At 40.1% G+C, this 576,716-nt stretch overlaps 2 protein-coding genes, 3 long non-coding RNA genes and 4 pseudogenes across 15 annotated transcripts in view; 3 read left to right on the top strand and 6 right to left on the bottom strand.

Annotated features, from left to right (window-relative positions):
* The window catches only part of LOC309654336 (uncharacterized protein), a gene marked incomplete at both ends in the record, with an annotated part of 436,530 nt that extends 377,126 nt beyond the window's left edge, over positions 1 to 59,404 (bottom strand). Inside the window, 2 exons of the mRNA XM_082448246.1 lie at positions 54,541 to 54,872; positions 59,181 to 59,404. Of these exons, the coding sequence (XP_082304372.1) occupies positions 54,541 to 54,872; positions 59,181 to 59,404 (556 nt within the window). The remainder of the gene's footprint in view (positions 1 to 54,540; positions 54,873 to 59,180) is intronic.
* A 2,202-nt stretch (positions 59,405 to 61,606) lies between these two features.
* LOC309653543 (serine/arginine-rich splicing factor 3 pseudogene) lies at positions 61,607 to 62,434 on the bottom strand (annotated as a pseudogene). Its single transcript has one exon. The product of its transcript is annotated as a serine/arginine-rich splicing factor 3 pseudogene (transcript).
* Positions 62,435 to 65,419: 2,985 nt separating this feature from the next.
* Positions 65,420 to 66,815, top strand: LOC309638497 (annotated as a pseudogene). The gene is made up of 3 exons: positions 65,420 to 65,745; positions 65,916 to 66,187; positions 66,388 to 66,815. The product of its transcript is annotated as an uncharacterized misc_RNA (transcript).
* LOC309637483 (unconventional myosin-XVIIIb-like) lies at positions 66,670 to 95,718 on the bottom strand. 7 transcript variants are annotated; one of them, XR_014250566.1, is made up of 6 exons: positions 95,359 to 95,718; positions 72,762 to 72,904; positions 71,829 to 71,929; positions 70,711 to 70,774; positions 67,748 to 68,552; positions 66,670 to 67,280 (listed from the first exon to the last, which is right to left on the bottom strand). XR_014250566.1 is itself a non-coding variant. In XM_082412323.1 (6 exons), the coding sequence occupies exons 1-6, from the start codon at positions 75,264 to 75,266 to the stop codon at positions 67,259 to 67,261; spliced, it is 837 nt and encodes a 278-aa protein (XP_082268449.1). In that variant the 5' UTR covers positions 75,267 to 75,918; the 3' UTR covers positions 66,670 to 67,258. The 7 variants fall into 7 exon arrangements, 3 of the variants coding, with proteins under 3 accessions (XP_082268449.1, XP_082268448.1, XP_082268447.1); XR_014250567.1 differs by lacking the exon at positions 95,359 to 95,718 and adding an exon at positions 74,960 to 75,918; XR_014250568.1 differs by lacking the exon at positions 95,359 to 95,718 and adding an exon at positions 74,960 to 75,918 and having other exon boundaries at positions 66,670 to 67,244.
* A 5,288-nt stretch (positions 95,719 to 101,006) lies between these two features.
* LOC309637496 lies at positions 101,007 to 103,665 on the bottom strand. Its single transcript, XR_014250571.1, has 2 exons — positions 103,262 to 103,665; positions 101,007 to 102,765 (listed from the first exon to the last, which is right to left on the bottom strand). It is a non-coding gene; the product is annotated as an uncharacterized lncRNA (long non-coding RNA).
* A 6,742-nt stretch (positions 103,666 to 110,407) lies between these two features.
* LOC309638487 (serine/arginine-rich splicing factor 3 pseudogene) lies at positions 110,408 to 111,459 on the bottom strand (annotated as a pseudogene). Its single transcript has 2 exons — positions 111,420 to 111,459; positions 110,408 to 111,228 (listed from the first exon to the last, which is right to left on the bottom strand). The product of its transcript is annotated as a serine/arginine-rich splicing factor 3 pseudogene (transcript).
* Positions 111,460 to 226,959: 115,500 nt separating this feature from the next.
* Positions 226,960 to 247,173, bottom strand: LOC309662337. The gene is made up of 2 exons (XR_014264635.1): positions 247,094 to 247,173; positions 226,960 to 227,944 (listed from the first exon to the last, which is right to left on the bottom strand). It is a non-coding gene; the product is annotated as an uncharacterized lncRNA (long non-coding RNA).
* A 9,403-nt stretch (positions 247,174 to 256,576) lies between these two features.
* LOC309637498 lies at positions 256,577 to 502,183 on the top strand. Its single transcript, XR_014250572.1, has 2 exons — positions 256,577 to 256,670; positions 501,576 to 502,183. It is a non-coding gene; the product is annotated as an uncharacterized lncRNA (long non-coding RNA).
* On the top strand, positions 402,111 to 459,006 carry LOC309638483 (serine/arginine-rich splicing factor 3 pseudogene; annotated as a pseudogene). Its single transcript has 2 exons — positions 402,111 to 402,141; positions 458,462 to 459,006. The product of its transcript is annotated as a serine/arginine-rich splicing factor 3 pseudogene (transcript).
* Positions 502,184 to 576,716: the final 74,533 nt, after the last annotated feature.

The following is a 576,716-nucleotide window of genomic DNA, read 5'->3' as shown; positions in this document are numbered from 1 at the left end:
ATGGAGCTGCTTGAAAAGGTAAAAATTGAGTTAACATATGATGCGGCAGGGCACCTTTTGGGACTATAATATAAAACCACCAAAATCGGAAAGACAGATGCAGGCAAATATGCACTGCAACAATATTGAAATAGCCAAGACATGGAAGCAAAAAAAAGGTCCATAAACAAATGAATGGACAAAGATGAAGTGGTATACGTACCAAATGGAATAGTAGCCTCGGGAAAAAAAGGAACAATGCCGTTTTCACGACTACAGTTGAGCCTACAAATAATCATATAAGGTTAAGTAAGTCAAAAGGGTATGACAAATATCCTATGATATCATTTATACATGTTATCCTAAGATTGCTACCAAAGAACATATTTCCACAGAAAAAGACACTCACAGACTTATCAAGTAAACTAATGGTTAGCCAAAAGGAAAGGTGGGAGGATGGGTAAATTAGGACTATGGGGTTAACATACATATACTAATGTATGTTAAATGTATATAAACATATAACAGATAAATTATATGAATTATATAATCACCAATACCTTTAAAATATACATTCTGTAATCACATACATGGTAACAGGGTCCAAAGGTGAACAGACGTATGTATGAATCATTGAGCAGATTCTGTACAGCCAGACAATCAAAACACTCTAATCAAATGTACTCCGATAAGAAATAGAAATTAAATTTAAAAAACAAACATAAGTAAGGAGACATAAACTTCTGGGGGCTTGTCCCAGGACATTCCTCTCTAATTTACAACCTGGGAACACTACCTCCAGGAAGACTCTGTTGCCCTAATAACAAGACTTGAGAATGTAATAATGCTGCCGTCTTGTGGCTCTTTCCCACAACAGCAGCTTTAAACCCAGGGCCAATGGTTGGTTATATAGTCACAAGGACTGCACGGCTGTAAATGACACAGGCCCTCAAGAAATGCCCTGGGGTAGGGAATAGGCAAGAAAATTCAACACATGAGAAATTTTTCAAGAAGTCAATAAGAGGAGGGAAGTTGTACTCACTCTTTAAAAAAAAGGAAAACAAAAAAAGGACATGCCTAAAGCTCAGTATAAGGAATTATTAGCCACATGCAAATTCAAATTCAAAAAGGTTTCAGCTCACACCAGTCATAACCATCAGCAAAAAGTCTACAAACGATAAATGCTGAAGGGGTTTTAGAGAACTGTGTACCTTCAAGCTGCTGCTGGGATGTAACGTGGTAACAACACTAATGCAAACTGAATGGAGATGCTTGAAAAGGTAAAAATTGAGCTACCATATGATGCGGCATGGCACCTTTTGGGCCTATAACCTAAGACCACCAGAATCTGAAAAACACAGGCAGGCCAATGTGCACTGCAGCAATACTGAAATAGACAAGAAATGGAAGCAGAAAATAGGTCCATAAACAGATGAATGGACAAAGACGAAGTGGTATACGTAGCAAATGTAATAGTAGCCTCGCGAAAAAAATGAACAATGCCGTTTTCAGGACTACAGTTGAGCCTAGAAATAATCATATAAGGTTAAGTAAGTGAAAAGGGTATGACAAACATCCTATGATATCATTTATACATGTTATCCTAAGATTGCTACCAATGAACATATTTCCACAGAAAAACACACTCACAGACTTACCAAAGAAACTAATGGTTAGCCAAAATGAAAGGTGGGAGGATGGGTAAATTAGGACTATGGGGTTAACATACATATACTAATGTATGTTAAATGTATATAAACATATAACAGATAAACTATATGAATTATATAATCACCAATACCTTGAAAATATATATTTTGTGATCACATACATGGTAACAGGATCCGAAGATGAACAGACATATGTATGAATCATTGAGCAGATTCTGTACAGCCAGACAATCAAAACACTCTAATCAAATTTACTCCGACAAGAAGTATAAATTAAGTTTAAAAAACAAACATAAGTAAGGAGACATAAACTTCTGGGGCTTGTCCCAGCACATTCCACTCTAATTTACAACCTTGGAAAACTGCCTCCAGGAAGACTCAGTTGCCCTAGTAACAAGAGTTGAGAACGTAATAATGCTGCCGCCTTGTGGCTGTTTCCCACAACAGCAGCTTTAAACCCAGTGCCAATGGTTGCTTATATAGTCACAAGGACTGCAGGGCTCTAAATGACACAGGCCCTCAAAACATGCCCTGGCGTAGGCAATAGGCAAGAAAATTCAACATATGAGAAATTTTTCAAGAAGTCAATAAGAGGAGGGAAGTTGTACTCACTCTTTAAAAAAAAAGGAAAAGAAAAAAAAGGACATGCCTAAAGCTCAGTATAAGGAATTATAAGCCACAAGCAAATTCAAATTCAAAAAGGTTTCAGTTCACACCAGTCATAACCATCAGCAAAAAGTCTACAAACGATAAATGCTGAGGGGGTTTTAGAGAACTGTGTACCTTCTGGCTGCTGGTGGGATGTAAAGTGGCAACAGCACTAACGCAAACTGAATGGAGCTGTGCTTGAAAAGGTAAAAATTGAGCTACCATATGATGCGGCAGGGCACCTTTTGGGCCTATAACCTAAGACCACCAGAATCGGAAAGACAGAGGCAGGCAAATGTGCACTGCAGCAATATTGAAAGAGCCAAGACATGGAAGCAAAAAAAAGGTCCATAAACAGATGACGGGAAAAAGAAGAAGTGGTATATGGACAGAATGGAATAGTAGCCTCGGGAAAAAAATGAACAATGCCGTTTTCAGGACTACAGTTGAGCCTAGAAATAATCATATAACGATAAGTAAGTCAAAAGGGTATGACAAATGTCCTATGATATCATTTATACATGTTATCCTAAGATTGCTACCAATGAACATATTTCCACAGAAAAAGACACTCACAGACTTATCAAATAAACTAATGGTTAGCCAAAATGAAAGGTGGGGGGATGGGTAAATTAGGACTATGGGGTTAACATGAATATACTAATGTAAGTTAAATGTACATAAACATATAACATATAAATGATATGAATTATATAATCACCAATCCCTTCAAAATATACATTCTGTAATCACATACATGGTAACAGGTTCCGAAGATGAACAGACATATGTATGAATCATTGAGCAGATTCTGTACAGCCAGACAATCAAAACACTCTAATCAAATTTACTCCGATAAGAAGTAGAAAATAAATTTAAAAAACAAACATAAGTAAGGAGATATAAACTTCTGGGGGCTTGTCCCAGCACATTCCACTCTAGTTTACAACCTCGGAACACTACCTCCAGGAAGACTCTGCTGCCCTAGTAACAAGTGTTGAGAACGTAATAATGCTGCTGCCTTGTGGCTATTTCCCACAACAGCAGCTTTAAACCCAGTGCCAATGGTTGCTTATAGACTCACAAGGACTGCAGGGCTGTAAATGACACAGGCCCTCAAAAAATGCCCTGGGGTAGGGAATAGGCAAGAAAATTCAACACATGAGAAATTTTTCAAGAAGTCAATAAGAGGAGGGAGGTTGTACTCACTCTTTAAAAAAAAAGGAAAAGAAAAAAAGGGCATGCCTAAAGCTCAGTAAAGGAAATTATTAGCCATATGCAAATTCAAATTCAATAAGGTTTCAGCTCACACCAGTCATGACCAGCAGCAAAAAGTCTACAAACTATAAATGCTGAAGGGGTTTTAGAGAACTGTGTACCTTCTTGGTGCCGGTGGGATGTAAAGTGGTAAGAGCACTAACGAAAACTGAATGGAGCTGCTTGAAAAGGTAAAAATTGAGTTAACATATGATGCGGCAGGGCACCTTTTGGGACTATAATATAAAACCACCAAAATCGGAAAGACAGATGCAGGCAAATATGCACTGCAACAATATTGAAATAGCGAAGACATGGAAGCAAAAAAAAGGTCCATAAACAAATGAATGGACAAAGATGAAGTGGTATACGTACCAAATGGAATAGTAGCCTCGGGAAAAAAAGGAACAATGCCGTTTTCACGACTACAGTTGAGCCTACAAATAATCATATAAGGTTAAGTAAGTCAAAAGGGTATGACAAATATCCTATGATATCATTTATACATGTTATCCTAAGATTGCTACCAATGAACATATTTCCACAGAAAAAGACACTCACAAACTTATCAAGTAAACTAATGGTTAGCCAAAAGGAAAGGTGGGAGGATGGGTAAATTAGGACTATGGGGTTAATATACATATACTAATGTATGTTAAATGTATATAAACATATAACAGATAAATTATATGAATTATATAATCACCAATACCTTTAAAATATACATTCTGTAATCACATACATGGTAACAGGGTCCAAAGGTGAACAGACGTAAGTATGAATCATTGAGCAGATTCTGTACAGCCAGACAATCAACACACTCTAATCAAATTTACTCCGATAAGAAATAGAAACTAAATTTAAAAAACAAACATATGTAAGGAGACATAAACTTCTGGGGGCTTGTCCCTGCACATTCCACTCTAATTTACAACCTCGGAACCCTACCTCCAGGAAGACTCTTTTGCCCAAGTAACAAGAGTTGAGAACGTAATAATGCTGCCGCCTTGTGGCTGTTTCGCACAAGAGCAGCTTTAAACTCACTGCTAATGGTTGCTTAATAGTCCCAAGGAATGCAGGGCTCTAAATGACACCTGCCCTCAAAAAATGCCCTGGGGTAGGGAATAGGCAGGAAAATTCAACACATGAGAAATTTTTCAAGAAGTCAAGAGAGGAGGGAAGTTGTACCTACTCTTTAAAAAAAAAGGAAACGAAGAAAAAGGATATGGTTAAAGCTCAGTATAAGGAATTATTAGCCACATGCGTTTCCAACCTCCAAAAAGGTTTCAGCTCACACCAGTCAAATGGCCATTAGCAAAAAGTCTACAAACTATAAATGCTGAATGGGTTTTAGACAACTCATACCTACTAGCTGCTGGTGGGATGTAAAGTGGTAAAAGCACTAACAAGAACTGAATGGAGCTGCTTTACAAGGTAAAAATTGAGCTACCATAGGATGCGGCAGGGCACCTTTGAGCCTATAAACGAAGACCACCAGGATCGGAAAGACAGAGGCAGGCAAATGTGCACTGCAGTAATATTGAAATAGCCAAGACATGAAAGCAAAAAAGAAGGTCCATAAACATATGAATGGAAAAAGAAGAAGTGGTATATGGACAGAATGGAATAGTAAGCTCGGGAAAAAAATGAACAATGCCGTTTTCTGGACTACAGCTGAGCCTTGAAATAATCATATAAGGTTAAGTAAGTGAAAAGGGTATGACAAACAGCCTATGATATCATTTATACATGTTATCCTAAGATTGCTACCAATGAACATATTTCCACAGAAAAAGACACTCACAGACTTATCAAATAAACTAATGGTTAGCCAAAATGAAAGGTGGGAGGATGGGTAAATTAGGACTATGGGGTTAACATACATATACTAATGTATGTTAAATGTATATAAACATATAACATATAAATTACATGAATTATATCATCACCAATACCTTCAAAATATACATTTTGTGATCACATACATGGTAACAGTATCCGAAGATGAACAGACGTATGTATGAATCATTGAGCAGATTCTGTACAGCCAGACAATCAAAACACTCTAATCAAATTTACTCCGATAAGAAATAGAAATTAAATTTAAAAAACAAACATAAGTAAGGAGACATAAACTTCTGGGGGCTTGTCCCAGGACATTCCTCTCTAATTTACAACCTGGGAACACTACCTCCAGGAAGACTCTGTTGCCCTAATAACAAGAGTTGAGAATGTAATAATGCTGCCGTCTTGTGGCTCTTTCCCACAACAGCAGCTTTAAACCCAGTGCCAATGGTTGGTTATATAGTCACAAGGACTGCAGGGCTGTAAATGACACAGGCCCACAAAACATGCCCTGGGGTAGGGAATAGGCAAGAAAATTCAACACATGAGAAATTTTTCAAGAAGTCAATAAGAGGAGGGAAGTTGTACTCACTCTTTAAAAAAAAGGAAAACAAAAAAAGGACATGCCTAAAGCTCAATATAAGGAATTATTAGCCACATGCAAATTCAAATTCAAAAAGGTGTCAGCTCACACCACTCATGACCATCAGCAAAAAGTCTACAAACTATAAATGCTGAAGGGGTTTTAGAGAACTGTGTACCTTCAAGCTGCTGGTGGGATGTAAAGTCGTAACAGCACTAACGCAAACTGAACGGAGCTGCTTGAAAAGGTAAAAATTGAGCTACCATATGATGCGGCATGGCACCTTTGGGCCTATAACCTAAGACCACCAGAATCAGAAACACAGAGGCAGGCAAATGTGCACTGCAGCAATATTGAAATAGCCAAGACATGGAAGCAAAGAAAAGGTCCATAAACAGGTGAATGGAAAAAGAAGAAGTGGTATACGGAAAGAATGGAATAGTAGCCTCGAGAAAAAAATGAACAATGCAGTTTTCAGGACTACAGTTGAGCCTAGAAATAATCATATAAGGTTAAGTAAGTCAAAAGGGTATGACAAATGTCCTATGATATCATTTATACATGTTATCCTAAGATTGCTACCAATGAACATATTTCCACAGAAAAAGACACTCACAGACTTATGAAATAAACTAATGGATAGCCAAAATGAAAGGTGGGAGGATTGGTAAATTAGGACTATGGGGTTAACATACATATACTAATATATATTAAATGTATATAAACATATAACATATAAACTGTATAAATTATATAATCACCAATACCTTTAAAATATACATTCTGTTATCACATACATGGTAACAGGATCTGAAGATGAACAGCCATTAGTAGGAATCATTGAGCAGATTCTGTACAGCCAGACCATCAAAACACTCTAATCAAATTTACTCCGATAAGAAATAGAAATTAAATTTAAAAACAAACATAGGTAAGGAGACATAAACTTCTGGGGGCTTGTCCCAGCACATCCCACTCTAATTCACAACCTCGGAACACTACCTCGAGGAAGACTCTTTTGCCCTAGTAATAAGAGTTGAGTACGTAATAATGCTGCCGCCTTGTGGCTGTTTCCCACAGCAGCAGCTTTAAGCCCAGTGCTAATGGTTGCTTAATAGTCACAAGGACTGCAGGGCTCTAAATGACACCTGCCCTCAAAAATGCATTGGGGTAGGGAATAGGAAAGAAAATTCAACACATGAGAAATTTTTCAAGTAGTCAATATGAAGAGGGAAGTTGTACTCACACTTTAACAAAAAAAGGAAAAGAAGAAAAAGGATATGCCTAAAGCTCAGTATAAGGAATTATTAGCCAAATGCGTATGCAACCTCCAAAAAGGTTTCAGCTGACACCAGTCAAATGGATAACAGCAAAAAGTCTACAAACTATAAAGGCTGAATGGGTTTTAGCCAACTCATACCTCCTCGCTGCTGGAGGGATGTAAAGTGGTAACAGCACTAACGAAAACTGAATGGAGCTGCTTGAAAAGGTAAAAATTGAGCTACCATATGATGCGGCAGGGCACCTTTTGGGCCTATAACCTAAGACCACCAGAATCGGAAAGACAGAGGCAGGCAAATGTGCACTGCAGCAACATTGAAATAGCCAAGACATGAAAGCAAAAAAAAAGGTCCATAAACATATGTATGGACAAAGACGAAGTGGTATATGGACACAATGGAATAGTAGGCTCGTGAAAAAAATGAACAATGCCGTTTTCAGGACTACAGTTGAGCCTAGAAATAATCATATAACGTTAAGTAAGTGAAAAGGGTATGACAAATATCCTATGATGTCATTTATATATGTTATCGTAAAATTGCTACCAATGAACATATTTCCACAGAAAAAGACACTCACAGACTTATCAAATAAACTAATGGTTAGCCAAAATGAAAGGTGGGAGGATGGGTAAATTAGGACTATGGGGTTAACATACATATACTAATGTATGTTAAATGTATATAAACATATAACATATAAAGTATATGAATTATATAATCACGAATACCTTTAAAATATATATTCTGTAATCACATACATGGTAACAGGATCCGAAGATGAAGAAACATAAATATGAATCAATGAGCAGATTCTGTACAGCCAGAAAATCAAAACACTCTAATCAAATTTACTCCGATAAGAAATAGAAATTAAATTTAAAAAACAAACATAAGTAAGGAGAGATAAACTTCTGGGGGCTTCTCCCAGCACATTCCACTCTAATATCCAACCTTGGAACACTACCTCCTGGAAGAGTCTTTTGCCCCATTAACAAGAGTTGAGGACGTAATAATGCTGCCGCCATGTGGCTGTTTCCCACAGCAGCAGCTTTAAACCCAGTGCCAATGGTTGCCTACATAGTCACAAGGACTGCAGGGCTGTAAATGACACAGGCCCTCAAGAAATGCCCTGGGGTAGGGAATAGGCAAGAAAATTCAACACATGAGAAATTTTTCAAGAAGTCAATAAGAGGAGGGAAGTTGTACTCACTCTTTAAAAAAAAGGAAAACAAAAAAAGGACATGCCTAAAGCTCAGTATAAGGAATTATTAGCCACATGCAAATTCAAATTCAAAAAGGTGTCAGCTCACACCAGTCATAACCATCAGCAAAAAGTCTACAAACGATAAATGCTGAAGGGGTTTTAGAGAACTGTGTACCTTCAAGCTGCTGCTGGGATGTAACGTGGTAACAACACTAATGCAAACTGAATGGAGATGCTTGAAAAGGTAAAAATTGAGCTACCATATGATGCGGCATGGCACCTTTTGGGCCTATAACCTAAGACCACCAGAATCTGAAAAACACAGGCAGGCAAATGTGCACTGCAGCAATATTGAAATAGCCAAGACATGGAAGCAGAAAATAGGTCCATAAACAGATGAATGGACAAAGACGAAATGGTATACGTACCAAATGTAATAGTAGCCTCGCGAAAAAAATGAACAATGCCGTTTTCAGGACTACAGTTGAGCCTAGAAATAATCATATAAGGTTAAGTAAGTGAAAAGGGTATGACAAACATCCTATGATATCATTTATACATGTTATCCTAAGATTGCTACCAATGAACATATTTCCACAGAAAAACACACTCACAGACTTACCAAAGAAACTAATGGTTAGCCAAAATGAAAGGTGGGAGGATGGGTAAATTAGGACTATGGGGTTAACATACATATACTAATATATGTTAAATGTATATAAACATATAACATATAAACTGTATAAATTATATAATCACCAATACCTTTAAAATATACATTCTGTTATCACATACATGGTAACAGGATCTGAAGATGAACAGACATTAGTAGGAATCATTGAGCAGATTCTGTACAGCCAGACCATCAAAACACTCTAATCAAATTTACTCCGATAAGAAATAGAAATTAAATTTAAAAACAAACATAGGTAAGGAGACATAAACTTCTGGGGGCTTGTCCCAGCACATCCCACTCTAATTCACAACCTCGGAACACTACCTCGAGGAAGACTGTTTTGCCCTAGTAACAAGAGTTGAGAACGTAATTATGCTGCCGCCTTGTGGCTGTTTCCCACAGCAGCAGCTTTAAGCCCAGTGCTAATGGCTGCTTAATAGTCACAAGGACTGCAGGGCTCTAAATGACACCTGCCTTCAAAAATGCACTGGGGTAGGCAATAGGAAAGAAAATTCAACACATGAGAAATTTTTCAAGTAGGCAATATGAAGAGGGAAGTTGTACTCACACTTTAACAAAAAAAGGAAACGAAGAAAAAGGATATGGTTAAAGCTCAGTATAAGGAATTATTAGCCACATGTGTTTCCAACCTCCAAAAAGGTTTCAGCTCACACCAGTCAAATGGCCATTAGCAAAAACTCTACAAACTATAAATGCTGAATGGGTTTTAGACAACTCATACCTACTAGCTGCTGGTGGGATGTAAAGTGGTAAAAGCACTAACAAGAACTGAATGGAGCTGCTTTACAAGGTAAAAATTGAGCTACCATATGATGTGGCAGGGCACCTTTGAGCCTATAAACGAAGACCACCAGGATCGGAAAGACAGAGGCAGGCAAATGTGCAGTGCAGTAATATTGAAATAGCCAAGACATGAAAGCAAAAAAAAAGGTCCATAAACATATGAATGGAAAAAGAAGAAGTGGTATATGGACAGAATGGAATAGTAAGCTCGGGAAAAAAATGAACAATACCGTTTTCTGGACTACAGTTGAGCCTTGAAATAATCATATAAGGTTAAGTAAGTGAAAAGGGTATGACAAACAGCCTATGATATCATTTATACATGTTATCCTAAGATTGCTACCAATGAACATATTTCCACAGAAAAATACACTCACAGACTTATCAAATAAACTAATGGTTAGCCAAAATGAAAGGTGGGAGGATGGGTAAATTAGGACTATGGGGTTAACATACATATACTAATGTATGTTAAATGTATATAAACATATAACATATAAATTACATGAATTATATCATCACCAATACCTTCAAAATATACATTTTGTGATCACATACATGGTAACAGTATCCGAAGATGAACAGACGTATGTATGAATCATTGAGCAGATTCTGTACAGCCAGACAATCAAAACACTGTAATCAAATTTACTCCGACAAGAAATATAAATTAAGTTTAAAAAACAAACATAAGTAAGGAGACATAAACTTCTGGGGCTTGTCCCAGCACATTCTACTCTAATTTACAACCTTGGAAAACTGCCTCAAGGAAGACTCAGTTGCCCTAGTAACAAGAGTTGAGAACGTAATAATGCTGCCGCCTTGTGGCTGTTTCCCACAACAGCAGCTTTAAACCCAGTGCCAATGGTTGCTTATATAGTCACAAGGACTGCACGGCTCTAAATGACACAGGCCCTCAAAACATGCCCTGGCGTAGGCAATAGGCAAGAAAATTCAACATATGAGAAATTTTTCAAGAAGTCAATAAGAGGAGGGAAGTTGTACTCACTCTTTAAAAAAAAGGAAAAGAAAAAAAAGGACATGCCTAAAGCTCAGTATAAGGAATTATAAGCCACAAGCAAATTCAAATTCAAAAAGGTTTCAGTTCACACCAGTCATAACCATCAGCAAAAAGTCTACAAACGATAAATGCTGAGGGGGTTTTAGAGAATTGTGTACCTTCTGGCTGCTGGTGGGATGTAAAGTGGCAACAGCACTAACGCAAACTGAATGGAGCTGCTTGAAAAGGTAAAAATTGAGCTACCATATGATGCGGCAGGGCACCTTTTGGGCCTATAACCTAAGACCACCAGAATAGGAAAGACAGAGGCAGGCAAATGTGCACTGCAGCAATATTGAAAGAGCCAAGACATGGAAGCAAAAAAAAGGTCCATAAACAGATGACGGGAAAAAGAAGAAGTGGTATATGGAGAGAATGGAATAGTAGCCTCGGGAAAAACATGAACAATACCGTTTTCAGGACTACAGTTGAGCCTAGAACTAATCATATAACGATAAGTAAGTCAAAAGGGTATGACAAATGTCCTATGATATCATTTATACATGTTATCCTAAGATTGCTACCAATGAACATATTTCCACAGAAAAAGACACTCACAGACTTATCAAAAAACTAATGGTTAGCCAAAATGAAGGGTGGGGGGATGGGTAAATTAGAACTATGGGGTTAACATAAATATACTAATGTAAGTTAAATGTACATAAACATATAACATATAAATGATATGAATTATATAATCACTAATCCCTTCAAAATATACATTCTGTAATCACATACATGGTAACAGGATCCGAAGATGAACAGACATATGTATGAATCATTGAGCAGATTCTGTACAGCCAGACAATCAAAACACTCTAATCAAATTTACTCCGATAAGAAGTAGAAAATAAATTTAAAAAACAAACATAAGTAAGGAGATATAAACTTCTGGGGGCTTGTCCCAGCACATTCCACTCTAGTTTACAACCTCGGAACACTACCTCCAGGAAGACTCTGCTGCCCTAGTAACAAGTGTTGAGAACGTAATAATGCTGCTGCCTTGTGGCTATTTCCCACAACAGCAGCTTTAAACCCAGTGCCAATGGTTGCTTATAGACTCACAAGGACTGCAGGGCTGTAAATGACACAGGCCCTCAAAAAATGCCCTGGGGTAGGGAATAGGCAAGAAAATTCAACACATGAGAAATTTTTCAAGAAGTCAATAAGAGGAGGGAGGTTGTACTCACTCTTTAAAAAAAAAGGAAAAGAAAAAAAGAGCATGCCTAAAGCTCAGTAAAGGAAATTATTAGCCATATGCAAATTCAAATTCAATAAGGTTTCAGCTCACACCAGTCATGACCAGCAGCAAAAAGTCTACAAACTATAAATGGTGAATGGGTTTTAGCCAACTCATACCTCCTAGCTGCTGGTGGGATGTAAAGTGGTAACAGCACTAACGAAAACTGAATGGAGCTGCTTGAAAAGGTAAAAATTCAGCTACCACATGATGCGGCAGGGCACCTTTTGGGCCTATAACCTAAGACCACCAGAATCGGAAAGACAGAGGCAAGCAAATGTGCACTGCAAAAATACTGAAATAGCCAAGACATGGAAGCAAAAAAAAGTCCATAAACAGATGAATGGACAAAGACGAAGTGGTATACGTACCAAATGTAATAATAGCCTCGCGAAAAAAATGAACAATGCCGTTTTCAGGACTACAGTTGAGCCTAGAAATAATCATATAACGTTAAGTAAGTCAAAAGGGTATGACAAATATCCTATGATATCATTTATACATGTTATCCTAAGATTGCTACCAATGAACATATTTCCACAAAAAAAAACACTCACAGACTTATCAAATAAACTAATGGTTAGCCAAAATGAAAGGTAGGAGGATGGGTAAATTAGGACTATGGGGTTAACATACATATACTAATGTATGTTAAATGTATATAAACATATAACAGAGAAACTATATGAATTATATAATCACCAATACCTTTAATGTATACATTCAGTAATCATATACATGGTAACAGGATCCGAAGATGAACAGACATATGTTTGAATCATTGAGCAGATTCTGTACAGCCAGACAACCAAAACACTCTAATCAAATTTACTCTGATAAGAAATAGAAATTAAATTTAAAAACCAAACATAAGTAAGGAGACATAATCTTCTAGGGGCTTGTCCCAGCCATTCCACTCTAATTTACAACCACGGAACACTACCTCCAGGAAGACTCTGTTGCCCAAGTAACAAGAGTTGAGAACGTAATAATGCTGCCGCCTTGTGGCTGTTTCGCACAACAGCAGCTTTAAACCCAGTGCTAATGGTTGCTTAATAGTCACAAGGAGTGCAGGGCTCTAAATGACACCTGCCCTCAAAAAATGCCCTGGGTTAGGGGATACGCAAGAAAATTCAACACATGAGAAATTTTTCAAGAAGTCAATATGAAGAGGGAAGTTGTACTCACACTTTAACAAAAAAAGGAAAAGAAGAAAAAGGATATGCCTAAAGCTCAGTATAAGGAATTATTAGCCACGTGCGTATCCAACCTCCAAAAATGTTTCAGCTCACACCAGTCAAATGGCCATCAGCAAAAAGTCTACAAACTATAAATGCTGAATGGGTTTTAGACAACTCATACCTCCTAGCTGCTGGTGGGATGTAAAGTGGTAATAGCACTAACAAAAACTGAATGGAGCTGCTTTACAAGGTAAAAATTGAGCTACCATATGATGCGGCAGGGCACCTTTTGAGCCTATAAACTAAGACCACCAGAATCGGAAAGACAGAGGCAGGCAAATGTGCACTGCAGCAATATTGAAATAGCCAAGACATGGAAGCAAAAAAATGATCCATACACAGATGAATGGACAAAGAAGAAGTGGTATACGTACAAAATAGAATAGTAGCCTCGGAAGAAAAATGAACAATGCCGTTTTCAGGACCACAGTTGAGCCTAGAAATAATCATATAAGGGTAAGTAAGTCAAAAAGTTATGACAAATATCCTATGATATCATTTATACATGTTATCCTAAGATTGCTACCAATGAACATATTTCCACAGAAAAAGACACTCACAGACTTATCAAATAAACTAATGGTTAGCCAAAATGAAAGGTGGGAGGATGGGTAAATTAGGACTATGGGGTTAACATACATATACTAATGTATGTTAAATGTATATAAACATATAACAGATAAACTATATGAATTATATAATCAACAATACGTTTAAAATATACATTTTGTGATCTCATACATGGTAACAGGATCCGAAGATGAACAAACGTATGTTTGAATCATTGAGCAGATTCTGTACAGCCAGACAATCAAAACACTCTAATCAAATTTACTCCGATAAGAAATAGAAATTAAATTAAAAAAAAAAACATAAGTAAGGAGACATAAACTTCTGGAGGCTTGTCTCAGCACATTACACTCTAATTTACAACCTCAGAACCCTACCTCCAGAAAGACTCTGTTGCCCAAGTAACAAGAGTTGAGAACGTAATAATGCTGCCGCCTTGTGGCTGTTTCGCACAACAGCAGCTTTAAACCCAGTGCTAATGGTTGCTTAATAGTCACAAGGAGTGCAGGGCTCTAAATGACACCTGCCCTCAAAAAATGCCCTGGGTTAGGGGATACGCAAGAAAATTCAACACATGAGAAATTTTTCAAGAAGTCAATATGAAGAGGGAAGTTGTACTCACACTTTAACAAAAAAAGGAAAAGAAGAAAAAGGATATGCCTAAAGCTCAGTATAAGGAATTATTAGCCACGTGCGTATCCAACCTCCAAAAATGTTTCAGCTCACACCAGTCAAATGGCCATCAGCAAAAAGTCTACAAACTATAAATGCTGAATGGGTTTTAGACAACTCATACCTCCTAGCTGCTGGTGGGATGTAAAGTGGTAATAGCACTAACAAAAACTGAATGGAGCTGCTTTACAAGGTAAAAACTGAGCTACCATATGATGCGGCAGGGCACCTTTTGAGCCTATAAACTAAGACCACCAGAATCGGAAAGACAGAGGCAGGCAAATGTGCACTGCAGCAATATTGAAATAGCCAAGACATGGAAGCAAAAAAAAGATCCATATACAGATGAATGGACAAAGAAGAAGTGGTATACGTACAAAATAAAATAGTAGCCTCGGAAGAAAAATGAACAATGCCGTTTTCAGGACCACAGTTGAGCCTAGAAATAATCATATAAGGGTAAGTAAGTCAAAAAGGTATGACAAATATCCTATGATATCATTTATACATGTTATCCTAAGATTGCTACCAATGAACATATCTCCACAGAAAAAGACACTCACAGACTTATCAAATGAACTAATGGTTAGCCAAAATGAAAGGTGGGAGGATGGGTAAATTAGGACTATGGGGTTAACATACATATAGTAATGTATGTTAAATGTATATAAACATATAACATATAAACTATATGCATTTTATAATCACCAATACCTTTAAAGTATCCATTCAGTAATCATATACATGGTAACAGGATCCGAAGATGAACAGACATATGTTTGAATCATTGAGCAGATTCTGTACAGGCAGACAACCAAAACACTCTAATGAAATTTACTCCGATAAGAAATAGAAATTAAATTTAAAAAACGAAGATAAGTAAGGAGACATAACCTTCTGGGGGCTTGTCCCAGCACATTCCACTCTAATTTACAACCACGGAACACTACCTCCAGGAAGACTCTGTTGCCCTAATAACAAGAGTTGAGAACGTAATACTGCTGCCGCCTTGTGGCTGTTTCCCACAACAGCAGCTTTAAACCCAGTGCTAATGGTTGCTTAATAGTCACAAGGAGTGCAGGGCTCTAAATGACACCTGCCCTCAAAAAATGCCCTGGGTTAGGGAATACGCAAGAAAATTAAACACATGAGAAATTTTTCAAGAAGTCAATATGAAGAGGGATGTTGTACTCACACTTTAACAAAAAAAGGAAAAGAAGAAAAAGGATATGCCTAAAGCTCAGTATAAGGAATTATTAGCCACGTTCGTATCCAACCTCCAAAAATGTTTCAGCTCACACCAGTCAAATGGCCATCAGCAAAACGTCTACAAACTATAAATGCTGAATGGGATTTAGACAACTCATACCTCCTAGCTGCTGGTGGGATGTAAAGTGGTAATAGCACTAACTAAAACTGAATGGAGCTGCTTTACAAGGTAAAAACTGAGCTACCATATGATGCGGCAGGGCACCTTTTGAGCCTATAACCTAAGACCACAAGAATCGGAAAGACAGAGGCAGGCAAATGTGCACTGCAGCAATATTGAAATACCCAAGACATGAAAGCCAAAAAAAGGTCCATAAACAGATGAATGGACAAAGAACAAGTGGTATATGGATAGAATGGAATAGTAGCCGCTGGAAAAAAATGAACAATGCCGTTTTCAGGACTACAGTTGAGCCTAGAAATAATCATATAAGGTTAAGTAAGTCAAAAGGGTAGGACAAATATCCTATGATATCATTTAAACATGTTATCCGAAGATTGCTACCAATGAACATATTTCCACAGAAAAAGACACTCACACACTTATCAAATAAACTAATGGTTAGCCAAAATGAAAGGTGGGACGATGGGTAAGTTAGGACTATGGGGTTAACATACATATACTAATGTATGTTAAATGTATATACACATATAACAGATAAACTATATGAATTATATATTCACCAATACCTTGAAAATATATATTTTGTGATCACATACATGGTAACAGGATGCGAAGATGAACAGACATATGTATGAATCATTGAGCAGATTCTGTACAGCCACACAATCAAAACACTCTAATCAAATTTACTCCTATAAGAAATAAAAATTAAATTTAAGAAACAAACATAAGCACGGAAACATAACCTTCTGGAGGCTTTTCCCAGCACATTCCACTCTAATTTACAACCTCGGAACACTACCTCCAGGAAGAGTGTGTTGAACTAGTAACAAGAGTTGAGAACGTAATAATGCTGCTGCCATGTGGCTGTTTCCCACAACAGCAGCTTTAAACCCAGTGCCAATGGTTGCTTATATAGTCACAAGGACTGCAGGGCTCTAAATGACACTGGCCCACAAAACATGCCGTGGGGTAGGGAATAGGCAAGAAAATTCAACACATGAGAAATTTTCCAAGAAGTCAATAAGAGGAGGGAAGTTGTACTCACTCTTTAAAAAAAAGGAAAAGAAAAAAAAGGACATGCCTAAACCTCAGTATAAGGAATTATTAGCCACATGCAAATTCAAATTCAAAAAGGTTTCAGCTCACACCAGTCATGACCATCAGCAAAAAGTCTACAAACTATAAATGCTGAAGGGGTTGTAGAGAACTGTGTACTTTCTAGCTGCTGGTGAGATGTAAACTGGTAACAGCACTAATGCAAACTGAATGGAGCTGCATGAAAAGGTAAAAACTGAGCTACCATATGATGCGGCAGGGCACCTTTTGAGCCTATAAACTAAGACCACCAGAATCGGAAAGAGAGAGGCAGGCAAATGTGCACTGCAGCAATATTGAAATAGCCAAGACATGGAAGCAAAAAAAAGGTCCATAAACAGATGAATGGACAAAGAAGAAATGGTATATGGACAGAATGGAATAGTAGCCTCGGGAAAAAAATGAACAAACCCGTTTTCAGGACTATAGTTGAGCCTAGAAATAATCATATAAGGTTAAGTAAGTGAAAAGGGTATGACAAATATCCTATGATATCATTTATACATGTTATCCTAAGATTGCTACCAATGAACATATTTCCACAGAAAAAGACACTCACAGACTTATCAAATAAACTAATGGTTAGCCAAAATGAAAGGTGGGAGGATGGGTAAATTAGGACTATGGGGTTAACATATATATACTAATGTATGGTAAATGTATATAAACATATAACCGATAAAATTTATGAATTATATAATCAACAATACGTTTAAAATATACATTTTGTGATCACATACGTGGTAACAGGATCCGAAGATGAACAAACGTATGTATGAATCATTGAGCAGAGTCTGTACAGCCAGACAATCAAAACACTCAAATCAAATTTACTCCGATAAGAAATAGAAATTAAATTAAAAAAAAAAACATAAGTAAGGAGACATAAAGTTCTGGGGGCTTGTCTCAGCACATTACACTCTAATTTACAACCTCAGAACCCTACCTCCAGAAAGACTCTTTTGCCCAAGTAACAAGAGTTGAGAACGTAATAATGCTGCCGCCTTGTGGCTGTTTCCAACAACAGCAGCTTTAAACCCAGTGCCAATGGTTGCTTATATAGTCACAAGGACTGCAGGGCTCTAAATGACACCTGTCCTCAAAAAATGCCCTGGGGTAGGGAATAGGCAAGAAAATTCAACACATGAGAAATTTTTCAAGAAGTCAATAAGAGGAGGGGAGTTGTAGTCACTCTTTAACAAAAAAAGGAAACGAAGAAAAGGATATGTCTAAAGCTCAGTATAAGGAATTATTAGCCACATGCGTATCCAACCTACAAAAAGGTTTCAGCTCACACCAGTCAAATGGCCATCAGCAAAAAGTCTACAAACTATAAATGCTGAATGGGTTTTAGCCAACTCATACCTCCTAGCTGCTGGTGGGATGTAAAGTGGTAACAGCACTAACGAAAACTGAATGGAGCTGCTTGAAAAGGTAAAAATTCAGCTACCATATGATGCGGCAGGGCACCTTTTGGGCCTATAACCTAAGACCACCAGAATCGGAAAGACAGAGGCAAGCAAATGTGCACTGCAAAAATACTGAAATAGCCAAGACATGGAAGCAAAAAAAAGTCCATAAACAGATGAATGGACAAAGACGAAGTGGTATACGTACCAAATGTAATAATAGCGTCGCGAAAAAAATGAACAATGCCGTTTTCAGGACTACAGTTGCGCCTAGAAATAATCATATAACGTTAAGTAAGTCAAAAGGGTATGACAAATATCCTATGATATCATTTATACATGTTATCCTAAGATTGCTACCAATGAACATATTTCCACAAAAAAAAACACTCACAGACTTATCAAACAAACTAATGGTTAGCCAAAATGAAAGGTAGGAGGATGGGTAAATTAGGACTATGGGGTTAAAATACATATACTAATGTATGTTAAATGTATATAAACATATAACAGATAAACTATATGAATTATATAATCACCAATACCTTTAAAGTATACATTCAGTAATCATATACATGGTAACAGGATCCGAAGATGAACAGACATATGTTTGAATCATTGAGCAGATTCCGTACAGCCAGACAACCAAAACACTCTAATCAAATTTACTCTGATAAGAAATAGAAATTAAATTTAAAAACCAAACATAAGTAAGGAGACATAATCTTCTAGGGGCTTGTCCCAGCACATTCCACTCTAATTTACAACCACGGAACACTACCTCCAGGAAGACTCTGTTGCCCAAGTAACAAGAGTTGAGAACGTAATACTGCTGCCGCCTTGTGGCTGTTTCCCACAACAGCAGCTTTAAACCCAGTGCTAATGGTTGCTTAATAGTCACAAGGAGTGCAGGGCTCTAAATGACACCTGCCCTCAAAAAATGCCCTGGGTTAGGGGATACGCAAGAAAATTCAACACATGAGAAATTTTTCAAGAAGTCAATATGAAGAGGGAAGTTGTACTCACACTTTAACAACAAAAGGAAAAGAAGAAAAAGGATATGCCTAAAGCTCAGTATAAGGAATTATTAGCCACGTGCGTATCCAACCTCCAAAAATGTTTCAGCTCACACCAGTCAAATGGCCATCAGCAAAAAGTCTACAAACTATAAATGCTGAATGGGTTTTACACAACTCATACCTCCTAGCTGCTGGTGGGATGTAAAGTGGTAATAGCACTAACAAAAACTGAATGGAGCTGCTTTACAAGGTAAAAATTGAGCTACCATATGATGCGGCAGGGCACCTTTTGAGCCTATAAACTAAGACCACCAGAATCGGAAAGACAGAGGCAGGCAAATGTGCACTGCAGCAATATTGAAATAGCCAAGACATGGAAGCAAAAAAAAGATCCATACACAGATGAATGGACAAAGAAGAAGTGGTATACGTACAAAATAAAATAGTAGCCTCGGAAGAAAAATGAACAATGCCGTTTTCAGGACCACAGTTGAGCCTAGAAATAATCATATAAGGGTAAGTAAGTCAAAAAGGTATGACAAATATCCTATGATATCATTTATACATGTTATCCTAAGATTGCTACCAATGAACATATCTCCACAGAAAAAGACACTCACAGACTTATCAAATGAACTAATGGTTAGCCAAAATGAAAGGTGGGAGGATGGGTAAATTAGGACTATGGGGTTAACATACATATAGTAATGTATGTTAAATGTATATAAACATATAACATATAAACTATATGCATTTTATAATCACCAATACCTTTAAAGTATCCATTCAGTAATCATATACATGGTAACAGGATCCGAAGATGAACAGACATATGTTTGAATCATTGAGCAGATTCTGTACAGGCAGACAACCAAAACACTCTAATGAAATTTACTCCGATAAGAAATAGAAATTAAATTTAAAAAACGAAGATAAGTAAGGAGACATAACCTTCTGGGGGCTTGTCCCAGCACATTCCACTCTAATTTACAACCACGGAACACTACCTCCAGGAAGACTCTGTTGCCCTAATAACAAGAGTTGAGAACGTAATACTGCTGCCGCCTTGTGGCTGTTTCCCACAACAGCAGCTTTAAACCCAGTGCTAATGGTTGCTTAATAGTCACAAGGAGTGCAGGGCTCTAAATGACACCTGCCCTCAAAAAATGCCCTGGGTTAGGGAATACGCAAGAAAATTAAACACATGAGAAATTTTTCAAGAAGTCAATATGAAGAGGGATGTTGTACTCACACTTTAACAAAAAAAGGAAAAGAAGAAAAAGGATATGCCTAAAGCTCAGTATAAGGAATTATTAGCCACGTTCGTATCCAACCTCCAAAAATGTTTCAGCTCACACCAGTCAAATGGCCATCAGCAAAACGTCTACAAACTATAAATGCTGAATGGGATTTAGACAACTCATACCTCCTAGCTGCTGGTGGGATGTAAAGTGGTAATAGCACTAACTAAAACTGAATGGAGCTGCTTTACAAGGTAAAAACTGAGCTACCATATGATGCGGCAGGGCACCTTTTGAGCCTATAACCTAAGACCACAAGAATCGGAAAGACAGAGGCAGGCAAATGTGCACTGCAGCAATATTGAAATACCCAAGACATGAAAGCCAAAAAAAGGTCCATAAACAGATGAATGGACAAAGAACAAGTGGTATATGGATAGAATGGAATAGTAGCCGCTGGAAAAAAATGAACAATGCCGTTTTCAGGACTACAGTTGAGCCTAGAAATAATCATATAACGATAAGTAAGTCAAAAGGGTAGGACAAATATCCTATGATATCATTTAAACATGTTATCCGAAGATTGCTACCAATGAACATATTTCCACAGAAAAAGACACTCACACACTTATCAAATAAACTAATGGTTAGCCAAAATGAAAGGTGGGACGATGGGTAAGTTAGGACTATGGGGTTAACATACATATACTAATGTATGTTAAATGTATATACACATATAACAGATAAACTATATGAATTATATATTCACCAATACCTTGAAAATATATATTTTGTGATCACATACATGGTAACAGGATGCGAAGATGAACAGACATATGTATGAATCATTGAGCAGATTCTGTACAGCCACACAATCAAAACACTCTAATCAAATTTACTCCTATAAGAAATAAAAATTAAATTTAAGAAACAAACATAAGCACGGAAACATAACCTTCTGGAGGCTTTTCCCAGCACATTCCACTCTAATTTACAACCTCGGAACACTACCTCCAGGAAGAGTGTGTTGAACTAGTAACAAGAGTTGAGAACGTAATAATGCTGCTGCCATGTGGCTGTTTCCCACAACAGCAGCTTTAAACCCAGTGCCAATGGTTGCTTATATAGTCACAAGGACTGCAGGGCTCTAAATGACACTGGCCCACAAAACATGCCGTGGGGTAGGGAATAGGCAAGAAAATTCAACACATGAGAAATTTTCCAAGAAGTCAATAAGAGGAGGGAAGTTGTACTCACTCTTTAAAAAAAAGGAAAAGAAAAAAAAGGACATGCCTAAACCTCAGTATAAGGAATTATTAGCCACATGCAAATTCAAATTCAAAAAGGTTTCAGCTCACACCAGTCATGACCATCAGCAAAAAGTCTACAAACAATAAATGCTGAAGGGGTTGTAGAGAACTGTGTACTTTCTAGCTGCTGGTGAGATGTAAACTGGTAACAGCACTAATGCAAACTGAATGGAGCTGCATGAAAAGGTAAAAACTGAGCTACCATATGATGCGGCAGGGCACCTTTTGAGCCTATAAACTAAGACCACCAGAATCGGAAAGAGAGAGGCAGGCAAATGTGCACTGCAGCAATATTGAAATAGCCAAGACATGGAAGCAAAAAAAAGGTCCATAAACAGATGAATGGACAAAGAAGAAATGGTATATGGACAGAATGGAATAGTAGCCTCGGGAAAAAAATGAACAAACCCGTTTTCAGGACTATAGTTGAGCCTAGAAATAATCATATAAGGTTAAGTAAGTGAAAAGGGTATGACAAATATCCTATGATATCATTTATACATGTTATCCTAAGATTGCTACCAATGAACATATTTCCACAGAAAAAGACACTCACAGACTTATCAAATAAACTAATGGTTAGCCAAAATGAAAGGTGGGAGGATGGGTAAATTAGGACTATGGGGTTAACATATATATACTAATGTATGGTAAATGTATATAAACATATAACCGATAAAATTTATGAATTATATAATCAACAATACGTTTAAAATATACATTTTGTGATCACATACGTGGTAACAGGATCCGAAGATGAACAAACGTATGTATGAATCATTGAGCAGAGTCTGTACAGCCAGACAATCAAAACACTCAAATCAAATTTACTCCGATAAGAAATAGAAATTAAATTAAAAAAAAAAACATAAGTAAGGAGACATAAAGTTCTGGGGGCTTGTCTCAGCACATTACACTCTAATTTACAACCTCAGAACCCTACCTCCAGAAAGACTCTTTTGCCCAAGTAACAAGAGTTGAGAACGTAATAATGCTGCCGCCTTGTGGCTGTTTCCAACAACAGCAGCTTTAAACCCAGTGCCAATGGTTGCTTATATAGTCACAAGGACTGCAGGGCTCTAAATGACACCTGTCCTCAAAAAATGCCCTGGGGTAGGGAATAGGCAAGAAAATTCAACACATGAGAAATTTTTCAAGAAGTCAATAAGAGGAGGGGAGTTGTAGTCACTCTTTAACAAAAAAAGGAAACGAAGGAAAAGGATATGTCTAAAGCTCAGTATAAGGAATTATTAGCCACATGCGTATCCAACCTACAAAAAGGTTTCAGCTCACACCAGTCAAATGGCCATCAGCAAAAAGTCTACAAACTATAAATGCTGAATGGGTTTTAGCCAACTCATACCTCCTAGCTGCTGGTGGGATGTAAAGTGGTAACAGCACTAACGAAAACTGAATGGAGCTGCTTGAAAAGGTAAAAATTCAGCTACCATATGATGCGGCAGGGCACCTTTTGGGCCTATAACCTAAGACCACCAGAATCGGAAAGACAGAGGCAAGCAAATGTGCACTGCAAAAATACTGAAATAGCCAAGACATGGAAGCAAAAAAAAGTCCATAAACAGATGAATGGACAAAGACGAAGTGGTATACGTACCAAATGTAATAATAGCGTCGCGAAAAAAATGAACAATGCCGTTTTCAGGACTACAGTTGCGCCTAGAAATAATCATATAACGTTAAGTAAGTCAAAAGGGTATGACAAATATCCTATGATATCATTTATACATGTTATCCTAAGATTGCTACCAATGAACATATTTCCACAAAAAAAAACACTCACAGACTTATCAAACAAACTAATGGTTAGCCAAAATGAAAGGTAGGAGGATGGGTAAATTAGGACTATGGGGTTAAAATACATATACTAATGTATGTTAAATGTATATAAACATATAACAGATAAACTATATGAATTATATAATCACCAATACCTTTAAAGTATACATTCAGTAATCATATACATGGTAACAGGATCCGAAGATGAACAGACATATGTTTGAATCATTGAGCAGATTCCGTACAGCCAGACAACCAAAACACTCTAATCAAATTTACTCTGATAAGAAATAGAAATTAAATTTAAAAACCAAACATAATTAAGGAGACATAATCTTCTAGGGGCTTGTCCCAGCACATTCCACTCTAATTTACAACCACGGAACACTACCTCCAGGAAGACTCTGTTGCCCAAGTAACAAGAGTTGAGAACGTAATACTGCTGCCGCCTTGTGGCTGTTTCCCACAACAGCAGCTTTAAACCCAGTGCTAATGGTTGCTTAATAGTCACAAGGAGTGCAGGGCTCTAAATGACACCTGCCCTCAAAAAATGCCCTGGGTCAGGGGATACGCAAGAAAATTCAACACATGAGAAATTTTTCAAGAAGTCAATATGAAGAGGGAAGTTGTACTCACACTTTAACAACAAAAGGAAAAGAAGAAAAAGGATATGCCTAAAGCTCAGTATAAGGAATTATTAGCCACGTGCGTATCCAACCTCCAAAAATGTTTCAGCTCACACCAGTCAAATGGCCATCAGCAAAAAGTCTACAAACTATAAATGCTGAATGGGTTTTACACAACTCATACCTCCTAGCTGCTGGTGGGATGTAAAGTGGTAATAGCACTAACAAAAACTGAATGGAGCTGCTTTACAAGGTAAAAATTGAGCTACCATATGATGCGGCAGGGCACCTTTTGAGCCTATAAACTAAGACCACCAGAATCGGAAAGACAGAGGCAGGCAAATGTGCACTGCAGCAATATTGAAATAGCCAAGACATGGAAACAAAAAAAAGATCCATACACAGATGAATGGACAAAGAAGAAGTGGTATACGTACAAAATAGAATAGTAGCCTCGGAAGAAAAATGAACAATGCCGTTTTCAGGACCAGAGTTGAGCCTAGAAATAATCATATAAGGGTAAGTAAGTCAAAAAGGTATGACAAATATCCTATGATATCATTTATACATGTTATCCTAAGATTGCTACCAATAAACATATCTCCACAGAAAAAGACACTCACAGACTTATCAAATGAACTAATGGTTAGCCAAAATGAAAGGTGGGAGGATGGGTAAATTAGGACTATGGGGTTAACATACATATACTAATGTATGTTAAATGTATATAAACATATAACATATAAACTATATGCATTTTATAATCACCAATACCTTTAAAATATACATTCTGTAGTCACATACATGGTACCAGGATCCGAAGATGAACAGACATATGTATGAATCATTGAGCAGATTCTGTACAGCCAGACAATCAACACACTCTAATCAAATTTACTCCGATAAGAAATAGAAATTAAATTTAAAAAACAAACATAAGTAAGGAGACATAAACTTCTGGGGGCTTGTCCCAGGACATTCCTCTCTAATTTACAACCTGGGAACACTACCTCCAGGAAGACTCTGTTGCCCTAATAACAAGAGTTGAGAATGTAATAATGCTGCCGTCTTGTGGCTCTTTCCCACAACAGCAGCTTTAAACCCAGTGCCAATGGTTGGTTATATAGTCACAAGGACTGCAGGGCTGTAAATGACACAGGCCCTCAAGAAATGCCCTGGGGTAGGGAATAGGCAAGAAAATTCAACATATGAGAAATTTTTCAAGAAGTCAAGAGAGGAGGGAAGTTGTACCTACTCTTTAACAAAAAAAGGAAACGAAGAAAAAGGATATGGTTAAAGCTCAGTATAAGGAATTATTAGCCACATGCGTTTCCAACCTCCAAAAAGGTTTCAGCTCACACCAGTCAAATGGCCATCAGCAAAAAGTCTACAAACTATAAATGCTGAATGGGTTTTAGACAACTCATACCTACTAGCTGCTGGTGGGATGTAAAGTGGTAAAAGCACTAACAAGAACTGAATGGAGCTGCTTTACAAGGTAAAAACTGAGCTACCATAAGATGCGTCAGGGCACCTTTTGAGCCATAAACTAAGACCGCCAGGATCGGGAAGACAGAGGCAGGAAAATGTGCATTGCAGCAATATTGAAATAGCCAAGACATGGAAGCCAAAAAAAGGTCCATAAACAGATGAATGGAAAAAGAAGAAGTGGTATATGGACAGAATGGAATAGTAGCCTCGGGAAAAAAATGAACAATGCCGTTTTCAGGACTAGAGTTGAGCCTAGAAATAATCATATAACGTTAAGTAAGTCAAAAGGGTATGACAAATATCCTGTGATATCATTTATACATGTTATCCTAAGATTGCTACCAATGAACATATTTCCACAAAAAAAAACACTCACAGACTTATCACAGCCTCCATACAAGGCAGAGCCTGGCAAACAAGCAGTCTGGGGGCAGCCAAGCCTACCAGACCACCCACAGTAGTCAGCCCACCACAACAGAAGAGCCCAAGCAGCCCACATAGGGGGTACACCTAGAACATATAGTTCTAGTGACCAGGGGACACTGGGTTGCTGGGACACATAGGACCTCTCCTACAAAAGGCTACTTCTCCAAGGTCAGGAAATGTAACGAACCTACTACATACATAGCAATAAAAACAGCAAGTTAAGAAAAATGAAGTGACACAGACACACGATACAAATGAAGGAACAAGATAAGAACTCAGAAGAAGATCTAAGTGAAGTGGAGATAGCCAATCTACTCAAGAAAGAGTTCAAGGTAATGACGGTAAAGATGATCAAAGAACTCAGGAGAAGAATGGATGACCAGAGCAAGAAGTTAGAAGTTTTTTAAAAAGAGATAGACCATTAAAGAACAACAAAACAGAGATGAGGAATGCAATAACTGAAATGAAAAATACACTAAAAGGAAACTACTGTAGACTAAATGATACAGAGGAATGAATCAGAAAAATGAAGGACAGAGTACTGGCAATCACTGAAGATGAACGGTAAAACAACAGATTAAAATGAAATGAGGAAAGTTGAACAGACTTGTGAAACAACATCAAGTGTACTAATATTTGCATTATACAGGTCCCAGAAGCAAAAGGGAAGAGAAAGCAGTGTAGAACCTACCTGAAGATATACGAGCTGAAACCTTTCATAACCTGGGAAAGAAAACAGACATCCAAGGCCAGTAAACACAGTAAGGCCAAAACAGGATCAACCCAAAGAGGACCACACCAAGACTCACTGTAATTAAAATGGCAAAAAAAATAAAGATAAAAAGACACTATTAAAAGGAGCAAAGGAAAAGCAACAAGTTACAAACATGGGAACTTGCATAAAGTTATCAGCTGACTTTTCAGGATAACCTCTGCATGCCAGAAGGGAGTGGCACGGTATATTTAACGTCATGAAAGGGAAAAGCCCATAACCAAAAATACTCTACCCAGCAAGGCTCTCCTTCAGATTTGATGGAGAGATCTAAAGTTTTACAGAGAAGCAAAACTAAAAGAGCTCAGCATCGCCAAACCAGCTTTATGAGAAATCTTAAGGGGGCTTTTCTAAGTGAAAAAGAAAAGGCCACGACTGAAACATAAAAATTAGGAAAGGAAACTTACTAAAGGAAAAACCTCATTGGTTAAGGCAAATATTCACCAGAGGTAGTAAATCAACCATGTACACAGCTAATAGGAAGGATGAAAGAAAACAGAAATAAAACCATCTATATTCACAATAAGAAGTTAAGGGACACACAAAACAAGTAGATGTAAAATATAAGGTCAAATTCAGTAACTGTGGGGGAGGAGGGTAACAATGCATGGTTGGTAGTGTCCATGTGAAATTAAGAGCTCAGCAACTTAAATAATCACACACATACACACTCACACAAAACTGAAAGAAATCCAAACATAATATTAAAGATAGTCCTCACGTCACAGATGAAGGGAATAAACGGGGAAGAAAGGAACACTGAAGAAATTAAAGAGGGATTCTAAAAATACCCAAGACAAATGAAAATGAACACACAATGATCCAAAATCTATGGGACACAGCCAACGCAGTTCACGGGGGAAGTTACAGTGATACAAGCTTATTCTTAGGAAACAAGAAAAATATCAAATAAACAACCTAACACTACACCTGAAGGAATTAGAAAAAGAAGAAAAAACAAAACCCAAAGTTGTCAGAAAGAAAAATTAAGAAAACTATACCATATGCAATCACATCAAAAAGAATAAGAGGGCTTCCCAGGTGGCGCAGTGGTTGAGAATCTGCCTGCCAATGCAGGGGACACGGGTTCGAGCCCTGGTCTGGGAAGATCCCACATGCCACGGAGCAACTGGGCCCGTGAGCCACAATTACTGAGCCTGCGCGTCTGGAGCCTGTGCTCCGCAACAAGGGAGGCAGCGATGGTGAGAGGCCCGCGCACCGCAATGAAGAGTGGTCCCCACTTGCCGCAACTAGAGAAAGCCCTCGCACAGAAACGAAGACTCAACACAGTCATAAATAAATAAATAAATAAATAAATAAATAAATAAAAGAACGTGAATTTCTTTAAAAAAAGAATAAGATACCTAGGAATAAACACACCTAAGCAGGTAAAAGACATGTGCTCAGGGCTTCCCTGGTGGCGCAGTGGTTGAGAGTCTGCCTGCCAATGCAGGGGACACGGGTTCGAGCCCTGGTCTGGGAAGATCCCACATTCCGCGGAACAGCTGGGCCCGTGAGCCACAACTACTGAGCCTGCGCGTCTGGAGCCTGTGCTCCGCAACAGGAGAGGCCGCGATAGTGAGAGGCCCACGCATCGCGATGAAGAGTGGCCCCCGCTTGCCGCGGCTGGAGAAAGCCCTCGCACAGAAACGAAGACCCAACACAGCCAAAATATAAATAATAAATAAGTAATAAATAAATTAAAGAAATCACTATAAAAAAAAAGACATGTGCTCAGAAATCTATCAGCCATTGGTGAAAGAAGTTGAAGGCAACACAAAAAGATGGAAAAACATAGCATGTGCATGGACTGGAAGAATTAATACTCTTAAAATAACCATACTACCAAAGACAGTCTACAGATTTAATGCAATCCCTATCAGAATACCAAAGCATTTGCACAGAACTTGAAAAAGTAATTTTAAAATTTGTATAGAAACACAAAGGCCCCAAATAGCCAAACAATCTTGAGAAAGAACAGAGCTGGAGGCATCACGCACCTTGACTTCAGACTATACTGCAAAGTGACAGTAATCAGAGAGAATCGTACCAGAGCAAAAACAGACACAAAGATCACTGGAAGAGAACAGCGATCCCATAAATAAGCCCACACACTTATATTTAATTGATTTATGACAAAGCAGGCAATATGGAGAAAAAACTGTCTCTTCAATAAGTGGTACTAGGAAAACTGGTCAGCTACATTGAAAAGAATAAAATTAGATTATTTTAGAACACCATATATAAAATAAATGCAAAACTGAATAGATACCTAAATGTAGGACCAGAAACCATAAAACCCCTAAAGGAAAATATAGAACATTCTTCAACATAAATGATAGCAACAGTTTTAGGTTCAATCTACTAAGGCAAATGAAACAAAAGCAAAAATAAACAAATGGGACTTCACTAAACTTAAAAGATTTTGCACAGCAAAGGAAACCAAAGACAAAATGAAGAGACAACCTGCTGAAGGAGAGAAAATATTTGCACATAAGAGGTTAACACCAAAAAGATGACTAAGCAAGGGTTCATAGCTAAACTACAGAAAGAGCACATACAACTCAATATCAAAAAAACACCCAAAATCTTTTTTTTTAAAAAATGAGAAGACCTAAATAGACACTTTTCCAAGGAAAATATACAGATAGACAGCCAGAACTCACAAAGATGCTAAACATAGCTAATCGGCAGTAAAATGCAAATCAAAACTATGAGATATATCACCTCAGTCTTGTCAGAATGGCTGTCATCAAAAAGATCACAAATAACAAAGGTTAGTGAGGATGTGGAGAAAGGGAAACTCTTGTACACTCTTGATGTGCATGTGAATTAGTGCAGCTACTGTGGAAAGCAGAATGGAGGTTCCACAAAAAACTAAAAATAGAACTACCATAATATCCAGCAGTTTCACTCTTGGGTATATCAGAAGAAAACAAAAACACTATTTCAAAAAAATAACTGCACCTCAATGTTCAAAACAGTGTTATTTGCCATAGCCAAGATATAGAGTCAAACTAAGTGTTCATCAATAGCTTAGTGGATAAAAAAGATTTTTTATGATGACTTCAGCAAAAAATAAAATTTTGCCATTTGCAATAACATGGATGGACTTGGAGGGTATTATGCTTAGTAAAATAAGCTGCAGAGAAAACAAGCATGGTATGTTATGAGAAAACAAGCATGGTATGTTATCACTTACACATGGCATCTGAAAAATTGAATACAACAACAACAACCAAAAAACAGACTCACAGATTAAAAAACAGACTAGTGGTTACCAGCAGGGAGAGATAGGGTGGAGGAGCAAAATAGTGGTAGGAGATTTTGAGGTACAATCCACTATGTATAAAATCAATAATCTACAGTGGTGTACTGTATAGCATGGGGAATATAGCCACTCTTTTATAATAACTATAAATGGAGAAGAAGCTAAACATTTATGAATCACTGTTGTACCTCTGAAACTAATATAATAATGTAAATTAACTATAGATCAATAAAATATAAAGTAAGAAACAATAAAGGGGAGACAGATTATTAGATAGAAATCAATTAAATAAACACAAGTTTTGGAAATCAGGAATTAAAACACAACATGTAAGACACAACATTGGCATTTAAACTGTACAATCTATTCATTTAAAAGAAATCATTTAAGTGGTAAAAAATGGTACCCATTCTCACAATTTTGTATATCTAGGATAAATTATTATCTACAAAAATATGTTACAAATATTCACTCAAAAAGAAAGAGAAAATTTGGATAAACCCATTTTAGTATACAAATTTAATATCAAAGTCTCTAGGTAAAATTGATTTGAATAAGTTCTGTTAGCCACTTCTAGTTTCTTTGTGATGTAAAATCTTTTAAAGCATAAAAATCAGCCTTTCTACATTATACCACTAGACATACATGGAAGTTAAAAGAAATGAGAAGACAGAACAATCAACCAGGAAGGTGAATTTACTGAGAAACAGTCATTCGTTCTCCCTCCTCTTCTTTTCCTCCTTTTCCAGGTCTCTTTCGGTTCCAATCAAGAGAAGTCTTGAGAGTTCTGAGAATATTTCTTTGACGGCTTCAAATCACCATACCTACATCCTCTGACACAACTACACACACGGGAACAAAAATAAACCTCTGCTATCTACTCATGTAGGAGGGATTCATGCAAAATTAACTCCTACATGGAGACCAACAGGTGAGTTTTCTACCTGTTCTTTATAATGTCCTTCCATTATAGTAAATCCCACACATTATGAGGCAGAAGTGGTTACGTGAGCTTTTCCTTCCAGTCAAAAATCTTGCATTCATTTCAAGCACCTGGTGATCATAGGGTACAGCCAGGGAAGGTGCCATCCCCCCTGGGGGTGGGGGGTGGCGGTGAATGGGCTCCCACACCCATGCACCTCCTGATGTACAGATTCTGGAGAAAAGAAGGGCGATCATACCGCAGTCAGCCTGTCAGGCTGTCGGGCCACTGGGCGACCGGACCAGCCTGGAAGGGTCCCATCAGCTGCTGAAAGCAAAACTCTGTCCCCCCCCTGTGACGTCAGGCAATTTGGGCCAGAGAGTCAGAGGATAATCAAATCAGAGAGTCAGAGGACAATCAGAGGTAATCAACTCCTCCTCTCTGCTCACCTCCTTGGGGTTACAGCAACCCCATCTCCAAACCCAAATCTGACCCTGGAGTGCCAAACTGGGAGTGGCAGGTGGGCTCTGCCCGTGCTTCAGCGCCCTCTGGAGGTTGTCTGCTCTAAAGGCAACTCTCAGCCCTTCCTTCTCCTTCCCTAGTCATGGGGGCTGCCTTGGTCTCCTGCAGCTGCTGGCCTGATTTCATTCTTCTTTTTTCTCCAATTACAATGAAGTGTCTTACAGAAGTTTGGAATCTCTTGAAGAAGGAAGATCTTTTAGTCAATACACCTTAACTGTGAGAAGTTGGTATCAAGAATGAACCTGAAATACTGTATTTTTCTCCTGATGATTCCAAGGAGAGACAGCACAAGTTTTCTAAATCATAAGAAGAACCAAGGTAAATATGATATTCTGAGCCAGAGATGAAAAAGCAGTTTCTAGCACCCCTTCCTCATGTCATTTAACTGGGATTTAAATCAAACAACTGCCACTGGATTTTAAATCACATGACCCAACTTTAAATCAATCAGCTGCTTCCCTGTAACTCACGTGACTTGGCTTTGAATAGTAAGAAATGCAGAGGTATAAAAAGGATGTTCTGAACAATAAATGGAAAAACAACATTTTAGAAAGTTTTTTTCTTTTCGAATGGACCATTCATTGCCTACAGAATAAAGGATTCTCTTGTGGATTTCTTGAACTGTAAACACATACAATGTCTCCGTTGGCTTGATTGACTTAGATTTGGGTTTTTTTGTTGTTGCTATTGTTAACATATTTCTTGGAGTATAATTACTTTACCTTGTTGTGTTAGCTTCTGCTGTATAACAAAGTGAATCAACTATTCGTATACATATATTCCCATATACTCTCCCTCTTGTGTCTCCCTCCCACCTTCCCTAACCCACCCCTCTAGGTGGTCACAAAGCACTGAGCTGATCTCCCTGTGCTATATGCAGCTGCTTCCCAATAGCTATCTATTTCACCTTTGGTAGTGTATATATGTCCATGCCACTCGCTCACTTCATCCCAGCTTACCCTTACCCCTCCCTGTGTCCTTAAGTCCATTCTCTACATCTACGTCTTTATTCCTCTGCAGCGACTCCTGCTAGGGATGGATACTTCCTTTTATGCTCAAGGAAATCCCCTAGTTTGAATATGATTTGAGTTTGATCCTGTGAAACCATCAGAACTTCCCACCAGAGATAAATGAGGAGATTCTGGCCTTTATTAGTATGCACGATGAACACGGGTGTCCTGGCTGTACTTGCCAACCCTCCTATTTACCCACCTATTTTTATCCACCTTCCTCCCTGTGAGTACCTTTGACCAACCCTGAGCTCAGACTCCTGACCTATTCCAGTGACTTTGTCAGTCTTTCTTTAGAAATGGACAGGTAATGAAATGAAATTGACCTAGAAGCAGCAGCTCAGTAAGGGAAATAAAATCATCAGAAGTTATCTAATCACAGCCACAGCCATCCAGGGCTCTGTCTTATCTCCTGGGTCATAAGAATGGTACCTTCCTAAACTTGAAGGACATCCCATCAAATAAGCAAAAGTGTTGCTCACCTCTGGCTCTTGGAGGGATTGCTAGGCAATCTACACAGTGTATACTAACTGCAAAACACTGTCATGGTTTTGAAACACCTATGATCCAGGAAATCTTTTTGGGGTGCATGGGGAAGGTTTCTTTTAGACATCAAGCAAAAAATAAATCACCAAGCTCTTTGAGCACAGGGGTTCTTAAGAGGGCAGTAGAAGGAAGGAATGGGCAGAAAAGATGATCTCCAATGAAGTTAAGGACATTTTTCCAAAAGAGTAGGATTTAGTCTCAGTTTAAGGAGAACACTTTTAAATAGCTGGGACAGCTCCAAACTGCAGTTTAGGGAACGAGTGCTTCAAAAGAACAGTGCTTTAAAAGTCCTGGCAAGGCAGCAAGAGGATGAAGAGTTGGTTTTGCATAGTTTTGAACACAGGAGTAAAGAAGCAGAGGCATCTCTGACTAAAAGGCCCTGAGATCCTATGGCATCAATGCGTCAGTTGCAGGGGCAGGGGTGTGGGGGGCGATATTTCTCTCAATGTCTCCCAGGGCAGCCACCCCTCCCTACCCTAACCCCCAGTCCCTTCACCCTTCCTCCCTCCACTGTTGGGTCCCCAGGGACAGCACTTCTTACGCTGGAGTGCTCAGGCACCATTTCTGCAGTCTGGATTCTTCCTGGAGCCTGGCAAGTTCTGGGACAGGAAGACAGGTCTGCAAGCCCGCTGTGGTGCAGTCGGACCTGGAGGCCTGGAGAGGAACTGGAGCCCTGAAGCCCACCCACGTCCTTGAAGCCGAGGGAGGAACACATCCTCCTAACAGTACTTCTCAGGGGTCAGCATGCTCCCCACCCGATGGTGATCCATACTCACTTGAGGCAGCAAGCACTGCCTCTAACTGGCCCCCTCGATTCCGCCTTAAGGGTCCTCGCACATGTGTGATAGCGCAGGCCCCGGATCTCTTTAGTCAGCTGAGGCCAGTGCTGCCGGGATCCCTCCAGTCCCATCCCCCAGCCCCTCCCTCTCGGACTGTATGTAACAGAAGAAAGAGCACAGAGGAATAGGCTGAATCAAGGGATCTGGGAGCCTGGGTATGAGTTTGAAGACCGAGAACCTAAGGCGCAATTACATATTACTGAAAACTCTTGTGGGGTGTGTGAGGGGAGGTTAGGGGGCTGAGAGGCTGAGTCGACCTGGTGAGTCCAGCCCCAGGACACCACACAGCCCTGCCCCCCTTTCCTTGCCATCAGACAAGGGTGACGCAACTCCAGCTGGGACTCTGCACTTCCCCCTCCCTGATTCTCCAGAAGAGCAGGTGGCCCCCCTCTGAGGGCAGGGGCAAGACCACGGACCAAGTCCCCCTGCACGAAGGCACTACTGGAAGCTCTTCCTGAAAAGCAGTCCTGCCTTGGAGCGAACCCGTGTACCGCCAAAGCTGGTCTCGTCCTGCAGCTGAGGGACGCAGGCTTTAAGTCAGCTGCCTTGGCTTTAAATCAATCAGTCCCCCCTTTAAGTCAGGTGACCTGATTTTAAATCCCTGTGTGCCCCTCAAGCCTGCAACTTCAAAAGTTGGGAACTTCACTTTGATCCCAGCACCTCACACACAGCTGAATGCACACTGTAGTCACCCCCAACCCTGGCTTAGAGGCAGGATATAAGGTAAGGGGATGGGCGTGCACACATGGTGATGAGGGTGTACTTCATGTACCAGAAGGGTCCAGGTACTCTGGGCACAGCAAGCAGTGCACGATACAGCAGCTCCCTGGCAAAGCTGGTGATGCACAGGGGGAGCAGGCATACCCAGGCATGCAGAGGTTCCAGGGCGGGAGCTGGGGCACAGCCAGCCGGGAGGGTGTGAAAGCGGAGGATCTGAGCCTTCTGGTGAAAGGCAGACACAGAATATGGATGAGAAACAAAGACCAGATGAAACATGGATTTGAAAAACACACCATGCTCTTGAAATTGGGGTGGGGGGCACCCCAGATTTGAGTCTTCTTACTCCCCAGTAGCTAGTGCTTTGGCATTTGCCCAATTACTTATAAAATGTGACTGATAATATCTAACCCATAGAATACAGCATTTGGAGTGGTTTGCGTGTTTATGTTTCTATAGGGGAATAAACTTTTCTACAAGAAAAATGTATATTTTCTGAAATAAATTAAAACCCCTTTTTAAAAAGTACCGTATCGGACTTCCCTGGTGGCGCAGTGGTTAAGAATCTGCCTGCCAAGGCAGGGGACCTGGGCTCGAGTCCTGGTCAGGGAAGATCCCAAATGCTGCGGAGCAGCTAAGCCCATGCGCCACAACTACTGAGCCTGGAGGCCACAACTACTGAAGCCTGCGCGCCTAAAGCTGGTGCTCCACAACAAGCGCAACAAGAGAATCCACCGCAATGAGAAGCCCACGCACCGCAACAAACAATAACCCCCGCTCCCTGCAACTAGAGAAAGCCCACACGCAGCAACGAAGACCAAACGCAGCCAAAAATAATTAAATTAATTTTTTTTAAAACTACTATATCCTTCTATACATCTTCTTGGGGAAGAACAGAGGGAAGGAGTGGGAGAGTGAGAAAGACCAATACTTAGTGCACATCCCTGATGCAGGTGCTCTGCTGGCTCAGATAGTTTTATCCCCACTTTACAAAGGAGGAAGTAAGCTCAGAGAGGTTTAGTAATTTTCCCAAAGCCAAACAGCTATTGAGTGGCAGAACCAGGATCTGAACCAAATCTGTAACCTTCAAAGCCTAAGCCCTCATCACACCAAAACTCAATTAATATTTACATTTATCGAATTACATTGCAACCTGGGGAGTTCTTGGCACAGTCCTGAATAAGAGTGAGAAAGAAAGAAATAGCGTTGTTCATCCAGTCAACCAAATTTTTTTTTTAATGCTATTCTTGTCTGCTTACATTCTTTTTATTTATGTATGTATGTATGTATGTATGGCTGTGTTGGGTCTTCGTTTCTGTGCGAGGGCTTTCTCTAGTTGTGGCAAGCGGGGGCCACTCTTCATCGCGGTGCACGGGCCTCTCACTATCGTGGCCTCTCGTTGCCAAGCACAGGCTCCAGACACGCAGGCTCAGTAATTGTGGCTCACAGGCCGAGTTGCTCTGCGGCATGTGGGATCTTCCCAGACCAGGGCTCGAACCCGCGTCCCCTGCATTGGCAGGCAGATTCTCAACCACCGCACCACCAGGGAAGCCCAACCAAAATTTTTGAAGCAGCTGCTAGATGCCTGGCCCTGTTTGGAGTTCAGCAGTGATCAAGACAGGAAGAGTCCTACTTTCATGAACCATGTAGTGGGGAGGAGAGAGAGGTGCAACTTGGGTGAGGGATTTCACCTTGCTGGGCCTCTGTTTTCTCATCTGGAAAATGGGATGGGTGTTTCTCATTTTCTGGGATTGTCCACCCCTCACATTCTCTGATTCCATAAGAAGCATTTGTTTTCCTGTTTTTTAAAATTCAATCAGGCCATGAGCTGTGATGAATGTCGTTAGCTGCTCCCCAAATCACTCTATTTCCACCCATTTCCTGTGATCAGGTCTATCCCCCAACATGACTCAAAATCAATCAAGTCACAGAAGCTAAGGGGCAACCAGCAGAAGAATTCCAACCCTGGCTTCTCAGGAGCTCTGCGGTCTACCTGGCCAGGTAAACTTCACGCACCTGGCACAAGGTGGCCATCCCTGGTTTCACATCAACATGATCTCAGGCACAAACCTCCTTGTTTTTCCATCTTTTCTTTAAGTTACTTGCTGAAACAACTGCACAAATATGAAAAAGATATAAAAATCAGGCATCCTCTGCCCTCACTGCCTACTAATAAATGATTTTCTGCCACTTTAATGATAAAGATACAATATTTCAGCATTCCGCTGCCCTTATTATTTTTCATTTTGTTGATATTTCTACTGAATACATCTTTCAATATTTTAACAATGGAACATATATTTAGGTTGTTCCACACACAGCCTTTGGTGGTAAGGGTTTTGTTGTTATATTTCTATTATGTTTCCTTTAAAAATAATTATCCTGTTTAAATGGATTATGTCAACTTTATAGGCATTTTTTATATGATACTGATGAAATTAATACATAGAGGGCAGTAGTACAAATTGATTGGAATTGAGAGTCTCTATTAGCACAGTTAAATATAAATATTTATATATATATATATATATATATATATATATATATATACCAAATTACATGCTGAGTGAGATTCTCCTACTCTTTTTCACTCTCTGCCCCTCAAGCCTGTAAGAAATGGAATATTTCTTGCCATATCAGTAAAAAAAGGATGTCACAGACATCAGCACTTGCAGCCCTCCAGTGTGAGCCAGCAGGCCCTGAGGAACTCAGGATATGCAAATACAGAATGCTGGCCCCAGCGAGCTGAGGTGCATATCAAAGGAATGATTTCAGTGAGCCCAGACGCTTGCATCTTCCCATACAAAGAAAAGCGCTACATTCCTCACCTTGGGAGAGCTGGTTTTCCTTAGTTAACAATCACCTTTTGATGTTCCCCATTACCTGCGCCATTCCCCTCCCCTGTCCCCTCCCCCCAGTACTTTAGCTCAGGGAGGAAGGAGCGCAGAGAGACTCGGCTGAACAAGGGACCTCCGAGCCTGGGGATGCGTTTTCAGCTGCTTTCCCCGCAGTCAGGAGGAGGGGCGCTGACGCTCCAACCGGACCCTGCGCCTCCCTTTCCCCGTTTCCCCTCAGGACGCTCAGGCCGACCCACTCCCCACGCCCACCAGGCCCCGCGAGCCAGGCCGAGGGCAGGGGCGAGAGGAGGGACCGAAGTTCCCCGGGACCAGAACGCTGGGGGCCGCTCTTTCTGCACAGCAGCGGCGGGTGGCAGCGAACGCCTGCCCCTCAGAAGCTGGTCTTGCACTGACGCCCGGGCACCAGACCAGGAGGAGGGTTGGCGCCCACTTACCCGGCCCGCGATCCCCAGGACTGTCGCGGCTTTGGCCGCCGGGGCCCCTCCAGAGCCGGCAGCCTCAGTGAGGCCGCCCTCCCTTCGGGCTCCGGGGCACTTCAGTGACGGCGGAGGGAAGAGACCCCGAGCCGGGAGTTCCAGCTCTGCGGAAACGCGGGATCCGTTCTGGGCGAGGAGGTGGGACCGCTCTGCCCCCAGGCCTTCCGGGAGGGAGGGCGGCGCCGGGGGAGAAGCCGCCTGGAGCCTCCAGGAGCCCTTCTGGGGGTCCTGGAGGGGCGGCCCGGCCTGGGGGCCCCGCCCACTGTGGCCGCAGCCCAGGCCTTTTTCCTGGAATCCTACACAAGAAAGAAAGATACACAGTCTATAGTAAATATTCACAAATGATTGTTGCTGCTGTGCTTACTATTCTATTAAAGGTGTAAAATCCATAAAACACTTTAAGTTCAAAGTTAAATATGAATTTTTACCTTTCTAATTATGTCTCTGCTATTCCCAACTGTGGTTAATGAATCAGAGACTGTGGCATCACTAGTTAAAAATGAGCTTGAGGAAAAAACAGAACTCAGGCCCACCAGACCTACTGAATCACGATCTGCACTTTTAAAATCTCCCCAGTGTACTTGTGTACCCATGAATAGTTGAAAGGTACATTTCTACCTCGACATGTCTTTTCTGTCTGAGAAATACACACATTTTATCCAGTTTGATATAAATAAAACACTCAAAAATGCATATGCCTGTGTTGAAACCATCATTCTATCATTTCTTTTCCAGATAAGTATAGTCTCTACACTGGTTTTGTGGATCACATGCCATACTCTTTTCTTGTAGTTAGAAATAAGGTAGAGAAAGTTACTTTGTAAATATATATATATTAGTGGATAATTGAAGACAGTCTTCTATAATTAAAACCAGTTCTCTTAACTTGCTGTTTTCTTCTTGGGTCACATTATGAACTCTTCCCATGGCCACATGGCATGTGTACTTTTAATTTCAGGGACTGCTGCCATTCCAGAATGTGGCCATAGATTTCTCTCAAGAGGAGTGACAATGCCTGGACCAAGATCAATGGGAATTGTACAGGGGTGTGATGTTAGAGAAGTATAGGAACCTGCTCTCCTTGGGTGAGGATACCTTCCTTCCAGAATTCCTTTTCCAACCACAGGGTTTAGAGTCCTTCATTTGTAGAATGTCTCCTGGAATCTTCTGCTTCCTACAATAGGGTTTCAGATTGCAATGTTTCAGGAAAGACTGGGAGTTTGTGGGTATAATTTATCTTATTCTTTTAAAATCGCAGCCTCCCTTTTAATATACTTTGTAACTGCTTGGGATGTGTCTATATGAACTGTGTATTATATGCTTCTGTTATAGTCCTTACAATATTTTTTTGTCTTATTTTCTGTAACAATTTTCCATGGATTCTTTGGGCTTAAGGTATATTAAAAGGGAGACTGCGATTCTGGGACTTCCCTGGTGATGCAGTGGTTAGGATTTCGCCTGCCAATGCAGGGGACCCTGTTCGATCCCCGGTCTGGGAATTTCCCACGTGCCACGGAGCAACTAAGCCAGTGGGCCACAACTACTGAGCCTGCGTGCCACAAGTACTGAAGCCGGTGTGCCTTGAGCCCGTGCGCCATTTATTTTTTGGAGAATAAAACTGCCTCTGAGTGATTAAAATCTAGACCAGCTAGTCAAAATGCTTTATCACCTGTTCTTCTAAACCACTGATCAACGGAACAAGTTTTACTAGGGATAACAGAGTAATTGTATTCTGGAGTTCATATCAGCAATATGTTTTATGACCTTGATGCTGGATCACGACATTTCAATGGTATAACTGCTATTAATTGTCTGTTTGTTCAACGATTAAAGTCTCACGTGATCTGAGTTCAGACTGGAGTCATCCTGGTTGGTTTCTGTCTATTGCAGATTTCTTCCAGTATGAAAGGACAAGAGCAATACGGCTTACTTTACAAAATGTCTTCAAACTAAATGATGATATAATCTACATTCAGTTAATTTATACATACCCTACTGTAGAACAGGGTTTGTTACGGTGGCAGAGCCCGGTAATTAGGTAAAACTGAAACCTTTATCTGCAGTGGTTCAAGTTCTCTTCCTAAGAATATATTTATAATCAACATTCTTTCACAAAGTACCCAATTTAATTCACCATAGCATTCCTCATATTAACTAAATGGAGAATCCTAGGCTATATACAAATCCAGAAAGGGCCAAAAGTCATCAGCCCCTATGGATTATTACAACCCATTACTGAGACATTCAAATTATTTATTAAAGAACCACCATGACCATCAACATCATCAATTTATATATTATTGCCCCAATGCTAGCCTTAACCCTGGCTCTCACAACATGAATTCCTCTTCCCATATCTTATCCACTAATTGATATAAATGTAGGCATACTATTTATATTAGCCATATCAAGCCTAGCCATTTATTCCATCCTCTGATCTGGTTGAGCTTCAGATTCAAAATACTCACTCACTGGAGCTCTACGGACAGTAGCACAGACAATCTCATATGAAGTCTTGCTGGCAGTTATTCTATTCTCAGTCCTAATGCTAAATGGATCATTTACACTTTCAACAGTAATTATTACACAAGAACACCTATGACTAATTTTCTCCTGACCCCTACCCAGAATTTGATTATCTCCGCAGTAGCAGAAATCCAATGAAGCCCCACTTGATTTAACAGAAGTAGAATCAAAACCTGTATATGTCTTCAATGTAGAAAATGTAGCAGGCCCATTCACCCCGTCCTTCCTAGAGAATATGTCAATTTCCTTATAATAAACATTTCCACAACATTCTATTTTTAGGAGCATTCAACAATCCCTACGTGCCAGAATTATATACAGCCCAAGTCATCATTAAAACACATCTAACAATCTCCTTTCGATGAATTCGAGCATCCTACCCACAATTTTGATATGATCAACGTATACATCTCTTATAAAAAATCTTTTTACTACTAACATTAGCCCTATGTATATGAGAGTTTTCACTACCTGTCGTCATACCAGGCAACCCACAGCAAACTTAAGAAATATGTTTGACTAAAGAGTTACTTTGATAAAGTAAATGATAGAGGTTTAAATGCGCTTATTCCTGGAATTGAACTTATTTCTAAGAATTTTACATTCTCCATGCTACCACATTACACCACAATGCTATATAGTAAGGTTCTCTAAGAAAGCTTCAAGGCCCATACCCCCAAAATATTGTTGTATATCCTTCCTGTACTAATAAACTCTCATTGTTTTTTACTATCATTCTACTGACCATTATTTCAGGAAATATAATTGTATAACAAGCTCACACTGGTTAATGGTATCCCCATTCTAATAAAAAACATGAACCCATAAGCTACAGAAGCATCCAACAAATATTTTCTAAAACAATCCACCACATCAATACTACTTATAATGGCTATTATCATTAATCTAATATACTCTGGTCAAAGAACACAATGGATTACAAAAATCTTTAATCCAGCAGCATCCACTATCATGACAATCGTCCTTGTCACAAAAGTAGGACATTCCCCATTTCACTTCTGAGTGCCCGAAGTAACTCAAGGCATTCCATGAACAGCAGGCCTGATGCTATCAACATGACAAAATTGCACCCCTATCAGTTTTATACCACATGTCACCATCCATCAACCTAAACATACTGTTAATCATAGTGATATTATAAATCATAGTTGGACGCTGAGGCAGACTTAGCCATACTCACCTGGAAAAAATTACAGCCTCCTCATCAGTTGCCCATATAGGATGAATAACAGCTATTATAATGTATATTCCAAGTATAACAATCCTAAACATACTAATTTATATCATAACAACACTATCTTCTTCCTATTTATACCCAGATGTACTACAAGGGTATCATTATCACACACATGAGATAAAACACCTCCCATCAGGATCCTTATCCTCAGCATTATAGTGTCATTAGGAGGTCGCCCACCATTATCAGGGTTTTGACCCAAATGAATAATTATCCAAGAGATAACAAAAATGATAACATCATTCTACCAACACTAATAGCCATCACAGCAGTCCTCAGCATATATTTCTACTTGCAGCTAACATAACCCACATCACTAACTATATTCCCTTCATTAAACAACACAAAAGTACAACAATTTGAACATACAAATCAAATAACTTTCCTATCATTACTCATCATAATAGCCACACGATTACTACCCATAACACCCATCCTATCAGTGCTGGACTAGGAATTTAGGTTAGCTTAGACCAAGAGCTTTCAAAACCCTAAACAAGTACAATTTACTTAATTTCTAAAAATAAGGACTGCAGGACTTTCTCCTATATCAATTGAATGCAAAGCAAACACTGTAATTAAGCCAAATCCTTACGAGATTGATGAGTTTTAACCCCAGGAAATTTTAGTTAACAGGCAAATCCTCTAGTCAACTGGCTTCAATCTACTTCTCCTCCCTTTGGGAAAGAAAAAAGAAGAAAAAAAAAGGCAGGAAAATCACCGGCAGAATTGAAGCTGCTTCTCTCAAGTTACAATTCAATCTGTTGATTCACCACAGGGTTTGCCAGAAAGAGGGCTCAATCTCTGTCTTTAGATTTACAGTCGAATGCTAGCTCAGTCATTTTACCTCTGTTCATACACTGCTGATTATTTTCAACAAATCACAAAGATATCGGCATTTTATCTTTACTATTTGGTGCTTGAGCTGGAGTAGCAGGCAGCGCCTTAAGTATATTAATCCTGGCTGACCTATGCTAACCTGGAGCGCTACTTGGAGATGCCCAAATCTGTAAGGTAGTCATAACAGTCCCTGCACTTGTAATAATTTTCTTTATAGTTGTACCCATTATGATTTCAGGATTTGAAAACTGACTTGGGCCACTAATAACTGGGGCACCTGAGGTAGCATTTCCCCCAGTACATCATATAAACTTTTGACTACTTCCCCCATCATTCTTACTCTTACTCATATCACCAATAGTAGAAGCTGGTTCTGGTACAAGTGGAACCCTATATTCAGCTCTAGCCTGCAATCTGGCCCATGAAGGAGCCTCTGTCGATCTAACCATTTTCTCCTTACATTTAGCAGGTGTCTCTTCAATTCTTGGTGCTATTACTTTTATTACTATAGTCTTTAATACAAAACTATCAGTCATATCCCAATACCAAACACCAGTATTTGTTTAATCTTTCCCAACTATAGCCATATTACTATAATTACCACTCTCAGTCTGAGCAGCCAGAATTGCCATATTGTTAAGAGACAGAAATCTAAACACTACTTTCTTTGACCCTGCAGGAGGAGACTGAATCCTATACCAACACCTATTCTGACTCTTTGGTCACCCTGAAGTCTGTATTCATGGCCTACCAGGCTTTGTTATAATCTCACATATCATTACATACTATTTAGGACAAAAAGTGCCTTTCAGCTATTTGGGACTAGTATGAGTCATGTCCACTGGCTTTTTAGGATTTCTCTTGTGGGCCCATCATATGTTTACCATAGGGATAGCTGTCGACTCAGGAGCATACTTTGCATCAGCTACCGTAATTACTTCTATCCCTACAGGAGTAAAAGTATCTAGCTGATTAGCAACTCTTTATTTAAGTTTTCTTTCTCGTTTCTTTTTTTTTTGGCTGCGTTGGGTCTTGGTTGCTGCACGTGGGCTTTCTCTGGTTGCGGTGCACGGCCTTTTCATTGCAGTGGCTTCTCTTGTTGCAGAGCACGGCCTCTAGGCGCGTGGGCTTCAGTAGTTGTGGCTTGCGGGCTCTAGAGGGCAGCTCAGTAGTTGTGGTGCATGGGCTTTTTGCTCCGCGCCATGCGGAATCTTCCCAGACGAGGGCTCGAACCCATGTCCCCTGCATTGGCAGGCGAATTCTTAACCACTGCGTCACCAGGGAAGTCCCTGGTTAGCAACTGTTCACGGAGGTAATATTATATGACCTCCCACTATACTATGAGTTTTAGGCTTTAGTTTTTCTTTTTACAGTAGGTGGTTTGACAGGAATCATCTTAGCCAACTCATCCCCAGACATTGTCCTCCAGGATACATACTATGTAGTAGCACACTTCCGTGACCTAATGTCCATGGGAGCAGTCTTCACTATTATAGGAGGCTTCCTACACTGATTCCCACTATTCTCAGGTTATACAGTTAACTCAGCATGAGCAAAAATTCACTTCACAAGTATATTTGTAGTAGTAAATATGACTTCCTGCAGCACTTTCTTGGCCTCTCAGGGATGTCACTACGTTAGTCTGAGTACCCTGAGGCACACACAACATGAAATATTTTATCTTTAGGCTCATTCATCTCCGTAGCAGCAGTAATGCTAATAATCTTCATACTTTGAAAAGCATTTGCGTCTAAACAAGAAGTCTTAGCAGTGGAAATTGCTACTCCTAACCTAGAATGGTTACACGAATGCCCTCCACCATATCCTATGTTTCAAGATCCTACCTATGTAAATGTGAAATAAGGAAGGATTCAAGTCCTTTTCAACCAGTTTCAAGCCAACACCATAACAATTATGTCTTTCTCAATAAATGAGATAAAAGTAAAAAGTGATGTAGCTTTGTCAAAGTTAAATCATAGGCTAAAATCCTGTATATTACTAAGGCATATCACTTTCATCTAGGCTCTCAAGATACAACATCACCGATTATGGAAGAACTTTTACATTTTCATCATCACACATTAATAGTGATTTTTAAAATAAGTTCTCTAGTCCTCTATATCATTTCACTAATATTGACATCTAAACTAACTCACTTGCATACAATAGATGCACAGGTAGAGAAAATGTGAACAATTTACTAGCCATTATTGTAATCTTAATTGCCCTATCATCATTGTGAATCCTTTACATGACACATGAAATCAATAACTCTTCCCAAACCATAAAAAACTATGGGTCAGTAATGATACTGAAGCTACAAATACACAGATTATGAAGATTTAAATGTTGACTCCTCTGTAATCCCCACATCAGAGCTAAAACCAGGAGAATAATGACTAATAGAAGTCAACAACCGAGTAGTTAGAGATAGTCATTGAATATTAGTTTCATCTGAAATTGTTGTACACTCCTGAGTTTTTCCTTCTCAGGCCTAAAAAGAGCTATCCCAGGATGCCTAACTTAAAGAATCCTAATACCAACAGGACCAGGCCTATGTTGTGGACAAGAGAACTCGTTTTCCTGAGTTCAAAGACAGGACAGAGGGATATGGCTGAGATATGGGGTGAATCTGGAGCCCATGGGGATGCACTCTCCAAGCTCCAGGATAGGAATGGGGCCTCTAGGGTCCCAGGCCACCCACCACACCCTCCCGAGCACGATCTGGACAACATTCCTTGTCAGTGATGAGGCAGCCCTAATACTGGTCATGCCCCGATGTTGTGTCCTATGTGGGCCCCATGCTCTTGGGACCACATCCCACACTCTGCAGGTCCATGCTACAGGGTCCTTCGTGCCTCAGGAGTACAGACCACACAACAAGCAGTTCCCTCCCCAACCAGCAGGAGGAGGGGAGGAGAGCAGGGGCACCAGGGGAATCTCACTCAGACAACAACACCCCAGGGGTGCCAGCGGGGACAGTGATGATGCAGATGAGGCACAGACCAAGAGATGGGACCAGAGGACCCAAAAGGCAGCTGGTCAGGTCCTGGCTCATCTGCACCCAGGACACCTTTGTCCCTCATACACCCCCTTCCTCATACACCCTCTCCTTAAATGCAGATTCTTCAGATGCAAACAGGCAGAGCTTCAGACTGAAAGTCAGCTCTTCCAAAATGACCCATCAGCAAACACTGCAGGATTCCACTCCCTGTGCTTTGTGGCTGCTTCCCACTAGCTATTTATTTTACATCTGGTAGTGTATATATGTCCATGCCACTCTCTCACTTCATCCCAGATTACCCTTCCCCCTCCCTGTGTCCTCAAGTCCATTCTCTATGGCTGAGTCTTTATTCCTCTCCTGCCCCTAGGTTCTTCATAACCATTTTTTTCTTTTTTTTTTAGATTCCATATATATGTGTTAGCATACGGTATTTGTTTTTCTCTTTCTGACTTACTTCACTCTGTATGACAGTCTCTAGGTCAGTCCCCCTCACAACAAATAACTCAATTTCATTTCTTTTTATGGCTGAGTAATATTCCATTGTATATACGTGCCACAGCTTTATCCATTCATCTGTCGATCCTGCCAACACTTTTACTTTACTCAATTGAGACCAATGTCACACTTGTAAGGTAATAAATTTACGATGTTTTGAGTCACTCAATTTGTGGTAATTCGTATGAAAGCAATAAAAAACAAATACAGAGGTCCTACAAGAGCCAGGCTATATATTTATATTTAAGTATTTCTAAAATGAATTTAACCCTGTGATTGACAGCAGCAGCAGCTTCCAAGGGATCCCACCACACACCTGAGGCGAAAGCAGCCTAATAAAGAAGCAGTGACAGCAGCAGGTCACTGCCCCACACTTGGGGTAGAGGGGGATTTGATCTACTGTAGCAGCAGCATAGCCTGAATGGGAATGCATCCTCCTGTGGCACTAGTCCCATCAGCATTAGTCTAATCTGCTAGCATCTGCTGTGCCAACAGGCCCAACGTATACAAACCCTCCAACTCAGTAGCATTAAGTGAGCCAGGCTCAGTGTTTCCTGAAACTCATATCCAATGGCACTGGAAAGCCCAGATATCACCTACTGTTATGCAAACATAAAAAAAAATAACAGAAGACTGGCAACTTCAGAAAGAAAAGGGGAACAATGGAATGGGTGAAAACAAGTAGGATAAATATAAGAGACTATCATTAGCCTCATGAGTTTCTTAAATTCCCTCTGATGGTCAAAGCAAAAATTATGACACCATCTGATGTGGTTCTCAATGTATATAAAGGAAATACTACAGAAAATCATACTTTAAAACTGGGGACTATTAAGAGACCTAAATGGAAGTAAAATTTTGAAACTTCACTTGAAGTAATAAACCACTGATTCCAGTAGGCTATGATAAGTTACATATGTATAGTGTAATGCCAAAAGCAACCACTAAGAAAACTATACAAACAGTATCCACAAACGATTATAAATAAATTAGATTAAAATGGACTTATTAAAAAATGTTTAGGGCTTCCCTGGTGGCGCGGTGGTTGAGAATCTGCCTGCCAATGCAGGGGACACGGGTTCGAGCCCTGGTCTGGGAAGATCCCACATGCCGCGGAGCGGCTGGGCCCGTGAGCCACAATTGCTGAGCCTGCGCGTCTGGAGCCTGTGCTCCGCAACAAGAGAGGCTGCGATAGTGAGAGGCCCGCGCACCGCGATGAAGAGTGGTCCCCACTTGCCACAACTAGAGAAAGCCCTCGCACAGAAACGAAGACCCAACACAGCCAAAAATAAATAAATAAATAAATAAATATAAAAAAAAAAAGATGGTGTAAAAAAATGTTTAAGTAACCCACAAGAAGGCAAAATAAGAGAAACACAGGATTGAGAAACTGAGGTAAAAGACAAAACAAAAAATAAAATGGTAAACTGCGGTGGGGTGGGGATGGTGGTGTGCTGAATTGGGCGATTGGGATTGACATGTATACACTGATGTGTATAAAATTGATGCCTAATAAGAACCTGCAGTATAAAAAAACAAACAAACAAAACAACTAATACTAAACTTTCATTGGGTTATTTGTATGGAAATAGGTTAATATAAATGTTTCAGACATTACATGAAATTTCTAAAAATCTTATATTTGTATTTGTATGGAAATATGTATGGAAATATGTTAATATAAATGTTTCAGACATTACATGAAATTTCTAAAAATCTTATATGTTCTGGTATAATGTTATAAGTAATAATCCTAGTTATTACTTTAAAATGTATATCTCAGAAATAACTAATTTTCTTGTCAACTGCATTATTATGAACTTTCATCAAATCTTTAACTGTGGTCATTTTTAAGTCTTTTCTCATTTACAGACAGTTCTGGGTGTACTCTGATGCTTTTGCAAATATGTTCCTATAAAAGGGTTTCATCTTCAAGAAATTCATGGAAAAGACTCTGACAAGTACAGGTTTCTGGTAACTGACTGTACTACTGAACTGAATGAATAAGCATTTTCAGAACTCTAATGAAAAACTGATGAACTCATAAAAGTGCTAACAAAAGATCAAGATGAAAAAAAATGTAATTACATGGGACTGAGTGAACTGATGAGGATGAGTATAATTTTTGTGAATTTCTGTCTGAATTAAAAAAAAATCTCACAAGGACTCAGAGGCAAAGAATATACAAATCAATTTTCACTGCAAAGTAAAGGAGCTGTTACAGTGGAGGATTACTGGACTGAATGTCAATATTATGACATAGCATGAGTGTGTTTCATGTTTGGTAATTGCAATCATTGTTGCTTTTGTTGTGGGCATCCATGTAGAATGCTTGTTGTCAGTCTATTTATCTCTTGTAAAAATAAAATACAGTGTGTGTGTGTGAAAAAAATAAAATAAAAAATAAACATAAAAAAAATAAAATGCTAGACCTAATCTTTAACATAGCAATCGTTACATTAACTGTAAATGATCTAAATAACCAAGTCAAAGACAGACATTGGAAGAGTAGATGAAAAAATCACAAGCATGATCCAACTATATACTGTCTATAAGAAGCTTACTTTAAACATCATGATATTGGTAGTTCAAAGTAAAAGGATGAAAAAGGTATATCATGTGAACATTCATCAGAAAAAGCAGGAATGGCTATATTAATATCAGATAAAGTAGATTTCAGAGCAAAGGAAATTATTAGGGGCAAAGAGGGTCATTACATAAAGATAACAGGAATAATCCACCTAGATGACCTAGTGATACTAAATGCGTGTGCACCAAACAACAGAACTTCAAAACACATGAAGCAAACACTGAAAAAGGTAAAAGGAGAAAATTTCAAATCCACAATTATTATTTGAGACTTCAACACAGCAATTTATAGAACTCCCAGAGAGAAAAATCAGCAAGGGTATGGAAGAACTGAAAACATCATCAATCAACAGGATATAACTGACATTTAAAGAACACACTCAATAAAAGCAGAATACATATTCAAGTGTCCATGGAACATTCACTCATATACCATACACTGGGTGATAAAAAAACATTAGCAGATTTAAAAGAATTAAAATCAGAGAGAGTATGTTCTCTAGCCATAATGGAACCAGACTAGAAATCAATAACAGAAAGACAACAGGAAAATCTTCAATCACATGAAAACTAAACATCACAATTCCAAATAACTCATGGGTAAAAAGTCAAGGAAAAATTTTTAAATGCATAGAATAAAAGAAAATGGAGATATAACAGATCAACGTTTGTGGAATGAAGTGAAAGCAATGCTGAAAGGCAAGTTTATAGCACTAAATTGGGAAAGAAAATATTTCAAAGAAATAGTCTAATTTTCTATATTAAAATAGTAAAAACGGAAGAGGAAAAAACACTAAACAAGCAGAAAGAAGGAAATAATAAAGATGAAACAAAAATCCATGAAACTAAAAACAGGAAAATGGGGGGGGGGAGGAAATCAATGAAACAAAAGGCTGGTTCTTCAAAATAAACAATCTAATCAAGAAAGATGTAGCAAGACTGATAAAGATAAAAAGAGAGATGGCACAAATCACAGATACCAGAAATGCAACCAGGGATACCATGACATATCCTGCAGGTTAATAAGGGACAAGTTATTATGAACAAGTCTACACTATAAATTCAAAACTGTGGATGAAATGGACCAATGCGTCTACACCCAAAATTACCAAAACTCAGCCAAGATGAAAGAGACAATCTCAATTTTCCTGTAACTATGAGAAACACTGATTTTTCATTTAAAAACTCCCAAAAGAAATATTCAGGCTTAGATGTTTCACTTTTACCCAAGACTTAAAGCATTAACACCAATTTTACATGACTTGATAAGAAACGGAAGTAGAGGGAACAGTTCCTAATTAATTTTATGAAGCCAGTATTACCTTGATACCAAAACCAGACTGGGACAGTATAGAAAGAAGAAAACTACAGCCCAGTATTTTTTATGAAATTGGCTGTAAAAATCCTCAGCCAAATATTAGCAAATTAAATCCAGAAATATATAAAAAGAATAATATACCATGACCAAGTGGTATTTATTCCAGTTATGCAAAGTTGGTTAAATATTTGAAAATCAAACAATGTAATCTACCATATCCAATAGATTAAGGGGGAAAAGTCATGTGATCCTAATCATTAATGCAGAGAAAGCATTTGATAAAATCCAATCCCATTCATGATTTTAAAAAAAGAAGAAAAAAAACTCCAAGCAAACTAGGAATAGAAAAGGAACATACTGAAACTCATAAAGGTGATCTACAAACAACCTATACCGACATTATATTTAACTGTGAAAGACTGAACGCTTTCTCTGTAAGATCAGAAACAAGGCACCGATATCTGCTCTCACCACTTTTATTAAATATATTACTGGAGGTTCTAGTAAGAAAATAAAGCAAAAATAAATAAATAGATAAATTTAACAGTTAAATTTTTAAAAAGTTTATTTAAAAGATGAAAGAACTATTCCTACTATGTTGAATAGGAAGGAATATATCCTACTGAATGTTGAATAGTAATATATCCTATTATATTGAATAAGGAAAACTAAAACTGTCTATATCTGAAGATGAGATGATAATCTAAATGGAGAAAATACCAAGGAATCCACAAAAAGCTTGAGAAATAATATTCGTTTGTAAATGTTTTAGAGTACAAGATCCACACAATTTTATCAAATTACATATTAATAACAAATGTGTAGAAGCTTAAATAAAAATATGTGATGCCATTTACAACTGACCTAAATAAATACTTAAATAGAAGCCCAATAAGACATTTATAGGACCTCTATACTGAAAATTACAAAATGCTGATGAAGAAAATTTTAAAAGTCCCAAACAAATAGGGAGACATACCTTGTTCATGGATTAGAAAACGCAACATAATAAAGATGTCAATTCTCCCCAAGTTAACAGGCTTAACACAATTACTCTTAAAATGCCCTCAAGGTTTTTGTGGATATAGACAAGCTTATTCTAAGATTTATATGGTAGGAAGAGGCTGAAGAATAGCTAAAACAATTTGTAAAGGAAGATTAAAATGGGAGGAATTAATCTACCCAATTTCAAGATTTCGCCATAATGATGGAGGGTAGATACACAGATCAATGGAATGGAACAGAGAACCCAGAAATAGACCGACACAAATACATTTAACTTGGTTTTGACAGCAGTGCAAAAGCTATCAGGGAAGAATAGACTTTTCAAAAAATGGTACTGAAACAGTTGGACATCCCTCGACAAAAACAAACAAACAAACAATGAACCTTAACCTAAACCTTACACATCTTACACAAAAATTAAATCAAAGTGGATCATAATCTTAAATGTAAAAGCAGGACAGTTTTAGAAAAAAAAAATAGGAGAAAATCTTTGGCATCTAGAACTAGGTGAATAATTCTTAGACTTGACACCGAAAGTATGATCAATAAAAGCAAAAACTGATAAATTGGATCTCATCAAAATAAGTTAAAAATGCTTCATAGAAGATCCTTTTAAGTGGATGAAAACTCAAATTACACAGTGGGAAAACATATTTGAAAACCCCATAGGAGACAAATGACTTGTATCTATAATATACAAAGAACTCTCCAAACAACTTAAAAAAATCCAACTAGAAAATAGTCAGAAGACAGGAACAGACATTTCATGGAAGAGAATATACACATGGCAAAGAAGCACATGAAAAGATGTTCAACATCGTTAGCCGTCAGGGAAATGCAAATTAAGACCATAATGAGATATCAGAGAATAACTAAAATTAAAGTATAGTGACAACATCAAATGCTAGCGAGTACGTAGAAAAATTATATCACATCACTGGTGGGAAAATAAAATGGTTTAGCCACTCTGAGAAACAGCTTGACAGTCTCTTTTAATCCTAAAAGTAGATTCACCCTACAATGCAGTAATTGTACTCTTGAGCATTTATCCAAAAGAAACAAAAACTTAATGAAGTTCCCACAGAAACTTACACATAAATGTTCATAGCAGTTTTATTTCTAATAGCTGAAAACTGGCAACTACCCAAATGTCTTTCAATGGGTGAATGTTGAAACAAATTGTGATAAAATCTTATGATAGAATACTACCGAGCAACAACAAGGAACAAATTATTAATATATGCAAAAATTGAAATGAACTTCAAGGGAATGATGCCGAGGGAAAATTTTTTAAAAGCCAATCTCCGAAGATTAAGTAATTCATGATTATGTTTACATATTATTCTTAAAATAACAAAACTGTGGAGATGGAGAACAGATTAGAAGTTGCCAAGGGTTAGAGATGGGGGTAGAAGGTACAGCAGGGGAACTTCGTGAGGTTTTTGTGGTCCCAGTACAAATAATACAGCAATCTTGGTTTTAATCCCTAAAGATTTTTAAAAGCAATTCCTAATAAGAGGTGTCCAGATATTTAGCAATGGCAGCAGATTAGAGGTATAGCTCCCCAACATGACAACTTCGAAAGAGATCTATACTATCAATACTAATTTAATGCATATGTTAATTTTTAAAAGGCCAGTCACAATACTTAAATGGTACATATCTTAACGATATTACTCCGGGTATCCAGCTATACCAGATGGACTAGCAGGAGTTTCTGTACATTCAATCTTATTTAAGACAGTAAATCTTATAATAAGACAGTTAAAAAAAGAAAAAGAAAAAAAAACAAACCTCAACTACAGTTGGATATTCTCACAGCAAGATGAGGTGAAAATACGTAGCAGCGGTTCAAAAGCTTAAGCAGTGGCACCTAAATTTGGCTGCACATTAGAATCCTCTGAAGCACTTTTTAAAAACCCTCACACCGACGGTTGGTCATGCTAGACCAATACAATCATTTTAACTCTCCTCAGACGATGCCAATGTCTAGCCAGAACCGAGAACCAGCGGACTAAGCAGAAGGGGATGTTTCTACAAAGATCTCTTAACAATAAGTCCTCTCACCCAATCAAGATTTACCTCCCCGCAAAGGGGTAAAGGAGGCTAGATGTTGTCCATACTTGCTTAGCTTTAATTAGCACTTGTGACTTGCCCAAAACCTAGATCATGTTTCCCCTAAATTTCATGTTATTCCCTAAGTTTTTCAAACCCAAGGCTAAGGGGTTTGCCAGGATGAGATTTTAAGTGCTCACACAGGGGAAGTCCCTGGCAAACCAGGACAGCGGTCACTCTACATTGCAATGTAAAGCATCCGAAATAACCCTGCCACTGCTCCCAGATACTACTAGTCTGTGCCAACCAGTGGAGAAAAGGCATTCTCCATTACTACCATGGCAAATGCTACTGTACTTACCTTGGCTAGTCCCTATCTTTTCCAGGCGCCACTCCCCTTCACCTGCTGGTGGATGCTTTGGCCAGCTGACAATGCAGATATTTTCAAACTTTAAGGTGAATAAAAATCATCTGGAGGGTCTGTTGTAACAGAGATCACTGAGCCCCACCAGAGTTGCTGATTCCATAGGGCTGGGACCGGGCCCTAAAACTTGAATATCTAACACATTATCAGGGGATGCTGGGAAAGCTGGGCAGGTAATGGTAAAGCTGGCCAGGAAAAAGAAACCCGACGTGTCAGATCATAAAGTACGGAAGGGCAAGCCCGCCAGCAGTTCAGGCCGGTGGGGGGGGACCGGGGTCCCCAGCCCTACAGGGCCAACGGCAGACCGGCTCGGGCGACCCTCGGAAGCGCGGGGTCCCCGCGGCCGAGTCTGTGCCCCCGGCCGGCCCCGGCTCCCCTCTGCCCACCCTGCGCACGGGGGCTGGAAACGGCCGCGGAGAAGCAGGCAGGGCGGGAAGGGGGGCTCCAAAGAGGGTCTGGCGACTCGAGTCGCTCCGTTTCTCGGTGGGCTCAGCGCGCGCCCTGGGGGAAGAGAGGTGGAGGTCCAGGAAGAGGGGACGGGCAGCACTCACGTAGACCAGCAGCAGCCATGGGTAGACGGCGGGCTCGGCCACCACGGGCGACTCCAGCCTCAGCTTCTCCCCCACGTTTTCGCGCGCGGCCCCCGCACCAGGCTAGTCTGGCGGTTGGGGGAGGGGCGGGGCGCCGCCGGCGGGGGCGGGACAGGCGGGCGGGCGGGAGGCTGAGGGGAGGGAGCCTGGCCTGGGCCTCAGCCGGCGCCGCCGCCGCGCCGCCGCCGCCGCCGCCGCCGCCGCCGCCGCCGCCGCCGCCGCCGCCGGCGGCCTGCTCCCGTCCGGCCCCCGGCTCCCTCTTTGTGGTCACAGGCCCGGGGCCTCCAGCGCTGCTGCCAACTGGGGCCGGCGTGAGGCAAGCACAATGAGCCGGGGGCCAGCTGAACCACTCACTTGCGGCGAGCGCCTCCCGCCCCGTGGACCCGCCCCCTCGCACGCACGCACGCCCGTACGAACGCACGCACGCACGTACGCACGCAAGCACGCACGCACGTCTTCAGCTGCCCCCGGCCACACCCACCGGCCCGAAGTGGAGACCCGGGGAGACCCCTCGGGGCCTGGGGTGGCGGGTTCGACTCCCGCCCTTGACGTACCGTGACACCTCCCCCCCAATAATAAGACTATAATTCCTCATTAAATATGGCAGCCGGAATCCTGGCTTCTGTTCACAAAAATGCTGTGTATTTAGCCTATGCTAGGCACCAGACCTGGACGCTCAGTACTGGCAAAAAAGGAAATGCCCTGCCCTCATGGCGCTGCCATTTTAATTGGAATAGTAGTGACAATGGTCAAGGGAGAAAATAAAGTGTCATCATCGCCACGGGGATGGTTAATCTCATGTGCGCACTGCGTGGGGCCCCGGCAACCACAAACATTATTCCAGATGTGGCCAGGAAGGTATTTTTCAGAAGAGATGAACACTGAAATTGGACCACTTTGCATAAAGGAGATTGTCAATGCCGTGGCGTGGGTGGGCCTCGTCCATCAGTTGAAGGACTGGAGAGAAAAATGAGGTTCCGTAGAAAGAGGGAACTGTTCCTCCAATGGCCTTGGCACATCAGCTCTTCCCTGTGTCTCCAGCCCAGAGTCCTGCCCTGACTTGCCTGCCTCACGGTCACATGAGTCAACTCCTTAAAACAAAACTATATATGTAAAAATACTGAATATATACAAGTCTATTAATTTGTATATGTGTGTATACATATTATATATATGTATACACATATGTTTATATGTGCGTGCGTTTGTAGTATATGTGTAAGTACTATATACAGTATACATACAAGCCTATATATTTGTGTGTATATATTGTATACATGTATGTATGTGTATATATATATATAGTATACATATTATAAATGTGAACGTGCTGTATATATACACACACCCATATATTGATTTATGGGTGTGTGTATATAGACAGTGTATGTACACTGTATGTATGTATGTATACAGTGTATATTTATATATAGGTGTGTATATCTGTTGTATACCTGCATGTGTATATGTTTCTAGGTATTATATGTATATATGAATATACTATTATATACACACTTGCGTATGAATTTATATGTGTATGTCCATGCGCATATTTACATATAGGTGTGTGTGTGTGTGTATACATTGTATATATGTATGTGTATATATCTTATATATATGATATATGTATGTATATATACGATGAATTTCTATATACAGTACATATATATTTTTATGCTATATGCTTTTATATGTAGGTGTATATGTGTGTCTGTATGTATGTACGTGTATGTATTGCATATATTATATGTGTATGTATGTATACTGTCTATATGCACACTTAAATATCTTTGTATGTGTGAATATATGTATGATATATATGTACCTAGGTGTGTATATTGCATATGTTATATGTATGTGTACATACTGTATATATACAAACTATGCATTTTATATGTGTGTATGTATAGTGTATATGTATGTGTGTATTGTATATATTGTGTGTATATGTGTGTATACATACTGTATATATACAAACTGCATTTCATATGTGTGTATATATGTATGTGTGTATTGTATATACTATATGTGTATATGTATGTACGCATACTGCATATGTACACAGCTGTATATTTTTGTATGCTTGTACATATGTACGTGTGTGTGTATATACACACACACCCCGTATGGATTCTGTTTGTCTGGAGAACCCTCACTGATACAGACACTTATGACAATTGAGTACCTGCTCTTTGCCAGCCAGGGAGCCAAAGGCTTGTCTTTCGGTGTCTCCCTTAAGTGTCACAAGTCCCAGGAGGGAAGGTGATGCTGCTCCTACCAGTTGAGGTGCCTCAGGGTCAGTTAGGTGGACAGGGCGGGGGGCTGGAGCCTGGTGGAGCCCAGGTGGAGTTCTAGCAGCAGTACAGCCTAGCAGTCCCACTTCCCCAGGTGCTTCTCACAAAGACGCCGAGGGAGAGTCAGGATCTGAAGGAGGGGATGAGGAAGCTTCCGTGGGTCCGCAAGCCCAGACCAAGGCTGACTCGTCAAGAGTGTTAGAGGTCAGGACTGTGGTTACCCTGGGGGTGGGCTTACACAGAGCCATTCATATTCTGAAAAAGTATCCATTCTGCTCTTGTTTGTATGGTTACCCCCCTCCCCCAAATCTTTTAAAAACAGATTCTCTTGGTTGCTGGGAACACACACGGGGAAGTTGTGTGTGAGGGGGTATGATCCAGGGGACAGGGAGGATAAGCCCCCCACTCGTAGGGCAAGGAGTGGCTCAGCTTTGTGAGCTGAGGATGGCCCACGAGGTTCCAGAGAGAAGGGTCCCTGCTCCGTCCCTGCTCTGTGCACCCCATTCCCAGCCTGAGAAGCCCAGAGCCACCCACAGCCCCGCAACACACACACACCAGGGAGGAGAGCCAGTCACCCTGGCTCCCAGGCTCCAGCTCCAAGGCTCCCGGCACTAGGAGCTATTTTCAGCTTTCATGCCCTAGGACACGGCCAGAGCTATTGTCTCAGGAAACTCTCTGTCTGTCTCTCGCCCGGCCTCCCTCCCTTCCTCCCTCCCTCCTCCGCTTCTTCCCCTCCAGCTCCATCTGTCCTCCCCTCCACCCTGCATTTCTACACAGGATGGCTCACAGACAGCTCCTCCCCGTGCCCACCTGCCACCATTCCATGGATGTCAAAGCAAGCCCTGGGGACTTCCCTGGAGGTCCAGTGATTAAGACTCCGAGCTTCCACTGCAGGGGACGCGGGTTCGATCCCTGGTCAGGGAAATAAGATCCCACATGCCACACAGCACGGCCAAAAAAAAATGAATAAATAAAGTTATAGTGATGAAACAGCCCTAGTGGTGCAAGGATGGGACGTATAGCTCTATGGTATAGAAAAAAGGTCCAGAAACAGATATATGAGAACTTGATATGATAGAAAGTGGGGAAATTAAGGAGTTTTCAATAAATGGCATTAGGACAATTGCATATCCATGTGGGAAAAAGTAAATTAGAAAAAAAAAAAGCAAGCCCTGGTCAGGTGTGACCTTGGGCCCAGGGCCATTGGCACACGTTGTCATGTGGGACGTTCTTCCTTAGACTCCTCCCTCCCTCCTGTGTCACTGTCACTTCCTCCAGAACCTTCCTGGACTCCCCTCCACAAGCCCGGGGTGTGCCCTCACCCGCCCTGGATCACCAGAATTCCAATCCCGGCCCACCCTTCCCTGCCAGGTAGAGAACTGTTCATGGTCAGTAAGACCGTAGAGGTCATTGGCCATTGCTATTGCAGCTGGAATTGTTACTGTGTTTAGATAGGGTGACCAACACCCGCCCCCAGTTTGCCCAGGACCGCTCAGGTTTGAGCGCTGGAACTCTGGGGAAACCCTCAGTCCCGGGGGACCCCAGAAGGCTGGTCAGCCTATTTAGGACAGATCTTTCACTTGATCTCCCAACCCCCGAGAGCCAGAAAGGGAATCTCCCCCCTCCTTCCATTGTAACATTCATTCATTCATCCACTCATCCCTTTATTCAACTCCTTTATTCAGCAAGTATTTATGAAGCATCTACTACACAGCAGACACTCTTCTAGGTGCTGGGGACGTAACAGCATCCCTGTCCTCAAAGAGCTCACGTTCTAGCGAGGGCAGCAAACAGTAAACTGAGAAGGTGTGATTTATTACATGGGGATGATGTCTCGGAGACCACTGCAGGGCAGGGGAGGTGGGAGAGGAAAGGGGCAGTTCTAAATGCAGGTGCTGATGGGATTGGGGCAGACCTTGCCCTGGGCCAGGCTGGTTGCTTCAACACAGCTGTCCTCGCCCAGAGCCATCCTGCCCCCGCCTCACCCATTTCTTCCGTGATGTGTTCGGAAAATCTGTGGTTGTCACAACTGGGAGGGAGGGCCCCTGGAATCAAATGGGTGAGGCCAGGGATGCTGCTAAACCCCACACACTGCCCAGGAGGGGCCCTCAGCAGAGGATGACCCGCCCCGAATAACCCCAGTGCCACGGGGGAGACCCTGCACTAATATTATTCAGACCCGCTGGTGCCCCCAGATTCCTGCACAGGCAGGGACTCTAACCGGGTCACCTCTGTATCCCGAGGTGACCTAGAGTGGGGCAGCCAGGAGGGCTGAGATGAGTATCGGGGGTGGGTGAAACGACAAACCTCTGTGCCCACTCTCCCCGCCGCACCCCAGGGGCGATGGTCTCTATCTCCTCCCTGTGCAGGTAGCTTTCCCCTGAGCCATTTCTTCTTGTCAAGGTCCCTGTCGCAGGTTGGGTTCCCCGAAGATGATGTTGAGAGCAAGGATTGGAGTGCAGGTGGTTGATGTGAGGCGTGCAGGAACAGATACAGCTGCCATAGGGTCCCACAATTCCACTCCTGGGCATAGATCCGGAGAAAACTCTAATTCAAAACTATACATACACTCCTGGCATTTCCCTGGTGGTCCAGTGGTTAAGAATCCATGCTTCCAGTGCAGGGGGCGTGGGTTCCATCTCTGGTCAGGGAACTAAGATCTCACATGCCGTGTGACAATAAAAGAAGAAAGAAAGAAAAAAGAAAGAAAGAAAGAGAGAGAGAGAGAAAGAGAGAGAGAGAGAGAGAAAAAGAAAGAGAGAGCGAGAAAGAAAGAAAGAAAGGAAGAAAGAAAGAAGAAAGAAAAGATACATGCACCCCAATGTTCATTGCAGCACTATTTACAGTAGCCAAGACATGGAAGCTACCTAAATGTCCACTGATGGATGAATGGATAAAGAAGATGTGGTACATATATACAATGGAATATTATTCAGCCATAAAAAGAATGAAATAATGCTATTTGCAGCAACGTGGATGGACCTAGAGATGATCATACTAAGTGAAGTAAGTCAGAAGAGAAAGACAAATATCATATGATCTCACTTATATGTGAAATCTAAAATACGACACAAATGAACTCGTCCACGAAACAAAAACAGACTCACAGACATAGAGAACAGACTTGTGGTTGCTAAGGGGGAGAAACAGTGAGGGAGGGTTGGATTGGGAATTTGGGGTTAGCAGATGCAAACTATTAAATATAGGATGGATAAACTACAACGTCCTACTGTCTAGCACAGGGAACTATATTCAGTATCCTGTGATAAGCCATAACGGAAAAGAAAAAAGTTTTATTTATAGGTTCCATCCCTAACTGAGCTGGCCCATCCCCTCCCATGGTTCTAAGTGCAGCCCGAGACTGCAGACTTCCCACCGTGGTCTTCAGCTCCAGAGCAAGCCACCTGCAAACCACCCACATCTTCCCAGGGGCTGGCAACTCTCCTTTGCTACTGATGCCAAGACACATCCAGATAGCAAAAATGTGACCATGAAAAGAAACTCAGGCATGTTCAAATCAAGGAAATAACATTCTTAGCTCTGTTCAGTACTCGCTTAATTTTAGAGCTTAGAGTTACAAAAAAGTTGCAAAGATCTGTACAGAGTGTACAGAGTGCCGTGGACCCTGACCCAGTACCCCTATTTCCAACTCGTTAGTACCTTAGTACGACATGTTTATCCAACTAAGGAACCAAGATGGATACATTGTTATTAACTAAAGTCCAAACTTTATTAGCATTTCCCTAGTGTTCCCCTAACATCCTTTTTCTGTCCCAGTCTCCTCTGGGCTGTGACATTTCTCAGACGTCGCTGGGTTTTGATACCTTGAAAGTTTTGAGGAGGACTGGTCAGGTATTTTGTCCCTCAATTTGTTTGTCTGTTTGTTTTCGGATGTTTTCTTATGGTTGGTCTGGAGTTATGGGGTTTGGGGCGGAAGACCCAGACAGAGATAAAAATGCCATTCTCCTCAGGTCACATCAAGGATACACACTATCAACGGGACTTATGACAAACGATTTTACCCTTGATCACCTGGCCAGTATCGTCCTTTTATTCTTGCTGCGTTGGGTCTTCGTTGCGTGTGGGCTTCTGTAGTTGTGGCACGGGGGCTCAGTAGTTCTGGCTCCCAGGATCTAGAGTGCAGGCTCAGTAGTTGTGGCCCACGGGCTTAGTTGATCTGCGGCACCTGGGATCTTCCCAGACCAGGGCTTGAACCTGTGTCCCCTGCATTGGCAGGCGGATTCTTTTCTTTTCTTTTTTTCTTTTGCAACCAAAACTTTAATCCCAAGGATTCTCACAAAACATATTACAAATGACAGCATGAAAAAAAAATTGCACAGTAACTCAAAGTTCAGCTCTACAATATACTCTTAATCTGGCAGGACATTGGTATCTTGATAATCTCAAATTTCCAAAGAATATTACAAAGAGCTATGTATTCATGTACAGCAATCACAGAGGGGACGTATGACCTAACTCAAAGGTAAACTAACTTCCTTTAAACTTCTTAGATTTTAAACTCCCTGGACAACCTCTTGTCCAGTGTGAAGACTAGTGGAATTTTTAAACCTCTAATCTAGGGTAAGGGTGCGGCTTTCATTTTTACCTGCTGGCTTGGGTTCACAGCACCTTTTAAAGACTGCTTGCTTAACTACAGCTGCATACCATATCCCAGCTACAGAAAGTCTTTTCAATGTTTGCCAGTGTTGTTTCCATAATAGTAAACATCACACTTTAGGTGGGCAGGAGTTAGAGTTTCATTATCAGTCTAGGCAAGACCAAAAATTCAAAGCAAATTCAATTTTGCTTAAGGGAACATTGTAAGGTAACAATTCTTCATATTACATGCCTCATAGGACCCATTTCAAACCATAGAGAATGACACCTTTATGTGTCACTGTCCCAAGAGACAAACAAGTGTGAACAACTAAAACATTTAAAAAGTGCACCAAGCTTCGGAAGTCTCAAACAAAACTTGAATATTCTGTACATACTCCTGCCAAATGAAGTTATTGCCTGTACACCACTCCTCTTGCAAAGTGGTCTTCTATTTCCTTTCATCTGACCTAGATCGGCTAGGAGACCTAGAGAAAGATCGGGACGGCTTGTGATTTCTCTCTTGGGACAGGGATCTCTCTCCTCTCCTATATCTAGAAAGGGACCTGCTCTGGCTGACGGAGAAGGCTCTCCATCTTGGAGATGTGTGGGAGGTGGAGGACTCCTCCTCCGATAATCATCTCGAGGGCGACGACCCCAAGAAGGAGGCGGTCACGATTTCGACTTCTCTTTTCCCCATTCGACAGGTCCACTCTTACTCGGCAGCCACATAGTGTTCTCCCATCTAGTTCTCGGACAGCATCAGCTGCATCTCGGGGATCTTCACATTCAACGAGAGCGAAGCCGGGAGGGTTTTTAGCAACCCACACACTTCAGAGTGGTCCATAATAGCCTAAAGCTCGTTCCAATTCAGCCTTGTTACCACTGTTTCCAAGATTCCCTACATAAACTTTACAGTCCAACGGACAGGAATCACGTTGCAAGACCCTCGTGGCTCCTGGGTTTCACGGGCCACAGGGTGGTCCTGGGCCTCTAGAATCTGGTAGCTGAATCTGCTCGCACAAGCTGTCCTGTGGGCATGCGTTTCCCCCTATGTGTCCAGCCCGGGGCCCTGCTGTCTTGGCCCGGCCTCCCGGGTGAGAGGGTGAACCCCAGCTCCCTGGAGCAGACACTCAGAGCCCTGGTGACCGGACTCACGGCTGACGGGGCTGCAGCGGCGGCTGGACACGTGTGGCCAGCCTGGTGGTGTTTGGCCCCGTCTGCAGTTCCAGTTCCAGCTGAGAAAGAGCCTCCCTGTGTTACTTTCTCCTGGTTGTGTAAGGATCCCCGGTGTCATTTGACAGAAATGTAGACGGTGTGTTCTTTCTCTCTTTTCTCCCTGCTTCCTCTCCTCCCTCTCTGCCTCCCTCTCTCCCTGTACCTCTTTCCCTGTTCCGCTCTCCCTCTACCTCTTTCCCACTCCCTCTCTCTCTCTCCCTCTCTCTGTCTCTTCCTCTCTCCCTCTCCCTCCCTCTCCCTCTCTCTTTCCTCTCCCTCTCTCCCTCTTCCCTCTCTCCCTCTTCCCTCTCTCCCTCTTCCCTCTCTCCCTCTTCCTCTTTCCTCTGCCTCTTTCCCTCTCCTTCTCTCCCTCCCCCTCTCTCCCTCTCCCTCTCTCCCTCTCCCCTGTCTCTGCCTCTCCCTCCGTCTCTCCCTCTGGGAGGGAGTGAGGGAGATGGAGAGATGAATGGAGTGGGAGAGTTGGAGGGAGAGGGAGAGGGAGAAAAGGGAGGAGAGGGAGGGAGGAGACATCTCTCCCTCCCTCCCTCCCTCTCTCTCCCTCCCTCTCCTCCCTTTCCCTCTCCCTCCGTCTCTCCGTCTCCCTCACTCCCTCTCAGAGAGGGAGAGACGGAGGGAGAGGCAAAGACAAGGGAGAGGGGGAGAGGGAGAGAGGGAGGGGGAGAGAGAGGGGGCAGAGAGGGAGAGCTCTCTTCCTCCCTCCCTCTCCCTCTCTCCTCCTTCTCTCCCTCACCCTCTCTCCCTCTCCCTCCCTCCATCACTTTCCCTCCTTCTCCCTCTCCCTCTCTCCCTCCCAGAGAGGGAGAGACAGAGGGAGAGGGAGAGGGGGGAGACAGGGACACGGAGAGGGAGGGAGGGAGGGAGGGGGACAGAGAGGGAAGCAGGCACCCTCTCGCCTTCTCCCTCTCCCTACCTCCTTCTCCGACTCCCCCTCTCCTCTCCCTCTGTCTCTCCCTCTCCCTCCCTCCCTCTAGGAGAGGGAGAGGGAGAGGAAGGGAGGGAGAGGGAGAGAGGGAGGGGGAGGGAGAGGGAGAGGGAGGGGGAGAGACGTCTCACCCTCCTTCCCTCTCCCTCCCTCGCCCTTTCCCTTCCTCTCTCCCTCTCCCTCCCTCTGTCTCACCCTCTCCCTCCCTCTGTCTCTCCCTCTCCCTCACTCCCTCCCAGAGAGGGAGAGATGGAGGGAGAGGGAGAGACGAGAGAGAGGGGGAGAGGGAGAGAGGGAGGGGGGAGAGAGGGAGAGGGAAGAGGGAGAGTGGGAGAGAGGGAGAGAAGGAGGAGAGAGGGAAAGGGAGGAAGAGACCTCTCTCTCTCTCCCTCTCTCCGTCTCTCCCTCTCTCCCCCCTCTCTCTCCCTCTCCCTTGTCTCTGCCTCTTCCTCCGTCTCTCTGTCTCTGGGAGGGAGTGAGGGAGATGGAGAGATGGAAGGAGAGGGAGAGTTGGAGGGAGAGGGAGGAGAGGGAGCGAGGGAGAGGGAGAGAGGGAGAGAGGGAGGGAGAGAGGGATAGAGGGAGGGAGGAAGAGACGTCTTTGTTTTTCCCTCCCTCCCTCTATTCCTCTCTCCCTCTCCCCCCTCCCTCTCCTGCTCTCTGTCCCTCTCCCTCCACCTCCTTCCCTCTCTGGAGAGGGAAGGAGGTGGAGGGAGAGGGAGGGGGAGCACGAGAGGGAGAGAGGGAGAGGGAAAGAGGTATAGGAAGAGTGGAACAGGGAAACAGGGACAGGGAAAGGGGGACAGGGAGGGAGGGAGAGGGAAAGAGGGAGAGGGAGAGCAGAGCAGGGAAACAGGGACAGGGAAAGAGGGAGGCAGAGAGGGAGAGGGAAACGGGGAGAGGGAGGGGGGACGGATAGAGGGAGAGGGAGAGAGGGACAGGGAAAGAGAGACAGGGATGGAGGGAGGGAGAGAGGGACAGGACAGGGCAAGAGGGACAGGGAGAGAGGGAGGGAGAGAGGCAGAGGGAAAGATGGAGGGAGAGTGAGAGGCAGGGAGGTAGAGGGAGGGAGGGAGGGAAGGAGACAGAGAGGGAGACAGGGAGAAGGGCTGATGGGGGCTCCCTCCCCCTCCCATCCTCTGCCCACTGCTTTCTCTTTTTTCTGCTTCAACAAACACCAGGCGCCTTTTAGATCAGCCCTGAAGTCAACGTTGATGCTTGGGACGGCCTGACCTCCCCACTGCCTTCCAGCCCGGGACCACAGCTGGGATATGAAGTCTGCGGGGCCCTGGGGGGGGGGCGGCGGCGGCGGCGGAGGCAGGCACCTCCTCTGACGCCCAATCTCTCCTCGTTTACGAGGCAGCCGCCAGCTCCCCTCCCTGACTCCCCAAGATTCCCATATTCCTTTTAAATATGTGTCGATAATGCCATGAGCTACTATTTAACTTTTCCACGAGGACCCACCTCCCGAAATGCAGTGGTTTTCAGCCTTGGCTGCACTAGAGAACCCCCAGGGAAGGGAGAGACGTCTGTACCTCCCTCTCTCTCCCTCTCCCTCCGTATCTCCTTCTGGCTCTCTCCCTCTCCTTCTGGGGTGATGCCCGATGAGCTCAGATTCGCAGATGTTCCCCCCATCCCCTCTCTGTGCCTTGCGTGGGGCCTGGGCCTTCTCACTGTGGCCCGGGAACAGCCTTGACATTCAGACATCGGTTCCTGCAAGGACACTTGTGTTTGGTCCATACCGCATGTGGCTGCAGTCTGTGCTTCTCTCGTTTAGCATCTTCAGTAGATGGGGGCTGTGCATGAGCCCTTCATCTTCCCCGCAGACACCACTGGTGCTTGCTCGGCCTCGCGGGTGATGTCCACGGGGGACAGACCTGTGTCCCCACCTTCTTGGGCTGCAGACAGGCCACGTTGGTCCTGTGGTGACTGGGGGCTCCCCGGAAAACCCCACCGCAGACCCGGAGAGGTGGCCCCAGAGAAGGTGGCGTACGCCTGGGGCCGGGCCTCACCAGCCAACCACGGGCCACCTGCAGCAACAGGTCTCTCGCCGTCCAGGGGCTGGGTGTTCGGGCGCCGTGGGGATGAGCTGCTGTCTGCACGGCAGCCAAATTTGTATTGTTGAGCCCGGGGAGGCCCCTGGGTGGCTCCTGGAGAGCCTGGTCACATTTCTTCCTGCCCTTGGCCTTAGAGCTCGTCATGGTTCACGCCGTTTCTGGTTCCAAAAGGACCTGTGTTCATAAAGACCACATGTTAGGACAGCACCAAAGTGTCTAGAAATCCAGGCCAGGAGGAGGAGGGGGGGGATTGGCTGTGCCCGCCAGTGGCCTGAGAGCCCTGCCCACCCACAGAGACCTGGCCTGGGGCCTGTGGGGAGGGCGTGGCCCACGGTCCCCAGCGCTGGCTGTCTCTGGGTTCCAGGAGAACTGCGCGATCCTCGGGGAGCTGGTAAGGCTGCAGGCTCATAAGTCCCGCCTGCTGGGATTCAGCACGCGTGCCGACTCCGTGCTGGAGATGAACATGGCCAAGACCAGCCAGGTGGTGGCCACTTTCCTAGGTAACCCCGCCTCCCCGAGTCCCAGTGGGGACGGGGATCAGGTGGACCTTGACTGGACGTGGTGCTGCCTGAGACCCCACTGTGTCAGCCCTTGGGGGTCGCCTTCCCCAACCCTTCATTCTGCCTCGAGGGGCGTGGGGTGGGGGGCGGCTGGGGGGCTGCCACAGGGACATAGCCGAGCCTCTCCCCTCCGCCCGCAGATGAGCTGGCCCAGAAGCTGAAGCCCCTCGGGGAGCAGGAGCGGCCGTGATCCTGGAGCTAAAGAAGGCTGAGTGCCAGAGGCGGGGCCTGCACTTTGACGGGCCCATCAACGTCTAGGACCTGCGCTACTACATGAACCAGGGGGAGGAGACGCGCTACCACGTGGGCCAGTACCTGCTCAATGAGTCCTTCCCCATGCAGGTGGTCACGCGTGGGCGGCTGGGCATCTCCCAGGAGCTGCTGGGACCGACCTTCGACCTGGAGGAAGGCACCAACATGTGTCACGAAGATGAAGATGTGAGGCTCTACAGGGTCCGGGACGTGGCCTCGGGCAAGGTCATCCATCAGCAAGTTCTACCTGGACCTCTACCCTCGGTGCATGCGTGGGGGAACCTGTCGGCCGTGGGCCGGGGCTCCTCTGTGGTAGCGGGGCCTCACCCGCGTCCCTCCCCAGGGAAGGGAAGTCCGGGCACATGGCCTGCTTTGGCCTGCAGCCGGGCTGCCTGCAGCAGGACGGGAGGCGCCAGATTGCCATTGCGGCCATGGTGGCCAACTTCACCAAGCCTACGCCCAACCCGCCCTCCCTGTTGCAGTATGATGAGCTGGAGACCTACTTCCATGAGTTCTGGCAAGCGATGCACCAGCTCCGCTCCCAGGAGGGTGCGGGCAAGGGGCTGAAGGCAGGGGGCGGGGAGGGCCCGGGCTCTCCCGTGGTCCTCAGGCAGGCCCTCGCCACGGGATTCCTCCGCTGATGTCACCCCGCACGAGGCGACGCCCTCGGTGTCAGTTTCCATCATCAAACCCCACGCACTGGGCGCGTAAACAACGGAAGTGGATGTCCTCGAGACTCTGGAGGCTGGAAGTCCCAGATCAAGGAGTCAGGACTGGTTCCCTCCATGTTAAATACATGTATTCAAGAGTTGCCTTTAAAAAAGACAAAATAGAAGAAAGGAACGTTGCATGCAAGGCTGGTGACAGGCGGTGATGAGAACCAGAGGGTAGGCTCTGAGGCTGGGAGCGCCACGCCCTGTGAGGCCCTGGGGCTGCTGCCAGTCTCGGTGGAGGCTCAGCAAGTCCCAGTGACTTCCCAATGGGGGGGGGTCCCCAGCTGAGCGTCTGGGCCCAGGACCCAGTGCTAGTTCAGTCTTCCTGCGGTCAGCCATTCGTCCTGAGAGCGATGCTCTCACAGACTGCAACCGGAGCGCGTGGGGACACTTTACTGAGCTGTGCAGCCGTCACTACTGCCCTGTTCTGGAACATTTCCCTCACCCCAAAAAGGTCCCTCACGCCCTTAGTTATCATTCCCTCCCCTCCCCTGCCCCTGACAACCAGGAACCCACTCTGACTCTGTGGATCTACCTGTTCTGGACGTTTCCCCTCAGTGGGGTCACACCCTGTGTGTCCTTCTGTGTCTGACTTCTCTCGCTGAGCATCGTGTTCTCACGGTGCATCCACGTGGCAGCAAGTGGCAGGGCTTCACACCTTTGCATGGTCGAGGGCCGGAAAAAAGACAAACGAAAAGAAAGGCACGTTGCCTGCGGCTCTGGTAACAGCCGGTGATGAGAACCAGAGGGTAGGCTCTGGGGCCGGGAACGCCGCGCCCTGTGAAGCCCTGGCGCTGCTGCCAGTCTCGGCGGGGCACGGGCAGCGCCGTCCCCCAGGAGCTGCTGGACAAGCTCATCAAGTCCCGGCTGGCCAACCCCCGTGCGGCTGGGCCGAGGGAAAGGAAAGGGGCTCCCGGACCGCCCGGCTGGAAAGCGCGGCCTGGACACAGTGCCAGCACCCCCGTCTCCTTCCTCCCGCCCTCCAGGCCTCTTCAACCTGCGCCAGATCGTCCTGGCCAAGGTGGACCAGGCCCTGCACACGCAGACGCCCTCGGACCCGGCCTAGGACAATGCCCGCCTCTGCCAGGAGATCCTCGGGGTCCCAGCCACGCCAGGTAGCCAAGCGCACACCGGGCCCACCTTAGCGGTCGGTTGGCGGCTACTGCCCAGGTCAAGAGGATCCTCTGGTGGTGTGTGAAGGGGGACCGACTGACGGGCTCTGGTTGAGGCCCGCTGACCTCTGGCCTCTTCCTGCCTGGGTTCCTGGGCTGGTCCCTCCAGCTGTGGCCCGCGGAGTCCGAGGGTGGGCTGGGCGTATCTGCACGTGCTTTCTCGAGAGCCTGGAAGAGGCAGGAGAGGGCTTCATACCCCGGACGGAACGCGTCGACGAGGTTTGCCCGTGCGTGTCGGTGCGGAGACGCAGTTCACTCCCTCGTGAGCGCTTTAACCCGCGCTCTCCCCGTGCTGGAGGGCGAGCCCTGACTCATCCCTTGGAGCCTCGGGCAGCTGTCCTTGTAAGAGGCTTAGGGGTGAACCCTCATGAGCTTCAGCAGAAAGTCGGCAAAGATTGATTTGTGTCCCTCCACTGAGTTGCCCGCAAGGTCCCCGTTTTCTAGAAGTGTTGGGCCAATACTCCCTCTAGTGGCAGGGGACTCAGACAGGGCTGCTTTGAGGCCCCAAGCTCTGGGCTCTGGGGAAGGGGCACAGAGCGGCCAGGGGGCCGGGCAGGAGCCTCTCCGCGTGTGTCCCAGGGACCCACCTGCCTGCGACCTTCGGCCACCTGGCAGGAAGCTACGACGCCCAGTCCTATGGCTACCTGTGCAGCGAGGTGTACTCCGCGGACACGGTCCACACACTCGTTTCAAGCAGGAGGGCGTCCTGAGTGGCAAGGTGAGAGGCCAGCCTGCCGTGCAGACCAACACGGAGGTCCTTGGCCTGGGCCTAGATGCTTGTGCCGCCCGCCTGGGCCTGCCAGGCTCTGAGGGCCCTGCCCAGAACCCCCTGCTCCCCTGCCCTTTGTTGAGTCACAGCAGAGGTGGCCACACCCACGCCCTCCGTGAAGGGGGTGCTCCACCCTCCTGCAGCCCCGCCCCCTCTCCTCAGGTTGCCATGGACTACAGAAGCTGCATTCTGAGGCCAGGGGGCTCCGAGGATGCCAAGGGCATGGTGAAGCTCTTCCTGGGTTGTGACCCCACGCAGGACGCCTTCCTCCTGAGCAAAGGGCTGCAGGTTGAGGGTTGCAAGCCGCCGGCCTGCTGACGGCACGGGGTTTTGCCCCCCGAGGCGGGCCGGGTGCCTTAGCGCCCCGTCGGGGCAGGGGAGGGGCCGCGTGTCCTCCCAGCCCCCGAGTCCCCGGTGGCCGGCCTAGGCCAAAAGTCTCCATCTGGAAGTGTCTGGAAAGCCTGGCATCAAGGCTCCCCCTTGTTGCACTAATGCAATCCCTTCCTGGGGAGCTTTCCTGGTAACAAAACGGTTCTTTGAAAACGCAGCCATTAATAAAAAAGACTCTACTCCTGGTCTCTGCCTGCCGTCCCTTCCACCACAGGAGTGGCATGGGGGCCGTCACACTGGGGGGAGTTCTGACCTTGGTCGGGGATCAGCCCTGGGGCCGTGGTGACGCGTCTGGGTCACTGGGAGACGGCTGAGCTGTGGGGTGAGTTCAGACGGGGATGGTGCCCCGCACCCCGACCGGGCAGGCTCTCCAGTGAGGGGGTGTCAGTTTCCTGCCAGCCTCTCGCCCGTCACTGTTTGGCATCTCGGGGGCTGTGACTGGCTGGAGCTGGTTCTGGCGGTGGGCACAGCTGCGGGAAGCCCGGCTGTGGCTGTCCCTGTCCCCGTGTCCTGTCCTCCTGCTCACGGCCGGCCGGCTGGCTCCCTCTGGTCATCGGCAGCTGCTGAAGTCTGGACCACAGCAAGGGGCCACCTTCCTGGGTCCTAGCGATTCTTCCCAAAGGCCTTAGGGATGTGTTTTGGTGGCAGTAGGAATTCAGAGAGGGTGCTGCACTACTGGAGCGGTAGGGTGGCTCTGGACCGTCCCGTGTGTCCTTCCCTGGCCTTTGAGCTCCTCGGGAGCCCTGCCTCCGGCCCTTCGCCCCCACAAAGGACGCCAGGCAGCGGAGCGCTCTGTCCTCCCCTCAGCCTGCCCGCTCGTTCTGTTGTTATTTTACCGAAGAGGACACAGACATTCAGAGAGGCTAGGGTCCATGCCTGAGGTCTCACATCCAGTAAGTGTCAGAGCCGGGGTTTGAACCTAGACAGCCTGTCCCGGAGACCGCGCCCTTACCTCTACACAAACCACCTCCTGGTTCCCTTTATTAGCACAAGACTCATTTCCCTGACAAGCCCAGGCCCCATAAAGGCAACCCTGCCTCCCCCACGTGACCAGCCCTTGCCAACTACTCACCCCAGTGGCAGAGGGACGAGCCACACAGGGGACCCGCCCATCTTGGCCATGGGGACACAGACACCCACTCACACCCAGAAGGACCTCCTCTTTACCTTAGGCCACACGCCCATGCCGAAGGAGCTGCTGTCTGCCAGCTGGTGCAGGTACAGTTCTGTCCTGGAAACAGAGAAGGGACCAGAAGTAAGGGAGGACCCACCCACACCAGTGGCCTGGCAGGGCAGGTGGGCATCATGGCACGGGGCTCCACAGAGTGCCCCAGGTGGCCCCGGGGTCTGCCTCAGGCCCTGGCCCTGCCTCCCGAATATTCCTCACTTGCTGCCCTCAATGGGCCCTTCTTAAGTGAAGGCCTTCCAGAAGCTTCCTTACTCCTCAGTTACCCTGCTCTGAAAACTGGGAGTTTCCTCTCTAATCTGCCCTCTCTCCAAAGGGTAAGGTGCCCCTCTGGCCTTAGCCAGGAGGCTCAGGACAGGTTGGGCCTGCCCTTCAGATGGGGGTGGAAGGCAGGAGACAAATGATGGGGGACGCAGAGGCAAATTGAAAATTATCACCCCTCGCCTGGGGTGAGCACTCCCTGGAGCTTCACTAGATAGAACCTTACTCATTCGTTCAACAGATGAGGAAACCAAGGCTCAGAGACAGGGAGCCACATGTCCAAGAATTCCCAGGAGTCAGCGAGGGGCAGAGATGACTCCCTGGGCCACCTCCCCCAGAAGGCCCTCCCAGATGAGTCTTGTGGCTTCTCTGCTGTTCCACCTGGTGCCTCCTCGCCCTGAGCTACCCTCAGGTGCACCCAAGGCTCTCACAGAGTTTAGGAGCTTCTGGAAGATTTGGGGTCTGCTGTTCCTTGCCCACCTCCCACGCTGCTGTCAGAACCTGTACCAAAATGTCACCGTCACAGCAGACATCCACCACCACCCCCCAGCGTGTATAAAGAGCCATATGTGACTTATCTCACTTAATCCTGTAAGGTCAGCAGTCAAGGTACTATTTCCACTTTACAGAGGAAGAAACGGAGGTTCAGAGCAGGTGACACCTGGCCAGGTTCACCCAGCCCAGGAGCAGTACCAGGCAGCAAGAATCAGAGGCCAGATTCCTAACCACTGGGCTCCACTGACTCTCAGCTCTGGGCAGAGGCAGGGCTGGGGCCCTGGAGAGCGGAGGCCCTTTGTCTCACTGCCCTCGGCCGTCCCTGCTCAGCCCAGTCACTCACCTGAGAGCCAGGTCCAATCCGGATAGCATCTGGGAGAAAACCTCGAAATTGCCTTCCCCTTCCAGCTGCCGGGCCACGTGGCTCTTCTCCAACAGCATCGTCTGCCAGGGGAGAGGACAGGCGCCGGTCAGCACGAGGCCCCGCTAGGCTGCCCGCACACCCCCACCAACCCCCAGGCCCACTCTTCGAGGCAGCACCTCAGGCCCCAACTTGGCTGGACGCCTCCAAATCAAAACGTGCCAGGCCTTTGTCTCACTGATTCAGAGTCCACGCAGGCAATCAACGAATGCAACGGGCTCATTCCGATGAAGGAATCCAAGGGTACTAACAATTAACCCAGAGCCGCCCTCCAACACACTCTTATGCAACCGAAGCCCTTAATAACTTGACCCACATGGTGATGCACGGTAGACTTTCAGGGCCGGGACAGAAAGGGATTTATCGTGCACCAGCGAGTCTGGGTATTCTCCTAGCTCCACATACAAACAACCCTTCTAATAACCTAATCCTGTTTTCTGTTCAAACAGAATGTTTGCGGGGGCGGGGGGGGGGGGAAGGGGAGGAGCCAGGTGATTTCAGAGAGAGGAACAAACAGGCCATGTGCCTGTCACACACGGGCTGCCGCAGAAGGCCAGCGAGCGCCTGTTTAATTTCAGCTTACGCTTTTAAGACCCAGCTAATGAGCGGCTGAATTATGTATCTACTCATGAATATTTCATCCCTGTGATACTCCGAGGCACAGACGAGCCGGCCTGCTCCGGGAGGAGATGTCTGGGCACTGAGTGAGGTGGGGAGGAGCTGGCCTTGGCCTGGGGAGCGATGACCATTTAGACACATTCCAGGGTCCCAGCTGGAGGCGTGGGCCCTGCTGAGTGGGGCTGAGGCTACTGCAGCCCCAAAGAGCCCCCTCTCCCTCCCACCCAGAGGCCTCACCTGGAGCTGGGTGGCCGTGACTCGGCCTGTGGCGTTCAAGTCCAGTGACATCACCATGGAGCACTGGGTGGCACGGCGGCTGTGGCCGGTGAACACGGAGCCAAAGGCCCGGAGGACAGTGAAGGTGGCTCGAATCTTCTCCACTGGTGGGGCACAGACAGGGCATCACCCGTGGCCCGGGTGCTGCCACCCCCACCTCTCACAGGACCCCATTCTGGCCCCAGGCCCCAGCAGGGGCCCCTCCACTCCCCCAACTCAGCTCTAAGCCACACCTCTTCCGCTGCTGGGCTGGCCCTGTGCTGCAAGCAGGGGCGTGGGGTGAGCAAGAGTGAGCCCAGAAGGGGACATACACACACCTAGGATTGGTACGATCTGAGTGACAAGGGCTGCCCTATGGCCTCCTGGGCCTGGTGGAGTCTAGGAGGAGGGCAGAGCATTAACATTCTTGGACCTGCTCTCGGGGAACGCCCATCACAGCCAGCTCAAAAAGCCCAGCAGTCCCAAGCTTTTTAACATAACTATTTAACAAGCACCCACTATGTGCTAGGCACCTGGATACAGCCTAGCCTGACTCCCACTCCCCCAACACACACTTTCAGCAGAACTACATTCTGGGAGGGCCTCTCCTTGCTGTATCCCCAGCTCCTCCTAACAGGGCTCTAACCTGGGCCAGGTGCAGAACAGGTGATCAATAAAGCATTGGAATAACCCCAGTGGAGAAGCAGGATAGTACAATGGTTAAACAAGCTTGAATATGGCCTCTCCCCGTTGTTAGTCACCTGATTTGGAGCGAATAAATTAACCTCCCTGTGCCTCAGATACCCCATCTATAAGATGGGGGTAATAATAGTACTTACTTACCTCATGTGGTTGCCACAAAGACTAAAAGATTTAATAATGTAAAGTGCTCAGAACATGCTCCAAATGTGGTGGTGTTAGTATTGTTTGTTATTATTAGAAAAGCAATACTGCCTGGGCCATATATTCTCAGCAGGGGGAATACTGCCCCCAAGAGGGCAGAAACTGATTCTTGAGGATGGGGGCAGTTTTCCTTTCTTATGTATAGAATAGAGCACAGATACACACACACACACACACACACACACACACACACACACACACACACACGTCTGTGTGTGTCTGTATATATATACACACATACACACACACTGCATAAGCAAATATATGGTGAATCTATGGCATTAACTTTTCATGGTGGGAGACGATTAGGAGAAAGAACAACTAAAAAGGCTCCTCAGAGGGGCAACAATACATTGAGAACACTGGCCCAGGGGTAACAGCTCTGGAGCCAAACTGTCTGTGTTTGAATCTCGGTGCTAGGATGTATGAGCTGTGTGGCCTTGGGCAAGCTGGTTAACCTCCCTGCGTTTTAATGGCCTCATCTATAAAATTCAAATAATAATAACGTCTACCTTATAGGGATGTTTTAAATAATAAATAAGTTAACCTGCTTGGAATAGAGCCTGGCGCGTAAGTCCTCAGCAAGCATTTACCACGATCACCATCAATATTGTAATTATTATCACCAACTGACACTATTTTTTATTGAAGTATAGTTGATTTACAATGTTGAAACTCTTTCTTTAATGCCCAGCTCAAACATCATTTCCTCAAGGAAGCCCCCCGGCCCCTTCTCTGTGCTCCCTCCGCCTCTCCCCTCCCCAGCTCGGCCAGCAAGCGGTGCAGAGCATCGGAGTCTGGCACAGATGTGCAGCTGAGTCTCCCTTCCGGCTGTCAGTGCCTCCTTGTCTCTGTTTTTACTTATCGGGTCCTCTGCACAGTCCAGTGGGCTGTGCGCTGCACAAGGACACCACACCTAAGGGCACAGCATTTATATCAGATAGCCATAGGCCTGTATACTTATTAGGATGATGGCCCAGAACGTGGTGGTCAAGTGTTTGGTTCTAACAATGTCAATGCGTGACGACTGTTCCACATGTGGCAGTGAGTGTCTTAGGCAAGGAGTACCTGTTTCTAATTCACACAAAAGTACCCAACAGACTAGGGGTGGCCCTGCCCAGAAGCCAGCACAGGGTCTGCACACAGGTGCTCAGTGAACGCTAGCTGAGCAGATATAAGAAAGAGCCGCCCAGCACCCCCTCTGACTCTCCCTTCCCTTCCCCCATGCCACCGCCCCCACCACGTCCCAGCTGCACGTCACCTGGAGACCACTGTACCCGAGACCCTGCCATCCACACTGCCTGCCATCCCCACCAGGTGCTCCAGGACCTGCTCGCAGCAGGTGGTCTTGCCAGCACCGCTCTGGCCCAGGGCCACGATGCTCTGGTCCCTCTGCTGGCTCAGCAGAGCCCAGTACACCCGCTGGGCCAGGGAGCCAACGTGGGTGGGTAGGCCATCCCGGCAGCTCCTGGGCACCTGCAGGAAGAGCACCGGCATCAGCCTTCCCACCCAGCCGGGGCCCAGGGAGCACTCCACAATGCTCCAACCCGGCCTCAAGCCCAGATCCACGTCCATGCCTCCCATCCTACTCCAGCCTTGTCAGAGACGTCGTGCATTTTTCTGGGGAGAACCCAGCCTGGAGATCTAGTCCTGCCACTGGCTCGCTGTGAGTCCTTGGGCAGCCTTGGACCCTGCTCTGAGCCTGGCCTCTTCTTCAGCCAATGAGAGGCTTGAACTAAAGCGGCATTAGCTCATGGGGCTCATCTCACTTGCTACACAAAGGACTGGATCGTACCTGTCTGAAATGAAGCAGGTGGATAAAATGGCTCAATTGATGAGTGACGTCTGCCATGGAAACAGAATGGGGCATGGGGGAATTGGCGGTACGTGTGCTATGTATTTGCTATAACAGATTTAGATACCGGAAGTCCCTTTGACTTCATTCATTCATCCATCCATACATTCATTCACTCAGTAAAAAAAAAAATTCATTGAGTGTCTACTACATAGCAGGCACTAACCCAGGCACTGGGGGCACAACACTACTCAAGGCGAATAAAGGAAATCTCTGCCAACCGTGAGGAGATATCATTATACACCTATTAAGATGGCTAAAAAACCTGTTTTTAATTTTTTTTGACGCACTACCAAGTTCTGGTTAAGATGCAGAGCAAGTGGAATTCTCCCACAATGCTACACAATACAGCCACTCTGCAGAACAGCTTGGCAGCCTCTTTAACAGTGATACGTACACCCGTCATACAACTGAGCAACCCCACTCCTAGGTATTTACCCAAGAGAAATGGACATTTGTGTTCACCAAAAAACCCTCTGTCACTGGTTATATGGAGTAGGTATTCAAACTCATCAACAAACTAGAAACAACCCAAATGTCCCTCAACTAAAGAACTAAGATAACCAACCACCCTGGTTTTAGCACTGAAAGTCCCATGTCCCAGAAAAACCATTCCCTCCCACGGAAACCAGGACAACTGGTCCCCCTCCGAACAGATAAACAAAGCTGTGCAATAAAATACAATAGAATAAAAGAACTAACGGCTCACAGCTGCAACAATATGGGTGAATCTCAAATGCGCTGTGCATTGTGATAAGTGGAAGAAGCCGATTCCAAAGGTTACATGCAGTACAATTCCATTTATATGACTTTTCAGAAAAGGCACAACTAGGGAAAAGGGACAAAAGAACAGATTAGTGGCTGCCCAGGGCGGGACATGGGGGAGGGGATGACCACAAGGGTATGGAGAACTTTTGGGGGTGATGGGAACTGTCCTGTAATTGATGGCAGAGACAGTTTCACAACTATACGTGTTTGTCAAAAACTTACAGAAGTGAACACTAAAAAGGGTGACATTAACTGTATGTAAATTATACCTTAATAAACCTGACTTAAGACAAAAAAAGCCCTGCCTGTAGAGCTTGCTTTCCTTTGGGAGAAGACAGATGATAAAAAACCAACTAATTAAATTATACTGAACGGGAGTCATTTGAAAGCCATGAGCTTGGATGAGATCACCAAGGAAGCGGGCGTTTAAAGAGGGAGACAGAAGAGGTGTAGGGATGGGGCACCCAGACTTGGAGAGATCAGGGACCAGCAAAGGAGGCTGAGAGGGAGGGCCAGCGGGACAGAAGGAAAACCAGGAGAGCGGAATTCCTGAGCTGCGGAAGGGAGTGATGGCAGGAGGAGGGAAGGACCAGCCCCTGAAGTGCTGCTGAGGGTCAAGTCAGAGGAGGCCGGAGAATTGTCCACTGGGCTTGGCAGCATGGAGGTCACTGTGACCTTGACAAATGTCTGCTTAGCGTGGTTTTCAGGGAGAACGGAAGAGGGCGGTGGAGGTAGTGAGGGCAGTAGAAAGGCACCAAAGGGAGCAGGGAAACGGGCCTGGCTGGAGGAGGACCTTGGAAGCCCAGGATGCTAAGCGGGTGACAAGTGGGTTAGCATCCACCCTCCCAGTGGCTTGGCAGGACCAGGGGCACAAACTCCAGTGTGGCGGCCCTCCCCCCTCCCCGAACCCCCAGCCTGGAGCTAAGGAGCACCCCCAGTGCACTGTTGGCCTTTCCTACCCCAAGGCCCCCAGGAACAGCAATGAGTCCCCATCCTGACACAAATCAAAAGGCTCACAGACCTACTAGAGAATGGACCTGAGGATATGGGGAGGGGGAAGGGTAAGATGTGACAAAGTGAGAGAGTGGCATGGACATATATACACTATCAAACGTGAAATAGATAGCTAGTGGGAAGCAGCCGCAGAGCACAGGGAGATCAGCTTGGTGCTTTGTGACCACCTAGAGGGGTGGGATAGGGAGGGTGGGAGGGAGGGAGATGCAAGAGGGAAGAGAATATGGGAACATACGTATATGTATAACTGATTCACTTTGTTACACAGCAGAAACTAACACACCATTGTAAAGCAATTATACTCCAATAAAGATGTTAAAATCAATCAATAAATAAAAAAGGCTCAGCAGGACCCCAAACCTGGCAAAGTAGGACAGGCCGCCACACTGGCTGGACACAGCCTAAGGGAACGCAGCGGGCAGGGGGTCCTGAGGTCCGAGCCTCGGAGCCACCTCCCGCTTTGGAAACATAAAGTTCAAGGGCCAGGCTATCCCAATCGTCAGCCTTCTTAGGCTGCAGGGGAACAGGGAGGATTCTGCAGACCCAGGCCCCGCAGTCACACACAGGTACCCCTGCATGCTTGCACACGGGCACGCTCAAGGGCACACGCACCCAACAGCTGCAGAGGCCTCTGCACACAGGTGTGCCCATCTACACCCCACGCAGTCACAGCACACTCACCCCAAAAGAGGCCTGCACCCCCAGGCACGCACCCAGCTCCCAGCCACCCGGCAAGCCCAGACCCCCAGTGAGAGAGGCCCCCAGCCCTGCCTGGACCCCTTCTAGCCCATCTTCAAGGAGGCCTCAGTCCCAGCCTCACCGCAGGTCTCTGCTCCCACCTGGTGGCCATTTGAGGAACCAGAGGGGACTCAGCCAAAGACAGAAGGCAGCTGTGGGTGTGGGAGGCAGCGTGACTTGAGGGGAACCCACGCCCACCGCAGGGTTACAGGGGCTTAGGGGGATCACGGGACTCAAGTTCCTCCTACCAGGTTGGGTCCCAATCCCCGCACTTTTAGGCTCTTTGACCCAGGCCGTGTAGCAGACGCCGCAAACGAGGACAGTCACGGTCGAGAGAACGGGGCTTGCGGAGAGACCGGTGACAAACACCCCTCCCAGGGGCCCCTAAGGAACCAGAGCAGGCTCTCGGGGCCTTGGGCTGCAGTAACAGAAGCACAGCCTGCCTGGCAAGGGAGGGGAGAGTGCAGCGTCGCCCTTCCAGGCTAATGAGAACCTACTGTTATAGCAAAGGGAACTCTACTCAGTGCTCTGTGGTGACCTAAATGGGAAGGAAATCCAAAAAAGAGGGGATATATGTATATGTATAGCTGATTCACTTTGCTGTACAGCAGAACTACGCTCGCATAAAAATTAATTTTTTTAAAAAGGTGCCTTTTGTTATGTTAATGAGGTGACTTTTGGAAAGCCAAATATATATGAGATGACCAAATATATATATATATATATATATATATATGTATATATATATATATTTTTTCCTTTCTAGATTACCAGTTTATTATAAAAGGATCTAACTCAGGAACAGCCATATGGAAGAGACGCACAGGGCAAGGTATGGGGAAAGGGGTGCAAAGCTTCCATGCTGTCCCACCTGGCACCTCCCTGTGTACACCAATCCAGAAGCTCTCCAAACTCCATTCTTTTAATTTCACTGAAGCTTCGTTATGTAGACAGGATTAACTGATTCAACCTCAAGCCCCTCTACCCTTCAAGGGGGTGGGGGGGAGGGTGAAAGAGACTGAAAGTTCCAATCCTCTAATTCTGGTTGGTTCCCCTGGCAACCAGCCCCTTCCTTAGGGGCTTTCCAAAAGTCACCTCATTAACACAAACTCAGGTGTGGTTGAAAGGGTTTTGTTATGAATATCAAAAGACACTCCTATCTGGAAATTCCACGGGGTTTAGAAGTTTTGTGCCAGGAATGAGGGACAAAGACCAAATATATATTTTATTATACCTACTCCCTAATACTAAATCTTACTGCTAATAAGGTAAGTACAATTAAAACTATAGTGAAATACCATTTTCACCTATCAAATTGGCCACATGGAAAAGTTTGATATTACTCTGTGTTGGTGAGGATACTGGGGAACAGGCAATCTCATACACTGCTAGTGCAAGTATGAAGGGCAGCATCTGCTGAAATTTTCAATGCATATTTCCTTTAATCCAGCAAGTCCACTTTTGTGGGCAATTCAGAACGCTCTCTAGAATATGGGTCAGCAAATTTTTTTTTTCCAAAAAGGGCGAAAATGTAAATATTTTAAGCTTTGGGCCACGTGGGAGATGGCCAAATATATATTTTTGGTCTGAATGACCAAATATGTATTTTTCTTCATAAATCACAATATTGCACCCAGCTCAATAAAAATCTTCAAATGCTTTGCACATCAGCTGGCTTTGACAAGTCTTCACCTCTCCCCCCACCCCCTTCCTCTCTCCCTAAATCATGCTCTGAGTGTTTCTTGAAGAAATAGAAAAATCTTGGCTCCTCCAGCACATTGCCTCTCCACTCTCCATATTTGTGGTTGCCTCACTGACCCAGGTTGGCCACACGTCCCTTGCCAGCCACCTTACAGCCTGGTGAGATCCTGGACCTCCCAGATGGGCTTCCTGGCCTAGGGATGACCAGTAATATTTCTCTCAAATGCTAGCATCTACTGATCTGTAGTTGGGGACTGCCTGGAGTGTTGTATTGAGAAGGATCCTGAGCTATGGCTGAACTAGCAAGAAAGTGTGTGGTGATTGACTAGCAATGTCTGCCATGGGCGCAGGAATGGTTAGGAGTGGTGCCTGTGCCAAGTGTTTGCCATTTCCAGCCTGGGGCTTCCCCTGCCACAGTGAGGCAAGAGGCTGGTCAGTCTTTTGCTGGGAGGCTCCCTTGACTGCTCCATCACAGGGCTGTCTTTCTACCCCTGCTCCCTTGCTACCTGGAGTTTTGCTGTCTCATACGGCAGCCACTAGCCACATGGGGCTATTTCAATTTAAATTAATTGAAATTAAATTAAAACCTCAGGGGCTTCCCTGGTGGCACAGTGGTTAAGAATCCGCCTGTCAATGCAGGGGACACGGGTTTAAGCCCTGGTCCGGGAAGATCCCACATGCCTCGGAGCAACTAAGCCCGTGCACTACAACTACTGAGCCTGCGCTCTAGAGCCGGTGAGCCACAACTACTGAAGCCCACGCACCACAACTACTGAAGCCCACGTGCCTACAGCCCGTGCTCTGCAACAAGAGAAGCTACCACAGTGAGAAGCCCTCACACCACAACGAAGAGCAGCCCCGGCTCCCCACAACTAGAGAAAACCCGTGCACAGCAACGAAGACTCAACGCAGCCAAAAATAAATAAATAAATAAATAATTTAAAAAACACACACGTAAGATGATTTTTTTAAAAAAAGATCTGTATGTAGAACACTGAGCACCTAAGGGCTCGATTATGGGCTGTTATCATTCAAACGGGACTGATACAGAACTTTTCAAAGCTTCTGCTTCTGAGGTTTACACGTGCTGCTATGTGTAAGCCGGAAACTGATCATCACCATCTTTACATCACTTTGTGAAGTCATAACAATGGTGTTATGCATCTAGGGTTTTACAGGTAGTCCCAATTTCACATATTTAACACATTCTCCTGCCAAGAACCAAATACTTTATTTCAAAAATAAAATTACACTTCAGAACATAATATGGTAACCAGAGCCGGACCTAAGCTCCCACAATAACAACCAGAAAACTGGACAAAATATATAAAGTAACTGTTTTCAGACACAGAAGGGGCTAGAGTCCCTGAAAGAAGGGAAGCAAACTAGGAGGACCCCAGGCTGCGTCAGCTCTTGGCCTGGAGGCACTTTCTGAAATGTGGTGCTGGGAGGGGGACCCAAGCAGACCATGGTGGTCCTGCCGAGGCAAAGGCACCAGGAGTTCACGGAAGACGAGGTGCCTGGAAACACCAGAAAAATAAATGAAATGAAGAGCTATATAGCTATTATAAGCCAGTGGTGATGACAACTTACTAGGATATACTCAATCCAAAAGAAGACTGGAGAAGAAAAAAGCAACAAGGAAACAAATAATACATGCGAGATTTAAATCCAACTAAATTGGTAATTATTCAAGTGTAAATGGTCTAAATAGTCTAATTACAAGGCAGAGATCAGAGAATAGACATACCATGCAAACACTAATATCAAGAAAGCTCGAGTGATTATAACAATATTAGACAAAATAGACGTCAGAACAAATATATTATTACCAGGACAGACTTCTCACCATGATAAAAGTGGTAGATTCATCAAGATGACATAACAATCATAATGTGTGTGTACTGGGAATTCCCTGGCGGTAAGTGGTTAGGGGTCCATGCTTCCACTGCAGGGGGCACAGGTTCAATCTCTGGTCGGGGGACTAAGATCCCGCAAGCTGCATGGTACGACCAAAAAACAAAAAAATACTGTGTGTACCTATCACAGGAGATGCAACAATGCCTCTCCTAGGCACTTACCAAAGAGAAGTGACAGCATTTGTTCACAAGACTTGATGAAAAATATCCATAGCAGCTTTACTCATAATTTCCCTGAACTGGAAACAACCCGATGTCCATGAAAAGTGAAGTGTGTTAGTAAGTCCATACATTGGAATACTATTCAGCAATAAAAGAAACAAAAATCCCAACACAGCAACATGATAATGAACCTCAAGGAAGAACATGGTGCTGAGGCAAAGGGGCCAGACCCAAAAGAGTGCATAGGATTTGATTCTATTGATAGGATGTTCTAGAAAAGGCAAATATAATCTATTGTGACTGGAAGCAGAAGCAGATCAGTGTTTGCCTGGGGCTGGGTGGGATGAGCTATTTAGAAACGGGCCAAGAGTGTACTTTTTAAGGTGATGGAAATGGTCCATATATGGATCGTGGTAACAGGTACGCGGGTGCACACTTTTGTCAAAACTCAAACTCTATACTTAAATTGGATGTATTTTATTGTGAGTGTTTTATACCTCAATAAAATTGCTTTTTAAAAGAACAAAAGCATACAGCATATTTATCAGTAAACAAAGAAAAATTAAGTAACAACTGGATCCTTAGATATGTGGTATCTCACGAGAAGGAAATCAGGCATATTCTGAAAGAGATAAGCTAAAAAGTAACAATAGAAGAAAAGGGCCCAAATCAATGTTCCCAATAAGCTATCCTATTTCAAGTTCTCTTCCATCACCAATTCTGAACCCACTTCTTGGTTTAAAAGTAGAAGCCACAAAATAAACCTAATTTCAATCTTCTGAAATAGTCATAGATTATATGGTAAGCAAATGAATTCTGAAAGAGCAAACTTTGAAGACAATGAATTAAAAAATAAAATCAAAGCAGTGAAATATTTCCAGTAAGGAAAAAAAAAAAGATTTCTTTGGAGAGTAAGTGCATCTTACAAGGGAAGAAAGAATATGTGCTTCTTGAAGAAGCTGTCCTAGTTGCTCTCACTGTGTTCTACTGTTATAAACAGTCTCTTTGAGGGACTAAAGCAATTCTCTCTGCCCCCACCTCCATCCACACTTTGCTGGGATTTCTCTTGGAAACCACCAAATCACAAGAATCTTCTCTGTTCATCAGCGAGCAGAGTTGGGACAAAGCTCTGAACTCTAAGGCTGACCTAAAAGCATCATGCAGAACACAGAGCGGGTGTGACAATACTCTTCAGCAGACGGCCCACTGTGCAAAGCAAGCAAGTCACCTTAATTCCGAGATGCATGAACACAGTCATCGCCCTACACCCTCAGGCTCTTGCCTGAGCCTTTCTTTCACCTTCTGACCCCAACTGAACCCAAGCACATGGTACCCTGCAAGCCCCTGTGCCTCCCACCCGCTTTTGTACCACAGCACAATTCACTGCAAATCTATCCTCCCATCTTCAGATGACTTCTCACCACCTCCACTGCTGGCCGCTGGTCCCAAAGCCGGGATCATCTCTTGCTGAGCGCTGCAGCATCTCCTGCTTCTTGCTTCCACAGCACCGAGACGATGCTGCATGAGCACTTGAGTCAGGGTGCGCCGCCCCAGTGCTCAAACTTTCCTGTGCCCCACCCCAGGACCAGTGAAAGTGGAGATCCTCGTGATTGCCTAAAAAGCCTCGCCAACCACCCCCCACCTGTCTCGCGGTCCCTCGCACTCAGCCCCTTGGCTGCAGCCTCCTTGCTCTTCCTCCACCACGTGGTTCCAGTCTTAGGGTCTCTGCCCTGCTGAGCCCTCTGCCTGGACCCACTTCCCCCCAGTACACAGGGGCTCAGCCCTCACACCTCCCCAGGACGCTGTTCAACCATCCCTTTATAAGTGGTGCCTTCTCCAAACACCCTATTTGAAACTGCCGCACATACCGGCAAGCCCTGCCCCCCTCTGGCCTCTACAATTCTCCACAACATTTACTACTGTGCGGACAGTGTGTATTCGTTGGTCTGTCTCCCGCCCCCGCCAATCCCCCGGTAGAATGTTAGCTCCAGGAACTTCCCTGGTGGTCCAGTGGCTAAGTGCAGGGGGGCCCGGGTTCGATCCCTGGTCAGGGCACTAGATCCCACATGCCACAACTAAGAGTTCGCATGCTGCAACTAAAAGATCCCGCGTGCCACAACTAAGACCCAGCGCAGCCAAATAAATAATTAAATAAATATATTAAACAAAGAATGTTAGCTCCATAGGGGCACCCATAGCAGTACTATTCACGGATGCATGGTACACAGTGAAATTTACTGAATGAATGACGGAACTTTTCGTAGATTTCAAACAAAGCCCGAGAACCACCTCATAGCATATCTCTACATTTCCTGGTCTTGACTTTGACTAGAAGTAGGAATACTAAAATAAATCAAAAATAATGTATAAAACCCTCAGAAAAGGTACCTCCCAAAGAGCTAAAACCAGGGGATATTAATGACAGTGCACTGCCACCTGGAATTTCAGGCGTTTGGGGCTCCTAAAGTCCTAAAACCGCCCAATCATCCCTCTACTGTCAGTTCAAAAAGCTGACGGTCAACTTTTCCAGTAGAGGTGATGTTTCCTGGGTCCTTAGAACTCTCCAGGAATATATATTAAGACCCCAGCTTTGCTAATATTGCTAGAGCATGTAGTATTTTCCCTTAATTATGTGGACCCAGGCAACGAGACAGCTACAAAGTTGAGTCAGTTGCAGATGTTGGCTGATTGGCTAGACTTTCCTTTTGGCTAAGAGTGGTTTCCCCACACTTGCCGTGGGATCTAAACTCATGGCTCTGAAACATCACCTGTAGCCCCTTCCAAGAATTTCAGAGACTTCTGGGCAGTAGTAAACACTCCTTACAGCTGTCTGATCCTGGCATGCCAGAGGTCTGTGGGTTTCACATCCATCCTTTTGCAGAGTGAGCTGGTGGCAGGTGGAAAGTCCTCTGTGGCCTGACGCTGTTCTAGTCTCCCCTATGTGCCATTTTGTTTAATAAGACATTTCCAGTGGAGCACTTAAAATATATTAGATTCTCAATGTCTCATTCAACAAAGCACATAAAGCAGAGACCTGTGCACTGCCCCCAAATTCTGGATTTTAGTATCATGATATATTAACTAGGAATTGTATAGTTTATATGCTTTTTTTAAAAACAAACTCCAGCACTAGTTACAATAGCCAAGACATGGAAGCAGCCTAAATGTCCGTCCACAGATGAATGGATAAAGATGATGTGGTATATATCAATATATACACAATGGTATATTATGCAGCCATAAAAAAGAATGAAATAATGCCATTTGCAGCAACATGGACGGACCTAGAGATGATCATACTAAGTGAAGTGAGTCAGACAGAGAAAGACAAATATTACATGATATCACTTATACATGGAATCTAAAAAAATGATACAAATGAACTGATTTACAGAACAGAAATAGACTCACAGACATAGAAAACAAACTTATGGCTACCGAAGGAGAAACGTGGGGAGGGATAAATTAGGAGTTTGGGATTAACAGATACACACCATTATATATAAAATAGATAAAACACAAGGACCTACTGTATGGCACAGGGAACTACATGTAATAACCTATAATGGAAAAGAATCTGAAAAAGAATATATATATATGTATAACTGAATCACTTTGCTGTACACCTGAAACTAACACAACATTCTATCAACTATACTTCAATTAAATAAAACCCAGGGCTTCCCTGGTGGCGCAGTGGTTGAGAATCTGCCTGCCAATGTAGGGGACACGGGTTCGAGCCCTGGTCTGGGAAGATCCCACATGCCGCGAAGCAACTAGGCCCGTGAGCCACAACTACTGAGCCTGCGTGTCTGGAGCCTGTGCTCCGCAACAAGAGAGGCCGCGAGAGTGAGAGGCCCGCGCACCGCGATGAAGAGTGGCCCCCGCTTGCTGCAACTAGAGAAAAGCCCTCGCGTAGAAACAAAGACCCAACACAGCCAAAAATAAATATAAATAAATAAATTTAAAGAAAAAAATTTAAAAAAAAACCCCGAGGCGTGCTCATTTCCCCACTAACTTTTCCTGGTGACAGACAGAAAATAGCAGTTGTGAAGTGCCTACCTCCTATTCAGGCTCTGCTTTTTGGGGGATGGGCAAGCTTGGTCACATTATTTTAACTAGCATAGAAAACACTAGTGCTGTGTTTAGTACACAGGTGGCCATCACTGTCTTAAACCAATAGTAATTCCCATCAACCACGGGCTCAGAAGAGCTCAGGGAAAATTAAATAGCAACCACCTACAAGATCAAAGAGAGAGTTGCCAGCCTGCAGATCAGGGGTCTGGTGGTCACATGCCAGGGTTCCTATAGTTCTAGTGATTAGCAGATGTTAAAGGATTGTGCCATTCCAGCAGAAGTGTAGCTCTTCTGAATTTTTCTGGGAAGAGATAATCATGGCTGATCTTAGAACCTGAATGATGTCTTGTAAGAGGAAAACCGGCCCAAATAAACTGGTTTAAAATAAACGCACAAAAAAGACAACGAAATTTCTCATAGGACTGGTTTAAGCCTTTTTACTCTCTTTGAAAGCTGCCACAATTTTCTCAGATGTCCCCAGTTTTCAGAGACGCAGAGGCTGCGTGGCAGGGCAGGTGGCGTCTCCAACCCGGGGCGCCAATACCCAGGCTTGTGGGAGCCAACACAGATAAGGAGTCAGCCCAAAGGACTGCCTACCAGTGGGGTTTGGACTAACAGCCTTTCCCTCTTCTTCAGTGTCTTTCCTCTCTAGGCGGCATTTCTGTCTAGAGATGCAAGTTGAAAGTGCAGAATCTGTGTCCATCATTTCTGTGGGTTCCTCACCACCCGTTGCCTGTGGCTGCCTGGCCTCTTCAATTGAAAATCCAATCAGCTGTGCTTAGTCAAGTGTTTACCTCTGCTGTTTGAAAGTTTAAATGGATCTTTAACTCTTTCCCTCACTAGAAGTCTCCACAAAGCCGTGGATAATTGATGCAGGGTTGAATGGGCCCTCAGGTTTTCTTCTCTTTTGGGGCTGGTGGCTCTCAGCTGGAGGAAGTTTTACACGTCAGACAGGGTGGGACGGGGGCCATCTGTGACTGTCAATCAGGGAGGCTGTTTGTCTGGGGAAGGCCCTGCACAGGGACACAAACAAACTCTTCCAAACAAAGGTGGAAACAAAAGAGAAAACAAAGCCTGAAGGGGGGTTCCCAGGTTAAGATTTCCCTCTCTACGACCACAAGCAAAAGGGCTCGATGTTCTATCATTTAACTCTGCTCTTCAAGTCAGAAGTTGCACAGAGGTTAAGTATTTGCAGATTTTAGCCACCTACCATGTTTTGAAGCACAGAGCACTTCGAGCAATAATTTTATAATCATAAAATAGGCTGGTAACTTTGTTCCTTGAAACTGACAAAAAAGTAATCCTAAAATGTTTTCCTCTGTGTCGCTTATTTTTTTTTCAGTAATTCTGTGGTCCTGTATTTTGCATATAATTACCAAATTAAAAAAAGAGGTCTCTATGTCATGTCTGTGTCCATCTTTCTTTCTACAGGCCTGCTTAGAAAATCCTTTTAAAAAGAACTTTGGGGCTTCCTTGGTGGCGCAGTGGTTGAGACTCTGCCTGCTAATGCAGGGGACACGGGTTCGAGCCCTGGTCTGGGAAGATCCCGCATGCCACAGAGCAACTAGGCCCGTGAGCCACAACTACTGAGCCTGCGCGTCTGGAGCCTGTGCTCCGCAACGAAAGGCCACGATAGTGAGGCCCGCGCACCGCGATGAAGAGTGGCCCCCACTTGCCGCAGCTAGAGAAGCCCTTGCACAGAAACGAAGACCCAACACAGCCAAAAATAAATAAATAAATAATAATTTAAAAAAAAAAGAACTTTGTAAGGTAGCAATTTCTGTCTTTCCAATGTATCCTTTTTATAATGAAACATACTTTTTTTTTCAAAGTCCATGGCAAGTATATTTCTTATGCCTTAGCCCCAAACGCCAAATATAATTTATGCATTCTTTCAACCCGAATGTTCTTTGAAAGCATGCTAAATATGTTTGAGACCAACGTTAATAAATATTTAAGAAATTAAAGTGAAAAGTAAAAATCGAAAAGAAAAGGCACCAGACTGGAAAGAAAGGAGTACATTTGTTTTTATTCAGAGACAGGATCTTACATGTAGAAAATCCTAAAGAACTCACACACATACACACATACACAAATCTACTAGAACTAATAAATTAGTTCAGCAAGATTGTAGGATACAAGATCACCATACAAAAACCAATTCTATTTCCATGTACTAGCAATGAACAACCAAAAATGAAATTAAAGAAACAATTTCACCCATAATAGCATCAAAAACATTAAAATATTTGTGAATAAATTTAAGAAGACACATAAGACTGAAAACTACAAAGCACTGCTGAGAGAAATTAGGGACGACGTAAACAACTGTAGAGACATTTCATTCATGGATTGGAAGACTTAATGTTGTTAAAATGACAGTTGTCTCCAAATCTATACGTTCAACAAAATCCCTACCAAAATCTGAGTAGGCTTTTTTTTTGAGGGGGGGCAGAAATTGAAAAACTGATGCTAAAATTCATATGGAAATGCAAAGGATCCAGAAGAGCCAAAAACAAGTTTGAAAAAAAAAAGAAAGAAAAGAATAAAGTGAGAAGATTTGTATTTCCTGATTTCAAAACTTACTATAAAGCTACAGTAATCAAGACACTGTGGGACCAGCATAAGGACAGACATATACATCAACAGAACAAAACTAAGAGTCCAGAAATAAGTCCTTAAGTTTATGGTCAATTAATTTTCAACAAAGGTGCCAAGACAATCCAATGGGGGAAGAAAACGTTTTTATCTTCAAACAAAAAAACAAACTTTTTTCAGACAACTAGATAGCCACATGCAAAAAAAGATGAATTTAGACCCTTACCTCACATTATACATGACAACTCAAAAATCAAACAAAGATCTAAGAGCTAAAATGCTAAAACACTTCTAGAAGAAAAAGAGAAAAAAATCTTTGGGGAATTCAGTTAGGCAAAAAGTTCTTAGATAAGACACTAAAATTCATTCTAAAAATTTGTAAACTGGACTTCAAAATTAAAACCTTCTGTACTTCAAAAGTCACTATGAAGAAAATGAAAAAGAAGCCACTGACTGGGAGGAAGTATTTGTGAATTATACACATGATAAATAACATAAATAAAGACAATCAATTTTTTAAATGGGCATAAGATTTAAATAGATATTTCACCAAAGAAGATATAAGAATGGCTAATCACCACAAACATGTCCAATATCACTAACTGTTAGGGAAATGCAAATCAAGACCCCAATGAAGCACCACTTCACACCCACTAGGAAGGCTAGAATCAAAGACAACAGCAAGTGTTGATGAGGCTATGGCAAACCTGGAACTCTCATAAAATGATGGTGAGAATGTAAATGTAGTATAATTTAGAAAGCAATTAGTGATTCCTTAGAAAGTTAAACATGAATTCACCATACAGCCCAGCAATTCCACTCCTAGTTACATACCCAGGAGAAATGAAAACATACATCCACACTTGTACGTGAATGTGAACACAGCAGCATCATCTGTAATAGACCAAAAGTGGGAATAATTCAAATGTCCATCAACTGGCGAAGGGATAAACAAAATGTGGTCTATCCACGTAATGGAATATTATTCAGCAACAAAAGGGAATGAGAGACCGGAACACACAACGTGGATCAACCTCCAAAACCTGGTGTTAAATGAAAGAAGCCATGTGCAAAAGACTAACAGTCTACAGCCTGTAAGATTCCACTCATATGAAATGTTCAGAAAAGGAAAATTACTATAGAGACAGAAAGCAGATTACTGGTCGCCTGGGGATGGGAGCAGGAAGTGACTACAAGTGGGCACAGGGTGCCTCTTTGAGACATGGAAATGTTTTAAAATTAGACTGTGGTGCTGGCTGCACAACTCAGAGTTTACTAAAACTCATCAAATTTACACTCATAGTGAGTGAATTTTATAACATGTAATATCATGCCTCGATAAAGCTGTTTTTAAAAGAGTAAAAGTTGCAAAATTTTGTTTTGACCAAAACCATGTTTCAAAGACACCAATTCTCACACGAATTCAAAAAGATTAATATTCAGACTCTGGATTAAGCTCTGAAGTCAGTGTGAGAAAATGAAATGTCTTCCGTGGCAATAATGATGTGACGTCATAGTACTTTAACCATGATGTTCTTTATATATGAGAGTAACATTTGCATACTTTATGAATTAAGCATCTATTTTGGAGTCTCCTTATAATCGGAAACATCCTTCTCTAACAGGAGAGGGTATGCAGTCAGAGAAGTGAGTAGATTGTCAACAGACAGATGGAATTTATCAAATGTTATGTGCCCCACTTGCATATGATGAAATTATTTCAGTATATCACAGAAGAAAATGGTAGCAAAACATCTTAACCATACAAATTGATTTTAACCGACAAATTGATTTTACTGTCTATTTGTTAACCAGTATCCCTTTAAAACCATTCTTTCAATGAGCCAAACCCAGGACATTTGTCAATCTCTAAATGAGTAAGTTTTACTGACAGCAAATTAGGAATCCACTTCATTGATGTCCATTAAGACGTATGATTTCTATGTAAGGATGAGGAAGATAAAGGCAGCTGTCATTTACTTAACCTTTTTTATTCTGGAAACCGGCAATTAAAAACAAAGAAGTTAAGCATTGATCCTGCTCTATTAGTCTTCTATTGCTGTGTAACAAATATCCACAAACTCAGTGACTTAAAAACACCACTAATAAATACCTCCCAGTTCTGGAGGTCAGAAGTCCTGGCTGGCTCTGCTGGGTTTTCTGCCTAGGGGCTCACAAAGCCAGAATCAAGGTGGTGGCAACCTGGGTTCTTATCTAGAGGCTCCAGGGAGGAATCTGCTCCCAAACTCATTCATGCTGTTGGCAGAATGCAGTTCCGAGGGCTGTAGGACTGAGGTCCCTGTTCCCTTGCTGCCTGCCAAGGAGGAGGGGTCACCCTCAGCTCCTCGACACACTCACAATCCTTCTCATGGGGCCCCCTCCACCTGCAAAGTCGGCAAGGGTGCGTCCCACCTTTCTCCTGCTTCAATCTCTCTGACTTCTGCTGCCGGCCTGAGGACATTCTCTGCTTTTAAAGGGCTGGTGTGAGCAAATTCAACCCACCCAGAACACAACCTTAATTATATCTGCAAAATCTCTTTCAGCGGGTTACCCCTGGGAGTAACCCCTGGAGGCTTTTAAAAGTCACGGGAGACGTCGTAGAAATCTGCCAACTGCACCTGACTGTCTTTACAGGCAAATATATAGCTCAAGTGGATGAGTAAAAAGCAGTCAACGTGGAAGGAATGGCATGATTAGCAAACTCACCGCTTCCTAACTTCCTAATAAAATAATCGATTTATGCAGAGATCGTCAGTGAAAATGAAACGAATGGCAGATGACAGCTGAATGAGGAGCCGGAGAGCTGAGCGCACCTGAGCCCACTTTAGAGAAGTGACGGACGGCAGAGCGGCCCCTACGTGTCACGTGCCTCTTGCTACAAAGTCCGAACCTAACACGCTAATCCAGCTGTTGGAGCTGGCTTTCAGCTCACAGGAAATTTAGGAAGCAGAAGTGCAATTTAAATGACACCACGAAAAAGCAAACAGAGAAATCCAGAATGTGGAACACTCTACAGCCGGCCCAGTTTCTTCAATACGTCAATTACCTGGGGGTGGGGGTGGGGTGGGGGGCTGTTCTGGATTAATGGGATGTTATTACCAATTACAATACAAGAACAATATTTGGATCCTGATTCAAAAAACACAAGAGTAAAAGGACATTTTAAAGTTAATCAGAAAATCCTGAATATGGACTCAGTATTAAAGTAAGAATCATCATTTTCATTGGTCGGCATAAAGGTCTTAAGGTTGTATGAGAAAACATTCAGATTTTTTAGAGACGCACATAGGGCTGAAATGCTACGAGGGGTTTGCTAATTGCTTTAAAATATTCCGGCAACCACAAAAAGAGGGGATGGACAAAGCAGGTACACAAAATGTTGAAACATATCGAATCTGGGTGATGTATATGCATGGGGGCTCATTGTTCTGGTCCATTTTTACCCCGGACTAAAAATTTTTATAATAAACAATTTCATTTAAGAGATTTCATTCATTGAGCATCTGCTGAGAATCAATCACTGTGTTCAGGGCTTCGCATCCACTTCCTGCTGGATCCTCACTACGGCCTTATGAAGCAGGTACCATTTGTATCCCCACTTTTATAGCTAAGAATATGAAACAACGACCAGTGTGGGGTGTAGCTGGCAGGCCTGCCAATTGCCCGCCACCCCAGCGAAGCCTCAGAGGCCAAGTAAATGAAAGATTTCTACATTTTTTTGTTTCACAAAGCAGTTTGACAAGTCGGCTGCAGCCCGCGTTGGAGGGTGATCCCCCAAACCATGCGCCAACCGCAGCACAGGGGATGCTGGAAGGTTCGGAAGGAGACAAAAGGCGGAGACAGGTAGAGGGTGAAAGAGAAACAGAGGGACCACAGAAAAGCAACAAGGTGGAAACACAGGGAGACAGTCACGGAAAGGGGCGGAGGGAAGAGATGGGGAGACAGTGGGGAAGAGGGATGTGCTTGAAGGGGGATGTCACAGACCTAGAGAGTCAGACAAAGCTACTGCAACCTTGGTCCACCTTCCACTCTGCCCCACCCCTCACACCAACCAGAAAACGGGAATGCCTCGGAGCAAAGGAGGGACCAGACACCGTTCAGTATAGAGCTCTGTCCACGTGTAGTTACAGATCCGTGTCAGGCACGGTTACCTTGTCCTCTCTCCACATCCCCCAGCCCCCATCCCGTGACCTTCTCCCCAGACAGCTCACCAGCTCCAAGCTCAGAGTCAGGAGGAAGGGAAGGAGGAGTTATTTATTTATCTAAACCATGTTTCAGTTTTTTAATGGCCTAACTGAGATAAAAGTCACAGACTCTCAGTGCCCAGCAAAGCTGTTCTCAGCGGGGAAAGTCTGTGAGGCTGAAGTTAATAGCACGAGGGCCACGTTAATGCCACTAGGGGGTTCAGATCAGAGGCTCCTGGAGGCGGCTTCAGGTGACGGTTTAATCACAACGGAAAAAACAGTTCTGGGGCTTGCAACGTGTGACTGGGGGGGTGGGGGGAGTGGGGATGGCAGAAAGGGGTTACAGGAGGGAGAGTGGGGAGCAGAAAACACAAAGGAAGACAGAATCCTCAAACAGAATCCTCAATGCCTTTCAGAGACTGGAGCTAGACCTGCAGGGGAGGGCAGGCCTGTCACACCGCCCCCCCCCCGCCCCGGGCATGTTAATAACACGGAACCACTTGCTCAAATTACACGTTAAAAAACACCTTCTTGGCCTTCCCTGGTGGCGCAGTGGTTACGAATCCGCGTGCCAACGCAGGGGACACGGGTTCGAGCCCTGGTCCAGGAAGATCCCACATGCCGCGGAGCAACTAAGCTCGTGCGCCACAACTACTGAGACTGTGCTCTAGAGCCCGCGAGCCACAACTACTGAGCCCGCGTGCCACAACTACTGAAGCCTGCGCACCCTAGAGCCCGTGCTCCACAATAAGAGAAGCCACCACAATGAGAGGCCTGCGCACTGTAACAAAGAGTAGCCCCCGCTCACCGCAACTAGAGAAAGCCAGTGCGCAGCAATGAAGACCCAACACAGCCAAAAATAAAATAAAATAAAAAATAAAATAAAATAAATTAAAAAAAAACTGTAAATGACGCCTGCCCTCAAAAAATGCCCTGGGGTAGGGAATAGGGAAGAAAATTCAACACATGACAAATTTTTCAAGAACTCAATAGGAACAGGGAAGTTGTAGTCACTCTTTAAAAAAAAAAGGAAAAGAAAAATAAGGACATGCCTAAAGTTCACTATAAGGAATTATTAGCCACGTGCAAATCCAACATCCAAAAAGGTTCCAGCTCACACCAGTCAAATGACCATCAGCAAAAAGTCTATAAAGTATAAATGCTGAAGGGGTCTTACAGAACTGTGTACCTTCTAGCTGCTGGTGGGATGTAAAGTGGTAACAGCACTAACACAAACTGAATGGAGCTGCTTTAAAAGGTAAAAATTGAGCTACCATATGATGCGGCAGGGCACCTTTTGGGCCTATAAGCTAAGACCACCAGAATCGGAAAGACAGAAGCAGGCAAATGTGCACTGCAGCAATATTGAAATAGCCAAGACATGGAAGCAAAAAAAAGGTCCATAAACACATGAATGGACAAAGAAGAAGTGGTTAATGGACAGAATGGAATATCAGTCACGAAAAAAAATAAAAGAGTGGCATATGCAGCACCACAGAGGAGCCTAGTGATAATCACACAACGTGAAGTAAGTCAGAATGCGAAAGACAAATGCCCTATGATGTCCCTTATGTTATCTGAAAATTCATAAAAATGAACATATTTCCACAGAGAAAGGGAATCTCAGATTGAAAAGACAAACTTATGGTTAAGCCAAAGAAAAGGTGTGAGGAATGGATAAATTAGGATATTGGGGTTAACACACATATACTAATACATATAAAATATACAATCCCCAAAGACCTATGGAATACCAAGAGTGGTCTACTCAACACTCTGTAACAACCTACATGGAAAAGGACCGAAAGATCAATAGATATATGTATATGTGTAAATGAACAAGATTCTGTACACCTAGAAAAAAAGACATTTTTCAATCAAATTTGCTCTGATAAAAACTACAACTTAAAGACACAAACAAGAATTAAGGAGGCTAAAACTTATGGGAGTTTGCCCTGGCACATTCCACTCTAATCTGCAACCTAAAAGCGCAACTTGCAGCAAGGTGCTGTTTCCCTAGCAAGCAAAGTTGGCAGCGTAGAAGTGTTGCCACCCTAAGGCCGTTTCCTCAAACAGCAGCTTCAAATCTACTGTTAATGGTCACAAATATTCACAAGGACTGCAGGGATGTAAATGACTCATGCCCTCAAAAAATGTCCTGGTGTAGGGAATGGCCATAAAAATCCAAACGCGGCAAATTTTTCAAGAAGGCAATTAGAAGTTGTAAGTTTAGCTCAATCTTAAAGAAAAATGAAAAGGACATTGATAAACGCAAAACATCAGGAATTATTAGACACATGCAAACCCAATCTACACAAAGGTATCACCTCACACCAGTCAGAATGACCATCAGCAAAAAGTCAACAAACAATAGATGTTGAAGAAGTTGTGGAGAACAGCATAACCTCTCGGTCTAAGTGGGATGTAAACTGGTAACGGCCAATAATAGGAACAGAATGGCAGTGCGTTTAAAGGTAAAAAGTGAGTCACCATATGATCTGGAAGGCCCACTATTGGGCCTGTCACCGGTGAAAGCCAGAATCCAAAAGACACGGGATGGAAAATCGTGTACTGCAGCAGTATTTACAATAGGCAAGACATGGAAGCAAACAAAATGCCCATCAACAGATAAACGGACAAAGAAGAAGTGGTATACGTACCGAATGGAATAGTAGCCTCGGGAAAAAAATGAACAATGCCGTTTACAGGACTACAGATGAGCCTAGAAATAATCATATTAGGTTAAGTCAGTCAAAAGGGAATGACAAATATCCTATGATATCATTTATACATGTTATCCTAAGATTGCTACCAATGAACATATTTCCACAGAAAAAGACACTCACAGACTTATAAAACAAACTAATGGTTAACCAAAATGAAAGGTGGGAGGATGGATAATTTAGGACTAAGGGGCTAACATACATAGATTAATGTATGTTAAATGTATATAAACATATAACATATAAACTATATGAATTATATAATAACTAATACATAGAAAATATATAATGACAAAACACCTACCAAATACCAAGGGAGGTCTACTCAACATTCTGTAGTAACATACATGGTAACAGGATCTGAAGATGAACAGACGTATGTATGAATCATTGAGCAGATTCTGTACAGCCAGACAATCACAACACTCTAATCAAATTTACTCCAATAAGAAATAGAAATTAAATTTAAAAAACAAACATAAGTAAGGAGACATAAACTTCTGGGGGCTTGTCCCAGCACATTCCACTCTAATTTACAACCTTGGAACACTACCTCCAGGAAGACTCTGTTGCCCTAGTAACAAGAGTTGAGAACGAAATAATGCTGCCACCTTGTGGCTGTTTCCCATAACAGCAGCTTTAAACCCAGTGCTAATGGTTGCTTAATAGTCACAAGGACTGCTGGGTTGTAAATGACGCCTGACCTCAAAAAATGCCCTGGAGTAGGGAATAGGCAAGAAAATTCAACACATGACAAATTTTTCAAGAAGTCAATATGAAGAGGGAAGTTGTAGTCACTCTTTAAAAAAAAGGAAAAGAAAAAAAAGGACATGCCTAAAGCTCAGTATAAGGAATTATTAGCCACATGCAAATCCAACGTCAAAAAGGTTTCAGCTCACACCAGTCAAATGACCATCAGCAAACACTGCAGGATTCCACTCCTCCTGTGCTTTGTGGCTGCTTCCCACTAGCTATCTAGTTTACATTTGGTAGTGTATATATGTCCATGCCACTCTCTCACTTCATCCCAGATTACCCTTCCCCCTCCCTGTGTCCTCAAGTCCATTCTCTATGGCTGAGTCTTTATTCCTCTCCTGCCCCTAGGTTCTTCATAACCATTTTTTTCTTTTTTTTTTAGATTCCATATATATGTGTTAGCATACGGTATTTGTTTTTCTCTTTCTGACTTACTTCACTCTGTATGACAGTCTCTAGGTCAATACCCCTCACTACAAATAACTCAATTTCATTTCTTTTTATGGCTGAGTAATATTCCATTGTATATATGTGCCACAGCTTTATCCATTCATCTGTCGATCCTGCCAACACTTTTACTTTACTCAATTGAGACCAATGTCAGACTTCTAAGGTAATAAATTTACGATGTTTTGAGTCACTCAATTTGTGGTAATTCGTATGAAAGCAATAAAAAACAAATACAGAGGTCCTACAAGAGCCAGGCTATATATTTACATTTAAGTATTTCTAAAATGAATTTAACCCTGTGATTGACAGCAGCAGCAGCTTCCAAGGGATCCCACCACACACCTGAGGCGAAAGCAGCCTAATAAAGAAGCAGTGACAGCAGCAGGTCACTGCCCCACACTTGGGGTAGAGGGGGATTTGATCTACTGTAGCAGCAGCATAGCCTGAATGGGAATGCATCCTCCTGTGGCACTAGTCCCATCAGCATTAGTCTAATCTGCTAGCATCTGCTGTGCCAACAGACCCAACGTATACAAACCCTCCAACTCAGTAGCATTAAGTGAGCCAGGCTCAGTGTTTCCTGAAACTCATATCCAATGGCACTGGAAAGCCCAGATATCACCTACTGTTATGCAAACATAAAAAAAAATAACAGAAGACTGGCAACTTCAGAAAGAAAAGGGGAACAATGGAATGGGTGAAAACAAGTGGGATAAATATAAGAGACTATCATTAGCCTCATGAGTTTCTTAAATTCCGTATGATGGTCAAAGCAAAAATTATGACACCATCTGATGTGATTCTCAATGTATATAAAGGAAATACTACAGAAAATCATACTTTAAAACTGGGGACTATTAAGAGACCTAAATGGAAGTAAAATTTTGAAACTTCACTTGAAGTAATCAAAGACAGATTCCAGTAGGCTATGATAAGTTACATATGTATAGTGTAATGCCAAAAGCAACCACTAAGAAAACTATACAAACAGTATACACAAATGATTATAAATAAATTAGATTAAAATGGACTTATCAAAAAATGTTTAAGTAACCCACAAGAAGGCAAAATAAGAGAAACACAGGATTGAGAAACTAAGGTAAAAGACAAAACAAAAAATAAAATGCTAGACCTAATGTTTAACATAGCAATAATTACATAAACTGTAAATGATCTAAATAACCAAGTCAAAGACAGACATTGGAAGAGTAGATGAAAAGATCACAAGCATGATCCAACTATATACTGTCTATAAGAAACTTACTTTAAACATCATGATATAGGTAGTTCAAAGTAAAAGGATGAAAAAGGTATATCATATGAACATTCATCAGAAAAAGCAGGAATGGCTATATTAATGTCAGATAAAGTAGATTTCAGAGCAAAGGAAATTATTAGGGGCAAAGAGGGTCATTACATAAAGATAACAGGAATAATCCACCTAGATGACCTAGTGATACTAAATGTGTGTGCACCAAACAACAGAACTTCAAAACACATGAAGCAAACACTGAAAAAGGTAAAAGGAGAAAATTTCAAATCCACAATTATTATTTGAGACTTCAACACAGCAATTTATAGAACTCCCGGAGAGAAAAATCAGCAAGGGTATGGAAGAACTGAAAACATCATCAATCAACAGGATATAACTGACATTTAAAGAACACACTCAATAAAAGCAGAATACATATTCAAGTGTCCATGGAACATTCACTCATATACCATACACTGGGTGATAAAAAAACATTAGCAGATTTAAAAGAATTAAAATCAGAGAGAGTATGTTCTCTAGCCATAATGGAACCAGACTAGAAATCAATAACAGAAAGACAACAGGAAAATCTTCAATCACATGAAAACTAAACATCACAATTCCAAATAACTCATGGGTAAAAAGTCAAGGAAAAATTTTTAAATGCATAGAATAAAAGAAAATGGAGATATAACAGATCAACGTTTGTGGAATGAAGTGAAAGCAATGCTGAAAGGGAAGTTTATAGCACTAAATTGGGAAAGAAAATATTTCAAAGAAATAGTCTAATTTTCTATATTAAAATAGTAAAAACGGAAGAGGAAAAAACACTAAACAAGCAGAAAGAAGGAAATAATAAAGATGAAACAAAAATCCATGAAACTGAAAACAGGAAAATGGGGGGGGGGAGGAAATCAATGAAAAGGCTGGTTCTTCGAAATAAACAATCTAATCAAGAAAGATGTAGCAAGACTGATAAAGATAAAAAGAGAGATGGCACAAATCACAGATATCAGAAATGCAACCAGGGATACCATGACATATCCTGCAGGTTAATAAGGGACACGTTATTATGAACAAGTCTACACTATAAATTCAAAAATGTGGATGAAATGGACCAATGCTTCTACACCCAAAACTACCAAAACTCAGCCAAGATGAAAGAGACAATCTCAATTTTCCTGTAACTATGAGAAACACTGATTTTTCATTTAAAAACTCCCAAAAGAAATATTCAGGCTTACATGTTTCACTTTTACCCAAGACTTAAAGCATTAACACCAATTTTACATGACTTGATAAGAAACAGAAGTAGAGGGAACAGTTCCTAATTAATTTTATGAAGCCAGTATTACCTTGATACCAAAACCAGACTGGGATAGTATAGAAAGAAGAAAACTACAGACCAGTATTTTTTATGAAATTGGCTGTAAAAATCCTCAGCCAAATATTAGCAAATTAAATCCAGAAATATATAAAAAGAATAATATACCGTGACCAAGTGGTATTTATTCCAGTTATGCAAAGTTGGTTAAATATTTGAAAATCAAACAATGTAATCTACCATATCCAATAGATTAAGGGGGAAAAGTCATGTGATCCTATCCATTAATGCAGAGAAAGCATTTGACAAAATCCAATCCCATTCATGATTTTAAAAAAAGAAGAAAAAAAACTCCAAGCAAACTAGGAATAGAAAAGGAACATACTGAAACTCATAAAGATGATCTACAAACAACCTATACTGACATTATATTTAACTGTGAAAGACTGAACGCTTTCTCTGTAAGATCAGAAACAAGGCACCGATATCTGCTCTCACCAATTTTATTAAATATATTACTGGAGGTTCTAGTAAGAAAATAAAGCAAAAATAAATAAATAGATAAATTTAACAGTTAAATTTTTAAAAAGTTTATTTAAAAGATGAAAGAACTATTCCTACTATGTTGAATAGGAAGGAATAAATCCTACTGAATGTTGAATAGTAATATATCTTATTATATTGAATAAGGAAAACTAAAACTGTCTATATCTGAAGATGAGATGATAATCTAAATGGAGAAAATACCAAGGAATCCACAAAAAGCTTGAGAAATAATATTAGTTTGTAAATGTTTTAGAGTACAAGATCCACACAATTTTATCAAATTACATATTAATAACAAATGTGTAGAAGCTTAAATAAAAATATGTGATGCCATTTACAACTGACCTAAATAAATACTTAAATAGAAGCCCAATAAGACATTTATAGGACCTCTATACTGAAAATTACAAAATGCTGATGAAGAAAATTTTAAAAGTCCCAAACAAATAGGGAGACATACCTTGTTCATGGATTAGAAAACACAACATAATAAAGATGTCAATTCTCCCCAAGTTAACAGGCTTAACACAATTACTCTTAAAATGCCCTCAAGGTTTTTGTGGATATAGACAAGCTTATTCTAAGATTTATATGGTAGGAAGAGGCTGAAGAATAGCTAAAACAATTTGTAAAGGAAGATTAAAATGGGAGGAATTAATCTACCCAATTTCAAGATTTCGCCGTAATGATGGAGGGTAGATACATAGATCAATGGAATGGAACAGAGAACCCAGAAATAGACCAACACAAATACATTTAACTTGGTTTTGACAGCAGTGCAAAAGCTATCAAGGAAGAATAGACTTTTCAAAAAATGGTACTGAAACAGTTGGACATCCCTCGACAAAAACAAACAAACAAACAATGAACCTTAACCTAAACCTTACACATCTTACACAAAAATTAAATCAAAGTGGATCATAATCTTAAATGTAAAAGCAGGACAGTTTTAGAAAAAAAAATAGGAGAAAATCTTTGGCATCTAGAACTAGGTGAATAATTCTTAGACTTGACACCGAAAGTATGATCAATAAAAGCAAAAACTGATAAATTGGATCTCATCAAAATGAGTTTAAAATGCTTCATAGAAGATCCTTTTAAGTGGATGAAAACTCAAATTACACAGTGGGAAAACATATTTGAAAATCCCATAGGAGACAAATGACTTGTATCTATAATATACAAAGAACTCTCCAAACAACTTAAAAAAATCCAACTAGAAAATAGGCAGAAGACAGGAACAGACATTTCATGGAAAAGAATATACACATGGCAAAGAAGCACATGAAAAGATGTTCAACATCGTTAGCCATCAGGGAAATGCAAATTAAGACCATAATGAGATATCAGAGAATAACTAAAATTAAAGTATAGTGACAACATCAAATGCTAGCGAGTACGTAGAAAAATTATATCACATCACTGGTGGGAAAATAAAATGGTTTAGCCACTCTGAGAAACAGCTTGACAGTCTCTTTTAATCCTAAAAGTAGATTCACCCTACAATGCAGTAATTGTACTCTTGAGCATTTATCCAAAAGAAACAAAAACTTAATGAAGTTCCCACAGAAACTTACACATAAATGTTCATAGCAGTTTTATTTCTAATAGCCAAAAACTGGCAACTACCCAAATGTCTTTCAATGGGTGAATGTTGAAACAAATTGTGATAAAATCTTATGATAGAATACTACTGAGCAACAACAAGGAACAAATTATTAATATATGCAAAAATTGAAATGAACTTCAAGGGAATGATGCCGAGGGAAAATTTTTTAAAAGCCAATCTCCGAAGATTAAGTAATTCATGATTATGTTTACATATTATTCTTAAAATAACAAAACTGTGGAGATGGAGAACAGATTAGAAGTTGCCAAGGGTTAGAGATGGGGGTAGAAGGTACAGCGGGGGAACTCTGTGAGGTTTTTGTGGTCCCAGTACAAATAATACAGCAATCTTGGTTTTAATCCCTAAAGATTTTTAAAAGCAATTCCTAATAAGAGGTGTCCAGATATTTAGCAATGGCAGCAGATTAGAGGTATAGCTCCCCAACATGACAACTTCGAAAGAGATCTATACTATCAATACTAATTTAATGCATATGTTAATTTTTAAAAGGCCAGTCACAATACTTAAATGGTACATATCTTAACGATATTACTCTGGGTATCCAGCTATACCAGATGGACTAGCAGGAGTTTCTGTACATTCAATCTTATTTAAGACAGTAAATCTTATAATAAGACAGTTAAAAAAAGAAAAAGAAAAAAAACAAACCTCAACTACAGTTGGATATTCTCACAGCAAGATGAGGTGAAAATACGTAGCAGCGGTTCAAAAGCTTAAGCAGTGGCACCTAAATTTGGCTGCACATTAGAATCCTCTGAAGCACTTTTTAAAAACCCTCACACCGACGGTTGGTCATGCTAGACCAATACAATCATTTTAACTCTCCTCAGACGATGCCAATGTCTAGCCAGAACTGAGAACCAGCGGACTAAGCAGAAGGGGATGTTTCTACAAAGATCTCTTAACAATAAGTCCTCTCACCCAATCAAGATTTACCTCCCCGCAAAGGGGTAAAGAAGGCTAGATGTTGTCCATACTTGCTTAGCTTTAATTAGCACTTGTGACTTGCCCAAAACCTAGATCATGTTTCCCCTAAGTTTCATGTTATTCCCTAAGTTTTTCAAACCCAAGGCTAAGGGGTTTGCCAGGATGAGATTTTAAGTGCTCACACAGGGGAAGTCCCTGGCAAACCAGGACAGCGGTCACTCTACATTGCAATGTAAAGCATCCGAAATAACCCTGCCACTGCTCCCAGATACTAGTCTGTGCCAACCAGTGGAGAAAAGGCATTCTCCATTACTACCATGGCAAATGCTACTGTACTTACCTTGGCTAGTCCCTATCTTTTCCAGGCGCCACTCCCCTTCACCTGCTGGTGGACGCTTTGGCCAGCTGACAATGCAGATATTTTCAAACTTTAAGGTGAATAAAAATCATCTGGAGGGCCTGTTGTAACAGAGATCACTGAGCCCCACCAGAGTTGCTGATTCCATAGGGCTGGGACCGGGCCCTAAAACTTGAATATCTAACACATTATCAGGGGATGCTGGGAAAGCTGGTCAGGTAATGGTAAAGCTGGCCAGGAAAAAGAAACCTGACGTGTCAGATCATAAAGTACGGAAGGGCAAGCCCGCCAGCAGTTCAGGCCGGGGGGGGGGGGACCGGGGTCCCCAGCCCTACAGGGCCAACGGCAGACCGGCTCGGGCGACCCTCGGAAGCGCGGGGTCCCCGCGGCCGAGTCTGTGCCCCTGACCGGCCCCGGCTCCCCTCTGCCCACCCTGCGCACGGGGGCTGGAAACGGCCGCGGAGAAGCGGGCAGGGCGGGAAGGGGGGCTCCAAAGAGGGTCTGGCGACTCGAGTCGCTCCGTTTCTCGGTGGGCTCAGCGCGCGCCCTGGGGGAAGAGAGGTGGAGGTCCGGGAAGAGGGGACGGGCGGCACTCACGTAGACCAGCAGCAGCCATGGGTAGACGGCGGGCTCGGCCACCACGGGCGACTCCAGCCTCAGCTTCTCCCCCACGTTTTCGCGCGCGGCCCCCGCACCAGGCTAGTCTGGCGGTTGGGGGAGGGGCGGGGCGCCGCCGGCGGGGGCGGGACAGGCGGGCGGGTGGGAGGCTGAGGGGAGGGAGCCTGGCCTGGGCCTCAGCCGGCGCCGCCGCCGCCGCCGGCCCGCTCCAGTCCGGCCCCCGGCTCCCTCTTTGTGGTCACAGGCCCGGGGCCTCCAGCGCTGCTGCCAACTGGGGCCGGCGTGAGGCAAGCACAATGAGCCGGGGCCCGGCTGAACCACTCACTCGCGGCGAGCGCCTCCCGCCCCGTGGACCCGCCCCCTCGCACGCACGTACGAACGCACGCACGTACGCACGCAAGCACGCACGCACGTCTTCAGCTGCCCCCGGCCACACCCACCGGCCCAAAGTGGAGACCCGGGGAGACCCCTTGGGGCCTGGGGTGGCGGGTTCGACTCCCGCCCTTGACGTACCGTGACACCTCCCCCCCAATAATAAGACTATAATTCCTCATTAAATATGGCAGCCGGAATCCTGGCTTCTGTTCACAAAAATGCTGTGTATTTAGCCTATGCTAGGCACCAGACCTGGACGCTCAGTACTGGCAAAAAAGGAAATGCCCTGCCCTCATGGCGCTGCCATTTTAATTGGAATAGTAGTGACAATGGTCAAGGGAGAAAATAAAGTGTCATCATCGCCACGGGGATGGTTAATCTCATGTGCGCACTGCGTGGGGCCCCGGCAACCACAAACATTATTCCAGATGTGGCCAGGAAGGTATTTTTCAGAAGAGATGAACACTGAAATTGGACCACTTTGCATAAAGGAGATTGTCAATGCCGTGGCGTGGGTGGGCCTCGTCCATCAGTTGAAGGACTGGAGAGAAAAATGAGGTTCCGTAGAAAGGGGGAACTGTTCCTCCAATGGCCTTGGCACATCAGCTCTTCCCTGTGTCTCCAGCCCAGAGTCCTGCCCTGACTTGCCTGCCTCACGGTCACATGAGTCAACTCCTTAAAACAAAACTATATATGTAAAAATACTGAATATATACAAGCCTATTAATTTGTATACGTGTGTATACATATTATATATATGTATACACATATGTTTATATGTGCGTGCGTTTGTAGTATATGTGTAAGTACTATATACAGTATACATACAAGCCTATATATTTGTGTGTATATATTGTATACATGTATGTATGTGTATATATATATAGTATACATATTATAAATGTGAACATGCTGTATATATACACACACCCATATATTGATTTATGGGTGTGTGTATATATACAGTGTATGTACACTGTATGTATGTATGTATACAGTGTATATTTATATATAGGTGTGTATATCTGTTGTATACCTGCATGTGTATATGTTTCTAGGTATTATATGTATATATGAATATACTATTATATACACACTTGCGTATGAATTTATATGTGTATGTCCATGCGCATATTTACATATAGGGGTGTGTGTGTGTATACATTGTATATATGTATGTGTATATATCTTATATATATGATATATGTATGTATATATACGATGAATTTCTATATACAGTACATATATATTTTTATGCTATATGCTTTTATATGTAGGTGTATATGTGTGTCTATATGTATGTACGTGTATGTATTGCATATATTATATGTGTATGTATGTATACGGTCTATATGCACACCTAAATATCTTTGTATGTGCGTATATATGTATGATATATATGTACCTAGGTGTGTATATTGCATATGTTATACGTATGTGTACATACTGTATATATACAAACTATGCATTTTATATGTGTGTATGTATAGTGTATATGTATGTGTGTATTGTCTATATTGTGTGTATATGTGTGTATACATACTGTATATATACAAACTGCATTTTATGTGTGTATATATGTATGTGTTTATTGTATATACTATATGTGTATATGTGTGTACGCATACTGCATATGTACACAGCTGTATATTTTTGTATGCTTGTACATATGTACGTGTGTGTGTATATAAACACACACCCTGTATGGATTCTGTTTGTCTGGAGAACCCTCACTGATACGGACACTTATGACAATTGAGTACCTGCTCTTTGCAGCCAGGGACCCAAAGGCTTGTCTTTCGGGGTCTCCCTTAAGTGTCACAAGTCCCAGGAGGGAAGGTGATGCTGCTCCTACCAGTTGAGGTGCCTCAGGGTCAGTTAGGTGGACAGGGCAGGGGGCTGGAGCCTGGTGGAGCCCAGGTGGAGTTCTAGCAGCAGTACAGCCTAGCAGTCCGACTTCCCCGGGTGCTTCTCACAAAGCCGCCGAGGGAGAGTCGGGATCTGAAGGAGGGGATGAGGAAGCTTCCGTGGGTCCGCAAGCCCAGACCAAGGCTGACTCGTCAAGAGTGTTAGAGGTCAGGACTGTGGTTACCCTGGGGGTGGGCTTACACAGAGCCATTCATATTCTGAAAAAGTATCCATTCTGCTCTTGTTTGTATGGTTACCCCCCTCCCCCAAATCTTTTAAAAACAGATTCTCTTGGTTGCTGGGAACACACACGGGGAAGTTGTGTGTGAGGGGGTATGATCCAGGGGACAGGGAGGATAAGCCCCCCACTCGTAGGGCCAGGAGTGGCTCAGCTTTGTGAGCTGAGGATGGCCCACGAGGTCCCAGAGCGAAGGGTCCCTGCTCCGTCCCTGCTCTGTGCACCCCATTCCCAGCCTGAGAAGCCCAGAGCCACCCGCCCCCGCCGCAACACACACACACCAGGGAGGAGAGCCAGTCACCCTGGCTCCCAGGCTCCAGCTCCAAGGCTCCCGGCACTAGGAGCTATTTTCAGCTTTCATGCCCTAGGACACGGCCAGAGCTATTGTCTCAGGAAACTCTCTGTCTGTCTCTCACCCGGCCTCCCTCCCTTCCTCCCTCCCTCCTCCGCTTCTCCCCCTCCAGCTCCATCTGTCCTCCCCTCCACCCTGCATTTCTACACAGGATGGCTCACAGACAGCTGCTCCCTGTGCCCACCTGCCACCATTCCATGGATGTCAAAGCAAGCCCTGGGGACTTCCCTGGAGGTCCAGTGATTAAGACTCCGAGCTTCCACTGCAGGGGACGCGGGTTCGATCCCTGGTCAGGGAAATAAGATCCCACATGCCACACGGCACGGCCAAAAAAAAATGAATAAATAAAGTTATAGTGATGAAACAGCCCTAGTGGTGCAAGGATGGGACGTATAGCTCTATGGTATAGAATAAAGGTCCAGAAACAGATATATGAGAACTTGATATGATAGAAAGTGGGGAAATTAAGGAGTTTTCAATAAATGGCATTAGGACAATTGCATATCCATGTGGGAAAAAGTAAATTAGAAAATAAAAAAAAGCAAGCCCTGGTCAGGTGTGACCTTGGGCCCAGGGCCATTGGCACATGTTGTCATGTGGGACGTTCTTCCTTAGACTCCTCCCTCCCTCCTGTGTCACTGTCACTTCCTCCAGAACCTTCCTGGACTCCACTCCACAAGCCTGGGGTGTGCCCTCACCCGCCCTGGATCACCAGAATTCCAATCCCGGCCCACCCTTCCCCGCCAGGTAGAGAACTGTGCATGGTCAATAAGACCGTAGAGGTCATTGGCCATTGCTATTGCAGCTGGAATTGTTACTGTGTTTAGATAGGGTGACCAACACCCGCCCCCAGTTTGCCCAGGACCGCTCAGGTTTGAGCGCTGGAATTCTGGGGAAACCCTCAGTCCCAGGGGACCCCAGAAGGCTGGTCAGCCTATTTAGGACAGATCTTTCACTTGATCTCCCAACCCCCGAGAGCCAGAAAGGGAATCTCTCCCCTCCCCCAGGACCGCTCAGGTTTGAGCGCTGGAACTCTGGGGAAACCCTCAGTCCCGGGGGACCCCAGAAGGCTGGTCAGCCTATTTAGGACAGATCTTTCACTTGATCTCCCAACCCCCGAGAGCCAGAAAGGGAATCTCCCCCCTCCTTCCATTGTAACATTCATTCATTCATCCACTCATCCCTGTATTCAACTCCTTTATTCAGCAAGTATTTATGAAGCATCTACTACAGAGCAGACACTATTCTAGGTGCTGGGGACATAACAGCATCCCTGTCCTCAAAGAGCTCACGTTCTAGCGAGGGCAGCAAACAGTAAACTGAGAAGGTGTGATTTATTACATGGGGATGATGTCTCGGAGACCACTGCAGGGCAGGGGAGGTGGGAGAGGAAAGGGGCAGTTCTAAATGCAGGTGCTGATGGGATTGGGGCAGACCTTGCCCTGGGCCAGGCTGGTTGCTTCAACACAGCTGTCCTCGCCCAGAGCCATCCTGCCCCCGCCTCACCCAGTTCTTCCGTGATGTGTGTGGAAAATCTGTGGTTGTCACAACTGGGGGGGAGGGGACCCTGGAATCAAATGGGTGAGGCCAGGGATGCTGCTAAACCCCACACAGTGACCAGGAGAGGCCCTCAGCAGAGGATGACCCGCCCCGAATAACCCCAGTGCCACGGGGGAGACCCTGCCCTAATATTATTCAGACCCGCTGGTGCCCCCAGATTCCTGCACAGGCAGGGACTCTAACCGGGTCACCTCTGTATCCTGAGGTGACCTAGAGTGGGGCAGCCAGGAGGGCTGAGATGAGTATCGGGGGTGGGTGAAACGACAAATCTCTGTGCCCACTCTCCCCGCCGCACCCCAGGGGCGATGGTCTCTATCTCCTCTCTGTGCAGGTAGCTTTTCCCTGAGCCATTTCTTCTTGTCAAGGTCCCTGTCGCAGGTTGGGTTCCCCGAAGATGACGTTGAGAGCAAGGATTGGAGTGCAGGTGGTTGATGTGAGGCGTGCAGGAACAGATACAGCTGCCATAGGGTCCCACAATTCCACTCCTGGGCATAGATCCGGAGAAAACTCTAATTCAAAACTATACATACACCCCTGGCATTTCCCTGGTTGTCCAGTGTTTAAGACTCCGCGCTTCCAGTGCAGGGGGCATGGGTTCCATTTCTGGTCAGGGAACTAAGATCTCACATGCCGTGTGACAATAAAAGAAGAAAGAAAAAAGAAAGAAAGAGAGAAAGAGAGAGAGAAAAAAAGGAAGAAAGAGAGAAAGAGAGAGAGAGAAAGAAAGGAAGAAAGGCAGAAAGAAGGAAGAAAGAAAGAAAAGATACACGCACCCCAATGTTCATTGCAGCACTATTTACAGTAGCCAAGACATGGAAGCTACCTAAATGTCCACTGATGGATGAATGGATAAAGAAGATGTGGTACATATATACAATGGAATATTATTCAGCCATAAAAAGAATGAAATAATGCTATTTGCAGCAACGTGGATGGACCTAGAGATGATCATACTAAGTGAAGTAAGTCAGAAGAGAAAGACAAATATCATATGATCTCACTTATATGTGAAATCTAAAATACGACACAAATGAACTCGTCTACGAAACAAAAACAGACTCACAGACATAGAGAACAGACTTGTGGTTGCCAAGGGGGAGAAACAGTGAAGGAGGGTTGGATTGGGAGTTTGGGGTTAGCAGATGCAAACTATTAAATATAGGATGGATAAACTACAACGTCCTACTGTCTAGCACAGGGAACTATATTCAGTATCCTGTGATAAGCCATAACGGAAAAGAAAAAAGTTTTATTTATAGGTTCCATCCCTAACTGAGCTGGCCCATCCCCTCCCATGGTTCTAAGTGCAGCCCGAAGCTGCAGACTTCCCACCGTGGTCTTCAGCTCCAGAGCAAGCCACCTGCAAACCACCCACATCTTCCCAGGGGCTGGCAACTCTCCTTTGCTACTGATTCGAAGGCACATCCAAATAACAAAAATGTGAGCCTGAAAAGAAACTCAGGCATGTTCAAATCAGGGAAATAACATTCTTAGCTCTGTTCAGTACTCGCTTCATTTTAGAAGAGCTTAGAGTTACAAAAAAGTTGCAAAGATCTGTACAGAGTGTACAGAGTGCCGTGGACCCTGACCCAGTACCCCTATTTCCAACTGGTTAGTACCTTAGTACGACATGTTTATCCAACTAAGGAACCAAGATGGATACATTGTTATTAACTAAAGTCCAAACTTTATTAGCATTTCCCTAGTGTTCCCCTAACATCCTTTTTCTGTCCCAGTCTCCTCTGGGCTGTGACATTTCTCAGACGTCGCTGGGTTTTGATACCTTGAAAGTTTTGAGGAGGACTGGTCAGGTATTTTGTCCCTCAATTTGTTTGTCTGTTTGTTTTCGGATGTTTTCTTATGGTTGGTCTGGAGTTATGGGGTTTGGGGCGGAAGACCCAGACAGAGATAAAAATGCCATTCTCCTCAGGTCACATCAAGGATACACACTATCAACGGGACTTATGACAAACGATTTTACCCTTGATCACCTGGCCAGTATCGTCCTTTTATTCTTGCTGCGTTGGGTCTTCGTTGCGTGTGGGCTTCTGTAGTTGTGGCACGGGGGCTCAGTAGTTCTGGCTCCCAGGATCTAGAGTGCAGGCTCAGTAGTTGTGGCCCACGGGCTTAGTTGATCTGCGGCACCTGGGATCTTCCCAGACCAGGGCTTGAACCTGTGTCCCCTGCATTGGCAGGCGGATTCTTTTCTTTTCTTTTTTTCTTTTGCAACCAAAACTTTAATCCCAAGGATTCTCACAAAACATATTACAAATGACAGCATGAAAAAAAAATTGCACAGTAACTCAAAGTTTAGCTCTACAATATACTCTTAATCTGGCAGGACATTGGTATCTTGATAATCTCAAATTTCCAAAGAATATTACAAAGAGCTATGTATTCATGTACAGCAATCACAGAGGGGACGTATGACCTAACTCAAAGGTAAACTAACTTCCTTTAAACTTCTTAGATTTTAAACTCCCTGGACAACCTCTTGTCCAGTGTGAAGACTAGTGGAATTTTTAAACCTCTAATCTAGGGTAAGGGTGCGGCTTTCATTTTTACCTGCTGGCTTGGGTTCACAGCACCTTTTAAAGACTGCTTGCTTAACTACAGCTGCATACCATATCCCAGCTACAGAAAGTCTTTTCAATGTTTGCCAGTGTTGTTTCCATAATAGTAAACATCACACTTTAGGTGGGCAGGAGTTAGAGTTTCATTATCAGTCTAGGCAAGACCAAAAATTCAAAGCAAATTCAATTTTGCTTAAGGGAACATTGTAAGGTAACAATTCTTCATATTACATGCCTCATAGGACCCATTTCAAACCATAGAGAATGACACCTTTATGTGTCACTGTCCCAAGAGACAAACAAGTGTGAACAACTAAAACATTTAAAAAGTGCACCAAGCTTCGGAAGTCTCAAACAAAACTTGAATATTCTGTACATACTCCTGCCAAATGAAGTTATTGCCTGTACACCACTCCTCTTGCAAAGTGGTCTTCTATTTCCTTTCATCTGACCTAGATCGGCTAGGAGACCTAGAGAAAGATCGGGACGGCTTGTGATTTCTCTCTTGGGACAGGGATCTCTCTCTTCTCCTATATCTAGAAAGGGACCTGCTCTGGCTGACGGAGAAGGCTCTCCATCTTGGAGATGTGTGGGAGGTGGAGGACTCCTCCTCCGATAATCATCTCGAGGGCGACAACCCCAAGAAGGAGGCGGTCACGATTTCGACTTCTCTTTTCCCCATTCGACAGGTCCACTCTTACTCGGCAGCCACATAGTGTTCTCGCATCTAGTTCTCGGACAGCATCAGCTGCATCTCGGGGATCTTCACATTCAACAAGAGCGAAGCCAGGAGGGTTTTTAGCACCCCACACACTTCAGAGTGGTCCATAATAGCCTAAAGCTCGTTCCAATTCAGACTTGTTACCACTGTTTCCAAGATTCCCTACATAAACTTTACAGTCCAATGGACAGGAATCACGTTGCAAGACCCTCGTGGCTCCTGGGTTTCATGGGCCACAGGGTGGTCCCGGGCCTCTAGAATCTGGCAGCTGAATCTGCTTACACAAGCTGTCCTGTGGGGATGCTTTTCCACCTATGTGTCCAGCCCGGGGCCCTGCTGTCTTGGCCCAGCCTCCCGGGTGAGAGGGTGAACCCCAGCTCCCTGGAGCAGACACTCAGAGCCCTGGTGACCGGACTCACAGCTGACGGGGCTGGAGCGGCGGCTGGACATTTGTGGCCAGCCTGTTGGTGTTTGGCCCCGTCTGCAGTTCCAGTTCCAGCTGAGAAAGAGCCTCCCTGTGTTATTTTCTCCTGGTTGTGTAAGGATCCCCGGTGTCATTTGACAGAAGTGTAGATGGTGTGTTCTTTCTCTCTTTTCTCCCTGCTTCCTCTCCTCCCTCTATCCCTCCCTCTCTCCCTGTCCCTCTTTCCCTGTTCCACTCTCCCTCTCCCTCTTTCCCTCTCCCTCTCTCTCTCTCCCTCTCTTTCTCTCCATCTGTCTCTCCCTCTCTCCCTCCCTCTCTCCCTCTCCCTCTCTCTCTTTCCTCTCCCTCGCTCCCTCTCCCTCTCCCTCTTCCCTCTCCCTCTTCCCTCTCCTCTCTCCCTCTCTCCCTCCCTCTCCCTGTGCCTGTTTCCCTGTCCTTGTTTCCCTGTTCCGCTCTGCCTCTACCTCTTTCCCTCTCCCTCCCTCCCTCCTTCTCCCTCTCCCTCCACCTGCTTCCCTCTCTGGAGAGGGAAAGAGGTGGAGGGAGAGGGACAGAGAGCAGGAGAGGGAGGGGGAGAGGGAGAGAAAGGGGGGTAGAGAGAGAGAGTGATAGAGGGATGGAGGGAAAGACATCTCTCCCTCCCTCCCTCTATCCCTCTCTCCCTCCCTCTATCCCTCTCTCCCTCCCTCTCTCCCTCTCCCTCCCTCCATCACTTTCCCTCCTTCTCACTCTCCCTCCCTCTTCCTCTCCCTCTCTCCCTCCCAGAGAAGGAGAGACAGAGGGAGGGGGGGGGAGAGAGGGACACGGAGAGGGAGGGAGGGAGGGAGACAGAGAGGGAAGCAGGCACTCTCTCTCCTTCTCCCTCTCCCTACCTCCTTCTCCGACTCCCTCTCTCCTTTGCTCCCTCCCTCTCCTCTTCCTCTGTCTCTCCCTCTCCCTCCCTCCCTCTAGGAAAGGAAGAGGAAGGGAGGGAGAGGGAGAGAGGCAGGTGGAAGGAGAGGGAGAGGGAGAGATGTCTTGCCCTCCTTCCCTCTCCCTCCCTCGCATTTTCCCTTCCTCTCTCCCTCCCTCTCCCTCTCCCTCCCTCTGTCTTTCCCTCTCCCTCACTCGCTCCCAGAGAGGGAGAGATGGAGGGATAGGCAGAGACCAGAGAGACGGGGAGAGGGAGGGGGGAGAGAGGGAGAGGGAGAGGGAAGAGGGAGAGAGGGAGAGAAGGAGGAGAGAGGGAAAGAGAGGAAGGAAGAGACCTCTCTCTCTCTCCCTCTCTAACTCTCTCCCCTCTCTCTCTCCCTCTCTCCCTCTCCCTTGTCTCTGACTGTCCCTACATCTCTCCATCTCTGGGAGGGAGTAAGGGAGATGGAGAGACGGAGGGAGAGGGAGAGCTGGAGGGACAGGGAGAGGGAGGAGAGGGAGCGAGGGAGAGGGATAGAGGGAGGGAGAGACGGATAGAGGGAGTGAGGGAGAGATATCTTTGTCTTTCCCTCCTTCCCTCTATCCCACTCCCCCCCTCTCTCCCTCACCCCCTCCTTCTCCTGCTCTCTGTCCTTCTCCTTGAAACTCCTTCCCTTCTCCCTCCTGGCCCTTTTAGGCCACTCAAGCAAGCAGGAAATGCAAATCAGCACTACAAAGAAGTCTCACTTCCCAGCGGTCAGAAGGGCCATCCTAAAAAAGTGTAAAACCCAGAAATGCAGGACAGGCCAAGGCGAAATGGGAGCCTTGTTACGCTGATGGGCGGGATGTAAACTGCCAACGGCCACTCTGGAGAAGTGTATGGTGTTTCCCAAAACATCTGAAAAACACAGCTAGAGAGCATAGGGCACTTCCACTCATGGGCGTATAAATAGGGAAAACTAAAAATCAACAAGACACAGTCACCACAATGTTTACGGCTGCTCTGTTTACAAGAACCTCCACTTCGGTACACTTTAAATATCCCAGGAAAGAGAAAAATGGATAAAGAAGTTGTGGTACTTATGTACAATGGAATGTCACTCAGCCATGAAATCAATGTCATAAGGCTAACAGCAGCATGATCAGTGGATTTAGGTACGATGAGTCTAAGTGAAATAAGTCACACAGAAAAAGACAATTATCATAAGATATCACTTATAGAGGGAATGTAAAAATCGCTACTCATGGACTGAATCACAAAACAGAACAGAATCACACATTTGGAAAACATACTATGGCTGCTTAACGGGAAAGGTAGGTGGGGTGATGCATAAAACAAGGGTTTGAAATTAGCTCAGATACCGTTCCATAAACCCAATACGTAATAGACAAGACCTACTCCTTGCTCAGTGAACTGGACTCAACACCCCCTATTCAGCACACAAGTATATATCTGACTAGTAAGCATCTGAAACCTTATGTATTGATATCTCTCTGTAAGTGAATCAAGTGGCTGTAAAGTGCCATAAACACAGCAGTGAAAATCAGCTAATCCCCATTATAAAAATAAATTACAAAAAAAAATACAAAGACAGTGAAAGTCAGAGAAATTCTTACAAAATTCTTTCAGGGACTGTGATGCAACCTGGATTGACCATATCTAGACCCTCAGCTGAATGAGACATAAGGCTGGACACTCTTGGGGCTGCGAGGTTTGGTGAGGTTGGGTGATCAAATGCAGACCCTTTAAAGTAATACTGCGTGGGACCAGTTCCATGGAGCCCAAATCTCCAGGTTCAAGGGAATCTTCCTACAGCGAAAACATGCATGGGAAACACAGAGGATGGGACACCGTGTGATCGGGAAAGGTTTCTAAAACGCACCTCATTTCTCATCTCCTGGTGCTCGGGTTCGCCATTCCAGCCGCTTTCCTAACAATCTTCCCACTTGGAGAATCAGCGCCTTTAACCTCCTGTTTCGTACAGGTTGCAATTTGTCCTGAGGATGAACGGGAAGAGGGGGAACCAATGAGAGACTAGCTCTAGCTGTAGGGACAGGCATAGGTCACTTTAATTTCCCATTAGGAAGAAGGATTAACCACAGGCTGAACCTGCCCCCCGGAACCAGAATAGGGCCTGAAGCAATCCTGCGGTTTTGCGGCCAGCTCCCAAAAAAGCGAGTTGAAAAATGGAGCTCAGTGACACTACAATGCACAAACCTGCAGAGTTACAAATGATAACTATCGTCCAAAAATATATTGACGGAAGGCAACGAAGAGGATTTGAAAGTAAGGCAGAATTGCAGGAAACAGATTTCAGGAGGTAGATTCGAATCGCCTTTAAAGCACGTGAAAAGCGGCAAAACGTTGAAAATGATGCCCCTGGCCAAAAAGGGCGTATGCGTGTTTTCCCGAATATATTCAGGAAAACACGCATACGCCCTTTTTGGCCAACCAAGCAAGCAGGAAATGCAAATCAGCACTACAAAGAAGTCTCACTTCCCAGCGGTCAAAAGGGCCATCCTAAAAAAGTGTAAAACCCAGAAGTGCAGGACAGGCCAGGGAGAAATGGGAGCCTTGTTACGCTGATGGGCGGGATGTTAATTGCCAACGGCCACTCTGGAGAAGTGTATGGCGTTTCCCAAAACATCTAAAAAACACAGCTAGAGAGCATAGGGCACTTCCACTCATGGGCGTATAAATAGGGAAAGCTAAATATCAACAAGACACAGGCACCCCAAAGTTTATGGCTGCTCTGTTGACAAGAACCTCCACTTCGGTACACCTTAAATATCCCAGGAAAGAGAAAAATGTAATAAAGAAGTTGTGCTAGTTATGTACAATGGAATATCACTCAGCCATGAAATCAATGTCATAAGGCTAGTAGCAGCATGATGAGTGGATTTAAGTACGATGATTCTAAGTGAAATAAGTCACACAGAAAAAGACACATCATAAGATATCTCTTATAGAGGGCATGTAAAAATCGCTACACATTAACTGTATTACAAAACAGAAGAGAGTCACACATTTAGCAAACACACTATGGCTGCTTAACGGGAAAGGTGAGGTGGGGTGATGCATAAAACAAGGGTTTGAAATTAGCACAGATACCGTTCCATAAACCAAATGTGTAATAGACAAGACCTACTCCTTGCTCAGTGAACTGGACTCAACTCCCCCTATTCATCGCACAAGAATATATCTGACTAGTAAGAATCTTAAAACCTATGTATTGACTTCTCTCTGTAAATGAATCAAGTGGGTGTAAAGCGGCATAAACACAGCAGTGAAAATCAGCTAAACTCCATTATAAAAATAAATATATTCAGAAAAAAACGCATACGCCCTTTTTGGCCAATCAAACAAGCGGGCAAAGCAAATCCATACTACAAAGAAGTATCACTTCGCATTCATCAAAAGGCCATCCTGGAAAAGTGTAGACAGCAAAAATGCTGGACAGGCCATGGAGAAGAGGGAGCTTTGTTTCGCTGATGACGGGGATGTAAATAGCCAACGGCCACTCTGGAGAAGTCTATGGTGTTCCCTAAAACGTCTAAAATACAGAGCTACAGAGCATACATCTCTTCCACTCTTCGCCGCATATCTTGGGAAAACCAAAAATCGACAGGACACAGGCACCCCATACGTTTAGTGCTGCTCTGTTTAGAAATGCCTCGATTTGGGTACAACTTACACGTCCTTGGAAGCAATAAATGGATAACGAAGATGTGGTACTTCTGTACAATGGAACATTACTCTGCAATTAAATCAATGAAATAAGGCCAATTGCAGCAACTCGTGGAGACTGAGGTGCGATCATTCTAAGTGACCTAAGTCAGACATAAAAAGAGACTTACCATAAGGTATCACTTATAGATAGTATCTAAAAATGGCTACACATGAACTCAATTACAAAACAGAAACAGTCACACATTTAGAAAACACACTTATGGCTGCTAAAGAAGAAAGGTGGGGTGGGGTGATGCATAAACCAGGAGGTTGAAATTAGCATAGATACAGTTCCATAAACAAAATAGGTATTCGACAGGACCTACTGTATAGCTCAACGAGCTGGACTCAGCACACTGTTGTCACCGGAAAAGGATATATAAGACTGGTAAGAATCTGTAAAACAATTTATTGATGTCTCTCTTTAAGTGAATCAAGTGGATAGATGCAGAGCAGGAAGAAACACAGTATTGAAAATCAGCTATACCCCATTATAAAATTAAATAACAAGAACAAAAAAAAAGACAGTGAGAGAGAGAGAAATTCTTACAAAATTTGTTCAAGGGCTGTGATGCAACCTGGACTGACCACATCTAGACACAGAGCTGGATGGGACCTAAGGCTCTACACTCGTTGGTCTGAGAGGCTTCGTGAGGATGGGACAGCAAATGCAACACTTTTAGAGTAATACTGCCTGGCCCCCATTCCATGTGTCCCATATCTCCAGGTGCAGGGGACCCTTCCTACAGCTAAAACATTCATGGGACATCCAGAGGATGGTACACCGTCTGATCGGGAAGAGTTTGCAAACGTCACCCCATCTCCACTTCTCCTGGTATTCGGGTTCCCCAGCTCCTTTCCTTAGAGTCTCCCCACTTTGGGAAGGCAGCACACTCAACAGCCAGTTTTTCACGGCTTGGAATTTTCCGGTGAAGAAGGGGAATGGGGGGATGGAATGAGACACGAGCCTTAGATGTTTGGACAGGCATATGCCACTCTAGTTTCCTAATCTGGAAGAAGAATTTCCCTAGCCTTCAGGTGCCCCAGTAACCGGAATGGGTCTGTAGAAATCCTGCCCCTTTGTGTCTGCTTCCCTAAACAACAAGTTGAAAACCGGTGCTCAGGGGCACTGCAATTCACAAACAAGCAGGGTTGTAACTGACACCTCTAATGGAGCCATTTCTTCAGCCAAGTATTCCTAAAGGCCTTGTAAGCAAGGCAGAATTGCAGGAAAGGAATTTCAAGAGGTAGTTTGCACTCGCCATTAAAGCACATGCAAAGCTGCTGAACATCGCCAATGATGCAGTTTGCCAAAAAGGCCGTATGCGTTATTCCTTAATATATTCAGGAAAAATCCTTACTCCATTTTTGACCAACAGAACAGGTGGGCAATGTAAATTAATACTACAAAGAGATATCACTTCGCACCAGTCAGAATGGCCAACCTCACAAAGTGTAAAACCTGAAATGCAGGACAGGATGTGCAGAAAAGGGAACCCTGACAAGCTGATGGTGGGAATGTAAATTGCTAACAGCCACTCTGGAGAAGTGGGTGGTGATTCCTTAAAAATCTAAAAACCAGAGCTTCAGAGCATATGGCGATACCACTCCTGGGCCTGTATCTTGGAAAAAACGTAAATTGACAGGACCCAGGCATTCCAAAATTTATGCAGCCCTGTTTACAAGAGCCTCTACTTGGAAGCTACCTAAAAGTCCTTGGAAGGAAGAATGGATAAAGAAATTATGGTAGATATGTACAATGGAATATTACTCAGCCATGAAATGAATGAAATAAGGCCATTTGCAGCCACTCGGAAGGACCTAGATACATTCATACTAAGTGTCATAAATCAGACAATGAAAAATATCATATGATATTACTTATCAGGGGAATCTAAAAATTGATAGAAAGGTACTATCTTACAACACAGAAACAGAGTCCCAGACTTGGAACACAAACTTATGGTTACCAAACTGGAAAGGTGTGTTGGAGGCATAAATCATGAGGTTGGAGTTAGTATATACATATTTACAGAGAGAAAACTTGTAATCAACATGGACCCGCTGTAGAGCACTTGGAACTCTTCTCAACACCCTTTAGTAACCTCAATGGGAAAATAATTCTAAAAAGAATATATAGTCATCTCTGTATAAATGCATCATGTTGGTGTATGTCAAAAATGAACACAATATGGTAAATCAACTATACTCCATTATAAATTTAAAATTAAATTACAGAAAAGAAAAATGATCACTAAATTCGTTTAGTCGCGGTGAACGTGCTAGTGTCACATCCCTGGACACAGACCCAATTTGGTCCCAAGACTGGACTGTTGTGGGCCTGAGGACCTCGGGAGGATATGCCAGCTAATTCACCCCCCTTGAACATGTAGTACCTGGTCCCCTCTGCATGGGATCACAATCTCCAGATCTAAGTGTGCCCTCATACTACTAAATCAACCCTCTGACACCCAAAGGATGGTGGACTCTCTGGGCTGGATGACACTTGGAAAATCACCTGGTCTCAACATATCCTGGTGTTTGGGTTCCGACCTCCAGACTTCTTCATTAGGGTCATCCCACTCTGCAAGACAGCACCCTCAACAGGTGATTTTGCAGGGGTTTGTATTTGTTCGGGGGATGAAGGGTAAGGGGGAAGAAGGAATGGGACAGAAGCCCTTACATGTTTGCTCAGGCACATTCCACTCTAATTTAAAACCCAGGAACAGGACTTTCCCTACATCTAAGGTTGTGTCAGCAACCAGACAGGGGCAGTAGAAATCCTGCCGCCTTCTGTTTCCCATAACAACAACTCTAAAAACTGGACCTTATAGGCACTTCATATTCACAATGCCTGGGGAGCTGTAAATGACAACAGCCCTCAAAAAATGTCTTAGGGTAGGTAATCGAAATAGACTTCAAAACAAGGCAACCTTTCAATAACCCTTTTTCAAGGGGTAAATTTTACTCACACTGTTCAAAAAAAATAAAGCACATATGAAGATGCTCACCATTGCTTTATGTTAGACAAATGCAAATCAGATGAACAAAGAAGTATCACCTGGAACCACTCAGAACAGCCATCATCACAATGTCTACAAACACGAAATGCTTCAGATGGTGTGGGAAAAAGAGAAACCTACTACTTATTATTATTTTTTTTAATCTGCGTTGGGTCTTCATTGCTGCATGTGGCTTTTCTCTAGCTGCAGCAAGCGGGGGCTACTCATCGTTGTGGTACAAAGCCTTCTCTTTTCGGTGGCTTCTCTTGTTGTGGAGCACAGGCTATAGGCACACAGGCTTCAGTAGTTGTGGCTCGTGGGCTCTAGAGTGCAGACTCAGTAGTTGTGGTGCACGGGCTTACTTGTTCTGTGACATGTGGGGTCTTCCCGTGCCAGGGCTCGAACCTGTGACCCCTGAAATGGTAGGCAGATTCTTAACCACTGCGCCACCAATACTACGCTATCGGTGGCAATGCCAATTGGTAATAGCCACTATGGAGCACAGAATGGAGGTTACCAGAGTAAGGGGAGGCGGCAGGGATAAATTGGAAATTGGGATTGACATATACACACCACTATATATAAAAGAGAAAACAAATAAGGGCTTACTGTATAGCACAGGGAACTCTACTCAATACTCTGTAATGATCTGTATGGGAAAGGAATCCAAAAAGGATTGGATATATGTATAACTGCTTCACTGTGCTGTACAGCAGAAAGTAACACAACATTGTAAATCAACTCTTCTCCAAAAAAATTGAAATTGAAATGAAATGAAATAAAATAAAATAAAATAGAGCTACCAGATGATCCAGCAAGTTCACTCCTGTGTGCATATCTGGAGGAAAGCATAAATCGAAAAGACACATCTTCCCCAATGTTCACTGCAACACTCTTTACAATAGCGAAGACATGGAAGCAACCAAAATGTCCATCAACATATGAATATAGGTAAAGAATATGTGATACATATATATAATGGAATATGACTCAGCCATAAAATAGAAGAAAATAATGCCAATTGCAGTCACTTGGATGGACCTAGAGATGATTGTACTAAGTGAAGTAAGTCAGACAGAGTAAGACAAATATTGTATGATATCACTTCTAGGTGGAACCTAGAAATTGATACAAATGAACTAACTTGCAAAACATAGGCAGACTCACAGACTTGGAAAACAAACTTATGGTTACCAAAGGGGAAAGGTGGGGGGTAGGGATAAATCAGGAACTTGGGGTAAACATATGAATACTACTATATATAACATAGATAAGCAACAAGGACCTACTGTATAGCACAGGGAACTCTACTCAATATTCTGAGAATACCTTTATCAGAAAAGAATTTGAAAAAGAATGAATATATGCATATGTGTAACTGAATCACTTGCTGTGCAGCTGAAATGAACACAACATTGTAAATCAACTATACTCCAATAAAATTTAAATTACAAGATAAAGAAAATCACCTATATTTCAAAAGAAAATAAGAATCCCCATCTATTTTTATGGCTTGATAGTTTACTTTTTTAGTGCTCAATATTATCCCATTCCCAGAATATATTAATACTATATCATTTCATTCACCTATTGGAGGACACCTTAGTTTCATTCACATTTTGGCAATATTGAATTAGGTGCTATAAATATCCATATGCAGGTTTTCGTCTGGAAGTATGTTTTAAACTACTTTCAGTAAATATCCATGAGAACACTTGCCGGATTGTACAGTAAGGGAATGTTCAATATTATAGCAAGTGTCAATCAGACTACCAAAGTAGCTGTATTATTTTTCATTTCCACCAATAACAAATGACATTTCCTATTGTTCCACATCTCCTACAGAATTTGTTCTTGTCATTGTTCACATTTTAGCCATTCTAAGTGTTACATGGTGGTATGTAATTGTATTTTTAATTTGCTTTTTCATGGCAGCATGTAATCTGGATTATTCTTCTGTATACTTATATGCATAGTGTCTATTTTCTTTGGTGAGGTGTCCATAAAGTATATTGGTCCACATTTTATTTAGGTTGCTTTCATTTTCTTCTACCCAATCTGTATTTGTTTTATTTATTTTTGTGCCTTATTGCATTAGCAAGGACTTGAAGTAAAATATGGAAAAGGAGCCATGAAAGAGGACATCCTTGCTTTTACCTGAACTTAGTGGAAAAGCTTCATGTTTTGGACCATTAATCATGATGTAAGATAAAAGTTTCCTGTAAATCTTTGTTATCAACTTGAGAAAGCTTCAGTCTATTTCTTTAACTGAGAGTTTTTATGAAGAATGGGTGTTAGATTTTTTCAAAGGGCTTCTGAATCTATTGATATGCTAATGATTGTCTTTAGGGTGTTGATATGATGGATATAATTATTTGATTTTAGAATGTTGAACCAGCCTTGCATACCTGGGATTATTCCCTCTCATTCATGATATAAAATTCTCTCAAAATATTGTTGGATTCGATTTGGTAATATTTTGTTGAGGATTTTTGCACTGATGTTCCTGAGAGATATTGGTCAGTTTTCTTTACTATTCGGATGTTCCTCTAAGTTTGGATGTTGTGGATTTAGTGTCAGACATTCGTTTGGGGAGATTCTCAGTCATTTTTAGAAAATATTTTCTGTTCTTTGTTATCTTTATTCTCCTCCTGCTATACCCATTATGTATAGGTCGCAGCATTTTTCATTGTTCCACAATTATTGATTACTCTGTTCTGTTGATTTCTTTCCTGCCCATTTTCTCTTTTCTTTTGAGATTTAAAGGTTTCTCTTGATATTTCTTCAAGCTCACAGATATTTCTCCTCAGCCAGCTCTTTGACTGCTAAAACAAAATATGAGAGACTTGGTATTTTATAAACAACAGAATATTTCTGTTTTCTCATAACTGCTGAGGCTGAAAAGTTCAAGAACAAATTACCAGGGGCTTCCCTGGTGGTGCAGTGGTTAAGAATCTGCCTACCAATAAAGGGGACAAGAGTTCGAGCCATGGTCCGGGGACATCCCACATGCCATGGAACAACTAAGCCCATGCACCACAAATACTGAGCCTGTGCTCTAGAGCCCACAGGCCACAACTACTGAGCCCGTGAGCCACAACTACTGAAACCCGTACGCCTAGAGCCCGTGCTCCGCAACAAGAGAAGCCACCCAATGAGAAGCCCGCACACTGCAACAAAGACCCAACACAACCAAAAAATTAATTAATTAATTATCTAATTAATTTTTTAAAAAAAGAACAAGTTGCCAGCTGACTTAGTGTGTGGCGAGCGACCAATTTCTGGTTCATAATATGGGTCTTCTCGCTCGGCAATGAAATCATGGAATGGGCATAAGATCTTCTGTGTGCTACACTTATTAGGTCACTAAGCCCATGTTTGAGGTCTATGGCCTCATAACCTAATCACCTCCCCAAAACTCCTCCTCCTAATACCATCAACATGGGAGCTAGGTTTCAAAATTTTAAAATTAGAGGTACAAATTGTTTACACCATAACAGGGACCACAGAGTTAACTGACTTTTCCTTTCATGTTAAAGGTTTGCACATTTATATTTATTATATAATCCCCAAACCCTTGTTTTTTTTTTTTAAGATTCTTTTTCTGTATATGCCAGTACAGACCATTGAGACGAGTTCCCTGTGCTATAAAGCAGGTCTTTATCAATACTTATCTATTTTATATATAGTAGTGTGTATATGTCAGTCCCAATCTCCCAATTTATCCCTTCCCCACTTATCCCCTGGTAACCATAAGTTTGTTTTCTATATCCATGACTCTATTTCTGTTGTGTAAATAAGTTCATTTGTACCTTTTTTTTTTAGATTCCTCATATAAGCAATATCATATGATATCTGTCTTTGTGTGTCTGAGTTGCTTCACTCAGTATAACAATCTCTAGGTCCATCCATGTTGTTACAAAACCCTTAATTGTTAAGGATAACTCTCAATTTTTTCCAGTATCATCAGCAATTCTTTCTGGCAGACACGTGATAACACTTTAAACAGGGATATTGAGACCAAGGCTCCTGACCTGCAAACAAACAAAACATCATTCATATAGTGAAAACTTTGCACATAAAAGGATGAAAGCACTTGGTCTAAATCCCTTTGCACCCACTGCTGACAGAGGGCAGAGGAGTTTGATTCACTAATCTTCCTTACGTGCACTTCTTCCTAATGGGGTATTCCATGTAAAACTTATAAGAAGCGGGAATGCATCATGGAACACACCAATCTCTACTACAGATTCTGAAGCAGCAAAAAAACAAAACAAAACATGATGAATCCATCCAAAGGGTTCTGGCCACATTGTTACAATAGCTTCCCTCGCACTGTGAACCCTTTTCAAACCCTATCACTTGAACCTATTTTTATTTTTTTCAACAAAAATAATGTTAATCTGCAGTCAGACACTCCAGTAATATTACACTATCCCTTGTGCAAGTATGTAGGGATTTGAGGAGCTATGGGAGTCCATCATGAGAAGTTGCCTAGAGTAATTAGGACATTTCATTTAATGTTGGCTCTTCTCCCTAAGATGTCTGCTGTCCTCTTCTTTTTGTAGCTACTAGCATTGAGAAAGTGACCAAGATAAGGCCCTTCTCTTTTACTGCCCATGAACGCAGCTGTGATTAACCCCACAGAACTTGGTGCTTCCAGAATCCCCTGAACCTACTGACCCTCCATGAATGGCATGACATAGATAAGAATGGTGACGTGTATCCTTGTATAGAGTATGCTATAAAATTTTCGACTCTTCCCTTCCTCATAATTCCAAAGAATAGATTTCTTTGGATTTCTGCTTAATGCTGCTGGAGTTGGTACATAAGTTGAGGGAGGTATCAGGGCACACCAAAAGAGAGGGTAACTGCACAGAAAACACAAGCAGGTACATTTCTGTGTAGTTTCAAGCAGCTTATTTGCTATATCAACCATGGTGACATGTTGACCCTTCCTCTTTCTACTAGTAGTACAACAAACATAAAGGATATTTAGGCTGCTTGTTTTATCCCCACCTCTCACAATTGATCTGCATTAACATATAGGACAATGAAGGGCCCTTTCTACCATCTTAACCAATATTTGAGAACTAGAAAATGTCCAGATTTTTCTGGGGATTATTTTCATATTCCCCAATCAGGCCTATGAAGGAATCTTACCTATTGTGTTTAATGAAGTCATATCTCTGACAACATTCCATCATCAACAAAACTGGAAAGAAATTTGAAGGGTCTTTGATTTTACCATATTTGAAATAACAATATTTTAGCCTGACACGTTTTTGGATTTTAGAAAAAAATATTTTAAATGAGACAAAAAATCATTTTTATGGCACAAAAAGACAGCAATAGTTTTATATTTTTATCTGTTCCACTTGCACACAAGTGTCTCATGGGGTTATGTAAAGCACTCCTGTTGGGTGCTGTGCATGGTGCAAGTATGGATTAAAGCTTAGGAATCTTAAGCTTCAGTCACCTGAAACATTTAAATTAGGATGCAAGCAATCCTGTCCAACATTTGAACAGAGCAAGACACTCTCTTTATTTTATTTGTCAGGTAATTAATCTGTCTTTTCCCCAAGGAGAGAAACAACTGGCATCTTCCATCAATGTGTTGTACAAAAATCTTTGAACAGAGAGTGCAAGCAGAGGGTGATACAAGATGTGAAAAAAAAATGAGAGACCCTTGTGGCATTTTCTCCTAACTTATTGCAATCTCCCATTTAAAATGTGGGAATAATCAATCTTCTGAGGAAAAAGGCCCAAGGAAGGTTTTTGCTTCTGTGGAATAATGGGATTGCTAAAGATTTCAGGAGGCAAGACGAATTAGTGAGAATGACCATGAGAAATCAGAGAAAAGTCAGATCCATGGATGAAGTGATGTTTACCACTGTGAATCAATGAGAAGTAGGAGCAAATGAAAAGAAAACTGAATACAACATTTTCTGAATAAATGTAACATTTCAGCTGTCATAGAAAAATTAATACTCACTATGATACAACATATTTAGTTTAGAAAGTTAACTTAATTTTAAAGCTTAATAATTAGATTTATTAAAGAAACGAAAACATATTTGTGGTTTAGAATAAATAATGTGTTCTGCTACAGATAAGAAGACTACATAAATAAATAGAAATAAGACTAAATAAATAAATAAAGAAGAAAATAACAAATTAGATGTTATTAACATTAAAAACTGACACTCATCTAAAGAAAGAGAAGGAGAGACACAAAGAGAGAAGAACTCATATCAAGCATATATTAAAAACTCTTAAATAAAAAGTCTTCAGATGTTATAAAAAAGAAGTCTTCAATAAGAAGATAATGGAATAGCAAAATGGGGAAAATATACCAAAAGATATTTCAAAAAAGAGAGTACAGAATGTTAAGTAAACATATCAAAAGATGCTTGGCTTCTTAGTAGTCAATTAAATGCAAAAACGTGATACCTGGAATTATCACTCACCAACCAGAAAGTTCAAATGAAAATGACAAGTATTATCAAGTTTGACAAGAATGTGTATAATCCTTGAATCTCATTCATTGCTGCTGAAGATGAAAAATCATACAAATGTTTTGAAAATATTTAGAAATATCTAAAAAGATAAACACAAGAAAGCTATGACTCGAAAATTTTACTACTACATGTATACTGAACAATAATTTATACACACACCGCCAAAGCTCAAGTTCTAGAATTTATATACCAGTGCTGTTCTCAATAGACACAAACTGAAAATCACTCATATTGTAATACACATTGGAATAAATTAATTAATAGTTAAATATTTACACTATGGAATCCTATGCATCAGTGGCAATGCATGATCACAACAACAGGCAACCATATAGGCATATTCACAAACAACATAAAATAAAAAAGCCCAATCCAAAAGTGATTTTACTGTGCCATAACATTTATATAAAATACAAAATACAGGTAAAGTTATCTTTTTGTTAGATACCAGAACAATATTAAACCTTAAGGGGAGTCACTAGAATGGGACCAGGGGACCTCTGAGTATCTGGCAATTTTCTGTGTATTTATCTAGAAGCTATGTAGAGAGTGTATTCAGATGCTGAATTTTCTGAAATTTGTCATTTCCTTACAAACCATGCATGTTTTTAGTTGTTTTTTATACATAACAAAAAGTAAAAAAGATAGACTAGGGAAGGTAATTATATTAGCACTTTAATATCCATGCTTTTCAAGGTGGAAGTGAAAGGTATTAAATACTTGACATTGTGATTACTCCTTAAATGTAAGGTGAAACTTTGAGGTTAATAAATAAGACATACTTCTTCATATATAATCCTCAAAGAGGAGGGGTAGAAAGGAGTATTATTTTTTTTCTTTAATAAAGAATCGTTAAGATAGAAAATAATGAAAACAGACTAGGTTTAAAAAAGAGCACACTGGACTTCCCTGGTGGCACAGTGGGTAAGAATTTGCCTGCCAATGCAGGGAACAGTGGTTCAATCCCTGGTCTGGGAAGATCCCACATGCCACAGAGCAACTAAGCCTGTGTGCCGCAACTACTGAGCCTGTGCTCTAGAGCCTGCAAGCAACAACTATTGAGCCTGCATGACACAACTACTGGAGCCCATGCACCTAGAGCCCATACTCCACAACAAGAGAAACCACCACAAGGAGAAACCCACGCACCACAACGATGAGTAACCCCTGCTTGACACAACTAGAGAAACCCTGTGCAGCAACGAAGACCCAACGCAACCAAAAATAAATAAAATTAAATCTTTTGACTTCTGAGATGACTCACTCACGTGGCTGTAGGTAAGAGGCCTCAGTTCCTTTCCACATGGATCTCTCCTTAGGGCTGCTTGAGTGTCCTCATGACATGGCAGCTGGCTTACCCCAGGATGAGTGATCTAGCAGAAACCAAAGCAGAAGCTGCAATGTCTTTTATAACTTTGGAAGCTGCACTTTGTCATTTCTGCAATTTCTTATTAGTTAAACAGTCAACCCTTTTCAAGTGCGAGGAGCCACACAGGTACATGAAGACTGGGAGATAATTAGGGGATAATTAGGGCCATCTTGGAGGTTGGCTACCAAAGTGGCTGACAAGCCGAAGTCTGAATTTTGTTTTCTTCACTTCTGGAGAGAAAATGGTCAGTGATTCTCATTGGTGGTCTTTGAGATGTACCAAAGTTACCTCTTGCTCTCACCCCCAGCCATGTGGCTGACAGGGTCTTGGTACTCCAGCCGGGTGTCAAGCCTGTGCCTCTGAGGCGGGAGAGCCGAATTCAGGATATTGGTCTACCAGAGACCTCCGGCACCTTGTAATATCAAACGGCAAAAGCTCTCCCAGAGGTACCCTTCTCAATGCTAAGACCCAGCTCCACTCAGAGACCAACAAGATCCAGTGCTGGACGTCCCATGCCAAACAACTAGCAAGACAGGAATGCAGGCCCACCCATTAGCAGAGAGGCTGCCGAAAATCATAATAAGGTCACAGACACCCCAAAACACACCACCGGATGCTGACCTGTCCACCAGAAAGACAAGATCCAGACACACCCACCAGAACACAGGCACCAGTCCCCTCCATCAGAAAGCCTAAACAACCCACTGAACCAATCTTAGCCACTGGGGGCAGACACCAAAAACAACGGGAACTATGAATCTGCAGCCTCTGAAAAGGAGACCCCAAACACAGTCCCCAAAGCCAAATGAGAAAACACAGAAACACACAGCAGATGATGGAGCAAGGTAAAAACCCATCAGATCAAACAAATGTGGAGGAAATAGGCAGTCTACCTGAAAAAGAATTCAGAGTAATGATAATAAAGATGATCCCAAATCTTGGAACTGGAATGGAGAATAGACAAGAAACGTTTAACAAGGACCTAGAAGAACTAAAGAGCAAACAAACAATGATGAACAACACAATAAATGGAATTAAAAATTCTCTAGAAGGAAACAATAGTAGAATAACTGAGGCAGAAGAATGGATAAATGACCTGGAAGATAAAATAGTGGAAATAACTACTGCTGAGCAGAAAAAAGAAAAAAGAATGAAAAGAATTGAGGACAATCTGAGACACCTCTGGGACAACATTAAACGCACCAACATTCGAATATAGGGGTCCAAGAAGTAGAAGAGAAAAAGAAAGACACTGAGAAAATATTTAAAGAGATTATAGTTGAAAACTTCCCTAATATGGGAAAGGAAATCATTAATCAAGTCCAGGAAGTGCAGAGAGTCCCATACAAGATAAACCCAAGGAGAAACATTCCAAAACATATATTAATCAAACTATCAAAAATTAAATACAAAGAAAAATTATTAAAAGCAGCAAGGGAAAAACAACAAATAACATACAAGGGAATCCCCATAAGGTTAACAGCTGATCTTTCAGCAGAAACTCTGCAAGCCAGAAGGGACTGGCAGGACACATTTAAAGTGATAAAAGGGGAAGAGCTACAACCAAGATTACTTGACCCACCAAGGATCTCGTTCAGATTCGACAGAGAAATTAAAACCTTTACAGACAAGCAAAAGCTAAGAGAATTCAGCACCACCAAACCTGCTTTACAACAAATGCTAAAGGAACTTCTCTAGGCAGGAAACACAAGAGAAGGAAAAGACCTACAATAAGAAACCCAAAACAATTAAGAAAATGGTAATAAAAACATACATATCAATAATTACCTTAAATGTAAATGAATTAAATGCTCCAACCAAAAGACATAGACTGGCTGAATGGCTCCGAGAACACGACCGGTATATATGTGGTCTACAAGAGACCCACTTCAGACCTAGGGACACATACAGACGGAAAGTGAAGGGATGGAATAAGATATTCCATGCAAATGGAAATCAAAAGAAAGCTAGAGTAGCAATTCTCATATCAGACAAAAAAGACTTTAAAATAAAGACTATTACAGGAGATAAAGAAGGACACTACATAATGATCAAGGGATCAATCCAAGAAGAAGATATAACAATTGTACATATTTATGCACCCAACATAGGAGCACCTCAATACATAAGGCAAATGCTAACAGCCATAAAAGGGGACATTGACAGTAACACAATCATAGTAGGGGACTTTAGCACCCCTCTTTCACCAATGAACAGATCATCCAAAATGAAAATAAATAAGGAAACACAAGCTTTAAATGATGCATTAAACAAGATGGACTTAATTGATATTTATAGGACATTCCACCCAAAGACAACAGAATACACATTTTTCTCAAGTGCTCATGGAACATTCTCCAGGATAGATCATATTTTGGGTCACAAAGCAAGCCTTGGTAAATTTAAGAAAATTGAAATAGTATCAAGTATCTTTTCCGACCACAACGCTATCAGACTAGATATCAATTACAGGAAAAAATCTGTAAAAAAATACAAACACATGGACGTTAAACAATACGCTACTTAATAACCAAGACATCACTGAAGAAATCAAAGAGGAAATAAAAAAATACCTAGAAACAAATGACAATGAAAACATGAAGACCCAAAACCTATGGGATGCAGCAAAAGCAGTCCTAAGAGGGAAGTTAATAGCAATACAATCCTACCTCAAGAAACTAGAAACATCTTAAATAAACAAGTTAACCTTACACCTAAATCAATTAGAGAAAGAAAGAAAAAAAAACCCCAAAGTCAGCAGAGGAAAGAAATCATAAAGATCAGATCAGAAATAAATGAAAAAGAAATGAAGGAAACAACAGCAAAGATCAAAAAAACTAAAAGCTGGTTCTTTGAGAAGATAAACAAAATTGATAAACTATTAGCCAGACTCATCAAGAAAAAAAGGGAGAAGAATCAAATCAATAGAATTACAAATGAAAAAGGAGAAGTAACAACTGACATGGCAGAAATACAAAGGATCATGAGAGATTACTGCAAGCAACTATATGCCAATAAAATGGACAACCTGGAAGAAATGGACAAATTCTTAGAAAAGCACAACCTTCCAAGACTGAACCAGGAAGAAATAGAAACTATAAACAAACCAATCCCAAGCACTGAAATTGAGACTGTGATTAAAAATCTTCCAACAAACAAAAGCCCAGGACCAGATGGCTTCACAGGCAAATTCTATCAAACATTTAGAGAAGAGTTAACACCTATCCTTCTCAAACTCTTCCAAAATATAGCAGAGGGAGGAACTCTCCCAAACTTATTCTATGAGACCACCATCTCCCTGTCACCAAAACCAGACAAAGATGTCACAAAGAAAGAAAACTACAGGCCAATATCACTGATGAACATAGCTGCAAAAATCCACGGCACAATACTAGCAAACAGAATCCAACAGCACCTTAAAAGGATCATACACCATGATCAAGTGGGGTTTATCCCAGGAATGCAAGGAGTCTTCAATACATGCAAATCAATGTGATACACCATATTAAAAAGCTGAAGGATAAAACCATATGGTCATCTCAATAGATGCAGAAAATGCTTTCGACAATATTAAACACCCATTTATGATAAAAACCCTCCAGAAAGTAGGCATAGAGGGAACTTTCCTCAACATAATAAAGGCCATATATGACAAACCCACAGCCAGCATCGTTCTCAATGGTGAAAAAGTGAAACCATTTCCACCAAGATCAGGAACAAGACAAGATTGCCCACTCTCACCACTATTATTCCACACACTTTTGGAATTTTTAGCTACAGCAATCAGAGAAGAAAAAGAAATAAAAGGAATCCAAATCGGAAAAGAAGAAGTTAAGCTCTCACTGTTTGCAGATGACATGATACTATATATAGAGAATCCTAAAGATGCTACCAGAAACCTACTAGAGTTAATCAATGAATCTGGTAAGGTTGCAGGATACAAAATTAATGTACAGATATCTCTTTCATTCCTATACATTAAAGATGAAAAATCTGAAAGAGAAATTCAGGAAACACTCCCATTTACCACTGCAACAAAAAGAATAAAATACCTAGGAATAAACCTACCTAAGGAGACAAAAGACGTTTACTCAACAAACTATAAGACACTGATGAAAGAAATCAAAGATGACACAAACAGATACAGAGATATACCATGTTCTTGGATTGGAAGAATCAACATTGTGAAAAGGACTCTACTGCCCAAAGCAATCTACAGATTCATTGCAATCCCTATCAAACTACCAATGGAATTTTTCAGAGAACTAGCACAAAAAAATTTCACAATTTGTATGGAAACACAAAAGACCCTGAACAGCCAAAGCAATCTTGAGAAGAAAAACAGAGCTGGAGGAATCAGGCTCCCTGACTTCAGACAATACTACAAAGCTACATTAGCCAAGACAGTATGGTACTGGCACAAAAACAGAAATATAGATCAATGGAACAGGAGTGAAAGCCCAGACATAAACCCATACACATATGGTCACCTTATTTTTGATAAAGGAGGCAAGAATATACAATGGAGAAATCACAGCCTCTTCAATAAGTGGTGCTGGGAAAACTGGACAGCTACAGGTAAAAGAATGAAATTAGAAGACTCCCTAACACCACACACAAAAATAAACTCAAAATGGATTAAAGACCTAAATGTAAGGCCAGACACTATAAAACTCTTAGAGGAAAACATAGGCAGAACACTCTATGACATCAATCACAGCAAGATCCTTTTTGACCCACCTCCTAGAGAAATGGAAATTTAAAAAAAAACATAAACAAATGAGACCTAAGGAGACTTAAAAGGTTTTGCACAGCAAAGGAAAATGTAAACAAGATGAAAAGGCAACCCTCAGAATGGGAGAAAATATTTGCCAATGAAGCAACTGACAGAGGATTAATCTCCAAACTTTACAAGCAGCCCATGCAACTCAATATCAAAAAAACAAACAACCCAATCCATAAATGGGCAGAAGACTTAAATAGACATTTCTCCAAAGAAGATATACAGATTGCCAACAAACACATGAAAGAATGCTCAACATCATTGATCATTAGAGAAATGCAAATCGAAATTACAATGAGATATCACCACACACAGGTAAGAATGGCCATCATCAAAAAAATCTACAAACAATAAATGCTGCAGAAGTGTGGAAAAAAGGGAACCCTCTTGCACCGTTGGTGGGAGTGTAAATTGATACAGCCACTATCGAGAACAGTATGGACGTTCTTTAAAAAACTAAAAATAGAACTACCATATGACACAGCAATCCCACTACTGGGCATATACCTGGAGAAAACCATAATTCAAAAAGAGTCATGTTCCACAATGTTCATTGCAGCTCTATTTGCAATAGCCAGGACATGGAAGCAACCTAAGTGTCCATCAACTGATGAATGGGTAAAAAAGATGTTGCACATCTTCAATATAAAATGGAATATTACTCAGCCATAAAAAGAAATGAAATTGAGTTATTTGTAGTGAGATGGATGGACCTAGGGTCTGTCATACAGAGTGAAGTAAGTCAGAAAGAGAAAAACAAATACTGTATGCTAACACATATATGTGGAATCAAAAAAAAAAGAAGAAAAAATGGTTGGGAAGAACCTAGGGACAGGACAGGAATAAAGACGCAGACATAGAGAATGGACTTGAGGACATGGGGAGGGGGAAGGGTAAGCTGGGACGAAGTGAGAGAGTGGCATGGACTTATACATACTACCAAATGTAAAATAGCTAGCTAGTAGGAAACAGCTGCATAGCACAGGGAGATCAGCTCAGTGCTTTGTGACCACTTAGAGGGGTGGGATAGGGAGGGTGGGAGGGAGATGCAACAGGGAGGAGATATGGGGATATTTGGATATGTATAGCTGATTCACTTTGCTATAAAGCAGAGACTAACACACCATTGTAAAGCAATTATAGTCCAATAAAGATGCTAAAAATAAATAAATAAATAAATAAATAATTTATGCCCCCCAAATTAAATCTTTTTAAAAAATAAATAAATAAAAAAGAGCACTCAGTGACATGGAACTCTAAACCGAAGTATTTTCAGTACTATAGTAAATGTAAATGGATTAATATCTCCTATTAAAGTGTAATTTTTTATATTATGTGCAACTAAATTTTCTTCACAATATACAGGTAAAATAAAAGAACTACATTAGAAAGGAGAAAACATTCCATGTTTTTAAAAATAATAAAACAATAAGCATATAATATGCATCTTAGATATAAGTAGTCTTTAAGTTCAGAACAATTTGTCATTATTGTAATTAGTATTATTATACCAATTTCTTAAAAACATTTCAATACTTTTTGTATTTGAAAAAATATTAATATTTTTTTCTTCACTCTTTTGTGGTCTAATACATGGTAAGTATTTAGGTGCTAACATAACTTAAAAATATATTTTGTTTTTTTACAGCTGAACAAAACTGAATCAAGAGGAAATAGATAACTTGAACATACTGATCACTAAAAGCAAAACAGAGGGCTTCCCTGGTGGCGCAGTGGTTAAGAATCTGCCTGCCAATGCAGGGGACATGGGTTCGAGCTCTGGTCTGGGAAGATCCCACATGTCGCGGAGCAACTGGGTCCGTGAGCCACAACTACTGAGCCTGCGCGTCTGGAGCCCGTGCTCCGCAACAAGAGAGGTCACGATAGTGAGAGGCCCACGCACCGCGATGAAGAGTGGCCCCCGCTCGCTGCAACTAGAGAAGGCCCTCGCACAGAAACGAAGATCCAACACAGCCAAAAATAAATAAATAAATAAATAAATAAAATTAAAAAAAATAGAATCTGTAATTTTAAAAAACTCCCTACCAACAGAAGTCCAGGATCAGATGGTTTCACAGGCAAATTCTACCAAATATACAAAGCAGAACTTACACTGATTCTTCTCAAACTCTTTGAAAAGACTAAAGAGTAAAGAATACTTCCAAAGACATTCTATGAAGCCACTATCACGCTGATATCAAAAACAGATGGGGGGGGGGCGACTTCCCTGGTGGTACAGTGGTTAAGAATCAGTCTGCCAATGCAGGGGACATAGGTTCGAGACCTGGTCTGGAAAGATCCCACATGCCACGGAGCAACTAAGCCTGTGTGCCACAACTACTGAGCCTGCGCTCTACAGCCCATGAGCCACAACTACTGAGCCTGATAGCCACAACTGCTGAAACCTGTGCACCTAGAGCACATGATCTGCAACAAAAGAAGCCACTGCAATGAACAGCCTGCACACCACAGTGAAGAGTAGCCCCCGCTCGCCGCAACTAGAGAGAGCCCGAGCACAGCAACGAACGCCCAATGCATCCAAAAATAAATAGATAAAGAAATTTACTTAAAAAAAACAAAATAAAACAGATGGGGACCTCTCTGGTGGTCCAGCAGTTAAGACTTTGCCTTCCAGTGCAGGGGGTGCAGGTTCGATCCCTGGTTTTGGAGCTAAGATCCCACATGCCTCACAAACAAGGAACCAAAACATAAAACAGAAGCAATATTGGAACAAATTCAATAAAGACTTTAACAAAAAACACAGAGGAAGACACTACCAAAAAAGAAAACTGCAGGCCAATATCTTTGATAAATATAGATGCAAAAATTCTCAACTGAATATTAGAAAACCGAAACTGACATCACAGAAGAGGATCATACACCATGACCAAATTTGATTCATCCCAGTGTCACAAAGTTGTTTCAACATATGCAAGTCAATCGACATGATACACCCCGTCAACAAAGGAAAAACACAAAACAAACGATCATCTCAACAGATGGCGAAAAAACATTTGAAAAACTTCAACATCCATTCATGATAAAAACACTTACCAAAGTGGGTATAGAGGAAACATATCTCAACATAATAAAAGCTATTTATGACAAACCCACAGCCAATATAATACTCAATGTTCATAAGCTGAAAGCCTTCCCACTAAAATCTGGAACAAGACAAAGATGCCCACTCTCACTTCTTCTCTTCAACATAGTACTGGAAGTCCTAGCCACAGCAATCAGACAAGAAAAAGAAATAAAATCCAACCAAATTGGAAGGGAAGAGGTAAAGTTGTCATTATATGTGATGACATGATAATATATATAAAGGAAACCCTAAAAATTCCACACAAACACTACTAGAACTGATAAACAAATTCAGCAAAGTAACAGGATACAAGATTAACATACATAAATTGGTTGCATTTCTTGGTTTTTCTTTCTTTTTTTTAAAATTTATTTCGGCTGCATTGGGTCTTCATTGCTGTGCACGGGCTTTCTCTAGTTGTGGCCAGTGGGGACTAGTCTTTCGTGTGGTGCACAGGCTTCTTATTGCAGTGGCTTCTCTTGTTGTGGAGCATGGGCTCTAGGCACGCAGGCTTAAGTAGTTGTGGCACACGGGCTCAGTAGTTGTGGCTCTCTGGCTCTAGAGTGCAGGCTAAGTAGTTGTGGCACACAGGTTTAGTTGCTCCACGGCATGTGAGATCTTCCTGCATCAGGGCTCAAACCCATGTCCCCTGTATTGGCAGGCAGATTCTCAACCACAGAGCCACCAGGGAAGTCCCTGGTTGCATTTCTTTATACTAACAATGAAATATCAGAAAGGAACTGTAAACAAGCAATCCTTTTTTAAATGGCATCAAAAAAATAAATTCTTAGGAATAAACCTCACCAAGGAGGTGAAAGACTTATATGCTGAGAACTACAAAACGTTAGTAAAGGAAACTGAAGATGATTCAAAGAAATGGAAAGACATCCCACGCTCTTGGATGGGAAGAATTAATACTGTTAAAATGGCTATACTACCCAAAGCAATCTACAGATTTAATGTGATCCCTATCAAATTACCCATGACATTTTCCCCAGAACTAGAACAAATAATCTTAAAATGTATCTGGAACCATAAAAAGTCAGAACTGTCAACACAATCCCCAGGAAAAAGAACAAAGCAGGAGGCATAACCCTCCTAAACTTCAGACAATACTACAGAGTTACAGTAATCAAAGCCGCATGGTATTGGCACAGAAAGAGACACATGGATCAATGGAATGGAATAGAGAGCTAAGAAATAAACCCACACACCTATGGTCAATTAACATTTGACAAAGGAGGCAAGAATATACAATGGGGAAAAGAGAGTCTCTTCAGCAAGTGGTGTTTTGAAAGTTGGAGAGCCGTATGCAAATCAGTGAAGTCAGAACATACCCTCACACCATACACAAAAATAAACTCAAAACGGCTTATATGCTTAAATATAAGATAGGACACCTTATAACTCCTAGAAGAGAACATAAGCAAAACATTCTCTGACATAAGTCATACCAAAGTTTTCCTAGGTAGTTCTCCTTAGGCAGTACGAATACGGTAAGTCACCTACATACGAACCTTCAAGTTGCAAACTTTCAAAGATGCAAACGTCCATTTGCATGTCAAATCATGTAAGTTAGTTCACGTGTCTGGCATACATTGTCACGTGCGTGCTTCCTCTATATGTGGTTGTGCTTTTGCGTACTTTACAGTACTGTATAGAGTACAGTAGTACAGTATCTTTATTTCAAGCCCAAGATGTCTGGAAGCAAGCGTAAAAGCAGAGGTGATGTAGCTGGTACTGTTAAGAAGCGCCAAGCGATAATGATGGAAACAAAAGTGAAAGTAATTGAGAGAGTGGAGCGAGGCAAAAAGATGTTAGACATCGCTCATTCTTATAACATGAATCATTCAATCATTGTCAGGAATCTAAAGAACAGGGACAAGATCATGGAACATGTGAAGTCTGCTGTGCCGATGATGTTGACAAAATATCGAAGAAGCATGGAAAAGTGATGGAGGAGATGGAGAAACTTCTCAGTGTGCGGATGCAGGATCAACATCAGCGCTGAGTCCTGCTCAACTTAACACTGATTCAAGAGAAAGCTAAAAGCCTGTATGAAGACTTGAAGAAGAAACACGGCAAAGAATCAGAGGGCACATCTTTTAATGCCAACCATGGCTGGTTTCATCGGTTCAAGGCTAGAGCCAACCTTCACAATGTAAAAGTAAGTGGAGAGACAGCAAGTGCAGATAGGGTAGCTGTCCAGGAACATCCAGAAACACTTTGAGAAATTATTGATGATGGTGTGTATTTACCCAACCAGGTTTTTAACGTGGATGAGACACAACTGTACTGGAAGAGGATGCCAGACCGACGTTACATCAGTAAGGAGGAAAAGTTGATGCCGGGCTGTAAAGCAGCAAAGGACAGGCTAACTGTTGTTTGGTGGCAATGCTTCCGGTGAATTGAAGCTGAAACCTCTCTCAGTTTATCATTCAGAGAACCCAAGAACCCTTCCTGTTGTGTGGAAGCGTAACCCCAAATCCTGGATTACACAGGCCACGTTCCAGGACTGGTTTTGCCACCACTTTATCCCAGATGTAGAGAAATATTACTTGGAGAAGGACGTTCCAGCAAAACATTCTGTTGCTGCTTGACTATGCTCTGGGCCACCCCCCATTCATGGATGACTTTCATCCCAACGTCAAAGTACTGCATCTGTCACCGAATACTACGTTGCTCATCCAACCTATGGACCAGGGAGTTATAACGACTTTCAAGAAATATTATTTATGTCACACTTTTTGTCAGGCAGTAAAGGTAAGTAACAAATCAGGAACAACCTAGGGACAACTTTGGAAAGACTATAACATCTACAAGACCATAAAAAACATTGACTTTGCATGGTGTGAGGCTATGGCGGTCACCATGAATAGGGTTTGGAAGAACTTTTGCCCACAGTTTGTTCATGATTTTTGTGGATTTGAGAAGGTAGATCAGAAGTCCAAAGAGGTCTTCAGCAACGCAGTGAACCTCAGTGAGAAGCTGGAGCTAGATCTGCAAGAGGATGATTCCATTGAACTCCTTGCTGTGCAACATGAGGAGCTTACTGATGGAATTGGAGGCCCAGAGAAAGGATGAAGAGGGACAGGAGAAAGAAGAAGTAACTGAAGAACTGAAGAGATTCACGACACAGAAAATGGCAAGGGAATCTTCGTTATTTGAGGAAACACTGTTAGTTTTTGAGGCACAGGACCCGAACCTAGAATGGGACCCAAAGGTGGCAGCAGCCATTCAGAATGCAATCCAGTGCTACCTTGTCATCTATGATGAGAAAAAAAGAGCTACTACTCAGACATCAATGGATCATTCTTTCAAGAGGGTAGATAGAATTAAATCCAACAAGGAACCAGAACATTTGCCATCAACGTCAGGTATGAGTGAAATTGAAGCTTGCCCTCTGTCTCCTACTACTGATAATCCTTCACCTCTACCATCTCCCACCTCCTCTCCCTCTTGAATCAGTAACTCTTCTCGCCTATTCCCTCAATGCCAGCCCGAGTATGCCAGCTGTTGTACTGTATTACTGTAATTTTCAAGTTACTGTACTGTAAGATTAAAAATGTTTTCTTTGTTTTTGTGCTTGTTTTTAATGTATTGTTTGCATGAAAAGTATTATAAACCTATTACGGTACCATACCATATAGCCGACTGTGTAAGTTGTGTACCTAGGCGAACTTTGTTGGACTTACAAACAAATTGGACTTACAAACGCACTCTTGGAACGGAACTTGTTCATATGTAGGGGACTTACTGTAAAAGCAAAAAAGAAACAGGAACTAATCAAACTTATAAGCTTTTGCACAGCAAAGGAAACCATAATCAAAATGAAAATACAACCTATGGACTGGGAGAAAATATTAGCAAATGATGAGACTGACAAGGGCTTAATTTCCAAACTATACAAACAGCTGATACAACTCAATAACAAAATAACAAATAACTCAATGGAAAAATGGGTAGAAGATCTAAATAAACATTTCTCCAAAGAAGACATACAGATAGCCAATAGGCACATGAAAAGATGCTCATCATCACTAATTATTAGAGAAACGCAAATCCAAATTACAATGAGGTATCACTTCACACTGATCAGAATGGCCATCATTAAAAAAAATCTACAATTAACAAATGCTGGAGGGGATATGGAGAAGAGGGGACCCTTCTACACTGTCGGTGGCCATGTAAGTTGGTGCAGCCACTGTGGAAAACAGTATGGATGTTCCTCAAAAAAACTATAAAGAGAGTTGCCATATGATCTAGCAATCCCACTTGTGGACAAATATCTAGACAAAACTATAATTCAAAAAGATACATGAAACCCTATGTTCATAGCAGCACTATTTATAATAGCCAAGACATGGAAACAACCTAAATGTTCATTGAAAAATGAATGTATAAAGAAGGTGTGATATACGTATACAATAGATATTACTCAGACATAAAAAAGAATGAAATAATGCCATTTGAAGCAACATGGATGGACCTAGAGATAATGATACTAAGTGAAGTAAGTCAGAGAGAGAAAGACAAATACCATATAATATCACTTATATGTGGAATCGAAAACAGGACACAAATGAACATGTCAGCGAAACAGAAACAAACACACAGATATAGAAAACACAGTTGTGGTTGCCAAGGAGAGAGTGAAGGAAAGATTGGGAGCTTTGGAATAGCAGAAGCAAACTATTCTACATAGGATGGACAACCCACAAAGACCTACTGTATAGCACAGGAAACTATATTCAATATCCTGTGATAAAACATAATGGAAAAGAATATATATAGATATATAGATATACATATATATAGATATAGATATATATAGAGAGATAGATATATATCTATATATATATAAAACTGAATCACTTTGCTGCACAGCAGAAATTAATACAACAATGTATAAATGCTGCAGAGGGTGTGGAGAAAAGGGAACCCTCCTGAACTGTTGGTGGGAATGTAAACTGATACAGCCACTATGGAGAACAGTATGGAGATTCCTTAAAAGCTAAAAATACAACTACCATATGACACAGCAATCCCACTACTGGACATATACCTGGAGAAAACCATAATTCAAAAAGATACATGTACCACAATGTTCACTGTAGCACTATTTACAATAGCCAGGACATAGAAGCAACCTAAATGTCCATCGACAGATGAATATATAAAGAAGATGTGGCACATCTATACAATGGAGTATTACTCAGCCATAAAAAGGAACAAAATTGAGTTATTTGTAGTGAGGTGGTTGGACCTAGAGTCTGTCATACAGAGTGAAGTAAGTCAGAAAGAGAAAAACAAATACCGTATGCTAACACATATATATGGAATCTAGAAAAATGGTACTGACGAACCTAGTGACAGGGCAGGAATAAAGACACAGACGTAGAGAACGGACTTAAGGACACAGGGGGGAATGGGAGACAGGGACGTAGTGAGAGAGTAGCACTGACATATATACACTACCAAATGTAAAATAGCTAGTGGTAAGCTGCCTCATAGCACAGGGAGATCAGCTCGGTGCTTTATGTCCCCCAGAGGGGTGGGGTAGGGAGTGTGAGAGGGAGGCTCAAGAGGGAGGGATGTGGGGAATATATGTATACATATAGATGATTCACTTTGTTGTAAAGCAGAAGTTAATACAGTATTATAAAGCAATTATACTCCAATAAACATGTATTTTAAAAACCCACAACACTGTAAATCAACTACACTTGAAAATATTTCTTAACTGCAAAAAATTTTCTGAATGTAAGTTTTATTGTGTGTGTGTGTACCACAGGTTCAATATATGTGAATTATGTCAAATTGGTTACATTGCTTTGCAAAATAAAGAATTTTTGATACGTTACATCAGCTTCATATTATAAATGCAGAAAAACTATATTATTTGTTTCTAACGTTCAGAAATAGCCATTTTGCTCATTTGGTATACTATAAACCAATAACTATTAAAAAGGGATTCGTGACCTCTTCCTTCCAAAGAAATATTTCTCCACTCACACAAGTTTAATAGAATGTTCCGCCATGAACTGACTTCCCACCTTAGAGACACGAGATTTGCATCCTGAAATCTCTTTCTTGCAAAAATGTCCAATTAGCATCCTAGCATTACAGAAAAGAGATGCTTTTTTTTCCAGATCTCAAATTCCATACAACTTTAGTCAAGAAATCATGTATTTTTTTTTCACACACACACACTGTATTTTATTTTTACAAGAGATAAATCAACTGACACTAAGCATTGTAAATGGATGACCACAACAAAAGCAACAATGATTGCCATTACCAAAGACGAAACACACTCATACTGTGTCGTAATATTGACATTCAGTCCAGTAATCCTCCACTGTAACAGCTCCTTTACTTTGCAGTGAAAGACATCATGTGTTTTTAAATTATCAGCACTCACCTGAGGTCTTTAAAAATCAACAAAAACATAATTTTGTGTTCTCTTTCATTTATTCTGGTTCTAAGTGGTCATTTCTAAACGAAAGTATTTAAGTATGTTAACGTCATCTTATAACATCATATTTCCAATGACTACCATGTCTCCAAAGATGAAATATGAGGAACTCACAATTAGGCTCTACAAAGTTTTACTCTCTGAATCTGTATGACCCTTCTGCTGAACTCCACACTGTTCATTATTCTGTGAGAATATTCTTTTTCTTGTATGGCCATCTCACATGCTCTTTCATTTCATGAAGTTTTTTCCTACAGTTTTATGCCTAGTTTACTTCTGAGAAAATGCATTATTTCAGAGTGATATTTATAGACACAAAGACTTCTCTATAATTCCCTCAGAGTTTCAAGAACTCCTTCTTTTTTTTTTAATACCTAGATTCTGAAGCTCTCCACAAAGCATTACTAAACTTGCATTTACATAAGTATCTACATATTAATCACACATTAATGCATTTACAATTGTATTATGATTTATTGCTAATTTTGGAGCATAAATGTAGCTGTCTTATTTACCACCCTCTTGGAAATCACTTTAATATTTGCACTTAGGACTTGAAAGAGAATAGATAAATAAAAACCTGAAGAATATGCAAATACATTTTATATATTTGTCATAAAATTAGGTGATTATCTAACCTTTATCCAGAAAAAAAGAAGAGCCCAGATACTCGGCAGGCATGATACTCGAGAATGTGTGGTCTTCCAGCAGGAAAACATGCAGTAATCCATGTGGCAGAGTTTACCTGTGACCAGCTGGGATTAGTGACCTATGCATTCCTTACATGCAACATATCAGGAGTGGAAAAAGGGAATTTGTCAGTTGTGGCAATGAGTATAATGAAGATTTGTAGCAGGTCATGCTCATATATTCAACACAGGTATAATCAAAAATTTGCTCAATTCTGGTAGATCTAAGTCGATATCTGTTACCTTGTCTTTAACGAGGAAGTGTCAGAACTGACTTACAAAAAAAGTATTTTGTTTGTTTGTTTTAATTAGAGTCACGGTGAGTAAGACGTAGTTCAGAACAGCTAATGTGACTTAGTGATTCTCTCATCAGGAAATACAGTTTCTACTTCCCTGTTTATTCTCCACACCCTGTAGTCAGTAAAGTTTCAATGAAAGATAAATCTACGGGGTGAAAAGATAAGAAAACTTACATGTGTGGATAAGATCATTTTGACAGGTTGTACCACGTATGTCAGTGTTTCTGGGGATGGACACAAGCCAGAGCTCCCTACTCTGACATTTTCACTGATGACATTCCCCATGATCCTCAATTTGAAAGTGGATAAAAATGTTTTCTATGTTTTCTTCTTTAAGAAATTAAATAAGGAATGCTTTCTAGACATGATCCTCTAATGATTTTCAGTCAGTGGTCATCAACGGAGGAAAAGCACAGAATCTCATCCCCACAGAAGGGTGACATTCAGTCAGGTAAGAAAATTCTCCCCGAAATCAGAGCTTCATCTTTAACATGCAATCAAAGGCTTTCACAGGTTCTTCATTACTCTGCACTCAGCCCTACCATAAGGGATTGGCTCTCAGAATCTCACATCAGATGACTGACAAACATGTCATAGTACACTGATCTGGTACCAGATCCTGCCTCTCTTAATGATCTCCCGCAGGGACATTGGAATATTCTAGGATATTTCCTGGAGCCCTCTATTCTACACAGGTACACTTCCAAGTAGAAACAGAAGCTTGGATTCTCACTGGGACCCCTGCTCTGTCCAACCAACCTCTCTAGAAATATGATGTTCTAATCTCTCCTGATTAGAACATTTCAAGGTCTCTCCCTGTGCTAATTTAGTAAAGAGAAAAGAGAAACAAGAAAGAGCAAACTATGCAGGGAGCAATATATAAGATTCCTTTACTTAATGTATTTATCTGATATACCCAAATATTAAGAAATATAGATTCATTTCATAATGGTCAAGAAAAGAGGAGGAGGAACCTCCATGCCAACAGTATATATAAAATGGAATCAATATTGCATAAGCTCCAGCTTAAGCTTAGCTACGAGGTACTAACTCTTCTCATAAAGAAGCAATAGTTCTCCATCATTTGAAGCACACTGAGGACTCAGACAGCTGGACACTGAGGGTGTAGTCTCCTCACTCGAATTCTGTACCTGCATCACAGAGCCATGAAATATTCCCAAAGAATTATTAAGGATGAGGGGGGGAGCCGAAATGAAAACGATGAACCCATAGTCTGTTCTACCATCTGTTCTGCTGGATATTACCACCATCTTGGCCCAATATGACCTTCCCACTTCTCTCTGGGCCTCCCTACTTTCCACCTCCATCCTCTCATTATATCTTACCTACACTTGGGAACGATTCCAGTTGTTCCACTTATCTTTATCAACAAGTAATCCAAATAGCAACTGTGTATATAACTCCTTAGAAACCTCAGGTCTGACTCAGTAATAATACATGACCTTCGAAGTCCACAGTTTTCCTAATTCCTTTTATTTTTTTTTTCTAATTTCCATGTACTTACACTCTTAAGACCTCCACTGTTCTCAGGTTCGTCTTCCCTGCAAAATCTGTCAACCTAGACATAGACTTAAGTACCACCCTCTAATTATCTCCTAGGGAATCCAGTTTTTAAAAAAGCCTCAGCAAGCCTTATGGACTTTATTAAAGACTCTTTAAGATAACCCATGGGAGATAGCAGTGCACCCATAGATATCTATTTAATACACCCTCAGAGTAATTTTTTTTTAATAAAGATTCTTCTGGCCAATGAAGACTCTCAGTTCTTCTTCTTCAACATATGCAGGGTCTCACCCTTCTGATTACTCTCTGCTCTATCCCAGGTCCACTCCCTTTCCTGATATTACATTCTTTCCCAATTGTGTAAGTTGGTAAAATCAAATAACATAAAATATAACATGTTAATTATTATAAAGTGCACCGTTCAGTGATATTAAATACATTCATATTATTGGGCAATCAACATCACCATTTATCTTTCTAATAATTTTCTACGTTTTAAAACTGTAACTCTGTATCCTTTAAACATAACTTTCCTTCTTGTTCCATAACCACCTGAAAAGCATCATTACCCTCCCAATTTCTATGGTTTTGACTACACTAAGTACGCCATATAATTGAAATAAGTAGTTGTATTGTTATGACTCACTAAAAGTCACAAAAATGGCATTTTTGGTAGCTCAATTTCCTCAAGATTCATCCATGTTGTAGCATATTCCTAGATCTTTTCCTTCTTAAGGCTGAATAATATTGTATTATATGGGTATACCACACTTTGCTTATCCAGGAACTAGTGGATGAACACTTAGGTTGCTTTCATATTTTAGCTACTGTGATTATTACTGCTCTAAACACTGGAGTACAAATATTTCTTTAAGACCCTGATTTCAATTCCTTTGGGTATACCTCATAGTAAAATTCTTGGATCATGTAGTAATTCTATTTTTCAATATCTGAAAAATTGCCATACTCTTTTGCAAAGCAGCTGTATCATACTACATTCCCACTGACATAGCACAATGGTTCCAACTCCCTCGCATCCTCACCAATACTTGTTTTCTGCTTGTGTATGTGTGTGTGTGCTTGTGTGTGTATGCATGCACACAAATATATAAACATGCATTTAGTGATATGGAGCATCTATTCAAGTGCTTAGTCATTTGTACATCTTTTTGAAGAACCATCTATTCAAGTCTTTTATCCATTTTTGAATCAGGGTGTTTGCTTTTTGTTGAGGTGTAGGAGTTCTCTGTATATTCTGAATAGACATCTCTTGTCAGATACATGGCTTTCAAATATTTTCTCCCATCTTGTGGGTTGCCATTTTATTCTGTTTACATTTCTTTGATACACATTTTTTTAAAATTATGTACTGCAAATTGTTAATTTTTTTGTCAGCTGTACCTTTGTTGTTCCTTCGTTTCATATTGAGGAAAACACTGCCAATCCAATGTCATGAAGCCCTTGTCCTGTGTCTTCTTCTAAGACTTTTTATTTTATTAGGTCTTATATTTAGTTTCTTGATACGTTTTCATTAATTTTTGCATATGATGTTAGGTAAGGGTCCATCTTCCTACTTTGCATGTCGATAACATGACTTCTCAGCACCATTTGTTGAAAATACTATCCTTTCTACTTTGAAAAGCCTTGGTAACTTGTCAAAAATCATTTGGCCATATATCAGGGTTTATTTCTAGGTGTTCTATTCTATTCTATTGGTCTTGAATAAGGGAGAAAATAGTATAACCTATCCAGGTTGATGAAGAACATAAAGAAAGACCAGGACTGAGAATTAGGAGGGCAATATAAAACAGCAGGGAGTAAAAGACAGTGTGAGAGAAGATCTTGTATTTGCGAGTTCATGGAAATAGGATCATGCTAAAACCACTAAACGCCTGACTTTGAACAATACGGTAAATGTGCTAGCAAGAAACGTAACACTTACCCATCTCTGGGAAATATAGTATGGGCATAAAGATAAACTACACACAAATATAGTAAACAGGGAAGGGTTTTCATGGTGTGAAAATATTGTGGGATTTGAAATACAATTTACTTCTGTTCTACCATTGTCTCTAAAATTTATCAAAGTGTGTATACAAGCAATTCCAATTCTGGTAATGTGCTTGACAGGTTTATATATGAACTTCAGCAGACCAGTAAATGTACATTCATAGTAGGACTGTTCCCTAAACCAAAAAACAAAACTCAAAAACTGGAAAGACTAGAGTTCACTTTGTCAACACACATAAAGATGCAATGATGGTTAACGGTCCGAAAACAGAAGGTGTGAGCATGGGTGTAAGAGGTTAATTGCCAGGCTGGGGTGGGGTGCAGAGTTTGAGGGTAACACAGGTCGAAAAGGCTTTTGTCCTATCCTTGATTTTTGAGGTATGGAAATTCACAGGTCACTACCTTCATTTCAAAATGAATGAATGCACTATTCAATTTCTTTAAACAGGCGAAGTAAACATGAGTGATAATAAATTTCAAACTGTCACTAATCAAATAAGATACTAAGAAAACTTAAATAATATGATTTAAGAGTGAAGTAGAGAGATTGTCCAACATGGTAGCATTCAAAGACCCGGAGCTTGATGCCTCTCATGGGCACACCAAAGTCACAACTGTTTACAGATCAGCAATTGATGAAACAGGCCGGGACCTACCGTAAAAGATGTTTTACAGCTAAAGATATAAGGAAGGCACCTCGACAAGACAGGAAAGAAGGGCAAAATCTCAATAGAGTCAAGACCCATACCACCAGGTGGGTGGCCCACAAATGTGAGAATAATTACAATTTCAGAGGTGCTCCCAGGTAGCAAGGGGTATGAAGCCAACATCAGGCTCCCAAGCCCAGGGATCCTGTTCTGGAAAGAAGAGTTCCTAGAAAGTTGGGCTTTGAAGACCAGTAGTGCTTATTTTCCAGAGAGCCAGAGGGTTGTGGGAAATAGAGATTCCACTCTTAAAAGATGCTCACAAAATCCCACATGATCCGAGAATCAGAACAGAAGCAGTCATTTGAAAGGATCCCGGGTCACACCTACCTCCTGATCTTGGAGAGTCTCCCAGAGAGGCAAGAGGCAACTACAGCACAGCCTCAGGGACAGAGACACTGGCAGCAGCCATTCGGGGGAGCTCCTTCTACCTCGTGGACACTGGTACCAGCAAGCATAACTTGAGAATCCTCCCTCTATCTTTTTAGCCTCAGGACCTAGCCCTACCCAGTTCCACCAGACTAGAGACACAAGTACTAGGATGCTGCAGGGCAAGCAACTAACTGAGCAGGGGCATAGCCCCACCCACCGGCAAACAGGCTGCCTTCAGGCCCTCTCAATGCACAGCTGCCCCTGGACATGGGCCCAGCCACCAAAAGCCCCAGGACCAGCCTCCACACCTCAGTGGACAGGCACCAGCCCCAGAGTCCCTGGCCCCTCTGACAAGTGAGCCTACTCTGGCCTTGGAGTCAGCCTCACCATCGGCAGGTGATAACTGCACAGCGACTGGATGGAGCTTGGACCTACCCAACAGCAAACCTGCTCTAGCATTGGGATCAGCCTCATACACCAACAGGCACACACCAGCTCCAGGAATACCACAGCCCAGCAGCCTGTGTGACCAGAACACTCACTTGCAGGCCAGAAGCAGCCATGGACTCAGCTGGGTCCTGACCCTGCCCATCAGAATGCCAACACAAGATTAGGGATACCCCAGACCCTGCAGATAGCTGTGTCAGGAACAGTGATCCAACACCAACTCTGTGACTCCTGGGCCCTGCAGCCAGAACTCAGGACCTGTCTCTTCCTCCCAGTAGCCAGCATAGCCCCAGGACCAGTGACTGGGCACTAGCCCTGATTATCACCTGGACTGCAGTTCTACCCATAAGTGAACCAGCACTAGATTTGGTGTCCCCCAGAGTTGTGCAGCCAGCTGCCTTATGATTTAGTCTCACCAAGCAGCACAGACAGCCTCCATGCAAGGCAGAGCCTGGCAAACAAGCAGTCTGGGGGCAGCCAAGCCTACCAGACCACCCACAGTAGTCAGCCCACCACAACAGAAGAGCCCAAGCAGCCCACATAGGGGGTACACCTAGAACATATAGTTCTAGTGACCAGGGGACACTGGGTTGCTGGGACACATAGGACCTCTCCTACAAAAGGCCACTTCTCCAAGGTCAGGAAATGTAACGAACCTACTACATACATAGCAATAAAAACAGCAAGTTAAGAAAAATGAGGTGACACAGAAACACGATCCAAATGAAGGAACAAGATAAGAACTCAGAAGAAGATCTAAGTGAAGTGGAGATAGCCAATCTACTCAAGAAAGAGTTCAAGGTAATGACGGTAAAGATGATCAGAGAACTCAGGAGAAGAATGGACGACCAGAGCAAGAAGTTAGAAGTTTTTTAAAAAGAGATAGACCATTAAAGAACAACAAAACAGAGATGAGGAATGCAATAACTGAAATGAAAAATACACTAAAAGGAAACTACGGTAGACTAAATGATACAGAGGAATGAATCAGAAAACTGAAGGACAGAGTACTGGCAATCACTGAAGATGAACGGTAAAACAATAGATTAAAAGGACATGAGGAAAGTTGAACAGACTTGTGAAATAACATCAAGTGTACTAATATTTGCATTATACTGGTCCCAGAAGCAAAAAGGAAAGAGAAAGCGGTTTAGAACAAACCTGAAGACATATGAGCTGAAAAGTTCCTTAATCTGGGAAAGAAAACAGACATCCAAGTCCAGTAAACACAGTAAGGCCAAAACAGGATCAACCCAAAGAGGACTACACCAAGACTCATTGTAATTAAAATGGAAAAAATGATTAAGATAAAAAGACACTATTAAAAGGAGAAAAGGAAAAGCAACAAGTTACAAACATGGGAAATTGCATAAAGTTATCTGCTGACTTTTCACAATAACCTCTGCATGCCAGAAGGGAGTGGCATGGTATATTTAAAGTCATGAAAGGGAAAAGCCGATAACCAAAAATACTCTACCTAGCGAGGCTCTCCTTCAGATTTGATGGTGATATCTAAAGTTTTACAGAGAAGCAAAACTAAAAGAGCTCAGCATTGCCAAACCAGCTTTATGAGAAATCTTAAAGGGGCTTTTCTAAGTGAAACAGAAATGGTCACGACTGAAACATAAAAATTAGGAAAGGAAACTTACTAAAGGAAAAAGCTCATTTGTTAAGGCAAATATTCAACAAAGGTAGTAAATCAACCATGTACACAGCTAATAGGAAGGATGAAAGAAAACGGTAATAAAATCATCTATATTCACAATAAGAAGTTAAGGCACACACAAACAAGTAGATGTAAAATATAAGGTCAAATTCAGTAACTGTGGGGGAGGAGAGTAACAATGCAGGGTTGGTAGTTTCCATGTGAGATTAAGAGCTCAGCAACTTAAATAATCACACACACACACACACACACGCAAATACACAAAACTGAAAGAAATCCAAACATAATATTAAAGATAGTCCTCACATCACAGATGAAGGGAATAAAAGGGGAAGAAAGGAACACTGAAGAAATTAAAGAGGGATTCCAAAAATACCAAAGACAAATGAAAACGAACACACAATGATCCAAAATCTATGGGACACAGCCAACACAGTTCACGGGGGGAAGTTATAATGATACAAGCTTATTCTTAGGAATCAAGAAAAATATCAAATAAACAACATAACATTACACCTGAAGGAATTAGAAAAAGAAGAAAAAAAAAACTCAAAGCTGTCAGAAAGAAAAATTAAGAAAACAACACCATATGCAATCACATCAAAAAGAATAAGATACTTACGAATAAACACACCTAAGCAGGTAAAAGACATGTGCTCAGAAATCTATCAGCCATTGGTGAAAGAAGTTGAAGACAACATAAAATGATGGGAAAATATAGCATGTGCATAGACTGGAAGAATTAATACTCTTAAAATAACCATACTACCAAAGACAATCTACAGATTTAATGCAATCCCTATCAGAATACCAAAGCATTTGCACAGAACTTGAAAAAGTAATTTTAAAATTTGTATAGAAACACAAAGATCCCAAATAGCCAAACAATCTTGAGAAAGAACAGAGCTGGAGGCATCACGCACCTTGACTTCAGACTATACTGCAAAGTGACAGTAATCAGAGAGAATCGTACCGGAGCAAAAACAGACACAAAGATCACTGGAAGAGAACAGAGATCCCAGAAATAAGCCCACACACTTATATTTAATTGATTTATGACAAAGCTGGCAATATGGAGAAAAAACTGTCTCTTCAATAAGTGGTACTGGGAAAACTGGACAGCTAGATGGAGAAGAATAAAATTAGATTATTTTAGCACAGCATATATAAAATAAATGCAAAACTGAATAAACACCTAAATGTAGGACCAGAAACCATAAAACCCCTAGAGGAAAGTATACAACATTCTTCAACATAAATGATAGCAACAGTTTTAGGTTCAGTCTACTAAGGCAAATGAAACAAAAGCAAAAATAAACAAATGGGACTTCACTAAACTTAAAAGATTTTGCACAGCAAAGGAAACCAAAGACAAAATGAAAAGACAACCTGCTGAAGGAGACACAATATTTGCACATGATAAGAGGTTAACACCAAAAAGATGACCAAGCAAGGGTTCATATCTAAACTACAGAAACAGCACATACAACTCAATATCAAAAAAACACCCAAAATCTTTTTTAAAAAAATGAGAAGACCTAAATAGACATTTTTCCAAGGAAAAAATACAGATAGACAGCCAGAACTCACAAAGATGCTAAACATAGCTAATCGGCAGTAAAATGCAAATCAAAACTACGAGATATATCACCTCAGTCTTGTCAGAAAGGCTGTCATCAAAAAGATCACAAATAACAAAGGTTAGTGAGGATGTGGAGAAAGGGAAACTCTTGTACACTCTTGATGTGAATGTGAAGTAGTGCAGCTACTGTGGAAGGCAGAATGGAGGTTCCACAAAAAACTAAAAATAGAACTACCATAATATCCAGCAATTTCACTGTTGGGTATATCAGAAGAAAACAAAAACACTATTTCAAAAAAATAACTGCACCCCAATGTTCATAACAGTGTTATTTGCCATAGCCAAGATATAGAGTCAAAATAAGTGTTCATCAATAGCTTAGTGGATAAAAAAGATTTTTTATGATGACCAGCAAAAAATGAAATTTTGCCATTTGCAAGAACATGGATGGACTTGGAGGGTATTATGCTTAGTAAAATAAGCTGCAGAGAAAACAAGCATGGTATGTTATGAGAAAAAAAGCATGGTATGTTATGAGAAAACAAGCATGGTATGTTATCACTTACACGTGGCATCTAAAAATTTGAATACAACACAAACAACAACAACAAAAAAACAGACTCACAGATTAAAGAACAGACTAGTGGTTACCAGCAGGGAGAGATAGGGTGGAGGAGCAAAATAGTGGTAGGAGATTTTGAGGTACAATCCACTATGTATAAAGTCAATAATCTACAGTGGTGTACTGTATAGCATGGGGAATATAGCCACTCTTTTATAATATCTATAAATGAAGAAGAACCTAAACATTTATGAATCACTGTTGTACCTCTGAAACTAATATAATAATGTAAATTAACTATAGATCAATAAAATATAAAGTAAGAAACAATAAAGGGGAGACAGATTATTAGATAGAAATCAATTAAATAAACACAAGTTTTGGAAATCAGGAATTAAAACACAACATGTAAGACACAACATTGGCATTTAAAGTGTACAAATCTATTCATTTAAAAGAAACTATTTAAGTGGTAAAAAAATGGTACCCATTCTCACAATTTTGTATATCTAGGATAAATTATTATCTACAAAAATATGTTACAAATATTCACTCAAAAAGAAAGAGAAAATTTGGATAAACCCATTTTAGTATACAAATTTAATATCAAAGTCTCTAGGTAAAATTGATTTGAATAAGTTCTGTTAGCCACTTCTAGTTTCTTTGTGATGTAAAATCTTTTAAAGCATAAAAATCAGCCTTTCTACATTATTCCGTTAGACATACATAGAAGTTAAAAGAAATGAGAAGACAGAACAATCAACCAGGAAGGTGAATTTACTGAGAAACAGTCATTCGTTCTCCCTCCTCCTTTTCTTTTCCTCCTTTTCCAGGTCTCTTTCGGTTCCAATTAAGAGAAGTCTTGAGAGTTCTGAGAATATTTCTTTGACGGCTTCAAATCACCATACCTACATCCTCTGACACAACTACACACACGGGAACAAAAATAAACCTCTGTTATCTACTCATGTAGGAGGGATTCATGCAAAATAAACTCCTACATGGAGACCAACAGGTGAGTTTTCTACTTGTTCTTTATAATGTCCTTCCATTATAGTAAATCTCACACATTATGAGGAAGAAGCGGTTATGTGAGCGTTTCCTTGAAGTCAAAAAACTTGCATTCATTTCAAGTACCTGGTGATCATAGGGTACAGCCAGGGAAGGTGTCATCCCCCTTGGAGGGGAGGGGCGGTGAATGGGCTCCCGCACCCATGAACCTCCTGATGTACAGATTCTGGAGAAACAAAGGGCGGTCACACTGCAGTCAGCCTGTCAGGCTGTCGGGTCACTGGGCAACCCGACCAGCCTGGAAGTGCCCATCAGTTGCTGAAAGCAAAACTCTGTCCCCCCTGTGAAGCCAGGCAATTTGGGTCAGAGAGTCAGAGGAGACCGGTAATCAACTCCTCCTCTCTGCTCACCTCCTTGGGGTTACAGCAACCCCATCTCCAAACCCAAATCTGACCCTGGAGTGCCAAACTGGGAGTGGCAGGTGGGCTCTGCCTGTGCTTCAGCGCCCTCTGGGGGTTGTCTGCTCTAAAGCCAACTCTCAGCCCTTCCTCCCCCTCCTTCCCTAATCCTGGGGGCTGCCTTGGCCTCCTGCAGTTGCTGGCCTGAATTCATTCTTCTTTTTTCTCCAATTACAATGACGTGTCTTACAGAGGTTTGGAATCTCTTGAAGAAGGAAGATCTTTTAGCCAATACACCTTAACCGTGAGAAGTTGGTTTCAAGAATGAACCTGAAATACTGTATTTTTCTCCTGATGATTCCAAGGAGAGACAGCTCAAGTTTTCTAAATCATAAGAAAAACCAAGGTAGGTAAATATGATATTCTGAGCCAGAGATGAAAAAGCAGTTTTTAGCACCCCCTTCTCATGTCATATGACCGGGACTTAAATCAATCAACTGCCACTGGTTTTTAAATCACATGACCCAACTTTAAATCAATCAGCTGTTTCCCTGTAACTCACGTGACTTGGCTTTGAATAGTAAGAAATGCAGAGGTATAAAAAGGATGTTCTGAACAATAAATGGAAAAACAACATTTTAGAAAGTTTTTTTCTTTTCGAATGGACCATTCATTGCCTACAGAATAAAGGATTCTCTTGTGGATTTCTTGAACTGTAAACACATACATTGTCTGCGTTGGCTTGATTGACTTAGATTTTGGGGTTCTTTTGTTGTTGTTGTTAACATCTTTATTGGAGTATAATTGCTTTACCTTTTTGTGTTAGCTTCTGCTGTATAACACAGTGAATCAACTATTCGTATACATATATTCCCATATCCTCTCCCTCTTGTGTGTCCCTCCCACCCTCCCTATCCCACCCCTCTAGGTGGTCACAAAGCACTGAGCTGATCTCCCTGTGCTATATGCAGCTGCTTCCCAATAGCTATCTATTTCACCTTTGGTAGTGTATATATGTCCATGCCACTCTCTCACTTCATCCCAGCTTACCCTTGCCCCTCCTCAAGTCCATTCTCTACATCTACGTCATTATTCCTCTGCAGCGACTCCTGCTAGGGATGGACACTTCCTTTTATGCTCAGGGAAATCCCCTAGTTTGAATATGATTTGAGTTTGATCCTGTGAAACCATCAGAACTTCCCACCAGAGATAAATGAGGAGATTCTGGCCTTTATTAGTATGCACGATGAACACGGGTGTCCTGGCTGTACTTGCCAACCCTCCTATTTACCTACCTATTTTTATCCACCTTCCTCCCTGTGAGTACCTTTGACCAACCCTGAGCTCAGACTCCTGACCTATTCCAGTGACTTTGTCAGTCTTTCTTTAAAAATGGACAGGTAATAAAATGAATTTAACCTAGAAGCAGCAGCTCAGTAAGGGAAATAAAATCATCAGAAGTTATCTAATCACAGCCACAGCCATCCAGGGCTCTGTCTTATCTCCTGGGTCATAAGAATGGTACCTTCCTAAACTTGAAGGACATCCAATCAAATAAGCAAAGGTGTTGCTCACCTCTGGCTCTTGGAGGGATTGCTAGGCAGTCTACCCAGTGTATACTAACTGCAAAACACTGTCATGGTTTTGAAACACCTATGATCCAGGAAAGCTTTTTGGGGTGCATGGGGAAGGTTTCTTTTTGACATCAAGCAAAAAATAAATCACCAAGCTCTTTGAGCACAGGGGTTCTTAAGAGGGCAGTAGAAGGAAGGAATGGGCAGAAAAGACGATCTCCAATGAAGTTAAGGACATTTTTCCAAAAGAGTAGGATTTAGTCTCAGTTTAAGGAGAACACTTTTAAATAGCTGGGACAGCTCCAAACTGCAGTTTAGGGAACGAGTGCTTCAAAAGAACAGTGCTTTAAAAGTCCTGGCAAGGCAGCAAGAGGATGAAGAGTTGGTTTTGCATAGTTTTGAACACAGGAGTAAAGAAGCAGAAGCATCTCTGACTAAAAGGCCCTGAGATCCTATGGCATCAATGGGTCAGTTGCAGGGGCAGGGGTGTGGGGGGCGATATTTCTCTCTCAATGTCTCCCAGGGCAGCCACCCCTCCCTACCCTAACCCCCAGTCCCTTCACCCTTCCTCCCTCCACTGTTGGGTCCCCAGGGACAGCACTTCTTACGCTGGAGTGCTCAGGCACCATTTCTGCAGTCTGGATTCTTCCTGGAGCCTGGCAAGTTCTGGGACAGGAAGACAGGTCTGCAAGCCCGCTGCGGTGCAGTCGGACCTGGAGGCCTGGAGAGGAACTGGAGCCCTGAAGCCCACCCACGTCCTTGAAGCCGAGGGAGGAACACATCCTCCTAACAGTACTTCTCAGGGGTCAGCGTGCTCCCCACCCGACGGTGATCCATACTCACTTGAGGCAGCAAGCACTGCCTCTAACTGGCCCCCTCGATTCCGCCTTAAGGGTCCTCGCACATGTGTGATAGCGCAGGCCCTGGATCTCTTTAGTCAGCTGAGGCCAGTGCTGCCGGCATCCCTCCAGTCCCATCCCCCAGCCCCTCCCTCTCGGACTGTATGTAGTAGAAGAAAGAGCACAGAGGAATAGGCTGAATCAAGGGACCTGGGAGCCTGGGTATGAGTTTGAAGACCGAGAACCTAAGGCGCAATTACATATTATTGGAAACTCTTGTGGGGTGTGTGGGGGGTAGGTTAGGAGGCTGAGAGGCTGAGTCGACCTGGTGAGTCCAGCCCCAGGATACCAAACAGCCCCGCCCCCCTTTCCCTGCCATCAGACAAGGGTGCCGCAACTCCAGCTGGGACTCTGCACTTCCCCCCCCACCCCTGATGCTCCAGAAGAGCAGGTGGCCCCCCTCTGAGGGCAGGGGCAAGACCACGGACCAAGTCCCCCTGCACTAAGGCACTGCTGGAAGCTCTTCCTGAACAGCATTGTTGGCTTGGAGAGAACCCATGCACCGCCAAAGCTGGTGTCGTCCTGCAGCTGAGGGACACAGGCTTTAAGTCAGCTGCCTTGGCTTTAAATCAATCAGTCCCCCCTTGAAGTCAGGTGACCTGATTTTAAATCACTGTGTGCCCCTCAAGCCTGCAACTTCAAAAGTTGGGAACTTCACTTTGATCCCAGCACCTCACACAGCTGAATGCACACTGTAGTCACCCCCAACCCTGGCTTAGAGGCAGGATATAAGGATGGGCATGCACACATGGTGATGAGGGTGTACTTCATGTACCAGAAGGGTCCAGGTACTCTGGGCACAGCAAGCAGTGCACGATACAGCAGCTCCCTGGCAAAGCTGGTGATGCACAGGGGGAGCAGGCACACCCAGGCATGCAGAGGCTCCAGGGCGGGAGCTGGGGCACAACCAGCTGGGAGGGTGTGAAAGCGGAGGATCTGAGCCTTCTTGAGAAAGGCAGACACAGAGGATGGATGAGAAGCAAAGATGGATGAGAAGCAAAGACCAGATGAAACATGGATTTGAAAAACACACTCTGCTCTTGAAATTGGGGTGAGGGGCACTCCAGATTTGAGTCTTCTTACTCCCCAGTAGCTAGTGCTTTGGCATTTGCCCAATTACTTATAAAATGTGACTGATAATATCTAACCCATAGAATATAGCATTTGGAGTGGTTTTGCGTGTTTATGTTTCTATAGTGGAATAACCTTTTCTACAAGAAAAATGTACACAATCTGAAATAAATTAAAACCCCTTTTTAAAAAGTAGTATATTGGACTTCCCTGGTGGCACATTGGTTAAGAATCTGCCTGCCAAGGCAGGGGACATGGGTTCGAGCCCTGGTCAGGGAAGATCCCACATGCCGCAGAGCAGCTAAGCCCATGCACCACAACTACTGAGCCTGCAGGCCACAACTACTGAAGCCTGCGCGCCTACAGCTGGTGCTCCACAACAAGTGCAGCAAGAGAAGCCACCGCAATGAGAAGCCCACGCACCACAACAAAGAGTAGCCCCCGCTTGCCGCAACTAGAGAAAGCCTGTGCATAACAACGAATACACGACGCAGCCAAAAACAAATTAATTAGTTAGCTATTTTAAAGGAGTACTATATTCTTCTGTACAACTTCTCTGGGAAGAACAGAGAGATGGTGTAGGAGAGTGAGAAAGACCAATATTTAGTGCACATCTCTCATGCAGGTGCTCTGCTGGCTCAGATAGATTTATCCTCACTTTACAAAGGAGGAAATAATCTCAGAGAGGTTTAGTAATTTTCCCAAAGCCAAACAGCTATTGAGTGGCAGAACCAGGATCTGAACCAAGTCTGTTACCTTCAAAGCCTAAGTCCTCATGACAACAAAACTCAATTAATATTTACATTTATCGAATTACATCGCAACCTGGGGAGTTCTTGGCACAATCCTGAATAAGAGTGAGAAAGAAAGAAATAGCATTGTTCCTACAGTCAACCAAAATTTTTGGAGCAGCTGCTAGATGCCTGGCCCTTTTTGGGGTTCAGCAGTGATCAAGGCAGGAAGAGTCCTGCTTTCATGAACCATGTAGTGGGGAGGAGAGACGGGTGCAACTTGGGTGAGGGATTTCACCTTGCTGGGCCTCTGTTTTCTCATCTGGAAAATGGGATGGGTGTTTCTCATTTTCTGGGATTGTCCCGCCCTCATATTCTCTGATTCCATAAGAAGCATTTGTTTTCCTGTTTATATAAAATTCAGTCAGGCCATGAGCTGTGATGAATGTCGTTAGCTGCTCCCCAAATCACTCTATTTCCACCCATTTCCTGTGATCAGGTCTTTCCCCCAACATGACTCACAATCAGTCAAGTCACAGAAGCTAAGGGGCACCCAGCAGAAGAATTCCAACCCTGGCTTCTCAGGAGCTCTGCGGTCTACCTGGCCAGGTAAACTTCACGCACCTGGCACAAGGTGGCCATCCCTGGTTTCACATCAACATGATCTCAGGCACAAACCTCCTTGTTTTTCCATTTTGTCTTTAAGTTACTTGCTGAAACAACTGCACAAATATGAAAAAGATATAAAATCAGGCATCCTCTGCCCTCAGTGCCTACTAAATGATTTTCTGCCACTTTAATGATAAAGATACAACATTTCAGCATTCCGCTGCCCTTATTATTTTTCATTTTGTTGATATTTCTACTGAATACATCTTTCAATATTTTAACAATGGAACATATATTTAGGTTGTTCCACACACAGCCTTTGGTGGTAAGGGTTTTGTTGTTATATTTCTATTATGTTTCCTTTAAAAATAATTATCCTGTTTAAATGGATTACATCAATTTTATAGGCATTTATCATATGATATTGATGAAATTAATACATAGAGGGCAGTAGTACAAATTGATTGGAATTGAGAGCCTCCATTAGCACACTTAAATATGAATATTATATATATATATATTTATAAGCCAAATTACATGCTGAGTGAGATTCTCCTACTCTTTTTCACTCTCTGCCCCTCAAGGCTGTGAGAAATGGAATATTTCTTGCCATATCAGTAAAAAAAGGATGTCACAGACATCAGCACTTGCAGCCCTCCAGTGTGAGCCGGCAGGCCCTGAGGAACTCAGGATATGCAAATACAGAATGCAGGACCCAGAGAGCTGAGGTGCATATCAAAGGAAGGATTTCAGTGAGCCCAGACGCTTGCATCTTCCCATACAAAGAAAAGCATTCCATTCCTCACCTTGGGAGAGCTGGTTTTCCTTAGTTAACAGTCACCTTTTGATGTTCCCCATTACCTGCGCGATTCCACTCCCCTGTCCCCTCCCCCCAGTACTTTAGCTCAGGGAGGAAGGAGCGCAGAGAGACTCGGCTGAACAAGGGGCCTGCGAGCCTGGGGATGCGTTTTCAGCCGCTTTCCCCGCAGTCAGGAGGAGGGGCGCTGACGCTCCAACCGGACCCTGGGCCTCCCTTGCCCCGTTTCCCCTCAGGACGCTCAGGCCGACCCACTCCCCACGCCCACCAGGCCCCGCGAGCCAGGCCGAGGGCAGGGGCGAGAGGAGGGACTGAAGTTCCCCGGGACCAGACGCAGGGGGCCGCTCTTTCTGCACAGCAGCGGCGGGTGGCAGCGAACGCCTGCCCCTCAGAAGCTGGTCTTGCGCTGACGCCCGGGCACCGGACCAGGAGGAGGGTCGGCGCCCACTTACCTGGCCCGCGATCCCCAGGACTGTCGTGGCTTCAGCCGCCAGGGCCCCTCCAGAGCCGGCAGCCTCAGTGAGGCCGCCCTCCCCTCGGGCTCCGGGGCACTTCAGTGACGGCGGAGGGAAGAGACACCGAACCGGGAGTTCCAGCTCTGCGGAAACGTGGGCTCCATTCTGGGCGAGGAGGTGGGACCGCTCTGCCCCCAGGCCTTCCGGGAGTGAGGGCGGCGCCAGGGGAGGAGACGCCTGCAGCCGCCAGGAGCCCTTCCGGGGGTCCTGGAGGGGCGGCCCGGCCTGCGGGCCCCGCCCACTGTGGCTGCAGCCCAGGCCTTTTTCCTCGAATCCTACACATAAAAGAAAGATACACAGTCTATAGTAAATATTCACAAATGATTGTTGCTGCTGTGCTTACTATTCTATTAAAGGTGTAAAATACATAAAACACTTTAAGTTCAAAGTTAAATATGAATTTTTACCTTTCTAATTATGTCTCTGCTATTCCCAACTGTGATTAATGAATCAGAGACTCTGGCATCACCAGTTAAAAATGAGCTTGAGAAAAAAATAGAACTCAGGCCCACCAGACCTACTGAATCACGATCTGCACTTTTACAATCTCCCCAGTGTACTTGTGTACCCATGAATAGTTGAAAGGTACATTTCTACCTCGACATGTCTTTTCTGTCTGAGAAATACACACATTTTATCCAGTTTGATATAAATAACACACTCAAAAATGCATATGCCTTTGTTGAAACCATCATTTTATCATTTCTTTTCCAGATAAGTATAGTCTCTACACTGGTTTTGTGGATCACATGCCATACTCTTTTCTTGTAGTTAGAAATAAGGTAGAGAAAGTTACTTTGTAAAAAAATAAAAAATATATGTGTATATATATATATGTATATATATTAGTGGATAATTGAAGACAGTCTTCTAAATTAAAACCAGTTCTCTTAACTTGCTGTTTTCTTCTTGGGTCACATTATGAACTCTTCCTGTGGCCACATGGCATGTGTACTTTTAATTTCAGGGGCTGCTGGCATTCCAGGATGTGGCCATAGATTTCTCTCAAGAGGAGTGAGAATGACTGGACCAAAATCAATGGGAATTGTACAGGGGTGTGATGTTAGAGAAGTATAGGAACCTGCTCTCCTTGGGTGAGGATACCTTCCTTCCAGAATTCCTTATCCAACCACAGGGTTTAGAGTCCTTCATTTGTAGAATGTCTCCTGGAATCTTCTGCTTCATATAATAGGGTTTCAGTTTGCAACGTTTCAGGAAAGATTGGGAGTTTGTGGATATAATTTATCTTATTCTTTTAAAATTGCAGCCTCCCTTTAAATATACTTTGTAACTGCTTGGGATGTGTCTATATGAACTGTGTACTATATGCTTCTGTTATAGTCCTTACAATATTTTTTTGTCTTATTTTCTGTAACAAATTTCCATGGATTCTTTGGGCTTAAGGTATACTAAAAGGGAGACTGCAATTCTGGGACTTCCCTGGTGATGCAGTGGTTAAGAATTCTCCTGCCAATGCAGGGGACCCGGTTCGATCCCCGGTCCCGGAAGATCCCACGTGCCACGGAGCAACTAAGCCATTGGGCCACAACTACTGAACCTGCGCACCACAACTACTGAAGCCAGCGTGCCTTGAGCCTGTGCGCCATTTAGTTTTTGGAGAATAAAACCGCTTCTGAGTGATTAAAATTTAGACCAACTAGTCAAAATCCTTTATCACCTGTGCTTTTAAACCACTGATCAACGGAACAAGTTTTACTAGTGATTGTATTCTGGATTTCATATGGGCAATGTGGTTTATGACCTTGATGCTGGATCACGACATTTCAATGGCATAACTGCTATTAATTGTCTGTTTGTTCAACGATTAAAGTCTCACGTGATCTGAGTTCAGACTGGAGTCATCCTGGTTGGTTTCTGTCTATTGCAGATTTCTTCCAGTATGAAAGGACAAGAGCAATTCGGCTTACTTTACAAAATGTCTTCAAACTAAATGATGATATAATCTATATTCAATTAATTTATACATACCCTACTGTAGAACAGAGTTTGTTACGGTGGCAGAGCCCGGTAATTATGTAAAACTGAAACCTTTATCTGCAGTGGTTCAAGTCCTCTTCCTAAGAATATGTTTATAATCAACATTCTTTCACAAATTACCCAATTTAATTCACCATAGCATTCCTCATATTAACTAAATGGAGAATCCTAGGCTATATACAAATCCAGAAAGGGCCAAAAATCATCAGCCCCCATGGATTATTACAACCCATTGCTGAGGCATTCAAATTACTTATTAAAGAACCACTATGTCCATCAACATCATCAATTTATATATTATTGCCCCAATGCTAGCCTTAACCCTGGCTCTCACAACATGAATTCCTCTTCCCATATCTTATCCACTAATTAATATAAATGTAGGCATACTATTTATATTAGCCATATCACACCTAGCCATCTATTCCATCCTCAGATCTGGATGAGCTTCACGTTCAAAATACTCACTCACTGGAGCTCTAGGGACAGTAGCACAGACAATCTCATATGAAGTAATGTAACAGTTATTCTATTCTCAGTCTTACTGATAAATGGATCATTTACACTTTCAACAGTAATTATTACACAAGAACACCTATGACTAATTTTCTCCTGACCCCTACCCAGAATTTGATTATCTCCGCAGTAGCAGAAATCTAATGAAGCCCCACTTGATTTAACAGAAGTAGAATCAAAACCTGTATATGTCTTCAATGTAGAAAATGTAGCAGGCCCATTCACCCCGTCCTTCCTAGAGAATATGTCAATTTCCCTATAATAAACATTTCCACAACAATCTATTTTTAGGAGCATTTGACAATCCCTAGGTGCCAGAATTATAGATTCTTTCATCTTGTGAATATAGTTTTTTTTTAATAATTTTTATAGTTTTACTACCTTTAAACAAAATGTACTCCATTGCTGTGGAATATTCCTTCATAGGAGCGTTCATGATTCATTTCTGCATCCGCTTGTGATGGCCTTCAAGTTCTTTCAGGTTTGGCTCCTGTGGCTGCAGAGTCCATGTCCGTGTGTCCTGGTGCAGGGCTGGTGGGTTTGTGTTCAACTGGGAGAAGCACTGTGGGTCTGTGTGCACGGACTTCGCTATCTGAGGCCCGATTGTTTCAGAAGTGGTTGCATCCCCCCCGCTGCGTACCAGGCTTTCCATTGCTCCACATCCTGCTGATATTTGATACTATGTGTTTCATGTCTGCCACTCTGGTAGGTGTATGCACAGTATTTTTCTTATGGCTTTAATCCCTCGGTTGTTAGTGAAGTTGTGCATCTTGTGGTATTCATGGACTATTTCCTGTTGTTTTTTAAAAAGTTTTTAAAATTGTGGTCAAATACACATAACATAAAATTTACTATCTTAACCATTTTTAAGTGCACATTTCAGGGTCAAGAAGTAATTCGCACTGTTGTGCAAACCTGACCGCCATCGTCCTCCAGAACTTTTTCATCTTGCAGAATTGAAACAGTCCCCATTAAACACTCACTCCCCATTGTCCCTCCCTCAGCCTCTGGCACTCAACATCCTACTTTATGTCTCTATGTTTCCGACTGCTCTAGGGGTCTTGTATGAGTGGATCAAGCACTGTTTGTTTTTTGTGTCTAGCTTACATCACTGAGCATAATGCCCTCAAGGTTCATCCCTGCTGCAGCCCGTGTCAGAATTGCCTTCCTTTTTAGGCTGAATAACATTCCCTTGTATTGATGGACTGTGTTTTTCTTCTCCATTCATCCATTAGTGGACACATGTAATATCTACATTCATTTCTCCTGTCATAATATTTGTGGAATAATGTCAGAAAGTCCTATGAATCAAAAGTCATTTGCCATTAACTTTTTTCTTAAACTTTTTATTGTGAAAAACATCAAAGCTAAGAAAAGGGAAAAATACATGTCAGCTTCACTTGTGTTCAGGAATTAATACTTTACGGATTCACTTTATTCCCTGTGTGTGTGCTATGCTTGTGCATGTGCCTGTTTGCATACATATGCTGTGAATGTGCACAGGTATGTGCACTTGCACACGTTAGTGTGTCCATGGGCATATGCGTGCATGTGTGTTCATATGCTAGTGTGTGAATATATTTGTGCTGTGCACGTGCATATGTTTGTGTGTGTCCTGTGCCTGCCTGTGCGCACACCTGTGTGTTTGCTGGAACCACTTGCACTTGCAAGTTGGTTGCAGACTGAATTGTGCCCCAGATATATCCGCACGCAGCTGCTCCAACAATCCTGCGTAGCCACGTAAAGGTCACAGATCTCAGGGATTTAAATGGATGGAGCAGGATGTCCTGACACAGAGTCTGTCCTCCAATGACTGTCACCGTCTCAGTAACTTCTTTCACACCTTCTTTAAACCCCATTCAGGGTCCAGTTTAGACTCCCATTACATTCAGTCACCTGCTCCAGGTCCCCTAAAGCAACAATGTCACAGTTGGGGAGCCCGGCCAAGTATGGGGGTGCCCCTCCTGTTGGCCTGGCCTCCAGGCCCTGCACTTGGCTCCTGTGTTTCCATCTCTCAGCCAGGCCCCGACTTGGATGAGGCCGCCACCTCTTTCCTCACAGGGTCCCATCGCCCAGTCAAGGGGGTTCATTCTCCCCAAACACAGTATCAGGAGTGGGGAGGGTGGTGACAGTCCCCACTGGGTCTCCTTCATGTGAGACCCTGTGCTGTTGAAAGATCAGGCACCCTGTCCTCGGGGGTGGGGGGCTGGGGGGTGACATGCGGCCCACGATGGGCAGGCGGGTCCCCGGGTGGGGCTAGCCAGCGTGCAAGGAGTTCCGCGGTAGGTTCTCCTCTCCAACGGCTTCTGTGTCCCTACATCTCCCCGTGCCTCCCCTGGAACACAGCGCGGTGCCTGGGACGGGAGCCATGGGAGCCGTCAGCCACCGCCCCCTCTACACACACACACACACACACGCACATGCACACGCACATGCTGCAGGGAAGCAGGACCTGAGTGTAGGGCTCTCAGCAGCCCTGAGCGCCACGCCCGGAATCGGCCAGCCGAATGGACAGACCGGATCTCCCGGCCCGGACCATACAGGACTCTCCTGCCTGGGCTTCCAGTGTGGTCGCCTCCTTCTGGAAGCCTGGGAGGCTGGAATCAGGCCACTTCTTGTCTGTCTTGGCAGCAGACTGGGCTGCACTGTAAGAAGTTCGTGGCTCACCCATGGATCCTGACCATCAGGTGGCCAGAGAAATTGGGAACATTTCTGTTTTGCCTGTTGAAATGTTTAATGACAAAGATTTTGTTCAGTTTCCTGATGTGGGTGTCCAAAGATGAGAGACCCATGTGTGTGATCTGTACGTCCTATGAGATCAGCCCTAAGCTAGTTTAAACATGATCAAGTTCTGTCTACATGGTAGATTTAGACCTCTGCATGTCTTGTCTACCGATTATGTTTAGAGCTGACCATGTGTTGTCTATAATAAGAAGATTTAGACCTGACCATGTTCTGTGTACGCTAGGACTATGGGGACCTGGGTAGAGACCCGGCCTGGCCTCAGTACTGGGAAGCTCCATGACTGCATCTGAATGTCAGTGCTTAGGTGTCTGGGGTCTGGAGCTGAGGTGGGTTTGTCTACGTAACAGCCTCTCCTCTGAGTGTGGTGACCTGGTCCTCCCAAGGGTCAGTGCTATGGTCGGGGCCTTAGTCTTAATCCCTGCAAGGTTCACCTTCCCTGGGGTTCGTGGAGAATCCTCAGGGAGGCTACCTGGCAATAATTCCAATTTACCAGCACGTGCATGGTGCATAGGGAGGCAGGTTTACCTGGTGAATTGATTGCAGGGCACGCAGATTGGGCAAAAGCCCGATAGGCAGGTTTAGCTGGTGAATTGATTGCAGGGCACGCAGATTGGGCAAAAGGCCGATGGGTAACAGCTGAGGCTGCTGCTGAGCACTCCTTCCAGTCTACCGTCCCTACTCAGCAGAGTCCAGAGCTGCCCCTCGGCTTTCAGCCCTGCTGTCCTGTGAGTTTTCTCAACACGTAAGTGAGACGAGAAAGGACTGAGCCTGCCAGCGCCAAGGTCGTGTGTTCAACTCTAGCCTGAAAGCTTTAAAAACAGTTAAAATCACACAGAACCAAAGTGAGAAGAGGAGGACTCCTGTGGGACAAGTGTGGGGAAAGGAGACCCACCTGACACTTTTTCCCATCCCAGGAGGTCCCAGGGACCCAGCTTGTTTCCACATTGGGGGAGCCCCCTGCAGAGCCATGGTGTCCTGACCAAGGGGACGTGTGACCCCAGGTGCAGGGTCTGGGGAGGTGAGGTCACCCTGGGACTGTGGACATGTGACCCAGGTGGAGGGGTATGGGGAGGTGGGTCACCCTGGTGAGTGTGGATGTGTGACCCCAGGTATAGGGTGCGGGGACTGTGTGGGTCTCACCATACCTGCATGGGTCAGGATCACATGTACGGGGAGACCGCATATGCGCTCTTTGCCTGCAGTGTGTCCTGTCCCCTTTGAGATTTCCAACCTCTGCATTAAGGGTGTTGCCCTGATTAACCTGTGGTTCCTTTTCTTCTCTTCATCTTGTCACAATCATATGAGGTCAGACATGTTTGAGTGGGTTGCTGCTCTGTGTTCTGGTGAGTGACAGCACTTGGTGGTATCATATTAATATCATAGCATATCATATGTCTAATCTATGGGAGTCACCACTGCCTGGGTCCCCCTGGACAGAGGTCAGGTGAGCACAGACTAGCCCCCCCCTAAGAATGGTCTCCCACGTGCTCTGTGAGGGTACCGTGATGGCCCCTAAGGTAGGGGACTGTGTCTGGGCCTCTGACATTTGTGATGAAGGGGAGTCGAAATGGAATCTCAATTAACAAGACATTATTTTAAGAATTTATTTTAAGTGAAATGAAACACACATCACAAAAAAACAAAAAAACACACACATCACATACCCTTTACCATCATCACCATTTTAAGTGCACGTTTCTGAGGCATCAGATAGATTCACTTTCTCGTGGAGCCATCACCACCATCACTAGAACTTTTCATCTGGCAAAACGAAAATTCCACAACCATGAAAGTCTCACTTCCCATTCCCTCCCACCGCCCCTGGCACCGATATCCACTTCAGTCACTGAGTTGTCGACTCCAGGGCACCCACTGGAGTGGAATCCTGAAGTGTTTGCTGATGGGTCATTTTGGAAGAGCTGACTTTCAGTCTGAAGCTCTGCCTGTTTGCATCTGAAGATTCTGCATTTAAGGAGAGGGTGTATGAGGAAGGGGGTGTATGAGGGACAAAGGTGTCCGGGATGCAGATGAGCCAGGACCTGACCAGCTGCCTTTTGGGTCCTCTGGTCCCATCTCTTGGTCTGTGCCTCATCTGCATCATCACTGTCCCCGCTGGCACCCCTGGGGTGTTGTTGTCTGAGTGAGACTCCCCTGGTGCCCCTGCTCTCCTCCCCTCCTCCTGCTGGTTGTGGAGGGAACTGCTTGTTGTGTGGTCTGTACTCCTGAGGCACGAAGGACCCTGTAGCATGGACCTGCAGAGTGTGGGATGTGATCCCAAGAGCATGGGGCCCACATAGGACACAACATCGGGGCATGACCAGTATTAGGGCTGCCTCATCACTGACAGGGAATGTTGTCCAGATCCTGCTCGGGAGGGTGTGGTGGGTGGCCTGGGACCCTAGAGGCCCCATTCCTATCCTGGAGCTTGGAGAGTGCATCCCCATGGGCTCCAGATTCACCCCATATCTCAGCCATATCCCTCTGTCCTGTCTTTGAACTCAGGAAAACGAGCTCTCTTGTCCACAACATAGGCCTGGTCCTGTTGGTATTAGGATTCTTTAAGTTAGGCATCCTGGGATAGCTCTTTTTAGGCCTGAGAAGGAACAACTCAGGAGTGTACAACAATTTCAGATGAAACTAATATTCAATGACTATCTCTAACTATTCGGTTGTTGACTTCTATTAGTCATTATTCTCCTGGTTTTAGCTCTGATGTGGGGATTACAGAGGAGTCAACATTTAAATCGTCATAATCTGTGTATTTGTAGCTTCAGTATCATTACTGACCCATAGTTTTTTATGGTTTGGGAAGAGTTATTGATTTCATGTGTCATGTAAAGGATTCACAATGATGATAGGGCAATTAAGATTACAATAGTGGCTAGTAAATTGTTCACATTTTCTCTACCTGTGCATCTATTGTATGCAAGTGAGTTAGTTTAGATGTCAATATTAGTGAAATGATATAGAGGACTAGAGAACTTATTTTAAAAATCACTATTAATGTGTGATGATGAAAATGTAAAAGTTCTTCCATAATCGGTGATGTTGTATCTTGAGAGCCGAGATGAAAGTGATATGCCTTAGTGATATACAGGATTTTAGCCTATGATTTAACTTTGACAAAGCTACATCACTTTTTACTTTTATCTCATTTATTGAGAAAGACATAATTGTTATGGTGTTGGCTTGAAACTGGTTGAAAAGGACTTGAGTCCTTCCTTATTTTACATTTACATAGGTAGGATCTTGAAACATAGGATATGGTGAAGGACATTCGTGTAACCATTCTAGGTTAGGAGTAGCAGTTTCCGCTGCTAAGACTTCTTGTTTAGACGCAAATGCTTTTCAAAGTATGAAGATTATTAGCATTACTGCTGCTACTGAGATGAATGAGCCTAAAGACAAAATATTTCATGTTGTGTGTGCCTCAGGGTACTCAGACTAACGTAGTGACATCCCTGAGAGGCCAAGAAAGTGCTGCAGGAAGTCATATTTACTACTACAAATATACTTGTGAAGTGAATTTTTGCTCATGCTGAGTTAACTGTATAACCTGAGAATAGTGGGAATCAGTGTAGGAAGCCTCCTATAATAGTGAAGACTGCTCCCATGGACATTAGGTCATGGAAGTGTGCTACTACATAGTATGTATCCTGGAGGACAATGTCTGCAATGAGTTGGCTAAGATGATTCCTGTCAAACCACCTACTGTAAAAAGAAAAACTAAAGCCTAAAACTCATAATATAGTGGGAGGTCATATAATATTACTTCCGTGAACAGTTGCTAACCAGGGACTTCCCTGGTGATGCAGTGGTTAAGAATTCGCCTGCCAATGCAGGGGACACGGGTTCGAGCCCTCGTCTGGGAAGATTCCGCATGGCGCGGAGCAAAAAGCCCATGCACCACAACTACTGAGCTGCCCTCTAGAGCCCACAAGCCACAACTACTGTAGCCCACACGCCTAGAGGCCGTGCTCTGCAACAAGAGAAGCCACTGCAATGAAAAGGCCGCACACCGCACGAAGAGTAGCTGCCGCTCACCGCAACCAGAGAAAGCCCACGTGCAGCAAACAAGACCCAACGCAGCCAAAAAAAAAACAGAAATTAAATAAAGAGTTGCTAATCAGCTAGATGCTTTTACTCCTGTAGGGATAGAAGTAATTACGGTAGCTGATGCAAAGTATGCTCCTGAGTCGACAGCTATCCCTATGGTAAACATATGATGGGCCCACAAGAGAAATCCTAAAAAACCAGTGAACATGACTCATACTATTCCAAATTAGCTGAAAGGCACTTTTTGTCCTAAATAGTATGTAATGATATGTGAGTTTACAACAAACCCTGGTAGGCCATGAATACAGACTTCAGGGTGAGCAAAGAATCAAAATAGGTGTTGGTATAGGATTCAGTCCCCTCCTGCAGGGTCAAAGAAAGTAGTGTTTAGATTTCTATCTCTTAACAATATGGCAATTCTGGCTGCTCGGACTGAGATTGGTAATTATAGTAATATGGCTATAGTTGGGGAAGATTAAACAAATAATGGTGTTTGGTATTGGGATATGACTGCTGGTTTTGTATTAAAGACTATAGTAATAAAAGTAATAATACCAAGAATTGAAGAGACACCTGCTAAATGTAAGGAGAAAACAGTTAGGTCGACAGAGGCTCCTGCATGGGCCAGATTGCAGGCTAGAGCTGAATACACGGTTCCACTGGTACCAGAACCAGCTTCTACTACTGGTGATATGAGTAGGAGTAAGAATGATGGGGGAAGTAGTCAAAAGTTTATATGATTTATTTGGGGAAATGCTACTTCAGGTGTCCGAGTTATTAGTGGTCCAAGTCAGTTTTCAAAGCCTGCAATCATAATGGGTACAACTATAAAGAAAATTATTACAAGTGCAGGGACTGTTATGACTACCTTACAGGTTTGGGCATCTCCAAGTAGCGCTCCAGGTCAGCATAGCTCAGCCTGGATTAATATACTTAAGGTGCTGCCTGCTACTCCAGCTCAAGCACCAAATAGTAAATATAAAATGCCGATATCTTTGTGATTTGTTGAAAATAATCAGCAGTGTATGAACAGAGGTAAAATGACTGAGTTAGCATTAGACTCTAAATCTAAAGACAGAGATTGAGCCCTCTTTCTGGCAAACCTTGTGGTGAATCAACAAATTGAATTGTAACTTCAGAGAAGCAGCTTCAATTCTGCCGGTGATTTTCCTGCCTTTTTTTCTCTTTTTCTTTCTCAAATGAAGGAGAAGTAGACTGAAGCCAGTTGACTAGAGGATTTGCCTGTTAACTAAAGTTTCCTGGGGTTAAAACTCATCAATCTCATAAAGATTTGGCTTAAATACAATGTTTGCTTTACATTCAATTGATGTAGAATAAAGTCTTGCAATCCTTATTTTTAGGAATTAAGTAAATTTTACTTGTTTAGGATTTTGAAAGCTCTTGGTCTGAACTAACCTAAATTCCTAGTCCAGCACCAATAGAATGGGTGTTGTGTGTAGTAATCGTGTGGGTATTAGGATTGGTAATGATAGGAAGGTTATTTCTTTGTATGTTCAAATTGTTTTGTTTTTGTGTTGTTTAATGAAGGGAATATAGTTATTGATGTGGAGTATGTTAGCTGCAAGTAGAAATATATGCTGAGGACTGCTATGATGGCTATTAGTGTTGGGAGAATGATGTCATTTTTGTTATCTCTTGGATAATTATTCATTTGGTTAAAAACCTTGATAGTGATGGGTGATGTCCTAATGATACTATAATGGTGAGGAAAAGGATTGTGATGGGAGGTGTTTTATCACATGTGTGTGACAGTGATACTCTTGTACATGATCTGGGCATAAATAAGAAGAAGATAGTGTTGTTATGATATAAATTAGTATGTTTAGGATTGTTATAATCTGAATATACATTATAATAGCTGTTATTCATCCTATATGGGCAATTGATGAGGAGGCTGTAATTTTTTCCAGGTGAGTATGGCGAAGTCTGCCTCAGCCTCCAGCTATGATTTATAATATCACTATGATTAATAGTTTATTTAGGTTGATGGATGGTGACATGTGGTATAAAACTGATAGGGGTGCAATTTTGTGATGTTGATAGCATCAGGTCTGCTGTTCATGGGATGCCTTGTGTGACTTCAGGCACTCAGAAGTGAAATGGGGAAAGTCCTACTTTTGTGACAAGGGCGATTGTCATGAGGGTGGATGCTGGTGGATTAAAGATTCTTGTTATTCATTGTGCTCTTTGACCAGAGTATATTAGATTAATGATAATAGCCGTTATAAGTAACATTGATGTGGTGGACTGTTTTAGGAAATATTTGTTGGATGCTTCTGTAGCTTATGGGTTCATGTTTTTTATTAGAATGGGGATACCATTAACCAGTGTGAGCTTGTTATACAATTATATTTCCTGAGAAAATGGTCAGTAGAATGATGGTAAAAACAATGAGAGTTTATTAGCACAGGAAGGATATACAAAAATATTTTGGGGGTATGGGCCGGAAGCTTACTTAGAGAATTTTACTATATAGCATGTGGTGTAATGTGGTAGGTAGCATGGAGAATGTAAAATTATTAGGAAGAATTCAATTCCAGGAATAAGAGCATTGAAACCTCTATGATTTACTCTATCAAAATAACTGTTTTGTCAGACATATTTCTTAAGTTTGCTGTGGGTTGCCTGGTATGATGACAGGTAGAGAAAACTCTCATATACATAGGGCTAATGTTAGTAGTAAAAAAACTTTTTATAAGAGATGTATATGTTGATCATATCAAAATTGTGGGTAGGATGCTCAAATTCATAGAAAGGAGATTTTTAGATGTGTTTTAATGATGACTTGGGCTGTATATAATTCTGGCACCTAGGGACTGTTGAATGCTCCTAAAAATAGAATGTTGTGGAAATGTTTATTATAAGGAAATTGACATATTCTCTAGGAAGGACGGGGTGAATGGGCCTGCTACATTTTCTACATTGAAGACATATACAGGTTTTGATTCTACTTCTGTTAAATCAAGTGGGGCTTCATTGGATTTCTGCTACTGCGGAGATAATCAAATTCTGGGTAGGGGTCAGGAGAAAATTAGTCATAGGTGTTCTTGTGTAATAATTACTGTTGAAAGTGTAAATGATCCATTTATCAGTAAGACTGAGAATAGAATAACTGTTACATTACTTCATATGAGATTGTCTGTGCTACTGTCCCTAGAGCTCCAGTGAGTGAGTATTTTGAACGTGAAGCTCATCCAGATCTGAGGATGGAATAGATGGCTAGGTGTGATATGGCTAATATAAATAGTATGCCTACATTTATATCAATTAGTGGATAAGATATGGGAAGAGGAATTCATGTTGTGAGAGCCAGGGTTAAGGCTAGCATTGGGGCAATAATATATAAATTGATGATGTTGATGGACATAGTGGTTCTTTAATAAGTAATTTGAATGCCTCAGCAATGGGTTGTAATAATCCATGGGAGCTGATGATTTTTGGCCCTTTCTGGATTTGTATATAGCCTAGGATTCTCCATTTAGTTAATATGAGGAATGCTATGGTGAATTAAATTGGGTAATTTGTGAAAGAATGTTGATTATAAACATATTCTTAGGAAGAGGACTTGAACCACTGCAGATAAAGGTTTCAGTTTTACATAATTACCGGGCTCTGCCACCGTAACAAACTCTGTTCTACAGTAGGGTATGTATAAATTAATTGAATGTAGATTATATCATCATTTAGTTTGAAGACATTTTGTAAAGTAAGCCGAATTGCTCTTGTCCTTTCATACTGGAAGAAATCTGCAATAGACAGAAGCCAACCAGGATGACTCCAGTCTGAACTCAGATCACGTGAGACTTTAATCATTGAACAAACAGACAATTAATAGCAGTTATACCATTGAAATGTCGTGATCCAGCATCAAGGTCATAAACCATATTGCCCATATGAACTCCAGAATACAATTACACTGTTATCCCTAGTAAAACTTGTTCCGTTGATCAGTGTTTTGGAAGAACAGGTGATAAAGCATTTTGACTAGCTGGTCAAACTTTTAATCACTCGGAGGCGGTTTTATTCTCCAAAAAATAAATGGCGGACAGGCTCAAGGCACGCTGGCTTCAGTAGTTGTGGCGCACAGGCTCAGTAGTTGTGGCCCACTGGCTTAGTTGCTCCGTGGCACGTGGGATCTTCCCGGACCGGGGATCGAACCGGGTCCCCTGCATTGGCAGGAGAATTCTTAACCACTGCATCACCAGGGAAGTCCCAGAATCGCAGTCTCCTTTTTAATATACCTTAAGCCCAAAGAATCCATGGAAATGTGTTACAGAAAATAAGGCAAAAAAATATTGTAAGGACTATAACAGAAGCATATAGTACACAGTTCATATAGACACATCCCAAGCAGTTACAAAGTATATTAAAAGGGAGGCTGCAATTTTAAAAGAATAAGATAAATTATATCCACAAACTCCCAATCTTTCCTGAAACGTTGCAAACTGAAACCCTATTGTACGAAGCAGAAGATTCCAGGAGACATTCTACAAATGAAGGACTCTAAACCCTGTGGTTGGATAAGGAATTCTGGAAGGAAGGTATCCTCATCCAAGGAGAGCAGGTTCCTATACTTCTCTAAAATCACATCCCTGTACAATTCCCATTGATTTTGGTCCAGTCATTCTCACTCCTCTTGAGAGAAATCTATGGCCACATCCTGGAATGCCAGCAGCCCCTGAAATTAAAAGTACACATGCCATGTGGCCACAGGAAGAGTTCATAATGTGACCCAAGAAGAAAACAGCAAGTTAAGAGAACTGGTTTTAATTTAGAAGTCTGTCTTCAATTATCCACTAATATATATACATATATATATATACATATATTTTTTATTTTTTTACAAAGTAACTTTCTCTACCTTATTTCTAACTACAAGAAAGAGTATGGCATGTGATCCACAAATCCAGTATAGAGACTATACTTGTCTGGAAAAATGATAAAATGATGGTTTCAACACAGGCATATGCATTTTTGAGTGTTTTATTTATATCAAACTGGATAAAATGTGTGTATTTCTCAGATAGAAAAGACATGTCGAGGTAGAAATGTACCTTTCAACTATTCATGGGTACACAAGTACACTGGGGAGATTGTAAAAGTGCAGATTGTGATTCAGTAGGTCCGGTGGGCCTGAGTTCTATTTTTTTCTCAAGCTCATTTTTAACTGGTGATGCCACAGTCTCTGATTCATTAACCACAATTGTGAATATCAGAGACATAATTAGAAAGGTAAAAATTCATATTTAATTTTGAACTTAAAGTGTTTTATGGATTTTACACCTTTAATAGAATAGTAAACACAGCAGCAACAATCATTTGTGAATATTTACTATAGACCGTGTATCTTTCTAACTTTTGTGTGTAGGATTCCAGGAAAAAGGCCTGGGCTGCGGTCACAGTGGGCGTGGACCCCGGGCCGGGCTGCCCCTCCAGGACCCCCGTTGAGGCCTTACGCTCCTGGCGGCTCCCTTCCCCAGCGTCCTCCTCCCTCCCGGAAGGCCTCTGGGCAGAGCCGTCCCACCCCCTGTGCCCAGAACGGAGCCCGCGTTTCCGCAGAGCTGGAACTCCCGGATCGGGGTCTCTTCCCTCCGCCGTCACGGAACTGACCTGGAGCCCGAGGGGAGGGCGGCCTCACTGAGGCTGCCGGCTCTGGAGGGGCCCCGGCGGGCGAAGCCGCGACAGTCGTGGGGACGGCGGGCCGGGTAAGTGGGCACCGACCCTCCTCCTGGTGCGGTGCCCGGGCGTCAGCGCAAGACCAACTTCTGAGGGGCAGGGGTTCGCTGCCACCCGCCGCTGCTGGGCAGAAAGAGCGGCCCCCTGCGTCTGGTCCCGGGGAACTTCAGTCCCTCCTCTCGCCCCTGCCCTTGGCCTGGCTTGCGGGGCCTGGTGGGTGTGGGGAGGGGGGTCGGCCTGAGCGTCCTGAGGGGAAACGGGGCAAGGGAGGCGCAGGGTCCAGTTGGAGCGTCAGCGCCCCTCCTCCTGACTGCGGGGAAAGCGGCTGAAAACGCATCCCCAGGCTCGCAGGCCCCTTGTTCAGCCGAGTCTCTCTGCGCTCCTTCCTCCCTGAGCTAAAGTACTGGGGGGAGGGGACAGGGGAGTGGAATGGCGCAGGTAATGGGGAACATCAAAAGGTGACTGTTAACTAAGGAAAACCAGCTCTCCCAAGGTGAGGAATGGAATGCTTTTCTTTGTATGGGAAGATGCAAGCGTCTGGGCTCACTGAAATCCTTCCTTTGATATGCACCTCAGCTCTCTGGGTCCTGCATTCTGTATTTGCATATCCTGAGTTCCTCAGGGCCTGCCGGCTCACACTGGAGGGCTGCAAGTGCTGATGTCTGTGACATCCTTTTTTTACTGATATGGCAAGAAATATTCCATTTCTCACAGCCTTGAGGGGCAGAGAGTGAAAAAGAGTAGGAGAATCTCACTCAGCATGTAATTTGGCTTATAAATATATATATATATAATATTCATATTTAAGTGTGCTAATGGAGGCTCTCAATTCCAATCAATTTGTACTACTGCCCTCTATGTATTAATTTCATCAATATCATATGATAAATGCCTATAAAATTGATGTAATCCATTTAAACAGGATAATTATTTTTAAAGGAAACATAATAGAAATATAACAACAAAACCCTTACCACCAAAGGCTGTGTGTGGAACAACCTAAATATATGTTCCATTGTTAAAATATTGAAAGATGTATTCAGTAGAAATATCAACAAAATGAAAAATAATAAGGGCAGCGGAATGCTGAAATGTTGTATCTTTATCATTAAAGTGGCAGAAAATCATTTAGTAGGCACTGAGGGCAGAGGATGCCTGATTTTATATCTTTTTCATATTTGTGCAGTTGTTTCAGCAAGTAACTTAAAGACAAAATGGAAAAACAAGGAGGTTTGTGCCTGAGATCATGTTGATGTGAAACCAGGGATGGCCACCTTGTGCCAGGTGCGTGAAGTTTACCTGGCCAGGTAGACCGCAGAGCTCCTGAGAAGCCAGGGTTGGAATTCTTCTGCTGGGTGCCCCTTAGCTTCTGTGACTTGACTGATTGTGAGTCATGTTGGGGGAAAGACCTGATCACAGGAAATGGGTGGAAATAGAGTGATTTGGGGAGCAGCTAACGACATTCATCACAGCTCATGGCCTGATTGAATTTTAAAGAAACAGGAAAACAGATGCTTCTTATGGAATCAGAGAATATGAGGGCGGGACAATCCCAGAAAATGAGAAACACCCATCCCATTTTCCAGATGAGAAAACAGAGGCCCAGCAAGGTGAAATCCCTCACCCAAGTTGCACCTGTCTCTCCTCCCCACTACATGGTTCATGAAAGCAGGACTCTTCCTGCCTTGATCACTGCTGAACTCCAAACAGGGCCAGGCATCTAGCAGCTGCTTCAAAAATTTTGGTTGGGCTTCCCTGGTGGTGCGGTGGTTGAGAATCTGCCTGCCAATGCAGGGGACGCGGGTTCGAGCCCTGGTCTGGGAAGATCCCACATGCCGCGGAGCAACTCGGCCTGTGAGCCACAATTACTGAGCCTGCGTGTCTGGAGCCTGTGCTTGGCAACGAGAGGCCACGATAGTGAGAGGCCCGCGCACCGCGATGAAGAGTGGCCCCCGCTTGCCACAACTAGAGAAAGCCCTCGCACAGAAACGAAGACCCAACACAGCCATACATACATACATACATACATACATACATACATAAAAAGAATGTAAGCAGACAAGAATAGCATTAAAAAAAAATTTGGTTGACTGGATGAACAGCGCTATTTCTTTCTTTCTCACTCTTATTCAGGACTGTGCCAAGAACTCCCCAGGTTGCAATGTAATTCGATAAATGTAAATATTAATTGAGTTTTGGTGTGATGAGGGCTTAGGCTTTGAAGGTTACAGACTTGGTTCAGATCCTGGTTCTGCCACTCAATAGCTGTTTGGCTTTGGGAAAATTACTAAACCTCTCTGAGCTTACTTCCTCCTTTGTAAAGTGGGGATAAAACTATCTGAGCCAGCAGAACACCTGCATCAGGTATGTGCACTAAGTATTGGTCTTTCTCACTCTCCCACTCCTTCCCTCTGTTCTTCCCCAAGAAGTTGTATAGAAGGATATAGTAGTTTTAAAAAAAAATTAATTTAATTAGTTTTGGCTGCGTTTGGTCTTCGTTGCTGCGTGTGGGCTTTCTCTAGTTGCAGGGAGCGGGGGTTATTGTTTGTTGCGGTGCGTGGGCTTCTCATTGCGGTGGATTCTCTTGTTGCGCTTGTTGTGGAGCACCGGATTTAGGCGCACAGGCTTCAGTAGTTGTGGCCTCCAGGCTCAGTAGTTGTGGCACATGGGCTTAGCTGCTCCGCAGCATTTGGGATCTTCCCTGACCAGGACTCGAGCCCAGGTCCCCTGCCTTGGCAGGCAGATTCTTAATCATTGCGCCACCAGGGAAGTCTGATATAGTACTTTTTAAAAAGGGGTTTTAATTTATTTCAGAAAATATACATTTTTCTTGTAGAAAAGACTATTCCCCTATAGAAACATAAACACGCAAACCACTCCAAATGCTGTATTCTATGGGTTAGATATTATCAGTCACATTTTATAAGTAATTGGGCAAATGCCAAAGCACTAGCTACTGGGGAGTAAGAAGACTCAAATCTGGGGTGCCCCCCACCCCAATTTCAAGAGCATGGTGTGTTTTTCAAATCCATGTTTCATCTGGTCTTTGTTTCTCATCCATATTCTGTGTCTGCCTTTCACCAGAAGGCTCAGATCCTCCGCTTTCACACCCTCCCGGCTGGCTGTGCCCCAGCTCCCGCCCTGGAACCTCTGCATGCCTGGGTGTGCCTGCTCCCCCTGTGCATCACCAGCTTTGCCAGGGAGCTGCTGTATCGTGCACTGCTTGCTGTGCCCAGAGTACCTGGACCCTTCTGGTACATGAAGTACACCCTCATCACCATGTGTGCACGCCCATCCCCTTACCTTATATCCTGCCTCTAAGCCAGGGTTGGGGGTGACTACAGTGTGCATTCAGCTGTGTGAGGTGCTGGGATCAAAGTGAAGTTCCCAACTTTTGAAGTTGCAGGCTTGAGGGGCACACAGTGATTTAAAATCAGGTCACCTGACTTCAAGGGGGGACTGATTGATTTAAAGCCAAGGCAGCTGACTTAAAGCCTGTGTCCCTCAGCTGCAGGACGAGACCAGCTTTGGCGGTACACGGGTTCGCTCCAAGCCACGACTGCTATTCAGGAAGAGCTTCCAGCAGCGCCTTAGTGCAGGGGGACTTGGTCCGTGGTCTTGCCCCTGCTCTCAGAGGGGGGCCACCTGCTCTTCTGGAGAATCAGGGAGGGGGAAGTGCAGAGTCCCAGCTGGAGTTGCGTCACCCTTGTCTGATGGCAAGGAAAGGGGGGCGGGGCTGTGTGGTGTCCTGGGGCTGGACTCACCAGGTCGACTCAGCCTCTCAGCCCCCTAACCTCCCCTCACACACCCCACAAGAGTTTTCAGTAATATGTAATTGCGCCTTAGGTTCTCGGTCTTCAAACTCATACCCAGGCTCCCAGATCCCTTGATTCAGCCTATTCCTCTGTGCTCTTTCTTCTGTTACATACAGTCCGAGAGGGAGGGGCTGGGGGATGGGACTGGAGGGATCCCGGCAGCACTGGCCTCAGCTGACTAAAGAGATCCGGGGCCTGCGCTATCACACATGTGCGAGGACCCTTAAGGCGGAATCGAGGGGGCCAGTTAGAGGCAGTGCTTGCTGCCTCAAGTGAGTATGGATCACCGTCGGGTGGGGAGCACGCTGACCCCTGAGAAGTACTGTTAGGAGGATGTGTTCCTCCCTCGGCTTCAAGGACGTGGGTGGGCTTCAGGGCTCCAGTTCCTCTCCAGGCCTCCAGGTCCGACTGCACCGCAGCGGGCTTGCAGACCTGTCTTCCTGTCCCAGAACTTGCCAGGCTCCAGGAAGAATCCAGATTGCAGAAATGGTGCCTGAGCACTCCAGCGTAAGAAGTGCTGTCCCTGGGGACCCAACAGTGGAGGGAGGAAGGGTGAAGGGACTGGGGGTTAGGGTAGGGAGGGGTGGCTGCCCTGGGAGACATTGAGAAAAATATCGCCCCCCACACCCCTGCCCCTGCAACTGACCCATTGATGCCATAGGATCTCAGCGCCTTTTAGTCAGAGATGCCTCTGCTTCTTTACTCCTGTTTTCAAAACTATGCAAAACCAACTCTTCATCCTCTTGCTGCCTTGCCAGGACTTTTAAAGCACTGTTCTTTTGAAGCACTCGTTCCCTAAACTGCAGTTTGGAGCTGTCCCAGCTATTTAAAAGTGTTCTCCTTAAACTGAGACTAAATCCTACTCTTTTGGAAAAATGTCCTTAACTTCATTGGAGATCATCTTTTCTGCCCATTCCTTCCTTCTACTGCCCTCTTAAGAACCCCTGTGCTCAAAGAGCTTGGTGATTTATTTTTTGCTTGATGTCAAAAAGAAACCTTCCCCATGCACCCCAAAAAGCTTTCCTGGATCATAGGTGTTTCAAAACCATGACAGTGTTTTGCAGTTAGTATACACTGGGTAGACTGCCTATCAATCCCTCCAAGAGCCAGAGGTGAGCAACACCTTTGCTTATTTGATTGGATGTCCTTCAAGTTTAGGAAGGTACCATTCTTATGACCCAGGAGATAAGACAGAGCCCTGGATGGCTGTGGCTGTGATTAGATAACTTCTGATGATTTTATTTCCCTTACTGAGCTGCTGCTTCTAGGTTAATTTCATTTCATTACCTGTCCATTTTTAAAGAAAGACTGACAAAGTCACTGGAATAGGTCAGGAGTCTGAGCTCAGGGTTGGTCAAAGGTACTCACAGGGAGGAAGGTGGATAAAAATAGGTAGGTAAATAGGAGGGTTGGCAAGTACAGCCAGGACACCCGTGTTCATCGTGCATACTAATAAAGGCCAGAATCTCATTTATCTCTGGTGGGAAGTTCTGATGGTTTCACAGGATCAAACTCAAATCATATTCAAACTAGGGGATTTCCCTGAGCATAAAAGGAAGTGTCCATCCCTAGCAGGAGTCGCTGCAGAGGAATAAAGACGTAGATGTAGAGAATGGACTTAAGGACACAGGGAGGGGCAAGGGTAAGCTGGGATGAAGTGAGAGAGTGGCATGGACATATATACACTACCAAAGGTGAAATAGATAGCTATTGGGAAGCAGCTGCATATAGCACAGGGAGATCAGCTCAGTGCTTTGTGACCACCTAGAGGGGTGGGTTAGGGAAGGTGGGAGGGAGACACAAGAGGGAGAGGATATGGGAATATATGTATACGAATAGTTGATTCACTTTGTTATACAGCAGAAGCTAAGACAACAAGGTAAAGTAATTATACTCCAAGAAATATGTTAACAATAGCAACAGCAAAAAAACCCGAATCTAAGTCAATCAAGCCAACGGAGACATTGTATGTGTTTACAGTTCAAGAAATCCACAAGATAATCCTTTATTCTGTAGGCAATGAATGGTCCATTCGAAAAGAAAAAAACTTTCTAAAATGTTGTTTTTCCATTTATTGTTCAGAACATCCTTTTTATACCTCTGAATTTCTTACTATTCAAAGCCAAGTCACGTGAGTTACCGGGAAGCAGCTGATTGATTTAAAGTTGGGTCATGTGATTTAAAAACCAGTGGCAGTTGATTGATTTAAATCCCAGTTAAATGACATGAGGAAGGGGTGCTAGAAACTGCTTTTTCATCTCTGGCTCAGAATATCATATATACCTACCTTGGTTTTTCTTATGATTTAGAAAACTTGAGCTGTCTCTCCTTGGAATCATCAGGAGAAAAATACAGCATTTCAGGTTCATTCTTGAAACCAACTTCTCACGGTTAAGGTGTATTGGCTAAAAGATCTTCCTTCTTCAAGAGATTCCAAACCTCTGTAAGACACTTCATTGTAATTGGAGAAAAAAGAAGAATGAATTCAGGCCAGCAGCTGCAGGAGGCCAAGGCAGCCCCCAGGATTAGGGAAGGAGGGGGAGGAAGGGCTGAGAGTTTGGCTTTAGAGCAGACAACCCCCAGAGGGCACTGAAGCACAGGCAGAGCCCACCTGCCACTCCCAGTTTGGCACTCCAGGGTCAGATTTAGGTTTGGAGATGGGGTTGCTGTAACCCCAAGGAGGTGAGCAGAGAGGAGGAGTTGATTACCTCTGATTATCCTCTGACTCTCTGATTTGATTATCCTCTGACTCTCTGGCCCAAATTGCCTGACGTCACAGGGGGGGACAGAGTTTTGCTTTCAGCAACTGATGGGACACTTCCAGGCTGGTCGGGTCGTCCAGTGGCCCGACAGCCTGACAGGCTGACTGCGGTATGATCGCCCTTCTTTTCTCCAGAATCTGTACATCAGGAGGTGCATGGGTGTGGGAGCCCATTCACCGCCACCCCCCACCCCCAGGGGGGATGGCACCTTCCCTGGCTGTACCCTATGATCACCAGGTGCTTGAAATGAATGCAAGATTTTTGACTTCAAGGAAAAGCTCACGTAACCACTTCTGCCTCATAATGTGTGGGATTTACTATAATGGAAGGACATTATAAAGAACAGGTAGAAAACTCACCTGTTGGTCTCCATGTAGGAGTTAATTTTGCATGAATCCCTCCTACATGAGTAGATAGCAGAGGTTTATTTTTGTTCCCGTGTGTGTAGTTGTGTCAGAGGATGTAGGTATGGTGATTTGAAGCCGTCAAAGAAATATTCTCAGAACTCTCAAGACTTCTCTTGATTGGAACCGAAAGAGACCTGGAAAAGGAGGAAAAGAAAAGGAGGAGGGAGAACGAATGACTGTTTCTCAGTAAATTCACCTTCCTGGTTGATTGTTCTGTCTTCTCATTTCTTTTAACTTCCATGTATGTCTAGTGGTATAATGTAGAAAGGCTGATTTTTATGCTTTAAAAGATTTTACATCACAAAGAAACTAGAAGTGGCTAACAGAACTTATTCAAATCAATTTTACCTAGAGACTTTGATATTAAATTTGTATACTAAAATGGGTTTATCCAAATTTTCTCTTTCTTTTTGAGTGAATATTTGTAACATATTTTTGTAGATAATAATTTATCCTAGATATACAAAATTGTGAGAATGGGTACCATTTTTTACCACTTAAATGATTTCTTTTAAATGAATAGATTGTACACTTTAAATGCCAATGTTGTGTCTTACATGTTGTGTTTTAATTCCTGATTTCCAAAACTTGTGTTTATTTAATTGATTTCTATCTAATAATCTGTCTCCCCTTTATTGTTTCTTACTTTATATTTTATTGATCTATAGTTAATTTACATTATTATATTAGTTTCAGAGGTACAACAGTGATTCATAAATGTTTAGGTTCTTCTCCATTTATAGGTATTATAAAAGAGTGGCTATATTCCCCATGCTATACAGTACACCACTGTAGATTATTGATTTTATACATAGTGGATTGTACCTCAAAATCTCCTACCACTAATTTGCTCCTCCACCCTATCTCTCCCTGCTGGTAACCACTAGTCTGTTCTTTAATCTGTGAGTCTGTTTTTTTGTTGTTGTTGTTTGTGTTGTATTCAAATTTTTAGATGCCACGTGTAAGTGATAACATACCATGCTTGTTTTCTCATAACATACCATGCTTTTTTTCTCATAACATACCATGCTTGTTTTCTCTGCGGCTTATTTTACTAAGCATAATACCCTCCAAGTCCATCCATGTTCTTGCAAATGGCAAAATTTCATTTTTTGCTGGTCATCATAAAAAATCTTTTTTATCCACTAAGCTATTGATGAACACTTATTTTGACTCTATATCTTGGCTATGGCAAATAACACTGTTATGAACATTGGGGTGCAGTTATTTTTTTGAAATAGTGTTTTTGTTTTCTTCTGATATACCCAACAGTGAAATTGCTGGATATTATGGTAGTTCTATTTTTAGTTTTTTGTGGAACCTCCATTCTGCCTTCTACAGTAGCTGCACTACTTCACATTCACATCAAGAGTGTACAAGAGTTTCCCTTTCTCCACATCCTCACTAACCTTTGTTATTTGTGATCTTTTTGATGACAGCCTTTCTGACAAGACTGAGGTGATATATCTCGTAGTTTTGATTTGCATTTTACTGCCGATTAGCTATGTTTAGCATCTTTGTGAGTTCTGGCTGTCTATCTGTATTTTTTCCTTGGAAAAATGTCTATTTAGGTCTTCTCATTTTTTTAAAAAAGATTTTGGGTGTTTTTTTGATATTGAGTTGTATGTGCTGTTTCTGTAGTTTAGATATGAACCCTTGCTTGGTCATCTTTTTGGTGTTAACCTCTTATCATGTGCAAATATTGTGTCTCCTTCAGCAGGTTGTCTTTTCATTTTGTCTTTGGTTTCCTTTGCTGTGCAAAATCTTTTAAGTTTAGTGAAGTCCCATTTGTTTATTTTTGCTTTTGTTTCATTTGCCTTAGTAGACTGAACCTAAAACTGTTGCTATCATTTATGTTGAAGAATGTTGTATACTTTCCTCTAGGGGTTTTATGGTTTCTGGTCCTACATTTAGGTGTTTATTCAGTTTTGCATTTATTTTATATATGCTGTGCTAAAATAATCTAATTTTATTCTTCTCCATCTAGCTGTCCAGTTTTCCCAGTACCACTTATTGAAGAGACAGTTTTTTCTCCATATTGCCAGCTTTGTCATAAATCAATTAAATATAAGTGTGTGGGCTTATTTCTGGGATCTCTGTTCTCTTCCAGTGATCTTTGTGTCTGTTTTTGCTCCGGTACGATTCTCTCTGATTACTGTCACTTTGCAGTATAGTCTGAAGTCAAGGTGCGTGATGCCTCCAGCTCTGTTCTTTCTCAAGATTGTTTGGCTATTTGGGATCTTTGTGTTTCTATACAAATTTTAAAATTACTTTTTCAAGTTCTGTGCAAATGCTTTGGTATTCTGATAGGGATTGCATTAAATCTGTAGATTGTCTTTGGTAGTATGGTTATTTTAAGAGTATTAATTCTTCCAGTCTATGCACATGCTATATTTTCCCATCATTTTGTGTTGTCTTCAACTTCTTTCACCAATGGCTGATAGATTTCTGAGCACATGTCTTTTACCTGCTTAGGTGTGTTTATTCGTAAGTATCTTATTCTTTTTGATGTGATTGCATATGGTGTTGTTTTCTTAATTTTTCTTTCTGACAGCTTTGAGTTTTTTTTTTCTTCTTTTTCTAATTCCTTCAGGTGTAATGTTATGTTGTTTATTTGATATTTTTCTTGATTCCTAAGAATAAGCTTGTATCATTATAACTTCCCCCCGTGAACTGTGTTGGCTGTGTCCCATAGATTTTGGATCATTGTGTGTTCGTTTTCATTTGTCTTTGGTATTTTTGGAATCCCTCTTTAATTTCTTCAGTGTTCCTTTCTTCCCCTTTTATTCCCTTCATCTGTGATGTGAGGACTATCTTTAATATTATGTTTGGATTTCTTTCAGTTTTGTGTATTTGCGTGTGTGTGTGTGTGTGTGTGATTATTTAAGTTGCTGAGCTCTTAATCTCACATGGAAACTACCAACCCTGCATTGTTACTCTCCTCCCCCACAGTTACTGAATTTGACCTTATATTTTACATCTACTTGTTTGTGTGTGCCTTAACTTCTTATTGTGAATATAGATGATTTTATTACCGTTTTCTTTCATCCTTCCTATTAGCTGTGTACATGGTTGATTTACTACCTTTGTTGAATATTTGCCTTAACAAATGAGCTTTTTCCTTTAGTAAGTTTCCTTTCCTAATTTTTATGTTTCAGTCGTGACCATTTCTGTTTCACTTAGAAAAGCCCCTTTAAGATTTCTCATAAAGCTGGTTTGGCAATGCTGAGCTCTTTTAGTTTTGCTTCTCTGTAAAACTTTAGATATCACCATCAAATCTGAAGGAGAGCCTCGCTAGGTAGAGTATTTTTGGTTATCGGCTTTTCCCTTTCATGACTTTAAATATACCATGCCACTCCCTTCTGGCATGCAGAGGTTATTGTGAAAAGTCAGCAGATAACTTTATGCAATTTCCCATGTTTGTAACTTGTTGCTTTTCCTTTTCTCCTTTTAATAGTGTCTTTTTATCTTAATCATTTTTTCCATTTTAATTACAATGAGTCTTGGTGTAGTCCTCTTTGGGTTGATCCTGTTTTGGCCTTACTGTGTTTACTGGACTTGGATGTCTGTTTTCTTTCCCAGATTAAGGAACTTTTCAGCTCATATGTCTTCAGGTTTGTTCTAAACCGCTTTCTCTTTCCTTTTTGCTTCTGGGACCAGTATAATGCAAATATTAGTACACTTGATGTTATTTCACAAGTCTGTTCAACTTTCCTCATGTCCTTTTAATCTATTGTTTTACCGTTCATCTTCAGTGATTGCCAGTACTCTGTCCTTCAGTTTTCTGATTCATTCCTCTGTATCATTTAGTCTACCGTAGTTTCCTTTTAGTGTATTTTTCATTTCAGTTATTGCATTCCTCATCTCTGTTTTGTTGTTCTTTAATGGTCTATCTCTTTTTAAAAAACTTCTAACTTCTTGCTCTGGTCGTCCATTCTTCTCCTGAGTTCTCTGATCATCTTTACCGTCATTACCTTGAACTCTTTCTTGAGTAGATTGGCTATCTCCACTTCACTTAGATCTTCTTCTGAGTTCTTATCTTGTTCCTTCATTTGGATCGTGTTTCTGTGTCACCTCATTTTTCTTAACTTGCTGTTTTTATTGCTATGTATGTAGTAGGTTCGTTACATTTCCTGACCTTGGAGAAGTGGCCTTTTGTAGGAGAGGTCCTATGTGTCCCAGCAACCCAGTGTCCCCTGGTCACTAGAACTATATGTTCTAGGTGTACCCCCTATGTGGGCTGCTTGGGCTCTTCTGTTGTGGTGGGCTGACTACTGTGGGTGGTCTGGTAGGCTTGGCTGCCCCCAGACTGCTTGTTTGCCAGGCTCTGCCTTGCATGGAGGCTGTCTGTGCTGCTTGGTGAGACTAAATCATAAGGCAGCTGGCTGCACAACTCTGGGGGACACCAAATCTAGTGCTGGTTCACTTATGGGTAGAACTGCAGTCCAGGTGATAATCAGGGCTAGTGCCCAGTCACTGGTCCTGGGGCTATGCTGGCTACTGGGAGGAAGAGACAGGTCCTGAGTTCTGGCTGCAGGGCCCAGGAGTCACAGAGTTGGTGTTGGATCACTGTTCCTGACACAGCTATCTGCAGGGTCTGGGGTATCCCTAATCTTGTGTTGGCATTCTGATGGGCAGGGTCAGGACCCAGCTGAGTCCATGGCTGCTTCTGGCCTGCAAGTGAGTGTTCTGGTCACACAGGCTGCTGGGCTGTGGTATTCCTGGAGCTGGTGTGTGCCTGTTGGTGTATGAGGCTGATCCCAATGCTAGAGCAGGTTTGCTGTTGGGTAGGTCCAAGCTCCATCCAGTCGCTGTGCAGTTATCACCTGCCGATGGTGAGGCTGACTCCAAGGCCAGAGTAGGCTCACTTGTCAGAGGGGCCAGGGACTCTGGGGCTGGTGCCTGTCCACTGAGGTGTGGAGGCTGGTCCTGGGGCTTTTGGTGGCTGGGCCCATGTCCAGGGGCAGCTGTGCATTGAGAGGGCCTGAAGGCAGCCTGTTTGCCGGTGGGTGGGGCTATGCCCCTGCTCAGTTAGTTGCTTGCCCTGCAGCATCCTAGTACTTGTGTCTCTAGTCTGGTGGAACTGGGTAGGGCTAGGTCCTGAGGCTAAAAAGATAGAGGGAGGATTCTCAAGTTATGCTTGCTGGTACCAGTGTCCACGAGGTAGAAGGAGCTCCCCCGAATGGCTGCTGCCAGTGTCTCTGTCCCTGAGGCTGTGCTGTAGTTGCCTCTTGCCTCTCTGGGAGACTCTCCAAGATCAGGAGGTAGGTGTGACCCGGGATCCTTTCAAATGACTGCTTCTGTTCTGATTCTCGGATCATGTGGGATTTTGTGAGCATCTTTTAAGAGTGGAATCTCTATTTCCCACAACCCTCTGGCTCTCTGGAAAATAAGCACTACTGGTCTTCAAAGCCCAACTTTCTAGGAACTCTTCTTTCCAGAACAGGATCCCTGGGCTTGGGAGCCTGATGTTGGCTTCATACCCCTTGCTACCTGGGAGCACCTCTGAAATTGTAATTATTCTCACATTTGTGGGCCACCCACCTGGTGGTATGGGTCTTGACTCTATTGAGATTTTGCCCTTCTTTCCTGTCTTGTCGAGGTGCCTTCCTTATATCTTTAGCTGTAAAACATCTTTTACGGTAGGTCCCGGCCTGTTTCATCAATTGCTGATCTGTAAACAGTTGTGACTTTGGTGTGCCCATGAGAGGCATCAAGCTCCGGGTCTTTGAATGCTACCATGTTGGACAATCTCTCTACTTCACTCTTAAATCATATTATTTAAGTTTTCTTAGTATCTTATTTGATTAGTGACAGTTTGAAATTTATTATCACTCATGTTTACTTCGCCTGTTTAAAGAAATTGAATAGTGCATTCATTCATTTTGAAATGAAGGTAGTGACCTGTGAATTTCCATACCTCAAAAATCAAGGATAGGACAAAAGCCTTTTCGACCTGTGTTACCCTCAAACTCTGCACCCCACCCCAGCCTGGCAATTAACCTCTTACACCCATGCTCACACCTTCTGTTTTCGGACCGTTAACCATCATTGCATCTTTATGTGTGTTGACAAAGTGAACTCTAGTCTTTCCAGTTTTTGAGTTTTGTTTTTTGGTTTAGGGAACAGTCCTACTATGAATGTACATTTACTGGTCTGCTGAAGTTCATATATAAACCTGTCAAGCACATTACCAGAATTGGAATTGCTTGTATACACACTTTGATAAATTTTAGAGACAATGGTAGAACAGAAGTAAATTGTATTTCAAATCCCACAATATTTTCACACCATGAAAACCCTTCCCTGTTTACTATATTTGTGTGTAGTTTATCTTTATGCCCATACTATATTTCCCAGAGATGGGTAAGTGTTACGTTTCTTGCTAGCACATTTACCGTATTGTTCAAAGTCAGGCGTTTAGTGGTTTTAGCATGATCCTATTTCCATGAACTCGCAAATACAAGATCTTCTCTCACACTGTCTTTTACTCCCTGCTGTTTTATATTGCCCTCCTAATTCTCAGTCCTGGTCTTTCTTTATGTTCTTCATCAACCTGGATAGGTTATACTATTTTCTCCCTTATTCAAGACCAATAGAATAGAATAGAACACCTAGAAATAAACCCTGATATATGGCCAAATGATTTTTGACAAGTTACCAAGGCTTTTCAAAGTAGAAAGGATAGTATTTTCAACAAATGGTGCTGAGAAGTCATGTTATCGACATGCAAAGTAGGAAGATGGACCCTTACCTAACATCATATGCAAAAATTAATGAAAACGTATCAAGAAACTAAATATAAGACCTAATAAAATAAAAAGTCTTAGAAGAAGACACAGGACAAGGGCTTCATGACATTGGATTGGCAGTGTTTTCCTCAATATGAAACGAAGGAACAACAAAGGTACAGCTGACAAAAAAATTAACAATTTGCAGTACATAATTTTAAAAAAATGTGTATCAAAGAAATGTAAACAGAATAAAATGGCAACCCACAAGATGGGAGAAAATATTTGAAAGCCATGTATCTGACAAGAGATGTCTATTCAGAATATACAGAGAACTCCTACACCTCAACAAAAAGCAAACACCCTGATTCAAAAATGGATAAAAGACTTGAATAGATGGTTCTTCAAAAAGATGTACAAATGACTAAGCACTTGAATAGATGCTCCATATCACTAAATGCATGTTTATATATTTGTGTGCATGCATACACACACAAGCACACACACACATACACAAGCAGAAAACAAGTATTGGTGAGGATGCGAGGGAGTTGGAACCATTGTGCTATGTCAGTGGGAATGTAGTATGATACAGCTGCTTTGCAAAAGAGTATGGCAATTTTTCAGATATTGAAAAATAGAATTACTACATGATCCAAGAATTTTACTATGAGGTATACCCAAAGGAATTGAAATCAGGGTCTTAAAGAAATATTTGTACTCCAGTGTTTAGAGCAGTAATAATCACAGTAGCTAAAATATGAAAGCAACCTAAGTGTTCATCCACTAGTTCCTGGATAAGCAAAGTGTGGTATACCCATATAATACAATATTATTCAGCCTTAAGAAGGAAAAGATCTAGGAATATGCTACAACATGGATGAATCTTGAGGAAATTGAGCTACCAAAAATGCCATTTTTGTGACTTTTAGTGAGTCATAACAATACAACTACTTATTTCAATTATATGGCGTACTTAGTGTAGTCAAAACCATAGAAATTGGGAGGGTAATGATGCTTTTCAGGTGGTTATGGAACAAGAAGGAAAGTTATGTTTAAAGGATACAGAGTTACAGTTTTAAAACGTAGAAAATTATTAGAAAGATAAATGGTGATGTTGATTGCCCAATAATATGAATGTATTTAATATCACTGAACGGTGCACTTTATAATAATTAACATGTTATATTTTATGTTATTTGATTTTACCAACTTACACAATTGGGAAAGAATGTAATATCAGGAAAGGGAGTGGACCTGGGATAGAGCAGAGAGTAATCAGAAGGGTGAGACCCTGCATATGTTGAAGAAGAAGAACTGAGAGTCTTCATTGGCCAGAAGAATCTTTATTAAAAAAAAATTACTCTGAGGGTGTATTAAATAGATATCTATGGGTGCACTGCTATCTCCCATGGGTTATCTTAAAGAGTCTTTAATAAAGTCCATAAGGCTTGCTGAGGCTTTTTTAAAAACTGGATTCCCTAGGAGATAATTAGAGGGTGGTACTTAAGTCTATGTCTAGGTTGACAGATTTTGCAGGGAAGACGAACCTGAGAACAGTGGAGGTCTTAAGAGTGTAAGTACATGGAAATTAGAAAAAAAAAATAAAAGGAATTAGGAAAACTGTGGACTTCGAAGGTCATGTATTATTACTGAGTCAGACCTGAGGTTTCTAAGGAGTTATATACACAGTTGCTATTTGGATTACTTGTTGATAAAGATAAGTGGAACAACTGGAATCGTTCCCAAGTGTAGGTAAGATATAATGAGAGGATGGAGGTGGAAAGTAGGGAGGCCCAGAGAGAAGTGGGAAGGTCATATTGGGCCAAGATGGTGGTAATATCCAGCAGAACAGATGGTAGAACAGACTATGGGTTCATCGTTTTCATTTCGGCTCCCCCCCTCATCCTTAATAATTCTTTGGGAATATTTCATGGCTCTGTGATGCAGGTACAGAATTCGAGTGAGGAGACTACACCCTCAGTGTCCAGCTGTCTGAGTCCTCAGTGTGCTTCAAATGATGGAGAACTATTGCTTCTTTATGAGAAGAGTTAGTACCTCGTAGCTAAGCTTAAGCTGGAGCTTATGCAATATTGATTCCATTTTATATATACTGTTGGCATGGAGGTTCCTCCTCCTCTTTTCTTGACCATTATGAAATGAATCTATATTTCTTAATATTTGGGTATATCAGATAAATACATTAAGTAAAGGAATCTTATATATTGCTCCCTGCATAGTTTGCTCTTTCTTGTTTCTCTTTTCTCTTTACTAAATTAGCACAGGGAGAGACCTTGAAATGTTCTAATCAGGAGAGATTAGAACATCATATTTCTAGAGAGGTTGGTTGGACAGAGCAGGGGTCCCAGTGAGAATCCAAGCTTCTGTTTCTACTTGGAAGTGTACCTGTGTAGAATAGAGGGCTCCAGGAAATATCCTAGAATATTCCAATGTCCCTGCGGGAGATCATTAAGAGAGGCAGGATCTGGTACCAGATCAGTGTACTATGACATGTTTGTCAGTCATCTGATGTGAGATTCTGAGAGCCAATCCCTTATGGTAGGGCTGAGTGCAGAGTAATGAAGAACCTGTGAAAGCCTTTGATTGCATGTTAAAGATGAAGCTCTGATTTCGGGGAGAATTTTCTTACCTGACTGAATGTCACCCTTCTGTGGGGATGAGATTCTGTGCTTTTCCTCCGTTGATGACCACTGACTGAAAATCATTAGAGGATCATGTCTAGAAAGCATTCCTTATTTAATTTCTTAAAGAAGAAAACATAGAAAACATTTTTATCCACTTTCAAATTGAGGATCATGGGGAATGACATCAGTGAAAATGTCAGAGTAGGGAGCTCTGGCTTGTGTCCATCCCCAGAAACACTGACATACGTGGTACAACCTGTCAAAATGATCTTATCCACACATGTAAGTTTTCTTTTCTTTTCGCCCTGTAGATTTATCTTTCATTCAAACTTTACTGACTACAGGGTGTGGAGAATAAACAGGGAAGTAGAAACTGTATTTCCTGATGAGAGAATCACTAAGTCACATTAGCTGTTCTGAGCTATGTCTTACTCACCGTGACTGTAATTAAAACAAACAAACAAACAACACACTTTTTTTCTTTTTGGTGAGTCAGTTCTGACATTTCCTCGTTAAAGACATGGTAACAGATATAGAATTAGATTTATCAGAATTGAGCAAAATTTTGATTGTACCTGTGTTGAATATATGAGCATGACCTGCTACAAAACTTCATTATACTTATTGCCACAACTGACAAATTTCCTTTTTCCACTCCTGATATGTTGCATGTAAGGAATGCATAGGTCACTAACCCCAGCTGGTCACAGGTAAACTCTGCCACATGGATTACTGCATGTTTTTCTGCTAGAAGACCATACATTCTCGAGTATCATGCCTGCAGAGTATCTGGGCTCTTCTTTTTTCTGGATAAAGTTTAGATAATCACCTAATTTTATGAGAAATATATAAATTGTATCTGCATATTCTTCAGGTTTTTATTTATCCATTCTCTTTCAAGTCCTAAGTGCAAATATTAAAGTGATTTCCAAGAGGGTGGTAAATAGGACAGCTACGTTTATGCTCCAAAATTAGCAATAAATCATAATACAATTGTAAATGCATTAATGTGTGATTAATATGTAGATACTTATGTAAATGCAATTTTAGTAATGCTTTGTGGAGAGCTTCAGAATCTAGGTATTAAGAAAAAAAGAAGAAGAAGGAGTTCTTGAAACTCTGAGGAAATTATAGAGAAGTCTTTGTGTCTATAAATATCACTCTGAAATAATGCATTTTCTCAGAAATAAAGTAGGCATAAAACTGTAGGAAAAAACTTCATGAAATGAAAGAGCATGTGAGATGGCCATACAAGAAAAAGAATATTCTCAGAGAATAATGAACAGTGTGGAGTTCAGCAGAAAGGTAATACAGATTCAGAGAGTAAAACTTCGGAGAGCCTAATTATGAGTTCCTCATATTTCATCTTTGGAGAGATGGTAGTCATTTGAAATATGATGTTATAAGATGACGTTAACATACTTAAATACTTTCATTTAGAAATGACCACTTATACCAGAATAAATGAAAAAGAACACAAAATTATGTTTTTGTTGATTTTTTAAAGACCTCAGGTGAGTGCTGATAATTTAAAAATACATGATGTCTTTCACTGCAAAGTAAAGGAGCTGTTACAGTGGAGGATTACTGGACTGAATGTCAATATTATGACATAGTATGAGTGTGTTTCGTGTTTGGTAATTGCAATCATTGTTGCTTTTGTTGTGGTCATCCATTTACAATGCTTGGTGTCAGTTGATTTATCTCTTGTAAAAATAAAATACAGTGTGTGTGGGGAAAAATACATGATGTCTTGACTAAAGTTGTATGGAATTTGAGATCTGGAAAAAAGGCAATTTCTTTTCTGTAATGCTAGGATGCTAATTGGACATTTTTGCAAGAAAGAGATTTCAGGATGCAAATCTCGTGTCTCTAAGGTTGGAAGTCAGCTCATGGTGGAACATTTTATTAAAATTGTATAAGTGGAGAAGTATTTCTTTGGAAGGAAGAGGTCGGTCACGAATTCCTTTTTAATAAAGTTAGTGGTTTATAGTATACCAAATGAGCAAAATGGCTATTTCTGAACTTTAGAGAAAATTAATATAGTTTTTCTGCATTTATATTATGAAGCTGATATAAAGTATCATAAATTCTTTATTTTGAAAAACAATGTAATCAATTTGACATAATTCATATATATTGAACCTGTGGTACACACACACAATAAATCTTACATTCTAAAATGTTTTTGCACTAAAGAAATATCTTCAAGTGTAGTTGATTTACAATGGTGTGGGTTTTTTAAATACATGTTTATTGGAGTATAATTGCTTTATAACATTGTATTAGTTTCTGCTTTACAACAAAGTGAATCAGCTATATGTATACATATATTCCCCATATCCCCCCCTCTTGAGCCTCCCTCCCACACTCCCTGTCCCACCCCTCTGGGGGACATAAAGCACCGAGCTGATCTCCCTGTGCTATGAGGCAGCTTACCACTAGCTATTTTACATTTGGTAGTGTATATATGTCAGTGCTACTCTCTCACTACGTCCCTGTCTCCCCTTCCCCCTGTGTCCTTAAGTCCGTTCTCTACATCTGTGTCTTTATTCCTGCCCTGTCACTAGATTCGTCAGTACCACTTTTCTAGATTCCATATATATGTGTTAGCGTACGGTATTTGTTTTTCTCTTTCTGACTTACTTCACTCTGTATGACAGACTCTAGGTCCAACCACCTCACTACAAATAACTCAATTTTGTTCCTTTTTATGGCTGAGTAATACTCCATTGTGTATATGTGCCACGTCTTCTTTATATATTCATCTGTCGATGGACATTTAGGTTGCATCTATGTCCTGGCTATTGTAAATAGTGCTACAGTGAACATTGTGGTACATGTGTCTTTTTGAATTATGGTTTTCTCCGGGTATATGCCCAGTAGTGGAATGCTGGGTCATATGGTAGTTCTGTTTTTAGCTTTTAAGGAACCTCCATACTGTTCTCCATAATGGCTGTATCAGTGTACATTCCCACCAACAGTGCAGGAGGGTTTCCTTTTCTCCACACCCTATCCAGCCTTTATGCATTGTTTTATTAATTTCTTTTTTTTTAAACTTCTAAAAAAAATTTTTATATTTATTTTTGGCTGTGTTGGGTCTTCATTTCTGTGCGAGGGCTTTCTCTAGATGCGGCAAGCGGGGGCCACTCTTCATTGCGGTGCACGGGCCTCTTCACTATCGTGGCGTCTCTTGTTGCAGAGCACAGGCTCCAGACGTGCAGGCTCAGTAGTTGTGGCTCACGGGCCTAGTTGCTCCACGGCGTGTGGGATCTTCCCAGGCCAGGGCTCGAACCCGTGTCCCCTGCATTGGCAGGCAGATTCTCAACCACTGTGCCACCAGGGAAGCCCTCCATCATTTCTTTTTCATTTATTTCTGATTTCATCTTTATGATTTCTTTCCTTCTGCTAACTTTGGGGTTTTTTTTATTATTCGTTCTTTAATTGCTTTAGGTGTAAGTTTAGGTCGTTTATTTGAGATTTTTCTTTTTTCTTGAGGTAGGATTGTATTGCTATAAACTTCCCTCTTAGAACTGCTTTTGCTGCATCCCTTAGATTTTGGGTCATTGTGTTTTCATTGTCAGTTGTTTCTAGGTATTTTTTTATTTCCTCTTTGATTTCTTCAGTGATGTCTTGGTTATTAAGTGGTGTATTGTTTAGCGTGCATGTGTTTGTATTTTTTTTACAGATTTTTTCCTGTAATTGATATCTAGTCTGATAGCGTTGTGGTCGGAAAAGATACATGATACGATTTCAATTTTCTTAAATTTACCAAGGCTTGATTTGTGACCCAAGAGAAGATCTATCCTGGAGGATGTTCCATGCGCACTTGAGAAGAAAGTGTATTCTGTTTTTTTTGGATGGAATGTCGTACAAATATCAATTAAGTCCATCTTGTTTAATGTATCATTTAAAGCTTGTGTTTCCTTATTTATTTTCCTTTTGGATGAATTGTCCATTGGTGAAAGGAGGTGTTAAAGTCCCCCACTATGATTGTGTTACTGTCAATTTCCCCTTTTGGGGCTGTTAACATTTGCCTTATGTATTGAGGTGCTCCTTTGTTGGGTGCATAAATATTTACAATTGTTATATCTTCTTTGTGGATTGATCCCTTCATCATTATGTAGTGTCCTTCTTTGTTTCTTGTAATAGTCTTTATTTTAAAGTCTATTTTGTCTGATATGAGAATTGCTACTCCAACTTTCTTTTGATTTCCATTTGCATGGAATATGTTTTTCCATCAACACACTTTCAGTATGTATGTGTCCCTAGGTCTGAAGTGGGTCTCTTATAGACAGCATATGTACGGGTCTTGTTTTTGTGTCCATTCAGCCAGTCTATGTCTTTTGGTTGGAGCATTTAATCCATTTCATTTAAGGTAATTATCGATATGTATTTTCCTATTACCATTTTCTTCATTGTTTTGGGTTTGTTATTGTAAGTCTTTTCCTTCTCTTGTGGTTCCTGCCTAGAGAAGTTCCTTTAGCGTTTTTTGTAAAGCTGGTTTGGTGGTGCTGCATTCTCTTAGCTTTTGCTTGTCTGTAAAGGTTTTAATTTCTCCGTCAAATCTGAATGAGATCCTTGCTGGGTAGAGTAATCTTGGTTGTAGGTTTTTTTCCCTTTCATCACTTTAAATATGCACAAAGATGCCCAAAGTGTATGCTCAGCTGTCCCTCAGAGTCGACAGCCTTTCTATTGTGATCTATTTATGATTTATTTCTTAAATGACTAATGAGGCTTAGTCAGATTTTTCTGACAGCTTTGGGTCTTCAGCTTTCTGCTTTCATCATTTGTCCTTAACAGCAAAATCTAGATTTAAAGTGTTTTAGTTTTCTATTCACTTATACATAGTTATATAGATAAAAGATGTCAACATCCCATACAAATGCACCCTTCCCTACTTCTACCCTCAATATTTTGTGGAGATTTCTGTCTTTATGCAGAGAGTGTATTTGGAGGGGGTGGGGGGAGGGGGTTCCCCTGTTTAAATAAAATTGCATTTAGTATAAACCCAAATCAATACTTTATACCATTAGTACCACCAATATGCCACTCAGGCTGTCCTAAAAGCATCCCCAAAGCAGTTCCTGTGGGAAACAGAAAACAGGCTGTTTGCAGTTCATGAAGAACACCCCAATACTATTCCATTGTATTTTATGTCAAAAAAAAGCATGATCTCTATCAATTTGAGACATCATGTTTTAGAAAATTGGGATATAAGATACATTTTTTTCCCTTTCCTAGCTAACCTAAATTAATAGCAAAAGTAATCATTTACTGAGCACCTACTGTGTTACACAAATTATTTATAATCTTTATAACACACCTACAATGTAGGCATTATAATTGCCATTTTTAAAATGAGGAAATTGAAACTCAGAAATACAATATAATCTGAGCAGAGTTACACAGCTATTGAATGGCAGAGCTAGTATTTAAACCTGTCTCGTCATGTTCCAAAGTCTATGTCTGTATTAAGATAGGAAGACTATAACTTTCTGATACTCAATACACCTAAAAAAGTGAAATTTAGAGAATGTGAAAATTCCCCCCATATCAGAAAACTAGTCTAAGTTTTAAAAGAAGTATCATGAGCAGAATCAGGCAATTAAGTAAGAGTACTATTCAAGTACACAAATCACTGTGATCATTGGAGAACATGTTACTGTCACATGAAAGGCAATGAGAGAAGAATAGTATTTACAGCGGTGGGAGAAAATTTCTATGTCTTTATGCTTCTTTGCCTTTTAAAATGTTAATCTCATAATGATAAAACTAAAGGAACAATAGGTTTTGTTTCCAAAAGCTGCTAATAATGATATGTTCACTATACCATAGGCTGTTTAGGCCAGTGTGTTTGTGCATTACTTGTTTATTTATGTATATACTTAATTTTTAAAATGTCTTTTATTATAAATATGATATACCTTCGTTGTTACATATTCAAGCCATAGAGAAAGGCATAGAATCGTTTTTCGTTATATTCTTCCAGATTTTATTATTTTTTCACTTCCTTTTCCTTTCCTCCCTTTATTTGAGGTTGTTATTTATGGAAAGGCTGGCCCAAAGCTTGAAGTTTCTAATGACCCTATTAAGCTTCTACCATCCCACTTCCTGCTTCCAAGTGGCAACCACTTTGAATTTTTCAACTTGATCTTTTGGTGTTTACCTCTGTGTCTCCATGTAACATGTTTATACATGTTTCTACTTCCTGTATTTTCTAATTGAAATTACCTTTTGACTTCTCATTTTTGGAAGATGAGGATTTATATCTTTTCACAATCCCTTCTCAACCCCCACTACACACACACACACACACACACACACACACACACATACACACACACACACATCCTTTCAACTTGGTAAGAGTGAAATTTTGGTTTTGTTTTTTAGGACTGAATCCAGTATACTATGATCACTTTTTCTTGTACATTTTGTTTAACTTTGAGCTAATATTTTCTCTCTTTCATATTCTATCAACTTTATATGTACTCTTCACTAATTCAACTCCAAAGCCTCCTTCTGTTGTATAATAAACTTCTTATTATATCCAAACACATTAGGTCTTCTCCGAATTTTCTCTTCTTACTAAAAAATAACTTTCCTGGAAACTTCTAAGCTGCTACAACCTGGACTCGTTCCTCTCTGTGCCCACCTTTGGTCCTGGACACACTTCACTATCATTTTAATTCCCTTCACCTGTCTCTTTTGTAGGATCTCCTATTTCCTGGGTTCCATCTCTTGTTGGGGAAGAAGGGAGTGTTTGTTTGTTTACTTCCTGTTTGGGTGGCATATATCCTCCAGCATATTCCTAATAAAGAGATGCATGTGAAACATTTTTTGAGAATTTACATATGTGAATATTCCCTTATTCTATCATCTTTCTACTTAATAGTTTGGCAAAGTATAGAACACTAGATTGGAAACTGGCGTCTCACAAAATTTTGAAGGTATTTCTCAGCTGTCTTCTAGGCCCAAATGTGACTGAAATCATTCAAATTCTTATCTTTTCTTTGAAACCTGGCTGTCTCTCTCTCTCTTTCTCTCTCACCTTGTCAATGTTCCTCTATTTAACAGGTATATACTTTGATGGGCTCTGTTTCCTTCCATTATATTAGGCACTCTGTGTGTAAATCCCTTTTGAGTGCAAACTTATATTCTCCAGATCTGCTAATCTTTTGACAATTATTTTATTCATGACTTTATCCTTTCTATGGACTTTTTTCTCTTTTTGGAAATTTCTATCAGATCTCTTGGACTGTTTCCTTTCTTTTTCCCCCTCACTGTTTCCTATTTATTTGCTTCTTTACCCTAGTTTATGCGAGAATTGTTGACTTCATATTCTAAATCTTGTGAATTTTTCTTTTCTGCTCTAATAGTTTCAATTTTCAAAATATCTCTATTATTTCTTTGAATGTTACTTTTTCAAAGCATCCATTTTAGTTTCTGAATGCAATATCTTATGGCTCTGAGGATACTTATGCTATTTTAATAATGTTTTTCTTCTCTCCACTTAATTCATATTTTCTTTTTCTTTTTTTTCTACCTGTTTTGTTGCTTGCCTGTTTGCTCATAGTTAAGAGTGGTACATTGGAAACCCAAATGGAAACTCTGAGAGCAGATGAATTTCTTAAACTGTGATCTTCATGTAGAGTGATCTGGCGGGAACATTTCCTTGTGGAAATCCTGATGTTGGCGTATTTAGAGATTTCCTCTGGGGCTGCCCAAATTCCCAAGCAAAGTCTTCCTCTGTCCTGCTTGGAGGGAATCCTCCTGGTTGCTACTTCGGGAATTTGTTTTTTCCCCAGCTTGCTAACACACATCCAATTTTGTGATTTATTATTAAAATTACATTCTCTTGGGACTTCCCTGGTGGTCCAGTGGCTAAGACTCTGTGCTCTCAGTGCAGGGGGCCCAGGTTCGATCCCTAGTCAGGGAATTAGATACCACATGCCAAAACTCAGAGTTCACATGCCGCAACTAACAGATCCCTCATGTCACAACTAAGACCTGTCACAGCCCAATAAATAAATAAATATTTAAAAAAATAATAAATAAAATTACATTCTCTCACTTGAACACAATTTATGTGAAGGAACTAGGATGACTAGGAGGCAGAGGTGTCATGTACTTAAAAATTATCTCAGCGGAATTTTTCTTTTCAGTGATGTCCTTAATACTTTACTGTTTGTGAGGGCCTGTTACAAAAGCAAACTCTTGGAGTTAACAAAAGTGTGTATAAGGTATGGGATTATGAAGTTGAGGTCAGCTGATAGAGAAAATTGAACCAGGTGGCATTAGCACCACAATTCAGGGTTATATTTTTTCTGTAAACTACAGCACCAAAAACTTAATTGGCTAAGTCAAGTTGTCCTTCCTCATAGAGTTCACAGTCTATAATGTTGAAAGCTATTTTGGTGAGTGTTATGTTGCAATTTACAATAAAAAGTATATATTCAGTCTTCAAACCCTGCTCCTGCCACAAATCTCCTAAAAGTCTTGGAATTTCCTAAGTGATAAGGACAACAAAGGTGTGCTTTTATGTTAATGAGGTGACTTTTGGAAAGAACCTAAGGATGGGGGCTGGTTGCTAGCTGAGTCAAAGATTTGATTAGAATGTTGGAACTTTCACTTTCCTCCCCACCCCTGAACTTCCAGCCTCAGGGGAGGGGACAGGGCTGGAGACTGAGTTCAGCCAGCAGTGTTGTAATCAGACATGCCTTTCAGGAAGCCTCCATAAAAACTCAAAAGGAGGGGTTCCAAGAGCTTGCGAGTTGGTGAACACGTGGAGATTTGGGGAGTCACACCCAAAGAGGGCAAGGAAGCTCCATACCCTTTCTCATACCTTACCCTAGGCATCTCTTTTATCTGGCTACTTCTGAGTCATATTCTTTTATAATAAACCAGCAATCAGTTAAGTAAATGTTTCTCTGAGCTCTGTGAGCCACTCAAGCAAATTAACCCCAAACCAAGGAGGGTCGCTGGAATTGCTGATCTATAGTCAATCAGTCAGAAGCACAGGTGATAACCTGGACTTGCGATTCACATCTGAAGTGTGTGTGTGTGTGTGTGTGTGTGTGTTTGTAAGGAGGTGGGTGGCAGTGGAGGGCCATGTGGTCTGGTAGGACTGAGCCCATAACCTATGGAATCTGATGCTGTTTCCAAGTATATAGTGTTAGAATTGAGTTGAACTGTAGGACACCCTGTTGGCGTCCAGAAAACTTCTTGGTGGTGGGAAACACCCTCCCTCCACACATTAGAAATGGGGTGTTCAGAGGACCAAAGAGTGAGTTTCCAAAATAATTGAGATCGGTTCAAAAGTGACACTGAGATGCGTGTGCACAGACACACAAATCCTTCACTGTGTTCATGAAATTCACTTTTATTTAATAGAGTAGGAAGTTTGTCAGTGTGTGGGGGGAAGAAAAAAAATACAAACCTCATTAAGTAGAAGTAAATAAACTCATATTGAACATTTTTGCCATTTTAGAATCAGACAACAATCTGTGACTTCAGATATTGAATAAAAATGTAGTACGTGTGCTGGTAAATTTAAGAGGCCCCCTACAGATGACTTTAAAATTATAAAATTACCTAATTTTATTTCCAAGTCAAAATCTAGAATAACTTTATGAATATCACCAACTAATTCATGGCTTCTTGGGATAGATCCTCAACCACATGACAACTTCTAATAACTGGAATATTACTTTTATGTGTCAGTTCAAATTCCTGGGAAAGTGGATCGGTTTGGTCTAGCTAATCTTAATGAGCCTGTCCACCGAGTTCACTGGTTACCTGCCACCTTTGGATCTGCTGCCCATTAGTCACATGCCCACACCTGAGCAATGAACTCTGGAGGAAGGACAACTGGAGATGGGCTGCACGTCATGGTCACTAGGCAAGAAGGAATTGTCTGAAGGAAAACTTTTACCTGGAAGGGAAATATCATCATTTCCTCCCTAGCTTTAAGATTCAATGTTTTTCCATTGCTTTTTAAAAAAAAATTTATTAGAGTATACTTGATTTACAATGTTGTGTCAGTCTCTGCTGTACAACAAAGTGAATCATATATATATATATATATATATATATATATATATATATATATATATATATATATATATATATGCTCTTTTTTAGATCCTTTTCCCATATAGGTCATTACAGAGTACTGAGTAGAGTTTCCTGTGCTATACAGTAGGTCCTTATTAGCTATCTATTTTATATATAGTAGTCTGTATATGTCAATCCCAATCTCCCAATTTATCCCTCCCTCCCATCCTCCCTGGTAACCGTAAGATTGTTTTCTACATCTGTGACTCTCTTTCTGTTTTGTACCATGATTTTAGATTCCACATATAAGCAATATCATATAATATTTGTCTTTCTCTGACTTAGTTCACTCAGTATGACAATCTCTAGGTCCATCATGTTACTATTTTTTGTCATTCTTTTTTATGCCTGAGTAATATTCCATTATATATATATGTATACACACACACACACACACACACACACACACACACACACACACATATCATGTCTTTTTTATCCATTCATCTGTTGACGGACATTTAGGTTGCTTCCATTTCCTGGCTATGGTAAATAGTGCTGCAATGAACATTCGGGTGCGTGTATCTTTTTCAAATTATGGTCTTCTCTGGATATATGCCTGGGAGTAGGATTGCTAGAACTTATGGTAGCTCTAAAAACAATTAATGCTGGAGACGGTGTGGAGAAAAGGGAACCCTTGTACACTGTTGGTGGGCATGTAAGTTGGTACAGCCACTATGGAGAACAATATGGAGGTTCCTTAAAAACAAACAAAACCTGCGGGGTGGTGGTGGTGGTGGTGTGATGAATTGGACGATTGGGATTGACATGTATACACTGATGTGTATAAAATGGATGACTAATTAAAACAACAACAACAACAAAAACTACTAAAAATAGAGCTTCCATTGCTTTTAAGATCGATCCTACAAAGGCTGATGTGACTGGGCCCCTGCCTCGCCTCTTCTCTCATTACTCTCCGCTCTTTCTCTCTGCTGCAGCCATGCTGACTTTGCAGTTTCTCAAATCACCCTTGTTTCCATGTTGCCCCACAACATTTGCCTAGGCTTTTCCCTTTGCCCACCTAATAATCACCCTTTAGATCTCATTTCAAATTACATTCTCAGTGTCTTTGAAGAAGTCCACAGAACAACTTACTTCTGAAAATTAGAGCTGCCAATTAAATTCCATTTTGTTATGGAACTAATTGTGTGAATCTGTTGATCGGGGTTCAGGACACACTAACCCAAAATATGACACCGTGGCATACTGAATATTTTAAGCTGAAGGAATTTGAGAAAGAGCATATGTAGAAAGGACTCTCTGACCTTCCCCTGCAGGAGATCATAAGACCCTTATGTGAGGGGTGCCTTTTCTATACCCAGAGAAAATGTTCATCCTCATCTCCAAGACGTCAAGAGGAATTAGACTGAAAAGGCTTTGCTATTTCCCCTAATTTACCGCACTAAACTCATACCCCTTTTTGTCCTATCATATTTTCCATGACTTTCTACTCTTCTTCCAACCAAACAGAAACACTCTCAGGTTTAACCACTTCTTCAGGTCTTCATTTTCTAATGAAGCTTCCGGTGTCACGTGAAACTTACAATAAACGAATTTGTATGCTTTTCTCTTGTCAATCTGTCTTTTGTTAGAGGGGTCTCTGTCAAGAACTTAGAAGAGTAGAGGAAACAGCTCTTTTTCTTCCCTACTTCAGTAACCAGGTAAGAGGCTATCAAGGTAGTCAAAAAAGAGGAAGTCTCTAGATGGTGAGAAGGGTCACACTGTGTTGAGTAGTGATTAGCAAGCAGAGAAGAGTTAGTAGCAGGGGAGTAGTACTACTCTCAGAAGTCACCTCTCTCATCTCTGAAGTCTCCTCACATTTGCTACTTAGGCAGTGAATTGTTCCCATAGTATTTTTTTCTTCTCCTTATCTGAGATGCTCATTGAAGACCACATTTATAAGATACAACTTAATCAATATATGTGGATGGCTTGGTGCATTATACTTGGAAAGTTTTTAATTATTATTGAGTAATAAGTAAGCTTTGTTGAAGCCTTGTCTTTCCTTTTTTTTAGTGTTTGTAATATACTTTGATTTGATTGGATTTTTTACTGAAGTATAGTTAATTCACAATGTTGTGCTAGTTTCAGGTATACAGGAGAGTGATCCATTTTTATATATACATATGTTAAGATTAAGTTTTATATATATTATATAATATATATATATTCTTTTTCAGATTCTTTTCCATTATAGGTTATTACAAGATATTGAGTATAGTTCCCTGTGCTATACAGTAGTTGCCTTTTCATGTTCTTATTAGGTTTCATCTTCCTGCATTTTACTTTTTTTTTTTTTTTTATATATTTTTTTTTTAAGTTTAAATTATTTATTTATTTATTTATTTATGGCTGTGTTGGGTCTTTGTTTCTGTGCGAGGGCTTTCTCTAGTTGTGGCAAGTGGGGACCACTCTTCATCGCGGTGCACGGGCCTCTCACTATCGCGGCCTCTCCCGTTGCGGAGCACAGGCTCCAGACGCGCAGGCTCAGTAATTGTGGCTCACGGGCCCAGTTGCTCTGCGGCATGTGGGATCTTCCCAGACCAGGGCTCGAACCCGTGTCCCCCGCATTAGCAGGCAGACTCCCAACCACTGCGCCACCAGGGAAGCCCTTACTTTTTTTTTTTTTTTTTTTTTTTTTTTTTTTTTTTTTTCTTTTTTTTTTTTTTTTTTTGATTTTTATTTTTATTATTTATTTATTATGTTTATTTTTGGCTGTGTTGGGTCTTCGTTTCTGTGCGAGGGCTTTCTCCAGTTGCGGCGAGTGGGGGCCACTCTTCATCGCGGTGCGCGGGCCTGTCACTATCGCGGCCTCTCTTGTTGCGGAGCACAGGCTCCAGACGCTCAGGCTCAGTAATTGTGGCTCACGGGCCCAGTTGCTCCGCGGCATGTGGGATCTTCCCAGACCAGGGCTCGAACCCGTGTCCCCTGCATTGGCAGGCAGATTCTCAACCACTGCGCCACCAGGGAAGCCCCCAACCCTTACTTTTTAAGATGCATTTTTTTTAAACGGGAAACTTTTTTCTGATTATGTTAGTCTATGGACTATCATGGTTCTCTAAATTCAGAAATATATATTAGTAAATGTTCCCTTCCTCATCCCTACATTCATGGGTAATCTCCTGCTAATTATTAGCACGGTGAAGTAAATTAAGGAAGCTATTATTGGGTGTATATGTTAATAGGGTGATAATTGGATACCAGTGGGTAAGAATTAAGTAGGAAATGTCAAGGTGAGTTCAGAGACGTTTCATTAAAGAAAAAAATAGGAAAATGCTGAGGAGCTTACAATCAATTGCTTATTTTACACCAAATGGCTTTTTAAAATTATGGTCACAAAAAGTGGATAAGCAGTAAAATGTACATTTGAGCTGATACAAATTGTCAGAAGAGAAATAAATATCGACACGTCTCACATTTGAGGTAGATTAGATAAATGTTTGATTTTTGAACATTCATTTCAAACAACAAAATTGAAATAACCTAAAATTTTCATGAAAGCTGTGCGGACATTCTAAATCAGTTATGCCATCATTTTGAAAATGGTCAAGATGGGAAGGGGAGGTAGGAAGATGGGATTCCACGTAAAATTCATCCGAAATATTTTTCTAAGAAGGTTTGAACAACACACTTAGGATTTCAGGGATGCCCATTCTGCGTATAACGTATCTATCTGCAAACATGTTACGGCAAGCATCACTTGGCTGACACACCTGCCCACTGTCCTACCTACAGCGAGCTGTCTGAGATGTCATGGGAGTTGCCTCTAACCAGGACCTGATACCCAATGCCCTGACAACGCTGCTTTTTCAAAGCTTGAACTGCGACTCTTCACTTGGCTCCACAGGCCCAGGGCAACTTGAACACCTGGCAAGACAGTAAGTTGGCAGATTCCTGCCTCTGAAAGATATGCAATTTTCAAGTGAGAGTTGCATTTCTCAATTTTACTTTTCTGTTTAGGGATTAGTTTGCTTATTTGTTCACTTATTCATTCACACATTTACATTTATCGACCAATATTTGTACAATTACGTTTTGTTTCCTCACTTAAATAAATAATTTTTTTCTCTGTGATGACTAAGGAACAAGCTGGTAAATGGTTGTTTGCTCTACAGTCATTTTGCCACAAGGTCGTGGTATAACTCTTTGAAGTTAAAAAAAAACTTGCAAAAAGTGTAATTTCAAGATTTATAAAAACATAACTCATGAGAACGGCTTATTTTTGTTTCATAGTTTAATTTCTCTACAGCTTTAATAATTGTAGAAATTAGATTTCTATTGCAAATGAATTTTTCTTAAATGATATATAAATTATAAGAATTGAAATCACTCTCATAATGATGATGATATGCAGTTATCACAGCTAACATTATCTAAGGCCTTATTTTGTGCCAGGCACTGTGCGAGGTGTTTTACGTACAGTGAGTCAGTGCTCGCTGTCCTATCATTACTTAAATACAGTCACTGCTACCCTCTTTGCAGATAAGAGGACCAACACTTATATTAACAGGGATTCTTATTTATCTGGTCTTTTAATACTGTGTCTTATGTTAGGTTTTATAGTTGAATTAGAGCTATGTTTCCTGAGTTAGCAGGACAGTAATCTCCAGGGGGTACATTTTTCCATAAGTAATTTTTGCAGAGTCCTAACCTGAAGATTCTAATTCCAAGGGTCTGGAATTGGGACCTAGTAAACTGTACTTTGAACAAATGTCCCTTATGATTCTTACTGTTAAACAAGTTTAAAAACTATTGATTGATAGTTGTCTTTGAGTTTCACTGCTCTGCTTAAAAGATGCTTAAAATCACCTATTTCCAGCACTGCATCCTTTACCTCAAGATTTTAAAATCAAGATTATAAAATTACAATAATGTTTCATTCAGGCTCTTCAATACTATTTTCACCCTGATTTTGAGGATTTGGGCAAGTCATGTATTATAAAGAGGTGAATTCTTTTGTATTTTATTGTAAAAAAAAAAAGTGATATGTAAAGAAAGTATTTTGTGCTCTGTTACAAATATCCCAGTGAAATTCATACTACACAATGTAGTAAAAACAGATATAAAATGCTTTATCAGTTTAAAAGTACTGAAAATTCTGATTTGTATTTTAGGGATGAATATAAACTATTAATTCAAATATGATATGGCAATATTGAGTTAGTAAAATCTCTTATAACATAACTGATCCCAACTTTTTTAAAAGCATGTAATATTTTGCCTCACCAGCTTTACACTGCTGAAGTTTATAAATGAACAAAGTACTGAAATCCAGTGACAACAGCTAGCAAAACATTTTCCTTTAAATCTAAAGTATTTATAGTGCTCTGTGTATTTAGATCTCTCTTCTCCTAGATATTAGGTATCCGTATTAGGTATCAGTATTTTCTTTTTTGCATTTTTTCAAAACAATTTAATTGTCTGCTCTTCAGTCATTTTACCACAAGGTGGTGGTATAACCTTCTGTCTTAGATTCCTTGACACTCCCAAAACCTTCTAACTGGATTAAAATTGCTTAGAGAAAAATATCCCATTACCTTTGTAACTATTTTAACAAACTTTAAGAGGTTTAATTAATTATTATGTGTTGCCAATGCACCTATAATTTATACCAATTTGACAAGTGATATTTTCTTAAAATGATAAAGAAAACCTAATGTTTTAAAACTCTTGTGTGCTATACCAAGAGATGACACTAATCACCAGAAAAACTTAAGCTAATTCTGGAACTAGCCAACATTAATGGAGATACTAAAATGGGAGTAGTAGGATGAGGTCTCTGAATGTTTTTCATTGCCTTGAACTTTACTTTTAGAACTTGGTAGCTTATCTATTTCATGTTTATTCTAAAACTGGATTTTTCAAAATTAATTTTTTCAATTCTTTTTTGTATTACTAGTAGCAGCCTTAATCCTAAGTGCCCCGTACTGAAACATTTATATAAGTTACTGTGGTAGATATTTGAGTGTACCTTTCAGATGTGGTCTGCAGACAGCCTCTAGCTATCAGCTCCTTCTGTCTCAGCTGCAGAGAACCACCTATGTGGAGGTTAGGCCCTTCCCAGGGCAGCCCACTTCTACTGACTGAGCAAAGTGGCAGTATAAAGACCTGGCCATTTGGGCTCTATGCAGAATTTTTTTATTGAGATATAAATGACATATAACATTGTATTAGTTTTAGTCATACGGTATAATTATCTGATACATGTTTATATTGCGAAATGATTACCGTGAGTTTAGTTAACATCCATTACAGCACATAATAACAATTTTTTTCCTTGTGACGAGAACTTTTAAGATCTACTCTCTTAGCAACTTTTAAATATACAAAACTGTATTGTTAACTGTAGTCACCATGCTGTATATTACATTCCCAGGACTTATTTATCTTACAACTGGAAGTTTGTACCTTTGCACCACCTTGACTCATTTCTCCCATTTTCCCACACACCCCCCTACCCCACACACACACCTGCTTCTGGTAATCACAAATCTGTTCTCTGTATCCATGAGTTTGTTTTTTTAAATTTTAACTTATTTTTTAAGATTCCACATATAAGTGACATTATAAGTATTTGTCTTTCTCTGACTGTGTTATTTCACTTACCCTCCATATCCATCCATGTTGCCACAGATGGCAGGATTTCCTTCATTTTTATGGCTGAATAATATCTCGTTGTGTATATACACTATATTTTCTTTATCCATTCATTCATCCATGGACACTTAGTTTGTTTCCATGTCTTGGCTATTGGAAATAATGCTGCAATCTATATGGGAATGCAGGTATCTTTTGGAGACAGTGATTCTGTTTCTGTTAGATAAGTACCCAGAAATGGAATTGCTAGACCATATGGCAGTTCTAATTTTTATTTTTTGAGGAGCCTCCATACTGTTTTCCACAGTGGCTGCACCAATTTACATTCCCACCAACAGTGTACAAGGTTTCCCTTTTCTCTACCTCCTTGCTTACACTTGTTATTTCTTGTCTTTTTGATAATAGCCATTCTAACATGCATGAAGCGATACCTAATTATGGTTTTGATTTGCATTTCCCTGATGATTAGTGATGTTGAGCATCTTTTCATGTGCCTGTTGGCTTTCTGTATGTCTTCTTTGGAAAAACCTCTATTCAGATATTCTGCCCATTTTTAAACTAGATTGTTTCTTGCTTCCTTTTTCTGCTGATTTATATGAGTTTAAATACTTTTTAGATATTTACCCCTTATCAGATACATAATTTGCAAATATTTTCTCCCATTCCATAGGTTGCCTTTTCATTTTGTTGATGGTTTCGTTTGCTGTGCAGAAGTCTTTTAGTTTGATATAGTCCTACTTGTTTATTTTTGCTTTTTTGCCTTTCTGTTTAGTGTCAAATCCAAAAAGTCATTGTCACAACTGATGTCAAGGAGCTTACCTCCTATGTTTTCTTCTAGGAGTTTTAAGGTTTCAGGTCTTCTGTTCAAGTCTTTAATCTATTTTGGGTTAATTTTTGTGTATGGTGTATGATAGGGCTTCATTCTCTTGCATGTGGCTGTCTAGTTTTACCAACACAATTTATTGAAGAGATTATCCATTCTCCATTGTATATTCTTGTCTCCTTTGTTGTAAATTAATTGACCATACATAGGAGAGTTTACTTTTGGACTTTTGATTCTGTTCCATTGACCTATGTTTCCATTTTTGTGCCAGTACCATACTGTTTCAATTACTGTAGCTTTGTGATACGGTTTGAAAACAAGAAGCATGTTACCTCCAGCTTTGTTCTTCTTTCTTAAGATTGCTTTGGCTATTCCAGGTCTTTTGTGGTTTTATATAAATTTTAGGATTATTTATTCTAGTTCTGTGAAAAATGCCATTGGTATTTTGATAGGAATTGCCTTGAATCTGTAAATTGATTTGGATAGTATGGACATTTTAATATCAGTTCTTCCAATCCATGAACCTGGAATATTTTCCCATTTGTTTGTGTCTTCTATTTCTTTCATCAGTGTTTTATAGGCTTCAGTGTACAGATCTTTCACCTCATTGGTTAAGTTTATTCCTAACTATTTTATTCATTTTGATGTAATTGTCAATGGATTGTTTTCTTAATTTCTCTTCATAATAACTTGTTATTAGCGTATAAAAATGCAACTGATTTTTATATATTGATTTGGTATCCTGCAACTTACTGAATTCATTGATTAGTTCTAACTTTTTTTGGTGGAATCTTTAAGGTTTTCTATATGTAATGTCATGTCATCTGCAAATAGAACCAGTTTTACTTCTTCTTTCCTTCCTTCCAAGCCTATACTGAATAAATGTGACAAGAGTGGGCATCCTTGTCTTATTCCTGATCTTAGAGAAAACACTTTATGTTTTTCGCTGTTGAATATGATATTAGCTGCAGGCTTGTCACATATGGCCTTTATTACGTTAACGCATGTTCCCTCTATACCCACCTTTTTGAGTTTTTTCATAAATAAATGTTGAATTTTGTCAAATACTTTTTCTGCGTCTATTAAAATGATCATATGATTCTTATCCTTCATTTTGTTAATGTGGTTTATAACATTGATTTGCAGATAGTGAACCATCCTTGAATCCCTGGAATAAATCCCACTTGATCATGGTGTATGGTCTTTTTAATGTATTGTTGACTTAGTTTGCTAATATTTTGTTCAGAATTTTTGCATCCATCTTCATCAGGGATATTGGCCTGTAAATTTCTTTCCTTGTAGTGTCCTTGTCTGGTTTTGGTATCAGGGTAATGATGGTATCATAGAATGAGTCTGGAAGTGTTGCCTCCTGTTCTCTTTATTAGAAGAGTTTGAGAAAGATTGGTATTAATTTTTCTTTAAATGTTTGGTAGAATTCACCACTGAAGCCACCTGGGTGAGGACTTCTGTTTGTTGGTAGGTTTGATTTTTTTTTTTTAATGTTGTGGCTGACTTGGTTTTTCCCTACATGTTTTTTGGGTTTTGGGTTTTTTTGTTTTAATTTATTTTTTAATTTTGGCTGTGTTGGGTCTTCGTTTCTGTGCGAGGGCTTTCTCCAGTTGTGGCAAGCAGGGGCCACTCTTCATCGTGGTGCGCGGGCCTTTCACTGTCGCGGCTTCTCTTGTTGCGGGGCACAGGCTCCAGACACGCAGGCTCAGTAGTTGTGGCTCACGGGCTTAGTTGCTCCACGGCATGTGGGATCTTCCCAGACCAGGGCTCAAGCCTGTGTCCCCTGCATTGGCAGGCAGATTCTCGACCACTGCGCCACCAGGGAAGCCCAGGTTTGATTATTGATTCAATCTCCTTACTAATAATTGGTCTGTTCAGATTTTCTGTTAATTCGTGATTCAGTCTTGGTACGTTCTATGTTTCTAGAAATTTATCCATTTCTTGTAGATAGTCCAATTTGTTAGCATATAATTTTCATAGTAGTCTCTTATGATCCTTTGTATTTCTGAGGTATCAATTGTAACATCTCCTCTTTCATTTCTGATTTTATTTATTTGAGTCTTCTCTCTTCTGTTCTTAATGAGTCTGGCTAATGATCTATTTTGTTTATCTTATCAAAGAACCAGCTCTCAGTTTCACTGATCTTTTCTGTTGTCTCTTTAGTCTTGATTTCATTTATTTCTACTCTGACCTTCGTTACTTTCTTCCTTCTACCAACTTTTGTCTTAGTTTCTCCTTTTTCTAGTTCCTTGAGGTACAAAGTTAGGTTGTTTAGTATTTTCTTTTTTCTTCATGTAGGGGTTTATCCTTATGAATTTCCCTCTTAAAACTGCTACTACTGTATCCAATAAGTTTTGGTATATTGTATTTCCATTTTCATTTGTCTCAAGATGTTTTTTAATTTCTTTTCAACCCACTGGTTGTTCAGTGGCATGCTATTTAATCTCCACATATTTGTGAATTTTCCAGTTTTCTTCTTGTAATTGATTTCTAGTTTCACACCACTGTTGTTGGAAAAGATACTTGATATGATTTCAATCGTCTTAGATTTAAGATGTGTTTTATGGTCTAATACATGATCTATACTGGAGAATGTTCCATGTGTAAATGAGAAGTATGTGTATTCTATTGCTTTTGAATGGAATGTTGTGTAAACGTATGTTAAGTCCATCTGGTCTAACATATTATTTAAGTCTAATGTTTCCTTGTTGATTTTCTGTTTGATATTCTATATCTATCCATTGACGAAAGTGGGGTGTTGAAGTCCCTTACTATTACTGTTATTGCTGTCTTTTTTTCCCTTTTGTGTCATTAATATTATACATTTAGGTGCTCCTTTTTGGGGTGCATAAATATTTACAAATGTTACATTCTCTTGTTGGATTGACTGCTTTATAATTATATAATGACCTTCTTTGTCTCTTATTACAATCTTTGTCTTAAAGTCTATCTTGTATTTTATATTACCTCAGCTTTCTTTTGGTTTCCGTTTGCATGGAATGCCTTTTTGCATCCCTTCACTTTCAGTCTGTATGTGTCCTTAAAACTGAAGTGACTCTCTCACTTAAGGCAGAATATATAAATTGGGTCCTGTCCATTGACCTTTTATAAGTCCCAATGAGGTCCATTTATCATAGAATAATATATTTAATAATATAAATGCAATTCACCATTAGCATTGTTATGAAGAATAAGAAATATCAAAACAATTCCTATATTTATTTGGCTATTGTTATTCAAGGAAGTGATTTTTTAAAAAGAAAAGTCTGATCAAATAACTTATTGTTAAACTCTAGAAGGAAACAAGTGAAGAAGTCACTTCTCCATTCACTGTTCTCTCCTTTGCTCACTGTGCTCCAGCCACACTGCCTTTCTTGCAAGCTTTCTAACACGCTGGAGACACTATCCTTGAACCTTTGTTCTGGAGGTTTCTTCTGTGGGTCTAGATGTGGTCAATCCAGGTTGCATCACAGCCCCTGAATGAATTTTGTAAGAATTTCTCTCCCTCTCACTGTCTTTGTATCTCTTTTTTCTTTTCTAATTTATTTTTATAATGGGGTATAGCTGATTTTCAATGCTGTGTTTCTTCCTTCTGTACATCCACTTGATTCACTTACAGAGAGACATCAATCAATTCCTTTTCAGATTCTTACCAGTCTTCTATATTCTATTCTGGTGACGAAAGTGTGCTCACTAAAGTGCTTTGAGCTATAGAGTAGGTCTTGTCGATTACCTATTTGGGCTATGGAACGGTATCTATGCTAATTTCAACCTCCTGGTTTATGCCTCACACCACCCCAGCTTTCCCCTTTAGCAGCCATAAGTGTGTTTTCTAAATGTGTGACGCTGTTTCTGTTTTGAAATTTAGTTCATGTGTAGCCATTTTTAGATTTCACCTATAAGTGATATCTTATGATAAGTCTCTTTTACTGTCTGACCTATATCACTTAGAATGATCGTACCTAAGCCCACCCGAGTTGCTGCAACTGGCCTTCTTTCATTCATGTCATGGCTGAGAAATATTCCATTTTACCTAAGTACCGCACCTCCTTAATCCATTTTTTCCTTCCAAGGTCATTTACATTGTATGCCAGTCGAGGCTCTTGTAAACAGAGCAGCCCTAAATTTTGGGGTGCCTCTGTTTTGTTCATTTTTAATTTTCCCAATTTATACGCCCATGAGTGGAAGTGCCCTATGCTCTCTAGCTGTGTTTTTCAGATGTTTTGGGAAACACCATACACTTCCCCAGAGTGGCGGTTGGCAATTTACATCCCGCCCATCAGCGTAACAAGGCTCCCTTTTCTCTCTGGCCTGTCCTGCATTTCTGGTTTTTACACTTTTTCAGGATGGCCCTTTTGACCGATGGGAAGTGAGACATTTTTGTAGTGCTGATTTGCATTTCCCGCTTGCTTGGTTGGCCAAAAAGGGCGTATGCGTTTTTTCCTGAATTCAGGAAAAAACGCATACGCCCTTTTTGGCCAAGTGCATCATTGTTGACGTTTTGCCGCATTTCATGTGCTTTAAAGGTGAGTCGAATCTACCTCCTGAAATCTGTTTCCTGCAGTTCTGCCTTACTTTCAAATCCTCTTCGTTGCCTTCCCTCAATATATTTTTGGACGATAGTTATCATTTATAACTCTGCAGGTTTGTGAATTGCAGTGCCCCTGAGCTCCATTTTTCAACTCGCTTTTTTGGAAGCTGGCCGCAAAACCGCAGGATTGCTTCAGGCCCTATTCTGGTTCCGAGGAGCAGGCTGAGCCTGTGGTTAATTCTTCTTCCTGATGGCAAATTAGATTGACCTGTGCCGGTCTGAACACCTAGAGCTAGTCTCTCATTGGTTGCCCCTCTTCCCGTTCATCCTCAGGACAAATTGCAAACTGTACGAAAGAGGAGGTTAAAGGTGCTGATTCTCCAAGTGGGGAGATTGTTAGGAAAGTGGCTGGAATGGCGAACCCGAGCACCAGGAGATGAGAAATGAGGTGCGTTTTAGAAACCTTTCCCGATCACACGGTGTCCCATCCTCTGGGTTTCCCATGCATGTTTTCTCTGTAGGAAGATTCCCTTGAACCTGGAGATTTGGGACCCATGCAATGGGTCCCACGCAGTATTACTTTAAAGGGTCTGCATTTGCTCCCCCAACCTCACCAATCCTCTCAGCCCCTAGAGTGTCCACCCTTATGTCACATCCAGCTGTGGGTCTAGATATGGTCAGTCCAGGTTGCATCACAGCCCCTGAACGAATTTTGTAAGAATTTCTCTCTCTTTCACTATCTTTGTTTTTTTTTTTTGTAACTTATTTTTATAGAAGGGTTTAGCTGATTTTCACTGCTGTGTTTATGCTGCTTTACGCCCACTTGATTCACTTACAGGGAGATATCAATATATAGGTTTTAAGATTCTTACTAGTCAGATATATTCTTGGGCGGTAAATAGGGGGTGTTGAGTCCAGTTCACTGAGCAAGGAGTAGGTCTTGTCTGTTACATATTTAGTTTATGGAATGGTATCTGTGCTAATTTCAAACCCTTGTTTTATGCATCACCCCACCTCACCTTTCCCGTTAAGCAGCCATAGTGTGTTTTCTAAATGTGTGACTCTGTTCTGTTTTGTAATTCAGTTCTTGTGAAGCGATTTTTACATTCCCTCTATAAGTGATATCTTATGATAATTGTCTTTTTCTGTGTGACTTATTTCACTTAAAATCATCGTACCTAAATCCACTCATCATGCTGCTACTAGCCTTATGACATTGATTTCATGGCTGAGTGATATTCCATTGTACATAAGTACCACAGCTTCTTTATCCATTTTTCTCTTTCCTGGGATATTTAAGTTGTAGTGAAGTGGAGATTCTTGTAAAAAGAGCAGCCCTAAACTTTGGGGTGCCTGTGTCTTGTTGATTTGAAGTTTTCCCAATTTATATGCCCATGAGTGGAAGTGTCCTATGCTCTCTAGCTGTGTTTTGTAGATGTTTTGGGAAACACCATACAATTCTCCAGAGTGGCCGTTGGGAATTTACATCCCGCCCATCAGCATAACAAGGTTCCCATTTCTCCCTGGCCTGTCCTGCATTTCTGGTTTTTACACTTTTTTAGGATGGCCCTTTTGACTGCTGAGAAGTGAGACTTCTTAGTAGTGCTGATTTGCATTTCCTGCTTCTGCAGAATGTGGGATGTTCCCGAACCAGGGATCGAACCTGTGTCCCCTGTATTGGCAGGCGGATTCTTAACCACGGTGCCACCAGGCAAGCCCCCATGTAAATTATTACAGAGCGTTCAGTAGACCTCCCTTGTTATATGGTGGTTCTTTTTGACACATGTGTTTAATGTGTATTTGTATACGTATGGTAAACCTAATCTTAATGTACCCATTCCTCCCACCTTTCCTTTGAGATAACCGTGGTTTGTTTTCTAAGTCTGTGAGAGTCTTTCTCTGTGGAAGTATGTTCATATGTGTCAGTTGTTAGGTAACACCTAGAAGTGATATCACAGGATATTTGTCGTCTGCTGTCCGACTTACCTCATATTCTGTGATTATCTCTAGGCTCATCTAAGGTCCTGCAAAGAGCAGTGTTTCATTCTTTTCCATGGCGAATATTCCACCGTGTCCATGGACCACTTCTTCTTTTTACATTCACCTGTTGATGGGCATTTTGGTTACTTCCAAGTCTTGGCTATGCTAAATATTGATGCAGTGCAGGATTGCCAGCCCGTGTCTTTGGGATTCTGGTCTTCTCAGGGGTTAGGCCCAGCAGTGGGCCTACTAGATCATATGGTAGTTCAATTTTTACCTTTCAACGCACCTCCATTCTGTTCTCACTACTGGCTGTTACCAGTTTACATCCACCAGCAACCAGAGGGTACACGGATCTCTAAAGCCCCTTCAGGATTTATTGTTTGTAGACTTTTTACTGATGGCATTTTGAGTGTTGCATGGTGATACCTTTTTGTAGTTTCAATTTGCATGCATCTAATAATTCCCGATATTGAGCTTTTATCTACGTCCGTTTTCCTTTTTTTTTCTCTTAAGTGAAACACAGAAACTTACCTCTTTAAATTGTTTCCTTGAAAATTGTGCCATGTTCTGAATTCCTGTGGCCATTACCTGTACCAGGATATTTTTTGAGGGCAGGTGTCATTTACAGCCCTGTAGTAATTGTGAATATTACATGACCATTAGCTCTGGATTTAAAGCTGCTGTTGCAGGAAACGGCCACAAGGAGGCAGCATTTCTATATTCCCAACTCTGGTTACTAGAGCAACATAGCCTTCCTGGAAGTCCTGTTTGTAGGTTGTAAAGTAGAGTGGAATGTGCCAGGACAAACCCCCAAAAACGATGTCTACTTATTTGTTGTTGGTATTCTTAGTTAAATTTTCATTTTTCTCAGAGCAAATTTGATTGCAATATTGTGTTTGCTCTAGGTGTACAGAGTCTCTTTCATTGATACATATATCTTTTCATGTTTGGATGCCGTTCCATATAGGTTATTACAGAATGTTGTGTAGACCTCTCTTGGTATTCGGTATGTCTTTGATGATTATATATTTTATAAGTATTAGCATATGTCTGTTGAACCCAATATCCTCCGTTATACATTCCTCACACCTTTCCATTTGGTTAACCACAAGCTTGTTTTCTGAACACGTGAGTGTCCTTCTCTGTGGAAATAGGTTCATTCCTATCAATTTTTAGATAACACCTATATGTGATATCATAGGATATGTGTCTCTCACTTTCTGACTTACTTCAAGTTGTGTGATTATCTGTAGCCTCATCTATGGTGCTGCAAACGGCACTGTTTCATTATTTTCTGTGTCTAATATTGCATTGTGTACATGGACCACTTTTTCATCCATTCATCTGATGATGGACATTTTTGTGGCTTCCATGTCTTGGTTATTGTAAATACTGCTGCAATACACGATTTTCCATCCCGTGTTTTTTGGTTCTGGCTTTCACAGGTTACAGGCCCAATAGTGGGCCTTCTGGATCATATGGTGACTCAATTTTTACCTTCCAACGCACTGCCATTCTGTTCCTATTATTGGCTGTTACCAGTTTACATCCCACTTAGACCAAGAGGTTACGCTATTCTCCACAACTTCTTCAACACCTATTGTTTGTTGACTTTTTGCTGATGGTCATTCTAACTGGTGTGAGGTGATACCTTTGTGTAGATTGGATTTCAATGAGTCTAATAATTCCTGATGTTTTGTGTTTATGAATGTCGTTTTCATTTTTTTTAAGATTGAGCTAAACTTACAACTTCATATTGCCTTCTTGAAAAATTTGCCGCGTTTGGATTTTTTTGGCCATTCCCTACCCCAGGACATTTTTTGAGGGCATGAGTCATTTATAGCCCTGCAGTCCTTGTGAATATTAGTGACTATTAGCAGTAGATTTAAAGCTGCTGTTTGAGGAAATGGCCTTAGGGTGCCAACATTTATACGTTGCCAACTCTGCTTGCTAGGGAAACAGAACCTTTCTGCAAGTTGTGCTTTTAGGTTGCAGATTAGAGTGGAATGTGCCAGGATAAAACCCCATAAATTTTAGCTTCCTTAATCCTTGTTTAAGTTGTAGTTTTGATCAGAGCAAATTTGATTGAAAAATGCCTTTTGTTCAAGGTGTACAGAATCTTGTTCATTTACACATATGCATACATCTATTGATCTTTGGGTCTTTTTCCATGTAGGTTATTACAGAGTGTTGAGTAGACCACTCTTGGTATTCCATAGGTCTTTGGGATTATATATTTTATATGTATTAGTATATGTGTGTTAACCCCAATATCCTAATTTATCCATTCCTCACATCTTTTCTTTGGATTAACCATAAGTTTGTCTTCTCAATCTGAGATTGTCTTTCTCTATGGAAATATGTTCATTTTTATGAATTTTCAGATAACATAAGTGATATCATAGGACATTTGTCTTTCGCATTCTGACTTACTTAAGGTTGTGTGAGTATCTCTAGGCTCATCTGTAGTGCTGCATATACCATTCTTTTATTTTTTTTCGTGACTGATATTCCACTCTGACCATATACCACTTATTCTTTGTCCATTCATCTGTTTGTGGACCTTATTTTTGCTTCCATGTCTTGACTATTTCAATATTGCTGCAGTGCACATTTGCCTGCCTCTGTCTTTCTGATTCTGGTGGTCTTAGGTTTTAGGCCGAAAAGGTGCCCTGCCGCATCATATGGTAGCTCAATGTTTACCTTTTAAAGCAGCTCCATTCAGTTTTCGTTAGTGCTGTTACCACTTCACATCCCACCAGCAGCCAGAAGGTACACAGTTCTCTAAAACAGCTTCAGCATTTATAGTTTGTAGACTTTTTGCTGATGGTCATTTGACTGGTGTGAGCTGAAACCCTTTTGGAGGTTGGATTTGCATGTGGCCAGTAATTCCTTGTACTGAGCTTTAGGCATGTCCTTTTTTTTGTTATCCTTTTTTTTAAAGAGTGAGTCCAACGTTCCTCTTCATATTGACTGTTCGAAAAATTTGTCATGTGCTGAATTTTATTGCCTATTCCCTACCCCAGGGCATGTTTTGAGGGTGTGTGTCATTTACAGCCCTGCAGTCCTTTTGACTATTAAGCAACCATTAGCACTGGGTTTAAAGCTGCTGTTATGGGAAACAGCCACAAGGCGGCAGCATTATTACGTTCTCAACTCTTGTTACTAGGGCAACAGAGTCTTCCTGGAGGTAGTGTTCCGAGGTTGTAAATTAGAGTTGAATGTGCTGGGACAAGCCCCCAGTAGTTCATGTCTCCTTACTTAAGTTTGTTTTTTAAATTTAATTTCTATTTCTTATCGGAGTATATGTGATTAGAGTGTTGTGATTGTCTGACTGTACAGAATCTGCTCAATGATTCATACATGTATCTGTTCAACTTTGGATCCTTTTACTATGTATGTTATTACAGGATATTGAGTAGACCTGCCTTGGTATTTGGTAAGTGTTTTGTCATTATATATTTTCTATGTATTGGTGATTATATAATTCATATAGTTTATATGTTATATGTTTATATACATTTAACATACATTAGTATATGTATGTTAGCCAAATTATCCTAATTTATCCATCCTCCTACCTTTCATTTTGGTTAAGCATTAGTTTGTTTTATAAGTCTGTGAGTGTCTTTTTCTGTGGAAATATATTCAATGGTAACAATCTTAGGATAACATGTATAAATGATATCATAGGATATTTGTCATTCCCTTTTGACTTACTTAACCTAATATGATTATTTCTAGGATCATCTGTAGTCCTGAAAAAGGCATTGTTCATTTCTTTCCCGAGGCTACTATTCCATTCTGTCCGTATACCACTTCTTCTTTGTCCATTCATCTGTTAATAGACCATTTTTTTGCTTCCATGTCTTGGCTATAACAATATTGTTGCAGTGCACATTTGCCTCCCTCTGTCTTTCCGATTCTGGTGGTCTTAGGATATAGGCCCAAAAGGTGCCCTGCCACGTCATATGGTAACTAAATGTTTACCTTTTAAAGCAGCTCCATTCAGTTTTCGTTAGTGCTGTTACCACTTTACATCCCACCAGCAGCTAGAAGGATGAGAGGTCTCTAAAACCCCTTCAGCATTTATAATTTGTAGACTTTTTGCTGATGGTCATTTGAGCGGTGTGAGCTGATACCTTGTTGGAGGATGGACTTGCATGTGGCTAATAATTCCTTATACTGAGCTGTAGGCATGTCGTTTTTTATTTCCTTTTTTTTTAAAGAGTGAGTACAACATCCCTCTTCATATTGACTTCTTGAAAAATTAGTCATGTGTTGAATTTTCTTGCCTATTCCCTAGCCCAGGGTATTTTTTGAGGGCAGGTGTCATTTAGAGCCCTGCAGTCCTTGTGACTATTAAGCAACCATTAGCACTGGGTTTAAAGCTGTTGTTGTGGGAAACAGCCACAAGGCGGCAGCAATATTACGTTCTGAACTCTTGTTACTAGGGCAACAGAGTCTTCCTGGAGGTAGTGTTCCAAGGTTGTAAATTAGTGTTGAATGTGCTGGGACAAGCCCCCTAAGTTTATGTCTCCTTACTTCTGTTTGTTTTTTAAATTTAATTTCTATTTCTTATCAGAGTAAATTTGATTAGAGTGTTGTGATTGTCTGGCTGCACGGAATCTGCTCAATGACTCATACATATGTCTGTTCATCTTTGGATCCTGTCACCATGTATGTTATTACAGAATATTGAGTAGACCTCCCTTGGTATTATGTAGGTGTTTTGTCATTATATGTTTTATATGTTTTGGTGATTATATAATTCATATAGTTTATATGTTATATGTTTATATACATTAGTATATGTATATTAGCCGCAGAGTCCTAATATATCCATCCTCCCACCTTTCATTTTGGCTAACCATTAGTTTCTTTTATAAGTCTGTGTGTGTCTGTTTCTGTGGAAATATGTTCATTGGTAGCAATCTTAGGATAACATGTATACATGATATCATAGGATATTTGTCATTCCTCTTGACTTACTTAACCTAATATGATTATTTCTAGGCTCATCTGTAGTCCTGAAAATGGCATTGTTCATTTTTTTCCCGAGGCTACTGTTCCATTCGTTATGTATACCACTTCTTCTTTGTCCATTTATCTGTTGATAGATATTTTTTTGCTTCCATGTCTTGTCTACTGTAAATACTGCTGTAATACACGATTTTCCGTCCCGTGTCTTTTTCATTCTGGCTTTCACAGGTTACAGGCCCAATAGTGGGCCTTCCGGATCATATGGTGACTCAATTTTTACCTTTCAACGCACTGCCATTCTGTTCCTATTATTGGCTGTTACCCCTTTACATTCCACTTAGACTGAGAGGTTACACTATTCTCCACAACTTCTTCAACATCTATTTTTTTTTGACTTTTTCCTGATGGTCATTCTGACAGGTGTGAGGTGATATCTTTGTGTAGAATGGATTTGCATGTGTATCATATTTCCTGATGTTTTGCGTTTATCAATGTCCTTTTCAATTTTTTTAAGATTGAGCAAAACATACAACTTCTAAATGCCTTCTTGAAAAATTTGCCACGTTTGGATTTTTTTGGCCATTCCTTACCCCAGGACATTTTTTGAGGGCATGAGTCATTTACAGCCCTGCAGTCCTTGTGAATATTAGTGACCATTAGCAGGAGATTTAAAGATGCTGTTTGAGGAAACGACCTTAGGATGGCAACATTTCTACGTTGCTAACGCTGCTTGCTAGGGAAACAGGACCTTGCTGCAAGTTGTGCTTTTAGGTTGCAAATTAGAGTGGAATGTGCCAGGACAAACCCCCATAAGTTTTAGCCACCTTAATTCTTGTTTGTGTCTTTAAGTTGTAGTTTTTATCAGAGCAAATTTGATTGAAAAATGTCTTTTTTTCTAGGTGTACAGAATCTTGTTCATTTACACACACATATATATATCTATTGATCCTTGGGTCCTTTTCCATGTAGGTTATTACAGAGTGTTGAATAGCTCACTCTTGGTATTCCATAGGTCTTTGGGGATTAAATATTTTATATGTATTAGTATATGAGTATAAACCCCAATATCCTAATTTATCCATCCCTGACACCTTTTCTTTGGCTTAACCATAAGTTTGTCTTCTCAATCTGAGATTGCCTTTCTCAATGGAAATATGTTCATTTTTTATGAATTTTCAAATAACATAAGTGATATCATAGGGCATTTGTCTTTCGCATTCTGACTTACTTCACGTTGTGTGATTATATCTAGGCTTCTCTGTGGTGCTGCATATGCCATTCTTTTATTTTTTTTCGTGACTGATATTCCATTCTGTCCATATACCACTTCTTCTTTGTCCATTCATCTGTTTATGAACCTTTTTTTTGCTTCCATGTCTTGGCTATTTCAATATTGCTGCAGTGCACTTTTGCCTGCCTCTGTCTTTCCAATTCTGGTGGTCTTAGGTTATAGGCCCAAAAGGTGCCCTGCCGCATCATATGATAGCTCAATGTTTACCTTTTCAAGCAGCTCCATTCAGTTTTCGTTAGTGCTGATAACACTTTGCATCCCAACGGCAGCTAGAAGGTACACATTTCTCTAAAACCCCTTCAGCATTTATAGTTTGTAGACTTTTTGCTGATGGTCATGACTGGTGTGAGCTGAAACCTTTCTGAATTTGAATTTGCATGTGGCTAAAAATTCCTTATTCTGAGCTTTAGGTATGTCCTTTTTTTTCTTTTCCTTTTTTTTAAAGAGTGAGTACAACTTCCCTCCTCTTATTGACTTCTTGAAAAATTTCTCAGGTGTTGAATTTTCTTGCCTATTCTCTAAACCAGGGCATTTTTGAGGGCGTGTGTCATTTACAGCCCTGCAGTCCTTGTGACTATATAAGCAACCATTGGCACTGGGTTTAAAGCTGCTGTTGTGGGAAACAGCCACAAGGCGGCAGCATTATTACGTTCTCAACTCTTGTTATTTGGGCAACAGAGTCTTCCTGGAGGTAGGGTTCCGAGGTTGTAAATTAGAGTGGAATGTGCTGGGACAAGCCCCCAGAAGTTTATGTCCCCTTACGTATGTTTCTTTTTTAAATTTAATTTCTATTTCTTATCAGAGTAAATTTGATTAGAGTGTTTTTATTGTCTGGCTGTACAGAATCTGCTCAATGATTCATACATATGTCTCTTCATCTTCGGATCCTGTTACCAAGTATGTGTTTACAAAATGTATATTTTAAAGGTATTGGTAATTATATAATTCATATAGTTTATCTGTTATATGTTTATATACATTTAACATACTTTAGTATATGTATGTTAACCCCATAGTCCTAATTTACCCATCGTCCCACCTTTCATTTTGGCTAACCATTAGTTTATTTGATAAGTCTGTGAGTGTCTTTTTCTGTGGAAATATGTTCATTGGTAGCAATCTTAGGATAACGTGTATAAATGATATCATAGGATATTTGTCATACCGTTTTGACTTACTTAACCTTATATGATTATTTCTAGGCTCAACTCTATTCCTGAAAACGGCATTGTTCATTTTTTTCCCGAGGCTACTATGCCATTCTGTCCGTATACCACTTCTTCTTTGTCCATTCATCTGTTTATGGACCTTATTTTTGCTTCCATGTCTTGGCTATTTCAATATTGCTGCAGTGCTCATTTGCCTGCCTGTGTCTTTCCGATTCTGGTGGTCTTAGGTTATAGGCCCAAAAGGTGCCCTGCCGCATCATATGGTAGCTCAATTTTTACCTTTTCAAGCAGCTCCATTCAGTTTGCGTTAGTGCTGTTGCCACTTTACATCCCACCAGCAGCTTGAAGGTACACAGTTCTCTAAGACCCCTTCAGCATTTATCGTTTGTAGACATTTTGCTGATGGTCATGACTGGTGTGAGCTGAAACCTTTTTGAATTTGAATTTGCATGTGGCTAATAATTCCTTATTCTGAGCTTTAGGCATGTCCTTTTTTTTCTTTTCCTTTTTTTTAAAGAGTGAGTACAACTTCCCTCGTCTTATTGACTTCTTGAAAAATTTCTCAGGTGTTGAATTTTCTTGCCTATTCTCTAAACCAGGGCATTTTTGAGGGCGTGTGTCATTTACAGCCCTGCAGTCCTTGTGACTATATAAGCAACCATTGGCACTGGGTTTAAAGCTGCTGTTGTGGGAAACAGCCACAAGGCGGCAGCATTATTACGTTCTCAACTCTTGTTACTAGGGCAACAGACTCTTCCTGGAGGTAGTGTTCCAAAGTTGTAAATTAGAGTGGAATGTGCTGGGAAAAGCCCCAAGAAGTTTATGTCTCCTTACTTATGTTTGTTTTTTAAACTTAATTTCTGTTTCTTATCAGAGTAAATTTGATTAGATTGTTTTGATTGTCTGGCTGTACAGAATCTGCTCAATGATTCATACATATGTCTCTTCATCTTTGGATCCTGTTACCAAGTATGTGTTTACAAAATGTATATTTTAAAGGTATTGGTGATTATATAATTCATATAGTTTATATGTTATATGTTTATATACATTTAACATACATTAGTATATGTATGTTAACCCCATAGTCCTAATTTACCCATCGTCCCACCTTTCATTTTGGCTAACCATTAGTTTATTTGATAAGTCTGTGAGTGTCTTTTTCTGTGGAAATATGTTCATTGGTAGCAATCTTAGGATAACATATATAAATGATATCATGGGATATTTGTCATACCCTTTTCACTTTCTTAATGTTATTTGATTATTTCTAGCTCAACTGTAGTCTTGAAAACGGCATTGTTCATTTTTTTCACGACGCTACTATTCCATTCTGTCCATATACCACTTCGTCTTTGTCCATTCATCTGTTTATGGACTTTTTTTTTCCTTCCATATCTTGGCTATTTCAATATTGCTGCAATGCATATTTGCCTGCATCTGTCTTTCTGATTCTGGTGGTCTTAGGTTATAGGCCCAAAAGGTGCCCTGCCACATCATATGGTAGCTCAATTTTTACCTTTTCAATCAGCTTCATTCACTTTGCGTTAGTGCTGTTGCCACTTTACATCCCACCAGCAGCTAGAAGGTACACAGTTCTCCAAAACCCCTTCAGCATTTATCGTTTGTAGACGTTTTGCTGATGGTCATGACTGGTGTGAGCTAAAACCTTTTTGAATTTGAATTTGCATGTGGCTAATAATTCCTTATACTGAGCTTTAGGCATGTCCTTTTTTTTCTTTTCCTTTCTTTTAAAGAGTGAGTACAACTTCCCTCCTCTTATTGACTTTTTGAAAAATTTCTCATATGTTGAATTTTCTTACCTATTCCCTACGCCAGGGCATGTTTTGAGGGCGTGTGTCATTTACAGCCCTGCAGTCTTTGTGACTATATAAGCAACCATTGGCACTGGGTTTAAAGCTGCTGTTGTGGGAAACAGCCACTAGGCGGCAGCATTATTACGTTCTCAACTCTTGTTACTGGGGCAACAGAGTCTTCCTGGAGGTAGTGTTCGAAGGTTGTAAATTACACTGGAATGTGCTGGGACAAGCCCCCAGAAGTTTATGTCTCCTTACTTCTGTTTGTTTTTTAAATTTAATTTCTATTTCTTATCGGAGTAAATTTGATTAGAGTGTTGTGGTTTTCTGGCTGTACAGAATCTGCTCAATGATTCATACATATGTCTGTTCATTTTCGGATTCTGTTACTATGTATGTTATTACAGAATGTTGAATAGACCTCCCTTGGTATTTGGTAGGTGTTTTGTCTTTATATATTTTATATGTATTGGTGGGTATATAATTCATATAGTTTATATGTTATTTGTTTATATACATTTAACATACATTAGTATATCTATGTTAGCCCCATAGTCCTAATTTATCGATCTTCCCACCTTTCATTTTGGCTAACCATTTGTTTGTTTTTTAAGTCTGTGAGTGTCTTTTTCTGTGGAAATATGTTCATTGGTAGCAACCTTAGGCTAATATGTATACATGATATCATAGGATATTTGTCATTCCCTCGTGACTTACTTAAGCTAATATGATTATTTCTAGGCTCATGTGTAGTCCTGAAATCGGCATTGTTCATTTTTTTCCCGAGGCTACTCCTCCATTCGGTATGTGTACCACTTCTTCTGTGTCCATTTATCTGTTGATAGACATTTTCTTTGCTTCCATATCTTGGCTATTGTAAATACTGCTACAGTACATGATTTTCCATCCCGTGTCTTTTTGATTCTCACTTTCACAGGTGAAAGGCCCAATAGTGGGCCTTCCTGATCATATGGTGACTCAATTTTTACCTTTAAACGCGCTGTCATTCTGTTCCTATTATTGGCCATTATCAGTTTACATCCCACTTAGACCGAGAGGGTACGCTATTCTCCACAACATCTTCAGCATCTATTGTTTGTTGACTTTTTGCTGATGGTCATTCTGACTGGTTTGAGGTGATAACTTTGTGTAGATTGGATTTGCATGCGTCTAATAATTCCTGATGTTTTGCGTTTATCAATGTGCTTTTCATTTTTTTTTAAGATAGAGCTAATGTTACAACTTCAAATTGCCTTCTTGAAAAATTTGATGCGTTTGGAATTTTTGGCCTTTCCCTACCCCAGGACATTTTTAGAGGGCATGAGTCATTTACAGCCCTGCAGTCCTTGTGAATATTACTGACCATTAGCAGTAGATTTAAAGCTGCTGTTTGAGGAAACGGCCTTAGTGTGGCAGCATTTCTACATTGCCAACTCTGCTTGCTAGGGAAACAGAACCTTTGTGCAAGTTGTGCTTTTAGGTTGCAGATTAGAGTGGAATGTGCCAGGACAAACCCCCATAAGTTTTAGCCTCCGTAATTCTTGTTTGTGTCTTTAAGTTGTAGTTTTTATCAGAGCAAATTTCATTGAAAAATGTCTCTTTTTCTAGGGTACAGAATCTTGTTTATTTACATATATACATATATCTATTGATCTTTGGGTCCTTTTCCATGTAGGTTGTTATAGAGTGTTAAGTAGACCACTTTTGGTATTCCATAGGTCTTTGGGGATTATATATTTTATATGTATTAATATATGTGTGTTAACCCCAATATCCTAATTTATCCATTCCTCACACCTTTTCTTTGGCTTAACCATAAGTTTGTCTTCTCAATCTGAGATTGCCTTTCTCTAGGAAATATGTTCATGTTTATGAATTTTCAGATAACATAAGGGACATCATAGGGCATTTGTCTTTCGCATTCTGACTTACTTCACGTTGTGGGATTATCTCTAGGCTCATCTGTGGTGCTGCATATGCCATTCTTTAATTTTTTTTGTGACTGATATTCCAATCTGTCCATATAACACTTCTTCTTTGTCCATTCATCTGATTATGGACCTTTTTTTTGCTTCCATGTCTTGGCAATTTCAATATTGCTGCAGTGCCATTTGCCTGCCTCTGTCTTTCCGATTCTTGTGGTCTTAGGTTATAAGCCCAAAAGGTGCCCTTCCGCATCATATGGTAGTCAATTTGTACCTATAAAAGCAGCTCCATTCAGTTTTCATTAGTGCTGTTACCACTTTACATTCCACCAGCAGCTAGAAGGTACAGAGCTCTCTAAAAGCCCTTCAGCATTTATAGTTTGTAGACTTTTTGCTGATGGTTATTTGACTGGTGTGAACTGAAACCTTTTTGGAAGTTGGATTTGCATGTGGTTAATAATTCCTTATACTGAGCTTTAGGCATGTCCTTTTTTTTCTTTTCCTTTTTTATTTAAATAGTGACTATAACTTCCCTCTTCATATTGACTTCTTGAAACGTTTGTCATTTGTTGAATTTTCTTGCCTATTCCCTTCCCCAGGGCATTTTTTGAGGGAAGGTGTCATTTACAGCCCTGCAGTCCTTGTGACTATTAAGCAACCATTAGCACTTGGTTTAAAGCTGCTGTTGTGGGAAACAGCTACAAGGCGGCAACATTATTACATGCTCAACTCTTGTTACTGGGGCAACAGAGTCTTCTTGGAGGTAGTGTTCCAAGGTTGTAAATTACACTGGAATGTGCTGGGATGAGCCCCCAGAAGTTTATGTCTCCTTACTTCTGTTTGTTTTTTAAATTTAATTTATATTTCTTATTGGAGTAAATTTGATTAGAGTGTTTTGATTGTCTGGCTGTACAGAATCTGCTCAATGATTCATAGGCATGTCTGTTCATCTTCAGATCCTGTTACCATGTATGTTATTACAGAATGTTTAGTAGACCTCCCTTGGTATTTGGTAGGTGTTTTGTCATTATAAATTTTATATGTATTGGTGACTATATAATTCATATAGTTTATATACATTCAACATACATTAGTATATGTATGTTAGCCCCATAGTCCTAATTTATCCATCCTCCCACCTTTCATTTTGGCTAACCATTAGTTTGTTTTATAAGTCTGTGAGTGTCTTTCTCTGTGGAAATATATTCATTGGTAGCAATCGTAGAATAACATGTATACCTGATATCATAGGATATTTGTCATTCCCTCTTGACTTACTTAACCTAATATGATTATTTTTAGGCTCATCTGTAGTCCTGAAAATGGCATTGTTCTTTTTTTTCCCTAGGCTACTATTCCATTCTGTCCATATACTACTTTTTCTTTGTACTTTCAACTGTTTATGGACCTTTTTTTTGCTTCCATGTCTTGGCTATTTCAATATTGCTGCAGTGCACATTTGCCTGTCTCTGTCTTTCCGATTCTGGTGGTCTTAGGTTATAGGCCCAAAATGTTCCCTGCCGCATCATATTGTAGATCAATTTTTACCTTTTAAAGCAGCTCCATTCTGTTTTCTTTAGTGCTGTTACCACTTTACATTCCACCAGCAGCTAGAAGGTACAGAGTTCTCTAAAAGCCCTTCAGCATTTATAGTGTGTAGACTTTTTGCTGATGGTCATTTGACTGGTTTGAGCTGAAACCTTTTTCACGTTAGATTTGCATGTGGCTAATAATTCCTTATACTGAGCTTCAGGCATGTCCTTTTTTTTCTAAAAACTGACTACAACTTCCCTCTTCATATTGACTTCTTGAAAAATTTGTCATGTGTAGAATTTTCTTGCTTATTCCCTACCCCAGGGCATTTTTTGAGGACAGGTGTCATTTATAGCCCTGCAGTCCTTGTGACTAGTAAGCAACCATTAGCACTTGTTTTAAAGCTGCTGTTATGGGAAACAGCCACAAGGCGGCAGCATTATTACATTCTTAACTCTTGTTACTAGGGCAACAGAGTCTTCCTGGAGGTAGTGTTACAAAGTTGTAAATTAGAGTGGAATGTGCTGAGACAAGCCCCCAGAAGTTTATGTCTTCTTACTTATGTTTGTTTTTTTAATTTAATTTCTATTTCTTATCGGCGTAAATTTGATTAGAGTGTTGTGGTTTTCTGGCTGTACAGAATATGCTCAATGATTCATACATATGTCTGTTCATCTTCGGATTCTGTTACCTTGTATGTTATTACAGAATGTTGAGTAGACCTCCCTTGGTATTTGGTAGGTGTTTTGTCATTATATATTTTATATGTATTGGTGACTATATAATTCATATAGTTTATATGTTATATGTTTATATACATTTAACATACTTTAGTATATGTATGTTAGCCCCATAGTCCTAATTTATCCATCCTCCCACCTTTCATTTTGGCTAACCATTAGTTTGTTTTGTAAATCTGTGATTGTCTTTTTCTGTGGAAATATGTTCATTGGTAGCAATCTTAGGATAACATGTATACATGATATCATAGGATATTTGTCATTCCCTCTTGACTTACTTAAGCTAATATGATTATTTCTAGGCTCATGTGTAGTCCTGAAATCGGCATTGTTCATTTTTTTCCCGAGGCTACTCTTCCATTCGGTATTTGTACCACTTCTTCTTTGTCCATTTATCTGTTGATGGACATTTTGTTTGCTTCCATGTTTTGGCTATTGTAAGTACTGCTGCAATATACGGTTTTCCATCCCGTGCCTTTTTGATTCTGGCTTTCACAGGTGACAGGCCCAATAGTGGGCCTTCCAGATCATATGGTGACTCAATTTTTACCTTTAAACGCACTGCCGTCCTGTTCCTATTATTTGGCCATTACCAGTTTACATCCCACTTAGACCGAGAGGTTACGCTTTTCTCCACAACTGCTTCAGCACCTATTGTTTGTTGACATTTTTTTTCACACACACACAGTGTAATTTATTTTTACAAGAGATAAATAGACTGACACTAAGCATTGTACATGGATGACCACAACAAAAGCAACAATGATTGCAGTTACCAAACCTGAAAGACACTCATACTATGTCATAATATTAACATTCAGTCCAGTAATCCTCCACTGTAACAGCTCCTTTACTTTGCAGTGAAAATTGATTTGTATATTCTTTGCCTCTGAGTCCTTGTGGGATTTTTTTTTTAATTCAGACAGAAAGTCACAAAAATTATACTCATCCTCATCAGTTCACTCAGTCCCATGTAATTAAATTTTTTTTTCATCTTGATCTTTTGTTAGCACTTTTTTGAGTTCATCAGTTTTTCATTAGAGTTCTGAAAATGCTTATTCATTCAGTTCAGCAGTGCAGTCAGTTACCAGAAACTTGTACTTGTCAGAGTCTTTTCCATGAATTTCTTGAAGATGAAACCCTTTAATAGGAACATATTTGCAAAAGCATCAGAGTACACCCAGAACTGTCTGTAAATGAGAAAAGACTTAAAAATGACCACAGTTAAAGATTTGATGAAAGTTCATAATAATGCAGTTGACAAGAAAATTAGTTATTTCTGAGATATACATTTTAAAGTAATAACTAGGATTATTACTTATAACATTATACCAGAACATATAAGATTTTTAGAAATTTCATGTAATGTCTGAAACATTTATATTAACATATTTCCATACATATTTCCATACAAATACAAATATAAGATTTTTAGAAATTTCATGTAATGTCTGAAACATTTATATTAACATATTTCCATACAAATAACCCAATGAAAGTTTAGTATTAGTTGTTTTGTTTGTTTGTTTTTTTATGCTGCAGGTTCTTATTAGGCATCACTTTTATACACATCAGTGTATACATGTCAATCCCAATCGCCGAATTCAGCACACCACCATCCCCACCCCACCGCAGTTTTCCCCCTTGGTGTCCATATGTCCATTCTCTACATCTGTGTCTCAACTTCTGCCCTGCAAACCGGCTCATCTGTACCATTTTTCTAGGTTCCACAAACATGCATTAATATACGATATTTGTTTTTCTCTTTCTGACTTACTTCACTCTGTGTGACAGTCTCTAGATCCATCCACTTCTCAACAAATGACTCAATTTCGTTCCTTTTTATGGCTGAGTAATATTCCATTGTATATATGTACCACAACTTCTTTATCCATTCGTCTGTTGATGGGCATTTAGGTTGCTTCCATGACCTGGCTATTGTAAATAGTGCTGCAATGAACATTCGGGTGCATGTGTCTTTTTGAATTATGGTTTTCTCTGGGTATATGCAGTCCCAGTAGTGGGATTGCTGGGTCATATGATCATTCTATTTTTAGTTTTTTTAAGGAACCTCCATATTGTTCTCCATAGTGGCTGTATCAATTTACATTCCCACCAACAGTGCAAGAGGGTTCCCTTTTCTCCACACCCTCTCCAGCATTTGTTGTTTGTAGATTTTCTGATGATGCCCATTCTAACAGGAGTGAGGTGATACCTCATCGTAGTTTTGATTTGCATTTCTCTAATAATTAGCGATGTTGAGCATCTTTTCATGTGCTTCGTGGCCATCTGTATGTCTTCTTTGGAGAAATGTCTATTTAGGTCTTCTGCCCATTTTTGGATTGGGGTGTTTGTTTCTTTAATATTGAGCTGAATGAGCTGTTTATATATTTTGGAGATTAATCCTTTGTCGGTTGATTCGTTTGCAAATATTTTCTCCCATTCCGAGGGTTGTCTTTTCGTCTTGTTTATGGTTTCCTTTGCTGTGCAAAAGCTTTGAGGTTTCATTAGGTCCCATTTGTTTATTTTTGTTTTTATTTCCATTACTCTAGGAGGTGGATCAAAAAAGATCTTGCTGTGATTTATGTTAAAGAGTGTTCTTCCTATGTTTTCCTCTAAGAGTTTTATAGTGTCCAGTCTTATATTTAGGTCTCTAATCCATTTTGAGTTTATTTTTGTGTATGGTGTTAGGGAGTATTCTAATTTCATTCTTTTGCATGTAGCTGTCCAGTTTTCCCAGCACCACTTATTGAAGAGACTGTCTTTTCTCCATTGTATATCTTTGCCTCCTTTGTCATAGATTAGTTGACCATAGGTGCGTGGGTTAATCTGTGGGCTTTCTATCTTGTTCCATTGATCTATGTTTCTGTTTTTGTGCCAGTACCATATTGTCTTGATTACTGTAGCTTTGTAGTATAGTCTGAAGTCAGGGAGTCTGACTCCTCCAGCTCCATTTTTTTCCCTCAAGACTGCTTTGGCTATTCGGGGTCTTTTGTGACTCCATACAAATTTTAAGATGATTTGTGCTAGCTCCGTAAAAAATGCCATTGGTAATTTGATAGGGATTGCATTGAATCTGTATATTGCTTTGGGTAGTATACTCATTATCACAATGTTGATTCTTCCAATCCAAGAACATGGTATATCTCTCCATCTGTTGGTATCATCTTTAATTTCTTTCATCAGTGTCTTATAGTTTTCTGCATACAGGTCTTTTGTCTCCCTAGGTAGGTTTATTCCTAGGTATTTTATTCTTTTTGTTGCAATGGTAAATGGGAGTGTTTCCATAATTTCTCTTTCAGATTTTTCATCATTAGTGTATAGGAATGCAAGAGATTTCTGTGCATTCATTTTGTATCCTGCAACTTTACCATATTCATTCATTAGCTCTAGCAGTTCTCTGGTGGCAGTTTTAGGATTCTCTATGTATAGTATCATGTCATCCGCAAACAGTGACAGTTTTACCTCCTCTTTTCCAATTTGTATTCCTTTTATTTCTTTTTCTTCTCTGATTGCCGTGGATAGGACTTCCAGAACTATGTTGAATAATAGTGGTGAGAGTGGACATCCTTGTCTCGTTCCTGATCTTAGAGGAAATGCTTTCAGTTTTTCACCATTGAGAATGATGTTTGCTGTGGGTTTGTCATATATGGCCTTTATTATGTTGAGGTAGGTTCCCTCTATGCCCACTTTCTGGAGAGTTTTTATCATAAATGGGTGTTGAATTTTGTCAAAAGCTTTTTCTGCATCTATTGAGATGATCATATGGTTTTATTCTTCAATTTGTTAATATGGTGTATCGCATTGATTGATTTGCGTATATTGACGAATCCTTGCATCCCTGGGATAAATCCCACTTGATCGTGGTGTATGATCCTTTTAATGTGTTGTTGGATTCTGTTTGCTAGTGTTTTGTTGAGGATTTTTGCATCTATATTCATCAGTGATATTGGTCTGTAATTTTCTTTTTTTGTAGTGTCTTTGTCTGGTTTTGGTATCAGGGTGATGGTGGCCTCATAGAATGAGTTTGGGAGTGTTCCTTCCTCTGCAATTTTTGGAAGAGTTTGAGAAGGATAGGTGTTAGCTCTTCTCTAAATGTTTGAGAGAATTCACCTGTGAAGCCATCTGGTCCTGGACTTTGGTTTGTTGGAAGATTTTTAATCACAGTTTCAATTTCATTACTTGTGATTGGTCTGTTCATATTTTCTGTTTCTTCCTGGTTCAGTCTTGGAAGGTTATACCTTTCTAAAAATGTGTCCATTTCTTCCAGGTTGTCCATTTTATTGGCATAAAGTTGCTCGTAGTAGTCTCTTAGGATGCTTTGTATTTCTGCGGTGTCTGTTGTAACTTCTCCTTTTTCATTTCTGATTTTATTGATGTGAGTCCTCTCCCTCTTTTTCTTGATGCGTCTGGGCTAATGCCTTATCAATTTTGTTTATCTTCTCAAAGAACCAACTTTTAGTTTTATTGATCTTTGCTATTGTTTTCTTTGTTTCTAGTTCATTTATTTCTGCTCTGATCTTTATGATTTCTTTCCTTCTGCTAACTTTGGGTTTTGTTTGTTCTTTAGGTGTAAGGTTAGATTGTTTACTTGAGATTTTTCTTGTTTCTTGAGATAGGCTTGTATAGCTATCAACTTCCCTCTTAGAACTGCTTTTGCTGCATCCCATAGGTTTTGGGTCGTCGTGTTTTCATTGTCATTTGTCTCTAGGTATTTTTTTGATTTCCTCTCTGATTTCTTCAGTGATCTCTTGGTTATTTAGTAACGTATTGTTTAGCCTCCATGTGTTTGTCTGTGTTACGTTTTTTTCCCTGTAATTCATTTCTAATCTCATAGCGTTGTGGTCCGAAAAGATGCTTGATATGATTTCAATTTTCTTAAATTTACTGAGGCTTGATTTGTGACCCAAGATGTGATCTATCCTGGAGAATGTTCCGTGCGCACTTGAGAAGAACGTGTAATCTGCTGGTTTTGGATGGAATGTCCTATATATACCAGTTAAATCTAACTGGTCTATTGTGTCATTTAAAGCTTCTGTTTCCTTATTCATTTTCATTTTGGATGATCTGTCCATTGGTGTAAGTGAGGTGTTAAAGTCCCCCACTATGATTGTGTTACTGTCGATCTCCTCTTTTATAGCTGTTAGCAGTTGCCTTATGTATTGAGGTGCTCCTATGTTGGGTGCATATATATTTATAATTGTTATATCTTCTTCTTGGATTGATCCCTTGATCATTATGTAGTGTCCTTCCTTGTCTCTTGTAACATTCTTTATTTTAAAGTCTATTTTATCTGATATGAGTATAGCTACTCCAGCTTTCTTTTGATTTCCATTTGCATGGAATATCCTTTTCCATCCCCTCACTTTCAGTCTGTATGTCTCCCTAGGTCTAAAGTGGGTCTCTTGTAGATAGCATATATATGGGTCTTGTTTTTGCATCCATTCAGCCAGTCTATGTCTTTTGGTTGGGGCATTTAATCCATTCACGTTTAAGGTAATTATCGATATGTATGTTCCTATGACCATTTTCTTAATTGTTTTGGGTTTGTTTTTGTAGGTCCTTTTCTTCTCTTGTGTTTCCCACTTAGAGAAGTTCCTTTAGCATTTGTTGTAGAGCTGGTTTGGTGGTGCTGAATTCTCGTAGCTTTTGCTTGTCTGTAAAGCTTTTGATTTCTCCATCAAATCTAGATGAGATCCTTGCCGGGTAGAGTAATCTTGGTTGTAGGTTCTTCCCTTTCATCACTTTAAGTATATCATGCCACTCCCTTCTGGCTTGTAGAGTTTCTGCTGAGAAATCAGCTGTTAACCTTATGGGAGTTCCCTTGTATGTTATTTGTCGTTTTTCCCTTGCTGCTTTCAATAATTTTTCTTTGTCTTTAATTTTTGCCACTTTGATTACTATGTGTCTCGGCGTGTTTCTCCTTGGGTTTATCCTGTATGGGACTCTCTGCGCTTCCTGGACTTGGGTGGCTATTTCCTTTCCCATGTTAGGGAAGTTTTCGACTATAATCTCTTCAAATATTTTCTCTGGTCCTTTCTCTCTCTCTTCTCCTTCTGGGACCCCTATAATGCGAATGTTGTTGCATTTAATGTTGTCCCAGAGGTCTCTCAGGCTGTCTTCATTTCTTTTCATTCTTTTTTCTTTATTCTGTTCTGCAGCAGTGAATTCCACCATTCTGTCTTCCAGGTCACTTATCCGTTCTTCTGCCTCAGTTATTCTGCTATTGATTCCTTCTAGCGTAGTTTTCATTTCAGTTATTGTATTGGTCATCTCTGTTTGTTTGTTCTTTAATTCTTCTAGGTCTTTGTTAATCATTTCTTGCATCTTCTCAATCTTTGCCTCCATTCTTATTCCGAAGTCCTGGATCATCTTCACTATCATTATTCTGAATTCTTTTTCTGGAAGGTTGCCTATCTCCACTTCATTTAGTTGTTTTTCTGGGGTTTTTTCTTGTTCCTTCATCTGGTACATAGCCCTCTGCCTTTTCATCTTGTCTATCTTTCTGTAACTGTGGTTTTTGGTCCACAGGCTGCAGGATTGTCGTTTTTCTTGTTTCTGCTGTCTGCCCTCTGGTGGTTGAGGCTATCTAAGAGGCTTGATGGGAGGCTCTGGTGGTGGGTAGAGCTGACTGTTGCTGTGGCGGTCAGAGCTCAGTAAAACTTTAATCCACTTGACTGTTGATGGGTGGGGCTGGGTTCCCTCCCTGTTGGTTGTTTTGCCTGAGGCAACCCAACACTGGAGCCTACCTGGGCTCTTTGGTGGGGTTAATGGCAGACTCTGGGAGGGCTCACGCCAAGGAGCACTTCCCAGAACCTCCGCTGCCAGTGTCCTTGTCCCCACGGTGAAACAGAGCCACGCCCCGCCTCTGCAGGAGACCCCCAAACACCAGCAGGTAGGTCTGGTTCAGTCTCCCCCAGGGTCACTGCTCCTTCCCCTGGGTCCCGATGCGCACACTACTTTGTGTGTGCCCTCCAAGAGTGGGGTCTCTGTTTCCCCCAGTCCTGTAGAAGTCCTGCAATCAATTCCCACTAGGCTTCAAAGTCTGATTCTCTAGGAATTCCTCCTCCCGTTGCAGGACCCCCAGGTTGGGAAGCCTGACGTGGGGCTCAGAACCTTCACTCCAGTGGGTGGACTTCTGTGGTATAAGTGTTCGCCAGTCTGTGAGTCACCCACCCAGCAGTTATGGGATTTGATTTTACTCTGATTGCGCCCTCCTACCGTCTCACTGTGGCTTCTCCTCTGTCCTTGGACGTGCGGTATCCTCCTTGGTGTAGTCCAGGGTCTTCCTGTCAGTGATTGTCCAGCAGCCAGTTGTGATTCTGGTGCTCTCGCTAGAGGGAGTGAGAGCACGTCCTTCTACTCCGCCATCTTGGTTAATGCTCTGTTTGTTGACATTTTGCTGATGGTCATTCTGACTGGTGTGAGGTGATACCTTCGTGTAGATTGGATTTGCATGCGTCTCATAATTCCTGGTGTTTTGCGTTTATCAATGTTCTTTTCATTTTTTTTAAGATGGAGCTAAAGTTACAACTTCAAATTGCCTTCTTGAAAAATTTGCCACGTTTCGATTTTTTTGGCCATTCCCTACCCCAGGACATTTTTTGAGGGCATGAGTCATTTACAGCCCTGCAGTCCTTGTGAATATTAGTGACCATTAGCAGTAGATTTAAAGCTGCTGTTTGAGGAAACAGCCTTAGGGTGGCAGCATTTCCATGTTGCCAACTCTGCTTGCTAGGCAAACAGAACCTTGCTGCAAGTTGTGCTTTTAGGCTGCAGATTAGAGTGGAATGTGCCAGGACAAACCCTCATAAGTTTTAGCCTCCGTAATTCTTGTTTGTGTCTTTAAGTTGTAGTTTTTATCAGAGCAAATTTGATTGAAAAATGTCTTTTTTTCTAGGTGTACAGAATCTTGTGCATTTACACATATACATATATATCTGTTGATCTTTGGGTCCTTTCCCATGTAGGTTGTTACAGAGTGTTGAGTAGACCACTTTTGGTATTCCATAGGTCTTTGGGGATTATATATTTTATATGTATTAATATATGTGTGTTAACCCCAATATCCTAATTTATCCATTCCTCACACCTTTTCTTTGGCTTAACCATAAGTTTGTCTTCTCAATCTGAGATTGCCTTTCTCTAGGAAATATGTTCATGTTTATGAATTTTCAGATAACGTAAGGGACATCATAGGGCATTTGTCTTTCGCATTCTGACTTACTTCACGTTGTGTGATTATCTCTAGGCTCATCTGTGGTGCTGCATATGCCATTGTTTTATTTTTTTTGTGACTGATACTCCGATCTGTCCATATACCACTTCTTCTTTGTCCATTCATCTGATTATGGACCTTTTTTTTGCTTCCATGTCTTGGCAATTTCAATATTGCTGCAGTGCCATTTGCCTGCCTCTGTCTTTCCGATTCTTGTGGTCTTAGGTTATAGGCCCAAAAGGTGCCCTGCAGCATCATATGGTAGCTTAATTTTTATGTTTTAAAGCAGCTCCGTTCAGTTTTCGTTAGTGCTTTTACCATTTTACATTCCACCAGCAGCTAGAAGGTACAGAGTTCTCTAAAAGCCCTTCAGCATTTATAGTTTGTAGACTTTTTGCTGATGGTCATTTGACTGGTGTAAGCTGAAACCTTTTTGGAAGTTGAATTTGCATGTGGCTAATAATTCCTTATACTGAGCTTTAGGCATGTCCTTTTTTTTCTTTTCCTTTTTTTTAAAGAGTGAGTACAACTTCCCTCCTCTTATTGACTTTTTGAAAAATTTCTCATATGTTGAATTTTCTTACCTATTCCCTACGCCAGGGCATGTTTTGAGGGCGTGTGTCATTTACAGCCCTGCAGTCTTTGTGACTATATAAGCAACCATTGGCACTGGGTTTAAAGCTGCTGTTGTGGGAAACAGCCACTAGGCGGCAGCATTATTACGTTCTCAACTCTTGTTACTAGTTCAAAAGTTTCTTCCTGGAAGTAGTGTTCCAAGGTTGTAAATTAGAGTGGAATGTGCTGGGACAAGCCCTCAGAAGTTTATGTCACCTTACTTATGTTTGTTTTTAAAATTTAATTTCTATTTCTTATCGGAGTAAATTTGATTAGAGTGTTGTGGTTTTCTGGCTGTACAGAATCTGCTCAATGATTCATACATATGTCTGTTCATTTTCGGATTCTGTTACTATGTATGTTATTACAGAATGTTGAATAGACCTCCCTTGGTATTTGGTAGGTGTTTTGTCTTTATATATTTTATATGTATTGGTGGGTATATAATTCATATAGTTTATATGTTATTTGTTTATATACATTTAACATACATTAGTATATCTATGTTAGCCCCATAGTCCTAATTTATCGATCTTCCCACCTTTCATTTTGGCTAACCATTTGTTTGTTTTTTAAGTCTGTGAGTGTCTTTTTCTGTGGAAATATGTTCATTGGTAGCAACCTTAGGCTAATATGTATACATGATATCATAGGATATTTGTCATTCCCTCGTGACTTACTTAAGCTAATATGATTATTTCTAGGCTCATGTGTAGTCCTGAAATCGGCATTGTTCATTTTTTTCCCGAGGCTACTCCTCCATTCGGTATGTGTACCACTTCTTCTGTGTCCATTTATCTGTTGATAGACATTTTCTTTGCTTCCATATCTTGGCTATTGTAAATACTGCTACAGTACATGATTTTCCATCCCGTGTCTTTTTGATTCTCACTTTCACAGGTGAAAGGCCCAATAGTGGGCCTTCCTGATCATATGGTGACTCAATTTTTACCTTTAAACGCGCTGTCATTCTGTTCCTATTATTGGCCATTATCAGTTTACATACCACTTAGACCGAGAGGGTACGCTATTCTCCACAACATCTTCAGCATCTATTGTTTGTTGACTTTTTGCTGATGGTCATTCTGACTGGTTTGAGGTGATAACTTTGTGTAGATTGGATTTGCATGCGTCTAATAATTCCTGATGTTTTGCGTTTATCAATGTGCTTTTCATTTTTTTTTAAGATAGAGCTAATGTTACAACTTCAAATTGCCTTCTTGAAAAATTTGATGCGTTTGGAATTTTTGGCCTTTCCCTACCCCAGGACATTTTTAGAGGGCATGAGTCATTTACAGCCCTGCAGTCCTTGTGAATATTACTGACCATTAGCAGTAGATTTAAAGCTGCTGTTTGAGGAAACGGCCTTAGTGTGGCAGCATTTCTACATTGCCAACTCTGCTTGCTAGGGAAACAGAACCTTTGTGCAAGTTGTGCTTTTAGGTTGCAGATTAGAGTGGAATGTGCCAGGACAAACCCCCATAAGTTTTAGCCTCCGTAATTCTTGTTTGTGTCTTTAAGTTGTAGTTTTTATCAGAGCAAATTTCATTGAAAAATGTCTCTTTTTCTAGGGTACAGAATCTTGTTTATTTACATATATACATATATCTATTGATCTTTGGGTCCTTTTCCATGTAGGTTGTTATAGAGTGTTAAGTAGACCACTTTTGGTATTCCATAGGTCTTTGGGGATTATATATTTTATATGTATTAATATATGTGTGTTAACCCCAATATCCTAATTTATCCATTCCTCACACCTTTTCTTTGGCTTAACCATAAGTTTGTCTTCTCAATCTGAGATTGCCTTTCTCTAGGAAATATGTTCATGTTTATGAATTTTCAGATAACATAAGGGACATCATAGGGCATTTGTCTTTTGCATTCTGACTTACTTCACGTTGTGGGATTATCTCTAGGCTCATCTGTGGTGCTGCATATGCCATTCTTTTATTTTTTTTGTGACTGATATTCCAATCTGTCCATATAACACTTCTTCTTTGTCCATTCATCTGATTATGGACCTTTTTTTTGCTTCCATGTCTTGGCAATTTCAATATTGCTGCAGTGCCATTTGCCTGCCTCTGTCTTTCCGATTCTTGTGGTCTTAGGTTATAAGCCCAAAAGGTGCCCTTCCGCATCATATGGTAGTCAATTTGTACCTATAAAAGCAGCTCCATTCAGTTTTCATTAGTGCTGTTACCACTTTACATTCCACCAGCAGCTAGAAGGTACAGAGCTCACTAAAAGCCCTTCAGCATTTATAGTTTGTAGACTTTTTGCTGATGGTTATTTGACTGGTGTGAACTGAAACCTGTTTGGAAGTTGGATTTGCATGTGGTTAATAATTCCTTATACTGAGCTTTAGGCATGTCCTTTTTTTTCTTTTCCTTTTTTATTTAAATAGTGACTATAACTTCCCTCTTCATATTGACTTCTTGAAACGTTTGTCATTTGTTGAATTTTCTTGCCTATTCCCTTCCCCAGGGCATTTTTTGAGGGAAGGTGTCATTTACAGCCCTGCAGTCCTTGTGACTATTAAGCAACCATTAGCACTTGGTTTAAAGCTGCTGTTGTGGGAAACAGCTACAAGGCGGCAACATTATTACATGCTCAACTCTTGTTACTGGGGCAACAGAGTCTTCTTGGAGGTAGTGTTCCAAGGTTGTAAATTAGAGTGGAATGTGCTGGGATAAGCCCCCAGAAGTTTATGTCTCCTTACTTATGTTTGTTTTTTAAACTTAATTTATATTTCTTGTCGGAGTAAATTTGATTAGAGTGTTTTGATTGTCTGGCTGTACAGAATCTGCTCAATGATTCATACATATGTCTGTTCAACTTCGGATCCTGTTACCATGTAGGTGATCACAAAATATATATTTTCAAGGTATTGGTGATTATATAATTCATATAGTTTATCTGTTATATGTTTATATACATTTAACATACATTAGTATATGTATGTTAACCCCAAAGTCCTAATTTTCCCATCCTCCCACTTTCATTTTGGCTAACCATTATTTTCTTTGGTAAGTCTGTGAGTGTCTTCTTCTGTGGAAATATGTTCATTGGTAGCAATCTTAGGATAACATGTATAAATGATTTCATAGGACATTTGTCATACCCTTTTGACTTACTTATCGTTATATGATTATTTCTAGGCTCAACTGTAGTCCTGAAAACGGCATTGATCATTTTTTTCCCGAGGCTACTATTCCATTCTGTCCATATACCACTTCTTCTTTTTCCATTCATCTGTTTATGGACCTTTTTTTTTGCTTCCATGTCTTGGCTATTTCAGTATTGCTGCAGTGCACATTTGCCTGCCTCCGTCTTTCCGATTCTGGTGGTCTTAGGTTGTTATAGGCCCAAAAGGTGCCCTGCCGCATCATATAATAGCTTAATTTATACTTTTTAAAGCAGCTCCATTCAGTTTTCGTTAGTGCTGTTACCACTTTACATCCCACCAGCAGCTAGGAGGTATGAGTTTTCTAAAACCCATTCAGCATTTATAGTTTGTATACTTTTTGCTGATGGCCATTTGACTGGTGTGAGCTGAAACCTTTTTGGAGGTTAGATACGCATGTGGCCAATAATTCCTTATACTGAGCTTTAGACATATCCTTTTTCTTCGTTTCCTTTTTTTGTTAAAGAGTGACTAAAACTTCCCTCCTCTTATTGACTTCTTGAAAAATTTCTCATGTGTTGAATTCTCTTGCCTATTCCCTATCCCAGGGCATTTTTTGAGGGCAGGTGTCATTTAGAGCCCTGCAGTCCTTGTGACTATATAAGCAACCATTGGCACTGGGTTTAAAGCTGCTGTTGTGGGAAACAGCCACAAGGTGGCAGCATTATTACGTTCTCAACTCTTGTTACTAGGGCAACAGCGTCTTCCTGGAGGCAGTTTTCAAGGTTGTCAATTAGAGTGGAATGTGCTGGGATAAGCCCCAGAAGTTTATGTCTCCTTACTTATGTTTGTTTTTTAAACTTAATTTATATTTCTTGTTGGAGTAAATTTGATTAGAGTGTTTTGATTGTCTGGCTGTACAGAATCTGCTCAATGATTCATACATACGTCTATTCATCTTCGAATCCTGTTACCATGTATGTGATCACAAAATGTATATTTTGAAGGTATTGGTGATTATATAATTCATGTAATTTATATGTTATATGTTTATATACATTAAACATACATTAGTATATGTATTTTAACCCCATAGTCCTAATTTACCCATCCTCCCACCTTTCATTTTGGCTAACCATTAGTTTATTTGATAAGTCTGTGAGTGTCTTTTTCTGTGGAAATATGTTCATTGGTAGCAATCTTAGAATAACATGTATAAATGATATCATAGGCTGTTTGTCATACCCTTTTCACTTACTTAACCTTATATAATTATTTCAAGGCTCAACTCTAGTCCAGAAAACGGCATTGTTCATTTTTTTCCCGAGCTTACTATTCCATTCTGTCCATATGCCACTTCTTCTTTTTCCATTCATCTGTTTATGGACCTTTTTTTTTGCTTTCATGTCTTGGCTATTTCAATATTACTGCAGTGCATATTTGCCTGCCTCTGTCTTTCCGATTTTGGTGGTCTTAGGTTACAGGCCCAAAAGGTGCCCTGCCGCATCATATGGTAGCTCAATTTTTACCTTGTAAAGCAGCTCCATTCAGTTTGCATTAGTGCTGTTGCCACTTTACAACCCACCAGCAGCTAGAAGGTACACATTTCTCTAAAACCCCTTCAGCATTTATAGTTTGTAGACTCTTTGGTGATGGTCATGACTCGTGTGAGCTGAAACCTTTTTGAATTTGAATTTGTATGTGGCTAATAATTCCTTATACTGAGCTTTAGGCATGTAATTTTTTTTCTTTTCCTTTTTTTTTAAAAGAGTGAGTACAACTTCCCTCCTCTTATTGACTTCTTGAAAAATTTCTCATGTGTTGAATTTTCTTGCCTATTCCCTCCCCCAGGGCCTTTTTTTAGGGCAGGTGTCATTTAGAGCCCTGCATTCCTTGTGACTATTAAGCAACCATTGGCACTGCGTTTAAAGCTGCTGTTGTGGGAAACAGCCTCAAGGCAGCAGCATTATTACGTTCTCAACCCTTGTTACTAGGGCAACAGAGTCTTCCTGGAGGTAGTGTTCCAAGGTTGTAAATTAGAGTGGAATGTGCTGGGAGAAGCCCCCAGAAATTTATATCTCCTTACTTATGTTTGTTTTTTAAATTTAATTTCTATTTCTTATCGGAGTAAATTTGATTAGAGTGTTTTGATTGTCTGGCTGTACAGAATCTGCTCAAATATTCATACATATGTCTGTTCATCTTCGGTTCCTGTTACCATGTATGTGATTACAGAATGTATATTTTAAAGGTATTGGTGATTATATAATACTTATAGTTTATCTTTTATATGTTTATATACATTTAACATACATTAGTATATGTATGTTAACCCCATAGTCCTAATTTACCCATCCTCCCACCTTTCATTTTGGCTAACCATTAGTTTATTTGATAAGTCTGTGAGTGTCTTTTTCTGTGGAAATATGTTCATTGGTAGCAATCTTAGGATAACATGTATAAATGATATCATAGGATATTTGTCATACCCTTTTCACTTACTTAACCTTATATGATTATTTCTAGGCTCAACTGTAGTCCTGAAAACAGCATTGTTCATTTTTTTCCCGAGGCTACTATTCCATTCTGTCCATATACCACTTCTTCTTTTTCCATTCATCCGTTTATGGACCTTTTTTTGGCTTCCATGTCTTGGCTATTTCCATATTGCTGCAGTGCACATTTGCCTGCCTCTGTCTTTCCTATCCTGGTGGTCTTAGTTTTTAGGCTCAAAGGTGCCCTGCCGCATCATATGGTAGCTCAATTTTTACCTTGTAAAGCAGCTCCATTCAGTTTTTGTTAGTGCTCTTACCACTTTACATCCCACCAGCAGCTAGGAGGTATGAGTTGTCTAAAACCCATTCAGCATTTACAGTTTGTAGACTTTTTGCTAATGGCCATTTGACTGGTGTGAGCTGAAACCTTTTTGGAGGTTGGAAACGCATGTGGCTAATAATTCCTTATACTGAGCTTTAACCATATCCTTTTTCTTTGTTTCCTTTTTTTGTTAAAGAGTGAGTACAACTTCCCTCCTCTATTGACTTCTTGAAAAATTTCTCATGTGTTGAATTTTCTTGCCTATTCCCTACCCCAGGGCATTTTTTGAGGGCAGGTGTCATTTAGTGCCCTGCATTCCTTGGGACTATTAAGCAACCATTAGCAGTGGGTTTAAAGCTGCTGTTGTGCGAAACAGCCACAAGGCGGCAGCATTATTACGTTCTCAACTCTTGTTACTTGGGCAACAGAGTCTTCCTGGAGGTAGGGTTCCGAGGTTGTAAATTAGAGTGGAATGTGCTTTGACAAGCCCCCAGAAGTTAATGTCTCCTAACTTATGTTTGTTTTTTAAATTTAATTTCTATTTCTTATCAGAGTAAATTTGATTAGAGTGTGTTGATTGTCTGGCTGTACAGAATCTGCTCAATGATTCATACTTATGTCTGTTCACCTTTGGACCCTGTTACCATGTATGTGATTACAGAACGTATATTTTAAAGGTATTGGGGATTATATAATTCATATAGTTTATCTGTTATATGTTATATACATTTAACATACATTAGTATATGTATGTTAACTCCATAGTCCTAATTTACCCATCCTCCCACCTTTCCTTTTGGCTAACCATTAGTTTATTCGATAAGTCTGTGAGTGTCTTTTTCTGTGGAAATATGTTCATTGGTAGCAATCTTAGGATAACATGTATAAATGATATCATAGGACATTTGTCATACCCTTTTGACTTACTTATCGTTATATGATTATTTCTAGGCTCAACTGTAGTCCTGAAAACGGCATTGTTCATTTTTTTCCCGAGGCTACTATTCCATTCTGTCCATATACCACTTCTTCTTTTTCCCGTCATCTGTTTATGGACCTTTTTTTGCTTCCATGTCTTGGCTCTTTCAATATTGCTGCAGTGCACATTTGCCTGCCTCTGTCTTTCCGATTCTGGTGGTCTTAGGTTATAGGCCCAAAAGGTGCCCTGCCGCATCATATGGTAGCTCAATTTTTACCTTTTCAAGCACAGCTCCATTCAGTTTGCGTTAGTGCTGTTGCCACTTTACATCCCACCAGCAGCCAGAAGGTACACAGTTCTCTAAAACCCCCTCAGCATTTATCGTTTGTAGACTTTTTGCTGATGGTTATGACTGGTGTGAACTGAAACCTTTTTGAATTTGAATTTGCTTGTGGCTTATAATTCCTTATACTGAGCTTTAGGCATGTCCTTTTTTTTCTTTTCCTTTTTTTTTAAAGAGTGAGTACAACTTCCCTCCTCTTATTGACTTCTTGAAAAATTTCTCATATGTTGAATTTTCTTGCCTATTGCCTACGCCAGGGCATGTTTTGAGGGCCTGTGTCATTTAGAGCCCTGCAGTCCTTGTGACTATATAAGCAACCATTGGCACTGGGTTTAAAGCTGCTGTTGTGGGAAACAGCCACAAGGCGGCAGCATTATTACGTTCTCAACTCTTGTTACTAGGGCAACTGAGTCTTCCTGGAGGCAGTTTTCCAAGGTTGTAAATTAGAGTGGAATGTGCTGGGACAAGCCCCAGAGGTTTATGTCTCCTTACTTATGTTTGTTTTTTAAACTTAATTTATACTTCTTATCGGAGTAAATTTGATTAGAGTGTTTTGATTGTCTGGCTGTACAGAATCTGCTCAATGATTCATACATATGTCTGTTCATCTTCGGATCCTGTTACCATGTATGTGATCACAAAATATATATTTTCAAGGTATTGGTGATTATATAATTCATATAGTTTATCTGTTATATGTTTATATACATTTAACATACATTAGTATATGTATGTTAACCCCATAGTCCTAATTTACCCATCCTCCCACCTTTCATTTTGGCTAACCATTAGTTTCTTTGGTAAGTCTGTGAGTGTGTTTTTCTGTGGAAATATGTTCATTGGTAGCAATCTTAGGATAACATGTATAAATGATATCATAGGATGTTTGTCATACCCTTTTGACTTACTTAACCTTATATGATTATTTCTAGGCTCAACTGTAGTCCTGAAAACGGCATTGTTCATTTTTTTCGCGAGGCTACTATTACATTTGGTACGTATACCACTTCGTCTTTGTCCATTCATCTGTTTATGGACCTTTTTTCTGCTTCCATGTCTTGGCTATTTCAATATTGCTGCAGTGCACATTTGCCTGCCTGTGTTTTTCACATTCTGGTGGTCTTAGGTTATAGGCCCAAAAGGTGCCATACCGCATCATATGGCAGCTCAATTTTTACCTTTTCAAGCATCTCCATTCAGTTTGCATTAGTGTTGTTACCACGTTACATCCCAGCAGCAGCTTGAAGGTACACAGTTTTCTAAAACCACTTCAGCATTTATAGTTTGTAGACATTTTGCTGATGGTTATGACTGGTGTGAGCTGAAACCTTTTTGAATTTGAATTTGCATGTGGCTAATAATTCCTTATACTGAGCTTTAGGCATGTCCTTTTTTTGTTTTCCTTTTTTTTAAAGAGTGAGTACAACTTCCCTCCTCTTATTGACTTCTTGAAAAATTTCTCATGTGTTGAAATTTTCTTGCCTATTCCCTACCCCAGGGCATTTCTTGAGGGCCTGTGTCATTTACAGCCCTGCAGTCCTTGTGACTATGTAAGCAACCATTGGCACTGAGTTTAAAGCTGCTTTTGTTGGAAACAGCCACATGGCGGCAGCATTATTACGTCCTCATCTCTTGTTAATGGGGCAAAAGACTCTTCCTGGAGGTAGTGTTCCAAGGTTGTAAATTAGAGTGGAATGTGCTGGGACAAGCCCCCAGAAGTTTATCTCTCCTTACTTATGTTTGTTTTTTAAATTTAATTTCTATTTCTTATCGGAGTAAATCTGACTAGAGTGTTTTGATTTTCTGGCTGTACAGAATCTGCCCATTGATTCATATTTATGTTTGTTCATCTTCGGATCCTATTACCATGTATGTGATTACAGAATATATATTTTAAAGGTATTCGTGATTATATAATTCATATACTTTATATGTTATATGTTTATATACATTTAACATACATTAGTATGTGTATGTTAACCCCATAGTCCTAATTTACCCATCCTCCCACCTTTCATTTTGGCTAACCATTAGTTTATTTGATAAGTCTGTGAGTGTCTTTTTCTGTGGAAATATGTTCATTGGTAGCAATTTTACGATAACATATATAAATGATATTATAGGATATTTGTCATACCCTTTTCACTTACTTAACCTTATATGATTATTTCTAGGTTCAACTGTAGTCCTGAAAACGGCATTGTTCATTTTTTTCACGAGGCTACCATTCCATTCTGTCTATATACCACTTCGTCTTTGTCCATACATCTGTTTATTGACCTTTTTTTTCCTTCCATGTCTTGGCTATTTCAATGTTGCTGCAGTGCACATTTGCTTGCCTCTGTCTTTCCGATTCTGGTGGTCTTAGGTTATAGGCCCAAAAGGTGCCCTGCCGCATCATATGGTAGATTAAGTTTTACCTTTTCAAGCAGCTCCATTCAGTTTGCGTTAGTGCTGTTGCCACTTTACATCCCACCAGCAGCTAGAAGGTACACAGTTCTGTAAAACCCCTTCAGCATTTATAGATTGTAGACTTTTTGCTGATGGTCATGACTCTTGTGAGCTGAAACCTTTTTGAATTTGAATATGTACGTGGCTAATAATTCCTTATACTGAGCTTTAGGCATGTCCTTTTTTTTGTTTTCCTTTTTTTTAAAGAGTGAGTACAACTTCCCTCCTCTTATTGACTTCTTGAAAAATTTCTCATGTGTTGAATTTTCTTGCCTATTCCCTACCCCAGGGCATGTTTTGTGGGCCTGTGTCATTTACAGCCCTGCAGTCCTTGTGACTGTAGAAGCAACCATTGGCACTGGGTTTAAAGCTGCTGTTGTGGGAAACAGCCTCAAGGCGGCAGCATTATTACGTTCTCAACCCTTGTTACTAGGGCAACAGAGTCTTCCTAGAGGTAGTGTTCCAAGGTTGTAAATTAGAGTGGAATGTGCTGGGACAAGCCCCCAAAAGTTTATGTCTCCTAACTTATGTTTGTTTTTTAAATTTAATTTCTATTTCTTATCGGAGTAAATTTGATTAGAGTGTTTTGATTGTCTGGCTGTACATAATCTGCTGAAATATTCATACATATGTCTGTTCATCTTCGGTTCCTGTTACCATGTATGTGATTACAGAATGTATATTTTCAAGGTATTGGGGTTATATAATTCTTATAGTTTCTCTGTTATATGTTTATATACATTTAACATACATTAGTATATGTATGTTAACCCCATAGTCCTAATTTACCCATCCTCCCACCTTTCCTTTTGGCTAACCATTAGTTTATTTGATAAGTCTGTGAGTGTCTTTTTCTGTGGAAATGTGTTCATTGGTAGCAATCTTAGGATAACATGTATAAATGATATCATAGGATATTTGTCATACCTTTTTGACTTACTTACCCTTATATGATTATTTCTAGGCTCAACTGTGGTCCTGAAAACGGCATTGTTCATCTTTGTTCTGAGGCTACTATTGTATTTTGTACGTATACCACTTCTTCTTTGTCCATTCATCTGTGTATGGACCTTTTTTTTGCTTCCATGTCTTGGCTATTTCAATATTGTTGCAGTGCACATTTGCCTGCCTCTGTCTTTCCGATTCTGTTGGTCTTAGTTTATAGGCTCTAAAGGTGTCCTGCTGCATCATATGGTATCTCAATTTTTACCTTATAAAGCAGCTCCATTCAGTTTTTCTTAGTGCTATTACCACTTTACATCCCACCAGCAGCTAGGAGGTATGAGTTGTCTAAAACCCATTCAGCATTTAGAGTTTGTAGACTTTTTGCTGATGGCCATTTGACTGGTGTGAGCTGCAACCTTTTTGGAGGTTGGATACGCATTTGGTTAATAATTCCTTATACTGAGCTTTAGGCATATCCTTTTTCTTCTTTTCCTTTTTTTGTTAAAGTGTGAGTACAACTTCCCTCTTCATATTGACTTCTTGAAAAATTTCTCATGTGTTGAATTTTCTTGCGTATTCCCTACCCCAGGGCATTTTTTGAGGGCAGGTGTCATTTAGAGCCCTGCAGTCCTTGTGACTATTAAGCAACCATTAGCACTGGGTTTAAAGCTGCTGTTGTGGGAAACAGCCACAAGGCGGCAGCATTATTACGTTCTCAACTCTTGTTACTAGGGCAACAGAGTCTTCCTGGAGGTAGTGTTCGGAGGTTGTAAATTAGAGTGGAATGTGCTGGGACAAGCCCCCAGAAGTTTATGTCTCCTTACTTATGTTTGTTTTTTAAATTTAATTTCTATTTCTTATTGGAGTAAGTTTGATTAGAGTGTTTTGATTGTCTGGCTGTACAGAATCTGCTCAATGATTCAAACATATGTCTGTTCATGTTCGGATCCTGTTACCATGTATGTGATTACAGAATATATATTTTAAAGGTATTGGTGATTATATAATTCATATAGTTTATCTGTTATATGTTTATATACATTTAACATACATTAGTATATGTATATTAACCCCATAGTCCTAATTTACCCATCCTCCCACCTTTCATTTTGGCTAACCATTAGTTTATTTGATAAGTCTGTGGGTGTCTTCTTTTGTGGAAATATGTTCATTGATAGCAATCTTAGGATAACATGTATAAATGATATCATAGGATATTTGTCATACACTTTTGACTTACTTAACGTTATATGATTATTTCTAGGCTCAATTGTAGTCCTGAAAATGGCATTGTTCATTTTTTTCGCGAGGCTACTATTACATTTGGTACGTATACCACTTCGTCTTTGTCCATTCATCTGTTTATGGACCTTTTTTTTGCTTCCATGTCTTGGCTATTTCAGTATATTTGCAGTGCACATTTGCCTGCCTCTTTCTTTCCGATTTTGGTGGTCTTAGGTTATAGGCCCAAAAGGTGCCCTGCCGCATCATATGGTAGCTCAATTTATACCTTTTTAAGCAGCTCCATTCAGTTTTCGTTAGTGCTGTTACCACTTTACATCCCACCAGCAGCTAGGAGGTATGAGTTGGCTAAAATCCATTCAGCATTTATAGTTTGTAGACTTTTTGCTGATGGCCATTTGACTGGTGTTAGCTGAAACCTTTTTGGAGGTTGGATATGCATGTGGCTAATAATTCCTTATACTGAGCTTTAGACATATCCTTTTTCTTCGTTTCCTTTTTTTCTTAAAGAGTGACTACATGTCACCTCTTCTTATTGACTTCTTGAAAAATCTCTCATATGTTGAATTTTCTTGCCTATTCCCTATGCCAGGGCATTGTTTGAGGGCAGGTGTCATTTAGAGCCCTGCAGTCCTTGTGACTCTATAAGCAACCATTGGCACTGGGTTTAAAGCTGCTGTTGTGGGAAACAGCCATAATGCGGCAGCATTATTACGTTCTCAGCTCTTGTTACTTGGGCAACAGAGTCTTTCTGGAGGTAGGGTTCCGGGGTTGTAAATTAGAGTGGAATGTTCTGCGACAAGCCCCCAGAAGTTTATGTCTCCTTACCTATGTTTGTTTTTTAAATTTAATTCTATTTCTTATCGGAGTAAATTTGATTAGAGTGTGTTGATTGTCTGGCTGTACAGACTCTGCTCAATGATTCATACATACGTTTGTTCATCTTCGGATCATGTTACCATATATGTGATCACAAAATGTATATTTTAAACGTATTGGTGATTATATAATTCATAAACTTTATCTGTTATATGTTTATATACATTTAACATACATTAGTATATGTATGTTAACCCCATAGTCCTAATTTACCCTTCCTCCCACGTTTCATTTCGGTAACCCTTAGTTTATTTGATAAGTCTGTGAGTGTCTTTTTCTGTGGAAATATGTTCATTGGCAGCAAGCATTGGATAACGTATATAACTGATATCATAGGATATTTGTCATACCCTTTTGACTTACTTAACCTTATATGATTATTTCTAGGCTCAACTGTAGTCCTGAAAACGGCATTGCTCATTTTTTTTCCTAGGCTACTACTCCTTTCTGTCCATATACCACTTCGACTTTGTCAATTCATCTGTTTATGGAACTTTTTTTTGCTTCCATGTCTTGGCTCTTTCAATATTGCTGCAGTGCACATTTGCCTGCCTCTGTCTTTCCGATTCTGGTGGTCTTAGGTTATAGGCCCAAAAGGTGCCCTGCCGCATCATATGGTAGCTCAATTATTACGTTTTCAAGCAGCTCGATTCAGTTTGCGTTAGTGCTGTTACGACTTTATATCGCACCAGCAGCTAGAAGTTACACAGTTCTCTAAAACCCCTTCAGCATTTATAGTTTGTAGACTTTTTCCTGATGGTCATGACTGGTGTGAGCTGAAACCTTTTTGAATTTGAATTTGCATGTGGCTTATAATTCCTTATACTGAGCTTTAGGCATGTCCTATTTTTTGTTTTCCTTTTTTTTTAAAGAGTGAGTACAACTTCCCTCCTCTTATTGACTTCTTGAAAATTTCTCATGTGTTGAATTTTCTTGCCAATTCCCTACCCCAGGGCATTTTTTGAGGGCCTGTGTCATTTACAGCCCTGCAGTCCTTGTGACTATATAAGCAACCATTGGCACTTGGTTTAAAGCTGCTGTTGTGGGAAGCAGCCACAAGGCGGCAGCATTATTACGTTCTCAAGTCTTGTTACTAGGGCAACAGCGTCTTCATGGAGGCAGTTTTCCAAGGTTGTAAATTAGAGTAGAATGTGCTGGGAGAAGCCCCAGAAGTTTATGTCTCCTTACTTATGTTTGTTTTTTAAACTTAATTTATATTTCTTGTCGGAGTAAATTTGATTAGAGTGTTTTGATTGTCTGGCTGTACAGAATCTGCTCAATGATTCATACATATGTCTGTTCAACTTCGGATCCTGTTACCATGTAGGTGATCACAAAATATATATTTTCAAGGTATTGGTGATTATATAATTCATATAGTTTATCTGTTATATGTTTATATACATTTAACATACATTAGTATATGTATGTTAACCCCAAAGTCCTAATTTACCCATCCTCCCACTTTCATTTTGGCTAACCATTAGTTTCTTTGGTAAGTCTGTGAGTGTCTTCTTCTGTGGAAGTATGTTCATTGGTAGCAATCTTAGGATAACATGTATAAATGATTTCATAGGACATTTGTCATACCCTTTTGACTTACTTATCGTTATATGATTATTTCTAGGCTCAACTGTAGTCCTGAAAACGGCATTGATCATTTTTTTCCCGAGGCTACTATTCCATTCTGTCCATATACCACTTCTTCTTTTTCCATTCATCTGTTTATGGACCTTTTTTTTTGCTTCCATGTCTTGGCTATTTCAGTATTGCTGCAGTGCACATTTGCCTGCCTCCGTCTTTCCGATTCTGGTGGTCTTAGGTTGTTATAGGCCCAAAAGGTGCCCTGCCGCATCATATAATAGCTTAATTTATACTTTTTAAAGCAGCTCCATTCAGTTTTCGTTAGTGCTGTTACCACTTTACATCCCACCAGCAGCTAGGAGGTATGAGTTTTCTAAAACCCATTCAGCATTTATAGTTTGTATACTTTTTGCTGATGGCCATTTGACTGGTGTGAGCTGAAACCTTTTTGGAGGTTAGATACGCATGTGGCCAATAATTCCTTATACTGAGCTTTAGACATATCCTTTTTCTTCGTTTCCTTTTTTTGTTAAAGAGTGACTAAAACTTCCCTCCTCTTATTGACTTCTTGAAAAATTTCTCATGTGTTGAATTCTCTTGCCTATTCCCTATCCCAGGGCATTTTTTGAGGGCAGGTGTCATTTAGAGCCCTGCAGTCCTTGTGACTATATAAGCAACCATTGGCACTGGGTTTAAAGCTGCTGTTGTGGGAAACAGCCACAAGGTGGCAGCATTATTACGTTCTCAACTCTTGTTACTAGGGCAACAGCGTCTTCCTGGAGGCAGTTTTCAAGGTTGTCAATTAGAGTGGAATGTGCTGGGATAAGCCCCAGAAGTTTATGTCTCCTTACTTATGTTTGTTTTTTAAACTTAATTTATATTTCTTGTTGGAGTAAATTTGATTAGAGTGTTTTGATTGTCTGGCTGTACAGAATCTGCTCAATGATTCATACATACGTCTATTCATCTTCGAATCCTGTTACCATGTATGTGATCACAAAATGTATATTTTGAAGGTATTGGTGATTATATAATTCATGTAATTTATATGTTATATGTTTATATACATTAAACATACATTAGTATATGTATTTTAACCCCATAGTCCTAATTTACCCATCCTCCCACCTTTCATTTTGGCTAACCATTAGTTTATTTGATAAGTCTGTGAGTGTCTTTTTCTGTGGAAATATGTTCATTGGTAGCAATCTTAGAATAACATGTATAAATGATATCATAGGCTGTTTGTCATACCCTTTTCACTTACTTAACCTTATATAATTATTTCAAGGCTCAACTCTAGTCCAGAAAACGGCATTGTTCATTTTTTTCCCGAGCTTACTATTCCATTCTGTCCATATGCCACTTCTTCTTTTTCCATTCATCTGTTTATGGACCTTTTTTTTTGCTTTCATGTCTTGGCTATTTCAATATTACTGCAGTGCATATTTGCCTGCCTCTGTCTTTCCGATTTTGGTGGTCTTAGGTTACAGGCCCAAAAGGTGCCCTGCCGCATCATATGGTAGCTCAATTTTTACCTTGTAAAGCAGCTCCATTCAGTTTGCATTAGTGCTGTTGCCACTTTACAACCCACCAGCAGCTAGAAGGTACACATTTCTCTAAAACCCCTTCAGCATTTATAGTTTGTAGACTCTTTGGTGATGGTCATGACTCGTGTGAGCTGAAACCTTTTTGAATTTGAATTTGTATGTGGCTAATAATTCCTTATACTGAGCTTTAGGCATGTAATTTTTTTTCTTTTCCTTTTTTTTTAAAAGAGTGAGTACAACTTCCCTCCTCTTATTGACTTCTTGAAAAATTTCTCATGTGTTGAATTTTCTTGCCTATTCCCTCCCCCAGGGCCTTTTTTTAGGGCAGGTGTCATTTAGAGCCCTGCATTCCTTGTGACTATTAAGCAACCATTGGCACTGCGTTTAAAGCTGCTGTTGTGGGAAACAGCCTCAAGGCAGCAGCATTATTACGTTCTCAACCCTTGTTACTAGGGCAACAGAGTCTTCCTGGAGGTAGTGTTCCAAGGTTGTAAATTAGAGTGGAATGTGCTGGGAGAAGCCCCCAGAAATTTATATCTCCTTACTTATGTTTGTTTTTTAAATTTAATTTCTATTTCTTATCGGAGTAAATTTGATTAGAGTGTTTTGATTGTCTGGCTGTACAGAATCTGCTCAAATATTCATACATATGTCTGTTCATCTTCGGTTCCTGTTACCATGTATGTGATTACAGAATGTATATTTTAAAGGTATTGGTGATTATATAATACTTATAGTTTATCTTTTATATGTTTATATACATTTAACATACATTAGTATATGTATGTTAACCCCATAGTCCTAATTTACCCATCCTCCCACCTTTCATTTTGGCTAACCATTAGTTTATTTGATAAGTCTGTGAGTGTCTTTTTCTGTGGAAATATGTTCATTGGTAGCAATCTTAGGATAACATGTATAAATGATATCATAGGATATTTGTCATACCCTTTTCACTTACTTAACCTTATATGATTATTTCTAGGCTCAACTGTAGTCCTGAAAACAGCATTGTTCATTTTTTTCCCGAGGCTACTATTCCATTCTGTCCATATACCACTTCTTCTTTTTCCATTCATCCGTTTATGGACCTTTTTTTGGCTTCCATGTCTTGGCTATTTCCATATTGCTGCAGTGCACATTTGCCTGCCTCTGTCTTTCCTATCCTGGTGGTCTTAGTTTTTAGGCTCAAAGGTGCCCTGCCGCATCATATGGTAGCTCAATTTTTACCTTGTAAAGCAGCTCCATTCAGTTTTTGTTAGTGCTCTTACCACTTTACATCCCACCAGCAGCTAGGAGGTATGAGTTGTCTAAAACCCATTCAGCATTTACAGTTTGTAGACTTTTTGCTAATGGCCATTTGACTGGTGTGAGCTGAAACCTTTTTGGAGGTTGGAAACGCATGTGGCTAATAATTCCTTATACTGAGCTTTAACCATATCCTTTTTCTTTGTTTCCTTTTTTTGTTAAAGAGTGAGTACAACTTCCCTCCTCTATTGACTTCTTGAAAAATTTCTCATGTGTTGAATTTTCTTGCCTATTCCCTACCCCAGGGCATTTTTTGAGGGCAGGTGTCATTTAGTGCCCTGCATTCCTTGGGACTATTAAGCAACCATTAGCAGTGGGTTTAAAGCTGCTGTTGTGCGAAACAGCCACAAGGCGGCAGCATTATTACGTTCTCAACTCTTGTTACTTGGGCAACAGAGTCTTCCTGGAGGTAGGGTTCCGAGGTTGTAAATTAGAGTGGAATGTGCTTTGACAAGCCCCCAGAAGTTAATGTCTCCTAACTTATGTTTGTTTTTTAAATTTAATTTCTATTTCTTATCAGAGTAAATTTGATTAGAGTGTGTTGATTGTCTGGCTGTACAGAATCTGCTCAATGATTCATACTTATGTCTGTTCACCTTTGGACCCTGTTACCATGTATGTGATTACAGAACGTATATTTTAAAGGTATTGGGGATTATATAATTCATATAGTTTATCTGTTATATGTTATATACATTTAACATACATTAGTATATGTATGTTAACTCCATAGTCCTAATTTACCCATCCTCCCACCTTTCCTTTTGGCTAACCATTAGTTTATTCGATAAGTCTGTGAGTGTCTTTTTCTGTGGAAATATGTTCATTGGTAGCAATCTTAGGATAACATGTATAAATGATATCATAGGACATTTGTCATACCCTTTTGACTTACTTATCGTTATATGATTATTTCTAGGCTCAACTGTAGTCCTGAAAACGGCATTGTTCATTTTTTTCCCGAGGCTACTATTCCATTCTGTCCATATACCACTTCTTCTTTTTCCCGTCATCTGTTTATGGACCTTTTTTTGCTTCCATGTCTTGGCTCTTTCAATATTGCTGCAGTGCACATTTGCCTGCCTCTGTCTTTCCGATTCTGGTGGTCTTAGGTTATAGGCCCAAAAGGTGCCCTGCCGCATCATATGGTAGCTCAATTTTTACCTTTTCAAGCACAGCTCCATTCAGTTTGCGTTAGTGCTGTTGCCACTTTACATCCCACCAGCAGCCAGAAGGTACACAGTTCTCTAAAACCCCCTCAGCATTTATCGTTTGTAGACTTTTTGCTGATGGTTATGACTGGTGTGAACTGAAACCTTTTTGAATTTGAATTTGCTTGTGGCTTATAATTCCTTATACTGAGCTTTAGGCATGTCCTTTTTTTTCTTTTCCTTTTTTTTTAAAGAGTGAGTACAACTTCCCTCCTCTTATTGACTTCTTGAAAAATTTCTCATATGTTGAATTTTCTTGCCTATTGCCTACGCCAGGGCATGTTTTGAGGGCCTGTGTCATTTAGAGCCCTGCAGTCCTTGTGACTATATAAGCAACCATTGGCACTGGGTTTAAAGCTGCTGTTGTGGGAAACAGCCACAAGGCGGCAGCATTATTACGTTCTCAACTCTTGTTACTAGGGCAACTGAGTCTTCCTGGAGGCAGTTTTCCAAGGTTGTAAATTAGAGTGGAATGTGCTGGGACAAGCCCCAGAGGTTTATGTCTCCTTACTTATGTTTGTTTTTTAAACTTAATTTATACTTCTTATCGGAGTAAATTTGATTAGAGTGTTTTGATTGTCTGGCTGTACAGAATCTGCTCAATGATTCATACATATGTCTGTTCATCTTCGGATCCTGTTACCATGTATGTGATCACAAAATATATATTTTCAAGGTATTGGTGATTATATAATTCATATAGTTTATCTGTTATATGTTTATATACATTTAACATACATTAGTATATGTATGTTAACCCCATAGTCCTAATTTACCCATCCTCCCACCTTTCATTTTGGCTAACCATTAGTTTCTTTGGTAAGTCTGTGAGTGTGTTTTTCTGTGGAAATATGTTCATTGGTAGCAATCTTAGGATAACATGTATAAATGATATCATAGGATGTTTGTCATACCCTTTTGACTTACTTAACCTTATATGATTATTTCTAGGCTCAACTGTAGTCCTGAAAACGGCATTGTTCATTTTTTTCGCGAGGCTACTATTACATTTGGTACGTATACCACTTCGTCTTTGTCCATTCATCTGTTTATGGACCTTTTTTCTGCTTCCATGTCTTGGCTATTTCAATATTGCTGCAGTGCACATTTGCCTGCCTGTGTTTTTCACATTCTGGTGGTCTTAGGTTATAGGCCCAAAAGGTGCCATACCGCATCATATGGCAGCTCAATTTTTACCTTTTCAAGCATCTCCATTCAGTTTGCATTAGTGTTGTTACCACGTTACATCCCAGCAGCAGCTTGAAGGTACACAGTTTTCTAAAACCACTTCAGCATTTATAGTTTGTAGACATTTTGCTGATGGTTATGACTGGTGTGAGCTGAAACCTTTTTGAATTTGAATTTGCATGTGGCTAATAATTCCTTATACTGAGCTTTAGGCATGTCCTTTTTTTGTTTTCCTTTTTTTTAAAGAGTGAGTACAACTTCCCTCCTCTTATTGACTTCTTGAAAAATTTCTCATGTGTTGAAATTTTCTTGCCTATTCCCTACCCCAGGGCATTTCTTGAGGGCCTGTGTCATTTACAGCCCTGCAGTCCTTGTGACTATGTAAGCAACCATTGGCACTGAGTTTAAAGCTGCTTTTGTTGGAAACAGCCACATGGCGGCAGCATTATTACGTCCTCATCTCTTGTTAATGGGGCAAAAGACTCTTCCTGGAGGTAGTGTTCCAAGGTTGTAAATTAGAGTGGAATGTGCTGGGACAAGCCCCCAGAAGTTTATCTCTCCTTACTTATGTTTGTTTTTTAAATTTAATTTCTATTTCTTATCGGAGTAAATCTGACTAGAGTGTTTTGATTTTCTGGCTGTACAGAATCTGCCCATTGATTCATATTTATGTTTGTTCATCTTCGGATCCTATTACCATGTATGTGATTACAGAATATATATTTTAAAGGTATTCGTGATTATATAATTCATATACTTTATATGTTATATGTTTATATACATTTAACATACATTAGTATGTGTATGTTAACCCCATAGTCCTAATTTACCCATCCTCCCACCTTTCATTTTGGCTAACCATTAGTTTATTTGATAAGTCTGTGAGTGTCTTTTTCTGTGGAAATATGTTCATTGGTAGCAATTTTACGATAACATATATAAATGATATTATAGGATATTTGTCATACCCTTTTCACTTACTTAACCTTATATGATTATTTCTAGGTTCAACTGTAGTCCTGAAAACGGCATTGTTCATTTTTTTCACGAGGCTACCATTCCATTCTGTCTATATACCACTTCGTCTTTGTCCATACATCTGTTTATTGACCTTTTTTTTCCTTCCATGTCTTGGCTATTTCAATGTTGCTGCAGTGCACATTTGCTTGCCTCTGTCTTTCCGATTCTGGTGGTCTTAGGTTATAGGCCCAAAAGGTGCCCTGCCGCATCATATGGTAGATTAAGTTTTACCTTTTCAAGCAGCTCCATTCAGTTTGCGTTAGTGCTGTTGCCACTTTACATCCCACCAGCAGCTAGAAGGTACACAGTTCTGTAAAACCCCTTCAGCATTTATAGATTGTAGACTTTTTGCTGATGGTCATGACTCTTGTGAGCTGAAACCTTTTTGAATTTGAATATGTACGTGGCTAATAATTCCTTATACTGAGCTTTAGGCATGTCCTTTTTTTTGTTTTCCTTTTTTTTAAAGAGTGAGTACAACTTCCCTCCTCTTATTGACTTCTTGAAAAATTTCTCATGTGTTGAATTTTCTTGCCTATTCCCTACCCCAGGGCATGTTTTGTGGGCCTGTGTCATTTACAGCCCTGCAGTCCTTGTGACTGTAGAAGCAACCATTGGCACTGGGTTTAAAGCTGCTGTTGTGGGAAACAGCCTCAAGGCGGCAGCATTATTACGTTCTCAACCCTTGTTACTAGGGCAACAGAGTCTTCCTAGAGGTAGTGTTCCAAGGTTGTAAATTAGAGTGGAATGTGCTGGGACAAGCCCCCAAAAGTTTATGTCTCCTAACTTATGTTTGTTTTTTAAATTTAATTTCTATTTCTTATCGGAGTAAATTTGATTAGAGTGTTTTGATTGTCTGGCTGTACATAATCTGCTGAAATATTCATACATATGTCTGTTCATCTTCGGTTCCTGTTACCATGTATGTGATTACAGAATGTATATTTTCAAGGTATTGGGGTTATATAATTCTTATAGTTTCTCTGTTATATGTTTATATACATTTAACATACATTAGTATATGTATGTTAACCCCATAGTCCTAATTTACCCATCCTCCCACCTTTCCTTTTGGCTAACCATTAGTTTATTTGATAAGTCTGTGAGTGTCTTTTTCTGTGGAAATGTGTTCATTGGTAGCAATCTTAGGATAACATGTATAAATGATATCATAGGATATTTGTCATACCTTTTTGACTTACTTACCCTTATATGATTATTTCTAGGCTCAACTGTGGTCCTGAAAACGGCATTGTTCATCTTTGTTCTGAGGCTACTATTGTATTTTGTACGTATACCACTTCTTCTTTGTCCATTCATCTGTGTATGGACCTTTTTTTTGCTTCCATGTCTTGGCTATTTCAATATTGTTGCAGTGCACATTTGCCTGCCTCTGTCTTTCCGATTCTGTTGGTCTTAGTTTATAGGCTCTAAAGGTGTCCTGCTGCATCATATGGTATCTCAATTTTTACCTTATAAAGCAGCTCCATTCAGTTTTTCTTAGTGCTATTACCACTTTACATCCCACCAGCAGCTAGGAGGTATGAGTTGTCTAAAACCCATTCAGCATTTAGAGTTTGTAGACTTTTTGCTGATGGCCATTTGACTGGTGTGAGCTGCAACCTTTTTGGAGGTTGGATACGCATTTGGTTAATAATTCCTTATACTGAGCTTTAGGCATATCCTTTTTCTTCTTTTCCTTTTTTTGTTAAAGTGTGAGTACAACTTCCCTCTTCATATTGACTTCTTGAAAAATTTCTCATGTGTTGAATTTTCTTGCGTATTCCCTACCCCAGGGCATTTTTTGAGGGCAGGTGTCATTTAGAGCCCTGCAGTCCTTGTGACTATTAAGCAACCATTAGCACTGGGTTTAAAGCTGCTGTTGTGGGAAACAGCCACAAGGCGGCAGCATTATTACGTTCTCAACTCTTGTTACTAGGGCAACAGAGTCTTCCTGGAGGTAGTGTTCGGAGGTTGTAAATTAGAGTGGAATGTGCTGGGACAAGCCCCCAGAAGTTTATGTCTCCTTACTTATGTTTGTTTTTTAAATTTAATTTCTATTTCTTATTGGAGTAAGTTTGATTAGAGTGTTTTGATTGTCTGGCTGTACAGAATCTGCTCAATGATTCAAACATATGTCTGTTCATGTTCGGATCCTGTTACCATGTATGTGATTACAGAATATATATTTTAAAGGTATTGGTGATTATATAATTCATATAGTTTATCTGTTATATGTTTATATACATTTAACATACATTAGTATATGTATATTAACCCCATAGTCCTAATTTACCCATCCTCCCACCTTTCATTTTGGCTAACCATTAGTTTATTTGATAAGTCTGTGGGTGTCTTCTTTTGTGGAAATATGTTCATTGATAGCAATCTTAGGATAACATGTATAAATGATATCATAGGATATTTGTCATACACTTTTGACTTACTTAACGTTATATGATTATTTCTAGGCTCAATTGTAGTCCTGAAAATGGCATTGTTCATTTTTTTCGCGAGGCTACTATTACATTTGGTACGTATACCACTTCGTCTTTGTCCATTCATCTGTTTATGGACCTTTTTTTTGCTTCCATGTCTTGGCTATTTCAGTATATTTGCAGTGCACATTTGCCTGCCTCTTTCTTTCCGATTTTGGTGGTCTTAGGTTATAGGCCCAAAAGGTGCCCTGCCGCATCATATGGTAGCTCAATTTATACCTTTTTAAGCAGCTCCATTCAGTTTTCGTTAGTGCTGTTACCACTTTACATCCCACCAGCAGCTAGGAGGTATGAGTTGGCTAAAATCCATTCAGCATTTATAGTTTGTAGACTTTTTGCTGATGGCCATTTGACTGGTGTTAGCTGAAACCTTTTTGGAGGTTGGATATGCATGTGGCTAATAATTCCTTATACTGAGCTTTAGACATATCCTTTTTCTTCGTTTCCTTTTTTTCTTAAAGAGTGACTACATGTCACCTCTTCTTATTGACTTCTTGAAAAATCTCTCATATGTTGAATTTTCTTGCCTATTCCCTATGCCAGGGCATTGTTTGAGGGCAGGTGTCATTTAGAGCCCTGCAGTCCTTGTGACTCTATAAGCAACCATTGGCACTGGGTTTAAAGCTGCTGTTGTGGGAAACAGCCATAATGCGGCAGCATTATTACGTTCTCAGCTCTTGTTACTTGGGCAACAGAGTCTTTCTGGAGGTAGGGTTCCGGGGTTGTAAATTAGAGTGGAATGTTCTGCGACAAGCCCCCAGAAGTTTATGTCTCCTTACCTATGTTTGTTTTTTAAATTTAATTCTATTTCTTATCGGAGTAAATTTGATTAGAGTGTGTTGATTGTCTGGCTGTACAGACTCTGCTCAATGATTCATACATACGTTTGTTCATCTTCGGATCATGTTACCATATATGTGATCACAAAATGTATATTTTAAACGTATTGGTGATTATATAATTCATAAACTTTATCTGTTATATGTTTATATACATTTAACATACATTAGTATATGTATGTTAACCCCATAGTCCTAATTTACCCTTCCTCCCACGTTTCATTTCGGTAACCCTTAGTTTATTTGATAAGTCTGTGAGTGTCTTTTTCTGTGGAAATATGTTCATTGGCAGCAAGCATTGGATAACGTATATAACTGATATCATAGGATATTTGTCATACCCTTTTGACTTACTTAACCTTATATGATTATTTCTAGGCTCAACTGTAGTCCTGAAAACGGCATTGCTCATTTTTTTTCCTAGGCTACTACTCCTTTCTGTCCATATACCACTTCGACTTTGTCAATTCATCTGTTTATGGAACTTTTTTTTGCTTCCATGTCTTGGCTCTTTCAATATTGCTGCAGTGCACATTTGCCTGCCTCTGTCTTTCCGATTCTGGTGGTCTTAGGTTATAGGCCCAAAAGGTGCCCTGCCGCATCATATGGTAGCTCAATTATTACGTTTTCAAGCAGCTCGATTCAGTTTGCGTTAGTGCTGTTACGACTTTATATCGCACCAGCAGCTAGAAGTTACACAGTTCTCTAAAACCCCTTCAGCATTTATAGTTTGTAGACTTTTTCCTGATGGTCATGACTGGTGTGAGCTGAAACCTTTTTGAATTTGAATTTGCATGTGGCTTATAATTCCTTATACTGAGCTTTAGGCATGTCCTATTTTTTGTTTTCCTTTTTTTTTAAAGAGTGAGTACAACTTCCCTCCTCTTATTGACTTCTTGAAAATTTCTCATGTGTTGAATTTTCTTGCCAATTCCCTACCCCAGGGCATTTTTTGAGGGCCTGTGTCATTTACAGCCCTGCAGTCCTTGTGACTATATAAGCAACCATTGGCACTTGGTTTAAAGCTGCTGTTGTGGGAAGCAGCCACAAGGCGGCAGCATTATTACGTTCTCAAGTCTTGTTACTAGGGCAACAGCGTCTTCATGGAGGCAGTTTTCCAAGGTTGTAAATTAGAGTAGAATGTGCTGGGAGAAGCCCCAGAAGTTTATGTCTCCTTACTTATGTTTGTTTTTTAAACTTAATTTATATTTCTTGTCGGAGTAAATTTGATTAGAGTGTTTTGATTGTCTGGCTGTACAGAATCTGCTCAATGATTCATACATATGTCTGTTCAACTTCGGATCCTGTTACCATGTAGGTGATCACAAAATATATATTTTCAAGGTATTGGTGATTATATAATTCATATAGTTTATCTGTTATATGTTTATATACATTTAACATACATTAGTATATGTATGTTAACCCCAAAGTCCTAATTTACCCATCCTCCCACTTTCATTTTGGCTAACCATTAGTTTCTTTGGTAAGTCTGTGAGTGTCTTCTTCTGTGGAAGTATGTTCATTGGTAGCAATCTTAGGATAACATGTATAAATGATTTCATAGGACATTTGTCATACCCTTTTGACTTACTTATCGTTATATGATTATTTCTAGGCTCAACTGTAGTCCTGAAAACGGCATTGATCATTTTTTTCCCGAGGCTACTATTCCATTCTGTCCATATACCACTTCTTCTTTTTCCATTCATCTGTTTATGGACCTTTTTTTTTGCTTCCATGTCTTGGCTATTTCAGTATTGCTGCAGTGCACATTTGCCTGCCTCCGTCTTTCCGATTCTGGTGGTCTTAGGTTGTTATAGGCCCAAAAGGTGCCCTGCCGCATCATATAATAGCTTAATTTATACTTTTTAAAGCAGCTCCATTCAGTTTTCGTTAGTGCTGTTACCACTTTACATCCCACCAGCAGCTAGGAGGTATGAGTTTTCTAAAACCCATTCAGCATTTATAGTTTGTATACTTTTTGCTGATGGCCATTTGACTGGTGTGAGCTGAAACCTTTTTGGAGGTTAGATACGCATGTGGCCAATAATTCCTTATACTGAGCTTTAGACATATCCTTTTTCTTCGTTTCCTTTTTTTGTTAAAGAGTGACTAAAACTTCCCTCCTCTTATTGACTTCTTGAAAAATTTCTCATGTGTTGAATTCTCTTGCCTATTCCCTATCCCAGGGCATTTTTTGAGGGCAGGTGTCATTTAGAGCCCTGCAGTCCTTGTGACTATATAAGCAACCATTGGCACTGGGTTTAAAGCTGCTGTTGTGGGAAACAGCCACAAGGTGGCAGCATTATTACGTTCTCAACTCTTGTTACTAGGGCAACAGCGTCTTCCTGGAGGCAGTTTTCAAGGTTGTCAATTAGAGTGGAATGTGCTGGGATAAGCCCCAGAAGTTTATCTCTCCTTACTTATGTTTGTTTTTTAAACTTAATTTATATTTCTTGTTGGAGTAAATTTGATTAGAGTGTTTTGATTGTTTGGCTGTACAGAATCTGCTCAATGATTCATACATACGTCTATTCATCTTCGAATCCTGTTACAATGTATGTGATCACAAAATGTATATTTTGAAGGTATTGGTGATTATATAATTCATGTAATTTATATGTTATATGTTTATATACATTAAACATACATTAGTATATGTATTTTAACCACATAGTCCTAATTTACCCATCCTCCCACCTTTCATTTTGGCTGACCATTAGTTTATTTGATAAGTCTGTGAGTGTCTTTTTCTGTGGAAATATGTTCATTGGTAGCAATCTTAGAATAACATGTATAAATGATATCATAGGCTGTTTGTCATACCCTTTTCACTTACTTAACCTTATATAATTATTTCAAGGCTCAACTCTAGTCCAGAAAACGGCATTGTTCATTTTTTTCCCGAGCTTACTATTCCATTCTGTCCATATGCCACTTCTTCTTTTTCCATTCATCTGTTTATGGACCTTTTTTTTTGCTTTCATGTCTTGGCTATTTCAATATTACTGCAGTGCATATTTGCCTGCCTCTGTCTTTCCGATTTTGGTGGTCTTAGGTTACAGGCCCAAAAGGTGCCCTGCCGCATCATATGGTAGCTCAATTTTTACCTTTTCGAGCAGCTCCATTCAGTTTGCGTTAGTGCTGTTGCCACTTTACAACCCACCAGCAGCTAGAAGGTACACATTTCTCTAAAACCCCTTCAGCATTTATAGTTTGTAGACTCTTTGGTGATGGTCATGACTCGTGTGAGCTGAAACCTTTTTGAATTTGAATTTGTATGTGGCTAATAATTCCTTATACTGAGCTTTAGGCATGTAATTTTTTTTCTTTTCCTTTTTTTTTAAAAGAGTGAGTACAATTTCCCTCCTCTTATTGACTTCTTGAAAAATTTCTCATGTGTTGAATTTTCTTGCCTATTCCCTCCCCCAGGGCATTTTTTTAGGGCAGGTGTCATTTAGAGCCCTGCATTCCTTGTGACTATTAAGCAACCATTGGCACTGCGTTTAAAGCTGCTGTTTTGGGAAACAGCCTCAAGGCAGCAGCATTATTACGTTCTTAACCCTTGTTACTAGGGCAACAGAGTCTTCCTGGAGGTAGTGTTCCAAGGTTGTAAATTAGAGTGTAATGTGCTGGGAGAAGCCCCCAGAAATTTATATCTCCTTACTTATGTTTGTTTTTTAAATTTAATTTCTATTTCTTATCGGAGTAAATTTGATTAGAGTGTTTTGATTGTCTGGCTGTACAGAATCTGCTCAAATATTCATACATATGTCTGTTCATCTTCGGTTCCTGTTACCATGTATGTGATTACAGAATGTATATTTTAAAGGTATTGGTGATTATATAATACTTATAGTTTATCTTTTATATGTTTATATACATTTAACATACATTAGTATATGTATGTTAACCCCATAGTCCTAATTTACCCATCCTCCCACCTTTCATTTTGGCTAACCATTAGTTTATTTGATAAGTCTGTGAGTGTCTTTTTCTGTGGAAATATGTTCATTGGTAGCAATCTTAGGATAACATGTATAAATGATATCATAGGATATTTGTCATACCCTTTTCACTTACTTAACCTTATATGATTATTTGTAGGCTCAACTGTACTCGTGAAAACGGCATTGTTCCTTTTTTTCCCGAGGCTCCTATTCCATTTGGTAAGTATACCACTTCATCTTTGTCCATTCATTTGTTTATAGACCTTTTTTTTGCTTCCATGTGTTGGCTATTTCAATATTGTTGCAGTGCATATTTGCCTGCATCTGTCTTTCCGATTTTGGTGGTTTTATATTATAGGCCCAAAAGGTGCCCTGCCGCATCATATGTTTACTCAATTTTTACCTTTTCAAGCAGCTCCATTCAGTTTTCGTTAGTGCTCTTACCACTTTACATCCCAAGGGCACCTATATGGTACACAGTTCTCTAAAACCCCTTCAGCATTTATAGTTTGTAGACTTTTTGCTGCTGGTCATGACTGGTGTGAGCTGAAACCTTATTGAATTTGAATTTGCATATGGCTAATAATTTCCTTTACTGAGCTTTAGGCATGCCCTTTTTTTCTTTTCCTTTTTTTTTAAAGAGCGAGTACAACCTCCCTCCTCTTATTGACTTCTTGAAAAATTTCTTATGTGTTGAATTTTCTTGCCTATTCCCTACCCCAGGGCATTTTTTGAGGGCCTGTGTCATTTACAGCCCTGCAGTCCTACTGAGTATATAAGCAACCATTGGCACTGGGTTTAAAGCTGCTGTTGTGGGAAATAGCCACAAGGCAGCAGCATTATTACGTTCTCAACACTTGTTACTAGGGCAGCAGAATCTTCCTGGAGGTAGTGTTCCGAGGTTGTAAACTAGAGTGGAATGTGCTGGGACAAGCCCCCAGAAGTTTATATCTCCTTACTTATGTTTGTTTTTTAAATTTATTTTCTACTTCTTATCGGAGTAAATTTGATTAGAGTGTTTTGATCGTCTGGCTGTACAGAATCTGCTCAATGTTTCATACATATGTCTGTTCATCTTCCGATCCTGTTACCATGTATGTGATTACAGAATGTATATTTTGAAAGGATTGGTGATTATATAATTCATATCATTTATATGTTATATGTTTATGTACATTTAACTTACATTAGTATATTTATGTTAACCCCATAGTCCTAATTTACCCATCCCCCCACCTTTCATTTTGGCTAACCATTAGTTTATTTGATAAGTCTGTAAGTGTCTTTTTCTGTGGAAATATGTTCATTGGTAGCAATCTTAGGATAACATGTATAAATGATATCATAGGACATTTGTCATACCTTTTGACTTACTTATCGTTATATGATTATTTCTAGGCTCAACTGTAGTCCTGAAAACGGCATTGTTCATTTTTTTCCCGAGGCTACTATTCCATTCTGTCCATATACAACTTCTTCTTTTTCCCGTCATCTGTTTATGGATCTTTTTTTCCCTTCCATGTCTTGGCTCTTTCAATATTGCTGCAGTGCACATTTGCCTGCCTCTGTCTTTCCTATTCTGGTGGTCTTAGGTTATAGGCCCAAAAGGTGCCCTGCCACATCATATGGTAGCTCAATTTTCACCTTTTCAAGCAGCTCCATTCAGTTTGCATTAGTGCTGTTGCCACTTTACATCCCACCAGCAGCCAGAAGGTACACAGTTCTCTAAAACCCCCTCAGCATTTATCGTTTGTAGACTTTTTGCTGACGGTTATGACTGGTGTGAACTGAAACCTTTTTGAATTTGAATTTGCTTGTGGCTTATAATTCCTTATACTGAGCTTTAGGCATGTCCTTTTTTTTCTTTTCCTTTTTTTTTAAAGAGTGAGTACAACTTCCCTCCTCTTATTGACTTCTTGAAAAATTTCTCATATACTGAATTTTATTGCCTACTGCCTACGACAGGGCATGTTTTGAGGGCCTGTGTCATTTAGAGCCCTGCAGTCCTTGTGACTATATAAGCAACCATTGGCACTGGGTTTAAAGCTGCTGTTGTGGGAAACAGCCACAAGGCGGCAGCATTATTACGTTCTCAACTCTTGTTACTAGGGCAACTGAGTCTTCCTGGAGGCAGTTTTCCAAGGTTGTAAATTAGAGTGGAATGTGCTGGGAGAAGCCCCGGAAGTTTATGTCTCCTTACTTATGTTTGTTTTTTAAACTTAATTTATATTTCTTGTCGGAGTAAATTTGATTAGAGTGTTTTGATTGTCAGGCTGTACAGAATCTGCTCAATGATTCATACATATATCTGTTCATGTTCGGATCCTGTTACCATGTATGTGATCACAAAATATATATTTTCAAGGTATTGGTGATTATATAATTCATATAGTTTATCTGTTATATGTTTATATACATTTAACATACATTAGTATATGTATGTTAACCCCATAGTCCTAATTTACCCATCCTCCCACCTTTCATTTTGGCTAACCATTAGTTTCTTTGGTAAGTCTGTGAGTGTGTTTTTCTGTGGAAATATGTTCATTGGTAGCAATCTTAGGATAACATGTATAAATGATATCATAGGATGTTAGTCATACCCTTTTCACTTACTTAACCTTATATGATTATTTCTAGGCTCAACTGTAGTCCTGAAAACGGCATTGTTCATTTTTTTCGCGAGGCTACTATTACATTTGGTACGTATACCACTTCGTCTTTGTCCATTCATCTGTTTATGGACCTTTTTTCTGCTTCCATGTCTTGGCTATTTCAATATTGCTGCAGTGCACATTTGCCTGCCTGTGTTTTTCACATTCTGGTGGTCTTAGGTTATAGGCCCAAAAGGTGCCATACCGCATCATATGGCAGCTCAATTTTTACCTTTTCAAGCATCTCCATTCAGTTTGCATTAGTGTTGTTACCACGTTACATCCCAGCAGCAGCTTGAAGGTACACAGTTTTCTAAAACCACTTCAGCATTTATAGTTTGTAGACATTTTGCTGATGGTTATGACTGGTGTGAGCTGAAACCTTTTTGAATTTGAATTTGCATGTGGCTAATAATTCCTTATACTGAGCTTTAGGCATGTCCTTTTTTTGTTTTCCTTTTTTTTAAAGAGTGAGTACAACTTCCCTCCTCTTATTGACTTCTTGAAAAATTTCTCATGTATTGAAATTTTCTTGCCTATTCCCTACCCCAGGGCATTTCTTGAGGGACTGTGTCATTTACAGCCCTGCAGTCCTTGTGACTATGTAAGCAACCATTGGCACTGAGTTTAAAGCTGCTTTTGTGGGAAACAGCCACATGGCGGCAGCATTATTACGTCCTCATCTCTTGTTAATGGGGCAAAAGACTGTTCCTGGAGGTAGTGTTCCAAGGTTGTAAATTAGAGTGGAATGTGCTGGGACAAGCCCCCAGAAGTTTATCTCTCCTTACTTATATTTGTTTTTTAAATTTAATTTCTATTTCTTTTCGGAGTAAATCTGACTAGAGTGTTTTGATTTTCTGGCTGTACAGAATCTGCTCATTGATTCATATTTATGTTTGTTCATCTTCGGATCCTGTTACCATGTATGTGATTACAGAATATATATTTTAAAGGTATTCGTGATTATATAATTCATATACTTTATATGTTATATGTTTATATACAATTAACATACATTAGTATGTGTATGTTAACCCCATAGTCCTAATTTACCCATCCTCCCACCTTTCATTTTGGCTAACCATTAGTTTATTTGATAAGTCTGTGAGGGTCTTTTTCTGTGGAAATAAGTTCATTGGTAGCAATTTTACGATAACATATATAAATGATATCATAGGATATTTGTCATACCCTTTTCACTTACTTAACCTTATTTGATTATTTCTAGGTTCAACTGTAGTCCTGAAAACGGCATTGTTCATTTTTTTCACGAGGCTACCATTCCATTCTGTCCATATACCACTTCGTCTTTGTCCATACATCTGTTTATTGACCTTTTTTTTCCTTCCATCTCTTGGCTATTTCAATGTTGCTGCAGTGCACATTTGCTTGCCTCTGTCTTTCCGATTCTGGTGGTCTTAGGTTATAGGCCCAAAAGGTGCCCTGCCGCATCATATGGTAGATTAAGTTTTACCTTTTCAAGCAGCTCCATTCAGTTTGCGTTAGTGCTGTTGCCACTTTACATCCCACCAGCAGCTAGAAGGTACACAGTTCTGTAAAACCCCTTCAGCATTTATAGATTGTAGACTATTTGCTGATGGTCATGACTCTTGTGAGCTGAAACCTTTTTGAATTTGAATATGTATGTGGCTAATAATTCCTTATACTGAGCTTTAGGCATGTCCTTTTTTTTGTTTTCCTTTTTTTTAAAGAGTGAGTACAACTTCCCTCCTCTTATTGACTTCTTGAAAAATTTCTCATGTGTTGAATTTTCTTGCCTATTCCCTACCCCAGGGCATGTTTTGTGGGCCTGTGTCATTTACAGCCCTGCAGTCCTTGTGACTATTAAGCAACCATTGTCACTGGGTTTAAAGCTGCTGTTGTGGGAAACAGCCACAAGGCGGCAGCATTATTACGTTGTCAACTCTTGTTACTAGGGCAACAGAGTCTTCCTGGAGGTAGTTTTCCAAGGTTGTAAATTAGAGTGGAATGTGCTGGGACAAGCCCCCAGACGTTTATGTCTCCTAACTTATGTTTGCTTTTTAAATTTAATTTCTATTTCTTATCGGAGTAAATTTGATAAGAGTGTTTTGATTGTCTTGCTGTACAGAATCTGCTCAATGATTCATACGTATGTCTGTTCATCTTCGGAACCTGTTAGCATGTATGTGATTACAGAATGTATATTTTAAAGGTATTGGTGATTATATAATTTATATAGTTCGTATGTTATATGTTTATATACATTTAACATACTTTAGTATATGTATGTTAACCCCATAGTCCTAATTTTCCCATCTTCCCACCTTTTATTTTGGCTAACCATTAGTTTATTGGTAAGTCTGTGAGTGTCTTTTTCTGTGGAAATATGTTCATTGGTAGCAATCTTAGGATAACATGTATAAATGATATCATAGGATATTTGTCATACCCTTTTGACTTACTTAACCTTATATGATTATTTGTAGGCTCAACTGTAGTTGTGAAAACGGCATTGTTCCTTTTTTTCCCGAGGCTCCTATTCCATTTGGTACATATACCACTTCATCTTTGTCCATTCATTTGTTTATAGACCTTTTTTTTGCTTCCATGTCTTGGCTATTTCAATATTGTTGCAGTGCATATTTGCCTGCATCTGTCTTTCCGATTTTGGTGGTTTTATATTATAGGCCCAAAAGGTGCCCTGCCGCATCATATGTTAACTCAATTTTTACCTTTTCAAGCAGCTCCATTCAGTTTTCGTTAGTGCTCTTACCACTTTACATCCCACCGGCACCTAGAAGGTACACAGTTCTCTAAAACCCCTTCAGCATTTATAGTTTGTAGACTTTTTGCTGCTGGTCATGACTGCTGTGAGCTGAAACCTTTTGAATTTGAATTTGCATATGGCTAATAATTTCCTTTACTGAGCTTTAGGAATGCCCTTTTTTTCTTTTCCTTTTTTTTTAAAGAGTGAGTACAACCTCCCTCCTCTTATTGACTTCTTGAAAAATTTCTTATGTGTTGAATTTTCTTGCCTATTCCCTACCCCAGGGCATTTTTTGAGGGCCTGTGTCATTTACAGTCCTGCAGTCCTTGTGAGTCTATAAGCAACCATTGGCACTGGGTTTAAAGCTGCTGTTGTGGGAAATAGCGACAAGGCAGCAGCATTATTACGTTCTCAACACTTGTTACTAGGGCAGCAGAGTCTTCCTGGAGGTAGTGTTCCGAGGTTGTAAACTAGAGTGGAATGTGCTGGGACAAGCCCCCAGAAGTTTATATCTCCTTACTTATGTTTGTTTTTTAAATTTATATTCTACTTCTTATCGGAGTAAATTTGATTAGAGTGTTTTGATTGTCTGGCTGTACAGAATCTGCTCAATGATTCATACATATGTCTGTTCATCTTCGGATCCTGTTACCATGTATGTGATTACAGAATGTATATTTTGAAGGGATTGGTGATTATATAATTCATATCATTTATATGTTATATGTTTATGTACATTTAACTTACATTAGTATATTTATGTTAACCCCATAGTCCTAATTTAACCATCCCCCCACCTTTCCTTTTGGCTAACCATTAGTTTATTTGATAAGTCTGTAAGTGTCTTTTTCTGTGGAAATATGTTCATTGGTAGCAATCCTACGATAACATGTATAAATGATATCATAGGATATTTGTCATACCCTTTTCACTTACTTAATGTTATATGATTATTTCTAGGCTCAACTGTAGTCCTGAAAACGGCATTGTTCAGTTTTTTCCTGAGGCTACTAGTCCATTCTGTCCATATACCACTTCGTCTTTGTCCATTCATCTGTTTATGGACCTTTTTTTTGGTTCCATGTCTTGACTCTTTCAATATTGCTGCAGTGCACATTTGCCTGCCTTTTTCTTTCCGATTCTGGTGTTCTTAGTTTATAGGCTCAAAAGGTGCCCTGCCACATCATATGGTAACTCAATTTTTACCTTGTAGAGCAGCTCCATTCAGTTTTTGTTAGTGCTGTTGCCACTTTACATCCCACCAGTAGCTAGGAGTTATGAGTTGGCTAAAACCCATTCAGCATTTATAGTTTGTAGACATTTTGCTGATGGCCATTTGACTGGTGTGAGCTGAAACCTTTTTGGAGGTTGCATACGCATTTGTCTAATAATTCCTTATACTGAGCTTTAGGCATATCCTTATTCTTCTTTTCCTTTTTTTGTTAAAGTGTGAGTACAACTTCCCTCTTCATATTGACTTCTTGAAAAATTTCTCATGTGTTGAATTTTCTTTCCTATTCCCTGCTCCAGTGCATTTTTGAGGGCAGGTGTCATTTAGTGCCCTGCAGTCCTTGTGACTATTAAGCAACCATAAGCACTGGGTTTAAAACTGCTGTTGTGGGAAACAGCCACAAGGCGGCAGCATTATTACTTTCTCAACTCTTGTTACTAGGGCAACAGAGTCTTCCTCGAGGTAGTGTTCCGAGGTTGTGAATTAGAGTGGAATGTGCTGGGACAAGCCCCCAGAAGTTTATGTCTCCTTACTTATGTTTGTTTTTTAATTTAATTTCTATTTCTTATCGTAGTAAATTTGATTAGAGTGTTTTGATTGTCTGGCTGTACAGAATCTGCTCAATGATTGAAACATATGTCTGTTCATCATCGGATCCTGTTACCATGTATATGATTACAGAATGTATATTTTAAAGGTATTGGTGATTATATAATTCATAGAGTTTATCTGTTATATGTTTATATACATTTAACATACATTAGTATATGTATGTTAACCCCATAGTCCTAATTTACCCATCCTCCCACCTTTCATTTTGGCTAACCATTAGTTTATTTGATAAGTCTGTGAGTGTTTTTTTTTGTGGAAATATGTTCATTGGTAGCAATCTTAGGATCACATGTATAAATGATATCATAGGATATTTGTCATACCCTTTTGACTTACTTAACGTTATATGATTATTTCTAGGCTCAACTGTAGTCCTGAAAACGTGATTGTTCATTTTTTTCGCGAGGCTACTGTTACATTTGGTACGTATACCACTTCGTCTTTGTCCATTCATATGTTTATGGACCTTTTTTTTGCTTCCATGTCTTGGCTATTTCAGTATATTTGCAATGCACATTTGCTTGCCTCTGTCTTTCCGATTCTGGTGGTCTTAGGTTATAGGCCCAAAAGGTGCCCTGCCGTATCATATGATAGCTGAATTTTCACCTTTTCAAGCAGCTCCATTCACTTTTCGTTAGTGCTGTTACCACTTTACATCCCACCAGCAGCTAGGAGGCATGAATTGTCTAAAACCCATTCAGCATTTTTAGTTTGTAGACTTTTTGCTGATGGCCATTTGACTGGTGTGAGCTGAAACCTTTTTGGAGGTTGCATACACATGTGGCTAATAATTCCTTATACTGAGCTTTAGACATATCCTTTTCCTTCGTTTCCTTTTTTTGTTATAGAGTGACTACAACTTCCCTCCTCTTATTGACTTCTAGAAAAATTTCTCATGTGTTGAATTTTCTTACCTATTCCCTACCTCAGGCCATTTTTTGAGGGCAGGTGTCATTTAGAGCCCTGCAGTCCTTGTGACTATATAAGCAACCAATGGCACTGGGTTATAGCTGCTGTTGTGGGAAACAGCCACAAGGCGGCAGCATTATTACGTTCTCAACTCTTGTTACTTGGGCAACAGAGTCTTTCTGGAGGTAGGGTTCTGAGGTTGTAAATTAGAGGGGAATGTGCTGGGACAAGCCCCCAGAAGTTTATGTCTCCTTACTTTTGTTTGTTTTTTAAATTTAATTTGTATTTCTTATCGGAGTAAATGTGATTAGAGTGTTTTGATTGTCTGGCTGTACCGATTCTGCTCAATGAATCATACATACGTTTGTTCATCTTTGGATCCTGTTACCATGTATGTGATCACAAAATGTATATTTTAAACGTATTGTTGATTATATAATTCATAAACTTTATCTGTTATATGCTTATATACATTTAACATACATTAGTATAGGTATGTTAACCCCATAGTCCTAATTTACCCATCCTCCCACCTTTCCTTTTTGCTAACCATTAGTTTATTTGATAAGTCTGTGAGTGTCTTTTTCTGTGGAAATATGTTCATTGGTAGCAATCTTAGGATAACATGTATAAATGATATCATAGGATATTTGTCATACCCTTTTCACTTACTTACCCTTATATGATTATTTCTAGGCTCAACTGTGGTCCTGAAAACGGCATTGTTCATTTTTCTTCCGAGGCTAATTTTCTATTTTGTACGTATACCACTTCTTCTTTGTCCATTCATCTGTGTATGGATCTTTTTTTTGCTTCCATATCTTGGCTATTTCAGTATTGCTGCAGGGCACATTTGCCTGCCTCTGTCTTTCCGATTCTGGTGGTCTTAGTTTATAGGCTCAAAAGGTGCCCTGCCGCATCATATGGTAGCTCACTTTTGACCTTGGAAAGAAGCTCCATTCAATTTTTGTTAGTGCTATTACCACTTTACATCCCACCAGCAGCTAGGAGTTATGAGTTGTCTAAAACCCATTCAGCATTTATAGTTTGTAGACTTTTTGCTGATGGCCATTTGACTGGTGTGAGCTGAAACATTTTTGGTGGTTGGATATGCACGTGGCTAATAATTCCTTATACTGAGCTTTAGGCATATCCTTTTTCTTCTTTTCCTTTTTTTGTTAAAGTGTGAATACAAATTCCCTCTTCATATTGACTTCTTGAAAAATTTCTCATGTGTTGAATTTTGCTGCGTTTACCCTAACCCAGGGCATTTTTTGAGGGCAGGTGTGATTTAGAGCCCTGCACACCTTGTGACTATTAAGCAACCATTAGCACTGGGTTTAAAGCTGCTGTTGTGGGAAACAGACACAAGGCGGCAACAGTATTACGTTCTCAACTCTTGTTATTAGGGCAACAGAGTCTTCCTGGAGGTAGTGTTCCGTGGTTGTAAATTAGAGTGGAATGTGCTGGGACAAGCCCCCAGAAGGTTATGTCTCCTTCCTTATGTTTGTTTTTTAAATTTAATTTCTATTTGTTAATGGAGTTAATTTGATTAGAGTGTTTTGATTGTCTGGCTGTACAGAATCTGCTCAATGATTCATACATATGTCTGTTCATCTTCGGATCCTGTTACCATGTATATGATTACTGAATGTATACTTTAAAGGTATTCGTGATTATATAATTCATAAACTTTATCTGTTATATGTTTATATACATTTAACATACATTGGTATATGTATGTTAACCCCATAGTCCTAATTTACCCATCCTCCCAACTTTCTTTTTGGCTAACCATTAGTTTATTTGATAAGTCTATGAGTGTCTTTTTCTGTGGAAATATGTTCATTGGTAGCAATCTAAGGATAACATGTATAAATGATATCATTGGATATTTGTCATACCCTTTTGACTTACTTACCCTTATACGATTATTTCTAGGCTCAACTGTAGTCCTGAAAACGGCATTGTTCAGTTTTTTCCTGAGGCTACTATTCCATTCTGTCCATATACCTCTTCTTCTTTGTCCATTCTTCTGTTTATGGAACTTTTTTTTGCTTCCATGTCTTGGCTATTTCAGTATAGTTGCAGTGCACATTTGCCTGCCTCTGTCTTTCTGATTCTGGTGTTCTTAGGTTATAGGCTGAAAAGGTGCCCTGCCACATCATATGGTAGCTCAATTTTTACCTTGTAAAGCAGCTCCATTCAGTTTTTGTTAGTGCTGTTGCCACTTTACATCCCACTAGGAGCTAGGAGTTATGAGTTGGCTAAAACCCATTCAGCATTTATAGTTTGTAGACATTTTGCTGATGGCTATTTGACTGGTGTGAGCTGAAACCTTTTTGGAGTTTGGATACGCATTTGCCTAATAATTCTTTATACTGAGCTTTAGGCATATCCTTTTTCTTCTTTTCCTTTTTTTGTTAAAGTGTGAGTACAACTTCCGTCTTCATATTGATTTCTTGAAAAATTTCTCATGTGTTGAATTTTCTTTCCTTTTCCCTACCCAAGTGCATTTTTGAGGGCAGGTGTCATTTAGAACTCTGCAGTCCTTGTGACTATTAAGCAACCATTAGCACTGGGTTTAAAACTGCTGTTGTGGGAAACAGCCACAAGGCGGCAGCATTATTACATTCTCAACTCTTGTTACTAGGGCAACAGAGTCTTCCTCGAGGTAGTGTTCCGTTGTTGTAAATTAGAGTGGAATGTGCTGGGACAAGCCCCCAGAAGTTTATGTCTCCTTACTTATGTTTGTTTTTTAATTTAATTTCTATTTCTTATCAGAGTAAATTTGATTAGAGTGTTTTGATTGTCTGGCTGTACAGAATCTGCTCAATGATTCCTACTAATGTCTGTTCATCTTCGGATCCAGTTACCATGTATGTGATTACAGAATGTATATTTTAAAGGTATTGGTGATTATATAATTTATATAGTTTATATGTTATATGTTTATATACATTTAACATATATCGTATATGTATGTTAACCCCATAGTCTTAATTTACCAATCCTCCCACGTTTCATTTTGGCTAACCATTAGTTTATTTGATAAGTCTGTGAGTGTCTTTTTCTGTGGAAATATTTTCATTGGTAGCAATCTTAGGATAACATGTATAAATGATACCATAGGATAATTGTCATACCCTTTTGACTTACTTACTCTTATATGATTATAGGCATTTTTCAAGAAGTCAATAGGAAGAGGGAAGTTGTAATCACTCTTTAAAAAAAAAGGAAAAAAAAAGGACATGCCTAAAGCTCAGTATAAGGAATTATTAGCCACATGCAAATTCAAATTCAAAAAGGTTTCAGGTCACACCAGTCATGACCATCAGGAAAAAGTGTACAAACTATATATGCTGAAGGGCTTTTAGAGAACTCTGTACCTTCTAGCTGCTGGTGGAATGTAAAGTGGTAACAGCACTAACGAAAACAGAATGGAGCTGCTTTAAAAGGTAAAAATTGAGCTACAATATGATGCGGCAGGGCACCTTTTGGACCTATAACCTAAGACCACCAGAATCGGAAAGACAGAGACAGGCAAATGTGCACTGCAGCAATACTGAAATAGCCAAGACATGGAAGCAAAAAAAAAGGTCCATAAACAGATGAAAGGACAAAGAAAAAGTGGTATATGGACAGAATGGAATAGTAGCCTCGGGAAAAAAATGAACAATGCCATTTTCAGGACTACAGATGAGCCTAGAAATAATCATATTAGGTTAAGTAAGTCAAGAGGGAATGACAAATATCCTATGATATCAGGTATATATATATGTTATTCTACGATTGCTACCAATGAACATATTTCCACAGAGAAAGACACTCACAGACTTATAAAACAAACTAATGGTTAGCCAAAATGAAAGGTGGGAGGATGGATAAATTAGGACTATGGAGCTAACATACATATACTAATGTATGTTAAATGTATATAAACTATATGAATTATATTGTCACCAATACATATAAAATATATAATGGCAAAACACCTACCAAATACCAAGGGAGGTCTACTCAACATTCTGTAATAACATACATGGTAACAGGATCCGAAGATGAACAGACATGCGTATGAATCATTGAGCAGATTCTGTACAGCCAGCCAATCACAACGCTCTAATCAAATTTACTCCGATAAGAAATAGAAATTAAATTTAAAAAACAAACAGAAGTAAGGAGACATAAACTTCTGGGGCCTTGTCCCAGCACATTCCAGTGTAATTTACAACCTTGGAACACTACCTCCAGGAAGACTCTGTTGCCCCAGTAACAAGAGTTGAGAACGTAATAATGCTGCCGCCTTGCAGCTGTTTCCCACAACAGCAGCTTTAAACCAAGTACTAATGGTTGCTTAATAGTCACAAGGACTGCAGGGCTGTAAATGACACCTGTCCTCAAAAAATGCCCTGGGGTAGGGAATAGGCAAGAAAATTCAACACATGACAAATGTTTCAAGAAGTCAATATGAAGAGGGAAGTTTTAGTCACTCTTTAAATAAAAAAGGAAAAGGAACAAAAAGGACATGCCTAAAGCTCAGTATAAGGAATTATTAGCCACATGCAAATCCAACTTCCAAAAAGGTTTCAGCTTACACCAGTCAAATGACCATCAGCAAAAAGTCTACAAACTATAAATGCTGAAGGGCTTTTAGAGAACTCTGTACCTTCTAGCTGCTGGTGGAAAGTAAAATGGTAACAGCACTAACGAAAACTGAACGGAGCTGCTTTAAAAGGTAAAAATTAAGCTACCATATGATGCTGCAGGGCACCTTTTGGGCCTATAACCTAAGACCACAAGAATCGGAAAGACAGAGGCAGGCAAATGGCACTGCAGCAATATTGAAATTGCCAAGACATGGAAGCACAAAAAAGGTCCATAATCAGATGAATGGACAAAGAAGAAGTGGTATATGGACAGATCGGAGTATCAGTCACAAAATAAATAAAACAATGGCATATGCAGCACCACAGATGAGCCTAGAGATAATCACACAACGTGAAGTAAGTCAGAATGCGAAAGACAAATGCCCTATGATGTCCCTTATGTTATCTGAAAATTCATAAACATGAACATATTTCCTAGAGAAAGGCAATCTCAGATTGAGAAGACAAACTTATGGTTAAGCCAAAGAAAAGGTGTGAGGAATGGATAAATTAGGATATTGGGGTTAACACACATATATTAATACATATAAAATATATAATCCCCAAAGACCTATGGAATACCAAAAGTGGTCTACTCAACACTCTGTAACAACCTATATGGGAAAGGACCCAAAGATCAACAGATATATATGTATATGTGTAAATGCACAAGATTCTGTACACCTAGAAAAAAAGACATTTTTCAATCAAATTTGCTCTGATAAAAACTACAACTTAAAGACACAAACAAGAATTACGGAGGCTAAAACTTATGGGGGTTTGTCCTGGCACATTCCACTCTAATCTGCAACCTAAAAGCACAACTTGCAGCAAGGTTCTGTTTGCCTAGCAAGCAGAGTTGGCAACATGGAAATGCTGCCACCCTAAGGCTGTTTCCTCAAACAGCAGCTTTAAATCTACTGCTAATGGTCACTAATATTCACAAGGACTGCAGGGCTGTAAATGACTCGTGCCCTCAAAAAATGTCCTGGGGTAGGGAATGGCCAAAAAAATCGAAACGTGGCAAATTTTTCAAGAAGGCAATTTGAAGTTGTAACGTTAGATCCATCTTAACAAAAAATGAAAAGAACATTGATAAACGCAAAACACCAGGAATTATGAGACGCATGCAAATCCAATCTACACGAAGGTATCACCTCACACCAGTCAGAATGACCATCAGCAAAATGTCAACAAACAGAGCATTAACCAAGATGGCGGAGTAGAAGGACGTGCTCTCACTCCCACTTGCGAGAGCACCAGAATCACAACTGGCTGCTGGACAATCACTGACAGGAAGACCCTGGACTACACCAAGGAGGATACCGCACGTCCAAGGACAGAGGAGAAGCCACAGTGAGACGGTAGGAGGGCGCAATCAGAGTAAAATCAAATCCCATAACTGCTGGGTGGGTGACTCACAGACTGGCGAACACTTATACCACAGAAGTCCACCCACTGGAGTGAAGGTTCTGAGCCCCACGTCAGGCTTCCCAACCTGGGGGTCCTGCAACGGGAGGAGGAATTCCTAGAGAATCAGACTTTGAAGCCTAGTGGGAATTGATTGCAGGACTTCTACAGGACTGGGGGAAACAGAGACCCCACTCTTGGAGGGCACACACAAAGTAGTGTGCGCATCGGGACCCAGGGGAAGGAGCAGTGACCCTGGGGGAGACTGAACCAGACCTACCTGCTGGTGTTTGGGGGTCTCCTGCAGAGGCGGGGCGTGGCTCTGTTTCACCGTGGGGACAAGGACACTGGCAGCGGAGGTTCTGGGAAGTGCTCCTTGGCATGAGCCCTCCCAGAGTCTGCCATTAACCCCACCAAAGAGCCCAGGTAGGCTCCAGTGTTGGGTTGCCTCAGGCAAAACAACCAACAGGGAGGGAACCCAGCCCCACCCATCAACAGTCAAGTGGATTAAAGTTTTACTGAGCTCTGACCGCCACAGCAACAGTCAGCTCTACCCACCACCAGAGCCTCCCATCAAGCCTCTTAGATAGCCTCAACCACCAGAGGGCAGACAGCAGAAACAAGAAAAACGACAATCCTGCAGCCTGTGGACCAAAAACCACAGTTACAGAAAGATAGACAAGATGAAAAGGCAGAGGGCTATGTACCAGATGAAGGAACAAGAAAAAACCCCAGAAAAACAACTAAATGAAGTGGAGATAGGCAACCTTCCAGAAAAAGAATTCAGAATAATGATAGTGAAGATGATCCAGGACCTCGGAATAAGAATGGAGGCAAAGATTGAGAAGATGCAAGAAATGATTAACAAAGACCTAGAAGAATTAAAGAACAAACAAACAGAGATGACCAATACAATAAGTGAAATGAAAACTACGCTAGAAGGAATCAATAGCAGAATAACTGAGGCAGAAGAACGGATAAGTGACCTGGAAGACAGAATGGTGGAATTCACTGCTGCAGAACAGAATAAAGAAAAAAGAATGAAAAGAAATGAAGACAGCCTGAGAGACCTCTGGGACAACATTAAATGCAACAACATTCGCATTATAGGGGTCCCAGAAGGAGAAGAGAGAGAGAAAGGACCAGAGAAAATATTTGAAGAGATTATAGTCGAAAACTTCCCTAACATGGGAAAGGAAATAGCCACCCAAGTCCAGGAAGCGCAGAGAGTCCCATACAGGATAAACCCAAGGAGAAACACGCCGAGACACATAGTAATCAAAGTGGCAAAAATTAAAGACAAAGAAAAATTATTGAAAGCAGCAAGGGAAAAACGACAAATAACATACAAGGGAACTCCCATAAGGTTAACAGCTGATTTCTCAGCAGAAACTCTACAAGCCAGAAGGGAGTGGCATGATATACTTAAAGTGATGAAAGGGAAGAACCTACAACCAAGATTACTCTACCCGGCAAGGATCTCATCTAGATTTGATGGAGAAATCAAAAGCTTTACAGACAAGCAAAAGCTACGAGAATTCAGCACCACCAAACCAGCTCTACAACAAATGCTAAAGGAACTTCTCTAAGTGGGAAACACAAGAGAAGAAAAGGACCTACAAAAACAAACCCAAAACAATTAAGAAAATGGTCATAGGAACATACATATCGATAATTACCTTAAACGTGAATGGATTAAATGCCCCAACCAAAAGACATAGACTGGCTGAATGGATACAAAAACAAGACCCATATATATGCTATCTACAAGAGACCCACTTTAGACCTAGGGAGACATACATTCTGAAAGTGAGGGGATGGAAAAGGATATTCCATGCAAATGGAAATCGAAAGATAGCTGGAGTAGCTATACTCATATCAGATAAAATAGACTTTAAAATAAAGAATGTTACAAGAGACAAGGAAGGACACTACATAATGATCAAGGGATCAATCCAAGAAGAAGATATAACAATTATAAATATATATGCACCCAACATAGGAGCACCTCAATACATAAGGCAACTGCTAACAGCTATAAAAGAGGAGATCGACAGTAACACAATCATAGTGGGGGACTTTAACACCTCACTTACACCAATGGACAGATCATCCAAAATGAAAATGAATAAGGAAACAGAAGCTTTAAATGACACAATAGACCAGTTAGATTTAATTGATATATATAGGACATTCCATCCAAAACCAGCAGATTACACGTTCTTCTCAAGTGCGCACGGAACATTCTCCAGGAGAGATCACATCTTGGGTCACAAATCAAGCCTCAGTAAATTTAAGAAAATTGAAATCATATCAAGCATCTTTTCGGACCACAACGCTATGAGATTAGAAATGAATTACAGGGAAAAAAACGTAACACAGACAAACACATGGAGGCTAAACAATACGTTACTAAATAACCAAGAGATCACTGAAGAAATCAGAGAGGAAATCAAAAAAATACCTAGAGACAAATGACAATGAAAACACGACGACCCAAAACCTATGGGATGCAGCAAAAGCAGTTCTAAGAGGGAAGTTGATAGCTATACAAGCCTATCTCAAGAAACAAGAAAAATCTCAAGTAAACAATCTAACCTTACACCTAAAGAACAAACAAAACCCAAAGTTAGCAGAAGGAAAGAAATCATAAAGATCAGAGCAGAAATAAATGAACTAGAAACAAAGAAAACAATAGCAAAGATCAATAAAACTAAAAGTTGGTTCTTTGAGAAGATAAACAAAATTGATAAGGCATTAGCCCAGACGCATCAAGAAAAAGAGGGAGAGGACTCACATCAATAAAATCAGAAATGAAAAAGGAGAAGTTACAACAGACACCGCAGAAATACAAAGCATCCTAAGAGACTACTACGAGCAACTTTATGCCAATAAAATGGACAACCTGGAAGAAATGGACACATTTTTAGAAAGGTATAACCTTCCAAGACTGAACCAGGAAGAAACAGAAAATCTGAACAGACCAATCACAAGTAATGAAATTGAAACTGTGATTAAAAATCTTCCAACAAACCAAAGTCCAGGACCAGATGGCTTCACAGGTGAATTCTCTCAAACATTTAGAGAAGAGCTAACACCTATCCTTCTCAAACTCTTCCAAAAATTGCAGAGGAAGGAACACTCCCAAACTCATTCTATGAGGCCACCATCACCCTGATACCAAAACCAGACAAAGACACTACAAAAAAAGAAAATTACAGACCAATATCACTGATGAATATAGATGCAAAAATCCTCAACAAAACACTAGCAAACAGAATCCAACAACACATTAAAAGGATCATACACCACGATCAAGTGGGATTTATCCCAGGGATGCAAGGATTCGTCAATATACGCAAATCAATCAATGCGATACACCATATTAACAAATTGAAGAATAAAACCATATGATCATCTCAATAGATGCAGAAAAAGCTTTTGACAAAATTCAACACCCATTTATGATAAAAACTCTCCAGAAAGTGGGCATAGAGGGAACCTACCTCAACATAATAAAGGCCATATATGACAAACCCACAGCAAACATCATTCTCAATGGTGAAAAACTGAAAGCATTTCCTCTAAGATCAGGAACGAGACAAGGATGTCCACTCTCACCACTATTATTCAACATAGTTCTGGAAGTCCTATCCACGGCAATCAGAGAAGAAAAAGAAATAAAAGGAATACAAATTGGAAAAGAGGAGGTAAAACTGTCACTGTTTGCGGATGACATGATACTATACATAGAGAATCCTAAAACTGCCACCAGAAAACTGCTAGAGCTAATGAATGAATATGGTAAAGTTGCAGGATACAAAATGAATGCACAGAAATCTCTTGCATTCCTATACACTAATGATGAAAAATCTGAAAGAGAAATTATGGAAACACTCCCATTTACCATTGCAACAAAAAGAATAAAATACCTAGGAATAAACCTACCTAGGGAGACAAAAGACCTGTATGCAGAAAACTATAAGACACTGATGAAAGAAATTAAAGATGATACCAACAGATGGAGAGATATACCATGTTCTTGGATTGGAAGAATCAACATTGTGATAATGAGTATACTACCCAAAGCAATATACAGATTCAATGCAATCCCTATCAAATTACCAATGGCATTTTTTACGGAGCTAGCACAAATCATCTTAAAATTTGTATGGAGTCACAAAAGACCCCGAATAGCCAAAGCAGTCTTGAGGGAAAAAAATGGAGCTGGAGGAGTCAGACTCCCTGACTTCAGACTATACTACAAAGCTACAGTAATCAAGACAATATGGTACTGGCACAAAAACAGAAACACAGATCAATGGAACAAGATAGAAAGCCCACAGATTAACCCACGCACCTATGGTCAACTAATCTATGACAAAGGAGGCAAAGATATACAATGGAGAAAAGACAGTCTCTTCAATAAGTGGTGCTGGGAAAACTGGACAGCTACATGCAAAAGAATGAAATTAGAATACTCCCTAACACCATACACAAAAATAAACTCAAAATGGATTAGAGACCTAAATATAAGACTGGACACTATAAAACTCTTAGAGGAAAACATAGGAAGAACACTCTTTGACATAAATCACAGCAAGATCTTTTTTGATCCACCTCCTAGAGTAATGGAAATAAAAACAAAAATAAACAAATGGGACCTAATGAAACCTCAAAGCTTTTGCACAGCAAAGGAAACCATAAACAAGACGAAAAGACAACCCTCGGAATGGGAGAAAATATTTGCAAACGAATCAACGGACAAAGGATTAATCTCCAAAATATATAAACAGCTCATTCAGCTCAATATTAAAGAAACAAACACCCCAATCCAAAAATGGGCAGAAGACCTAAATAGACATTTCTCCAAAGAAGACATACAGACGGCCACGAAGCACATGAAAAGATGCTCAACATCGCTAAGTATTAGAGAAATGCAAATCAAAACTACGATGAGGTATCACCTCACTCCTGTTAGAATGGGCATCATCAGAAAATCTACAAACAACAAATGCTGGAGAGGGTGTGGAGAAAAGGGAACCCTCTTGCACTGTTGGTGGGAATGTAAATTGATACAGCCACTATGGAGAACAATATGGAGGTTCCTTAAAAAACTAAAAATAGAATTACCATATGACCCAGCAATCCCACTACTGGGACTGCATATACCCAGAGAAAACCGTAATTCAAAAAGACACATGCACCCGAATGTTCATTGCAGCACTATTTACAATAGCCAGGTCATGGAAGCAACCTAAATGCCCATCAACAGACGAATGGATAAAGAAGTTGTGGTACATATATACAATGGAATATTACTCAGCCATAAAAAGGAACGAAATTGAGTCATTTGTTGAGAAGTGGATGGATCTAGAGACTGTCACACAGAGTGAAGTAAGTCAGAAAGAGAAAAACAAATATCGTATATTAATGCATGTATGTGGAACCTAGAAAAATGGTACAGATGAGCCGGTTTGCAGGGCAGAAGTTGAGACACAGATGTAGAGAATGGACATATGGACACCAAGGGGGGAAAACTGCGGTGGGGTGGGGATGGTGGTGTGCTGAATTGGGCGATTGGGATTGACATGTATACACTGATGTGTATAAAATTGATGCCTAATAAGAACCTGCAGCATAAAAAAACAAACAAACAAAACAACTAATACTAAACTTTCATTGGGTTATTTGTATGGAAATAGGTTAATATAAATGTTTCAGACATTACATGAAATTTCTAAAAATCTTATATTTGTATTTGTATGGAAATATGTATGGAAATATGTTAATATAAATGTTTCAGACATTACATGAAATTTCTAAAAATCTTATATGTTCTGATATAATGTTATAAGTAATAATCCTAGTTATTACTTTAGAATGTATATCTCAGAAATAACTAATTTTCTTGTCAACTGCATTATTATGAACTTTCATCAAATCTTTAACTGTGGTCATTTTTACGTCTTTTCTCATTTACAGACAGTTCTGGGTGTACTCTGATGCTTTTGCAAATATGTTCCTATTAAAGGGTTTCATCTTCAAGAAATTCATGGAAAAGACTCTGACAAGTACAAGTTTCTGGTAACTGACTGCACTGCTGAACTGAATGAATAAGCATTTTCAGAACTCTAATGAAAAACTGATGAACTCAAAAAAGTGCTAACAAAAGATCAAGATGAAAAAAAAATTTAATTACATGGGACTGAGTGAACTGATGAGGATGAGTATAATTTTTGTGACTTTCTGTCTGAATTTAAAAAAAAAATCCCACAAGGACTCAGAGGCAAAGAGTATACAAATCAATTTTCACTGCAAAGTAAAGGAGCTGTTACAGTGGAGGATTACTGGACTGAATGTTAATATTATGACATAGTATGAGTGTCTTTCAGGTTTGGTAACTGCAATCATTGTTGCTTTTGTTGTGGTCATCCATGTACAATGCTTAGTGTCAGTCTATTTATCTCTTGTAAAAATAAATTACACTGTGTGTGTGTGTGAAAAAAAATGTCAACAAACAATAGGTGCTGAAGCAGTTGTGGAGAAAAGCGTAACCTCTCGGTCTAAGTGGGATGTAAACTGGTAATGGCCAAATAATAGGAACAGGACGGCAGTGCGTTTAAAGGTAAAAATTGAGTCACCATATGATCTGGAAGGCCCACTATTGGGCCTGTCACCTGTGAAAGCCAGAATCAAAAAGGCACGGGATGGAAAACCGTGTATTGCAGCAGTACTTACAATAGCCAAAACATGGAAGCAAACAAAATGTCCATCAACAGATAAATGGACAAAGAAGAAGTGGTACACATACCGAATGAAAGAGTAGCCTCGGGAAAAAAATGAACAATGCCGTTTTCAGGACTACACATGAGCCTAGAAATAATCATATTAGCTTAAGTAAGTCAAGAGGGAATGACAAATATCCTATGATATCATGTATACATGTTATCCTAAGATTGCTACCAATGAACATATTTCCACAGAAAAAGACAATCACAGATTTACAAAACAAACTAATGGTTAGCCAAAATGAAAGGTGGGAGGATGGATAAATTAGGACCATGGGGCTAACATACATATACTAATGTATGTTAAATGTATATAAACATATAACATATAAACTATATGAATTATATAGTCACCAATACATATAAAATATATAATGACAAAACACCTACCAAATACCAAGGGAGGTCTACTCAACATTCTGTAATAACATACAAGGTAACAGAATCCGAAGATGAACAGACATATGTATGAATCATTGAGCATATTCTGTACAGCCAGAAAACCACAACACTCTAATCAAATTTACGCCGATAAGAAATAGAAATTAAATTAAAAAAACAAACATAAGTAAGGAGACATAAACTTCTGGGGGCTTGTCTCAGCACATTCCACTCTAATTTACAACTTTGTAACACTACCTCCAGGAAGACTCTGTTGCCCTAGTAACAAGAGTTAAGAATGTAATAATGCTGCCGCCTTGTGGCTGTTTCCCATAACAGCAGCTTTAAAACAAGTGCTAATGGTTGCTTACTAGTCACAAGGACTGCAGGGCTATAAATGACACCTGTCCTCAAAAAATGCCCTGGGGTAGGGAATAAGCAAGAAAATTCTACACATGACAAATTTTTCAAGAAGTCAATATGAAGAGGGAAGTTGTAGTCAGTTTTTAGAAAAAAAAGGACATGCCTAAAGCTCAGTATAAGGAATTATTAGCCACATGCAAATCTAACGTGAAAAAGGTTTCAGCTCAAACCAGTCAAATGACCATCAGCAAAAAGTCTACACACTATAAATGCTGAAGGGCTTTTAGAGAACTCTGTACCTTCTAGCTGCTGGTGGAATGTAAAGTGGTAACAGCACTAACGAAAACAGAATGGAGCTGCTTTAAAAGGTAAAAATTGATCTACAATATGATGCGGCAGGGAACCTTTTGGGCCTATAACCTAAGACCACCAGAATCGGAAAGACAGAGACAGGCAAATGTGCACTGCAGCAATATTGAAATAGCCAAGACATGGAAGCAAAAAAAAGGTCCATAAACAGTTGAAAGTACAAAGAAAAAGTAGTATATGGACAGAATGGAATAGTAGCCTAGGGAAAAAAAAGAACAATGCCATTTTCAGGACTACAGATGAGCCTAAAAATAATCATATTAGGTTAAGTAAGTCAAGAGGGAATGACAAATATCCTATGATATCAGGTATACATGTTATTCTACGATTGCTACCAATGAATATATTTCCACAGAGAAAGACACTCACAGACTTATAAAAGAAACTAATGGTTAGCCAAAATGAAAGGTGGGAGGATGGATAAATTAGGACTATGGGGCTAACATACATATACTAATGTATGTTGAATGTATATAAACTATATGAATTATAGAGTCACCAATACATATAAAATTTATAATGACAAAACACCTACCAAATACCAAGGGAGGTCTACTCAACATTCTGTAATAACATACATGGTAACAGGATCCGAAGATGAACAGACATGCCTATGAATCATTGAGCAGATTCTGTACAGCCAGACAATCAAAACACTCTAATCAAATTTACTCCAATAAGAAATATAAATTAAATTTAAAAAACAAACAGAAGTAAGGAGACATAAACTTCTGGGGGCTCGTCCCAGCACATTCCAGTGTAATTTACAACCTTGGAACACTACCTCCAAGAAGACTCTGTTGCCCCAGTGACAAGAGTTGAGCATGTAATAATGTTGCCGCCTTGTAGCTGTTTCCCACAACAGCAGCTTTAAACCAAGTGCTAATGGTTGCTTAATAGTCACAAGGACTGCAGGGCTGTAAATGACACCTTCCCTCAAAAAATGCCCTGGGGTAGGGAATAGGCAAGAAAATTCAACAAATGACAAACGTTTCAAGAAGTCAATATGAAGAGGGAAGTTATAGTCACTATTTAAATAAAAAAGGAAAAGAAAAAAAAGGACATGCCTAAAGCTCAGTATAAGGAATTATTAACCACATGCAAATCCAACTTCCAAAAAGGTTTCAGTTCACACCAGTCAAATAACCATCAGCAAAAAGTCTACAAACTATAAATGCTGAAGGGCTTTTAGAGAGCTCTGTACCTTCTAGCTGCTGGTGGAATGTAAAGTGGTAACAGCACTAATGAAAACTGAATGGAGCTGTTTTATAGGTACAAATTGACTACCATATGATGCGGAAGGGCACCTTTTGGGCTTATAACCTAAGACCACAAGAATCGGAAAGAGAGAGGCAGGCAAATGGCACTGCAGCAATATTGAAATTGCCAAGACATGGAAGCAAAAAAAAGGTCCATAATCAGATGAATGGACAAAGAAGAAGTGTTATATGGACAGATTGGAATATCAGTCACAAAAAAAATAAAAGAATGGCATATGCAGCACCACAGATGAGCCTAGAGATAATCCCACAACGTGAAGTAAGTCAGAATGCGAAAGACAAATGCCCTATGATGTCCCTTATGTTATCTGAAAATTCATAAAAATGAACATATTTCCTAGAGAAATGCAATCTCAGATTGAGAAGACAAACTTATGGTTAAGCCAAAGAAAAGGTGTGAGGAATGGATAAATTAGGATATTGGGGTTAACACACATATATTAATACATATAAAATATATAATCCCCAAAGACCTATGGAATACCAAAAGTGGTCTACTTAACACTCTATAACAACCTACATGGAAAAGGACCCAAAGATCAATAGATATATGTATATATGTAAATAAACAAGATTCTGTACCCTAGAAAAAGAGACATTTTTCAATGAAATTTGCTCTGATAAAAACTACAACTTAAAGACACAAACAAGAATTACGGAGGCTAAAACTTATGGGGGTTTGTCCTGGCACATTCCACTCTAATCTGCAACCTAAAAGCACAACTTGCACAAAGGTTCTGTTTCCCTAGCAAGCAGAGTTGGCAATGTAGAAATGCTGCCACACTAAGGCCGTTTCCTCAAACAGCAGCTTTAAATCTACTGCTAATGGTCAGTAATATTCACAAGGACTGCAGGGCTGTAAATGACTCATGCCCTCTAAAAATGTCCTGGGGTAGGGAAAGGCCAAAAATTCCAAACGCATCAAATTTTTCAAGAAGGCAATTTGAAGTTGTAACATTAGCTCTATCTTAAAAAAAAATGAAAAGCACATTGATAAACGCAAAACATCAGGAATTATTAGATGCATGCAAATCCAATCTACACTAAGTTATCACCTCAAACCAGTCAGAATGACCATCAGCAAAAAGTCAACAAACAATAGATGCTGAAGATGTTGTGGAGAATAGCGAACCCTCTCGGTCTAAGTGGGATGTAAACTGATAATGGCCAATAATAGGAACAGAATGACAGCGCGTTTAAAGGTAAAAATTGAGTCACCATATGATCAGGAAGGCCCACTATTGGGCCTTTCACCTGTGAAAGGGAGAATCAAAAAGACACGGGATGGAAAATCATGTACTGCAGCAGTATTTACAATAGCCAAGATATGGAAGCAAAGAAAATGTCTATCAACAGATAAATGGACACAGAAGAAGTGGTACACATACCGAATGGAGGAGTAGCCTCGGGAAAAAAATGAACAATGCCGATTTCAGGACTACACATGAGCCTAGAAATAATCATATTAGCTTAAGTAAGTCACGAGGGAATGACAAATATCCTATGATATCATGTATACATGTTAGCCTAAGGTTGCTACCAATGAACATATTTCCACAGAAAAAGACACTCACAGACTTATAAAACAAACAAATGGTTAGCCAAAATGAAAGGTGGGAAGATCGATAAATTAGGACTATGGGGCTAACATAGATATACTAATGTATGTTAAATGTATATAAACAAATAACATATAAACTATATGAATTATATACCCACCAATACATATAAAATATATAAAGACAAAACACCTACCAAATACCAAGGGAGGTCTATTCAACATTCTGTAATAACATACATGGTAACAGAATCCGAAAATGAACAGACATATGTATGAATCACTGAGCAGATTCTGTACAGCCAGAAAACCACAACACTCTAATCAAATTTACTCCGATAAGAAATAGAAATTAAATTTAAAAAACAAACAGAAGTAAGGAGACATAAACTTCTGGGGGCTTGTCCCAGCACATTCCAGTGTAATTTACAACCTTCGAACACTACCTCCAGGAAGACTCTGTTGCCCCAGTAACAAGAGTTGAGAACGTAATAATGCTGCCGCCTTGCAGCTGTTTCCCACAACAGCAGCTTTAAACCAAGTACTAATGGTTGCTTAATAGTCACAAGGACTGCAGGGCTGTAAATGACACCTGTCCTCAAAAAATGCCCTGGGGTAGGGAATAGGCAAGAAAATTCAACACATGACAAATATTTCAAGAAGTCAATATGAAGAGGGAAGTTTTAGTCACTCTTTAAATAAAAAAGGAAAAGGACAAAAAAGGACATGCCTAAAGCTCAGTATAAGGAATTATTAGCCACATGCAAATCCAACTTCCAAAAAGGTTTCAGCTTACACCAGTCAAATGACCATCAGCAAAAAGTCTACAAACTATAAATGCTGAAGGGCTTTTAGAGAACTCTGTACCTTCTAGCTGCTGGTGGAATGTAAAATGGTAACAGCACTAACGAAAACTGAACGGAGCTGCTTTAAAAGGTAAAAATTAAGCTACCATATGATGCTGCAGGGCACCTTTTGGGCCTATAACCTAAGACCACAAGAATCGGAAAGACAGAGGCAGGCAAATGGCACTGCAGCAATATTGAAATTGCCAAGACATGGAAGCAAAAAAAAGGTCCATAATCAGATGAGTGGACAAAGAAGAAGTGGTATATGGACAGATCGGAGTATCAGTCACAAAAAAAATAAAACAATGGCATATGCAGCACCACAGATGAGCCTAGAGATAATCCCACAACGTGAAGTAAGTCAGAATGCGAAAGACAAATGCCCTATGATGTCCCTTATGTTATCTGAAAATTCATAAACATGAACATATTTCCTAGAGAAAGGCAATCTCAGATTGAGAAGACAAACTTATGGTTAAGGCAAAGAAAAGGTGTGAGGAATGGATAAATTAGGATATTGGGGTTAACACACATATATTAATACATATAAAATATATAATCCCCAAAGACCTATGGAATACCAAAAGTGGTCTACTCAACACTCTGTAACAACCTACATGGGAAAGGACCCAAAGATCAACAGATATATATGTATATGTGTAAATGCACAAGATTCTGTACACCTAGAAAAAAAGACATTTTTCAATCAAATTTGCTCTGATAAAAACTACAACTTAAAGACACAAACAAGAATTACGGAGGCTAAAACTTATGGGGGTTTGTCCTGGCACATTCCACTCTAATCTGCAACCTAAAAGCACAACTTGCAGCAAGGTTCTGTTTGCCTAGCAAGCAGAGTTGGCAACATGGAAATGCTGCCACCCTAAGGCTGTTTCCTCAAACAGCAGCTTTAAATCTACTGCTAATGGTCACTAACATTCACAAGGACTGCAGGGCTGTAAATGACTCATGCCCTCAAAAAATGTCCTGGGGTAGGGAATGGCCAAAAAAATCGAAACGTGGCAAATTTTTCAAGAAGGCAATTTGAAGTTGTAACTTTAGCTCCATCTTAAAAAAAATGAAAAGAACATTGATAAACGCAAAATACCAGGAATTATGAGACGCATGCAAATCCAATCTACACGAAGGTATCACCTCACACCAGGCAGAATGACCATCAGCAAAATGTCAACAAACAGAGCATTAACCAAGATGGCGGAGTAGAAGGACGTGCTCTCACTCCCTCTTGCGAGAGCACCAGAATCACAACTGGCTGCTGGACAATCACTGACAGGAAGACCCTGGACTACACCAAGGAGGATACTGCACGTCCAAGGACAGAGGAGAAGCCACAGTGAGACGGTAGGAGGGCACAATCAGAGTAAAATCAAATCCCATAACTGCTGGGTGGGTGACTCACAGACTGGCGAACACTTATACCACAGAAGTCCACCCACTGGAGTGAAGGTTCTGAGCCCCACGTCAGGCTTCCCAACCTGGGGGTCCTGCAACGGGAGGAGGAATTCCTAGAGAATCAGACTTTGAAGCCTAGTGGGAATTGATTGCAGGACTCCTACAGGACTGGGGGAAACAGAGACCCCACTCTTGGAGGGCACACACAAAGTAGTGTGCGCATCGGGACCCAGGGGAAGGAGCAGTGACCCTGGGGGAGACTGAACCAGACCTACCTGCTGGTGTTTGTGGGTCTCCTGCAGAGGCGGGTCGTGGCTCTGTTTCACCGTGGGGACAAGGACACTGGCAGCGGAGGTTCTGGGAAGTGCTCCTTGGCGTGAGCCCTCCCAGAGTCTGCCATTAACCCCACCAAAGAGCCCAGGTAGGCTCCAGTGTTGGGTTGCCTCAGGCAAAACAACCAACAGGGAGGGAACCCAGCCCCACCCATCAACAGTCAAGTGGATTAAAGTTTTACTGAGCTCTGACCGCCACAGCAACAGTCAGCTCTACCCACCACCAGAGCCTCCCATCAAGCCTCTTAGATAGCCTCAACCACCAGAGGGCAGACAGCAGAAACAAGAAAAACGACAATCCTGCAGCCTGTGGACCAAAAACCACAGTTACAGAAAGATAGACAAGATGAAAAGGCAGAGGGCTATGTACCAGATGAAGGAACAAGAAAAAACCCCAGAAAAACAACTAAATGAAGTGGAGATAGGCAACCTTCCAGAAAAAGAATTCAGAATAATGATAGTGAAGATGATCCAGGACCTCGGAATAAGAATGGAGGCAAAGATTGAGAAGATGCAAGAAATGATTAACAAAGACCTAGAAGAATTAAAGAACAAACAAACAGAGATGACCAATACAATAACTGAAATGAAAACTACGCTAGAAGGAATCAATAGCAGAATAACTGAGGCAGAAGAACGGATAAGTGACCTGGAAGACAGAATGGTGGAATTCACTGCTGCAGAACAGAATAAAGAAAAAAGAATGAAAAGAAATGAAGACAGCCTGAGAGACCTCTGGGACAACATTAAATGCAACAACATTCGCATTATAGGGGTCCCAGAAGGAGAAGAGAGAGAGAAAGGACCAGAGAAAATATTTGAAGAGATTATAGTCGAAAACTTCCCTAACATGGGAAAGGAAATAGCCACCCAAGTCCAGGAAGCGCAGAGAGTCCCATACAGGATAAACCCAAGGAGAAACACGCCGAGACACATAGTAATCAAAGTGGCAAAAATTAAAGACAAAGAAAAATTATTGAAAGCAGCAAGGGAAAAACGACAAATAACATACAAGGGAACTCCCATAAGGTTAACAGCTGATTTCTCAGCAGAAACTCTACAAGCCAGAAGGGAGTGGCATGATATACTTAAAGTGATGAAAGGGAAGAACCTACAACCAAGATTACTCTACCCGGCAAGGATCTCATCTAGATTTGATGGAGAAATCAAAAGCTTTACAGACAAGCAAAAGCTACGAGAATTCAGCACCACCAAACCAGCTCTACAACAAATGCTAAAGGAACTTCTCTAAGTGGGAAACACAAGAGAAGAAAAGGACCTACAAAAACAAACCCAAAACAATTAAGAAAATGGTCATAGGAACATACATATCGATAATTACCTTAAACGTGAATGGATTAAATGCCCCAACCAAAAGACATAGACTGGCTGAATGGATGCAAAAACAAGACCCATATATATGCTATCTACAAGAGACCCACTTTAGACCTAGGGACACATACAGACTGAAAGTGAGGGGATGGAAAAGGATATTCCATGCAAATGGAAATCAAAAGAAAGCTGGAGTAGCTATACTCATATCAGATAAAATAGACTTTAAAATAAAGAATGTTACAAGAGACAAGGAAGGACACTACATAATGATCAAGGGATCAATCCAAGAAGAAGATATAACAATTATAAATATATATGCACCCAACATAGGAGCACCTCAATACATAAGGCAACTGCTAACAGCTATAAAAGAGGAGATCGACAGTAACACAATCATAGTGGGGGACTTTAACACCTCACTTACACCAATGGACAGATCATCCAAAATGAAAATGAATAAGGAAACAGAAGCTTTAAATGACACAATAGACCAGTTAGATTTAATTGATATATATAGGACATTCCATCCAAAACCAGCAGATTACACGTTCTTCTCAAGTGCGCACGGAACATTCTCCAGGAGAGATCACATCTTGGGTCACAAATCAAGCCTCAGTAAATTTAAGAAAATTGAAATCATATCAAGCATCTTTTCGGACCACAACGCTATGAGATTAGAAATGAATTACAGGGAAAAAAACGTAACACAGACAAACACATGGAGGCTAAACAATACGTTACTAAATAACCAAGAGATCACTGAAGAAATCAGAGAGGAAATCAAAAAAATACCTAGAGACAAATGACAATGAAAACACGACGACCCAAAACCTATGGGATGCAGCAAAAGCAGTTCTAAGAGGGAAGTTGATAGCTATACAAGCCTATCTCAAGAAACAAGAAAAATCTCAAGTAAACAATCTAACCTTACACCTAAAGAACAAACAAAACCCAAAGTTAGCAGAAGGAAAGAAATCATAAAGATCAGAGCAGAAATAAATGAACTAGAAACAAAGAAAACAATAGCAAAGATCAATAAAACTAAAAGTTGGTTCTTTGAGAAGATAAACAAAATTGATAAGGCATTAGCCCAGACGCATCAAGAAAAAGAGGGAGAGGACTCACATCAATAAAATCAGAAATGAAAAAGGAGAAGTTACAACAGACACCGCAGAAATACAAAGCATCCTAAGAGACTACTACGAGCAACTTTATGCCAATAAAATGGACAACCTGGAAGAAATGGACACATTTTTAGAAAGGTATAACCTTCCAAGACTGAACCAGGAAGAAACAGAAAATCTGAACAGACCAATCACAAGTAATGAAATTGAAACTGTGATTAAAAATCTTCCAACAAACCAAAGTCCAGGACCAGATGGCTTCACAGGTGAATTCTCTCAAACATTTAGAGAAGAGCTAACACCTATCCTTCTCAAACTCTTCCAAAAATTGCAGAGGAAGGAACACTCCCAAACTCATTCTATGAGGCCACCATCACCCTGATACCAAAACCAGACAAAGACACTACAAAAAAAGAAAATTACAGACCAATATCACTGATGAATATAGATGCAAAAATCCTCAACAAAACACTAGCAAACAGAATCCAACAACACATTAAAAGGATCATACACCACGATCAAGTGGGATTTATCCCAGGGATGCAAGGATTCGTCAATATACGCAAATCAATCAATGCGATACACCATATTAACAAATTGAAGAATAAAACCATATGATCATCTCAATAGATGCAGAAAAAGCTTTTGACAAAATTCAACACCCATTTATGATAAAAACTCTCCAGAAAGTGGGCATAGAGGGAACCTACCTCAACATAATAAAGGCCATATATGACAAACCCACAGCAAACATCATTCTCAATGGTGAAAAACTGAAAGCATTTCCTCTAAGATCAGGAACGAGACAAGGATGTCCACTCTCACCACTATTATTCAACATAGTTCTGGAAGTCCTATCCACGGCAATCAGAGAAGAAAAAGAAATAAAAGGAATACAAATTGGAAAAGAGGAGGTAAAACTGTCACTGTTTGCGGATGACATGATACTATACATAGAGAATCCTAAAACTGCCACCAGAAAACTGCTAGAGCTAATGAATGAATATGGTAAAGTTGCAGGATACAAAATGAATGCACAGAAATCTCTTGCATTCCTATACACTAATGATGAAAAATCTGAAAGAGAAATTATGGAAACACTCCCATTTACCATTGCAACAAAAAGAATAAAATACCTAGGAATAAACCTACCTAGGGAGACAAAAGACCTGTATGCAGAAAACTATAAGACACTGATGAAAGAAATTAAAGATGATACCAACAGATGGAGAGATATACCATGTTCTTGGATTGGAAGAATCAACATTGTGATAATGAGTATACTACCCAAAGCAATATACAGATTCAATGCAATCCCTATCAAATTACCAATGGCATTTTTTACGGAGCTAGCACAAATCATCTTAAAATTTGTATGGAGTCACAAAAGACCCCGAATAGCCAAAGCAGTCTTGAGGGAAAAAAATGGAGCTGGAGGAGTCAGACTCCCTGACTTCAGACTATACTACAAAGCTACAGTAATCAAGACAATATGGTACTGGCACAAAAACAGAAACACAGATCAATGGAACAAGATAGAAAGCCCACAGATTAACCCACGCACCTATGGTCAACTAATCTATGACAAAGGAGGCAAAGATATACAATGGAGAAAAGACAGTCTCTTCAATAAGTGGTGCTGGGAAAACTGGACAGCTACATGCAAAAGAATGAAATTAGAATACTCCCTAACACCATACACAAAAATAAACTCAAAATGGATTAGAGACCTAAATATAAGACTGGACACTATAAAACTCTTAGAGGAAAACATAGGAAGAACACTCTTTGACATAAATCACAGCAAGATCTTTTTTGATCCACCTCCTAGAGTAATGGAAATAAAAACAAAAATAAACAAATGGGACCTAATGAAACCTCAAAGCTTTTGCACAGCAAAGGAAACCATAAACAAGACGAAAAGACAACCCTCGGAATGGGAGAAAATATTTGCAAACGAATCAACGGACAAAGGATTAATCTCCAAAATATATAAACAGCTCATTCAGCTCAATATTAAAGAAACAAACACCCCAATCCAAAAATGGGCAGAAGACCTAAATAGACATTTCTCCAAAGAAGACATACAGACGGCCACGAAGCACATGAAAAGATGCTCAACATCGCTAAGTATTAGAGAAATGCAAATCAAAACTACGATGAGGTATCACCTCACTCCTGTTAGAATGGGCATCATCAGAAAATCTACAAACAACAAATGCTGGAGAGGGTGTGGAGAAAAGGGAACCCTCTTGCACTGTTGGTGGGAATGTAAATTGATACAGCCACTATGGAGAACAATATGGAGGTTCCTTAAAAAACTAAAAATAGAATTACCATATGACCCAGCAATCCCACTACTGGGACTGCATATACCCAGAGAAAACCGTAATTCAAAAAGACACATGCACCCGAATGTTCATTGCAGCACTATTTACAATAGCCAGGTCATGGAAGCAACCTAAATGCCCATCAACAGACGAATGGATAAAGAAGTTGTGGTACATATATACAATGGAATATTACTCAGCCATAAAAAGGAACGAAATTGAGTCATTTGTTGAGAAGTGGATGGATCTAGAGACTGTCACACAGAGTGAAGTAAGTCAGAAAGAGAAAAACAAATATCGTATATTAATGCATGTATGTGGAACCTAGAAAAATGGTACAGATGAGCCGGTTTGCAGGGCAGAAGTTGAGACACAGATGTAGAGAATGGACATATGGACACCAAGGGGGGAAAACTGCGGTGGGGTGGGGATGGTGGTGTGCTGAATTGGGCGATTGGGATTGACATGTATACACTGATGTGTATAAAATTGATGCCTAATAAGAACCTGCAGCATAAAAAAACAAACAAACAAAACAACTAATACTAAACTTTCATTGGGTTATTTGTATGGAAATAGGTTAATATAAATGTTTCAGACATTACATGAAATTTCTAAAAATCTTATATTTGTATTTGTATGGAAATATGTATGGAAATATGTTAATATAAATGTTTCAGACATTACATGAAATTTCTAAAAATCTTATATGTTCTGATATAATGTTATAAGTAATAATCCTAGTTATTACTTTAGAATGTATATCTCAGAAATAACTAATTTTCTTGTCAACTGCATTATTATGAACTTTCATCAAATCTTTAACTGTGGTCATTTTTACGTCTTTTCTCATTTACAGACAGTTCTGGGTGTACTCTGATGCTTTTGCAAATATGTTCCTATTAAAGGGTTTCATCTTCAAGAAATTCATGGAAAAGACTCTGACAAGTACAAGTTTCTGGTAACTGACTGCACTGCTGAACTGAATGAATAAGCATTTTCAGAACTCTAATGAAAAACTGATGAACTCAAAAAAGTGCTAACAAAAGATCAAGATGAAAAAAAAATTTAATTACATGGGACTGAGTGAACTGATGAGGATGAGTATAATTTTTGTGACTTTCTGTCTGAATTTAAAAAAAAAATCCCACAAGGACTCAGAGGCAAAGAGTATACAAATCAATTTTCACTGCAAAGTAAAGGAGCTGTTACAGTGGAGGATTACTGGACTGAATGTTAATATTATGACATAGTATGAGTGTCTTTCAGGTTTGGTAACTGCAATCATTGTTGCTTTTGTTGTGGTCATCCATGTACAATGCTTAGTGTCAGTCTATTTATCTCTTGTAAAAATAAATTACACTGTGTGTGTGTGTGAAAAAAAATGTCAACAAACAATAGGTGCTGAAGCAGTTGTGGAGAAAAGCGTAACCTCTCGGTCTAAGTGGGATGTAAACTGGTAATGGCCAAATAATAGGAACAGGACGGCAGTGCGTTTAAAGGTAAAAATTGAGTCACCATATGATCTGGAAGGCCCACTATTGGGCCTGTCACCTGTGAAAGCCAGAATCAAAAAGGCACGGGATGGAAAACCGTGTATTGCAGCAGTACTTACAATAGCCAAAACATGGAAGCAAACAAAATGTCCATCAACAGATAAATGGACAAAGAAGAAGTGGTACACATACCGAATGAAAGAGTAGCCTCGGGAAAAAAATGAACAATGCCGTTTTCAGGACTACACATGAGCCTAGAAATAATCATATTAGCTTAAGTAAGTCAAGAGGGAATGACAAATATCCTATGATATCATGTATACATGTTATCCTAAGATTGCTACCAATGAACATATTTCCACAGAAAAAGACAATCACAGATTTACAAAACAAACTAATGGTTAGCCAAAATGAAAGGTGGGAGGATGGATAAATTAGGACCATGGGGCTAACATACATATACTAATGTATGTTAAATGTATATAAACATATAACATATAAACTATATGAATTATATAGTCACCAATACATATAAAATATATAATGACAAAACACCTACCAAATACCAAGGGAGGTCTACTCAACATTCTGTAATAACATACAAGGTAACAGAATCCGAAGATGAACAGACATATGTATGAATCATTGAGCATATTCTGTACAGCCAGAAAACCACAACACTCTAATCAAATTTACGCCGATAAGAAATAGAAATTAAATTAAAAAAACAAACATAAGTAAGGAGACATAAACTTCTGGGGGCTTGTCTCAGCACATTCCACTCTAATTTACAACTTTGTAACACTACCTCCAGGAAGACTCTGTTGCCCTAGTAACAAGAGTTAAGAATGTAATAATGCTGCCGCCTTGTGGCTGTTTCCCATAACAGCAGCTTTAAAACAAGTGCTAATGGTTGCTTACTAGTCACAAGGACTGCAGGGCTATAAATGACACCTGTCCTCAAAAAATGCCCTGGGGTAGGGAATAAGCAAGAAAATTCTACACATGACAAATTTTTCAAGAAGTCAATATGAAGAGGGAAGTTTTAGTCACTCTTTAAATAAAAAAGGAAAAGGACAAAAAAGGACATGCCTAAAGCTCAGTATAAGGAATTATTAGCCACATGCAAATCCAACTTCCAAAAAGGTTTCAGCTTACACCAGTCAAATGACCATCAGCAAAAAGTCTACAAACTATAAATGCTGAAGGGCTTTTAGAGAACTCTGTACCTTCTAGCTGCTGGTGGAATGTAAAATGGTAACAGCACTAACGAAAACTGAACGGAGCTGCTTTAAAAGGTAAAAATTAAGCTACCATATGATGCTGCAGGGCACCTTTTGGGCCTATAACCTAAGACCACAAGAATCGGAAAGACAGAGGCAGGCAAATGGCACTGCAGCAATATTGAAATTGCCAAGACATGGAAGCACAAAAAAGGTCCATAATCAGATGAATGGACAAAGAAGAAGTGGTATATGGACAGATCGGAGTATCAGTCACAAAATAAATAAAACAATGGCATATGCAGCACCACAGATGAGCCTAGAGATAATCACACAACGTGAAGTAAGTCAGAATGCGAAAGACAAATGCCCTATGATGTCCCTTATGTTATCTGAAAATTCATAAACATGAACATATTTCCTAGAGAAAGGCAATCTCAGATTGAGAAGACAAACTTATGGTTAAGCCAAAGAAAAGGTGTGAGGAATGGATAAATTAGGATATTGGGGTTAACACACATATATTAATACATATAAAATATATAATCCCCAAAGACCTATGGAATACCAAAAGTGGTCTACTCAACACTCTGTAACAACCTACATGGGAAAGGACCCAAAGATCAACAGATATATATGTATATGTGTAAATGCACAAGATTCTGTACACCTAGAAAAAAAGACATTTTTCAATCAAATTTGCTCTGATAAAACTACAACTTAAAGACACAAACAAGAATTACGGAGGCTAAAACTTATGGGGGTTTGTCCTGGCACATTCCACTCTAATCTGCAACCTAAAAGCACAACTTGCAGCAAGGTTCTGTTTGCCTAGCAAGCAGAGTTGGCAACATGGAAATGCTGCCACCCTAAGGCTGTTTCCTCAAACAGCAGCTTTAAATCTACTGCTAATGGTCACTAATATTCACAAGGACTGCAGGGCTGTAAATGACTCGTGCCCTCAAAAAATGTCCTGGGGTAGGGAATGGCCAAAAAAATCGAAACGTGGCAAATTTTTCAAGAAGGCAATTTGAAGTTGTAACGTTAGATCCATCTTAACAAAAAATGAAAAGAACATTGATAAACGCAAAACACCAGGAATTATGAGACGCATGCAAATCCAATCTACACGAAGGTATCACCTCACACCAGTCAGAATGACCATCAGCAAAATGTCAACAAACAGAGCATTAACCAAGATGGCGGAGTAGAAGGACGTGCTCTCACTCCCTCTTGCGAGAGCACCAGAATCACAACTGGCTGCTGGACAATCACTGACAGGAAGACCCTGGACTACACCAAGGAGGATACCGCACGTCCAAGGACAGAGGAGAAGCCACAGTGAGACGGTAGGAGGGCGCAATCAGAGTAAAATCGAATCCCATAACTGCTGGGTGGGTGACTCACAGACTGGCGAACACTTATACCACAGAAGTCCACCCACTGGAGTGAAGGTTCTGAGCCCCACGTCAGGCTTCCCAACCTGGGGGTCCTGCAACGGGAGGAGGAATTCCTAGAGAATCAGACTTTGAAGCCTAGTGGGAATTGATTGCAGGACTTCTACAGGACTGGGGGAAACAGAGACCCCACTCTTGGAGGGCACACACAAAGTAGTGTGCGCATCGGGACCCAGGGGAAGGAGCAGTGACCCTGGGGGAGACTGAACCAGACCTACCTGCTGGTGTTTGGGGGTCTCCTGCAGAGGCGGGGCGTGGCTCTGTTTCACCGTGGGGACAAGGACACTGGCAGCGGAGGTTCTGGGAAGTGCTCCTTGGCATGAGCCCTCCCAGAGTCTGCCATTAACCCCACCAAAGAGCCCAGGTAGGCTCCAGTGTTGGGTTGCCTCAGGCAAAACAACCAACAGGGAGGGAACCCAGCCCCACCCATCAACAGTCAAGTGGATTAAAGTTTTACTGAGCTCTGACCGCCACAGCAACAGTCAGCTCTACCCACCACCAGAGCCTCCCATCAAGCCTCTTAGATAGCCTCAACCAACAGAGGGCAGACAGCAGAAACAAGAAAAACGACAATCCTGCAGCCTGTGGACCAAAAACCACAGTTACAGAAAGATAGACAAGATGAAAAGGCAGAGGGCTATGTACCAGATGAAGGAACAAGAAAAAACCCCAGAAAAACAACTAAATGAAGTGGAGATAGGCAACCTTCCAGAAAAAGAATTCAGAATAATGATAGTGAAGATGATCCAGGACCTCGGAATAAGAATGGAGGCAAAGATTGAGAAGATGCAAGAAATGATTAACAAAGACCTAGAAGAATTAAAGAACAAACAAACAGAGATGACCAATACAATAAGTGAAATGAAAACTACGCTAGAAGGAATCAATAGCAGAATAACTGAGGCAGAAGAACGGATAAGTGACCTGGAAGACAGAATGGTGGAATTCACTGCTGCAGAACAGAATAAAGAAAAAAGAATGAAAAGAAATGAAGACAGCCTGAGAGACCTCTGGGACAACATTAAATGCAACAACATTCGCATTATAGGGGTCCCAGAAGGAGAAGAGAGAGAGAAAGGACCAGAGAAAATATTTGAAGAGATTATAGTCGAAAACTTCCCTAACATGGGAAAGGAAATAGCCACCCAAGTCCAGGAAGCGCAGAGAGTCCCATACAGGATAAACCCAAGGAGAAACACGCCGAGACACATAGTAATCAAAGTGGCAAAAATTAAAGACAAAGAAAAATTATTGAAAGCAGCAAGGGAAAAACGACAAATAACATACAAGGGAACTCCCATAAGGTTAACAGCTGATTTCTCAGCAGAAACTCTACAAGCCAGAAGGGAGTGGCATGATATACTTAAAGTGATGAAAGGGAAGAACCTACAACCAAGATTACTCTACCCGGCAAGGATCTCATCTAGATTTGATGGAGAAATCAAAAGCTTTACAGACAAGCAAAAGCTACGAGAATTCAGCACCACCAAACCAGCTCTACAACAAATGCTAAAGGAACTTCTCTAAGTGGGAAACACAAGAGAAGAAAAGGACCTACAAAAACAAACCCAAAACAATTAAGAAAATGGTCATAGGAACATACATATCGATAATTACCTTAAACGTGAATGGATTAAATGCCCCAACCAAAAGACATAGACTGGCTGAATGGATGCAAAAACAAGACCCATATATATGCTATCTACAAGAGACCCACTTTAGACCTAGGGAGACATACAGACTGAAAGTGAGGGGATGGAAAAGGATATTCCATGCAAATGGAAATCGAAAGATAGCTGGAGTAGCTATACTCATATCAGATAAAATAGACTTTAAAATAAAGAATGTTACAAGAGACAAGGAAGGACACTACATAATGATCAAGGGATCAATCCAAGAAGAAGATATAACAATTATAAATATATATGCACCCAACATAGGAGCACCTCAATACATAAGGCAACTGCTAACAGCTATAAAAGAGGAGATCGACAGTAACACAATCATAGTGGGGGACTTTAACACCTCACTTACACCAATGGACAGATCATCCAAAATGAAAATGAATAAGGAAACAGAAGCTTTAAATGACACAATAGACCAGTTAGATTTAATTGATATATATAGGACATTCCATCCAAAACCAGCAGATTACACGTTCTTCTCAAGTGCGCACGGAACATTCTCCAGGAGAGATCACATCTTGGGTCACAAATCAAGCCTCAGTAAATTTAAGAAAATTGAAATCATATCAAGCATCTTTTCGGACCACAACGCTATGAGATTAGAAATGAATTACAGGGAAAAAAACGTAACACAGACAAACACATGGAGGCTAAACAATACGTTACTAAATAACCAAGAGATCACTGAAGAAATCAGAGAGGAAATCAAAAAAATACCTAGAGACAAATGACAATGAAAACACGACGACCCAAAACCTATGGGATGCAGCAAAAGCAGTTCTAAGAGGGAAGTTGATAGCTATACAAGCCTATCTCAAGAAACAAGAAAAATCTCAAGTAAACAATCTAACCTTACACCTAAAGAACAAACAAAACCCAAAGTTAGCAGAAGGAAAGAAATCATAAAGATCAGAGCAGAAATAAATGAACTAGAAACAAAGAAAACAATAGCAAAGATCAATAAAACTAAAAGTTGGTTCTTTGAGAAGATAAACAAAATTGATAAGGCATTAGCCCAGACGCATCAAGAAAAAGAGGGAGAGGACTCACATCAATAAAATCAGAAATGAAAAAGGAGAAGTTACAACAGACACCGCAGAAATACAAAGCATCCTAAGAGACTACTACGAGCAACTTTATGCCAATAAAATGGACAACCTGGAAGAAATGGACACATTTTTAGAAAGGTATAACCTTCCAAGACTGAACCAGGAAGAAACAGAAAATATGAACAGACCAATCACAAGTAATGAAATTGAAACTGTGATTAAAAATCTTCCAACAAACCAAAGTCCAGGACCAGATGGCTTCACAGGTGAATTCTCTCAAACATTTAGAGAAGAGCTAACACCTATCCTTCTCAAACTCTTCCAAAAATTGCAGAGGAAGGAACACTCCCAAACTCATTCTATGAGGCCACCATCACCCTGATACCAAAACCAGACAAAGACACTACAAAAAAAGAAAATTACAGACCAATATCACTGATGAATATAGATGCAAAAATCCTCAACAAAACACTAGCAAACAGAATCCAACAACACATTAAAAGGATCATACACCACGATCAAGTGGGATTTATCCCAGGGATGCAAGGATTCGTCAATATACGCAAATCAATCAATGCGATACACCATATTAACAAATTGAAGAATAAAACCATATGATCATCTCAATAGATGCAGAAAAAGCTTTTGACAAAATTCAACACCCATTTATGATAAAAACTCTCCAGAAAGTGGGCATAGAGGGAACCTACCTCAACATAATAAAGGCCATATATGACAAACCCACAGCAAACATCATTCTCAATGGTGAAAAACTGAAAGCATTTCCTCTAAGATCAGGAACGAGACAAGGATGTCCACTCTCACCACTATTATTCAACATAGTTCTGGAAGTCCTATCCACGGCAATCAGAGAAGAAAAAGAAATAAAAGGAATACAAATTGGAAAAGAGGAGGTAAAACTGTCACTGTTTGCGGATGACATGATACTATACATAGAGAATCCTAAAACTGCCACCAGAAAACTGCTAGAGCTAATGAATGAATATGGTAAAGTTGCAGGATACAAAATGAATGCACAGAAATCTCTTGCATTCCTATACACTAATGATGAAAAATCTGAAAGAGAAATTATGGAAACACTCCCATTTACCATTGCAACAAAAAGAATAAAATACCTAGGAATAAACCTACCTAGGGAGACAAAAGACCTGTATGCAGAAAACTATAAGACACTGATGAAAGAAATTAAAGATGATACCAACAGATGGAGAGATATACCATGTTCTTGGATTGGAAGAATCAACATTGTGATAATGAGTATACTACCCAAAGCAATATACAGATTCAATGCAATCCCTATCAAATTACCAATGGCATTTTTTACGGAGCTAGCACAAATCATCTTAAAATTTGTATGGAGTCACAAAAGACCCCGAATAGCCAAAGCAGTCTTGAGGGAAAAAAATGGAGCTGGAGGAGTCAGACTCCCTGACTTCAGACTATACTACAAAGCTACAGTAATCAAGACAATATGGTACTGGCACAAAAACAGAAACACAGATCAATGGAACAAGATAGAAAGCCCACAGATTAACCCACGCACCTATGGTCAACTAATCTATGACAAAGGAGGCAAAGATATACAATGGAGAAAAGACAGTCTCTTCAATAAGTGGTGCTGGGAAAACTGGACAGCTACATGCAAAAGAATGAAATTAGAATACTCCCTAACACCATACACAAAAATAAACTCAAAATGGATTAGAGACCTAAATATAAGACTGGACACTATAAAACTCTTAGAGGAAAACATAGGAAGAACACTCTTTGACATAAATCACAGCAAGATCTTTTTTGATCCACCTCCTAGAGTAATGGAAATAAAAACAAAAATAAACAAATGGGACCTAATGAAACCTCAAAGCTTTTGCACAGCAAAGGAAACCATAAACAAGACGAAAAGACAACCCTCGGAATGGGAGAAAATATTTGCAAACGAATCAACGGACAAAGGATTAATCTCCAAAATATATAAACAGCTCATTCAGCTCAATATTAAAGAAACAAACACCCCAATCCAAAAATGGGCAGAAGACCTAAATAGACATTTCTCCAAAGAAGACATACAGACGGCCACGAAGCACATGAAAAGATGCTCAACATCGCTAAGTATTAGAGAAATGCAAATCAAAACTACGATGAGGTATCACCTCACTCCTGTTAGAATGGGCATCATCAGAAAATCTACAAACAACAAATGCTGGAGAGGGTGTGGAGAAAAGGGAACCCTCTTGCACTGTTGGTGGGAATGTAAATTGATACAGCCACTATGGAGAACAATATGGAGGTTCCTTAAAAAACTAAAAATAGAATTACCATATGACCCAGCAATCCCACTACTGGGACTGCATATACCCAGAGAAAACCGTAATTCAAAAAGACACATGCACCCGAATGTTCATTGCAGCACTATTTACAATAGCCAGGTCATGGAAGCAACCTAAATGCCCATCAACAGACGAATGGATAAAGAAGTTGTGGTACATATATACAATGGAATATTACTCAGCCATAAAAAGGAACGAAATTGAGTCATTTGTTGAGAAGTGGATGGATCTAGAGACTGTCACACAGAGTGAAGTAAGTCAGAAAGAGAAAAACAAATATCGTATATTAATGCATGTATGTGGAACCTAGAAAAATGGTACAGATGAGCCGGTTTGCAGGGCAGAAGTTGAGACACAGATGTAGAGAATGGACATATGGACACCAAGGGGGGAAAACTGCGGTGGGGTGGGGATGGTGGTGTGCTGAATTGGGCGATTGGGATTGACATGTATACACTGATGTGTATAAAATTGATGCCTAATAAGAACCTGCAGCATAAAAAAACAAACAAACAAAACAACTAATACTAAACTTTCATTGGGTTATTTGTATGGAAATAGGTTAATATAAATGTTTCAGACATTACATGAAATTTCTAAAAATCTTATATTTGTATTTGTATGGAAATATGTATGGAAATATGTTAATATAAATGTTTCAGACATTACATGAAATTTCTAAAAATCTTATATGTTCTGATATAATGTTATAAGTAATAATCCTAGTTATTACTTTAGAATGTATATCTCAGAAATAACTAATTTTCTTGTCAACTGCATTATTATGAACTTTCATCAAATCTTTAACTGTGGTCATTTTTACGTCTTTTCTCATTTACAGACAGTTCTGGGTGTACTCTGATGCTTTTGCAAATATGTTCCTATTAAAGGGTTTCATCTTCAAGAAATTCATGGAAAAGACTCTGACAAGTACAAGTTTCTGGTAACTGACTGCACTGCTGAACTGAATGAATAAGCATTTTCAGAACTCTAATGAAAAACTGATGAACTCAAAAAAGTGCTAACAAAAGATCAAGATGAAAAAAAAATTTAATTACATGGGACTGAGTGAACTGATGAGGATGAGTATAATTTTTGTGACTTTCTGTCTGAATTAAAAAAAAAAATCCCACAAGGACTCAGAGGCAAAGAGTATACAAATCAATTTTCACTGCAAAGTAAAGGAGCTGTTACAGTGGAGGATTACTGGACTGAATGTTAATATTATGACATAGTATGAGTGTCTTTCAGGTTTGGTAACTGCAATCATTGTTGCTTTTGTTGTGGTCATCCATGTACAATGCTTAGTGTCAGTCTATTTATCTCTTGTAAAAATAAATTACACTGTGTGTGTGTGTGAAAAAAAATGTCAACAAACAATAGGTGCTGAAGCAGTTGTGGAGAAAAGCGTAACCTCTCGGTCTAAGTGGGATGTAAACTGGTAATGGCCAAATAATAGGAACAGGACGGCAGTGCGTTTAAAGGTAAAAATTGAGTCACCATATGATCTGGAAGGCCCACTATTGGGCCTGTCACCTGTGAAAGCCAGAATCAAAAAGGCACGGGATGGAAAACCGTGTATTGCAGCAGTACTTACAATAGCCAAAACATGGAAGCAAACAAAATGTCCATCAACAGATAAATGGACAAAGAAGAAGTGGTACACATACCGAATGGAAGAGTAGCCTCGGGAAAAAAATGAACAATGCCGTTTTCAGGACTACACATGAGCCTAGAAATAATCATATTAGCTTAAGTAAGTCAAGAGGGAATGACAAATATCCTATGATATCATGTATACATGTTATCCTAAGATTGCTACCAATGAACATATTTCCACAGAAAAAGACAATCACAGATTTACAAAACAAACTAATGGTTAGCCAAAATGAAAGGTGGGAGGATGGATAAATTAGGACTATGGGGCTAACATACATATACTAATGTATGTTAAATGTATATAAACATATAACATATAAACTATATGAATTATATAGTCACCAATACATATAAAATATATAATGACAAAACACCTACCAAATACCAAGGGAGGTCTACTCAACATTCTTTAATAACATACAAGGTAACAGAATCCGAAGATGAACAGACATATGTATGAATCATTGAGCATATTCTGTACAGCCAGAAAACCACAACACTCTAATCAAATTTACGCCTATAAGAAATAGAAATTAAATTAAAAAAACAAACATAAGTAAGGAGACATAAACTTCTGGGGGCTTGTCTCAGCACATTCCACTCTAATTTACAACTTTGTAACACTACCTCCAGGAAGACTCTGTTGCCCTAGTAACAAGAGTTAAGAATGCAATAATGCTGCCGCCTTGTGGCTGTTTCCCATAACAGCAGCTTTAAAACAAGTGCTAATGGTTGCTTACTAGTCACAAGGACTGCAGGGCTATAAATGACACCTGTCCTCAAAAAATGCCCTGGGGTAGGGAATAAGCAAGAAAATTCTACACATGACAAATTTTTCAAGAAGTCAATATGAAGAGGGAAGTTGTAGTCAGTTTTTAGAAAAAAAAGGACATGCCTAAAGCTCAGTATAAGGAATTATTAGCCACATGCAAATCTAACGTGAAAAAGGTTTCAGCTCAAACCAGTCAAATGACCATCAGCAAAAAGTCTACACACTATAAATGCTGAAGGGCTTTTAGAGAACTCTGTACCTTCTAGCTGCTGGTGGAATGTAAAGTGGTAACAGCACTAACGAAAACAGAATGGAGCTGCTTTAAAAGGTAAAAATTGATCTACAATATGATGCGGCAGGGAACCTTTTGGGCCTATAACCTAAGACCACCAGAATCGGAAAGACAGAGACAGGCAAATGTGCACTGCAGCAATATTGAAATAGCCAAGACATGGAAGCAAAAAAAAGGTCCATAAACAGTTGAAAGTACAAAGAAAAAGTAGTATATGGACAGAATGGAATAGTAGCCTAGGGATAAAAAAGAACAATGCCATTTTCAGGACTACAGATGAGCCTAAGAATAATCATATTAGGTTAAGTAAGTCAAGAGGGAATGACAAATATCCTATGATATCAGGTATACATGTTATTCTACGATTGCTACCAATGAATATATTTCCACAGAGAAAGACACTCACAGACTTATAAAACAAACTAATGGTTAGCCAAAATGAAAGGTGGGAGGATGGATAAATTAGGACTATGGGGCTAACATACATATACTAATGTATGTTGAATGTATATAAACTATATGAATTATATAGTCACCAATACATATAAAATTTATAATGACAAAACACCTACCAAATACCAAGGGAGGTCTACTCAACATTCTGTAATAACATACATGGTAACAGGATCCGAAGATGAACAGACATGCCTATGAATCATTGAGCAGATTCTGTACAGCCAGACAATCAAAACACTCTAATCAAATTTACTCCAATAAGAAATATAAATTAAATTTAAAAAACAAACAGAAGTAAGGAGACATAAACTTCTGGGGGCTCGTCCCAGCACATTCCAGTGTAATTTACAACCTTGGAACACTACCTCCAAGAAGACTCTGTTGCCCCAGTAACAAGAGTTGAGCATGTAATAATGTTGCCGCCTTGTAGCTGTTTCCCACAACAGCAGCTTTAAACCAAGTGCTAATGGTTGCTTAATAGTCACAAGGACTGCAGGGCTGTAAATGACACCTTCCCTCAAAAAATGCCCTGGGGTAGGGAATAGGCAAGAAAATTCAACAAATGACAAACGTTTCAAGAAGTCAATATGAAGAGGGAAGTTATAGTCACTATTTAAATAAAAAAGGAAAAGAAAAAAAAGGACATGCCTAAAGCTCAGTATAAGGAATTATTAACCACATGCAAATCCAACTTCCAAAAAGGTTTCAGTTCACACCAGTCAAATAACCATCAGCAAAAAGTCTACAAACTATAAATGCTGAAGGGCTTTTAGAGAGCTCTGTACCTTCTAGCTGCTGGTGGAATGTAAAGTGGTAACAGCACTAATGAAAACTGAATGGAGCTGCTTTTATAGGTACAAATTGACTACCATATGATGCGGAAGGGCACCTTTTGGGCTTATAACCTAAGACCACAAGAATCGGAAAGACAGAGGCAGGCAAATGGCACTGCAGCAATATTGAAATTGCCAAGACATGGAAGCAAAAAAAAGGTCCATAATCAGATGAATGGACAAAGAAGAAGTGTTATATGGACAGATTGGAATATCAGTCACAAAAAAAATTAAAGAATGGCATATGCAGCACCACAGATGAGCCTAGAGATAATCCCACAACGTGAAGTAAGTCAGAATGCGAAAGACAAATGCCCTATGATGTCCCTTATGTTATCTGAAAATTCATAAACATGAACATATTTCCTAGAGAAAGGCAATCTCAGATTGAGAAGACAAACTTATGGTTAAGCCAAAGAAAAGGTGTGAGGAATGGATAAATTAGGATATTGGGGTTAACACACATATATTAATACATATAAAATATATAATCCCCAAAGACCTATGGAATACCAAAAGTGGTCTACTTAACACTCTATAACAACCTACATGGAAAAGGACCCAAAGATCAATAGATATATGTATATATGTAAATAAACAAGATTCTGTACCCTAGAAAAAGAGACATTTTTCAATGAAATTTGCTCTGATAAAAACTACAACTTAAAGACACAAACAAGAATTACGGAGGCTAAAACTTATGGGGGTTTGTCCTGGCACATTCCACTCTAATCTGCAACCTAAAAGCACAACTTGCACAAAGGTTCTGTTTCCCTAGCAAGCAGAGTTGGCAATGTAGAAATGCTGCCACACTAAGGCCGTTTCCTCAAACAGCAGCTTTAAATCTACTGCTAATGGTCAGTAATATTCACAAGGACTGCAGGGCTGTAAATGACTCATGCCCTCTAAAAATGTCCTGGGGTAGGGAAAGGCCAAAAATTCCAAACGCATCAAATTTTTCAAGAAGGCAATTTGAAGTTGTAACATTAGCTCTATCTTAAAAAAAAATGAAAAGCACATTGATAAACGCAAAACATCAGGAATTATTAGACGCATGCAAATCCAATCTACACTAAGTTATCACCTCAAACCAGTCAGAATGACCATCAGCAAAAAGTCAACAAACAATAGATGCTGAAGATGTTGTGGAGAATAGCGTACCCTCTCGGTCTAAGTGGGATGTAAACTGATAATGGCCAATAATAGGAACAGAATGACAGCGCGTTTAAAGGTAAAAATTGAGTCACCATATGATCAGGAAGGCCCACTATTGGGCCTTTCACCTGTGAAAGGGAGAATCAAAAAGACACGGGATGGAAAATCATGTACTGCAGCAGTATTTACAATAGCCAAGATATGGAAGCAAAGAAAATGTCTATCAACAGATAAATGGACACAGAAGAAGTGGTACACATACCGAATGGAGGAGTAGCCTCGGGAAAAAAATGAACAATGCCGATTTCAGGACTACACATGAGCCTAGAAATAATCATATTAGCTTAAGTAAGTCACGAGGGAATGACAAATATCCTATGATATCATGTATACATGTTAGCCTAAGGTTGCTACCAATGAACATATTTCCACAGAAAAAGACACTCACAGACTTATAAAACAAACAAATGGTTAGCCAAAATGAAAGGTGGGAAGATCGATAAATTAGGACTATGGGGCTAACATAGATATACTAATGTATGTTAAATGTATATAAACAAATAACATATAAACTATATGAATTATATACCCACCAATACATATAAAATATATAAAGACAAAACACCTACCAAATACCAAGGGAGGTCTATTCAACATTCTGTAATAACATACATGGTAACAGAATCCGAAAATGAACAGACATATGTATGAATCACTGAGCAGATTCTGTACAGCCAGAAAACCACAACACTCTAATCAAATTTACTCCGATAAGAAATAGAAATTAAATTTAAAAAACAAACAGAAGTAAGGAGACATAAACTTCTGGGGGCTTGTCCCAGCACATTCCAGTGTAATTTACAACCTTCGAACACTACCTCCAGGAAGACTCTGTTGCCCCAGTAACAAGAGTTGAGAACGTAATAATGCTGCCGCCTTGCAGCTGTTTCCCACAACAGCAGCTTTAAACCAAGTACTAATGGTTGCTTAATAGTCACAAGGACTGCAGGGCTGTAAATGACACCTGTCCTCAAAAAATGCCCTGGGGTAGGGAATAGGCAAGAAAATTCAACACATGACAAATATTTCAAGAAGTCAATATGAAGAGGGAAGTTTTAGTCACTCTTTAAATAAAAAAGGAAAAGGACAAAAAAGGACATGCCTAAAGCTCAGTATAAGGAATTATTAGCCACATGCAAATCCAACTTCCAAAAAGGTTTCAGCTTACACCAGTCAAATGACCATCAGCAAAAAGTCTACAAACTATAAATGCTGAAGGGCTTTTAGAGAACTCTGTACCTTCTAGCTGCTGGTGGAATGTAAAATGGTAACAGCACTAACGAAAACTGAACGGAGCTGCTTTAAAAGGTAAAAATTAAGCTACCATATGATGCTGCAGGGCACCTTTTGGGCCTATAACCTAAGACCACAAGAATCGGAAAGACAGAGGCAGGCAAATGGCACTGCAGCAATATTGAAATTGCCAAGACATGGAAGCAAAAAAAAGGTCCATAATCAGATGAGTGGACAAAGAAGAAGTGGTATATGGACAGATCGGAGTATCAGTCACAAAAAAAATAAAACAATGGCATATGCAGCACCACAGATGAGCCTAGAGATAATCCCACAACGTGAAGTAAGTCAGAATGCGAAAGACAAATGCCCTATGATGTCCCTTATGTTATCTGAAAATTCATAAACATGAACATATTTCCTAGAGAAAGGCAATCTCAGATTGAGAAGACAAACTTATGGTTAAGCCAAAGAAAAGGTGTGAGGAATGGATAAATTAGGATATTGGGGTTAACACACATATATTAATACATATAAAATATATAATCCCCAAAGACCTATGGAATACCAAAAGTGGTCTACTCAACACTCTGTAACAACCTACATGGGAAAGGACCCAAAGATCAACAGATATATATGTATATGTGTAAATGCACAAGATTCTGTACACCTAGAAAAAAAGACATTTTTCAATCAAATTTGCTCTGATAAAAACTACAACTTAAAGACACAAACAAGAATTACGGAGGCTAAAACTTATGGGGGTTTGTCCTGGCACATTCCACTCTAATCTGCAACCTAAAAGCACAACTTGCAGCAAGGTTCTGTTTGCCTAGCAAGCAGAGTTGGCAACATGGAAATGCTGCCACCCTAAGGCTGTTTCCTCAAACAGCAGCTTTAAATCTACTGCTAATGGTCACTAACATTCACAAGGACTGCAGGGCTGTAAATGACTCATGCCCTCAAAAAATGTCCTGGGGTAGGGAATGGCCAAAAAAATCGAAACATGGCAAATTTTTCAAGAAGGCAATTTGAAGTTGTAACTTTAGCTCCATCTTAAAAAAAATGAAAAGAACATTGATAAACGCAAAATACCAGGAATTATGAGACGCATGCAAATCCAATCTACACGAAGGTATCACCTCACACCAGGCAGAATGACCATCAGCAAAATGTCAACAAACAGAGCATTAACCAAGATGGCGGAGTAGAAGGACGTGCTCTCACTCCCTCTTGCGAGAGCACCAGAATCACAACTGGCTGCTGGACAATCACTGACAGGAAGACCCTGGACTACACCAAGGAGGATACTGCACGTCCAAGGACAGAGGAGAAGCCACAGTGAGACGGTAGGAGGGCACAATCAGAGTAAAATCAAATCCCATAACTGCTGGGTGGGTGACTCACAGACTGGCGAACACTTATACCACAGAAGTCCACCCACTGGAGTGAAGGTTCTGAGCCCCACGTCAGGCTTCCCAACCTGGGGGTCCTGCAACGGGAGGAGGAATTCCTAGAGAATCAGACTTTGAAGCCTAGTGGGAATTGATTGCAGGACTCCTACAGGACTGGGGGAAACAGAGACCCCACTCTTGGAGGGCACACACAAAGTAGTGTGCGCATCGGGACCCAGGGGAAGGAGCAGTGACCCTGGGGGAGACTGAACCAGACCTACCTGCTGGTGTTTGGGGGTCTCCTGCAGAGGCGGGGCGTGGCTCTGTTTCACCGTGGGGACAAGGACACTGGCAGCGGAGGTTCTGGGAAGTGCTCCTTGGCGTGAGCCCTCCCAGAGTCTGCCATTAACCCCACCAAAGAGCCCAGGTAGGCTCCAGTGTTGGGTTGCCTCAGGCAAAACAACCAACAGGGAGGGAACCCAGCCCCACCCATCAACAGTCAAGTGGATTAAAGTTTTACTGAGCTCTGACCGCCACAGCAACAGTCAGCTCTACCCACCACCAGAGCCTCCCATCAAGCCTCTTAGATAGCCTCAACCACCAGAGGGCAGACAGCAGAAACAAGAAAAACGACAATCCTGCAGCCTGTGGACCAAAAACCACAGTTACAGAAAGATAGACAAGATGAAAAGGCAGAGGGCTATGTACCAGATGAAGGAACAAGAAAAAACCCCAGAAAAACAACTAAATGAAGTGGAGATAGGCAACCTTCCAGAAAAAGAATTCAGAATAATGATAGTGAAGATGATCCAGGACCTCGGAATAAGAATGGAGGCAAAGATTGAGAAGATGCAAGAAATGATTAACAAAGACCTAGAAGAATTAAAGAACAAACAAACAGAGATGACCAATACAATAACTGAAATGAAAACTACGCTAGAAGGAATCAATAGCAGAATAACTGAGGCAGAAGAACGGATAAGTGACCTGGAAGACAGAATGGTGGAATTCACTGCTGCAGAACAGAATAAAGAAAAAAGAATGAAAAGAAATGAAGACAGCCTGAGAGACCTCTGGGACAACATTAAATGCAACAACATTCGCATTATAGGGGTCCCAGAAGGAGAAGAGAGAGAGAAAGGACCAGAGAAAATATTTGAAGAGATTATAGTCGAAAACTTCCCTAACATGGGAAAGGAAATAGCCACCCAAGTCCAGGAAGCGCAGAGAGTCCCATACAGGATAAACCCAAGGAGAAACACGCCGAGACACATAGTAATCAAAGTGGCAAAAATTAAAGACAAAGAAAAATTATTGAAAGCAGCAAGGGAAAAACGACAAATAACATACAAGGGAACTCCCATAAGGTTAACAGCTGATTTCTCAGCAGAAACTCTACAAGCCAGAAGGGAGTGGCATGATATACTTAAAGTGATGAAAGGGAAGAACCTACAACCAAGATTACTCTACCCGGCAAGGATCTCATCTAGATTTGATGGAGAAATCAAAAGCTTTACAGACAAGCAAAAGCTACGAGAATTCAGCACCACCAAACCAGCTCTACAACAAATGCTAAAGGAACTTCTCTAAGTGGGAAACACAAGAGAAGAAAAGGACCTACAAAAACAAACCCAAAACAATTAAGAAAATGGTCATAGGAACATACATATCGATAATTACCTTAAACGTGAATGGATTAAATGCCCCAACCAAAAGACATAGACTGGCTGAATGGATGCAAAAACAAGACCCATATATATGCTATCTACAAGAGACCCACTTTAGACCTAGGGACACATACAGACTGAAAGTGAGGGGATGGAAAAGGATATTCCATGCAAATGGAAATCAAAAGAAAGCTGGAGTAGCTATACTCATATCAGATAAAATAGACTTTAAAATAAAGAATGTTACAAGAGACAAGGAAGGACACTACATAATGATCAAGGGATCAATCCAAGAAGAAGATATAACAATTATAAATATATATGCACCCAACATAGGAGCACCTCAATACATAAGGCAACTGCTAACAGCTATAAAAGAGGAGATCGACAGTAACACAATCATAGTGGGGGACTTTAACACCTCACTTACACCAATGGACAGATCATCCAAAATGAAAATGAATAAGGAAACAGAAGCTTTAAATGACACAATAGACCAGTTAGATTTAATTGATATATATAGGACATTCCATCCAAAACCAGCAGATTACACGTTCTTCTCAAGTGCGCACGGAACATTCTCCAGGAGAGATCACATCTTGGGTCACAAATCAAGCCTCAGTAAATTTAAGAAAATTGAAATCATATCAAGCATCTTTTCGGACCACAACGCTATGAGATTAGAAATGAATTACAGGGAAAAAAACGTAACACAGACAAACACATGGAGGCTAAACAATACGTTACTAAATAACCAAGAGATCACTGAAGAAATCAGAGAGGAAATCAAAAAAATACCTAGAGACAAATGACAATGAAAACACGACGACCCAAAACCTATGGGATGCAGCAAAAGCAGTTCTAAGAGGGAAGTTGATAGCTATACAAGCCTATCTCAAGAAACAAGAAAAATCTCAAGTAAACAATCTAACCTTACACCTAAAGAACAAACAAAACCCAAAGTTAGCAGAAGGAAAGAAATCATAAAGATCAGAGCAGAAATAAATGAACTAGAAACAAAGAAAACAATAGCAAAGATCAATAAAACTAAAAGTTGGTTCTTTGAGAAGATAAACAAAATTGATAAGGCATTAGCCCAGACGCATCAAGAAAAAGAGGGAGAGGACTCACATCAATAAAATCAGAAATGAAAAAGGAGAAGTTACAACAGACACCGCAGAAATACAAAGCATCCTAAGAGACTACTACGAGCAACTTTATGCCAATAAAATGGACAACCTGGAAGAAATGGACACATTTTTAGAAAGGTATAACCTTCCAAGACTGAACCAGGAAGAAACAGAAAATCTGAACAGACCAATCACAAGTAATGAAATTGAAACTGTGATTAAAAATCTTCCAACAAACCAAAGTCCAGGACCAGATGGCTTCACAGGTGAATTCTCTCAAACATTTAGAGAAGAGCTAACACCTATCCTTCTCAAACTCTTCCAAAAATTGCAGAGGAAGGAACACTCCCAAACTCATTCTATGAGGCCACCATCACCCTGATACCAAAACCAGACAAAGACACTACAAAAAAAGAAAATTACAGACCAATATCACTGATGAATATAGATGCAAAAATCCTCAACAAAACACTAGCAAACAGAATCCAACAACACATTAAAAGGATCATACACCACGATCAAGTGGGATTTATCCCAGGGATGCAAGGATTCGTCAATATACGCAAATCAATCAATGCGATACACCATATTAACAAATTGAAGAATAAAACCATATGATCATCTCAATAGATGCAGAAAAAGCTTTTGACAAAATTCAACACCCATTTATGATAAAAACTCTCCAGAAAGTGGGCATAGAGGGAACCTACCTCAACATAATAAAGGCCATATATGACAAACCCACAGCAAACATCATTCTCAATGGTGAAAAACTGAAAGCATTTCCTCTAAGATCAGGAACGAGACAAGGATGTCCACTCTCACCACTATTATTCAACATAGTTCTGGAAGTCCTATCCACGGCAATCAGAGAAGAAAAAGAAATAAAAGGAATACAAATTGGAAAAGAGGAGGTAAAACTGTCACTGTTTGCGGATGACATGATACTATACATAGAGAATCCTAAAACTGCCACCAGAAAACTGCTAGAGCTAATGAATGAATATGGTAAAGTTGCAGGATACAAAATGAATGCACAGAAATCTCTTGCATTCCTATACACTAATGATGAAAAATCTGAAAGAGAAATTATGGAAACACTCCCATTTACCATTGCAACAAAAAGAATAAAATACCTAGGAATAAACCTACCTAGGGAGACAAAAGACCTGTATGCAGAAAACTATAAGACACTGATGAAAGAAATTAAAGATGATACCAACAGATGGAGAGATATACCATGTTCTTGGATTGGAAGAATCAACATTGTGATAATGAGTATACTACCCAAAGCAATATACAGATTCAATGCAATCCCTATCAAATTACCAATGGCATTTTTTACGGAGCTAGCACAAATCATCTTAAAATTTGTATGGAGTCACAAAAGACCCCGAATAGCCAAAGCAGTCTTGAGGGAAAAAAATGGAGCTGGAGGAGTCAGACTCCCTGACTTCAGACTATACTACAAAGCTACAGTAATCAAGACAATATGGTACTGGCACAAAAACAGAAACACAGATCAATGGAACAAGATAGAAAGCCCACAGATTAACCCACGCACCTATGGTCAACTAATCTATGACAAAGGAGGCAAAGATATACAATGGAGAAAAGACAGTCTCTTCAATAAGTGGTGCTGGGAAAACTGGACAGCTACATGCAAAAGAATGAAATTAGAATACTCCCTAACACCATACACAAAAATAAACTCAAAATGGATTAGAGACCTAAATATAAGACTGGACACTATAAAACTCTTAGAGGAAAACATAGGAAGAACACTCTTTGACATAAATCACAGCAAGATCTTTTTTGATCCACCTCCTAGAGTAATGGAAATAAAAACAAAAATAAACAAATGGGACCTAATGAAACCTCAAAGCTTTTGCACAGCAAAGGAAACCATAAACAAGACGAAAAGACAACCCTCGGAATGGGAGAAAATATTTGCAAACGAATCAACGGACAAAGGATTAATCTCCAAAATATATAAACAGCTCATTCAGCTCAATATTAAAGAAACAAACACCCCAATCCAAAAATGGGCAGAAGACCTAAATAGACATTTCTCCAAAGAAGACATACAGACGGCCACGAAGCACATGAAAAGATGCTCAACATCGCTAAGTATTAGAGAAATGCAAATCAAAACTACGATGAGGTATCACCTCACTCCTGTTAGAATGGGCATCATCAGAAAATCTACAAACAACAAATGCTGGAGAGGGTGTGGAGAAAAGGGAACCCTCTTGCACTGTTGGTGGGAATGTAAATTGATACAGCCACTATGAAGAACAATATGGAGGTTCCTTAAAAAAACTAAAAATAGAATTACCATATGACCCAGCAATCCCACTACTGGGACTGCATATACCCAGAGAAAACCGTAATTCAAAAAGACACATGCACCCGAATGTTCATTGCAGCACTATTTACAATAGCCAGGTCATGGAAGCAACCTAAATGCCCATCAACAGACGAATGGATAAAGAAGTTGTGGTACATATATACAATGGAATATTACTCAGCCATAAAAAGGAACGAAATTGAGTCATTTGTTGAGAAGTGGATGGATCTAGAGACTGTCACACAGAGTGAAGTAAGTCAGAAAGAGAAAAACAAATATCGTATATTAATGCATGTATGTGGAACCTAGAAAAATGGTACAGATGAGCCGGTTTGCAGGGCAGAAGTTGAGACACAGATGTAGAGAATGGACATATGGACACCAAGGGGGGAAAACTGCGGTGGGGTGGGGATGGTGGTGTGCTGAATTGGGCGATTGGGATTGACATGTATACACTGATGTGTATAAAATTGATGCCTAATAAGAACCTGCAGCATAAAAAAACAAACAAACAAAACAACTAATACTAAACTTTCATTGGGTTATTTGTATGGAAATAGGTTAATATAAATGTTTCAGACATTACATGAAATTTCTAAAAATCTTATATTTGTATTTGTATGGAAATATGTATGGAAATATGTTAATATAAATGTTTCAGACATTACATGAAATTTCTAAAAATCTTATATGTTCTGGTATAATGTTATAAGTAATAATCCTAGTTATTACTTTAAAATGTATATCTCAGAAATAACTAATTTTCTTGTCAACTGCATTATTATGAACTTTCATCAAATCTTTAACTGTGGTCATTTTTAAGTCTTTTCTCATTTACAGACAGTTCTGGGTGTACTCTGATGCTTTTGCAAATATGTTCCTATTAAAGGGTTTCATCTTCAAGAAATTCATGGAAAAGACTCTGACAAGTACAAGTTTCTGGTAACTGACTGCACTGCTGAACTGAATGAATAAGCATTTTCAGAACTCTAATGAAAAACTGATGAACTCAAAAAAGTGCTAACAAAAGATCAAGATGAAAAAAAAATTTAATTACATGGGACTGAGTGAACTGATGAGGATGAGTATAATTTTTGTGACTTTCTGTCTGAATTAAAAAAAAAAATCCCACAAGGACTCAGAGGCAAAGAATATACAAATCAATTTTCACTGCAAAGTAAAGGAGCTGTTACAGTGGAGGATTACTGGACTGAATGTTAATATTATGACATAGTATGAGTGTCTTTCAGGTTTGGTAACTGCAATCATTGTTGCTTTTGTTGTGGTCATCCATGTACAATGCTTAGTGTCAGTCTATTTATCTCTTGTAAAAATAAATTACACTGTGTGTGTGTGAAAAAAAATGTCAACAAACAATAGGTGCTGAAGCAGTTGTGGAGAAAAGCGTAACCTCTCGGTCTAAGTGGGATGTAAACTGGTAATGGCCAAATAATAGGAACAGGACGGCAGTGCGTTTAAAGGTAAAAATTGAGTCACCATATGATCTGGAAGGCCCACTATTGGGCCTGTCACCTGTGAAAGCCAGAATCAAAAAGGCACGGGATGGAAAACCGTGTATTGCAGCAGTACTTACAATAGCCAAAACATGGAAGCAAACAAAATGTCCATCAACAGATAAATGGACAAAGAAGAAGTGGTACACATACCGAATGGAAGAGTAGCCTCGGGAAAAAAATGAACAATGCCGTTTTCAGGACTACACATGAGCCTAGAAATAATCATATTAGCTTAAGTAAGTCACGAGGGAATGACAAATATCCTATGATATCATGTATACATGTTAGCCTAAGGTTGCTACCAATGAACATATTTCCACAGAAAAAGACACTCACAGACTTATAAAACAAACAAATGGTTAGCCAAAATGAAAGGTGGGAAGATCGATAAATTAGGACTATGGGGCTAACATAGATATACTAATGTATGTTAAATGTATATAAACAAATAACATATAAACTATATGAATTATATACCCACCAATACATATAAAATATATAAAGACAAAACACCTACCAAATACCAAGGGAGGTCTATTCAACATTCTGTAATAACATACATGGTAACAGAATCCGAAAATGAACAGACATATGTATGAATCACTGAGCAGATTCTGTACAGCCAGAAAACCACAACACTCTAATCAAATTTACTCCGATAAGAAATAGAAATTAAATTTAAAAAACAAACATAAGTAAGGAGACATAAACTTCTGGGGGCTTGTCCCAGCACATTCCAGTGTAATTTACAACCTTGGAACACTACCTCCAGGAAGACTCTGTTGCCCCAGTAACAAGAGTTGAGAACGTAATAATGCTGCCGCCTTGCAGCTGTTTCCCACAACAGCAGCTTTAAACCAAGTACTAATGGTTGCTTAATAGTCACAAGGACTGCAGGGCTGTAAATGACACCTGTCCTCAAAAAATGCCCTGGGGTAGGGAATAGGCAAGAAAATTCAACACATGACAAATGTTTCAAGAAGTCAATATGAAGAGGGAAGTTTTAGTCACTCTTTAAATAAAAAAGGAAAAGGAACAAAAAGGACATGCCTAAAGCTCAGTATAAGGAATTATTAGCCACATGCAAATCCAACTTCCAAAAAGGTTTCAGCTTACACCAGTCAAATGACCATCAGCAAAAAGTCTACAAACTATAAATGCTGAAGGGCTTTTAGAGAACTCTGTACCTTCTAGCTGCTGGTGGAAAGTAAAATGGTAACAGCACTAACGAAAACTGAACGGAGCTGCTTTAAAACATAAAAATTAAGCTACCATATGATGCTGCAGGGCACCTTTTGGGCCTATAACCTAAGACCACAAGAATCGGAAAGACAGAGGCAGGCAAATGGCACTGCAGCAATATTGAAATTGCCAAGACATGGAAGCAAAAAAAAGGTCCATAATCAGATGAATGGACAAAGAAGAAGTGGTATATGGACAGATCGGAGTATCAGTCACAAAAAAAATAAAACAATGGCATATGCAGCACCACAGATGAGCCTAGAGATAATCACACAACGTGAAGTAAGTCAGAATGCGAAAGACAAATGCCCTATGATGTCCCTTATGTTATCTGAAAATTCATAAACATGAACATATTTCCTAGAGAAAGGCAATCTCAGATTGAGAAGACAAACTTATGGTTAAGCCAAAGAAAAGGTGTGAGGAATGGATAAATTAGGATATTGGGGTTAACACACATATATTAATACATATAAAATATATAATCCCCAAAGACCTATGGAATACCAAAAGTGGTCTACTCAACACTCTGTAACAACCTACATGGGAAAGGACCCAAAGATCAACAGATATATATGTATATGTGTAAATGCACAAGATTCTGTACACCTAGAAAAAAAGACATTTTTCAATCAAATTTGCTCTGATAAAACTACAACTTAAAGACACAAACAAGAATTACGGAGGCTAAAACTTATGGGGGTTTGTCCTGGCACATTCCACTCTAATCTGCAACCTAAAAGCACAACTTGCAGCAAGGTTCTGTTTGCCTAGCAAGCAGAGTTGGCAACATGGAAATGCTGCCACCCTAAGGCTGTTTCCTCAAACAGCACCTTTAAATCTACTGCTAATGGTCACTAATATTCACAAGGACTGCAGGGCTGTAAATGACTCGTGCCCTCTAAAAATGTCCTGGGGTAGGGAATGGCCAAAAAAATCGAAACGTGGCAAATTTTTCAAGAAGGCAATTTGAAGTTGTAACTTTAGCTCCATCTTAACAAAAAATGAAAAGAACATTGATAAACGCAAAACACCAGGAATTATGAGACGCATGCAAATCCAATCTACACGAAGGTATCACCTCACACCAGTCAGAATGACCATCAGCAAAATGTCAACAAACAGAGCATTAACCAAGATGGCGGAGTAGAAGGACGTGCTCTCACTCCCTCTTGCGAGAGCACCAGAATCACAACTGGCTGCTGGACAATCACTGACAGGAAGACCCTGGACTACACCAAGGAGGATACCGCACGTCCAAGGACAGAGGAGAAGCCACAGTGAGACGGTAGGAGGGCACAATCAGAGTAAAATCAAATCCCATAACTGCTGGGTGGGTGACTCACAGACTGGCGAACACTTATACCACAGAAGTCCACCCACTGGAGTGAAGGTTCTGAGCCCCACGTCAGGCTTCCCAACCTGGGGGTCCTGCAACGGGAGGAGGAATTCCTAGAGAATCAGACTTTGAAGCCTAGTGGGAATTGATTGCAGGACTTCTACAGGACTGGGGGAAACAGAGACCCCACTCTTGGAGGGCACACACAAAGTAGTGTGCGCATCGGGACCCAGGGGAAGGAGCAGTGACCCTGGGGGAGACTGAACCAGACCTACCTGCTGGTGTTTGGGGGTCTCCTGCAGAGGCGGGGCGTGGCTCTGTTTCACCGTGGGGACAAGGACACTGGCAGCGGAGGTTCTGGGAAGTGCTCCTTGGCGTGAGCCCTCCCAGAGTCTGCCATTAACCCCACCAAAGAGCCCAGGTAGGCTCCAGTGTTGGGTTGCCTCAGGCAAAACAACCAACAGGGAGGGAACCCAGCCCCACCCATCAACAGTCAAGTGGATTAAAGTTTTACTGAGCTCTGACCGCCACAGCAACAGTCAGCTCTACCCACCACCAGAGCCTCCCATCAAGCCTCTTAGATAGCCTCAACCACCAGAGGGCAGACAGCAGAAACAAGAAAAACGACAATCCTGCAGCCTGTGGACCAAAAACCACAGTTACAGAAAGATAGACAAGATGAAAAGGCAGAGGGCTATGTACCAGATGAAGGAACAAGAAAAAACCCCAGAAAAACAACTAAATGAAGTGGAGATAGGCAACCTTCCAGAAAAAGAATTCAGAATAATGATAGTGAAGATGATCCAGGACCTCGGAATAAGAATGGAGGCAAAGATTGAGAAGATGCAAGAAATGATTAACAAAGACCTAGAAGAATTAAAGAACAAACAAACAGAGATGACCAATACAATAACTGAAATGAAAACTACGCTAGAAGGAATCAATAGCAGAATAACTGAGGCAGAAGAACGGATAAGTGACCTGGAAGACAGAATGGTGGAATTCACTGCTGCGGAACAGAATAAAGAAAAAAGAATGAAAAGAAATGAAGACAGCCTGAGAGACCTCTGGGACAACATTAAATGCAACAACATTCGCATTATAGGGGTCCCAGAAGGAGAAGAGAGAGAGAAAGGACCAGAGAAAATATTTGAAGAGATTATAGTCGAAAACTTCCCTAACATGGGAAAGGAAATAGCCACCCAAGTCCAGGAAGCGCAGAGAGTCCCATACAGGATAAACCCAAGGAGAAACACGCCGAGACACATAGTAATCAAAGTGGCAAAAATTAAAGACAAAGAAAAATTATTGAAAGCAGCAAGGGAAAAACGACAAATAACATACAAGGGAACTCCCATAAGGTTAACAGCTGATTTCTCAGCAGAAACTCTACAAGCCAGAAGGGAGTGGCATGATATACTTAAAGTGATGAAAGGGAAGAACCTACAACCAAGATTACTCTACCCGGCAAGGATCTCATCTAGATTTGATGGAGAAATCAAAAGCTTTACAGACAAGCAAAAGCTACGAGAATTCAGCACCACCAAACCAGCTCTACAACAAATGCTAAAGGAACTTCTCTAAGTGGGAAACACAAGAGAAGAAAAGGACCTACAAAAACAAACCCAAAACAATTAAGAAAATGGTCATAGGAACATACATATCGATAATTACCTTAAACGTGAATGGATTAAATGCCCCAACCAAAAGACATAGACTGGCTGAATGGATACAAAAACAAGACCCATATATATGCTATCTACAAGAGACCCACTTTAGACGTAGGGACACATACAGACTGAAAGTGAGGGGATGGAAAAGGATATTCCATGCAAATGGAAATCAAAAGAAAGCTGGAGTAGCTATACTCATATCAGATAAAATAGACTTTAAAATAAAGAATGTTACAAGAGACAAGGAAGGACACTACATAATGATCAAGGGATCAATCCAAGAAGAAGATATAACAATTATAAATATAAAATATATATGCACCCAACATAGGAGCACCTCAATACATAAGGCAACTGCTAACAGCTATAAAAGAGGAGATCGACAGTAACACAATCATAGTGGGGGACTTTAACACCTCACTTACACCAATGGACAGATCATCCAAAATGAAAATGAATAAGGAAACAGAAGCTTTAAATGACACAATAGACCAGTTAGATTTAATTGATATATATAGGACATTCCATCCAAAACCAGCAGATTACACGTTCTTCTCAAGTGCGCACGGAACATTCTCCAGGAGAGATCACATCTTGGGTCACAAATCAAGCCTCAGTAAATTTAAGAAAATTGAAATCATATCAAGCATCTTTTCGGACCACAACGCTATGAGATTAGAAATGAATTACAGGGAAAAAAACGTAACACAGACAAACACATGGAGGCTAAACAATACGTTACTAAATAACCAAGAGATCACTGAAGAAATCAGAGAGGAAATCAAAAAAATACCTAGAGACAAATGACAATGAAAACACGACGACCCAAAACCTATGGGATGCAGCAAAAGCAGTTCTAAGAGGGAAGTTGATAGCTATACAAGCCTATCTCAAGAAACAAGAAAAATCTCAAGTAAACAATCTAACCTTACACCTAAAGAACAAACAAAACCCAAAGTTAGCAGAAGGAAAGAAATCATAAAGATCAGAGCAGAAATAAATGAACTAGAAACAAAGAAAACAATAGCAAAGATCAATAAAACTAAAAGTTGGTTCTTTGAGAAGATAAACAAAATTGATAAGGCATTAGCCCAGACGCATCAAGAAAAAGAGGGAGAGGACTCACATCAATAAAATCAGAAATGAAAAAGGAGAAGTTACAACAGACACCGCAGAAATACAAAGCATCCTAAGAGACTACTACGAGCAACTTTATGCCAATAAAATGGACAACCTGGAAGAAATGGACACATTTTTAGAAAGGTATAACCTTCCAAGACTGAACCAGGAAGAAACAGAAAATATGAACAGACCAATCACAAGTAATGAAATTGAAACTGTGATTAAAAATCTTCCAACAAACCAAAGTCCAGGACCAGATGGCTTCACAGGTGAATTCTCTCAAACATTTAGAGAAGAGCTAACACCTATCCTTCTCAAACTCTTCCAAAAATTGCAGAGGAAGGAACACTCCCAAACTCATTCTATGAGGCCACCATCACCCTGATACCAAAACCAGACAAAGACACTACAAAAAAAGAAAATTACAGACCAATATCACTGATGAATATAGATGCAAAAATCCTCAACAAAACACTAGCAAACAGAATCCAACAACACATTAAAAGGATCATACACCACGATCAAGTGGGATTTATCCCAGGGATGCAAGGATTCGTCAATATACGCAAATCAATCAATGCGATACACCATATTAACAAATTGAAGAATAAAACCATATGATCATCTCAATAGATGCAGAAAAAGCTTTTGACAAAATTCAACACCCATTTATGATAAAAACTCTCCAGAAAGTGGGCATAGAGGGAACCTACCTCAACATAATAAAGGCCATATATGACAAACCCACAGCAAACATCATTCTCAATGGTGAAAAACTGAAAGCATTTCCTCTAAGATCAGGAACGAGACAAGGATGTCCACTCTCACCACTATTATTCAACATAGTTCTGGAAGTCCTATCCACGGCAATCAGAGAAGAAAAAGAAATAAAAGGAATACAAATTGGAAAAGAGGAGGTAAAACTGTCACTGTTTGCGGATGACATGATACTATACATAGAGAATCCTAAAACTGCCACCAGAAAACTGCTAGAGCTAATGAATGAATATGGTAAAGTTGCAGGATACAAAATGAATGCACAGAAATCTCTTGCATTCCTATACACTAATGATGAAAAATCTGAAAGAGAAATTATGGAAACACTCCCATTTACCATTGCAACAAAAAGAATAAAATACCTAGGAATAAACCTACCTAGGGAGACAAAAGACCTGTATGCAGAAAACTATAAGACACTGATGAAAGAAATTAAAGATGATACCAACAGATGGAGAGATATACCATGTTCTTGGATTGGAAGAATCAACATTGTGATAATGAGTATACTACCCAAAGCAATATACAGATTCAATGCAATCCCTATCAAATTACCAATGGCATTTTTTACGGAGCTAGAACAAATCATCTTAAAATTTGTATGGAGTCACAAAAGACCCCGAATAGGCAAAGCAGTCTTGAGGGAAAAAAAATGGAGCTGGAGGAGTCAGACTCCCTGACTTCAGACTATACTACAAAGCTACAGTAATAAAGACAATATGGTACTGGCACAAAAACAGAAACATAGATCAATGGAACAAGATAGAAAGCCCACAGATTAACCCACGCACCTATGGTCAACTAATCTATGACAAAGGAGGCAAAGATATACAATGGAGAAAAGACAGTCTCTTCAATAAGTGGTGCTGGGAAAACTGGACAGCTACATGCAAAAGAATGAAATTAGAATACTCCCTAACACCATACACAAAAATAAACTCAAAATGGATTAGAGACCTAAATATAAGACTGGACACTATAAAACTCTTAGAGGAAAACATAGGAAGAACACTCTTTGACATAAATCACAGCAAGATCTTTTTTGATCCACCTCCTAGAGTAATGGAAATAAAAACAAAAATAAACAAATGGGACCTAATGAAACCTCAAAGCTTTTGCACAGCAAAGGAAACCATAAACAAGACGAAAAGACAACCCTCGGAATGGGAGAAAATATTTGCAAACGAATCAACCGACAAAGGATTAATCTCCAAAATATATAAACAGCTCATTCAGCTCAATATTAAAGAAACAAACACCCCAATCCAAAAATGGGCAGAAGACCGAAATAAACATTTCTCCAAAGAAGACATACAGACGGCCACGAAGCACATGAAAAGATGCTCAACATCGCTAATTATTAGAGAAATGCAAATCAAAACTACGATGAGGTATCACCTCACTCCTGTTAGAATGGGCATCATCAGAAAATCTACAAACAACAAATGCTGGAGAGGGTGTGGAGAAAAGGGAACCCTCTTGCACTGTTGGTGGGAATGTAAATTGATACAGCCACTATGAAGAACAATATGGAGGTTCCTTAAAAAAACTAAAAATAGAATTACCATATGACCCAGCAATCCCACTACTGGGACTGCATATACCCAGAGAAAACCGTAATTCAAAAAGACACATGCACCCGAATGTTCATTGCAGCACTATTTACAATAGCCAGGTCATGGAAGCAACCTAAATGCCCATCAACAGACGAATGGATAAAGAAGTTGTGGTACATATATACAATGGAATATTACTCAGCCATAAAAAGGAACGAAATTGAGTCATTTGTTGAGAAGTGGATGGATCTAGAGACTGTCACACAGAGTGAAGTAAGTCAGAAAGAGAAAAACAAATATCGTATATTAATGCATGTATGTGGAACCTAGAAAAATGGTACAGATGAGCCGGTTTGCAGGGCAGAAGTTGAGACACAGATGTAGAGAATGGACATATGGACACCAAGGGGGGAAAACTGCGGTGGGGTGGGGATGGTGGTGTGCTGAATTGGGCGATTGGGATTGACATGTATACACTGATGTGTATAAAATTGATGCCTAATAAGAACCTGCAGCATAAAAAAACAAACAAACAAAACAACTAATACTAAACTTTCATTGGGTTATTTGTATGGAAATAGGTTAATATAAATGTTTCAGACATTACATGAAATTTCTAAAAATCTTATATTTGTATTTGTATGGAAATATGTATGGAAATATGTTAATATAAATGTTTCAGACATTACATGAAATTTCTAAAAATCTTATATGTTCTGGTATAATGTTATAAGTAATAATCCTAGTTATTACTTTAAAATGTATATCTCAGAAATAACTAATTTTCTTGTCAACTGCATTATTATGAACTTTCATCAAATCTTTAACTGTGGTCATTTTTAAGTCTTTTCTCATTTACAGACAGTTCTGGGTGTACTCTGATGCTTTTGCAAATATGTTCCTATTAAAGGGTTTCATCTTCAAGAAATTCATGGAAAAGACTCTGACAAGTACAAGTTTCTGGTAACTGACTGCACTGCTGAACTGAATGAATAAGCATTTTCAGAACTCTAATGAAAAACTGATGAACTCAAAAAAGTGCTAACAAAAGATCAAGATGAAAAAAAAATTTAATTACATGGGACTGAGTGAACTGATGAGGATGAGTATAATTTTTGTGACTTTCTGTCTGAATTAAAAAAAAAAATCCCACAAGGACTCAGAGGCAAAGAATATACAAATCAATTTTCACTGCAAAGTAAAGGAGCTGTTACAGTGGAGGATTACTGGACTGAATGTTAATATTATGACATAGTATGAGTGTCTTTCAGGTTTGGTAACTGCAATCATTGTTGCTTTTGTTGTGGTCATCCATGTACAATGCTTAGTGTCAGTCTATTTATCTCTTGTAAAAATAAATTACACTGTGTGTGTGTGAAAAAAAATGTCAACAAACAATAGGTGCTGAAGCAGTTGTGGAGAAAAGCGTAACCTCTCGGTCTAAGTGGGATGTAAACTGGTAATGGCCAAATAATAGGAACAGGACGGCAGTGCGTTTAAAGGTAAAAATTGAGTCACCATATGATCTGGAAGGCCCACTATTGGGCCTGTCACCTGTGAAAGCCAGAATCAAAAAGGCACGGGATGGAAAACCGTGTATTGCAGCAGTACTTACAATAGCCAAAACATGGAAGCAAACAAAATGTCCATCAACAGATAAATGGACAAAGAAGAAGTGGTACACATACCGAATGGAAGAGTAGCCTCGGGAAAAAAATGAACAATGCCGTTTTCAGGACTACACATGAGCCTAGAAATAATCATATTAGCTTAAGTAAGTCACGAGGGAATGACAAATATCCTATGATATCATGTATACATGTTAGCCTAAGGTTGCTACCAATGAACATATTTCCACAGAAAAAGACACTCACAGACTTATAAAACAAACAAATGGTTAGCCAAAATGAAAGGTGGGAAGATCGATAAATTAGGACTATGGGGCTAACATAGATATACTAATGTATGTTAAATGTATATAAACAAATAACATATAAACTATATGAATTATATACCCACCAATACATATAAAATATATAAAGACAAAACACCTACCAAATACCAAGGGAGGTCTATTCAACATTCTGTAATAACATACATGGTAACAGAATCCGAAAATGAACAGACATATGTATGAATCACTGAGCAGATTCTGTACAGCCAGAAAACCACAACACTCTAATCAAATTTACGCCGATAAGAAATAGAAATTAAATTTAAAAAACAAACATAAGTAAGGAGACATAAACTTCTGGGGGCTTGTCTCAGCACATTCCACTCTAATTTACAACTTTGTAACACTACCTCCAGGAAGACTCTGTTGCCCTAGTAACAAGAGTTAAGAATGTAATAATGCTGCCGCCTTGTGGCTGTTTCCCATAACAGCAGCTTTAAAACAAGTGCTAATGGTTGCTTACTAGTCACAAGGACTGCAGGGCTATAAATGACACCTGTCCTCAAAAAATGCCCTGGGGTAGGGAATAGGCAAGAAAATTCAACACATGACAAATGTTTCAAGAAGTCAATATGAAGAGGGAAGTTTTAGTCACTCTTTAAATAAAAAAGGAAAAGGAACAAAAAGGACATGCCTAAAGCTCAGTATAAGGAATTATTAGCCACATGCAAATCCAACTTCCAAAAAGGTTTCAGCTTACACCAGTCAAATGACCATCAGCAAAAAGTCTACAAACTATAAATGCTGAAGGGCTTTTAGAGAACTCTGTACCTTCTAGCTGCTGGTGGAAAGTAAAATGGTAACAGCACTAACGAAAACTGAACGGAGCTGCTTTAAAACATAAAAATTAAGCTACCATATGATGCTGCAGGGCACCTTTTGGGCCTATAACCTAAGACCACAAGAATCGGAAAGACAGAGGCAGGCAAATGGCACTGCAGCAATATTGAAATTGCCAAGACATGGAAGCAAAAAAAAGGTCCATAATCAGATGAATGGACAAAGAAGAAGTGGTATATGGACAGATCGGAGTATCAGTCACAAAAAAAATAAAACAATGGCATATGCAGCACCACAGATGAGCCTAGAGATAATCACACAACGTGAAGTAAGTCAGAATGCGAAAGACAAATGCCCTATGATGTCCCTTATGTTATCTGAAAATTCATAAACATGAACATATTTCCTAGAGAAAGGCAATCTCAGATTGAGAAGACAAACTTATGGTTAAGCCAAAGAAAAGGTGTGAGGAATGGATAAATTAGGATATTGGGGTTAACACACATATATTAATACATATAAAATATATAATCCCCAAAGACCTATGGAATACCAAAAGTGGTCTACTCAACACTCTGTAACAACCTACATGGGAAAGGACCCAAAGATCAACAGATATATATGTATATGTGTAAATGCACAAGATTCTGTACACCTAGAAAAAAAGACATTTTTCAATCAAATTTGCTCTGATAAAACTACAACTTAAAGACACAAACAAGAATTACGGAGGCTAAAACTTATGGGGGTTTGTCCTGGCACATTCCACTCTAATCTGCAACCTAAAAGCACAACTTGCAGCAAGGTTCTGTTTGCCTAGCAAGCAGAGTTGGCAACATGGAAATGCTGCCACCCTAAGGCTGTTTCCTCAAACAGCAGCTTTAAATCTACTGCTAATGGTCACTAATATTCACAAGGACTGCAGGGCTGTAAATGACTCGTGCCCTCTAAAAATGTCCTGGGGTAGGGAATGGCCAAAAAAATCGAAACGTGGCAAATTTTTCAAGAAGGCAATTTGAAGTTGTAACTTTAGCTCCATCTTAACAAAAAATGAAAAGAACATTGATAAACGCAAAACACCAGGAATTATGAGACGCATGCAAATCCAATCTACACGAAGGTATCACCTCACACCAGTCAGAATGACCATCAGCAAAATGTCAACAAACAGAGCATTAACCAAGATGGCGGAGTAGAAGGACGTGCTCTCACTCCCTCTTGCGAGAGCACCAGAATCACAACTGGCTGCTGGACAATCACTGACAGGAAGACCCTGGACTACACCAAGGAGGATACCGCACGTCCAAGGACAGAGGAGAAGCCACAGTGAGACGGTAGGAGGGCGCAATCAGAGTAAAATCAAATCCCATAACTGCTGGGTGGGTGACTCACAGACTGGCGAACACTTATACCACAGAAGTCCACCCACTGGAGTGAAGGTTCTGAGCCCCACGTCAGGCTTCCCAACCTGGGGGTCCTGCAACGGGAGGAGGAATTCCTAGAGAATCAGACTTTGAAGCCTAGTGGGAATTGATTGCAGGACTTCTACAGGACTGGGGGAAACAGAGACCCCACTCTTGGAGGGCACACACAAAGTAGTGTGCGCATCGGGACCCAGGGGAAGGAGCAGTGACCCTGGGGGAGACTGAACCAGACCTACCTGCTGGTGTTTGGGGGTCTCCTGCAGAGGCGGGGCGTGGCTCTGTTTCACCGTGGGGACAAGGACACTGGCAGCGGAGGTTCTGGGAAGTGCTCCTTGGCGTGAGCCCTCCCAGAGTCTGCCATTAACCCCACCAAAGAGCCCAGGTAGGCTCCAGTGTTGGGTTGCCTCAGGCAAAACAACCAACAGGGAGGGAACCCAGCCCCACCCATCAACAGTCAAGTGGATTAAAGTTTTACTGAGCTCTGACCGCCACAGCAACAGTCAGCTCTACCCACCACCAGAGCCTCCCATCAAGCCTCTTAGATAGCCTCAACCACCAGAGGGCAGACAGCAGAAACAAGAAAAACGACAATCCTGCAGCCTGTGGACCAAAAACCACAGTTACAGAAAGATAGACAAGATGAAAAGGCAGAGGGCTATGTACCAGATGAAGGAACAAGAAAAAACCCCAGAAAAACAACTAAATGAAGTGGAGATAGGCAACCTTCCAGAAAAAGAATTCAGAATAATGATAGTGAAGATGATCCAGGACCTCGGAATAAGAATGGAGGCAAAGATTGAGAAGATGCAAGAAATGATTAACAAAGACCTAGAAGAATTAAAGAACAAACAAACAGAGATGACCAATACAATAACTGAAATGAAAACTACGCTAGAAGGAATCAATAGCAGAATAACTGAGGCAGAAGAACGGATAAGTGACCTGGAAGACAGAATGGTGGAATTCACTGCTGCGGAACAGAATAAAGAAAAAAGAATGAAAAGAAATGAAGACAGCCTGAGAGACCTCTGGGACAACATTAAATGCAACAACATTCGCATTATAGGGGTCCCAGAAGGAGAAGAGAGAGAGAAAGGACCAGAGAAAATATTTGAAGAGATTATAGTCGAAAACTTCCCTAACATGGGAAAGGAAATAGCCACCCAAGTCCAGGAAGCGCAGAGAGTCCCATACAGGATAAACCCAAGGAGAAACACGCCGAGACACATAGTAATCAAAGTGGCAAAAATTAAAGACAAAGAAAAATTATTGAAAGCAGCAAGGGAAAAACGACAAATAACATACAAGGGAACTCCCATAAGGTTAACAGCTGATTTCTCAGCAGAAACTCTACAAGCCAGAAGGGAGTGGCATGATATACTTAAAGTGATGAAAGGGAAGAACCTACAACCAAGATTACTCTACCCGGCAAGGATCTCATCTAGATTTGATGGAGAAATCAAAAGCTTTACAGACAAGCAAAAGCTACGAGAATTCAGCACCACCAAACCAGCTCTACAACAAATGCTAAAGGAACTTCTCTAAGTGGGAAACACAAGAGAAGAAAAGGACCTACAAAAACAAACCCAAAACAATTAAGAAAATGGTCATAGGAACATACATATCGATAATTACCTTAAACGTGAATGGATTAAATGCCCCAACCAAAAGACATAGACTGGCTGAATGGATGCAAAAACAAGACCCATATATATGCTATCTACAAGAGACCCACTTTAGACCTAGGGACACATACAGACTGAAAGTGAGGGGATGGAAAAGGATATTCCATGCAAATGGAAATCAAAAGAAAGCTGGAGTAGCTATACTCATATCAGATAAAATAGACTTTAAAATAAAGAATGTTACAAGAGACAAGGAAGGACACTACATAATGATCAAGGGATCAATCCAAGAAGAAGATATAACAATTATAAATATATATGCACCCAACATAGGAGCACCTCAATACATAAGGCAACTGCTAACAGCTATAAAAGAGGAGATCGACAGTAACACAATCATAGTGGGGGACTTTAACACCTCACTTACACCAATGGACAGATCATCCAAAATGAAAATGAATAAGGAAACAGAAGCTTTAAATGACACAATAGACCAGTTAGATTTAATTGATATATATAGGACATTCCATCCAAAACCAGCAGATTACACGTTCTTCTCAAGTGCGCACGGAACATTCTCCAGGAGAGATCACATCTTGGGTCACAAATCAAGCCTCAGTAAATTTAAGAAAATTGAAATCATATCAAGCATCTTTTCGGACCACAACGCTATGAGATTAGAAATGAATTACAGGGAAAAAAACGTAACACAGACAAACACATGGAGGCTAAACAATACGTTACTAAATAACCAAGAGATCACTGAAGAAATCAGAGAGGAAATCAAAAAAATACCTAGAGACAAATGACAATGAAAACACGACGACCCAAAACCTATGGGATGCAGCAAAAGCAGTTCTAAGAGGGAAGTTGATAGCTATACAAGCCTATCTCAAGAAACAAGAAAAATCTCAAGTAAACAATCTAACCTTACACCTAAAGAACAAACAAAACCCAAAGTTAGCAGAAGGAAAGAAATCATAAAGATCAGAGCAGAAATAAATGAACTAGAAACAAAGAAAACAATAGCAAAGATCAATAAAACTAAAAGTTGGTTCTTTGAGAAGATAAACAAAATTGATAAGGCATTAGCCCAGACGCATCAAGAAAAAGAGGGAGAGGACTCACATCAATAAAATCAGAAATGAAAAAGGAGAAGTTACAACAGACACCGCAGAAATACAAAGCATCCTAAGAGACTACTACGAGCAACTTTATGCCAATAAAATGGACAACCTGGAAGAAATGGACACATTTTTAGAAAGGTATAACCTTCCAAGACTGAACCAGGAAGAAACAGAAAATCTGAACAGACCAATCACAAGTAATGAAATTGAAACTGTGATTAAAAATCTTCCAACAAACCAAAGTCCAGGACCAGATGGCTTCACAGGTGAATTCTCTCAAACATTTAGAGAAGAGCTAACACCTATCCTTCTCAAACTCTTCCAAAAATTGCAGAGGAAGGAACACTCCCAAACTCATTCTATGAGGCCACCATCACCCTGATACCAAAACCAGACAAAGACACTACAAAAAAAGAAAATTACAGACCAATATCACTGATGAATATAGATGCAAAAATCCTCAACAAAACACTAGCAAACAGAATCCAACAACACATTAAAAGGATCATACACCACGATCAATTGGGATTTATCCCAGGGATGCAAGGATTCGTCAATATACGCAAATCAATCAATGCGATACACCATATTAACAAATTGAAGAATAAAACCATATGATCATCTCAATAGATGCAGAAAAAGCTTTTGACAAAATTCAACACCCATTTATGATAAAAACTCTCCAGAAAGTGGGCATAGAGGGAACCTACCTCAACATAATAAAGGCCATATATGACAAACCCACAGCAAACATCATTCTCAATGGTGAAAAACTGAAAGCATTTCCTCTAAGATCAGGAACGAGACAAGGATGTCCACTCTCACCACTATTATTCAACATAGTTCTGGAAGTCCTATGCACGGCAATCAGAGAAGAAAAAGAAATAAAAGGAATACAAATTGGAAAAGAGGAGGTAAAACTGTCACTGTTTGCGGATGACATGATACTATACATAGAGAATCCTAAAACTGCCACCAGAAAACTGCTAGAGCTAATGAATGAATATGGTAAAGTTGCAGGATACAAAATGAATGCACAGAAATCTCTTGCATTCCTATACACTAATGATGAAAAATCTGAAAGAGAAATTATGGAAACACTCCCATTTACCATTGCAACAAAAAGAATAAAATACCTAGGAATAAACCTACCTAGGGAGACAAAAGACCTGTATGCAGAAAACTATAAGACACTGATGAAAGAAATTAAAGATGATACCAACAGATGGAGAGATATACCATGTTCTTGGATTGGAAGAATCAACATTGTGATAATGAGTATACTACCCAAAGCAATATACAGATTCAATGCAATCCCTATCAAATTACCAATGGCATTTTTTACGGAGCTAGCACAAATCATCTTAAAATTTGTATGGAGTCACAAAAGACCCCGAATAGCCAAAGCAGTCTTGAGGGAAAAAAATGGAGCTGGAGGAGTCAGACTCCCTGACTTCAGACTATACTACAAAGCTACAGTAATCAAGACAATATGGTACTGGCACAAAAACAGAAACATAGATCAATGGAACAAGATAGAAAGCCCACAGATTAACCCACGCACCTATGGTCAACTAATCTATGACAAAGGAGGCAAAGATATACAATGGAGAAAAGACAGTCTCTTCAATAAGTGGTGCTGGGAAAACTGGACAGCTACATGCAAAAGAATGAAATTAGAATACTCCCTAACACCATACACAAAAATAAACTCAAAATGGATTAGAGACCTAAATATAAGACTGGACACTATAAAACTCTTAGAGGAAAACATAGGAAGAACACTCTTTGACATAAATCACAGCAAGATCTTTTTTGATCCACCTCCTAGAGTAATGGAAATAAAAACAAAAATAAACAAATGGGACCTAATGAAACCTCAAAGCTTTTGCACAGCAAAGGAAACCATAAACAAGACGAAAAGACAACCCTCGGAATGGGAGAAAATATTTGCAAACGAATCAACGGACAAAGGATTAATCTCCAAAATATATAAACAGCTCATTCAGCTCAATATTAAAGAAACAAACACCCCAATCCAAAAATGGGCAGAAGACCTAAATAGACATTTCTCCAAAGAAGACATACAGACGGCCACGAAGCACATGGAAAGATGCTCAACATCGCTAAGTATTAGAGAAATGCAAATCAAAACTACGATGAGGTATCACCTCACTCCTGTTAGAATGGGCATCATCAGAAAATCTACAAACAACAAATGCTGGAGAGGGTGTGGAGAAAAGGGAACCCTCTTGCACTGTTGGTGGGAATGTAAATTGATACAGCCACTATGGAGAAAAATATGGAGGTTCCTTAAAAAACTAAAAATAGAATTACCATATGACCCAGCAATCCCACTACTGGGACTGCATATACCCAGAGAAAACCGTAATTCAAAAAGACACATGCACCCGAATGTTCATTGCAGCACTATTTACAATAGCCAGGTCATGGAAGCAACCTAAATGCCCATCAACAGACGAATGGATAAAGAAGTTGTGGTACATATATACAATGGAATATTACTCAGCCATAAAAAGGAACGAAATTGAGTCATTTGTTGAGAAGTGGATGGATCTAGAGACTGTCACACAGAGTGAAGTAAGTCAGAAAGAGAAAAACAAATATCGTATATTAATGCATGTATGTGGAACCTAGAAAAATGGTACAGATGAGCCGGTTTGCAGGGCAGAAGTTGAGACACAGATGTAGAGAATGGACATATGGACACCAAGGGGGGAAAACTGCGGTGGGGTGGGGATGGTGGTGTGCTGAATTGGGCGATTGGGATTGACATGTATACACTGATGTGTATAAAATTGATGCCTAATAAGAACCTGCAGCATAAAAAAACAAACAAACAAAACAACTAATACTAAACTTTCATTGGGTTATTTGTATGGAAATATGTTAATATAAATGTTTCAGACATTACATGAAATTTCTAAAAATCTTATATTTGTATTTGTATGGAAATATGTATGGAAATATGTTAATATAAATGTTTCAGACATTACATGAAATTTCTAAAAATCTTATATGTTCTGGTATAATGTTATAAGTAATAATCCTAGTTATTACTTTAAAATGTATATCTCAGAAATAACTAATTTTCTTGTCAACTGCATTATTATGAACTTTCATCAAATCTTTAACTGTGGTCATTTTTACGTCTTTTCTCATTTACAGACAGTTCTGGGTGTACTCTGATGCTTTTGCAAATATGTTCCTATTAAAGGGTTTCATCTTCAAGAAATTCATGGAAAAGACTCTGACAAGTACAAGTTTCTGGTAACTGACTGCACTGCTGAACTGAATGAATAAGCATTTTCAGAACTCTAATGAAAAACTGATGAACTCAAAAAAGTGCTAACAAAAGATCAAGATGAAAAAAAAATTTAATTACATGGGACTGAGTGAACTGATGAGGATGAGTATAATTTTTGTGACTTTCTGTCTGAATTAAAAAAAAAAATCCCACAAGGACTCAGAGGCAAAGAATATACAAATCAATTTTCACTGCAAAGTAAAGGAGCTGTTACAGTGGAGGATTACTGGACTGAATGTTAATATTATGACATAGTATGAGTGTCTTTCAGGTTTGGTAACTGCAATCATTGTTGCTTTTGTTGTGGTCATCCATGTACAATGCTTAGTGTCAGTCTATTTATCTCTTGTAAAAATAAATTACACTGTGTGTGTGTGAAAAAAAATGTCAACAAACAATAGGTGCTGAAGCAGTTGTGGAGAAAAGCGTAACCTCTCGGTCTAAGTGGGATGTAAACTGGTAATGGCCAAATAATAGGAACAGGACGGCAGTGCGTTTAAAGATAAAAATTGAGTCACCATATGATCTGGAAGGCCCACTATTGGGCCTGTCACCTGTGAAAGCCAGAATCAAAAAGGCACGGGATGGAAAACCGTGTATTGCAGCAGTACTTACAATAGCCAAAACATGGAAGCAAACAAAATGTCCATCAACAGATAAATGGACAAAGAAGAAGTGGTACACATACCGAATGGAAGAGTAGCCTCGGGAAAAAAATGAACAATGCCGTTTTCAGGACTACACATGAGCCTAGAAATAATCATATTAGCTTAACTAAGTCAAGAGGGAATGACAAATATCCTATGATATCATGTATACATGTTATCCTAAGATTGCTACCAATGAACATATTTCCACAGAAAAAGACAATCACAGATTTACAAAACAAACTAATGGTTAGCCAAAATGAAAGGTGGGAGGATGGATAAATTAGGACTATGGGGCTAACATACATATACTAATGTATGTTAAATGTATATAAACATATAACATATAAACTATATGAATTATATAGTCACCAATACATATAAAATATATAAGGACAAAACACCTACCAAATACCAAGGGAGGTCTACTCAACATTCTGTAATAACATACAAGGTAACAGAATCCGAAGATGAACAGACATATGTATGAATCATTGAGCATATTCTGTACAGCCAGAAAACCACAACACTCTAATCAAATTTACGCCGATAAGAAATAGAAATTAAATTTAAAAAACAAACATAAGTAAGGAGACATAAACTTCTGGGGGCTTGTCTCAGCACATTCCACTCTAATTTACAACTTTGTAACACTACCTCCAGGAAGACTCTGTTGCCCTAGTAACAAGAGTTAAGAATGTAATAATGCTGCCGCCTTGTGGCTGTTTCCCATAACAGCAGCTTTAAAACAAGTGCTAATGGTTGCTTACTAGTCACAAGGACTGCAGGGCTATAAATGACACCTGTCCTCAAAAAATGCCCTGGGGTAGGGAATAAGCAAGAAAATTCTACACATGACAAATTTTTCAAGAAGTCAATATGAAGAGGGAAGTTGTAGTCAGTTTTTAGAAAAAAAAGGACATGCCTAAAGCTCAGTATAAGGAATTATTAGCCACATGCAAATCTAACGTGAAAAAGGTTTCAGCTCAAACCAGTCAAATGACCATCAGCAAAAAGTCTACACACTATAAATGCTGAAGGGCTTTTAGAGAACTCTGTACCTTCTAGCTGCTGGTGGAATGTAAAGTGGTAACAGCACTAACGAAAACAGAATGGAGCTGCTTTAAAAGGTAAAAATTGATCTACAATATGATGTGGCAGGGAACCTTTTGGGCCTATAACCTAAGACCACCAGAATCGGAAAGACAGAGACAGGCAAATGTGCACTGCAGCAATATTGAAATAGCCAAGACATGGAAGCAAAAAAAAGGTCCATAAACAGTTGAAAGTACAAAGAAAAAGTAGTATATGGACAGAATGGAATAGTAGCCTAGGGAAAAAAAAGAACAATGCCATTTTCAGGACTACAGATGAGCCTAAAAATAATCATATTAGGTTAAGTAAGTCAAGAGGGAATGACAAATATCCTATGATATCAGGTATACATGTTATTCTACGATTGCTACCAATGAATATATTTCCACAGAGAAAGACACTCACAGACTTATAAAACAAACTAATGGTTAGCCAAAATGAAAGGTGGGAGGATGGATAAATTAGGACTATGGGGCTAACATACATATACTAATGTATGTTGAATGTATATAAACTATATGAATTATATAGTCACCAATACATATAAAATTTATAATGACAAAACACCTACCAAATACCAAGAGAGGTCTACTCAACATTCTGTAATAACATACATGGTAACAGGATCCGAAGATGAACAGACATGCCTATGAATCATTGAGCAGATTCTGTACAGCCAGACAATCAAAACACTCTAATCAAATTTACTCCAATAAGAAATATAAATTAAATTTAAAAAACAAACAGAAGTAAGGAGACATAAACTTCTGGGGGCTCGTCCCAGCACATTCCAGTGTAATTTACAACCTTGGAACACTACCTCCAAGAAGACTCTGTTGCCCCAGTAACAAGAGTTGAGCATGTAATAATGTTGCCGCCTTGTAGCTGTTTCCCACAACAGCAGCTTTAAACCAAGTGCTAATGGTTGCTTAATAGTCACAAGGACTGCAGGGCTGTAAATGACACCTTCCCTCAAAAAATGCCCTGGGGAAGGGAATAGGCAAGAAAATTCAACAAATGACAAACGTTTCAAGAAGTCAATATGAAGAGGGAAGTTATAGTCACTATTTAAATAAAAAAGGAAAAGAAAAAAAAGGACATGCCTGAAGCTCAGTATAAGGAATTATTAACCACATGCAAATCCAACTTCCAAAAAGGTTTCAGTTCACACCAGTCAAATAACCATCAGCAAAAAGTCTACAAACTATAAATGCTGAAGGGCTTTTAGAGAGCTCTGTACCTTCTAGCTGCTGGTGGAATGTAAAGTGGTAACAGCACTAATGAAAACTGAATGGAGCTGCTTTTATAGGTACAAATTGACTACCATATGATGCGGAAGGGCACCTTTTGGGCTTATAACCTAAGACCACAAGAATCGGAAAGACAGAGGCAGGCAAATGGCACTGCAGCAATATTGAAATTGCCAAGACATGGAAGCAAAAAAAAGGTCCATAATCAGATGAATGGACAAAGAAGAAGTGTTATATGGACAGATTGGAATATCAGTCAGTCACAAAAAAAATTAAAGAATGGCATATGCAGCACCACAGATGAGCCTAGAGATAATCCCACAACGTGAAGTAAGTCAGAATGCGAAAGACAAATGCCCTATGATGTCCCTTATGTTATCTGAAAATTCATAAACATGAACATATTTCCTAGAGAAAGGCAATCTCAGATTGAGAAGACAAACTTATGGTTAAGCCAAAGAAAAGGTGTGAGGAATGGATAAATTAGGATATTGGGGTTAACACACATATATTAATACATATAAAATATATAATCCCCAAAGACCTATGGAATACCAAAAGTGGTCTACTTAACACTCTATAACAACCTACATGGAAAAGGACCCAAAGATCAATAGATATATGTATATATGTAAATAAACAAGATTCTGTACCCTAGAAAAAGAGACATTTTTCAATGAAATTTGCTCTGATAAAAACTACAACTTAAAGACACAAACAAGAATTACGGAGGCTAAAACTTATGGGGGTTTGTCCTGGCACATTCCACTCTAATCTGCAACCTAAAAGCACAACTTGCACAAAGGTTCTGTTTCCCTAGCAAGCAGAGTTGGCAATGTAGAAATGCTGCCACACTAAGGCCGTTTCCTCAAACAGCAGCTTTAAATCTACTGCTAATGGTCAGTAATATTCACAAGGACTGCAGGGCTGTAAATGACTCATGCCCTCTAAAAATGTCCTGGGGTAGGGAAAGGCCAAAAATTCCAAACGCATCAAATTTTTCAAGAAGGCAATTTGAAGTTGTAACATTAGCTCTATCTTAAAAAAAAATGAAAAGCACATTGATAAACGCAAAACATCAGGAATTATTAGACGCATGCAAATCCAATCTACACAAAGTTATCACCTCAAACCAGTCAGAATGACCATCAGCAAAAAGTCAACAAACAATAGATGCTGAAGATGTTGTGGAGAATAGCGTACCCTCTCGGTCTAAGTGGGATGTAAACTGATAATGGCCAATAATAGGAACAGAATGACAGCGCGTTTAAAGGTAAAAATTGAGTCACCATATGATCAGGAAGGCCCACTATTGGGCCTTTCACCTGTGAAAGTCAGAATCAAAAAGACACGGGATGGAAAATCATGTACTGTAGCAGTATTTACAATAGCCAAGATATGGAAGCAAAGAAAATGTCTATCAACAGATAAATGGACACAGAAGAAGTGGTACACATACCGAATGGAGGAGTAGCCTCGGGAAAAAAATGAACAATGCCGATTTCAGGACTACACATGAGCCTAGAAATAATCATATTAGCTTAAGTAAGTCACGAGGGAATGACAAATATCCTATGATATCATGTATACATATTAGCCTAAGGTTGCTACCAATGAACATATTTCCACAGAAAAAGACACTCACAGACTTAAAAAACAAACAAATGGTTAGCCAAAATGAAAGGTGGGAAGATCGATAAATTAGGACTATGGGGCTAACATAGATATACTAATGTATGTTAAATGTATATAAACAAATAACATATAAACTATATGAATTATATACCCACCAATACATATAAAATATATAAAGACAAAACACCTACCAAATACCAAGGGAGGTCTATTCAACATTCTGTAATAACATACATAGTAACAGAATCCGAAAATGAACAGACATATGTATGAATCATTGAGCAGATTCTGTACAGCCAGAAAACCACAACACTCTAATCAAATTTACTCCGATAAGAAATAGAAATTAAATTTAAAAAACAAACAGAAGTAAGGAGACATAAACTTCTGGGGGCTTGTCCCAGCACATTCCAGTGTAATTTACAACCTTCGAACACTACCTCCAGGAAGACTCTGTTGCCCCAGTAACAAGAGTTGAGAACGTAATAATGCTGCCGCCTAGTGGCTGTTTCCCACAACAGCAGCTTTAAACCCAGTGCCAATGGTTGCTTATATAGTCACAAAGACTGCAGGGCTGTAAATGACACACGCCCTCAAAACATGCCCTGGCGTAGGGAATAGGTAAGAAAATTCAACATATGAGAAATTTTTCAAAAAGTCAATAAGAGGAGGGAAGTTGTACTCACTCTTTAAAAGAAAGGAAAAGAAAAAAAAGGACATGCCTAAAGCTCAGTATAAGGAATTATTAGCCACATGCAAATTCAAATTCAAAAAGGTTTTAGCTCACACCAGTCATGACCATCAGCAAAACGTCTACAAACGATAAATGCTGAAGGGGTTTTGGAGAACTGTGTACCTTCTAGCTGCTGGTGGGATGTAAAGTGGCAACAGCACTAACGCAAAGTGAATGAAGCTGATTGAAAAGGTAAAAATTGAGCTACCATATGATGTGGCAGGGCACCTTTTGGGCCTATAACCTAAGACCACCAGAATCAGAAAGACAGATGCAGGCAAATATGCATTGCAGCAATATTGAAATAGCCAAGATATGGAAGGAAAAAAAAAGTCCATAAACAGATGAATGGACAAAGACGAAGTGGTATATGGACAGAATGGAATAGTAGCGTCGTGAAAAAAATGAACAATGCCGTTTTCAAGACTACAGTTGAGCTAGAAATAATCAAATAACATTAAGAAAGTGAAAAGGGTATGACAAATATCCTATGATATCATTTATATATGTTATCCTAAGATTGCTACCAATGACCATATTTCCACAGAAAAAGACACTCACAGACTTATCAAATAAACTAATGGTTAGCCAAAATGAAAGGTGGGACGATGGGTAAATTAGGACTATGGGGTTAACATACATATACTAATGTATGTTAAATGTATATAAACATATAACAGATAATCTATATGAATTATATAATCACCAATACCTTTAAAATATACGTTCTGTAATCACATACATGGTAACAGGGTCCAAAGGTGAACAGACATAAGTATGAATCATTGAGCAGATTCTGTACAGCCAGACAATCAAAACACTCTAATCAAATTTACTCCGATAAGAAATAGAAATTAAATTTACAAAAGAAACATAAGTAAGGGGACATAAACTTCTGGGGGCTTGTCCCAGCACATTCCACTCTAATTTACAACCTCGGAACCCTACCTCCAGGAAGACTCTGTTGCCCAAGTAACAAGAGTTGAGAACGTAATAATGCTGCCGCCTTGTGGCTGTTTCCCACAACAGCAGCTTTAAACCCAGTGCCAATGGTTGCCTATATAGTCACAAGGACTGCAGGGCTGTAAATGACACACGCCCTCAAAATATGCCCTGGCGTAGGGAATAGGGAAGACAATTCAACACATGAGAAATTTTTCAAGAAGTCATTAAGAGGAGGGAAGTTGTACTCACTCTTTAAAAAAAAGGAAAAGAAAAAACAGGACATGCCTAAAGCTCAGTATAAGGAATTATTAGCCACATGCAAATTCAAATTCAAAAAGGTTTCAGCTCACACCAGTCATGACCATCAGCAAAATGTCCAGAAACGATAAATGCTGAAGGGGTCTTAGAGAACTGTGTACCTTCAAGCTGCTGGTGGGATGTAAAGTGGCAACAGCACTAACGCAAACTGAATGGAGCTGCTTGAAAAGGTAAAAATTGAGCTGCCAAATGATGCGGCAGGGCACCTTTTGGGCCTATAACCTAAGACCACCAGAATCGGAAAGACACAGGCAGGCAAATGAGCACTGCAGCAATATTGAAATAGCCAAGACATGGAAGCAAAAATAAGGTCCATAAACAGATGAATGGACAAAGAAGAAGTGGTATACGGACAGAATGGCATAGTAGCCTCGGGAAAAAAATGAACAATGCCGTTTTCAGGACTACATTTGAGCCTAGAAATAATCATATAAGGTTAAGTAAGTCAAAACGGTATGACAAATATCCTATGATATCATTTATACACGTTATCCTAAGATTGCTACCAATGAACATATTTCCACAGAAAAAGACACTCACAGACTTATCAAATAAACTAATGGTTAGCCAAAATGAAAGGTGGGACGATGGGTAAATTAGGACTATGGGGTTAACATACATATACTAAAGTATGTTAAATGTATATAAACATATAACAGATAAACTATATGAATTATATAATTACCAATACCTTTAAAATATACATTTTGTAAACACATACTTGGTAACAGGATCCGAAGATGAAGAGACATATGTATGAATCATTGAGCAGATTCTGTACAGCCAGACAATAAAAACACTCTAATCAAATTTACTCTGATAAGAAATAGAAATTAAATTTAAAAAAGAAACATACGTAAGGGGACATAAACTTCTGGGGGCTTGTCCCAGCACATTCCACTCTAATTTACAACCTCGGAACCCTACCTCCAGGAAGACTCTGTTGCCCAAATAACAAGAGTTGAGAACGTAATAATGCTGCCGCCTTGTGGCTGTTTCCCACAACAGCAGCTTTAAACCCAGTGCCAATGGTTGCTTATATAGTCACAAGGACTGCAGGGCTGTAAATGACACACGCCCTCAAAAATGCCCTGGTTTAGAGAATAGGCAAGAAAATTCAACACCTGAGAAATTTTTCAAGAAGTCAATAAGAGGAGGGAAGTTGTACTCACTCTTTAAAAAAAAGGAAAAGAAAAAAAAGGACATACCTAAAGCTCAGAATAAGGAATTTTTAGCCACATGCAAATTCAAATTCAAAAAGGTTTCAGCTCACACCAGTCATGACCATCAGCAAAAAGTCTACAAACTATAAATGCTGAAGGGGTTTTAGAGAAACGTGTACCTTCTAGCTGCCGTTGGGATGCAAAGTGGTAACAGCACTAACGAAAACTGAATGGAGCTGCTTGAAAAGGTAAACATTGAGCTATCATATGATGCGGCAGGGCACCTTTTGGGCCTATAACCTAAGACCACCAGAATTGGAAAGACAGAGGCAGGCAAAAGTGCACTGCAGCAATATTGAAATAGCCAAGACATGGAAGCAAAAAAAAGGTTCATAAACAGATGAATGGACAAAGAAGAAGTGGTATATGGACAGAATGGAATATCAGTCACGAAAAAAAATAAAAGAATGGCATATGCAGCACCACAGAGAAGCCTAGATATAATCACACAACGTGAAGTAAGTCAGAATGCGAAAGACAAATGCCCTATGATATCACTTATGTTATTTGAAAATTCATAAAAAATGAACATATTTCCATTGAGAAAGGCAATCTCAGATTGAGAAGACAAACTTATGGTTAAGCCAAAGAAAAGGTGTCAGGGATGGATAAATTAGGATATTGGGGTTTACACTCATATACTAATACATATAAAATATTTAATCCCCAAAGACCTATGGAATACCAAGAGTGAGCTATTCAACACTCTGTAATAACCTACATGGAAAAGGACCCAAGGATCAATAGATATATATATGTGTGTGTAAATGAACAAGATTCTGTACACCTAGAAAAAAAGACATTTTTCAATCAAATTTGCTCTGATAAAAACTACAACTTAAAGACACAAACAAGAATTAAGGTGGCTAAAACTTATGGGGGTTTGTCCTGGCACATTCCACTCTAATTTGCAACCTAAAAGCACAACTTGCAGCAAGGTCCTGTTTCCCTAGCAAGCAGCGTTAGCAACGTAGAAATGTTGCCATCCTAAGGTCGTTTCCTCAAACAGCATCTTTAAATCTCCTGCTAATGGTCACTAATATTCACAAGGACTGCAGGGCTGTAAATGACTCATGCCCTCAAAAAATGTCCTGGGGTAAGGAATGGCCAAAAAAATCCAAACGTGGCAAATTTTTCAAGAAGGCATTTAGAAGTTGTATGTTTTGCTCAATCTTAAAAAAATTGAAAAGGACATTGATAAACGCAAAACATCAGGAAATATGATACACATGCAAATCCATTCTACACAAAGATATCACCTCACACGTGTCAGAATGACCATCAGGAAAAAGTGAAAAAAAAATAGATGTTGAAGAAGTTGTGGAGAATAGCGTAACCTCTCAGTCTAAGTGGAATGTAAAGGGGTAACAGCCAATAATAGGAACAGAATGGCAGTGCGTTGAAAGGTAAAAATTGAGTCACCATATGATCCGGAAGGCCCACTATTGGGCCTGTAACCTGTGAAAGCCAGAATGAAAAAGACACGGGACGGAAAATCGTGTATTACAGCAGTATTTACAGTAGCCAAGACATGGAAGCAAAAAAATATCTATCAACAGATAAATGGACAAAGAAGAAGTGGTATACATAACGAATGGAACAGTAGCCTCGGGAAAAAAATGAACAATGCCATTTTCAGGACTACAGATGAGCCTAGAAATAATCATATTAGGTTAAGTAAGTCAAGAGGAATGACAAATATCCTATGATATCATGTATACATGTTATCCTAAGATTGCTACCAATGAACATATTTCCACAGAAACAGACACACACAGACTTATAAAAGAAACTAATGGTTAGCCAAAATGAAAGGTGGGAGGATGGATATATTAGGACTCTGCGGCTAATATACATATACTAATGTATATAAACATATAACATATAAACTATATGAATTATATAATCACCAAAACATATAAAACATATAATGACAAAACACCTACATAATACCAAGGGAGGTCTACTCAATATTCTGTAATAACATACATGGTGACAGGATCCAAAGATGAACAGACATATGTATGAGTCATTGAGCAGATTCCGTGCAGCCAGACAATCACAACACTCTAATCAAATTTACTCTGATAAGAAATAGAAATTAAATTTAAAAAACAAACAGAAGTAAGGAGACATAAACTTAGGGGGCTTGTCCCAGCACATTCAACACTAATTTACAACCTTGGAACACTACCTCCAGGAAGACTCTGTTGCCCTAGTAACAAGAGTTCAGAACGTAATATTGCTGCCGCCTTGTGGCTGTTTCCCACAACAACAGCTTTAAACCCAGTGCTAATGGTTGCTTAATAGTCACAAGGACTGCAGGGCTCTAAATGACACCTGCCCTCAAAAAATACCCTGGGCTAGGGAATAGGCAAGAAAATTCAACACATGACTAATTTTTCAAGAAGTCAATATGAAGAGGGATGTTGTACTCACTCTTTAAAAAAAAAGGAAATAAAAAACGACATGCCTACAGCTCAGTATAAGGAATTATTAGCCACATGCAAGTCCATCCTCCAACAAGGTATCAGCTCACACCGCTCAAATGACCATCAGCAAAAAGTCTACAAATTATAAATGCTGAAGGGGTTTTAGAGACCTCTCATCCTTCTAGCTGCTGGTGGGATGTGAAGTGGTAACAGCACTAACGAAAACTGAATGCAGCTGCTTTAAAAGGTAAACATTGAGCTACCATATGACGTGGCAGGGCACCTTTTGGGCCTATAACCTTAGACCACCAGAATCGGAAAGACAGAGGGAGGCAAATGTGCACTGCAACAATATTGATACAGCCAAGACATGGAAGCAAAAAAATGGTCTATTAACAGATGAATGGACAAAGAAGAAGTGGTATACGGACAGAATGGAATAGTAGCCTCGGGAAAAAAATGAACAAGGCCTTTTTCAGGACTACAGATGATCCTAGAAATAATCATATTAGGTTAAGTAAGTCAAAAGGGAATGACAAATATCCTATGATATCATTTATACATGTTATCCTAAGATTGCTACCATTGAATATATTTCCACAGAAAAAGACACTCACAGACTTATAAAACAAACTAATGCTTAACCAAAATGAAAGGTGGGAGGATGGATAAATTAGGATAATTTGGCTAACATACATATACTAATGAATGTTAAATGTATATAAACATATCACATATAAACTATATGAATTATATAATCACCAATACATACAAAATATATAATGACAAAACACTTACCAAATACCAAGGCAGGTCTACTCAATATCCTGTAATAACATACATAGTAAAAGGATCCAAAGATGAACAGATATATGTATGAATCATTGAGCAGATTCTGTAAAGCCAGACAATCACAAGACTCTAATCACATATAATCCGATAAGACATAGAAATTAAATTTAAAAAACAAACTTAACTAAGGAGACATGAACTACTGGGGGCTTGTCCCAGCACATTCAACTCTAATTTACAACCTCGGAACACTACCTCCAGGAAGACTCTGTTGCCCTAGTAACAAGGGTTGAGAACGTAATAATGCTGCCGCCTTGTGGCTGTTTCCCATAACAGCAGCTTTAAACCCAGTGCTAATGGTTGCTTAATAGTTACGAGGACTGCAGGGCTCTAAATGACACAGGCCTTCAAAAAATGCCATGGGGTAGGGAATAGGCAAGAAAATTCAGCACATGACAAATTTTTCAAACATTCAATATGAAGAGGAAAGTTGTACTCACTCTTTAAAAAAAAAAGGAAAAGAAAAAAAAAGACATTCCTAAAGCTCAGTATAAGGAATTATTAGCCACATGCAAATTCAAATTCAAAAAGGTTTCAGCTCACACCAGTCAAATGACCATCAGCAAAAAGTCTACAAACTATAAATGCTGAAGGGGTTTTAGAGACCTCTCATCCTTCTAGCTGCTGGTGGGATGTAAAGTGGTAACAGCACTAACGAAAACTGAATGGAGCTGCTTTAAAAGGTAAACATTGAGTTACCATATGACGTGGCAGGGCACCTTTTGGGCCTATATCCTAAGACCACCAGAATCGGAAAGACAGAGGGAGGCAAATGTGCACTGCAACAATATTGTTATAGCCAAGACATGGAAGCAAAAAAATGGTCTATTAACAGATGAATGGACAAAGAAGAAGTGGTATACGGACAGAATGGAATAGTAGCCTCGGGAAAGAAATGAACAATGCCTTTTTCAGGACTACAGATGATCCTAGAAATAATCATATTAGGTTAAGTAAGTCAAAAGGGAATGACAAATATCCTATGATATCATTTATACATGTTATCCTAAGATTGTTACCATTGAATATATTTCCACAGAAAAAGACACTCACAGACTTATAAAACAAACTAATGCTTAACCAAAATGAAAGGTAGGAGGATGGATAAATTAGGATAATTTGGCTAACATACATATACTAATGTATGTTAAATGTATATAAACATATAACATATAAACTATATGAATTATATAATCACCAATACATAGAAAATATATAATGACAAAACACTTACCAAATACCAAGGCAGGTCTACTCAATATCCTGTAATAACATACATAGTAAAAGGATCCGAAGTTGAACAGATACATGTATGAATCATTGAGCAGATTCTGTACAGTCAGACAATCACAACACTCTAATCACATATACTCCGATAAGAAATAGAAATTAAATTTAAAAAACAAACTTAAGTAAGGAGACATGAACTACTGGGGGCTTGTCCCAGCACATTCAACTCTAATTTACAACCTCGGAACACTACCTCCAGGAAGACTCTGTTGCCCTAGTAACAAGAGTTGAGAACGTAATAATGCTGCCGCCTTGTGGCTGTTTCCCATAACAGCAGCTTTAAACCCAGTGCTAATGGTTGCTTAATAGTCAAAAGGACTGCAGGGCTGTAAATGACACACACCCTCAAAACATGCCCTGGGGTAGGGAATAGGCAATAAAATTCAGCACATGACAAATTTTTCGAACAGTCAATATGAAGAGGAACGTTGGACTCACTCTTTAAAAAAAAGGATAACAAAAAAAAGGACATGCCTAAAGCTCAGTACAAGGAATTACTGGCCACATGCAAATCCAACCTCCAAAAGGGTTTCAGCTCACACCAGTCAAATGACCATCAGCAAAAAGTCTACAAACTATAAATGCTGAAGCTGTTTTAGAGAACTGTGTACCTTCTGGCTGCTGGTGGGATGTGAAGTGGTAACAGCACTAACGAAAACTGAATGGAGCTGCTTTAAAAGGTAAACATTGAGCTACCATATGATGCGGCAGGGCACCTTTTGGGCCTAAAACCTAAGACCACCAGAATCAGAAAGACAGAGGCAGGCAAATGTGCACTGCAGCAATATTGAAATAGTCAAGACATGGAAGCAAAAATAAGGTCCACAAACAGATGAATGGACAAAGAATAAGTGGTATATGGTCAGAGTGGAATATCAGTCACGAAAAAAAATAAAAGAATGGTATATGCAGCACTACAGATGAGCCTAGAGATACTCACACAACCTTAAGTAAGTCAGAATGCGAAAGACAAATGTCCTATGATATCACTTATGTTATCTGAAAATTCATAAAAATGAACATATTTCCATAGAGAAAGACAATCTCAGATTGAGAAGACAAACTTATGGTTAATCCAAAGAAAAGATGTGAGGAATGGATAAATTAGGATATTGGGGTTAACACACATATACTAATACATATAAAATATATAATCCCAAAGACCTATGGAATACCAAGAGTGGTCTACTCAACACTCTGTAATAACCTACATGGAAAAAGACCCAAAGATCAATAGATGTATGCATATGTGTAAATGAACAAGATTCTGTACACCTTGAACAAAAGGCATTTTTCAATCAAATTTGCTCTGATCAAAACTACAACTTAAACAAGGATTAAGGAAGCTAAAATTTATGGGGTTTTATCCTGGCACATTCCACTCTAATCTGCAACCTAAAAGCACAACTTGCAGAAAGGTTCTGTTTCCCTAGCAAGCAGAGTTGGCAACGTATAAATGTTGGCACCCTAAGGCCATTTCCTCAAACAGCAGCTTTAAATCTACTGCTAATAGTCACTAATATTCACAAGGACTGCAGGGCTATAAATGACTCATGCCCTCAAAAAATGTCCTGGGGTAGGGAATGGCCAAAAAAATCCAAACGCGGCAAATTTTTCAAGAAGGCAATATGAAGTTGTAAGTTTAGCTCAATCTTAAAAAAAATGAAAACGACATTCATAAACACAAAACATCAGGAATTATTAGACTCATTGAAATCCAATCTACACAAAGGTATCACCTCACACCAGTTAGAATGACCATCAGCAAAAAGTCAACAAACAATAGGTGTTGAAGAAGTTGTGGAGAATAGCGTAACCTCTTGGTCTAAGTGGGATGTAAACTGGTAACAGCCAATAATAGGAACAGAATGGCAGTGCGTTGGAAGGTAAAAATTGAGTCACCATATGATCCAGAAGGCCCACTATTGGGCCTGTAACCTGTGAAAGCCAGAACCAAAAAACACGGGATGGAAAATCGTGTATTGCAGCAGTATTTACAATAACCAAGACATGGAAGCCACAAAAATGTCCATCATCAGATGAATGGATGAAAAAGTGGTCCATGTACACAATGCAATATTAGACACAGAAAATAATGAAACAGTGCCGTTTGCAGCACCATAGATGAGGCTACAGATAATCACACAACTTGAAGTAAGTCAGAAAGTGAGAGACACATATCCTATGATATCACATATAGGTGTTATCTAAAAATTGATAGGAATGAACCTATTTCCACAGAGAAGGACACTCACGTGTTCAGAAAACAAGCTTGTGGTTAACCAAATGGAAAGGTGTGAGGAATGTATAACGGAGGATATTGGGTTCAACAGACATATGCTAATACTTATAAAATATATAATCATCAAAGACATACCGAATACCAAGAGAGGTCTACACAACATTCTGTAATAACCTATATGGAACGGCATCCAAACATGAAAAGATATATGTATCAATGAAAGAGACTCTGTACACCTAGAGCAAACACAATATTGCAATCAAATTTGCTCTGAGAAAAATGAAAATTTAACTAAGAATACCAACAACAAATAAGTAGACATCGTTTTTGGGGGTTTGTCCTGGCACATTCCACTCTACTTTACAACCTACAAACAGGACTTCCAGGAAGGCTATGTTGCTCTAGTAACCAGAGTTGGGAATATAGAAATGCTGCCTCCTTGTGGCCGTTTCCTGCAACAGCAGCTTTAAATCCAGAGCTAATGGTCATGTAATATTCACAATTACTACAGGGCTGTAAATGACACCTGCCCTCAAAAAATATCCTGGTACAGGTAATGGCCACAGGAATTCAGAACATGGCACAATTTTCAAGGAAACAATTTAAAGAGGTAAGTTTCTGTGTTTCACTTAAGAGAAAAAAAAAGGAAAACGGACGTAGATAAAAGCTCAATATCGGGAATTATTAGATGCATGCAAATTGAAACTACAAAAAGGTATCACCATGCAACACTCAAAATGCCATCAGTAAAAAGTCTACAAACAATAAATCCTGAAGGGGCTTTAGAGATCCGTGTACCCTCTGGTTGCTGGTGGATGTAAACTGGTAACAGCCAGTAGTGAGAACAGAATGGAGGTGCGTTGAAAGGTAAAAATTGAACTACCATATGATCTAGTAGGCCCACTGCTGGGCCTAACCCCTGAGAAGACCAGAATCCCAAAGACACGGGCTGGCAATCCTGCACTGCATCAATATTTAGCATAGCCAAGACTTGGAAGTAACCAAAATGCCCATCAACAGGTGAATGTAAAAAGAAGAAGTGGTCCATGGACACGGTGGAATATTCGCCATGGAAAAGAATGAAACACTGCTCTTTGCAGGACCTTAGATGAGCCTAGAGATAATCACAGAATATGAGGTAAGTCGGACAGCAGACGACAAATATCCTGTGATATCACTTCTAGGTGTTACCTAACAACTGACACATATGAACATACTTCCACAGAGAAAGACTCTCACAGACTTAGAAAACAAACCACGGTTATCTCAAAGGAAAGGTGGGAGGAATGGGTACATTAAGATTAGGTTTACCATACGTATACAAATACACATTAAACACATGTGTCAAAAAGAACCACCATATAACAAGGGAGGTCTACTGAACGCTCTGTAATAATTTACATGGGGGCTTGCCTGGTGGCACCGTGGTTAAGAATCCGCCTGCCAATACAGGGGACACAGGTTCGATCCCTGGTTCGGGAACATCCCACATTCTGCAGAAGCAGGAAATGCAAATCAGCACTACTAAGAAGTCTCACTTCTCAGCAGTCAAAAGGGCCATCCTAAAAAAGTGTAAAAACCAGAAATGCAGGACAGGCCAGGGAGAAATGGGAACCTTGTTATGCTGATGGGCGGGATGTAAATTCCCAACGGCCACTCTGGAGAATTGTATGGTGTTTCCCAAAACATCTACAAAACACAGCTAGAGAGCATAGGACACTTCCACTCATGGGCATATAAATTGGGAAAACTTCAAATCAACAAGACACAGGCACCCCAAAGTTTAGGGCTGCTCTTTTTACAAGAATCTCCACTTCACTACAACTTAAATATCCCAGGAAAGAGAAAAATGGATAAAGAAGCTGTGGTACTTATGTACAATGGAATATCACTCAGCCATGAAATCAATGTCATAAGGCTAGTAGCAGCATGATGAGTGGATTTAGGTACGATGATTTTAAGTGAAATAAGTCACACAGAAAAAGACAATTATCATAAGATATCACTTATAGAGGGAATGTAAAAATCGCTTCACAAGAACTGAATTACAAAACAGAACAGAGTCACACATTTAGAAAACACACTATGGCTGCTTAACGGGAAAGGTGAGGTGGGGTGATGCATAAAACAAGGGTTTGAAATTAGCACAGATACCATTCCATAAACTAAATATGTAACAGACAAGACCTACTCCTTGCTCAGTGAACTGGACTCAACACCCCCTATTTACCGCCCAAGAATATATCTGACTAGTAAGAATCTTAAAACCTATATATTGATATCTCCCTGTAAGTGAATCAAGTGGGCGTAAAGCAGCATAAACACAGCAGTGAAAATCAGCTAAACCCTTCTATAAAAATAAGTTACAAAAAAAAAAAAAACAAAGATAGTGAAAGAGAGAGAAATTCTTACAAAATTCGTTCAGGGGCTGTGATGCAACCTGGACTGACCATATCTAGACCCACAGCTGGATGTGACATAAGGGTGGACACTCTAGGGGCTGAGAGGATTGGTGAGGTTGGGGGAGCAAATGCAGACCCTTTAAAGTAATACTGCGTGGGACCCATTGCATGGGTCCCAAATCTCCAGGTTCAAGGGAATCTTCCTACAGAGAAAACATGCATGGGAAACCCAGAGGATGGGACACCGTGTGATCGGGAAAGGTTTCTAAAACGCACCTCATTTCTCATCTCCTGGTGCTCGGGTTCGCCATTCCAGCCACTTTCCTAACAATCTCCCCACTTGGAGAATCAGCACCTTTAACCTCCTCTTTCGTACAGTTTGCAATTTGTCCTGAGGATGAACGGGAAGAGGGGCAACCAATGAGAGACTAGCTCTAGGTGTTCAGACCGGCACAGGTCAATCTAATTTGCCATCAGGAAGAAGAATTAACCACAGGCTCAGCCTGCTCCTCGGAACCAGAACAGGGCCTGAAGCAATCCTGCGGTTTTGCGGCCAGCTTCCAAAAAAGCGAGTTGAAAAATGGAGCTCAGGGGCACTGCAATTCACAAACCTGCAGAGTTATAAATGATAACTATCGTCCAAAAATATATTGAGGGAAGGCAACGAAGAGGATTTGAAAGTAAGGCAGAACTGCAGGAAACAGATTTCAGGAGGTAGATTCGACTCACCTTTAAAGCACATGAAATGCGGCAAAACGTCAACAATGATGCACTTGGCCAAAAAGGGCGTATGCGTTTTTTCCTGAATTCAGGAAAAAACGCATACGCCCTTTTTGGCCAACCAAGCAAGCGGGAAATGCAAATCAGCACTACAAAAATGTCTCACTTCCCATCGGTCAAAAGGGCCATCCTGAAAAAGTGTAAAAACCAGAAATGCAGGACAGGCCAGAGAGAAAAGGGAGCCTTGTTACGCTGATGGGCGGGATGTAAATTGCCAACCGCCACTCTGGGGAAGTGTATGGTGTTTCCCAAAACATCTGAAAAACACAGCTAGAGAGCATAGGGCACTTCCACTCATGGGCGTATAAATTGGGAAAATTAAAAATGAACAAAACAGAGGCACCCCAAAATTTAGGGCTGCTCTGTTTACAAGAGCCTCGACTGGCATACAATGTAAATGACCTTGGAAGGAAAAAATGGATTAAGGAGGTGCGGTACTTAGGTAAAATGGAATATTTCTCAGCCATGACATGAATGAAAGAAGGCCAGTTGCAGCAACTCGGGTGGGCTTAGGTACGATCATTCTAAGTGATATAGGTCAGACAGTAAAAGAGACTTATCATAAGATATCACTTATAGGTGAAATCTAAAAATGGCTACACATGAACTAAATTTCAAAACAGAAACAGCGTCACACATTTAGAAAACACACTTATGGCTGCTAAAGGGGAAAGCTGGGGTGGTGTGAGGCATAAACCAGGAGGTTGAAATTAGCATAGATACCGTTCCATAGCCCAAATAGGTAATCGACAAGACCTACTCTATAGCTCAAAGCACTTTAGTGAGCACACTTTCGTCACCAGAATAGAATATAGAAGACTGGTAAGAATCTGAAAAGGAATTGATTGATGTCTCTCTGTAAGTGAATCAAGTGGATGTACAGAAGGAAGAAACACAGCATTGAAAATCAGCTATACCCCATTATAAAAATAAATTAGAAAAGAAAAAAGAGATACAAAGACAGTGAGAGGGAGAGAAATTCTTACAAAATTCATTCAGGGGCTGTGATGCAACCTGGATTGACCACATCTAGACCCACAGAAGAAACCTCCAGAACAAAGGTTCAAGGATAGTGTCTCCAGCGTGTTAGAAAGCTTGCAAGAAAGGCAGTGTGGCTGGAGCACAGTGAGCAAAGGAGAGAACAGTGAATGGAGAAGTGACTTCTTCACTTGTTTCCTTCTAGAGTTTAACAATAAGTTATTTGATCAGACTTTTCTTTTTAAAAAATCACTTCCTTGAATAACAATAGCCAAATAAATATAGGAATTGTTTTGATATTTCTTATTCTTCATAACAATGCTAATGGTGAATTGCATTTATATTATTAAATATATTATTCTATGATAAATGGACCTCATTGGGACTTATAAAAGGTCAATGGACAGGACCCAATTTATATATTCTGCCTTAAGTGAGAGAGTCACTTCAGTTTTAAGGACACATACAGACTGAAAGTGAAGGGATGCAAAAAGGCATTCCATGCAAACGGAAACCAAAAGAAAGCTGAGGTAATATAAAATACAAGATAGACTTTAAGACAAAGATTGTAATAAGAGACAAAGAAGGTCATTATATAATTATAAAGCAGTCAATCCAACAAGAGAATGTAACATTTGTAAATATTTATGCACCCCAAAAAGGAGCACCTAAATGTATAATATTAATGACACAAAAGGGAAAAAAAGACAGCAATAACAGTAATAGTAAGGGACTTCAACACCCCACTTTCGTCAATGGATAGATATAGAATATCAAACAGAAAATCAACAAGGAAACATTAGACTTAAATAATATGTTAGACCAGATGGACTTAACATACGTTTACACAACATTCCATTCAAAAGCAATAGAATACACATACTTCTCATTTACACATGGAACATTCTCCAGTATAGATCATGTATTAGACCATAAAACACATCTTAAATCTAAGACGATTGAAATCATATCAAGTATCTTTTCCAACAACAGTGGTGTGAAACTAGAAATCAATTACAAGAAGAAAACTGGAAAATTCACAAATATGTGGAGATTAAATAGCATGCCACTGAACAACCAGTGGGTTGAAAAGAAATTAAAAAACATCTTGAGACAAATGAAAATGGAAATACAATATACCAAAACTTATTGGATACAGTAGTAGCAGTTTTAAGAGGGAAATTCATAAGGATAAACCCCTACATGAAGAAAAAAGAAAATACTAAACAACCTAACTTTGTACCTCAAGGAACTAGAAAAAGGAGAAACTAAGACAAAAGTTGGTAGAAGGAAGAAAGTAACGAAGGTCAGAGTAGAAATAAATGAAATCAAGACTAAAGAGACAACAGAAAAGATCAGTGAAACTGAGAGCTGGTTCTTTGATAAGATAAACAAAATAGATCATTAGCCAGACTCATTAAGAACAGAAGAGAGAAGACTCAAATAAATAAAATCAGAAATGAAAGAGGAGATGTTACAATTGATACCTCAGAAATACAAAGGATCATAAGAGACTACTATGAAAATTATATGCTAACAAATTGGACTATCTACAAGAAATGGATAAATTTCTAGAAACATAGAACGTACCAAGACTGAATCACGAATTAACAGAAAATCTGAACAGACCAATTATTAGTAAGGAGATTGAATCAATAATCAAACCTGGGCTTCCCTGGTGGCGCAGTGGTCGAGAATCTGCCTGCCAATGCAGGGGACACAGGCTTGAGCCCTGGTCTGGGAAGATCCCACATGCCGTGGAGCAACTAAGCCCGTGAGCCACAACTACTGAGCCTGCGTGTCTGGAGCCTGTGCCCCGCAACAAGAGAAGCCGCGACAGTGAAAGGCCCGCGCACCACGATGAAGAGTGGCCCCTGCTTGCCACAACTGGAGAAAGCCCTCGCACAGAAACGAAGACCCAACACAGCCAAAATTAAAAAATAAATTAAAACAAAAAAACCCAAAACCCAAAAAACATGTAGGGAAAAACCAAGTCAGCCACAACATTAAAAAAAAAAAATCAAACCTACCAACAAACAGAAGTCCTCACCCAGGTGGCTTCAGTGGTGAATTCTACCAAACATTTAAAGAAAAATTAATACCAATCTTTCTCAAACTCTTCTAATAAAGAGAACAGGAGGCAACACTTCCAGACTCATTCTATGATACCATCATTACCCTGATACCAAAACCAGACAAGGACACTACAAGGAAAGAAATTTACAGGCCAATATCCCTGATGAAGATGGATGCAAAAATTCTGAACAAAATATTAGCAAACTAAGTCAACAATACATTAAAAAGACCATACACCATGATCAAGTGGGATTTATTCCAGGGATTCAAGGATGGTTCACTATCTGCAAATCAATGTTATAAACCACATTAACAAAATGAAGGATAAGAATCATATGATCATTTTAATAGACGCAGAAAAAGTATTTGACAAAATTCAACATTTATTTATGAAAAAACTCAAAAAGGTGGGTATAGAGGGAACATGCGTTAACGTAATAAAGGCCATATGTGACAAGCCTGCAGCTAATATCATATTCAACAGCGAAAAACATAAAGTGTTTTCTCTAAGATCAGGAATAAGACAAGGATGCCCACTCTTGTCACATTTATTCAGTATAGGCTTGGAAGGAAGGAAAGAAGAAGTAAAACTGGTTCTATTTGCAGATGACATGACATTACATATAGAAAACCTTAAAGATTCCACCAAAAAAAGTTAGAACTAATCAATGAATTCAGTAAGTTGCAGGATACCAAATCAATATATAAAAATCAGTTGCATTTTTATACGCTAATAACAAGTTATTATGAAGAGAAATTAAGAAAACAATCCATTGACAATTACATCAAAATGAATAAAATAGTTAGGAATAAACTTAACCAATGAGGTGAAAGATCTGTACACTGAAGCCTATAAAACACTGATGAAAGAAATAGAAGACACAAACAAATGGGAAAATATTCCAGGTTCATGGATTGGAAGAACTGATATTAAAATGTCCATACTATCCAAATCAATTTACAGATTCAAGGCAATTCCTATCAAAATACCAATGGCATTTTTCACAGAACTAGAATAAATAATCCTAAAATTTATATAAAACCACAAAAGACCTGGAATAGCCAAAGCAATCTTAAGAAAGAAGAACAAAGCTGGAGGTAACATGCTTCTTGTTTTCAAACCGTATCACAAAGCTACAGTAATTGAAACAGTATGGTACTGGCACAAAAATGGAAACATAGGTCAATGGAACAGAATCAAAAGTCCAAAAGTAAACTCTCCTATGTATGGTCAATTAATTTACAACAAAGGAGACAAGAATATACAATGGAGAATGGATAATCTCTTCAATAAATTGTGTTGGTAAAACTAGACAGCCACATGCAAGAGAATGAAGCCCTATCATACACCATACACAAAAATTAACCCAAAATAGATTAAAGACTTGAACAGAAGACCTGAAACCTTAAAACTCCTAGAAGAAAACATAGGAGGTAAGCTCCTTGACATCAGTTGTGACAATGACTTTTTGGATTTGACACTAAACAGAAAGGCAAAAAAGCAAAAATAAACAAGTAGGACTATATCAAACTAAAAGACTTCTGCACAGCAAACGAAACCATCAACAAAATGAAAAGGCAACCTATGGAATGGGAGAAAATATTTGCAAATTATGTATCTGATAAGGGGTAAATATCTAAAAAGTATTTAAACTCATATAAATCAGCAGAAAAAGGAAGCAAGAAACAATCTAGTTTAAAAATGGGCAGAATATCTGAATAGAGGTTTTTCCAAAGAAGACATACAGAAAGCCAACAGGCACATGAAAAGATGCTCAACATCACTAATCATCAGGGAAATGCAAATCAAAACCATAATTAGGTATCGCTTCATGCATGTTAGAATGGCTATTATCAAAAAGACAAGAAATAACAAGTGTAAGCAAGGAGGTAGAGAAAAGGGAAACCTTGTACACTGTTGGTGGGAATGTAAATTGGTGCAGCCACTGTGGAAAACAGTATAGAGGCTCCTCAAAAAATAAAAATTAGAACTGCCATATGGTCTAGCAATTCCATTTCTGGGTACTTATCTAACAGAAACAGAATCACTGTCTCCAAAAGATACCTGCATCCCCATATAGATTGCAGCATTATTTCCAATAGCCAAGACATGGAAACAAACTAAGTGTCCATGGATGAATGAATGGATAAAGAAAATATAGTGTATATACACAACGAGATATTATTCAGCCATAAAAATGAAGGAAATCCTGCCATCTGTGGCAACATGGATGGATATGGAGGGTAAGTGAAATAACACAGTCAGAGAAAGACAAATACTTATAATGTCACTTATATGTGGAATCTTAAAAAATAAGTTAAAATTTAAAAAAACAAACTCATGGATACAGAGAACAGATTTGTGATTACCAGAAGCAGGTGTGTGTGTGGGGTAGGGGGGTGTGTGGGAAAATGGGAGAAATGAGTCAAGGTGGTGCAAAGGTACAAACTTCCAGTTGTAAGATAAATAAGTCCTGGGAATGTAATATACAGCATGGTGACTACAGTTAACAATACAGTTTTGTATATTTAAAAGTTGCTAAGAGAGTAGATCTTAAAAGTTCTCGTCACAAGGAAAAAAATTGTTATTATGTGCTGTAATGGATGTTAACTAAACTCACGGTAATCATTTCGCAATATAAACATGTATCAGATAATTATACCGTATGACTAAAACTAATACAATGTTATATGTCATTTATATCTCAATAAAAAAATTCTGCATAGAGCCCAAATGGCCAGGTCTTTATACTGCCACTTTGCTCAGTCAGTAGAAGTGGGCTGCCCTGGGAAGGGCCTAACCTCCACATAGGTGGTTCTCTGCAGCTGAGACAGAAGGAGCTGATAGCTAGAGGCTGTCTGCAGACCACATCTGAAAGGTACACTCAAATATCTACCACAGTAACTTATATAAATGTTTCAGTACAGGGCACTTAGGATTAAGGCTGCTACTAGTAATACAAAAAAGAATTGAAAAAATTAATTTTGAAAAATCCAGTTTTAGAATAAACATGAAATAGATAAGCTACCAAGTTCTAAAAGTAAAGTTCAAGGCAATGAAAAACATTCAGAGACCTCATCCTACTACTCCCATTTTAGTATCTCCATTAATGTTGGCTAGTTCCAGAATTAGCTTAAGTTTTTCTGGTGATTAGTGTCATCTCTTGGTATAGCACACAAGAGTTTTAAAACATTAGGTTTTCTTTATCATTTTAAGAAAATATCACTTGTCAAATTGGTATAAATTATAGGTGCATTGGCAACACATAATAATTAATTAAACCTCTTAAAGTTTGTTAAAATAGTTACAAAGGTAATGGGATATTTTTCTCTAAGCAATTTTAATCCAGTTAGAAGGTTTTGGGAGTGTCAAGGAATCTAAGACAGAAGGTTATACCACCACCTTGTGGTAAAATGACTGAAGAGCAGACAATTAAATTGTTTTGAAAAAATGCAAAAAAGAAAATACTGATACCTAATACGGATACCTAATATCTAGGAGAAGAGAGATCTAAATACACAGAGCACTATAAATACTTTAGATTTAAAGGAAAATGTTTTGCTAGCTGTTGTCACTGGATTTCAGTACTTTGTTCATTTATAAACTTCAGCAGTGTAAAGCTGGTGAGGCAAAATATTACATGCTTTTAAAAAAGTTGGGATCAGTTATGTTATAAGAGATTTTACTAACTCAATATTGCCATATCATATTTGAATTAATAGTTTATATTCATCCCTAAAATACAAATCAGAATTTTCAGTACTTTTAAACTGATAAAGCATTTTATATCTGTTTTTACTACATTGTGTAGTATGAATTTCACTGGGATATTTGTAACAGAGCACAAAATACTTTCTTTACATATCACTTTTTTTTTTTACAATAAAATACAAAAGAATTCACCTCTTTATAATACATGACTTGCCCAAATCCTCAAAATCAGGGTGAAAATAGTATTGAAGAGCCTGAATGAAACATTATTGTAATTTTATAATCTTGATTTTAAAATCTTGAGGTAAAGGATGCAGTGCTGGAAATAGGTGATTTTAAGCATCTTTTAAGCAGAGCAGTGAAACTCAAAGACAACTATCAATCAATAGTTTTTAAACTTGTTTAACAGTAAGAATCATAAGGGACATTTGTTCAAAGTACAGTTTACTAGGTCCCAATTCCAGACCCTTGGAATTAGAATCTTCAGGTTAGGACTCTGCAAAAATTACTTATGGAAAAATGTACCCCCTGGAGATTACTGTCCTGCTAACTCAGGAAACATAGCTCTAATTCAACTATAAAACCTAACATAAGACACAGTATTAAAAGACCAGATAAATAAGAATCCCTGTTAATATAAGTGTTGGTCCTCTTATCTGCAAAGAGGGTAGCAGTGACTGTATTTAAGTAATGATAGGACAGCGAGCACTGACTCACTGTACGTAAAACACCTCGCACAGTGCCTGGCACAAAATAAGGCCTTAGATAATGTTAGCTGTGATAACTGCATATCATCATCATTATGAGAGTGATTTCAATTCTTATAATTTATATATCATTTAAGAAAAATTCATTTGCAATAGAAATCTAATTTCTACAATTATTAAAGCTGTAGAGAAATTAAACTATGAAACAAAAATAAGCCGTTCTCATGAGTTATGTTTTTATAAATCTTGAAATTACACTTTTTGCAAGTTTTTTTTTAACTTCAAAGAGTTATACCACGACCCTGTGGCAAAATGACTGTAGAGCAAACAACCATTTACCAGCTTGTTCCTTAGTCATCACAGAGAAAAAAATTATTTATTTAAGTGAGGAAACAAAACGTAATTGTACAAATATTGGTCGATAAATGTAAATGTGTGAATGAATAAGTGAACAAATAAGCAAACTAATCCCTAAACAGAAAAGTAAAATTGAGAAATGCAACTCTCACTTGAAAATTGCATATCTTTCAGAGGCAGGAATCTGCCAACTTACTGTCTTGCCAGGTGTTCAAGTTGCCCTGGGCCTGTGGAGCCAAGTGAAGAGTCGCAGTTCAAGCTTTGAAAAAGCAGCGTTGTCAGGGCATTGGGTATCAGGTCCTGGTTAGAGGCAACTCCCATGACATCTCAGACAGCTCGCTGTAGGTAGGACAGTGGGCAGGTGTGTCAGCCAAGTGATGCTTGCCGTAACATGTTTGCAGATAGATACGTTATACGCAGAATGGGCATCCCTGAAATCCTAAGTGTGTTGTTCAAACCTTCTTAGAAAAATATTTCGGATGAATTTTACGTGGAATCCCATCTTCCTACCTCCCCTTCCCATCTTGACCATTTTCAAAATGATGGCATAACTGATTTAGAATGTCCGCACAGCTTTCATGAAAATTTTAGGTTATTTCAATTTTGTTGTTTGAAATGAATGTTCAAAAATCAAACATTTATCTAATCTACCTCAAATGTGAGACGTGTCGATATTTATTTCTCTTCTGACAATTTGTATCAGCTCAAATGTACATTTTACTGCTTATCCACTTTTTGTGACCATAATTTTAAAAAGCCATTTGGTGTAAAATAAGCAATTGATTGTAAGCTCCTCAGCATTTTCCTATTTTTTTCTTTAATGAAACGTCTCTGAACTCACCTTGACATTTCCTACTTAATTCTTACCCACTGGTATCCAATTATCACCCTATTAACATATACACCCAATAATAGCTTCCTTAATTTACTTCACCGTGCTAATAATTAGCAGGAGATTACCCATGAATGTAGGGATGAGGAAGGGAACATTTACTAATATATATTTCTGAATTTAGAGAACCATGATAGTCCATAGACTAACATAATCAGAAAAAAGTTTCCCGTTTAAAAAAAATGCATCTTAAAAAGTAAAATGCAGGAAGATGAAACCTAATAAGAACATGAAAAGGCAACTACTGTATAGCACAGGGAACTATACTCAATATCTTGTAATAACCTATAATGGAAAAGAATCTGAAAAAGAATATATATATATTATATAATATATATAAAACTTAATCTTAACATATGTATATATAAAAATGGATCACTCTCCTGTATACCTGAAACTAGCACAACATTGTGAATTAACTATACTTCAGTAAAAAATCCAATCAAATCAAAGTATATTACAAACACTAAAAAAAAGGAAAGACAAGGCTTCAACAAAGCTTACTTATTACTCAATAATAATTAAAAACTTTCCAAGTATAATGCACCAAGCCATCCACATATATTGATTAAGTTGTATCTTATAAATGTGGTCTTCAATGAGCATCTCAGATAAGGAGAAGAAAAAAATACTATGGGAACAATTCACTGCCTAAGTAGCAAATGTGAGGAGACTTCAGAGATGAGAGAGGTGACTTCTGAGAGTAGTACTACTCCCCTGCTACTAACTCTTCTCTGCTTGCTAATCACTACTCAACACAGTGTGACCCTTCTCACCATCTAGAGACTTCCTCTTTTTTGACTACCTTGATAGCCTCTTACCTGGTTACTGAAGTAGGGAAGAAAAAGAGCTGTTTCCTCTACTCTTCTAAGTTCTTGACAGAGACCCCTCTAACAAAAGACAGATTGACAAGAGAAAAGCATACAAATTCGTTTATTGTAAGTTTCACGTGACACCGGAAGCTTCATTAGAAAATGAAGACCTGAAGAAGTGGTTAAACCTGAGAGTGTTTCTGTTTGGTTGGAAGAAGAGTAGAAAGTCATGGAAAATATGATAGGACAAAAAGGGGTATGAGTTTAGTGCGGTAAATTAGGGGAAATAGCAAAGCCTTTTCAGTCTAATTCCTCTTGACGTCTTGGAGATGAGGATGAACATTTTCTCTGGGTATAGAAAAGGCACCCCTCACATAAGGGTCTTATGATCTCCTGCAGGGGAAGGTCAGAGAGTCCTTTCTACATATGCTCTTTCTCAAATTCCTTCAGCTTAAAATATTCAGTATGCCACGGTGTCATATTTTGGGTTAGTGTGTCCTGAACCCCGATCAACAGATTCACACAATTAGTTCCATAACAAAATGGAATTTAATTGGCAGCTCTAATTTTCAGAAGTAAGTTGTTCTGTGGACTTCTTCAAAGACACTGAGAATGTAATTTGAAATGAGATCTAAAGGGTGATTATTAGGTGGGCAAAGGGAAAAGCCTAGGCAAATGTTGTGGGGCAACATGGAAACAAGGGTGATTTGAGAAACTGCAAAGTCAGCATGGCTGCAGCAGAGAGAAAGAGCGGAGAGTAATGAGAGAAGAGGCGAGGCAGGGGCCCAGTCACATCAGCCTTTGTAGGATCGATCTTAAAAGCAATGGAAGCTCTATTTTTAGTAGTTTTTGTTGTTGTTGTTGTTTTAATTAGTCATCCATTTTATACACATCAGTGTATACATGTCAATCCCAATCGTCCAATTCATCACACCACCACCACCACCACCCCGCAGGTTTTGTTTGTTTTTAAGGAACCTCCATATTGTTCTCCATAGTGGCTGTACCAACTTACATGCCCACCAACAGTGTACAAGGGTTCCCTTTTCTCCACACCGTCTCCAGCATTAATTGTTTTTAGAGCTACCATAAGTTCTAGCAATCCTACTCCCAGGCATATATCCAGAGAAGACCATAATTTGAAAAAGATACACGCACCCGAATGTTCATTGCAGCACTATTTACCATAGCCAGGAAATGGAAGCAACCTAAATGTCCGTCAACAGATGAATGGATAAAAAAGACATGATATGTGTGTGTGTGTGTGTGTGTGTGTGTGTGTGTGTGTGTGTGTATACATATATATATAATGGAATATTACTCAGGCATAAAAAAGAATGACAAAAAATAGTAACATGATGGACCTAGAGATTGTCATACTGAGTGAACTAAGTCAGAGAAAGACAAATATTATATGATATTGCTTATATGTGGAATCTAAAATCATGGTACAAAACAGAAAGAGAGTCACAGATGTAGAAAACAATCTTACGGTTACCAGGGAGGATGGGAGGGAGGGATAAATTGGGAGATTGGGATTGACATATACAGACTACTATATATAAAATAGATAGCTAATAAGGACCTACTGTATAGCACAGGAAACTCTACTCAGTACTCTGTAATGACCTATATGGGAAAAGGATCTAAAAAAGAGCATATATATATATATATATATATATATATATATATATATATATGATTCACTTTGTTGTACAGCAGAGACTGACACAACATTGTAAATCAAGTATACTCTAATAAATTTTTTTTTAAAAAGCAATGGAAAAACATTGAATCTTAAAGCTAGGGAGGAAATGATGATATTTCCCTTCCAGGTAAAAGTTTTCCTTCAGACAATTCCTTCTTGCCTAGTGACCATGACGTGCAGCCCATCTCCAGTTGTCCTTCCTCCAGAGTTCATTGCTCAGGTGTGGGCATGTGACTAATGGGCAGCAGATCCAAAGGTGTCAGGCAACCAGTGAACTCGGTGGACAGGCTCATTAAGATTAGCTAGACCAAACCGATCCACTTTCCCAGGAATTTGAACTGACACATAAAAGTAATATTCCAGTTATCAGAAGTTGTCATGTGGTTGAGGATCTATCCCAAGAAGCCATGAATTAGTTGGTGATATTCATAAAGTTATTCTAGATTTTGACTTGGAAATAAAATTAGGTAATTTTATAATTTTAAAGTCATCTGTAGGGGGCCTCTTAAATTTACCAGCACACGTACTACATTTTTATTCAATATCTGAAGTCACAGATTGTTGTCTGATTCTAAAATGGCAAAAATGTTCAATATGAGTTTATTTACTTCTACTTAATGAGGTTTGTATTTTTTTTCTTCCCCCCACACACTGACAAACTTCCTACTCTATTAAATAAAAGTGAATTTCATGAACACAGTGAAGGATTTGTGTGTCTGTGCACACGCATCTCAGTGTCACTTTTGAACCGATCTCAATTATTTTGGAAACTCACTCTTTGGTCCTCTGAACACCCCATTTCTAATGTGTGGAGGGAGGGTGTTTCCCACCACCAAGAAGTTTTCTGGACGCCAACAGGGTGTCCTACAGTTCAACTCAATTCTAACACTATATACTTGGAAACAGCATCAGATTCCATAGGTTATGGGCTCAGTCCTACCAGACCACATGGCCCTCCACTGCCACCCACCTCCTTACAAACACACACACACACACACACACACACACACTTCAGATGTGAATCGCAAGTCCAGGTTATCACCTGTGCTTCTGACTGATTGACTATAGATCAGCAATTCCAGCGACCCTCCTTGGTTTGGGGTTAATTTGCTTGAGTGGCTCACAGAGCTCAGAGAAACATTTACTTAACTGATTGCTGGTTTATTATAAAAGAATATGACTCAGAAGTAGCCAGATAAAAGAGATGCCTAGGGTAAGGTATGAGAAAGGGTATGGAGCTTCCTTGCCCTCTTTGGGTGTGACTCCCCAAATCTCCACGTGTTCACCAACTCGGAAGTTCTTGGAACCCCTCCTTTTGAGTTTTTATGGAGGCTTCCTGAAAGGCATGTCTGATTACAACACTGCTGGCTGAACTCAGTCTCCAGCCCTGTCCCCTCCCCTGAGGCTGGAAGTTCAGGGGTGGGGAGGAAAGTGAAAGTTCCAACATTCTAATCAAATCTTTGACTCAGCTAGCAACCAGCCCCCATCCTTAGGTTCTTTCCAAAAGTCACCTCATTAACATAAAAACACACCTTTGTTGTCCTTATCACTTAGGAAATTCCAAGACTTTTAGGAGATTTGTGGCAGGAGCAGGGTTTGAAGACTGAATATATACTTTTTATTGTAAATTGCAACATAACACTCACCAAAATAGCTTTCAACATTATAGACTGTGAACTCTATGAGGAAGGACAACTTGATTTAGCCAATTAAGTTTTTGGTGCTGTAGTTTACAGAAAAAATATAACCCTGAATTGTGGTGCTAATGCCACCTGGTTCAATTTTCTCTATCAGCTGACCTCAACTTCATAATCCCATACCTTATACACACTTTTGTTAACTCCAAGAGTTTGCTTTTGTAACAGGCCCTCACAAACAGTAAAGTATTAAGGACATCACTGAAAAGAAAAATTCCGCTGAGATAATTTTTAAGTGCATGACACCTCTGCCTCCTAGTCATCCTAGTTCCTTCACATAAATTGTGTTCAAGTGAGAGAATGTAATTTTATTTATTATTTTTTAAAATATTTATTTATTTATTGGGCTGTGACAGGTCTTAGTTGTGACATGAGGGATCTGTTAGTTGCGGCATGTGAACTCTGAGTTTTGGCATGTGGTATCTAATTCCCTGACTAGGGATCGAACCTGGGCCCCCTGCATTGAGAGCACAGAGTCTTAGCCACTGGACCACCAGGGAAGTCCCAAGAGAATGTAATTTTAATAATAAATCACAAAATTGGATGTGTGTTAGCAAGCTGGGGAAAAAACAAATTCCCGAAGTAGCAACCAGGAGGATTCCCTCCAAGCAGGACAGAGGACGACTTTGCTTGGGAATTTGAGCAGCCCCAGAGGAAAGCTCTAAATACGCCAACATCAGGATTTCCACAAGGAAATGTCCCCGCCTGATCACTCTACATGAAGACCACAGTTTAAGAAATTCATCTGCTCTCAGAGTTTCCATTTAGGTTTCCAATGTACCACTCTTAACTATGAGCAAACAGGCAAGCAACAAAACAGGTAGAAAAAAAAAAGAAAAAGAAAATATGAATTAAGTCGAGAGAAGAAAAACATTATTAAAATAGCATAAGTATCCTCAGAGCCATAAGATATTGCATTCATAAACTAAAATGGATGCTTTGAAAAAGTAACATTCAAAGAACTAATAGAGATATTTTGAAAATTGAAACTATTAGAGCAGAAAAGAAAAATTCACAAGATTTAGAATATGAAGTCAACAATTCTCGCATAAACTAGGGTAAAGAAGCAAATAAATAGGAAACAGTGAGGGGGAAAAAGAAAGGAAACAGTCCAAGAGATCTGATAGAAATTTCCAAAAAGAGAAAAAAGTCCATAGAAAGGATAAAGTCATGAATAAAATAATTTTCAAAAGATTAGCAGATCTGGAGAATATAAGTTTGCACTCAAAAGGGATTTACACACAGAGTGCCTAACATAATGGAAGGAAACAGAGCCCATCAAAGTATATACCTGTGAAATAGAGGAATATTGACAAGGTGAGAGAGAAAGAGAGAGAGAGACAACCAGGTTTCAAAGAAAAGATAAGAATTTGAATGATTTCAGTCACATTTGGGCCTAGAAGACAGCTGAGAAATACCTTCAAAATTTTGTGAGACGCCAGTTTCCAATCTAGTGTTCTATACTTTGCCAAACTATTAAGTAGAAAGATGATAGAATAAGGGAATATTCACATATGTAAATTCTCAAAAAATGTTTCACATGCATCTCTTTATTAGGAATATGCTGGAAGATATACTCCACCCAAACAGGAAGTAAACAAACAAACACTCCCTTCTTCCCCAACAAGAGATGGAACCCAGGAAATAGGAGATCCTACAAAAGAGACAGGTGAAGGGAATTAAAATGATAGTGAAGTGTGTCCAGGACCAAAGGTGGGCACAGAGAGGAACGAGTCCAGGTTGTAGCAGCTTAGAAGTTTCCAGGAAAGTTATTTTTTAGTAAGAAGAGAAAATTCGGAGAAGACCTAATGTGTTTGGATATAATAAGAAGTTTATTATACAACAGAAGGAGGCTTTGGAGTTGAATTAGTGAAGAGTACATATAAAGTTGATAGAATATGAAAGAGAGAAAATATTAGCTCAAAGTTAAACAAAATGTACAAGAAAAAGTGATCATAGTATACTGGATTCAGTCCTAAAAAACAAAACCAAAATTTCACTCTTACCAAGTTGAAAGAATGTGTGTGTGTGTGTGTGTGTGTGTGTGTGTGTGTGTGTGTGTGTGTAGTGGGGGTTGAGAAGGGATTGTGAAAAGATATAAATCCTCATCTTCCAAAAATGGGAAGTCAAAAGGTAATTTCAATTAGAAAATACAGGAAGTAGAAACATGTATAAACATGTTACATGGAGACACAGAGGTAAACACCAAAAGATCAAGTTGAAAAATTCAAAGTGGTTGCCACTTGGAAGCAGGAAGTGGGATGGTAGAAGCTTAATAGAGTCATTAGAAACTTCAAGCTTTGGGCCAGCCTTTCCATAAATAACAACCTCAAATAAAGGGAGGAAAGGAAAAGGAAGTGAAAAAATAATAAAATCTGGAAGAATATAACGAAAAACGATTCTATGCCTTTCTCTATGGCTTGAATATGTAACAACGAAGGTATATCATATTTATAATAAAAGACATTTTAAAAATTAAGTATATACATAAATAAACAAGTAATGCACAAACACACTGGCCTAAACAGCCTATGGTATAGTGAACATATCATTATTAGCAGCTTTTGGAAACAAAACCTATTGTTCCTTTAGTTTTATCATTATGAGATTAACATTTTAAAAGGCAAAGAAGCATAAAGACATAGAAATTTTCTCCCACCGCTGTAAATACTATTCTTCTCTCATTGCCTTTCATGTGACAGTAACATGTTCTCCAATGATCACAGTGATTTGTGTACTTGAATAGTACTCTTACTTAATTGCCTGATTCTGCTCATGATACTTCTTTTAAAACTTAGACTAGTTTTCTGATATGGGGGGAATTTTCACATTCTCTAAATTTCACTTTTTTAGGTGTATTGAGTATCAGAAAGTTATAGTCTTCCTATCTTAATACAGACATAGACTTTGGAACATGACGAGACAGGTTTAAATACTAGCTCTGCCATTCAATAGCTGTGTAACTCTGCTCAGATTATATTGTATTTCTGAGTTTCAATTTCCTCATTTTAAAAATGGCAATTATAATGCCTACATTGTAAGTGTGTTATAAAGATTATAAATAATTTGTGTAACACAGTAGGTGCTCAGTAAATGATTACTTTTGCTATTAATTTAGGTTAGCTAGGAAAGGGAAAAAATGCATCTTATATCCAAATTTTCTAAAACATGATGTCTCAAATTGATAGAGATCATGCTTTTTTTGACATAAAATACAATGGAATAGTATTGGGGTGTTCTTCATGAACTGCAAACAGCCTGTTTTCTGTTTCCCACAGGAACTGCTTTGGGGATGCTTTTAGGACAGCCTGAGTGGCATATTGGTGGTACTAATGGTATAAAGTATTGATTTGGGTTTATACTAAATGCAATTTTATTTAAACAGGGGAACCCCCTCCCCCCACCCCCTCCAAATACACTCTCTGCATAAAGACAGAAATCTCCACAAAATATTGAGGGTAGAAGTAGGGAAGGGTGCATTTGTATGGGATGTTGACATCTTTTATCTATATAACTATGTATAAGTGAATAGAAAACTAAAACACTTTAAATCTAGATTTTGCTATTAAGGACAAATGATGAAAGCAGAAAGCTGAAGACCCAAAGCTGTCAGAAAAATCTGACTAAGCCTCATTAGTCATTTAAGAAATAAATCATAAATAGATCACAATAGAAAGGCTGTCGACTCTGAGGGACTGCTGAGCATACACTTTGGGCATCTTTGTGCATATTTAAAGTGATGAAAGGGAAAAAAACCTACAACCAAGATTACTCTACCCAGCAAGGATCTCATTCAGATTTGACGGAGAAATTAAAACCTTTACAGACAAGCAAAAGCTAAGAGAATGCAGCACCACCAAACCAGCTTTACAAAAAACGCTAAAGGAACTTCTCTAGGCAGGAACCACAAGAGAAGGAAAAGACTTACAATAACAAACCCAAAACAATGAAGAAAATGGTAATAGGAAAATACATATCGATAATTACCTTAAATGAAATGGATTAAATGCTCCAACCAAAAGACATAGACTGGCTGAATAGACACAAAAACAAGACCCGTACATATGCTGTCTACAAGAGACCCACTTCAGACCTAGGGACACATACATACTGAAAGTGTGTTGATGGAAAAACATATTCCATGCAAATGGAAATCAAAAGAAAGTTGGAGTAGCAATTCTCATATCAGACAAAATAGACTTTAAAATAAAGACTATTACAAGAAACAAAGAAGGACACTACATAATGATGAAGGGATCAATCCACAAAGAAGATATAACAATTGTAAATATTTATGCACCCAACAAAGGAGCACCTCAATACATAAGGCAAATGCTAACAGCCCCAAAAGGGGAAATTGACAGTAACACAATCATAGTGGGGGACTTTAACACCTCCTTTCACCAATGGACAATTCATCCAAAAGGAAAATAAATAAGGAAACACAAGCTTTAAATGATACATTAAACAAGATGGACTTAATTGATATTTATACGACATTCCATCCAAAAAAAACAGAATACACTTTCTTCTCAAGTGCGCATGGAACATCCTCCAGGATAGATCTTCTCTTGGGTCACAAATCAAGCCTTGGTAAATTTAAGAAAATTGAAATCATATCATGTATCTTTTCCGACCACAACGCTATCAGACTAGATATGAATTACAGGAAAAAATCTGTAAAAAAAATACAAACACATGCACGCTAAACAATACACTACTTAATAACCAAGACATCACTGAAGAAATCAAAGAGGAAATAAAAAAATACCTAGAAACAACTGACAATGAAAACACAATGACCCAAAATCTAAGGGATGCAGCAAAAGCAGTTCTAAGAGGGAAGTTTATAGCAATACAATCCTACCTCAAGAAAAAAGAAAAATCTCAAATAAACGACCTAAACTTACACCTAAAGCAATTAAAGAATGAATAATTTAAAAAACCCCCAAAGTTAGCAGAAGGAAAGAAATCATAAAGATGAAATCAGAAATAAATGAAAAAGAAATGAAGGAGGGCTTCCCTGGTGGCGCAGTGGTTGAGAATCTGCCTGCCAATGCAGGGGACACGGGTTCGAGCCCTGGCCTGGGAAGATCCCACACGCCGTGGAGCAACTAGGCCCGTGAGCCACAACTACTGAGCCTGCACGTCTGGAGCCTGTGCTCTGCAACAAGAGAGGCCACGATAGTGAAGAGGCCCGTGCACCGCAATGAAGAGTGGCCCCCGCTTGCCGCATCTAGAGAAAGCCATCGCACAGAAATGAAGACCCAACACAGCCAAAAATAAATATAAAAATTTTTTTTAAAGTTTAAAAAAAAAGAAATTAATAAAACAATGCATAAAGGCTGGATAGAGTGTGGAGAAAAGGAAACCCTCCTCCACTGTTGGTGGGAATGTACACTGATACAGCCATTATGGAGAACAGTATGGAGGTTCCTTAAAAGCTAAAAACAGAACTACCATATGACCCAGCATTCCACTACTGGGCATATACCCGGAGAAAACCATAATTCAAAAAGACACATGTACCACAATATTCACTATAGCACTATTTACAATAGCCAGGACATAGATGCAACCTAAATGTCCATCGACAGATGAATATATAAAGAAGACGTGGCACATATACACAATGGAGTATTACTCAGCCATAAAAAGGAACAAAATTGAGTTATTTGTAGTGAGGTGGTTGGACCTAGAGTCTGTCATACAGAGTGAAGTAAGTCAGAAAGAGAAAAACAAATACCATACGCTAACACATATATATGGAATCTAGAAAAGTGGTACTGACGAATCTAGTGACAGGGCAGGAATAAAGACACAGATGTAGAGAACGGACTTAAGGACACAGGGGGAAGGGGAGACAGGGACGTAGTGAGAGAGTAGCACTGACATATATACACTACCAAATGTAAAATAGCTAGTGGTAAGCTGCCTCATAACACAGGGAGATCAGCTCGGTGCTTTATGTCCCCCAGAGGGGTGGGACAGGGAGTGTGGGAGGGAGGCTCAAGAGGGGGGGATATGGGGAATATATGTATACATATAGCTGATTCACTTTGTTGTAAAGCAGAAACTAATACAATGTTATAAAGCAATTATACTCCAATAAACATGTATTTTAAAAACCCACACCATTGTAAATCAACTACACTTGAAGATATTTCTTTAGTGCAAAAAAATTTTAGAATGTAAGATTTATTGTGTGTGTGTACCACAGGTTCAATATATATGAATTATGTCAAATTGATTACATTGTTTTTCAAAATAAAGAATTTATGATACTTTATATCAGCCTCATAATATAAATGCAGAAAAACTATATTAATTTTCTCTAAAGTTCAGAAATAGCCATTTTGCTCATTCGGTATACTATAAACCACTAACTTTATTAAAAAGGAATTCGTGACCGACCTCTTCCTTCCAAAGAAATATTTCTCCACTTATACAATTTTAATAGAATGTTCCACCATGAGCTGACTTCCAACCTTAGAGACACGAGATTTGCATCCTGAAATCTCTTTCTTGCAAAAATGTCCAATTAGCATCCTAGCATTACAGAAAAGAAATTGCCTTTTTTCCAGATCTCAAATTCCATACAACTTTAGTCAAGACATCATGTATTTTTTTCACACACACACTGTATTTTATTTTTACAAGAGATAAATCAACTGACACCAAGCATTGTAAATGGATGAGCACAACAAAAGCAACAATGATTGCAATTACCAAACACGAAGCACACTCATACTGTGTCATAATATTGACATTCAGTCCAGTAATCCTTCACTGTAACAGCTCCTTTACTTTGCAGTGAAAGACATCATGTATTTTTATATTATCAGCACTCACCTGAGGTCTTTAAAAAATCAAAAAAAACATAATTTTGTGTTCTCTTTCATTTATTCTGGTATAAGTGGTCATTTCTAAATGAAAGTATTTAAGTATCTTAACGTCATCTTATAACATCATATTTCAAATGACTACCGTCTCTCCAAAGATGAAATATGAGGAACTCATAATTAGGCTCTCCGAAGTTTTACTCTCTGAATCTGTATTACCTTTCTGCTGAACTCCACACTGTTCATTATTCTGTGAGAATATTCTTTTTCTTGTATGGCCATCTCACATGCTTTTTCATTTCATGAAGTTTTTTCCTACAGTTTTATGCCTACTTTATTTCTGAGAAAATGCATTATTTCAGAGTGATATTTATAGACACAAAGACTTCTCTATAATTCCCTCAGAGTTTCAAGAACTCCTTCTTTTTTTTTTTTAATACCTAGATTCTGAAGCTCTCCACAAAGCACTACTAAACTTGCATTTACATAAGTATCTACATATTAATCACACATTAATGCATTTACAATTGTATTATGATTTATTGTTAATTTTGGAGCATAAACGTAGCTGTCCTATTTACCACCCTCTTGGAAATCACTTTAATATTTGCATTTAGGACTTGAAAGAGAATGGATAAATAAAAACCTGAAGAATATGCAGATACAATTTATATATTTCTCATAAAATTAGGTGATTATCTAAACTTTATCCAGAAAAAAGAAGAGCCCAGATACTCTGCAGGCATGATACTCGAGAATGTATGGTCTTCTAGCAGAAAAACAGGCAGTAATCCATGTGGCAGAGTTTACCTGTGACCAGCTGGGGTTAGTGACCTATGCATTCCTTACATGCAACATATCAGGAGTGGAAAAAGGAAATTTGTCAGTTGTGGCAATAAGTATAATGAAGTTTTGTAGCAGGTCATGCTCATATATTCAACACAGGTACAATCAAAATTTTGCTCAATTCTGATAAATCTAAGTCTATATCTGTTACCATGTCTTTAACGAGGAAATGTCATAACTGACTCACCAAAAAGAAAAAAAGTGTGTTGTTTGTTTGTTTGTTTTAATTAGAGTCACGGTGAGTAAGACGTAGCTCAGAACAGCTAATGTGACTTAGTGATTCTCTCATCAGGAAATACAGTTTCTACTTCCCTGTTTATTCTCCACACCCTGTAGTCAGTAAAGTTTCAATGAAAGATAAATCTACAGGGTGAAAAGAAAAATAAACTTACATGTGTGGATAAGATCATTTTGACAGGCTTTACCACGTATGTCAGTGTTTCTGGGGATGGACACAAGCCAGAGCTCCCTACTCTGACATTTTCACTGATGACATTCCCCATGATCCTCAATTTGAAAGTGGATAAAAATGTTTTCTATGTTTTCTTCTTTAAGAAATTAAATAAGGAATGCTTTCTAGACATGATCCTCTAATGATTTTCAGTCAGTGGTCATCAACGGAGGAAAAGCACAGAATCTCATCCCCACAGAAGGGTGACATTCAGTCAGGTAAGAAAATTCTCCCCGAAATCAGAGCTTCATCTTTAACATGCAATCAAAGGCTTTCACAGGTTCTTCATCACTCTGCACTCAGCCCTACCATAAGGGATTGGCTCTCAGAATCTCACATCAGATGACTGACAAACATGTCATAGGACACTGATCTGGTACCAGATCCTGCCTCTCTTAATGATCTCCCGCAGGGACATTGGAATATTCTAGGATATTTCCTGGAGCCCTCTATTCTACACAGGTACACTTCCAAGTAGAAACAGAAGCTTGGATTCTCACTGGGACCCCTGCTCTGTCCAACCAACCTCTCTAGAAATATGATGTTCTAATCTCTCCTGATTAGAACATTTCAAGGTCACTCCCCGTGCTAATTTAGTAAAGAGAAAAGAGAAACAAGAAAGAGCAAACTATGCAGGGAGCAATATATAAGATTCCTTTACTTAATGTATTTATCTGATATACCCAAATATTAAGAAATATAGATTCATTTCATAATGGTCAAGAAAAGAGGAGGAGGAACCTCCATGCCAACAGTATATATAAAATGGGATCAATATTGCATAAGCTCCAGCTTAAGCTTAGCTACGAGGTACTAACTCTTCTCATAAAGAAGCAATAGTTCTCCATCATTTGAAGCACACTGAGGACTCAGACAGCTGGACACTGAGGGTGTAGTCTCCTCACTCGAATTCTGTACCTGCATCACAGAGCCATGAAATATTCCCAAAGAATTATTAAGGATGAGGGGGGGAGCCGAAATGAAAACGATGAACCCATAGTCTGTCCTACCATCTGTTCTGCTGGATATTACCACCATCTTGGCCCAATATGACCTTCCCACTTCTCTCTGGGCCTCCCTACTTTCCACCTCCATCCTCTCATTATATCTTACCTACACTTGGGAACGATTCTAGTTGTTCCACTTATCTTTATCAACAAGTAATCCAAATAGCAACTGTGTATATAACTCCTTAGAAACCTCAGGTCTGACTCAGTAATAATACATGACCTTCGAAGTCCACAGTTTTCCTAATTCCTTTTATTTTTTTTTCTAATTTCCATGTACTTACACTCTTAAGACCTCCACTGTTCTCAGGTTCGTCTTCCCTGCAAAATCTGTCAACCTAGACATAGACTTAAGTACCAACCTCTAATTATCTCCTAGGGAATCCAGTTTTTAAAAAAGCCTCAGCAAGCCTTATGGACTTTATTAAAGACTCTTTAAGATAACCCATGGGAGATAGCAGTGCACCCATAGATATCTATTTAATACACCCTCAGAGTAATTTTTTTTTATAAAGACTCTTCTGGCCAATGAAGACTCTCAGTTCTTCTTCTTCAACATATGCAGTGTCTCACCCTTCTGATTACTCTCTGCTCTATCCCAGGTCCACTCCCTTTCCTGATATTACATTCTTTCCCAATTGTGTATGTTGGTAAAATCAAATAACATAAAATATAACATGTTAATTATTATAAAGTGCACCGTTCAATGATATTAAATACGTTCATATTATTGGGCGATCAACATCACCATTTATCTTTCTAATTCTTTTCTTCATTTTAAAACTTTAACTCTGTATCCTTTAAACATAACTTTCCTTTCTGTTCCATAACCACCTGAAAAGCATCATTACCCTCCCAATTTCTATGGTTTTGACTACACTAAGTACCCCATATAATTGAAATAAGTAGTTGTATTGTTATGACTCACTAAAAGTCACAAAAATGGCATTTTTGGTAGCTCAATTTCCTCAAGATTCATCCATGTTGTAGCATATTTCTAGATCTTTTCCTTCTTAAGGCTGAATAATATTGTATTATATGGGTATACCACACTTTGCTTATCCAGGAACTAGTGGATGAACACTTAGGTTGCTTTCATATTTTAGCTACTCTGATTATTACTGCTCTAAACACTGGAGTACAAATATTTCTTTAAGACCCTGATTTCAATTCCTTTGGGTATTCCTCATAGTAAAATTCTTGGATCATGTAGTAATTCTATTTTTCAATATCTGAAAAATTGCCATACTCTTTTGCAAAGCAGCTGTATCATTCTACATTCCCACTGACATAGCACAATGGTTCCAACTCCCTCACATCCTCACCAATACTTGTTTTCTGCTTGTGTATGTGTGTGTGTGCTTGTGTGTGTATGCATGCACACAAATATATAAACATGCATTTAGTGATATGGAGCATCTATTCAAGTGCTTAGTCATTTGTACATCTTTTTGAAGAACCATCTACTCAAGTCTTTTATCCATTTTTGAATCAGGGTGTTTGCTTTTTGTTGAGGTGTAGGAGTTCTCTGTATATTCTGAATAGACATCTCTTGTCAGATACATGGCTTTCAAATATTTTCTCCCATCTTGTGGGTTGCCATTTTATTCTGTTTACATTTCTTTGATACACATTTTTTTTTTAATTATGTACTGCAAATTGTTAATTTTTTTCTCAGCTGTACCTTTGTTGTTCCTTCGTTTCATATTGAGGAAAACACTGCCAATCCAATGTCATGAAGCCCTTGTCCTGTGTCTTCTTCTAAGACTTTTTATTTTATTAGGTCTTATATTTAGTTTCTTGATACGTTTTCATTAATTTTTGCATATGATGTTAGGTAAGGGTCCATCTTCCTACTTTGCATGTTGACAACATGACTTCTCAGCACCATTTGTTGAAAATACTATCCTTTCTACTTTGAAAAGTCTTGGCAACTTGTCAAAAATCATTTGGCCATATATCAGGGTTTATTTCTGGGTGTTCTATTCTATTCTGTTGGTCTTGAATAAGGGAGAAAATAGTATAACCTATCCAGGTTGATGAAGAACATAAAGAAAGACCAGGACTGAGAATTAGGAGGGCAATATAAAACAGCAGGGAGTAAAAGACAGTGTGAGAGAAGATCTTGTATTTGCGAGTTCATGGAAATAGGATCATGCTAAAACCACTAAACGCCTGACTTTGAACAATACGGTAAATGTGCTAGCAAGAAAAGTAACACTTACCCATCTCTGGGAAATATAGTATGGGCATAAAGATAAACTACACACAAATATAGTAAACAGGGAAGGGTTTTCATGGTGTGAAAATATTGTGGGATTTGAAATACAATTTACTTCTGTTCTACCATTGTCTCTAAAATTTATCAAAGTGTGTATACAAGCAATTCCAATTCTGGTAATGTGCTTGACAGGTTTATATATGAACTTCAGCAGACCAGTAAATGTACATTCATAGTAGGACTGTTCCCTAAACCAAAAAACAAAACTCAAAAACTGGAAAGACTAGAGTTCACTTTGTCAACACACATAAAGATGCAATGATGGTTAACGGTCCGAAAACAGAAGGTGTGAGCATGGGTGTAAGAGGTTAATTGCCAGGCTGGGGTGGGGTGCAGAGTTTGAGGGTAACACAGGTCGAAAAGGCTTTTGTCCTATCCTTGATTTTTGAGGTATGGAAATTCACAGGTCACTACCTTCATTTCAAACTGAATGAATGCACTATTCAATTTCTTTAAACAGGCGAAGTAAACATGAGTGATAATAAATTTCAAACTGTCGCTAATCAAATAAGATACTAAGAAAGCTTAAATAATATGATTAAGAATGAAGTGGACAGATTGTCCAAGATGGTAGCATTCAAAGACCCGGAGCTTGCTGCCTCTCATGGGCACACCAAAGTCACAACTGTTTACAGATCAGCAATTGATGAAACAGGCCGGGACCTACCGTAAAAGATGTTTTACAGCTAAAGATATAAGGAAGGCACCTCGACAAGACAGGAAAGAAGGGCAAAATCTCAATAGAGTCAAGACCCATACCACCAGGTGGGTGGCCCACAAATGGGAGAATAATTACAATTTCAGAGGTGCTCCCAGGTAGCAAGGGGTATGAAGCCAACATCAGGCTCCCAAGCCCAGGGATCCTGTTCTGGAAAGAAGAGTTCCTAGAAAGTTGGGCTTTGAAGACCAGTAGTGCTTATTTTCCAGAGAGCCAGAGGGTTGTGGGAAATAGAGATTCCACTCTTAAAAGATGCTCACAAAATCCCACATGATCCGAGAATCAGAACAGAAGCAGTCATTTGAAAGGATCCCGGGTCACACCTACCTCCTGATCTTGGAGAGTCTCCCAGAGAGGCAAGAGGCAACTACAGCACAGCCTCAGGGACAGAGACACTGGCAGCAGCCATTCGGGGGAGCTCCTTCTACCTCGTGGACACTGGTACCAGCAAGCATAATTTGAGAATCCTCCCTCTATCTTTTTAGCCTCAGGACCTAGCCCTACCCATTTCCACCAGACTAGAGACACAAGTACTAGGATGCTGCAGGCCAAGCAACTAACTGAGCAGGGGCATAGCGCCACCCACCGGCAAACAGGCTGCCTTCAGACCCTCTCAATGCACAGCTGCCCCTGGACATGGGCCCAGCCACCAAAAGCCCCAGGACCAGCCTCCACACCTCAGTGGACAGGCACCAGCCCCAGAGTCCCTGGCCCCTCTGACAAGTGAGCCTACTCTGGCCTTGCAGTCAGCCTCACCATTGGCAGGTGATAACTGCCCAGGGACTGGATGGAGCTTGGACCTACCCAACAGCAAACCTGCTCTAGCATTGGGATCAGCCTCATACACCAACAGGCACACACCAGCTCCAGGAATACCACAGCCCAGCAGCCTGTGTGACCAGAACACTCACTTGCAGGCCAGAAGCAGCCATGGACTCAGCTGGGTCCTGACCCTGCCCATCAGAATGCCAACACAAGATTAGGGACACCCCAGACCCTGCAGATAGCTGTGTCAGGAACAGTGATCCAACACCAACTCGGCGACTCCTGGGCCCTGCAGCCAGAACTCAGGACCTGTCTCTTCCTCCCAGTAGCTAGAATAGCCCCAGGACCAGTGACTGGGCACTAGCCCTGATTATCACCTGGACTGCAGTTCTACCCATAAGTGAACCAGCACTAGATTTGGTGTCCCCCAGAGTTGTGCAGCCAGCTGCCTTATGATTTAGTCTCACCAAGCAGCACAGACAGCCTCCATACGAGGCAGAGCCTGGCAAACAAGCAGTCTGGGGACAGCCAAGCCTACCAGACCACCCACAGTAGTCAGCCCACCACAACAGAAGAGCCCAAGCAGCCCACATAGGGGGTACACCTAGAACATATAGTTCTAGTGACCAGGTGACACTGGGTTGCTGGGACACATAGGACCTCTCCTACAAAAGGCCACTTCTCCAAGGTCAGGAAATGTAACGAATCTACTACATACATAGCAATAAAAACAGCAAGTTAAGAAAAATGAGGTGACACAGAAACACGATCCAAATGAAGGAACAAGATAAGAACTCAGAAGAAGATCTAAGTGAAGTGGAGATAGCCAATCTACTCAAGAAAGAGTTCAAGGTAATGACGGTAAAGATGATCAGAGAACTCAGGAGAAGAATGGACGACCAGAGCAAGAAATTAGAAGTTTTTTAAAAAGAGTTAGACCATTAAAGAACAACAAAACAGAGATGACGAATGCAATAACTGAAATGAAAAATACACTAAAAGGAAACTACGGTAGACTAAATGATACAGAGGAATGAATCAGAAAACTGAAGGACAGAGTACTGGCAATCACTGAAGACGAACGGTAAAACAATAGATTAAAAGGACATGAGGAAAGTTGAACAGACTTGTGAAATAACATCAAGTGTACTAATATTTGCATTATACTGGTCCCAGAAGCAAAAAGGAAAGAGAAAGCGGTGTAGAACAAACCTGAAGACATATGAGCTGAAAAGTTCCTTAATCTGGGAAAGAAAACAGACATCCAAGTCCAGTAAACACAGTAAGGCCAAAACAGGATCAACCCAAAGAGGACCACACCAAGACTCACTATAATTAAAATGGCAAAAAAATAAAGATAAAAAGACACTATTAAAAGGAGCAAAGGAAAAGCAACAAGTTACAAACATCGGAACTTGCATAAAGTTAACAGCTGACTTTTCAGGATAACCTCTGCATGCCAGAAGGGAGTGGCATGGTATATTTAAAGTCATGAAAGGGAAAAGCCGATAACCAAAAATACTCTACCCAGCAAGGCTCTTCTTCAGATTTGATGGTGATATCTAAAGTTTTACAGAGAAACAAAACTAAAAGAGCTCAGCATCACCAAACCAGCTTTATGAGAAATCTTAAAGGGGCTTTTCTAAGTGAAAAAGAAAAGGCCACGACTGAAACATAAAAATTAGGAAAGGAAACTTACTAAAGGAAAAAGCTCATTGGTTAAGGCAAATATTCAACAAAGGTAGTAAATCAACCATGTACACAGCTAATAGAAAGGATGAAAGAAAACGGTAATAAAATCATCTATATTCACAATAAGAAGTTAAGGCACACACAAACAAGTAGATGTAAAATATAAGGTCAAATTCAGTAACTGTGAGGGAGGAGAGTAACAATGCAGGGTTGGCAGTGTCCATGTGAAATTAAGAGCTCAGCAACTTAAATAATCACACACACACACACACACAAATACACAAAACTGAAAGAAATCCAAACATAATATTAAAGATAGTCCTCACATCACAGATGAAGGGAATAAAAGGGGAAGAAAGGAACACTGAAGAAATTAAAGAGGCATTCTAAAAATACCCAAGACAAATGAAAATGAACACACAATGATCCAAAATCTATGGGACATGGCCAATGCAGATCACGGGGGAAGTTATAGTGACACAAGCTTATTCTTAGGAAACAAGAAAAATATCAAATAAACAACCTAACATTACACCTGAAGGAATTAGAAAAAGAAGAAAAAAAACACCCAAAGCTATCAGAAAGAAAAATTAAGAAAAGTATACCATATGCAATCACATCAAAAAGAATAAGATACCTACGAATAAACACACCTAAGCAGGTAAAAGACATGTGCTCAGAAATCTATCAGCCATTGGTGAAAGAAGTTGAAGACAACACAAAAAGATGGAAAAACATAGCATGTGCATAGACTGGAAGAACTAATACTCTTAAAATAACCATACTACCAAAGACAATCTACAGATTTAATGCAATCCCTATCAGAATACCAAAGCATTTGCACAGAACTTGAAAAAGTAATTTTAAAATTTGTATAGAAACACAAAGACCCCAAAAAGCCAAACAATCTTGAGAAAGAACAGAGCTGGAGGCATCACGCACCTTGACTTCAGACTATACTGCAAAGTGACAGTAATCAGAGAGAATCATACCAGAGCAAAAACAGACACAAAGATCACTGGAAGAGAACAGAGATCCCAGAAATAAGCCCACACACTTATATTTAATTGATTTATGACAAAGCAGGCAATATGGAGAAAAAACTGTCTCTTCAACAAGTGGTACTGGGAAAACTGGACAGCTAGATGGAGAAGAATAAAATTAGATTATTTTAGCACAGCATATATAAAATAAATGCAAAACTGAATAACCACCTAAATGTAGGACCAGAAACCATAAAACCCCTAGAGGAAAGTATACAACATTCTTCAACATAAATGATAGCAACAGTTTTAGGTTCAGTCTACTAAGGCAAATGAAACAAAAGCAAAAATAAACAAATGGGACTTCACTAAACTTAAAAGATTTTGCACAGCAAAGGAAACCAAAGACAAAATGAAAAGACAACCTGCTGAAGGAGACACAATATTTGCACATGATAAGAGGTTAACACCAAAAAGATGACCAAGCAAGGGTTCATATCTAAACTACAGAAACTCACACAACTACACACACGGGAACAAAAATAAACCTCTGCTATCTACTCATGTAGGAGGGATTCATGCAAAATTAACTCCTACATGGAGACCAACAGGTGAGTTTTCTACCTGTTCTTTATAATGTCCTTCCATTATAGTAAATCCCACACATTATGAGGCAGAAGTGGTTACGTGAGCTTTTCCTTCAAGTCAAAAATCTTGCATTCATTTCAAGCACCTGGTGATCATAGGGTACAGCCAGGGAAGGTGCCATCCGCCCTGGGGGTGGGGGGTGACGGTGAATGGGCTCCCACACCCATGCACCTCCTGATGTACAGATTCTGGAGAAAAGAAGGGCGATCATACCGCAGTCAGCCTGTCAGGCTGTCGGGCCGCTGGGCGACCTGAGCAGCCTGGAAGTGTCCCATCAGTTGCTGAAAGCAAAACTCTGTCCCCCCCCTGTGACGTCAGGCAATTTGGGCCAGAGAGTCAGAGGATAATCAAATCAGAGAGTCAGAGGATAATCAGAGGTAATCAACTCCTCCTCTCTGCTCACCTCCTTGGGGTTACAGCAACCCCATCTCCAAACCCAAATCTGACCCTGGAGTGCCAAACTGGGAGTGGAAGGTGGGCTCTGCCCGTGCTTCAGCACCCTCTGGAGGTTGTCTGCTCTAAAGCCAACTCTCAGCCCTTCCTTCTCCTTCCCTAATCATGGGGGCTGCCTTGGTCTCCTGCAGCTGCTGGCCTGATTTCATTCTTCTTTTTTCTCCAATTACAATGAAGTGTCTTACAGAAGTTTGGAATCTCTTGAAAAAGGAAGATCTTTTAGTCAATACACCTTAACTGTGAGAAGTTGGTATCAAGAATGAACCTGAAATACTGTATTTTTCTCCTGATGATTCCAAGGAGAGACAGCACAGGTTTTCTAAATCATAAGAAGAACCAAGGTAAATATGATATTCTGAGCCAGAGATGAAAAAGCAGTTTCTAGCACCCCTTCCTCATGTCATTTAACTGGGATTTAAATCAATCAACTGCCACTGGTTTTTAAATCACATGACCCAACTTTAAATCAATCAGCTGCTTCCCGGTAACTCACGTGACTTGGCTTTGAATAGTAAGAAATTCAGAGGTATAAAAAGGATGTTCTGAACAATAAATGGAAAAACAACATTTTAGAAAGTTTTTTTCTTTTCGAATGGACCATTCATTGCCTACAGAATAAGGATTCTCTTGTGGATATCTTGAACTGTAAACACATACAATGTCTCCGTTGGCTTGATTGACTTAGATTTTGGTTTTTATGCTGTTGCTATTGTTAACATATTTCTTGGAGTATAATTACTTTACCTTGTTGTCTTAGCTTCTGCTGTATAACAAAGTGAATCAACTATTCGTATACATATATTCCCATATCCTCTCCCTCTTGTGTCTCCCTCCCACCTTCCCTAACCCACCCTTCTAGGTGGTCACAAAGCACTGAGCTGATCTCCCTGTGCTATATGCAGCTGCTTCCCAATATCTATCTATTTCACCTTTGGTAGTGTATATATGTCCATGCCACTCTCTCACTTCATCCCAACTTACCCTTGCCCCTCCCTGTGTCCTTAAGTCCATTCTCTACATCTACGTCTTTATTCCTCTGCAGCGACTCCTGCTAGGGATGGACACTTCCTTTTATGCTCAGGGAAATCCCCTAGTTTGAATATGATTTGAGTTTGATCCTGTGAAACCATCAGAACTTCCCACCAGAGATAAATGAGGCGATTCTGGCCTTTATTAGTATGCACGATGAACACGGGTGTCCTGGCTATACTTGCCAACCCTCCTATTTACCCACCTATTTTTATCCACCTTCCTCCCTGTGAGTACCTTTGACCAACCCTGAGCTCAGACTCCTGACCTATTCCAGTGACTTTGTCAGTCTTTCTTTAAAAATGGACAGGTAATGAAATGAAATTAACCTAGAAGCAGCAGCTCAGTAAGGGAAATAAGATCATCAGAAGTTATCTAATCACAGCCACAGCCATCCAGGGCTCTGTCTTATCTCCTGGGTCATAAGAATGGTACCTTCCTAAACTTGAAGGACATCCAATCAAATAAGCAAAAGTGTTGCTCACCTCTGGCTCTTGGAGGGATTGCTAGGCAGTCTACCCAGTGTATACTAACTGCAAAACACTGTCATGGTTTTGAAACACCTATGATCCAGGAAAGCTTTTTGGGTTGCATGGGGAAGGTTTCTTTTAGACATCAAGCAAAAAATAAATCACCAAGCTCTTTGAGCACAGGGGTTCTTAAGAGGGCAGTAGAAGGAAGGAATGGGCAGAAAAGACGATCTCCAATGAAGTTAAGGACATTTTTCCAAAAGAGTAGGATTTAGTCTCAGTTTAAGGAGAACACTTTTAAATAGCTGGGACAGCTCCAAACTGCAGTTTAGGGAACGAGTGCTTCAAAAGAACAGTGCTTTAAAAGTCCTGGCAAGGCAGCAAGAGGATGAAGAGTTGGTTTTGCATAGTTTTGAACACAGGAGTAAAGAAGCAGAGGCATCTCTGACTAAAAGGCCCTGAGATCCTATGGCATCAATGCGTCAGTTGCAGGGGCAGGGGTGTGGGGGGCGATATTTCTCTCTCAATGTCTCCCAGGGCAGCCACCCCTCCCTACCCTAACCCCCAGTCCCTTCACCCTTCCTCCCTCCACTGTTGGGTCCCCAGGGACAGCACTTCTTACGCTGGAGTGCTCAGGCACCATTTCTGCAGTCTGGATTCTTCCTGGAGCCTGGCAAGTTCTGGGACAGGAAGACAGGTCTGCAAGCCCACTGTGGTGCAGTCGGACCTGGAGGCCTGGAGAGGAACTGGAGCCCTGAAGCCCACCCACGTCCTTGAAGCCGAGGGAGGAACACATCCTCCTAACAGTACTTCTCAGGGGTCAGCGTGCTCCCCACCCGACGGTGATCCATACTCACTTGAGGCAGCAAGCACTGCGTCTAACTGGCCCCCTCGATTCCGCCTTAAGGGTCCTCGCACGTGTGTGATAGCGCAGGCCCCGGATCTCTTTAGTCAGCTGAGGCCAGTGCTGCCGGGATCCCTCCAGTCCCATCCCCCAGCCCCTCCCTCTCGGACTCTATGTAATAGAAGAAAGAGCACAGAGGAATAGGCTGAATCAAGGGATCTGGGAGCCTGGGTATGAGTTTGAAGACCGAGAACCTAAGGCGCAATTACATATTACTGAAAACTCTTGTGGGGTGTGTGAGGGGAGGTTAGGGGGCTGAGAGGCTGAGTCGACCTGGTGAGTCCAGCCCCAGGACACCACACAGCCCCGCCCCCCTTTCCTTGCCATCAGACAAGGGTGACGCAACTCCAGCTGGTACTCTGCACTTCCCCCTCCCTGATTCTCCAGAAGAGCAGGTGGCCCCCCTCTGAGGGCAGGGGCAAGACCACGGACCAAGTTCCCCTGCACTAAGGCACTACTGGAAGCTCTTCCTGAATAGCAGTCCTGGCTTGGAGCGAACCCAGGTACCGCCAAAGCTGGTCTCGTCCTGCAGCTGAGGGACACAGGCTTTAAGTCAGCTGCCTTGGCTTTAAATCAATCAGTCCCCCCTTTAAGTCAGGTGACCTGATTTTAAATCACTGTGTGCCCCTCAAGCCTGCAACTTCAAAAGTTGGGAACTTCACTTTGATCCCAGCACCTCACACAGCTGAATGCACACTGTAGTCACCCCCAACCCTGGCTTAGAGGCAGGATATAAGGTAAGGGGATGGGCGTGCACACATGGTGATGAGGGTGTACTTCATGTACCAGAAGGGTCCAGGTACTCTGGGCACAGCAAGCAGTGCACGATACAGCAGCTCCCTGGCAAAGCTGGTGATGCACAGGGGGAGCAGGCACACCCAGGCATGCAGAGGTTCCAGGGCGGGAGCTGGGGCACAGCCAGCCGGGAGGGTGTGAAAGCGGAGGATCTGAGCCTTCTGGTGAAAGGCAGACACAGAATATGGATGAGAAACAAAGACCAGATGAAACATGGATTTGAAAAACACACCATGCTCTTGAAATTGGGGTGGGGGGCACCCCAGATTTGAGTCTTCTTACTCCCCAGTAGCTAGTGCTTTGGCATTTGCCCAATTACTTATAAAATGTGACTGATAATATCTAACCCATAGAATACAGCATTTGGAGTGGTTTGCGTGTTTATGTTTCTATAGGGGAATAAACTTTTCTACAAGAAAAATGTATATTTTCTGAAATAAATTAAAACCCCTTTTTAAAAAGTACCGTATCGGACTTCCCTGGTGGCGCAGTGGTTAAGAATCTGCCTGCCAAGGCAGGGGACCTGGGCTCGAGTCCTGGTCAGGGAAGATCCCAAATGCTGCGGAGCAGCTAAGCCCATGCGCCACAACTACTGAGCCTGGAGGCCACAACTACTGAAGCCTGCGCGCCTAAAGCTGGTGCTCCACAACAAGCGCAACAAGAGAATCCACCGCAATGAGAAGCCCACGCACCGCAACAAACAATAACCCCCGCTCCCTGCAACTAGAGAAAGCCCACACGCAGCAACGAAGACCAAACGCAGCCAAAAATAATTAAATTAATTTTTTTTAAAACTACTATATCCTTCTATACATCTTCTTGGGGAAGAACAGAGGGAAGGAGTGGGAGAGTGAGAAAGACCAATACTTAGTGCACATCCCTGATGCAGGTGCTCTGCTGGCTCAGATAGTTTTATCCCCACTTTACAAAGGAGGAAGTAAGCTCAGAGAGGTTTAGTAATTTTCCCAAAGCCAAACAGCTATTGAGTGGCAGAACCAGGATCTGAACCAAGTCTGTAACCTTCAAAGCCTAAGCCCTCATCACACCAAAACTCAATTAATATTTACATTTATCGAATTACATTGCAACCTGGGGAGTTCTTGGCACAGTCCTGAATAAGAGTGAGAAAGAAAGAAATAGCGTTGTTCATCCAGTCAACCAAATTTTTTTTAATGCTATTCTTGTCTGCTTACATTCTTTTTATTTATGTATGTATGTATGTATGTATGGCTGTGTTGGGTCTTCGTTTCTGTGCGAGGGCTTTCTCTAGTTGTGGCAAGCGGGGGCCACTCTTCATCGCGGTGCGCGGGCCTCTCACTATCGTGGCCTCTCGTTGCCAAGCACAGGCTCCAGACACGCAGGCTCAGTAATTGTGGCTCACAGGCCGAGTTGCTCCGCGGCATGTGGGATCTTCCCAGACCAGGGCTCGAACCCGCGTCCCCTGCATTGGCAGGCAGATTCTCAACCACCGCACCACCAGGGAAGCCCAACCAAAATTTTTGAAGCAGCTGCTAGATGCCTGGCCCTGTTTGGAGTTCAGCAGTGATCAAGGCAGGAAGAGTCCTGCTTTCATGAACCATGTAGTGGGGAGGAGAGACAGGTGCAACTTGGGTGAGGGATTTCACCTTGCTGGGCCTCTGTTTTCTCATCTGGAAAATGGGATGGGTGTTTCTCATTTTCTGGGATTGTCCCGCCCTCATATTCTCTGATTCCATAAGAAGCATCTGTTTTCCTGTTTCTTTAAAATTCAATCAGGCCATGAGCTGTGATGAATGTCATTAGCTGCTCCCCAAATCACTCTATTTCCACCCATTTCCTGTGATCAGGTCTTTCCCCCAACATGACTCACAATCAGTCAAGTCACAGAAGCTAAGGGGCACCCAGCAGAAGAATTCCAACCCTGGCTTCTCAGGAGCTCTGCGGTCTACCTGGGCAGGTAAACTTCACGCACCTGGCACAAGGTGGCCATCCCTGGTTTCACATCAACATGATCTCAGGCACAAACCTCCTTGTTTTTCCATTTTGTCTTTAAGTTACTTGCTGAAACAACTGCACAAATATGAAAAAGATATAAAATCAGGCATCCTCTGCCCTCAGTGCCTACTAAATGATTTTCTGCCACTTTAATGATAAAGATACAACATTTCAGCATTCCGCTGCCCTTATTATTTTTCATTTTGTTGATATTTCTACTGAATACATCTTTCAATATTTTAACAATGGAACATGTATTTAGGTTGTTCCACACATAGCCTTTGGTGGTAAGGGTTTTGTTGTTATATTTCTATTATGTTTCCTTTAAAAATAATTATCTTGTTTAAATGGATTACATCAATTTTATAGGCAAGTATCATATGATATTGATGAAATTAATACATAGAGGGCAGTAGTACAAATTGATTGGAATTGAGAGCCTCCATTAGCACACTTAAATATGAATATTATATATATATATATTTATAAGCCAAATTACATGCTGAGTGAGAGTCTCCTACTCTTTTTCACTCTCTGCCCCTCAAGCCTGTGAGAAATGGAATATTTCTTGCCATATCAGTTAAAAAAAGGACGTCACAGACATCAGCACTTGCAGCCCTCCAGTGTGAGCCAGCAGGCCCTGAGGAACTCAGGATATGCAAATACAGAATGCAGGACCCAGAGAGCTGAGGTGCATATCAAAGGAAGGATTTCAGTGAGCCCAGACGCTTGCATCTTCCCATACAAAGAAAAGCGCTACATTCCTCACCTTGGGAGAGCTGGTTTTCCTTAGTTAACAATCACCTTTTGATGTTCCCCATTACCTGCGCCATTCCCCTCCCCTGTCCCCTCCCCCCAGTACTTTAGCTCAGGGAGGAAGGAGCGCAGAGAGACTCGGCTGAACAAGGGGCCTGCGAGCCTGGGGATGCGTTTTCAGCCGCTTTCCCCGCAGTCAGGAGGAGGGGCGCTGACGCTCCAACCGGACCCTGGGCCTCCCTTGCCCCGTTTCCCCTCAGGACGCTCAGGCCGACCCACTCCCCATGCCCACCAGGCCCTGCGAGCCAGGCCGAGGGCAGGGGCGAGAGGAGGGACTGAAGTTCCCCGGGACCAGACGCAGGGGGCCGCTCTTTCTGCACAGCAGCGGCGGGTGGCAGCGAACGCCTGCCCCTCAGAAGCTGGTCTTGCGCTGACGCCCGGGCACCGGACCAGGAGGAGGGTCGGCGCCCACTTACCTGGCCCGCGGTCCCCAGGACTGTCGTGGCTTCAGCTGCCAGGGCCCCTCCAGAGCCGGCAGCCTCAGTGAGGCCGCCCTCCCCTCGGGCTCCGGGGCACTTCAGTGACGGCGGAGGGAAGAGACACCGAACCGGGAGTTCCAGCTCTGCGGAAACGTGGGCTCCGTTCTGGGCGAGGAGGTGGGACCGCTCTGCCCCCAGGCCTTCCGGGAGTGAGGGCGGCACCAGGGGAGGAGCCGCCTGCAGCCGCCAGGAGCCCTTCCGGGGGTCCTGGAGGGGCGACCCGGCCTGCGGGCCCCGCCCACTGTGGCTGCAGCCCAGGCCTTTTTCCTCGAATCCTACACAAAAAAGAAAGATACACAGTCTATAGTAAATATTCACAAATGATTGTTGCTGCTGTGCTTACTATTCTATTAAAGGTGTAAAATCCATAAAACACTTTAAGTTCAAAGTTAAATATGAATTTTTACCTTTCTAATTATGTCTCTGCTATTCCCAACTGTGATTAATGAATCAGAGACTGTGGCATCACCAGTTAAAAATGAGCTTGAGAAAAAAATAGAACTCAGGCCCACCAGACCTACTGAATCACGATCTGCACTTTTACAATCTCCCCAGTGTACTTGTGTACCCATGAATAGTTGAAAGGTACATTTCTACCTCGACATGTCTTTTCTGTCTGAGAAATACACACATTTTATCCAGTTTGATATAAATAACACACTCAAAAATGCATATGCCTTTGTTGAAACCATCATTTTATCATTTCTTTTCAAGATAAGTATAGTCTCTACACTGGTTTTGTGGATCACGTGCCATACTCTTTTCTTGTAGTTAGAAATAAGGTAGAGAAAGTTACTTTGTAAATATATATATATATATATATATATATATATATAGTGGATAATTGAAGACAGTCTTCTAAATTAAAACCAGTTCTCTTAACTTGCTGTTTTCTTCTTGGGTCACATTATGAACTCTTCCCGTGGCCACATGGCATGTGTACTTTTAATTTCAGGGGCTGCTGACATTCCAGGATGTGGCCATAGATTTCTCTCAAGAGGAGTGAGAATGACTGGACCAAAATCAATGGGAATTGTACAGGGATGTGATTTTAGAGAAGTATAGGAACCTGCTCTCCTTGGGTGAGGATACCTTCCTTCCAGAATTCCTTATCCAACCACAGGGTTTAGAGTCCTTCATTTGTAGAATGTCTCCTGGAATCTTCTGCTTCCTACAATAGGGTTTCAGATTGCAACGTTTCAGGAAAGATTGGGAGTTTGTGGGTATAATTTATCTTATTCTTTTAAAATTGCAGCCTCCCTTTTAATATACTTTGTAACTGCTTGGGATGTGTCTATATGAACTGTGTACTATATGCTTCTGTTATAGTCCTTACAATATTTTTTTGCCTTATTTTCTGTAACAATTTTCCATGGATTCTTTGGGCTTAAGGTATACTAAAAGGGAGACTGCAATTCTGGGACTTCCCTGGTGATGCAGTGGTTAAGAATTCACCTGCCAATGCAGGGGACCCGGTTCGATCCCCGGTCCGGGAAGATCCCACGTGCCACGGAGCAACTAAGCCAGTGGGCCACAACTACTGAGCCTGCGCACCACAACTACTGAAGCCGGCGTGCCTTGAGCCCGTGCGCCATTTATTTTTTGGAGAATAAAACCGCCTCTGAGTGATTAAAATTTAGACCAACTAGTCAAAATCCTTTATCACCTGTTCTTTTAAACCACTGATCAACGGAACAAGTTTTACTAGGGATAACAGTGTGATTGTATTCTGGAGTTCATATGGGCAATGTGGTTTATGACCTTGATGCTGGATCACGACATTTCAATGGTATAACTGCTATTAATTGTCTGTTTGTTCAACGATTAAAGTCTCACGTGATCTGAGTTCAGACTGGAGTCATCCTGGTTGGTTTCTGTCTATTGCAGATTTCTTCCAGTATGAAAGGACAAGAGCAATTCGGCTTACTTTACAAAATGTCTTCAAACTAAATGATGATATAATCTATATTCAATTAATTTATACATACCCTACTGTAGAACAGAGTTTGTTACGGTGGCAGAGCCCGGTAATTATGTAAAACTGAAACCTTTATCTGCAGTGGTTCAAGTCCTCTTCCTAAGAATATGTTTATAATCAACATTCTTTCACAAATTACCCAATTTAATTCACCATAGCATTCCTCATATTAACTAAATGGAGAATCCTAGGCTATATACAAATCCAGAAAGGGCCAAAAATCATCAGCCCCCATGGATTATTACAACCCATTGCTGAGGCATTCAAATTACTTATTAAAGAACCACTATGTCCATCAACATCATCAATTTATATATTATTGCCCCAATGCTAGCCTTAACCCTGGCTCTCACAACATGAATTCCTCTTCCCATATCTTATCCACTAATTAATATAAATGTAGGCATACTATTTATATTAGCCATATCACACCTAGCCATCTATTCCATCCTCAGATCTGGATGAGCTTCACGTTCAAAATACTCACTCACTGGAGCTCTAGGGACAGTAGCACAGACAATCTCATATGAAGTAATGTAACAGTTATTCTATTCTCAGTCTTACTGATAAATGGATCATTTACACTTTCAACAGTAATTATTACACAAGAACACCTATGACTAATTTTCTCCTGACCCCTATCCAGAATTTGATTATCTCCGCAGTAGCAGAAATCCAATGAAGCCCCACTTGATTTAACAGAAGTAGAATCAAAACCTGTATATGTCTTCAATGTAGAAAATGTAGCAGGCCCATTCACCCCGTCCTTCCTAGAGAATATGTCAATTTCCCTATAATAAACATTTCCACAACAATCTATTTTTAGGAGCATTTGACAATCCCTAGGTGCCAGAATTATAGATTCTTTCATCTTGTGAATATAGTTTTTTTTTAATAATTTTTATAGTTTTACTACCTTTAAACAAAATGTACTCCATTGCTGTGGAATATTCCTTTATAGGAGCGTGCATGATTCATTTCTGCATCCGCTTGTGATGGCCTTCAAGTTCTTTCAGGTTTGGCTCCTGTGGCTGCAGAGTCCATGTCCGTGTGTCCTGGTGCAGGGCTGGTGGGTTTGTGTTCAACTGGGAGGAGCACTGTGGGTCTGTGTGCACGGACTTCGCTATCTGAGGCCCGATTGTTTCAGAAGTGGTTGCATCCCCCCCGCTGCGTACCAGGCTTTCCATTGCTCCACATCCTGCTGATATTTGATACTATGTCTTTCATGTCTGCCATTCTGGTAGGTGTATGCACAGTATTTTTCTTATGGCTTTAATCCCTCGGTTGTTAGTGAAGTTGTGCATCTTGAGGTATTCATGGACTATTTCCTGTTGTTTTTTAAAAAGTTTTTAAAATTGTGGTCAAATACACATAACATAAAATTTACTATCTTAACCATTTTTAAGTGCACATTTCAGGGTCAAGAAGTAATTCGCACTGTTGTGCAAACCTGACCGCCATCGTCCTCCAGAACTTTTTCATCTTGCAGAATTGAAACAGTCCCCATTAAACACTCACTCCCCATTGTCCCTCCCTCAGCCTCTGGCACTCAACATCCTACTTTATGTCTCTATGTTTCCGACTGCTCTAGGGGTCTTGTATGAGTGGATCAAGCACTGTTTGTTTTTTGTGTCTAGCTTACATCACTGAGCATAATGCCCTCAAGGTTCATCCCTGCTGCAGCCCGTGTCAGAATTGCCTTCCTTTTTAGGCTGAATAACATTCCCTTGTATTGATGGACTGTGTTTTTCTTCTCCATTCATCCATTAGTGGACACATGTAATATCTACATTCATTTCTCCTGTCATAATATTTGTGGAATAATGTCAGAAAGTCCTATGAATCAAAAGTCATTTGCCATTAACTTTTTTCTTAAACTTTGTATTGTGAAAAACATCAAAGCTAAGAAAAGGGAAAAATACATGTCAGCTTCACTTGTGTTCAGGAATTAATACTTTACGGATTCACTTTATTCCCTGTGTGTGTGCTATGCTTGTGCATGTGCCTGTTTGCATACATATGCTGTGAATGTGCACAGGTATGTGCACTTGCACATGTTAGTGTGTCCATGGGCATATGCGTGCATGTGTGTTCATATGCTAGTGTGTGAATATATTTGTGCTGTGCACGTGCATATGTTTGTGTGTGTCCTGTGCCTGCCTGTGCGCACACCTGTGTGTTTGCTGGAACCACTTGCACTTGCAAGTTGGTTGCAGACTGAATTGTGCCCCAGATATATCCGCACGCAGCTGCTCCAACAATCCTGCGTAGCCACGTAAAGGTCACAGATCTCAGGGATTTAAATGGATGGAGCAGGATGTCCTGACACAGAGTCTGTCCTCCAATGACTGTCACCGTCTCAGTAACTTCTTTCACACCTTCTTTAAACACCATTCAGGGTCCAGTTTAGACCCCCATTACATTCAGTCACCTGCCCCAGGTCCCCTAAAGCAACAATGTCACAGTTGGGGAGCCCGGCCAAGTATGGGGGTGCCCCTCCTGTTGGCCTGGCCTCCAGGCCCTGCCCTTGGCTCCTGTGTTTCCATCTCTCAGCCAGGCCCCGACTTGGATGGGGCCGCCACCTCTTTCCTCACAGGGTCCCATCGCCCAGTCAAGGGGGTTCATTCTCCCCAAACACAGTATTAGGAGTGGGGGGGTGGTGACAGTCCCCACTGGGTCTCCTTCATGTGAGACCCTGTGCTGTTGAAAGATCAGGCACCCTGTCCTCGGGGGTGGGGGGCTGGGGTGTGACATGTGTCCCACGATGGGCAGGCGGGTCCCCAGGTGGGGCGAGCCAGCGTGCAAGGAGTTCCGCGGTAGGTTCTCCTCTCCAACGGCTTCTGTGCCCCTACATCTCCCCGTGCCTCCCCTGGAACACAGCGCGGTGCCTGGGACGGGAACCATGGGAGCCGTCAGCCACCGCCCCCTCTACACACACACACACACACGCACACGCACACGCACACGCACACGCTGCAGGGAAGCAGGACCTGAGTGTAGGGTTCTCAGCAGCCCTGAGCGCCACGCCCGGAATCGGCCAGCCGAATGGACAGACCGGATCTCCCGGCCCGGACCATGTAGGACTCTCCTGCCTGGGCTTCCAGTGTGATCATCTCCTTCTGGAAGCCTGGGAGGCTGGAATCAGGCCACTTCTTGTCTGTCTTGGCAGCAGACTGGGCTGCACTCTAAGAAGTTCGTGGCTCACCCATGGATCCTGACCATCAGGTGGCCAGAGAAATTGGGAACATTTCCGTTTTGCCTGTTGAAATGTTTAATGACAAAGATTTTGTTCAGTTTCCTGATGTGGGTGTCCAAAGATGAGAGACCCATGTGTGTGATCTGTACGTCCTATGAGATCAGCCCTAAGCTAGTTTAAACATGATCAAGTTCTGTCTACATGGTAGATTTAGACCTCTGCATGTCTTGTCTACCGAATATGTTTAGAGCTGACCATGTGTTGTCTATAATAAGAAGATTTAGACCTGACCATGTTCTGTGTACGCTAGGACTATGGGGACCTGGGTAGAGACCCGGCCTGGCCTCAGTACTGGGAAGCTCCATGCCTGCATCTGAATGTCAGTGCTTAGATGTCTGGGGTCTGGAGCTGAGGTGGGTTTGTCTACGTAACAGCCTCTCCTCTGAGTGTGGTGACCTGGTCCTCCCAAGGGTCAGTGCTATGGTCGGGGCCTTAGTCTTAATCCCTGCAAGGTTCACCTTCCCTGGGGCTCGTGGAGAATCCTCAAGGAGGCTACCTGGCAATAATTCCAATTTACCAGCACGTGCATGGTGCATAGGGAGGCAGGTTTAGCTGGTGAATTGATTGCAGGGCACGCAGATTGGGCAAAAGCCCGATAGGCAGGTTTAGCTGGTGAATTGATTGCAGGGCACGCAGATTGGGCAAAAGGCCGATGGGTAACAGCTGAGGCTGCTGCTGAGCACTCCTTCCAGTCTACCGTCCCTACTCAGCAGAGTCCAGAGCTGCCCCTCGGCTTTCAGCCCTGCTGTCCTGTGAGTTTTCTCAACATGTAAGTGAGACGAGAAAGGACTGAGCCTGCCAGCGCCAAGGTCGTGTGTTCAACTCTAGCCTGAAAGCTTTAAAAACAGTTAAAATCACACAGAACCAAAGTGAGAAGAGGAGGACTCCTGTGGGACAAGTGTGGGGAAAGGAGACCCACCTGACACTTTTTCCCATCCCAGGAGGTCCCAGGGACCCAGCTTGTTTCCACATTGGGGGAGCCCCCTGCAGAGCCATGGTGTCCTGACCAAGGGGACGTGTGACCCCAGGTGCAGGGTCTGGGGAGGTGAGGTCACCCTGGGACTGTGGACATGTGACCCAGGTGGAGGGGTATGGGGAGGTGGGTCACCCTGGTGAGTGTGGATGTGTGACCCCAGGTATAGGGTGCGGGGACTGTGTGGGTCTCACCACACATGCATGGGTCAGGATCACAAGTACGGGGAGACCGCATATGCGCTCTTTGCCTGCAGTGTGTCCTGTCCCCTTTGAGATTTCCAACCTCTGCATTAAGGGTGTTGCCCTGATTAACCTGTGGTTCCTTTTCTTCTCTTCATCTTGTCACAATCATATGAGGTCAGACATGTTTGAGTGGGTTGCTGCTCTGTGTTCTGGTGAGTGACAACACTTGGTGGTATCATATTAATATCATAGCATATCATATGTCTAATCTATGGGGGTCACCACTGCCTGGGTCCCCCTGGACAGAGGTCAGGTGAGCACAGACTAGCCCCCCCCCAAGAATGGTCTCCCACGTGCTCTGTGAGGGTACCGTGATGGCCCCTAAGGTAGGGGACTGTGTCAGGGCATCTGACATTTGTGATGAAGGGGAGTCGAAATGGAATCTCAATTAACAAGACATTATTTTAAGAATTTATTTTAAGTGAAATAAAACACACATCACAAAAAAACAAAAAAACACACACATCACATACCCTTTACCATCATCACCATTTTAAGTGCACGTTTCTGAGGCATCAGATATATTCACTTTCTCGTGGAGCCATCACCCCCACCCCTAGAACTTTTCATCTGGCAAAACGAAAATTCCACAACCATGAAAGTCTCACTTCCCATTCCCTCCCACTGACCCTGGCACCGATATCCACTTCAGTCACTGAGTTGTCCACTCCAGGGCACCCACTGGAGTGGAATCCTGCAGTGTTTGCTGATGGGTCATTTTGGAAGAGCTGACTTTCAGTCTGAAGCTCTGCCTGTTTGCATCTGAAGATTCTGCATTTAAGGAGAGGGTGTATGAGGAAGGGGGTGTATGAGGGACAAAGGTGTCCGGGGTGCAGATGCCAGGACCTGACCAGCTGCCTGTTGGGTCCTCTGGTCCCATCTCTTGGTCTGTGCCTCATCTGCATCATCACTGTCCCCACTGGCACCCCTGGGGTGTTGTTGTCTGAGTGAGACTCCCCTGGTGCCCCTGCTCTCCTCCCCTCCTCCTGCTGGTTGGGGAGGGAACTGCTTGTTGTGTGGTCTGTACTCCTGAGGCACGAAGGACCCTGTGGCATGGACCTGCAGAGTGTGGGATGTGATCCCAAGAGCATGGGGCCCACATAGGACACAACATCGGGGCCTGACAAGTGCTAGGGCTGCCTCATCACTGACAGGGAATGTTGTGCACATCCTGCTCGGGAGGGTGTGGTGGGTGGCCTGGGACCCTAGAGGCCCCATTCCTATCCTGGAGCTTGGAGAGTGCATCCACATGGGCTCCAGAATCACCCCCATATCTCAGCCATATCCCTCTGTCCTGTCTTTGAACTCAGGAAAACGAGCTCTCTTGTCCACAACATAGGCCTGGTCCTGTTGGTACTAGGATTCTTTAAGTTAGGCGTCCTGGGATAGCAGCTCTTTTTAGGTCTGAGAAGGAACAACTCAGGAGTGTACAACAATTTCAGATGAAACTAATATTCAATGGCTATCTCTAACTATTCGGTTGTTGACTTCTATTAGTCATTATTCTCCTGGTTTTAGCTCTGATGTGGGGATTTCAGAGGAGTCAACATTTAAATCTTCATAATCTGTGTATTTGTAGCTTCAGTATCATTACTGACCCATAGTTTTTTATGCTTTGGGAAGAGTTATTCATTTCATGTGTCATGTAAAGGATTCACAATGATGATAGGGCAATTAAGAGTACAATAGTGGCTAGTAAATTGTTCACATTTTCTCTACCTGTGCATCTATTGTATGCAAGTGAGTTAGTTTAGATGTCAATATTAGTGAAATGATATAGAGGACTAGAGAACTTATTTTAAAAATCACTATTCATGTGTGATGATGAAAATGTAAAAGTTCTTCCATAATCGGTGATGTTGTATCTTGAGAGCCTAGATGAAATTGATATGCCTTAGTGATATACAGGATTTTAGCCTATGATTTAACTTTGACAAAGCTACATCACTTTTTACTTTTATCTCATTTATTGAGAAAGACATAATTGTTATGGTGTTGGCTTGAAACTGGTTGAAAAGGACTTGAGTCCTTCCTTATTTTACATTTACATAGGTAGGATCTTGAAACATAGGATATGGTGAAGGACATTCGTGTAACCATTCTAGGTTAGGAGTAGCAGTTTCCGCTGCTAAGACTTCTCGTTTAGACGCAAATGCTTTTCAAAGTATGAAGATTATTAGCATTACTGCTGCTACTGAGATGAATGAGCCTAAAGACAAAATATTTCATGTTGTGTGTGCCTCAGGGTACTCAGACTAACGTAGTGACATCCCTGAGAGACCACGAAAGTGCTGCAGGAAGTCATATTTACTACTACAAATATACTTGTGAAGTGAATTTTTGCTCATGCTGAGTTAACTGTATAACCTGAGAATAGTGGGAATCAGTGTAGGAAGCCTCCTATAATAGTGAAGACTGCTCCCATGGACATTAGGTCATGGAAGTGTGCTACTACATAGTATGTATCCTGGAGGACAATGTCTGCGATGAGTTGGCTAAGATGATTCCTGTCAAACCACCTACTGTAGAAAGAAAAACTAAAGCCTAAAACTCATAATATAGTGGGAGGTCATATAATATTACTTCCGTGAACAGTTGCTAACCAGGGACTTCCCTGGTGATGCAGTGGTTAAGAATTCGCCTGCCAATGCAGCGGACACGGGTTTGAGCCCTCGTCTGGGAAGATTCCACATGCCGCGGAGCAAAAAGCCCATGCACCACAACTACTGAGCTGCCCTCTAGAGCCCACAAGCCACAACTACTGTAGCCCACGCGCCTAGAGGCTGTGCTCTGCAACAAGAGAAGCCACTGCAATGAAAAGGCCGCACACCGCACGAAGAGTAGCTGCCGCTCAACGCAACCAGAGAAAGCCCACGTGCAGCAAACAAGACCCAACGCAGCCAAAAAAAAAGAAAAGAAAAAGAAAAATTAAATAAAGAGTTGCTAATCAGCTAGATGCTTTTACTCCTGTAGGGATAGAAGTAATTACGGTAGCTGATGCAAAGTATGCTCCTGAGTTGACAGCTATCCCTATGGTAAACATATGATGGGCCCACAAGAGAAATCCTAAAAAACCAGTGAACATGACTCATACTAATCCCAATTAGCTGAAAGGCAATTTTTGTCCTAAATAGTATGTAATGATATGTGAGTTTACAACAAACCCTGGTAGGCCATGAATACAGACTTCAGGGTGAGCAAAGAGTCAAAATAGGTGTTGGTATAGGATTCAGTCCCCTCCTGCAGGGTCAAAGAAAGTAGTGTTTAGATTTCTATCTCTTAACAATATGGCAATTCTGGCTGCTCGGACTGAGAGTGGTAATTATAGTAATATGGCTATAGTTGGGAAAGATTAAACAAATACTGGTGTTTGGTATTGAGATATGACTGCTGGTTTTGTATTAAAGACTATAGTAATAAAAGTAATAATACCAAGAATTGAAGAGACACCTGCTAAATGTAAGGAGAAAACAGTTAGGTCGACAGAGGCTCCTGCATGGGCCAGATTGCAGGCTAGAGCTGAATACACGGTTCCACTGGTACCAGAACCAGCTTCTACTACTGGTGATATGAGTAGGAGTAAGAATGATGGGGGAAGTAGTCAAAAGTTTATATGATTTATTGGGGGAAATGCTACTTCAGGTGTCCGAGTTATTAGTGGTCCAAGTCAGTTTTCAAAGCCTGCAATCATAATGGGTACAACTATAAAGAAAATTATTACAAGTGCAGGGACTGTTATGACTACCTTACAGGTTTGGGCATCTCCAAGTAGCGCTCCAGGTCAGCATAGCTCAGCCTGGATTAATATACTTAAGGTGCTGCCTGCTACTCCAGCTCAAGCACCAAATAGTAAATATAAAATGCCGATATCTTTGTGATTTGTTGAAAATAATCAGCAGTGTATGAACAGAGGTAAAATGACTGAGTTAGCATTAGACTCTAAATCTAAAGACAGAGATTGAGCCCTCTTTCTTGCAAACCCTGTGGTGAATCAACTAAGTGAATTGTAACTTCAGAGAAGCAGCTTCAATTCTGCCGGTGATTTTCCTGCCTTTTTTTCTCTTTTTCTTTCTCAAATGAAGGAGAAGTAGACTGAAGCCAGTTGACTAGAGGATTTGCCTGTTAACTAAAGTTTCCTGGGGTTAAAACTCATCAATCTCGTAAAAATTTGGCTTAAATACAATGTTTGCTTTACATTCAATTGATGTAGAATAAAGTCTTGCAATCCTTATTTTTAGGAATTAAGTAAATTTTACTTGTTTAGGATTTTGAAAGCTCTTGGTCTGAACTAACCTAAATTCCTAGTCCAGCACCAATAGAATGGGTGTTGTGTGTAGTAATCGTGTGGGTATTAGGATTGGTAATGATAGGAAGGTTATTTCTTTGTATGTTCAAATTGTTTTGTCTTTGTGTTGTTTAATGAAGGGAATATAGTTATTGATGTGGAGTATGTTAGCTGCAAGTAGAAATATATGCTGAGGACTGCTATGATGGCTATTAGTGTTGGGAGAATGATGTCATTTTTGTTATCTCTTGGATAATTATTCATTTGGTTAAAAACCTTGATAGTGATGGGTGATGTCCTAATGATACTATAATGGTGAGGAAAAGGATTGTGATGGGAGGTGTTTTATCACATGTGTGTGACAATGATACTCTTGTACATGATCTGGGCATAAATAAGAAGAAGATAGTGTTGTTATGATATAAATTAGTATGTTTAGGATTGTTATAATCTGAATATACATTATAATAGCTGTTATTCATCCTATATGGGCAATTGATGAGGAGGCTGTAATTTTTTCCAGGTGAGTATGGCGAAGTCTGCCTCAGCCTCCAGCTATGATTTATAATATCACTATGATTAATAGTTTATTTAGGTTGATGGATGGTGACATGTGGTATAAAACTGATAGGGGTGCAATTTTGTGATGTTGATAGCATCAGGTCTGCTGTTCATGGGATGCCTTGTGTGACTTCAGGCACTCAGAAGTGAAATGGGGAAAGTCCTATTTTTGTGACAAGGGGCGATTGTCATGAGGGTGGATGCTGCTGGATTAAAGATTTTTGTTATTCATTGTGTTCTTTGACCAGAGTATATTAGATCAATGATAATAGCCATTATAAGTAGTATTGATGTGGTGGATTGTTTTCGGAAATATTTGTTGGATGCTTCTGTAGCTTATGGGTTCATGTTTTTTATTAAAATGGGGATACCATTAACCAGTGTGAGCTTGTTATACAATTATATTTCCTGAGATAATGGTCAGTAGAATGATAGTAAAAAACAATGAGAGTTTATTAGCACAGGAAGGATATACAAAAACATTTTGTGGGTATGGGCCTGAAGCTTACTTAGAGAGCCTTACTATATAGCATGTGGTGTCATGTGGTAGCATGGAGAATGTAAAATTCTTTGGAAGAATTCAATTCCAGGAATAAGAGCATTGAAACCTCTATGAGTTACTCTATCAAAGTAACTGTTTTGTCAGACATATTTCTTAAGTTTGCTGTGGGTTGCCTGGTATGATGACAGGTAGAGGAAACTCTCATATACATAGGGCTAATGTTAGTAGTAAAAAAACTTTTTATAAGAGTTGTATATGTTGATCATATCAAAATTGTGGGTAAGATGCTCAAATTCATAGAAAGGAGATTTTTAGATGTATTTTAATGATGACTTGGGCTGTATATAATTCTGGCGCCTAGGGACTGTTGAATGCTCCTAAAAATAGATTGTTGTGGAAATGTTTATTATAGGGAAATTGACATATTCTCTAGGAAGGACGGGGTGAATGGGCCTGCTACATTTTCTACATTGAAGACATATACAGGTTTTGATTCTACTTCTGTTAAATCAAGTGGGGCTTCATTGGATTTCTGCTACTGTGGAGATAATCAAATTCTGGGTAGGGGTCAGGAGAAAATTAGTCATAGGTGTTCTTGTGTAATAATTACTGTTGAAAGTGTAAATGATCCATTTATCAGTAAGACTGAGAATAGAATAACTGTTACATTACTTCATATGAGATTGTCTGTGCTACTGTCCCTAGAGCTCCAGTGAGTGAGTATTTTGAACGTGAAGCTCATCCAGATCTGAGGATGGAATAGATGGCTAGGTGTGATATGGCTAATATAAATAGTATGCCTACATTTATATTAATTAGTGGATAAGATATGGGAAGAGGAATTCATGTTGTGAGAGCCAGGGTTAAGGCTAGCATTGGGGCAATAATATATAAATTGATGATGTTGATGGACATAGTGGTTCTTTAATAAGTAATTTGAATGCCTCAGCAATGGGTTGTAATAATCCATGGGGGCTGATGATTTTTGGCCCTTTCTGGATTTGTATATAGCCTAGGATTCTCCATTTAGTTAATATGAGGAATGCTATGGTGAATTAAATTGGGTAATTTGTGAAAGAATGTTGATTATAAACATATTCTTAGGAAGAGGACTTGAACCACTGCAGATAAAGGTTTCAGTTTTACATAATTACCGGGCTCTGCCACCGTAACAAACTCTGTTCTACAGTAGGGTATGTATAAATTAATTGAATGTAGATTATATCATCATTTAGTTTGAAGACATTTTGTAAAGTAAGCCGAATTGCTCTTGTCCTTTCATACTGGAAGAAATCTGCAATAGATAGAAACCAACCAGGATGACTCCAGTCTGAACTCAGATCACGTGAGACTTTAATCGTTGAACAAACAGACAATTAATAGCAGTTATACCATTGAAATGTCGTGATCCAGCATCAAGGTCATAAACCACATTGCCCATATGAACTCCAGAATACAATCACACTGTTATCCCTAGTAAAACTTGTTCCGTTGATCAGTGGTTTAAAAGAACAGGTGATAAAGGATTTTGACTAGTTGGTCTAAATTTTAATCACTCAGAGGCGGTTTTATTCTCCGAAAAATAAATGGCGCACGGGCTCAAGGCACGCCGGCTTCAGTAGTTGTGGTGCGCAGGCTCAGTAGTTGTGGCCCACTGGCTTAGTTGCTCCGTGGCACGTGGGATCTTCCCGGACCGGGGATCGAACTGGGTCCCCTGCATTGGCAAGAGAATTCTTAACCACTGCATCACCAGGGAAGTCCCAGAATTGCAGTCTCCCTTTTAGTATACCTTAAGCCCAAAGAATCCATGGAAATTTGTTACAGAAAATAAGACAAAAAATATTGTAAGGACTATAACAGAAGCATATAGTACACAGTTCATATAGACACATCCCAAGCAGTTACAAAGTATATTAAAAGGGAGGCTGCAATTTTAAAAGAATAAGATAAATTATATCCACAAACTCCCAATCTTTCCTGAAACGTTGCAAACTGAAACCCTATTGTATGAAGCAGAAGATTCCAGGAGACATTCTACAAATGAAGGACTCTAAACCCTGTGGTTGGATAAGGAATTCTGGAAGGAAGGTATCCTCACCCAAGGAGAGCAGGTTCCTATACTTCTCTAAAATCACATCCCTGTACAATTCCCATTGATTTTGGTCCAGTCATTCTCACTCCTCTTGAGAGAAATCTATGGCCACATCCTGGAATGCCAGCAGCCCCTGAAATTAAACGTACACATGCCATGTGGCCACGGGAAGAGTTCATAATATGACCCAAGAAGAAAACAGCAAGTTAAGAGAACTGGTTTTAATTTAGAAGACTGTCTTCAATTATCCCCTAATATATATACATATATATATATACATATATTTTTTATTTTTTTACAAAGTAACTTTCTCTACCTTATTTCTAACTACAAGAAAGAGTATGGCATGTGATCCACAAATCCAGTATAGAGACTATACTTGTCTGGAAAAATGATAAAATGATGGTTTCAACACAGGCATATGCATTTTTGAGTGTTTTATTTATATCAAACTGGATAAAATGTGTGTATTTCTCAGACAGAAAAGACATGTCGAGGTAGAAATGTACCTTTCAACTATTCATGGGTACACAAGTACACTGGGGAGATTGTAAAAGTGCAGATCGTGATTCAGTAGGTCCGGTGGGCCTGAGTTCTATTTTTTTCTCAAGCTCATTTTTAACTGGTGATGCCACAGTCTCTGATTCATTAACCACAATTGTGAATATCAGAGACATAATTAGAAAGGTAAAAATTCATATTTAATGTTGAACTTAAAGTGTTTTATGGATTTTACACCTTTAATAGAATAGTAAACACAGCAACAACAATCATTTGTGAATATTTACTATAGACCGTGTATCTTTCTAACTTTTGTGTGTAGGATTCCAGGAAAAAGGCCTGGGCTGCGGTCACAGTGGGCGTGGACCCCGGGCCGGGCCACCCCTCCAGGACCCCCGTTGAGGCCGTACGCTCCTGGCGGCTCCCTCCCCCAGCGTCCCCCTCCCTCCCGGAAGGCCTCTGGGCAGAGCCGTCCCACCCCCTGCGCCCAGAACGGAGCCCGCATTTCCGCAGAGCTGGAACTCCCGGATCGGGGTCTCTTCCCTCCGCCGTCACGGAACTGCCCTGGAGCCCGAGGGGAGGGCGGCCTCACTGAGGTTGCCGGCTCTGGAGGGGCCCCGGCGGGCGAAGCCGCGACAGTCGTGGGGACGGCGGGCCAGGTAAGTGGGCACCGACCCTCCTCCTGGTGCGGTGCCCGGGCGTCAGCGCAAGACCAGCTTCTGAGGGGCAGGGGTTCGCTGCCACCCGCCGCTGCTGGGCAGAAAGAGCGGCCCCCAGCGTCTGGTCCCGGGGAACTTCGGTCCCTCCTCTCGCCCCTGCCCTTGGCCTGGCTTGCGGGGCCTGGTGGGTGTGGGGAGGGGGGTCGGCCTGAGCTTCCTGAGGGGAAACGGGGCAAGGGAGGCGCAGGGTCCAGTTGGAGCGTCAGCGCCCCTCCTCCTGACTGCAGGGAAAGCGGCTGAAAACGCATCCCCAGGCTTGCAGGCCCCTTGTTCAGCCGAGTCTCTCTGCGCTCCTTCCTCCCTGAGCTAAAGTACAGGGGGGAGGGGACAGGGGAGTGGAATGGCGCAGGTAATCGGGAACATCAAAAGGTGACTGTTAACTAAGGAAAACCAGCTCTCCCAAGGTGAGGAATGGAATGCTTTTCTTTGTATGGGAAGTTGCAAGCGTCTGGGCTCACTGAAATCCTTCCTTTGATATGCACCTCAGCTCTCTGGGTCCTTCATTCTGTATTTGCATATCCTGAGTTCCTCAGGGCCTGCCGGCTCACACTGGAGGGCTGCAAGTGCTGATGTCTGTGACATCCTTTGTTTACTGATATGGCAAGAAATATTCCATTTCTCACAGGTTTGAGGGCAGACAGTGAAAAAGAGTAGAAGAATCTCGGCATGTACTTTGGTTTACATATAGATAATATTTATACTTAACTGTGCTAATAGAGGTTCTCAAGTCCAATCAACTTGTACTACTGCCCTTTATGTATCAATTTCATCAATATCGTACGATAAATGCGTATAGAATTCACTTAATCCATTTTAATAGGATAATGATTTTTAAAGGAAACATAATAGAAATATAACAACAAAACCTTTACCATTAAAGGCTGGGTCTGGAACAACCTAAATAAATGTTCCATTGTTAAAATATTGAAAGATGTATTCAATAGAAATATCAACAAAATTGACAAATAATAAGGGCAGCAGAATGTTCAAATGTTCTATCTTTATCATTAAAGTGGCAGAAAATCATTTATTAGTAGGCACTGGGGGCAGAAGATGCCTGATTTTATATCTTTGTCATATTTGTGCAGTTGTTTCAGCAAGTAACTTAAAGACAAAATGGAAAAACAAGGAGGTTTGTGCCTGAGATCATGTTGATGTGAAACCAGGGATGGCCACCTTGTGCCAGGTGCATGAAGTTTACCTGCCCAGGTAGACCGCAGAGCTCCTGAGAAGCCAGGGTTGGAATTCTTCTGCTGGGTGCCCCTTAGCTTCTGTGAGTTGATTGATTGTGAGTCATGTTGGGGGAAAGACCTGATCACAGGAAATGGGTGGAAATAGAGTGATTTGGGGAGCAGCTAACGACATTCATCACAGCTCGTGGCCTGACTGAATTTTATAGAAACAGGAAAACAAATGCTTCTTATGGAATCAGAGAATATGAGGGTGGGACAATCCCAGAAAATGAGAAACACCCATCCCATTTTCCAGATGAGAAAACAGAGGCCCAGCAAGGTGAAATCCCTCACCCAAGTTGCACCCGTCTCTCCTCCCCACTACATGGGTCATGAAAGCAGGACTCTTCCTGCCTTGATCACTGCTGAACCCCAAAAAGGGCCAGGCATCTAGCAGCTGCTCCAAAAATTTTGGTTGACTATAGGAACAATGCTATTTCTTTCTTTCTCACTCTTATTCAGGATTGTGCCAAGAACTCCCCAGGTTGCGATGTAATTCGATAAATGTAAATATTAATTGAGTTTTGTTGTCATGAGGACTTAGGCTTTGAAGGTAACAGACTTGGTTCAGATCCTGGTTCTGCCACTCAATAGCTGTTTGGCTTTGGGAAAATTACTAAACCTCTCTGAGATTATTTCCTCCTTTGTAAAGTGAGGATAAATCTATCTGAGCCAGCAGAGCACCTGCATGAGAGATGTGCACTAAATATTGGTCTTTCTCACTCTCCTACACCATCTCTCTGTTCTTCCCAGAGAAGTTGTACAGAAGAATATAGTACTCTTTTAAAATAGCTAACTAATTAATTTGTTTTTGGCTGCGTTGTGTATTCGTTGTTATGCACAGGCTTTCTCTAGTTGCGGCAAGCGGGGGCTACTCTTTGTTGTGGTGCGTGGGCTTCTCATTGCGGTGGCTTCTCTTGCTGCACTTGTTGTGGAGCACCGGCTCTGGGCGCGCGGGCTTCAGTAGTTGTGGCCTGCAGGCTCAGTAGTTGTGGTGCATGGGCTTAGCTGCTCTGCGGCATGTGGGATCTTCCCTGACCAGGGCTCGAACCCATGTCCCCTGCCTTGGCAGGCAGATTCTTAACCAATGTGCCACCAGGGAAGTCCGATATAGTACTTTTTAAAAAGGGGTTTTAATTTATTTCAGATTGTGTACATTTTTCTTGTAGAAAAGATTATTCCACTATAGAAGCATAAACACGCAAAACCACTCCAAATGCTGTATTCTATGGGTTAGATATTATCAGTCACATTTTATAAGTAATTGGGCAAATGCCAAAGCACTAGCTACTGGGGAGTAAGAAGACTCAAATCTGGAGTGCCCCTCACCCCAATTTCAAGAGCAGAGTGTGTTTTTCAAATCCATGTTTCATCTGGTCTTTGCTTCTCATCCATCTTTGCTTCTCATCCATCCTCTGTGTCTGCCTTTCTCAAGAAGGCTCAGATCCTCCGCTTTCACACCCTCGTGGCTGGTTGTGCCCCAGCTCCCGCCCTGGAGCCTCTGCATGCCTGGGTGTGCCTGCTCCCCCTGTGCATCACCAGCTTTGCCAGGGAGCTGCTGTATCGTGCAGTGCTTGCTGTGCCCAGAGTACCTGGACCCTTCTGGTACATGAAGTACACCCTCATCACCATGTGTGCATGCCCATCCCCTTACCTTATATCCTGCCTCTAAGCCAGGGTTGGGGTTGACTACAGTGTGCATTCAGCTGTGTGAGGTGCTGGGATCAAAGTGAAGTTCCCAACTTTTGAAGTTGCAGGCTTGAGGGGCACACAGTGATTTAAAATCAGGTCACCTGACTTAAAGGGGGGACTGATTGATTTAAAGCCAAGGCAGCTGACTTAAAGCCTGTGTCCCTCAGCTGCAGGACGAGACCAAATTTGGCGGTGCACGGGTTCTATCCAAGCCAACAATGCTATTCAGGAAGAGCTTCCAGCAGCGCCTTAGTGCAGGGGGACTTGGTCGGTGGTCTTGCCCCTGCCCTCAGAGGGGGGCCACCTGCTCTTCTGGAGCATCGGGGGTGTGGGGGGTGAGTGCAGAGTCCCAGCTGGAGTTGCGGCACCCTTGTCTGATGGCAGGGAAAGGGGGGCGGGGCTGTGTGGTGTCCTGGGGCTGGACTCACCAGGTCGACTCAGCCTCTCAGCCTCCTAAGCTACCCCTCACACACCCCACAAGAGTTTCCAATAATATGTAATTGCGCCTTAGGTTCTCGGTCTTCAGACTCATACCCAGGCTCCCAGATCCCTTGATTCAGCCTATTCCTCTGTGCTCTTTCTTCTATTACATAGAGTCCGAGAGGGAGGGGCTGGGGGATGGGACTGGAGGGATCCCGGCAGCACTGGCCTCAGCTGACTAAAGAGATCCGGGGCCTGCGCTATCACACACGTGCGAGGACCCTTAAGGCGGAATCGAGGGGGCCAGTTAGACGCAGTGCTTGCTGCCTCAAGTGAGTATGGATCACCGTCGGGTGGGGAGCACGCTGACCCCTGAGAAGTACTGTTAGGAGGATGTGTTCCTCCCTTGGCTTCAAGGACGTGGGTGGGCTTCAGGGCTCCAGTTCCTCTCCAGGCCTCCAGGTCCGACTGCACCGCAGCGGGCTTGCAGACCTGTCTTCCTGTCCCAGAACTTGCCAGGCTCCAGGAAGAATCCAGACTGCAGAAATGGTGCCTGAGCACTCCAGCGTAAGAAGTGCTGTCCCTGGGGACCCAACAGTGGAGGGAGGAAGGGTGAAGGGACTGGGGGTTAGGGTAGGGAGGGGTGGCTGCCCTGGGAGACATTGAGAGAGAAATATCGCCCCCCACACCCCTGCCCCTGCAACTGACGCATTGATGCCATAGGATCTCAGGGCCTTTTAGTCAGAGATGCCTCTGCTTCTTTACTCCTGTGTTCAAAACTATGCAAAACCAACTCTTCATCCTCTTGCTGCCTTGCCAGGACTTTTAAAGCACTGTTCTTTTGAAGCACTCGTTCCCTAAACTGCAGTTTGGAGCTGTTCCAGCTATTTAAAAGTGTTCTCCTTAAACTGAGACTAAATCCTACTCTTTTGGAAAAATGTCCTTAACTTCATTGGAGATCGTCTTTTCTGCCCATTCCTTCCTTCTACTGCCCTCTTAAGAACCCCTGTGCTCAAAGAGCTTGGTGATTTATTTTTTGCTTGATGTCAAAAAGAAACCTTCCCCATGCACCCCAAAAAGCTTTCCTGGATCATAGGTGTTTCAAAACCATGACAGTGTTTTGCAGTTAGTATACACTGGGTAGACTGCCTAGCAATCCCTCCAAGAGCCAGAGGTGAGCAACACTTTTGCTTATTTGATTGGATGTCCTTCAAGTTTAGGAAGGTACCATTCTTATGACCCAGGAGATAAGACAGAGCCCTGGATGGCTGTGGCTGTGATTAGATAACTTCTGATGATTTTATTTCCCTTACTGAGCTGCTGCTTCTAGGTTAAATTCATTTTATTACCTGTCCATTTTTAAAGAAAGACTGACAAAGTCACTGGAATAGGTCAGGAGTCTGAGCTCAGGGTTGGTCAAAGGTACTCACAGGGAGGAAGGTGGATAAAAATAGGTGGGTAAATAGGAGGGTTAACAAGTACAGCCAGGACACCCGTGTTCATCGTGCATACTAATAAAGGCCAGAATCGCCTCATTTATCTCTGGTGGGAAGTTCTGATGGTTTCACAGGATCAAACTCAAATCATATTCAAACTAGGGGATTTCCCTGAGCATAAAAGGAAGTGTCCATCCCTAGCAGGAGTCGCTGCAGAGGAATAAAGATGTAGATGTAGAGAATGGACTTGAGGACACAGGGAAGGACAAGGGTAAGCTGGGATGAAGTGAGAGAGTGGCATGGACATATATACACTACCAAAGGTGAAATAGATACCTATTGGGAAGCAGCTGCATATAGCACAGGGAGATCAGCTCAGTGCTTTGTGACCACCTAGAGGGGTGGGATAGGGAGGGTGGGAGGGAGACACAAGAGGGAGAGGATATGGGAATATATGTATACGAATAGTTGATTCACTTTGTTATACAGCAGAAGCTAACACAAAAAGGTAAAGCAATTATACTCCAATAAAGATGTTAACAACAACAACAAAAAAACCCCAAAATCTAAGTCAATCAAGCCAACGCAGACAATGTATGTGTTTACAGTTCAAGAAATCCACAAGAGAATCCTTTATTCTGTAGGCAATGAATGGTCCATTCGAAAAGAAAAAAACTTTCTAAAATGTTGTTTTTCCATTTATTGTTCAGAACATCCTTTTTATACCTCTGCATTTCTTACTATTCAAAGCCAAGTCACGTGAGTTACAGGGAAGCAGCTGATTGATTTAAAGTTGGGTCATGTGATTTAAAAACCAGTGGCAGTTGATTGATTTAAGTCCTGGTCATATGACATGAGAAGGGGGTGCTAAAAACTGCTTTTTCATCTCTGGCTCAGAATATCATATTTACCTACCTTGGTTTTTCTTATGATTTAGAAAACTTGGGCTGTCTCTCCTTGGAATCATCAGGAGAAAAATACAGCATTTCAGGTTCATTCTTGAAACCAACTTCTCACGGTTAAGGTGTATTGGCTAAAAGATCTTCCTTCTTCAAGAGATTCCAAACCTCTGTAAGACACTTCATTGTAATTGGAGAAAAAAGAAGAATGAATTCAGGCCAGCAGCTGCAGGAGGCCAAGGCAGCCCCCAGGATTAGGGAAGGAGGGGGAGGAAGGGCTGAGAGTTTGGCTTTAGAGCAGACAACCCCCAGAGGACACTGAAGCACAGGCAGAGCCCACCTGCCACTCCCAGTTTGGCACTCCAGGGTCAGATTTGGGTTTGGAGATGGGGTTGCTGTAACCCCAAGGAGGTGAGCAGAGAGGAGGAGTTGATTACCGGTCTCCTCTGACTCTCTGACCCAAATTGCCTGGCTTCACAGGGGGGACAGAGTTTTGCTTTCAGCAACTGATGGGCACTTCCAGGCTGGTCGGGTTGCCCAGTGACCCGACAGCCTGACAGGCTGACTGCAGTGTGACCGCCCTTTGTTTTTCCAGAATCTGTACATCAGGAGGTTCATGGGTGTGGGAGCCCATTCACTGCCCCTCCCCCCAAGGGGGATGACACCTTCCCTGGCTGTACCCTATGATCACCAGGTACTTGAAATGAATGCAAGTTTTTTGACTTCAAGGAAATGCTCACATAACCGTTTCTTCCTCATAATGTGTGAGATTTACTATAATGGAAGGACATTATAAAGAACAAGTAGGAAACTCACCTGTTGGTCTCCATGTAGGAGTTTATTTTGCATGAATCCCTCCTACATGAGTAGATAACAGAGGTTTATTTTTGTTCCCGTGTGTGTAGTTGTGTCAGAGGATGTAGGTATGGTGATTTGAAGCCGTCAAAGAAATATTCTCAGAACTCTCAAGACTTCTCTTGATTGGAACCGAAAGAGACCTGGAAAAGGAGGAAAAGAAAAGGAGGAGGGAGAAAGAATGACTGTGTCTCAGTAAATTCACCTTCCTGGTTGATTGTTCTGTCTTCTCATTTCTTTTAACTTCTATATATGTCTAATGGAATAATGTAGAAAGGCTGATTTTTATGCTTTAAAAGATTTTACATCACAAAGAAACTAGAAGTGGCTAACAGAACTTATTCAAATCAATTTTACATAGAGACTTTGATATTAAATTTGTATACTAAAATGGGTTTATCCAAATTTTCTCTTTCTTTTTGAGTGAATATTTGTAACATATTTTTGTAGATAATAATTTATCCTAGATATACAAAATTGTGAGAATGGGTACCATTTTTTTACCACTTAAATAGTTTCTTTTAAATGAATAGATTTGTACACGTTAAATGCCAATGTTGTGTCTTCCGTTTTGTTTTTCAATTCCTTGATTTCCAAAACTTGTGTTTATTTAATTGATTTCTATCTAATAATCTGTCTCCCCTTTATTGTTTCTTACTTTATATTTTATTGATCTATAGTTAATTTACATTATTATATTAGTTTCAGAGGTACAACAGTGATTCATAAATGTTTAGGTTCTTCTCCATTTATAGATATTATAAAAGAGTGGCTATATTCCCCATGCTATACAGTACACCACTGTAGATTATTGATTTTATACATAGTGGATTGTACCTCAAAATCTCCTACCACTATTTTGCTCCTCTACCCTATCTCTCCCTGCTGGTAACCACTAGTCTGTTCTTTAATCTGTGAGTCTGTTTTTTTTGTTGTTGTTGTTTGTGTTGTATTCAAATTTTTAGATGCCACGTGTAAGTGATAACATACCATGCTTGTTTTCTCATAACATACCATGCTTTTTTTCTCATAACATACCATGCTTGTTTTCTCTGCGGCTTATTTTACTAAGCATAATACCCTCCAAGTCCATCCATGTTCTTGCAAATGGCAAAATTTCATTTTTTGCTGGTCATCATAAAAAATCTTTTTTATCCACTAAGCTATTGATGAACACTTATTTTGACTCTATATCTTGGCTATGGCAAATAACACTGTTATGAACATTGGGGTGCAGTTATTTTTTTGAAATAGTGTTTTTGTTTTCTTCTGATATACCCAACAGTGAAATTGCTGGATATTATGGTAGTTCTATTTTTAGTTTTTTGTGGAACCTCCATTCTGCCTTCCACAGTAGCTGCACTACTTCACATTCACATCAAGAGTGTACAAGAGTTTCCCTTTCTCCACATCCTCACTAACCTTTGTTATTTGTGATCTTTTTGATGACAGCCTTTCTGACAAGACTGAGGTGATATATCTCGTAGTTTTGATTTGCATTTTACTGCCGATTAGCTATGTTTAGCATCTTTGTGAGTTCTGGCTGTCTATCTGTATTTTTTCCTTGGAAAAATGTCTATTTAGGTCTTCTCATTTTTTTAAAAAAGATTTTGGGTGTTCTTTTGATATTGAGTTGTATGTGCTGTTTCTGTAGTTTAGATATGAACCCTTGCTTGGTCATCTTTTTGGTGTTAACCTCTTATCATGTGCAAATATTGTGTCTCCTTCAGCAGGTTGTCTTTTCATTTTGTCTTTGGTTTCCTTTGCTGTGCAAAATCTTTTAAGTTTAGTGAAGTCCCATTTGTTTATTTTTGCTTTTGTTTCATTTGCCTTAGTAGACTGAACCTAAAACTGTTGCTATCATTTATGTTGAAGAATGTTGTATACTTTCCTCTAGGGGTTTTATGGTTTCTGGTCCTACATTTAGGTGGTTATTCAGTTTTGCATTTATTTTATATATGCTGTGCTAAAATAATCTAATTTTATTCTTCTCCATCTAGCTGTCCAGTTTTCCCAGTACCACTTATTGAAGAGACAGTTTTTTCTCCATATTGCCTGCTTTGTCATAAATCAATTAAATATAAGTGTGTGGGCTTATTTCTGGGATCTCTGTTCTCTTCCAGTGATCTTTGTGTCTGTTTTTGCTCCGGTACGATTCTCTCTGATTACTGTCACTTTGCAGTATAGTCTGAAGTCAAGGTGCGTGATGCCTCCAGCTCTGTTCTTTCTCAAGATTGTTTGGCTATTTGGGATCTTTGTGTTTCTATACAAATTTTAAAATTACTTTTTCAAGTTCTGTGCAAATGCTTTGGTATTCTGATAGGGATTGCATTAAATCTGTAGATTGTCTTTGGTAGTATGGTTATTTTAAGAGTATTAATTCTTCCAGTCTATGCACATGCTATATTTTCCCATCATTTTGTGTTGTCTTCAACTTCTTTCACCAATGGCTGATAGATTTCTGCGCACATGTCTTTTACCTGCTTAGGTGTGTTTATTCGTAGGTATCTTATTCTTTTTGATGTGATTGCATATGGTGTTGTTTTCTTAATTTTTCTTTCTGACAGCTTTGAGGTTTTTTTTTTCTTCTTTTTCTAATTCCTTCAGGTGTAATGTTATGTTGTTTATTTGATATTTTTCTTGATTCCTAAGAATAAGCTTGTATCATTATAACTTCCCCCCGTGAACTGTGTTGGCTCTGTCCCATAGATTTTGGATCATTGTGTGTTCGTTTTCATTTGTCTTTGGTATTTTTGGAATCCCTCTTTAATTTCTTCAGTGTTCCTTTCTTCCCCTTTTATTCCCTTCATCTGTGATGTGAGGACTATCTTTAATATTATGTTTGGATTTCTTTCAGTTTTGTGTATTTGTGTTTGTGTGTGTGTGTGTGTGTGTGATTATTTAAGTTGCTGAGCTCTTAATTTCACTTGGAAACTACCAACCCTGCATTGTTACTCTCCTCCCCCACAGTTGCTGAATTTGACCTTATATTTTACATCTACTTGTTTGTGTGTCCCTTAACTTCTTATTGTGAATATAGATGATTTTATTACTGTTTTCTTTCATCCGTCCTATTAGCTGTGTACATGGTTGATTTACTACCTTTGTTGAATATTTACCTTAGCAAATGAGCTTTTTCCTTTAGTAAGTTTCCTTTCCTAATTTTTATGTTTCAGTCGTGACCATTTCTGTTTCACTTAGAAAAGCCCCTTTAAGATTTCTCATAAAGCTGGTTTGGCGATGCTGAGCTCTTTTAGTTTTGCTTCTCTGTAAAACTTTAGATATCACCATCAAATCTGAAGGAGAGCCTCGCTAGGTAGAGTATTTTAGGTTATCGGCTTTTCCCTTTCATGACTTTAAATATACCATGCCACTCCCTTCTGGCATGCAGAGGTTATCGAGAAAAGTCAGCAGATAACTTTATGCAATTTCCCATGTTTGTAACTTGTTGCTTTTCCTTTGCTCCTTTTAATAGTGTCTTTTTATCTTTATTATTTTTTCCATTTTAATTACAATGAGTCTTGGTGTAGTCCTCTTTGGGTTGATCCTGTTTTGGCCTTACTGTGTTTACTGGACTTGGATGTCTGTTTTCTTTCCCAGATTAAGGAACTTTTCAGCTCATATGTCTTCAGGTTTGTTCTACACCGCTTTCTCTTTCCTTTTTGCTTCTGGGACCAGTATAATGCAAGTATTAGTACACTTGATGTTATTTCACAAGTCTGTTCAACTTTCCTCATGTCCTTTTAATCTATTGTTTTACCGTTCATCTTCAGTGATTGCCAGTACTCTGTCCTTCAGTTTTCTGATTCATTCCTCTGTATCATTTAGTCTACCGTAGTTTCCTTTTAGTGTATTTTTCATTTCAGTTATTGCATTCGTCATCTCTGTTTTGTTGTTCTTTAATGGTCTAACTCTTTTTAAAAAACTTCTAACTTCTTGCTCTGGTCGTCCATTCTTCTCCTGAGTTCTCTGATCATCTTTACCGTCATTACCTTGAACTCTTTCTTGAGTAGATTGGCTACCTCCACTTCACTTAGATCTTCTTCTGAGTTCTTATCTTGTTCCTTCATTTGGATCGTGTTTCTGTGTCACCTCATTTTTCTTAACTTGCTGTTTTTATTGCTATGTATGTAGTAGATTCGTTACATTTCCTGACCTTGGAGAAGTGGCCTTTTGTAGGAGAGGTCCTATGTGTCCCAGCAACCCAGTGTCCCCTGGTCACTAGAACTATATGTTCTAGGTGTACCCCCTATGTGGGCTGCTTGGGCTCTTCTGTTGTGGTGGGCTGACTACTGTGGGTGGTCTGGTAGGCTTGGCTGTCCCCAAACTGCTTGTTTGCCAGGCTCTGCCTTGTATGGAGGCTGTCTGTGCTGCTTGGTGAGACTAAATCATAAGGCAGCTGGCTGCACAACTCTGGGGGACACCAAATCTAGTGCTGGTTCACTTATGGGTAGAACTGCAGTCCAGGTGATAATCAGGGCTAGTGCCCAGTCACTGGTCCTGGGGTTATTCTAGCTACTGGGAGGAAGAGACAGGTCCTGAATTCTGGCTGCAGGGCCCAGGAGTCGCAGAGTTGGTGTTGGATCACTGTTCCTGACACAGCTATCTGCAGGGTCTGGGGTGTCCCTAATCTTGTGTTGGCATTCTGATGGGCAGGGTCAGGACCCAGCTGAGTCCATGGCTGCTTCTGGCCTGCAAGTGAGTGTTCTGGTCACACAGGCTGCTGGGCTGTGGTATTCCTGGAGCTGGTGTGTGCCTGTTGGTGTATGAGGCTGATCCCAATGCTAGAGCAGGTTTGCTGTTGGGTAGGTCCAAGCTCCATCCAGTCCCTGTGCAGTTATCACCTGCCAATGGTGAGGCTGACTCCAAGGCCAGAGTAGGCTCACTTGTCAGAGGGGCCAGAGACTCTGGGGCTGGTGCCTGTCCACTGAGGTGTGGAGGCTGGTCCTGGGGCTTTTGGTGGCTGGGCCCATGTCCAGGGGCAGCTGTGCATTGAGAGGGTCTGAAGGCAGCCTGTTTGCCGGTGGGTGGCGCTATGCCCCTGCTCAGTTAGTTGCTTGGCCTGCAGCATCCTAGTACTTGTGTCTCTAGTCTGGTGGAAATGGGTAGGGCTAGGTCCTGAGGCTAAAAAGATAGAGGGAGGATTCTCAAATTATGCTTGCTGGTACCAGTGTCCACGAGGTAGAAGGAGCTCCCCCGAATGGCTGCTGCCAGTGTCTCTGTCCCTGAGGCTGTGCTGTAGTTGCCTCTTGCCTCTCTGGGAGACTCTCCAAGATCAGGAGGTAGGTGTGACCCGGGATCCTTTCAAATGACTGCTTCTGTTCTGATTCTCGGATCATGTGGGATTTTGTGAGCATCTTTTAAGAGTGGAATCTCTATTTCCCACAACCCTCTGGCTCTCTGGAAAATAAGCACTACTGGTCTTCAAAGCCCAACTTTCTAGGAACTCTTCTTTCCAGAACAGGATCCCTGGGCTTGGGAGCCTGATGTTGGCTTCATACCCCTTGCTACCTGGGAGCACCTCTGAAATTGTAATTATTCTCCCATTTGTGGGCCACCCACCTGGTGGTATGGGTCTTGACTCTATTGAGATTTTGCCCTTCTTTCCTGTCTTGTCGAGGTGCCTTCCTTATATCTTTAGCTGTAAAACATCTTTTACGGTAGGTCCCGGCCTGTTTCATCAATTGCTGATCTGTAAACAGTTGTGACTTTGGTGTGCCCATGAGAGGCAGCAAGCTCCGGGTCTTTGAATGCTACCATCTTGGACAATCTGTCCACTTCATTCTTAATCATATTATTTAAGCTTTCTTAGTATCTTATTTGATTAGCGACAGTTTGAAATTTATTATCACTCATGTTTACTTCGCCTGTTTAAAGAAATTGAATAGTGCATTCATTCAGTTTGAAATGAAGGTAGTGACCTGTGAATTTCCATACCTCAAAAATCAAGGATAGGACAAAAGCCTTTTCGACCTGTGTTACCCTCAAACTCTGCACCCCACCCCAGCCTGGCAATTAACCTCTTACACCCATGCTCACACCTTCTGTTTTCGGACCGTTAACCATCATTGCATCTTTATGTGTGTTGACAAAGTGAACTCTAGTCTTTCCAGTTTTTGAGTTTTGTTTTTTGGTTTAGGGAACAGTCCTACTATGAATGTACATTTACTGGTCTGCTGAAGTTCATATATAAACCTGTCAAGCACATTACCAGAATTGGAATTGCTTGTATACACACTTTGATAAATTTTAGAGACAATGGTAGAACAGAAGTAAATTGTATTTCAAATCCCACAATATTTTCACACCATGAAAACCCTTCCCTGTTTACTATATTTGTGTGTAGTTTATCTTTATGCCCATACTATATTTCCCAGAGATGGGTAAGTGTTACTTTTCTTGCTAGCACATTTACCGTATTGTTCAAAGTCAGGCGTTTAGTGGTTTTAGCATGATCCTATTTCCATGAACTCGCAAATACAAGATCTTCTCTCACACTGTCTTTTACTCCCTGCTGTTTTATATTGCCCTCCTAATTCTCAGTCCTGGTCTTTCTTTATGTTCTTCATCAACCTGGATAGGTTATACTATTTTCTCCCTTATTCAAGACCAACAGAATAGAATAGAACACCCAGAAATAAACCCTGATATATGGCCAAATGATTCTTGACAAGTTGCCAAGACTTTTCAAAGTAGAAAGGATAGTATTTTCAACAAATGGTGCTGAGAAGTCATGTTGTCAACATGCAAAGTAGGAAGATGGACCCTTACCTAACATCATATGCAAAAATTAATGAAAACGTATCAAGAAACTAACTATAAGACCTAATAAAATAAAAAGTCTTAGAAGAAGACACAGGACAAGGGCTTCATGACATTGGATTGGCAGTGTTTTCCTCAATATGAAACGAAGGAACAACAAAGGTACAGCTGAGAAAAAAATTAACAATTTGCAGTACATAATTAAAAAAAAATGTGTATCAAAGAAATGTAAACAGAATAAAATGGCAACCCACAAGATGGGAGAAAATATTTGAAAGCCATGTATCTTACAAGAGATGTCTATTCAGAATATACAGAGAACTCCTACACCTCAACAAAAAGCAAACACCCTGATTCAAAAATGGATAAAAGACTTGAGTAGATGGTTCTTCAAAAAGATGTACAAATGACTAAGCACTTGAATAGATGCTCCATATCACTAAATGCATGTTTATATATTTGTGTGCATGCATACACACACAAGCACACACACACATACACAAGCAGAAAACAAGTATTGGTGAGGATGCGAGGGAGTTGGAACCATTGTGCTATGTCAGTGGGAATGTAGAATGATACAGCTACTTTGCAAAAGAGTATGGCAATTTTTCACATATTGAAAAAAAGAATTACTACATGATCCAAGAATTTTACTATGAGGTATACCCAAAGGAATTGAAATCAGGGTCTTAAAGAAATATTTGTACTCCAGTGTTTAGAGCAGTAATAATCAGAGTAGCTAAAATATGAAAGCAACCTAAGTGTTCATCCACTAGTTCCTGGATAAGCAAAGTGTGGTATACCCATATAATACAATATTATTCAGCCTTAAGAAGGAAAAGATCTAGGAATATGCTACAACATGGATGAATCTTGAGGAAATTGAGCTACCAAAAATGCCATTTTTGTGACTTTTAGTGAGTCATAACAATACAACTACTTATTTCAATTATATGGGGTACTTAGTGTAGTCAAAACCATAGAAATTGGGAGGGTAATGATTCTTTTCAGGTTGTTATGGAACAAGAAGGAAAGTTATGTTTAAAGGATACAGAGTTACAGTTTTAAAACGTAGAAAAGTATTAGAAAGATAAATGGTGATGTTGATTGCCCAATAATATGAATGTATTTAATATCACTGAATGGTGCACTTTATAATAATTAACATGTTATATTTTATGTTATTTGATTTTACCAACATACACAATTGGGAAAGAATGTAATATCAGGAAAGGGAGTGGACCTGGGATAGAGCAGAGAGTAATCAGAAGGGTGAGACCCTGCATATGTTGAAGAAGAAGAACTGAGAGTCTTCATTGGCCAGAAGAATCTTTATTAAAAAAAAATTACTCTGAGGGTGTATTAAATAGATATCTATGGGTGCACTGCTATCTCCCATGGGTTATCTTAAAGAGTCTTTAATAAAGTCCATAAGGCTTGCTGAGGCTTTTTTAAAAACTGGATTCCCTAGGAGATAATTAGAGGTTGGTACTTAAGTCTATGTCTAGGTTGACAGATTTTGCAGGGAAGACGAACCTGAGAACAGTGGAGGTCTTAAGAGTGTAAGTACATGGAAATTAGAAAAAAAAATAAAAGGAATTAGGAAAACTGTGGACTTCGAAGGTCATGTATTATTACTGAGTCAGACCTGAGGTTTCTAAGGAGTTATATACACAGTTGCTATTTGGATTACTTGTTGATAAAGATAAGTGGAACAACTAGAATCGTTCCCAAGTGTAGGTAAGATATAATGAGAGGATGGAGGTGGAAAGTAGGGAGGCCCAGAGAGAAGTGGGAAGGTCATATTGGGCCAAGATGGTGGTAATATCCAGCAGAACAGATGGTAGGACAGACTATGGGTTCATCGTTTTCATTTCGGCTCCCCCCCTCATCCTTAATAATTCTTTGGGAATATTTCATGGCTCTGTGATGCAGGTACAGAATTCGAGTGAGGAGACTGCACCCTCAGTGTCCAGCTGTCTGAGTCCTCAGTGTGCTTCAAATGATGGAGAACTATTGCTTCTTTATGAGAAGAGTTAGTACCTCGTAGCTAAGCTTAAGCTGGAGCTTATGCAATATTGATTCCATTTTATATATACTGTTGGCATGGAGGTTCCTCCTCCTCTTTTCTTGACCATTATGAAATGAATCTATATTTCTCAATATTTGGGTATATCAGGTAAATACATTAAGTAAAGGAATCTTATATATTGCTCCCTGCATAGTTTGCTCTTTCTTGTTTCTCTTTTCTCTTTACTAAATTAGCACAGGGAGAGACCTTGAAATGTTCTAATCAGGAGAGATTAGAACATCATATTTCTAGAGAGGTTGGTTGGACAGAGCAGGGGTCCCAGTGAGAACCCAAGCTTCTGTTTCTACTTGGAAGTGTACCTGTGTAGAATAGAGGACTCCAGGAAATATCCTAGAATATTCCAATGTCCCTGCAGGAGATCATTAAGAGAGGCAGGATCTGGTACCAGATCAGTGTACTATGACATGTTTGTCAGTCATCTGATGTGAGATTCTCAGAGCCAATCCCTTATGGTAGGGCTGAGTGCAGAGTGATGAAGAACCTGTGAAAGCCTTTGATTGCATGTTAAAGATGAAGCTCTGATTTCGGGGAGAATTTTCTTACCTGACTGAATGTCACCCTTCTGTGGGGATGAGATTCTGTGCTTTTCCTCCGTTGATGACCACTGACTGAAAATCATTAGAGGATCATGTCTAGAAAGCATTCCTTATTTAATTTCTTAAAGAAGAAAACATAGAAAACATTTTTATCCACTTTCAAATTGAGGATCATGGGGAATGTCATCAGTGAAAATGTCAGAGTAGGGAGCTCTGGCTTGTGTCCATCCCCAGAAACACTGACATACGTGGTAAAACCTGTCAAAATGATCTTATCCACACATGTAAGTTTTCTTTTCTTTTCGCCCTGTAGATTTATCTTTCATTGAAACTTTGCTTACTACAGGGTGTGGAGAATAAACAGGGAAGTAGAAACTGTATTTCCTGATGAGAGAATCACTAAGTCACATTAGCTGTTCTGAGCTACGTCTTACTCACCATGACTCTAATTAAAACAAACAAACAAAATACTTTTTTTGTAAGTCAGTTCTGACATTTCCTCGTTAAAGACAAGGTAACAGATATAGACTTAGATCTACCAGAATTGAGCAAATTTTTGATTTTACCTGTGTTGAATATATGAGCATGACCTGCTACAAATCTTCATTATACTTATTGACACAACTGACAAATTCCCTTTTTCCACTCCTGATATGTTGCATGTAAAGAATGCATAGGTCACTAATCCCAGCTGGTCACAGGTAAACTCTGCCACATGGATTACTGCATGTTTTCCTGCTGGAAGACCACACATTCTCGAGTATCATGCCTGCCGAGTATCTGGGCTCTTCTTTTTTTCTGGATAAAGGTTAGATAATCACCTAATTTTATGAGAAATATATAAAATGTATTTGCATATTCTTCCGGTTTTTATTTATCCATTCTCTTTCAAGTCCTAAGTGCAAATATTAAAGTGATTTCCAAGAGGGTGGTAAATAAGACAGCTACATTTATGCTCCAAAATTAGCAATAAATCATAATACAATTGTAAATGCATTAATGTGTGATTAATATGTAGATACTTATGTAAATGCAAGTTTAGTAATGCTTTGTGGAGAGCTTCAAAATCTAGGTATTAAAAAAAAAAAAGAAGGAGTTCTTGAAACTCTGAGGGAATTATAGAGAAGTCTTTGTGTCTATAAATATCACTCTGAAATAATGCATTTTCTCAGAAGTAAACTAGGCATAAAACTGTAGGAAAAAACTTCATGAAATGAAAGAGCACGTGAGATGGCCATACAAGAAAAAGAATATTCTCACAGAATAATGAACAGTGTGGAGTTCAGCAGAAGGGTCATACAGATTCAGAGAGTAAAACTTTGTAGAGCCTAATTGTGAGTTCCTCATATTTCATCTTTGGAGACATGGTAGTCATTGGAAATATGATGTTATAAGATGACGTTAACATACTTAAATACTTTCGTTTAGAAATGACCACTTAGAACCAGAATAAATGAAAGAGAACACAAAATTATGTTTTTGTTGATTTTTAAAGACCTCAGGTGAGTGCTGATAATTTAAAAATACATGATGTCTTTCACTGCAAAGTAAAGGAGCTGTTACAGTGGAGGATTACTGGACTGAATGTCAATATTATGACACAGTATGAGTGTGTTTCGTGTTTGGTAATTGCAATCATTGTTGCTTTTGTTGTGCTCATCCATTTACAATGCTTGGTGTCAGTTGATTTATCTCTTGTAAAAATAAAATACAGTGTGTGTGTGTGTGAAAAAAAGCATACATGATTTCTTGACTAAAGTTGTATGGAATTTGAGATCTGGAAAAAAAGCATTTCTTTTCTGTAATGCTAGGATGCTAATTGGACATTTTTGCAAGAAAGAGATTTCAGGATGCAAATCTCGTGTCTCTAAGGTGGGAAGTCAGTTCATGGCGGAACATTCTATTAAACTTGTGTGAGTGGAGAAATATTTCTTTGGAAGGAAGAGGTCACGAATCCCTTTTTAATAGTTATTGGTTTATAGTATACCAAATGAGCAAAATGGCTATTTCTGAACGTTAGAAACAAATAATATAGTTTTTCTGCATTTATAATATGAAGCTGATGTAAAATATCAAAAATTCTTTATTTTGCAAAGCAATGTAATCAATTTGACATAATTCACATATATTGAACCTGTGGTACACACACACACAATAAAACTTACATTCAGAAAATTTTTGCAGTTAAGAAATATTTTCAAGTGTAGTTGATTTACAATGTTGTGGGTTTTTAAAATACATGTTTATTGGAGTATAATTGCTTTATAATACTGTATTAATTTCTGCTTTACAACAAAGTGAATCATCTATATGTATACATATATTCCCCACATCCCTCCCTCTTGAGCCTCCCTCTCACACTCCCTACCCCACCCCTCTGGGGGACATAAAGCACCGAGCTGATCTCCCTGTGCTATGAGGCAGCTTACCACTAGCTATTTTACATTTGGTAGTGTATATATGTCAGTGCTACTCTCTCACTACGTCCCTGTCTCCCCTTCCCCCCTGTGTCCTTAAGTCCGTTCTCTACGTCTGTGTCTTTATTCCTGCCCTGTCACTAGGTTCGTCAGTACCATTTTTCTAGATTCCATATATATGTGTTAGCATACGGTATTTGTTTTTCTCTTTCTGACTTACTTCACTCTGTATGACAGACTCTAGGTCCAACCACCGCACTACAAATAACTCAATTTTGTTCCTTTTTATGGCTGAGTAATACTCCATTGTATAGATGTGCCACATCTTCTTTATATATTCATCTGTCGATGGACATTTAGGTTGCATCTATGTCCTGGCTATTGTAAATAGTGCTACAGTGAACATTGTGGTACATGTATCTTTTTGAATTATGGTTTTCTCCAGGTATATGTCCAGTAGTGGGATTGCTGTGTCATATGGTAGTTGTATTTTTAGCTTTTAAGGAATCTCCATACTGTTCTCCATAGTGGCTGTATCAGTTTACATTCCCACCAACAGTTCAGGAGGGTTCCCTTTTCTCCACACCCTCTGCAGCATTTATACATTGTTGTATTAATTTCTGCTGTGCAGCAAAGTGATTCAGTTTTATATATAGAGAGATATATAGATATATATCTATATCTATATATATGTATATCTATATATGTATATATATTCTTTTCCATTATGTTTTATCACAGGATATTGAATATAGTTTCCTGTGCTAAACAGTAGGTCTTTGTGGGTTGTCCATCCTATGTAGAATAGTTTGCTTCTGCTATTCCAAAGCTCCCAATCTTTCCTTCACTCTCTCCTTGGCAACCACAACTGTGTTTTCTATATCTGTGTGTTTGTTTCTGTTTCGCTGACATGTTCATTTGTGTCCTATTTTCGATTCCACATATAAGTGATATTATATGGTATTTGTCTTTCTCTCTCTGACTTACTTCACTTAGTATCATTATCTCTAGGTCCATCCATGTTGCTTCAAATGGCATTATTTCATTCTTTTTTATGTCTGAGTAATATCTATTGTATACTTATATCACACCTTCTTTATACATTCATTTTTCAATGAACATTTAGGTGGTTTCCATGTCTTGGCTATTATAAATAGTGCTGCTATGAACATAGGGTTTCATGTATCTTTTTGAATTATAGTTTTGTCTAGATATTTGTCCACAAGTGGGATTGCTAGATCATATGGCAACTCTCTTTATAGTTTTTTTGAGGAACATCCATACTGTTTTCCACAGTGGCTGCACCAACTTACATGGCCACTGACAGTGTAGAAGCGTTCCCTCTTCTCCATATCCCCTCCAGCATTTGTTAATTGTAGATTTTTTTTAATGATGGCCATTCTGATCAGTGTGAAGTGATACCTCATTGTAATTTGGATTTGCGTTTCTCTAATAATTAGTGATGATGAGCATCTTTTCATGTGCCTATTGGCTATCTGTATGTCTTCTTTGGAGAAATGTTTATTTAGATCTTCTACCCATTTTTCCATTGAGTTATTTGTTATTTTGTTATTGAGTTGTATCAGCTGTTTGTATAGTTTGGAAATTAAGCCCTTGTCAGTCTCATCATTTGCTAATATTTTCTCCCAGTCCATAGATTGTATTTTCATTTTGATTATGGTTTCCTTTGCTGTGCAAAAGCTTATAAGTTTGATTAGTTCCTGTTTCTTTTTTGCTTTTACAGTAAGTCCCCTACATATGAACAAGTTCCCTTCCAAGAGTGCGTTTGTAAGTCCAATTTGTTTGTAAGTCCAACAAAGTTCGCCTAGGTACACAACTTACACAGTCGGCTATATGGTATGGTACCGTAATAGGTTTATAATACTTTTCATGCAAACAATACATTAAAAACAAGCACAAAAACAAAGAAAACATTTTTAATCTTACAGTACAGTAACTTGAAAATTACAGTAATACAGTACAACAGCTGGCATACTCGGGCTGGCATCGAGGGAATAGGCGAGAAGAGTTACTGATTCAAGAGGGAGAGGAGGTGGGAGATGGTAGAGGTGAAGGATTATCAGTAGTAGGAGACAGAGGGCAAGCTTCAAATTCACTCATACCTGACGTTGATGGCAAATGTTCTGGTTCCTTGTTGGATTTAATTCTATCTACCCTCTTGAAAGAATGATCCATTGATGTCTGGGTAGTAGCTCTTTTTTTCTCATCATAGATGACAAGGTAGCACTGGATTGCATTCTGAATGGCTGCTGCCACCTTTGGGTCCCATTCTAGGTTCGGGTCCTGTGCCTCAAAAACTAACAGTGTTTCCTCAAATAACGAAGATTCCCTTGCCATTTTCTGTGTCGTGAATCTCTTCAGTTCTTCAGTTACTTCTTCTTTCTCCTGTCCCTCTTCATCCTTTCTCTGGGCCTCCAATTCCATCAGTAAGCTCCTCATGTTGCACAGCAAGGAGTTCAATGGAATCATCCTCTTGCAGATCTAGCTCCAGCTTCTCACTGAGGTTCACTGCGTTGCTGAAGACCTCTTTGGACTTCTGATCTACCTTCTCAAATCCACAAAAATCATGAACAAACTGTGGGCAGAAGTTCTTCTAAACCCTATTCATGGTGACCGCCATACCCTCACACCATGCAAAGTCAATGTTTTTTATGGTCTTGTAGATGTTATAGTCTTTCCAAAGTTGTCCCTAGGTTGTTCCTGATTTGTTACTTACCTTTACTGCCTGACAAAAAGTGTGACATAAATAATATTTCTTGAAAGTCGTTATAACTCCCTGGTCCATAGGTTGGATGAGCAACGTAGTATTCGGTGACAGATGCAGTACTTTGACGTTGGGATGAAAGTCATCCATGAATGGGGGGTGGCCCAGAGCATAGTCAAGCAGCAACAGAATGTTTTGCTGGAACGTCCTTCTCCAAGTAATATTTCTCTACATCTGGGATAAAGTGGTGGCAAAACCAGTCCTGGAATGTGGCCTGTGTAATCCAGGATTTGGGGTTACGCTTCCACACAACAGGAAGGGTTCTTGGGTTCTCTGAATGATAAACTGAGAGAGGTTTCAGCTTCAATTCACTGGAAGCATTGCCACCAAACAACAGTTAGCCTGTCCTTTGCTGCTTTACAGCCCGGCATCAACTTTTCCTCCTTACTGATGTAACGTCGGTCTGGCATCCTCTTCCAGTACAGTTGTGTCTCATCCACGTTAAAAACCTGGTTGGGTAAATACACACCATCATCAATAATTTCTCAAAGTGTTTCTGGATGTTCCTGGACAGCTACCCTATCTGCACTTGCTGCCTCTCCACTTACTTTTACATTGTGAAGGTTGGCTCTAGCCTTGAACCGATGAAACCAGCCATGGTTGGCATTAAAAGATGTGCCCTCTGATTCTTTGCCGTGTTTCTTCTTCAAGTCTTCATAAAGGCTTTTAGCTTTCTCTTGAATCAGTGTTAAGTTGAGCAGGACTCAGCGCTGATGTTGATCCTGCATCCGCACACTGAGAAGTTTCTCCATCTCCTCCATCACTTTTCCATGCTTCTTCGATATTTTGTCAACATCATCGGCACAGCAGACTTCACATGTTCCATGATCTTGTCCCTGTTCTTTAGATTCCTGACAATGATTGAATGATTCATGTTATAAGAATGAGCAATGTCTAACATCTTTTTGCCTCGCTCCACTCTCTCAATTACTTTCACTTTTGTTTCCATCATTATCGCTTGGCGCTTCTTAACAGTACCAGCTACATCACCTCTGCTTTTACGCTTGCTTCCAGACATCTTGGGCTTGAAATAAAGATACTGTACTACTGTACTCTATACAGTACTGTAAAGTACACAAAAGCACAACCACATATAGAGGAAGCACGCACGTGACAATGTATGCCAGACACGTGAACTAACTTACATGATTTGACATGCAAATGGACGTTTGCATCTTTGAAAGTTTGCAACTTGAAGGTTCGTATGTAGGTGACTTACCGTATTCGTACTGCCTAAGGAGAACTACCTAGGAAAACTTTGGTATGACTTATGTCAGAGAATGTTTTGCTTATGTTCTCTTCTAGGAGTTATAAGGTGTCCTATCTTATATTTAAGCATATAAGCCGTTTTGAGTTTATTTTTGTGTATGGTGTGAGGGTATGTTCTGACTTCACTGATTTGCATACGGCTCTCCAACTTTCAAAACACCACTTGCTGAAGAGACTCTCTTTTCCCCATTGTATATTCTTGCCTCCTTTGTCAAATGTTAATTGACCATAGGTGTGTGGGTTTATTTCTTAGTTCTCTATTCCATTCCATTGATCCATGTGTCTCTTTCTGTGCCAATACCATGTGGCTTTGATTACTGTAACTCTGTAGTATTGTCTGAAGTTTAGGAGGGTTATGCCTCCTGCTTTGTTCTTTTTCCTGGGGATTGTGTTGACAGTTCTGACTTTTTATGGTTCCAGATACATTTTAAGATTATTTGTTCTAGTTCTGGGGAAAATGTCATGGGTAATTTGATAGGGATCACATTAAATCTGTAGATTGCTTTGGGTAGTATAGCCATTTTAACAGTATTAATTCTTCCCATCCAAGAGCGTGGGATGTCTTTCCATTTCTTTGAATCATCTTCAGTTTCCTTTACTAACGTTTTGTAGTTCTCAGCATATAAGTCTTTCACCTCCTTGGTGAGGTTTATTCCTAAGAATTTATTTTTTTGATGCCATTTAAAAAAGCATTGCTTGTTTACAGTTCCTTTCTGATATTTCATTGTTAGTATAAAGAAATGCAACCAGGGACTTCCCTGGTGGCTCTGTGGTTGAGAATCTGCCTGCCAATACAGGGGACATGGGTTTGAGCCCTGATGCAGGAAGATCTCACATGCCGTGGAGCAACTAAACCTGTGTGCCACAACTACTTAGCCTGCACTCTAGAGCCAGAGAGCCACAACTACTGAGCCCGTGTGCCACAACTACTTAAGCCTGCGTGCCTAGAGCCCATGCTCCACAACAAGAGAAGCCACTGCAATAAGAAGCCTGTGCACCACACGAAAGACTAGTCCCCACTGGCCACAACTAGAGAAAGCCCGTGCACAGCAATGAAGACCCAATGCAGCCGAAATAAATTTTAAAAAAAGAAAGAAAAACCAAGAAATGCAACCAATTTATGTATGTTAATCTTGTATCCTGCTACTTTGCTGAATTTGTTTATCAGTTCTAGTAGTGTTTGTGTGGAATTTTTAGGGTTTCCTTTATATATATTATCATGTCATCACATATAATGACAACTTTACCTCTTCCCTTCCAATTTGGTTGGATTTTATTTCTTTTTCTTGTCTGATTGCTGTGGCTAGGACTTCCAGTACTATGTTGAAGAGAAGAGGTGAGAGTGGGCATCCTTGTCTTGTTCCAGATTTTAGTGGGAAGGCTTTCAGCTTATGAACATTGAGTATTATATTGGCTGTGGGTTTGTCATAAATAGCTTTTATTATGTTGAGATATGTTTCCTCTATACCCACTTTGGTAAGTGTTTTTATCATGAATGGATGTTGAAGTTTTTCAAATGTTTTTTCGCCATCTATTGAGATGATCGTTTGTTTTGTGTTTTTCCTTTGTTGACGGGATGTATCATGTCGATTGACTTGCATATGTTGAAACAACTTTGTGACACTGGGATGAATCAAATTTGGTCATGGTGTATGATCCTCTTCTGTGATGTCAGTTTCAGTTTTCTAATATTCAGTTGAGAATTTTTGCATCTATATTTATCAAAGATATTGGCCTGCAGTTTTCTTTTTTGGTAGTGTCTTCCTCTGTGTTTTTTGTTAAAGTCTTTATTGAATTTGTTCCAATATTGCTTCTGTTTTATGTTTTGGTTCCTTGTTTGTGAGGCATGTGGGATCTTAGCTCCAAAACCAGGGATCGAACCTGCACCCCCTGCACTGGAAGGCAAAGTCTTAACTGCTGGACCACCAGAAAAGTCCCCATCTGTTTTATTTTGTTTTTTTTAAGTAAATTTCTTTATCTATTTATTTTTGGATGCATTGGGCGTTCGTTGCTGTGCTCGGGCTCTCTCTAGTTGAGGCGAGCGGGGGCTACTCTTCACTGTGGTGTGCAGGCTGTTCATTACAGTGGCTTCTTTTGTTGCAGATCATGTGCTCTAGGTGCACAGGTTTCAGCAGTTGTGGCTATCAGGCTCAGTAGTTGTGGCTCGTGGGCTGTAGAGCGCAGGCTCAGTAGTTGTGGCACACAGGCTTAGTTGCTCCGTGGCATGTGGGATCTTTCCAGACCAGGTCTCGAACCTATGTCCCCTGCATTGGCAGACTGATTCTTAACCACTGTACCACCAGGGAAGTCGCCCCCCCCATCTGTTTTTGATATCAGCGTGATAGTGGCTTCATAGAATGTCTTTGGAAGTATTCTTTACTCTTTAGTCTTTTCAAAGAGTTTGAGAAGAATCAGTGTAAGTTCTGCTTTGTATATTTGGTAGAATTTGCCTGTGAAACCATCTGATCCTGGACTTCTGTTGGTAGGGAGTTTTTTAAAATTACAGATTCTATTTTTTTAAAATTTTATTTATTTATTTATTTATTTATTTTTGGCTGTGTTGGATCTTCGTTTCTGTGCGAGGGCCTTCTCTATTTGCAGCGAGCGGGGGCCACTCTTCATCGCGGTGCATGGACCTCTCACTATCGTGACCTCTCTTGTTGCGGAGCACGGGCTCCAGACGCGCAGGCTCAGTAGTTGTGGCTCACAGACCCAGTTGCTCCGCGACATGTTGGATCTTCCCAGACCAGGGCTCGAACCCATGTCCCCTGCATTGGCAGGCAGATTCTTAACCACTGCGCCACCAGGGAAGCCCTCTGTTTTGCTTTTAGTGATCAGTATGTTCAAGTTATCTATTTCCTCTTGATTCAGTTTTGTTCAGCTGTAAAAAAACAAAATATATTTTTAAGTTATGTTAGCATCTAAATACTTACCATGTATTAGACCACAAAAGAGTGAAGAAAAAAATATTAAAATATTTTTTCAAATACAAAAAGTATTGAAATGTTTTTAAGAAATTGGTATAATAATACTAATTACAATAATGACAAATTGTTCTGAACTTAAAGACTACTTATATCTAAGATGCATATTATATGCTTATTGTTTTATTATTTTTAAAAACATGGAATGTTTTCTCCTTTCTAATGTAGTTCTTTTATTTTACCTGTATATTGTGAAGAAAATTTAGTTGCACATAATATAAAAAATTACACTTTAATAGGAGGTATTAATCCATTTACATTTACTATAGTACTGAAAATACTTCGGTTTAGAGTTCCATGTCATTGAGTGCTCTTTTTTATTTATTTATTTTTTAAAAAGATTTAATTTGGGGGGGCATAAATTATTTATTTATTTATTTATTTATTTATTTATTTTTAGCATCTTTATTGGACTATAATTGCTTTACAATGGTGTGTTAGTCTCTGCTTTATAGCAAAGTGAATCAGCTATACATATCCATATATCCCCATATCTCCTGCCTGTTGCATCTCCCTCCCACCCTCCCTATCCCACCCCTCTAAGTGGTCACAAAGCACTGAGCTGATCTCCCTGTGCTATGCAGCTGTTTCCTACTAGCTAGCTATTTTACATTTGGTAGTATGTATAAGTCCATGCCACTCTCTCACTTCGTCCCAGCTTACCCTTCCCCCTCCCCATGTCCTCAAGTCCATTCTCTATGTCTGCGTCTTTATTCCTGTCCTGTCCCTAGGTTCTTCCCAACCATTTTTTCTTCTTTTTTTTTTAGATTCCACATATATGTGTTAGCATACAGTATTTGTTTTTCTCTTTCTGACTTACTTCACTCTGTATGACAGACCCTAGGTCCATCCATCTCACTACAAATAACTCAATTTCATTTCTTTTTATGGCTGAGTAATATTCCATTTTATATTGAAGATGTGCAACATCTTTTTTACCCATTCATCAGTTGATGGACACTTAGGTTGCTTCCATGTCCTGGCTATTGCAAATAGAGCTGCAATGAACATTGTGGAACATGACTCTTTTTGAATTATGGTTTTCTCCAGATATATGCCCAGTAGTGGGATTGCTGTGTCATATGGTAGTTCTATTTTTAGTTTTTTAAAGAACGTCCATACTGTTCTCGATAGTGGCTGTATCAATTTACACTCCCACCAACGGTGCAAGAGGGTTCCCTTTTTTCCACACTTCTGCAGCATTTATTGTTTGTAGATTTTTTTGATGATGGCCATTCTTACCTGTGTGTGGTGATATCTCATTGTAATTTCGATTTGCATTTCTCTAATGATCAATGATGTTGAGCATTCTTTCATGTGTTTGTTGGCAATCTGTATATCTTCTTTGGAGAAATGTCTATTTAAGTCTTCTGCCCATTTATGGATTGGGTTGTTTGTTTTTTTGATATTGAGTTGCATGGGCTGCTTGTAAAGTTTGGAGATTAATCCTCTGTCAGTTGCTTCATTGGCAAATATTTTCTCCCATTCTGAGGGTTGCCTTTTCATCTTGTTTACATTTTCCTTTGCTGTGCAAAACCTTTTAAGTCTCCTTAGGTCTCATTTGTTTATGTTTTTTTTTTTAATTTCCATTTCTCTAGGAGGTGGGTCAAAAAGGATCTTGCTGTGATTGATGTCATAGAGTGTTCTGCCTATGTTTTCCTCTAAGAGTTTTATAGTGTCTGGCCTTACATTTAGGTCTTTAATCCATTTTGAGTTTATTTTTGTGTGTGGTGTTAGGGAGTCTTCTAATTTCATTCTTTTACCTGTAGCTGTCCAGTTTTCCCAGCACCACTTATTGAAGAGGCTGTGATTTCTCCATTGTATATTCTTGCCTCCTTTATCAAAAATAAGGTGACCATATGTGTATGGGTTTATGTCTGGGCTTTCACTCCTGTTCCATTGATCTATATTTCTGTTTTTGTGCCAGTACCATACTGTCTTGGCTAATGTAGCTTTGTAGTATTGTCTGAAGTCAGGGAGCCTGATTCCTCCAGCTCTGTTTTTCTTCTCAAGATTGCTTTGGCTGTTCAGGGTCTTTTGTGTTTCCATACAAATTGTGAAATTTTTTTGTGCTAGTTCTCTGAAAAATTCCATTGGTAGTTTGATAGGGATTGCAATGAATCTGTAGATTGCTTTGGGCAGTAGAGTCATTTTCACAATGTTGATTCTTCCAATCCAAGAACATGGTATATCTCTGTATCTGTTTGTGTCATCTTTGATTTCTTTCATCAGTGTCTTATAGTTTGTTGAGTAAACGTCTTTTGTCTCCTTAGGTAGGTTTATTCCTAGGTATTTTATTCTTTTTGTTGCAGTGGTAAATGGGAGTGTTTCCTGAATTTCTCTTTCAGATTTTTCATCTTTAATGTATAGGAATGAAAGAGATATCTGTACATTAATTTTGTATCCTGCAACCTTACCAGATTCATTGATTAACTCTAGTAGGTTTCTGGTAGCATCTTTAGGATTCTCTATATATAGTATCATGTCATCTGCAAACAGTGAGAGCTTAACTTCTTCTTTTCCGATTTGGATTCCTTTTATTTCTTTTTCTTCTCTGATTGCTGTAGCTAAAAATTCCAAAAGTGTGTGGAATAATAGTGGTGAGAGTGGGCAATCTTGTCTTGTTCCTGATCTTGGTGGAAATGGTTTCACTTTTTCACCATTGAGAACGATGCTGGCTGTGGGTTTGTCATATATGGCCTTTATTATGTTGAGGAAAGTTCCCTCTATGCCTACTTTCTGGAGGGTTTTTATCATAAATGGGTGTTTAATATTGTCGAAAGCATTTTCTGCATCTATTGAGATGACCATATGGTTTTATCCTTCAGCTTTTTAATATGGTGTATCACATTGATTTGCATGTATTGAAGACTCCTTGCATCCCTGGGATAAACCCCACTTGATCATGGTGTATGATCCTTTTAAGGTGCTGTTGGATTCTGTTTGCTAGTATTGTGCCGTGGATTTTTGCAGCTATGTTCATCAGTGATATTGGCCTGTAGTTTTCTTTCTTTGTGACATCTTTGTCTGGTTTTGGTGTCAGGGAGATGGTGGTCTCATAGAATAAGTTTGGGAGAGTTCCTCCCTCTGCTATATTTTGGAAGAGTTTGAGAAGGATAGGTGTTAACTCTTCTCTAAATGTTTGATAGAATTTGCCTGTGAAGCCATCTGGTCCTGGGCTTTTGTTTGTTGGAAGATTTTTAATCACAGTCTCAATTTCAGTGCTTGGGATTGGTTTGTTTATAGTTTCTATTTCTTCCTGGTTCAGTCTTGGAAGGTTGTGCTTTTCTAAGAATTTGTCCATTTCTTCCAGGTTGTCCATTTTATTGGCATATAGTTGCTTGCAGTAATCTCTCATGATCCTTTGTATTTCTGCCATGTCAGTTGTTCCTTCTCCTTTTTCATTTGTAATTCTATTGATTTGAGTCTTCTCCCTTTTTTTCTTGATGAGTCTGGCTAATAGTTTATCAATTTTGTTTATCTTCTCAAAGAACCAGCTTTTAGTTTTTTTGATCTTTGCTGTTGTTTCCTTCATTTCTTTTTCATTTATTTCTCATCTGATCTTTATGATTTCTTTCCTCTGCTGACTTTGGGGTTTTTTTTTCTTTCTTTCTCTAATTGCTTTAGGTGTAAGGTTAACTTGTTTATTTAAGATGTTTCTAGTTTCTTGAGGTAGGATTGTATTGCTATAAACTTCCCTCTTAGGACTGCTTTTGCTGCATCCCATAGGTTTTGGGTCTTCATGTTTCCATTGTCATTTGTTTCTAGGTATTTTTTTATTTCCTCTTTGATTTCTTCAGTGATGTCTTGGTTATTAAGTAGCGTATTGTTTAACGTCCATGTGTTTGTATTTTTTTACAGATTTTTTCCTGTAATTGATATCTAGTCTGATAGCGTTGTGGTCGGAAAAGATACTTGATACGATTTCAATTTTCTTAAATTTACCAAGGCTTGCTTTGTGACCCAAGATATGATCTATCCTGGAGAATGTTCCATGAGCACTTGAGAAAAATGTGTATTCTGTTGTTTTTGGGTGGAATGTCCTATAAATATCAATTAAGTCCATCTTGTTTAATGCATCATTTAAAGCTTGTGTTTCCTTATTTATTTTCATTTTGGATGATCTGTTCATTGGTGAAAGAGGGGTGCTAAAGTCCCCTACTATGATTGTGTTACTGTCAATGTCCCCTTTTATGGCTGTTAGCATTTGCCTTATGTATTGAGGTGCTCCTATGTTGGGTGCATAAATATGTACAATTGTTATATCTTCTTCTTGGATTGATCCCTTGATCATTATGTAGTGTCCTTCTTTATCTCCTGTAATAGTCTTTATTTTAAAGTCTTTTTTGTCTGATATGAGAATTGCTACTCTAGCTTTCTTTTGATTTCCATTTGCATGGAATATCTTATTCCATCCCCTCACTTTCCGTCTGTATGTGTCCCTAGGTCTGAAGTGGGTCTCTTGTAGACCACATATATACCGGTCGTGTTCTCGGAGCCATTCAGCCAGTCTATGTCTTTGGTTGGAGCATTTAATTCATTTACATTTAAGGTAATTATTGATATGTATGTTCTTATTACCATTTTCTTAATTGTTTTGGGTTTCTTATTGTAGGTCTTTTCCTTCTCTTGTGTTTCCTGCCTAGAGAAGTTCCTTTAGCATTTGTTGTAAAGCAGGTTTGGTGGTGCTGAATTCTCTTAGCTTTTGCTTGTCTGTAAAGGTTTTAATTTCTCTGTCGAATCTGAACGAGATCCTTGGTGGGTCGAGTAATCTTGGTTGTAGCTCTTCCCCTTTCATCACTTTAAATGTGTCCTGCCAGTCCCTTCTGGCTTGCAGAGTTTCTGCTGAAAGATCAGCTGTTAACCTTATGGGGATTCCCTTGTATGTTATTTGTTGTTTTTTCCCTTGCTGCTTTTAATAATTTTTCTTTGTATTTAATTTTTGATAGTTTGATTAATATATGTTTTGGAATGTTTCTCCTTGGGTTTATCTTGTATGGGACTCTCTGCACTTCCTGGTCTTGATTAATGATTTCCTTTCCCATATTAGGGAAGTTTTCAACTATAATCTCTTTAAATATTTTCTCAGTGTCTTTCTTTTTCTCTTTTACTTCTTGGACCCCTATATTCGAATGTTGGTGCATTTAATGTTGTCCCAGAGGTGTCTCAGATTGTCCTCAATTCTTTTCATTCTTTTTTCTTTTTTCTGCTCTGCAGTAGTTATTTCCACTATTTTATCTTCCAGGTCATTTATCCATTCTTCTGCCTCAGTTATTCTACTATTGTTTCCTTCTAGAGAATTTTTAATTCCATTTATTGTGCTGTTCATCATTGTTTGTTTGCTCTTTAGTTCTTCTAGGTCCTTGTTAAACGTTTCTTGTCTATTCTCCATTCCAGTTCCAAGATTTGGGATCATCTTTATTATCATTACTCTGAATTCTTTTTCAGGTAGACTGCCTATTTCCTCCACATTTGTTTGATCTGGTGGGTTTTTACCTTGCTCCTTCATCTGCTGTGTGTTTCTGTGTTTTCTCATTTGGCTTTGGGGACTGTGTTTGGGGTCTCCTTTTCGGAGGCTGCAGATTCATAGTTCCCGTTGTTTTTGGTATCTGCCCCCAGTGGCTAAGATTGGTTCAGTGGGTTGTTTAGGCTTTCTGATGGAGGGGACTGGTGCCTGTGTTCTGGTGGGTGTGTCTGGATCTTGTCTTTCTGGTGGACAGGTCAGCATCCGGTGGTGTGTTTTGGGGTGTCTGTGACCTTATTATGATTTTCGGCAGCCTCTCTGCTAATGGGTGGGCCTGCATTCCTGTCTTGCTAGTTGTTTGGCATGGGACGTCCAGCACTGGATCTTGCTGGTCTCTGAGTGGAGCTGGGTCTTAGCATTGAGAAGGGTACCTCTGGGAGAGCTTTTGCCGTTTGATATTACAAGGTGCCGGAGGTCTCTGGTAGACCAATATCCTGAATTCGGCTCTCCCGCCTCAGAGGCACAGGCTTGACACCCGGCTGGAGTACCAAGACCCTGTCAGCCACATGGCTGGGGGTGAGAGCAAGAGGTAACTTTGGTACATCTCAAAGACCACCAATGAGAATCACTGACCATTTTCTCTCCAGAAGTGAAGAAAACAAAATTCAGACTTCGGCTTGTCAGCCACTTTGGTAGCCAACCTCCAAGATGGCCCTAATTATCCCCTAATTATCTCCCAGTCTTCATGTACCTGTGTGGCTCCTCGCACTTGAAAAGGGTTGACTGTTTAACTAATAAGAAATTGCAGAAATGACAAAGTGCAGCTTCCAAAGTTATAAAAGACATTGCAGCTTCTGCTTTGGTTTCTGCTAGATCACTCATCCTGGGGTAAGCCAGCTGCCATGTCATGAGGACACTCAAGCAGCCCTAAGGAGAGATCCATGTGGCAAGGAACTGAGGCCTCTTACCTACAGCCACGTGAGTGAGTCATCTCAGAAGTCAAAAGATTTAATTTTATTTATTTTTGGTTGCGTTGGGTCTTCGTTGCTGCACAGGGTTTCTCTAGTTGTGTCAAGCAGGGGTTACTCATCGTTGTGGTGCGTGGGTTTCTCCTTGTGGTGGTTTCTCTTGTTGTGGAGTATGGGCACTAGGTGCATGGGCTCCAGTAGTTGTGTCATGCAGGCTCAATAGTTGTTGCTTGCAGGCTCTAGAGCACAGGCTCAGTAGTTGTGGCACACAGGCTTAGTTGCTCTGTGGCATGTGGGATCTTCCCAGACCAGGGATTGAACCACTGTTCCCTGCATTGGCAGGCAAATTCTTACCCACTGTGCCACCAGGGAAGTCCAGTGTGCTCTTTTTTAAACCTAGTCTGTTTTCATTATTTTCTATCTTAACGATTCTTTTTATTAAAGAAAAAAAAATAACACTGCTTTCTACCCCTCCTCTTTGAGGATTATATATGAAGAAGTATGTCTTATTTATTAACCTCAAAGTTTCACCTTACATTTAAGAAGTAATCACAATGTCAAGTATTTAATACCTTTCACTTCCACCTTGAAAAGCATGGATATTAAAGTGCTAATATAATTACCTTCCCTAGTCTATCTTTTTTACTTTTTGTTATGTATAAAAAACAACTAAAAACATGCATGGTTTGTAAGGAAATGACAAATTTCAGAAAATTCAGCATCTGAATACACTCTCTACATAGCTTCTAGATAAAGACACAGAAAATTGCCAGATACTCAGAGGTCCCCTGGTCCCATTCTAGTGACTCCCCTTAAGGTTTAATATTGTTCTGGTATCTAACAAAAAGATAACTTTACCTGTATTTTGTATTTTATATAAATGTTATGGCACAGTAAAATCACTTTTGGATTGGGCTTTTTTATTTTATGTTGTTTGTGAATATGCCTATATGGTTGCCTGTTGTTGTGATCATGCATTGCCACTGATGCATAGGATTCCATAGTGTAAATATTTAACTATTAATTAATTTATTCCAATGTGTATTACAATATGAGTGATTTTCAGTTTGTGTCTATTGAGAACAGCACTGGTATATAAATTCTAGAACTTGAGCTTTGGCAGTGTGTGTGTAAATTATTGTTCAGTATACATGTTTTAGTAAAATTTTCGAGTCATAGCTTTCTTGTGTTTATCTTTTTAGATATTTCTAAATATTTTCAAAACATTTGTATGATTTTTCATCCTCAGCAGCAATGAATGAGATTCAAGGATTATACACATTCTTGTCAAACTTGATAATACTTGTCATTTTCATTTGAACTTTCTGGTTGGTGAGTGATAATTCCAGGTATCACGTTTTTGCATTTAATTGACTACTAAGAAGCCAAGCATCTTTTGATATGTTTACTTAACATTCTGTACTCTCTTTTTTGAAATATCTTTTGGTATATTTTCCCCATTTTGCTATTCCATTATCTTCTTATTGAAGACTTCTTTTTTTTAACATCTGAAGACTTTTTATTTAAGAGTTTTTAATATATGCTTGATATGAGTTCTTCTCTCTTTGTGTCTCTCCTTCTCTTTCTTTAGATGAGTGTCAGTTTTTAATGTTAATAACATCTAATTTGTTATTTTCTTCTTTATTTATTTATTTAGTCTTATTTCTATTTATTTATGTAGTCTTCTTATCTGTAGCAGAACACATTATTTATTCTAAACCACAAATATGTTTTCGTTTCTTTAATAAATCTAATTATTAAGCTTTAAAATTAAGTTAACTTTCTAAACTAAATATGTTGTATCATAGTGAGTATTAATTTTTCTATGACAGCTGAAATGTTACATTTATTCAGAAAATGTTGTATTCAGTTTTCTTTTCATTTGCTCCTACTTCTCATTGATTCACAGTGGTAAACATCACTTCATCCATGGATCTGACTTTTCTCTGATTTCTCATGGTCATTCTCACTAATTCGTCTTGCCTCCTGAAATATTTAGCAATCCCATTATTCCACAGAAGCAAAAACCTTCCTTGGGCCTTTTTCCTCAGAAGATTGATTATTCCCACATTTTAAATGGGAGATTGCAATAAGTTAGGAGAAAATGCCACAAGGGTCTCTCATTTTTTTTTCACATCTTGTATCAGCCTCTGCTTGCACTCTCTGTTCAAAGATTTTTGTACAACACATTGATGGAAGATGCCAGTTGTTTCTCTCCTTGGGGAAAAGACAGATTAATTACCTGACAAATAAAATAAAGAGAGTGTCTTGCTCTGTTCAAATGCTGGACAGGATTGCTTGCATCCTAATTTAAATGTTTCAGGTGACTGAAGCTTAAGATTCCTAAGCTTTAATCCATACTTGCACCATGCACAGCACCCAACAGGAGTGCTTTACATAACCCCATGAGACACTTGTGTGCAAGTGGAACAGATAAAAATATAAAACTATTGCTGTCTTTTTGTGCCATAAAAATGATTTTTTGTCTCATTTAAAATATTTTTTTCTAAAATCCAAAAACGTGTCAGGCTAAAATATTGTTATTTCAAATATGGTAAAATCGAAGACCCTTCAAATTTCTTTCCAGTTTTGTTGATGATGGAATGTTGTCAGAGATATGACTTCATTAAACACAATAGGTAAGATTCCTTCATAGGCCTGATTGGGGAATATGAAAATAATCCCCAGAAAAATCTGGACATTTTCTAGTTCTCAAATATTGGTTAAGATGGTAGAAAGGGCCCTTCATTGTCCTATATGTTAATGCAGATCAATTGTGAGAGGTGGGAATAAAACAAGCAGCCTAAATATCCTTTATGTTTGTTGTACTACTAGTAGAAAGAGGAAGGGTCAACATGTCACCATGGTTGATATAGCAAATAAGCTGCTTGAAACTACACAGAAATGTATCTGCTTGTGTTTTCTGTGCAGTTACCCTCTCTTTTGGTGTGCCCTGATACCTCCCTCAACTTATGTACCAACTCCAGCAGCATTAAGCAGAAATCCAAAGAAATCTATTCTTTGGAATTATGAGGAAGGGAAGAGTCGAAAATTTTATAGCATACTCTGTACAAGGATACACGTCACCATTCTTATCTATGTCATGCCATTCATGGAGGGTCAGTAGGTTCAGGGGATTCTGGAAGCACCAAGTTCTGTGGGGTTAATCACAGCTGCGTTCATGGGCAGTAAAAGAGAAGGGCCTTATCTTGGTCACTTTCTCAATGCTAGTAGCTACAAAAAGAAGAGGACAGCAGACATCTTAGGGAGAAGAGCCAACATTAAATGAAATGTCCTAATTACTCTAGGCAACTTCTCATGATGGACTCACATAGCTCCTCAAATCCCTACATACTTGCACAAGGGATAGTGTAATATTACTGGAGTGTCTGACTGCAGATTAACATTATTTTTGTTGAAAAAAATAAAAATAGGTTCAAGTGATAGGGTCTGAAAAGGGTTCACAGTGCGAGGGAAGCTATTGTAACAATGTGGACAGAACTCTTTGGATGGATTCATCATGTTTTGTTTTGTTTTTTTGCTGCTTCAGAATCTGTAGTAGAGATTGGTGTGTTCCATGATGCATTCCCGTTTCTTATAAGTTTTACATGGAATACCCCATTAGGAAGAAGTGCACGTAAGGAAGATTAGTGAATCAAACTCCTCTGCCCTCTGTCAGCAGTGGGTGCAAAGGGATTTAGACCAAGTGCTTTCATCCTTTTATGTGCAAAGTTTTCACTATATGAATGATGTTTTGTTTGTTTGCAGGTCAGGAGCCTTGGTCTCAATATCCCTGTTTAAAGTGTTATCACGTGTCTGCCAGAAAGAATTGCTGATGATACTGGAAAAAATTGAGAGTTATCCTTAACAATTAAGGGTTTTGTAACAACATGGATGGACCTAGAGATTGTTATACTGAGTGAAGCAACTCAGACACACAAAGACAGATATCATATGATACTGCTTATATGAGGAATCTAAAAAAAAAAAGGTACAAATGAACTTATTTACACAACAGAAATAGAGTCATGGATATAGAAAACAAACTTATGGTTACCAGGGGATAAGTGGGGAAGGGATAAATTGGGAGATTGGGACTGACATATACACACTACTATATATAAAATAGATAAGTATTGATAAAGACCTGCTTTATAGCACAGGGAACTCTACTCAATGGTCTGTACTGGCATATACAGAAAAAGAATCTTAAAAAAAAACAAGGGTTTGGGGATTATATAATAAATATAAATGTACAAACCTTTAACATGAAAGGAAAAGTCAGTTAACTCTGTGGTCCCTGTTATGGTGTAAACAATTTGTACCTCTAATTTTAAAATTTTGAAACCTAGCTCCCATGTTGATGGTATTAGGAGGAGGAGTTTTTGGGAGGTGATTAGGTCATGAGGCCAGAGACCTCAAACATGGGCTTAGTGACCTAATAAATGTAGCACACAGAATATCTTATGCCCATTCCATGATTTCATTGCCGAGCGAGAAGACCCATATTATGAACCAGAAATTGGTCGCTCGCCACACACTAAGTCAGCTGGCAACTTGTTCTTTTTTTAAAAAATTAATTAGAAAATTAATTAATTAATTTTTGGGCTGTGTTGGGTCTTTGTTGCAGTGTGCGGGCTTCTCATTGGGTGGCTTCTCTTGTTGCGGAGCACAGGCTCTAGGCGTACGGGTTTCAGTGGTTGTGGCTCACGGGCTCAGTAGTTGTGGCCTGTGGGCTCTAGAGCACAGGCTCAGTATTTGTGGTGCGTGGGCTTAGTTGTTCCATGGCATGTGGGATCTCCCCGGACCATGGCTCGAACTCTTGTCCCCTTTATTGGTAGGCAGATTCTTAACCACTGCACCACCAGGGAAGCCCCTGGTAATTTGTTCTTGAACTTTTCAGCCTCAGCAATTATGAGAAAACAAAAATATTCTGTTGTTTATAAAATACCAAGTCTCTCATATTTTGTTTTAGCAGTCAAAGAGCTGGCTGAGGAGAAATATCTGTGAGCTTGAAGAAACATCAAGAGAAACCTTTAAATCTCAAAAGAAAAGAGAAAATGGGCAGGAAAGAAATCAACAGAACAGAGTAATCAATAATTGTGGAACAATGAAAAATGCTGCGACCTATACATAATGGGTATAGCAGGAGGAGAATAAAGATAACAAAGAACAGAAAATATTTTCTAAAAATGACTGAGAATCTCCCCAAATGAATGTCTGACACTAAATCCACAACATCCAAACTTAGAGGAACATCCGAATAGTAAAGAAAACTGACCAATATCTCTCAGGAACATCAGTGCAAAAATCCTCAACAAAATATTACCAAATCGAATCCAACAATATTTTGAGAGAATTTTATATCATGAATGAGAGGGAATAATCCCAGGTATGCAAGCCTGGTTCAACATTCTAAAATCAAATAATTATAGCCATCATATCAACACCCTAAAGACAATCATTAGCATATCAATAGATTCAGAAGCCCTTTGAAAAAATCTAACACCCATTCTTCATAAAAACTCTCAGTTAAAGAAATAGACTGGAGCTTTCTCAAGTTGATAACAAAGATTTACAGGAAACTTTTATCTTACATCATGATTAATGGTCAAAAACATGAAGCTTTTCCACTAAGTTCAGGTAAAAGCAAGGATGTCCTCTTTCATGGCTCCTTTTCCATATTTTACTTCAAGTCCTTGCTAATGCAATAAGGCACAAAAATAAATAAAACAAATACAGATTGGGTAGAAAAAAATGAAAGCAACCTAAATAAAATGTGGACCAATATACTTTATGGACACCTCACCAAAGAAAATAGACACTATGCATATAAGTATACAGAAGAATAATCCAGATTACATGCTGCCATGAAAAAGCAAATTAAAAATACAATTACATACCACCATGTAACACTTAGAATGGCTAAAATGTGAACAATGACAAGAACAAATTCTGTAGGAGATGTGGAACAATAGGAAATGTCATTTGTTATTGGTGGAAATGAAAAATAATACAGCTACTTTGGTAGTCTGATTGACACTTGCTATAATATTGAACATTCCCTTACTGTACAATCCGGCAAGTGTTCTCATGGATATTTACTGAAAGTAGTTTAAAACATACTTCCAGAGGAAAACCTGCATATGGATATTTATAGCACCTAATTCAATATTGCCAAAATGTGAATGAAACTAAGGTGTCCTCCAGTAGGTGAATGAAATGATATAGTATTAATATATTCTGGGAATGGGATAATATTGAGCACTAAAAAAGTAAACTATCAAGCCATAAAAATAGATGGGGATTCTTATTTTCTTTTGAAATATAGGTGATTTTCTTTATCTTGTCATTTAAATTTTATTGGAGTATAGTTGATTTACAATGTTGTGTTCATTTCAGCTGCACAGCAAGTGATTCAGTTACACATATGCATATATTCATTCTTTTTCAGATTCTTTTCTGATAAAGGTATTCTCAGAATATTGAGTAGAGTTCCCTGTGCTATACAGTAGGTCCTTGTTGCTTATCTATGTTATATATAGTAGTATTCGTATGTTTACCCCAAGTTCCTGATTTATCCCTACCCCCCACCTTTCCCCTTTGGTAACCATAAGTTTGTTTTCCAAGTCTGTGAGTCTGCCTCTGTTTTGCAAGTTAGTTCATTTGTATCAATTTCTAGGTTCCACCTAGAAGTGATATCATACAATATTTGTCTTACTCTGTCTGACTTACTTCACTTAGTACAATCATCTCTAGGTCCATCCAAGTGACTGCAATTGGCATTATTTTCTTCTATTTTATGGCTGAGTCATATTCCATTGTATATATGTATCACATATTCTTTACCTATATTCATATGTTGATGGACATTTTGGTTGCTTCCATGTCTTCGCTATTGTAAAGAGTGTTGCAGTGAACATTGGGGAAGATGTGTCTTTTCGATTTATGCTTTCCTCCAGATATGCGCACAGGAGTGAACTTGCTGGATCATCTGGTAGCTCTATTTTATTTTATTTCATTTCATTTCATTTCAATTTCAATTTTTTTGGAGAAGAGTTGATTTACAATGTTGTGTTACTTTCTGCTGTGCAGCACAGTGAAGCAGTTATACATATATCCAATCCTTTTTGGATTCCTTTCCCATACAGGTCATTACAGAGTATTGAGTAGAGTTCCCTGTGCTATACAGTAAGCCCTTATTTGTTTTCTCTTTTATATATAGTGGTGTGTATATGTCAATCCCAATTTCCAGTTTATCCCTGCCGCCTCCCCTCACTCTGGTAACCTCCATTCTGTGCTCCATAGTGGCTATTACCAATTGACATTGCCACTGATAGCGTAGTATTGGTGGCACAGTGGTTAAGAATCTGCCTGCCATTTCAGGGGTCACAGGTTCGAGCCCTGGCCCGGGAAGACCTCACATGTCACAGAACAAGTAAGCCCGTGCACCACAACTACTGAGTCTGCACTCTAGAGCCCACGAGCCACAACTACTGAAGCCTGTGTGCCTAGAGCCTGTGCTCCACAAGAGAAGCCACCGAAAAGAGAAGGCTTTGTACCACAACGATGAGTAGCCCCCGCTTGCTGCAGCTAGAGAAAAGCCACATGCAGCAATGAAGACCCAATGCAGATTAAAAAAAATAATAATAAGTAGTAGGTTTCTCTTTTTCCCACACCATCTGAAGCATTTCGTGTTTGTAGACATTGTGATGATGGCTATTCTGAGTGGTTCCAGGTGATACTTCTTTGTACATCTGATTTGCATTTGTCTAACATAAAGCAATGGTGAGCATCTTCATATGTGCTTTTCTTTTTGAACAGTGTGAGTAAAATTTACCCCTTGAAAAAGGGTTATTGAAAGGTTGCCTTGTTTTGAAGTCTATTTCGATTACCTACCCTAAGACATTTTTTGAGGGCTGTTGTCATTTACAGCTCCCCAGGCATTTTGAATATGAAGTGCCTATAAGGTCCAGTTTTTAGAGTTGTTGTTATGGGAAACAGAAGGCGGCAGGATTTCTACTGTCCCTGTCTGGTTGCTGACACAACCTTAGATGTAGGGAAAGTCCTATTCCTGGGTTTTAAATTAGAGTGGAATGTGCCTGACCAAACATGTAAGGGCTTCTGTCCCATTCCTTCTTCCCCCTTACCCTTCATCCCCCGAACAAATACAAACCCCTGCAAAATCACCTGTTGAGGGTGCTGTCTTGCAGAGTGGGATGACCCTAACGAAGAAGTCTGGAGGTCGGAACCCAAACACCAGGATATGTTGAGACCAGGTGATTTTCCAAGTGTCATCCAGCCCAGAGAGTCCACCATCCTTTGGGTGTCAGAGGGTTGATTTAGTAGTATGAGGGCACACTTAGATCTGGAGATTGTGATCCCATGCAGAGGGGACCAGGTACTACATGTTCAAGGGGGGTGAATTAGCTGGCATATCCTCCCGAGGTCCTCAGGCCCACAACAGTCCAGTCTTGGGACCAAATTGGGTCTGTGTCCAGGGATGTGACACTAGCACGTTCACCGCGACTAAACGAATTTAGTGATCATTTTTCATTTCTGTAATTTAATTTTAAATTTATAATGGAGTATAGTTGATTTACCATATTGTGTTCATTTTTGACATACACCAACATGATGCATTTATACAGAGATGACTATATATTCTTTTTAGAATTATTTTCCCATTGAGGTTACTAAAGGGTGTTGAGAAGAGTTCCAAGTGCTCTACAGCGGGTCCATGTTGATTACAAGTTTTCTCTCTGTAAATATGTATATACTAACTCCAACCTCATGATTTATGCCTCCAACACACCTTTCCAGTTTGGTAACCATAAGTTTGTGTTCTAAGTCTGGGACTCTGTTTCTGTGTTGTAAGATAGTACCTTTCTATCAATTTTTAGATTCCCCTGATAAGTAATATCATATGATATTTTTCATTGTCTGATTTATGACACTTAGTATGAATGTATCTAGGTCCTTCCGAGTGGCTGCAAATGGCCTTATTTCATTCATTTCATGGCTGAGTAATATTCCATTGTACATATCTACCATAATTTCTTTATCCATTCTTCCTTCCAAGGACTTTTAGGTAGCTTCCAAGTAGAGGCTCTTGTAAACAGGGCTGCATAAATTTTGGAATGCCTGGGTCCTGTCAATTTACGTTTTTTCCAAGATACAGGCCCAGGAGTGGTATCGCCATATGCTCTGAAGCTCTGGTTTTTAGATTTTTAAGGAATCACCACCCACTTCTCCAGAGTGGCTGTTAGCAATTTACATTCCCACCATCAGCTTGTCAGGGTTCCCTTTTCTGCACACCCTGTCCTGCATTTCAGGTTTTACACTTTGTGAGGTTGGCCATTCTGACTGGTGCGAAGTGATATCTCTTTGTAGTATTAATTTACATTGCCCACCTGTTCTGTTGGTCAAAAATGGAGTAAGAGTTTTTCCTGAATATATTAAGGAATAACGCATACGGCCTTTTTGGCAAACTGCATCATTGGCGATGTTCAGCAGCTTTGCATGTGCTTTAATGGCGAGTGCAAACTACCTCTTGAAATTCCTTTCCTGCAATTCTGCCTTGCTTACAAGGCCTTTAGGAATACTTGGCTGAAGAAATGGCTCCATTAGAGGTGTCAATTACAACCCTGCATGTTTGTGAATTGCAGTGCCCCTGAGCACCGGTTTTCAACTTGTTGTTTAGGGAAGCAGACACAAAGGGGCTGGATTTCTACAGACCCATTCCGGTTACTGGGGCACCTGAAGGCTAGGGAAATTCTTCTTCCAGATTAGGAAACTAGAGTGGCATATGCCTGTCCAAACATCTAAGGCTCGTGTCTCATTCCATCCCCCCATTCCCCTTCTTCACCGGAAAATTCCAAGCCGTGAAAAACTGGCTGTTGAGTGTGCTGCCTTCCCAAAGTGGGGAGACTCTAAGGAAAGGAGCTGGGGAACCCGAATACCAGGAGAAGTGGAGATGGGGTGACTTTTCCAAACTCTTCCCGATCAGACGGTGTACCATCCTCTGGATGTCCCATGAATGTTTTAGCTGTAGGAAGGGTCCCCTGCATCTGGAGATATGGGACCCATGGAATGGGGGCCAGGCAGTATTACTCTAAAAGTGTTGCATTTGCTGTCCCATCCTCACGAAGCCTCTTAGACCAACGAGTGTAGAGCCTTAGGTCCCATCCAGCTCTGTGTCTAGATGTGGTCAGTCCAGGTTGCATCACAGCCCTTGAACAAATTTTGTAAGAATTTCTCTCTCTCTCACTGTCTTCTTTTTTGTTCTTGTTATTTAATTTTATAATGGGGTATAGCTGATTTTCAATACTGTGTTTCTTCCTACTCTGCATCTATCCACTTGATTCACTTAAAGAGAGACATCAATAAATTGTTTTACAGATTCTTACCAGTCTTATATATCCTTTTCCGGTGACAACAGTGTGCTGAGTCCAGCTCGTTGAGCTATACAGTAGGTCCTGTCGAATACCTATTTTGTTTATGGAACTGTATCTATGCTAATTTCAACCTCCTGGTTTATGCATCACCCCACCCCACCTTTCTTCTTTAGCAGCCATAAGTGTGTTTTCTAAATGTGTGACTGTTTCTGTTTTGTAATTGAGTTCATGTGTAGCCATTTTTAGATACTATCTATAAGTGATACCTTATGGTAAGTCTCCTTTTATGTCTGACTTAGGTCACTTAGAATGATCATACCTCAGTCTCCACGAGTTGCTGCAATTGGCCTTATTTCATTGATTTAATTGCAGAGTAATGTTCCATTGTACAGAAGTACCACATCTTCGTTATCCATTTATTGCTTCCAAGGACATGTAAGTTGTACCCAAATCGAGGCATTTCTAAACAGAGCAGCACTAAACGTATGGGGTGCCTGTGTCCTGTCGATTTTTGGTTTTCCCAAGATATGCGGCAAAGAGTGGAAGAGATGTATGCTCTGTAGCTCTGTATTTTAGACGTTTTAGGGAACACCATAGACTTCTCCAGAGTGGCCGTTGGCTATTTACATCCCCGTCATCAGTGAAACAAAGCTCCCTCTTCTCCATGGCCTGTCCAGCATTTTTGCTGTCTACACTTTTCCAGGATGGCCTTTTGATGAATGCGAAGTGATACTTCTTTGTAGTATGGATTTGCATTGCCCGCTTGTTTGATTGGCCAAAAAGGGCGTATGCGTTTTTTTCTGAATATATTTATTTTTATAATGGGGTTTAGCTGATTTTCACTGCTGTGTTTATGCCACTTTACACCCACTTGATTCATTTACAGAGAGAAGTCAATACATAGGTTTTAAGATTCTTACTAGTCAGATATATTCTTGTGCGATGAATAGGGGGAGTTGAGTCCAGTTCACTGAGCAAGGAGTAGGTCTTGTCTATTACACATTTGGTTTATGGAACGGTATCTGTGCTAATTTCAAACCCTTGTTTTATGCATCACCCCACCTCACCTTTCCCGTTAAGCAGCCATAGTGTGTTTTCTAAATGTGTGACTCTCTTCTGTTTTGTAATACAGTTAATGTGTAGCGATTTTTACATGCCCTCTATAAGTGATATCTTATGATGTGTCTTTTTCTGTGTGACTTATTTCACTTAGAATCATCGTACTTAAATCCACTCATCATGCTGCTACTAGCCTTATGACATTGATTTCATGGCTGAGTGATATTCCATTGTACATAAGTAGCACAACTTGTTTATTACATTTTTCTCTTTCCTGGGATATTTAAGGTGTACCGAAGTGGAGGTTCTTGTAAACAAAGCAGCCCTAAACTTTGGGGTGCCTGTGTCTTGTTGATATTTAGCTTTCCCTATTTATACGCCCATGAGTGGAAGTGCCCTATGCTCTCTAGCTGTGTTTTTTAGATGTTTTGGGAAACACCATACACTTCTCCAGAGTGGCCGTTGGCAATTAACATCCCGCCCATCAGCGTAACAAGGCTCCCATTTCTCCCTGGCCTGTCCTGCATTTCTCGTTTTTACACTTTTTTAGGATGGCCATTTTGACCGCTGGGAAGTGAGACTTCTTTGTAGCGCTGATTTGCATTTCCTGCTTGCTTGGTTGGCCCAAAAGCACGTATGCGTTTTTTTCTGAATATATTCGGGAAAAAACGCATACGCCCTTTTTGGCTAAGGGCATCATTGTCAACGTTTTGCCGCTTTTCATGTGCTTTTAAAGCGATTCGAATCTACCTCCTGAAATCTGTTTCCTGCAATTCTGCCTTACTTTCAAATCCTCTTCGTTGCCTTCCTTCAATATATTTTTGGATGATAGTTATCATTTATAACTCTGCAGGTTTGTGAATTACAGTGCCCCTGAGCTCCATTTTTCAACTCGCTTTTTTGGGAGCTGGCTGCAAAACCACAGGATTGCTTCAGGCCCTATTCTTGTTCTGGGGGCAGACTGAGCCTGTGGTTAATTCTTCTTCCTGATGGCAAATTAGAGTGACCTGTGCCTGTCCGAAGAGCTAGAGCTAGTCTCTCATTGGTTGTCCCTCTTCCCATTCATCCTCAGGACAAATTACAAACTGTACGAAAGAGGAGGTTAAAGGTGCTGATTCTCCAAGTGGGGAGATTGTTAGGAAAGCGGCTGGAATGGCGAACCCGAGCACCAGGAGATGAGAAATGAGGTGCGTTTTAGAAACCTTTCCCGATCACACGGTGTCCCATCCTCTGGGTTTCCCATGCATGTTTTCGCTGTAGAAAGATTCCCTTCAACCTGGAGATTTGGGACCCATGGAATGGGTCCCACGCAGTATTACTTTAAAGGGTCTGCATTTGCTCACCCAACCTCACCAAACCTCGCAGCCCCAAGAGTGTCCAGCCTTATGTCTCATTCAGTTGAGGGTCTAGATATGGTCAATCCAGGTTGCATCACAGTCCCTGAAAGAATTTTGTAAGAATTTCTCTGACTTTCACTGTCTTTGTATTTTTTTTGTAATTTATTTTTATAATGGGGATTAGCTGATTTTCACTGCTGTGTTTATGGCACTTTACACCCACTTGATTCACTTACAGAGAGATATCAATACATAAGGTTTCAGATGCTTACTAGTCAGATATATACTTGTGCAGTGAATAGGGGGTGTTGAGTCCAGTTCACTGAGCAAGGAGTAGGTCTTGTCTATTACGTATTGGGTTTATGGAACGGTATCTGAGCTAATTTCAAACCCTTGTTTTATGCATCACCCCACCTACCTTTCCCGTTAAGCAGCCATAGTATGTTTTCTAAATGTGTGATTCTGTTCTGTTTTGTGATTCAGTCCATGAGTAGCGATTTTTACATTCCCTCTATAAGTGATATCTTATGATAATTGTCTTTTTCTGTGTGACTTATTTCACTTAGACTCATCGTACCTAAATCCACTGATCATGCTGCTGCTAGCCTTATGACATTGATTTCATGGCTGAGTGACATTCCATTGTACATAAGTACCACAACTTCTTTATCCATTTTTCTCTTTCCTGGGATATTTAAAGTGTACCGAAGTGGAGGTTCTTGTAAACAGAGCAGCCGTAAACATTGTGGTGCCTGTGTCTTGTTGATTTTTAGCTTTCCCTATTTATACGCCCATGAGTGGAAGTGCCCTATGCTCTCTAGCTGTGTTTTTCAGATGTTTTGGGAAACACCATACACTTCTCCAGAGTGGCCGTTGGCAATTTACATCCCGCCCATCAGCGTAACAAGGCTCCCATTTCGCCCTGGCCTGTCCTGCACTTCTGGGTTTTACACTTTTTTAGGATGGCCCTTTTGACCGCTGGGAAGTGAGACTTCTTTGTAGTGCTGATTTCCATTTCCCGCTTGCTTGGTTGGCCAAAAAGGGCGTATGCGTTTTTTCCTGAATATATTCAGGAAAAAACGCATACGCCCTTTTTGGCCAAGTGCATCATTGTGAACGTTTTGCTGCTTTTCAGGTGCTTTAAAGGCGATTCGAATCTACCTCCTGAAATCTGTTTCCTGCAATTCTGCCTTACTTTCAAATCCTCTTCGTTTCCTTCCCTCAATATATTTTTGGACGATAGTTATCATTTATAACTCTGCAGGTTTGTGAATTGCAGTGCCCCTGAGCTCCATTATTCAACTCGCTTTTGGCGAACTGGCTGCAAAAACGGAGGATTGCTTCAGGCCCTATTTTGGTTCCGTGGAGCAGGCTGAGCCTGTGGTTAATTCTTCTTCCTGATGGGAAATTAGAATGACAAGTGCGTGTCCGAAGAGCTAGAGCTAGTCTCTCATTGGTTGCCCCTCTTCCCATTCATCCTCAGGACAAATTGCAACCTGTACGAAACAGGAGCTTAAAGGTGCTGATTCTCCAACTGGGGAGATTGTTAGGAAAGCAGCTGGAATGGCGAACCCGAGCACCAGGAGATAAGAAATGAGGTGCTTTTTAGAAAGCTTTCCCGATCACATGGTGTACCATTCTCTGGGTTTCCTATGCATGTTTTCGATGTAGGAAGATTCCCTTGAACCCGGAGATTTGGGACGCATGGAATGGGTACCACGCAGTATTACTTTAAAGGGTCTGCATTTGCTCACCCAACCTCACCAAACCTCGCAGCCCCAAGAGTGTCCAGCCTTATGTCTCATTCAGCTGTGAACCTCGATATGGTCAATCCAGTTTGCATCACAGCCCCTGAAAGAATTTTGTAAGAATTTCTCTCTCTTTCACTGTCTTTGTTTCTTTCTTTGTAATTTATTTTTATAATGGGGATTAGCTGATTTTCACTGCTATGTTTATGGCACTTTACACCCACTGGATTCACTTACAGAGAGATATCAATATATAGGTTTTCAGATGCTTACTAGTCAGATATATTCTTGTGTGGTGAATATGGGGTGGTGAGTCCAGTTCACTGAGCAAGGAGTAGGTCTTGTCTATTACACATTTGGTTTATGGAACGGTATCTGTGCTAATCTCAAACCCTTGTTTTATGCATCACCCCACCTCACCTTTCCCGTTAAGCAGCCATAGTGTGTTTTCTAATTGTGTGACTCTGTTCTGTTTTGTAACTCAGTTCATGAGTAGCGATTTTTACATTCCCTCTATAAGTGATATCTTATGATAAGTGTCTTTTTCTGTGTGACTTATTTCACTTAGAATCATCGTACCTAAATCCACTGATCATGCTGCTGCTAGCCTTATGACATTGATTTCATGGCTGAGTGATATTCCATTGTACATAAGTACCTCAACTTCTTTATCCATTTTTCTCTTTCCTGGGATATTTAAGTTGTACCGAAGTGGAGGTTCTTGTAAACAGAGCAGCCGTAAACATTGTGGTGCCTGTGTCTTGTTGATTTTTAGCTTTCCCTATTTATACGCCCATGAGTGGAAGTGCCCTATGCTCTCTAGCTGTGTTTTGTAGATGTTTTGGGAAACACCATACACTTCTCCAGAGTGACCGTTGGCAATTTACATCCCGCCCATCAGCGTAACAAGGCTCCTATTTCTCCCTCGCCTGTCCTGCATTTCTCGTTTTTACACTTTTTTAGGATGGCCCTTTTGCCCGCTGGGAAGTGAGACTTCTTTGTAGGGCTGATTTGCATTTCCCGCTTGCTTCCTTGGCCAAAAGGGCCTTTGCGTTTTTTCCTGAATATGTTCAGGAAAAAACGCATACGCCCTTTTTGGCCAAGTGCATCATTGTCAACGTTTTGCCGCTTTTCATGTGCTTTAAAGGACATTCGAATCTACCTCCTGAAATCTGTTTCCTGCAATTCTGCCTTACTTTCAGATCCTCTTTGTTGCCTTCCCTCAATATATTTTTGTACGATAGTTATCATTTGTAACTCTGCAGGTTTGTGCATTGTAGTGTCACTGAGCTCCATTTTTCAACTCGCTTTTTTGGGAGCTGGCTGCAAAACCGCAGGATTGCTTCAGGCCCTATTCTGGTTCGGGGAAGCAGGCTGAGCCTATGGTTAATTCTTCTTCCTGATGAGAAATTAGAGTGAGCAGTGCCTGTCCGAATAGCTAGAGCTAGTCTCTCATTGGTTCCCCCTCTTCCCATTCATCCTCAGGACAAATTGCAACCTGTAGGAAACAGGAACTTAAAGGTGGTGATACTCCAAGTGCGGAGATTGTTAGGAAAGTGGCTGGAATGGCGAACCAGAGCACCAGGAGATGAGAAATGAGGTGCGTTTTAGAAACCTTTCCCGATCACACGGTGTACCATCCTCTGGGTTTCCTATACATGTTTTTGCTGCAAGAAGATTCCCTTGAACCTGGAGATTTTGGGCCCATGGAATGATTACCACGCAGTATTACTTTAACGGGTCTGCATTTGCGCACCCAACCTCACCAAACCTCGCAACCCGACGAGTGTCCAGCCTTATGTCTCATTCAGCTGTGGGTCTAGATATGGTCAATCCAGGTTGCATCACAGCCCCCGAACGAATTTTGTAAGTATGTCTCTCTCTTTCACTGTCTTTATTTTTTTGGAATTTATTTTTATAATGGGGTTTATCTGATTTTCAATGCTGTGTTTATGCTGCTTTACACCCACTTGCTTCTCTTACTTAGAGATTTCAGTACATAGGTTTTAAGATTCTTACTAGTCAGATATATTCTTGTGCAGTGAATAGAGGGTGTTGAGTCCAGTTCATTGAGCAAGGAATAGGTCTTCTCTATCACATATTTGGTTTATGGAACGGTATCTGTGCTAATTTCATACCCTTGTTTTATGCATCACCCCACCTCAGCTTTCCCATTAAGCAGCCCTAGTGTGTTTTCTAAATGTGTGAGTTTGTTCCGTTTTGTAATTCAGTTTATCTGTAGCGATTTTTACATTTCCTCTATAAGTGATATCTTTTGAAAGGTGTTTTTTTCCTTTTGACTTATTTCACTTAGAATCTTCGTGCCTAAATCCACTCATCACGCTGCTACTAGCCTTATGACATTGATTTCATGGCTGAGTGATATTCCATTGTACATAAGTACCGCAACTTCTATATCCATTTTTCTCTTTCCTGGGATATCTAAGGTGTACCGAAGTGGAGGTTCTTGTAAGCAGAGCAGCCCTATACTTTGGGGTGCCTGTGTCTTGTTGATTTTTAGTTTTCCCAATTTATACGCCCATGAGTGGAAGTGCCATATGCTCTCTAGCTGTGTTTTTTAGATCTTTTAGGAAAGCCCATACTCTTCTCCAGAGTGGCCGTTGGCAATTTCCATCCCACCCATCAGCCTAACAAGGCTCCCTTTTCTACTTGGCCTGTCCTGCATTTCTGGTTTTTACACTTTTTTAGGATGGCCCTTCTGACCGTTGTGAAGTGAGACTTCTTTGTAGTGCTGATTTGCATTTCCTGCTTGCTTGAGTGGCCTAAAAGGGCCAGGAGGGAGAAGGGAAGGAGTTTCAAGGAGAAGGACAGAGAGCAGGAGAAGGAGGGGGTGAGGGAGAGAGAGGGGGGAGTGGGATAGAGGGATAGAGGGAAGGAGGGAAAGACAAAGATATCTCTCCCTCACTCCCTCTATCCGTCTCTCCCTCCCTCTATCCCTCTCCCTCGCTCCCTCTCCTCCCTCTCCCTGTCCCTCCAGCTCTCCCTCTCCCTCCGTCTCTCCATCTCCCTTACTCCCTCCCAGAGATGGAGAGATGTAGGGACAGGCAGAGACAAGGGAGAGGGAGAGAGGGAGAGAGAGAGGGGAGAGAATTAGAGAGGGAGAGAGAGAGAGGTCTCTTCCTTCCTCTCTTTCCCTCTCTCCTCCTTCTCTCCCTCTCTGCCTCTTCCCTCTCCCTCTCCCTCTCTCCCCCCTCCCTCTCCCCGTCTCTCTGGTCTCTGCCTCTCCCTCCATCTCTCCCTCTCTGGGAGCGAGTGAGGGAGCGGGAGAGACGGAGGGAGAGGGAGAGACAGAGGGAGAGGGAGAGACAGAGGGAGGGAGAGGGAGAGGGAGGGAGAGAGGAAGGGAAAATGCGAGGGAGGGAGAGGGAAGGAGGGCAAGACATCTCTCCCTCTCCCTCTCCTTCCACCTGCCTCTCTCCCTCTCCCTCCCTTCCTCTTCCTTTCCTAGAGGGAGGGAGGGAGAGGGAGAGACAGAGGAAGAGGAGAGGGAGGGAGCAAAGGAGAGGGGGAGTCGGAGAAGGAGGTAGGGAGAGGGAGAAGGACAGAGGGTGCCTGCTTCCCTCTCTGTCTCCCTCCCTCCCTCCCTCTCCGTGTCCCTCTCTCCCCTCCTCTCCCTCTCCCTCTGTCTCTCCTTCTCTGGGAGGGAGAGAGGGAGAGGAAGAGGGAGGGAGAGTGAGAAGGAGGGAAAGTGATGGAGGGAGGGAGAGGGAGAGAGGGAGGGAGAGAGGGATAGAGGGACGGAGGGAGAGATGTCTTTCCCTCCGTCCCTCTATCACTCTCTCCCTCTACCCCCCTTTCTCTCCCTCTCCCCCTCCCTCTCCTGCTCTCTGTCCCTCTCCCTCCACCTCCTTCCCTCTCCAGAGAGGGAAGGAGGTGGAGGGAGAGGGAGAAGGAGGGAGGGAGGGAGAGGGAAAGAGGTAGAGGCAGAGCGGAACAGGGAAACAAGGACAGGGAAACAGGCACAGGGAGAGGGAGGGAGAGAGGGAGAGAGGAGAGGGAAGAGGGAGATGAAAGAAGGAGAGGAAAGAGGTAGAGGGAGAGAGGGAGAGGGAAGAGGGAAAGGGAGAGGGAGCGAGGGAGGGGAAAGAGAGAGAGGGAGAGGGAGAGAGGGAGGGAGAGAGGGAGAGACAGATGGAGAGAAAGAGAGGGAAAGAGGGAGAGGGAGAGTGGAACAGGGAAAGAGGGACAGGGAGAGAGGGAGGGATAGAGGGAGGAGAGGAAGCAGGGAGAAAAGAGAGAAAGAACACACCATCTACACTTCTGTCAAATGACACCGGGGATCCTTACACAACCAGGAGAAAATAACACAGGGAGGCTCTTTCTCAGCTGGAACTGGAACTGCAGACGGGGCCAAACACCACCAGGCTGGCCACAAATGTCCAGCCGCTGCTCCAGCCCCGTCAGCTGTGAGTCCGGTCACCAGGGCTCTGAGTGTCTGCTCCAGGGAGCTGGGGTTCACCCTCTCACCCGGGAGGCTGGGCCAAGACAGCAGGGCCCCGGGCTGGAACATAGGTGGGAAAGCATCCCCACAGGATAGCTTGTGTAAGCAGATTCAGCTGCCAGATTCTAGAGGCCCGGGACCACCCTGTGGCCCGTGAAACCCAGGAGCCACGAGGGTCTTGCATCGTGATTCCTGTCCATTGGACTGTAAAGTTTATGTAGGGAATCTTGGAAACAGTGGTAACAAGGCTGAATTGGAACGAGCTTTAGGCTATTATGGACCACTCTGAAGTGTGTGGGGTGCTAAAAACCCTCCTGGCTTCGCTCTTGTTGAATGTGAAGATCCCCGAGATGCAGCTGATGCTGTCCGAGAACTAGATGGGAGAACACTATGTGGCTGCCGAGTAAGAGTGGACCTGTCGAATGGGGAAAAGAGAAGTCGAAATCGTGACGCCTCCTTCTTGGGGTCGTCGCCCTCGAGATGATTATCGGAGGAGGAGTCCTCCACCTCCCACACATCTCCAAGATGGAGAGCCTTCTCCGTCAGCCAGAGCAGGTCCCTTTCTAGATATAGGAGAAGAGAGAGATCCCTGTCCCAAGAGAGAAGTCACAAGCCATCCCGATCTTTCTCTAGGTCTCCTAGCCGATCTAGGTCAAATGAAAGGGAAATGGAAGACCACTTTGCAAGAGGAGTGGTGTACAGGCAATAACTTCATTTGGCAGGAGTATGTACAGAATATTCAAGTTTTGTTTGAGACTTCCGAAGCTTGGTGCACTTTTTAAATGTTTTAGTTGTTCACACTTGTTTGTCTCTTGGGACAGTGACACATAAAGGTGTCATTCTCTATGGTTTGAAATGGATCCTATGAGGCATGTAATATGAAGAATTGTTACCTTACAATGTTCCCTTAAGCAAAATTGAATTTGCTTTGAATTTTTGGTCTTGCCTAGACTGATAATGAAACTCTAACTCCTGCCCACCTAAAGTGTGATGTTTACTATTATGGAAACAACACTGGCAAACATTGAAAAGACTTTCTGTAGCTGGGATATGGTATGCAGCTGTAGTTAAGCAAGCAGTCTTTAAAAGGTGCTGTGAATCCAAGCCAGCAGGTAAAAATGAAAGCCGCACCCTTACCCTAGATTAGAGGTTTAAAAATTCCACTAGTCTTCACACTGGACAAGAGGTTGTCCAGGGAGTTTAAAATCTAAGAAGTTTCAAGGAAGTTAGTTTACCTTTGAGTTAGGTCATACGTCCCCTCTGTGTTTGCTGTACATGAATACATAGCTCTTTGTAATATTCTTTGGAAATTTGAGATTATCAAGATACCAATGTCCTGCCAGATTAAGAGTATATTGTAGAGCTGAACTTTGAGTTACTGTGCAATTTTTTTTTTTCATGCTGTCATTTGTAATATGTTTTGTGAGAATCCTTGGGATTAAAGTTTTGGTTGCAAAAGAAAAAAAGAAAAGAAAAGAATCCGCCTGCCAATGCAGGGGACACAGGTTCAAGCCCTGGTCCGGGAAGATCCCAGGTGCTGCAGATCAACTAAGCCCGTGGGCCACAACTACTGAGCCTGCACTCTAGATCCTGGGAGCCAGAACTACTGAGCCCCCGTGCCACAACTACAGAAGCCCACACGCAACGACGACCCAACGCAGCAAGAAAAAAAAGACGATACTGGCCAGGTGATCAAGGGTAAAATCGTTTGTCATAAGTCCCGTTGATGGTGTGTATCCTTGATGTGACCTGAGGAAAATGGCATTTTTATCTCTGTCTGGGTCTTCCGCCCCAAACCCCATAACTCCAGACCAACCATAAGAAAACATCCGAAAACAAACAGACAAACAAATTGAGGGACAAAATACCTGACCAGTCCTCCTCAAAACTTTCAAGGTATCAAAACCCAGCGACGTCTGAGAAATGTCACAGCCCAGAGGAGACTGGGACAGAAAAAGGATGTTAGGGGAACACTAGGGAAATGCTAATAAAGTTTGGACTTTAGTTAATAACAATGTATCCATCTTGGTTCCTTAGTTGGATAAACATGTCGTACTAAGGTACTAACGAGTTGGAAATAGGGGTACTGGGTCAGGGTCCACGGCACTCTGTACACTCTGTACAGATCTTTGCAACTTTTTTGTAACTCTAAGCTCTAAAATTAAGCGAGTACTGAACAGAGCTAAGAATGTTATTTCCCTGATTTGAACATGCCTGAGTTTCTTTTCATGGTCACATTTTTGCTATCTGGATGTGTCTTGGCATCAGTAGCAAAGGAGAGTTGCCAGCCCCTGGGAAGATGTGGGTGGTTTGCAGGTGGCTTGCTCTGGAGCTGAAGACCACGGTGGGAAGTCTGCAGCCTCGGGCTGCACTTAGAACCATGGGAGGGGATGGGCCAGCTCAGTTAGGGATGGAACCTATAAATAAAACTTTTTTCTTTTCCGTTATGGCTTATCACAGGATACTGAATATAGTTCCCTGTGCTAGACAGTAGGACGTTGTAGTTTATCCATCCTATATTTAATAGTTTGCATCTGCTAACCCCAAACTCCCAATCCAACCCTCCCTCACTGTTTCTCCCCCTTGGCAACCACAAGTCTGTTCTCTATGTCTGTGAGTCTGTTTTTGTTTTGTGGACGAGTTCATTTGTGTCGTATTTTAGATTTCACATATAAGTGAGATCATATGATATTTGTCTTTCTCTTCTGACTTACTTCACTTAGTATGATCATCTCTAGGTCCATCCACGTTGCTGCAAATAGCATTATTTCATTCTTTTTATGGCTGAATAATATTCCATTGTATATATGTACCACATCTTCTTTATCCATTCATCCATCAGTGGACATTTAGGTAGCTTCCATGTCTTGGCTACTGTAAATAGTGCTGCAATGAACATTGGGGTGCGTGTATCTTTTCTTTCTTTCTTCCTTCTTTCTTCCTTTCTTCTTTTCTTTCTCTCTCTCTCTTTCTCTCTTTCTTCCTTTTTTTCTCTCTCTCTTTCTCTCTTTCTTTCTTTTTTCTTTCTTCTTTTATTGTCACACGGCATGTGAGATCTTAGTTCCCTGACCAGAAATGGAACCCATGCCCCCTGCACTGAAAGCGCGGAGTCTTAACCACTGGGCAACCAGGGAAATCCCAGGGGTGTATGTATAGTTTTGAATTAGAGTTTTCTCCGGATCTATGCCCAGGAGTGGAATTGTGGGACCCTATGGCAGCTGTATCTGTTCCTGCACGCCTCACATCAACCACCTGCACTCCAATCCTTGCTCTCAACGTCATCTTCGGGGAACCCAACCTGCGACAGGGACCTTGACAAGAAGAAATGGCTCAGGGAAAAGCTACCTGCACAGGGAGGAGATAGAGGCCATCGCCCCTGGGGTGCGGCGGGGACAGTGGGCACAGAAATTTGTCATTTCACCCACCCCCGATACTCATCTCAGCCCTCCTGGCTGCCCCACTCTAGGTCACCTCGGGATACAGAGGTGACCCGGTTAGAGTCCCTGCCTGTGCAGGAATCTGGGGGCACCAGCGGGTCTGAATAATATTAGTGCAGGGTATCCCCCATGGCACTGGGTTTATTCGGAGCGGGTCATCCTCTGCTGAGGGCCTCTCCTGGTCACTGTGTGGGGTTTAGCAGCATCCCTGGCCGCACCCATTTGATTCCAGGGTCCCCTCCCCCCCAGTTGTGACAACCACAGATTTTCCACACACATCACGGAAGAACTGGGTGAGGCGGGGGCAGGATGGCTCTGGGCGAGGACAGCTGTGTTGAAGCAACCAGCCTGGCCCAGGGCAAGGTCTGCCCCAATCCCGTCAGCGCCTGAATTTAGAACTGCCCCTTTCCTCTCCCACCTCCCTTGCCCTGCAGTGGTCTCCGAGACATCATCCCCAAGTAATAAATCACACCTTCTCAGTTTACTGTTTGCTGCCCTCGCTAGAACGTGAGCTCTTTGAGGACAGGGATGCTGTTATGTCCCCAGCACCTAGAATAGTGTCTGCTCTGTAGTAGATGCTTCATAAATACTTGCTGAATAAAGGAGTTGAATACAGGGATAAGTGGATGAATGAATGAAGGTTACAATGGAAGGAGGGGGGAGATTCCCTTTCTGGCTCTCGGGGGTTGGGAGATCAAGTGAAAGATCTGTCCTAAATAGGCTGACCAGCCTTCTGGGGTCCCCTGGGACTGAGGGTTTCCCCAGAATTCCAGCGCTCAAACCTGAGCGGTCCTGGGCAAACTGGGGGCGGGTGTTGGTCACCCTATCTAAACACAGTAACAATTCCAGCTGCAATAGCAATGGCCAATGACCTCTACGGTCTTATTGACCATGCACAGTTCTCTACCTGGCAGGGAAGGGTGGGCCGGGATTGGAATTCTGGTGATCCAGGGCGGGTGAGGGCACACCCCGGGCTTGTGGAGTGGAGTCCAGGAAGGTTCTGGAGGAAGTGACAGTGACACAGGAGGGAGGGAGGAGTCTAAGGAAGAACGTCCCACATGACAACATGTGCCAATGGCCCTGGGCCCAAGGTCACACCTGACCAGGGCTTGCTTTTTTTTATTTTCTAATTTACTTTTTCCCACATGGATATGCAATTGTCCTAATGCAATTTATTGAAAACTCCTTAATTTCCCTACTTTCTATCATATCAAGTTCTCATATATCTGTTTCTGGACCTTTATTCTATACCATAGAGCTATACGTCCCATCCTTGCACCACTAGGGCTGTTTCATCACTATAACTTTATTTATCCATTTTTTTTGGCCGTGCCGTGCGGCATGTGGGATCTTATTTCCCTGACCAGTGATCGAACCCGCGTCCCCTGCAGTGGAAGCTCGGAGTCTTAATCACTGGACCTCCAGGGAAGTCCCCAGGGCTTGCTTTGACATCCATGGAATGGTGGCAGGTGGGCACAGGGAGCAGCTGTCTGTGAGCCATCCTGTGTAGAAATGCAGGGTGGAGGGGAGGACAGGTGGAGCTGGAGGGGGAGAAGCGGAGGAGGGAGGGAGGAAGGGAGGGAGGCCGGGTGAGAGACAGACAGAGAGTTTCCTGAGACAATAGCTCTGGCCGTGTCCTAGGGCATGAAAGCTGAAAATAGCTCCTAGTGCCGGGAGCCTTGGAGCCGGAGCCTGGGAGCCACGGTGACTGGCTCTCCTCCCTGGTGTGTGTGTGTTGCAGCGGGGGGGTGGGGGGGTTGGCTCTGGGCTTCTCAGGCTGGGAATGGGGTGCACAGAGCAGGGACGGAGCAGGGACCCTTCTCTCTGGGACCTCGTGGGCCATCCTCAGCTCACAAAGCTGAGCCACTCCTGGCCCTACGAGTGGGGGGCTTATCCTCCCTGTCCCCTGGATCATACCCCCTCACACACAACTTCCCCATGTGTGTTCCCAGCAACCAAGAGAATCTGTTTTTAAAAGATTTGGGGGAGGGGGGTAACCATACAAACAAGAGCAGAATGGATACTTTTTCAGAATATGAATGGCTCTGTGTAAGCCCACCCCCAGGGTAACCACAGTCCTGACCTCTAACACTCTTGACGAGTCAGCCTTGGTCTGGGCTTGCGGACCCACGGAAGCTTCCTCATCCCCTCCTTCAGATCCTGACTCTCCCTCGGCGTCTTTGTGAGAAGCACCCGGGGAAGTGGGACTGCTAGGCTGTACTGCTGCTAGAACTCCACCTGGGCTCCACCAGGCTCCAGCCCCCTGCCCTGTCCACCTAACTGATCCTGAGGCACCTCAACTGGTAGGAGCAGCATCACCTTCCCTCCTGGGACTTGTGACACTTAAGGGAGACCCCGAAAGACAAGCCTTTGGCTCCCTGGCTGGCAAAGAGCAGGTACTCAATTGTCATAAGTGTCCGTATCAGTGAGGGTTCTCCAGACAAACAGAATCCATACGGGGTGTGTGTGTATATACACACACACGTACATATGTACAAGCATACAAAAATATACAGCTGTGTACATATGCAGTATGCGTACACACATATACACATATAGTATATACAATAAACACATACATATATACACACATAAAATGCAGTTTGTATATATACAGTATGTATACACACATATACACATAATATATACAATACACACATACATATACACTATACATACACACATATAAAATGCATAGTTTGTATATATACAGTATGTACACATACGTATAACATATGCAATATACACACCTAGGTACATATATATCATACATATATACACACATACAAAGATATTTAGGTGTGCATATAGACAGTATACATACATACACATATAATATATGCAATACATACACGTACATACATATAGACACACATATACACCTACATATAAAAGCATATAGCATAAAAATATATATGTACTGTATATAGAAATTCATCGTATATATACATACATATATCATATATATAAGATATATACACATACATATATACAATGTATACACACACACACACCTATATGTAAATATGCGCATGGACATACACATATAAATTCATACGCAAGTGTGTATATAATAGTATATTCATATATACATATAATACCTAGAAACATATACACATGCAGGTATACAACAGATATACACACCTATATATAAATATACACTGTATACATACATACATACAGTGTACATACACTGTCTATATACACACACCCATAAATCAATATATGGGTGTGTGTATATATACAGCATGTTCACATTTATAATATGTATACTATATATATATATACACATACATACATGTATACAATATATACACACAAATATATAGGCTTGTATGTATACTGTATATAGTACTTACACATATACTACAAACGCACGCACATATAAACATATGTGTATACATATATATAATATGTATACACACATATACAAATTAATAGGCTTGTATATATTCAGTATTTTTACATATATAGTTTTGTTTTAAGGAGTTGACTCATGTGACCGTGAGGCAGGCAAGTCAGGGCAGGACTCTGGGCTGGAGACACAGGGAAGAGCTGATGTGCCAAGGCCATTGGAGGAACAGTTCCCTCTTTCTACGGAACCTCATTTTTCTCTCCAGTCCTTCAACTGATGGACGAGGCCCACCCACGCCACGGCATTGACAATCTCCTTTATGCAAAGTGGTCCAATTTCAGTGTTCATCTCTTCTGAAAAATACCTTCCTGGCCACATCTGGAATAATGTTTGTGGTTGCCGGGGCCCCACGCAGTGCGCACATGAGATTAACCATCCCCGTGGCGATGACACTTTATTTTCTCCCTTGACCATTGTCACTACTATTCCAATTAAAATGGCAGCGCCATGAGGGCAGGGCATTTCCTTTTTTGCCAGTACTGAGCGTCCAGGTCTGGTGCCTAGCATAGGCTAAATACACAGCATTTTTGTGAACAGAAGCCAGGATTCCGGCTGCCATATTTAATGAGGAATTATAGTCTTATTATTGGGGGGGAGGTGTCACGGTACGTCAAGGGCGGGAGTCGAACCCGCCACCCCAGGCCCCGAGGGGTCTCCCAGGGTCTCCACTTCGGGCCGGTGGGTGTGGCCGGGGGCAGCTGAAGACGTGCGTGCGTGCTTGCGTGCGTACGTGCGTGCGTGCGTTCGTACGTGCGTGCGTGCGTGCGTGCGAGGGGGCGGGTCCACGGGGCGGGAGGCGCTCGCTGCGAGTGAGTGGTTCAGCTGGCCCCCGGCTCATTGTGCTTGCCTCACGCCGGCCCCAGTTGGCAGCAGCGCTGGAGGCCCCGGGCCTGTGACCACAAAGAGGGAGCCGGGGGCCGGACGGGAGCAGGCCGCCGGCGGCGGCGGCGGCGGCGGCGGCGGCGGCGGCGCGGCGGCGGCGCCGGCTGAGGCCCAGGCCAGGCTCCCTCCCCTCAGCCTCCCGCCCGCCCGCCTGTCCCGCCCCCGCCGGCGGCGCCCCGCCCCTCCCCCAACCGCCAGACTAGCCTGGTGCGGGGGCCGCGCGCGAAAACGTGGGGGAGAAGCTGAGGCTGGAGTCGCCCGTGGTGGCCGAGCCCGCCGTCTACCCATGGCTGCTGCTGGTCTACGTGAGTGCCGCCCGTCCCCTCTTCCTGGACCTCCACCTCTCTTCCCCCAGGGCGCGCGCTGAGCCCACCGAGAAACGGAGCGACTCGAGTCGCCAGACCCTCTTTGGAGCCCCCCTTCCCGCCCTGCCTGCTTCTCCGCGGCCGTTTCCAGCCCCCGTGCGCAGGGTGGGCAGAGGGGAGCCGGGGCCGGCCAGGGGCACAGACTCGGCCGCGGGGACCCCGCGCTTCCGAGGGTCGCCCGAGCCGGTCTGCCGTTGGCCCTGTAGGGCTGGGGACCCCGGTCCCCCCCCACCGGCCTGAACTGCTGGCGGGCTTGCCCTTCCGTACTTTATGATCTGACACGTCGGGTTTCTTTTTCCTGGCCAGCTTTACCATTACCTGCCCAGCTTTCCCAGCATCCCCTGATAATGTGTTAGATATTCAAGTTTTAGGGCCCGGTCCCAGCCCTATGGAATCAGCAACTCTGGTGGGGCTCAGTGATCTCTGTTACAACAGACCCTCCAGATGATTTTTATTCACCTTAAAGTTTGAAAATATCTGCATTGTCAGCTGGCCAAAGCATCCACCAGCAGGTGAAGGGGAGTGGCGCCTGGAAAAGATAGGGACTAGCCAAGGTAAGTACAGTAGCATTTGCCATGGTAGTAATGGAGAATGCCTTTTCTCCACTGGTTGGCACAGACTAGTAGTATCTGGGAGCAGTGGCAGGGTTATTTCGGATGCTTTACATTGCAATGTAGAGTGACCGCTGTCCTGGTTTGCCAGGGACTTCCCCTGTGTGAGCACTTAAAATCTCATCCTGGCAAACCCCTTAGCCTTGGGTTTGAAAAACTTAGGGAATAACATGAAATTTAGGGGAAACATGATCTAGGTTTTGGGCAAGTCACAAGTGCTAATTAAAGCTAAGCAAGTATGGACAACATCTAGCCTCCTTTACCCCTTTGCGGGGAGGTAAATCTTGATTGGGTGAGAGGACTTATTGTTAAGAGATCTTTGTAGAAACATCCCCTTCTGCTTAGTCCGCTGGTTCTCGGTTCTGGCTAGACATTGGCATCGTCTGAGGAGAGTTAAAATGATTGTATTGGTCTAGCATGACCAACCGTCGGTGTGAGGGTTTTTAAAAAGTGCTTCAGAGGATTCTAATGTGCAGCCAAATTTAGGTGCCACTGCTTAAGCTTTTGAACCGCTGCTACGTATTTTCACCTCATCTTGCTGTGAGAATATCCAACTGTAGTTGAGGTTTGTTTTTTTTCTTTTTCTTTTTTTAACTGTCTTATTATAAGATTTACTGTCTTAAATAAGATTGAATGTACAGAAACTCCTGCTAGTCCATCTGGTATAGCTGGATACCCGGAGTAATATCGTTAAGATATGTACCATTTAAGTATTGTGACTGGCCTTTTAAAAATTAACATATGCATTAAATTAGTATTGATAGTATAGATCTCTTTCGAAGTTGTCATGTTGGGGAGCTATACCTCTAATCTGCTGCCATTGCTAAATATCTGGACACCTCTTATTAGGAATTGCTTTAAAAAATCTTTAGGGATTAAAACCAAGATTGCTGTATTATTTGTACTGGGACCACAAAAACCTCACGAAGTTCCCCTGCTGTACCTTCTACCCCCATCTCTAACCCTTGGCAACTTCTAATCTGTTCTCCATCTCCACAGTTTTGTTATTTTAAGAATAATATGTAAACATAATCATGAATTACTTAATCTTCGGAGATTGGCTTTTAAAAAATTTTCCCTCGGCATCATTCCCTTGAAGTTCATTTCAATTTTTGCATATATTAATAATTTGTTCCTTGTTGTTGCTCGGTAGTATTCTATCATAAGATTTTATCACAATTTGTTTCAACATTCACCCATTGAAAGACATTTGGGTAGTTGCCAGTTTTCGGCTATTAGAAATAAAACTGCTATGAACATTTATGTGTAAGTTTCTGTGGGAACTTCATTAAGTTTTTGTTTCTTTTGGATAAATGCTCAAGAGTACAATTACTGCATTGTAGGGTGAATCTACTTTTAGGATTAAAAGAGACTGTCAAGCTGTTTCTCAGAGTGGCTAAACCATTTTATTTTCCCACCAGTGATGTGATATAATTTTTCTACGTACTCGCTAGCATTTGATGTTGTCACTATACTTTAATTTTAGTTATTCTCTGATATCTCATTATGGTCTTAATTTGCATTTCCCTGACGGCTAACGATGTTGAACATCTTTTCATGTGCTTCTTTGCCATGTGTATATTCTCTTCCATGAAATGTCTGTTCCTGTCTTCTGACTATTTTCTAGTTGGATTTTTTTAAGTTGTTTGGAGAGTTCTTTGTATATTATAGATACAAGTCATTTGTCTCCTATGGGGTTTTCAAATATGTTTTCCCACTGTGTAATTTGAGTTTTCATCCACTTAAAAGGATCTTCTATGAAGCATTTTTAACTTATTTTGATGAGATCCAATTTATCAGTTTTTGCTTTTATTGATCATACTTTCGGTGTCAAGTCTAAGAATTATTCACCTAGTTCTAGATGCCAAAGATTTTCTCCTATTTTTTTTTTCTAAAACTGTCCTGCTTTTACATTTAAGATTATGATCCACTTTGATTTAATTTTTGTGTAAGATGTGTAAGGTTTAGGTTAAGGTTCATTGTTTGTTTGTTTGTTTTTGTCGAGGGATGTCCAACTGTTTCAGTACCATTTTTTGAAAAGTCTATTCTTCCCTGATAGCTTTTGCACTGCTGTCAAAACCAAGTTAAATGTATTTGTGTCGGTCTATTTCTGGGTTCTCTGTTCCATTCCATTGATCTGTGTATCTACCCTCCATCATTATGGCGAAATCTTGAAATTGGGTAGATTAATTCCTCCCATTTTAATCTTCCTTTACAAATTGTTTTAGCTATTCTTCAGCCTCTTCCTACCATATAAATCTTAGAATAAGCTTGTCTATATCCACAAAAACCTTGAGGGCATTTTAAGAGTAATTGTGTTAAGCCTGTTAACTTGGGGAGAATTGACATCTTTATTATGTTGTGTTTTCTAATCCATGAACAAGGTATGTCTCCCTATTTGTTTGGGACTTTTAAAATTTTCTTCATCAGCATTTTGTAATTTTCAGTATAGAGGTCCTATAAATGTCTTATTGGGCTTCTATTTAAGTATTTATTTAGGTCAGTTGTAAATGGCATCACATATTTTTATTTAAGCTTCTACACATTTGTTATTAATATGTAATTTGATAAAATTGTGTGGATCTTGTACTCTAAAACATTTACAAACGAATATTATTTCTCAAGCTTTTTGTGGATTCCTTGGTATTTTCTCCATTTAGATTATCATCTCATCTTCAGATATAGACAGTTTTAGTTTTCCTTATTCAATATAATAGGATATATTACTATTCAACATTCAGTAGGATATATTCCTTCCTATTCAACATAGTAGGAATAGTTCTTTCATCTTTTAAATAAACTTTTTAAAAATTTAACTGTTAAATTTATCTATTTATTTATTTTTGCTTTATTTTCTTACTAGAACCTCCAGTAATATATTTAATAAAAGTGGTGAGAGCAGATATCGGTGCCTTGTTTCTGATCTTACAGAGAAAGCGTTCAGTCTTTCACAGTTAAATATAATGTCGGTATAGGTTATTTGTAGATCATCTTTATGAGTTTCAGTATGTTCCTTTTCTATTCCTAGTTTGCTTGGAGTTTTTTTTCTTCTTTTTTTAAAATCATGAATGGGATTGGATTTTATCAAATGCTTTCTCTGCATTAATGATTAGGATCACATGACTTTTCCCCCTTAATCTGTTGGATATGGTAGATTACATTGTTTGATTTTCAAATATTTAACCAACTTTGCATAACTGGAATAAATACCGCTTGGTCATGGTATATTATTCTTTTTATATATTTCTGGATTTAATTTGCTAATATTTGGCTGAGGATTTTTACAGCCAATTTCATAAAAAATACTGGGCTGTAGTTTTCTTCTTTCTATACTGTCCCAGTCTGGTTTTGGTATCAAGGTAATACTGGCTTCATAAAATTAATTAGGAACTGTTCCCTCTACTTCCGTTTCTTATCAAGTCATGTAAAATTGGTGTTAATGCTTTAAGTCTTGGGTAAAAGTGAAACATCTAAGCCTGAATATTTCTTTTGGGAGTTTTTAAATGAAAAATCAGTGTTTCTCATAGTTACAGGAAAATTGAGATTGTCTCTTTCATCTTGGCTGAGTTTTGGTAGTTTTGGGTGTAGACGCATTGGTCCATTTCATCCACAGTTTTGAATTTATAGTGTAGACTTGTTCATAATAACGTGTCCCTTATTAACCTGCAGGATATGTCATGGTATCCCTGGTTGCATTTCTGATATCTGTGATTTGTGCCATCTCTCTTTTTATCTTTATCAGTCTTGCTACATCTTTCTTGATTAGATTGTTTATTTTGAAGAACCAGCCTTTTGTTTCATTGATTTCCTCCCCCCCCCCATTTTCCTGTTTTTAGTTTCATGGATTTTTGTTTCATCTTTATTATTTCCTTCTTTCTGCTTGTTTAGTGTTTTTTCCTCTTCCGTTTTTACTATTTTAATATAGAAAATTAGACTATTTCTTTGAAATATTTTCTTTCCCAATTTAGTGCTATAAACTTGCCTTTCAGCATTGCTTTCACTTCATTCCACAAACGTTGATCTGTTATATCTCCATTTTCTTTTATTCTATGCATTTAAAATTTTTTCCTTGACTTTTTACCCATGAGTTATTTGGAATTGTGATGTTTAGTTTTCATGTGATTGAAGATTTTCCTGTTGTCTTTCTGTTATTGATTTCTAGTCTGGTTCCATTATGGCTAGAGAACATACTCTCTCTGATTTTAATTCTTTTAAATCTGCTAATGTTTTTTTATCACCCAGTGTATGGTATATGAGTGAATGTTCCATGGACACTTGAATATGTATTCTGCTTTTATTGAGTGTGTTCTTTAAATGTCAGTTATATCCTGTTGATTGATGATGTTTTCAGTTCTTCCATACCCTTGCTGATTTTTCTCTCTGGGAGTTCTATAAATTGCTGTGTTGAAGTCTCAAATAATAATTGTGGATTTGAAATTTTCTCCTTTTACCTTTTTCAGTGTTTGCTTCATGTGTTTTGAAGTTCTGTTGTTTGGTGCACACGCATTTAGTATCACTAGGTCATCTAGGTGGATTATTCCTGTTATCTTTATGTAATGACCCTCTTTGCCCCTAATAATTTCCTTTGCTCTGAAATCTACTTTATCTGATATTAATATAGCCATTTCTGCTTTTTCTGATGAATGTTCACATGATATACATTTTTCATCCTTTTACTCTGAACTACCAATATCATGATGTTTAAAGTAAGCTTCTTATAGACAGTATATAGTTGGATCATGCTTGTGATTTTTTCATCTACTCTTCCAATGTCTGTCTTTGACTTGGCTATTTAGATCATTTACAGTTAATGTAACGATTGCTATGTTAAAGATGAGGTCTAGCATTTTATTTTTTTTATGTTTATTTTTTATTTTATTTTTTTCACACACACACACACTGTATTTTATTTTTACAAGAGATAAATAGACTGACAACAAGCATTCTACATGGATGACCACAACAAAAGCAACAATGATTGCAATTACCAAACATGAAACACACTCATGCTATGTCATAATATTGACATTCAGTCCAGTAATCCTCCACTGTAACAGCTCCTTTACTTTGCAGTGAAAATTGATTTGTATATTCTTTGCCTCTGAGTCCTTGTGAGATTTTTTTTTTAATTCAGACGGAAAGTCACAAAAATTATACTCATCCTCATCAGTTCACTCAGTCCCATGTAATTAAATTTTTTTTCATCTTGATCTTTTGTTAGCACTTTTATGAGTTCATCAGTTTTTCATTAGAGTTCTGAAAATGCTTATTCATTCAGTTCAGTAGTACAGTCAGTTACCAGAAACCTGTACTTGTCAGAGTCTTTTCCATGAATTTCTTGAAGATGAAACCCTTTTATAGGAACATATTTGCAAAAGCATCAGAGTACACCCAGAACTGTCTGTAAATGAGAAAAGACTTAAAAATGACCACAGTTAAAGATTTGATGAAAGTTCATAATAATGCAGTTGACAAGAAAATTAGTTATTTCTGAGATATACATTTTAAAGTAATAACTAGGATTATTACTTATAACATTATACCAGAACATATAAGATTTTTAGAAATTTCATGTAATGTCTGAAACATTTATATTAACATATTTCCATACATATTTCAATACAAATACAAATATAAGATTTTTAGAAATTTCATGTAATGTCTGAAACATTTATATTAACATATTTCCATACAAATAACCCAATGAAAGTTTAGTATTAGTTGTTTTGTTTGTTTGTTTTTTTATACTGCAGGTTCTTATTAGGCATCAATTTTATACACATCAGTGTATACATGTCAATCCCAATCGCCCAATTCAGCACACCACCATCCCCACCCCACCGCAGTTTACCATTTTATTTTTTGTTTTGTCTTTTACCTCAGTTTCTCAATCCTGTGTTTCTCTTATTTTGCCTTCTTGTGGGTTACTTAAACATTTTTTAATAAGTCCATTTTAATCTAATTTATTTATAATCGTTTGTGGATACTGTTTGTATAGTTTTCTTAGTGGTTGCTTTTGGCATTACACTATACATATGTAACTTATCATAGCCTACTGGAATCAGTGGTTTATTACTTCAAGTGAAGTTTCAAAATTTTACTTCCATTTAGGTCTCTTAATAGTCCCCAGTTTTAAAGTATGATTTTCTGTAGTATTTCCTTTATATACATTGAGAACCACATCAGATGGTGTCATAATTTTTGCTTTGACCATCAGAGGGAATTTAAGAAACTCATGAGGCTAATGATAGTCTCTTATATTTATCCCACTTGTTTTCACCCATTCCATTGTTCCCCTTTTCTTTCTGAAGTTGCCAGTCTTCTGTTATTTTTTTTTATGTTTGCATAACAGTAGGTGATATCTGGGCTTTCCAGTGCCATTGGATATGAGTTTCAGGAAACACTGAGCCTGGCTCACTTAATGCTACTGAGTTGGAGGGTTTGTATACGTTGGGCCTGTTGGCACAGCAGATGCTAGCAGATTAGACTAATGCTGATGGGACTAGTGCCACAGGAGGATGCATTCCCATTCAGGCTATGCTGCTGCTACAGTAGATCAAATCCCCCTCTACCCCAAGTGTGGGGCAGTGACCTGCTGCTGTCACTGCTTCTTTATTAGGCTGCTTTCGCCTCAGGTGTGTGGTGGGATCCCTTGGAAGCTGCTGCTGCTGTCAATCACAGGGTTAAATTCATTTTAGAAATACTTAAATATAAATATATAGCCTGGCTCTTGTAGGACCTCTGTATTTGTTTTTTTATTGCTTTCATACGAATTACCACAAATTGAGTGACTCAAAACATCGTAAATTTATTACCTTACAAGTCTGACATTGGTCTCAATTGAGTAAAGTAAAAGTGTTGGCAGGATCGACAGATGAATGGATAAAGCTGTGGCACATATATACAATGGAATATTACTCAGCCATAAAAAGAAATGAAATTGAGTTATTTGTAGTGAGGGGGATTGACCTAGAGACTGTCATACAGAGTGAAGTAAGTCAGAAAGAGAAAAACAAATACCGTATGCTAACACATATATATGGAATCTAAAAAAAAAAGAAAAAAATGGTTATGAAGAACCTAGGGGCAGGACAGGAATAAAGACTCAGCCATAGAGAATGGACTTGAGGACACAGGGAGGGGGAAGGGTAATCTGGGATGAAGTGAGAGAGTGGCATGGACATATATATACTACCAAATGTAAAATAAATAGCTAGTGGGAAGCAGCCACAAAGCACAGGGAGTGGAATCCTGCAGTGTTTGCTGATGGGTCATTTTGGAAGAGCTGACTTTCAGTCTGAAGCTCTGCCTGTTTGCATCTGAAGAATCTGCATTTAAGGAGAGGGTGTATGAGGAAGGGGGTGTATGAGGGACAAAGGTGTCCTGGGTGCAGATGAGCCAGGACCTGACCAGCTGCCTTTTGGGTCCTCTGGTCCCATCTCTTGGTCTGTGCCTCATCTGCATCATCACTGTCCCCGCTGGCACCCCTGGGGTGTTGTTGTCTGAGTGAGATTTCCCTGGTGCCCCTGCTCTCCTCCCCTCCTCCTGCTGGTTGGGGAGGGAACTGCTTGTTGTGTGGTCTGTACTCCTGAGGCACGAAGGACCCTGTAGCATGGACCTGCAGAGTGTGGGATGTGGTCCCAAGAGCATGGGGCCCACATAGGACACAACATCGGGGCATGACCAGTATTAGGGCTGCCTCATCACTGACAGGGAATGTTGTCCAGATCGTGCTCGGGAGGGTGTGGTGGGTGGCCTGGGACCCTAGAGGCCCCATTCCTATCCTGGAGCTTGGAGAGTGCATCCCCATGGGCTCCAGATTCACCCCATATCTCAGCCATATCCCTCTGTCCTGTCTTTGAACTCAGGAAAACGAGTTCTCTTGTCCACAACATAGGCCTGGTCCTGTTGGTATTAGGATTCTTTAAGTTAGGCATCCTGGGATAGCTCTTTTTAGGCCTGAGAAGGAACAACTCAGGAGTGTACAACAATTTCAGATGAAACTAATATTCAATGACTATCTCTAACTACTCGGTTGTTGACTTCTATTAGTCATTATTCTCCTGGTTTTAGCTCTGATGTGGGGATTACAGAGGAGTCAACATTTAAATCTTCATAATCTGTGTATTTGTAGCTTCAGTATCATTACTGACCCATAGTTTTTTATGGTTTGGGAAGAGTTATTGATTTCATGTGTCATGTAAAGGATTCACAATGATGATAGGGCAATTAAGATTACAATAATGGCTAGTAAATTGTTCACATTTTCTCTACCTGTGCATCTATTGTATGCAAGTGAGTTAGTTTAGATGTCAATATTAGTGAAATGATATAGAGGACTAGAGAACTTATTTTAAAAATCACTATTAATGTGTGATGATGAAAATGTAAAAGTTCTTCCATAATCGGTGATGTTGTATCTTGAGAGCCTAGATGAAAGTGATATGCCTTAGTAATATACAGGATTTTAGCCTATGATTTAACTTTGACAAAGCTACATCACTTTTTACTTTTATCTCATTTATTGAGAAAGACATAATTGTTATGGTGTTGGCTTGAAACTGGTTGAAAAGGACTTGAGTCCTTCCTTATTTCACATTTACATAGGTAGGATCTTGAAACATAGGATATGGTGGAGGGCATTCGTGTAACCATTCTAGGTTAGGAGTAGCAATTTCCACTGCTAAGACTTCTTGTTTAGATGCAAATGCTTTTCAAAGTATGAAGATTATTAGCATTACTGCTGCTACGGAGATGAATGAGCCTAAAGATAAAATATTTCATGTTGTGTGTGCCTCAGGGTACTCAGACTAACGTAGTGACATCCCTGAGAGGCCAAGAAAGTGCTGCAGGAAGTCATATTTACTACTACAAATATACTTGTGAAGTGAATTTTTGCTCATGCTGAGTTAACTGTATAACCTGAGAATAGTGGGAATCAGTGTAGGAAGCCTCCTATAATAGTGAAGACTGCTCCCATGGACATTAGGTCACGGAAGTGTGCTACTACATAGTATGTATCCTGGAGGACAATGTCTGGGGATGAGTTGGCTAAGATGATTCCTGTCAAACCACCTACTGTAAAAAGAAAAACTAAAGCCTAAAACTCATAGTATAGTGGGAGGTCATATAATATTACCTCCGTGAACAGTTGCTAACCAGGGACTTCCCTGGTGACGCAGTGGTTAAGAATTCGCCTGCCAATGCAGGGGACATGGGTTCGAGCCCTCGTCTGGGAAGATTCCGCATGGCGCGGAGCAAAAAGCCCATGCACCACAACTACTGAGCTGCCCTCTAGAGCCTGCAAGCCACAACTACTGAAGCCCACGCGCCTAGAGGCCGTGCTCTGCAACAAGAGAAGCCACTGCAATGAAAAGGCCGTGCACCGCAACCAGAGAAAGCCCACGTGCAGCAACCAAGACCCAACGCAGCCAAAAAAAAAAAGAAACGAGAAAGAAAACTTAAATAAAGAGTTGCTAATCAGCTAGATACTTTTACTCCTGTAGGGATAGAAGTAATTACGGTAGCTGATGCAAAGTATGCTCCTGAGTCGACAGCTATCCCTATGGTAAACATATGATGGGCCCACAAGAGAAATCCTAAAAAGCCAGTGGACGTGACTCATACTAGTCCCAAATAGCTGAAAGGCACTTTTTGTCCTAAATAGTATGTAATGATATGTGAGATTATAACAAAGCCTGGTAGGCCATGAATACAGACTTCAGGGTGACCAAAGAGTCAGAATAGGTGTTGGTATAGGATTCAGTCTCCTCCTGCAGGGTCAAAGAAAGTAGTGTTTAGATTTCTGTCTCTTAACAATATGGCAATTCTGGCTGCTCAGACTGAGAGTGGTAATTATAGTAATATGGCTATAGTTGGGAAAGATTAAACAAATACTGGTGTTTGGTATTGGGATATGACTGATAGTTTTGTATTAAAGACTATAGTAATAAAAGTAATAGCACCAAGAATTGAAGAGACACCTGCTAAATGTAAGGAGAAAATGGTTAGATCGACAGAGGCTCCTTCATGGGCCAGATTGCAGGCTAGAGCTGAATATAGGGTTCCACTTGTACCAGAACCAGCTTCTACTATTGGTGATATGAGTAAGAGTAAGAATGATGGGGGAAGTAGTCAAAAGTTTATATGATGTACTGGGGGAAATGCTACCTCAGGTGCCCCAGTTATTAGTGGCCCAAGTCAGTTTTCAAATCCTGAAATCATAATGGGTACAACTATAAAGAAAATTATTACAAGTGCAGGGACTGTTATGACTACCTTACAGATTTGGGCATCTCCAAGTAGCGCTCCAGGTTAGCATAGGTCAGCCAGGATTAATATACTTAAGGCGCTGCCTGCTACTCCAGCTCAAGCACCAAATAGTAAAGATAAAATGCCGATATCTTTGTGATTTGTTGAAAATAATCAGCAGTGTATGAACAGAGGTAAAATGACTGAGCTAGCATTCGACTGTAAATCTAAAGACAGAGATTGAGCCCTCTTTCTGGCAAACCCTGTGGTGAATCAACAGATTGAATTGTAACTTGAGAGAAGCAGCTTCAATTCTGCCGGTGATTTTCCTGCCTTTTTTTTTCTTCTTTTTTCTTTCTCAAAGGGAGGAGAAGTAGATTGAAGCCAGTTGACTAGAGGATTTGCCTGTTAACTAAAATTTCCTGGGGTTAAAACTCATCAATCTCGTAAGGATTTGGCTTAATTACAGTGTTTGCTTTGCATTCAATTGATATAGGAGAAAGTCCTGCAGTCCTTATTTTTAGAAATTAAGTAAATTGTACTTGTTTAGGGTTTTGAAAGCTCTTGGTCTAAGCTAACCTAAATTCCTAGTCCAGCACTGATAGGATGGGTGTTATGGGTAGTAATCGTGTGGCTATTATGATGAGTAATGATAGGAAAGTTATTTGTTTTGTATGTTCAAATTGTTGTACTTTTGTGTTGTTTAATGAAGGGAATATAGTTAGTGATGTGGGTTATGTTAGCTGCAAGTAGAAGTATATGCTGAGGACTGCTGTGATGGCTATTAGTGTTGGTAGAATGATGTTATCATTTTTGTTATCTCTTGGATAATTATTCATTTGGGTCAAAACCCTGATAATGGTGGGCGACCTCCTAATGACACTATAATGCTGAGGATAAGGATCCTGATGGGAGGTGTTTTATCTCATGTGTGTGATAATGATACCCTTGTAGTACATGATCTGGGTATAAATAGGAAGAAGATAGTGTTGTTATGATATAAATTAGTATGTTTAGGATTGTTATACTTGGAATATACATTATAATAGCTGTTATTCATCCTATATGGGCAACTGATGAGGAGGCTGTAATTTTTTCCAGGTGAGTATGGCTAAGTCTGCCTCAGCGTCCAACTATGATTTATAACATCACTATGATTAACAGTATGTTTAGGTTGATGGATGGTGACATGTGGTATAAAACTGATAGGGGTGCAATTTTGTCATGTTGATAGCATCAGGCCTGCTGTTCATGGAATGCCTTGAGTTACTTCGGGCACTCAGAAGTGAAATGGGGAATGTCCTACTTTTGTGACAAGGACGATTGTCATGATAGTGGATGCTGCTGGATTAAAGATTTTTGTAATCCATTGTGTTCTTTGACCAGAGTATATTAGATTAATGATAATAGCCATTATAAGTAGTATTGATGTGGTGGATTGTTTTAGAAAATATTTGTTGGATGCTTCTGTAGCTTATGGGTTCATGTTTTTTATTAGAATGGGGATACCATTAACCAGTGTGAGCTTGTTATACAATTATATTTCCTGAAATAATGGTCAGTAGAATGATAGTAAAAAACAATGAGAGTTTATTAGTACAGGAAGGATATACAACAATATTTTGGGGGTATGGGCCTTGAAGCTTTCTTAGAGAACCTTACTATATAGCATTGTGGTGTAATGTGGTAGCATGGAGAATGTAAAATTCTTAGAAATAAGTTCAATTCCAGGAATAAGCGCATTTAAACCTCTATCATTTACTTTATCAAAGTAACTCTTTAGTCAAACATATTTCTTAAGTTTGCTGTGGGTTGCCTGGTATGATGACAGGTAGTGAAAACTCTCATATACATAGGGCTAATGTTAGTAGTAAAAAGATTTTTTATAAGAGATGTATACGTTGATCATATCAAAATTGTGGGTAGGATGCTCGAATTCATCGAAAGGAGATTGTTAGATGTGTTTTAATGATGACTTGGGCTGTATATAATTCTGGCACGTAGGGATTGTCGAATGCTCCTAAAAATAGAATGTTGTGGAAATGTTTATTATAAGGAAATTGACATATTCTCTAGGAAGGATGGGGTGAATGGGCCTGCTACATTTTCTACATTGAAGACATAGACAGGTTTTGATTCTACTTCTGTTAAATCAAGTGGGGCTTCATTGGATTTCTGCTACTGCGGAGATAATCAAATTCTGGGTAGGGGTCAGGAGAAAATTAGTCATAGGTGTTCTTGTGTAATAATTACTGTTGAAAGTGTAAATGATCCATTTAGCATTAGGACTGAGAATAGAATAACTGCCAGCAAGACTTCATATGAGATTGTCTGTGCTACTGTCCGTAGAGCTCCAGTGAGTGAGTATTTTGAATCTGAAGCTCAACCAGATCAGAGGATGGAATAAATGGCTAGGCTTGATATGGCTAATATAAATAGTATGCCTACATTTATATCAATTAGTGGATAAGATATGGGAAGAGGAATTCATGTTGTGAGAGCCAGGGTTAAGGCTAGCATTGGGGCAATAATATATAAATTGATGATGTTGATGGTCATGGTGGTTCTTTAATAAATAATTTGAATGTCTCAGTAATGGGTTGTAATAATCCATAGGGGCTGATGACTTTTGGCCCTTTCTGGATTTGTATATAGCCTAGGATTCTCCATTTAGTTAATATGAGGAATGCTATGGTGAATTAAATTGGGTACTTTGTGAAAGAATGTTGATTATAAATATATTCTTAGGAAGAGAACTTGAACCACTGCAGATAAATGTTTCAGTTTTACCTAATTACCGGGCTCTGCCACCGTAACAAACCCTGTTCTACAGTAGGGTATGTATAAATTAACTGAATGTAGATTATATCATCATTTAGTTTGAAGACATTTTGTAAAGTAAGCCGTATTGCTCTTGTCCTTTCATACTGGAAGAAATCTGCAATAGACAGAAACCAACCAGGATGACTCCAGTCTGAACTCAGATCACGTGAGACTTTAATCGTTGAACAAACAGACAATTAATAGCAGTTATACCATTGAAATGTCGTGATCCAGCATCAAGGTCATAAAACATATTGCTGATATGAACTCCAGAATACAATTACTCTGTTATCCCTAGTAAAACTTGTTCCGTTGATCAGTGGTTTAGAAGAACAGGTGATAAAGCATTTTGACTAGCTGGTCTAGATTTTAATCACTCAGAGGCAGTTTTATTCTCCAAAAAATAAATGGCGCACGGGCTCAAGGCACACCGGCTTCAGTACTTGTGGCACGCAGGCTCAGTAGTTGTGGCCCACTGGCTTAGTTGCTCCGTGGCACGTGGGAAATTCCCAGACCGGGGATCGAACAGGGTCCCCTGCATTGGCAGGCGAAATCCTAACCACTGCATCACCAGGGAAGTCCCAGAATCGCAGTCTCCCTTTTAATATACCTTAAGCCCAAAGAATCCATGGAAAATTGTTACAGAAAATAAGACAAAAAAATATTGTAAGGACTATAACAGAAGCATATAATACACAGTTCATATAGACACATCCCAAGCAGTTACAAAGTATATTAAAAGGGAGGCTGCGATTTTAAAAGAATAAGATAAATTATACCCACAAACTCCCAGTCTTTCCTGAAACATTGCAATCTGAAACCCTATTGTAGGAAGCAGAAGATTCCAGGAGACATTCTACAAATGAAGGACTCTAAACCCTGTGGTTGGAAAAGGAATTCTGGAAGGAAGGTATCCTCACCCAAGGAGAGCAGGTTCCTATACTTCTCTAACATCACACCCCTGTAGAATTCCCATTGATCTTGGTCCAGGCATTGTCACTCCTCTTGAGAGAAATCTATGGCCACATCCTGGAATGGCAGCAGTCCCTGAAATTAAAAGTACACATGCCATGTGGCCATGGGAAGAGTTCATAATGTGACCCAAGAAGAAAACAGCAAGTTAAGAGAACTGGTTTTAATTATAGAAGACTGTCTTCAATTATCCACTAATATATATATATTTACAAAGTAACTTTCTCTACCTTATTTGTAACTACAAGAAAAGAGTATGGCATGTGATCCACAAAACCAGTGTAGAGACTATACTTATCTGGAAAAGAAATGATAGAATGATGGTTTCAACACAGGCATATGCATTTTTGAGTGTTTTATTTATATCAAACTGGATAAAATGTGTATATTTCTCAGACAGAAAAGACATGTCGAGGTAGAAATGTACCTTTCAACTATTCATGGGTACACAAGTACACTGGGGAGATTTTAAAAGTGCAGATCGTGATTCAGTAGGTCTGGTGGGCCTGAGTTCTGTTTTTTCCTCAAGCTCATTTTTAACTAGTGATGCCACAGTCTCTGATTCATTAACCACAGTTGGGAATAGCAGAGACATAATTAGAAAGGTAAAAATTCATATTTAACTTTGAACTTAAAGTGTTTTATGGATTTTACACCTTTAATAGAATAGTAAGCACAGCAGCAACAATCATTTGTGAATATTTACTATAGACTGTGTATCTTTCTTTCTTGTGTAGGATTCCAGGAAAAAGGCCTGGGCTGCGGCCACAGTGGGCCGGCCCCCCAGGCCGGGCCGCCCCTCCAGGACCCCCAGAAGGGCTCCTGGAGGCTCCAGGCGGCTTCTCCCCCGGCGCCACCCTCCCTCCCGGAAGGCCTGGGGGCAGAGCGGTCCCACCTCCTCGCCCAGAACGGATCCCGCGTTTCCGCAGAGCTGGAACTCCCGGCTCGGGGTCTCTTCCCTCCGCCGTCACTGAAGTGCCCCGGAGCCCGAAGGGAGGGCGGCCTCACTGAGGCTGCCGGCTCTGGAGGGGCCCCGGCGGCCAAAGCCGCGACAGTCCTGGGGATCGCGGGCCGGGTAAGTGGGCGCCAACCCTCCTCCTGGTCTGGTGCCCGGGCGTCAGTGCAAGACCAGCTTCTGAGGGGCAGGGGTTCGCTGCCACCCGCCGCTGCTGTGCAGAAAGAGCGGCCCCCAGCGTTCTGGTCCCGGGGAACTTCGGTCCCTCCTCTCGCCCCTGCCCTCGGCCTGGCTCGCGGGGCCTGGTGGGCGTGGGGAGTGGGTCGGCCTGAGCGTCCTGAGGGGAAACGGGGAAAGGGAGGCGCAGGGTCCGGTTGGAGCGTCAGCGCCCCTCCTCCTGACTGCGGGGAAAGCAGCTGAAAACGCATCCCCAGGCTCGGAGGTCCCTTGTTCAGCCGAGTCTCTCTGCGCTCCTTCCTCCCTGAGCTAAAGTACTGGGGGGAGGGGACAGGGGAGGGGAATGGCGCAGGTAATGGGGAACATCAAAAGGTGATTGTTAACTAAGGAAAACCAGCTCTCCCAAGGTGAGGAATGTAGCGCTTTTCTTTGTATGGGAAGATGCAAGCGTCTGGGCTCACTGAAATCATTCCTTTGATATGCACCTCAGCTCGCTGGGGCCAGCATTCTGTATTTGCATATCCTGAGTTCCTCAGGGCCTGCTGGCTCACACTGGAGGGCTGCAAGTGCTGATGTCTGTGACATCCTTTTTTTACTGATATGGCAAGAAATATTCCATTTCTTACAGGCTTGAGGGGCAGAGAGTGAAAAAGAGTAGGAGAATCTCACTCAGCATGTAATTTGGCATATATATATATATATATATATATATAATATTTATATTTAACTGTGCTAATAGAGACTCTCAATTCCAATCAATTTGTACTACTGCCCTCTATGTATTAATTTCATCAGTATCATATAAAAAATGCCTATAAAGTTGACATAATCCATTTAAACAGGATAATTATTTTTAAAGGAAACATAATAGAAATATAACAACAAAACCCTTACCACCAAAGGCTGTGTGTGGAACAACCTAAATATATGTTCCATTGTTAAAATATTGAAAGATGTATTCAGTAGAAATATCAACAAAATGAAAAATAATAAGGGCAGCGGAATGCTGAAATATTGTATCTTTATCATTAAAGTGGCAGAAAATCATTTATTAGTAGGCAGTGAGGGCAGAGGATGCCTGATTTTTATATCTTTTTCATATTTGTGCAGTTGTTTCAGCAAGTAACTTAAAGAAAAGATGGAAAAACAAGGAGGTTTGTGCCTGAGATCATGTTGATGTGAAACCAGGGATGGCCACCTTGTGCCAGGTGCGTGAAGTTTACCTGGCCAGGTAGACCGCAGAGCTCCTGAGAAGCCAGGGTTGGAATTCTTCTGCTGGTTGCCCCTTAGCTTCTGTGACTTGATTGATTTTGAGTCATGTTGGGGGATAGACCTGATCACAGGAAATGGGTGGAAATAGAGTGATTTGGGGAGCAGCTAACGACATTCATCACAGCTCATGGCCTGATTGAATTTTAAAAAACAGGAAAACAAATGCTTCTTATGGAATCAGAGAATGTGAGGGGTGGACAATCCCAGAAAATGAGAAACACCCATCCCATTTTCCAGATGAGAAAACAGAGGCCCAGCAAGGTGAAATCCCTCACCCAAGTTGCACCTCTCTCTCCTCCCCACTACATGGTTCATGAAAGTAGGACTCTTCCTGTCTTGATCACTGCTGAACTCCAAACAGGGCCAGGCATCTAGCAGCTGCTTCAAAAATTTTGGTTGGGCTTCCCTGGTGGTGCGGTGGTTGAGAATCTGCCTGCCAATGCAGGGGACGCGGGTTCGAGCCCTGGTCTGGGAAGATCCCACATGCCGCAGAGCAACTCGGCCTGTGAGCCACAATTACTGAGCCTGCGTGTCTGGAGCCTGTGCTTGGCAACGAGAGGCCACGATAGTGAGAGGCCCGTGCACCGCGATGAAGAGTGGCCCCCGCTTGCCACAACTAGAGAAAGCCCTCGCACAGAAACGAAGACCCAACACAGCCATACATACATACATACATACATAAATAAAAAGAATGTAAGCAGACAAGAATAGCATTAAAAAAAAAATTTGGTTGACTGGATGAACAACGCTATTTCTTTCTTTCTCACTCTTATTCAGGACTGTGCCAAGAACTCCCCAGGTTGCAATGTAATTCGATAAATGTAAATATTAATTGAGTTTTGGTGTGATGAGGGCTTAGGCTTTGAAGGTTACAGATTTGGTTCAGATCCTGGTTCTGCCACTCAATAGCTGTTTGGCTTTGGGAAAATTACTAAACCTCTCTGAGCTTACTTCCTCCTTTGTAAAGTGGGGATAAAACTATCTGAGCCAGCAGAGCACCTGCATCAGGGATGTGCACTAAGTATTGGTCTTTCTCACTCTCCCACTCCTTCCCTCTGTTCTTCCCCAAGAAGATGTATAGAAGGATATAGTAGTTTTAAAAAAAATTAATTTAATTATTTTTGGCTGCGTTTGGTCTTCGTTGCTGCGTGTGGGCTTTCTCTAGTTGCAGGGAGCGGGGGTTATTGTTTGTTGCGGTGCGTGGGCTTCTCATTGCGGTGGATTCTCTTGTTGCGCTTGTTGTGGAGCACCAGCTTTAGGCGCGCAGGCTTCAGTAGTTGTGGCCTCCAGGCTCAGTAGTTGTGGCGCATGGGCTTAGCTGCTCCGCAGCATTTGGGATCTTCCCTGACCAGGACTCGAGCCCAGGTCCCCTGCCTTGGCAGGCAGATTCTTAACCACTGCGCCACCAGGGAAGTCCGATACGGTACTTTTTAAAAAGGGGTTTTAATTTATTTCAGAAAATATACATTTTTCTTGTAGAAAAGTTTATTCCCCTATAGAAACATAAACACGCAAACCACTCCAAATGCTGTATTCTATGGGTTAGATATTATCAGTCACATTTTATAAGTAATTGGGCAAATGCCAAAGCACTAGCTACTGGGGAGTAAGAAGACTCAAATCTGGGGTGCCCCCCACCCCAATTTCAAGAGCATGGTGTGTTTTTCAAATCCATGTTTCATCTGGTCTTTGTTTCTCATCCATATTCTGTGTCTGCCTTTCACCAGAAGGCTCAGATCCTCCGCTTTCACACCCTCCCGGCTGGCTGTGCCCCAGCTCCCGCCCTGGAACCTCTGAATGCCTGGGTGTGCCTGCTCCCCCTGTGCATCACCAGCTTTGCCAGGGAGCTGCTGTATCATGCACTGCTTGCTGTGCCCAGAGTACCTGGACCCTTCTGGTACATGAAGTACACCCTCATCACCATGTGTGCACGCCCATCCCCTTACCTTATATCCTGCCTCTAAGCCAGGGTTGGGGGTGACTACAGTGTGCATTCAGCTGTGTGTGAGGTGCTGGGATCAAAGTGAAGTTCCCAACTTTTGAAGTTGCTGGCTTGAGGGGCACACAGGGATTTAAAATCAGGTCACCTGACTTAAAGGGGGGACTGATTGATTTAAAGCCAAGGCAGCTGACTTAAAGCCTGCGTCCCTCAGCTGCAGGACGAGACCAGCTTTGGCGGTACACGGGTTCGCTCCAAGGCAGGACTGCTTTTCAGGAAGAGCTTCCAGTAGTGCCTTAGTGCAGGGGGACTTGGTCTGTGGTCTTGCCCCTGCCCTCAGAGGGGGGCCACCTGCTCTTCTGGAGAATCAGGGAGGGGGAAGTGCAGAGTCCCAGCTGGAGTTGCGTCACCCTTGTCTGATGGCAAGGAAAGGGGGGCAGGGCTGTGTGGTGTCCTGGGGCTGGACTCACCAGGTCGACTCAGCCTCTCAGCCCCCTAACCTCCCCTCACACACCCCACAAGAGTTTTCAGTAATATGTAATTGCGCCTTAGGTTCTCGGTCTTCAAACTCATACCCAGGCTCCCAGATCCCTTGATTCAGCCTATTCCTCTGTGCTCTTTCTTCTATTACATAGAGTCCGAGAGGGAGGGGCTGGGGGATGGGACTGGAGGGATCCCGGCAGCACTGGCCTCAGCTGACTAAAGAGATCCGGGGCCTGCGCTATCACACATGTGCGAGGACCCTTAAGGCGGAATCGAGGGGGCCAGTTAGAGGCAGTGCTTGCTGCCTCAAGTGAGTATGGATCACCATCGGGTGGGGAGCATGCTGACCCCTGAGAAGTACTGTTAGGAGGATGTGTTCCTCCCTCGGCTTCAAGGACGTGGGTGGGCTTCAGGGCTCCAGTTCCTCTCCAGGCCTCCAGGTCCGACTGCACCACAGCGGGCTTGCAGACCTGTCTTCCTGTCCCAGAACTTGCCAGGCTCCAGGAAGAATCCAGACTGCAGAAATGGTGCCTGAGCACTCCAGCGTTAAGAAGTGCTGTCCCTGGGGACCCAACAGTGGAGGGAGGAAGGGTGAAGGGACTGGGGGTTAGGGTAGGGAGGGGTGGCTGCCCTGGGAGACATTGAGAGAAATATCGCCCCCCACACCCCTGCCCCTGCAACTGACGCATTGATGCCATAGGATCTCAGGGCCTTTTAGTCAGAGATGCCTCTGCTTCTTTACTCCTGTGTTCAAAACTATGCAAAACCAACTCTTCATCCTCTTGCTGCCTTGCCAGGACTTTTAAAGCACTGTTCTTTTGAAGCACTCGTTCCCTAAACTGCAGTTTGGAGCTGTCCCAGCTATTTAAAAGTGTTCTCCTTAAACTGAGACTAAATCCTACTCTTTTGGAAAAATTTCCTTAACTTCATTGGAGATCATCTTTTCTGCCCATTCCTTCCTTCTACTGCCCTCTTAAGAACCCCTGTACTCAAAGAGCTTGGTGATTTATTTTTTGCTTGATGTCTAAAAGAAACCTTCCCCATGCACCCCAAAAAGCTTTCCTGGATCATAGGTGTTTCAAAACCATGACAGTGTTTTGCAGTTAGTATACACTGTGTAGATTGCCTAGCAATCCCTCCAAGAGCCAGAGGTGAGCAACACTTTTGCTTATTTGATGGGATGTCCTTCAAGTTTAGGAAGGTACCATTCTTATGACCCAGGAGATAAGACAGAGCCCTGGATGGCTGTGGCTGTGATTAGATAACTTCTGATGATTTTATTTCCCTTACTGAGCTGCTGCTTCTAGGTCAATTTCATTTCATTACCTGTCCATTTTTAAAGAAAGACTGACAAAGTCACTGGAATAGGTCAGGAGTCTGAGCTCAGGGTTGGTCAAAGGTACTCACAGGGAGGAAGGTTGATAAAAATAGGTGGGTAAATAGGAGGGTTGGCAAGTACAGCCAGGACACCCGTGTTCATCGTGCATACTAATAAAGGCCAGAATCTCCTCATTTATCTCTGGTGGGAAGTTCTGATGGTTTCACAGGATCAAACTCAAATCATATTCAAACTAGGGGATTTCCTTGAGCATAAAAGGAAGTATCCATCCCTAGCAGGAGTCGCTGCAGAGGAATAAAGACGTAGATGTAGAGAATGGACTTAAGGACACAGGGAGGGGTAAGGGTAAGCTGGGATGAAGTGAGGGAGTGGCATGGACATATATACACTACCAAAGGTGAAATAGATAGCTATTGGGAAGCAGCTGCATATAGCACAGGGAGATCAGCTCAGTGCTTTGTGACCACCTAGAGGGGTGGGTTAGGGAAGGTGGGAGGGAGACACAAGAGGGAGAGGATATGGGAATATATGTATACGAATAGTTGATTCACTTTGTTATACAGCAGAAGCTAACACAACAAGGTAAAGTAATTATACTCCAAGAAATATGTTAACAATAGCAACAACAAAAAAACCCAAATCTAAGTCAATCAAGCCAACGGAGACATTGTATGTGTTTACAGTTCAAGAAATCCACAAGAGAATCCTTTATTCTGTAGGCAATGAATGGTCCATTCGAAAAGAAAAAAACTTTCTAAAATGTTGTTTTTCCATTTATTGTTCAGAACATCCTTTTTATACCTCTGCATTTCTTACTATTCAAAGCCAAGTCACGTGAGTTACAGGGAAGCAGCTGATTGATTTAAAGTTGGGTCATGTGATTTAAAATCCAGTGGCAGTTGTTTGATTTAAATCCCAGTTAAATGACATGAGGAAGGGGTGCTAGAAACTGCTTTTTCATCTCTGGCTCAGAATATCATATTTACCTTGGTTCTTCTTATGATTTAGAAAACTTGTGCTGTCTCTCCTTGGAATCATCAGGAGAAAAATACAGTATTTCAGGTTCATTCTTGATACCAACTTCTCACAGTTAAGGTGTATTGACTAAAAGATCTTCCTTCTTCAAGAGATTCCAAACTTCTGTAAGACACTTCATTGTAATTGGAGAAAAAAGAAGAATGAAATCAGGCCAGCAGCTGCAGGAGACCAAGGCAGCCCCCATGACTAGGGAAGGAGAAGGAAGGGCTGAGAGTTGCCTTTAGAGCAGACAACCTCCAGAGGGCGCTGAAGCACGGGCAGAGCCCACCTGCCACTCCCAGTTTGGCACTCCAGGGTCAGATTTGGGTTTGGAGATGGGGTTGCTGTAACCCCAAGGAGGTGAGCAGAGAGGAGGAGTTGATTACCTCTGATTGTCCTCTGACTCTCTGATTTGATTATCCTCTGACTCTCTGGCCCAAATTGCCTGACGTCACAGGGGGGGGACAGAGTTTTGCTTTCAGCAGCTGATGGGACCCTTCCAGGCTGGTCCGGTCGCCCAGTGGCCCGACAGCCTGACAGGCTGACTGCGGTATGATCGCCCTTCTTTTCTCCAGAATCTGTACATCAGGAGGTGCATGGGTGTGGGAGCCCATTCACCGCCACCCCCCACCCCCAGGGGGGATGGCACCTTCCCTGGCTGTACCCTATGATCACCAGGTGCTTGAAATGAATGCAAGATTTTTGACTTGAAGGAAAAGCTCACGTAACCACTTCTGCCTCATAATGTGTGGGATTTACTATAATGGAAGGACATTATAAAGAACAGGTAGAAAACTCACCTGTTGGTCTCCATGTAGGAGTTAATTTTGCATGAATCCCTCCTACATGAGTAGATAGCAGAGGTTTATTTTTGTTCCCGTGTGTGTAGTTGTGTCAGAGGATGTAGGTATGGTGATTTGAAGCCGTCAAAGAAATATTCTCAGAACTCTCAAGACTTCTCTTGATTGGAACCGAAAGAGACCTGGAAAAGGAGGAAAAGAAAAGGAGGAGGGAGAACGAATGACTGTTTCTCAGTAAATTCACCTTCCTGGTTGATTGTTCTGTCTTCTCATTTCTTTTAACTTCCATGTATGTCTAGTGGTATAATGTAGAAAGGCTGATTTTTATGCTTTAAAAGATTTTACATCACAAAGAAACTAGAAGTGGCTAACAGAACTTATTCAAATCAATTTTACCTAGAGACTTTGATATTAAATTTGTATACTAAAATGGGTTTATCCAAATTTTCTCTTTCTTTTTGAGTGAATATTTGTAACATATTTTTGTAGATAATAATTTATCCTAGATATACAAAATTGTGAGAATGGGTACCATTTTTTACCACTTAAATGATTTCTTTTAAATGAATAGATTGTACAGTTTAAATGCCAATGTTGTGTCTTACATGTTGTGTTTTAATTCCTGATTTCCAAAACTTGTGTTTATTTAATTGATTTCTATCTAATAATCTGTCTCCCCTTTATTGTTTCTTACTTTATATTTTATTGATCTATAGTTAATTTACATTATTATATTAGTTTCAGAGGTACAACAGTGATTCATAAATGTTTAGCTTCTTCTCCATTTATAGTTATTATAAAAGAGTGGCTATATTCCCCATGCTATACAGTACACCACTGTAGATTATTGATTTTATACATAGTGGATTGTACCTCAAAATCTCCTACCACTATTTTGCTCCTCCACCCTATCTCTCCCTGCTGGTAACCACTAGTCTGTTTTTTAATCTGTGAGTCTGTTTTTTGGTTGTTGTTGTTGTATTCAATTTTTCAGATGCCATGTGTAAGTGATAACATACCATGCTTGTTTTCTCATAACATACCATGCTTGTTTTCTCTGCAGCTTATTTTACTAAGCATAATACCCTCCAAGTCCATCCATGTTATTGCAAATGGCAAAATTTTATTTTTTGCTGAAGTCATCATAAAAAATCTTTTTTATCCACTAAGCTATTGATGAACACTTAGTTTGACTCTATATCTTGGCTATGGCAAATAACACTGTTTTGAACATTGGGGTGCAGTTATTTTTTTGAAATAGTGTTTTTGTTTTCTTCTGATATACCCAAGAGTGAAACTGCTGGATATTATGGTAGTTCTATTTTTAGTTTTTTGTGGAACCTCCATTCTGCTTTCCACAGTAGCTGCACTAATTCACATTCACATCAAGAGTGTACAAGAGTTTCCCTTTCTCCACATCCTCACTAACCTTTGTTATTTGTGATCTTTTTGATGACAGCCATTCTGACAAGACTGAGGTGATATATCTCATAGTTTTGATTTTCATTTTACTGCCGATTAGCTATGTTTAGCATCTTTGTGAGTTCTGGCTGTCTATCTGTATATTTTCCTTGGAAAAGTGTCTATTTAGGTCTTCTCATTTTTTAAAAAAAAAGATTTTGGGTGTTTTTTTGATATTGAGTTGTATGTGCTCTTTCTGTAGTTTAGCTATGAACCCTTGCTTAGTCATCTTTTTGGTGTTAACCTCTTATCATGTGCAAATATTTTCTCTCCTTCAGCAGGTTGTCTTTTCATTTTGTCTTTGGTTTCCTTTGCTGTGCAAAATCTTTTAAGTTTAGTGAAGTCCCATTTGTTTATTTTTGCTTTTGTTTCATTTGCCTTAGTAGATTGAACCTAAAACTGTTGCTATCATTTATGTTGAAGAATGTTCTATATTTTCCTTTAGGGGTTTTATGGTTTCTGGTCCTACATTTAGGTGTCTATTCAGTTTTGCATTTATTTTATATATGGTGTTCTAAAATAATCTAATTTTATTCTTTTCCATGTAGCTGACCAGTTTTCCTAGTACCACTTATTGAAGAGACAGTTTTTTCTCCATATTGCCTGCTTTGTCATAAATCAATTAAATATAAGTGTGTGGGCTTATTTATGGGATCGCTGTTCTCTTCCAGTGATCTTTGTGTCTGTTTTTGCTCTGGTACGATTCTCTCTGATTACTGTCACTTTGCAGTATAGTCTGAAGTCAAGGTGCGTGATGCCTCCAGCTCTGTTCTTTCTCAAGATTGTTTGGCTATTTGGGGCCTTTGTGTTTCTATACAAATTTTAAAATTACTTTTTCAAGTTCTGTGCAAATGCTTTGGTATTCTGATAGGGATTGCATTAAATCTGTAGACTGTCTTTGGTAGTATGGTTATTTTAAGAGTATTAATTCTTCCAGTCCATGCACATGCTATGTTTTTCCATCTTTTTGTGTTGCCTTCAACTTCTTTCACCAATGGCTGATAGATTTCTGAGCACGTCTTTTTTTTTATAGTGATTTCTTTAATTTATTTATTACTTATTTATTATTTATATTTTGGCTGTGTTGGGTCTTCGTTTCTGTGCGAGGGCTTTCTCCAGCCGCGGCAAGCGGGGGCCACTCTTCATCGCGATGCGTGGGCCTCTCACTATTGCGGCCTCTCCTGTTGCGGAGCACAGGCTCCAGACGCGCAGGCTCAGTAGTTGTGGCTCACGGGCCCAGCTGTTCCGCGGAATGTGGGATCTTCCCAGACCAGGGCTCGAACCCGTGTCCCCTGCATTGGCAGGCAGACTCTTAACCACTGCGCCACCAGGGAAGCCCTGAGCACATGTCTTTTACCTGCTTAGGTGTGTTTATTCCTAGGTATCTTATTCTTTTTTTAAAGAAATTCACGTTCTTTTATTTATTTATTTATTTATTTATTTATTTATTTATTTATGACTGTGTTGAGTCTTCGTTTCTGTGCGAGGGCTTTCTCTAGTTGCGGCAAATGGGGACCACTCTTCATTGTGGTGCGCAGGCCTCTCACCATCGCTGCCTCCCTTGTTGCGGAGCACAGGCTCCAGACGCGCAGGCTCAGTAATTGTGGCTCACGGGCCCAGTTGCTCCATGGCATGTGGGATCTTCCCAGACCAGGGCTCGAACCCGTGTCCCCTGCATTGGCAGGCAGATTCTCAACCACTGCGCCACCAGGGAAGCCCTCTTATTCTTTTCGATGTGATTGCATATGGTATAGTTTTCTTAATTTTTCTTTCTGACAACTTTGGGTTTTGTTTTTTCTTCTTTTTCTAATTCCTTCAGGTGTAGTGTTAGGTTGTTTATTTGATATTTTTCTTGTTTCCTAAGAATAAGCTTGTATCACTGTAACTTCCCCCGTGAACTGCGTTGGCTGTGTCCCATAGATTTTGGATCATTGTGTGTTCATTTTCATTTGTCTTGGGTATTTTTAGAATCCCTCTTTAATTTCTTCAGTGTTCCTTTCTTCCCCGTTTATTCCCTTCATCTGTGACGTGAGGACTATCTTTAATATTATGTTTGGATTTCTTTCAGTTTTGTGTGAGTGTGTATGTGTGTGATTATTTAAGTTGCTGAGCTCTTAATTTCACATGGACACTACCAACCATGCATTGTTACCCTCCTCCCCCACAGTTACTGAATTTGACCTTATATTTTACATCTACTTGTTTTGTGTGTCCCTTAACTTCTTATTGTGAATATAGATGGTTTTATTTCTGTTTTCTTTCATCCTTCCTATTAGCTGTGTACATGGTTGATTTACTACCTCTGTTGAATATTTGCCTTAAGCAATGAGGTTTTTCCTTTAGTAAATTTCCTTTCCTAATTTTTATGTTTCAGTCGTGGCCTTTTCTTTTTCACTTAGAAAAGCCCCCTTAAGATTTCTCATAAAGCTGGTTTGGCGATGCTGAGCTCTTTTAGTTTTGCTTCTCTGTAAAACTTTAGATCTCTCCATCAAGTCTGAAGGAGAGCCTTGCTGGGTAGAGTATTTTTGGTTATGGGCTTTTCCCTTCCATGACTTTAAATATACCGTGCCACTCCCTTCTGGCATGCAGAGGTTATCCTGAAATGTCAGCTGATAACTTTATGCAAGTTCCCATGTTTGTAACTTGTTGCTTTTCCTTTGCTCCTTTTAATAGTGTCTTTTTATCTTTATTTTTTTTGCCATTTTAATTACAGTGAGTCTTGGTGTGGTCCTCTTTGGGTTGATCCTGTTTTGGCCTTACTGTGTTTACTGGCCTTGGATGTCTGTTTTCTTTCCCAGGTTATGGAAGGTTTCAGCTCGTATGTCTTCAGGTAGATTCTACACTGCTTTCTCTTCCCTTTTGCTTCTGGGACCTGTATAATGCAAATATTAGTACACTTGATGTTGTTTCACAAGTCTGTTCAACTTTCCTCTTTTCATTTTAATCTATTGTTTTACCGTTCATCTTCAGTGATTGCCAGTACTCTGTCCTTCAGTTTTCTGATTCATTCCTCTGTATCATTTAGTCTACAGTAGTTTCCTTTTAGTGTATTTTTCATTTCAGTTATTGCATTCGTCATCTCTGTTTTGTTGTTCTTTAATGGTCTAACTCTTTTTAAAAAAACTTCTAACTTCTTGCTCTGGTCGTCCATTCTTCTCCTGAGTTCTCTGATCATCTTTACCGTCATTACCTTGAACTCTTTCTTGAGCAGATTGGCTATCTCCACTTCACTTAGATCTTCTTCTGAGTTCTTATCTTGTTCCTTCATTTGGATCGTGTTTCTGTGTCACCTCATTTTTCTTAACTTGCTGTTTTTATTGCTATGTATGTAGTAGGTTCGTTACATTTCCTGACCTTGGAGAAGTGGCCTTTTGTAGGAGAGGTCCTATGTGTCCCAGCAACCCAGTGTCCCCTGGTCACTAGAACTATATGTTCTAGGTGTACCCCCTATGTGGGCTGCTTGGGCTCTTCTGTTGTGGTGGGCTGACTACTGTGGGTGGTCTGGTAGGCTTGGCTGCCCCCAGGCTGCTTGTTTGCCAGGCTCTGCCTTGTATGGAGGCTGTCTGTGCTGCTTGGTGAGACTAAATCATAAGGCAGCTGGCTGCACAACTCTGGGGGACACCAAATCTAGTGCTGGTTCACTTATGGGTAGAACTGCAGTCCATGTGATATCAGGGTTAGTGCCCAGTCACTGGTCCTGGGGCTATGCTGGCTACTGGGAGGAAGAGACAGGTCCTGAGTTCTGGCTGCAGGGCCCAGGAGTTGCAGAGTTGGTGTTGGATCACTGTTCCTGACACAGCTATCTGCAGGGTCTGGGGTGTCCCTAATCTTGTGTTGGCATTCTGATGGGCAGGGTCAGGACCCAGCTGAGTCCATGGCTGCTTCTGGCCTGCAAGTGAGTGTTCTGGTCACACAGGCTGCTGGGCTGTGGTATTCCTGGAGCTGGTGTGTGCCTGTTGGTGTATGAGGCTGATCCCAATGCTAGAGCAGGTTTGCTGTTGGGTAGGTCCAAGCTCCATCCAGTCCCTGTGAAGTTATCACCTGCCAATGGTGAGGCTGACTCCAAGGCCAGAGTAGACTCACTTGTCAGAGGGGCCAGGGACTCTGGGGCTGGTGCCTGTCCACTGAGGAGGCTGGTCCTGGGGCTTTTGGTGGCTGGGCCCATGTCCAGGGGCAGCTGTGCATTGAGAGGGTCTGAAGGCAGCCTGTTTGCCGGTGGGTGGCGCTATGCCCCTGCTCAGTTAGTTGCTTGGCCTGCAGCATCCTAGTACTTGTGTCTCTAGTTTGGTGGAAATGGGTAGGGGTAGGTCCTGAGGCTAAAAAGATAGAGAGAAGATTCTCAAATTATGCTTGCTGGTACCAGTGTCCACGAGGTAGAAGGAGCTCCCCCGAATGGCTGCTGCCAGTGTCTGTGTCCCTGAGGCTGTGCTGTAGTTGCCTCTTGCCTCTCTGGGAGACTCTCCAAGATCAGGAGGTAGGTGTGACCCGGGATCCTTTCAAATGACTGCTTCTGTTCTGATTCTCGGATCATGTGGGATTTTGTGAGCATCTTTTAAGAGTGGAATCTCTATTTCCCACAACCCTCTGGCTCTCTGGAAAATAAGCACTACTGGTCTTCAAAGCCCAACTTTCTAGGAACTCTTCTTTCCAGAACAGGATCCCTGGGCTTGAGAGCCTGATGTTGGCTTCATATCCCTTGCTACCTGGGAGCACCTCTGCAATTGTAATTATTCTCCCATTTGTGGGCCACCCACCTGGTGGTATGGGTCTTGACTCTATTGAGATTTTGCCCTTCCTTCCTGTCTTGTCGAGGTGCCGTCCTTATGTCTTTAGCTGTAAAACATCTTTTACGGTAGGTCCCGGTCTTTTTCATCAATTGCTGTTCTGTAAACTGTTGTGACTTTGGTGTCCCCATGAGAGGCATCAAGCTCTGGGTCTTTGAATGCTACCATATTGGACAATCTGTCCACTTCTTTCTTAAATCACATTATTTAATTTTTCTTAGTATCTTATTTGATTAGCGACAGTTTGAAATTTATTATCACTCATGTTTACTTCGCCTGTTTAAAGAAATTGAATAGTGCATTCATTCAGTTTGAAATGAAGGTAGTGGCCGGTGAATTTCCATACCTCAAAAATCAAGGATAGGACAAAAGCCTTTTCGACCTGTGTTACCCTCAAACTCTGCACCCCACCCCAGCCTGGGGATTAACCTCTTGCACCCATGCTCACTTTCTGTTTTTGGACCGTTAACCATCATTGCATCTGTATGTGTGTTGACAAAGTGAACTCTAGTCTTTCCAGTTTTTGAGTTTTGTTTTTTGGTTTAGGGAAGAGTCCTAGTATGAATGTACATTTACTGGTCTGCTGGAGTTCATATATAAACCTGTCAAGCACATTACTAGAATTGGTATTGCTTGTATATACACTTTCATAAATTTTAGAGACAATGGTAGAACAGAAGTGAATTGTATTTCAAATCCCACAATATTTTCACACCATGAAAACCCTTCCCTGTTTAATATATTTGTGTGTAGTTTATCTTTATGCCCATACTATATTTCCCAGAAATGGGTAAGTGTTATGTTTCTTGCTAGCACATTTACCGTATTGTTCAAAGTCAGGCGTTTAGTGGTTTTAGCATGATCCTATTTCCATGAACTCGCAAATACAAGACCTTCTCTCACACTGTCTTTTACTCCCTGCTGTTTTATATTGCCCTCCTAATTCTCAGTCCTGGTCTTTCTTTATGTTCTTCATCAACCTGGATAGGTTATACTATTTTCTCCCTTATTCAAGACCAATAGAATAGAATAGAACACCCAGAAATAAACCCTGATATATGGCCATATGATTTTTGACACGTTGCCAAGGCTTTTCAAAGTAGAAAGGATAGTATTTTCAACAAATGGTGCTGAGAAGTCATGTTGTCAACATGCAAAAGTAGGAAGATGGACCCATACCTAACATCATATGCAAAAATTAATGAAAACGTATCAAGAAACTAACTATAAGACCTAATAAAATAAAAAGTCTTATTAGAAGATACAGGACAAGGGCTTTATGACATTGGATTTGGCAGTGTTTTCCTCAATATGAAACAACAGAACAACAAAGGTACAGCTAACAAAACAATTAAAAATGTGCAGTACATAATTTAAAAAAAATGTGTATCAAAGAAATGTAAACGGAATAAAATGGCAACCCACAAGATGGGAGAAAATATTTGAAAGCCATGTATCTGACAAGAGATTTCTATTCAGAATACACAGAGAATTCCTATACCTCAATAAAAAGCAAACACCCTGTTTCAAAAATGGATAAAAGACTTGAATAGATGGTTCTTCAGAAAGATGTACAAATGACTAAGCACTTGAATAGATGCTCCATATCACTAAATGCATGTTTATATATTTGTGTGCATGCATACACACACAAATACACAAGCAGAAAACAAGTACTGGTGAGGATGTGAGGGAGTTGGAACCATTGTGCTATGACAGTGGGCATGTAGAATGATACAGCTGCTTTGCAAAAGAGTATGGCAATTTTTCAGATATTGAAAAATAGAATTACTACATGATCCAAGAATTTTACTATGAGGTATACCCAAAGGAATTGAAATCAGGGTCTTAAAGAAATATTTGTACTCCAGTGTTTAGAGGAGTAATAATCACAGTAGCTAAAATATGAAAGCAACCTAAGTGTTCATCCACTAGTTCCTGGATAAGCAAAGTGTGGTATACCCATATAACACAATATTATTCAGCCTTAAGAAGGAAAAGATCTAGGAATATGCTACAACATGGATGAATCTTGAGGAAATTGAGCTACCAAAAATGCCATTTTTTGTGACTTTAAGTGAGTCATAACAATACAACTACTTATTTCAATTATATGGGGTACTTAGTGTAGTCAAAACCATAGAAATTGGGAGGGTAATGATGCTTTTCAGGTGGTTATGGAACAAAAAGGAAAGTTATGTTGAAAGGATACAGAGTTACAGTTTTAAAACGTAGAAAAGAATTAGAAAGATAAATGGTGATGTTGATCGCCCAATAATATGAATGTATTTAATATCACTGAATGGTGCACTTTATAATAATTAACATGTTATATTTTATGTTATTTGATTTTACCAACATACACAATTGGGAAAGAATGTAATATCAGGAAAGGGAGTGGACCTGGGGTAGCGCAGAGAGTAATCAGAAGGGTGAGACCCTGCATATGTTGAAGAAGAAGAACTGAGAGTCTTCATTGGCCAGAAGAGACTTTATAAAAAAAAATTACTCTGAGGGTGTATTAAATAGATATCTATGGGTGTACTGCTATCTCCCATGGGTTATCTTAAAGAGTCTTTAATAAAGTCCATAAGGCTTGCTGAGGCTTTTTTAAAAACTGGATTCCCTAGGAGATATTTAGATGGTGGTACTTAAGTCTATGTCTAGGTTGACAGATTTTGCAGGGAAGACGAACTTGAGAACAGTGGAGGTCCTGAGAGTGTAAGTACATGGAAATTAGAAAAAAATAATAAAGGGAATTAGGAAAACTGTGGACTTCGAAGGTCATGTATTAGTGAGTCAGTCCTGAGGTTTCTAAGGATTTATATACACAGTTGCTATTTGGATTACTTGTTGATAAAGATAAGTGGAAAAACTAGAGTCGTTTCCAAGTGTAGGTAAGATATAATGAGAGGATGGAGGTAGAAAGTAGGGAGGCCCAGAGAGAAGTGGGAATGTCATATTGGGCCAAGATGGTGGTAATATCCAGCAGAACAGATGGTAGGGCAGACTATGGATTCATCTTTTTTATTTCGGCTCCCCACCTCATCCTTAATAATTCTTTGGGAATATTTCATGGCTCTGTGATGCAGGTACAGAATTCGAGTGAGGAGACTGCACCCTCAGTGTCCAGCTGTCTGAGTCCTCAGTGTGCTTCAAATGATGGAGAACTATTGCTTCTTTATGAGAAGAGTTAGTACCTCGTAGCTAAGCTTAAGCTGGAGCTTATGCAATATTGATTCCATTTTATATATACTGTTGGCATGGAGGTTCCTCCTCCTCTTTTCTTGACCATTATGAAATGAATCTATATTTCTCAATATTTGGGTATATCAGGTAAATACATTAAGTAAAGGAATCTTATATATTGCTCCCTGCATAGTTTGCTCTTTCTTGTTTCTCTTTTCTCTTTACTAAATTAGCACAGGGAGAGACCTTGAAATGTTCTAATCAGGAGAGATTAGAACATCATATTTCTAGAGAGGTTGGTTGGACAGAGCAGGGGTCCCAGTGAAAATCAAAGCTTCTGTTTCTACTTGGAAGTGTACCTGTATAGAGTAGAGGGCTCCAGGAAATATCCTAGAATATTCCAATGTCCCTGCAGGAGATCATTAAGAGAGGTAGGATCTGGTACCAGATCAGTGTACTATGCCATGTTTGTCAGTCATCTGATGTGAGATTCTCAGAGCCAATCCCATATGGTAGGGCTGAGTGCAGAGTGATGAAGAACCTGTGAAAGCCTTTGACTTCATGTTAAAGATGAAGCTCTGATTTCGGGGAGAATTTTCTTACCTGACTGAATGTCACCCTTCTGTGGTGATGAGATTCTGTGCTTTACCTCCGTTGATGACCACTGACTGAAAATCATTAGAGAGTCATGTCTAGAAAGCATTCTTTATTTAATTCCTTAAAGAAGAAAACATAGAAAATATTTTTATCCACTTTCAAATTGAGGATCAAGGGGAATGACATCAGTGGAAATGTCAGAGTAAGGAGCTCTGGCTTGTGTCCATCCCCAGAAACACTGACATACGTGGTAAAACCTGTCAAAATGATCTTATCAACACATGTAAGTTTTCTTTTCTTTTCGCCCTGTAGATTTATCTTTCATTGAAACTCTGCTTACTACAGGATGTGGAGAATAAACAGGGAAGTAGAAACTGTATTTCCCGATGAGAGAATCACTAAGTCACATTAGCTATTCTGAGCTACGTCTTACTCACCGTGACTGTAATTAAAACAAACAAACAAACACTTTTTTTTTGATAAGTCAGTTCTGACATTTCCTCGTTAAAGACATGGTAACATGGTAACAGATACAGACTTAGACATTTGCCTGCCTCTGTCTTTCCGATTCTTGTGGTCTTAGGTTATAGGCCCAAAAGGTGCCCTGCCGCATCATCTGGTAGCTCAATTTTTACCTTTTCAAGCAGGTCCATTCAGTTTTCGTTAGTGCTGTTACCACTTTACATTCCACCAGCAGCTAGAAGGTACAGAGTTCTCTAAAAGCCCTTTAGCATTTATCGTTTGTAGACTTTGTGCTGATGGTCATTTGACTGGTGTGAGCTGAAACTTTTTGGAAGTTGGATTTGTATGTGGCTAATAATTCCTTATACTGAGTTTTAGGCATGTCCTTTTTTTTCTTTTCATTTTTTATTTAAAGAGTGACTACAACTTCCCTCTTCATATTGACTTCTTGAAACATTTGTCATGTGTTGAATTTTCTTACCTATTCCCGACACCAGGGCATTTTTTGAGGACAGGTGTCATTTACAGCCCTGCAGTCCTTGTGACTATTAAGCAACCATTAGCACTTGGTTTAAAGCTGCTGTTGTGGGGAACAGCCACAAGGCGGCAGCATTATTATGTTCTCAACTCTTGTTACTAGTGCAAAAGAGTCTTCCTGGAGGTAGTGTTCCAAGGCTGTCAATTAGAGAGGAATGTGCTGAGACAAGTCCCCAGAAGTTTATGTCTCTTTACTTCTGTTTGTTTTTTAAATTTAATTTCTATTTCTTATAGTACTAAATTTGATTAGAGTGTTGTGGTTTTCTGGCTGTACAGAATCTGCTCAATGATTCACACATATGTCTGTTCATCTTCAGATCCTGTTACCATGTATGTTGTTAGTGAATGTTGAGTAGACCTCCCTTGGTATTTGGTAGGTGTTTTGTCATTATATATTTTGTATGTATTGGTGACTATATAATTCATATAGTTTATATACATTTAACATACATTAGTATATGTATGTTAGCCCCATAGTCCTAATTTATCCATCCTCCCACCTTTCATTTTGGCTAACCATTAGTTTGTTTTATAAGTCTGTGAGTGTCTTTTTCTGTGGAAATGTGTTCATTGGTAACAATCTTAAGATAACATGTATACGTGATATCATAGGATATTTGTCATTCCCTCTTGACTTACTTAACCTAATATGATTATTTCTAGGCTCATCTGTAGTCCTGAAAACAGCATTGTTCATTGTTTTCACGAAGCTACTATTCCGTTCTGTCCATATACCACATTTTCTTTGTCCATTCATCTGTTTATGGACCTTTTTTTTGCTTCCATGTCTTGGCTATTTCAGTATTGCTGCACTGCACATTTGCCAGTCTCCGTCTTTCCGATTCTGGTGGTCTTAGGTTATAGGCCCAAAAGGTGCCCTGCCGCATCATATGGTAGCTCAGTTTTTACCTTTTAAAGCAGCTCCGTTCAGTTTTTGTTAGTGCTGTTACCACTTTACATCCCACCAGCAGCTAGAAGGTACAGAGTTCTCTAAAACCCCTTCAGCATTTATAGTTTGTAGACTTTTTGCTGATGGTCATTTGACTGGTGTGAGCTGAAACCTTTTTGGACATTGGATTTGCATATGGCTAATAATTCCTTACACTAAGCTTTAGGCATGTCCTTTTTTTTCTTTTCCTTTTTTTTTAAAGAGTGACTACAACTTCCCTCTTCTTATTGAGTTCTTGAAAAATTTGTCATGTGTTGAATTTTCTTGCGTATTCCCTACCGCAGAGCATTTTTTGAGGGCAGGTGTCATTTACAGCCCTGCAGTCCTTCTGACTATTAAGCAAACATTAGCACTTGGTTTAAAGCTGCTGTTGTGGGAAACAGCCACAGGGCGGCAGCATCATTATGTTCTCAACTCTTGTTACTAGTGCAAAAGAGTCTTCCTGGAGGTAGTGTTCCAAGGTTGTAGATTAGAGTGGAATGTGCTGGGACAAGCCCCCAGAAGTTTATTTCTCCTTAGTTATGTTTGCTTTTTAAATTGAATTTCTATTTCTTATTGGAGTAAATTTGATTAGAGTGTTGTGATTGTCTGGCTGTACAGAATCGGCTCAATGATTCATACATATGTCTGTTCATGTTCGGATCCTGTTACCAGGTATGTTATTACAGAATGTTGAGTAGACCTCCCTTGGTATTTGGTAGGTGTTTTGTCATTATATATTTTATATATATTGGTGACTATATAATTCATATAGTTTATATGTTACAAGTTTATATACATTTAACATACATTAATATATCTATGTTAGCCCCATAGTCTTAAGTTATCCATCATCCCACCTTTCATTTGGCTAACCATTAGTTTGTTGTATAAGTCTGTGAGTGTCTGTTTCTGTGGAAATATGTTCATTGGTAGCAATCTTAGGATAACATGTACACATGATATCATAGGATATTTGTCATTCCCTTTTGACTTACTTAACCTAATATGATTATTTCTAGGCTCATCTGTAGTCCTGAAAACGGCATTGTTCATTTTTTTCCCGAGGCTACTATTCCATTCGGTATGTATACCTCTTCTTCTTTGTCCATTTATCTGTTGATGGACATTTTGTTTGCTTCCATGTCTTGGCTATTGTAAATACTGCTGCAGTACACGATTTTCCATCCTGTGTCGTTTTTTTTTTTTAAGATTTTTTTTTAAATTAATTAATTAATTAATTTATTTATTTTTGGCTGTGCTGGTTCCTTGTTTCTGTGCGAGGGCTTTCTCCAGTTGCGGCAAGTGGGGGCCACTCCTCATCACGGTGCGCGGGCCTCCCACCATAGCGGCCTATCCCGCTGCGGAGCACAGGCTCCAGACCCGCAGGCTCAGCAGCTGTGGCTCACGGCTCCAAATGCTCCACGGCATGCGGGATCCTCCCACACCAGGGATCGAACCCGTGGCCCCTGCATTGGCAGGCATACTCTCAACCACTGCGCCACCAGGGAATCCCCATCCCGTGTCTTTTTGATTCTGACTTTCACAGGTGAAAAGCCCAATAGTGGGACTTCCGGATCATATGGTGACTCAATTTTTACCTTTAAACGCGCTGCCATTCTGTTCCTATTATTGGCCGTTACCAGTTTACATCCCACTTAGACCGAGAGGTTTCGCTATTCTCCACAACTTCTTCATCATCTATTGTTTGTAGACTTTTGGCTGATGGTCATTCTGACTGGTGTGAGGTGATACCTTTGTGTAGATTGGATTTGCATGCGTCTCACATTTCCTGATGTTTTGCGTTTATCAATGTCCTTTTCACTTTTTTTTAAGATTGAGCGAAACTTACAACTTCTAACTGCCTTCTTGAAAGATTTGCTGCGTTTGGAATTTTTTGGCCATTCCCTTCCCCAGGACATTTTTTGAGGGCATGAGTCATTTACAGCCCTGCAGTCCTTGTGAATATTAGTGACCATTAGCAGTAGATTTAAAGCTGCTGTTTGAGGAAACGGCTTTAGGGTGGCAGCATTTCTACGTTGCCAACTCTGCTTGCTAGGGAAGCAGAACCTCACTGCAAGTTGTGGTTTTAGGTTGCAGATTAGAGTGGAATGTGCCAGGACAAACCCCCATAAGTTTAACCTCCGTAATTCTTGTCTGTCTCTTTAAGTTGTAGTTTTTATCAGAGCAAATTTGATTGAAAAATGTCTTTTTTTCTAGGTGTACAGAATCTTGTTCATTTACACATATACCTATATCTATTGATCTTTGGGTCCTTTTCCATGTAGGTTGTTACAGAGTGTTGAGTAGACCACTCTTGGTATTCCATAGGTCTTTGGGGATTATATATTTTATATGTATTAGTATATGTGTGTTAACCCCAATATCCTAATTTATCCATTCCTCACACCTTTTCTTTGGCTTAACCATAAGTTTGTCTTCTCAATCTGAGATTGCCTTTCTCTATGGAGATATGTTCATTTTTATGAATTTTCAGATAACATAAGGGACATCATAGGGCATTTGTCTTTCGCATTCTGACTTACTTCACGTTGTGTGATTATCTCTAGGCTCATCTGTGGTGCTGCATATGCTATTCTTTTATTTTTTTCCGTGACGGATATTCCATTCTGTCCATATACCACTTCTTCTTTTTCCATTCATCTGTTTATGGACCTTTTTTTTGCTTCCATGTCTTGGCTCTTTCAGTATTGCTGCACTGCACATTTGCCTGACTCTGTCTTTCCGATTCTGGTGGTCTTAGGTTATAGGCCCAAAACGTGCCCTGCTGCATCATATGGTAGCTCAATTTTTACCTTTTAAAGCAGCTCCATTCAGTTTTCGTTAGTGCTGTTACCACTTTACATCCCACCAGCAGCTAGAAGGATGAGAGGTCTCTAAAACCCCTTCAGCATTTATAGTTTGTAGACTTTTTGCTGATGGTCATTTGACTGGTGTGAGCTGAAACCTTTTTCACGTTGCCTTTGCATGTGGCTAATAATTCCTTATACTGAGCTTTAGGCATCTCCTTTTTTTTCTTTTCCTTTTTTTTTAAAGAGTGATTACAACTTCCCTCTTCCTATTGACTTCTTGAAAAATTTGTCATGTGTTGAATTTTCTTGCCTATTCCCTATCCCAGGGCATTTTTTGAGGACAGGTGTCATTTACAGCCCTTCAGTCCTTGTGACTATTAAGCAACCATTAGCACTTGGTTTAAAGCTGCTGTTGTGGGATACAGCCACAAGGCAGCAGCATTATTACGTTCTCAGCTCTTGTTACTAGTGCAAAAGAATCTTCCTGGAGGTAGAGTTCCAAGGTTGTATATTAGAGTGGAATGTGCTGGGACAAGCCCCCAGAACTTTATGTCGCCTTACTTATGTTTGCTTTTTAAATTTAATTTCTATTTCTTCTCGGAGTAAATTTGATTAGAGTGTTGTGGTTTTCTGGCTGTACAGAATCTGCTCAATGATTCATACGTATGTCTGTTCATCTTCGGATTCTGTTACCTTGTATGTTATTACAGAATGTTGAGTAGACCTCCCTTGGTATTTGGTAGGTGTTTTGTCATTATATATTTTATATGTATTGGTGACTAAATAATTCATATAGTTTATATGTTATATGTTTATATACATTTAACATACATTACTATATCTATGTTATCCCCATAGTCCTTATTTATCCATCCTCCCACCTTTCATTTTGGCTAACACTTAGTTTGTTTTATAAGTCTGTGAGTGTCTTTTTCTGTGGAAATATGTTGATTGGTAGCAATCTTAGGATAACATGTATACATGATATCATAGGATATTTGTCATTCCCTCTTGACTTACTTAAGCTAATATGATTATTTCTAGGCTCATGTGTAGTCCTGAAAACGGCATTGTTCATTTTTTTCCCGAGGCTACTCTTCCATTCGGTATGTGTACAACTTCTTCTTTGTCCATTTATCTGTTGATGGACATTTTGTTTGCTTCCATGTTTTGGCTATTGTAAGTACTGCTGCAATACACGGTTTTCCATCCCGTGCCTTTTTGATTCTGGCTTTCACAGGTGACAGGCCCAGATCATATGGTGACTCAATTTTTACCTTTAAACGCACTGCCGTCCTGTTCCTATTATTTGGCCATTACCAGTTTACATCCCACTTAGACCGAGAGGTTACGCTTTTCTCCACAACTGCTTCAGCACCTATTGTTTGTTGACATTTTTTTTCACACACACACAGTGTATTTTATTTTTACAAGAGATAAATAGACTGACACTAAGCATTGTACATGGATGACCACAACAAAAGCAACAATGATTGCAGTTACCAAACCTGAAAGACACTCATACTATGTCATAATATTGACATTCAGTCCAGTAATCCTCCACTGTAACAGCTCCTTTACTTTGCAGTGAAAATTGATTTGTATATTCTTTGCCTCTGAGTCCTTGTGGGATTTTTTTTTAAATTCAGACAGAAAGTCACAAAAATTATACTCATCCTCATCAGTTCACTCAGTCCCATGTAATTAATTTTTGTTTTCATCTTGATCTTTCGTTAGCACTTTTTTGAGTTCATCAGTTTTTCATTAGAGTTCTGAAAATGCTTATTCATTCAGTTCAGCAGTGCAGTCAGTTACCAGAAACTTGTACTTGTCAGAGTCTTTTACATGAATTTCTTAAAGATGAAACCCTTTAATAGGAACATATTTGCCAAAGCATCAGAGTACACCCAGAACTGTCTGTAAATGAGAAAAGACTTAAAAATGACCACAGTTAAAGATTTGATGAAAGTTCATAATAATGCAGTTGACAAGAAAATTAGTTATTTCTGAGATATACATTTTAAAGTAATAACTAGGATTATTACTTATAACATTATACCAGAACATATAAGATTTTTAGAAATTTCATGTAATGTCTGAAACATTTATATTAACATATTTCCATACATATTTCCATACAAATACAAATATAAGATTTTTAGAAATTTCATGTAATGTCTGAAACATTTATATTAACCTATTTCCATACAAATAACCCAATGAAAGTTTAGTATTAGTTGTTTTGTTTGTTTGTTTTTTTATACTGCAGGTTCTTATTAGGCATCAATTTTATACACATCAGTGTATACATGTCAATCCCAATCGCCCAATTCAGCACACCACCATCCCCACCCCACCGCAGTTTTCCCCCCTTGGTGTCCATATGTCCATTCTCTACATCTGTGTCTCAACTTCTGCCCTGCAAACCGGCTCATCTGTACCATTTTTCTGGGTTCCACATACATGCATTAATATACGATATTTGTTTTTCTCTTTGTGACTTACTTCACTCTGTATGACAGTCTCTAGATCCATCCACTTCTCAACAAATGACTCAATTTCGTTCCTTTTTATGGCTGAGTAATATTCCATTGTATATATGTACCACAACTTCTTTATCCATTCGTCTGTTGATGGGCATTTAGGTTGCTTCCATGACCTGGCTATTGTAAATAGTGCTGCAATGAACATTCGGGTGCATGTGTCTTTTTGAATTACGGTTTTCTCTGGGTATATGCTCAGTAGTGGGATTGCTGGGTCATATGGTAATTCTATTTTTAGTTTTTTAAGGAACCTCCATATTGTTCTCCATAGTGGCTGTATCAATTTACATTCCCACCAACAGTGCAAGAGGGTTCCCTTTTCTCCACACCCTCTCCAGCATTTGTTGTTTGTAGATTTTCTGATGATGCCCATTCTAACAGGAGTGAGGTGATACCTCATTGTAGTTTTGATTTGCATTTCTCTAATAATTAGCGATGTTGAGCATCTTTTCATGTGCTTCGTGGCCGTCTGTATGTCTTCTTTGGAGAAATGTCTACTTAGGTCTTCTGCCCATTTTTGGATTGGGGTGTTTGTTTCTTTAATATTGAGCTGAATGAGCTGTTTATATATTTTGGAGATTAATCCTTTGTCCGTTGATTCGTTTGCAAATATTTTCTCCCATTCCGAGGGTTGTCTTTTCGTCTTGTTTATGGTTTCCTTTGCTGTGCAAAAGCTTTGAGGTTTCATTAGGTCCCATTTGTTTATTTTTGTTTTTATTTCCATTACTCTAGGAGGTGGATCAAAAAAGATCTTGCTGTGATTTATGTCAAAGAGTGTTCTTCCTATGTTTTCCTCTAAGGGTTTTATAGTGTCCAGTCTTATATTTAGGTCTCTAATCCATTTTGAGTTTATTTTTGTGTATGGTGTTAGGGAGTATTCTAATTTCATTCTTTTGCATGTAGCTGTCCAGTTTTCCCAGCACCACTTATTGAAGAGACTGTCTTTTCTCCATTGTATATCTTTGCCTCCTTTGTCATAGATTAGTTGACCATAGGTGCGTGGGTTAATCTGTGGGCTTGCTATCTTGTTCCATTGATCTATGTTTCTGTTTTTGTGCCAGTACCATATTGTCTTGATTACTGTAGCTTTGTAGTATAGTCTGAAGTCAGGGAGTCTGATTCCTCCAGCTCCATTTTTTTCCCTCAAGACTGCTTTGGCTATTCGGGGTCTTTTGTGACTCCATACAAATTTTAAGATGATTTGTTCTAGCTCCGTAAAAAATGCCATTGGTAATTTGATAGGGATTGCGTTGAATCTGTATATTGCTTTGGGTAGTATACTCATTATCACAATGTTGATTCTTCCAATCCAAGAACATGGTATATCTCTCCATCTGTTGGTATCATCTTTAATTTCTTTCATCAGTGTCTTATAGTTTTCTGCATACAGGTCTTTTGTCTCCCTAGGTAGGTTTACTCCTAGGTATTTTATTCTTTTTGTTGCAATGGTAAATGGGAGTGTTTCCATAATTTCTCTTTCAGATTTTTCATCATTAGTGTATAGGAATGCAAGAGATTTCTGTGCATTCATTTTGTATCCTGCAACTTTAGCATATTCATTCATTAGCTCTAGCAGTTTTCTGGTGGCAGTTTTAGGATTCTCTATGTATAGTATCATGTCATCCGCAAACAGTGACAGTTTTACCTCCTCTTTTCCAATTTGTATTCCTTTTATTTCTTTTTCTTCTCTGATTGCCGTGCATAGGACTTCCAGAACTATGTTGAATAATAGCGGTGAGAGTGGACATCCTTGTCTCGTTCCTTATCTTAGAGGAAATGCTTTCAGTTTTTCACCTTTGAGAATGATGTTTGCTGTGGGTTTGTCATATATGGCCTTTATTATGTTGAGGTAGGTTCCCTCTATGCCCACTTTCTGGAGAGTTTTTATCATAAATGGGTGTTGAATTTTGTCAAAAGCTTTTTCTGCATCTATTGAGATGATCATATGGTTTTTATTCTTCAATTTGTTAAGATGGTGTATCCCATTGATTGATTTGCGTATATTGACGAATCCTTGCATCCCTGGGATAAATCCCACTTGATCGTGGTGTATGATCCTTTTAATGTGTTGTTGGATTCTGTTTGCTAGTGTTTTGTTGAGGATTTTTGCATCTATATTCATCAGTGATATTGGTCTGTAATTTTCTTTTTTTGTAGTGTCTTTGTCTGGTTTTGGTATCAGGGTGATGGTGGCCTCATAGAATGAGTTTGGGAGTGTTCCTTCCTCTGCAATTTTTGGAAGAGTTTGAGAAGGATAGGTCTTAGCTCTTCTCTAAATGTTTGATAGAATTCACCTGTGAAGCCATCTGGTCCTGGACTTTTGTTTGTTGGAAGATTTTTAATCACAGTTTCAATTTCATTACTTGTGATTGGTCTGTTCATATTTTCTGTTTCTTCCTGGTTCAGTCTTGGAAGGTTATACCTTTCTAAAAATGTGTCCATTTCTTCCAGGTTGTCCATTTTATTGGCGTAAAGTTGCTCGTAGTAGTCTCTTAGGATGCTTTGTATTTCTGCGGTGACTGTTGTAACTTCTCCTTTTTCATTTCTGATTTTATTGATTTGAGTCCTCTCCCTCTTTTTCTTGATGAGTCTGGGCTAATGGCTTATCAATTTTGTTTATCTTCTCAAAGAACCAACTTTTAGTTTTATTGATCTTTGCTATTGTTTTCTTTGTTTCTATTTCATTTATTTCTGCTCTGATCTTTATGATTTCTTTCCTTCTGCTAACTTTGGGTTTTGTTTGTTCTTCTTTCTCTAGTTTCTTTAGGTGTAAGGTTAGATTGTTTACTTGAGATTTTTCTTGTTTCTTGAGATAGGCTTGTATAGCTATCAACTTCCCTCTTAGAACTGCTTTTGCTGCATCCCATAGGTTTTGGGTCGTCGTGTTTTCATTGTCATTTGTCTCTAGGTATTTTTTGATTTCCTCTCTGATTTCTTCAGTGATCTCTTGGTTATTTAGTAACGTATTGTTTAGCCTCCACGTGTTTGTCTGTTTTACGTTTTTTTCCCTGTAATTCATTTCTAATCTCATAGCGTTGTGGTCCGAAAAGATGCTTGATATGATTTCAATTTTCTTAAATTTACTGAGGCTTGATTTGTGACCCAAGATGTGATCTATCCTGGAGAATGTTCCGTGCGCACTTGAGAAGAACGTGTAATCTGCTGGTTTTGGATGGAATGTCCTATATATACCAGTTAAATCTAACTGGTCTGTTGTGTCATTTAAAGCTTCTGTTTCCTTATTCATTTTCATTTTGGATGATCTGTCCATTGGTGTAAGTGAGGTGTTAAAGTCCCCCACTATGATTGTGTTACTGTCGATCTCCTCTTTTATAGCTGTTAGCAGTTGCCTTATGTATTGAGGTGCTCCTATGTTGGGTGCATATATATTTATAATTGTTATATCTTCTTCTTGGATTGATCCCTTGATCATTATGTAGTGTCCTTCCTTGTCTCTTGTAACATTCTTTATTTTAAAGTCTATTTTATCTGATATGAGTATAGCTACTCCAGCTTTCTTTTGATTTCCATTTGCATGGAATATCCTTTTCCATCGCCTCACTTTCAGTCTGTATGTGTCCCTAGGTCTAAAGTAGGTCTCTTGTAGATAGCATATATATGGGTCTTGTTTTTGTATCCATTCAGCCAGTCTATGTCTTTTGGTTGGGGCATTTAATCCATTCACGTTTAAGGTAATTATCGATATGTATGTTCCTATGACCATTTTCTTAATTGTTTTGGGTTTGTTTTTGTAGGTCCTTTTCTTCTCTTGTGTTTCCCACTTAGAGAAGTTCCTTTAGCATTTGTTGTAGAGCTGGTTTGGTGGTGCTGAATTCTCGTAGCTTTTGCTTGTCTGTAAAGCTTTTGATTTCTCCATCAAATCTAGATGAGATCCTTGCCGGGTAGAGTAATCTTGGTTGTAGGTTCTTCCCTTTCATCACTTTATCATGCCACTCCCTTCTGGCTTGTAGAGTTTCTGCTGAGAAATCAGCTGTTAACCTTATGGGAGTTCCCTTGTATGTTATTTGTCGTTTTTCCCTTGCTGCTTTCAATAATTTTTCTTTGTCTTTAATTTTTGCCACTTTGATTACTATGTGTCTCGGCGTGTTTCTCCTTGGGTTTATCCTGTATGGGACTCTCTGCGCTTCCTGGACTTGGGTGGCTATTTCCTTTCCCATGTTAGGGAAGTTTTCGACTATAATCTCTTCAAATATTTTCTCTGGTCCTTTCTCTCTCTCTTCTCCTTCTGGGACCCCTATAATGCGAATGTTGTTGCATTTAATGTTGTCCCAGAGGTCTCTCAGGCTGTCTTCATTTCTTTTCATTCTTTTTTCTTTATTCTGTTCCGCAGCAGTGAATTCCACCATTCTGTCTTCCAGGTCACTTATCCGTTCTTCTGCCTCAGTTATTCTGCTATTGATTCCTTCTAGCGTAGTTTTCATTTCAGTTATTGTATTGGTCATCTCTGTTTGTTTGTTCTTTAATTCTTCTAGGTCTTTGTTAATCATTTCTTGCATCTTCTCAATCTTTGCCTCCATTCTTATTCCGAGGTCCTGGATCATCTTCACTATCATTATTCTGAATTCTTTTTCTGGAAGGTTGCCTATCTCCACTTCATTTAGTTGTTTTTCTGGGGTTTTTTCTTGTTCCTTCATCTGGTACATAGCCCTCTGCCTTTTCATCTTGTCTATCTTTCTGTAACTGTGGTTTTTGGTCCACAGGCTGCAGGATTGTCGTTTTTCTTGTTTCTGCTGTCTGCCCTCTGGTGGTTGAGGCTATCTAAGAGGCTTGATGGGAGGCTCTGGTGGTGGGTAGAGCTGACTGTTGCTGTGGCGGTCAGAGCTCAGTAAAACTTTAATCCACTTGACTGTTGATGGGTGGGGCTGGGTTCCCTCCCTGTTGGTTGTTTTGCCTGAGGCAACCCAACACTGGAGCCTACCTGGGCTCTTTGGTGGGGTTAATGGCAGACTCTGGGAGGGCTCACGCCAAGGAGCACTTCCCAGAACCTCCGCTGCCAGTGTCCTTGTCCCCACGGTGAAACAGAGCCACGCCCCGCCTCTGCAGGAGACCCCCAAACACCAGCAGGTAGGTCTGGTTCAGTCTCCCCCAGGGTCACTGCTCCTTCCCCTGGGTCCCGATGCGCACACTACTTTGTGTGTGCCCTCCAAGAGTGGGGTCTCTGTTTCCCCCAGTCCTGTAGGAGTCCTGCAATCAATTCCCACTAGGCTTCAAAGTCTGATTCTCTAGGAATTCCTCCTCCCGTTGCAGGACCCCCAGGTTGGGAAGCCTGACGTGGGGCTCAGAACCTTCACTCCAGTGGGTGGACTTCTGTGGTATAAGTGTTCGCCAGTCTGTGAGTCACCCACCCAGCAGTTATGGGATTTGATTTTACTCTGATTGTGCCCTCCTACCGTCTCACTGTGGCTTCTCCTCTGTCCTTGGACGTGCGGTATCCTCCTTGGTGTAGTCCAGGGTCTTCCTGTCAGTGATTGTCCAGCAGCCAGTTGTGATTCTGGTGCTCTCGCAAGAGGGAGTGAGAGCACGTCCTTCTACTCCGCCATCTTGGTTAATGCTCTGTTTGTTGACATTTTGCTGATGGTCATTCTGACTGGTGTGAGGTGATAGCTTTGTGTAGATTGGATTTGCATGCGTCTCATAATTCCTGATGTTTTGCGTTTATCAATGTTCTTTTCATTTTTTTTTAAGATGGAGCTAAAGTTACAACTTCAAATTGCCTTCTTGAAAAATTTGCCACGTTTCGATTTTTTTGGCCATTCCCTACCCCAGGACATTTTTTGAGGGTATGAGTCATTTACAGCCCTGCAGTCCTTGTGAATATTAGTGACCATTAGCAGTAGATTTAAAGCTGCTGTTTGAGGAAACAGCCTTAGGGTGGCAGCATTTCCATGTTGCCAACTCTGCTTGCTAGGCAAACAGAACCTTGCTGCAAGTTGTGCTTTTAGGTTGCAGATTAGAGTGGAATGTGCCAGGACAAACCCCCGTAAGTTTTAGCCTCCGTAATTCTTGTTTGTGTCTTTAAGTTGTAGTTTTTATCAGAGCAAATTTGATTGAAAAATGTCTTTTTTTCTAGGTGTACAGAATCTTGTTCATTTACACATATACATATATATCTGTTGATCTTTGGGTCCTTTCCCATGTAGGTTGTTACAGAGTGTTGAGTAGACCACTTTTGGTATTCCATAGGTCTTTGGGGATTATATATTTTATATGTATTAATATATGTGTGTTAACCCCAATATCCTAATTTATCCATTCCTCACACCTTTTCTATGGCTTAACCATAAGTTTGTCTTCTCAATCTGAGATTGCCTTTCTCTAGGAAATATGTTCATTTTTATGAATTTTCAGATAACATAAGGGACATCATAGGGCATTTGTCTTTCGCATTCTGACTTACTTCACATTGTGTGATTATCTCTAGGCTCATCTGTGGTGCTGCATATGCCATTGTTTTATTTTTTTTGTGACTGATACTCCGATCTGTCCATATACCACTTCTTCTTTGTCCATTCATCTGATTATGGACCTTTTTTTTGCTTCCATGTCTTGGCAATTTCAATATTGCTGCAGTACCATTTGCCTGCCTCTGTCTTTCCGATTCTTGTGGTCTTAGGTTATAGGCCCAAAAGGTGCCCTGCAGCATCATATGGTAGCTTAATTTTTACCTTTTAAAGCAGCTCCGTTCAGTTTTCGTTAGTGCTGTTACCATTTTACATTCCACCAGCAGCTAGAAGGTACAGAGTTCTCTAAAAGCCCTTCAGCATTTATAGTTTGTAGACTTTTTGCTGATGGTCATTTGACTGGTGTAAGCTGAAACCTTTTTGGAAGTTGGATTTGCATGTGGCTAATAATTCCTTATACTGAGCTTTAGGCATGTCCTTTTTTGTCCTTTTCCTTTTTTATTTAAAGAGTGACTAAAACTTCCCTCTTCATATTGACTTCTTGAAACATTTGTCATGTGTTGAATTTTCTTGCCTATTCCCTACGCCAGGGCATTTTTTGGGGACAGGTGTCATTTATAGCCCTGCAGTCCTTGTGCCTATTAAGCAACCATTAGCACTTGGTTTAAAGCTGCTGTTATGGGAAACAGCCACAAGGCGGCAGCATTATTACGTTCTCAACTCTTGTTACTAATGCAAAAGAGTCTTCCTGGAGGTAGTGTTCCAAGGTTGTAAATTAGAGTGGAATGTGCTGGGACAAGCCCCCAGAAGTTTATGTCACCTTACTTATGTTTGTTTTTTAAATTTAATTTCTATTTCTTATCGGAGTAAATTTGATTAGAGTGTTGTGGTTTTCTGGCTGTACAGAATCTGCTCAATGATTCATACAGATGTCTGTTCATCTTCGGATCCTGTTACCTTGTATGTTATTACAGAATGTTGAGTAGACCTCCCTTGGTATTTGGTAGGTGTTTTGTCACTATATATTTTATATGTATTGGCGACTATATAATTCATATAGTTTATATGTTATATGTTTATATACATTTAATATACATTAGTATATGTATGTTAGCCCCATAGTCCTAATTTATCCATCCTCCCACCTTTCATTTTGGCTAACCATTAGTTTATTTGATAAGTCTGTGAGTGTCTTTTTCTGTGGAAATATGTTCATTGGTAGCAATCTTAAGAAAACTTGTATAAATGATATCATAGGATATTTGTCATACCCTTTTGACTTACTTAACCTTATATGATTTTTTCTAGGCTCAACTGTAGTCCTGAAAACAGCATTGTTCATTTTTCTACCGAGGCTACTATTCCATTCTGTCCATATACCACTTCTTCTTTGTCCATTCATCTGTTTATGGACCTTTTTTTTGCTTCCATATCTTGGCTATTTCAGTATTGTTGCAGTGCATATTTGCCTGCCTCTGTCTTTCCAATTTTGGTGGTCTTAGTTTATAGGCCCAAAAGGTGCCCTGCCGCATCATTTGGTAGCTCAATTTTTACCTTTTCAAGCAGCTCGATTCAGTTTGCGTTAGTGCTGTTTCCACTTTACATCCCACCAGCAGCTAGAAGGTACACAGATCTCTAAAACCCCTTCAGCATTTATAGTTTGTAGACATTTTGCTGATGGTAATGACTGGTGTGAGCTGAAACCTTTTTGAATTTGAATTTGTATGTGGCTAATAATTCCTTATACTAAGCTTTAGGCATGTCCTTTTTTTTCTTTTCCTTTTTTTTTTTTAAAGAGTGAGTACAACTCCCCTCCTCTTATTGACTTCTTGAAAAATTTCTCATGTGTTGGATTTTCTTGCCTATTCCCTACCCCAGGGCAATTTTTGAGGGCCTGTGTCATTTACAGCCCTGCAGTCCTTGTGACTATATAAGCAACCATTGTCAATGGGTTTAAAGCTGCTGTTTTGGGAGACAGCCACAAGGCGGCAGCATTATTACGTTCTCAAGTCTTGTTACTAGGACAACAGAGTCTTCCTGGAGGTAGTGTTCCGAGCTTTTAAATTAGAGTGCAATGTGCTGGGACAAGCCCCCAGAAGTTTATGTCTCCTTACTTATGTTTGTTTTTTAAATTTAATTTGTCTTTCTTATCGGAGTAAATTTGATTAGAGTGTTTTGATTGTCTGGCTGTACAGAATCTGCTCAATGATTCACACATATGTCTGTTCATCTTTGGATCCTGTTACCATGTATGTGATTACAGAATGTATATTTTGAAGGTATTGGTGAATATATAATTCATATCATTTATATGTTATATGTTTATATACATTTAACTTACATTAGTATATGTATGTTAACCCCATAGTCCTAATTTACCCATCTTCCCACCTTTCATTTTGGCTAACCATTAGTTTATTTGATAAGTCTGTGAGTGTCTTTTTCTGTGGAAATATGTTCATTGGTAGCAATCTTAGGAAAACTTGTATAAATAATATCATAGGATATTTGTAATACCCTTTTGTCTTACTTAACCTTATATGATTATTTCTAGTCTCAACTCTAGTCCTGAAAACGGCATTGTTCATTTTTTTCCCGAGGCTACTCTTCCATTCTGTCCATATACCACTTCTTCTTTGTCCATTCACCTGTTTATGGACCTTTTTTTTGCTTCCATGTCTTTGCTATTTCAGTATTGTTGCAGTGCACATTTGCCTGCCTCTGTCTTTCCGATTCTGGTGGTCTTAGGTTATAGGCCCAAAAGGTGCCCTGCCGCATCATATGGTAGCTCAATTTTTACGTTTTCAAGCAGCTCGATTCAGTTTGCATTAGTGCTGTTACGACTTTATATCCCACCAGCAGCTAGAAGGTACACACTTCTCTAAAACCCCTTCAGCATTTATAGTTTGTAGACTTTTTGCTGATGGTCATGACTGGTGTGAGCTGAAACCTTTTTGGAGGTTGGATACGCATGTGGCTAATAATTCCTTATGCTGAGCTTTAGGCATGTCCTTTTTTTCTTTTCCTTTTTTTTTAAAGAGTGAGTTCAACTTCCGTACTCTTATTGACTTTTGAAAATTTCTCATGTGTTGAATTTTCTTGCCAATTCCCTACCCTAGGGCATTTTTTGAGGGCCTGTGTCTTTTACAGCCCTGCAGTCCTTGTGACTATATAAGCAACCATTGGCACTGGGTTTAAAGCTACTGTTGTGGGAAGCAGCCACAAGGCGGCAGCATTATTACGTTCTCAAGTCTTGTTACTAGGACAACACAGTCTTCCTGGAGGTAGTGTTCCGAGCTTGTAAATTAGAGTGCAATGTGCTGGGACAAGCCCCCAAAAGTTTATGTCTCCTAACTTATGTTTGTTTTTTAAATTTAATTTCTATTTCTTATCAGAGTAAATTTGATTAGAGTGTTTTGATTGTCTGGCTGTACAGAATCTGCTCAATGATTCATACATATGTCTGTTCATCTTCGGATCCTGTTACCATGTATGTGATTACAGAATGTATATTTTGAAGGTATTGGTGAATATATAATTCATATCATTTATATGTGATATGTTTATATACATTTAACCTACATTAGTATATGTATGTTAACCCCATAGTCCTAATTTACCTATTCTCCCACCTTTCATTTTGGCTAACCATTAGTTTATTTGATTAGTCTGTGAGTGTCTTTTTCTGTGGAAATATGTTCATGGGTAGCAATCTTAGGATAACTTTTATAAATGATATCGTAGGATATTTGTCATACCCTTTTGACTTACTTAACCTTATATAATTATTTCTAGTCTCAACTGTAGTCCTGGAAACGGCAGTGTTCATTTTTTTTCCGAGGCTACTATTCCATTTGGTACGTATACCACTTCGTCTTTGTCCATTCATCTGTTTATGGACCTTTTTTTTGCTTCCATGTCTTGGCTATTTCAGTATTGCTGCAGTGCACATTTCCCTGCCTCTGTCTTTCCGAATCTGGTGGTCTTAGGTTATAGGCCCAAAAGGTGCCCTGCCGCATCATATGGTTGCTCAATTTTTACGTTTTCAAGCAGCTCGATTCAGGTTGCGTTACTGCTGTTACCACTTTACATCCGCCCAGCAGCTAGAAGGTACACAGTTCTCTACAACCCCTTCACCATTTATAGTTTGTAGACTTTTTCCTGATGGTCATGACTGGTGTGAGCTGAAACCTTTTTGAATTTGAAATTGCATGTTAGTAATAATTCCTTATACTGAGCTTTAGGCATGTCCTATTTTTTCTTTTCCTTTTTTTTTTAAAGAGTGAGTACAACTTCCCTCCTCTTATTGACTTCTTGAAAAGTTTCTCATGTGTTGAATTTTCTTGCCTATTCCCTTGCCCAGGGCATTTTTTGAGGGCAGGTGTCATTTAGAGCCCTGCAGTCCTTGTGACTATTAAGCAACCATTGGCACTGGGTTTAAAGCTGCTGTTGTGGGAAACAGCCACAAGGCGGCAGCATTATTACGTTCTCAACTCTTGTTACTAGGGCAACAGAGTCTTCCTGGAGGTAGTTTTCCAAGGTTGTAAATTAGAGTGGAATGTTCTGGGAGAAGTCCCCAGAAGTTTATGTCTCCTAACTTATGTTTGCTTTTTAAATTTAATTTCTATTTCTTATCGGAGTAAATTTGATTAGAGTGTTTTTATTGTTTGACTGTACAGAATCTGCTCAATGATTCATACATATATCTGTTCATCTTCGGAACCTGTTAGCATGTATGTGATTACAGAATGTATATTTTAAAGGTATTGGTGATTATATTATTTATATAGTTTATATATTATATGTTTATATACATTTAACATACATTAGTATATGTATGTTAACCCCATTGTCCTAATTTACCCATCCTCCCACCTTTCATTTTGGCTAACCATTAGTTTATTTGATAAGTCTCTGAGTGTCTTTTTCTGTGGAAATATGTTCATTGGTAGCAATCTTAGGATAACATGTATTAATGATATCATAGGATATTTGTCATACCCCTTTGACTTACTTAACCTTATATGATTATTTCTAGGCTCAACTCTAGTCCTGAAAACGGCATTGTTCATTTTTTTCCAGAGGCTACTATTCCATTTGGTACGTGTACCATTTCGTCTTTGTCCATTCATCTGTTTATGGACCTTTTTTTTGCTTCCATGTCTTGGCTATTTCAATATTGTTGCAGTGCACATTTGCCTGCCTCTGTCTTTCCGAATCCAGTTGTCTTAGGTTATAGGCCCAAAATGTGCCCTGCCGCATCATATGGTAGCTCAATGTTTACCTTTTCAAGCAGCTCGATTCAGTTTGCGTTACTGCTGTTACCACTTTACATCCCACCAGCAGCTAGAAGGTACACAGTTCTCTAAAACCCCTTCAGCATTTATAGTTTGTAGACTTTTTGCTGATGGTCATGACTGGTGTGAGCTGAAACCTTTTTGGAGGTTGGATACGCATGTGGCTAATAATTCCTTATGCTGAGCTTTAGGCATGTCCTTTTTTTCTTTTCCTTTTTTTTTAAAGAGTGACTACAACTTCCCTCCTCTTATTGACTTCTTGAAAAGTTACTCATGTGTTGAATTTTCTTGCCAATTCCATACCCCAGGGCATTTTTTGAGGGCCTGTGTCTTTTACAGCCCTGCAGTCCTTGTGACTATATAAGCAACCATTGGCACTGGGTTTAAAGCTACTGTTGTGGGAAGCAGCCACAAGGCGGCAGCATTATTACGTTCTCAAGTCTTGTTACTAGGACAACACAGTCTTCCTGGAGGTAGTGTTCCGAGCTTGTAAATTAGAGTGCAATGTGCTGGGACAAGCCCCCAGAAGTTTATGTCTCCTAACTTATGTTTGTTTTTTAAATTTAATTTCTATTTCTTATCGGAGTAAATTTGATTAGAGTGTTGTGGTTTTCTGACTGTACAGAATCTGCTCAATGCTTCATACATATGTCTGTTCATCTTCGAACCTGTTAGCATGTATGTGATTACAGAATGTATATTTTAAAGGTATTGGTGATTATATTATTTATATATTTCATATGTTATATGTTTATATACATTTAACATACATTAGTATATGTATTTTAACCCCATTGTCCTAATTTACCCATCCTCCCACCTTTCATTTTGGCTAGCCATTAGTTTATTTGATAAGTCTGTGAGTGTCTTTTTCTGTGGAAATATGTTCATTGGTAGCAATCTTAGGGTAACATGTATAAATGATGTCATAGGATATTTGTCATACCCTTTTGACTTACTTAACCTTATATGATTATTTCTAGGCTCAACTGTAGTCCTGAAAACGGCATTGTTCATTTTTTTCCCGAGGCTACTATTCCATTTGGTACGTATCCCACTTCGTCTTTGTCCATTCATCTGTTTATGGACCTTTTTTTTTGCTTCCATGTCTTTGCTATTTCAGTATTGTTGCAGTGCACATTTGCCTGCCTCTGTCTTTCCGATTCTGGTGGTCTTAGGTTATAGGCCCAAAAGGTGCCCTACCGCATCATATGGTAGCTCAATTTTTACGTTTTCAAGCAGCTCGATTCAGTTTGCATTAGTGCTGTTACGACTTTATATCCCACCAGCAGCTAGAAGGTACACACTTCTCTAAAACCCCTTCAGCATTTATAGTTTGTAGACTTTTTGCTGATGGTAATGACTGGTGTGAGCTGAAACCTTTTTGAATTTGAATTTGTATGTGGCTAATAATTCCTTATACTAAGCTTTAGGCATGTCGTTTTTTTTCTTTTCCTTTTTTTTTTAAAGAGTGAGTACAACTTCCCTCCTCTTATTGACTTCTTGGAAATTTCTCATGTGTTGAATGTTCTTGCCAATTCCCTACCCCCGGGCATATTTTGAGGGCTTGTGTCATTTACAACCCTGCAGTCCTTGTGACTATATAAGCAATCATTGGCACTGGGTTTAAAGTGCTGTTGTGGGAAGCAGCCACAAGGCGGCAGCATTATTGCGTTCTCAAGTCTTGTTACTAGGAGAACAGAGTCTTCCTGGAGGTAGTGTTCTGAGCTTGTAAAGTAGAGTGCAATATGCTGGGACAAGCCCCCAGAAGTTTATGTCTCCTAACTTATGTTTTTTTTTTAAATTTAATTTCTATTTCTTATCGGAGTAAATTTGATTAGAGTGTTTTGATTGTCTGGCTGTACAGAATCTGCTCAATGATTCATACATATGTCTGTTCATCTTCGGATCCTGTTACCATGTATGTGATCACAGAATATATATTTTGAAGGTATTGGTGATTATATAATTCATATCGTTTATATGTTATATGTTTATATACATTTAACTTACATTAGTATATGTATGTTAACCCCATAGTCCTAACTTACCCATCCCCCCACCTTTCATTTTGGCTAACCATTAGTTTATTTGATAAGTCTGTGAGTGTCTTTTTCTGTGGAAATATGTTCATTGGTAGCAATCTTAAGAAAACTTGTATAAATGATATCATAGGATATTTGTCATACCCTTTTGACTTACTTAACCTTATATGATTTTTTCTAGGCTCAACTGTAGTCCTGAAAACAGCATTGTTCATTTTTCTCCCGAGGCTACTATTCCATTCTGTCCGTATACCACTTCTTCTTTGTCCATTCATCTGTTTATGGACCTTTTTTTTGCTTCCATATCTTGGCTATTTCAGTATTGTTGCAGTGCATATTTGCCTGCCTCTGTCTTTCCAATTTTGGTGGTCTTAGGTTATAGGCCCAAAAGGTGCCCTGCCGCATCATTTGGTAGCTCAATTTTTACCTTTTCAAGCAGCTCGATTCAGTTTGCGTTAGTGCTGTTTCCACTTTACATCCCACCAGCAGCTAGAAGGTACACAGATCTCTAAAACCCCTTCAGCATTTATAGTTTGTAGACATTTTGCTGATGGTAATGACTGGTGTGAGCTGAAACCTTTTTGAATTTGAATTTGTATGTGGCTAATAATTCCTTATACTAAGCTTTAGGCATGTCCTTTTTTTTCTTTTCCTTTTTTTTTTTAAAGAGTGAGTACAACTCCCCTCCTCTTATTGACTTCTTGAAAAATTTCTCATGTGTTGGATTTTCTTGCCTATTCCCTACCCCAGGGCAATTTTTGAGGGCCTGTGTCATTTACAGCCCTGCAGTCCTTGGGACTATATAAGCAACCATTGTCACTGGGTTTAAAGCTGCTGTTTTGGGAGACAGCCACAAGGCGGCAGCAGTATTACGTTCTCAAGTCTTGTTACTAGGACAACAGAGTCTTCCTGGAGGTAGTGTTCCGAGCTTGTAAATTAGAGTGCAATGTGCTGGGACAAGCCCCCAGAAGTTTATGTCTCCTTACTTATGTTTGTTTTTTAAATTTAATTTGTATTTTTTATCGGAGTAAATTTGATTAGAGTGTTTTGATTGTCTGGCTGTACAGAATCTGTTCAATGATTCACACATATGTCTGTTCATCTTCGGATCCTGTTACCATGTATGTGATTACAGAATGTATATTTTGAAGGTATTGGTGATTATATAATTCATATCATTTATATGTTATATGTTTATATACATTTAACTTATATTAGTATATGTATGTTAACCCCATAGTCCTAATTTACCCATCCTCCCACCTTTCATTTTGGCTAACCATTAGTTTATTTGATAAGTCTGTGATTGTCTTTTTCTGTGGAAATATGTTCATTGGTAGCAATCTTAGGAAAACTTGTATAAATAATATCATAGGATATTTGTAATACCCTTTTGTCTTACTTAACCTTATATGATTATTTCTAGTCTCAACTCTAGTCCTGAAAACGGCATTGTTCATTTTTTTCCCGAGGCTACTCTTCCATTGTGTCCATATACCACTTCTTCTTTGTCCATTCACCTGTTTATGGACCTTTTTTTTGCTTCCATGTCTTTGCTATTTCAGTATTGTTGCAGTGCACATTTGCCTACCTCTGTCTTTCCGATTCTGGTGGTCTTAGGTTATAGGCCCAAAAGGTGCCCTGCCGCATCATATGGTAGTTCAATTTTTACGTTTTCAAGCAGCTCGATTCAGTTTGCTTTAGTGCTGTTACAACTTTATATCCCACCAGCAGCTAGAAGGTACACACTTCTCTAAAACCCCTTCAGCATTTATAGTTTGTAGACTTTTTGCTGATGGTCATGACTGGTGTGAGCTGAAACCTTTTTGGAGGTTGGATACGCATATGGCTAATAATTCCTTATGCTGAGCTTTAGGCATGTCCTATTTTTTCTTTTCCTTTTTTTTAAAAAGAGTGAGTACAACTTCCCTCCTCTTATTGATTTCTTGAAAAGTTTCTTATGTGTTGAATTTTCTTGCCTATTCCCTACCCCAGGGCATTTTTTGAGTGCCTGTGTCATTTACAACCGTACAGTCCTTGTGACTATATAAGCAACCATTGGCACTGGGTTTAAAGGTGCTGTTTTTGGAGACAGCCACAAGGCGGCAGCATTATTACGTTCTCAAGTCTTGTTACTAGGACAACAGAGTCTTCCTGGAGGTAGTGTTCCGAGCTTTTAAATTAGAGTGCAATGTGCTGGGACAAGCCCCCAGAAGTTTATGTCTCCTTACTTATGTTTGTTTTTTAAATTTCATTTGTATTTTTTATCGGAGTAAATTTGATTAGAGTGTTTTTATTGTCTGGCTGTACAGAATCTGTTCAATGATTCATACATATGTCTGTTCATCTTCGGATCCTATTACCATGTATGTGATTACAGAATGTATATTTTGAAGGTATTGGTGATTATATAATTCATATCATTTATATGTTATATGTTTATATACATTTAACTTATATTAGTATATGTATGTTAACCCCATAGTCCTAATTTACCCATCCCCCCACCTTTCATTTTGGCTAACCATTAGTTTATTTGATAAGTCTGTGAGTGTCTTTTTCTGTGGAAATATGTTCATTGGTAGCAATCTTAGGATAACATGTATAAATGATATCATAGGATATTTGTCATACCCTTTTGACTTACTTAACCTTATATGATTATTTCTAGGCTCAACTCTAGTCCTGAAAACGGCATTGTTCATTGTTTTCCAGAGGCTACTATTCCATTTGGTATGTATACCATTTCGTCTTTGTCCATTCATCTGTTTATGGACCTTTTTTTGCTTCCATGTCTTGGCTATTTCAGTATTGTTGCAGTGCACATTTGCCTGCCTCTGTCTTTCCGATTCTGGTGGTCTTAGGTTATAGGCCCAAAAGGTGCCCTGCTGCATCGTATGGTAACTCAATTTTTACCTTTTCAAGCAGCTCCATTCAGTTTCATTAGTGGTATTACTTCTTTACATCCCACCAGCAGCTAGAAGGTACACATTCCTGTAAAACCCCTTCAGCATTTATAGTTTGTAGACTTTTTGATGATGGTCATGACTGGTGTTACCTGAAACCTTTTTGAATTTGAATTTGCATGTGGCTAATAATTCCTTATACTGAGCTTTAGGCATGTCATTTTTTTCTTTTCCTTTTGTTTTAAAGAGTGAGTACAACTTCCCTCCTCTTATTGACTTCTTGAAAAGTTTCTCATGTGTTGAATTTTTTTGCCTATTCCCTACCCCAGGGCATTTTTTGAAGGCAGGTGTCATTTAGAGCCCTTCAGTCCTTGTGACTATTAAGCAACCTTTGGCACTGGGTTTAAAGCTGCTGTTGTGGGAAACAGCCACAAGGCGGCAGCATTATTACGTTCTCACCTCTTCTTACTAGGGCAACAGAGTCTTCCTGGAGGTAGTTTTCCAAGGTTGTAAATTAGAGTGGAATGTGCTGGGACAAGCCCCCAGAAGTTTATGTCTCCTAACTTATGTTTGCTTTTTAAATTTAATTTCTATTTCTTATCGGAGTAAATTTGATTAGAGTGTTTTGATTGGCTGTACAGAATCTGCTCAATGATTCATACATATATCTGTTCATCTTCGGAACCTGTTATTATGTATGTGATTACAGAATGTATATTTTAAAGGTTTGGTGATTATATAATTTATATAGTTCATATGTTATATGTTTATATACATTTAACATACATTAGTATATGTTGGTTAACCCCATAGTCCTAATTTACCCATCCTCCCACCTTTCATTTTGGCTAACCGTTAGTATTTTTGATAAGTCTGTGACTGTCTTTTTCTGTGGAAATATGTTCATTGGTAGTAATCTTAGGAAAACATGTATAAATGATTTCATAGGATATTTGTCACACCCTTTTGACTTACTTAACCTTATATGACTATTTCTAGTCTCAACTGTAGTTCTGAAAACTGCATTGTTCATTTTTTTCCCGAGGCTACTCTTCCATTCTGTCCATATACCACTTCTTCTTTGTCCATTCACCTGTTTATGGACCATTTTTTGCTTCCATGTCTTGGGTATTTCAGTATTGTTGCAGTGCACATTTGCCTGCCTCTGTATTTCCGATTTTGGTGGTCTTAGGTTATAGGCCCAAAAGGTGCCCTGCCGCATCATATGGTAACTCAATTTTTACCTTTTCAAGCAGCTCCATTCAGTATGCGTTAGTGCTGTTACCACTTTACATCCCACCAGCAGCTAGAATGTACACAATTCTCTAAAACCCCTTCAGCATTTATAGTTTGTAGACTTTTTGCTGATGGTCATGACTGGTGTCACCTGAAACCTTTTTGAATTTGAATTTGCATGTGGCTAATAATTCCTTATACTGAGCTTTAGGCATGTCCTTTTTTTTTCTTTTCCTTTTTTTTTAAAGAGTGAGTACAACTTCCCTCCTCTTATTGACTTCTTGAAAAGTTACTCATGTGTTGAATTTTCTTGCCAATTCCATACCCCAGGGCATTTTTTGAGGGCCTGTGTCTTTTACAGCCCTGCAGTCCTTGTGACTATATAAGCAACCATTGGCACTGGGTTTAAAGCTACTGTTGTGGGAAGCAGCCACAAGGCGGCAGCATTATTACGTTCTCAAGTCTTGTTACTAGGACAACACAGTCTTCCTGGAGGTAGTGTTCCGAGCTTGTAAATTAGAGTGCAATGTGCTGGGACAAGCCCCCAGAAGTTTATGTCTCCTAACTTATGTTTGTTTTTTAAATTTAATTTCTATTTCTTATCGGAGTAAATTTGATTAGAGTGTTGTGGTTTTCTGACTGTACAGAATCTGCTCAATGCTTCATACATATGTCTGTTCATCTTCGAACCTGTTAGCATGTATGTGATTACAGAATGTATATTTTAAAGGTATTGGTGATTATATTATTTATATATTTCATATGTTATATGTTTATATACATTTAACATACATTAGTATATGTATTTTAACCCCATTGTCCTAATTTACCCATCCTCCCACCTTTCATTTTGGCTAGCCATTAGTTTATTTGATAAGTCTGTGAGTGTCTTTTTCTGTGGAAATATGTTCATTGGTAGCAATCTTAGGGTAACATGTATAAATGATGTCATAGGATATTTGTCATACCCTTTTGACTTACTTAACCTTATATGATTATTTCTAGGCTCAACTGTAGTCCTGAAAACGGCATTGTTCATTTTTTTCCCGAGGCTACTATTCCATTTGGTACGTATCCCACTTCGTCTTTGTCCATTCATCTGTTTATGGACCTTTTTTTTTGCTTCCATGTCTTTGCTATTTCAGTATTGTTGCAGTGCACATTTGCCTGCCTCTGTCTTTCCGATTCTGGTGGTCTTAGGTTATAGGCCCAAAAGGTGCCCTACCGCATCATATGGTAGCTCAATTTTTACGTTTTCAAGCAGCTCGATTCAGTTTGCGTTAGTGCTGTTTCCACTTTACATCCCACCAGCAGCTAGAAGGTACACAGATCTCTAAAACCCCTTCAGCATTTATAGTTTGTAGATATTTTGCTGATGGTAATGACTGGTGTGAGCTGAAACCTTTTTGAATTTGAATTTGTATGTGGCTAATAATTCCTTATACTAAGCTTTAGGCATGTCCTTTTTTTTCTTTTCCTTTTTTTTTTTAAAGAGTGAGTACAACTCCCCTCCTCTTATTGACTTCTTGAAAAATTTCTCATGTGTTGGATTTTCTTGCCTATTCCCTACCCCAGGGCAATTTTTGAGGGCCTGTGTCATTTACAGCCCTGCAGTCCTTGGGACTATATAAGCAACCATTGTCACTGGGTTTAAAGCTGCTGTTTTGGGAGACAGCCACAAGGCGGCAGCAGTATTACATTCTCAAGTCTTGTTACTAGGACAACAGAGTCTTCCTGGAGGTAGTGTTCCGAGCTTGTAAATTAGAGTGCAATGTGCTGGGACAAGCCCCCAGAAGTTTATGTCTCCTTACTTATGTTTGTTTTTTAAATTTAATTTGTATTTTTTATCGGAGTAAATTTGATTAGAGTGTTTTGATTGTCTGGCTGTACAGAATCTGTTCAATGATTCACACATATGTCTGTTCATCTTCGGATCCTGTTACCATGTATGTGATTACAGAATGTATATTTTGAAGGTATTGGTGATTATATAATTCATATCATTTATATGTTATATGTTTATATACATTTAACTTATATTAGTATATGTATGTTAACCCCATAGTCCTAATTTACCCATCCTCCCACCTTTCATTTTGGCTAACCATTAGTTTATTTGATAAGTCTGTGATTGTCTTTTTCTGTGGAAATATGTTCATTGGTAGCAATCTTAGGAAAACTTGTATAAATAATATCATAGGATATTTGTAATACCCTTTTGTCTTACTTAACCTTATATGATTATTTCTAGTCTCAACTCTAGTCCTGAAAACGGCATTGTTCATTTTTTTCCCGAGGCTACTCTTCCATTCTCTCCATATACCACTTCTTCTTTGTCCATTCACCTGTTTATGGACCTTTTTTTTGCTTCCATGTCTTTGCTATTTCAGTATTGTTGCAGTGCACATTTGCCTACCTCTGTCTTTCCGATTCTGGTGGTCTTAGGTTATAGGCCCAAAAGGTGCCCTGCCGCATCATATGGTAGTTCAATTTTTACGTTTTCAAGCAGCTCGATTCAGTTTGCTTTAGTGCTGTTACAACTTTATATCCCACCAGCAGCTAGAAGGTACACACTTCTCTAAAACCCCTTCAGCATTTATAGTTTGTAGACTTTTTGCTGATGGTCATGACTGGTGTGAGCTGAAACCTTTTTGGAGGTTGGATACGCATATGGCTAATAATTCCTTATGCTGAGCTTTAGGCATGTCCTATTTTTTCTTTTCCTTTTTTTTAAAAAGAGTGAGTACAACTTCCCTCCTCTTATTGATTTCTTGAAAAGTTTCTTATGTGTTGAATTTTCTTGCCTATTCCCTACCCCAGGGCATTTTTTGAGTGCCTGTGTCATTTACAACCGTACAGTCCTTGTGACTATATAAGCAACCATTGGCACTGGGTTTAAAGGTGCTGTTTTTGGAGACAGCCACAAGGCGGCAGCATTATTACGTTCTCAAGTCTTGTTACTAGGACAACAGAGTCTTCCTGGAGGTAGTGTTCCGAGCTTTTAAATAAGAGTGCAATGTGCTGGGACAAGCCCCCAGAAGTTTATGTCTCCTTACTTATGTTTGTTTTTTAAATTTCATTTGTATTTTTTATCGGAGTAAATTTGATTAGAGTGTTTTGATTGTCTGGCTGTACAGAATCTGTTCAATGATTCATACATATGTCTGTTCATCTTCGGATCCTGTTACCATGTATGTGATTACAGAATGTATATTTTGAAGGTATTGGTGATTATATAATTCATATCATTTATATGTTATATGTTTATATACATTTAACTTATATTAGTATATGTATGTTAACCCCATAGTCCTAATTTACCCATCCCCCCACCTTTCATTTTGGCTAACCATTAGTTTATTTGATAAGTCTGTGAGTGTCTTTTTCTGTGGAAATATGTTCATTGGTAGCAATCTTAGGATAACATGTATAAATGATATCATAGGATATTTGTCATACCCTTTTGACTTACTTAACCTTATATGATTATTTCTAGGCTCAACTCTAGTCCTGAAAACGGCATTGTTCATTGTTTTCCAGAGGCTACTATTCCATTTGGTATGTATACCATTTCGTCTTTGTCCATTCATCTGTTTATGGACCTTTTTTTGCTTCCATGTCTTGGCTATTTCAGTATTGTTGCAGTGCACATTTGCCTGCCTCTGTCTTTCCGATTCTGGTGGTCTTAGGTTATAGGCCCAAAAGGTGCCCTGCTGCATCGTATGGTAACTCAATTTTTACCTTTTCAAGCAGCTCCATTCAGTTTCATTAGTGGTATTACTTCTTTACATCCCACGAGCAGCTAGAAGGTACACATTCCTCTAAAACCCCTTCAGCATTTATAGTTTGTAGACTTTTTGATGATGGTCATGACTGGTGTTACCTGAAACCTTTTTGAATTTGAATTTGCATGTGGCTAATAATTCCTTATACTGAGCTTTAGGCATGTCATTTTTTTCTTTTCCTTTTGTTTTAAAGAGTGAGTACAACTTCCCTCCTCTTATTGACTTCTTGAAAAGTTTCTCATGTGTTGAATTTTTTTGCCTATTCCCTACCCCAGGGCATTTTTTGAAGGCAGGTGTCATTTAGAGCCCTTCAGTCCTTGTGACTATTAAGCAACCTTTGGCACTGGGTTTAAAGCTGCTGTTGTGGGAAACAGCCACAAGGCGGCAGCATTATTACGTTCTCACCTCTTCTTACTAGGGCAACAGAGTCTTCCTGGAGGTAGTTTTCCAAGGTTGTAAATTAGAGTGGAATGTGCTGGGACAAGCCCCCAGAAGTTTATGTCTCCTAACTTATGTTTGCTTTTTAAATTTAATTTCTATTTCTTATCGGAGTAAATTTGATTAGAGTGTTTTGATTGGCTGTACAGAATCTGCTCAATCATTCATACATATATCTGTTCATCTTCGGAACCTGTTATTATGTATGTGATTACAGAATGTATATTTTAAAGGTTTGGTGATTATATAATTTATATAGTTCATATGTTATATGTTTATATACATTTAACATACATTAGTATATGTTGGTTAACCCCATAGTCCTAATTTACCCATCCTCCCACCTTTCATTTTGGCTAACCGTTAGTATTTTTGATAAGTCTGTGACTGTCTTTTTCTGTGGAAATATGTTCATTGGTAGTAATCTTAGGAAAACATGTATAAATGATTTCATAGGATATTTGTCACACCCTTTTGACTTACTTAACCTTATATGACTATTTCTAGTCTCAACTGTAGTTCTGAAAACGGCATTGTTCATTTTTTTCCCGAGGCTACTCTTCCATTCTGTCCATATACCACTTCTTCTTTGTCCATTCACCTGTTTATGGACCATTTTTTGCTTCCATGTCTTGGGTATTTCAGTATTGTTGCAGTGCACATTTGCCTGCCTCTGTATTTCCGATTTTGGTGGTCTTAGGTTATAGGCCCAAAAGGTGCCCTGCCGCATCATATGGTAACTCAATTTTTACCTTTTCAAGCAGCTCCATTCAGTATGCGTTAGTGCTGTTACCACTTTACATCCCACCAGCAGCTAGAATGTACACAATTCTCTAAAACCCCTTCAGCATTTATAGTTTGTAGACTTTTTGCTGATGGTCATGACTGGTGTCACCTGAAACCTTTTTGAATTTGAATTTGCATGTGGCTAATAATTCCTTATACTGAGCTTTAGGCATGTCCTTTTTTTTTCTTTTCCTTTTTTTTTAAAGAGTGAGTACAACTTCCCTCCTCTTATTGACTTCTTGAAAAGTTACTCATGTGTTGAATTTTCTTGCCAATTCCATACCCCAGGGCATTTTTTGAGGGCCTGTGTCTTTTACAGCCCTGCAGTCCTTGTGACTATATAAGCAACCATTGGCACTGGGTTTAAAGCTACTGTTGTGGGAAGCAGCCACAAGGCGGCAGCATTATTACGTTCTCAAGTCTTGTTACTAGGACAACACAGTCTTCCTGGAGGTAGTGTTCCGAGCTTGTAAATTAGAGTGCAATGTGCTGGGACAAGCCCCCAGAAGTTTATGTCTCCTAACTTATGTTTGTTTTTTAAATTTAATTTCTATTTCTTATCGGAGTAAATTTGATTAGAGTGTTGTGGTTTTCTGACTGTACAGAATCTGCTCAATGCTTCATACATATGTCTGTTCATCTTCGAACCTGTTAGCATGTATGTGATTACAGAATGTATATTTTAAAGGTATTGGTGATTATATTATTTATATATTTCATATGTTATATGTTTATATACATTTAACATACATTAGTATATGTATTTTAACCCCATTGTCCTAATTTACCCATCCTCCCACCTTTCATTTTGGCTAGCCATTAGTTTATTTGATAAGTCTGTGAGTGTCTTTTTCTGTGGAAATATGTTCATTGGTAGCAATCTTAGGGTAACATGTATAAATGATGTCATAGGATATTTGTCATACCCTTTTGACTTACTTAACCTTATATGATTATTTCTAGGCTCAACTGTAGTCCTGAAAACGGCATTGTTCATTTTTTTCCCGAGGCTACTATTCCATTTGGTACGTATCCCACTTCGTCTTTGTCCATTCATCTGTTTATGGACCTTTTTTTTTGCTTCCATGTCTTTGCTATTTCAGTATTGTTGCAGTGCACATTTGCCTGCCTCTGTCTTTCCGATTCTGGTGGTCTTAGGTTATAGGCCCAAAAGGTGCCCTACCGCATCATATGGTAGCTCAATTTTTACGTTTTCAAGCAGCTCGATTCAGTTTGCATTAGTGCTGTTACGACTTTATATCCCACCAGCAGCTAGAAGGTACACACTTCTCTAAAACCCCTTCAGCATTTATAGTTTGTAGACTTTTTGCTGATGGTCATGACTGGTGTGAGCTGAAACCTTTTTCTAGGTTGGATACGCATGTGGCTAATAATTCCTTATGCTGAGCTTTAGGCATGTCCTATTTTTTCTTTTCCTTTTTTTTAAAATGAGTGAGTTCAACTTCCCTCCTCTTATTGATTTCTTGAAAAGTTTCTTATGTGTTGAATTTTCTTGCCTATTCCCTACCCCAGGGCATTTTTTGAGTGCCTGTGTCATTTACAACCGTGCAGTCCTTGTGACTATATAAGCAACCATTGGCACTGGGTTTAAAGGTGCTGTTTTTGGAGACAGCCACAAGGCGGCAGCATTATTACGTTCTCAAGTCTTGTTACTAGGACAACAGAGTCTTCCTGGAGGTAGTGTTCCGAGCTTTTAAATTAGAGTGCAATGTGCTGGGACAAGCCCCCAGAAGTTTATGTCTCCTTACTTATGTTTGTTTTTTAAATTTAATTTGTATTTTTTATCGGAGTAAATTTGATTAGAGTGTTTTGATTGTCTGGCTGTACAGAATCTGTTCAATGATTCATACATATGTCTGTTCATCTTCGGATCCTGTTACCATGTATGTGATCACAGAATATATATTTTGAAGGTATTGGTGATTATATAATTCATATCGTTTATATGTTATATGTTTATATACATTTAACTTACATTAGTATATGTATGTTAACCCCATAGTCCTAACTTACCCATCCCCCCACCTTTCATTTTGGCTAACCATTAGTTTATTTGATAAGTCTGTGAGTGTCTTTTTCTGTGGAAATATGTTCATTGGTAGCAATCTTAAGAAAACTTGTATAAATGATATCATAGGATATTTGTCATACCCTTTTGACTTACTTAACCTTATATGATTTTTTCTAGGCTCAACTGTAGTCCTGAAAACAGCATTGTTCATTTTTCTCCCGAGGCTACTATTCCATTCTGTCCGTATACCACTTCTTCTTTGTCCATTCATCTGTTTATGGACCTTTTTTTTGCTTCCATATCTTGGCTATTTCAGTATTGTTGCAGTGCATATTTGCCTGCCTCTGTCTTTCCAATTTTGGTGGTCTTAGGTTATAGGCCCAAAAGGTGCCCTGCCGCATCATTTGGTAGCTCAATTTTTACCTTTTCAAGCAGCTCGATTCAGTTTGCGTTAGTGCTGTTTCCACTTTACATCCCACCAGCAGCTAGAAGGTACACAGATCTCTAAAACCCCTTCAGCATTTATAGTTTGTAGACATTTTGCTGATGGTAATGACTGGTGTGAGCTGAAACCTTTTTGAATTTGAATTTGTATGTGGCTAATAATTCCTTATACTAAGCTTTAGGCATGTCCTTTTTTTTCTTTTCCTTTTTTTTTTTAAAGAGTGAGTACAACTCCCCTCCTCTTATTGACTTCTTGAAAAATTTCTCATGTGTTGGATTTTCTTGCCTATTCCCTACCCCAGGGCAATTTTTGAGGGCCTGTGTCATTTACAGCCCTGCAGTCCTTGGGACTATATAAGCAACCATTGTCACTGGGTTTAAAGCTGCTGTTTTGGGAGACAGCCACAAGGCGGCAGCATTATTACGTTCTCAAGTCTTGTTACTAGGACAACAGAGTCTTCCTGGAGGTAGTGTTCCGAGCTTGTAAATTAGAGTGCAATGTGCTGGGACAAGCCCCCAGAAGTTTATGTCTCCTTACTTATGTTTGTTTTTTAAATTTAATTTGTATTTTTTATCGGAGTAAATTTGATTAGAGTGTTTTGATTGTCTGGCTGTACAGAATCTGTTCAATGATTCACACATATGTCTGTTCATCTTCGGATCCTGTTACCATGTATGTGATTACAGAATGTATATTTTGAAGGTATTGGTGAATATATAATTCATATCATTTATATGTTATATGTTTATATACATTTAACTTATATTAGTATATGTATGTTAACCCCATAGTCCTAATTTACCCATCCTCCCACCTTTCATTTTGGCTAACCATTAGTTTATTTGATAAGTCTGTGAGTGTCTTTTTCTGTGGAAATATGTTCATTGGTAGCAATCTTAGGAAAACTTGTATAAATAATATCATAGGATATTTGTAATACCCTTTTGTCTTACTTAACCTTATATGATTATTTCTAGTCTCAACTCTAGTCCTGAAAACGGCATTGTTCATTTTTTTCCCGAGGCTACTCTTCCATTCTGTCCATATACCACTTCTTCTTTGTCCATTCACCTGTTTATGGACCTTTTTTTTGCTTCCATGTCTTTGCTATTTCAGTATTGTTGCAGTGCACATTTGCCTGCCTCTGTCTTTCCGATTCTGGTGGTCTTAGGTTATAGGCCCAAAAGGTGCCCTGCCGCATCATATGGTAGTTCAATTTTTACGTTTTCAAGCAGCTCGATTCAGTTTGCATTAGTGCTGTTACGACTTTATATCCCACCAGCAGCTAGAAGGTACACACTTCTCTAAAACCCCTTCAGCATTTATAGTTTGTAGACTTTTTGCTGATGGTCATGACTGGTGTGAGCTGAAACCTTTTTCTAGGTTGGATACGCATGTGGCTAATAATTCCTTATGCTGAGCTTTAGGCATGTCCTATTTTTTCTTTTCCTTTTTTTTAAAATGAGTGAGTACAACTTCCCTCCTCTTATTGATTTCTTGAAAAGTTTCTTATGTGTTGAATTTTCTTGCCTATTCCCTACCCCAGGGCATTTTTTGAGTGCCTGTGTCATTTACAACCGTGCAGTCCTTGTGACTATATAAGCAACCATTGGCACTGGGTTTAAAGGTGCTGTTTTTGGAGACAGCCACAAGGCGGCAGCATTATTACGTTCTCAAGTCTTGTTACTAGGACAACAGAGTCTTCCTGGAGGTAGTGTTCCGAGCTTTTAAATTAGAGTGCAATGTGCTGGGACAAGCCCCCAGAAGTTTATGTCTCCTTACTTATGTTTGTTTTTTAAATTTAATTTGTATTTTTTATCGGAGTAAATTTGATTAGAGTGTTTTGATTGTCTGGCTGTACAGAATCTGTTCAATGATTCATACATATATCTGTTCATCTTCGGAACCTGTTAGCATGTATGTGATTACAGAATGTATATTTTAAAGGTATTGGTGATTATATTATTTATATAGTTTATATATTATATGTTTATATACATTTAACATACATTAGTATATGTATGTTAACCCCATTGTCCTAATTTACCCATCCTCCCACCTTTCATTTTGGCTAACCATTAGTTTATTTGATAAGTCTGTGAGTGTCTTTTTCTGTGGAAATATGTTCATTGGTAGCAATCTTAGGATAACATGTATTAATGATATCATAGGATATTTGTCATACCCTTTTGACTTACTTAACCTTATATGATTATTTCTAGGCTCAACTGTAGTCCTGAAAACGGCATTGTTCATTTTTTTCCAGAGGCTTCTATTCCATTTGGTACGTGTACCATTTCGTCTTTGTCCATTCATCTGTTTATGGACCTTTTTTTTGCTTCCATGTCTTGGCTATTTCAATATTGTTGCAGTGCACATTTGCCTGCCTCTGTCTTTCCGAATCCAGTTGTCTTAGGTTATAGGCCCAAAATGTGCCCTGCCGCATCATATGGTAGCTCAATGTTTACCTTTTCAAGCAGCTCGATTCAGTTTGCGTTACTGCTGTTACCACTTTACATCCCACCAGCAGCTAGAAGGTACACAGTTCTCTAAAACCCCTTCAGCATTTATAGTTTGTAGACTTTTTGCTGATGGTCATGACTGGTGTGAGCTGAAACCTTTTTGGAGGTTGGATACGCATGTGGCTAATAATTCCTTATGCTGAGCTTTAGGCATGTCCTTTTTTTCTTTTCCTTTTTTTTTAAAGAGTGACTACAACTTCCCTCCTCTTATTGACTTCTTGAAAATTTCTCATGTGTTGAATTTTCTTGCCAATTCCATACCCCAGGGCATTTTTTGAGGGCCTGTGTCTTTTACAGCCCTGCAGTCCTTGTGACTATATAAGCAACCATTGGCACTGGGTTTAAAGCTACTGTTGTGGGAAGCAGCCACAAGGCGGCAGCATTATTACGTTCTCAAGTCTTGTTACTAGGACAACACAGTCTTCCTGGAGGTAGTGTTCCGAGCTTGTAAATTAGAGTGCAATGTGCTGGGACAAGCCCCCAGAAGTTTATGTCTCCTAACTTATGTTTGTTTTTTAAATTTAATTTCTATTTCTTATCGGAGTAAATTTGATTAGAGTGTTGTGGTTTTCTGGCTGTACAGAATCTGCTCAATGATTCATACATATGTCTGTTCATCTTCGAACCTGTTAGCATGTATGTGATTACAGAATGTATATTTTAAAGGTATTGGTGATTATATTATTTATATATTTCATATGTTATATGTTTATATACATTTAACATACATTAGTATATGTATTTTAACCCCATTGTCCTAATTTACCCATCCTCCCACCTTTCATTTTGGCTAGCCATTAGTTTATTTGATAAGTCTGTGAGTGTCTTTTTCTGTGGAAATATGTTCATTGGTAGCAATCTTAGGATAACATGTATAAATGATATCATAGGATATTTGTCATACCCTTTTGACTTACTTAACCTTATATGATTATTTCTAGGCTCAACTGTAGTCCTGAAAACGGCATTGTTCATTTTTTTCCCGAGGCTACTATTCCATTTGGTACGTATCCCACTTCGTCTTTGTCCATTCATCTGTTTATGGACCTTTTTTTTTGCTTCCATGTCTTGGCTATTTCAATATTGTTGCAATGCACATTTGCCTGCCTCTCTCTTTCCGAATCTGGTGGTCTTAGGTTATAGGCCCAAAAGGTGCCCTGCCTCACCATATGGTAACTCAATTTTTACCTTTTCAAGCAGCTCGATTCAGTTTGCGTTACTGCTGGTACCACTTTACATCCCACCAGCAGCTAGAAGGTACACACTTCTCTAAAACCCCTTCAGCATTTATTGTTTGTAGACTTTTTGCTGATGGTCATGACTGGAGTGAGCTGAAACCTTTTTGAATTTGAATTTGCATGTGGCTAATAATTCCTTATACTGAGCTTTAGGCATGTCCTTTTTTTCTTTTCCTTTTTTTTTTAAAGAGTGAGTACAACTTCCCTCCTCTTATTGACTTCTTGGAAATTTCTCATGTGTTGAATGTTCTTGCCAATTCCCTACCCCCGGGCATATTTTGAGGGCTTGTGTCATTTACAACCCTGCAGTCCTTGTGACTATATAAGCAATCATTGGCACTGGGTTTAAAGTGCTGTTGTGGGAAGCAGCCACAAGGCGGCAGCATTATTGCGTTCTCAAGTCTTGTTACTAGGAGAACAGAGTCTTCCTGGAGGTAGTGTTCTGAGCTTGTAAAGTAGAGTGCAATATGCTGGGACAAGCCCCCAGAAGTTTATGTCTCCTAACTTATGTTTTTTTTTTAAATTTAATTTCTATTTCTTATCGGAGTAAATTTGATTAGAGTGTTTTGATTGTCTGGCTGTACAGAATCTGCTCAATGATTCATACATATGTCTGTTCATCTTCGGATCCTGTTACCATGTATGTGATCACAGAATATATATTTTGAAGGTATTGGTGATTATATAATTCATATCGTTTATATGTTATATGTTTATATACATTTAACTTACATTAGTATATGTATGTTAACCCCATAGTCCTAACTTACCCATCCCCCCACCTTTCATTTTGGCTAACCATTAGTTTATTTGATAAGTCTGTGAGTGTCTTTTTCTGTGGAAATATGTTCATTGGTAGCAATCTTAAGAAAACTTGTATAAATGATATCATAGGATATTTGTCATACCCTTTTGACTTACTTAACCTTATATGATTTTTTCTAGGCTCAACTGTAGTCCTGAAAACAGCATTGTTCATTTTTCTCCCGAGGCTACTATTCCATTCTGTCCGTATACCACTTCTTCTTTGTCCATTCATCTGTTTATGGACCTTTTTTTTGCTTCCATATCTTGGCTATTTCAGTATTGTTGCAGTGCATATTTGCCTGCCTCTGTCTTTCCAATTTTGGTGGTCTTAGGTTATAAGCCCAAAAGGTGCCCTGCCGCATCATTTGGTAGCTCAATTTTTACCTTTTCAAGCAGCTCGATTCAGTTTGCGTTAGTGCTGTTTCCACTTTACAGCCCACCAGCAGCTAGAAGGTACACAGATCTCTAAAACCCCTTCAGTATTTATAGTTTGTAGACATTTTGCTGATGGTCATGACTGGTGTGAGCTGAAACCTTTTTGAATTTGAATTTGTATGTGGCTAATAATTCCTTATACTAAGCTTTAGGCATGTCCTTTTTTTTCTTTTCCTTTTTTTTTTAAAGAGTGAGTACAACTCCCCTCCTCTTATTGACTTCTTGAAAAATTTCTCATGTGTTGTATTTTCTTGCCTATTCCCTACCCCAGGGCAATTTTTGAGGGCCTGTGTCATTTACAGCCCTGCAGTCCTTGGGACTATATAAGCAACCATTGTCACTGGGTTTAAAGCTGCTGTTTTGGGAGACAGCCACAAGGCGGCAGCATTACTACGTTCTCAAGTCTTGTTACTAGGACAACAGAGTCTTCCTGGAGGTAGTGTTCCGAGCTTGTAAATTAGAGTGCAATGTGCTGGGACAAGCCCCCAGAAGTTTATGTCTCCTTACTTATGTTTGTTTTTTAAATTTAATTTGTATTTTTTATCGGAGTAAATTTGATTAGAGTGTTTTGATTGTCTGGCTGTACAGAATCTGTTCAATGATTCACACATATGTCTGTTCATCTTCGGATCCTGTTACCATGTATGTGATTACAGAATGTATATTTTGAAGGTATTGGTGATTATATAATTCATATCATTTATATGTTATATGTTTATATACATTTAACTTATATTAGTATATGTATGTTAACCCCATAGTCCTAATTTACCCATCCTCCCACCTTTCATTTTGGCTAACCATTAGTTTATTTGATAAGTCTGTGAGTGTCTTTTTCTGTGGAAATATGTTCATTGGTAGCAATCTTAGGAAAACTTGTATAAATAATATCATAGGATATTTGTAATACCCTTTTGTCTTACTTAACCTTATATGATTATTTCTAGTCTCAACTCTAGTCCTGAAAACGGCATTGTTCATTTTTTTCCCGAGGCTACTCTTCCATTCTGTCCATATACCACTTCTTCTTTGTCCATTCACCTGTTTATGGACCTTTTTTTTGCTTCCATGTCTTTGCTATTTCAGTATTGTTGCAGTGCACATTTGCCTGCCTCTGTCTTTCCGATTCTGGTGGTCTTAGGTTATAGGCCCAAAAGGTGCCCTGCCGCATCATATGGTAGTTCAATTTTTACGTTTTCAAGCACCTCGATTCAGTTTGCTTTAGTGCTGTTACAACTTTATATCCCACCAGCAGCTAGAAGGTACACACTTCTCTAAAACCCCTTCAGCATTTATAGTTTGTAGACTTTTTGCTGATGGTCATGACTGGTGTGAGCTGAAACCTTTTTGGAGGTTGGATACGCATATGGCTAATAATTCCTTATGCTGAGCTTTAGGCATGTCCTATTTTTTCTTTTCCTTTTTTTTAAAAAGAGTGAGTACAACTTCCCTCCTCTTATTGATTTCTTGAAAAGTTTCTTATGTGTTGAATTTTCTTGCCTATTCCCTGCCCCAGGGCATTTTTTGAGTGCCTGTGTCATTTACAACCGTACAGTCCTTGTGACTATATAAGCAACCATTGGCACTGGGTTTAAAGGTGCTGTTTTTGGAGACAGCCACAAGGCGGCAGCATTATTACGTTCTCAAGTCTTGTTACTAGGACAACAGAGTCTTCCTGGAGGTAGTGTTCCGAGCTTTTAAATTAGAGTGCAATGTGCTGGGACAAGCCCCCAGAAGTTTATGTCTCCTTACTTATGTTTGTTTTTTAAATTTAATTTGTATTTTTTATCGGAGTAAATTTGATTAGAGTGTTTTGATTGTCTGGCTGTACAGAATCTGTTCAATGATTCATACATATGTCTGTTCATCTTCGGATCCTGTTACCATGTATGTGATTACAGAATGTATATTTTGAAGGTATTGGTGATTATATAATTCATATCATTTATATGTTATATGTTTATATACATTTAACTTATATTAGTATATGTATGTTAACCCCATAGTCCTAATTTACCCATCCCCCCACCTTTCATTTTGGCTAACCATTAGTTTATTTGATAAGTCTGTGAGTGTCTTTTTCTGTGGAAATATGTTCATTGGTAGCAATCTTAGGATAACATGTATAAATGATATCATAGGATATTTGTCATACCCTTTTGACTTACTTAACCTTATATGATTATTTCTAAGCTCAACTCTAATCCTGAAAACGGCATTGTTCATTGTTTTCCAGAGGCTACTATTCCATTTGGTACGTATACCATTTCGTCTTTGTCCATTCATCTGTTTATGGACCTTTTTTTGCTTCCATGTCTTGGCTATTTCAGTATTGTTGCAGTGCACATTTGCCTGCCTCTGTCTTTCCGATTCTGGTGGTCTTAGGTTATAGGCCCAAAAGGTGCCCTGCTGCATCGTATGGTAACTCAATTTTTACCTTTTCAAGCAGCTCCATTCAGTTTCATTAGTGGTATTACTTCTTTACATCCCACCAGCAGCTAGAAGGTACACATTCCTCTAAAACCCCTTCAGCATTTATAGTTTGTAGACTTTTTGATGATGGTCATGACTGGTGTTACCTGAAACCTTTTTGAATTTGAATTTGCATGTGGCTAATAATTCCTTATACTGAGCTTTAGGCATGTCATTTTTTTCTTTTCCTTTTTTTTTAAAGAGTGACTACAACTTCCCTCCTCTTATTGACTTCTTGAAAAGTTTCTCATGTGTTGAATTTTTTTGCCTATTCCCTACCCCAGGGCATTTTTTGAAGGCAGGTGTCATTTAGAGCCCTTCAGTCCTTGTGACTATTAAGCAACCTTTGGCACTGGGTTTAAAGCTGCTGTTGTGGGAAACAGCCACAAGGCGGCAGCATTATTACGTTCTCACCTCTTCTTACTAGGGCAACAGAGTCTTCCTGGAGGTAGTTTTCCAAGGTTGTAAATTAGAGTGGAATGTGCTGGGACAAGCCCCCAGAAGTTTATGTCTCCTAACTTATGTTTGCTTTTTAAATTTAATTTCTATTTCTTATCGGAGTAAATTTGATTAGAGTGTTTTGATTGGCTGTACAGAATCTGCTCAATGATTCATACATATATCTGTTCATCTTCGGAACCTGTTATTATGTATGTGATTACAGAATGTATATTTTAAAGGTTTGGTGATTATATAATTTATATAGTTCATATGTTATATGTTTATATACATTTAACATACATTAGTATATGTTGGTTAACCCCATAGTCCTAATTTACCCATCCTCCCACCTTTCATTTTGGCTAACCGTTAGTATTTTTGATAAGTCTGTGACTGTCTTTTTCTGTGGAAATATGTTCATTGGTAGTAATCTTAGGAAAACATGTATAAATGATTTCATAGGATATTTGTCACACCCTTTTGACTTACTTAACCTTATATGACTATTTCTAGTCTCAACTGTAGTTCTGAAAACGGCATTGTTCATTTTTTTCCCGAGGCTACTCTTGCATTCTGTCCATATACCACTTCTTCTTTGTCCATTCACCTGTTTATGGACCATTTTTTGCTTCCATGTCTTGGGTATTTCAGTATTGTTGCAGTGCACATTTGCCTGCCTCTGTATTTCCGATTTTGGTGGTCTTAGGTTATAGGCCCAAAAGGTGCCCTGCCGCATCATATGGTAACTCAATTTTTACCTTTTCAAGCAGCTCCATTCAGTATGCGTTAGTGCTATTACCACTTTACATCCCACCAGCAGCTAGAATGTACACAATTCTCTAAAACCCCTTCAGCATTTATAGTTTGTAGACTTTTTGCTGATGGTCATGACTGGTGTCACCTGAAACCTTTTTGAATTTGAATTTGCATGTGGCTAATAATTCCTTATACTGAGCTTTAGGCATGTCCTTTTTTTTTCTTTTCCTTTTTTTTTAAAGAGTGAGTACAACTTCCCTCCTCTTATTGACTTCTTGAAAAGTTACTCATGTGTTGAATTTTCTTGCCAATTCCATACCCCAGGGCATTTTTTGAGGGCCTGTGTCTTTTACAGCCCTGCAGTCCTTGTGACTATATAAGCAACCATTGGCACTGGGTTTAAAGCTACTGTTGTGGGAAGCAGCCACATGGCGGCAGCATTATTACGTTCTCAAGTCTTGTTACTAGGACAACACAGTCTTCCTGGAGGTAGTGTTCCGAGCTTGTAAATTAGAGTGCAATGTGCTGGGACAAGCCCCCAGAAGTTTATGTCTCCTAACTTATGTTTGTTTTTTAAATTTAATTTCTATTTCTTATCGGAGTAAATTTGATTAGAGTGTTGTGGTTTTCTGGCTGTACAGAATCTGCTCAATGATTCATACATATGTCTGTTCATCTTCGAACCTGTTAGCATGTATGTGATTACAGAATGTATATTTTAAAGGTATTGGTGATTATATAATTTATATATTTCATATGTTATATGTTTATATACATTTAACATACATTAGTATATGTATTTTAACCCCATAGTCCTAATTTACCCATCCTCCCACCTTTCATTTTGGCTAGCCATTAGTTTATTTGATAAGTCTGTGAGTGTCTTTTTCTGTGGAAATATGTTCATTGGTAGCAATCTTAGGATAACATGTATAAATGATGTCCTAGGATATTTGTCATACCCTTCTGACTTACTTAACCTTATATGATTATTTCTAGGCTCAACTGTAGTCCTGAAAACGGCATTGTTCATTTTTTTCCCGAGGCTACTATTCCATTTGGTACGTATCCCACTTCGTCTTTGTCCATTCATCTGTTTATGGACCTTTTTTTTGCTTCCATGTCTTGGCTATTTCAATATTGTTGCAATGCACATTTGCCTGCCTCTCTCTTTCCGAATCTGGTGGTCTTAGGTTATAGGCCCAAAAGGTGCCCTGCCGCATCATATGGTAGCTCAATTTTTACCTTTTCAAGCAGCTCCATTCAGTTTGCGTTAGTGCTGTTGCCACTTTACATCCCACCAGCAGCTAGAAGGTACACAGATCTCTAAAACCCCTTCAGCATTTATAGTTTGTAGACATTTTGCTGATGGTAATGACTGGTGTGAGCTGAAACCTTTTTGAATTTGAATTTGTATGTGGCTAATAATTCCTTATACTGAGCTTTAGGCATGTCCTTTTTTTTCTTTTCCTTTTTTTTTTTAAAGAGTGAGTACAACTCCCCTCCTCTTATTGACTTCTTGAAAAATTTCTCATGTGTTGGATTTTCTTGCCTATTCCCTACACCAGGGCATTTTTTGAGGGCCTGTGTCTTTTACAGCCCTGCAGTCCTTGTGACTATATAAGCAACCATTGGTACTGGGTTTAAAGCTACTGTTGTGGGAAGCAGCCACAAGGCGGCAGCATTATTGCGTTCTCAAGTCTTGTTACTAGGAGAACAGAGTCTTCCTGGAGGTAGTGTTCAGAGCTTTTAAATTAGAGTGCAGTATGCTGGGACAAGCCCCCAGAAGTTTATGTCTCCTTACTTATGTTTGTTTTTTAAATTTAATTTGTATTTTTTATCGGAGTAAATTTGATTAGAGTGTTTTGATTGTCTGGCTGTACAGAATCTGTTCAATGATTCATACATATATCTGTTCATCTTCGGAACCTGTTAGCATGTATGTGATTACAGAATGTATATTTTGAAGGTATTGGTGATTATATAATTCATATCATTTATATGTTATATGTTTATATACATTTAACTTATATTAGTATATGTATGTTAACCCCATAGTCCTAATTTACCCATCCCCCCACCTTTCATTTTGGCTAACCATTAGTTTATTTGATAAGTCTGTGAGTGTCTTTTTCTGTGGAAATATTTTCATTGGTAGCAATCTTAGGATAACATGTATAAATGATATCATAGGATATTTGTCATACCCTTTTGACTTACTTAACCTTATATGATTATTTCTAGGCTCAACTCTAGTCCTGAAAACGGCATTGTTCATTTTTTTCCAGAGGCTACTATTCCATTTGGTACGTATACCATTTCGTCTTTGTCCATTCATCTGTTTATGGACCTTTTTTTTGCTTCCATGTCTTGGCTATTTCAATATTGTTGCAGTGCACATTTGCCTGCCTCTGTCTTTCCGAATCCGGTGGTCTTAGGTTATAGGCCCAAAAGGTGCCCTGCCACATCATATGGTAGCTCAATGTGTACCTTTTCAAGCAGCTCGATTCAGTTTGCGTTACTGCTGTTACCACTTTACATCCAAACAGCAGCTAGAAGGTACACAGTTCTCTAAAACCCCTTCAGCATTTATAGTTTGTAGACTTTTTGCTGATGGTCATGACTGGTGTGAGCTGAAACCTTTTTGGAGGTTGGATACGCATGTGGCTAATAATTCCTTATGCTGAGCTTTAGGCATGTCCTTTTTTTCTTTTCCTTTTTTTTTAAAGAGTGAGTACAACTTCCGTACTCTTATTGACTTCTTGAAAATTTCTCATGTGTTGAATTTTCTTGCCAATTCCCTACCCCAGGGCATTTTTTGAGGGCCTGTGTCTTTTACAGCCCTGCAGTCCTTGTGACTATATAAGCAACCATTGGCACTGGGTTTAAAGCTACTGTTGTGAGAAGCAGCCCAAGGCGGCAGCATTATTACGTTCTCAAGTCTTGTTACTAGGACAACACAGTCTTCCTGGAGGTAGTGTTCCGAGCCTGTAAATTAGAGTGAAATGTCCTGGGACAAGCCCCCAGAAGTTTATGTCTCCTAACTCATGTTTGTTTTTTAAATTTAATTTCTATTTCTTATCGGAGTAAATTTGATTAGAGTGTTGTGGTTTTCTGGCTGTACAGAATCTGCTCAATGATTCATACATATGTCTGTTCATCTTCGAACCTGTTAGCATGTATGTGATTACAGAATGTATATTTTAAAGGTATTGGTGATTATATACTTTATATAGTTCATATGTTATATGTTTATATACATTTAACATACATTAGTATATGTATGTTAACCCCATAGTCCTAATTTACCCATCCTCCCACCTTTCATTTTGGCTAGCCATTAGTTTATTTGATAAGTCTGTGAGTGTCTTTTTCTGTGGAAATATGTTCATTGGTAGCAATCTTAGGATAACATGTATAAATGATGTCATAGGATATTTGTCATACCCTTTTGACTTACTTAACCTTATATGATTATTTCTAGGCTCAACTGTAGTCCTGAAAACGGCATTGTTCATTTTTTTCCCGAGGCTACTATTCCATTTGGTACGTATCCCACTTCGTCTTTGTCCATTCATCTGTTTATGGACCTTTTTTTTTGCTTCCATGTCTTGGCTATTTCAATATAGTTGCAATGCACATTTGCCTGCCTCTCTCTTTCCGAATCTGGTGGTCTTAGGTTATAGGCCCAAAAGGTGCCCTGCCGCACCATATGGTAACTCAATTTTTACCTTTTCAAGCAGCTCGATTCAGTTTGCGTTACTGCTGTTACCACTTTACATCCCACCAGCAGCTAGAAGGTACACAGATCTCTAAAACCCCTTCAGCATTTATAGTTTGTAGACATTTTGCTGATGGTAATGACTGGTGTGAGCTGAAACCTTTTTGAATTTGAATTTGTATGTGGCTAATAATTCCTTATACTAAGCTTTAGGCATGTCCTTTTTTTTCTTTTCCTTTTTTTTTTAAAGAGTGAGTACAACTTCCCTCCTCTTATTGACTTCTTGGAAATTTCTCATGTGTTGAATGTTCTTGCCAATTCCCTACCCCAGGGCATATTTTGAGGACTTGTGTCATTTACAGCCCTGCAGTCCTTGTGACTATATAAGCAATCATTGGCACTGGGTTTAAAGTGCTGTTGTGGGAAGCAGCCACAAGGCGGCAGCATTATTGCGTTCTCAAGTCTTGTTACTAGGAGAACAGAGTCTTCCTGGAGGTAGTGTTCTGAGCTTGTAAATTAGAGTGCAATATGCTGGGACAAGCCCCCAGAAGTTTATGTCTCCTAACTTATGTTTTTTTTTTAAATTTAATTTCTATTTCTTATCGGAGTAAATTTGATTAGAGTGTTTTGATTGTCTGGCTGTACAGAATCTGCTCAATGATTCATACATATGTCTGTTCATCTTCGGATCCTGTTACCATGTATGTGATCACAGAATATATATTTTGAATGTATTGGTGATTATATAATTCATATCGTTTATATGTTATATGTTTATATACATTTAACTTACATTAGTATATGTATGTTAACCCCATAGTCCTAACTTACCCATCCCCCCACCTTTCATTTTGGCTAACCATTAGTTTATTTGATAAGTCTGTGAGTGTCTTTTTCTGTGGAAATATGTTCATTGGTAGCAATCTTAAGAAAACTTGTATAAATGATATCATAGGATATTTGTCATACCCTTTTGACTTACTTAACCTTATATGATTTTTTCTAGGCTCAACTGTAGTCCTGAAAACAGCATTGTTCATTTTTCTCCCGAGGCTACTATTCCATTCTGTCCGTATACCACTTCTTCTTTGTCCATTCATCTGTTTATGGACCTTTTTTTTGCTTCCATATCTTGGCTATTTCAGTATTGTTGCAGTGCATATTTGCCTGCCTCTGTCTTTCCAATTTTGGTGGTCTTAGGTTATAGGCCCAAAAGGTGCCCTGCCGCATCATTTGGTAGCTCAATTTTTACCTTTTCAAGCAGCTCGATTCAGTTTGCGTTAGTGCTGTTTCCACTTTACAACCCACCAGCAGCTAGAAGGTACACAGATCTCTAAAACCCCTTCAGCATTTATAGTTTGTAGACATTTTGCTGATGGTAATGACTGGTGTGAGCTGAAACCTTTTTGAATTTGAATTTGTATGTGGCTAATAATTCCTTATACTAAGCTTTAGGCATGTACTTTTTTTTCTTTTCCTTTTTTTTTTAAAGAGTGAGTACAACTCCCCTCCTCTTATTGACTTCTTGAAAAATTTCTCATGTGTTGGATTTTCTTGCCTAGTCCCTACCCCAGGGCAATTTTTGAGGGCCTGTGTCATTTACAGCCCTGCAGTCCTTGGGACTATATAAGCAACCATTGTCACTGGGTTTAAAGCTGCTGTTTTGGGAGACAGCCACAAGGCGGCAGCATTATTACGTTCTCAAGTCTTGTTACTAGGACAACAGAGTCTTCCTGGAGGTAGTGTTCCGAGCTTGTAAATTAGAGTGCAATGTGCTGGGACAAGCCCCCAGAAGTTTATGTCTCCTTACTTATGTTTGTTTTTTAAATTTAATTTGTATTTTTTATCGGAGTAAATTTGATTAGAGTGTTTTGATTGTCTGGCTGTACAGAATCTGTTCAATGATTCACACATATGTCTGTTCGTCTTCGGATCCTGTTACCATGTATGTGATTACAGAATGTATATTTTGAAGGTATTGGTGATTATATAATTCATATCATTTATATGTTATATGTTTATATACATTTAACTTATATTAGTATATGTATGTTAACCCCATAGTCCTAATTTACCCATCCCCCCACCTTTCATTTTGGCTAACCATTAGTTTATTTGATAAGTCTGTGAGTGTCTTTTTCTGTGGAAATATGTTCATTGGTAGCAATCTTAGGATAACATGTATAAATGATATCATAGGATATTTGTCATACCCTTTTGACTTACTTAACCTTATATGATTATTTCTAGGCTCAACTCTAGTCCTGAAAACGGCATTGTTCATTTTTTTCCAGAGACTACTATTCCATTTGGTACGTATACCATTTCGTCTTTGTCCATTCATCTGTTTATGGACCTTTTTTTGCTTCCATGTCTTGGCTATTTCAGTATTGTTGCAGTGCACAATTGCCTGCCTCTGTCTTTCCGATTCTGGTGGTCTTAGGTTATAGGCCCAAAAGGTGCCCTGCTGCATCGTATGGTAACTCAATTTTTACCTTTTCAAGCAGCTCCATTCAGTTTGCATTAGTGGTATTACTTCTTTACATCCCACCAGCAGCTAGAAGGTACACATTCCTGTAAAACCCCTTCAGCATTTATAGTTTGTAGACTTTTTGATGATGGTCATGACTGGTGTTACCTGAAACCTTTTTGAATTTGAATTTGCATGTGGCTAATAATTCCTTATACTGAGCTTTAGGCATGTCATTTTTTTCTTTTCCTTTTGTTTTAAAGAGTGAGTACAACTTCCCTCCTCTTATTGACTTCTTGAAAAGTTTCTCATGTGTTGAATTTTTTTGCCTATTCCCTACCCCAGGGCACTTTTTGAAGGCAGGTGTCATTTAGAGCCCTTCAGTCCTTGTGACTATTAAGCAACCTTTGGCACTGGGTTTAAAGCTGCTGTTGTGGGAAACAGCCACAAGGCGGCAGCATTATTACGTTCTCACCTCTTCTTACTAGGGCAACAGAGTCTTCCTGGAGGTAGTTTTCCAAGGTTGTAAATTAGAGTGGAATGTGCTGGGACAAGCCCCCAGAAGTTTATGTCTCCTAACTTATGTTTGCTTTTTAAATTTAATTTCTATTTCTTATCGGAGTAAATTTGATTAGAGTGTTTTGATTGGCTGTACAGAATCTGCTCAATGATTCATACATATATCTGTTCATCTTCGGAACCTGTTATTATGTATGTGATTACAGAATGTATATTTTAAAGGTTTGGTGATTATATAATTTATATAGTTCATATGTTATATGTTTATATACATTTAACATACATTAGTATATGTATGTTAACCCCATAGTCCTAATTTACCCATCCTCCCACCTTTCATTTTGGCTAACCGTTAGTGTTTTTGATAAGTCTGTGACTGTCTTTTTCTGTGGAAATATGTTCATTGGTAGTAATCTTAGGAAAACATGTATAAATGATTTCATAGGATATTTGTCACACCCTTTTGACTTACTTAACCTTATATGACTATTTCTAGTCTCAACTGTAGTTCTGAAAACGGCATTGTTCATTTTTTTCCCGAGGCTACTCTTCCATTCTGTCCATATACCACTTCTTCTTTGTCCATTCACCTGTTTATGGACCATTTTTTGCTTCCATGTCTTGGGTATTTCAGTATTGTTGCAGTGCACATTTGCCTGCCTCTGTATTTCCGATTTTGGTGGTCTTAGGTTATAGGCCCAATAGGTGCCCTGCCGCATCATATGGTAACTCAATTTTTACCTTTTCAAGCAGCTCCATTCAGTATGCGTTAGTGCTGTTACCACTTTACATCCCACCAGCAGCTAGAATGTACACAATTCTCTAAAACCCCTTCAGCATTTATAGTTTGTAGACTTTTTGCTGATGGTCATGACTGGTGTCACCTGAAACCTTTTTGAATTTGAATTTGCATGTGGCTAATAATTCCTTATACTGAGCTTTAGGCATGTCCTTTTTTTTTCTTTTCCTTTTTTTTTAAAGAGTGAGTACAACTTCCCTCCTCTTATTGACTTCTTGAAAAGTTACTCATGTGTTGAATTTTCTTGCCAATTCCATACCCCAGGGCATTTTTTGAGGGCCTGTGTCTTTTACAGCCCTGCAGTCCTTGTGACTATATAAGCAACCATTGGCACTGGGTTTAAAGCTACTGTTGTGGGAAGCAGCCACAAGGCGGCAGCATTATTACGTTCTCAAGTCTTGTTACTAGGACAACACAGTCTTCCTGGAGGTAGTGTTCCGAGCTTGTAAATTAGAGTGCAATGTGCTGGGACAAGCCCCCAGAAGTTTATGTCTCCTAACTTATGTTTGTTTTTTAAATTTAATTTCTATTTCTTATCGGAGTAAATTTGATTAGAGTGTTGTGGTTTTCTGGCTGTACAGAATCTGCTCAATGATTCATACATATGTCTGTTCATCTTCGAACCTGTTAGCATGTATGTGATTACAGAATGTATATTTTAAAGGTATTGGTGATTATATTATTTATATATTTCATATGTTATATGTTTATATACATTTAACATACATTAGTATATGTATTTTAACCCCATTGTCCTAATTTACCCATCCTCCCACCTTTCATTTTGGCTAGCCATTAGTTTATTTGATAAGTCTGTGAGTGTCTTTTTCTGTGGAAATATGTTCATTGGTAGCAATCTTAGGATAACATGTATAAATGATGTCATAGGATATTTGTCATACCCTTTTGACTTACTTAACCTTATATGATCATTTCTAGGCTCAACTGTAGTCCTGAAAACGGCATTGTTCATTTTTTTCCCGAGGCTACTATTCCATTTGGTACGTATCCCACTTCGTCTTTGTCCATTCATCTGTTTATGGACCTTTTTTTTGCTTCCATGTCTTTGCTATTTCAGTATTGTTGCAGTGCACATTTGCCTGCCTCTGTCTTTCCGATTCTGGTGGTCTTAGGTTATAGGCCCAAAAGGTGCCCTGCCGCATCATATGGTAGCTCAATTTTTACGTTTTCAAGCAGTTCAATTCAGTTTGCATTAGTGCTGTTACGACTTTATATCCCACCAGCAGCTAGAAGGTACACACTTCTCTAAAACCCCTTCAGCATTTATAGTTTGTAGACTTTTTGCTGATGGTCATGACTGGTGTGAGCTGAAACCTTTTTGGAGGTTGGATACGCATGTGGCTAATAATTCCTTATGCTGAGCTTTAGGCATGTCCTATTTTTTCTTTTCCTTTTTTTTAAAATGAGTGAGTACAACTTCCCTCCTCTTATTGATTTCTTGAAAAGTTTCTTATGTGTTGAATTTTCTTGCCTATTCCCTACCCCAGGGCATTTTTTGAGTGCCTGTGTCATTTACAACCGTGCAGTCCTTGTGACTATATAAGAAACCATTGGCACTGGGTTTAAAGGTGCTGTTTTTGGAGACAGCCACAAGGCGGCAGCATTATTACGTTCTCAAGTCTTGTTACTAGGACAACAGAGTCTTCCTGGAGGTAGTGTTCCGAGCTTTTAAATTAGAGTGCAATGTGCTGGGACAAGCCCCCAGAAGTTTATGTCTCCTTACTTATGTTTGTTTTTTAAATTTAATTTGTATTTTTTATCGGAGTAAATTTGATTAGAGTGTTTTGATTGTCTGGCTGTACAGAATCTGTTCAATGATTCATACATATATCTGTTCATCTTCGGAACCTGTTAGCATGTATGTGATTACAGAATGTATATTTTAAAGGTATTGGTGATTATATTATTTATATAGTTTATATATTATATGTTTATATACATTTAACATACATTAGTATATGTATGTTAACCCCATTGTCCTAATTTACCCATACTCCCACCTTTCATTTTGGCTAACCATTAGTTTATTTGATAAGTCTGTGAGTGTCTTTTTCTGTGGAAATATGTTCATTGGTAGCAATCTTAGGATAACATGTATTAATGATATCATAGGATATTTGTCATACCCTTTTGACTTACTTAACCTTATATGATTATTTCTAGGCTCAACTCTAGTCCTGAAAACGGCATTGTTCATTTTTTTCCAGAGGCTTCTATTCCATTTGGTACGTGTACCATTTCGTCTTTGTCCATTCATCTGTTTATGGACCTTTTTTTTGCTTCCATGTCTTGGCTATTTCAATATTGTTGCAGTGCACATTTGCCTGCCTCTGTCTTTCCGAATCCAGTTGTCTTAGGTTATAGGCCCAAAATGTGCCCTGCCGCATCATATGGTAGCTCAATGTTTACCTTTTCAAGCAGCTCGATTCAGTTTGCGTTACTGCTGTTACCACTTTACATCCCACCAGCAGCTAGAAGGTACACAGTTCTCTAAAACCCCTTCAGCATTTATAGTTTGTAGACTTTTTGCTGATGGTCATGACTGGTGTGAGCTGAAACCTTTTTGGAGGTTGGATACGCATGTGGCTAATAATTCCTTATGCTGAGCTTTAGGCATGTCCTTTTTTTCTTTTCCTTTTTTTTTAAAGAGTGACTACAACTTCTCTCCTCTTATTGACTTCTTGAAAACTTCTCATGTGTTGAATTTTCTTGCCAATTCCATACCCCAGGGCATTTTTTGAGGGCCTGTGTCTTTTACAGCCCTGCAGTCCTTGTGACTATATAAGCAACCATTGGCACTGGGTTTAAAGCTACTGTTGTGGGAAGCAGCCACAAGGCGGCAGCATTATTACGTTCTCAAGTCTTGTTACTAGGACAACACAGTCTTCCTGGAGGTAGTGTTCCGAGCTTGTAAATTAGAGTGCAATGTGCTGGGACAAGCCCCCAGAAGTTTATGTCTCCTAACTTATGTTTGTTTTTTAAATTTAATTTCTATTTCTTATCGGAGTAAATTTGATTAGAGTGTTGTGGTTTTCTGGCTGTACAGAATCTGCTCAATGATTCATACATATGTCTGTTCATCTTCGAACCTGTTAGCATGTATGTGATTACAGAATGTATATTTTAAATGTATTGGTGATTATATAATTTATATATTTCATATGTTATATGTTTATATACATTTAACATACATTAGTATATGTATTTTAACCCCATAGTCCTAATTTACCCATCCTCCCACCTTTCATTTTGGCTAGCCATTAGTTTATTTGATAAGTCTGTGAGTGTCTTTTTCTGTGGAAATATGTTCATTGGTAGCAATCTTAGGATAACATGTATAAATGATGTCATAGGATATTTGTCATACCCTTTTGACTTATTTAACCTTATATGATTATTTCTAGGCTCAACTGTAGTCCTGAAAACGGCATTGTTCATTTTTTTCCCGAGGCTACTATTCCATTTGGTACGTATCCCACTTCTTCTTTGTCCATTCATCTGTTTATGGACCTTTTTTTTTGCTTCCATGTCTTGGCTATTTCAGTATTGTTGCAGTGCACATTTGCCTGCCTCTGTCTTTCCGATTCCGGTGGTCTTAGGTTATAGGCCCAAAATGTGCCCTGCCGCATCATATGGTAGCTCAATGTTTACCTTTTCAAGCAGCTCGATTCAGTTTGCGTTACTGCTGTTACCACTTTACATCCCCCCAGCAGCTAGAAGGTACACAGTTCTCTAAAACCCCTTCAGCATTTATAGTTTGTAGACTTTTTGCTGATGGTCATGACTGGTGTGAGCTGAAACCTTTTTGAATTTGAATTTGTATGTGGCTAATAATTCCTTATACTGAGCTTTAGGCATGTCCTTTTTTTTCTTTTCCTTTTTTTTTTTAAAGAGTGAGTACAACTCCCCTCCTCTTATTGACTTCTTGAAAAATTTCTCATGTGTTGGATTTTCTTGCCTATTCCCTACCCCAGGGCAATTTTTGAGGGCCTGTGTCATTTACAGCCCTGCAGTCCTTGTGACTATATAAGCAACCATTGTCACTGGGTTTAAAGCTGCTGTTTTGGGAGACAGCCACAAGGCGGCAGCATTATTACGTTCTCAAGTCTTGTTACTAGGACAACACAGTCTTCCTGGAGGTAGTGTTCCGAGCTTGTAAATTAGAGTGCAATGTGCTGGGACAAGCCCCCAGAAGTTTATGTCTCCTTACTTATGTTTGTTTTTTAAATTTAATTTGTCTTTCTTATCGGAGTAAATTTGATTAGAGTGTTTTGATTGTCTGGCTGTACAGAATCTGCTCAATGATTCACACATATGTCTGTTCATCTTCGGATCCTGTTACCATTTATGTGATTACAGAATGTATATTTTGAAGGTATTGGTGAATATATAATTCATATCATTTATATGTTATATGTTTATATACATTTAACTTACATTAGTATATGTATGTTAACCCCATAGTCCTAATTTACCCATCCTCCCACCTTTCATTTTGGCTAACCCTTAGTTTATATGATAAGTCTGTGAGTGTCTTTTTCTGTGGAAATATGTTCATTGGTAGCAATCTTAGGATAACATGTATAAATGATGTCATAGGATATTTGTCATACCCTTTTGACTTACTTAACCTTATATGATTATTTCTAGGCTCAACTCTAGTCCTGAAAACAGCATTGTTCATTTTTTTCCAGAGGCTACTATTCCATTTGGTACATATACCATTTCGTCTTTGTCCATTCATCTGTTTATGGACCTTTTTTTGGTTCCATGTCTTGGCTATTTCAGTATTGTTGCAGTGCACATTTGCCTGCCTCTGTCTTTCCGATTCTGGTGGTCTTAGGTTATAGGCCTAAAAGGTGCCCTGCCGCATCATATGGTAGCTCAATTTTTACGTTTTCAAGCAGCTCGATTCAGTTTGCATTAGTGCTGTTACGACTTTATATCCCACCAGCAGCTAGAAGGTACACACTTCTCTAAAACCCCTTCAGCATTTATAGTTTGTAGACTTTTTGCTGATGGTCATGACTGGTGTGAGCTGAAACCTTTTTGGAGGTTGGATACGCATGTGGCTAATAATTCCTTATGCTGAGCTTTAGGCATGTCCTATTTTTTCTTTTCCTTTTTTTTAAAAAGAGTGAGTACAACTTCCCTCCTCTTATTGATTTCTTGAAAAGTTTCTTATGTGTTGAATTTTCTTGCCTATTCCCTACCCCAGGGCATTTTTTGAGTGCCTGTGTCATTTACAACCGTGCAGTCCTTGTGACTATATAAGCTACCATTGGCACTGGGTTTAAAGGTGCTGTTTTTGGAGACAGCCACAAGGCGGCAGCATTATTACGTTCTCAAGTCTTGTTACTAGGACAACAGAGTCTTCCTGGAGGTAGTGTTCCGAGCTTTTAAATTAGAGTGCAATGTGCTGGGACAAGCCCCCAGAAGTTTATGTCTCCTTACTTATGTTTGTTTTTTAAATTTAATTTGTATTTTTTATCGGAGTAAATTTGATTAGAGTGTTTTTATTGTCTGGCTGTACAGAATCTGTTCAATGATTCATACATATGTCTGTTCATCTTCGGATCCTGTTACCATGTATGTGATTACAGAATGTATATTTTGAAGGTATTGGTGATTATATAATTCATATCATTTATATGTTATATGTTTATATACATTTAACTTATATTAGTATATGTATGTTAACCCCATAGTCCTAATTTACCCATCCCCCCACCTTTCATTTTGGCTAACCATTAGTTTATTTGATAAGTCTGTGAGTGTCTTTTTCAGTGGAAATATGTTCATTGGTAGCAATCTTAGGATAACATGTATAAATGATATCATAGGATATTTGTCATACCCTTTTGACTTACTTAACCTTATATGATTATTTCTAGGCTCAACTCTAGTCCTGAAAACGGCATTGTTCATTTTTTTCCAGAGGCTACTATTCCTTTTGGTACGTATACCATTTCGTCTTTGTCCTTTCATCTGTTTATGGACCTTTTTTTTGCTTCCATGTCTTGGCTATTTCAATATTGTTGCAGTGCACATTTGCCTGCCTCTGTCTTTCCGAATCCGGTGGTCTTAGGTTATAGGCCCAAAAGGTGCCCTACCGCATCATATGGTAGCTCAATGTTTACCTTTTCAAGCAGCTCAATTCAGTTTGCGTTACTGCTGTTACCACTTTACATCCAAACAGCAGCTAGAAGGTACACAGTTCTCTAAAACCCCTTCAGCATTTATAGTTTGTAGACTTTTTGCTGATGGTCATGACTGTTGTGAGCTGAAACCTTTTTGGAGGTTGGATACACATGTGGCTAATAATTCCTTATGCTGAGCTTTAGGAATGTCCTTTTTTTCTTTTACTTTTTTTTTAGAGTGAGTACAACTTCCGTACTCTTATTGACTTCTTGAAAATTTCTCATGTGTTGAATTTCCTTGCCTATTCCCTACTCCAGGGCATTTTTTGAGGGCCTGTGTCTTTTACAGCCCTGCAGTCCTTGTGACTATATAAGCAACCATTGGTACTGGGTTTAAAGCTACTGTTGTGGGAAGCCGCCACAAGGCGGCAGCATTATTACGTTCTCAAGTCTTGTTACTAGGACAACACAGTCTTCCTGGAGGTAGTGTTCCGAGCCTGTAAATTAGAGTGCAATGTCCTGGGACAAGCCCCCAGAAGTTTATGTCTCCTAACTTATGTTTGTTTTTTAAATTTAATTTCTATTTCTTATCGGAGTAAATTTGATTAGAGTGTTGTGGTTTTCTGGCTGTACAGAATCTGCTCAATGATTCATACATATGTCTGTTCATCTTCGGATCCTGTTACCATGTATGTGATTACAGAATGTATATTTTGAAGGTATTGGTGAATATATAATTCATATCATTTATATGTTATATGTTTATATACATTTAACATACATTAGTATATGTATGTTAACCCCATAGTCCTAATTTACCCATCCTCCCACCTTTCATTTTGGCTAACCATTAGTTTATATGATAAGTCTGTGAGTGTCTTTTTCTGTGGAAATATGTTCATTGGTAGCAATCTTAGGATAACATGTATAAATGATATCATAGGATATTTCATACCCTTTTGACTTACTTAACCTTATATGATTATTTCTAGGATCAACTCTACTCCTGAAAACAGCATTGTTCATTTTTTTCCAGAGGCTACTATTCCATTTGGTACGTATACCATTTCGTCTTTGTCCATTCATCTGTTTATGGACCTTTTTTTGCTTCCATGTCTTGGCTATTTCAGTATTGTTGCAGTGCACATTTGCCTGCCTCTGTCTTTCCGATTCTGGTGGTCTTAGGTTATAGGCCCAAAAGGTGCCCTGCCGCATCGTATGGTAACTCAATTTTTACCTTTTCAAGCAGCTCCATTCAGTTTGCATTAGTGGTATTACTTCTTTACATCCCACCAGCAGCTAGAAGGTACACATTCCTCTAAAACCCCTTCAGCATTTATAGTTTGTAGACTTTTTGATGATGGTCATGAGTGGTGTTACCTGAAACCTTTTTGAATTTGAATTTGCATGTGGCTAATAATTCCTCATACTGAGCTTTAGGCATGTCATTTTTTTCTTTTCCTTTTGTTTTAAAGAGTGAGTACAACTTCCCTCCTCTTATTGACTTCTTGAAAAGTTTCTCATGTGTTGAATTTTTTTGCCTATTCCCTACCCCAGGGCATTTTTTGAAGGCAGGTGTCATTTAGAGCCCTTCAGTCCTTGTGACTATTAAGCAACCTTTGGCAGTGGGTTTAAAGCTGCTGTTGTGGGAAACAGCCACAAGGCGGCAGCATTATTACGTTCTCAACTCTTGTTACTAGGGCAACAGAGTCTTCCTGGAGGTAGTTTTCCAAGGTTGTAAATTAGAGTGGAATGTGCTGGGACAAGCCCCCAGAAGTTTATGTCTCCTAACTTATGTTTGCTTTTTAAATTTAATTTCTATTTCTTATCGGAGTAAATTTGATTAGAGTGTTTTGATTGGCTGTACAGAATCTGCTCAATGATTCATACATATATCTGTTCATCTTCGGAACCTGTTATCAAGTATGTGATCACAGAATATATATTTTGAAGGTATTGGTGATTATATAATTCATATCGTTTATATGTTATATGTTTATATACATTTAACTTACATTAGTATATGTATGTTAACCCCATAGTCCTAACTTACCCATCCCCCCACCTTTCATTTTGGCTAACCATTAATTTATTTGATAAGTCTGTGAGTGTCTTTTTCTGTGGAAATATGTTCATTGGTAGCAATCTTAAGAAAACTTGTATAAATGATATCATAGGATATTTGTCATACCCTTTTGACTTACTTAACCTTATATGATTTTTTCTAGGCTCAACTGTAGTCCTGAAAACAGCATTGTTCATTTTTCTCCCAAGGCTACTATTCCATTCTGTCCGTATACCACTTCTTCTTTGTCCATTCATCTGTTTATGGACCTTTTTTTTGCTTCCATATCTTGGCTATTTCAGTATTGTTGCAGTGCATATTTGCCTGCCTCTGTCTTTCCAATTTTGGTGGTCTTAGGTTATAGGCCCAAAAGGTGCCCTGCCGCATCATTTGGTAGCTCAATTTTTACCTTTTCAAGCAGCTCGATTCAGTTTGCGTTAGTGCTGTTTCCACTTTACATCCCACCAGCAGCTAGAAGGTACACAGATCTCTAAAACCCCTTCAGCATTTATAGTTTGTAGACATTTTGCTGATGGTAATGACTGGTGTGAGCTGAAACCTTTTTGAATTTGAATTTGTATGTGGCTAATAATTCCTTATACTAAGCTTTAGGCATGTCCTTTTTTTTCTTTTCCTTTTTTTTTTAAAGAGTGAGTACAACTTCCCTCCTCTTATTGACTTCTTGGAAATTTCTCATGTGTTGAATGTTCTTGCCAATTCCCTACCCCAGGGCATATTTTGAGGGCTTGTGTCATTTACAGCCCTGCAGTCCTTGTGACTATATAAGCAATCATTGGCACTGGGTTTAAAGTGCTGTTGTGGGAAGCAGCCACAAGGCGGCAGCATTATTGTGTTCTCAAGTCTTGTTACTAGGAGAACAGAGTATTACTGGAGGTAGTGTTCTGAGCTTGTAAATTAGAGTGCAATATGCTGGGACAAGCCCCCCGAAGTTTATGTCTCCTAACTTATGTTTTCTTTTTAAAATTTAATTTCTATTTCTTATCGGAGTAAATTTGATTAGAGTGTTTTGATTGTCTGGCTGTACAGAATCTGCTCAATGATTCATACATATGTCTGTTCATCTTCGGATCCTGTTACCATGTATGTGATCACAGAATATATATTTTGAAGGTATTGGTGATTATATAATTCATATCGTTTATATGTTATATGTTTATATACATTTAACTTACATTAGTATATGTATGTTAACCCCATAGTCCTAACTTACCCATCCCCCCACCTTTCATTTTGGCTAACCATTAGTTTATTTGATAAGTCTGTGAGTGTCTTTTTCTGTGGAAATATGTTCATTGGTAGCAATCTTAAGAAAACTTGTATAAATGATATCATAGGATATTTGTCATACCCTTTTGACTTACTTAACCTTATATGATTTTTTCTAGGCTCAACTGTAGTCCTGAAAACAGCATTGTTCATTTTTCTCCCGAGGCTACTATTCCATTCTGTCCGTATACCACTTCTTCTTTGTCCATTCATCTGTTTATGGACCTTTTTTTTGCTTCCATATCTTGGCTATTTCAGTATTGTTGCAGTGCATATTTGCCTGCCTCTGTCTTTCCAATTTTGGTGGTCTTAGGTTATAGGCCCAAAAGGTGCCCTGCCGCATCATTTGGTAGCTCAATTTTTACCTTTTCAAGCAGCTCGATTCAGTTTGCGTTAGTGCTGTTTCCACTTTACATCCCACCAGCAGCTAGAAGGTACACAGATCTCTAAAACCCCTTCAGCATTTATAGTTTGTAGACATTTTGCTGATGGTAATGACTGGTGTGAGCTGAAACCTTTTTGAATTTGAATTTGTATGTGGCTAATAATTCCTTATACTAAGCTTTAGGCATGTCCTTCTTTTTTTTTCCTTTTTTTTTTAAAGAGTGAGTACAACTCCCCTCCTCTTATTGACTTCTTGAAAAATTTCTCATGTGTTGGATTTTCTTGCCTATTCCCTACCCCAGGGCAATTTTTGAGGGCCTGTGTCATTTACAGCCCTGCAGTCCTTGTGACTATATAAGCAACCATTGTCATTGGGTTTAAAGCTGCTGTTTTGGGAGACAGCCACAAGGCGGCAGCATTATTACGTTCTCAAGTCTTGTTACTAGGACAACAGAGTCTTCCTGGAGGTAGTGTTCCGAGCTTGTAAATTAGAGTGCAATGTGCTGGGACAAGCCCCCAGAAGTTTATGTCTCCTTACTTATGTTTCTTTTTTAAATTTAATTTGTCTTTCTTATCGGAGTAAATTTGATTAGAGTGTTTTGATTGTCTGGCTGTACAGAATCTGCTCAATGATTCACACATATGTCTGTTCATCTTCGGATCCTGTTACCATGTATGTGATTACAGAATGTATATTTTGAAGGTATTGGTGAATATATAATTCATATCATTTATATGTTATATGTTTATATACATTTAACTTACATTAGTATATGTATGTTAACCCCATAGTCCTAACTTACCCATCCTCCCACCTTTCATTTTGGCTAACCATTAGTTTATTTGATAAGTCTGTGAGTGTCTTTTTCTGTGGAAATATGTTCATTGGTAGCAATCTTAGGATAACATGTATTAATAATATCATAGGATATTTGTAATACCCTTTTGTCTTACTTAACCTTATATGATTATTTCTAGTCTCAACTCTACTCCTGAAAACGGCATTGTTCATTTTTTTCCCGAGGCTACTCTTCCATTCTGTCCATATACCACTTCTTCTTTGTCCATTCATCTGTTTATGGACCTTTTTTTTGCTTCCATATCTTGGCTATTTCAGTATTGTTGCAGTGCATATTTGCCTGCCTCTGTCTTTCCAATTTTGGTGGTCTTAGGTTATAGGCCCAAAATGTGCCCTGCCCCATCATTTGGTAGCTCAATTTTTACCTTTTCAAGCAGCTCGATTCAGTTTGCGTTAGTGCTGTTTCCACTTTACGTCCCACCAGCAGCTAGAAGGTACACAATTCTCTAAAACCCCTTCAGCATTTATAGTTTGTAGACTTTTTGCTGATGGTCATGACTGGTGTCACCTGAAACCTTTTTGAATTTGAATTTGCATGTGGCTAATAATTCCTTATACTGAGCTTTAGGCATGTCCTTTTTTATTCTTTTCCTTTTTTTTTAAAGAGTGAGTACAACTTCCCTCCTCTTATTGACTTCTTGAAAAGTTACTCATGTGTTGAATTTTTTTGCCTATTCACTACTCCAGGGCATTCTTTGAGGGCCGGTGTCATTTAGAGCCCTGCAGTCCTTGTGACTATTAAGCAACCTTTGGCACTGGGTTTAAAGCTGCTGTTGTGGGAAACAGCCACAAGGTGGCAGCATTATTACGTTCTCAACTCTTGTTACTAGGGCAACAGAGTCTTCCTGGAGGTAGTTTTCCAAGGTTGTAAATTAGAGTGGAATGTGCTGGGACAAGCCCCCAGAAGTTTATGTCTCCTAACTTATGTTTGCTTTTTAAATTTAATTTCTATTTCTTATCAGAGTCAGTTTGCTTAGAGTGTTTTGATTGTCTGGCTGTACAGAATCTGCTCAATGATTCATACATATGTCTGTTCATCTTCGGATCCTGCTACCATGTACGTGATTACAGAATGTATATTTTTGAAGCTATTGGTGATGATATAATGCATATAGTTTATATGTGATATGTTTATATACATTTAACATACATTAGTATATGTATGTTAACCCCATTGTCCTAATTTACCCAGCCTCCCACCTTTCATTTTGGCTAACCATTAGTTTTTTTGATAAGTCTGTGAGTGTCTTTTTCTGTGGAAATATGTTCATTGGTAGCAATCTTAGGATAACATGTATTAATGATATCATAGGATATTTGTCATACCCTTTTGACTTACTTAACCTTATATGATTATTTCTAGGCTCAACTCTAGTCCTGAAAACGGCATTGTTCATTTTTTTCCAGAGGCTTGTATTCCATTTGGTACGTGTACCATTTCGTCTTTGTCCATTCATCTGTTTATGGACCTTTTTTTTGCTTCCATGTCTTGGCTATTTCAATATTGTTGCAGTGCACATTTGCCTGCCTCTGTCTTTCCGAATCCAGTTGTCTTAGGTTATAGGCCCAAAATGTGCCCTGCCGCATCATATGGTAGCTCAATGTTTACCTTTTCAAGCAGCTCGATTCATTTTGCGTTACTGCTGTTACCACTTTACATCCCACCAGCAGCTAGAAGGTACACAGTTCTCTAAAACCCCTTCAGCATTTATAGTTTGTAGACTTTTTGCTGATGGTCATGACTGGTGTGAGCTGTAACCTTTTTGGAGGTTGGATACGCATGTGGCTAATAATTCCTTATGCTGAGCTTTAGGCATGTCCTTTTTTTCTTTTCCTTTTTTTTTAAAGAGTGACTACAACTTCCCTCCTCTTATTGACTTCTTGAAAATTTCTCATGTGTTGAATTTTCTTGCCAATTCCATACCCCAGGGCATTTTTTGAGGGCCTGTGTCTTTTACAGCCCTGCAGTCCTTGTGACTATATAAGCAACCATTGGCACTGGGTTTAAAGCTACTGTTGTGGGAAGCAGCCACAAGGCGGCAGCATTATTAAGTTCTCAAGTCTTGTTACTAGGACAACACAGTCTTCCTGGAGGTAGTGTTCCGAGCTTGTAAATTAGAGTGCAATGTGCTGGGACAAGCCCCCAGAAGTTTATGTCTCCTAACTTATGTTTGTTTTTTAAATTTAATTTGTATTTTTTATCGGAGTAAATTTGATTAGAGTGTTGTGGTTTTCTGGCTGTACAGAATCTGCTCAATGATTCATACATATGTCTGTTCATCTTCGAACCTGTTAGCATGTATGTGATTACAGAATGTATATTTTAAAGGTATTGGTGATTATATAATTTATATATTTCATATGTTATATGTTTATATACATTTAACATACATTAGTATATGTATTTTAACCCCATAGTCCTAATTTACCCATCCTCCCACCTTTCATTTTGGCTAGCCATTAGTTTATTTGATAAGTCTGTGAGTGTCTTTTTCTGTGGAAATATGTTCATTGGTAGCAATCTTAGGATAACTTGTATAAATGATGTCATAGGATATTTGTCATACCCTTTTGACTTACTTAACCTTATATGATTATTTCTAGGCTCAACTGTAGTCCTGAAAACGGCATTGTTCATTTTTTTCCCGAGGCTACTATTCCATTTGGTACGTATCCCACTTCGTCTTTGTCCATTCATCTGTTTATGGACCTTTTTTTTTGCTTCCATGTCTTGGCTATTTCAGTATTGTTGCAGTGCACATTTGCCTGCCTCTGTCTTTCCGATTCTGGTGGTCTTAGGTTATAGGCCCAAAAGGTGCCCTGCCGCATCGTATGGTAACTCAATTTTTACCTTTTCAAGCAGCTCCATTCAGTTTGCATTAGTGGTATTACTTCTTTACATCCCACCAGCAGCTAGAAGGTACACATTCCTCTAAAACCCCTTCAGCATTTATAGTTTGTAGACTTTTTGATGATGGTCATGAGTGGTGTTACCTGAAACCTTTTTGAATTTGAATTTGCATGTGGCTAATAATTCCTTATACTGAGCTTTAGGCATGTCATTTTTTTCTTTTCCTTTTGTTTTAAAGAGTGAGTACAACTTCCCTCCTCTTATTGACTTCTTGAAAAGTTTCTCATGTGTTGAATTTTTTTGCCTATTCCCTACCCCAGGGCATTTTTTGAAGGCAGGTGTCATTTAGAGCCCTTCAGTCCTTGTGACTATTAAGCAACCTTTGGCACTGGGTTTAAAGCTGCTGTTGTGGGAAACAGCCACAAGGCGGCAGCATTATTACGTTCTCAACTCTTGTTACTAGGGCAACAGAGTCTTCCTGGAGGTAGTTTTCCAAGGTTGTAAATTAGAGTGGAATGTGCTGGGACAAGCCCCCAGAAGTTTATGTCTCCTAACTTATGTTTGCTTTTTAAATTTAATTTCTATTTCTTATCGGAGTAAATTTGATTAGAGTGTTTTGATTGGCTGTACAGAATCTGCTCAATGATTCATACATATATCTGTTCATCTTCGGAACCTGTTATCAAGTATGTGATTACAGAATATATATTTTGAAGGTATTGGTGATTATATAATTCATATCGTTTATATGTTATATGTTTATATACATTTAACTTACATTAGTATATGTATGTTAACCCCATAGTCCTAACTTACCCATCCCCCCACCTTTCATTTTGGCTAACCATTAGTTTATTTGATAAGTCTGTGAGTGTCTTTTTCTGTGGAAATATGTTCATTGGTAGCAATCTTAAGAAAACTTGTATAAATGATATCATAGGATATTTGTCATACCCTTTTGACTTACTTAACCTTATATGATTTTTTCTAGGCTCAACTGTAGTCCTGAAAACAGCATTGTTCATTTTTCTCCCGAGGCTACTATTCCATTCTGTCCGTATACCACTTCTTCTTTGTCCATTCATCTGTTTATGGACCTTTTTTTTGCTTCCATATCTTGGCTATTTCAGTATTGTTGCAGTGCATATTTGCCTGCCTCTGTCTTTCCAATTTTGGTGGTCTTAGGTTATAGGCCCAAAAGGTGCCCTGCCGCATCATTTGGTAGCTCAATTTTTACCTTTTCAAGCAGCTCGATTCAATTTGCGTTAGTGCTGTTTCCACTTTACATCCCACCAGCAGCTAGAAGGTACACAGATCTCTAAAACCCCTTCAGCATTTATACTTTGTAGACATTTTGCTGATGGTAATGACTGGTGTGAGCTGAAACCTTTTTGAATTTGAATTTGTATGTGGCTAATAATTCCTTATACTAAGCTTTAGGCATGTCCTTTTTTTTCTTTTCCTTTTTTTTTTTTAAAGAGTGAGTACAACTCCCCTCCTCTTATTGACTTCTTGAAAAATTTCTCATGTGTTGGATTTTCTTGCCTATTCCCTACCCCAGGGCAATTTTTGAGGGCCTGTGTCATTTACAGCCCTGCAGTCCTTGTGACTATATAAGCAACCATTCTCAATGGGTTTAAACCTGCTGTTTTGGGAGACAGCCACAAGGCGGCAGCATTATTACGTTCTCAAGTCTTGTTACTAGGACAACAGAGTCTTCCTGGAGGTAGTGTTCCGAGCTTTTAAATTAGAGTGCAATGTGCTGGGACAAGCCCCCAGAAGTTTATGTCTCCTTACTTATGTTTGTTTTTTAAATTTAATTTGTCTTTCTTATCGGAGTAAATTTGATTAGAGTGTTTTGATTGTCTGGCTGTACAGAATCTGCTCAATGATTCACACATATGTCTGTTCATCTTTGGATCCTGTTACCATGTATGTGATTACAGAATGTATATTTTGAAGGTATTGGTGAATATATAATTCATATCATTTATATGTTATATGTTTATATACATTTAACTTACGTTAGTATATGTATGTTAACCCCATAGTCCTAATTTACCCATCCTCCCACCTTTCATTTTGGCTAACCATTAGTTTATTTGATAAGTCTGTGAGTGTCTTTTTCTGTGGAAATATGTTCATTGGTAGCAATCTTAGGAAAACTTGTATAAATAATATCATAGGATATTTGTAATACCCTTTTGTCTTACTTAACCTTATATGATTATTTCTAGTCTCAACTCTAGTCCTGAAAACGGCATTGTTCATTTTTTTCCCGAGGCTACTCTTCCATTCTGTCCATATACCACTTCTTCTTTGTCCATTCACCTGTTTATGGACCTTTTTTTTGCTTCCATGTCTTTGCTATTTCAGTATTGTTGCAGTGCACATTTGCCTGCCTCTGTCTTTCCGATTCTGGTGGTCTTAGGTTATAGGCCCAAAAGGTGCCCTGCCGCATCATATGGTAGCTCAATTTTTACGTTTTCAAGCAGCTCGATTCAGTTTGCATTAGTGCTGTTACGACTTTATATCCCACCAGCAGCTAGAAGGTACACACTTCTCTAAAACCCCTTCAGCATTTATAGTTTGTAGACTTTTTGCTGATGGTCATGAATGGTGTGAGCTGAAACCTTTTTGGAGGTTGGATACGCATGTGGCTAATAATTCCTTATGCTGAGCTTTAGGCATGTCCTTTTTTTCATTTCCTTTTTTTTTAAAGAGTGAGTTCAACTTCCGTACTCTTATTGACTTTTGAAAATTTCTCATGTGTTGAATTTTCTTGCCAATTCCCTACCCTAGGGCATTTTTTGAGGGCCTGTGTCTTTTACAGCCCTGCAGTCCTTGTGACTATATAAGCAACCATTGGCACTGGGTTTAAAGCTACTGTTGTGGGAAGCAGCCACAAGGCGGCAGCATTATTACGTTCTCAAGTCTTGTTACTAGGACAACACAGTCTTCCTGGAGGTAGTGTTCCGAGCTTGTAAATTAGAGTGCAATGTGCTGGGACAAGCCCCCAAAAGTTTATGTCTCCTAACTTATGTTTGTTTTTTAAATTTAATTTCTATTTCTTATCGGAGTAAATTTGATTAGAGTGTTTTGATTGTCTGGCTGTACAGAATCTGCTCAATGATTCATACATATGTCTGTTCATCTTCGGATCCTGTTACCATGTATGTGATTACAGAATGTATATTTTGAAGGTATTGGTGAATATATAATTCATATCATTTATATGTTATATGTTTATATACATTTAACATACATTAGTATATGTATGTTAACCCCATAGTCCTAATTTACCCATCCTCCCACCTTTCATTTTGGCTAACCATTAGCTTATATGATAAGTCTGTGAGTGTCTTTTTCTGTGGAAATATGTTCATTGGTAGCAATCTTAGGATAACATGTATAAATGATATCATAGGATATTTGTCATACCCTTTTGACTTACTTAACCTTATATGATTATTTCTAGGCTCAACTCTAGTCCTGAAAACAGCATTGTTCATTTTTTTCCAGAGGCTACTATTCCATTTGGTACGTATACCATTTCGTCTTTGTTCATTCATCTGTTTATGGACCTTTTTTTGCTTCCATGTCTTGGCTATTTCAGTATTGTTGCAGTGCACATTTGCCTGCCTCTGTCTTTCCGATTCTGGTGGTCTTAGGTTATAGGCCCAAAAGGTGCCCTGCCGCATCGTATGGTAACTCAATTTTTACCTTTTCAAGCAGCTCCATTCAGTTTGCATTAGTGGTATTACTTCTTTACATCCCACCAGCAGCTAGAAGGTACACATTCCTCTAAAACCCCTTCAGCATTTATAGTTTGTAGACTTTTTGATGATGGTCATGACTGGTGTTACCTGAAACCTTTTTGAATTTGAATTTGCATGTGGCTAATAATTCCTTATACTGAGCTTTAGGCATGTCATTTTTTTCTTTTCCTTTTGTTTTAAAGAGTGAGTACAACTTCCCTCCTCTTATTGACTTCTTGAAAAGTTTCTCATGTGTTGAATTTTTTTGCCTATTCCCTACCCCAGGGCATTTTTTGAAGGCAGGTGTCATTTAGAGCCCTTCAGTCCTTGTGACTATTAAGCAACCTTTGGCACTGGGTTTAAAGCTGCTGTTGTGGGAAACAGCCACAAGGCGGCAGCATTATTACATTCTGAACTCTTCTTACTAGGGCAACAGAGTCTTCCTGGAGGTAGTTTTCCAAGGTTGTAAATTAGAGTGGAATGTGCTGGGACAAGCCCCCAGAAGTTTATGTCTCCTAACTTATGTTTGCTTTTTAAATTTAATTTCTATTTCTTATCGGAGTAAATTTGATTAGAGTGTTTTGATTGGCTGTACAGAATCTGCTCAATGATTCATACATATATCTGTTCATCTTCGGAACCTGTTATCATGTATGTGATTACAGAATGTATATTTTAAAGGTTTGGTGATTATATATTTTATATAGTTCATATGTTATATGTTTATATACATTTAACATACATTAGTATATGTATGTTAACCCCATAGTCCTAATTTACCCATCCTCCCACCTTTCATTTTGGCTAACCATTAGTTTATTTGATAAGTCTGTGAGTGTCTTTTTTTGTGGAAATATGTTCATTGGTAGCAATCTTAGGATAACATGTATAAATGATATCATAGGATATTTGTCATACCCTTTTGACTAACTTACCCTTATATGATTATTTCTAGGCTCAACTGTAGTCATGAAAACGGCATTGTTCATTTTTTTCCCGAGGCTACTATTCCATTTGGTACGTATACCACTTCGTCTTTGTCCATTCATTTTTTTATGGAGCTTTTTTTTGCTTCTATGTCTTGGCTATTTCAATATTGTTGCAGTGCATATTTGCCTGCATCTGTCTTTCCGATTTTGGTGGTCTTATATTATAGGCCCAAAAGGTGCCCTGCCGCATCATACGGTAACTCAATTTTTACCTTTTCAAGTAGCTGCATTCAGTTTTCGTTAGTGCTCTTACCAGTTTACATCCCACCGGAACCTAGAAGGTACACAGTTCTCTAAAACCCGTTCAGCATTTATAGTTTGTAGATTTTTTGCTGATGGTCATGACTGGTGTGAGCTGAAACCTTATTGAATTTGAATTTGTATGTGCCTAATAATTTCCTTTACTGAGGTTTAGGCATGCCCTTTTTTTTCTTTTCCTTTCTTTTTTAGAGAGTGAGTACAACCTCCCTCCTCTTATTGACTTCTTGAAAAATTTCTCATGTGTTGAATTTTCTTGCCTATTCCCTACCCCAAGGCATTTTTTGAGGGCCTGTATCATTTACAGCCCTGCAGTCCTTGTGACAATATAAGCAACCATTTGCACTGGGTTTAAAGCTGCTGTTGTGGGAAATAGCCACAAGGCAGCAGTATTATTAGGTTCTCAACTCTTGTTAATAGGGCAGCAGAGTCTTCCTGGAGGTAGTGTTCCGAGGTTGTAAATTAGAGTGGAATGTGCTGGGACAAGCCCCCAGAAGTTTATGTCTCCTTACTTATGTTTGTTTTTTAAATTTAACTTCTACTTTTTATCGGAGTAAATTTGATTAGAGTGTTTTGATTGTCTGGCTGTACAGAATCTGCTCAATGATTCATACATATGTCTGTTCATCTGCGGATCCTGTTACCATGTATGTGATTACAGAATGTATATTTTGAAGGGATTGGTGATTATATAATTCATATCATTTATATGTTATATGTTTATATACATTTAACTTACATTAGTATATGTATGTTAACCCCATAGTCCTAATTTACCCATCCTCCCACCTTTCATTTTGGCTAACCGTTAGTATTTTTGATAAGTCTGTGACTGTCTTTTTCTGTGGAAATATGTTCATTGGTAGTAATCTTAGGAAAACATGTATAAATGATTTCATAGGATATTTGTCACACCCTTTTGACTTACTTAACCTTATATGACTATTTCTAGTCTCAACTGTAGTTCTGAAAACGGCATTGTTCATTTTTTTCCCGAGGCTACTCTTCCATTCTGTCCATATACCACTTCTTCTTTGTCCATTCACCTGTTTATGGACCATTTTTTGCTTCCATGTCTTGGGTATTTCAGTATTGTTGCAGTGCACATTTGCCTGCCTCTGTATTTCCGATTTTGGTGGTCTTAGGTTATAGGCCCAAAAGGTGCCCTGCCGCATCATATGGTAACTCAATTTTTACCTTTTCAAGCAGCTCCATTCTGTATGCGTTAGTGCTGTTACCACTTTACATCCCACCAGCAGCTAGAATGTACACAATTCTCTAAAACCCCTTCAGCATTTATAGTTTGTAGACTTTTTGCTGATGGTCATGACTGGTGTCACCTGAAACCTTTTTGAATTTGAATTTGCATGTGGCTAATAATTCCTTATACTGAGCTTTAGGCATGTCCTTTTTTTTTCTTTTCCTTTTTTTTTAAAGAGTGAGTACAATTTCCCTCCTCTTATTGACTTCTTGAAAAGTTACTCATGTGTTGAATTTTTTTGCCTATTCCCTACTCCAGGGCATTCTTTGAGGGCCGGTGTCATTTAGAGCCCTGCAGTCCTTTTGACTATTAAGCAACCTTTGGCACTGGGTTTAAAGCTGCTGTTGTGGGAAACGGCCACAAGGTGGCAGCATTATTACGTTCTCAACTCTTGTTACTAGGGCAACAGAGTCTTCCTGGAGGTAGTTTTCCAAGGTTGTAAATTAGAGTGGAATGTGCTGGGACAAGCCCCCAGAAGTTTATGTCTCCTAACTTATGTTTGCTTTTTAAATTTAATTGCTATTTCTTATCAGAGTCAATTTGATTAGAGTGTTTTGATTGTCTGGCTGTACAGAATCTGCTCAATGATTCATACATATGTCTGTTCATCTTCGGATCCTGCTACCATGTACGTGATTACAGAATGTATATTTTAAAGCTATTGGTGATGATATAATGCATATAGTTTATATGTGATATGTTTATATACATTTAACATACATTAGTATATGTATGTTAACCCCATAGTCCTAATTTACCTATTCTCCCACCTTTCATTTTGGCTAACCATTAGTTTATTTGATAAGTCTGTGAGTGTCTTTTTCTGTGGAAATATGTTCATGGGTAGCAATCTTAGGATAACTTTTATAAATGATATCGTAGGATATTTGTGATACCCTTTTGACTTACTTAACCTTATATAATTATTTCTAGTCTCAACTGTAGTCCTGGAAACGGCAATGTTCATTTTTTTTCCCAGGCTACTATTCCATTTGGTACGTATCCCACTTCGTCTTTGTCCATTCATCTGTTTATGGACCTTTTTTTTGCTTCCATGTCTTGGCTATTTCAGTATTGCTGCAGTGCACATTTGCCTGCCTCTGTCTTTCCGAATCTGGTGGTCTTAGGTTATAGGCCCCAAAGGTGCCCTGCCGCATCATATGGTTGCTCAATTTTTACGTTTTCAAGCAGCTCGATTCAGGTTGCGTTACTGCTGTTACCACTTTACAGCCCCCCAGCAGCTAGAAGGTACACAGTTCTCTACAACCCCTTCACCATTTATAGTTTGTAGACTTTTTCCTGATGGTCATGACTGGTGTGAGCTGAAACCTTTTTGAATTTGAAATTGCATGTTAGTAATAATTCCTTATACTGAGCTTTAGGCATGTCCTATTTTTTCTTTTCCTTTTTTTTTTAAAGAGTGAGTACAACTTCCCTCCTCTTATTGACTTCTTGAAAAGTTTCTCATGTGTTGAATTTTCTTGCCTATTCCCTTGCCCAGGGCATTTTTTGAGGGCAGGTGTCATTTAGAGCCCTGCAGTCCTTGTGACTATTAAGCAACCATTGGCACTGGGTTTAAAGCTGCTGTTGTGGGAAACAGCCACAAGGCGGCAGCATTATTACGTTCTCAACTCTTGTTACTAGGGCAACAAAGTCTTCCTGGAGGTAGTTTTCCAAGGTTGTAAATTAGAGTGGAATGTTCTGGGAGAAGTCCCCAGAAGTTTATGTCTCCTAACTTATGTTTGCTTTTTAAATTTAATTTCTATTTCTTATCGGAGTAAATTTGATTAGAGTGTTTTTATTGTTTGACTGTACAGAATCTGCTCAATGATTCATACATATATCTGTTCATCTTCGGAACCTGTTAGCATGTATGTGATTACAGAATGTATATTTTAAAGGTATTGGTGATTATATTATTTATATAGTTTATATATTATATGTTTATATACATTTAACATACATTAGTATATGTATGTTAACCCCATTGTCCTAATTTACCCATCCTCCCACCTTTCATTTTGGCTAACCATTAGTTTATTTGATAAGTCTGTGAGTGTCTTTTTCTGTGGAAATATGTTCATTGGTAGCAATCTTAGGATAACATGTATTAATGATATCATAGGATATTTGTCATACCCTTTTGACTTACTTAACCTTATATGATTATTTCTAGGCTCAACTCTAGTCCTGAAAACGGCATTGTTCATTTTTTTCCAGAGGCTACTATTCCATTTGGTACGTGTACCATTTCGTCTTTGTCCATTCATCTGTTTATGGATCTTTTTTTTGCTTCCATGTCTTGGCTATTTCAATATTGTTGCAGTGCACATTTGCCTGCCTCTGTCTTTCCGAATCCAGTTGTCTTAGGTTATAGGCCCAAAATGTGCCCTGCCGCATCATATGGTAGCTCAATGTTTACCTTTTGAAGCAGCTCGATTCAGTTTGCGTTAGTGCTGTTTCCACTTTACATCCCACCAGCAGCTAGAAGGTACACAGATCTCTAAAACCCCTTCAGCATTTATAGTTTGTAGACATTTTGCTGATGGTAATGACTGGTGTGAGCTGAAACCTTTTTGAATTTGAATTTGTATGTGGCTGATAATTCCTTATACTAAGCTTTAGGCATGCCCTTTTTTTTCTTTTCCTTTTTTTTTTTAAAGAGTGAGTACAACTCCCCTCCTCTTATTGACTTCTTGAAAAATTTCTCATGTGTTGGATTTTCTTGCCTATTCCCTACTCCAGGGCAATTTTTGAGGGCCTGTGTCATTTACAGCCCTGCAGTCCTTGGGACTATATAAGCAACCATTGTCACTGGGTTTAAAGCTGCTGTTTTGGGAGACAGCCACAAGGCGGCAGCATTATTACGTTCTCAAGTCTTGTTACTAGGACAACAGAGTCTTCCTGGAGGTAGTGTTCCGAGCTTGTAAATTAGAGTGCAATGTGCTGGGACAAGCCCCCAGAAGTTTATGTCTCCTTACTTATGTTTGTTTTTTAAATTTAATTTGTATTTTTTATCGGAGTAAATTTGATTAGAGTGTTTTGATTGTCTGGCTGTACAGAATCTGTTCAATGATTCATACATATGTCTGTTCATCTTCGGATCCTGTTACCATGTATGTGATTACAGAATGTATATTTTGAAGGTATTGGTGATTATATAATTCATATCATTTATATGTTATATGTTTATATACATTTAACTTATATTAGTATATGTATGTTAACCCCATAGTCCTAATTTACCCATCCCCCCACCTTTCATTTTGGCTAACCATTAGTTTATTTGATAAGTCTGTGAGTGTCTTTTTCTGTGGAAATATTTTCATTGGTAGCAATCTTAGGATAACATGTATAAATGATATCATAGGATATTTGTCATACCCTTTTGACTTACTTAACCTTATATGATTATTTCTAGGCTCAACTCTAGTCCTGAAAACGGCATTGTTCATTTTTTTCCAGAGGCTACTATTCCATTTGGTACGTATACCATTTCGTCTTTGTCCATTCATCTGTTTATGGACCTTTTTTTTGCTTCCATGTCTTGGCTATTTCAATATTGTTGCAGTGCACATTTGCCTGCCTCTGTCTTTCCGAATCCGGTGGTCTTAGGTTATAGGCCCAAAAGGTGCCCTGCCACATCATATGGTAGCTCAATGTGTACCTTTTCAAGCAGCTCGATTCAGTTTGCGTTACTGCTGTTACCACTTTACATCCAAACAGCAGCTAGAAGGTACACAGTTCTCTAAAACCCCTTCAGCATTTATAGTTTGTAGACTTTTTGCTGATGGTCATGACTGGTGTGAGCTGAAACCTTTTTGGAGGTTGGATACGCATGTGGCTAATAATTCCTTATGCTGAGCTTTAGGCATGTCCTTTTTTTCTTTTCCTTTTTTTTTAAAGAGTGAGTACAACTTCCGTACTCTTATTGACTTCTTGAAAATTTCTCATGTGTTGAATTTTCTTGCCAATTCCCTACCCCAGGGCATTTTTTGAGGGCCTGTGTCTTTTACAGCCCTGCAGTCCTTGTGACTATATAAGCAACCATTGGCACTGGGTTTAAAGCTACTGTTGTGAAAAGCAGCCACAAGGCGGCAGCATTATTACGTTCTCAAGTCTTGTTACTAGGACAACACAGTCTTCCTGGAGGTAGTGTTCCGAGCCTGTAAATTAGAGTGCAATGTCCTGGGACAAGCCCCCAGAAGTTTATGTCTCCTAACTCATGTTTGTTTTTTAAATTTAATTTCTATTTCTTATCGGAGTAAATTTGATTAGAGTGTTGTGGTTTTCTGGCTGTACAGAATCTGCTCAATGATTCATACATAGGTCTGTTCATCTTCGAACCTGTTAGCATGTATGTGATTACAGAATGTATATTTTAAAGGTATTGGTGATTATATAATTTATATAGTTCATATGTTATATGTTTATATACATTTAACATACATTAGTATATGTATGTTAACCCCATAGTCCTAATTTACCCATCCTCCCACCTTTCATTTTGGCTAGCCATTAGTTTATTTGATAAGTCTGTGAGTGTCTTTTTCTGTGGAAATATGTTCATTGGTAGCAATCTTAGGATAACATGTATAAATGATGTCATAGTATATTTGTCATACCCTTTTGACTTACTTAACCTTATATGATTATTTCTAGGCTCAACTGTAGTCCTGAAAACGGCATTGTTCATTTTTTTCCCGAGGCTACTATTCCATTTGGTACGTATCCCACTTCGTCTTTGTCCATTCATCTGTTTATGGACCTTTTTTTTTGCTTCCATGTCTTGGCTATTTCAATATTGTTGCAATGCACATTTGCCTGCCTCTCTCTTTCCGAATCTGGTGGTCTTAGGTTATAGGCCCAAAAGGTGCCCTGCCGCACCATATGGTAACTCAATTTTTACCTTTTCAAGCAGCTCGATTCAGTTTGCGTTACTGCTGTTACCACTTTACATCCCACCAGCAGCTAGAAGGTACACACTTCTCTAAAACCCCTTCAGCATTTATTGTTTGTAGACTTTTTGCTGATGGTCATGACTGGAGTGAGCTGAAACCTTTTTGAATTTGTATTTGCATGTGGCTAATAATTCCTTATACTGAGCTTTAGGCATGTCCTTTTTTTCTTTTCCTTTTTTTTTTAAAGAGTGAGTACAACTTCCCTCCTCTTATTGACTTCTTGGAAATTTCTCATGTGTTGAATGTTCTTGCCAATTCCCTACCCCAGGGCATATTTTGAGGGCTTGTGTCATTTACAGCCCTGCAGTCCTTGTGACTATATAAGCAATCATTGGCACTGGGTTTAAAGTGCTGTTGTGGGAAGCAGCCACAAGGCGGCAGCATTATTGCGTTCTCAAGTCTTGTTACTAGGAGAACAGAGTCTTCCTGGAGGTAGTGTTCTGAGCTTGTAAATTAGAGTGCAATATGCTGGGACAAGCCCCCAGAAGTTTATGTCTCCTAACTTATGTTTTTTTTTTAAATTTAATTTCTGTTTCTTATCGGAGTAAATTTGATTAGAGTGTTGTGGTTTTCTGGCTGTACAGAATCTGCTCAATGATTCATACATATGTCTGTTCATCTTCGAACCTGTTAGCATGTATGTGATTACAGAATGTATATTTTAAAGGTATTGGTGATTATATAATTTATATATTTCATATGTTATATGTTTATATACATTTAACATACATTAGTATATGTATTTTAACCCCATAGTCCTAATTTACCCATCCTCCCACCTTTCATTTTGGCTAGCCATTAGTTTATTTGATAAGTCTGTGAGTGTCTTTTTCTGTGGAAATATGTTCATTGGTAGCAATCTTAGGATAACATGTATAAATGATGTCCTAGGATATTTGTCATACCCTTTTGACTTACTTAACCTTATATGATTATTTCTAGGCTCAACTGTAGTCCTGAAAACGGCATTGTTCATTTTTTTCCCGAGGCTACTATTCCATTTGGTACGTATCCCACTTCGTCTTTGTCCATTCATCTGTTTATGGACCTTTTTTTTGCTTCCATGTCTTGGCTATTTCAATATTGTTGCAATGCACATTTGCCTGCCTCTCTCTTTCCGAATCTGGTGGTCTTAGGTTATAGGCCCAAAAGGTGCCCTGCCGCATCATATGGTAGCTCAATTTTTACCTTTTCAAGCAGCTCCATTCAGTTTGCGTTAGTGCTGTTGCCACTTTACATCCCACCAGCAGCTAGAAGGTACACAGATCTCTAAAACCCCTTCAGCATTTATAGTTTGTAGACATTTTGCTGATGGTAATGACTGGTGTGAGCTGAAACCTTTTTGAATTTGAATTTGTATGTGGCTAATAATTCCTTATACTGAGCTTTAGGCATGTCCTTTTTTTTCTTTTCCTTTTTTTTTTTAAAGAGTGAGTACAACTCCCCTCCTCTTATTGACTTCTTGAAAAATTTCTCATGTGTTGGATTTTCTTGCCTATTCCCTACACCAGGGCATTTTTTGAGGGCCTGTGTCTTTTACAGCCCTGCAGTCCTTGTGACTATATAAGCAACCATTGGTACTGGGTTTAAAGCTACTGTTGTGGGAAGCAGCCACAAGGCGGCAGCATTATTGCGTTCTCAAGTCTTGTTACTAGGAGAACAGAGTCTTCCTGGAGGTAGTGTTCAGAGCTTTTAAATTAGAGTGCAATATGCTGGGACAAGCCCCCAGAAGTTTATGTCTCCTTACTTATGTTTGTTTTTTAAATTTAATTTGTATTTTTTATCGGAGTAAATTTGATTAGAGTGTTTTGATTGTCTGGCTGTACAGAATCTGTTCAATGATTCATACATATATCTGTTCATCTTCGGAACCTGTTAGCATGTATGTGATTACAGAATGTATATTTTGAAGGTATTGGTGACTATATAATTCATATCATTTATATGTTATATGTTTATATACATTTAACTTATATTAGTATATGTATGTTAACCCCATAGTCCTAATTTACCCATCCCCCCACCTTTCATTTTGGCTAACCATTAGTTTATTTGATAAGTCTGTGAGTGTCTTTTTCTGTGGAAATATTTTCATTGGTAGCAATCTTAGGATAACATGTATAAATGATATCATAGGATATTTGTCATACCCTTTTGACTTACTTAACCTTATATGATTATTTCTAGGCTCAACTCTAGTCCTGAAAACGGCATTGTTCATTTTTTTCCAGAGGCTACTATTCCATTTGGTACGTATACCATTTCGTCTTTGTCCATTCATCTGTTTATGGACCTTTTTTTTGCTTCCATGTCTTGGCTATTTCAATATTGTTGCAGTGCACATTTGCCTGCCTCTGTCTTTCCGAATCCGGTGGTCTTAGGTTATAGGCCCAAAAGGTGCCCTGCCACATCATATGGTAGCTCAATGTGTACCTTTTCAAGCAGCTCGATTCAGTTTGCGTTACTGCTGTTACCACTTTACATCCAAACAGCAGCTAGAAGGTACACAGTTCTCTAAAACCCCTTCAGCATTTATAGTTTGTAGACTTTTTGCTGATGGTCATGACTGGTGTGAGCTGAAACCTTTTTGGAGGTTGGATACGCATGTGGCTAATAATTCCTTATGCTGAGCTTTAGGCATGTCCTTTTTTTCTTTTCCTTTTTTTTTAAAGAGTGAGTACAACTTCCGTACTCTTATTGACTTCTTGAAAATTTCTCATGTGTTGAATTTTCTTGCCAATTCCCTACCCCAGGGCATTTTTTGAGGGCCTGTGTCTTTTACAGCCCTGCAGTCCTTGTGACTATATAAGCAACCATTGGCACTGGGTTTAAAGCTACTGTTGTGAGAAGCAGCCACAAGGCGGCAGCATTATTACGTTCTCAAGTCTTGTTACTAGGACAACACAGTCTTCCTGGAGGTAGTGTTCCGAGCCTGTAAATTAGAGTGAAATGTCCTGGGACAAGCCCCCAGAAGTTTATGTCTCCTAACTCATGTTTGTTTTTTAAATTTAATTTCTATTTCTTATCGGAGTAAATTTGATTAGAGTGTTGTGGTTTTCTGGCTGTACAGAATCTGCTCAATGATTCATACATATGTCTGTTCATCTTCGAACCTGTTAGCATGTATGTGATTACAGAATGTATATTTTAAAGGTATTGGTGATTATATACTTTATATAGTTCATATGTTATATGTTTATATACATTTAACATACATTAGTATATGTATGTTAACCCCATAGTCCTAATTTACCCATCCTCCCACCTTTCATTTTGGCTAGCCATTAGTTTATTTGATAAGTCTGTGAGTGTCTTTTTCTGTGGAAATATGTTCATTGGTAGCAATCTTAGGATAACATGTATAAATGATGTCATAGGATATTTGTCATACCCTTTTGACTTACTTAACCTTATATGATTATTTCTAGGCTCAACTGTAGTCCTGAAAACGGCATTGTTCATTTTTTTCCCGAGGCTACTATTCCATTTGGTACGTATCCCACTTCGTCTTTGTCCATTCATCTGTTTATGGACCTTTTTTTTTGCTTCCATGTCTTGGCTATTTCAATATAGTTGCAATGCACATTTGCCTGCCTCTCTCTTTCCGAATCTGGTGGTCTTAGGTTATAGGCCCAAAAGGTGCCCTGCCGCACCATATGGTAACTCAATTTTTACCTTTTCAAGCAGCTCGATTCAGTTTGCGTTACTGCTGTTACCACTTTACATCCCACCAGCAGCTAGAAGGTACACAGATCTCTAAAACCCCTTCAGCATTTATAGTTTGTAGACATTTTGCTGATGGTAATGACTGGTGTGAGCTGAAACCTTTTTGAATTTGAATTTGTATGTGGCTAATAATTCCTTATACTAAGCTTTAGGCATGTCCTTTTTTTTCTTTTCCTTTTTTTTTTAAAGAGTGAGTACAACTTCCCTCCTCTTATTGACTTCTTGGAAATTTCTC

Source organism: Balaenoptera physalus, assembly GCF_965194825.1.
Source record: "Balaenoptera physalus genome assembly, chromosome: 1".
Classification (NCBI taxonomy): Eukaryota; Metazoa; Chordata; class Mammalia; order Artiodactyla; family Balaenopteridae; genus Balaenoptera; species Balaenoptera physalus.
This window is presented reverse-complemented; position numbering and strand designations above follow the sequence as displayed.

Excerpts from the sequence above, each read along its gene's own strand:
- LOC309637483 (XM_082412321.1), bottom strand. The coding sequence starts at position 75,266 with ATGGGAGGCATGGACGTGGATCTGGGCTTGAGGCCGGGTTGGAGCATT. Across the intron at positions 72,905-74,959 it reads TGTGGATGGCAGGGTCTCGG|TGGAGAAGATTCGAGCCACC; the intron begins GTACAGTGGTCT and ends GTGCCCCACCAG. Across the intron at positions 71,930-72,761 it reads TCACGGCCACCCAGCTCCAG|ACGATGCTGTTGGAGAAGAG; the intron begins GTGAGGCCTCTG and ends CTCCCCTGGCAG.